Here is a 576,716-nt window from a genome sequence, read left to right on the forward strand (position 1 = left end):
AGTCCTGCTCCACTCAAAATGTGTTTTGCTCAAAGTTACATCACCTGGATGTTTGAGCTTCACTGTGCAGAATGATGTATGTGCAGAGTTTGGCAAAAAAAAATCTCTGTGCTCACTTTAAATATGAATATAAGAAAGTTAAGGCTGATTTATGGTAGGTTGTGTAAAGGTAATGAACAACCAAAGGATTGGCTCGTCATTTTAATTTGCAAAGTTGTGTTTTCAGACAATTTCCACAACAGTAGCTCAACAAAACTTAAAGAGTCCCACAACATTTTCAATTTATGCTTAGGCAAGCTAGCTAAACTAATTAAACTAATTAAACAAGGATGTTAACATGGATGTATAAAGAGAACTGGATACAGTGTCAGAGGTGGGGTCCCATTCATTCCTATGAACGTTGCTCAGTGGTGCATGAAGCCAAAAAAGCCACTCCCCTCTGTAAAGAAATTACACAGATGAATGCATATTGCACACTCTCTATGGGCACCAGAGACTTCCACAGGCCGAGCCACCTAAATCTAGCCCTCCGGCTAACTTGAATGGGGTTAAAATAATTCAATCATGCAGCTCTTACAGACTTTCCAAATGTTATCGGATGGAACGGATCAAATAATGATAGTGAAATGAGTCATTATGTGGGGCTCAAAAAAATGTATCCACCATTTTACAGCCGCTCCTTTTCCAATAATTGTGTGTGGGAGAAATGTTTTTTGGGCCTCTGGCGGGCCCGGAAGTTGTAATTCCACAGTTTGACCACCCTGTCAAATTGGCTTCAAAGCCCGGTGCTCTTCCTGGGGGCTTAGACATTACAAGTTATCTAAAGTTACAGACCAAAATATCATTAAGGAAGTTAAGTGAAAACTACAATCTCCATGGTGATGGTAGTAAAACTACCCAAACACATTGTGCAACAAATATGACAGTGTCTGCGCATAACAAACTTCTCCAGGTGAGCGACATGAAAGGAAAGTGTCAAGCCTTTTTTCTGTCGAAAATGAGAGGGAACATAGCTCATATATGACATTTTAGAAGGCTTTCATGTTGAAATTCAACAATATTGTCTGATATTGTCTGAGTGACACTCTGGTTTGCTGTCACTCTGAAGTGAAATTGGTCTGTGGAAGCAGGAAGTTTCTCAATGACACGTCTTTCATTTTGGTTCTTAAGGTCAGATTGGTCTTTGGGAATTTATTATTTATTCTTTATTATTAAGTTTGACTAATTCCTCATATGAAAGAAATGACACAGCCTCAATTTTTCTCTGAACTACAGTTTGCAGATGGTAGCCATTTTATTATTATTCATTTTATTTATTATTTAGGCTAATCATTAATTTTGTTTCATTTAGTTATTTATGATTATTTTCATTTATTATATATATATATATATATATATATTTATATATTTTTTGTTTGTTTATTTATTCATTCATTACTGACAGACCAACTGACTGAATGAATGAATCATTTTGAAAATAACACAATAAGAATAGATTGTGATCAAAGAATTTAAATGCAATTTGCTCCATGCTGCTTCTATCTGCATATTTAAAACATCCAACAAATGTTAACTAATTCATACACAAAATCAAAATCAAGGAACTTTTTTTTTTTTTAATCTCAGCTTGTTCTTGTATAACTAGTGGCTGATGTAGCCTGTAACCGCCCACGGCACTGGGACCCCCGATGTCACAGGGGGTGACAACACGAAAAGGAGCCAATCCTGGTCCAGCATTCAACCTCTACTGTACATATACACTGAAAATGGATATTTCAGTCAAGTAGGAGGCATCTTTTGTCCAGCAGTTAAACTTGAGAAATAAAAAATATTATATTTATATATTCTGGAATTTTTAATGACGAGGTAGGAGTAGATTTTTAATGAGCCGACTGAACTTTTTTTGTTGAAAAAAACATTAATATTATGTATTTTCTATACATTTTAAAACATGTCTGGAGGCAATGAAATGAAAAGTATTTGGATTTTTGTAATCAGGCACAAATTATTATTCAAAGCATAGTATTTTTACATGTCTTTAAACATGTCTGGAGGTGATCTTTCAGGGACTTCTTACTGACATGGGAGGATATACTGTACTAATGGGTGTGCTCCATGCAGATGGTTTGCAAATTAGTTTGACATGAAAAATGCAAGCTTGTCTGCCACAGTGAGTGGTGTTCAGCAGCAGCAGCACAAGGAATGTACCAACAAACAACATGCCTGCAGGAGCGTTCAAATCGTCTTTCTCTTTTTAATCTACTCCTCTTTGATCACAATTTCCCAGTTTAAAACAACAGTATGTACTGTTTTCACACAGCCGCGATGCCTTCAGCTCAGTTATCATGCAGATGAATATACAAGTTGACGGGTTGAATCACAGAGGGGATTTATTATCTTAACCTAATTTCCTTGTTGTTATTGTTCATAATTCCAGCATCACAGCGGGGGGGGGGCTGTCTGAAAGAAGCCAGTGACAACAAAGAAAACAATAACATTTATTTATTGATTCATAGGTTATACATTTCATGATATAATAGCGATATATTATTATTGGCAAAGATACTAATCCAATTGCATTTCTATACATAAATACAAAATCTGAGGTAGGGCCTCAAAGATTGATGACAATGAAAATAAATAAATGCATTTCACATATATGATATATATATATATATATATATATATTCTTTTTTTTTACATCTCACACCAATTTTAAAACATATTTGTTATATATCTACTCCCTATTTTTAAATCAAAGGATGTAATGGGCTGTTGGAGGCACATATCTATATCCATAGGCAGCAGTACCTCACATAGAACACACAGAAATATATGACATTACTCAAGTAATTAGAAATTTAACCTATGCATTCATAGGTCACACAATAAAGTGCCAAAAAGACACAACAGACATAACAATAGGAATACTGGTACCATATGAGACAGACAATAAGCTATTCTGTGGTGTTACTTTTGAAATACATACAATATTCTACCATTAGAGGACATCTATAAGGCCAATGGTTACCTGAAGATGTTTTGTAACGTATTGGCAAACATCGAGGAACACTACATGGGATATGAATGGCAGTATCTCAACCTCCTGTACGCAGATGACACATTCCTTTTTTCTTCTAAAGTATGTTTTCTGTTTTCACTACAACCCTAGTTAAAGTTCTCTTTCTTTGGTTACCTATACTGCCCAACGTTGACTTGCAGGCAAAGCGAATTACCTCTTACTTTTTTTTTGTTTGTTTGTTTGTTTGTTTGTTTTTTTCTTTCTTCCTCCTCTATAAGAAGGATAACAGCAACTCTCTGTTTCTTAACATTATGCAGAACAAAAAGCTCCCTAAAGTAAACATGCACGGACGTATAATATTGCAAGAGAAAGGACAAGGATTACTATACGTGGACATTGAGTTAGAGCAACACAAACTGCACATGCAAGCTCTATATTTTATGAAGCTATGCGGTTTTAACGGAATCCTAAGCCGATTTTTTTTTCTCAAAACAAAAGCAGAGAAGCCTAGAGGAAATGGAAACACAGGGACACAAAACACAAAAAATTATAGCTACTTATCTGTGGCCCCTAGGGAAATCATTATAATCCATCTTGGGGCATAAAATAGCTTTTATCTTTCAAGTCTACAAAGAGCACACTCTCCATTACATCCAACAAATGATTTAAACCTGCTCCTTCTCCCGACCTTGCTTTCAAGTGAATGGTTACCATAGGATTGAATATCTCGGAGCATATCGGTGTTAATTTGTTTTACCCAGCTCAAGTTCTCAGTTGCAGGTCTGAGATGCTCACGTCCATCAAAAAAGAGAAAGAGGAGTTTCAGGCCGAGGCATCCTGGGGGGAAAAAAGTCCTGTAAATCTCCTCTGCTTCTTTCAGCGATCTACTCTGAGACTGGCCATGCAAACATCTGATTGACAGTTAAGTAAAACTAATACAAAGACAAACACACGCACACAAGCATACACAGACATACATTATTATCACGTTTGAACAAATAGAGCTAAATGCAAGTCTTAACAAAAGCAACACTCTGGAGCAAGCAAGCTATTTAACAACAGGACTTTTGTGCTCATTAATTGATTATGTTTTGTTTTCAAACCATACAACCTCTTAAATCATATCTGTGCTATTTTCATGTCAAGTTTATGAAAAGGCATGGCTTAGAGAAATAGTTAGGGAGACCCTTAAACCTCTGAGCAACTGTTATTGCATCCATACCTTCAGCTTCCATCAAAAACACTCAAGCCACTCAACAATTAAACACCTGCAGTGTTAAAAGCGTACTTAAGCCAGTCAGGATTTTGTGTCAACAAGGAAATGCATATCCAACCAGTCAAATTGCAGAAAGGGCTAATTGCTTCTGAGTGGATACATGGTGTTACTTTGAAGTTGATTGGTTGGCAGCCCACAAACGTTGGCTGCCTGTCATGTCATATTTAAAGAGGCTGCAAAGTCAGTCGGACCGCCCGCTGAGCTTGACCGGACTGTTTCTTTAGGCTGCTGTAGTGTTACATCTGGAGAAGACATTTACGGCCCCTGCAAACGTTCTTACAGCTGCTTATTTGTGCTGATGAGTCTTAACAACACAATGTAAAGGGAAATATGTGCTAAATTACAGTACTTTGACTGATCCTGATGGATCGCAGCGTCAACAAGGCAACCAGAAAGTTGCTGAAAGCCTTTCATTTTCTGTATGCATAAAAAAAATTGGTCAGCGAGTCAATGATCAACAAACTGACTCAAGAAACAATTCAATTTTCCAGTGTATTACACTGCATTCAAACTGAGAATTTTAATCCTAATTATTATTTTCATTTAATTTCATTTAAACATATCGAAAAGCAAGATACTTGTTTTGGCACTGCACACAGTTGGTCAAAATAGGTTAAGTCAGTTGCACGACGTGTATATAATCATTGTAAGGCTTGTTTAAGCAAATCCCATGATGCTGCGTGAAGAACCCATCAGTATTTGAAATGGTCAGCAAGAAGCAAACATGCGGTGATGCACTGAGGTCATCGGAAAGTTGCATTTTGATTCCGACCTCTTGCAACACACTTCCACACCCTTCCCGTTATAATTTAGCATTGTCATGGCTCTTCTCTCTGTTTCCTATGCACTGAATGCTATTATTCCCACAACTACCGGAGTAGTAGTCTGAATCGAGTATACCTGAGACCCTGTTTTCATGAGGACACACAGAGAAGCAAGAGGCATAAGTCTGAAATGGCAAAGAGGTCTCCGGAGCTCTACCACAAACAACAAGAGACAAAGTACACTTCCAGGAAAGAAAGAGGCAAATCTAGTCTAATCTTCATCTACTCACACATAGCAGCTGCTCCTAACATTGTAAGGACGTTACAACACACACACTTACTACTTGAAGATCTTTTTTTTTTAAGATGTGTACACTTTGTACAAGATATTAGAGAAACATGGGGTTCAGAGAGACATGAACACACGCACACACACACTCAATCTCTGTCTTGCTAGCTCTCTCCTCTGCTGGAGGCTATACATATGTCTATTACTGTATATGAATATATATATTTCTATATATTTTATACTGTTACCCTACTGATGTAATGTAAAGATGGTTTTCACAAATGGCTTGACAGGTTCACAACACATACAGCAATAAATACATTGTCTAAAATATATGCACAGAGTGACTATCAGGTTGGGTTTTTGGGACTTAAAAATATTAAATGGCCACTTTATCACCTACTAAAGAAATGATAGACTACTCTAGTGGCTTCCTATGATAGGAATGTGCTACTTTACATTCTAGGATAATACAACAGGAATACGACTTAATAAATAGAGAAAGAGAGAGGGTATCACAAATGGTCCCTCAGGTTCAGAGAGAAAAATAGACCCAAGCTTCTATCAGACTGCAGAGTCATTCAAGGCCAAAGTGTATCTACAGAAAGTGGTAATCAGGATGTATTTGCTACTCTACTGGGACGTAGGAGGCACAAGTTGCAGATCTTGTAATCTATTTTTGACAAAGCAATAGCGACTGAGCAGTTGCAAGTGTGAAAATACATATATACTGCTGGATAGGAACAAAATGTGATAATAGTGCATACAGTGGGGGATTTTTTTCTACTATTTTTATGAGGCAGTTGATATTATTTGTATTGCTGATTGAATTTTTGTATACAGATGGAACAAAACACAAATCCCCGCCGAGCTCGTTGAATAGTTGTTTCTCTGTCGCTCAATTTTCTTTTTGTTTTCCTGTGTCTGCTTGCACCAAGATGATTCATTATCTCTGCACACAAATATGACGGCACACACACACACAAACACACATACACACACACACACACACACACACACACATACACACACGACTCCATAGGGAGCAGCTATGGTGAGTCTAATATTGCAAGTGCAGTCTGAGCTGTGTCTTTTTATGACACAATTTTTCTCTTGGAATAAAGATCCCTGGAAAGGGTTCTGGTGTAATCAGTGGTCATGTGTGGGAGGCAATGATAGCCCATTAACTGAGTACAAAGCAGCAGCAGAGGAGTAAACTCCACCTGGGCACTCCACCCTCCTCCCTGAGAGAAGAGGGGAAGTGGTGAAGAGGAGGGAGGAGGAAAGGGAGCCTGTTCCCACATCCACGATATATGGAAGGAAGAGAGGAAGCAAAGGTGGTGAAGCACAGAGTAGAAGAAAAAGAGGCAGACAGAGGGAGAAAAAGAGGTGGAGGAGGAGTCGGTCTGAAGCGAGCATGTCGCCCTCCTCCCTGTGCCCCCTGCAGGTGGTGGGTGTGGTGCTGCCGGGGTGGCTGCTACTGGTAGGAGCCCAGCTGGAAGTCCTTGGGGGGCAGTTTGAGGCCCAGGGAGTTGGTTCCCAGAGGGTCGATCATGTTCTTGTAGCGTTCTCCACGGTGCTTCATCAGGAAGGGACCCCAGTCGGGCTGAGGGGAGCAGACCAGCTTCAGACGCTGCAGGAGAGAGGAGAGAGGAAACACACAGCAGGTTGATATCAAGTCATAGATGTAGTGAGGGATGGGGCAACTATAGCTGGCTTGCCTTGCCCCTTTGTGTTGAACTTTTATGTGATTATAATATCTTTTGTAATTGTTCTGATATAGGGTTTGTTTTTGTTTTTTGCAGAAAAGTGCAAAGCATAAAGGAAGTTTAAACAATATAAGATATTGCACAGACACTATCATACATTAATGTGGAGGTGGATAGAAACAGGAACTTGTCAACATTTATGAATCACTTTTATCCAAATATATTTACACTGTGCCTCTCATTCCCCTATTCACACTCACACACTTATAGCAGCAAACTAGCATGCAAGGTGCTAGGCTAACCATTAGGGACAATTTGGGATCAGTGTCTTGCTCAATGACACTTTGACATGTTGACAGGAGGAGTTAGAGATCAAACCGCCAACCCTGCAATCAATCGACGAAATGATTACATAGAGTGTATGTTCAAGTGTTCCTGTGACTTCTGGTTTATGTTTATTAGCAGATTGCCCTCAAATATCAAATATATGGGTTCAATTAACTAAAGCTAGTTAACTGTGGCTCAGGAAGTAGAGCTTTTTTTCCATTAATTGCAGGGTTGGTGGTTCAATTCTCTGCTCCTTCTGTCCACATGTCAACACATAAGCAAGGTATTGATCCTCAATTGCTCCCAATGGAAGTCCAGTGACTTGAATGGCATCAATGTGAGTGTGTGGGTTTTCAGCATGTTCACTGTGGGTATGATTATATAGACTGCAATTTGATTGCTAAAGCTGAAATCATAGTTTCCGCGTCCACGAGGGTCCACTAGGGTCCGTGTGACATAAATTTCGTCATCAAAGGGTGTACGCGTAGGCTACGTGCGGACATCCGCACACCTGCAATTTGTTGTATCCACGCGGACCTGTCCGCACCAGTCCATGTAGTCACAACACTGTGCTCCTGTAGATACCAATCTACTGCACATGTGTGGAACACGTCCACCATGGGTCCACCAGTTTTATATAAAAGACAACTTTCTTTAAAGACAGCTCTTCCTATCTCCATCTTCCAGGAGCTGTCAGAGACCAGACTCCCCTGAACCTGAACCCGAACCCGAACCCAGCTGTGTGTCCTTGAAAAGCAATCAATCGAAGCCCGAACCTCTTCTGCTGTCCTGAACAATGGAACCATCAGAGACAGAAAGCCCCAGAAAGTAGTATAAGCAGAACAACTACCCATCCACTTGGGAGTATAAATGAAGCTTTACAGATCTGCCTGTTTATATTTCATTTAGTGCAGAGAACCTCTGACAGTCCTCCAGTTTATGGTTCCTTTTTTTCCTTGTTTTCATTGTTAACCAGGTCCTCCAGTTTTGTACGTTTGTTCATAATAATGAGTAATGTCTACAGACCTCCTGCACTCTAATTTTAAAACATTTTGTTTCATATTGTTCTTATTGTTGGCAACTTATTGATCTTGAGTGGATTTTACTGCACCGTCTTGGAGTTTTAATGGAAACTGTTTCATTCTGAATGCATGGACTTTTATAAACTCTAAGGATTTTGTCACCGTGTCTGAATAACACTCTCTAACGTTACCTTATCATACAAACATAGGAACACTAAAATCCAAGCGTATTCATTGTGTAAGTTAACTACCTTAGCCCAGTTGCCTGGGATGATTTCCTTATTGAAGTTTCTGAAATTAAATCTGAACTGCAATCCAGGCCCTTATTAGTGAGCTTCTGCAGCATCAAATACAACTCAAAGCTCAGCTTTCCCTGCTGGATCCTCATGGTAGTTTAAAAATGTGAAGAAAGTTATTGGGCTACACCCCTTGCAAATATCATCAAAACCTACGTGGGGTGTTTGAAGTTTTTTCTGCACAGCAGCACAACACAATATCAACTGAATGTAGGAGTGAAAACTATGACTACTTATTTATTACAGCCTGGCAAAGACAATAAAGTAAAATGTAAAGTTGGAGGATGGTCAATGGTGATTGAGGCTGCTGTCAGAACTGCTAAAGAGACGTCAGGACAGAAAGCCATGATCATAATCATCTATTAATCAGAGTATTTAAAAGGGACCCGCCGGACTCCCAGAAAAATGTCCATATTAATAGTCAGCCAGCAGCCTGCCTCTCCCTGCTAATGAGCAAAGGATGAGACTATTGATTTCTCTGACAGTGTTTGTGTGTGTGTGTGTGTGTGTGTGTGTGTGTGTGCGTGAAGTAGACAAAAACAAAACATACGTGGCAATGTCTCATCACGACTTCCTCTCAATTATTACCTCAATTATTGTGCCGGGGGCGAGGTACATCTTAATGACAAACATGATGGGGATCCAGATGACGGAGCAGATTACCATGAGCCATCCCAATACCATGGACCAGGTGGGGTAGGTGTAGTCCTCGTATGTCATCACATTCCACTGGTACAGACTCAGTCCCAGGATGCCCTGCACAGACCAGGGAACACACGAAATGCATGTTAAATCAGATCTGTTACCTACTAATACTGCTGCAGCGTCTTTGAGCAAAGTCAATTCAAACCACACCGTTCCAGTGATGCTGCTCAGGTATACGGCTGTGATTTTAACTGAAAAGTACCCACATTTTTTAATTTCCCAGTGGTACAAAGTTGTTTCTTGCTGCAAGAGGACACTACAGTTGAGAGTAAAAAGAGTTTCCTAGTAGCAAGAACTGCATTTTAAGAAAAATAAAAACTGAAAATAATGAGTTCAATGACAAGGCATGTGAAATTTACTTGCAAGATGTACAGAAAAATGTGTAAAACAACCTTAAAAGCCAGAGAGCAAAACTTTGCAACATAACCTGCAAATATACAGTATTTTAAAAACAGTAAGAGTTTTTACATGTGAAGCAAAGATTTTTAAGTATATAAAATTAGAGGTTTCCTGTTTACATTAGCATTAGCAGCCATTTTGGCAAACTGCAGAGAAAATAACCCTATAATCACCTCTAGTTTTGGTATCTAACCTTCAGATTTCACAAATTTACTGACTGATTTACATGCAGGTATGTGTTGATAATTATTGTACAAGCTCGCGAGTTGTGTTGCAGCTTCACTCACCTCATAAGTACTACTACATACATTTGGCTATTGCTTATTATGTCAACAGGTACAAGTGTGTGTTGACATCAATGGTGGTACAAAATCTTCACAATATGATATACCATCCTAAAACTGTAAATAAAACCATTGAACAAATAACTAACATACAGTGTATTGACCCAGATTACAAAAACAGGTATCAGCTGTGGACAGACAGTTTCAGTTTTGTTTGTTTGGCTTTTTTTGGTGTTTTATTCAGATGTTTTACTAAAAAAGTAACATTTTACGGTCACCACATAATATTCACTGTTCATGTAGTATCTACAGTAACAGTCAAACGTTTGGACACACCTTCCCATTCCCCATAACTTCCACTTCACTTAAATGAGAAAGTGTGTCCAAACTTTTGACTGGTACTGTAGATACCAGACATGAAGCTTCACCTTGTCTCATAACATTCAGTCAAACTCATGGTGGAAAAAAATCACATCACAAGCTAACGTGACGCTAAAACTACAGAGGCAAATTAAAGGGCTTACTTCTAAAGCCAGTTATAACTAAATTGCTTTTCCCTCTGCATTGTTCAGTTGCAAAGCTTCAACCACAAAAGTAAAAATGATTTGAAGTTTTTAAGTAACAACACCAATTTCTTGTTAGATTGCTGCAGTCACACATTAGCCCTGACTGAACAATAAGAGTGGGTTTCTGCACTGAATGAGGACTGTACAGTAGATTTCTCCCCTAATTAACTGGATTGAACTCAGGATGCAAGGCTAGAGCTGTGTCCACTGTCCCATATAAAGAAGAAATAAGATCTTCCTTTTTACTAAATGTGTGATGAGTACAAGAAAAGGACAAATTCTACTTCTTATCTACAGAACAGTTGGCTTACAGGAATTACAATAAGAGAAAGAAAAGGAAAACAGAACAACAGAAAAAAAAAAGCAGACAGAAATAGATTAGCCCAAGGTTGTGCATCAATGAGCTCCCTGAGGATATCTGATCTCCCTCGAGAGCAGCAGGATGACCAGCTGGCCGACTGCTGCTCCATTTGTCATCGTCACCTCTTCTGCTTTGGTGCTACAGTGGTTTTCATTACAGATACTAACATTAATGCTGGCCAGTGTCCAACACTGACATGCTGGTAAACACCGTGTATTGGAATTTACAGCCCCTGCTACACTGCATATGAAAAATAAGTGGCCATTTTACAGAAAATGTGTTTTCTGGGGGGAAAAAAAATATATAGTTGCTCAAACTGTGGTGTTTACAGCAGCTAGCTGACGTCACGCTAACTACTTGGCAGTAACTATTTTGAAAAACACAAAAAAAAAACTTGTGACATGACAGGAATCGGGAAGAAGAAATAATTTTCGATTTCAGCGTAACAGGAGCAATTTCCTGTGCCCTGTTCCTTTCCGATGGCAAATCAATGAACTTGAAAGGCAGCAGTGGAAATGGAAAGATTTTCAGCTGTGCGTGTGTGTGTGTGAGTGTGTGTGTGTGTGTGTGTGAGTCTGTCTGTCTGTCTGTCTGAGAATGAGATGAACAAAAACAAACATACCGTCAGAATGGTTGGAGTTACAAAGGCCCAGCAGATTCTCCAGAATCGGTTTGGCTGGAAACCAATCATCATTTCAATGTCCTCACAAAACCTCTGCAGACCTGCAGAGAAAAAGAATAAATATAAAAGAAGATAAATAAAATAAAAGAAGAGAAATGGGAGAAAGCCCCTGAAAGGAGGCAGAGAGTGACCTGCGTTTAATAAGCTCCCTTAATAAGGATCAGCAAATTCAATCCATCCTTGCGTGTGTGTGTGTGTGCGTGTGTGTGTGTGTGTGTGTGTGTGAGAGAGAGAGAGAGAGAGAGAGAGATAGAGAGAGAGAGAGAGCATCAGTTTCTGTTGAAACAGCAAGGGAGCAGATGGCTTCATTCCTCTGCCTTTATTGACGTATAACAGTGAGCGACATGAAGAGGCAGAGTCACAATCATTTGAATATGTCACCTGTACTGATTCTCTGACAAACTGGAGGAGAGCAGTTTTCTTTGCTCCTTGCTAACGGCTTCTGTACTCACACCTGAGCTGTCTGCCTGTGTGTGTGTGGCTTAGACGTTACAACAGAGACACCTAGTGGTCATGGATGGAATAACATAATGTACACAGGAGAATAAGGGAGGCAGGAGTTACTGTACAGCATAAATGACTTCTAGATGATCACCCCCTTATCACATATATGTAGTTAGGATAACAAAATCAGCTGTGTTGATTGTTTAGACTCAGATATTTTTCTACTGAGCTGACACTAAAATCGAGAATGATGGAATTAATTTAAGTTTAGCAAATCATTAAGGGGACACTCCATTCTCTCCACACGTAAATTTGCTAGACAAGCTATGCAGCGTGTGAAAACTGTTGGTATAATGTATTCTGTGGCTCTGGAGGAGCTTTGTCAAGTCCGAGAAAAATTAAGTGACATTATCCAGGTATCTCATTCGCTCTAGCAAACTACAAATTTTAAACAGGAAGCCTGCGGCCACAAACTGTTGGTGCAGGCACAGTGGAGAGCAGTGGAGTGGAAGGACGTGGGTCATTGAGGGTTTAACAAAAGACATTATCAAGTTGCAAATAGCAAGTGTGGGCTTCAGTATCTTCTGAACATGGCCCATAAAAGTGACTAAAAGTCAGGATATGTTAGCCTCTGTGGGAAAAATTGTGAACTTTTTTCTTTTAAACTGTCTCTCGCAGCTTCCCCAACTTTACAGAAGTGTCATACTAAATTACTGGACTGCTCAGGGTAAACCTTGAAACCTCTTTTCTTGTCGACTGGAGGAAAAGTCAATGTAAATGCTTCTTAATAAAGAATTACTCTGCTAAACAAAATGGTTGCTAAAAATTTTAAACAAATAAATAAAATGTATGATAAATAACAAATGTCCTGTCAGCTTTTTTCAGATTGTTTTCCTGTAGCAGTTGTCTGGGATATTAGAGATGATGTGATGGTAGTTACGATATCTGACATTTAATGAAAGTGCCCAACAAGAACAAGATATCTTGACAAAAAACATCAAATTTTGTCTCCATAGGATGATTCCTTATGATTTTTATGAACTCCTACCCTTTCCTCGAGTGTCACCATCACAATTTTCCATTGACCGAACCTTTGTTTCATGACAAAGAATCTCGAAAATAAATTGCATAAAGTAATTCCTAAGTTATGATGCCTACCTGACTTTTCCTCCAGTGTCACCACCAGGCCAAAATGTCCAAATGTTCAAAAGAAAAAACTAAATATTGGACAGATTATGATGAAATTTACAAAAGACATTCATGTTTCCCAAAGGATGAACCTTTTCTAGATTGGAGATTAATTATCTTTCTCCTTTGTTTGTTTGTTTCCTTCTTTCTTTGTTTCTTTTTAATAATTGTATATTTGCAAACCAAATCTCCCTGAGGATTATAATAAAGTTACAGTTAAAGTTGATGTTTCCTATAGTGCCACCATCAAGACTAACCAGAACAAAATTGTCAGTATATTTCACCAAACTTCCTCGTATTGTGAGATGTAACGAACATAATAATCTCTAGAGGCTGCTGGCAGGGCTTCAGACTTGAATTCTTGTTGATCAAAGGTGATGTGGTGAAACAGGAAAAAGCTATACTCACCATAGAGGTAAGAAACCCCCACCAGCTCGAAGATGGCGATGATGACCAAAGAGTAGGAGGCTGCGAATGTGTCCACCAGCTGCAGCATGTACATCCCACTCTGTCACAAACACACACACACACAAATAAAATATTACGACGATGATGCCAGGATTTATGTTAAAAATAACCTCCTTCCACCTCTGACTTGTCTGTGGTCATAAGTTTCACGCTGACTTGTACCACATCATAAGGAATGACATGTGTGAATCCTATTTTAGGCTGGATTTTCCCCTCTGAAGATATCTGGAGGGATTTTAATAAGACTCATCCTCTCTTGTTCCACTCAGTGAGCCCGTCCTCTGAAGGCCGCGGCTTCACTTTACATGCAGAAATCTGTCGGTTTATTCCGAGAAAGAGTCGAGGGGCCACAGCTAAAACGTTTAAATTTCCCCGCTCAGTGTGGCATCAGGGTGTATAGAGATATGTGTATGTGTCTGTGTGTGTGTGTGTGTGTGTGTGTGTGTGTCTATGTGTGTTGGTGTCTGTGTCATACCTCTGTGATCATGGGAAATCCCAGGATGAAGAAGCTGGCGCAGCAAACCAAGGTGAAGAGCGGTTTGTGCTTCCTCAAGTACTTGGGGAACTCGTCTGACACCGAGGTCACAATGGTCTCGATGGTGGCAAACTTGGATAGAGATGATGAGGAAGGAGGAAGGAAGGAAGGAAGGAAGGAAAATGTGAGGATAGGGGAGACAATGTGGATAAGAAAGAGAGATTTTTATTTTTTCTGTTTCACCACACGTATGATGAAAGAAGACGCTGCTCAAAATTGTTTAAAGGTTCTTAAAGGAAGTTAAATTTAAGAGTTTCAAGATAAGAAATCGTCTTAAAAAATCTGTTTTAAAAGCAGCCTCAGGCTAACTTTAGAAAACACATATCCCAGCAGATTCTAAGTGGCTGTCTTCACCAAAGAATTACTGAGATTTAGCCAATCAGGCCAGCATGCAGCAGCGTTTCATCTGAAGAACCCTCCAGTCAGCAGATTTACTTCATTTGAATCAGTGCTGCTGCTGTCAGCAATTCAGCGTCCAGTGTTGTGAGGCGTTCATTTTCAATTCATCCAATAAACACATTTTTACTGTAATTTCATTTATTTGCAAAACAAAATAAACAACATTATTCTAATGTTGAGTAGGAACAGATTTGAAAACAAATCAGCATAAAGAATTTAGATTGCAATGGAGAGACCTGACAGGTGGAGTCTGTCTGGAGATTAGCAAATGTAACAAGATGGTAAAAGGGGCTCAGGACCCACAGGACAGCACTGGATGAATATACAAACATGCAAATTGAGGGAGGTTGCATTTGTGGGTGTTTATGTGTGTGTGTGTGCACCGAAGAAACCCATTGGCACCGAGCTGTCTGCCACTTCTCCACTCCTCTCCTTCCTCCTGAGCTCCCAAAACTAATTTCCCCATCAACATCCCAAGTCTCTTACTGCCGAGCTGCTTTCTACAGCCTTCTCCTCCGAGCCACTGCTGCCAAAGCAAAGTAACGTCATCATTTACTGTTACTGTTGACTTGTATCTCAATGCATCTCTGTGCCCTCTGGTCCTCTGCTTGGCTCAGGAGCATCACTGGGCACTTGAAGGAGTTGATGTTTTATCTGGAACTGTTTGTACAGGATTGAACCTGGAGGTGTTCTGGGCTTAAAAAACATTCAGGACACTTCAGCGTTTGTTCGCTGAAGTTTCACCAGGAATAAATGAGTGCAGTAACTGGCACAATTAGAGTTCTGTAATTTAGAAGTAAAGTAGTGGGTTGTACCACAGTGGAGTCACTTTAAAGCTGCAATAACTGATTTGGGTTTGGTTTTTGTTGTTGTTGTTTTGTTTGGGGGGGGGGGGGGGGGGGGGGGGGCAGTTTGGGGCAGAACAAGCTAACAAAAAATAATAGACAAATTATCGTCTTATAAATTTCTTATGGTTAATGTGTTAGCAAACAGTTGCTCATTTATACATTTATTTGTAGTCATTTTTCAGTCCAGCTGATGAATTTAAGTCCAATGTTCACTCTCTGTTTAGCTTCAGTTTGGTCTTCACAGACTCCTGAGGGAAATATGAATGCTCCACTTTTGTCATTGGCTAATTGCTATCTTTGTTATCTGCTATTTGGTGCTGGGGAAGAGGCAGATGAAAGATGCTTTTTCTAAAAAGCAGTTGCCTGCTGCTGGAAACGAGGTAGATGAAAGTGGAGTTTGCGGGCATGAAAACCAAAACAATGAGCTAAAAGAGGACAAAAAGCTCTGTAAAGCTGGGGGGGACTACAGAACTGGGTAATAATTCTCTGTGGGTTTATATGAGTGACCCCTTTCAGATTACACATAGTCATTTGATCTATTGTAAATGTAAACATATAGATTAGTGCAGTTTTAAAAGTGTATTTATGTTTTTTTGGGAATTAAGATTCTAACTGGGACTGGAGTTTGCAGCCAGATGTCATATCTAGCTGCTTTAATGACATGGAAAATGTACTCCTATGTATAATGTATGAAATAGCATAATTTGAACAACCTAATGAGATGTATCTGATGATGTAATGTCACATTTGGGAAAGGAAACAGCCCATGAATGTGTGCCTTCATGAGGAATAAAGATTAATAGGCTAAACATCTTAAAAATGAGCCTTCAGAGTAGCATCATCACCAGTGTGACAGCGAATACTTATACATTTTTACAATGTTTTATTGAAATAAATTGATCAATTTAACCCAAAATGGAGATATTAAAGCACAAGACAAATGTATTGTGAGATTGAATATGATAAATAAAGTAAAATTTAAACATTGTTATGAAGTTTATTTTGTGATTCCATTTAAAAATTCAGTGATTCAGCCATAACATAAGGACAGAATAAGAACTGAATTATCAATTGTCAAATTTACTTTGTCAATATATATTATTTATATATATTATTTTTTAAAACTGGTCGATTTATCAGTCTATAATTATTCCGGTGGTACACTCCAGGCTCCACACCTGCCTCTAGCCTTATGGAAATCAAACATGATGGCTGAAACTATTTTATTATTTTCACCATCACTTAATTATTCATTTAAATGATTGTTTGTGATTGCTTAGTGTATAAAATGTCTTAAAATAGCAATAAGAAAATGCCATCATAAATCTCTACAAGCCAAGGTTACATCTCCAAACACTCAGTTTTGGAAGTGGGAAGCTGTAACCATCTTTCTGAATTATGATGCACTTTAACTGTACTTTAATACGGCTCATCTTCAGTCTCGTTCTTTACTTAGTTCCCCTCACTCTAATCATACAGACCCCCCTCTGCTCAAGTAGCTGGAGACCTCCGGAGAGCTTCAGCTGAAATCAGTCACAGTAGGGGGCGCGTATGGATAATTGTGTTAATTGGGTCAATGTGTGCAGCGTTTATACATAGCGGGATGACGCTACTGAAGTTGAGTGTTTACTTTGGAGCAGATGAAAGTCAAGAGACTCTCGTTACTGAAGGAAAGACGTTAATGAAAGATGTTGTGAAACTTTGGGATAATCACTTATAGAAACACACACTGTTTGATGTTCAAGTCACATTGTGTTTCCTCACGAGCTGACAGCCAGAAAATGTCAGAATTTACAAGAAATACATACTGCACCAAGTTGTATGAATGACGATATTCATTGCTCTTACTCTGATCTGAGAATAATCTTAACCTTTAAACTAAGATTCCTACCCTTAGAGCTCCACTAATGAATATGTCTTATATTAATATTGAATCAAATGTGTAACATGAAAGTGATTGTTTGCAGTTATGAACCCAGAGAGAATAATCACTTGATTCTTAGCCTCTTGTAGCTCATTATTTTTGGTTTACAGCACATTTACTATTCAGCTGTTTTCATGCTAACCCCACACCTGCCGAGCACCAAATGGCAGAGAAACAAAGTTAGCGACTAGCTGATGAAGAAATGAAACATCTAGCAATTAAAGAGCCGGATATTTTTCTCAGGAATTGGTGGAGAGCTGAAAGGGGAGTGAATATTAGACTTGCACTCATCAGGTGGACAAAAACATGACTATAAATGAATGCTATGTTGCTACATATGTAAACAGCCAACTGTTGTTTGCTACCATGATACCCATAATTATTTCATAAGGTAATAATATGTCAGCTGTGTATTTGCTAGCTTGCTGTGGAATTTTTCTGCCCAGACATTCATTTTTGGAAAAACTACACTTGTTTGTTGTCATAAGCACAACAATAAGCCTCAGACATATTTAGCCTAGCTTAGCACAAAGAGTCAAAGCAGGGGGAAGCTGCTATCCTAGATCTTTCATAATGGAAAAATTATGCTTTTGAACAACTCCAAAACTGTCTTTACATGTTGTATTTGGTTCCTTTGATACAAGGAATATAGAAATATAATTGTAAATTTAGAAACGGTTAGCAAAACCCAGCTCGGCAACTAAGAAGACAACATTTAAATATGACAATGTTGTGTTGGAAGGTGTATTTTTTTCACTTTTTGTTTTACTTTTAAGAAAGCTAGGCTAGCAGTTACCCCTAGCTTCCAGTCTTTGTGCTAAGTTAGGCTAATCACATTCTTGACTTGTGTCTGTACTGGATGAACAAAGATAAAATTGATATTGATCTTCTTGTCTTAATCTGGGCCTTGTTTTCTGATAGCATTTTAAGATTAAGATCATTTTAGTCCCATTGTAAATCTATAGGCAAAGATAATTTTAGCTTAAGATGCCTTTGGGAAACAGGACCCTGACTAAAGGATACGGCAGGTGATTTTCTATATTTTTCTTATTGTCAACAAATCTAATGTGCAGAGCCAAACCAATGAACAGATCTCAGATGACCAGCGGAAGTTTAATGAATGTGCTACTGTGAAGGTAACAAAAACTGTAACAGTGAATGTTCTTCTGTACAGTTTTAATGTTGATCGTTATGTCTTGCAACTGTTTTACAAGGCTGTCCTACAGAGCAGCTTGTCCTTTGGCCTGATTTGTGTGTTTGGTAAAATGCAAAATGCAAAACTAAGATAAATTGCAGTGCATGATCAAGATGGTGAGCGGGGTCATTGGGTGTGACCATATGTCAGCTGTTCAAGACCTCATTCTAAGTAAGGTTGAGCAAATCTTCAATGATCCTGCTCACCCTCTACAGAACAGGTTCCAACTAAGCTATCGGGGCAAAGGAAAGATTCTGCAAAGGAACAAACAGGTTACACAAGTCTTTTGTTCTTTAAGTAATTAGAGTGCTAAGTGAGAGGGACAATACAAAAACATACTTTGATGGTATTTTGGCTAGGTCTATTTTATTAGTTGATTCTAATGCTGATGAAGAGTTTGTTTCTTATAGTTCACTGTATATTCAGTATTTATTTGTCTATACATTAGTGTGTGTCAGCGTATGCTAGAGCTGCACTGGGTGACATGTTCCTTTACCACAAAGAGTGCAGTCACATTAGTTTGTTTAGAAATGGCTCCAAAGATAGTGACCATGTTTTATAGAAAATCAACAGCCATATCCTTTAAGATGACAAACTTTTCCAAACAAGCTTATTTCTTACAATTTTAGATACTGGCACCTATAGAGGGAATGACCAGAAAAACATCCTTACTCTGGTAGATTTGAGCCACGTAAGGATAGAAATACACACACAAACACACACACACACACGCACAGAAGGAGCAGTGGTTACCATGGTATCCAGGCCAAGAGTCAGGAGCATGAGGAAGAAGATGATCGCCCAGAAAGGAGACAGGGGAAGTCTGGTAAGAGCCTCTGGATACACCACGAACGCTATGCCTGGACCTGACACACACGCACACACACACACACACACACACACACACACAGACAAATGAGGATCCACAAACATGGCAAGTAAAAAATATGAGACTTGTGTAGGTGTGTTTCAGTGAGCAGTGTCAGCCTGCTGCTGCTGCTGCCTGCTGGTCTGGTCTCTTACCTTCATCTGCCACCTTCTCAATCGGTACCTTCAACTCATGTGCCATGAAACCAATGACCGAGAAGATGACAAACCCTGCAAATATACTGGTGGCACTGTTTGTACATGTCACTATAACAGTGTCTCTGCAGGAGGAAACGAGGAAAGAGAGAAACAGAGTCTGAATAAGCAAAAAATCTGCTTTACTGACTGCAAAAGTGCAGCAATTTTCTAAATATGCTACATGTAACTAGTAATATAGAATATGGTAATGCTCTTTTATTTGATACAGGACATAACGGTCTCGTGTACACACAGATAAGAGATCCAACAGTGCCCTCTGGTGGCAGGGAAAAAAAACTGTCTGTGAATAGAGGGCTCTAAGAAGTGTTAGAAAGTGTTAGTGTTAGAAATTTACAGATGGTGTACGTAAGGGGGTGTAGTGTATTATGTTGTAAAAGTCATTTTCTTTAACCAGTGGGAAATAAAACAGACACAAGTAGTCTGACAAAACCACAAACTGCAGCCTCAAAAATAGAGTTGAATCAATATGTCTCTGAACTGAACTAAACATTAAAATTCTTCACAAAGAAGGTATTTTTTAAAAATATTAGTTATTTCAATTTTATATTCATACACGGTTGTTGTATCTACTTTTAAGATCCTTCAGTTACTGCAGGAAAAAATATGACTGCAAGCTCTACACACAACAATTTTCTACATATGTGTATTTTCTAAAAGAAAAAAAAATCTTATTCCACCACACAAATGTTTTGCAGTATATTCTTATGTTTTGGGCTTAGTGTAAGTGTGATCAATACAAGATATTTATATTTCAGTGGTTTTAAACACAGTGGGGAGATGCTTAAAGTGAAAAAAAATGAAAGAAACACTGAACTGCTGGCTGCAAAGAGCGACATTTATTACTGACATTTCTATCAGATACACAGATACAGTATCGTGTGTCTATGGTGACAGTTTTAATTCGTTTGCCAGAAGCATAGTTTACCTTTTGTGTGTTTACCTGTAGCAGTTATTGTGGAACTTATTGTAGGAAGAAAGAGTGATGAGGCCTCCCCAAGCAGCCGACAGAGAGAAGAAGATCTGAGTGGCTGCGTCTTTCCACACCTAACAGAGGAAGAGAGACAGAGCTGCGGGTAAATGACAAACACCTGGGAGACTTTTTACAGTTTGGAAATTTAGCTTTTTATGGAATTTAACTAGCAAGCAGCAGGTACCTTTGCATCATTGAGTTTCTCCCACTTTGGTGTGATAAAGTAAAGGATGCCGTCGGCAGCTCCAGGGAGGGTCACTCCTCTGATCAGCAGGATCACCAGCACCACGTAGGGAAATGTGGCTGTGAAATAAACCACCTGACCAGAGAGGAGACGAGATCAGGCAAGATGGGCGAGAGAAAAAGAGCAAGAATAGCACAAAAAAATGTGATAATGAAAGCAAAACCTTGCATAATAAAAGACTACACTGGAAATCAGGTGGTGCTAAAAGAAGCATAGTCATTTGTTTACATTTGCATGCCTCCTTTTCTGCACACAATATGTTTCTGATTCACAGAAAAATGTGCATAGTGTGAACAGTAAATATTTTAGGTGACATGTTTTTGAGTGATTGTTTCCTGCAGGTGTAAGCAACTTTATTTCTTTTTTTTTTTTACTTTACTTTTTATCTTTCTCACAAGCTCAGGTTGGAGTGTAATGCAACAATGAAGAGTTTTAGACTGTACCTAACAATTACTTTTATTATTAATAAATCTATTATTATTTTCTTGATTAATCATATTGTCTATAAAATGTCAGAATATAGTAAAAAAAATTCCATTATAATGTCTTAGAGCTCATGGTGACATCATCAAATGTCTTATATTATCTGATCTACAGTCCAAAATCTAATGATATTCAGTTTACGATCATGTATGACAGAAAAGCTTAAAATCATCACATTCAAGAAGCTGCAAGCAAAACATTTTTAGTGTTTTTGTTTAAAAATGACTAAAACAATTATTCAATTATGAAACAAGTTGGCAATTAATTTTCTGTCAATAATCGATTGATCGTCGAGGCTTTAAAGGTAGCCTTGACTAACAAATAAATAAATACACACAAATAAATAACAAATTCAGGTGAGTAAATGTTCACTATCATGGACGTATCTGTCTGTGTGACCAGCAGTGAGGTTGAGAACACACAAGTTATGGTTATAAAATATGCAAACCACTGACTGATGTGGTTAAAATGTCAAACGAGGTTCCTGAGTGTTGCAACAGCAGCAGGGTGCATGTCACCTCTCTGTCCAGCAGAGGGCGATATGCTACAAGATTTAAATCTGATTAATCTGGAAAAAATGATATTATAGCAATTATAGTTTTGATTTGACAGCATTTTATCTAAATATTAATCAAATCAGAAACCTTTCTAATCCATTTTTAAATCTATTTAAGCCGTATTTGAGTGGAGACAATAAAACAATAAAATAGGCTTCAACAAAATCAAACTTTGTGTTTGAGATCATCAAAGTCATCAAACTAATACTGAAAGAACTACAACTAAAGTTTTTCCAGATAGATTAAAGATTCAATATTGTTAGACTCAAAGATTAACACATCCAAGTACTGTATAAACTTGGAACTGGATCTAAACTGGAACCAGCTATCAGAACACAAACCTATCAGCAACATTCCCTGTTATGGGTTGTGAAGACTGCTCAGTTTAAACATGAGTGGATTCCTTGCAGACCAGCAGAGCTCACTTCTTGTATGTTACACATTTCATCACTAGGGGGCACTTTCATCTCTGCATGGAGAGGAAGCCTATGCTGATATGAAGCTGATATTGTTCTGCTGCTGCAAAAGGTGAAAACAAGCAAAGAGATCAGATGATTAATTTATAAAGTTTGTGTGTTTTCTTACCTTTCCTGATGACTTGATTCCTTTGGCTAAGGAGGCGTAGACGATGATCCAGGCCAGGAACAGGCAGCCTGCCAGAGGCCAGCGAATGTCTCCAGGATATTCAATCCCTTTGGAGATGTGCAACACATTGTACCTGCATGTGTGAATCAAACAGCAACACTCAATAAACTGCAACATAATGTACGCTCCAAAATTCTTCATTTTATCAAGTAATTTATGTATATTATTGAGGCTAATAAGCCTTAATTTTCCTAGAACAAGTAAAAAAAAAAAAAATTCAGCTTGTTTCCAACACAAATCAGGTCTCATTTTTCTTGATTCTAGTGTAGAGAGCCGTTTCATTCTTCTCCTGTTCAAGATGCTGCTCACTTTCTCTAGAATGTAACTAAGTTGTCCTTGTTTTGTATTTTCTGTTTGCTTTGTACCTTTTATGAGAAATGAAGAATTTTACTGAACAGGCAGATTAAACTTTTTTTGAGATTTTTATGAATCAGTGATAGCCAATTTTTTTGATGTCAAAGATGTCAATTTTATGTCGAACATTATCTTTTTTTTCACACGTTCTTCAAAGTTCATAATTTGGTGGTCTTATTCTAGACCAGGGATTTAGACACATGGCACTTTAAGAAGCAACTGGGCAGATTTAAGTTTAAAAAAAAAAAAAAGATATAATCATAAACATTATGATCAGACCTAGTCTTTGTTCATGTTTGCTGCTGTTTTAGATGATGGGTAAAATATTTTAGGTTTGGTTGCCTTGGACTTGCAATTTCTATCACCTGGTTGGCTCTTCACAGACATTTAGTAGATTCAAGGTTTACACAAGGACAAGAACAGAATTCAGAGAGATGAGAGCAAGATCCCACCAAACACAGAGAAAAGTGTTTAATTCAAAACGGTCTTGTCATGAGAAGAGTAACTAAGATAAATGTTGCATTTTATTCTCCAATCTTTGGATATAAGACTGTATACCAACAGTTAAAGGCCTAATATTTGCTTCTAATTCATGTAAATCCTACTTTACACCGCAGTTTTCATCAACCAGAAGCTTCACTCACTTGAAGTACTCCTCACTGGGGCTGACGTAGGTCTTGTTACCGTCCACAGTCATGTTCAACAGTTTCGTCAGGTTTCCAACAGCGTTAGCAGACAAACAGAAAGTGGAGTTCTTGATGGAGGTGATGTTTCTGTCCCGCAGGATGCACGTGTCTGTTCCAATCAGAAACCAACACACATCAACTGGGAGAGATTGGCAGAGTGTTGCCGTGGGACAGAACTTACTGTCCACTCAGGTTTTCACAATGAGAGTAAAGCGGGAGGGGAACAGATGGATCTGATCTGGAGTAAAGGAGGACTGACGGGAGGCTGCTGCAACAGGAAAAGACCTGGAGACTCAGTGAGAACCGGACCCAGCCGTGTTAGATCTGGATTTTTGTTCTTTTAGATATACAGACAGAAATTATTATAGTGAATCTGTGCCTTGATCCAGATATTGTCTAAAATAAAGACAAGAAAACTAGTTTTTCTTTTTTATGCACCATTTTTCATGCAGATACAGCAGACAAACTGTGCAAACAAAATCAGTTTTTATGCTTTTTACATGACACAGTGACATGAAAGCACATAAGATGCAGGTAATATGACGGCTACTTTGCACAGTTTGTTCTAAATTCAAGACAAAATACTAATCAAATCTGAAAATAACGATGTTTTTTTGTCACTAAATTGGGTTGATGAAAAACAAAATGACCCAAACTCACACAAAAATACAGCCTAAAAACGTATCACCTCAGTCGGCATCTTTTTGGCACAAAAGTGCTAAATTATAAGACACATACAGTGTTTATAATTTTTGCAGAACTACTGTATCACATCATAAAGGTGTTAAAATTAAAATTTCCTTCTCACTACATGTGCAGGATATACACATATTAATAGGCCTATATTACAGATTGCATTTAAATGTCTCTTTTTAAATTAAATTTTCAGTTATCTTTAATGATTTTGTTGTCATTTGAACATATTCTTGTTGCCAATATTCTGCTGTATATTATTTTCCTTATTTGTGAGATTTACAGGGAGAGAGAGAGAGTAAGAGTGGGAGAGAGACTACTGTGTTGAACGGGCCTGTAGTTCGTGTTGCAGCCAGCAGGGGTCAGTGCCGGGTTCACTGCAGCACTGCAGCAGCTCAAACCTGTACAGTAAATTTGTCAAGCAAGCAGTTTTTGTGCTGAATTCACAGAATCGCTGAAGGCAAATATTACACGAAATGAACCGAATTTCGATATTTATTCGATGCAGATCGACGCCAAACACCTCCGAGTCCCCGCTCTCACGTTTCCTCACAGTTAAAACATGATTTAATCAATATTTTCATTAAAAATCAGAGCAAAAAAAGGACTGCTTCAGCTGCACACTGCTGCTTCAAAGGAATATAAACTGACATTATAAGACTACAAATGAATCGAAATGATTAAAAAATATTTAATTTCTTGTCACATTGAGGCCCTCTTCACATATTATTGGCCTGGCTCGTCAAACAGACACATGAACTGCTCTGGATTTAAAGTGTTGAAAGTGAAAACACCGCAGAGATCACAGGTCAGGATTCATTATACCGCAGGACACCTCAGCTGAGGGAGCCATGACGCATTGCGCATTGTGGAGAGAGAGGTGCTTTTGGTGTGTTAGTGTGTGTGTGTGTGTGTGTGTGTGTGTGTGTGTGTGTGTGTGTGTGTGTGTGTGTGTGTGTGTGTGTGTGTGTGTGTGAAGGTGTGTGTCTTACCTAACAGCAGCATGTCTTTGTCCTTACATTCCACCGTGTTCCACTCATTCCTACAGTTAGCCCATGGCAGTGAGCCCTTCAACGAAGCGAACAGGTAGTACAGTGTCCAGCACATTATAATATTATAGTATATGGCTATCAAGACAGATATTATCAACATGGCAATCCCGCAACCTAAAATAAATAAATGAGACGAAATATATAAATTACTCTTAAGGGAAGTAGAGACTCGTGGTGATAAGAAATGAGTTTTATTTGTGATTTTTTTTTTTTTTTTTTTTTACTTGATTAGTTGTGGCAGTTTACCTTGCAGAGCTGGGATGCATTTCCACACTGATACGGGCCCCTGGCTGGCAAACTGGCCCAGAGACACCTCCAGTAAAAAGATTGGGATCCCAGCAATACCCAACATTGTCAGGTAAGGGATCAAAAAAGCTCCTGCAAGGAAATGAACAACAGGCTACAGAACGGAGTTTAAGAGACAAAACAAAAAGCCTGAAAACTAACATCAAAACTATTTCTACATGGAGTGGAAATTAGGATACGTGTAGTCAGCACGTGCATGCGTCTCATCTGCTGACTTTGATATTTAAACAACACACAATATGGATCATTGCATCTATTAATGAATAAAAATCATCAGTTATCCGTAAATGGGTTCGAGCATATATCAATAATAATAATAATAATAATAATAATAATAATAATAATAATAATAATAATAATAATAATAATAATAATAATGAGAAGAGGAAGAAATACCATACATTATTATTATTATTATTATTATTATTATTATTATTATTATTATTATTATTGACCGTTTTAATTATGATGGTGATACATATTTTGGATTTTACAGGTACTTTTTATTCTTATTTTTAGGTTATTTCTTTTTATCCGTTTTTAAATAAAAAAAATCATCACTGAAAAATAATAAAATTTTGTCTCGCTTGGTTAAAGGCCTACACTATTAAGATAATTAATAATTTCATAATTTCATAATTTAAACCCTGACTTAAATCTGATTTTTTCAAAAACAGATTTTTCGTTTGTTCTGTGTCAGTATTCAAACCATCGACCTACAACTCTTACCTCCACCGTTTTGGAAGGCAAGATAAGGGAACCTCCACACGTTTCCCAGTCCCACAGCATAGCCAACCATGGACAGAATAAAATCCAGTTTATTGGACCAGTTTCCTCTGGCCTTATTCTCATCTCCCCCATCGTCATCATCGTCATCCTGAGAGGAAAAAACATGTTTTGTTTTTTGTTTTTTTTAAATCTCCAACATAAAACCCCTAGAATCCTAATTAAACCATTTAAACATCACATAAAGCATTGAGACTGGGCCTGACAGGCTACTGCTAGAGATTTAATAACCGGAATTTATGAATGAGTGAACAAAAATGTTTAGTCAGCGACCAGCAAAATGCATCATTCTTATTCCTGAGTTTTCCTGCTCATGCTACCTTAGCAGGACCCTGCCAGAGACATTTTACCAACATAAAAGCATTATTTATTCCATTTAAAAATACAAAATAACTGAAATAACTTCCATCAGAGAATTTAAACTGTTTTTTAGTGCATTAACCTCACTAAACTTATTCTATACTCTAAATATTACTGGATTTCCTTCTCATGTTCATTTCTTTCACAGTTATAGATGTGTTTCACCGTCAGATCTCAGCATCAGCTTTCCAATGACAAACCTGTATATAAAACTAATCTTTAACTTTACTTATAGACCCAATATTGGTACCAAACTGCGTCAAATGACATCCTGAATCTCAGATGCACCAAAAACTTCGTTAATGGCCAATACTGATGAAATAGGAGGAAAGCCGAACAAAAAATTGCAACAGCACAAATTCCTGATGCATGAGTATTCAGTCAGAAACAACACTATGCAGGGGAATGTGTGTGTGTGTGTGTGTGTGTGTGTGTTGGGGGTTGGGGGTGTTGGGGGGGGGGTGGCTGCCCCCTCGCGGGGATTGGAAACAATCCGCAGCCTCATGTAATACAGTGCTGTCTATCAGCCAGATAACACCTGGGCTTCTGGGCCTTACCAAGCGTGTCTGCTGGGAGTAAGAACGCTGAAAATATCGCGAGAATAACAATTACTGAATCATGTTATTATTCTAACTAGAAATTAAAAAAAAAAAAAAAGCATCACTAATTTAGCAGCAACGCTTTATTTCTGAGAAGAGAATTAATGTCGTTTCATTCAGGACTTATGTTCCCTTTAAAATAATTCATCACACTGATCAAATAATAAAGATCCTACCAGCATCTTCTCTCCTCTCTAGATCCACAATTTTTAGGCGACATAAAGGAGATCGACAGTTAATCAGATCGGTGCAAGAGGGGGATACCTAACGGGACAGCCCAGGGCTGCGCAGAGCAGGGCAGGGACGCCAAATAGCTCGTGATCCACCCAAAATACAGACTGTACATGCAAGAATTCAGCCAACATACTGATCTACTACACAATTTATACAGAACATAATGCGTGACTAGCCAGGGTCATGTGGCTTTACCTTAACACAGTCTGAATCAAAATTAAATTATTCTTTCTTAAAATGATAATAATATACTAGAGAAATTATGAACGATCCGTCTACATAATCTCCTCGTAATGGTTGTTCTTTTGGGGTTGTGATCCGATTATCTGAAGCCACAAGCATCCGATTCCGCTCAGAAGTTGACAGGCTACAATTTTTTTTTTTTTTAAATCTCACATGTGTGCAGTAACTAAATAACAGCCCAGCGCCTGCAGAATCACATTTAATTATATGGCATTATAACAGACTGGATTTCCCTCTTTCACTCCATCACAGACCAACAGCACTGATCTACTAAAGCTCTGCATGGCGCTGAGAGCTCCAAGGGGGTTTGCACTTTCCCGGTTTTGGAGGCAGCAGGTTAATCCAGTCAGCTTTCTTATCAGCGACACACGGACACATCCACACCGCACCTGCCCCCAGCAGCACTGGCTCTCCGACCCGCTCTGCTATCATCAGACCAGCCGCTCTCCGTTAAGGAAACGCTTCATTTAGCTGACTTACCCCCGCCAAGGTGCCGGGCTGAACAGACGTGTTCCCATCTGTTCCCAGTATGATGGTGGTCTGGCTCATGGCCGTCCAGTTGCCTGCAGTGTTGTTCTGCTCTGCGGTGGCCCGGAGCGGGTCGCCGTACTGGGCGGACCCCCCGCGGACAGAACCAGCAGAATCCTTCCTGAAGGCCGAGTTGGCGGCCACGGATCCAGGCACCGCCGGCGCGGTGTTTTTAAACGTCCCATATGCTTTATTGCTCTCCGATTCTCCCGGTTTATTTTCCGTGGGACAAAAAGTTTTGTTCTCATTGCACGGAGGAGGCGGCTGAGGCGCCGGGTGATGGTGAGGGGCGGGCGGCGGGCACGCAGCCGCGTTGTCCGGTTTGTTTGCTGTAAGTCCCGCAGCTCCGTCGGGCTGCTGCGTCGGGATGTAGCCGGTAGGAGCGCTGGCCGGTTGTTTGGCCATGTCTCTCTGGTCAGAGAAATCCTGGAACATGGGAGTGACAGATCAGCAAGACAAAATGCTACAGAGCTGCAGAAACCGTGAAGCTGTGAAGCTGCTGCAGCCCATCTCTGCTCTGAGACTAAAAATGTTGAATTCTGTTTCTGCAACGTTTTTCTGCAGCATGTTGTGGCTCTAGCTGCTCTACAGTTTCAGCTCACAGTCTACCGGGTATGTTGGGAGTGTATGTGTGTGAGTGCCTGTGTGTGTGTGTGTGTGTGTTGGAGGGAGGGGGGTTGCTTTGCTTCTCCAGTTCTCCCTTTCTGCAAGATTCTTTAATTTTACGCCCCATTTCCCCCTCATGTCATTCAGCCACACACATCCACTGATTTTTATGGGCAATAGACAAGCTGCTGTGGGTCTCTCGGCAGCTCCGCTCTCCCCGGCAGGCATGCTAGATCGCCGGCTTTACAGCAGTGAGCGGACCGGGGGCGGCGGAATTACAAATGACTCCCTGAAATTTAGCTTTGAGGGGGGGTGTGCGGGAAAGCGGCCAGAAAAGCAACGAGAATCTAAAAAAAAAGGAGGTTCAAAAAACAGTTGATTGATTAATGCTTAGCTGTGTTGTTAATTAGTGGGGGGGAAATAATTGCACCTGGCTGTAATCTCTTCTGTTTCAATGGAAAACGAATTAATAAAACTTTCTTTCCAATTTAAACCTTTAAAAACAGTCATTACAGAAAGAGGAAAAATGGTGAAAGAATGAAGTGCAGAAAGTTTTTAATGAGGCAGCAGCTGCATTTCAGCACCACGGACAGCGCAAGTACCTCGACGTGCCAAAGTGCGTTAAAAAAAAAAAGTATCAAATTAATATTAAAACAGCTCACAACGAGTCCATAATACAGTTGAAACCGCAGGTGGAAAAAAAGAGTAAAGATAATGTTTTTAGACACTTACCATTTTTGCAGAGCTCTGGTGGCAGGCTGGAAACAGCTGTAAAAAGACGAGAGAGGTCTGGAAGCGGACTGGTTGTAGCCGCGCAAAGCACCAAGTGCAAAGCTTTTCTATAGCTCCGTGGCTCCGTGGGAAAGACCTGGGTTTGCGTCAGTGCAGAGCAAGGTGCCCTTCGCGTGACATTTTCTTGATAATAGGACTTTGATAAATCATTGGCCTTGGATTCGGATTTTTAAAGGGACAACTGGCGCCAACACGACGGGGGGGCGCGTGTATGCGTGCGTGAATCGTGTGCGTTCCTGATTACGCACGGTGCATGCGTGAGCGCTGGACGTACTCTTACAAAGATGATTAATACACTTGTCTCCAGGGATGTGTAAGATGCTTACACACGTACACAAAGGCATCACACTCACACAGAGACACACACACCTCGTTTAGGATAAAGATTTCCAGGTTCAGGCAGATTATTGGAAGAGATCAGATGCATCAGAGTGGTATGTGGGTCCAACTAGTGTTTGCATCGTGCTGAGTCGAGTCTTTCTAGTACAGTTACTATTACAGTAGCAGTTCCTGGGAACAGGAATTCACCGTGCACAAGCTTTTGGGGGTTTTTTTATATAATAACGTTGTCTTGTTCCGTCTTTAACATTCAGGCCTATAGATTCAGAAACTAGATTATAAAAGCAAAGTGTTTATTAGCCTATATGAAGACGAGGCTGACATTGTAGATAAATATTATTATGCATATCTATATACATACATAAATGTAATTGTAGGAAGTCGTGTATGTAAAATAGACTGTTAAAAACGATGTGCTAAAAATGGTCTGAACTATAAATAGTTTTTCCACTTGGCAGGTTTTACGCACGGCGCGCTCTAGGCTCTATATTCCTTTGTGCGTCACCGATAGAAGCATTGATCAAGGAAAAAAAAAGTTTAAAAAAAAAGTGGGCGAGGTCTTTATAAAGCTACTCATTTGTTTAAGTCTTACGCAAGAAGGAGGCCTTTTTTTTCTAAAATCACGTGTGTGAGGAGTAACTGGAGCCAACCACTGGAGTCTGGACTGGAAGCTGTGACAGCGGAGGAGGGAAAAAAAAAGTGCCATACTGTAGAGATCCTAAAACACTGCATTGCGCATAACATTGTCCAAGACTCCCTTTAACCGGGTAATACATATCCAAGTCGAGTGTGTGGTTATTTATCCACAAACTAAAAATACACGAGCGACCTCATTTGTCTCATCAATTCAGGAGAAACTCGTTAACTGTAAACAGTTGTATCTGCAGGCCTCCATAGACTGATACAGTAGACAACACAGACACATTCACACGTATGCTATGGTAGGCCTACATAGGCTGCACATAAAACATACACACACACACACACACACACACACACACACACACACACACACACACACACATGCCTACACACACACACGACAGGGAAAACTGATTTCATATCAAGTGTTTAATCTCGACGTTTTGCAGCAACACTGAAATATTTTTGTCAATAAAGCAGACTAGCGCCGGACGGTCCTCTCCTCTGATTGGCTGATTGTACTTTGGAAGCTAAACTCAGACGTGTTTAGCGTCCAGTTGTAAATATGTTAACGAAAAATAAACGGTTAGGCATATGCATAGTTGCCTAGCAACCACGTTTAGATATTGCCCGAGAATAGGCCTAAGAGGTAAAGCCAAACTGAACATAACAGATATAGGCCTAATGGATAATAATAGGCCTCATAGTAATAATAATTACCCTATAATAATCAAATTGCCTTGTCAAATCTTATAATAATAATAACAATAATAATAATAATAGATACTCATTTTTATTGATGCTTTAATGCAGAGCTAAAATCATTATAGGCTAATAATACGTCACTCAGCACTTGCTCAAATATAATAGCCTACAGCCTATAAGGCAAGAAAATCAGGCTATCCAAATATCTTAAAGAACAATTGATTATCATTTTAAAATATTTTTATCAAACTGTAATAGGCTAGTTTAACGCGCTGACCCAAAGCCCATAAGAATAGCGTAACTACAGGCCTGTTCTTTCATAAACTCAGATAATTCTTGATCTATTCTCTCATCCGCTCGCTTTTTAACAGACTCATTAAAATAACGAGGCTGCAGTTTTGTTTTGTTTTTTATAGGTTGTCCTGTTTTTAACCTGCGCTGATTTCACGACAGCTGAGAAGCTTTCAGGCAGTCTCCCCGCTGGTACCGGAGTGGTTTACACTGGGACACGCAGAGTCCCGCTCGGGGGCCGCTCACTTGCTATGCACGCTGCGCTCCCTCCGCTTGTAAATCTCCGTCCGTTCCAGATAAGAGACTGGAGCGGGTGTATTAGCCGCCGCCTTGAGTTTAATTACATTGTCAACAGAGAATAATTGTAATTGATTTCTGCTCCTCTTCCAGAGTCCGCTGAACACAGGGAGTGACACACACACACACCACACACACACACACACACACACATACATACATACCATGCCAATACATCCAGCTTGTCTCTATGTAGCAGAACATGGTTTGCTGAGCTTTACGCATAGTTTTTTTTTTTTTTTTTTTTTTTTTAAAAAGGCCACATCTGCCAGAGCTGCATGCATTAAGGAACCTGCAGAGATTTCAAAAACAGCTGATGTAAAATATTTTTCATTCTGGTTCCCAACTTTTAATCATTTTCACAAAAGAGAACCACCTTCACAAACTAAAAATACCGTTTAACTGTTTAATATAAGCTCGAATCGATGTCTGGCAGACTGGACTTAAAATTGGTGCCTCAGTTCTATTTCTTTTTGATTTTTGATTTTTTTGGACCAGTTAAAGTCTTGATGAAGCAGCTGAACTAACCGTCTCGTGGATGGGGTATTCTGGGTGTCTCCTCGTGCTCGTTAATTACATGAGCTCGTGTAATTAATTGATCACTCCGACTGTCGCCTGAGTGATAAGAAGACGCATCCATCTGCAGGGGCCTGGAAAGCAGTGATTCAGCGCAGGGGGTCGTCCAGAGGCCCACGGCTGCTGCCATCATCATCATCATCATCACCATCATCATCACCATCACCATCATCATCAGTCCTGTCCTGGGTGACAAAGCCTTCACACATTACAATTCAAGTTCAGGCGATAATTTGTGCCACTAGTTCAGCAAAAACGGTTAAAACGTAATAATGACTATTGAACGGTGTCTTTTCCATTCATGTGTGTGTTTTTGTAGTCTCCTAAAAACAAATATGAGCTAAATTTTCCTGAGTTTATGGCCCTTTTCTCAATTTAGGTAACAACTTGGTCTTTAAAAAGGTGTTGTTCAGTAGACAGTGGGCCTATAAGCCACCCCAACATAAATCTGCTGTCGATTGGTGCAAATTAATCATCTACAGCTGAAGTATCAAGTTTGGAAAAGTAGAACAAATTACTGCAACTACTAAAGTTAAGATAAATAACATTCATTTTCTTTATGAATGTGCAATGGTGCAAAATGGGTTTACAAAACGAACTTTATAGGAAAATAAGACAGTTTTTAAAAGATATAATCTCTCACTATGTGCATCAGAAAGCCTATGAGATGCAAGTGATATCTGTATTTTTAATGTGCCAAAGCACTTTTAAGATTTTCAAACACAGCAAAGTCAGTTTTAGCTGTTTGATTTGAATCATTGCCAAATAATAAATCAAAAAATACTCAAGATGCTTTGTTCATTTGGAAAACAGGGCTCCTGCAGGAATTCAACATGCTAAACTTTCAAAAACAAGTCTGCATAGATTCATCTCATCCAGGTAGAACATCAGGTTGAAAATGAAACTAATCAATGGACTGTGGTTGAAGAGCTGACAAGACATTTAGGAGACAACTGCAGTCCTGTTGAACAAACTTTCACACACATCTTCCACAGAAAAGCCTGTTCTTGTGAGCATAAACCACACACAGCTAATGTGAGTAGACCGTATTAATACGACGGCAGAGAGGACACAGAAGCAGTAGAAATACATCAGAAAAAGGTGACTGCAAGTCTGCAATAAGACAAGCAGCCGGCCCCACAGTCTGCTCCTCCTCCGCACAGATGACTACACTCTCTCTGAGTGTCCGGGATTCATCATCTCAGGGAGAGAGAAGCAAGGAAAAAAAAATCTTTAATTGTAAGCAGGGCTGCTCAATGAAGTATGTAAAGAGGCTTCAGTCAGCCTTTTTAAAGCTTAAATTCATTTCGCATTGTCCCAGTAAACTCACGGAAGATGGATGATGTCCACGGCGAGATCCTACACAGCTCAAAGTAGGACAATAAGGAGGAGAATGTGGAGGGAAATTAAGAGGAATACTCGGAAAAACCTCAAAATCTCTTTAAGAAAGAGCTGGCAGCCAGTTCCTCTTTTTAGTAAGACAATTTGATTAGAAAGGAGGCATGTGAGTTATGGTGCATGATGACAGTGGTCTGAATTACCCCCATTAAGTTCTTGGATTCATATAATCTTTGTTTCAACAGCATTTATACGACTATATTTGAATGTGTAGTTAGGATTTGCTTCACACTGAAACAAAAGTTTACACTGAAAGTTCTTTAAATGGTGTTGAAACAATATATTTAACCTAGATGTCACCAAATCAATGCTTACTGGGCTATGATCATCTAACTGTATGCTTAATAAAACACACTTACAAGCAGAATAACTCATACAACATTGTGTTTTTTTATTACAAGGCACAGAAATAATGCAAACATCTTATGTTTAAGTCTAACCTGCTCCATTGGTTAATTAAAATTCTATATGTAGTTACTATTCTAACAGTTCTCTGGTCAGCTGACTTTACTGCAGGCTGTAGGTCTGCTTCCTGTCTTGGAGGTCAAAGGTGACCAACAGTGAGCGAGGATCCTTCTTGTTTTTACGCACGGTGATTTTTCCTTTGAGCTCCTCCCCTAAAAAGGAAGCACAGGAAAACCGTTATCAATACACACTGTTTCACTATGGTAACCACCATATTATATATATATATAGATATATATAGCGTGCAGGTCTTTTTGGTGCTTTCACAGTCAGTTTATCATCTGACGCACCTACACGTAAGACTTTCTGGAGTCCTCATCTGTGTTTAAAAGTGTTCTAATCACCAAAAATCAGCTGCTGTTGAGTTTAGTTTGAATTAAAATTTGGAGTTTTGGCACCGTCACCCGTCCCTGCTGTGCATGTTCGCTTAGAACAAGAAGCAGGACTTTGGTTCAGCCGAATGAACTTAAAACACTTATCTGTTTAAGTCTAATATTATTTCAAGCGCGAGGTTCCTCTAAAGAACTCACAACAAAAACATTAATACAGGGTTAAAACAAAAAATGAAATGTCAAGGAGAAAGAGGAAAAGGTGCTCTGAAATTCCAAAAAGATAAATATAAGCTGCTGTATGAACAAATTTAACAAGTTACAGATGCAGCTCATGACTTCTCTCTCTATGGTAACCGACTGAATTTGTTTTGAATGGCAAATTATGCATTCACGTATGTACAGTAATTCATGTTCAAGTGGGTGTAAATGAGTGTTGTTCACCTCAGAAAAAAAGTTCAAGTAAATAAAACTGTTACTCATTTTATTTCATGCTGATAACAATCCTCAGTATATCATGACAATAACAGCAACGCCTTTATATCAGACTTAAAAAGGCAGAAACAATTTCACTGAGTCAGCCATCATCATCAGCGTGTGACATCATCATCATCAGTATGTTCATAATAGAAGAAAAATTAACAATTGCTGATAAAAAAAAATCTTCCAGCTGCCCTGCAGCAGTGCAGTGCTGCTGAGTTCAGGCCTCTGCAGTGTGAGCAGAGATGCAATGGTGCTTATAGAAATGATGATGTGTGTGTAAAAGGCAATATGGTTTACTACATGTTAATAAGCAAGACTGTGCGTAAGTGTGTTATGAATGCAGACCTGGTGAAATCTCCAGATGGCAGCGAGGAGGAAGTGCATTTACAGTAAGACGCACGAGCGATCGGGAGGCCAGGAGAAGACGATGATGATTATGACATATAATCACTCTGATCAACTTCACGTTTGACTGCTGGATGTAAATTAATGTTTATCCAAACGGCAAACAAGGATGCTCTAACCCCCCCCCCCCCCACACACACACACACACCTCCTCCCTTTGTGCTACGCGCCCGTCATTGCTGGAGGTTAGAGCACACTAAACACAGAAATGCAACATTGCACAGAGCGAGAGCAGTGCTTTTGATGAAAAGTGCTGCAGTGCTCTTCTTGTAGCGGCGCAAACCGCAGCGCTGTGTGCTCTGCCCTGCTTTTATATAATGCACGTCCAATGGCAATGCAGCATCAACAGGAAGTAGCAGTTACGATGGTGCTAGATTAACTGTAGCTGTGACTGCACGAGTTAGAAAATCAATATTGTGACTGTTAATTTATTCCATATTCTAATTCCAAAGGAGCCTCCTAGTTAGCTGCTTTGTGTGCTGGGTAATGATTTATGTAATGCTCTTCATCTTATGCCCTTCCTTGCACAAACTATGCATGCTCACTTGTTTGGTGTCAAACGCCCATCGGGGAGGTTGTTCAAAAGCTTCAGAGACCTGATAGCGAAGCCACAATCTCTTTTATTCCTCAATCTGGTTGAAACAGCCTGAAGATCTCAGACCCAGTGATCTTGAACAGTGAGTTAGCCATTTAGAAATATAACTAGGAGTCCCAAGTCCTTGTGTGCCTTAACGCACTGGTAACAAGTGTAAAGATTCTGAAACTAGGAGAGGAGGCTTTGCTGCAGCATTTTAGAAATAATGAATAAACCAAGTTAGAGTAGTCTAAATGGAAGGTTATGAATGTGTGGATGACTTTTTGAAGATCAGAAGAAGAAGTGGCTGAATTCTGACTATAATTTGTATTTGACTGTATATTGTATTTCATGTTGAAAGGATTACTGGACAAAACACCTGATTTGAGAATCAAAGTTAAGCTTTTAACATTTCTGGCTCAGCAAAACAAACTGTAACTGACAGAAACTTTGCAAAGGAGGCTAAAAGACGTTCTTCTGCCCTCTACTCCATCACAGAACTAATGAACTGGACAAAGACAACCTGACTAACACAAAAGGTCACTAACACATGCCTGCTTTGTGCTTTCTCTGTGGCTTAAACACCAGTGAGCTCAATATATAGTGAAGGCTGACGTGTGGTCTGTGTACATCTGGCTGAAATGCAAATCTGCAGAAAAGAAAAGAAAAATCTTCCGCTGGTTATTATCTATTGTTTCAGCTCCTCTTCCTTCACTCTCCCTCTGTTCCAATTATCAGGTGATGCTAATGCAGACCTCCCAAATGTAGCCAAAAGAAACGGCCATCTATGTTGCAAGTTTATCTGTTTTACTGTACAAACTTGATATTCTAGCCCTGCTCCATTTCTGGATCTATTCCCTTTAATATCTATAAAGACAACAAACAATCTTTGTATTTGTTGTCACTTATTTTATAGGAAATTACACAAGAAGCCTCAATTTAGCACTAGATGTAATCTGGGAACTGTAACAGAGCCTGGTGCTCATGAGAGGCGGCGGACGGCTGGAGTCAAATTCAAGTTGGCAAAAGGCCGATAAAAGTCAAAGGAATAATTGCTTGACCTTTAGTAACCTTTCGTTAAAAAAAAACAACAGGAAGAAAAAAGTGGTTTGGGACCAAAGATCTTTGCCCTCAAAATAACTGCAGCAAACTGTTTCAGATCTAAGTATTAAAACATACAAACTGAACAGACTGTCGAGTCGTGGTGCGACTACAGCGGCTCTGCTGTAATCAGTCAGCCCAAACTCCCCATGGAAGAGGGCCACAGTGCCTTCAGTAAACTGGCCCCTCAGATGCTGGGAGAAAGAGTTAACCATGTGTGGAAATGAGTCAGGGAATGGAGCCGGGCTCTTGCTGCCATGTCGTACATCAACATGCCAGTGTCATTAAGCACAACCGGGCCCACAGAAACAGCTCAACGCAGTCCTTCTCCATGAAATTACACTGGAAATACATGGCATCGCATTAGTGATTCATTTAAACTGTTGTCATTTACATTTTAACCATTTACCTTACACACATATCTGCAGCTCCATAAAGTGAGGGGAAGTAGCTTAAGTACTTCAAGCCTCATCGTTTTCAGTTTTTACAGATTTCCAGAGAAAACAGCGGAGCAGTAGAGCACTAGAGTCTCTCTAAAGCTCTGTTCAGACATAGAAACATATGGCGCAGTGAAGCAGTGTTGCTAAAGGAGATGAAAAGACATAGAGTTGTGAAACTGTAAAATAGTAGACGGTAACACAGATGGTTTCCCGGGATCCCATGTCATTCATTGGTTGGCCGTTGCAGTTTGACAGCTGATCATGTCTTCTCAAAAGTTTAACTGTTTTCATCTGATCACTGCGAGGGGTGTTCCTCCAATGAATTCAGAGTTCAAAAGCATTACTCCGAAGCAACACGTTTTTATCATCTGAGTTTTAAAATTTAAATTCTCAAAGGTTTTATAATAATCAAAATTAACACAGAAACAAAGAGTGCAAGACACAGTTGTATTGGCAAGATCGTGGATTCAACTAATCATTCCAGTGTCCCTAAAAGTGTAAGAGAGAGAAGTGTTTTTGCTGCAAGACACAGGAACTGAGAACCAAAAGGTTAACTTCAGCTTTATAGTAATACTATATAGTGATACCCTAACCCTAACCCTGGCCCTAACCCTGCCCATAACCCTAACCCTAACCCTAACCATAACCCTAACCCTGGCCCTGACCCTAATCCTAACCCTAACCCTAATATGATTTTTTTGGCCAATGGGGGTCAGCACGACAAACTGTAAACACAACATTGATACCACCTCAAAGTTGATATTACAAATTTGTTAGGAAACAGCTGTCGATTTACACATCCAGCTGAAACACACTGACATTAGCATTCATTTGGAGTTGTGTTTCTGGCTACCTCCTGAATGTAAGTCTAATATTCACTCTCCTTTTAGCTCCGGTTTGGTCTCCACCATCTCCTGAAGAAAATATGTGGCCCTTTAGTCACCAAAAGCTCCACTTTGTTCCCCAACTAGTCGCCAACAGTGTCTGTTTGCTGCTTGGTGCTGAGCAGGTGGAATATAGTTGGGTTATCAGAACTTTTTTTTTTACTGAAAACATCTTGAAACGAGGCTGATGAGAGCGCTGAGACTGAACAAAAACAATAAAGTTGTGAGCTTTAATACAATGCTTCCAGATATGGATCTCTCCTCTAAATACCAAAAGCATTTAGATGAGACACTTGGATGCATTTCTCTCATAAAAAAATGCCAAACCGGCATGGCTGAACCACTTTTGACCCCATCTCTGTCACTGGTGATGCTCACAGCCGCATTTCAGCCCAGGCTCTTTGACATCCTCCCTCTTGTTCCAATCTACCTTCCGGTTTTACCTCTCAGGCCTTTCATGTTCAGTGCAAAGCTAAGAAGTAGAACTGATGGGCCGTATATCCTGAGCATCACTCTGCAAACACAAATCCAGCCTGTGTGTTAAATTACAGCCCCAAAGAAGTCGAGGCTTGGCTCGACACGGATGTTGGACAGCTCAAGGACCTTCGGAGTTCAAACGAGAGGGGGGGCGACGAGAGGGGGAGGGGTGTTTAAAACTGAGCCGGGACAGGTGAGGGCGGGGGGAAAGAGGAGATTGGGAAGAGCTACAGCACTACTAAAGACAGAGGAGGTGAGTCATGAAAGTAGGCGGGAACAAAGACCTGACCGTCCAATGAAAGTCCTGACAAAGGACAGACGCCTTTGTTTCAGCTGCTCTCAGTGGCCCTCAACGCAGGTAACCAGGCCACCGCCTCACCTCGGAGGATCACGGGACTTTCTTGCCAAAAAAAAAGTGTGACCTCCTTTCTCTCGGTGAACATTAAGTAGGTAAAACTGTGAAAAAAAAGGACCCTCCTCTTCAATACTCGAGCTACACAAACACATCAGAGCATGACAAATGATTCGCTGTTTAATTTATTACGCTGCCAGCCGGGAGGATTTGCAGGAATGTTTTGTTCCAGCCTGCTGCGTGCGTTTTCTCTCTTCTGCCGGCACCTCCCACAGAAACGCAGCCTCAGAGTTAATTACTGCTGCACTCGTACAAACACATCAAATAGGATTCGGTCTCTGCCACGATAAATCACCACAGACAGAGTCGGTATTAAAACAAACCACTGGATGTTTATGCCCGGCCCTCACTACAGTCGATCAGAGCTGAAGGTGCTTCTTACTCAACACCCAGGAGGAGAGGCCACTGTGTGTGTATGTGTGTGTGTGTGTCTGTAAGAGAGTTTTGTCATCTTCAAGGTGACTTTTGGAAGTTTTCTCTTGTAGCCAGAGGAGAGTTGAGTATAGCAGTATGCAAGTACTCTTGTGAAGTGTGTAAAGGAGCTGTGTGTGTGTGTGTGTGTGTGTTGTAAAGTACACCATAGGAGCCTAGCAAGCAGCCAGTGAATGCTGTTAAAAACTCCATTTCTGGTTTACGGCCCCTCGAGGAGGCTGGGGACTGTCAGGGCACCGGGGTGGAGCGAGCACATCAATAACACCTCTCTCTCTCTCTCTCTCTCTCTCTCTCTCTCTCTCTCTCTCTCTCTCTCTCTCTCTCTCTCTCTCTCTCTCTCACACACACACACATACACTCACTCCTCGCCTTTATTTTCTTCATCCTCTTTAAGTTTCCCTCTTCACGCTGCTCATACTGCTCGGCTCACATAAGTTTAAGCTTGACTCAGCTCCATTGAAATCAAAACCGGCTGATTCTGAGCTGAAGCTGTAAACACGTGTGTATGAGTTTGCGTCTTGGCTCGTGTCCACATTACAACATGTCACTATGCCTCCAAGAGCCCAGATGTTCTGCTGACTGTAAAATCTGGCACAAGGTTAAAAAAAAAGACACAGGGAGAAGATGCAAACTCTGCCAACCAGTGGATTTGAACATTTGAGATTTTGGCCTTAAGGTGGCACTAATGGAATGCGCAAAGTGGAAAGGGTTCATCCTCTTGTGAGAAGTAATATGCTCAGTGAATGTCGGGGGCAAAATATTAGGAACACTTTTCAATATAATGCACTCCAGTACAGCACCACCACCCACTACGACCTCAATAATAAACATAAAGTAGAATTATCACCTTTCTGACAATGTCAATAAAAACTGAAAATGTATAAATTTCATAAAAGTAGAATTTATGGCAGAGCTTTTCTATTGGATTGCAGCATTAGATTGCACAGATGTACCTAATGACCAGTGAGTGTATATATACATTCTGGTGACAAATTAAAGGAATAACCAACACAGAGTTTTTGTGAGGTGCTGATTCTCCACAAGCTGCTAGAACAGCTTCAATGCTTGTCAGAGATCATAAAAGTCTTGGAAACTCTGCTGGAGAAATGAACCAAAACACCAGGCAGTGAGGCCCACAAGATATTCCCTTATTTGGAGTTTTGATGATGGTAGTGGAGAATACTGTAATGTCAGATCTCCTATAGATGTTCAGATGGTTCAGCTCTGGTGACTTTGAAGTGATTGCAGATGATTCATCATCTCCAAACTATTCAGTGACCTCTCATGTCATGTATGGAAGCATCTGCATTTGCTCCTTCTCCATAAATTTACACACAGGTGCGTAAAATGAAACAGGGAGCAGATGCAGACATTCTACATCGCATTTGTCAAACGAAATCTTCTCAGTTTCGCTCTGCAGTTTCCAGTTTCTGCACGGTGTTGGCGTACCGTCGTCCTCGGCTCCGCTCTCAGATTCAGCTGCGTTTATCTGACCCAGCGGAGCGCGGAGCCTGTGATAGTGTTTGAGCAGCGTCAGAGGTTTTGAGGTTCTTATCATCCTGGCTGCTGCCAGAGGAGGCTGAGCGTGGTTAAGGGCCGCCGGACATCAAGCGTCTGCGTACCCCTGCAGGTCATTTATTACAGTAGACTCCATCTGATATCTGGTCAGTGAGTGGACAGCCGGCCCCCCGGGCCCATCCATCCTCACATCACTAGACACATCCACGATTCCCATTATGATACAGTGCACAGAGTGCCAGAGCTTACAGCAGTAATAAACACAGGATCACTCACACAACACACACAAGGAGTAAGCGTATATACTGCACTGTAATTATACAACAGTTATAATTACTGTTTTTTTAAGAATATAATTCAGTTTTGCAAGACGGAAGACTGATTTCAGGATAGCAGAAATGATTACACCAGTATTTAGTTAATTAAAGCTTTAACATTTACTGATCTAAACACGCACGCTCAGGTGATAAATCTAGAGGTTTTCCATTTTTTATGGCATAAACAGAAGATGAACTGAGCAGTGAGCTATAGCATGGCTGAAATATCAAAGTTCTTCAACAGATAATTCAAAGTAAATAGAAATAGGTGAATAACTCAAGAGGAAAAGAAATGCTGCGAACAACGAAGGCCAACTTTGAACTAGACTACTTTTATTGGGAATGCTTGTTTTTGAACTGTTTGTTGTTTGCTGGACTTTCCATCACTGTGAAGTCCAGCGCTGGACATCGACTAAAGAATTCATCCAGAGATTTTATTTACTGCACCTTAACAAACAGAGCGAGATACATGTCGGTATCAGAAGAAAGTCATCTGTGACATCTGTAGCTCTGCGGTCATAAATTTCAGGCAGCACGCGCTCGTTCCACACGTGGACATATAAGCAGCCGGAGGAATTTACGGCACTTGGACCTTCGTGGCTACATGGATGGGAAAAATGATTATTTGAAGTTCATTTCCAACAAGTGAAGGCTCTCGTACACTAAGGGATGGAGAAATTCCTCTTCAGTCATTTACTTCATGGCAGCAGATTAAATAACTTTGGCAATAAATTTGGCACTTTTACATGCTTTACTGTACACGAAACGTAGGATATACAGCAAGTACTGTTTCTCACTAGATGCACCTTTTTGCCTTGAGCACAGTGTATAAAGTGTAAAACTCAGAACTCATCAGCAAATATACCTTATCATAAAACAAAAAAGTAATGCCTTTCTAGAAACTGTAGTTGAAAGTGTGTTATGTCGATTCGTATATGAAGTTGAAGAGTAAAAATGGCACATTGGGCTGGAAACATTCTCTATACTACGCTATTGAAAAGACTGGATTTGTTGGGTCATACCTGTCTGGTTGGTAATTCCATTACAGTAAGAAATATATTGGTGCTCATGGTCGGTTGATGACAGTTTCACTACAGACCAACAACAGTGAGCTGAACTTCTCAAATAAACATTAAAGATGCTGTGTCATGCTTGCTGGAGTTTGAAGGTGCACAACATTATTCAAGAGAACATCCATACAGCTGTCTCACAGATAGCGGCATCAGTTAATGCCATTTAAATCTGCTGATACAGTGACTCTATAAATATTTTCACTGGTCAGTTACAAAGCTCTCCTCTTGTAAAGTGTCATGATTCTGAGTCCTTGCAATCGGCTATCAGATGAAGTTTTACACGCTGTCTCTGATGGCTGAATGCGATTTGTTTTGATCCCTCGCTGTCTCTGTGGGTGACAGATAACGGGTGTCAACCAGTCTGACTACATCTCCGCTGCAGACAGATTACCTGCCGCAGCCTGCTATGACGCACCGCCGAGGTGTACAAGTGGAACATAAAACACACAAATACAACATTAAAAAAAACCCTTATACAACAGAAACCTAAATTCAACACAAAACCAAAATAACATGCAGAATAAAAAGCTTCAGTGTTTTCTGAGTTACTGACCTGCCTGGACAGAAACAGGCCTCTCCAGTAGGAAGACCGTCTGTTTCCAGTGTGTCTTTGTGACCTGAGGACCCGTGGAGAACATCACCTGGCACGAAAGGGTGTAAAAAGAAAAAAAATGATGAGGAGAAACATCAAAAAGCACTGCTGTTATTTCAGTACAGAGAGCTAAGATTCATCTCAAGAAGTTAAGAACAACCCTGCGGGACATGCTCAGTATTTCGCCAACTTCATCTAATTATTAAACATCGTTAGCCTGATGCCTTTCCAGATAATTAAGAGGTTTTTAGTGCTGGAAAGAAACATGTCTGGTTTCTGAAGCCTGTCCTGGTGAAGGTGTAAAAGTTCTAAAAGGAGGTTTTGGAATAACCACGTCCATAAATAGTAGACGTTATAGATCAGAATGAAAAGAATGAGCAGATTATTTGCTTTTCTCATTTTTTTTTCAACAAAGTATGTGACACATTGTCTGGCTGTGTGGTTTCTTGCAGCCAAAAACAACAACTTGAGGATGCTTGAGGACATAATTTCTGGGTGTAATCAGTTTAAACTGATCTGCTACTAAAAAATCTGGGCATTTTTAGTGAAAACTGGTAAAAACTGAAAACAGTGAGCCTTTGTGGGAACCATGCTATTCACATTCATGTTCTATATGAGTCCATAAGCGGCAGCAGAAGAAAAGATCAATACAATTTAAATGTAAAAAAAGTTGAGAGAAATAAAGTTGGAAGGACTAACTCCAGCAGAAGTAAAAACTTACTGGAGGTCCTAAAGGAGTCTTGTTCAGATCAAAATAAAGCTGCACAACAGATTGGAATCAATCTTGTATTTCATGGTTTCTGTTACAGTCAGTCTACTCTACGCTTCTGTGTGTAGAAATCATCTAGAACTTAGTCTGTATCATAAACTGACTGCACTGTGTTTATGAAGCAGACAGATAATCCCATGTTACATTGTCCCATCTTTAGTTCCCAGTGGAGATGATAATTTACTGGCTCATCCATAACATGAATCTTGAGTCTCAGGTACAATACAAGGTAATCAGAAGGCTTGTCTGTGTGTTGCTCACAGAGCTTGGCATCGGCTGTTCCAACTGGCCGGCTCTGCTGGGTAAGTGCTTATATCAGCAGTAGGCTAAGACGCCCGTCGATTGCCAGCGAACGCCTCAGGGAGGAGGAACACGCTAAAGCGTGAACATAATTGAGTTTCCGTTAAATGGCTTGGCTGTTGCCGCCGCTGCTTACCTTGTTGCTGCAGCCTTTGTCAAAGAAAATGTCAAAGTAGCCGACAATTGCCTGCAATGAAATATGAGGGGCGTGTTAGAATGTGACAGTACAATAAACCGCTGGATTTGTTTGACTACACTGCAACTCTGACATCCAGAGCTGAGAGAGAAGGAAGAGGCAGAACAATTCTCAGGTTTTCATGAGCAGAATAAGCTGCTGTGTTTAGGAATAAAGCAGTACAACCAAACCAGGAACAACATAATTTATACTTCATGTAATTACAGTACTTTTTCTTTATAGCGTTGCCTTAAAGAGGACATCAAATTCTGATCTTTTGCTTGCCGTGCATACCGCTGCCATTGTTGTGAATATGTGTGTGTAGTGTGTTAGATGAGAGTGTGTGTAGTGTAGTGAACTGTGTTATCGATATGAGAACCGTACTCTGTTTTCTTCAGCCCTCCTTCGACCCAAAACCAACTTGGTTTCTCATTTAGGCTGAGTCAACAACACGTCCCAGGTGCTCCCTCTCACCTCATCTGGGAGACTTGTCACCGGACAAAAGAAATAAATTATGAGGCAGCCGCCAACAACACTGAGGCAATTTTGCTGACAATAGAAATAATATCCGGCTTGGTATATGAAATTAGCAAAGGTGGCTATTTTGGTGACAGTGTTGCAGCGATGTGAAAACACCCAGCAGAGTGGAGTGAATTACTGAAGGAAATTAAACACCAAAGTGATTTTGTTCCAACTGAATATGAATATGAATGTGTTTTCCAGAATTATACCAGCTGGGGGAAAGAAATTAGACAGCTGAAGAACAAACCACACAGGCTGAAGCTCCATTATGGTTCATTTTAGGTCCTAAATTTGACCAGAAATCACTTTTTTTCCTTTAGGTTGGGTTTAATCTACCTACCGCATGGATATGTAGTCTCTAAATATGCTGTCTGCTGGTAAAGATTTGCAGAGCTATGACTCATCTGAGTGAAAACCAATTCACACACCTAAAACAAACTGAGAAAAGTCCAGGATCAGACTGCCTGTAGGTGACCGTTCTCAGATATGTGAGGTAAAAACCACCCCCCCAGGCTTGTTTTCATCCCATTTCTCCCCCCACTGGAAGAAGAGAGGCACTATCAATCTCAGGAGCACACTTGTAGTGGCAATGATGCAGAACTAATAGCTTTTAATACTGACGCAGCTGACAACTTGGAGGCCGGCTCTCAGAGACAAAGAAGAGCCGAATCAATGCAAGAGAGGGAAACGGGGGGGTGGGGGGGGTAGGAAAGGAGGACAGAGAGAGTGGTTAGGACGGGGGAAAACAGAGAGAAGGGAGACATATAGAAAGTTGAAAGGGAGGGACGGAGCAGAGTGGGTGTAACATGATGTAAAAGCTGGGGAGGTTTCGTTTTTATTGGCTTTTCTTATTGGTTTGTATCATTTGGAGTATCTGTTAACGGCTAAGAGAGTTCATTTTTTCAGAATACAGTACACACACAAAGAAACACACACATGCAGACTTGATAATCATGATGCCGTCAGACCCCGTGTTTAACACACTCCCCGCACCGAGGCTTCAATCACCCTTTATCGACTCAGACAGGCAGGGGCGGCACCGCTAGCTCACAGCTAAACCGCCAGAAAAGGACCCCAAAGTGGATAAAAGAGCATGTCAACCCAATGCAATTATGGCTTTTAATGAACGCTACAGAGACGTTCGGTGCTGAGGTAATTAGGAAATTAGCCGTAATTACTCGTCAGGCAGAGCGAATTCACCTCTCTCAGCCGGAGAGGCAGAGATCATCCTCATCGCGCCTCGCTGATGACAACCCCTCATAAGCGAGATTGATTGTCACTTCTGAGTCGTGCAACTTTCGCACCGCGGCGAGGCGGGGGATTAAAATTTAGGCCACAGAGTGAAACTTGCACATACAAAAGTTCAGTGCTTTTGCTGCCCCATTAAAGTCACATTTGGAAAAAAAAAGAGGAATGCAGCTGAATCATATATAAAACACAACAGACGTGGAAGTGTTCAGATAAGTAATAAAGACCTTGATGGCTCACGCCTGATATAGACTGTGCCAAGCGAAGCTAATCAGAGGCGTTTAATACTTTTTGATTTAAACTGGGCTGAGGAAGAGAGTTTCTCAAACCTTTTGGGGCCTTTTCAAAGAACTTAATGACAGTTTTTATGAGTGCTAGTATAATGGTAGCAGGACTCAAACTTTCAAACAGATGGGGACTGAGTTTTTATGTTCATCTGACGCCACCGGGACATTATAAGCATTAAAACACCTAAAAAAGTATCTACTAATGAAGTTAAAGTTCCAGACAGTTGCATAATAGCTCCACCACACTAACACTGATGCATGTAAAGTGATGATTAAAGTCAGATGTTTTAGATACTTAAAGTTGTATTAACCAATTTTTGGCCACCTTGGGGCAGAAAGATATCAGGACAACCTGAAAGATACAAAACCTCCACCGTATCGCAGGTGCAAGAAAAAGTTATTGAGGCAAAGAAGAAAAATATCTGATTCTTTGGCTGCTAGACTTTCCTCACCTAGTCACCATCTTTATTTGCCATTTAGTGCTGGGACGGTAGCGCTGAGGGTTAATTGGGTCTTGTTTGCTAAAAATAGTTGCCCGATGCTGCTGGAAACAGGGTTGATGAGAGACTGAACCATACAGTAAAAATGCTGTGAAACCAAAACTAATAGCTAAACAAGGCTAAAAAGCTGCAGAGAGATGCAGAGTTGGTTATAATTCTCAAATTTCAGCACTACGAGCAACTGCTTTCACATCCCATAAAGTGATGTGTGATTAATGCAGGTTTAAAAAAAAAAAAAAGCAGAGCACATAGTAAAGATTGTCATCTTGAGCTATGAGACCTATGTTCAAAAGTTCAACTAAGTTATGATCATTTTAACAACCCACCTTTGTAATCTCCTACAGATTAAGGCCTCTGTGAGGGAGGAAGGGTTAAGGAAGAAAGAGTGAAAGAGAGGAGAAATGACAAGGAAAAGAAAGGGTAAACTTAAGATACAGAGACACATACACACACCCACACACCAAAAAACAGGACAAATCAGAATGAACGCTTTTCATTTTCATCAGCGTTTAGCCTTGGGCCCCGGCTCTGTCTGTGATAAGTGATGACAGTGGGCTTCCTGATGGCCCACGGAGGAGGCTCCGCAACACTGCAGCTCTCCAGCCCCCATTCTCCGGGAAGAGCAGGGGGAAAATTAATAATTATCATCATGGATAACACCAACAGGGAGCAATTCATCATCGCTCCCCTTTCGCCCGGCTGTGTGTCAGCGAGCCGCGTGGCCCGGCCAGATACTATTATACAACGGTGGGGGGGGGGGGGGGGGGCGCAGGGAGGGGTTAAGGGGAGGGAGAAGGAAGGGTGCTGAGGGGGAGGGAGGGAGGCGGGAGGAGAGAGGGCTAATGCGCTTTTGATGGGGTTTATCCAGGCGTGGAGGCTTCAAGCACGACCACCTCACGGGCGGATTGGTGTGAATTCCCTCCCTCCACCTCCTCCGTCTCTCCTCTCAGCCTCTCCGTCCGACTGCTGCTGCCCCAGTGAGGCGGAGCGTGAATCAGCCTCGGCTTCGGCCTCCCTCCAGTTGGTGTTCCTCGCTCATGATGCCTCACGAAAACACACAAACAACTGTACTGTAACAGTTGGAGAAGGTCCTGATTCAAGCTGTGCAAAGCTGTCTGGCGAGCTGCATCACTGAGCTTTGTTCAGGTGATTAAAGGGGACATAAATATGCTGCCTGGAAGTGAAAAGCCAGGGCTCCAGCCTTGCAGTGTTAACACTACTTCCTCCTCATGATGACATCAGATTGTTTATAGATTTCCATTTCGAGTAAAGAATGAGAAAAAGCAGCGAAATCCTACTACTGTATGCTCCAGAGCCAGTAGAAGTCTACTGAAACTTCCTAAAACTGGCCATTCAGAACAGAGTGGGGAGGGGGGCCTTAAAGACACAGGAGCTAAAACGGCCTGTTTCAGACAGCGGCTGAACTAAGGTGCTGCATAAAGGACCAGTATAAGTTAAATAAGAGTTTTTGGAACTGTAAATCATGCAAAGATATTCCAGAAGGACCCTGGAATAAAAATATAGACCTGGAAATGTGAATGATAGTACCCCTTTAACTCAACCTATTCACATCTTAAGAGGGAAATTCCAGTATTTGTCAGCTTGAGTGTTATTCTCTTAATTACTATTGGTCATTCTAACTTTTTACTTTCAACTTCTGTTACAGAGATTTAGGAATCACAAACTCTTCTACAACTCAAATGCTTACCATCAAATGTTCCTGAAAGTTAACACAGAAAGTAGAATTCCTTTCATGGATCTACTTCCTGGTCATGAGTGCACTCTAGTTTGTTTATATAAGTGTGAGGTAGTAGTTAGCTTTGAATTTAGCGTATTTGAAAGCAAGCCAAATGGTAGCAAACGCAAGAGGACAGTTTGTGTCTGCGAGTTTCCAAATTGCAAAAATAAAATGACAATCACGTTTTCATCGACAGCCACTATAACGATAACAAGCGACTCCAGATGTGATGAATAGCCCTGCAGCTGCTATAAGTTCACTATAACAGGAACATGGATTTCCAGGGGACTACTTTCTATGTCCACTTTCAGTGTTCAACTCATTGACAAGTGTTTGAGATGATTTCTGTAAGTTTTTTAGAAAGCAGTAGGGGGCTTGCGGTCCTTGACCCATAAAATGTCGTTCTTGCTATAGTCCCATTTTCCCAAATCTCACCAACGTAGTAAAGAAGAGTAAAGTAAGAAGAGCAGGTCAACCCTCATATGTGCTTATACTGTTATATATTGTTAGTCTGTGATGTGCAATTCATTCTAGGAGGCATCTTTGATGAAGCTGTGTAAATAATTATACTCTAACCATTATCCCTCTCAGTAAAGGCCCACATTTCCCACAGTGCCTCCAAACAACACCCCAAAGAGCCTGAAACTGATACATTAGGCTCATGTTAGATGATAACAAAAGAGTGAGGTTGTTTTAGTTGAGAAAAACGTCACCCCTTGCTCAGAAGAGATATATCTTGTGGCTGCATGGCATCTGGTCTTTTATTGCTGCTGTGTGTATGTGTGTGGACATCGGTCTATGTCTCTTCTGTTGTGGTTTTTCTGTGTATAACTGGCACAAATGCTGAAGTCTCTTAAACTGTAGCTCCTCTTGTTGCCACTAGATACTGGCTCCTAGAAAACTCTGACTATATATTTGGATTAAATTCTCAAATCCTCCAACTGGATGATTTTTCCTACTTCGGAGGCTCAGGTCTCTGGCGTTCACCTCCTGGTAGTAGGACCTTGGTTATGCTGTCCATGGTACTGAAACCAGGAGTTGAACCCCATGTCTCTGGTGTGGTACACAGTCACTTCACCACTTTGCCTCTAGTCTGCCACCCAGCGCAACATTTTAAAATGAGCCTCCAGCCTAACCCACTTATTTTATGTGCCTGGACCTGACTAAGCTAAACAAAAAGATGTCTGTTAACTTTGCAAGTAGATTTACAACTTATAGTAACATAGCTTGCCAAAAGTCAGCTGATAAGTCAGCTTTAAATGCTATGAACTTATACACCGCTGAGTGGATTTTTCCATTAACAATTCTCCTCCTAATGCGATGAAAATCGTCCTTGAAGTTGACGAGTGCCTGCCCTGTCAGTCCATAAGGCCACCCCCCCCCCCGCCCCCCCCCCCCCCCAACACAGAATTTAAATTTGATGGAAAGCAGGTGAGAGATGGATTGCAGAGACGTTTTCCTCTGTAGCGCTACAGTAGCTACGTCAGCAGCAGTGAGACAGCGGTGTTAAAATTAATTACAGACAGACACTTATTCTCTCTCGCCATGCCATCAGCGTACATCATTTTCAGCCTTTAGGAGGGGATGAGTTCCCTGTTCCTGGATCACGACTGGAGAAGAGTTGTGGGGGCTAAAGCAAAAAAAAAAATGCAAAGATATAGATGTCCTGAGAGCAATTCAGATTCAAGTTTAAGCAAATATACAGTATTTTCTCTTACTTTGTATATTTTGATTGTTCTGCACCGCAACACGAAGGCAAATTCCTTGTACGTGAAAACCTACTTGTCAATAAACCTGTTTCTGGTATATCCTGTACGTGCCTTCGCGGTTTGCAAAAGCAGACACGATGTATACAAGGCACAAGGCATGTGAGATCTAAAAGGGAGGTAAGGAAAGGAGGGTTAAAAAAAAGCGAGAGTGAGAGGATTTGTCTTGTGCGTGAACGGCGCAGACGCAGGGGTTGTGCTGTTCATTTAATGCAAGGTTAGGCAGGCTGAGCTGATGAATGGACTGTCGACAGGAGAACAAAAGCAGGCGCTCCATCACAGGACGGCAGGCGCAGCAGCTCTCCCTCAACAATCCTCGAGCACTGGTCCAGGAGCGGTTTACCCTTCACACATCCTAACCTTAACTACTATTGGGGAGCTGCAGCCAATACTGACTACAGATCAGTATCTTTATGGTAACAGCACACTACTCCTGCAGGTCAATAATGCATCTGTAAATCCTTGGACAAGCCGGCTGGAGCTCACTCTGTAGTGATATCCTCTACACAGAATACTAGCATTATAAAAGCAAGGAACACCTGGATAAGAAGAGTCTGATAGCATGACTGAATGATGAATCCCATACTGTACATGAGATACCAAGACACATGTACACTTGCATATCAGCTCACCAAATGAGGATGTGATGGAAAAACGTGAAATAGCAGGAAGAAGGCGGGTAAAAAGTAATTGTGCAACCTGGAAAAAACAAAAAAGTACAGAAAGATGACATCTTCCTATATGATCCCATCATCTGTTTTGCTGCAGCATTCCCCTAACATGACTAGACTTACATCCTAGAAAGAGAAACTGGATGTTTTCAATTACAGAGAAGAGAAGACAGGAAAAATGAGAGGATGTTTACAAATCCCATTAAATCCACCAGCCTTACCCAGGGAGCACAGGCCAGATAATAACTACCTATTGATTATCCATTAAACCAATACACCAGACAGCGCAGTAACACTGCAGCACAACACAAAGCTGCTCCAACACAATGGGATTTTTTTTTTTTTTTTTTTTTTTTTTTACAGACAGATCACTTCTCACAGTGCAGAGCGTCAGGCTGCAGTAGTGAGGCTGTTCTGTAGTCGGCAGGTGGCTGCTGGTACCACAGAGAGCAATGTGGCTCAGACACAGGGGGAAGTTCAGGGGAGGTGGGTGGAGGGGCCAGAGGGGGGGGGGGGGAGGGAGGGAGGGGGTTTGATGGTGGCTGCCAGCACCTCACCAAATAGACTCGTAAACCATTTTCCATGCTTTGGTGCCTTTAGCTGACCCTCACTGAGGACACACACTTTAGTTTTGTGTTGGGAGTCGTTGGTCAAGCTGACCTACACACCACAACTCAAAGGTTCAGACAGCTTTCAGATAAGTCATGTGAAGTCATACTTTTATTTTTGTCTTTTATTTGAATATCTAAATATTATCAGTACAAAATGTAAACAAAAATTATGAGAAGAAATCTATGCAAATATTTGGATTAAAATAAGATTATAAGGATATCATTTGCAGTGTAATTTAACATTTATGGGTGTTTTACTAGGACGGACAACATTTTAACATTTTCTGCACACCTGCCCACTTTTCTTCTCACTTTCTATTGGTAATATATCATAGAGTTGTGATGTAACACTGGTTATAGTTTCAGCAGTACTGGCCAGCCTGGCTTGGTGTTACCTAATGCCCTACCTGATAATATGAAGAACTGTAGTTCTATCAATGCATTCAAGACCAGACTGAAACATGTAATCAATAGTTTACATTATTTCTAATTGACATTGTGGGTGTATGTGATGTGCTGTGTGTAGCTTTGTATTTTGTATGGTGTGTTCTATGTGTTTTTGTTTTTTGGGTTTTTTTTTTTTTTTTTTTTGCTTTTTACTGTTTGTTGTTGAGCTGTTGTATGTTTTTTGTCGGGGACTACAGATGCAAATTAGCTTCAAGCTAACTCTGGTGCAGTGCATCATTAATGTTTCAAACTGCATACTGTCCCGTTCAGTAAATAAATAAATCAAATAAATCAATGCAGTGTAAATGTTGCCAATGGAAAATCTCATCTAAATGAGTCAAATGGGTTAAATACAGCTTTGCTTTGATTTTCGACACAGATACGTGGATGTATGGCATTTTACCTGTAAAAAATGTTGTGTTATCTTTGATATTCCTTTAACATATCTTAAAAGGTTAACAATATTGTGTGATATTATGTTCTGGTAATTTGTGTGTACAGTTAATCTAATTCAAGAGCACCATTTTCCACCCATAACACTTATCAAAGGATGACCATCTGATCATAACACCACCAAAACTACTACAAACAACTACATGGATATGTAGTACATTATCAGACCATACCACGCATTCATTATATACCTGTAGTAATCATGTAAACATTCTTTCCAGGAGAAGGGTTGATCTGGAAATAATTACAAACATTTTTTAAGCTTTTTCATTTATGTGAGTGTTTCAGTTCTGGAAGGACCTCTGTACACAGCCTCTGAAAACCCAAACACAACACTATATCCAGCCTTTAGTCACATCATGAAATAAGGTATCTTAAAAGGATCAGTACATCCAAATCACAAAAAAAAAAAAAAACAGTATCACCACTACCGAGCCATGCAGTCATTTTTGGTGAGATTCATCATAAACATTTCTGTTTCAAAGGCTCTAAAATGTATTAGCAGCTTTATGTTTCTTGCTCAAAAACACCCTGACAAGTAAAGCATCTCTTGAATAAAATATGGCTACCTTTTGGTCTCGATGGCTTCACAGGGCATGTATGTACAAGTGAACATGGATATAACGTCTGTCTAAAACATAAGGAATTTACTCTGAAAGACAAAAGATCAGCTTTGGTCCAGTGGAAATATGATCGGAACAGAAATAGGGGCAAACACGTTTTTTTTCCCCCATGACACACTGTAAGTCACATGCTCCAAGAATGTGAGGTGGGTTGTGAATGTGTGAGTAAGTGTTTTTTGACGTTTGAGACAATGACAGGGCAAGCGGGATGAGAACATTCACTATGTTTTATGACATGTAATTCAAAGTCACATTAGCCTCAGTGCTGGGATTCGATTGGAAACTCTATTAAATATCCAACTGACAGACATCCCTCTTAAATACAGACACATAATCCATCAACGTGAGCTGACTGATGTCTCTGCTGTTTGTACTGCCTCGTTCCTTCCACACAATATCTCTGATAAATGACAGGTGGTAACAGTGGATGAACAAACTTTTGTTTCCAGTCAAGTTTATTTATGTAGTCCTTACTGTTTAACACGAAATTAGAATTGTAAAAACTCATCTGGGAAACTTACCGGGAAGTCAAAAACATCTTGTATATATTAGAAACACTAGTGAGTTTTTCTTCAAAATGCTTATTTTTTTCATTTGAGAACTCAGCAACATAAAAAATGAGATTATATTAAGCCCTGGTAACACAAAGTTAGTACTTGATTACTTCAGAGGTACTACATGCTCTCAGAGAAAATACTTTCAAATAATTAACAACAATAATTTCATTTTAAAATCAAACTTTATCAATTTTACAAACTCTACAAACTTTTCCATAGCAACAGTATTGTGCATGGCTCAGTGCATAAGTGTCTATACGTGTGTTTGTGTGTGTGTGTGTTACTTACCGTGCAGTCTGCAGTGTCTTTTATCTTCAAGCAGAAATCTGATGCAAACTCCAGCTCAGACAGACACACACTGTTACAGTCAATCGTCTGTTGAGAGTCAAAAACACACACTTCACCATAATGCACAAATATACAAAAACATACACATCTATATTAATAATGACTGTATGAATTGTGATCAAGCAATAAAAAATGAAACACTAAGAACAAACGTGCAGTCGGTATAGTAAAAATCTGATCTGGTGATTTGAGACTGCAGTTTTTTGTTCTTGGCTGGAACAAGTTGGACTGTCTAACTGTCTGCAGTGAGGACAGGATCTGCAGTCAAAGGTCTGACTGTTTTTTCAGGTATTTGAATTTTACAAATGTCCTGCTGTTCAGTTGTGAAAACCGACTCATTTTGCTGTAAGACCTTCATTCTATACTGTAGCAGGAACTGTTGACATTTTATGCTGTACTTTGGAGTCATTTTGAATACAATGTCTATTTGTCTGTCTTAAAGGAAACCTGGTTTATTACACCTTAGGTTTTACTGTATTTTCCGTGTTCTGGTGCCCAGTTTGATCTGTTATGATAACATTGTACTTAATCAACCTAGTTGCTGAGATCTTGAAATGCAGAATCACTGCTGAAAATAGGTCCAACGGGGTAACAAACACAATAGTAGAGGTTGTAATAAAACCTTTCAGTTTAGCCAAATTAGCTACCACTTTATGGGGAGGTAAAGTCTACAGTAAGTGCACATGTAATATCACTACTAATTCCATACTGCCCAGGAAAACTTTGAGTGTGCAAAACCACAGTAAATACAATATAAGTCTGTCTGCAAACTGTTGCAACAGACAGCTTGAAAGAGTAAGAGTTGTTTTTGGTAATGTGACCATGTTCCACAATGTCAGCAACTACTTTGGTGAGTACGATAAAATCATAACTGACAGAACTGATGACTGCAGCTTCAAAAATAAAACCCAAGCTGTAATAAACAGTAGTTTTCCTTTAAGTCTTCTCTATAAAAATGGGTACACCTGAAAAACCTTGAAGACACCTGGTTTAAGTGTATACATCTCAAAAAAAACACATTTCTTGAGTTGATATCTAAATGTGTTAAACAGTATTCTCTTCTTAACTGATGAAGATAAACCATTCTTCTCATTTATGTGGTGTTTGAGTAGATTTACCCCCAGCAGGCAACATAAAAAGCTTTGACACAGTAAATGTGTATAATCCTGGGCAGGTAGTCATGTGGATTATGGAATGCGCCTTTAAGAGACTGTTTAGAGAAACAAAACTCTATAGCAATAAAAATGAACATGAAACACATTACATAAGGCGGGTTTAAAGCAGCTTAAAATGGTTGCAAGTTTAATATTTCTCAAGTTGAACATTCCTATCTGTTTTCACTGAGAAAAAAAAAACCCATCTGTTTTGCAGGAATTTATAATTCCATGAGAGGGCTCTCAATTTTACGGAGTAGCAGCCAGCCTTAATGGAATGTTATTGGATCGTATCAACGGGAGGCAATAGATGAGAGTCCATGTAATTTGGGCAGAGGGGCTGTCTATTTGTCACTGGAGGGGAGAAACTATCGATTAGAGGATTCAAATTCCATTATATCAAGTTCTCCCCTCATTCATCACATCCACAGATGGGTGGAGGGCATGCTACTTAGCAAACAGGCCAACCGGCGAGGAAACACACGATGCTATGAGAGACAAGAGGGAAGAGCATTCAAACATGGAAAGATTCAGAGGAGGTATCTATGTTTAGATGCGGGACTATGTGTGTGTGTGTGTGTGTTTGTTTTATCACTGCGTAATGTGTGTACTCTCCCATCAGCTCAGTGAAAACCGCTCTATCCACGGGGGGCTGAGAGTAATGAAGTTTCCTTAAGAGGAATTTAAACAAGGATTAGACAGATCAATCACCTAGCACTACAGCATCTCCACAAACACACACATAAACACACATACCTCCAGGGCCCTATCTCTCTCTCGTCACAGCTAACTCCTGCTCTCATTCTCTGTCTCTAACCTCACAACCTGGGCCACACAAACTATGTATACTATGTATAGTGTAGGTGTGTGTGTCTGGAGAACACACATACTGTACATTAGGATCAGACTGACTTATTGGTTTGCCAATATGTTGGGCCGATATAATTGTTAAAATTCAGAAAGTTTGGAGTATTGGAGAGTTAGTGACATTAATAGATGGCAAAATTTGGCAAAGTTTTTTAATCTTATGTTTATAATAATGGCCGATTTCATTTGTTTGTCATGTTTGAGCAACAAGTGCTATGCAAAGCCAGGTTGTGGAGAGTCAAAATTAACCTTTAAAAGAAGAGGTTCAGTTTTTACATTTAAGGCTAAATTAATTTTACTTCCTTGAAAACACCATATGTATAATGGTTACTTCATACGTTCACACTGCCACTGCCTAGTATATGGATAGACCATGTATGGTCAATGTGTGAAACTGTGGCCAGTTTCTTACAGGGATAGTCAGTGGTTGTGTCTATAATGTGAATTCCTGGATATGAAATGTTTATCTGCAATTTTCTGTAGTGGTCCCAGTAATATTTGTTGTTACAGTACAATAAAGTAGCATATCACAAACATTTGATTTAAAAAAAAAAAAGGTTATTAATGCAGTTTCTACTCATATCTTGGGATGTTTGATTTGAAAGAGACACTGGGCTGGCCAATCAATGGTGTAACTTCATCACTCAGTGAGTCAGTGACTGTGAGTCAGTAACGGACAGACGTTCAGGATTATAGTAGCCGGTCCAGTCAAAATCCACATTATGTCCCCCCAGAACAACCAATAATATGTCAAATTACAGAGAAAAGTCACTCTGATTAATGTGATTGTCATTTTAGAGATACTGAATATTGGTTAAACATATCAACTACTTTCTGTTTCAAATATCAATAGGACTTCCAAAGCCTCTACACTCGAGTGTTGTCGTATATGTTCATGTTTACCTGTATGACTGTGGGTTCAGAGATGAGTGTCTCTGCTTTCACCACTTCCACCACGGCCTCGGGTACCACAGCCTTCTTCATACATGCCATGTTGAAGCCATACACGTCGTCCCAGAAGGCTATGCGGTCTTGGTGCTTCTGTGTGTCTCCAACTGCTGCCAGGCTGATGTTACAAAGGTCTGGATAGACTGAGGAGAGACGAGAGGAGCGAAGGGAGTCAAGGACTGATAAACATGTATGAAATAAACACAGCAGCATTCAGTTGTTTCCAGGTGTTTTCTTGACATTCAAGTCACAAGGTGAAATGGCAAAAACCCCAGACAGACGACTGATTGAACACCAGAAATGGATCAGCTGTCTGTGAATACCAGACCAAAAGTGCTCAGTGCATTGAATGGAAAAAGGGTCAAAGGTCATTGACTGGGAGTCAATGGACGGTCAGAAAAGATCAAGGAGGACATCCATATCCAACGACAAAGATCCTCCTTGAACAGTAACAGGCTATAATCTTTGAGGGAAATTATTGTAAGAATATGTATAAATGCTTGTGTGAACTTGTGAAAGGTTAAAATGCTTAGAGATAGTCACAGAAATCACTGTTTGTGCATCTGAACAGTATGTTCCTGTATGGAAGAGAAACAAAGAATATCTGTTTATTCTAAAACAGATCCTGCCATGTCTGTTTGGGTATAATCATGCATAGAGTAGTCACAACAACTCCTCGAGGTTAGTCCGAAACAGATTAAGAAGTATTTTCCCCACTGTTCAGGGCTCACTCCTCTAACTAGTAATGAGACCTTTGATCTTACACTTCATATATAAAACTTTTTCTTAATTTTCTTCTATATTCCTTATTGGCAGATCCCCCCATCAAACACATCAGCAGCAGAGAAACCCACAAAAGCATTTCAAATTGTTATAAAACCCCAAATTTTGCTTGAAATTCCTAACAATGCACTACACATCCAAAAGAAACGAGAACTAACCACCTACTGTAAGGCTGCCTGATCTGCGATGAGTGAATCACTTCACGTTTTGCTCAAAACCAAAGATCATTAATCATAACTAAAAATAGAGGGTGGCCAAATTCTGTTTCCATAAACCTCTACTCACAGTGCTGCGACATCCTTAATATCAACAAATTTAATGTCATACAAACCATTCAACAAATGTAATTATAGGAATGCCTTAACACCTTGTGGGTGTGGAGCTCTGCATCAATTTCATGAGGCTGCTGTAATGACTATATCCATCATGTGTGCACAAAATATGACCTGATTTTTGTCCTACTTTCATACTTCATATTCTGTACAGCACTTATTTAGTGCTGATTGATTGAATACAAATATAAGAATAAATACATACAGTAGGCAAGTAAATGACATGGCCTAAATGTGTATACCCAGACGAGTTATGTGGGCACCCAAACATAATAGGATTGTTGAACATTTAATTCCAAAATGATGGGATTTAATATGTTGCTATAACAGCCCCCAGTCTTCTGAGAAGGCTTTCCACAAAAAGATATGGCTGACGATTTTCTATATTTGTCTTACTGCCAACAAATCTTATGTTCGGAGCCAAACCAACAATGAATTGACTTTACTAACATGTATTGTGCATGTAACCAAAGCCTGATATATCTTCTTCCTCTGTAGACCGCATTTGTTGTCCAAAAACTATTAAAAACACATCATTGAGCCACACAGTTGCACTGGGTGACATGTTTCTTCGCCACAAAGAGTTTGGTCATGTTTGTTTGTTTAGAAATGTCTCCAAGACTAATAACAGCGATTATGTTTCAGTCTCTGGAGAAAAGTTCCATGTAAGGATGCAAGATCAGGCTTTGGATACACACACAGTACTTGTAAGTAGATCAATTCATTGTCGGTTTGGCTCTGCACATGAGATTGTTGACGATAGGAAAAATATAGAAAATTGCCAGCTGTATCCTTTAAAGTCCATTTCAGCCACAAAAGCATTAGTGAGGTCGGACATTGATGTTGAGTGATAAAGCCTGGTTCACACTCTGTGCTCCAATTCCTCCCAAAAGTGCTTTGTGCTTTGGGGCTCTGTCAAGTTTAAACAGGAAGGGGCCTCACCATAACTGTTGGCACAAAGTTGTCTTAAAGGCCCAATGAAATAAAAAATACTTTTCCCGGTTTTAATCCTGTGTCCCTCTATTCATTTATCTCTTGGTATATGCCAAATATATGTCAAAAAATCAGTATCAGAGTATTTGCATCAAAATCCCTGTCTTTTCTCTTCCTGGAAAACAGTTTCATATGTTTGATGACTCATCCTGCACTCAGATATGTTTACAGAAGATCCTCCAATCAAATGTGACTTTGGGCGAGTAGCTAGCCACACCGGTTATATAAAACCACACTTCACTGTTTGTGGGTTGTAATAGTTAACAGAGCAATATGGGGAGAGATAGGAAGAGATGTGTGTTTGGATATCAGTGGGGAAAAACTTTGTGGCTGAGGTCTAATTCATTCATCTCTCCCTCATCCTTCTCCCGATCTAACAACAGGTGAGGGAGGTGTATGTGGAGCCAACAGTCCTTGTAGCTCCGTTTGTCTCTGCAGCTCTAAATTCTTGCACTAAATTTTAAGTCACGCCCACTTTTAGCTGTCCAATCAAATGCCAAGGATTCGATTTAATTCCCTTTTGTAAGTGTACACCGCTCAAATATTCTGTTTCACTGGGAAATACATCACAGTACAAAAGCTAAAGATGTTCTAACTTCCGTTTCACGGGGCCTTAAATAACGATGTATGAAAAACAGCCCCGCACCAAGAGTACACAAAACATGGAAAGGTGTGTCCACATATTACCAAATAGTGGGTCCAATCACAGAAATGGACTGGTTGCATTCACATACAGTATGCAAAAATAATTGTTACATTTGATAAATAAATATGTACACCAACTGTTCCTTTTCTCCTGAAGATCTTTTGTGCATTTTCAATGGGATAGTAATGGCAGGCAGGTGTGCATCTCCTTCAAATAGCTGGCATTCTGAGACACTTCAGTGGCAATCCAAGCTGAATGAGACAACCTTCTCTGCTGCACCAATTATATTATGCCAGAAGAGGAAAAAATGCCTCATTGCCTAATTTCATTCTTCAAGCAAACACACAGGCAAGCCCCAGTCAAAAACTTCCTCTTGTCCATTACACTTTCAGTGTTTCCCTTATAATAGTACAGAGAACCCCCGCCAGACCAAAAATATTTTTTAATTTAATGCCAAAACTAACGCCAAATACTCATTTATTCGGAAATCAATAGCATGTAAATAATAGTCTGTGTCGTTCTCTGCAACACCTTTGAGAAATGACTGCTGCTGAAATACAGCTTGTTGTTTATGTGGTCATACAAAGTTTTGAATTTGTTTTTTAGCTAACTGACATGCAGCCTCAGAAAAACAATGGAAGAAGCAGGCTGGTTACTTCGGAGCTGTGCCTCTAGTTTAATTTTTCAAAGCTTTGACGACTGAGCACGGGCAGTGATTATATCATTACATAACATTGTCTACTGAATGAACATTATCCATGTCTTAAAATGAGCATTAAACATGAGTCTTAATGTCTTTTCAGAGTGCTTTCACATCTGAATAGATTCCTTTGTATGGTTAATTTGCTTGGTGATTAAGCCGGAGCTGAGATGCTTGAAGCCACTGGTATCCCTACTGTGAAGTAACATTAGCCAAGACAGAGGCCTGAGGCCTAAAATAGAGTTTAGAATACACTCAGCTTGGAGTGAGATTTCTTCCTGGGGTGGGGGGGGGGGGGGGTATTTGGTGCTTACCTGCTGAATTTTGAACCATCGTTGACTAACGTTACTATAACTGCAACTCAGATGTACTGAGCTGCACAGTGCGAACAATGCAAACACCGCAGTCTCTCCAGCCTTGCTCCACTGATGCTCAGCGGGTTAGTTAAAATCATTGTGATTGGCTGCTTCACCAGAACGCGCATCACAATGATTTGTTGTTGCACGCTTTTGGTTCAAACAGATGATGATCGGTGTGTTCACAGACAATCCATGAAAAATGCTGCCCTAACCTCGCTACGCTCTGCGCCTCAAACCTTCTGAACTTGAAAAAAAAACCTACTTATTTGCTTAAAAATCACTATTTTACAACAGAGGAGGCAAAGACGAAAAGTTAGCATGACAAAAGGCATGTGTGGCATGAGATTGTGAGATCTGTGTCAATTGCATGACTGAGAGTAATGCATGAGAGTTGGCAGCCCTGGGATATATCAAACTAAATATTTCAACATACACATAACTGACACTACTATTTAGTAGTCATGTAAGAATCTGTTCCACTTATAGATGTTCATACATGAGAGAAAATCTGCATAGTTAAGTGTTTAGTTATAGCAAATGTACCTGACCCTAGCATTGTAATTATTTCCAGGGAGAGAAAGTCAGCCTCATTAATGACTGAATGTAGCCAAGTCACAACACTATTCAGTGATATCCATGCATAAGACAATATATCAGATGGTTAAAGTATTCATTTATAACATTAAAATTGGTTTATAACATTAAATTACTTATCTAGCTATCTATATTGAAGATAGAGTTAGCAAGCAGTTAGCCATAGTGATAGCAGATCAAATTAGCAAGCATTAACAGCAGCTATAGCAGATAGCAACAAAAAGTTAGCGCAGAGATAGTAGATAGCTACAGCAAGTATTTCTTTCTCTCTCCTTTTATCAAGCAAAACAAAACAAAAAATATTTATGGACCAAGAAAATGAACAACAATTAAAGAAATCAGGCATATGATATGAGCATAAAGCGACAGCAAGCACTTGGCTGCCATAGCATAAACAACAAACACTTAGTGAAAGACATAGCAGATAGCAAGAGAAAACAGCCAGCAGAGACAACAGTAGACAGCTGTAAGTGTTAGCACCGACAATAGCATATACCAACAGTAATAGCAGATAACGAAATAATTTAGCAGAAGCAATAACACTCAGACGAAGCATTGGTTTTACTCGAATAACCTGGCAGCCAGGAATAAAGCAACAGCAGTTAGCAGTATGGAACTGGGAATAACTTGAATAACTTAGGTGCTTAGTTGGACTGCATAAATCCCGTATTCCTGCCTGAACACCATAAGCTCCATATATGGTTAGCTAACCAGATGCTACATTAAGCTAACAAAATGATCAGTTGAGGCAGCACAGATATTTACGTGAGCTTGAGCCTTTCATTGTGTGAGCTTTGAAATAGGGCCAGTGTATCTATATTGTAGCTGAACTTATCCTTGTGTTGGTGCAATTACTTTCTCAGAGATCTCAGAGATAGCAGAAAAGCTAATTATGTCATGGAGGAATGGTTTGAGAAGTTTCTATGAAGCAAGCAAGCAAACTTCACTTATGTAGCACTTCTCAAAACAAAAGTTAAAGTGTGTTACTGGAAGAAGCAAAAGGGGAAACAAGGGTAACCGCTGCGATATAAACATTGCCCCAGCCTCAGTTCTTTATAAAAGGAGCAAACTACAAACTTTTTTTTACTGCCACTTTTTATAGTTTCAAAAGTATAAGCCTTCCAATGAGCAGATTTTATTTATTTTTCCTGGCATGTGTGTTAGTGCTCAGTCTCACGTAACCTTCGGTACATCGGCCCATAAAATGTGCGAATGGATGGTGACAGCTCAGTGATGGGCAACTCATGGCCCCTCATTATTAGCTGAAGCCTGCTTGTGACCCTGTGAGTGTCACCATACCTAACGACGGTGTTTGCACACTTACACACACACACACACACACACACACACACACACACACACACACACACACACACACACACACACACACACACACAAACAGCAGATCTGTCACTTCATTTTACTCTGATTACGGAACCGAGTGAGTAATTATGAGGGCCAGGTGAGAAGAGGAGGGAGGGCTGCTGATTGGGCAGAATCGGGACAGGCCTGTTTGAGAGACACCCTGAATAAGAAATGGAGACAGAGAGACGAATAGCCAAAGGAAGGGGGTGGTGTGGTGTGGATGGAGAGGGAGAAAGGGGAAAAGGAAGAAGGGGTGGGTGGGGGGGGGGGGGTGTTACACGGGCGTCCCCAGATTCATGGCTTTGACATCTGCGTCCTTCTCGACTCGCTGCTCACAGCCCGTTTGTCATGCTCCCCCCCTCCTTCCCCCCTCTTCTCTTGCTCTCACCATCTCCCCCATTGGTCGCCTGTGAAAAAGGGAAAGACGGTGTGGGAGGGGGCATGGGACAAAACAGATCCCTTTTCCCTGGACGCTATGCTGTGCCAGGCATGCGGGGACACATTTAAGGATGAAGGGGAGGTTAATGTAGTGGGGAGAATGAGGGAGCCGCTGTAACTCTCTTCTAATGTAGCTTAAACACACATACAGCAGCAGTGCTGCAGGGCTGGACTAATAACTCAGCACTGCCATGTGCACACACACACTCGAAATCTGAAAATAAACGTAAGGACATAAGTTGATAAATCTAATGTGACACAATGACTGTAGGATCAACATTCAATAAATTAAAAAGTTAAGGTATGTACCTTTGTTTCGGTCATTGCATTAAGGTGCAGTTTGGCTGTACTGAAATGTAATACTTGCTTCACAGATTTGCACATAAATACAGCCCTGGGCATGTTTACCTGTGAACAAAAACAACAACATGGAGGAGCCCCCAGTCAAAGTATGGACGCAGGTAACTAACCGCTTTTTCATGCCTGGCACCATGCATGTTGAAATAGGGAGGTGAATCAAACTAGCAAGTTAATCTCCGATTATCAATGAAGAAATCCCATTTAAACTCATCAAATAGTGAATAGCTGCTACAACAAATGACATGAAACCAGAAATCCAAAGAACTAATCAGCTAACAGGAGACATATGTCATATGCTGATGCATTATGAAACTGTTGTTGTTGTTACATTTACTATTATCAAGGTAACATTAAAGGGATTTATCATGATCAAGATTTCAGCACATTTCTTCCGCCTATGTGCTGAATCTCTTCACGTTGAAAAAATGAGTATTTTTTGAGCACTAATCCATGTTACTCAAAAGTATCCTGCTGTCATTGTTGTGTCGAAGCTCACATGGAACAACATTTATCATCTGCATCCGAGTTATTACGTAAAGGATAATACAATATGAGATGTGCAGATATGGAAAAATAACGCACAGAGTCATTTACCTTTTCTTCCATGAAGTGCATGTTTTGGTTACACCGCGGTTATATGCAAGTGATCAAAATAAAACCAGTTTGCATGTGGAATTCAGGACTATTGAGGACAATACTTAAAAAAAAAACTTAATACATTGGGCTACTATGTCAGAGAAATACAGTTAACAAAAAATAATCCACATCACAACTGGTCAAGTAGTAAATATTCTCTTTAGTCACTGTATAACACAATATAAACAAAAAGAGGCTATCCTGGAGTGACATGTAATTTATCCTGGGAATATGCAGTGAGTGTTTTAAGGTTTTTCTATTGAAAAGCTGCCCCGGCTGCCAGACTTTAACTGTTTTTACCTGGTTTTGGTGAATACTGATCATAATCATTTTATTTCTTGCAGTGCTGGCTGGCAGTAGATCCAGTGTGAGCAGCCCATGTTGGGAGCGTCAGGGTTAAAGGCTCATGACAAACCATACGGCATCCTCTGACCTGTCACTTTCTGCTCTACTCAGGTCACACCTTCTCCTGTCCAATCTCCCTCGCTAACAGATCTGTCTCTATAGGTGCTGTCATTCTGGCTGTCCGTCTATGTATGTGTGTGTGTGTGTGTGTTTGTGTGTGTGTGTGGTGTGTGTGACCTCTCCCTTATGTCCCAAGGAGCCACTAAAAGCAGTGTGGTGGAACCGTTCCTTAGATGGGTCACATTTGGCACAAGCCATTAAATCTGGTCAGTGGCAGGGATGGGATGACCCAGGAGACCGACACACACAAAAGCAAATCCCTAAAGAAAAAAGGTCTGTGCATACTGTCAAATCATAATCTATTTATATTATTACACACTTTAAAATCTCACTTGAAGAATCCATCTTAAATGCTTTGTTTCTTATCTTTGATCATATGCTTTTTATGGGTCATGCGAATTGATCAAGGAAGATTAACTGACAGAAATTTAATAGTTGAGTTAATATTTGGAAGGTATACCACAGAATATTTACCACTTTACATTTTCCAGATCTACAGCATCACCTCTCTCAAATGTAGGATTCTAAAATGTACAAATTCTTGTTACTATACAGCCCAAAATTTAATTTCCATTGTCACGCACAGTCATGATAAAATGCAAAGCAGCAAATGATGTCAAAGTGACATCACAATGCTTACGTCAAGCTGCTAGTGAGAAAAAAAATGTGAGTACGGAACCCATATTCAGCTACTGTGTGCATATTCGCCCATTCTTCATGCCGACCACACAGGAGACATGTTGTCTCTGAAACAGCTGTGTGTGGAGGTGAGGTGGGCTGCTGAGTCTCTGGACTGATGTAACTGTTCCCCCTCAGCTGTTTGTTATACAACCTCTGAGCATCACTCAGATTAGAGAGGGCTGGCCTCCTTTGCATGTTCGTGTCATACAAGAAAAAAACAAAAAAAAAACAAAATGTCCTTTACGCTAATAGCTGATTGTTCTATTTCGTTAGATTGTACAGATGAAGGGAAGCACAGCGGTGTGTGTAGCTCGTGTTGACAGGTGCACACTTTGACCAGCTAAGTGAGAAATACAGGGAATACACCCCAATCATTCCTGCATATGTTACCTGTAATCACCATGGGGGGGCTGATTTGAACAGATTCTCCCTGCTGACTGTTCAGTGGGAGGAGAAACAGAGCCATTAACTCCTTCATATACACTTTATGTAGAGAATATAGAATAAATGTTGTCACCACTGCGGATACAAACTCTCTTTTGGGGGTTAAAACTAGAATTAGACACCCTTCCTAAACTCTGCCCCGTTTGATGACATCATACCAAAGATTTCAAGGGCCATGCTCCAATTGGCTACGTCAGCTAGCGACAAGGGTGGGGAAACTTGCTTAAGGTGGGCGCAGGATGATAATTAAACATCAGTTGGCAGTGGAGATGCTGTGTTAATTTAGTCTTTTCACAGCTTTTTAGTGTTGGCAGAGACATTACAGTACCTTTTCCATTTTAGTTCGGCCATTGCAAGCCATGCGATATACAGTATGTGTTTATTAGCGTGTATTGTTTACGATGCAGCTGAGTTTATCTGCCTCACAGAGCCACTGATTCAGGTTGGAACAAGCTTCATGTGCTGCTTTGTTTGAGTGGAAACTGGGTCTGGTAGGTTTGGCTCCCTGTGTCCGTATAGAGTTAAACAAGTAACGCCCCCAACACTCCTCCCCCCCACTATTCCATGCCACTGTATAGGACGTATAGGATGCAAGGACAGGCTGAAAGGCTGTGTTTAATAACTCATACAATTAATTCACTGAAAACATTGAAATATTAAATAATGCCTGGAGAAAAATAATGTAATATAATGATTTTCTGTGCAGTTTTTACATGTCATATACCTGAGAACTGATGTTTAAAAAAAAAAAAAAAGCCCTGAACTCTTGGTCTACTATGAGAACTTAAGAGGAGTGCGAATATGTGACCTACCTGAGCCACCGTCAGCCAAGTAGAGGTTTCTGGCGTGCACGACTGAATCCAACATGGACTCAAATAGTAAGAAGTAACCCTGGGAAGAGAGGAAAAAAAACATTACTACCCCAAAAATATTCTGGAAAAGTTAACTGAATAAAAAAGAAAAACCAAAAGCAGCTTTTCATGCATCTTCATCTGGTATCTTTGACGTTCAAGGCACGTAATAAATGCTTGAAAGGAGAACGCTAAAGAGCTGCTGGACAATTCAATTATTTTTTAATTCAACATCACTACAGTGGAAATCTGAATTAGCCGTGACTGTGAATCAAGTGATGTGCCCACGTGGTCTGCCACTCAGCATCCAACGGTTTGACCCTGGGTTGACCTCCTGTTCTGCTCCAGTAGGCGGCACATTAACTGTGGTATTATTCCATTAATGCTGAAATTGAGTTTTGTCCACATCTTGTTGGCTTCGACCTGAGTGGCAGATACTGCTGACAAATGGCTTTTCTACCCCTCCAACCACCGGCAGATCAGCCAATCACACAAGCCCGAGCCGCAACGCTGGCCCCCTTCAATATGTTATTTGTGAGCACAATATTTGGGCGGGTTCAAACATATGGGAGGGCATATTTCCATCTGGGACAAGGAGGTGGAGCAAATCAGTACATGCACATTTTACTGTAACTGATGATGCAGATCAATCCTTTAAAAAAAAAACCCTAACCCTAACCCATCAGCTTTCAGATCTGTGTTTTTGGATCCAACCAAGAACTCAAGGAAAAGAATATTGTAAGCACAACCACTGCAAATTTTAACCTGGACCTTTGCTTCCCATCATTTTCTATCAATGAATTCTGATCAAAATCTTGTCAGCTCGTTCAGTGGAAATCCACCGAAACCTTACTTTTCTGGATTTCTAATACAGTCCGAAACACACCATCTGACACTCAACAAAAAATTAGAGTTGGGAATATTTGGGAATCTCATGATTCGATTTGATTCCAATCCCGATTGTTTGGTGTCCGATTCAATTCAGAATCGATTCTCCATTGACTCAACAGAAAAGGGGGCGCTATTTTCAGTCTCTTGCTGCAGTATACTGTGTGCCAAACCATTCACTGGTGTCCTTAGTCCATTGAAATACAATATGAAACATAACTGGCAGATAACATAAATGGTCCGCAGCCTTTTTATTTTAAAAAGTTTGCATTGCATTGCATTTGAATGAATTAATTTGAAAACATCTTAAAGTCTCCTGCCTGTATGAGAATAACAAAATGAGGGGAAGGAGGAGTGCTCTGCTGTGTTGTTATTAACGTCATGAGTCCAGAAGTGGAGAGCAGCCTCTCTGCTGTACCGTTAGCTCCGGGGAAAGACATTGTTGTCCAACACACTGAGCAGTCACAGGGTTTTTGAGGTGAAACAGACTGAGCACCAAGTTATTTTCTTCACTCCAGAGTTGGTTTAAGTTGTTTAATACTGCAGTGTGCGTCAGTCAGCCGGTCTTGTTTGTTACAGCTGGATTTTGCTGCTCTGCTACGCTAACGTTAGTCTCTGAGTGACAGCGTAGAGAGTTCACAATATACTTCACGTTCGACTCGCAAAGGTAATTATTTAGTCATTGAAACAAAAAACGCTTGCAACCACTGTCTTTTTTGAAGATGAACGGCAAGATAACTCCAGTATGTGTGAACTGTAGACTGTCCGGGTGCTGCGCTGCCCTCGCAGTTGAGTTCCACCTTTTTCATTCTAACTAACATTTAGAAAATCGATTTTTGACATTTGCGAGTCAATGCAGAATTGTCCACGTCTGCTTGTGATGAATCTAAGAATCAATTTTTTCCTATACCCTACAAAAAATAATCAACCCAAAAGCAGCCTAACCATGTTTTTTTTTCAGCATATTGACACTAATTCTGAAATAACTCATATCAATGCTTTGTTATGAGTTAACTGTTGACCTGACAATGGTAATTATTATCTATTTTGCACAGTTTTAGGCTTTACTTTAAGCTTTAAAGCTTTATTTTAAGTCCAGCAAAGAAGAAAGGTTCTAAGGGATATTCATCTTGACAAAAAAGATTTAAAAAACATTTATTTACTGGTTCTCTAATAGTGGAACAGTAATGAAAGCAATAATGTCTTGGCAACAGACTGGCCTTTAACAGGGCATGACTCATAAAAGTGATGAAAACTGTGAGAGGAAGGCCTGTTTTTTTCTTCAGTTTTCAACTTTTTAACTAACAAGTCTCATTACAGAGCAAGCAATTGATAAATAAAGTGATTTCCTGGTGCAAGTGGGGTTTATCTTAATTCTAAATGTTTCACTATGTTGAACAGCTCGTTGTAAGCAGCTTTACAATGACACAACTGATGACATTTGTGAGGTGAACTCATTAGTATGATAAAAAAAAAGATAAGAAAACAGACCAAAAAAAGACCTAAGTTGTGTCCTTCTAATACAATATCTCTACTTTCGCTTCCCAGGGGTGGGGGCCAGAACAGCAGATAAAGACTGGATATAGAGAGTGTGTGTGTCAGGGTTTTTTGTGTGTATGATGAGGAGGAAGTGTACATGAGTAGAAGAAGAGCCATATAGGAAGAATGCTGCGGCCAGCTGAATAGTAATTCACTGAGATAAGAACCTTATTATTCAAATAAAGACAACCTTTCATTGGAGAGAGGAGAGGAGAGCAAGCAGAGACAAACAAGGGGAAACAGCCCTGATTTATAACTCTGACTTTTAAATCGTCACCATCTCTGTCATGGGCCTGAGCTGATAATGATGACAGCGATGAAGCTGATATAACCGACTCATCCTCCGCGTGGCGATAAAGGGATACATTCCTTCTGTTTATCGACGGCGGATTGGTCTCGAACCCTAAGTCAGACACGCGTATTGTCTGCTGCTGACTGTTGTGGTCCAGTCGATGTCCTTAGCAGTGGACCAGGTCGTTTTTAAAACCCTCACACAGCGTACACCGGCCTCGTAATTTAGAGCCCAATTTCATGGGACACTGCTTCACTTGAAGGAAAAAGGATATGAGATAGAGAGAGAGAAAGCAGAGTCACACCTTACTTTTATCAGCAGTGATGCTCCAGGATTACTGTCTTCCATGTCCTCCCAGCAGCATGTGTACCACACCCCCCTAATTTATACATCTGCAATGTTAATTACCAAAAAACAGAAACACAGATCCACTTCTGCGCAATTAGACCGGGATGAGAGGAGGACTGGAGGTGAAGCAACCTGATTAGATCTTGCAAGAAAACTTCAATCGCTACATGAAAAATCAACAACGATAACCAATGTTGTACCCATCTTCTGTAATTCTGCACCATGCATCATCAAAACCGGACGATGTAGCAGTTGCAGCCTGTAATGGTGTTAAATTTTAGACGATCTGTTTGATGTTTCAGCTACACCTATTGTATGGTATAACAAGGAAGGTGCTGCAATGTTGGACGTTTAATTATCAAGGGAATCTGTTAGTCTAATCAGTGGTGACATTTTCATCATGAGAACACAGTGCTCATATGTAGTATCCCTAACAGCTTCATCAAACTCAGATCATTAGTGTCTAAGGAATGATTATAAAACTTTTAATTAAAGCAAAACCATAACTGCCCATTTTAAAAAAACGCTGTTGGGCAGTGTAAAAGGGTGTCATCCTTTCACGTTTTATCTCCGTCTGACCAGTGAAGTTTGTGGTTTATCCAAGTTCATTTTATTGGAAATTGTATCCTTCCCTTGTAGCATCCAATGTGGCTCAGTCTGTATAATGTGTTACATGTTAAAATGCAGCGAGAGCATCTATCACCACACGGCTTTCCTGCACTATAGGCAACAACATATAATGAAACACGTTGTGCATGAGTTTGAATGTCTGATCGGCCTGATGGACAACAGTCTTCCTTCCTAAGACAGGGTCAGTGAAGGCTATGTGGGTTTGTTGGCCTATAAGGAAGGTCAATCATTTAAAGAAGAAAGCATGATCTGTAGGGCTGCATATTGTCAGTCGAATTGCTGCCGTTTAGCCACATCATTATACACAGAGAATTGCAGGGTGACAGCATGACAGGCTGTAAACTTTTATGGATTTCTGTCTCTAAATGACCTAAATATCATTTGTCAGCAGGGAGAAACTGTTGACATCAGACCCCCGTGATTATTACAAGTAACAAGACTCTGTGTTCAAAACAGAGATAGCAACATGTTTAGCCTAGCTTAGCATAAAGGGTGCAGGCACGGGTGAATAACTAATCTTTGCTAAAGAGAAAAAAAACGCCTTCTAGCAATTTAATTTATTTAATACGTGTTAACTAAAAAGCAAACCGCCAATACAACAGCACTTCTGAGATGCTGTGCAAACTAACCGCTTGTTAACCCACAAAATTTGATATTTGTACACAAGTCAAATACAAGAACCACCTTTGGATTTGTTGGAAGTCAAAGCTACACTAGTTCTTTCTTCATACCTCCAGTTTATTTTCTAAGTTAGGCTAAAAAGGTTGAGTGAGTACACTGTATTGACCGCACAGAGATGAAAATGATATTGATCTCTACATCTCTCAGCAAAAAACCCCAAAATGTCAAACTATTCCATTAACTATTGGTGCCTCCGTTTCATTGTTTTGTTTTATTGTGGTGTTCTTGTTTACAGTATCACAAATGGATCTTGATGTGTCAGCTGCCACCGACACAATGATCAATACCAGTGAATCAAAGTCGAGTGATTCATCTGGATGAAACGTTTTGTTAGTTGTTGAAAATAGTCGAACAGGTAAAACTGCATCAAGAAAAAAGAAAGACTACAATTACCTCACTTTCTCTTTTATCTCACTTCAATTTATCTTTATTCACTTGTGTAAAAAAAAAATAGATTAAATCTTAAAACTGCACTAAATTACTAACTTTTTTGATACCGTCTCCCACCAATCGATCCGTCTGTCTACCGGCTCAGTAACACAGACAGGCCGAGGTGTTAGTGTGAGGAAACAGCTCCGTTTACTGTCAGACAGCCTGGCCGATGCTCTGCAGTATCGTCACTATGCATTTCCATAAAAGAGACTAATGAAAACCTAATGAGAATGGGCTGGAGCAGCTTATACACATTAACAAAATTAGCATATAAAACACATTCCCCTGAGTGGGCTACCACACGCATGCACTCACGTACACCTCTACATACGCATCAGTACTCACACACAAAAGAAAAATAGCAAATTTGTAAAGGATTTTCACTTTTTCATTGAGTTGTCAGTGCCCTTAAATTTACACAAAATGCTATTAAGCACGAGTGTTCTATAAAAACTCCACAGCGAGAACTTATATAATTACTCTTGCAATGTTTTTCTGTTTTTAGTTGCTGCAGGCACAGTGGAAAAAAAGACTTGATTTTTTGTGTCCATCAACCCTTGGGAGACTGAGTTGTTGTCAATTATAGGTACCAAGAGGCATTTTTTGGTACAAAATCTGCATCAGCAGTTTACACTTTCCTCCGCCCTCCAGTACCTCCTCTCTCCTTCTGCATTCAACACACGTCTTCCTCAATTACTGCAGATCATCATCACTTCCAGTCCCAGGAGGGCCACAGCAAAATAAAGGAGATGGTGTGCATGCATGAATGTGTGTGTTTCTGTGTGTGTGTGTGTGGGGGGGGGGGGGGGGGGTACTTCCATGCTTCACTGAATTCTGAAGGCAGCACCTCTACATCAACAAGCCTCTTCTATACTAGTCTACGGTCATATGATACCAAATTAGCATAAACATATCACACACATCCCTGTAATAGATTTTAGTGTGTAAAGGCTTGCCGGGTGTACATTGTGCAGGTTCCAATATCAGCCTAATTTCCATTTAAAGCCACGCAGATGAGATATAGAGGAGAAAGACTGTATAAGAACAGAGTAATTTGCAGTATAGCTATGAGGTTATTAAAAGCAGTGGCTCATCTGAAAGCAATAAGGACATCATGTGATTTAGAGGATGTTACAGTGGCGAATAAACACATTTCAATAAAGTATGGAAATGAATGTCAGACATGAAGGATGGAGAAGGAGGAGGAGGAGAATGAACAGACTGTAGAGATGTTAGCGGTAAGGTATCTAGCAACTTATGCATCGTTGTGTGTACAGAGTATATCTGTGTGTGTGTGTTTGTGTTCAGATCAGCCTGATCTCTGAACTCACCAGGAACTTTTTCCGTTATTTTCAGTCTGTATCCTTTTTCCTATCATCTGTCTATGTTCAGGAATTGGAGTCATAAAGCATCTGAATGAGAACAAACTTGAAAGATTTTCACCCCGATTTCCGCCATCCAGAAAATTGGGTTGATCTGCTTCCATTCATGTCTTTAAAATGACTTTGTATGCAATCACTTTGCATCTAAAATCAGCTTTGCCTTCAGTCTCACACCTTTGAATGGCATTTAGATCATCATGGGTCATGAAAACTCTCCATAGACAATCATACTCTTTTTTTAGGTTAGTATTTTCTATTCTGTACAGTCTTTACAAAGACAAAAGTCTGTTAGATTTTCCAAGTTCTTGGTAGCTGTAATGAGCTGTAGATGTCATGGTTAGATAATCTGATATTTAATACAGGCATACATCATTTCCCAAGGTATAAAGTTACTGTTTGGCTTTTGGGAAAGGCACCTTTACTTGAAAGCTCATTTGGTTTTAAGGTCAAAGTGTAAGTCAGCAGCGTAATAATATAACAATGTTTGCCTTTGTGTGCCTTTGCCTTTGTGAAATAAAAAGTTATCGCTGTGAATTCACACATACACCATAAAAATCCTAATATACTTGTATTCCGCAGTGTAGTTGTCCAAGCATTCACAGGCTGTTATTAAATTCATCATTTTGAGGGAACAAGGAGGCCATTTCTCTCCACAAAAACAACGTCAACTGAGCGATGCAGGATTATGGCTTTGGGTTTATGAGGATGTCTGTTTGAGGGATATATCAGGTTGTCAGTTTCATGTTCTGCATGTTGAAACATTTTTCCCTTTCTTTTGGTTGCTTTGACTGGATGGGAGCAACGCAACATTGCATTTTGGATACATACGGTATATATCATTGTGCTGAACTGCATTGTGGGTCTTTACAGTCCTGCTCGTAGTGAATGGCTGCCTGTATGGCTGTAGGTCTATGCTTCACTAAGCACTGACACATTTATAAAAATATAAGCCCATGTGATCTGAGAGACGGATGATTGAAATACTGAAAACCAGTTTAAAACAAACCTGCCTCTTTTAAAATATCCAAATATGTTTGTCTCTTTTAAAATATTTGAAATTAAAATGTCTGAACACTGAAAATGATGAGCCTCATCAGGTGAAAGATATTAGTAAAAAACACAATCAGGGTATAAATGGGATTTTAGCAATACTGTGTGTTTAGTTTAGTTACAAAGCAAGGACTGCATAGATAAACTACTTTTCCCCCATTTACTTAAAATGCATTATCAGCATCCTTTTTGCATTTATTTCCTTATTTTACAGCATGTCTGCTCTGTTTCACCTAACCTGATGATTTTCTGAGCTTTACTTAAGGTCAAACAGTGAATAGTATGTTTTTGCAGCAGGAAACACAATAACTTGGGGACAAATCTGAGTGAAAATATGTTTAAACTTATCTTTATACTGCACATATCACATGAACTGCGTTAGCAAAAACAACATCACCAAAAACCTGCTGAATAACAAACAGTATGGGTAGATGCATCAGTTTTGTTACACAAGCAGCTGGCTAAAAACCACTTCCTGAAGTGTTTGAAGGTCCTGGGGAAGTAAATACAGCCAATAAATCCTCATTAGAACATAGACACACCTGTGGCGCTGTCATTGTGTGTGTGTGTGTGTGTGTGTGTGTGTGTGTGTGTACACATGCATTGATTTTGTTGCATTTGAGTATATCTGTGTGCGTGTGTGTGTGTCTGTGTGACTGACAGTCAGTCTGACTGAAGGACAGGATGACTGATGACTACCGGTCTCTTTTTAGGCAGGTGAGGCTCTCAGCACTGATAATGAGGCTAAAGAGGAAGGGCTGCCATTAATTTGACTTCATACCTTTACCACACACAATCCTTCGGACTTTGTGTGTTTGTACGTGTATATATATATGTGTGCCAGTGATACTTGTTTTGCAGTCAAACTGTGTCCACCTCGAGGTAAAATATCAGAAACGTAGGCACAAGGAAATCCTCTTCAGCAAGTTGGACAGGGCTCTTTGACACTTTACTTGTTCAGGGTTCCTTTCACATTTTAATGAAACAAACCGAACGATTGCTGAAGAACAATTTGATATTCTGGAAGAGTTTCTTCAAGGTAAAATACTGCATACCTCACTAAGCCTCACTATTCAGGGTCACCGGCCCTCATCGCTGTACACAAACTGTTATCAAGGAGACAATACAAGATGCAGGTTCAGCATCCTTAGTAAAAAAACTACATATTTTTTCTAGGAAAAGTTATCACAGTATTCTATATCATTAGCTCACATGCAGTGCACCCCATTAGTCGTCTTGTAAATCGAGATTTGTAAAGGCATTTCACACTTTAACTAAATCCCTGACTCTAGACCCAGGTTTGTTTCTTCAATTGTTTGGCAATGGATGTCATTACTGCAGATTCTAACAAAAACATCCTTCCAAATACACTGTGTATGTAGACAGTCACCCTTTAGTATTATAGGAGGTTCGGGCCAATGATTTGCTCCAGATTCTCGATACCAAGTGTCTTCACAGAATACCTAGCAATGTAAGCAGTTTATATTCCTACATTTCCAGGTAAGTTTAATATTTATGTTACAAGAAAAGTCTACAATGAACGGGTAAGGACGGGAATTTTTAAACGGTGACTGTAAAGAGACAACAAGCTGGTGTAAATTGCAAGTTTGATTGACAATAGGAAAGTTAGGGAGAACTTATACCAGGAGAGCAATAGAGAAACAATGTACTGTCGTGTCCATATTTGTATGTCATCACCTGCGACTCATCTTGGAGGTACAAACTTTATTTAGTCTTTGGGAACTCAGCTCTCCTCCTCCCCGTCAGCCCGCTAGTCTCTTATCTGCTCTGGACTGTTTGTTTTTCAGCGTGCTGAGAGAGAGAGGACCGATCAATGTTGTGACTTATGAAATGACAGTGGTGCTGCTAAAGGCAGTCTCTCAAACACTACCAAGGCAGACAGACACTCATCTGCCCCCTTCTCCTCTACCAACGATACACCACATTCATCACTCGTCTCTGTCTATTAGCCCTGTAACCACCGTCTGACTGCCCGGTCCAACGACTCTGACAGCTGGACTTCAATTACAGAATTCTTTGTTTTTCTTCCATAACAGCCTTAATTGTTAGGTGAGAAACTTATTGCTTCAAGATAAAATTTGCAAGGTTATCTCTGCAAAGCTACAACATTCTGACAGTTAAAGTAATATTCTTTTTAAAACCTAAGGTCTTTTTATCATAAGTTCTGACATCTGTTGTTTATGATACCGTTTCTATTGGTTATGATGACATTTCACATACAAATAAATAAATGGTGGTCATTAAGTGAACTCAATTATAGAGCAGCAATAAAAATCTGAGTAATGTAGGTGTCAAAACTTGTAATAGAAAGTACATAACAATATCAAACATGTACTACAATGTGAGTACAAACCAACATATGTAATGATTGCTGATAAGGTCTGATGAAAATGCAATATAAATAAAAGAATACTCTGACATTTTGGTAAATTTGCTTATTTGTGGTATCACTGAGGGTTAGATGAGAAGATCAATTTAGTTATGTTTTATCTGTTCAGTAAGTGTAACTGAGATTAAGACTGTTTGCAAAAGAGACCTGAGAACAGACTACATATACATGTTTATGCATCCAACACAGAGGTAAAGCAGCTGTGATATGTTATAATAGCTTAACTCAAAGACCAGACGGGTTAAACTATAAGCCTACATGGTAAGTAAAAAAGTCAAAGAAGATTAAATTCATACTACTTTTCTCATTGAGCTGTCAGTAAAACCCAAATTAAACAAATTTTCCAAAATGTTGAGTATTCCCTTAATACTAGATAAAGAATTTAACATCATTTATACACTGTTAAACTGGCAATAATTTATTTTTTATTCATCACCTTTTAAGTTGATATGGTGAACTTGAGTCATATATTCACCCTCTCTTAGCTCTGTTTTTGGTCTCCACCAACTCGTGAGGAAAAGATTTAGCCCCTTTTACACAGCGTTGTTCAAGGCAGGAATGCTGCGCCTTTATTCCACCTTGCTGTTCTGTATAAACGGTACGGACATGGAGTGGGGGGGCAGAGTTGCTCCACCAATAAGCCGGCTATGGAAGTAGTCACAAAGTCGGATTGACGTCTGTGTAAAAGGGACAGCCGGTACAGTAACGGAATAACAACATGCCAAGTAAAAGTACACATGGGGGCGACATTATGCTGGCTTTGTTTGGTTCTGTGCAAAAAAAAAGCTAAGGCAGCTTAATGTTGAATCTTCTTTATAGCTATATTGTGGGATCTCTGTATAAAAGAAGTCTTAAGGCTCTTAACTGCTAAATGTCCCACTATGTTCACCAGCTAGTGACGACAAGTGTCTGTTTACTGTTTGGTGCTGAGCAGGTAGTGTACAGTGGGTTTTTAGAGCTTGTTCTCTGAAAACAGCTGCCTGCTGCAACAGAAAATGTCACTTTGGGAGTGGCGTGACTGAACCAAAAACAGTAAAGTTGCAGCTGGACAACTAAACAATGAGTTGAAACTCTCTATAAAGCTCTGTAAAGCTGAGGGGAGCTGCAGAGTCACTGATAACTCTCTGTAGGTTTATTGCTTCGAGCGATGCCTCTGACTTTACACGTTGTCGTTTCATATATTGTTACTACAATTTCTTTTCGCTTTAAACAAATTGTGTTGAGATGTTTCGTTTTTCTTGTGCACACGTACAAGGACGCAATACACATTCCTGATAATTGTTTCATGCTATTCCACTATTGACAGTCAGTGACGGTGACATGCAAAAAAGTGTTGCCAAGTGTCTACAAAGACAGTGAGGAAGACCGCAAGCTAGCAATAATGGATCCCCTTGATTGATGTGACTATAATTACAAACAACTGGCTAATTAATTATGTACATCCCATATGTAAACACTTGTAGTTGTAGAAACGAGCTGTCATTCATTTTTGAAATTATGTACTGCATTAGTTTACCGTCCTTTTTCTTTTCAGTGAATGCCTTCCACCTGATAGAGACTACTTTCCAGGCCACAGAACAATATTTTCAATCATCAGACACATGATGATAGATTAATGTGGTTCTTTCTTTGCTTTGAGAAGCGATGCTTTGCTTTGCCGCAGTAAGCCCAAGACTCTTTCTCTCTTGAACCACAGAGCATGGATTTGTAGGCCTATTAATCCTAAAAATTTTCAGATTAATTACACTGTTTGGCCACCAAACTGCTACTTCTTCCTTGAGAAACTGGAGTGTATCTATGTGGAAGGGACACCGTTTTAAGTTCTGGCCTTGCAAGTGAGATTTTCTAGTGAGATATTCCAACAAACCAGAGGATGGAATACAAAGGCTCCTCTGAACAGAAGAAATGCTGGATGCTAATCTATTCTTAGTTACAGAATTCCCTCCTGTGCATCCCTGCAACTGCTTTGACCCAATTTTGCCATTCTCTGTTGGAGGACCAGCAAGCCGGGTCAGGCCAAGGTATTAAACCCTGACTTAAGTTACAAAGATATTTTTGTGATTGATTATTTTTCTGATTTTGATGGATGTTTGGGCATAATGCAGGAACAAACTCTGCAAACCAAGAGGTTAAGACTTCAGTTTAGGTTGATTTCGTGACTCCTGCGGTTACTGATGGTAACAGTGGGTGCTATTTAAAGTTGCAATACACAACATTCAGCCACTAGATGTCGCACTATAGAACAAACATCTCAGACCGACCATTTACTCAATAATGTAGGAAAAAAAAAAAGAAAGCCGACAGCTCACAAAACTCAGATCAAATTGTCAAACTAGGAAGTGCTGATCAAATATGAATCAAGATTCTGTTAGTCCATTTCTCCCCTCAAATGTTTTCAGAAACATATTTTAGTTTACTGTTTAGTTGTAATTTGAGAAAGTTTATGACGCAGCCGCCATCTTGGAAACGGACGTGGAGGACACAGAGAAACTCACATGCACTAACATGCACGCTCACATGCACTAACTGGTGCAGCTACCACAACAAAGAACAGAGAAGCTCGGGTAACAACACAAAACAGAGGGAGTGTGACTTCATTCACTACTCAAGTCACCATTACTCCACTGTATCTTTACATAGCAAACGGTTGTTTGCTGACATCCAGTGAGGCTCACTGTCATTTACATTTACAGGACAAAGAATTACGGGGGCACCAAACGCTCCTTGAGCAGGTATTTCGTCAGAAATGCAACAGAAGAGCAACTACATATCTGTTTACAGTGCAGCCAACAAACACATTATGTTTTAATAAAGAAGTCAGTCGATAATTGGCCTTTTTCCGTCATGCCAGAGTAACCATGATCTGATTTCATGCTGCATTCAGACGTGAGTAGTTTTCTACACAATAGCAGGGCACAGTAAAGGAGTTAGCTACCTTGATGAGGAGTAGTTAGGCAGTTTGAATCTTGAGCAGGAATTCCACCACTGACAATGAAAACTACTAAATAAAGGGGAGATAATTACAGAATGTAAATCAATTGAATGGCTGTAGCCTAAATAAATAGTATCAACAACAGGGTTTGATTTCATGGAAATCTTAGGAATTGATAAAAAAAAAGTGCCTCACAAATTTGGATTCCTCAAAAGAAATAAATACCTGTTCAAATTCTAATAAATTAGATTTAGACCTGCGCGAGGGTACGACTTGTACATCTTATCACTGCAACTGAACTCAAGATGAGAAGACATATTTTAGAGGGAAAAAAGCTTCAACTTTTACGCAGTGTTGTGAAAGCTGTTTTATCTGTTTGGCATATGAAATTATGATTCTCCATGTTTTTTAAGGAATTTCAAGAATGGTTTTATGGGTAAAATTATGACAGTTGAAAACTCACAATGGATTTGGTCAGAAACAAATGTTTCTGTCAACATCAACATGAGAGGTTTGACACATTTGAAATCAAATTATGGATTCTTAATAGAGAGTTATTTGAGAGTCAATGGGTAAAAGGATCTATCTTGCATCCCCACAGGGAAGTACTATTCCTACACTACTGTAAGTGTATGCTGAGCAAATTAACATTTTATAAAATATTTGGAGGATTTACTTTTAAAAGTAATAAATTATGTTGACAATTCACTAAGATAAAATATAAGACTTTGAAAACAGAATCAGTTCTTTATATAACATACATCATAAAGCAATCTAAAGCAAAAAATAAAAAAAAAATGTGAGAGCGATGACATCTCCAGGGTCTCTCTGAGGTAATAGGTTCCTACCTGGCTACAAGACAAAGCCATTAAAGTTTAAAACAGTCTAAATCCATTTACACTGGCAAGAAAGTCTACTCCTGTGACAACTGTCATTTTTCCATTTAATACAGGCAGATTGGAGGGTAGCCTTTGAAGTCCTGGCCACTGAGAAATGTCTGCCATTTCTGCAGTGATGAGAAGTGACTGGAGAATTCTTAGATTTATTAGCGCTCTGTGAGCCAGTGTCATCAGAGATTACGTCCTATCCTTCACCGTTCCACCGGCACATCACCCACCGAATTTCAATTTCCCTGGTGAGGGGATGGGAAGGCTCTGTCTGGCGACCCCTGCTCGTGACCCTGGGGTTTCACGATGGATGGGGGAGGTGGAGGGGGGACAGATACGGGATGCTCATGAATTAGGGATGACTTCAGCGGTGCGTTCAACTTTGGCCGTCCCGCCTGTATCGCCACAGAGAATCTCCCTGATAAATGGGCATCAAGGGGTAGGAAGACTGCTCCTCCTGGTTAGATATTCAGAGGAGCTCATGGTCGAGTTTAGCCCCGTTTAGGCCATGTTTAAAACATGCATCACTGCTACTGACAGCAATGATGCATGCTTATTGGCCGGTAAAAAAACAAACAAGGTTAACTTGAGCAACTACTGTAAATTTTGGATATTCTAAGAGTTCTGCTGTTGGATGAAAATAAGCTTCTCAGACATTTTAACCAGTGGTGGAAGAAGTACTCAAATCCTTTACTTAAGTAAAAGTACTAATATAGCAGTGTAAAAATACTCCATTACAAGTTAAGGCCTGCATGAAAAATCCTACTTAAGTACTGTTACTGCTGTTCAGCAGATGTTACAGTCTTGCTTCAACAACTCATAGACATCTGAAAAGTGACCCAGACCACACACTGCTTTTTGTAAGATGTCAAAAGCCAAAAAGGTTGGAAACCACTGCTTTAATCTTTAACAATGTGTTTAAAAGCTTGTTATATTCAGAGTTGTACTTAAGTACAGTACTTGAGTAAATGTACTTAGTTACTTTCTACCTCTGATTTTAACAGAACACATGTACGAAAACTTGGCCTCAGAAAATTGGCCTTAGACCAGGCATAAAAATGCCAGCATGTTGGGGCTTAGTTTGACCTCCAACAAAGGAATGTGTTAAAAACTTCCAATAGCACCTCTCAAACCACAAAGGACCAAACACAGCTTGATGTGTGAACTGAAGATCTTCAAGTGAATTAATTGCAGTATGTACATGAAGTCAATGGTGCAGGAACACATGTTTCATTACACAATGTGTAATGAAACTGAATTGAAAACTGACTTGTTTAAAGTTGTCATTGGGTCATGGCACAGGCAGCACTGGTAAAATATTTTTTGTTAAGTCAAGGGGAATAAGCCTATAGCTTATACCAGCTACTAAAAGACCACAATACAAACTGAATGTGGTTTTGCAGCGCCTATTTCTGCCAATAGTTATTAATATTTTGTAGTGTCCTGATAAACCTTTTTCACATTGGACATTTTAAAACACAGGTGTAACTACATAACATGAATGACTGCATTTCATTTAGGTGTTCACTGGTATGGCAAACAGGAACACCTGAAATTGGAACCAACCATTACACCTGTGCTATTCCTGCTATAACAAGAAAGAATGTCTTCTGTGAGAAATGTCTGTTGCAAGTGTATCAGTGTATGCATTGTACTAGGTACTGAGTATGTATTGTAATCTCAAAGCTCTAGCCATTGGTCAGCAATAACGTCCTGCCTTCCACTACGTACACCTTAAAATCACACACCTTACCTAAAAGTTGGTCATAACAACTGCACTCACCATCACCATTGTGGAGACTCGGGAAACTCCAACAAAACGGCAAATATCAAGGGAAAGAGCCTTGATTGAAAAATACCAACATTTTCCTTTAATACTTTCACAATGTCATACCAGAAACCCATGAGGTGATTAATGACAGGGAAGTGGTTTGAGTCTGACCCAGGCTGTCCACACCAATCGTGTAAGAAATGTGCTTAATCAAGCAATCATTGAAAGTCTCCAAAGCAAAACGTAACACATGGAGCTGGTTGAACCCGCATGTGCATGTATAGATTATACAAAATATTTTTTCACCTTATATATTGCCTATAAGTTGATTGACTGATGTGCAAGTGGATGATTTCCTCTAACTGAACTGATTTTGTTTTCCTTCTCCGAAACCGAATCGTACAGAGCGAGCATTTATTACTTCTGCATTTTCTTTCTTTTGTGTGAATTTATGGAAATCCTGCAGGAGCATTTTGGTTGAGAAATGGACTCTTATGAATTGGTACCTCTGAACTGATTCACATCCTCAGCTATCAATATAGGCTTTATCTTAATGAAAGAGATATGTTATAACCTGCATCACATGTTTACCAGTTATACAGACTTTGACACTCAATAATCAGACCGCTACCGTATGTACAGAGTGGGTAAGTAATTGTGTACTGACCATCCATTCTGAAATGATGATGTCCACCTTCTCCACAGGGAGGTTGATGTCTTCTATGCGGCCTTTGATCAAAGTGATCTTGTCCTCGAGCTGGTTGGACCTGCAGGAAACATGAAGGAATCAAAGGACTTACAAACTTGACTGCCATCCAACAAACCAAAGGTACAAGAGTGGGCTTTGAAGTTTCACTGTGGTGTGCAGTAACTGCTAAAATAAGTAGATACCAAAAGCCAATTATGGTCAAGAAATGTTGTCTGATGTAAGGAGAATTCATTGATTTTCCTAGGTAGTGTACAGTGGGATTATCAGATGTTTTTGTCAGAAAACAGCAGCCTTCTGCTGCAGCTTTAAATTGGAGTTGATGACAGAGATGAGCTGAAAGGTGTTAAAATGCTCAAAGGGGCTGTGGGTTCATCGCAGTGAGTGACCCTTCTCACATTACACATAGCCATTTGAACTACTGTTAATATGAAAATACTGATTAATGCAGCTTTAAGCTTCACTGAAGCTAGAGTAGCCAGTCAACTGACAAGAGCATTGTAGTTATAGTCACATTAACTACAAACTTTACAAGACGGATGGCAGCAATCACTTTTCTTACATTATGAGCAATTTTTCAAACTTGTCAAGACCAGATTGCCACATTCTTTTCATATGTTTCCAGTCTTTCCCTATCCATGTGAAACCGCAACCGTGGGCCCACAGAGGTGTCAGGCTCAGGTAGGAACTGTAAGATCAGTGCTGCTGTTTAAATGATCCTTCCTTTCAGACCGGCCAGTCTGGGTATCAATCTCTGTGAATATTCCATTATCATGACAGCTAATGTTACCGAGGACAGAACAATTACTCACAGCGGCCCAGAGTGCATTTCTGTAGCAGCGATCCTTATCTTGAACCGTCTCTCCCCTCTCTCCTGCTCTGCGCTCGCTGCTATCACCTCCTCCCAGAATCCAACCCCCCCACCCTCTCCCACCCCACCCCACCCCACACCCCTCACCCACAAGCCCCTACCTCCTCCACCTTTCACAAGAGGGAAACACTGTAATCTCATTATTGGGGTAATTTAGAGGACAATGTCAGGACTCAAGGGAGAGAGAGTCAGTATCTGTGCAGCTTTGTGTGTGTGTGTGTGTTTGTGTGTCTGTGTGAGTGTAAGAGAGCGAGACAGGAGGAGAGAGGTTGTACATTTCATCATGGTAAACCAGTCTTTGCATGGTGGATTGATGGTGGATTTTTTTTAACCTCTTTTTTTTTTGCAGGAACGTGCAGGATCACATTCACACAGTTTAACACATTCACACCTGGAAGCTGCTCAGTACAACAACAGTCTGACCAACAGTCAGACTGCCTTGCTCAAGGGCAACCTCAGTGGTGTAATGAGGGAGGGGCAAGAGCTGCTTTTTCACTTTCCCCACCCAGTTTTATCCTGCCAGTTCGGGATTGAACCCACGACCTCACAGTCACAAGCTCGCTTCTCTAACAGTCTTAGTCGGACAAATGATTTTCTCACAATAATTGTTCTCATAATTTGGATTTCAGTGCTCTTATTACAGATGATATAGACACAAATTTCCAATGTCATTAAGATCGTTAAATAACTAATATATCAGACAACATATATGGTATAGTTTCTTGTTGTCTTTTTTTCAGTATCATCAGGACATGGTTGAATATTGTCCATTGTTAGAATGAAAAAATTAATTGTAAGTGTTTTTAAATGACTTATGAAATAATAATTAATTATTTAATAACATTTCATATCAAATGTTTCAATTTAATCATGTTTTTCTGGATAACAAATTGCACAAAATTCAACACAAACATTTAAAAATAGCATTTGCCGGAGTGTCCCGAATTACATGAGTCAAACAAATATCCACAAACTGATAATCTGTCTATCTTTAGTTCATCTCACTATTAAAAGTTCAATTTTACTCATCAATGTAAAATATTTACATAGTAGTATTTTATCTATCTTTTTTTTCCCACTTTGCTGTCACAATCTAAAGCATTCTATCGGATAATCCATCAATTCCAGCCATTTAAAAAAAAAGTATTTAGACAGTATCCATTAAGGAAGTGACTGTGAAGGAAGGAAGTCACATCCAGCTTTTCATTTAAACTTCGGCGACGGAGTGAAGACAGGAGATGGATGCTCCTGCCTAACCAACAGGAGCCACTTTAATTACAATCCTGATATTAACATCGAGAGGAAGTGACGAACACACACACAGGCCAGCTGCACACACACAGAAATAAGACCTATAAAATCACAACCCAAGCAAACGGTGGATTTAAAAGACACCCAAAGGGCCGAGTCTGTGTGTGCTTCCGTATGTATGTGTGTGTGTACATATGTGAGTGTGAGTGTGTGTGTGTGTGTGTGTGTGTGTGTGTGTGGGGGGGGGGGGGGGGGGGGTTACAACATCTTTCTTTAGCTGAATCTTCACCGCTGGCAAACCTGCGACGCAGCCTGCATGCCAACTCACACTCCAACAGCGAGTCAGTGGGCTGTAAAATTAAAACGTCCTTTTTCCTTCAGCAAACCCCATTGTTTTGCTTATACGACACTATCTTACATAACGGTAATAATAACAGTCATAATGGCCCCTAACTCAAAAAATGCATTTTAGAGGCAGGGGTGTGATGGAGGAAGTGGTTGCAGGTAGATGTGGAGACAGCTGAGGCTCTGGTGGAGGTAAATGGACCCCACTGTGGAGAACTATGTGCTGGAAACTGGAAACAAACAGCACCTGAAATTGGACTGAGGACCGTATTAAAAGGTACCGACAGGGGGTCATCTACATGTTTGCGTGTGTGTGAGTGTGACCGTGGGTCTCGGACTGTAGTTACTGCAGGGGGAGAGGAGGCAAGGGGTGAATTACTCAGACCGCAGGTGTAAATTATGTGCATTATGGCCACGCGACTGACAGCAGCTCTATTGAAGTCAACCAGCTGCAATAAATAAAAAAGGTGGCTGGAGGTCACACGGACCCCTACTCCCACAATGCTCTGCTGCATACACTGGGAAGAAATTCTATCCACATCATGGGGAGACTCACGAAGGACCGCTACGTCTTGTAAGGTGAGGGTCACATGACCGACAGAGGTTGCAGAGCTATCGCTACCGAGCTAATCTGCTAGCATGTTAACAGCCGACTGAAAGACAAGTACTGATGAGTTTTAAAAGAAGAAGAAAAAAAGAATTCTATTAACTACCAATGTATTGGGACAAAGGCATAAAAACAGATTTATATACATACCTGAGAAATAGGTTTCAAAGACTGTAGTGTGTCTCTCACCTGACTATGTCCATGGCCTGATAGATGATCTCTGATTGGTCGACTGCTATAACCTTCTTTGCTCCAGCTCTGGCGGCGAACATGGACAGTATGCCGGTGCCACAGCCCACATCTAGCACCACCTGCAGGATGGAGGAGAGTGGGGGGTGAGGGTAGAGGTGGGACAGGCACAGTCAGAATTGACCCAGGGCTAACTAAATACGATACTGAAAATTAAGAAGATGACAGAGCTGCAGAGTTGAAAAGGTCCCAACATTTAGGAGTCCCCCTTTTTTGAACGCAGCTCCCTGTGTGCATTCACTCGCATGGGCCACTGCGCATGGTTTGTGAAAGTCTGACTGACTGGGCAGTTATTTCTAGTGCACGCAGGTTGAGAAAATTGAACAAATTACATCCGAAACAACTCAGCACACAGCCTGAAGTAGGGAAAATTGTTATCTCCACACAGCCAGAAAGAGAAAATACTGACAGACACAAATGACTGCATCACCAAAAAACCTAAAAAAGAAAGAGCCTTCTTGAAGGATTGCTACCAGTATTCAGCAACAAGTGCTGCCTACATGAAGAGAGATCCAAGTATGCTGCTCAAAATTGCTAGAATGCAACACGGCAAGAAATGATCACTGGAAAAAAAAAAGGTGATTTCTTACCCAAAGTGGTATACTTACTGTAAAAACAAATTTAGACAACTGTTGGCTCCAGACATTGTTGTCTGAACAGGGTATTGTTTTTATAGTTTATCAGATAAAAACATGAAAATATGCTGCTTGTTTTATCACAAGCAGCATATAAAACTGTATTTTTCTTGCATTTCCTTTTGGATCTTTGTTTTCTAACCGTGTGCTGCATTCATGCCCTGCCTGGAAAGTCTTCTTTGTGGGATTCTAAAGTCAGTCAATAAATGGCATTACATTCACATTTTAATTTGGTGGACAATCAAGACAAACATATGATAATGATAATAATGACAATGATGAACAAGTGCAAACTGTCATGGAGGCTGATTTGACACATTGATTTTTTTTAAGGATTGTAGGAACTTCATTATACCACTTAATGGCATTTGCTTCCATCTCTGTATTAACATCTGGAGGTCAACTCATCAAACTTAATGGTCTTATATTCAACATGCTGAGTTTGCTACTACAAACAGCTTCTAAATCATCAGGTTCACCGAGTAACTTTTTAATTCTAGCCATTGTTGTTAACTTCTCAATTAGCTCTATTTTAGGTTTCCATAGGTTACAATTAAGTTGTTCATCCCCACTGCTGTTAAATCACTGAGACCAGCTGCAATGACCATACATCCATCTATATATAACACTGTGTTTATTTGTGTCTCTATCTAAGGCACCTTCAACTTCCCAGCAAGCATCCCGCTGCCTTTATGGGTTCACAGAGGGTCAACAGCACACTGCTGACACAACATAACACACAACACCTCGTCCCTCTCTCAATCTTTCTGTACCGCTACCCACCCAAAAAAAAAAATCTTAGCAATACTGAAATAAGAATATCCTATTTCGTTTTCTATTTCCCGCTTCCTGTAGAAGGTGACACCTCCCTCTCTGCTGACTGCTTCGCTCTGACAGGGATAATGTACGTTCCCATCAACACAACCTGCCTCCCTCCTCTACAGACTCATCCCAGCACTAACCAGCAGCCGCCCATATAATGGATGGTCATGATACAGGCCACTGCTTCCTGCAACTAAAGGCAATGGAAAAGAGACGGGTGAGGTGGTGGGGGGGCTTGTTGGAAAGGGCTTTTGGGGGGGGGGGGGGTGTTATGGGTTCGATGGTGGATTGCGCGCGTTTGTTATCAGCGCTCTGCAGTCGTCATTCGAGGCGCTAATAAAAGCGCGCTGTGTTTTAAATCTGACACCATCACCTTATTAATGTCTTTCCTGCAAAATGCACACGCCTATTCCTGTTAATAGACTTGGCTGTACATTAAACCAACAAACCTGCACATTTACACACATTAACACACATGAGAATATCTATTTGCATCCGTTCGGTCGGCTCACCTTGTCTCTGAACACTTCTGGGTTGCGGTACATGAAGTCGCGGTAACTCTCTGTGCGCACTTTATCCTGTGGAGAGAATATTTTTAAAAAATTAAGAACAATACAAACCTCAACTGTTCCTGAATAAGAGTGAGAGGAGAAAAGAACATATCTGGCAACATGTTAGTGTGTACAGCAAAAATTAAAATATACTGCAGGATTATAAATCTAACCTTTTGCAGATGTTTTGTGTTCTACAAAAGCTTGTGTTAGGATGCTCGTGCTGTGATATAACGATGCATTTTAACTGGCCTTTTCACCCCTCTTGGGAAAAAGAAATCCCAAGCATAGCATGTAAAGCTTTTCTACACGAGTTCAGATCATAACAGACTGTGGGAAATTTGGAAGAGACTGGTATTTTTCTAGTAGAGGTCAGGTCAGGACTCTAGGCTAATTAACCTGCCAATCAAATCTGCCCACAAACCCCAGCAGCTCCTCTGAGGAAGAAAAGCAACTAAATCTATTGAAAATGACAGTAATGACTTGCAAGATACAGTGTAATTGAGGAAGTTTCAATACTTGGTTTAAAAAAAATCAAAGCTTTTGCTCTCACACAAAAGAAAGGTTTCAGTCAGAAAATCATTTAGTAATGTGGAAGTGATGACCAAAGAGTCATTCACTGTTCATTTCATTCATTCAGGCAGAACAGTCAAACAAGCTCTGATATTTGTGTCATTCATCTATGACGCAGCATTAAAGACAAATTTAGGCTGTATCATAGTGTTACAATATAATATGGAGTATCATTAAGAAATAATTGTTATTATATATCAATAGATCCTTTAGCTGTTATACTGTAGAAACATGTCACATAGCATTTAGACTTAGGTTTGACTTATTTGGGGAAAAAATCTAACTGATGGCAATTTTGATTCTAAGAGGTTTGCTGTGTTGCCTCGCAAGTTTCTGGACATGATTAGAGTGTTGTGTTGTGATGTAAACAGCAGTCGAGGAGCTTCTGATATGTTACGATAAGTCAACAGGCAGTTCACGCACTTGTTATGTTTGAGTTGAATTCTACCTCTTAAAACTGTTGAGTGGAGGGACAGTAACACAAAGAGGACACATAAAAAAAAAAGAAAAAAGAGTAAAGTATCTCTGGAAGGTCTAACTCAGACTGCTGAAGTCTCATAGTAGCTTTGGCTGAACTTCAGTTTGCATTTTTGCACGGAGCTGGACTGTGGATTTTGTCTCCTATAACTTACATTGGAGTCGCAGCAGGTCTAGAGTGTGATCTAGAGCTCTTTCAATGTACATATGGGTATGTGAGCTTTATATTAAGACAGACAACATTCACAATGAAATCTATAGTTCTTACAGTTTAAAATGGTTTTGTTTAAAATCCAAATTTCACTACAGAAACAATTAATTCTTCTGTCTAAATTGCTCAGAGACTAGAACTCTATGAAACTGATGAAATTCCTAGGTGGGTCAGTTCCTTGAAGCAAAGTGAGACAGATTCTCAACTCTTTCATGGGTCTGATGGGTCTGATCTCATTTTTTATTCATCAGGCTGATATCGCCAGCGACAATTTTAAAGTTGATTTATTTCAAACGGAAGTGACGTAAAATGAGGATTAAATCAGAAAACATGACACCCTCTTTCATAGGTCTCTCACACACACACACACACACACACACACACACACACACACACACAGTGCGTCAGAGATGATGCGCTTAACGCCAACCTGTGAAAGAGTTGACCATGTTCTACCGCAAAGCCCCCCCATCACGTGTCCTCAGCCCCTCCTGAGCCGCTGCTGGAGTTTACAGCTTGACGCACACACACACATGACGCAAAACTTAACAGTGCTTAGCACCAATCAGGACAGCCAAAAGGAATATGTGTAAGCACTGCAGTAAGTAGAACAGGAAGGGAGGAGACAGCTGACCGCCACCCCCCCCCACACCCCACTCCCTCACACACACACACACACACACACACACACACACACAAACCCCCTCAGCTTACTGACACTTTTAGGTTTCTGCGCTTAAGCAGTGTAAAAATTAATTTCCACGTTTCAAGCAGCCGCCGTGCAACGGGCGCCGCTGTCTCACATGAGAGCTCAGCACTTATTGCTGATTTGACACTTTTGAGAAAATGTCTTGTCCTCAGTATCAATGTGTGCATAAAGATGATCACTTTCATTTACATGCTACATAGAAATCTTTCAACCAAGACGCATGCTGATGAACCTGCTCTCGCTCTGCGGAGGCTCCTGCACCCGGGGGGGGGGGGAAGTAACTCACGAGATAGTAATGAGACCTGCAGGTCTGGCCAGTGTGAGTGTGTGTGTGTGTGTGTGTGTGTGTGTGTGCGCAACTCAGACCTTCAGCATCTCCTCATGGATGCCATAATGGCCGTAGGAGCTGAAGTAGGCCTCGTCTTCGTCATCTCGGAGCTCGGCTACAGTGCCCAGGTTACCAGATCTGCTGGTTTCTACATTCAGCACCAAACCCTGAGCCAGCAGCCTGAAAGAACACCCGATAGATCTGCCTTTAACGTCTCATATTAGGACACGGGACAATAGCGGCGACCAGAAAGCAGAAAGCACACACAACCTTCATGCAGGACGTAGCGGTAAATGGAGGAGATGGGAGGCATTCATCTTTCTAACTCTCTTTTCACCCCGTCTCCTCCCTCCCCAACCTCACTCTTTCTGTAATTTTCCCTTATTGCCCCCCCTTCCTGCCTCCCCTCCTCACTTTAACCTCCATGCTGCAGTGGAATTTTCCCTCCCCTTTTTTATCTCTTCCCTTCCTCCAAACTTCTTCCACAAGGTACTCTAGTTGATGTTTCTGCAATACTGGGTTCACTGTGTCCCCCTGCTGGCCACAGCAGGGTACTTCAGGAGTAAAGCAATACACTGAGTACAGTGTAAGCTCACAAGAACATAAAATCTTACTAAGATTGACAAGAAATAAACTAATAGGACAACGCTGTCACGGCTAGAGGTTATAAAAATATGTGAAAATGCAGAGACGTCACTGACTTGAGTTTGTGCAGATCATCCATGGCTCTGGCCAGCGCCTCTTCTGAGCGGCAGGCTCTCTCCTCAGCGGCCTGCGCCCTCTGTAACACGGCATTATGGGACTCTGCCCTAGATGACAGGCACCCCGACAGGCCCGACATCTCACTGCCACACAACTCCTCAGGGTCTACCAGAAACACAGAGAGGGAGAGACAAACAAAGATGTAAAACACAGAGGCCGAGCACAAAGGTCAATGACTAACAGGGCAACGAGTACAAAATGACATGTCTATTTATCTACTGCTTCTACAGCTTCAGTTTAGTTGTTTTAATGACTTCTGTTTTTTTGAGCTATGCATATTTCATGTTTTTTTTTTTTTAATTTTCATACTATATGTTTTCTGTTGTATTTTTAATGGCTGCTTCAAGGTAAGTTTCCTTTAAAATAAAAAGTGAAGCAAAGTAAATCTGAAATCAGTAAATTTATCAAGGTCATATCTCACAATTAGCCTAGAGTAGTAGCAGTAGTAGTAGAGTCACAAAATTATATTTTCACTGTACTTCTCCTTATCCATAAGGTCCCAGCAGAGTTTAAGAAAAAAATAAGAGTAACCGACCTCGTAACTAACAATAAAACTGTAGAAGAAACAGGTGTTGCTTTTGTTTGGTGCATTTGCTTTATTCCAAACAGCAGCTCTCTTTCATTGTCCAGATTTGGGCAAACATGAAATGATCTTACATCCTATTTTCTACACCAAGTACAATGCAGCCACAAGACATGTCAGGACTGGATAAAAAGCATGAATCTCATTTCTTGTCAACCAGAAAACCTGTCACTTCACTCCGCTTATGCTTTCTGCACCTACGCACAAAACTATATCCTGCTCCTTCTCTAAGGGATGTTCAAAGGGGGAAATACAAGGAAATCACTGACTGCAGTAAAAGCGACTGAAGTTGGTTAGTTGGTTGGTTACACCTCTTTGATCTGGATCAGAGCTGAGACCGTAGACAAACTTTATAGTACCAGCCTGATAAATGTGAATGAGTGTGTGAATTTGCGTTTGCTCATGTGAGTTACAAGCCAGTTCAATGAGGTGTTTAGCATCTAAAACTTTCTGCCTAAGATTGGCAAGACAGACATATCTGTTGCTCAAACTGGAGCCAGTTACTCAAAATCTGTGTAGTAGTTGCTGTACCTGTCTGCAGCAGAGGGTCGTCCTGCAGGACCGGCCGCAGGAAGTCTTCGCTCTCCCAGGGTAAAGGAGCGTCTGGCAGCCCCGTCAGACAAGATGCATCACATTTCTGTGAGTACAGATTTGTTTAGACAAGAAATCCATCTGTTCAATCACTCTTTTTCAATATGCACTACAATTACTTGACAATCTTTGCAGATGTTTTTTGGGGTTTTTTGGATAAAATATTAACAATCCTATATGTAAAGAAACACTGAACACGAGGTAATGAACAAAAATTGCGAACACCAGAGAAAAAAAGTCTAACTTTCCCAATATATGAATTTACAGCATATGAACTTTTAAGACTTTATAGTGTATGTGAAGGTTGTGAAACTGAGCGCTTTACTCTCTACCATTAAATGATATCGGTTTAAGGTTTCTAAATAGAGAGATGAAGGTACTTACTGTTGAGCGTATAAAGTTGATCATCTTTATGTAACCGTAGTCATCTAAATCTAATGAGGAAAACAAAGGTGAGTCTTTTCAACAAAACTGAATAATCCTCTGGCTTTTCAGTGAGGCAAAGAGCTTCAGTATCTACTTACTGTGTTTTTTTATCACGTCTACGAGGTTGACCTGGTGCTCAGCTGTGCAGTGCTGCAGGGTGGCCAGTACAGAGCTCAACACCCTGAGAAAAATAGAGAAAAAAAATTCAATTACAAAGCCTAATACAATATACACTACTGTGACATAATTTAACTTTGAATTTTGTGAACAGTTACATCCCACTGGTTTTGAAGCAGGGAAGACTGAAACAAAATAATCTTTCTTAGACAGATTTTGAGTTTTTATCAGTTGTGATTTTCTGCCTGATAACTGATCAGTAGGTTAAAAATTTGGATGTCTGGACCCACATTTCTCATAAACAATGTATCTGAGAAACACTCACTGTCTGGCATTGTGCTGAAAGTTAAATTAGTACTAAAACAATCTTCAGAAACAAATAGCCTACTTCATCAGAGGAGGGTTAGAGAGGTATTTATGAAGATTCCCACACACACACACTCTAACTCTCTTTCGAGTACAAGTTCTCAAACTGCAAATGAGAACAACAACGATGCTCATACTGAAACAACAATGCACAGTCTAATTTCTAATTATGACTTAAAGGGCAGGTTCACAACTTTTCAAGTGTGTTTTAAAACAACAGTCAGGTGTCCATATGAACAGTCAAAGAGGTTTGCCTCGCTGTATTTATTCCTCCTGTTCATATTGGCTATTAAAAGATCCCCTTCAAAAATGCACTTTCAGTGAAAGTGATAGAGACCAAAATCCACAATGTGTCCACACAGTTGGTTTGTGTAAAAATGCATTTAAAAGTAGATGTGAAGCTTATATGTGGCTTCAGCAGTCTGAGTTAGTCATATCAAGTGGATATCTGTCACATTTACAGTCAAATTCCTTCTTTGTGTTTCCTTGGACAGTGTTTCCCTGTTGAGCTGCAGTGAAAGTAAAGTAACAAAAAAGAGGGACCTGACTGTTGTTTTAAGACAGACTGGAATAAATTGTGAACCCGTCCTTTAAAGTGAAAGAAAGGGGAGGTTGAAAATATGATGGATGGATAACAAGAGAAAGTTCTGACAAGAGCACTTCGGGTGATGTTCTGCAACTCAGTAAAAGAAAGTAAACCTCGACCAGTGTATGTTTAAGATGCTGACTATTGTAAAAGTCTGCAGTCTGTTTCCTTTGGCAGTGCAGCGTCATCTCACCTGTCACAGAACAGACAGGTAACTGGCTGACTGCCCTCCTCCTCCTCCTCCATACACTGCCACTGCTCTTCATCATCGTCATCATAGTTATCATCATCCGAGAGCTCGGGCATATCCTCAGCAGCTCCATCACAATCTGTTAATGTAAAACAGTTACAATCAGAGCTGCATGTAAAAGCCACGAAGCCACACAGTCACTTTGGCAGCGTTGAAGTTACGTTTCATAGATGAATTAGCATGAACAATACAACTGTTACAGCCGTTGACGCGTCGTGTAACGCATCCAAAGACAACAATTAATTAGCTATACATGCGATAAAAGTTATCATTAGCTCAAATAAGCGCATGCGTTTTTATATACTGTTTATATTCGCTATTAACCACACTCACGTGGGTCTGTGTATTCTGCCATGATGTCGAGATGTCGCCTTGGTTTCAGTGGACTTCCTGGTGACGTTTGTTGACGTAATGAACGGCAGACGCTTCAATTCCAGATTTAAACCACAAGATGTCGCCAAAGCTCGAGTTTGAAAAAGCACAAAGAAGATGAAAAGTACAATAATGACACGTCAAAAATAATATAGACCAGTTTTATTGAGAATATTGAATGCTGGGTGTGAAGTGGCCCTAGTTTGGCTTCATTTCTCGGCTTAAGGGATCTGGTTTTGCTCAGGCACTCAAATATTTTGTTGCTTTAATGACAAACGACATCAATCTCTTAATAAATGCTGAAAAACACAACAGCCTCAAACCCACACTGACCCACCAGGCATAACAAACTCCTGCTGTGTAGCTGAAGATGGTTAAAAACCCACAAAACTTTAATTCAAACTCAAGCTGTATATGTCAAACTGAATTTTGGGAGAGTTGGAACAAGCTGACACAGGCTACTACTACTGTGTGGAACTGGATGTGAAGGAGTTAAAAGATTGATGAAGTTTTAAAGGCAAATGATGGTCCCTCCGAATAAAGGTATTGTCTGAGGTGGTGTTCAAAAGTATTATAAAATTGTCCTCCTCAAAAGAAGCAGTTTAAGTACTTTAGACTCTTGATGAGAGACAGTGATGGAAAGTAACTAAGTACATTTACTTAATTACTGTACCTAAGTACAATTTTGAGGTACTTGTACTTTACTTGAGTATCTCCATTTGATGCTACTTTATACTTCCACTCCACTGCATTTCAGGGGGAAACATTGTACTTTCTACTCCACTACGTTTGACAGCTTTAGTTGCTTTTCAGATGAAGATTTGACACTACGGATAATATAACAAACTTTTAAAATACAACATATTGTTATAGATGAAACCAGTGGTTTCCAACCTTTTTGGCTTTTGGCATCTTAAAATAAAAAAAAGCAGTGTGTAGTCAGGGTCACATTTCACATGTCTATGAGTTGTTAACAGCTCAACCAAATTGTGATTTTTCCCTCTAAACTTCTCACATGCTTTCATTTCAATAAATGTTCAAATGATCCAATATTTCACCAAAATCAAAGATTAGAGAAAGTCAAAAGTTTGAGAACCACTGCATGAAGTTACCATGTAGCGTATCTCTTATTAACCTCTAAACTTTGAATAAAGCCCAAATAACGTGAATATGAACAGATTAAAATGGGCAGAAAGGGTTTTAATGTTTTTATTCAAAGTCAGACCCTTTCTGGACAAGCAGTAGAGCTCCAAGTTGGTTTAAAATCTGGGGGGGGGGGGGGGGCAAAAAAAACAACATCATAAGATTACATCTTAATGACCAGTTATTTCACAATAACCATGACAACTTTCATATTCTTGCAGACCGATAGTTATAACAAGACAAGTTAAACAAATGCATTTTAGCAACTTATCTCAAGCCTTAAGCATACCTCTAGCTGGTGTTGCTACTATTTACATTTGCAGCAGTAGTATCTGGCTGGTCTGTTGAAGACTGATCTGTTTCTGAAGGACTTGTCACCACCTTGTCATCTTCTATATTGTCTTCTGCAAGTTGTAGCTTTGGAGGAGAATCTGGTAATGGTTTGTTTTCTTCCAATGTTGGTCCAACTTCTGCTGAACTCCCAGATTGGCCCTCAGGGATTGATGTTTGAGGTAAAAGTTCTGCATCTGAGGCCTCTGTCTGCATGGGTGAAGCAGACTTGGTGCTCATCTCTCCAGTGATTGCGGTAGTATTGGTACAGTTCAAACTAGGGGGCAGGGTTGTCACTGCAGCCTCCAGATGGGGAGCATCTGATGGATGGGTGTGAGCAGGGAGATCAGCGGGAAGTCTTTGAAAGGGTTTGAACTTGCCTTGGACAAGGACTTGTCTGTCTGGTAGTGGAGGATGCCGGCTGCTGAGTTGGCTTCCTCTGGAATTTTGATTAAGATTTTGCTGCCTCTCACTTGATATTGGAACACCAGGACCAAACCCTAGTTTCTTTGAATCATGGCCGTAACTTCCCTGATTTTGATTTACAGATGGGAAACCTGTTTCCGAGAACTTTTTACCTGTAGCAGTACTAGCATGGGGCCCTGTTTTTTCAAAACCAGGCTTGAGGCGGCGGACATGGGCATATCCTCTCGCTTCAGATGTCACATCACCGCTGTAGACCCTTGGACTCCATGTTGGATAAGACATCTGAGTGCCTCCAGAGTTGCTTCCAGGAGAATGTTCCTTTATGGTGGAGTCTATATCTTTGATAGGTTTTAAAACTTTTGGCAACAAGTTGGTCTTGTCATGAATTAAGCTGTTGTGGAAAAGATGAGCTGACTGATATCCACTCACCTCAGACCCGGTTGTGAGAAGTGACTCTTGAGGGTGGATGGACTGTATGTGGTGTCTGATGTGGGTTGCATCAGACTTCAGACTAGACTTGACAGAATGAATATCTGGACTCACTGTACTGCTGTGTGAATACAAGCTTACTGGAGTGTTGTCTGCCTGAACAGGTGAAAACCCTCCTGTTGACTTAGTTCTAACGCGATACATAAGGGGTGAAAACTGAACTGTACCTGTTGAGAACACAGAATCAGAACTTGCTTGATGAATCTTCCTACCGTCAGGAAAAGCTTTGTGTCCAGCACGATTGTACACCACTGTTTTTCCTCTTTGCATAGCTGAGGCAGAGTTGGAGCCAGACTCAAAATGGTTGACATTACCATTTTGTGTTTCAGGAATAACAGGATAATGACTTTGAGTTTGTGAGGGTTTAGAATCAATGGTGTGCTGTTGTTCAGCAGGGTAAACATAGCCACTTTGTCCTCTGTCCAAACTTGGCATCCTGTAACCAGCTGAAAGTCTTCTGAAAACAGAGGTTTCACTCAATCCTTTATGGTCTCCATTGTCATTGTGGACTCCCACTGGGGCCTGTCCTGCCTGGACACGTAGGACATAACCTACAGAAGCAAAACACATTGACAGACACTGTACAGATTTTTCTATACAACAGGCAACTCATCTTCAATTATGTTAAAAAGTATATTAAATTTTGAAATTGACAGATCATTCAGTACCTCTCTGGGTATTCTCACAATTTACATCACCAACCAGCAGCCAAAAACAAAGCACGAACAGCCTGCAGAGTAAAGAGCAATGCAGGTTAAGATCATATATTATATGTAGATGGCAGCAAGTAATCAAATAGCTACTATAAAAAGTAGAATTTACCTCAAACAATCTGCAGAGCTCATGGTTCAGCTTTTTTTTCAGCAACACCATACCACACCAATAATAAATCTGGCTACAACTGACCTGTTGAAACAGGTAATGCACACACATACCCCTATTTATCAACCCTAAGCAATGATAGGCAGATTAACCCAGCTGTTCCTCATTTGAACTAATTGCTACATGGTGATAATGGCAACCCCCTAAGCTGCAGGAAGAGGACGAAGCTGTATGTTCTTCCCAAACAATCTCAGTTTGAGGTAAATTCTCCTGCCCAGTGTTACTTTTTGAGAAATTGTGTTGTTTCAGTGATTTGATGAAATGTGCAGTATACTGTGAAGGAGCTAATATATTTGTTTAGGATGAAGTATGCTGAAGGAGCATGCTGTAGACATGTTTGGGTAAAAACTTTTCTATTTTGGATTTCTATTAAAAAGGAATATGGGCACACAGACCATCAGCTAGTAATTCTCAATATTTACTTTTTATTTTATTGTGGAGAAACTACAGAGATTAATCCACATGAGTTTCTTGATTTAGCCCTCCATTAACTGGAGCAACTGAGGTCATCAGGTAGTCACCTACTGTTAGTATAGTCAGTATAAGAAACGCTTTTGTGAAATCCAGCTGTTTTTTTGTCTGTAACTTTTCTGAAAGTAAAACTAGTCTTCATTTAAAACTAATTAACATTTCAGGGAATAAATGATAGCCTGGATTGACTCCTTGCAGAACACTTTATTCATAGTTCAGTGGTTTACATATTTGCCTAATGGCCTTTTTCACAGCAGATGTTTTTGATTAGTCATATCAACTCACCAGGTGTTACTTATAATATTAATAATGCCCCAATTATATTCAAGTGACATGACACTGTGACAGTATGCACAAGAGCAGGGCCCTGCTACTGCAAGCAGCTGAATGGAGTTCAGCCATCATTCATTATATTATTTACACCTGCACTACTGTGACATGTCAGAGATGAGCATTAATCATCAGTTCAGTTTCAAATGTAAAATACCCATTAAAGCATGATTGTATGGAGCCACTAATGTATGCAAGTGCCTGTTTTTTTTCATTTTTAAAGAAAAAGCAGACTGCATCAAGTTTATCAACACCATTACTGTTTTCTACTCTCTCACTGGCATAAATCTGAGCAAATCATTTCAAAATTCAAATGCCTAGTGGAAAAAAAGTCCTCATTTTGCTATTGAGAAAATGAAAAAAACATCTAAATACAGTATAGTGTTGGAGAAAGAGTCCATGTCATATAGGCCTTTGCAGCACAATCAGTGTCAACACAATCAGTCACAAGGGGGCGCTGCTAGATCAAGTAGAAAAAAGTTTATATATCACCTTTTCTCACCTTCTACATCACCAGTTTGTATAGTATATCACCTCTCACACACAGGCAATCCAAAGTGCTTTACAGAAGGTTACGCAATCATAATAAAAAATAACCACCAAAAAGATTGACTGTATAACAGTTAAGAACTCTATAATGTGGAACTTTGTCAATAGGACCACCATTAAGCTTCAAAACATGCAGACAAAGTTTATAATCAACACAGTTTATTCAGAATTGTTCCAATCCATTTGTATCTCTATGTTACTGTCGAATACTCCATGATACTGTTAAATCTAAATGGAGCAAGTATATTGTTTTTTAAAAGCTTATAGCCTTTCATTGTTTTTTGCTTTTGATTAACATCTTTTTTTCTTTTGATCTGTTGATCTGGGGAGCGAGTTGCCCTTACAAGGATTTAAAGTTCTACTGAAGTATTACTTGAAATACAAAGTATAGCACAAAATCTTGTGTATACATTCAAAATATACTACACAGTATAGCACAGATATTGACACCAGATATTCTTCATATTGAATAGCTGTTATGTTAAGATTTCCCTGATTTAAACATGCACAGTTAAATAATGAGCGTTAAATAACGAAGTAAAAGCAAAAAAACCTCAGTATTCACTTTAAGGCAGTGGTTCATTGTTGTCTCAGAGCACAAATGGTGAACATTGGCAGGCCTGGCAAAACTGTTGTTCCCCGATGAAAATATTACAATCTCATTTCAGACCAAAGAAATTAAACACAAATATAATTTAAAGAATTTATCTTTCACTAGCTGCGCAGGCTGTTTTCACCATAAAGAATCTCGCAAACCCATCACAGAGGAGTACTTTCACACAAAAAAACCTCCCAATGATTTTCTTGCAATACTGTGAAAATCCTTTGGCGTGATGATGTGATGAGTTTTAGCGGTAAGTTGTCTGTGTATCTGCTGAAATAACCTGAAAAGAGAAAATAAAACATATAGTTTAGTGCCAAAGGTCACACAGAAAGTCAGATTTGAATGAAATTAACTTGACACAGGTTGAGCTTTAGAGCAAAAGAAATACGACTTTGTAGAGTTTAGTTTATCCTATACATTTTTATCATAACCATAAGAAGGATGCACATGAATTGAACTGCTGGACAACATCAGTGTAAATAAATTATACTTTTTCTCACCTCCATGTATTTCATGCTCTCTCTCATTTCTCTGCACTCTTTCCCAGATTGATGACGTCTTGGTTCTCCAGGATCTCTGTCTTCTGCTCGGGTTGACGCAGAGTGTTTGACACCATAGCCCTCGCCACCGCTTGGATCGGGATGGACATAGACGTAGAACCCAGAGCAGTCAAGGCACCAAAGAACTTCCTGGCCATCCACTCGCCAGGCCGACTCTCCTGCCGATCCACCAACAAAACCCTTTTTGTAGAAAAAAAACAAAGGTATTGATGATTTAGAGATTGTATAAGGTTTGATCAGGTTGTTTAGTAATAAATAACCAGTTCACACAGCAGATTTTACTTTTTTCTCCCCTTGGGTGATTAACAGCTTTGACACTAAATATGTCATAGTAGAATGACTTTGGCAGACTAATATAATCAAGTACAATCAGCACTTGTATCATGTAAAAGGGTGCAATCACATGTGCTCCATGGCCTGTGCAACAGTGAAAACCTTGACTTTGATATAATTTTGCACCACACTACTATAATCCATCCATGACTTTAAACTAAAGTCACATGGTGTCACAAGTGACTTGTTTACTGGATGAGTTTTGGTAACCTGTCAAACTGCCAAATTAGTAGCACAGGAGGAGCATAAAGGATTTGTATGTGCTCTTCTTCGTTAGCATTTATATCAACTGAGAAGACATGATGTCACAGATGAATATGGGCATCACTGCAGACTTTGTTTAACTCTGCTTCTCTGCTTGGCTTTTCCAAGAATTATAAACTGCCAGCAGCTATGAAATTCCCACCATCCAAAGTGTTTTTGTGATCATTTCCAGTAGCTCATTGAGAGAAAATGTTCACATGCCTAACAAAAGTTACAGAAGTTCAGTTCTGGTCAAGTTAGCATATCATTTTCAATTGCATGCACAGCACTTGTGGTACATGTATTTCTGTATGCATTTTTTTAAGTTTTCGGACAATTATTAATCTTACCCAGGTCTGTAAATGGCATATCTGTCAAATCCAAGTGCCTCAATTTCTGCTTCCACTTGTCCCTGGAAGAAAATCCATGAATTTTAATCCTTCAGTGATTCTCCAATATCATAATTTCATGAGAAACACTAATGAAACAAGACAAAGTCTCAGTATGTGGCATGCAGAGAAAATAGATGAGGAGAAAATAGAGATAAAATACCTTGACTTTGAGGTAGAGGAAACCGCTGTTTTTGTCAGCTCCTCTGGAGGACTCCAGGTGGAACTGTGTGCAGCCTCCCGCCTTAGCAAGCTCTGCTGACTTTAGAACATAATCATGATCGACACGAACGAATCCGTCCTGAAATGAGAGAGAGAAGTAACAGAGAAATTATTTTTCTACCATTTATTATGCACCTGTTGGCTGCTTGAAGATAAGAAGCTACTACTGGCCAGACTGGTTTATCATTTGAGCTCTACCAGAAATGTCAGTACATTGGAAAGACATGGAGAATAGCTGAGTCAACAACCCAGACAGATATACTGTACTTTGTTAGTGTTGTGTGACAGTGAATCTTAATCAGTGTATTTATGTAGTTTAACTCACAGCCCCTGCTTTTGCTCTGGTTGTTCCCAGGCAACAGTAGCCAACATCGTGGCCCTGGAAGGCAGCAGCATGATCATCAAGTTTCTCGAAGTCCACCACTTCTTGCACCTAGAGGTAGACAGAACACACTGTGTGAAGCAAAACAATACGCTAAATATGAATATAAATATATCTCAGGTAACCGAATCTCTTATCACCAAAGCTGCCGACTGACTTGAGGTTACTAACCAGGTTTTCATATGCTTTGTCCTCAAAGGTGAGCTGTCGCCTTCCGATGAGAGTTATCTTGGAGAAGATGTTGCGCTCCAGCAGCTCTTTAAGCACCAACCTGCCCGTTTCCCCGGAGGCACCGAGGATGAAACAGCTTTTATTCTGTTGCCTGAAGTTTTCCTCCAGAGTCTTCATGTCCTCAGCCATGCTGTGTGCCAAAACAAATCGACTGCTCTCTTAGCATCATTCATAATTTCAGGTAATTTCAAACAATGTGGCATGTGTTTTATGCAGATAATGTGTGCAAATGTGAAACATACTGGGAACACACATTGTTTACTATACTATACTTAGTTGGGGAGTAGATTCAAAATGAATTGTGTGCACTGCCTGCCATTGTAGAGTATCATGACAAGAAACGTCGAGACAGAGATTAGTTTGGTGAAATTGCAGAGTCAGTTTCCCTCTGTCCAGAGTTGACTGCTAGATTCATATCAACCATGGTGGACGGCAGTGTAAATTCAGTGTAAAAATATTAAAAACTGGTATGAAGTGGATACAATTGATGACGAATTTATTAAAAAATACAAACAACTCATAAACCAGTCTTTACAGTATTCTGTAAGGTGAGTGCATTTGCCAAAAAGAACAAGAACCTTAAATTGACAGATTTCTTAAGGGAGTTTGGCTCTCAGGTTAGGGGACTGCAGAATGAACGTTTCGTTATTTGCTTTTTGAATATTTGCTTTCCTCTGACAATTAACCTTATTGTTCCACAGATATAAGACCTCTACACCTAACATTGACCATTCATGCTAACCTAGCTATATTCGCATTAAACGCTACGTAACGTTATCCTACTGTAACTGGTGTTAAAGAGCTTTCATGGACGCTAACCGTGCCCTCCGCTGTTCTTTACCTGGTGAATTTAACCGGATCGGGGTCGTCGAAGTATTGTATAATCGCTGCAATGACAACAAATAAAACGGCTAAGAGTCCGGTCGCTTTTCCCAGGGTGGTGCACACTAGTTTCACAACAGACATCGCTATGAGCAACTGCTACAACACTTCCTGGTTGCTTCATCTGACAGTCAGACGGTGATCTCTCTCTGCGTCGTTGATAGGCTGAGGAAAAAAAGCATCAGAAAGAGCCGTTTATCACCGTCAGTATATCGTATGTCGCTTGGTGGACTGTTGATTGTATTGTTTATTTATTTAATGTGGTATTAAATCCAACAGAAAGGTAAAGACGTTTAAACTTCAACAAGCCTCGTTCTCATCCTCATTTTCCACCATAGACAACGTTTATGTACTGCGCATGCGCACTTGAAATTCAAACTTCTATGAAGAATCCCTACAATATTGAATATTTGTTTTCAACCTCTCTGGTTTATGAAGGTATTATAGGATAATGCATCTTAATACATCCATGATCTGGTTCTACTACAATGTTGCTGTACTGTAAGTCCATTATTGCATAATTAGTGTCCCCCTTTGGTACCAAATTACTTAGACCCCATAGTGAACTTAATGGGAATCTAGGAATCTGGTCTTTTAAAGTTTTCATATTTGCCACCATATTAAATGTGAATCTTTTCTTTTTGGTTTCATAAAGTGAGGTTTCAATAATGTGTGATATGACACAAATACTTGTGTTCCTTAGGGAAAAAATACATGCCATTATAACAGTCTGTTTTATTGTGGTAGTTTATAGAAATCAGGAAAATCTTGTCCTTTGTCACATTAAGACTGTAACTGTCCAGTCACATTAAGACAGTTAAAGTCCCCCTCCACTCAATATGTTTTTCCTTTTGTTCCCATAGTTGGATGTTTGAGCTTCACTTTGCAGAATGATGTACAGTAGGGTCCAAAAGTCTGAGACCACTCAGTGGGAAAGTGGTCTCAGACTTTTGGACCCTACTGTATGTGGAGAATTTGAAACTTTGAAAAGTTTGTTTACACATTTATATTTGAAAGTGGAAAGATTGTCTGTGCTTGTTGAAAATCTGATTTTTAATGGGCGGGCCTATGAGCAGGATTTGTGACATCACAACCAGTTTGGAGCCAAACAACACAAGTGGGATGTGGAAACTTTAAACCTCCAGTTCACATACACTGAGAATGGACTTCACAATGAAGTAGGAGACATGTTGTGTCCAGCAGTTAAACTCTTGAAATTAACAATATTTGCATATTCATTGATTCTGGATTTTTTAATGAGGTAGACGGAGGGGATGTCATTTTAAGGATTTTAATGTGGTAATAATATGGTTTTTCCGCAAAAAAATTATCAGACACATTATTGTTCCAAGCAGAGGATTTTCACATGTCTTAACACATATCTGGAGGGCTTTACGCTTTTTGTAGGCCTCAGATTTACAGTATAAGTTGCCTGAATTTCAAAATCCAAAAGCATTTTGGTTCAGTTCATTGCTGCTGTGCTGGGCACAGTAGAAGGAATAAACAAGCTTTTCAAGCAGTGTGCTTCCATTTCCATTACATGTGGCACTGTGACCTATCTGGTTTTGGTTGTGTTTCCTTGGATGAGTGTATCAGGCACTGTATAAATCTCATAAAGAAAGGATTTTAAATAAATTTGAAAGTATTGGATCTAGTCTTTCAGTATAAGTTGAAAAGTTGTTTGGGATGGCAGTGTACATGTGTCATATGGTCAGGAAATGGTGTGTAATTTGGTCAGGAAATCCAGCCTGGACCTGGAGTGTGATCCAAACCCTGAAAAATGTCTTTGCCTTTTGTCAGACCTTCAGGGGGTTTCATTAGCAAAAACCTCCACACAAAGAAAGCAAGTCTAGTCACATGCAATGAATTCATCAACACCCCATGTTTTTAACACCCCTGCCACTTCGAACACAAGGCATCGACCCAATCTAATAGAATATGATGGAGCCAGGGATGATCCTTTAAAGATGTCAGCAGTAAGAGACAGAAAGAAAAGAGGCTGAGGTTGAGAGAAGAGGCCTTAAACTGGCGCTCTGCTGAAATGAAATGTCGCCTCTTTGTTCCTGAGCCGTGGGTGCTAATTGGGGCTAGCAGTGGGGAGGAAAGCTGCCGCTGGGCTCCTGTCTGTCGCACCTGTTGAGTTATTGTCTCACACATTGATCAGACAGGAAGTTGGAGTAAGAAGGCTTATGCCTCAGTGGGTGCGTGGCAGAAACGTGGTTCAATTTCCTTTTAGAGCTCCACTGCTGGAGGTGGAAATACCAATGGTGGCCAGTGGTCAATTGCGTTTGACCATTGATTAACTTGCACTGAAGGACATATGGATCATAAAGAGTTGGTTTTCATTGGCTTATTCGCATTCTTTATACTTCAATCACAGTCCCTCCCACATTTTCTCAACATTGCATAACGTTTGATGTCTCTGTCACTGCTGACCGCCACACTTCACCTGAAGTCCTAATCAGACAGGATTAGCTTCTAGACCAGTATAAAATAATGGCTTACAAAGAATGCAGTGATGTGGCTCTTTGTACCAATATTCAATATTTTCTCACCTGTACTGGCTAATACTGATTTCATTCTGTAGAACAAACAAAAAGTTCTACTTAACGTTGGTTTTGGCTGATATCAGTAGTTTGCAAATATATGAAGGCATTTTCAAATATTAATAGACAGTTAAAACCTGATTATACCAAAACCCAAGTTACAAAGTGTTTCACACAAGGGAGCAAATTAAAATACCATCAAATTATGAGGTCATCTAGATAAGACAGGTAAAAGCAATTAATATAAGTTAATGGAAATATACATTTTAAAACACAAAAACAGAACCACTTAAATGAAATTAAACAAAACTGTTATTGATTCAACTAACCTGATTTGTCAAGCAGATCATTCCAGAGCCTTTGGGGCCCAAATGCTCTAGACATAGAAGGACTTTTTCTTTATATGTCTTCAAAAAAGTACCATGTGTTACATGCAACTTCTACAGTTGAGACAATCAAAGCCTGACTGCAAGTGCAAAGGAAAGCAGGTGTAAAGTCAGCTCAGTTTCGTAAAAGTTGGAACAAACACAAACTGTATGAATTTATTTCTATTTAGGCGTTAAAATGTAGAGGAAAGTGTAAAGGGTTTCACCAATCTTTTCTTTAAGTTTTTCTTACACATTTTAGAGCAGAATGCAAATAATCAAATCTGTTTTTACAAGGTTTTTAACTATATAAAACCAAGCAGGAGAATAAAAATGTCAAGATGAGAAAGTCCATGTAAGGATAACAAAATGTCTGAACTCAGTTGGACACAAACTGCGATTTAAACATCTTATTTGTTTTTAAGAATTTGAGCTTGTTACCACTGTCAGACAGCAGTTGAGAGCTCTGACAGTTCAAAGTGTTAATTGATGACATCTGATTGCGCCCTAGGGCATTTAACAAAAGTAGCAGATTTCAGGAGATCACATTTAATTAATATTGTGATTGATTTGTGATCAATTATGCATATTATTCAGCCATTCTGCATACTGACACATTTTTTTTATTATGATATATTGTGCCACATGATAGATTGTTACACTCCCAGAGAATGAATTATTTTTTATTTCACTGAAGCAGATGCTGAAATTCTGTAGATATTAAGGTATGACAGATTACAATGCAGGAAACATGAAATTTCTTATATAATATTAGATTACCTCATGTTGCTCCTGGAAAACTAGTTCAGACTAAATTACATTCTAGGCATATTTCCAAATGAAACACACAAATATACACACATGCCTAAATGTAGACATGTGTCACACACAAACACAGATACACAGACACACACTCAAACACAGCTTAAGGTTTAGGACCCCCTTTCCACAGACTCTGGAGTGTGATGCTAATGATGGTAATTAATGGAGCCTGACAGCACAATCTGCTGCCCATTGTCTCCCAATAAACAGCTTTACAGTCCACATGAGCCACAGAGGGGATGGGAGGTTTAAGCTGAGAGCTGAGACAGTGAGAGCAGGAGACAGGCAGGGGTGGAGGGTCAGACCTCGGGGGACAGCACTGATCCTGAAGTGGGGATTAGCTCAATTAGAGAGGCACTGTCTGATCAAGATGCAGGGTTCGATGGTACCTATGATGTGTGTGTGTGTGTGTTATGAGAGAGGCCTCCATCATTAGAGCCGACTGTTGCCATTATTTGTTGCTGTGTCTACTGATGCAGCTGGTGTGAACAATAGTCAAGATGATGCCTTTTGCTTCTCTGTGACCTTCTGCTCAGATATCCATTTATTGTCATACATTTCAATAGTAATTAATCTGCAATGTTTCATGTGTTTTATCGTCCACATGATGACAGATCCATGAATATTTCAGTGTCCATAAAGTCAAGTCGTTTTTATGAACAGCAAAAAAGTTTTTTCTTTTGATTTATTTAGCTGAAAACATAATTTGGCTTCAATGAAGTGTTGGAGATAGCAGATACAGATAGAAGACATGATGCTCATGATTATTTATGATTTTTACAGATTTTTACTCAATTCAATTTTATTTATATAGCGCCAAATCATAACAAAAGTTATCTCAGGGCACTATTCACATAGAGCAGGTCAAGACTGTATTCTTTAATTTACAGAGACCCAACAATTCCTCCATGAGCAAGCACTTGGCAAAAGCTTCCTTTAACAGGATGAAACCTCAAGCAGAACCAGGCTCTAGATGGGCGGCAATGTGCCTTGACTGGTTGAGCTTTACTGAAAAATGTAATTTTTTTTAAAGGAGGAGATTGATTCAGGCTGGTTTTCACCAGGATATTATGTCCCCATGCACCCGAAAAATGTCTGTCTCCTCCTGTAAACACAGTGGTCTTTCAATCAGAGCAGGCCAGAAATGTTTCTTTAAGAGAGAAATGAGAGAAAATGCACTTTGTAAACTACACGGCAGGCACGGTGCAAATTTGTATATATTATCTGATTTTATATTATTGAGGTATAATCAGATTTTCACTGGTTTTTCATATATAGATATACAATTGATTATATAATTATGCAAATTATATGCAATTAACATCAATACCTGGTTAAAATTTTAAAAAACAAAAAAAATGTATAGTAAGTGTTGAAGCAGTTTTTTTCTCAATTTAAAGAAACTTCAGGGGAAATTTAAAGGGAAAATCAAATGTTTCAGGCGTTAAAAGGCCATACCAGCTGCCAGATCCTCTGATCAGCTGTGAAAAAAGGTACAATAAAGTAACTCCACAGTAGGACAGAGGCTCAGAGTCTTCCTCAAGCTTTGTTACAGGCTCAGACTTGAGGCTCAGACCTTCACAATATGTTCGAGGCAAAGCAGAGTACCAGTGGTGCTCAGAGGAGCTTTCCCTGCTCAAAGAGCTGCAGCTAAGCAGCAATGAGACCTGCTTTTCCTCCTCTGAGAAACAATGCACTCATTAAAAGAGCAAATAGATTATTACTGTTTTTCAATAGAAGATCCTAAAAAGAGTCTGGGGGACCTGGCAGCTCCCAGCAGGTAGAGATAAGACTGCACTAGCACATCTGGCTAACCTGCTGCTAACTAGCATACTGTCTGTCTATTTATCTGTCTCAGTCTATGAGTGTGTCATTTAGTTATCTTATATTTGTATCCATCTTACATTTCCTTCATTTGAGCATTTAAAGGAGCCTTTTTAATTACCATAATTTTCAAAAGAAACTTACAGTCAGAAATCTAGCTTGAAATAAACTGTTTTTCAAGCTTAACAAATGCCATAAATAAATAAGAAGGCATGGACGTCCCACAACTTTTCGAGGTGTTTGAGGGATTATTTTCACACAGAGACATAAAGTGACCAATGAAATGAATGACAAATTTTGTTTTGTTTGGTTTTGTTTTGTAATTTTTTTTTTTTTTTTTTTTTTTTTTTTACCTGCGGTTCATACATTCTCTGCTCCTGTGCAGAATATGTGAAGAATGGAAAGGAGAGAGCAATGTGTACAACAAACTAGTCTTGTATTGCTTCCTCTAATCCAGCACTGGAAAAAAAAAAAGTCATTATCATCCTAAGGTACATGAAAAAGAAAACTTCTGGGTTTCTCAAACCAATTGTCTATAGTTTTATAACACGTTCCGTATCCATGTGGCCTCGAGGATCTGCGTGACATAAAATTTGCCATCTGTAGTGTATGTGTAGTAGTGTGGTAGCACAAGTGCTTGTGGTTGTTTCTGACAGGGGGGAAAACCCCAACAGTGAACACAAAAGAGAGACGAAGGAAGCAGAGAAAACAATAGTTGGTGAATTGGGATGAGTATTGTAACAGTACACATCTGTTGAGTCAGACTAGCATACCTGAAGTAGAAACAAAACTGTAAATGTCACTGGGTCACCTGGCTGCACCTTTTATCATTTCTTGCTTATTTAGATGACTGATGTTGTATGGGGATTAAAGAGGAAACCTTATGAAACTACAAAAGCAAAAATTCACAGAAAGCCCCCCCAAAAAATGGCCTAAAAGAGAAACAAAGATGAGCAAATGAATTTTGATGCTGTTAAAAAGTTTAATTGGTCATCACTAAGCTCAGCAAAATAACTTCCAAGCCATTCACAGAAGAATTCGCCACCATATGTTAGCACAGAGACCGAAACTAGTACACGACAAAAGGAGATGGTGACACAAATTGCTGATCATCCCTCCCTTATACCCATTGACCAGCAAGTCTGAAACCAAACTCCATTTTTGTTATTTTCACAAATATGTCATTGTGTCACATCTCCTGAAAGCTGTTTCCTCATTTAAGTGTACAGTAGCCTTTGTTCTGTTGCTGAGCTGCAAACCCCACAGTCTGAATGGATGTGTATTGGCCTGTGAGTCCTTTTCATCAGCATCGCTTTGTTAAAGTCATTCAACTGATTGACATCAGATTGCTTTTTCTCTGAAAGTTATGCTAACACTATTCAAGGCTTACAATCCCTTTTTCAATATTAAACATATTTCAGAGGTATAGTTAGTCGATATGTTCTTTGATTTCAGTCAAGTATGATCTTGCAGAGTTTAAGACCTCTGTGACTTTATGAAATGCCGATATTTATGATTAGTTATCTGGTTTTTACTTATCAAATTCTCAATGGGTAACATGAAACGGGCAGATGATCAATTACGACCAGACTTTCCCAGGAGAATATTAAACTTGAAACAGTTAAATCTGTACGGTCTTGTATGGGGTAGTAAAAGCATAATGCACCAAAGCCTCTTAGTGGATATTTCTGTTTGGCTTTGAGTTTTCACTATCAGATCTATTTGCTGTCTTAAATCTCTCCTTTGTGGCAGGACGGTTGAGGCTTAATGACTGCTTTGAACTGCCGACATCCCCGGCAGAACGGCTTCGGGAATGTCAACCAACTAACCTTTAGTCTCTTTCCCACATCCAGCATCAGTGAAGGCCACGTAATACCCATCTTTCAATTCCTGTCCACCTCCTATATTCATACTCGGTCAATCGTCCATCACACATGCAAACATGGAGCAGTTATCGTAATAAACAGAAATGGTATATTACTTTTTTGTGCAAAGACCTAACACATCTTACTATTTTGCAGAAATTGAATTTGAGCAACGCCTTTGTGTCTCTGGAGGACAAAATACTGAAAATGTCATCAAATCAGTGTCAACTCCAGTTATGCTGCTTTTCATGTCTACGGGTTGAAAATGTTTCTGGCCTTATGTTCTTATGAACTCTGTTCCCCATTTAAAAAAACTCAAAATTCAAGGCAATCACACTTAATAGTGTGGGTTTTTTTCTTTTAATTTTATTGTAAATTAATGCATAACTGAAATATAGACAGAGATCAGCTGATTCATGCAAACAAATCTCAAATCTCTTCTTTGTTCTCTACTAACACTTAAAGTCTGGTTAAACGGAGGGCTGGACAGTAATTCAATATTATTGTGTTTTTTTTTGTTTTTTTTTTACAAAAGTAAAAAAGATAATAAATTGTAATTAACAGTTTTGTCCATGGTAAAAAAAAACATAAGAATTGTGCTGAACATAAATTTGATTACATTTGCCATATTGTGGTGTTTTGTGTGTGTATATATTGATATCTGCTCTATCTTAGCAGGGCAAAGCTCTATTATGTTGCCTCCAGCTCTCTTTTTGATCACATTTTGGTGTTGTTATATAGCTCATCACACAGTACAGATATTGTAATTTCTTTTGTTTAGATCTGGGAGTGTGACGTTATTGCTAAAAAGAGGTCAGACAGAACAAGCAACACAAGCAGTCAGACCGTTGGTTTTAAGCAAACCTCCATGTTAGCCAAAGGCGAAGGGTAAAATTATTACCCAAACTGTCTGTTGTTTACATGTATCACAGTTTAGACTGACTTCCTTCCTTTCTTACTTCTGAAACCCTGAAGTCCAGTTTCAGCTCTCAGATTATCACAGGAATAACTACAAATAGAACTACGAAAATATGATCGAAGTTATAAACTGGAATTATCTTTTAATGTCAACACCTATATAGTGGGATTGACTGAACTGAAAGACCAAATAAATAAGCACAGAGGGAGTTTCAGGTGATTGAGAGTTGTCCTCTGAAAGTTTTATCACATTATAATAATAGACAAGACTGTTTTTGGTGGCGGGGAATGTTGGCTTAGTGTGCCTGGGAGGCCAAATTATTGTGGGCACTGCCTCAATGTGATGCTGCTGGCTCTCCTCTGTTCCTATCTCTTGGCTTCTGGCTCTTACAGAACAGGCTTGAGTCTGTCTCTTGGATGGGCCCTGCTGTCCAGTGGCCTACGGGGAGACTGAAAGAAGGAAGAAGGGAGATCATGTCAGATCATGACGGACCCACCACAGCACAGAGACCTCCCTGCCGATGAGCAAACACTACTACAAATGGCAGAGCTGGCTGGACAATCACTCGGTGAATGGAAGCTAATTAGCTGGAGTCTAATGCCAGTTTACTAACACCTGTATTAGCGTGCTTGCTCAGCAGGGAGTCAGGGCTGGCCAACAAGCGCTAATCCCTCATAAGCCCAAAGTACTCCTCCCAAGAACTGGAATTAGCATATTCTGCTTTAGCCAGCTGTTGCTAACCTAAACCTGGAGGAGACTGGCCTCCATGTGTTGATGGACAGGAGGGGGAAGATTTTCAGAGGTTTGTATTGGGTTACCTGTGTGTTCCCATGTGTGCCAAGTTTCCCCTATAGAGTCTTCAAAGACTTTTCGATTACTATCAAGCTCTAGTTGATGAAAATTCAAGGACTCAAAGTTATGAAGACGCCGTGGAGGCCTCAACCACAAAAAATGGAGATCCCATATACTGTCCAGAGTTTGATGACACTTATGTCAAGTTGAAGCCTGCATAAATAAAAGCTATGTTTAAAGCTTTAATCTTCCAACCATGTGCAGGATCCTCTCCTAATTTTTCTCACATCTCTAAAACCTTCGACAATGTCTAGACTCCTGGGAACCATGCCATGTGTATGTATATACTTTCTCAGTCTCATTCCTTTGCTCTCGCGCTCTCCCATCCTCTCCCACTGCCTGGGTGGTGGAGTGATTACCCCGGTAGCCGTGTGTGTATCAAGGAGAGTGTGAGGCCAGCATGTGTGTGTAAAGGATTAGCGAGCTTTAGCATTATCATCATGACTGGACTGGCTACATTCCCTCGCTCCGCTAATAATTTGAGGGGAGGAGAAAGCGGCTGGTCCATTAGCTCAGTCTGTTTGCTCAGGAGTCGGCCGACTCTGATCCCCTAATTTCTCTCCCTGATTCCAAGAGGATCTCTGGCTTTTGTGACAGAGGGATGGGAAGATAAAGGATGGGACTCAGGGGCACATTGATTCAGAGATCACCGTCCTTGGGACATTCTGTACACTTACCAAACTAATCAGCGTGTGTAAACACAGCGAGACATGTTGAGGGCTGGCGGGTAAAAGGCAGGGGGCAACGGGGTTGATTAGGAAAGGCTGTTGATGGACCACACTCGGTGTCGGTGCGCTCTGATCTGTAGACCACAAGCAGACAAACTTGACAAGCTTGGCTCATGTGTCGCTTTGTTCTGACTGATTGTGGGTGGTTGGAGAAGCTCTGAGTGGATCCGTTGTGGTCTCTGATGCATCTGCAAAGTTTTGAACAGATAAATCAGTTGTGTTTGCTGCTTTAATAGTATCAGTCATAACATAACAGTCATGGTTTACAGCTAGCAAACATGTATCTTGAAAAAGTACTTTGGACTTTGTGTGCAACCTCTCTCAGATGTTTCCTATAAAAGCCAAAATATATTGTCAAAGTATTTGGAGTGGCAGCAAAGTAAAGAAACAGCTTTTCCTAATAGCACAAATGTGTCTGAATTTCATGAATAGTAAAACTGTTCAGCTGTGGAAACTGACTCACATAGACTTATAGAGGCTACTTGGTGTCAGTGTCTATTTTAATCAGACTCTAAATAAAATTATTTTTAATACAAGGATGCATCCCTCTGTTTGAAGTCTTTTTCAGTGTTATTTTGTACACGTAAAACACATTATAAACCTTGGTCACACCTACTCTATATGTGGCCAAGAAATCAGCTTTATTGTTTACATTGCATTTGAGAGATCAGATTACTGCAGAAAGCCAACAGCAACCTGGTTATTTAAGTACATGTAAACACACTTGTTTTCCATCCACAGGTCAGCTGAGTTTCCCTGGTGCATCTACCTCCAAAATGATACAGCCACGTGTTGTCTCTGAAATGATTCACTCTGTTATCTTAGTTTTAGTTTGGTAGATGGTTATTATTTCTTATTTAATGGCCATATTGTATAATCGCTGACTTTTTCTGGCCTCCAGAATGTATCTTCTCATCGTTTGATTCATTTGACCAGAGAAGAACTCAAAAAAACTGCACCAAAATGCTTCCCTTCCAAGAGAACTATGATGCAGTTCGGAGTGACAACATATTCAACTAACACTAGTATATAAGGAGATGTTGATGTTTATTATCTAATTTCTTTAAAATATTTAAAAGCAAATATGTCTGAACATTGTATATGCTCCCAGTATTAATGAGAGAACAGCACTTTACCAATAGTGTGTGAAATCTCAAAATTTCTTCAAGTGCTCTTATTGAAAATGAGCCGATATCTCGTCTGTGGCAGGAATACAGGTGACTAAAAATAAAAAAAAAAACTAAAAAAGTTAATTTTGAGACCCTGAAAATTTGTTCACAAGCCCTGGCTCACTTTTAATTGGTGAGTATAAACATAAATGAACCAAACATAAAACTGCCATACAGTAAAAACATTAACTGTGGTCTGGACCAAAGAAAACAGACAGAGGAAAATCAGTCTTGACACAGGGGGCTTGTATTATAATAACCCATCAATCATCAGATCCTGAGCAGCATCCCAGAGGAATACTCTTCTGTCAGCACTCTATGACTCAACATTGTCTTCATTTTAAGTGGACATCAGATCAGATGTCACTATCAATTCCCCGTAGCCACGACCTCTCCTAATACACCTCACTGCCAATTAGGGAACGTAATGGTTGCAAACCTTCAATGGCAGTGCGCAGGAGCTGGATAGAACTACACATGCTACCCTGCTAGCTGTCAGTGGGGACAGGGGCTAATGGGCAATCACAGGGGGGCTTATGTTGCAAATCAGCCCCGATCCGTGGGACTCTTCTGGGGATTCCTGTCCAGTGTAGCCTGATTCTGCAGCTTATGATCCAGTAATGGGTGCTTTGGTGGAGATCTGAGAGGGCCCTGGGGGAATATGGTGTCAAACTGGCCCAGTCGTCCTCAGGCTAAAAGGAGCTTTGATAGGCAAAGTAGCCCGATGTAGGGAACACGGAGAAACAGGTCCCCACTGATAAGATGTGTCACTACTAACTTGTAGAGAAGCAGTTGAACCGTTGGTTGTACAGCCTGAACAGACAAAACTGAAAGATGAAAGAATGGGAATCATTTTGCTTAAATCATCATTATAAAGCACCATGATAAAGATGATTATTGTGTTGAGTATATTTTTGCACTGATCATATATTTTTTGTGAGTGTGTATTTTTCCATGAACTCATTATAGATGAATTAACTTGAAAACTGGTGATCTTTTAGGTAAATTTAAATGCTTAAACAGATTTGTCACCAGAAAGTTGAAATGTGTTCTCCACTGGTTCAACAGCTATCACCTTCTCATGACCAAAGCACTGAAGCCGTAAATCCTTCTGCTCAGTAGTCAAGAATACAAAATGGATACAGCTCCCATATTTGTGTGTGTGTGTGTGTGTGTGTGTGTGTGTGCAGCAACAACTCCTGCGTTGTCAGTCAAATTTCCAAGTTAAGAAGTTGGAGTGAGGGCTTGTTTTCTCTCGTCTGCAAGCTTTTAGCAACGAACGTGTGTTTGTTTGACCATTTCTCATTTTGGGGGGATTTTAAGATCTTATTTTCAGTCATAAATTGATGTTGCTTTCATGAACATGTTAAAAACACCGTTACATTCACTTTTTTCTTGCACAAGCAAAGCAAATGGTGGAAAACAAATGATAAACAAGAGAAACTCCTAACAAAGCTGCAAATTTGCAAGTTGGAGGACGCACAAAGCAAAAGGCTGGGATGCATCCCATTGATTCATTCATTCAGTCAGTCAGTCAGTCATTCAGGAAATCTTAGAGATCAAGATCTCTTTGGCAAGAGAAACCTGAGAACATTATATATATATGATCACAGCAAGATGGGACAGACAGACAGAAATATTATTACAAACATTTAAAAAAGTGCCTTAAAGAAATTGTTTTTTACTCCAACTTCTGTTGCTGTTCATTTTAGTTATGAGGTAATAATACTAATAAACTTTATTAAATACTAATAAAAATGAGGATCTTTTTAGCTAACCTATCCTAATCTGGTGTTGTGGTTATTAGCTATGATTTTATCTCATGATTCTTTGAAAGGCAGCTTAAGGTCGTATAAATTAAAGCATTAAAGCAATTAAAGCATAATTAATAACAGGATAAGCATTATATCACTGACACGCTCCCTTGTGAGTTTTAAGAATAGGGGGAAAAGTCACATGTGTCTCTGTCTCCCCCGTTAACACAGAGCAGAATATTGACATGATTGAGAAATTGACCATGATCATCTCTCATTGCTCCTTATTGATCACTATAATCCTATAAAGGGGGACACTAGCTCAGTCATTGTGTATACGTGCATTTACTTAAGTTGTGTGTGTGTGTGTGTGTGTGTGAGGGGCGTTGAGACTTGAGTTACGGGGGTTTATTCCGTCTGTTCGTCCTGTCAGTGGACGGGTGGGTATGTGTTGAAGAATGGTGAAGGCAGGTGGTGTGACTAAAGCGAGGACTGGACCGAATTGGGCGGATGCAGGCTTTAGCCGAGGGAGGAGGAGATGGGACAGGGGTGTCACCAGTCGACAGGGCCTGTCCGAAACAGCGCAGCGCACCACACCCACCCAACTGTTCCTCTTTCAGCACCCTTCTGCCCATTTCTCCCTCTCTCCTTCTCTCTCTCTCTCTCTCTCTGTGTCTCGCTTTATTTCTCTCCTCTCCTCCTCTTTTCTTTTCAAAATGCATTGTTAACAAAACGGTTTACAAACCCTGGCTGGTACATTATCCACGACCGCCTCCTGTGAGATTGATTTAGGCAAATGGATTCAGAAAGGGAGGGAGGCATGGAGTGGAGTGGAGGGTGAGGGGGGGGGGGGGTTTGCATGGAAAGGATGGAAAAGGAGAAAGTGAAAAGGGGTGTGTTCCTCGGTGGAGCAGCTTTACAAAACCACCACATGGGCCACGTTGAATATTCCCCTTTTCTCTTGCATTTTGAGAAGCCATACATTAAACGCTCATTATACAGCCTTTATGTGCAAGAGGAGGCTCCGTCTCTGTGAGGGCAGAGCGGCTGAGGACGGACTATGATCTCCTTGCATATGCATGCATGGAGCATCTTTAGAGGCTCTCTGACATGTATGATATCATCATGACCTGGAGATCTGACTTTCATAAAGCCCGACTGAGGAAAGGGAGGGTGTGTCTGATGCAAAAGGACGATTTTTACGGTGTGAATCAGATTGTGTGTAATGTTTAATAAAGTTGACCATTAGGGGCGCCGACTTTTCTCACAGATTGGTACAAGAGGATGTGGCGGTCTGAGAAATCAAAAAGTGCATTGAAAGATTGTCCTTGATGGTAAAATGTTTAAAATAGAACGAGAGAAGCATAAAGAAAGTTGCAAAAGTTGCAATAACCATGGAAGCAAACTACCAGCTTCTTTTTTTTTTATTAGTTTCACTATTTTAAAACGAAGAAAAGCACAGACGTTTGAGTGTTTTGGTCCTTTTGCCGGGTATCTATTCTCACACACTCTCAAAATGGGACACACTCCAGCTACGGATGATTTTCTTTCACTTTTACTTTTCATTTGACTTTTTAACTATATCATTTCGCTTTCAACTCCACTTTCACAGTCCTCTCTTCTTTCTCCAACAATAGGATCCCTTTCTAGAGGTGTGAGTGTGTGTGCAGGGGGGCAAAGGTTGAACTGGGCATCCCATCATGATAAATCACTGGTTAATGAGGAGTCCATTGTGTCTTCACACATTGTGTCCCCCTCCTCTCCTCCTCCCCCTCCACCTCCTCCTCCTCCTTGTGTCCCTTAGACCGCTACCTTCGGGTTGTTAAGCTGACACAGATAATGAACTGGCCGCTTTGAACTGTCCTCACAATATTGACTGGTTGCACACAGCAGATGTCTCCCTGGCAGAAAGCAACTGGTAAAAGCACATTAGGTTAACAAAGAGAGCTTTGCTTTGCAGGGGTGGGGACTGGAGAGGAGGTGGCAGAGGGGTCTGTGTGGGTGTGTTGTGGGGTGGGAGGAGTGGAGGGATGGGGGGCAGAGGGCAGGCTTCAGAGTTGACAGATCTGGGGGATTATATTAAAACAACACATTTGTCGATTATATGACGAAGAGAAGAAACGACAAAGAGCGGACATGTTTTCAAAGAGAAGATCCTCACAGGCTTACGTCATGTTATGAATGTGCTTTGCATGATAATCTTTTTTTTTTTTTAAAAAGGATGTTCAGGAGTAAACAATCAACAAACAAGTGCTTTAAAACAAAAAATCTGGCAACTATTGTTCAGCATTTTCAGGAAGCGTGAGTGGAAAGACACGTGTGTTTGCAAGTTTTAGCTCATTTACCACAAACCATCCAGTTTCCATTTCTTCTGACTGTTTTTGAATGCACGCTTTGAATGCACAGTTTAATATTTGTAGATGCACTTTTCCTACAGTTCAGGGCAGCCATTGCTTTCCATTAATTTGTGTAGAGAAATAAATGAGCAGACTCTTAAAACTTGCTTTAGTGTAATCCATCACAGTCCAAACAAGTCTGTGTTCATTTTTGTTAAAGTTAATTATCACTTAGTGGTTTTGAAGTTTAAGTGCATATTGATTTCAAAATTTTAAGTCTCCTAATTGATTTTTAATGTCTTCCAGATAAATCAATGGCTGCCTCCAATGGTAGAAAAATACATTAAAATGCTTAAAAAACAGCAACATGCTTTGTAAAATGGTTAGTTATGATGTAAAACATACAAAACCATTGGTATGATCCTTTTAAAGATAACGATCTGAATCACAATCCGGCACTTATGAGTTCATTCATTACATCCATAGATACCAAAATGATTAACTTCATTTTCAGTCTCTCTCTCTCTCTCTCGTTGTTGTTGTTCAGTGAATGCAGCGCGGCCTGTGAGCCGACTGGTTTCTTTCTGCCAGTGGGACGGGTGTCTAATGGGTCAATAATAAGCCGTGACTAACCGTCTCCCTGAGGAGCAGCTTGGCCAGACACACACTCACAGAAAGCAGCAGAAAGGTATGAGCCACCAACACTGATTACCATATAATTGCAGCCATTGTATTTGACATGGAGAATTAGTAGCCCGCTAGGTGGCTAACTGGCCTTTTATTCTGCTTCGGACTGGACAAAAAAAACACCCACACACAGACAGACGTACACAACTCTTACTGGATAGAATATACATTTATGTGCACACAATTGTCAAATCTCCAAAATCTGGAACATTTCAGGAGCAGACAAACAGGTTTTAGCTTTTTGTTTTCATAGAATTTTAAGAAAATGTGAATCTTTCAGCTGCTAGAGAAATATTAAATTCTTTGAACTTGCTTGCTTACTTGAAATTCTGGAGGTTTTCATGCAACAATAGTGATATGATGAAAATATGCTTTGATTTAGATGATTTAAGCTAATATTTCAGTAACGAAAATCTACTTGGAACAGGGAGCTTTACTTCTTTCAGGAAATCTGATAAATAAAATTCATACCTCTGAGGCTCTTTTAACATTAATTTCAAGCCTTCGTCACCTCTCTCGCACCTGTTTCTGTCGAGCCACGACATCGAATCAAACTAGAAATACAGAGAAACATCTTTCCTGTGTCGGTAGTACCATTTTAACCGAGTTCAAGGATCAGTGTTCATACACACTGGATAATCTGCTATGGCCCATTCAAATTCCTCCTTTCCACTTTGAAAATTACACACGCCGCCAGTTGTGAAGTTGTGAGCTTTTCCCACAAGGAACCACGTCCTCAGACTTTGAAGCACGGAACAATTTGATTTGGTTTTCTGGCATACGAGTCAAGAGGGTTAACAAGACCCACCGCCATGGAGTCCCTTCACCCCACGTGTGGCTAAACGATCACTTCCCCGCGCGCCTCACATTGCAACAAATCTCTTTTCATGATCACTTTTCACTCTTTCTCTTTCTTGCCTGACTGGGTCTTTTTAAACCGAGAGGGAGAGGAGAAGAGAGTCAGGGAGAGAATTTTCTTTCCCCTCTTTAAGGTTTTGTGTGAGGACGGCTGAGTGAGCGTCCATTATAGAAAAGGCCCAGACCACCACTGGATGACCCTGCTAGGAGCGACAAAACCCAATTGGTCACGGCCGCCAGCAGCTAATGGGCCAGAGAGGAATAGCCTTGGGTGGGTAATGACTGTATTCTCTGCCTTTCTCTTTACACCCTTCTGTTGCCCTCGTACCCCCCACCTTACCCCAGCGGCCACCAGCCCCGTGCCCTCCCTGTACCCCCTGCACCCACCCTGCGTGCCCCCCTGGCCTTCCCTTCGCGTCATTTACACTAACACACACACACACACACATACACATACACAAGGCTGTTGGTCACAGTGTCTGTGTGGCGCACTTGGCAACAGATGCTGCAGACAGATCAGGCAGTGGCAATCAGAGGACCATATGTTTGAATAAGTCATGGTCCTCTTGCTTTTCCCACACAGCGGAGCTCAATGGAGGAGTCTCTGTCCGACAGAAATTGGACTTCAGACATGACTTCATGAACTAAATCATTACATTAAAGCGAAAAGGCAGAATGAGACTTTTTAGAGAGGGCCAACAATAGTGGTGGTGTAAAAATGCACCCGGCTAGGTTTTTATGACTGTTATATGATCTGACTATTGTAATGTAACCAATGTAATAATGTAACAAATGCAATAAGCACGCTGTGACAGTATTGCAATATTGGATTGGTTGGATGTAAGACGTGCCCAGAAGCTGTCTGTACTATTAGTCGGGTTAGTTAGCAGGCATTTTCAGCGTTTACACCACCACTGCCTTTTCTTACTTTTGCTCTTTTATGAAATGATTGAACCAGATTTCCAGATCTCCTCTCCACAGAACAAAATAGGTAGTTTGTCAGTGCTTTTCAAAATGATATCATGACCTTTACAAAACCGATTAATTCATAAGAGGCAACTAAAACTAATTGGTTATAGTTGGAGAGACGATTGCTTACTTGATCTTGTTGATTTTGCTGGCAACACACTAAATTAGCCAATCAAGTAATGTAAGCACACATAGTAAAATGTAGCTTGTAGCATCATGCTAAATATAAATAAATAAAATCCACTGTTAACCTTGCAAGTGACTTTGCATGCCAAGTGCCTCAGAGTAGTATAAAATGTGCAGTGTCTTGGTTTCTCTGTAGTAGCACGCCCACATCGTTACAGCCTCTTGCCTTTTTTTCAGACTAGTATCCTAAAAATTATGTTATGTCATATGACGATTCCAAAGATAACAAATAACATTCAGTGCCAGCGTTCGGTGCCAATGCAGGAAGTGGTGTGTGCTTTATCTAAGAAGCCCTGAAATAAAGTTGTGGAGGTCGTGGTGTTGGGTGATGAGCGTGTAGCACGTTCAACTTTCATGCAGGGGATCAGAGTTTGTGTCCAGTCACAGATCTGCAAATAATGTTTATTTGTGTGTGTTTACTGTAATCGCAATGCCTCCCTAACTCAAACCAAGTGTTTTATTTAGTCACTTAACTTTAACCATGCCATAACCACAATTTCTCCCTAACCATATAGGAATTGTCATGTGCACATATTGAAGAAAAAATCATTTTACAATCACTGGCAACAAACATTAGAAGTTTTTGATTGTAACTGGGGGTTTCATAAACATGTTGGTTGTAATTGTGATCTCTTTGTTTTTCACTTGAAAACAGGAAGAAACACCTGTAGGATCTAATCTGCCCATTTTAAAATAGTTTTTCACATGAACGCCCTTTTAAGATGTAATTAAAGTATGGAATTTTCATAAACAAGTAATAACCCAGACATATTAATGATCCTGACCTGTTTTTTACGTGTAAGTGAACAAATTATTAAAACTATTGAATGTCCAGAGCCTAAAACCTTTTTGATCCTTCTATGTTGGCAAATTTGAAGTCCTTACATTTGGTGTTAAATGTAATTGCAGCTTAATGACTGGAGAAAAAGAGCATCTAATAAGCAATTAAATGTAGATACTGGCATTAATAATTATGTGAAGTAGTTTGGCAGCATAGATATTTATGACATACAGGTGTATGTAAATCACATGTAAGTCACTTTGGATCAAAACGTCTACCAAATGACAAAATGTAAAATACAAAAATAAAAAAAGACAAATTGTGAAAAATGGTGCAACAGATCCAGCGACATCTCAGACAACAAAGTAACAAAGCAAATATAAATAAAGCAATAAAACCTCTAAAAAAAAAAAAAAAAAAACTGCCCCCAATCTGTGGCATTTTAAAATTTCAAATTGTCTGAAACAATCCAGAGTCACACTTTGATTGATCTCTCAGCACCGACCTTCATCATTTCCTGTCTGTACAAAACTGTGATTCGGTTTTGTACACTAATTGCATAAAAACACTTTTGTGGAGTTAGTATTTTGTATGGAATTGAGACAGAGTGAATGTTTCAGCATTAAGCCGTTCCACTACATCATTATTACATTATAAACACTTAGCATAGTTAGAAATACATAAACATAAACACAAATCTGTCTACATCAGTAACACACAGAATATTGTTTTGTTGAAAATGTCTTAAATTTCTTACTCGGGTCAAATCTGAGGGCAGTAAAAACACCCTAAACACCATTATATTAGATTGAGATTTTATAACTTCCCCTAAAGTGACCCAGAATACACAAAAATGGAAATATATTCATTCCATAACTCTAAAAAAAATTGCAACTGATGCACATTTTGCATTCTTCACATTCAATAACATTCATTGAAATCATATGGCTGTTATGTTCTCCTGCCTTTGGTAACATATACCCATAATATAATGTGATTTTGAATGTTGTTTCTCCATAAACAAACAGTGTAAAACCTAAATAATACACTCTCTCTGCTCTGGGAAAGCTTAACTAAGGCTTAATCGCCAATTTATGAATGACTGATGAGGTATTTATGAATGAAAGATAGATTTGGGGGGTAGGAAGTTGGTTTAAAGACTAATTTTGAGGGGATACGGGTCAGAATATGAACAGTATGTAAGGGTTAAGTAATGTTTTGGTCACAAAAATGAGGCTGGAAGAGATAGTCGCTTGTTGGTGCAAGTGAAGTTGACAATTAGGCAGACAATATTGGCAGGATGGTTAGGGATGCTGGGTGGTGGTGGTGGTGGTAGAGGGGTTGGCAGCATATAGGAGGGGTAGATGGAGCAAAGAGAAGGGGGAGGAGGTGGTGGTGGTGGTGGTGGTGGGGAGGTCACACTGGCTCTATTCAAGGCCTAAGACAACACCACACAGAATGATAGACTCCTCAGGATTGTTTGTCCCTCACAGGCCATTCTCCCTCCTGTCTGCCTCAATGGCACCCTTAGCCGCACATGAGAGGCTCTCACAGGTACCAGAGAGCGAGCGAGAGAGAGAGAGAGAGAGAGAGAGAGAGAGAGAGAGAGACAGTGTGCATATGTGTGTGTATGTGTGTGTGTGTGTGTGTGTTTGAAGGGTGGAGCGGGGTGGTGGAGGTGGGGTTGTATTTTAGAGATAAAGCCTCCTAGTCCTATGGTTGATTGCCCCGCTATAGACACTCACTCAGTGGCTCTGAAAGGCTCCCTCAGACGCCAGTGAATAAACTCTTACTCTTACGCTTCCATACATCACCCTCCACCCTCCTCCTCTGGCAGATCCACCCCCTCCACTCTCTCACTTTGAATTTTCCGGGGATTTGAGCACAACCCTTCAAACCATCCTCTCTCTCTCCCAAAAAAAAAAAAAAGTCTCCACACTTCTTCTCCTAAAAAAAAAAAAAAAAAAAAAGTCTTCGCCTTTCTCTCAACCTTTTCATGCTTACAAACGTTCATGACTCACAAAATGGACAATCCAAATTTCCATATTGACCATTGTAGGCAAGATGCTGCTTTTTGGATATTCATGACATGTCGTTAACACCGTTGGGCTTCATTTATCTCTGAAGACTTTTAACTTTATAGGAATGACATCAAATTAAATATTAGATATTTGTGAATAAGTGGTGTTTCTTAGTTTCTTCTGTTTATATTCCTCTCATATTTGTGACTTGATACAAATCTCCATCACTGTCAGATAAACCCTCATTCAATATATATATCATATCTGAACGGTAATGCTCTCCGTAAACCGCTTTGACAGCTGATCAGATTGAACAGCGGCAGGAAACAGAAGTGCTGCCCTCTGTCAGTCGTCTTCCTTCCTATTGACACGTGAAAGAGATGCTGAAATGGTGATGTTATCCTGGCAGGCTAACCATTAGCCTGCATCACTAAAGGCCCTAGTTAGCACTGTTGTGGCTTCTGTCAGCAGTTTCCTGGTTGCAGGAAGAATCCATCTGACACAACAGGGACCTGACTGGTCAGAGGTCACTAAGTACGTTTACTAAGTTACTAAATACTTTGCAAATACATTTTTGAGCTACTGGATCTTTACTTCTAGTTTTAGATGAAGATATTGTGCTTTTATGTGATGGTTTTAGTTGCCTTGCAGACCCTCCATTCAACATGAGAGTCAAGTGGGGAAAAAGCTTGAAAAAGTCCAAATTCTCTGGACTTCTGAATAAGTAATTAATTGATGACACAATTAAAGACGTTTTCTAAAGCATTTTACAAAAGTTACTCAACTTGTAGAGGCTCATGTTAACCCACCAACTGATCTAAGAGGAGAGAAAAATCCCCAAAATATAAGATATTGGGGTTCTTTTTACCCATATTAGGGATTTTTATTGTCTGAACACTCTGAAAAGAAGCATTTCTTTCTGGTTTTTATGCCTTAAAACTTTTAAGGTCTGATATTTGACTGTTACTTCTAATGGAGTATATATGTAGTGGTATTGTATCATTTTCACCACTGCTGCAGATCAAAAAGCAAAACAGGTACCAGGGATGAAAGACCAAATGAAATAAAGAGCAAAAGAAGGAAATTATTCTGTCGGATGAGGTCTTCTGCTTAGTAAAATAGAGGAAAAAGCCAAACAGGCATTTTGAATGCAGCTCCAGTCCGATGTAGTTGTTCCTCAGCAGCGTAGAACTGTGCAGTGAAGATGAACAGTGAGTCAATGCGCCCTCAAAGACCTGGGCGGTGAAGCTTTCCACACAGCGGTTTGATTGACACTGTCTGTCACAGGCAATGAACTCAACTCTCTCTCTTTTTTTTACTCTGTTTTCCCTCCCTGGTCACGTGTGTGTGAGAGAGAGAGAAAAAAAAAGTTTTACAGTTATTCATTAATTTCTGTTTGTTTGACTGTTAATTAGCCTTCCTCTTTCCCAACAGTGACACTATACAAACTAGCATTTCCATTTTTAAACCCTTTACATCCCAGGCACTGTCATACATTTACATTTTCTAACCTTTATATGTAAAACCAAGTGGCTAAAGACGCTGAATGTTGCCTCCTTATGGTGCAGCCTGGTTTTAAGCCATTCAAATTCAGCTCCAGTGTGGAGGTGCAGGGCTTTGCATATTCCTCAGTCCTCAGGGACCTGAGTGCAAGCGGGGCCTACCTTTGTCTGCACCTCAGCCTGTGGACCTCGGGGAGTTCTTTGCTCTGATCAGGCCTCCATTTAAACAAGTGAAACAAAAACAGCATTTAAACCAACCAGGTTCTCTCCATCAGAGATTTATCTGCAAGCTGTTGCCCTTCTGCTCCTGGTCCCGTGGTAAATGCTAATTCCTCAGGTCTTTACATTACTTGGATTTCCTAATGTGCTCTCTCAGCGAAAATCATCTGGTTTACTGTAAGTTTTGAAATCAAACTCTGCATGACGGGATGGAAGTAGAATCTTTTTTTTTTTTTTTTTTCAGTAGAGGGAAAGTAGGCCAACTGATAAGTTGTCTTTTTTTCTCCAACTGTTATTTTCTTTTCAATGACACATTCAGTCACTTCAGATCTTCTTGAACAATAGATCTAATATAGACTGCCCTAAAAAAAAGATACTTTAAGCCCCTCCAGCCCTCTCCCTCACCTCTGTTTCAATCATCTCATACACTTGTGAGGAACTATGGCTAAATTAGTCTGCTTAGAAACGCAGAAGTGCCTTAATTAAAACTTCATCCTCTCTCCAAATCCCCCTTCTCCGCTTTATTCTTTCCCTCTCATCCTCTTTCCTCCTCCGTGGCCGCATCTCATCCAGCAGACAGAAAGGGGGGGGGGGGGGGGGGGGGGGGCATCGTTGACTTGCACTCCAAGGCCTTCACTCGTTCGCCGGCCTCAATAGAAACTCCCAGTTAGATACAATGACCTTGCAAATTAAAGGAATGACTGTCTAAATTAAATCAAGCAAGGCAGCCCCATGCAGGCAGCCGGGCTCTCCACTCACCGCCACCCCCCCCCCCTCCCCGCAGCCCTTCAGTCTTTCTCATAAGCGAGAGGTGAGCAGAGAGAATGAATGGAGGTTTTTCTTCACAGTCCTCCTTGAGATGCTACTTCTTGCTAATTAACTGGTGCTCTTTGTCATCTCTGTGAGTATGAAGGACCTTGGGGAGACTGAATAGAGCTTTCTCAACTGGCAACCCTTGCCAACTGTCTCTTGCTCTCATGCTCTCTTCATTCTGCTCTCTTTGTCAGATGTTGCAATAGCGCATGAATTGATACTGCTTTTAATTAATTTGTTTTTTTGCACACCGTCAATGCCGTTATCGTAGCTAACTTGTGAATTTTTGGAGGGAAACGGTTGATTGTGATTGACATTTTTTGTGCTCGCCAGTCATTAAAAATGAATTTTCATATGAAAGAGGAGTAAAAACATGAGCTTCAATGTGTGTGTGTGTGTGTGTGTGTGTGTGTGTATGTGTGTGTGTGTAGTGTAATGTCTTTGCATGTGAATGCAGCCGTGATCCCTGGACTCAGGAGCAAGCCTATCATGCTCTGTCATCTTTAATCCTTGAAATATTGTCCCAGTTCAATGAACGCTGTAAAATTGGAACATATGTGTCATTATTCCACTGTTTCATTATAGCGTCATTGCCTGTTTGTCAGCTTATCCTCAGCCTCCTTTCACAGACCATTCCTCACAAGCTTTAAGTATCCCATATAACAGTTATTTGCAATTTTTTTTTTTTTTACAGCAAATATGCAGAAAATCCAGTTTCTCAGATTGCATGAATGATTGCTGCAGATTTACTTCAGTAAGATGCATGAATAAAACTATGCGTCTCCCTCTAACAACAAATGGTAGCTATAATTTCCCATCCATCTGCGGGGATCTCGGAGATTGTAGGAGATCTGGCCAGGCTGCGCTGGTTGGACACACGTCGTAAAGCTAATAGGGTTGGACTCCCAGACTGTGAAACTGAGATTTGCTTCTCCCTTGATCAATTAGTCTCTGCTCGTCCCACTGTATTAGCCTCAGAGGAGAGACTGTAAAGATCCATCAAACTGTAGACACAAAGGCAAGACGATGGGAAAGGAGAACCGTAGCCATGGATAATAGCTGGAATCACACTCTGTCCCACGAAAACTAGAAAGTAAAACAACTGGAACTGGAAATTTTAGTCTCTGTGTGTGGCAGGGCAAACAATACGTCACTCTAGTTTCCAGTCCTCCAGGTTGAGCTCCTTCTATCATTGACCCTGCTCATTTCTTACCAAATGAAAGGATGATGTCTCATCTTGAAGCTTTACCTCAGGATTTTCTGAGGCAAGTGAAAGTTTCAAATTCCTACTCTGCGGCTTGTTGTCTTTGGAGTGGACTCTCTCTCAGGCCATTGTTCACTCCTTGACCTTAAATGTCTTATCATTTGGCCCTGCAGAGCAGAGGTCACTCTGCAATAGGTGACCCTTCCCCCTGCCCCGCTCTTTTCGGCTTTTGTACAAGTACAAGAGGTCTCTAGGAAGACTCTCCAGCTAAAGACAATATACAAAGTACTCTGAGATAAACCCCAATGCAGCTTTGAACAACTGGGAATGGGAGACAAATCTGAAGATTCAGAGGTTACAGGACAAGATTTATCAGGCTTCTACAACGTTTCTCAATGCTTGTAGAAAAGAGATCTGCCTCCTCTTCCATGTTGTTTCTGGTGGACTTGCTTAACCCCACATCCTGGTCGTGAGTTCATCATGAGAAGCCAGTTGCAATCCCGGTGTCTCTTTGTTCACTCAGCTGATAGCTGGGAGAAAATAACATGAAGGAACTCCTGCGTCTAACAGTGTCTCTGATCTGGATAAACTATGTCATGTCTCGCTTGTTAAGCTCAAACGGCTCTGAGCTCAACATGGCTGCTAAAACCTGGTGAGAGAGGAGGCGTGAAGAAGAAGAAAGGGGGAAATGGATGGAAGAAGGTGGTGAAAGGGATAGATGGGTGATGGTTTGGAGAACTGACAAGCAGAAAGGGGGAGTTAAAGACCTGGTGGAGCAAAGGTCACCTCACCTAGGGCCTATTAGATCCCACATAATGCAATGATGGGATCAATTACAGGCCACACTGGCACTGAGAACCAGTACAGGCCACTGGCTCTAAATGGCTGTATGTGACTTTCAGATGCAAGACTTTGACTGCTCCAGGAATCAGACTTGGGGGGTCTGCTGTGTGGAAAGTCAGACCACATTACTGTTGTCTGTATGACCAAAGACCCTGACCGTCCCCATGGTCATCATGCCTCACAGAGTTTCAACAGGTTAAATGGACCAGCTGATGGTCCACATCCGGGTTGAGGAGAACTGCCGCGGCCAACAAACCGCCACCTTACGCTGACGCCCACCGCTGTTTCAAACCGTGTGGCTGCTGTCACAGCTTTATCAGTGGATGTTTGATTTTTACCAACTCCAAGTTACAAACTTTGTATGATTACATTATTGCACCAGTGTAGACAAATGCTAGATTCAGTGCAGTCAGAAAGTATTAGGACAGTCACACATTTTCTTGTTGTACTCCAATACATTGGATTTGGACCAGGTCCCCAACTAATTACTAATCTATCTTTTTTTGTTTGTTTTTAATTAATCAGTAATGGCTATTACAAGTTCCCAGAGCCTAATGTGGCATTTTCAAATAATTTGTTTTGTCCAACCAAAAGTTCAAAACACAAACACAAAGTATAAAACAGAGAAAAACAACAATTCCTCACATTTGAGAGGTTGTAACCACATAAATTGTATTTTTGTTTGATTAATGACTCAAATGTTTCATGAAAATTGGTGTTGATTCATTTTGCTTCAACCATTCAATCAGTGATAACAGTACTCATTATCAGATCAGTACTCTCAGCTTCAACTTGAGGGTGTTTTACATCCTCTTTAGATGAATGGTGTAGCAATTGTAGACATTTTTAAACATACTGTAGGCCAACAGCATGCTTATTTTATATCTTTGTAGTCAGTAACTGTGTTAGTAGATATTTGGTATCTTTCCTAGTGATGCTCAGCCAGGCCTGCACTGCAGCTAGCTTCACTTCCTGGTTGTTTCGAGGGATTTTAGCTTTCAACTGCACATTAGTTGGACTGAGATCAGGTGATTTACTTGGACAGTCAGGAAAATTCAACTGTTGGCCCTAAACAAACTGTTGTTGCCTCATTTGCATGCTTGAAGAAATTTTTGCTTCTGCATCGTCCTTAAATTGGGGCACTCTGCATTAAAAGGCACTTAAGAGTCAAACACTGTTCATCTGTTGTGTATGTAAACACCTTCATATTAAAGATGGATTCGTCCAAATGTTCAAGTCATTTTTGGAGAATCTTGAAATACATCTACTGTATGATGTTTTAAAGTGCATCCCAGCTATTTCCATCTCCAAATTCAACAGGAGCCTCGACCGATGTCATAAATGAACACTGGTTTGAAATGCAGCATCAGAAAAGACTCCCATTATCGTCTTGAAACTTTTTCCAAATAAAATCCACAGAATCTGAAGGTCAGCTGTGTTTTCTTTGGTCACGTTCATTCATGACAACATAAACACTGAACTCTTGCTCTCGGCCCTGTTTTTTTTTTTCTTCCACCATCGTGAAAGAAGATAAGTGGAAAAAGCTAAATGTTCTGTCGTTTTGTTGTTGATCTTCGATTAATCATGAGAGGCCAAGTGCAAGAACCGTGTCCAGCCTTGTTTATGCAGGACTCAGCTAGGGCCTTTTCAGATACACGCACACACACACAGTGGCACATGCAAACACACACACTTGTGCAGCAGGAGCAGCAGCAGCACTGAAAAGATCACTGGTTTCCTCCTGTTATGCAAATGCATCAAAACGCTTGAGTGAGAATTATATATGAATCCAATGAGGCTTTTTCTCTCTTTTAGAAATGCTTAGCCACAAGTACTGAGAGCCCTCAATGGCAAGCGTCCGCTTCACTCCCTGGCCATGCGTATTATTCAGCTTGACGAGACGCAAACTGACATAAGCACCCAGGCTCACTTTCACCCACTGGCAATCCGATTATATGGCCAACACGGCATCAATGCTGCAGGGCCAACAGGCAGTGAAGTCCGTCAAGCATCCCCTCCTCCACCCAAGCCCCTTCTTTCCCCATTCATACCACCTTCTTCTTCTTCTTCAACTGCCCCGCACAGCTACCCCTCCCACACACGCTCACACACATACACACACACACACACACACACTCCTTCAAGCCTGCAGCCCCAGTAAACAACAAACCTCCAGACCAGTGTCCTCAAATTTTTTAGCCAAAGCAAAAGTTTCTTAGAAAGATGAAAAAGATAGTGCAGAAAAGTTTTAACTGGTCCTTCTTAGGGATTCTTCTTTCACAAGCAGTGTCTCCTTATTTCATAATCACTTCTAGGTGCACACAACAACAACAAAAATCCTGCAAACAAGCATTTTCTTGCATTTTTCATCTATCTCAAGCTCGTCCTTGCCGGCTGTGCAGCTCCGCGGAGCACAAAGACAGTATTAGGCAGCTGCATGTGGTGGCCTTCTGAACCCTGTCTAGTGCCTGTTCATTCCATAATAATCTGATATTAGCGGCTATATCTATATCAAACAAGTGCTGCAGGTCGGCCTGAGGAGAGTCACCGCTAATGTCACGACGGGACTCCTAAGCTAAACCGGTGTTGACAACCACACAGCCTGGCCTTCTTTTCCGTGCTGCGCAGTGACGCTTGGGTCCTCAGACGGGGCACCCGTTGAAGCAGCGGGTGTTTACATGACGCTACCCGAAAAAGACTGCCAGGTGCTCAGGGGGGGTTGGAGTGGAGGCTCCCCTTGCAAATCGCCTCGCATCCGTGAAACTAATGTAGAGATGAGATTAAACTTGCAGTGAAGATACATTTGCAATTGATTAACGCTGAGCCACTGTGACAAATTGTATATACTTTTGAGGGAGTGTGTGTGTGATTCTTTGTGTGTGTGTGTGTGTGTGTGTGTGTGTGTGTGTGTGTGTAACACTCATCAAGGCTCTTCAGAAGGACTTAATACAATATCACTGCCGGATTATTGTTCAAACTAGAGAGCTTGGTTAAACAACAACTACTTACACACTTGATTCAGAGTATTTTTGAGAACCAGATGCTTTTTTTTTTTTTGTCAGAAACCAGTATTTAAATATTTAGATTTAAATAAAAACGAATCATTTCAGGTAAACTTAATGAGTGAGTGGAGGATGTTCCACCTGCCTGCCTGTTCCCTCTAAAACAAGGATTTAGAGGACTACTGTGCTTCCTCTGCACCCCTCTGTTTTGTCTGGTATTAATGAGCAATTAACTTTGCATACAAGGTCACGGACAATGGTATTGGTTGTCAGATTATGCTAATGCTGTTGGCTGTGGCTGCGGTGAAAGAGGACGGGGAATCCCTGTGAATAGAGAGGGTTGTGGCCTTTCTCCAAGATGAGAAAATGATATGCAAACTGTACCAACATGCGCTTTAAGAGGATTAGGACACCACTCGACATCCATACTGACAACTGCTAATAAATGAACAGCAAAAAGGGGAGGCAAGTGTCCCAGTTTGGGCCAAAAGAGCAATTCTGCTTCGCCGAAACTTTCCGCATTCGAAAGTGGAACTCTAATGTTACGTTTTTGGACAGTTAATGAAAATGTAAATGTGAAACGTATGATCCCTAATGATGTGATTTGCAGAGCTGTAAACGTGGGGGGTGAAGACAAGATCAAAAATGATGACAAAAGCCCAACTGAAAGAATTCAGTGTGGGATGAAGCAGCAGAAAAAAGAAAAAAAAAAAAAAAGAGCCTGGGGTGAAACTAAGAAGTTGAACTCCCATGGCCGAGTGAGAGGGAACAGGTGCAGCCAGAGTTCATACAGAGCGCTTTGTGCACTGATATGGCTCCAGTCCATTTTGGGGAAAAGGGAGGGGCCCATGTTTAATACAAAGTTAATATCGATTTAATGCTTGTCACTGGTCTTCTGAATCTTGTGGCATTGCTAATTCGCTCAGTGTTGAGCGGGGGCTTTTGCGCCGCCTGCGCCAGATGCTGCATGGACCTTCAGTGCCGCCGGTGAGCTGAGGTGAAGCCGCGGCCAAAACACCCCAAGTGGGAGTCAAAGCTGAGGTGAAGCCCGGAAGACGGAACCGAATCCACTGAAATAGATGTTTGGTTAACTTCACATGGCAGGAGCAAGGATTCACTGCAGCACAATGATCTCACGGATGAAACCTGCACGAATTGTGACATTTTTAAGACGTGTTGGGCACAAGTCTGACAACTAATATAACGTCAATACCACAATGGAGAGATACTTCATTACAAGTAAAAGTCCTGCACTCAAAATTGTACTTTTTTCAAAGTAAAAGTTTGGACATATTAGCAGCAAATTTAAGTATAAAAAGTAAAAATATACAGATTGGCTCCTTTGATACTTTATTTTGATATTATTGATGTATTAATATCTAAGCAACATTTTAATATAATTAGCTGAGCTGAACTTAATTAAAATCTGAATCATGTTAGCTTTCTAATAGGGAAATATAAAGTATCATACAATTGAAATACTCCAGTAAAGTGCCTCAAAAGAGTACTTTAATAAATGTTACTCAGTTTACTCTGAAATATCCCATAAAGGGCCTATAATATTCAATGTATGGCACTAGAATTCAACTTTTTTTTACTTGTAAACATATTAAAACCCTTTTAATAACATCACCAACATCAAAATATTCCTGTAATGGAGTTTGAAACATATATATGACTATATTGTTTTTCATAGTAAGTTTATATCTGTCTAATATTTATTAGCACATATAGAAAAATCATATTTAATATCCATAAACAGGCTCATAGTGTGGTGAAAATGTATCATCATGTATCTCTTATTTGGTTGTATTTGGCATGTACTGCAACAGTAAATGGCTCAATGACAGGACGGCTGTGTTAACTAAATAAATCGTTTCATTTACCAAACTCCCTGATGGAGTCGGTGGCTCAGGCTGAAAGGCTGCAGAGGGTTGAGATGGATGGACTGCTGACCGGTGTCATATACGAGGCTGCAACCAGTCAGCACAATCTGTTCATCCCCGGTTAAGTGAAAAGATGGGGAGTTCCCTTTCCTCGGTGCGCCCACGTCACCGATAAATAATGAGGGAATAATAAACAGTTAACCACCTGTCGGACCCGCCGCACAATGGGACGGCCCATAGAGAGCCTCTCATGCATGGGTAACATATTTACTCAGCCCCTTTCACTTAACGAAGCAGAAAGAGACCCAAAACAATGGTTAAGTTCATCTATTTAGTAAGGCCCTGTCAGAGAAAGTTTAACAATCCTGTAATATTTTATGAAATATATATACACACAAAATATACATCCATATAGAAATACTTTAAGTTCCGGTCGTCTACTGGTAATCCCTGTAGAGATATAATATTTTATATCATAAATGATTAATATTAGTAATCCTATTCCCAATAGGGATCATATGAAGATGCCATAAGCGATAAACATAAGTAGGTAATCCCTCTGGGAATATTAGAGTAACATAAATAAGTATAGACATAATGACGCTGTCCTAATATGAATATATGTATATAACCAAGTTACTATGATGCATATGAGCCCAAATATGAAAATAATAAAATTATACTCCGTCGTAAACTCAAGCATGAGTACCACAGATGATATACTGATATTAATTCATATTAAATGTATAGCTTTAGTATAAGTTCTGGTGATGTAGAGGCTAAATACATTCAATTAGTCCTATAGTCCCTATAGGATAATTATACTATTAAAGTAATGGGACTTTAGTGGGACCTAACAGGGGGAAGGGGGGTGTTGTTGGTGGTAATATCTCAGAGATGTGCTTTTAATGGCTTTAATTCAGCCTCAGCCAGCTGTTTTTACTCGGCCTGGTAAAGGAGCGGGGACGTGGCAAGCTTGCAAAGCTCGTAGAAATTAGTCTCGGTCAGCCAGAGCAGCCTGTGCTTCCTGCTAACCATCTGCTTACCGCTCACAAAAGGAGGATTTCGGGTAGCCAAGTAAAGGAATATGGGCTCATAAAAAAGCTTTGAAGGTCTTCGTTACTTAGTGGAGGTGTAGCTGTGGTGACGGAGCGCCGTGTTAACGCCTGTTTGTGCGTCCTGCGCTCATAAAGCAGACGCACCTCTGACGAGCGTTGACTCTCCGCAAAGGATCATTTCACGGAGGCGTTCCCCCTTTAATTATCGGATTGTGGCCAGTTTATTTTAGATTGATGTTGAACCACTTATCATCGTTTGAGCTGATCTTAAAATGATGCAAACCGACTGACTAACTGATGGTTACTCCGGTGAATAAAGGTGGCAGGTTCATGTGGAATAACGGGATGCTGAACTTTAAATACAGTCTTTAAATTAAGTAACCTGAAAGTTTCTTAACGCACAGTTTTCATATTGACTGATATGAAATCCGTAACAATTTCAGTCATACAGAAAAATAGTAAAAATTGCCTTAATAACAAGATGTTAAAGTATGTAAAATATGAAAATATGAGAATGGAAAACAAATTTTGGTGAAAAAGAACTGGCTTGTTGGCCACATTTTAGACTTATAAATAAAAACATTAACTCGAGAGGCAATAAAAATGAAAATAAAACATAAAGTCAATAATATAAATTAAAATTAAAACATATGCCTTAAAAAATAATATCAAATAAACAATAAGCGTTTTTCTTTTTGTCGTTTCTTGAAGGATTTCAAATCTAAACCAAATAGTTTTATTGTATTTCTCATTTTAATTGGGTTTCAAACTGTTAACAATTGGGCGTTTTTTTCCCCCCCCTCTTTGAGGGGTCTGCGATGTATTTTCGCCTGATTGCTCTGTTTTAACGGGTTTTCAGGGGCAAAGCTGACAGAACACGACTATCAGGCTCCAAGTCGCTTTAATAAGAGTTTTATATGGGGTCTCAGTGTCCGCTCATATGAATGCGTTTTAAATCAAATCACAGATGCACTTTTATTCAGCCGGTTAAAATAGCAGAACAAAACCGTCTTTAGAAATAAAGCTTTTTTTTTTTATTCCGCTGGGCTTTTTTTTTTTTTTTTTTTTTTTTTTTTTTTTTAAGCTGAGAGAGGGGAAGGAGAGAAAGGCCGAGGGGCGCCTCCTCCGCAGCTGAGGGTGACAGTTAGTTCATGGTTAACAGGATCATGAGCGCACGGTTTAGGCCGCACACTTCTCCTGTGCGCACTGATCTGCGGCTCTGCGCACTGAATGAAGCCTGTGCAGAAAGAGTGATATTTAACACATCTGTTAAAGCGTTTTGATAGCAGAAATCCGTTTAAGACATTATTCCATGACGAGGGCCAGATTGAGTGTTGAGAATCCTATGAAACCCTAAAACTGATTTGCATTTGAGATGCTCCGCTGCGTCTGCGGCTAATGTAGAAAATGTAGATTTATATCTTTACATTATTACTCGGTTATTCTGTTAATAATAGGCTGTTGGATACTTTGAGGCCTAGTTTTATCTACCTGTAGGCCTATTTAATTTCGCATTTCACTGAAAAAAAACTTAGTGTTAGAATAATTTAGCATTTTAACGAGTATATTCTTATATCCTGCCTAACAAAGTCCCCGAATGGAAAAGAATAAAGAACTCATTAAAAGTCCTCATATAATGGGTGAATGTGTAAAGGTTGCTCTTGTCTTTAATTAGGCCTCTTGCCTCTGCCAAACAAAACAAATTGAAAGGAAAGTGGTCAACATGCAAAATTGATGACTGGGCCTCTTTTGTGGTCGGGACATTGTGTGTTGCTTGCTTATGAAGTCTAATGCAATCATAAATTGCGTCCTCCGGCCAATCAGCGGGCCGGGGGATGCAGCATGAAAGCGACCCATTTGGAGAACTTTGTTGAGCCCCATTGTTGAGGCTGTCAGCCTTGAGAGGAGGGTCGGGGGAGGGAGAGGGGGGGGCATACCGCTATAAAGCTCCTCTCCCCAGAGTGAGAAAAGCAGAAGAGTTAGCAGACATTCACACGACGCATTCTCTCCCAGCTTACACAAGGAGTATTTCAGACATTTTCCAAGTCCGGGACCATGATGATCCCAAGCGTCATCGCGCCTCCTGCCTTCTACCCGGGTCTCTACCGACCCGCCGCGACTCTGCCGCTCCACCAGACCCTGCCGACCGCCTTCCCGACCCACTCCAGCTTTCTAGTGGAGGACCTGCTGCGGATAAGCCGACCCGCCGCCTTCATAAACCGGACTGCCCCGTCTGTGAGCGTCTCCCTGCCCACAGACACCACCACCGTGTCTTTCAGCGCCGGGCCCTTGGAGCGCGCAGTGGCTACGACCGCGGTGACGCGCGAAACGTGTTCGCCGAAAACGTCGGTGCCCAGCAGTAAGGACCCAACTTTTCTCAAGTTTGGAGTGAGCGCCATCCTCGCACCTTCACCAAAGACCAGTGAGTAGACAAACTCCACTTTGTTTCCTCTTTAAGTTTGAGTTGATTTGTTTAATTTATGTTTCACCTTCTTTCCTGAATGATTTTTTTTAACATGTTTGATGTTCCTCCACAGCGTCCTCACACCCTACAGTCCACAGCCTGCACTCCAAGACCTTCCCCATCCCCTGCTTTGACGGAACCTTTCACCCCATATTCAGGACGCCTTATTTACCAGGTAGGCGCAACTTTTACGCACATGCTCTTTATAGACTGATCTCTCTTTAGCCTTTAGAATTCCGTCTGAACTAATTGCATTTAGATGTAAAACACTTTCCCCCCCCTGTCATATATTTCACCCAAAACGAAACAGAAAAGAGACAAACAGCCAGAAAAAGAAGAAATCACTGTCTTATTAATGGGGACCGCTGGCTCTGGCCCCTGCCCGGACCCACCCACCCACCCCCTAATTAACCAATTATCCCAAATCGTCACGCTCTAAATTTGAGGCGGGGTGGCGAGTTATAGTCCCCCCTGCTTCCCATTGGGGGGCGTTTTGGCATTTCCCCGGCCCCGCGTTTTCCCACAGCGCCCGGGGGGCCATCGGGCCGCTGTGGCGGGCAACAAAGCCTTCAGCACTGTGACCAATTTGGTCAGCTCCCACCGGGCGAACCACCCACACACCCTGGAGGGTGACTTTTACCAGGCGGGCCAAAGGCGTGAACCAGTCATGCACTAATTTCCCTATTAGGCGCTATTGAGAGTTTTCAATATTCTCACAAGACCACATAGCGTGTCGTTGTTAGTGATTCTGCTGCGGCCACAGGGCAGATACAGTCAGGAGGAAGTCCAATCAGCAGTACGCAGAGAGGGAAAAGTGTCTTGGCGCGGTGGGATTTGAAGTTAAGCTAATTTTTTAAAAGTCCAACTGTATCAAAAAAAAAATGTCCCAGCTGGGGATGTTTTTCCCCCTTGCATGCTGCACTGCCCATAGGATAGGTTACCACTGACCTCCAATCTTCTCTCTCTCTGTGCCCTAAACGTTCCTCTATTCTCCAACCGGGCCAATCAACGAGGTGAGATAAAGAATAATCTCTTAGAAAAGTCTATAAAGTCGCTAGTCCGTGCTTTCATTCAGACAAATCATAATGGAGATGGAGTCTTTTCATGGGCTCAGCTGAATGCCTCAACAAAACAACTCCAGCGTCCTGAATAGCTTTTCGTGTTCATTTAATGAAAATGATTTGAGGGCACGAAGAAAAAAAAAAAAATGCGCCATTCCCCTCCACTCTCCACTCCCCCCTCCGAGCATCAGTATTCTGGTATGCAGTTGTGTTTAGTTTGAAAGTGTAAATCTCCTTTTGTTGCGATAATATATGGCCTTCGCCGCCTGTCCAGAGTCTTTTCTGCGTTAGTTCATTACTACACAATTACCGTTCACGGTTTATTAACTCCTCTATCCGCCCTCACAGGGTTCCTTAAAGGATATGCTACCTCTTTACCATACCAATGCAGTTGGGGACCGGCCAATGTGCTAATTAGTCACCTCGTGCCATTTCACTCAAAACGGAGACGTATTGCACGGCTCCAAAGGAGGAAAACTTTCAATAATGACCGATTAAAAAGTATGCCCCTAAAGAGAAATTATTATATTCATATTGGGCTTTTCTGATGCCTGAGTGGTTTTCAGTTTAGATTCATAAAGCATCATAAGCATGATGTTTTCCATTTCCTGGTTGGTCATTTGTGGCTACAGGATATTCTCCTCTGCCAGAACTTTTTTCCTGCAATCTTGGCAAAAGAAAAAGCTAACAAGTGCCAATCTGTTTTATGTGTTTGTTTTGTAGCATCGTCATCCGTTGTTCCCATCCCCGGGACTTTTTCGTGGCCCCTGGCTGCAAGAGGGAAACCCCGGAGAGGGATGCTAAGGAGGGCGGTGTTCTCCGATGTGCAGCGCAAGGCCTTGGAGAAAATGTTCCAGAAACAGAAATACATCAGCAAGCCCGACAGGAAGAAACTGGCTTCTAAACTGGGGCTAAAGGACTCACAGGTAAAAAAAAAAAAAATGTATATAAGTGCTTAAAAATGTAAAATATGTCGTGCGTAATCTGGCGCGTAAAGACACTGTTGCGCATTCCAGTCCACCTGAAGCAGTTAACGTGAACTCACAGGTTTCTCCGTGTCGGTCTACAGGTGAAAATCTGGTTCCAGAACCGGCGGATGAAATGGAGGAACTCCAAGGAACGGGAGCTGCTGTCGTCCGGTGGCTGCCGCGAACAGACGCTGCCCACCAAAGCCAACCCGCACCCGGACCTCAGCGACGTGGGCAAGAAGTCCTCAGCCGAGGATGACGAGGAGGAGGAAGAGGAAGCGTTCGGCAGAGAGAGAATGAGAGCGGCAGGCTCCAGCATCTCCTCTCCCTCTCTCTCCAGTAAGCACTCAGACTTTTCAGAGTCAGACGAAGAAGAAATAACAGTATCTTAATTTATTTTTCTTTTTTTTTTTTTTCAAAAAAAAAAAAGCAAATATAGAGATATAACCTATGTTTTGTTTTTATATGAGACTGTGACCAGATTTGTAAGAAGCTGCCGCCCTGAAACAAGACCCCATAAACATCATTGCTCAAAAAAAAAAAAAAAGTTTTACTCAAGTTTCTGCAAGGATCTGCTTCTGAGACACAATTTGCTGTTTTGCACAGCTTCGTTCAATTGTACAGTATTTTGTACAATTTTGTATGGAAATTTTATGCCAAGAATACTGAGTTACTTTTACCTTGACCTTAAATAGAGTTGTTTATTGAAAAAATGTAGCTATTTCGTTAATAATTTATATGAATTTGTTTAATAAGTATGTTGTATTATGTGGTGTATATATGTTTATTTCACACTTTTTGTACAAATACCAAATAAAATTGTAAACAATTTCCAGTCAGGTGTGTTTTTTTTTTTTGTATTTTTTTAAAAAAAATAACAATTTAGCCAAATTCAATCATAAATAATCATTCATTTTATTGAATCACAATAACTTAAGACTAGTACAGTGATATCAGATTAAATTCTCCGAGCCCTGGACAGACCAGTGATGACAAACAGCATCAATCTGCTCTGATGTAAAGAGACTGTACACAAAATACTCCTTTTTTTTCAAGTACTGTAACAAATCAGCTAGAAAAATGTAATCAAAATGCTGCGAGATAATCAACTATTTACAAAGTTTTATGTTACATATAAAAAAATGTACATAGCAAAGAAGGCTAAACATTCGAGTTTGTAAGTAATAAAACTGACAGACTTGTCAAAATGCTTCAACAACATCCACACCTCACACCTCTCTTAGAGCAGGCTTTACACAAGACAGAGAATCAGCCTCTTTGTGCTTACAAGGACCATAGCAGGAAAAGCCTCTATAAAATACACAGACACACACACACATGGACAAAGAACGTGGGCCACAAATCCGAAAAGTCTTCACAAATCCATGGTTCCATGCTGTACATCTCTAGGCAGTGCTGGAAACCGCTCGGGTTGGGGGGGGGTTGGGGGTGGGATGGGGGGGATTGGGGGAGGAGGGGGGAAACAAACGCACATTCAGCTTTTGGCTTCCACTTGGAGATCAGAATGAATGTTGCATAGAATCGGTGACAAAAACACTGAAAAAAGCGATGGAAGCCATGCTGGGCTACATGACACCGACTTTTAAATGTCTACCTGCCGTTCCCAGAAGGCAGGCTGGGAGGTTTTAAAAAAAAAAAAAAAAAGTACAATATTCTTTATTTTTCAAGCCACAGAAATGATGTCAAACCGTTCTACATTTTCATTCAAGCACAAGTACCTTTATACCTCCGATTAATTATATCACTATAAAAAAAAAAAAAAAAGCAGCATATACACTAGTTTTCACTGAATGAGTTCAACATGTTTGTCATGACGATATTGTTCATCACAAATCACACAATCAGAACAGACGACGAGTGAGCGCGATGAAGACAGTTAAAGGATGGGGATGAGGTATAAAAATCAACATATCTTTAACTTCACCCAATCAACCCGCAAAAGTTTTTGATTTCGAGCACCAAAACACATCTATATATTTCTTTCTTTTTTTTTTTTTTTTTTTTTGCTAGTGGTCCAAATATTTACACCAGCTTTTCTCAGCACTGGGTCATTACATGCATACAACTTTATTTCAACCCAAAGTGCCGCTTCTCGTTCTCTTCAATCCCGACGGCATTGGTGTTTTGATATGACGAAAGGTCGACGACGCTCCTCGACAACCGGAGGGGCCGGAGAGGAGTCGACTCTTGAGCCCTGTAAAGTTTACAGCCATTTAGACGAATAAAGAAATCAGCTAATGCACATAGTCTGTTAGAAAAAAGAGTAAGGCATTGTTTGAATTCAGTCCAGCACCAAAAGAGATTTGTGCTACAACAGCCTGTTTGGGCCAATGTGCATGGAGACCTCAGAGGGTTAAGGGGTCAAAGCAAAAAACTTAAAGAGTTGAGTAGAGGCGTTGTTTGTGAGATTACACGGATAGTTTACTTCAAAACACGGATAGAAAAGAACATTTTCTCAAACACTGTAAAAGTTAAAAGGATCAATCCAGCCATGGTGAATGCTAATCGTCCAGTTAGTGCCCTCTCATCTTTATCAAAGTTTTTTGTTGGAATTGGGTCTTAAAAGGTGTTTTGTGAATTAGATTTTGTCCTGTGCTTTACTTTGCTTTGTAGAATTAGCTATAGATGTTGCACAGGATAAATATTATTCTCAATAGATCTAATTTCTGCATTTATAGATTTGTGTTTGGCTGATAAAACGTGCACTTAGCATGTTATTCAAATTCAAAAATTATTTTCTGGTGGAACAGTGGTTCCTCAGGACCATTGAGGACCTTGATGAAAAGTGTCGTATGAAATATTAAAAGAAATTAAAACTTGTGGTGAGAAGTTCAGCTTGTGTCTGTTTTTTTTTTCCATAGAGTTTGACATTGCTCTTGTAATGAGGCAATGTTGCTACAGCGTTACTATGGACAGGCACTGAAACAATCAGTAATTTGGCCTTAATGCAGTTTTGGAGTTGAATAAAATCAAACGGTGTCAATAGTTTGGGAGTTTTCAGAAGTGAGAGCAGGCTGCTGGAGAACTGAACATTCACTTTGGCTCACTTCACCCTCCAACAACCAAACAGGCAAACTTCAGCCACAGAGGAGGAGGAGGAGGAGGAGGAAGAGCAGAGAGCGGCTGGCCGTTCATCCATACATACATCCGACCAGCAGCAGCAGCCTCAACTATGTTGTCAGCAGCCGGTAGCTCAGGTTCACTGATGCTCCGGAGATGAGAGCCGGTATCGCCATCTGCAGGCAGCTCAGGTGCACTGCAGTCAGGCAGCACTGGGAGCAGGATGATGCAGCTCAGTGGAGGATGGAGGACTCCTGGCTGGTGTTTAGTTTGCTGATGGCTGGTGATGACGGTAATGATGCCTCACCTACAGTGACAGGCTGTGTGCTTTTTATTCTGTCTGAAATAGATGTCAGGCTCCTGACAGAGGAGCCACGGGCCACAGCGGTGAACAAAACAAAAACAAAACAGAAAAAGAAAAAACAGCGCAGTGCAGTAGAAACTTTTGTTGCCCGTTTTCTGAAATGCAATTCTTTCTCTCTTTTTTCTTTTTTTTTTTTAAACATTTGGGTTACCTGCACCCAAATTAAGGTGGCTGGATTTTGTGGCATGAAATTATACTCTCCAGTTCTCACAGTGAGAACAGTTCTTGTAAAAAAAAAAAAAGTTCCTCCTGAAGACTGATCCCAGTGTTGCGTTTCGAAGTTATCACAAGGTCGACTCCAGTGACGAGTCCAGGATGTCGTCCTGGTGGCTGTTGCTGTTGGAGTCGCTGTCGTAGCTCTGCGGGCTCGATGACGTCGCCGCCTCCTTCAGACGCATCAGCATGTTCATCTGAGGGCAGAAACATGTGTCAGTCTGATCCAGCTGTACAACCAGACATTAGCTTTTATATCATATTTCCACTTGAAATATTGTTTCTTTCTGGCTTGTTTCCCTCATTAAAATAAATGACAATTTGTGGTTTAAAGTGGGGTTATGTGCAGGACTATTTCTTGGCTGGGTGCAGTGACTTCTAGTGGTCTCAGCTGGTAACTTCACAGTGACAAACAGACTCCAGGAAGCTACTGCACCCACTGAAGAGTTGTTTTTACATTTTTCTACATAATTTGTAGATTAAACTAACAAGATATGACTTTTAGAGATGCTGGTGGGCAGATTTTATCTTTTTGAGCAGAGCCAGGCTAGTGTTTTTCCTATGAGTCCAGTTTTTATGCTAAGCTAAGCTAACTAGCTGCTGGCTATAGCTTTATGTTTATAGTATAGACATGAGAGTGGTATCGATCTTCTCATCTAACTCTCAGCGAATAAGCAAATAAGTACAAATGTCAAATTATTTCTTTAATCAATCTACAGCCATGATGACGAGATGTTACTACTTCCTTTTGAAGCAGGTATCTCCTCTTTGAATTGTCAGGCGAGATTAATTAATCATAATGTGGTATTTAATAGGTAATTTGTTATGTAACAAGTGTTATTTTCTCACAAGTTTCAATCTGGTCAATTTAATTTAAATGTTCTTCATATTTTGGTTCAGTTTCCTTCATCTATTTGCACTATATTTTTTTGTTTAATAACTTCATGTGTGTTTTTGCTCACCAGTGGGTCTGCATCGCTGTCGCTCTGCGGCGGCTCTTTCCGGACTTCTCTCGGTGCAGAGTAGCCATCGAACCCCACATCCTCCGGTCGGAGCTGCAGCAGCGGCGGCCAATCAGCTGGAGTGGATGTGGCCGACCACGGGTAGCTTTCAATCACCCAGGCAGCGGGGTCCTCCCACGCCGCCCTGCGGCCGTAGAGCTACAGAGAGACAGAACGCAAGACTTAAATATACTAGAAGATGCTCTGAAGCAGATGTTAATGTTTTGGACTCATTAGACCGGCAGTGTGGCTTGAAGATTTTCTCAAGTACTGCAAAATGCTAGAAAAAAAATGACAGTAGGCAGGAGTAAAAATGCAACAAATTAAACTAATCCTACTGCACTCTTTTGAGCTCGTTTGTATTAGATTAATATTTAAAGACCATTATTCTAATTTTCATGTAACAGATGCCAAATGAAGTTTCGCAGGTGGAGATTAACTGCAGCCTCAGTAAACCAAACCGAACTGACGGTAGACAAATTTCTCTACTCGACTCTGCCTTTCAAGCTCTCCTTCACTCCCACTCAGCGGTTGCACACCGGTAATAAGCTGCTGACTAATTAAATCAGATGCTAAATACACACGGTTTAGGAGTATAAATTGAATCCATTTCACTTTGATGAATATAACTCTCCAAACAATTCTCTGTCTTACCGTTATTCTCAAACTCATTACACCTCTACCTCGTTCAGATGTATCATTTAAGGATCCTTCAGAAGTCTCTTTATTAATTAGTTTACTTGTTACAGCGAAAAAATAAAATGAAACCGATCTGTTCATTGCTTTTTAGTTCTATGAAGTGCAAATGGATATCAAGCATACACAGACAAACTAACTCCATGTGTGTGAATGTTACCTGCAGTCCCTCTCGTACAGCCTCCAGCATGTAGGGGATGATGGAGTAGTTCCAGAGATCGGTGAACCAAACCCTGGATCCCTCCACGTCCATAGGACACGACAGGAAGAGACGAGGTCCTGCAAACAGGCCGAGCACAGAGGTCAGACACCGGTTGTTTTCTACGCTGACTTTTAATAACAAATCTTTCTCCAACTGTGCGTCGTCCTCTTACCGATGGTGACGTCAGAGGAGCTGTGTGTCTCCAGGAAGCGGTTGAGATGGTGCCAAACCCGCGGGATCCAGTCGATGATCTTCACCAGCTCTACGTTGCGCGTTCGGCTGCCGATCTCCGTCTCGATCAGCTTCCTCCTCAGGTAGCGACCCAGGAAGCCTTTCACTGGCTCCATGTGGTTGGCACACAGCACCCACCTGATCAGAACACATACAGGTACATCAGGACTCAAAGATATGATACGTAATGGTAAAATGTATTTAAGACCATGTAAATCTTTATACGTTTTAAATATCTAGCAGCCAGGAATGAATGATGTCAACAGTAGTTTACCTGAAGTTGTGGTGCAGCTGCAGGTTGGGGGCAGATGACGTGGCTTGACTCATGGTGCCGATGATGTAGGGGCTGAAAGGAGAGAAAAAAGTGATTTATTATCCCCTATCATCAGGATCATCTGAACCTGACTTGATGTCCTCTAATACTTAAGACACTTGCCTTGTTGCTTTAACCCTTTACACATACTGTTCAGGTCAAAATTGACATTTAAGAGCAGTAAAAACACTCTGAACATCATTCTTTTAACCTGAAATTTTATGACTTTTCCCATAGTGACCCAGAATATACAAAGAATTTTCAACTTTTTAAATTATTATTGTGCAATTTGGATTAAATTTGACCATTATTTATTCAAAAATCAGCATTCATAAATGTTGTTGGACTCTTTACATTCAGTAACATTCATTGTTGTTATGATGTTGTTATGTTCTCCTGTTTTAAGTAACAAGGGACCTTAATATAGTGTGATTGTGGATGTTTTTTTCTCCATAAACAAATAGTATAACCTAGAGAATATGCTCTCTCTGCTCTCTGAAAACGTAATTAAGGATTTATCACTGTAGAGGAAAAAAATGAAAAGAAAATGATCATTTAGTGTATAATCTTTGCATTTAAGTGTGATTCTCTACGGTTTCCAGTTTTATGGAAAGCAGGACTGGCTCCCTTTCTGCTGAACTTTGCTCGAACCCCTGATGCTATGAATGAACTGTCTTTCTTAATACAATACCCGATCTGTGTACCACATTTATGTGTTTAATGATGTAAATATAGCCCCGCTTACACATGAACCCTTTCCTGTTAATCTGAGACAAGAGTGTGCCTTCATTACGGAAATGCCTTAATTTAATTATTGATGTGTTTCCCCTCATTGAATGTAACTATTGACTCTTTGTTCTTATGCATATAAAATGCACTCCACATCGATTCCTCTGTGGTCGCTGACAGTCACTTTGTAGGTTTCTGTGCTTTTGCGCAAAAGCTTAATAAATATACAAATATCCACCACAATCACCCATTATTAATAACTGATGATGTATTTATGAAAGGAAAATACATTTGTAGTTCAGAAATTAGGTACAGAGACTAATTATGAGGGGATACTGTGAAGGTTGAGAATATGAACAGTATTTAAGGGTTAAACTAGAACAGTTGAGTGTTGTACTCTGTTTGTGTGTGTGTGTGTGTGTGTGTGTGTGTGTGTGTGTGTGTACTGACCAGTGCTGGTAGCTGCAGTTGAAGAGGCCGTTGAAGATCTCACCAAGGGAGCTGACATGGTGCAGATTGTCCAGGATGACCACCAGAGGGCTCTCCGCCCCTGAAACACCGCTGCACTGCTCTGCTAAACTTGACAGGTACTGACGCAGCTCCTGCACACAGAGAGCCAGCATTTAAAATCACGTTAACTTTGTTTTTATCTCGGTGCATCCGGGTTCTCTGCACAGAATCTCACTGGCCTACAGCAACCAGAACGTTTAGATGATTGAAGGTCAATATTGAATTCAGATCTTAATGTGATTTTAATTGTCCTGATGAGGCAAATGAACCACCTGCTGCCCTAATTTGTAGCTAAATGACCTTACAAGTACTGGAGCCAAGATTGATTTATCCACAAAATGCTTCATGTGTTCAATGCTCTTTCATACAAAGGTCCAGTGTGACGACTTTAAATTCATTCTCTCACTTAATTCAATTATTATCTCCAAAACATAACGTCCAGTATATTAAGTGACCCACCAGTATTCAGCACGTAGTGGTTATTAAACCTTTAAACCTTTAAACCAAGACTTTTTATGACGTGTGCTAGCATCCATCAGAGTGTTTACCTTGCTGGACTTGTGGTCCACGTTGAAAGTGACGACAGCGTGCGGGGTCAGAGGTCGCCCTTCGAGCAGCAGCAGGTGTCGAGACAGCTGATTGGCCAGATACGTCTTTCCGGTGCCGCTGGGTCCCGACAGGATGACGCGTCTGTGCTCCTTCAGCAGGGAAACGTAGCGCTGCAGCATCGGCTTCGGGATCAGAGTGTCGAACACCAGCGAATCCACGCTCTCACTGCGCACGCCTAGACACACACACACACACACACACACACACACACACACACACACACACACACACGAACGTCAGTGTTATTCATGTTAAGAGAGACGACTGGTCAAGATGATGAAGATGAGTTTCTGGAAAAAACATAGATAATAGTGCCGATCCTCCATTCCATACCATCAATTGGCCTCTGTTACTGGGTCACCACCCACATATTCTAATAAACAGTATAAATAATATTAGACTAAATGATGCTTTATCAATTAAAGCTATCAAATATATTCTCATTGACTCTTTGATCACATTTTCCAGACCCCAAGGTGATGTCAAATGGTTTGTTTTGTTTGACCAACTGTCCAAAACCCAAAGATATAAAACAGAAAAAAGCTCAAAAGCTGGAACATACAAATTTTTTGCATTTTTGATGAATGACTTAAACTGTTGATCAGTTTGTTTGAACCCAAACAAAGATCAACTAGAAGATTGACTAAACTGATTCAACCAATTACATGGCTGCCTCAGGATTTCCAAACATCTCAGAATCCTGTTTTTTTTCTGACAAGACGTTCTCTTAATTAACTTAATTAACTATTACATAGTGTAAAGATCTGCATTCATGTTGGTCCAGTTACTCAAAGGAATAAGAATAACATATATAAACAACACACTTGGTTTTAAAGTGTATTTTTCTGTTTAACAATGCTGTTTTTCTCTCCTACTGTGCTGTCAGCAGACTGTTACAGATGTAGAAAAGTGATAACTTTGTAGACAGACTGGCAGCACCGGCACGGCGTTATCGTTTGCATTGTAGTCTTCACGTGGCGTCGGTACCTTTGAGCTGGATGTTGATGGTGTTGCTGTCTCCCACCAGGTAACCGCAGGGCAGCAGCTCGGGCGTGTGGGCGGCGCTGGGGCTGCTGGGCCGGTGGATTTCCCCGATGTTGTATCCCTCCACGCTGTCTGAGCTCAGGCCCAGCTGGCTCACCGGGTCCACGTGGGTGGTGTACTCCTGTTGGACAAGTCTCGACATTTAGAGGATGTTGTTGCGATGTTTCTAAGCTCTAATGCTTTTCTGGCAATAAATGAAAATGTGATTGCTGAACAGAAGCACGTATCAGTGTGATAGATCAACATTTCCAAGATCAGATATCTTTAGAGAGCGTTAACCTGTTTTCAAAAAATAACACTGATATACAATACTGTATTGTGGTTGTCCCTGTTGGCTTTTACCTTGAAAAGGCGCCGGACCACTCCGTCCAGAACGTCCCATTTGGTTTTACCACTCACACCGATGCAACCAATCAGGAAGTGACGAGACCGGCCCTCCTGCGATGGAAAAACACAGCTGAGCCAAGACACCACAACGCCTACAGAAGCGGCTCAGTAACAATCTTTACACAACAGTTTTCAAGTTGTATTTTTCCATCAGGTCTCACCTCTCCCCACTTGCTGTCCTCGTCTAGGCTGACAACGATCTTCACGTGTCGCCCCTCCTTCCTCATCCCTCCCTCTCCGCCGATATCGTCCAGCAGCATGTCTGACAGGACAGCGGAGCAAAGTCAGATGAGTTTCATTGCATTTCCCATTACCGTGACCATGATCCGTTACCAGGATTGTTAGTTGAGAAACCATATGGGTCAACAGCTGATTTGAATCACTCAAATGACAGAATTGTTTTTAATCAGTTTGTTTTCTGTTGAAGACATCTGGATACCACAGGGATCCAACTATAAATATCTGACGCACATCATGTGTCATCTGTTTATTTGAGGAAATTATTCCCTCTCTGTCTGTGCTAATCTCATACAGTCTTGAAATGCCATGACATCAGCTCCGTCTTACCCAGGCTGGTGGACTCGCTGGTGGTGAGGTTAAGGCTGTGCTGGGAGAGCCCCGGCCCGGGCCCCGGGGCCTGGCCGTGTGCGTGAGGGGGAGGAGAGGATGAGATGGAGGCCTGGGAGCCCGTCCTGCTGCCGTGGTTCTCCACCTTCAAACGGTCGTTCTCTGCCTTCAGCTTCTCGATCTGCAGCTGCACATACACACAAACACACTGATAAACATACTGTACCATGAAATACGCATGCAGTACTTCCATCATAGTTTCACCACAGTTAGACCAGAGGTGTAACAGTTTCATCATCATCATCATCATCATTCATCAACTTTAGTTATAGCTCCTGTGTGCCGGTTGTGTGATCAAATGTCTCCTTTCACATTTCTGCAAAATCTAATCAGAAGTATGTTAGATGAAGAAAATTGTAAAAGGGCAGCAGGGACATTTATGCTTCATAAAGGGTGAATAAAAAGTTAAAAAAAACTGCTGCCACACTCTCCAAATCAGTGATTTCACAGCTGGTGGTTACCATTAACTGTCAAAACCAAACCTAAACCTTTGCTCTCAGATCTGCTCAACCTTATCTTAAGTAACTGGAGGTTTTTTGGGGGGGTCTGCTGTTCCCTGTAATCTTCCCCACAACACAGTCAGCAACCGGAAGAACTACGCATATCTATTGTTTTCCTTAATAAATCATCCTAACACATCTTGTTGATGGTGTGGTCTTTGCCAGTGAAGTTTCAGGAGCAGCACCACACCTCAACTACGCCACATCCGGCATTCCTATAAATACCACCTAACCCCTCTCCTCTTCTCTCTCTTATTCTTCTCTCTTCCTGTTTCTTCATGATTCTTCCTCTCCCTCGAAGGGTTCTGAGGAGGTCCGCTATTGCTTGGGTGCTGCAGCGGATTCCCCACAACGCAGTCAGCAACCAGAAGATCTAATCATATCTTTTGTTTTCCTTAATAAATCATCCTAACGCATCTTGTTGATGGTGTGGTCCTTGCTAGTGAATCACTGACTGGGGTGTGGCCAAAAAGTGAAAGTGAAAATTTCAAGTGACAAAGAGCTGTGACTTTCTTTGCACTATGATTTAGCTGCTGATTCATCTTGTAATGTGAATTACTCTGATGTATATTCCAGTGTTTGGTGTGGTTTGTGTTCTGTTCGCCCACAGACCTGCATGCGGTTCATGGCCTCCCGGAGCTGATCCAGCTGATGTGCAGAGCTGAGAGCCTCCAGGCGGATGTCGGTCAGTTTCATCTCCTTCTCCCTGAGCTCACTACGCAGCTGCATCACCGTCTCTGCCTCGCTGTCCAAACACTCCGACAGTCTGTACACACAAACACACACACAAGCAGTACAGATACATGAGATACCGCAGTAGTGTTTGTTAGATCTCCCATCAGTATTGATTCAACTACAGACCACAATTTATTTAATATCTATGTGCTATAAGCTATATGCACAATAATCCTGCAATCACACGCAGATGTTGATGTGTACGTACAGCGTGTTGGAGTGCGTGTTCCTGAGCATGTGGCTGCCGGCTGTGGAGCTGTTGTGGGGCAGTTTGGGGGAGGACGGCAGCGACGAATCCGTCATCTCCTCAATGTCGGAGTGAGACGAAGCCGACTTGGGAGATTTCTTCTTGCTGAACGCTTGTTTGAAGGAGCTTCGCAGCTGCAGGTAGGGAAACATAAAAAGAGAGAGAAGGCGATGAGCAAGGTGACGGAAACGCTCACGAAAAACACACGGCCGAGAGGGAGAGGAGGACTGTGCCGGGAAAACTAGAGGAAAACAGCGGTGAAAAAGTGCAAGTGAATCAGAGGGAGAAAGAAGTTATGGGTAGATTGTCTTATGACTTGAGCTTCAGCTCTAAACACTGAGTGTGTGTGTGTGTGTTTAATGTGTGTGAGGTTTACACTGGTTTTTCAAAGAAAGGTCGGGTGTATGGCTATTTATCTAAACTTATTGCTCATTGTTTTGTTTTTATTTGTTTTTATTTGTTTTTTATATTTAAAATACAAAAGTTAATGTGTTCACTGGAGCTTGAAGTACTTGTTACTAGATGTATGTGTGCATGCTGAAAGTTATGAAAATATTAATATAATTTGTACCATAAGAACTGTGTAACTGAACCATTTCTTGTTTTGTTTTTTTACTTGCTCAGTGGGCCTCTGATATATAATTAGCAGCCCATGCTCATTTTTTTAAAAAAAAATCTGAATATTTTTTGGGTGAAAATCTGTAAATAAATAAATAATACAACAAAAACAATGAGCCACATAAACTACTGTATATTAATATTTTTTGAGGTTGTGTTTAAAGGAGGAATCCACCCTGAGATATTCGTACACTCTTATCGACATGATTTCATGAGTTTATGATGTTTGTGAAGAAGTGATGCCATCACATGTCATTCTTTTGGGGGGGAACTTACTCATAACTTGCATCGTCTGAGTAAAGCTTTTTGACAGACTCCTGGGTTCTCTGCTGAATACATGCAGGAGGAACAACATTACTCTACTGAAGAGGCTGTAGGCGCATTGCATTCTGGGTGTTTTTACTGCTTTGGAGTAGGAATTAGTCTCTGTGACTCGCGCTCTTTTTTCCTCAGCTATAAAAAGCAGCCTCTTTGATTTTGATGGATTGAACCCGAGACATGATGTTAATTAGTGTTTTTGACACAATCACTAATACCCTAATACCCTATTTTGCTGACAGTGTTTAAGTATTTCAGGGTGTATTTTCCCTTTAAGAGCTGGCTCAAAGTCCCATAAGAGCAGTGTTCAAGGGGAAAAGCGGTGCTGGAGGGGAGAGGAAGGGTTACTACGGAGGTAACAGGAGACAGGAGGATAGGAGGAAAAGGACAGAGGTTAGTAACCTAGAAAAGATGCAGAGGGGTTAAGGCTGCTTTGTTTCTTTCACACAGTGTACCATTCTTACCTCATAGACCTGCCACATGAAGCGAAGCAGAGGAAGACAGAGAGACAAAACAGCACATGTTCATATGGGTTTGAGTGTGTTAATGTGTTATGGAAGGACAAAGATTAAACTAGAGGCCCCTACAGGACTAAAGCAAATTTGATTCGACTTCCAGGCAGCTGCAAGCTAACGCTACATCACAACCACCATGAAACCGAGAGTCTTTCATGATCCATTATAAACTCTCTCCAACACATACAGCCCCTATACACTCCACGTCACGCGCGCTGTATGAGCACCTGCACGGAGGAGCCTCCTGTGGGGTCTCATCTACACAAACTCTGACAGCTGGAAGCACATTCACACACACACACACACACACACACACGGGAGGGTCGTTTATTATCACTGTAACCTAAAGCAGGAAACTCTACACGAGCTCACGTCTTTCAACAGCTACCAGAAAGCATCACACTGCACCTCCTAAAATTCATGATGACCACAGGCGGCTAACACAACATCGTTTCAGGCTACAGGACTGACAGAAGAAACATATATAAAAAAGTTGCATACGTCATCGTCTCTGACTTGTCCTCCGGTGCACAAAAACGTCTTGAAACAACAAAAAGGAAAAAGTTCATGTCTAAAGTGATGCAAAAAGTTTTGTTGTAAAATCACTACACAACTAGTAAAACACAACTATTGACTGAGCTGAGATTACAATAGGACTAAACACTACCCAATGAGCACTGAGAGTAATTTGCAGATCAAAAGTTTCAACAGCTTTTATATTTTAAAATGTAGTTAGAACCTGTTTCACATTGAAATCTAGTCATTTACATACTGTCCTATATACCCTAAACCAATTTTCAGATAAATTTAGCACAATTTAATCAAAATGTCTTTATTTTGACCTGCAAATTACAAAATCAGTCATTACTTGTTATATAACTGGAATAAATTTCATATAAATCCTGAGTGTATTCACCTTTTCCCCAGTGAAAGACGCCTAAAAGAGGAAACCCAAACATGTGAGATCAACACACACACACACACACACACACACACACACACGGAAATACACAAAGAGACAAAGACAAAAACACCACAAACCACAATGAGTCCTGGCTTGCAGCTTGTGCGTCACGTATCACTTTTCTTTAAATTGATCATTATCATTCTTTCGCTTTTTTGACGTCTTACCCAGTTCTTCTTGTTCTTCTTCTTGTTCTTTGCGTCAGAGTCCATGTTGGAGCCTACGCTGGAGTGGCTGGTCGCACTGGCGACGCTGCTGACGCTGTCGGAGGAATGCTGCCTCCTGATGCGCAGGTCTGGCTGCTGATTCTGCTGCTGCTGCTGCTGTTGTTGTTGTTGTTGTTGTTGTTGTTGTTGTGAGGTGCCGTTACTACCAGCTGAGGAGAGATATATTAAATGTCAAATATCATCCGATCAGTGTTGACGCTTTTGGATATGACAGAGGTTTTACTTTGACATCAGTTAAAGAAAAACTGCTTATTCTGCAATGAAATTTCATTTAAATTCATTAAATTCTTTGTCCAGTTATGTTATCAGAAGGCAATTCTTCATTTAAAGACAGTAGGGCATGTCAAAGCTTCCTTCTGTTAAACTGGTGAATTGGGGTGTCCTGCCCTTGTGTGCTGACAACTCTAAAAGACTTTAAAGAGGCTTTTCCGAACAAGAAGAAGCCTGCGTGCTGTTTGAAGCTTATAATTAAAACATTTTATTGATAAACTGGTCTACCAGGTCCGCCCAGACCTACAGAAGATCCTTGTCAGATCGAAACTTTGTCTTTTTTTATGAATGAAACATTCTGGATGCATATCGTTCTCACAGTGCTCAGGATTTTTGCATCATGTGTCCTGTAATGGCTTTTCTGATGCATCTAAAGACAAGTAATGCAAAGAAATTTCTATTATCTACAGTCAGCTTTAAAGATACTGGCACAAAATTCAACAAATATCAACTCTTAAAGATCTCTACTGGATGAATGCAGAGTTTGTCTCTACCTGTCCTGTCCCCTTTAGGTGTGAGTTCAGGCGTGTTGATGACTCCGTTGATGGCAGCCTGAGCGACGGCGTTCTGCTTCTTCAGCAGCTCGATGGTCTTCCTCAACTCATTCAGCTCAGAGTCCTAACACAGGGACGTGACAAGAGGATCAATCCGACACATCTACCGGCGTGACAGTGAACGTGCACTTTGGTTTAACCGACTGTGCTGCACACAAACCTTCTGCTCCGCCGTCAAGGTGAGACTCTTCAGTCTGATGGTCATGTTGCCCAGACTCTGCTCAAACGCTGCCACCAGGTGAGCCTACCGGAGAGACAAACATGTTATAAATTGATTAGTTAATAAAATTTCACATGTATCGAACACTTTCCATGTCAGAATTTCCAACTAGTACATAAACACACCAAATAATGATGGCTAAAGAAAGATACATCTTCCAATTTCCTAACAAACACAGTCAGAGGTTAAGACAAAACCTCTTCAACTTCACAGGCTGAGATAAAAACTTGAAAATGCTCCTAATCTACTATCTTCACTCTTCTAAGTACAGTAAAGTGGTTTTCTCATAAATCTCTTCTACAGCTGTATCTATACTGAGAGGAGTCCAGCCTGGATTGCATCTCAGTGTCTTTCCCCCACCAGCTGCTGCTCCTGGAGGGGTAAAGGTTTAAGGGGAGCCAGAGTGCTGAGCTGCCCGCTGCAGGTTGGCGCCTGCTGGATGCCATGGGAGCAGAGTAAGCCTCTCTGACATCACTTTACAAGCTGCAGAGAGCCAACTGGGCTGCTAATGATGGATTGGAGTTGATTTAAGAATATACGGGAATGAAAACATCTCCGCTGAGCTGTGCAGCAGAAACCTTGAGCTGGGAAAATGAACCTAAACAGGCTACAGGATCTGAATGATCGGATCTGAGAGAATGCGACCTTGGGACTAAAACCCAAACATGACATCAGTCAGGTAATTCTCATACCAGAATGAAAATATACCCAAACCCAAATAATCATGCAAAACAATAACAACGTGTGATAAGTGGTTATCTTCTGTAGGTTGTTCTGAACAGGTTCCCACACTTAAAATAAACAATGAAGCCAAATCCTTTACATCATCTTATCCAAATACAGTCATTGGAGACATTTATTCCTTTTACAACCAAAGACAGTCCTGATGACATAAGTCATCTTCAGGTAAACCTCTTGACTACAATTTGGGTGATTTTTATGTTAAACCTTGGACTGATGGACTTCTGGTTGCGATAGTTTGCACTGTATGTGGATAAAGTGAAAGAAGTGTGGGGGTAAAGCTGAAAAAAGAGGTGTTGTTCTTACTGTCTTTGTGTTTTATACATGAAATGATTTCTGGCAAAGTGATAACAACATGGGCTTAAAGCAGGCGGGACTGCGTGCAAACAAAATTGCTTAACATCCAGTTTTCCACCTTTATTTCCCCTTAAGTAGCTTTACGGTTGGAAAAATTCAACACCGCCTGACAGTATAATATATATTCTGTATCAACTTGTTCCAACTAAAGCTATGTGATGTTTATACTGGTTAGAAATATTCTAAACAAAGTCTGACATGGCAGCACTATGAAAAAGTAAATATTTTACATCTTGTGCACAATTTTATATACACATTTCCCCGAAATCCAGACTGACATATTTGGTATCTTTGGGGATCACTACTAGAATTTCAAATACAGCTGTATGGGTCTGAATAATGTTTGGCTTAAGAGGTTAAAGTAAATGAAACAAATAGATTTAAAGGGAACAATTGTGGAAATGCAAAGATTGCAGTTATTGTGAATGCATCAGTTAAACAAGGTGAAGCCTGATGATTCTTCACTATATCAGACTTTAGGCTCAACAAATATAAATAATCTGCAGATGCCTGCAGGACGTGTATGTGTGTGTGTGTGTGAGATTTGAGTAAAGTGTTGAGTGATACGTGATTCAAGTCATGACTTTTTGCAGCAGGAGATGTTCTTAGATTCTCAGCCTTGGGGGGGTTTTGAGGTGTGTTTGGATAATTCATCATCCGTCTGTGGCGTGTAATCAAATATTCAAACCGAGCCCCTCCCCCCCACACACCCTTCAACCCCACCTCCTGATCCCCCCACTACCCCCCATATCCACTGTATCCTCTCTGCGTTATTCTTTCAACACTCACACCAACGCCTTCCTGTATCCAGACGTCATTAGCTGTAAATCTCGAGTCCACATCTGGGACAGTCCCTCAGCAGTGTGCCGAGACTTGACTCCCCCGCTGTAATCTAACACCTCTGCCTTCCTTCCATATCTCTAATCTGCAGGTAAAAAACACCGGCGTGCACCGACTCAGGTAGCAGATTACAGGCGGAGCGTGGCAAGACTTGTGCAATATAGAGGGTAGTGTGGCAGAAAGGATCGTGTCTGGAGACGCTCGGAGAGGTTTTTCTGATGGTTCTGCCAGATGTAAAATTACACCTTCTAGCAGTAAAGTGCTGTGTGAGAGCTATCTGCTCAGTATTTGATGAATATCACAAAATGTTCTTGCGTGTGTTTGGGAAACGTTCGGGTGCCAAATTTCACAGCTTTTTAAAGCCGAGTCTGTCTTTTGGCAAAACAACTTAAATCTTAGTCTGCTTCAAGTCGTAACGTATTGATTACATGTATTTTCTAAAATTATTATACAAACACAGTAATTACATAATTTTCACTTTCACTTCCAACAGCTCATAACTGTATTAAGAGTTGGAACGTGCACCTTCAAAAGATCAACCTGTTGATTGTTTTTTTATTATTCTTCCTCCGTGTTTTTCAATTCTACATTTATTAAATGTCTTTAAAAAAAAGAGTTTCATTTCCAGATCCAGAAAAATGTCATGTCTCTCTCAAATTGATGGCAATATGTCATTGATGTGGCTAATAAAATAGTAAAAAAACAACAACAAACAAACAAAAAACAACAACAACAACAGTGTACATATCAGAAAAATGTAATTTTTGAAATTTTTATGTATTTTATATGTAATATAGTGTATACGTCAATACATGATTGATATAAAATAATTTCAAATATCATTTTTGGCACATTTGCACAGCCTTTGTTGATTAAACCTGCACAGTTTTAACGAGCATTTTAGTAATTAATTTCTTGGATCGATTAACACTGGAAGGAAACCATACAAATGTTAAAATATGCTTGATCAGGAGTGTGTGTGTGTGTGTGTGTGTGTGTGTGTGTGTGTGTGTGCGCTTGTTCACTTACATTGGCACTCAGCTGTGTCGTCAGGGCGGAAACTTTTTCCTGGGAGGCGTCCAGCTCCCTGCGTAGCTTGCGGATCTGAGGACGTAAAAAAAAGCACAACATAAAAAAAAAACCCAAGACAAAGGCGTACATACCTGCTTCATAAGAGCATGCAAAGCCAAACACGCACACACATAAACACGCATCCAAAAAAATACTGTATCAACAAAGGAGGGAGGCTCCCAGATTATAGCTCTGATATGTTCACCCTCAGAGGTTAAACATAGCGGATGTATAAAGGAGCACATACAGGTGTACACAGGTGTTCAGAGAGGAACAAGGGCCTGTTACAGGGTCAGTCACAATACAGTTACATGTGTAACTAGATACAATTATGAAAACGCCCCCCCCATGTTTCAACAAGTCCAACTACTGCACACCAGAAAATTAAAGAGCTGAGAAAACACAGGATAGCAGATCGGTGGGCGGGCTGACGCTTACCTCCGACTGAGACTTCTCCTCATTCTGTAAAAACAAACATCAGAAGAAAGAGAAAATCATTAGAAGACGTACTGACTGAATTCTGACACGCTTTAATGACAAAGAAGAGCACTTGAAGCTGCCGGAGGTCAGACTGTACATGTCCTGACTCCCTTTTTTTGATTTATTAGCTCCATGGAGACGAGCTTTATAAACTGTGGAGGAGATTGTCTGGTGTAATATGTCTGGAAAACAAGAGATATCCTCCTGAAGGCATTTCACTGACATTTCTCTGTGTGTGTGTATGTGTGTGTGTGTGTGTGTGTGTGTGTGTGTGTGTGTGTGTGTGTGTGTGTGTGTCCTATTGTCTCCGTTGGCTGCACACAGAACAATAGTAAGAAAAGACAGCTAGGCAAATTCATGTAGAGGGAGAGCACGCAAAGCAAAGGCTCGCACGCACACAACACGCCCTGCCGATGTTCGTCAAAACACTGAAACATGCGACACCCACATTTACATGTAAACAGGCTGCAACGGGCAGAGAAACACCAGGAAACCACCTGACTAGAGCAGTCAGTTAAATTTAAATCAGTTTGGGACCAAAAGGTTTCAATTTTCAAGCCTTTTATATTTCATACTTTGGCGCCATCACGTACTAATTTTCAGAACGACACAATCATTGTCTCAGTTTTGCGCAAAAACTTGTGTCAGCGGAATAATTTGAAAGATTTTATCACTTAGTAGTGATAATAGTTTAAATGAGACGTCAAAGAAATCAAGATAAAATTTTCCTATGAACTTGAGCCTGACTGATGCGGGACTTTTGAGGCACATACCAATATCGATATTTGATAAATGAATATATCGGCAGCTTTTCTGTTCATAAACACACAAAGACATGATCGTATTAAGTGGGATTGAAAAATTAACTAGTGCTCTCTGGTGGATAAATGATGTAATGGAGACAAACATATCTTTGGCATGTCTGTACTGAAGTTTCCTTTTACTTGTCTGCCAACATATACCGACCAACATAACCCCTCTGTGACAGCAGCAACAAAGCAGAAAAGCTGATAATTAATGATTTTTTTTTCCCGTCCGGTTCCACTTTTCAACCACTTTAGCACTGAAGCAGGTTTCAACAGCCTCATGTGTCTGTGCTTGTACACTAGTGTTGAAGCACATGTGTTCAGTGTCTTGAATGGATGGATGGTTTGCAAAATGCCATCTGTCTGCGCACCCGAGCAGAGCTGTCAATCATGTACACATGACCAGCTGATCCTCGATAAACAAACAGAGCAACGTGTCTGTCGCAAAACGACTCTCACTGTGACGCAAAATCCTGCTGTCAACATCATGGCAGTGAAGCCGAGTGTTTACAGGCTTTTTTTCTGTGTAAATAAATAAACAGAAGGGTTGGTTTTCATGGTATATGTGGAATATGGAATTTCCAAACATTAGATTAGATTTTCAGATACGAAGCATCTGATGGCACATGAAAGCACATTTGAGGAGACGTCAGCCTCAGACAGCCATTTACTCATATGCTACTCATAAAAAAATTCTGCAAGCATCTGTTCTGTGCAATTATACATTTGATTTACAGCAATATTTAACTCCAACAGAACATAAAAAGCAGAATGAAGCACTATTGCACCCTGCAGTCCTCCTCCTCAACCCTACCGTTTGTTGCCAGGACGTGACGGTGCCCGTCAGAGATAAAGTCGCCATCATTTTGCCTTCCGCTCTCTTCCCCCCCTCTGATTTCAAAACCTGTGACTTCTCTGGCTCGAAGGACCATCCGGTGCCGAGCAGGGATACACTGTCTGAGAGTTTCTGTGCTACACCTGCCCAGGTGAGTGAACCAGCCCACAGAGGGAGGAGCTATGATGCGGAGCATTCGGTTCTGATTGGCTACTGTGTGAATGTGGGCTGTCCCCATATGTTCCTGTGTGATTACAGCCAGACCTTCTTCTCACAGAATGTTTGAGTCAGATCTCTGGATGGATTAGAGGGTAAATGTGTAACAGCATATTTGCCAACTCTAGTATTTCATAATTTTGAAGACAAAGGGAGAAACTGGTTGTTCTGGTTTCTACGACTGAGCGATACTTGCTGCTTTGCAAAGATTTTCTGAAATGAAATGTTGAAATTTAGAGGCCACTACAGTAAAGGCTGTCAATATTTGAGAGTCAAAAAGATGTCGACACAATGTTGAGATGTCTCAATGAGTGAAATGTCTCAACAACTATTGGACGGATTGTCATGAAATGTGGTACACACATTCATGTCCTCCTCAGGAAGCTGAATCACTTTTCATCCAGCTCCATCATCAGATCGAAATGTCACTTTGTCAAATCATTTGGTGTATGTCCAAATAAACTAAACCTAATGACATTCCCATCAGTCTCAGCTGTACATGTACTAATTACCAAATGTTTGCATGCAAATATTGTTTCACATCAACATGTCAGCAGCTAGCTCAAACCACCAATGTGCCTAATTATAGCTTCACAAAGCTTCTGGCTTTAGTCTTGTTGAAGAATTGTGACGAGATATGTACCGTGCAGGACGTATTTTATCTTTATCAAAAAATAATTTTCACTGCCATCTGGTGGACAAATGATGTAATGGCAACGCAAAATGTACCTAAAAACATAGTAATTGAAATAAAAGCAGTGTTTCAGTGTCAATATAATACACCAGGTATTGTTCCCATGATATCCAGCCCGTATTAACTCCTGATGTTTTATCTGCGGACTCACCGTGGAGTAAATAGAAGAAGTGCTGGAGACCAGAGACAGGGATGATCCATGAACTGAAGAGACAAAAACCACAAGTAAAAGTGAGGATTAGAAAGTACACACAACATTAATAAGACTATAAACAGACCTCCCACAGTCTCCCAACACAACCCACCCACCCGGCTCCGACTCTGCCCACCCCCAACAGCGTTCCTCCCGCCTGCCCCGACTCGACTACCCGCCTCCTCCTGAACATAATGACTGCAGCTCTGCAGTCATAAAGATAAAAGTCCTACACGTTACAGTTGGACTGTGGTGCAACTAATGAGAGCCTGAGCATTACTCCGCTAATGACTCAGCTGCTAATCACACATCAAAGGCCAAACCACAACGCCAGCACTGTTTCCTGCATGGGAGCAGATTAGAAAGGATCAGGAGCGTGATGTCATCAACCCCACCGAGAGGTTGGGTTGATCCCAGCAGGTCCGTTCATTCACCTCACAGGGAGTTGACAAATGTTTACTGAGAGCTCACTTTTATCTTACTTTGTTCTAGAAAAGCAAGGTGTGCTGGGAGCCACATTAAAGGAGAATACTGACTCAGATTACTGCTGTATGGTTTGGATTCATCAACCAGTTTTTTTTTTTTTATCAAGATTTTTTAAACATGTTCTCATTGTTTTGTATCAAATTTAATTGCTCAAGATGAAAAAAGAAGATGAATCACACAATGAGGCTTTTAAAGTTTTATTAAAACTTCCATGTCTTCGGGTGACTGGCATCAAGCGGGTTATAATTTAATGTAGCAGACGCCAGACATCAATTTATTATCTTATTGTGATATGCTCTGTTGTGATCTGAGAGGTTATCAATAAAATGGAACCGACTTTTATTGTTTTCATCAGTCGTAGGTCGTTTTGTGGTAATTTGCTGGTTTGACTTTTCTGTTAAATCCAGTTGATACGGGATAAGAAGATTTGAGTTGGCAGAAGTGTATTCTTTCTTTATTACAAACATTTTTTCTCTCAGTTGTCCTGTTTTCTGGCTTTTCAGCCTTTTTCAGTCCGCAGCTGTTTGACATTTTATCTTCAGGCATAGTGTTTATTTATGTGCACTATATAGTGCTGATTTTGCTAGTGAGACAAATCTCTACTTTCTTTTAGTTTTTTTCCTCTGTTGTCGTAACAGTGAGAAAAATCATCATGAAAATCACACATTGGTGCATTCTGAACATTTCTCACAGGTTTGTTTTCCTCCTCAGTCATGCAGATAGTGGTGTATTGTTGTCAATATATTGTGTATTAGAGTTTATTGAAAATCCACCATAATCATGCCGTTATTGCACTTTGAGAGTTTAACTAAATGTAAAAACAGAAGGTTTCTTCTTGTTCACTATAATGCATTATCCACATAAGTTGTTTTGCAACCAATGCAAGCATGTAAGACAGGCATTGTTTCTTCTACAAAAACAAAAAAAAGTCCTCAATAACTTCAACTAAGATTACTGTGAGCAGAAAATAGGAACAACTCTTAGATAAGAGTCTTTATACTTTTGTCTCTAAGACATAAGAGTATAAAGAATCAGTAAATCTCTTATGGAAAACATGGTTTCTACAGACATAAGAACAGGGTGGGGAGGGTGTATGAGGTGACAGAGTATAGCTGCTCTCAAACAGGTCAGGTCCGACAAAGTGTTGGGTGGATGATGGGACTTTTGTCCTGTCAATCTAACAACGGTCGGGTAACTCTACACTTCTGCAACATTTCGCCTGTACACGCAAACCTCATGTCCTCTCAGACACACACAGTGACCCTACACACACACACACAAAACACAAAGAGAGAGAAAGTAATATTGAAGGTTTCTTGTATGTCACCACCTCTCTCTCTCACGCCTCTCACTGTGATACCTATAATTATCACCTGTTAAAGGGGAAGGGATTCGGCGAGGTGGGGAAAAAAAGAGTGAGACAGATACAGCTATGCTACGAGGAGTGGGGGGGGGGCAGGGTAATAATAAGTTAGTGCTCATGTACTTTCACAACTCCAGGCGAAGTTCAACAGGCGTTTGCTCAAGACAATCGTCATATAAAGTAGCTGGAACGATAGATCATTGACAGCTCCATCCTTCTCTTAGATTGTGCTGTCATGAGTCTTTGCTTCAAAGTTTAACACTGAAAAAACATGGCCGCCGTCCCCTAAACTTATTGTTTAATTTGAAGGTAAGCATCTAGCTGAGTTTCAAGTTTGTGATATTATATGATATTTGTATATCTCTCTCATGGCAGCATCAATATCAAAACCGCACTGCACATTGGAGTATTTCTGCAATTCTGTAGTTTGTATGTCCTGCTTCTTACAATGTGATTGAAGGAATGACTTGAAACAGTTTTTCATTATGGGGTTCATCATCCTAAAAAACGCAAGATGAGCCGAACGCTGATGTATAGAGTGACGTACGCATCTGGTGGAGCTGAACTGATTCTCAGAGGATGTTTTTTCACAATCTGGTAAAGAAAACTGACCTTTCTAGATGAGGTCTGAATTTACAAGGTTTCTTACAGAACTTGCACACAGCTGATCCCCAGAGGGCGTTTACAAAAGCGGTTTCGGTGTCGCTGGATTTGATCTTCAGTTCTTTGTCTGTCTCTCATGTGGCCCCTTTCCCCCTGTTTATTCCTCCCTCCTTCACTTGCAGGCTGCAGAACTCCGCAGCGTTGTATCTCATTAAACTGTCAGGTGTGTAATCAGTGTGTGATGTTGATGAACCCATTTTCATTGATCGACTGTTGACTACACAGTCACGTGAAGTCATCGACAGTTTTCACCATCATGGAAACGTGAGACTTTACTTGCAGAACAAAATGGCTTCTGGCTGCATTGAGGTTTGTTGTTTACAGAAATGCAAGTTCACTGCCAACTGTGTTTTTTTGTTTAACATTATTGAAGAGTTTAAGGCCGGAGTTTGTTCCTCTGAATCAAAGCGCTGTGTTTCTATGGCACTGAGGATTGAGCAGACTCCAGCGGAGCAACCTCGCCTCAGCGGTGAGTCTGCCTGCTGGTGGGAAAAGCACGGCTGGGTACTTTTCCCAATAAACAAGCTTATCAAAAAAACAAAGCCGAACCAAAGCAGATTATGGATTTCTAAGGGGATAGAGGGCTTTTCTTAGAGGAGCGGTTGTAATCCTCTCTAATGTTCTATAAACAAATGGAATAATAATTCTTTTGGCACAGGGATGTGGAATAAGGAAGGGGAGGGTTCAGTCATAGAAAGATGGAGGTATTAAAGTCTTGAAAAAGGATTACACCTAATTACCGATTTCACCAAACGGCTGTGGAAAACAGGGTTAGGACTCACACAGAGTCAATGAATATTCAGTACACTTGTCTTATATCTGTCCATCCTTCCTTCCTTCCTTCCTTCTCTCGTCTCCTCTTACCTTCCTCGAAGCCGTCCCTGAAGGAGCCCGATCGGCTCATGGTGCGAGTCTTCTCGTCGAGAGACATGCACGAGTTCCTCAGGCGGTTGTCGCCGCAAGGGTCGAAGGAGACGTCCTGATTGGTCAGGCTGTTGTTGCGCATGCCGGCGAGGTTGATCTGAGCTGCTGAGGTCGGGCTGGACGCTGTGACAATGATACAGGAAATGATATATAGGTAAAACAAATAATTCCTTTTCTTTATCAATTCATCTGATAATTGTTTGGTTTATAAAATGTCAGAAAATTTCCCAGAGCCCAAGGTGAGGTTTCCAATCTATTTGTTTTGTCCAAACAACAAAGATTCAACTTACAATGATAGAAAAGTGACAAATTACTGTTGATTTATTCAATATTAATCGATTTGACTCATTTTATCACTGTACTGCTAACAGATGTTTAATCCAGTTAAATGCAGAATAAGAGTTATGTTAATTTCTCTCACTTGAAAGCCTACTATCTCCAAAATGTAAACTTTTTTGAAACTAAAGGTGGACTGCTGGGTTTCGGTGGTGCATACCGAGCTGTCCAAAGTTGAAGCGGGTGCCGGAGGGGGAGGTGAGGCTGGAGCCGGGGGAGAACGGGGAGTTACTGGCTGATTCCTGCAGCCCACTGGTGGAGTGGGAGCGCAGCCAATCGCGGCCCTCCTCGTGGCCTCGCAGCTGAGGGGTCGGGCCATACCTACAGGAAGTCAGAGACGAGGTTAGCGATGCGGCAAGGACTCAAAACACAACAGGTGATTTCTGTGATTTTACAAGAGAAAATGATCTGTATTGACATTTTTATGATTTTCACAATCAGTGTTTTTTTTTCATTTAAGCAATCAGATTAGTAGCCGGGATCATCGGATGAATCAGACGCTGAAACAAGGAATTACAACAACGTGAACATAGCCTGATTCTCAGCTGTGAGCAACATAAACCGGAGGAGGGGGAGGGGGGGGGGGAGGAAAAAGCAGAAAAGAAGCCAAAGAAAATTTGACCCCCAAATCAAGCCAGCTACAGTATGACACAGTGACAGCTCTGTACGATGACAAAGTGACATGCCTCCTCACAGAAGCACAACACGACAACACAGGTGCCAAACATAAACTTCAAAAGCTTTTAAAAGCGTGAGCACAAGCCTCGAAGAGTGAGAGAGAATGTAGAGATGTAAGGAAAAAAGGACAGAAAACATTTTTGGTGAACCGGTGTGTGCAAAAAAGCGCAACATGTCCAGCAGGAAGTGAAGTCAGTACCTGAGTCCCTTCTTAGGCAGAGTGTTTCTACCACAGTGTGGCCCGCTGTGGGAGAGAAACACTTCAGATGGGGAAAGCAAAAGAAACAAAGAGGCAAGGGAACATGTGGCTGCATCTCTACCTAATAATATTTTCAACTTGCAACAATGTCTTTCTCAATAATACTACTTATCTATTGCAAAAAACTTCCATCTTGCAGAGTATTTTAGTCTTCTTTTCTTAAAACAAATGAAAAAATTCAGCTTATTTGAGTTTTTGCAGAAAATACTTTTAGGATTAATAGACAAATTTTTCTTAAGATGGAGATTTTTACAGTGTAAATTCAACAAAGAGTGTCCTATGCTCAGCCTGTTGAGTAAATGTGTACATACAAACTCTACCACAAGGTGGCAGTATGTAAACAGTCATAAGAGACTTGAGCAAACCACTAAACAAAAACAGTGAAGCTGCCAACATCCACACAGACAACCACACATTTACACTCTCACAAATTTCCATTCATACAGGAGCTCTAGGTCCTAAAAATAACCACAAACTACCACACAGAACTGCACACATCCACAGAATAATCACAAAACACAGTAAGCTACCACACAGAACTACTCTCTGTGGTTCTTTGTGATGGCTCTCTGTGTGGCAGCAGGTGGTGTTTTTGTAGGAACCTCCACAGCTGTTTCACCAGAAGCCTAACACTGCACACAGGTACATTTACCTGTCCTGTTTCCGAGGTAGCGTGTTTCGGCTGAATATAGGGCTAGCGGAGGGGGAGGAGAGGGGACTGATGGAGACAGGAAGGAAAAAACGCACAACAGACACAGAGAAAGAAAGTTTTAGAGAATAAAGTAGATGAAGAAATCCTTTAGCACAGAGGTCAACTGCAAGATACTTCACCCGTGAAGCTAATAAGAGAGCTGAGCGAGGAGGGTGATGTCATAGCCTCAAAGCTTCGACTCCAGATGCTACTGTATAATGTTTCCTCTGAGACATTCCTGTCACATTACACAGTCAACCTGTCAGGATGGAATCCGCTACAATGACCACAATTACTGCATGATCGACTGAGGACGCCATGGGGATTTTGTTTTTCTGCTCGAGAGAGAAGACAGGAGGGAAAACAAGAAGCGACACCTCTCCGCCACGGATGCTAAGTGCATCATCACAATCCTGGATTCTTTAAAAAAGGAATTAATGTCAGAAGTGAGAGGTGCTGGAAGAAGTACCTTTACTCACATATCAATGTGTACATAACTAAAAGTACATATCAGCAAAATGTACCTAAAAGTAATAGTACTTGTTATGAAAAATGTCCTCTTTCCACTATGTTGTATTATTATTACTGATGCATTACAATTTCATTTAACATTAACATGCATTAACCTTTATATACTGTTTGGTTGTTTCATCTTCTAACAAGGGGTTCTATTTCTATTTCGATATATATATATATATATATACATACATTTTTTCTTTTTTTATGCCTTTAATGAACAGTGACGGATTAGAGGTGACAGGAAACGAGGGGAAAAAGAGAAAGGGAATGACATGCAACAGAGGTCCGCTAGCTGGAATCAAACTGCAGACATTGTGGTTATGTGGCATACGTCTTAACTAGTAGGCTACGGGGGCGTGCCAGGATTCTATTTTTCTAAATGTATAAAGGCTTGTGTATGTCAAATCCTAACCTATAAAGTGACATGAGCTGGCGAATAAATGTAGCAAAGTAAAAAACACAGTATTTATTATTATATTACAATGAAGTAGAGGTATTAAAGCAACACTGTGTAACTTCTGAAATATAGAAATATAGCATTCATTCATTTATAAATGAAAAGTTGAACTCAAAAGCATTAAAATACAGATTTCTCAGTTCAACACGCTCTACAGCCTTACCTGGTCTGTATGACCAGTAGCTTATGGTGGCTAATTATGTTAGCAAACTTCATATAGATATTACTATGTAACAAACATTACTGAGGTTTTTCCCTGACTTTATTACTCTTTTCCACTAGTGCTATTATTACACTACATTTTAGCATTTTTCATAATCCTGCAATTGCCACTTGTGGCCACAGTAGCCACTGTTCAGCAGAAGTTACATAAAGAAAAGTATGATTTTGGAAAATTTGTACTCAAGAAGTGTACTCTATTTCTCTTTATTTATTCTCTACCTCAGTGAGTACAAAGTTACTACGAAAATTAGACCAGAGTTATACTTAAAGTACCGTACTTGAGTGAATATACTCTCACAGCGAGGTGCACACCAGTATGACCATCATTACAAGTTCATCAATATTAAACAAGTCTGTTAATTAGTCATGTAACTTTCATCAGTTAAACTCATTCATCAGTCAAATTAATTAACAGATTGTATATAAAGAACCTGTAAAACCACCTCATATACCACAGTGATGAAGGCAAGATGACAGATTTTAAGTTCAGGAAAAGGAAACAAGGAAAGAAAATCTCCACTCAGTCACTCATGTCTCCTCTGTGTGTGTCCTCACCTTTCGGACATGCCGGTCTTGACGCTGCCGGTGCGGCCCAGGGCGGACAAGGTGTCCTCCCTGTGGGTTCCATGAACGCCTCCTCCGGCGCTGCCCAGGCTCATGTCGATGGACTCGCTGCTGGTGTGCATGCTGCTTACGGAAGGGTAGCCCATGCTGCCCGTCCCGCCGTGCCCACCCAGTGTGCTTTCCCTGCTCTGGGCGGACGAGCCACTGAAGGTGGTGCCCCACGTCAGGCTGTTGGAAGGCCCAGTGGAGGAGTAAACAGAACCAGGACTGGAGGCCTGTGGAGGGGCAGAGAAGACGTTATGGTTTTCAGTATCAGTGGCTGTCTATCTATTCTATTAGGTCATTAATTGATTAGCTGGTTGACAGAAAATCACTGGATAACAATTTTCATCATCGATTAATTGTTTTTTATGTGTTGCCATATATTTTTATTGAAACAATGTTTCACTTCATGATTCATAACTAATCTGATTAAGTCTTATGAATCATGTGGGAACATGAAGGAGTGATCATGACTGAGCGTGCTCACAAACATCTTCTCTATTACGCTACAGTATGTAGCCTACAGTTACTGAAACAAGTGCCTACACTGCTCATCTGTTCACATGCAACACACTCATTAGTAGTCGAGGAATCCACCATGTTTGTGGCATTAGTCAGGTGAGAACAAAATCCTCCTTGTGTCCCTGCCAAAGACGTCATTGGCTCTGAAAACACCTTCCAAACGTCTCTAAGCTAACAGGTAAACAATCATTTTTAATCTTAAATCCAAACTTAACGTTCTGTTTTGACAATTTGTGCTGAGTTGAATGACCACAAGTCTTATTACTGAAGTGTGAAAATGACAGTTGTGCAGTAGCTCTAAAGTTAAATGGTAAAAAATTTGACATTACAGATATCTAAGTCAGTCGGTTCTGTGGAGGAAGATGGTAAAATACACATAGTGTAACATATAAGAAGACTGCAGCCCTGCTAGCAGCTCAGTGAGGCTGTAATTAGGCACAAAGGTGCTTTGAGCTAAATGCTAACATCAGCAATAACATGCTCACAGTGACAATACTAACATACTGATATTTAAGAGGTAGCTAATATCACAGTTATCCTCTTAGCTTAACATGCTAACATTTGCTAATTAGCACTAAACACAAAGTAGTGGTGCCGGTGTTTGGTCATGAACCAAATTATTGGACAAATAAAAATGTTGACCCGGTGGCATTAGAAGTTAAGGGATCATTAAAGTGGGGACATAAACATCAAGTTTCATGGTAATCCATCCAATAAAACTACAGAACCACAACTTTCAACCTCTTGGTGGCACTTGGCATTCGCACCTTGTGTCTGGAAACCACAAATGTTTCTTCATGGCAATCCATCCATAGTTGTTGAAAAATTTCAGTCAGGACCGAAGTGGTTGACCAACAGGCCAAGTTTGCGATCCCTAGAGCCGTGCCACTCATACGGCTAAAATGCAACTTAAAAATAAACTAAAAAAAAAAATGTTTTCCCTCTTTTCACAGTAAGTAATAGTCGGTCGGAGAATGTGTACAGCTAAAAATAGCAGCGTAACTAATGAATAAGTGGCTGCTCCTGTGACACAGTTATGACAACAGACCAGGCTATTTAAGTGATTCTAAAGGAATAATATTTCATTTTTAAGATTTATGAGACTAAAAGTCCAAGAATAAACGATAAACAAAGATAGCAGTTTACTATCACTCCACATTCTGCATGCTCAAGCTTTATCAGACAATTAATACCACAAAGTACAGCGTATGGTTACCACGGAGCATCACAACCAGTCTTCCTATCCATCTATGTTCTCATCATTTATAAATTAACACAGATCCATTGTCTCCATTCGTTTCTGCTCACCTGCTCGCTGCCCAGCGTCCCCATCCCCGATCCCAGCGCTCTGCCCCCAAACAGGGGGCTGCTGGTCTCACTGTCCCCACCTCCCAGCCCTGCGTCAGGGGACTCCAGCACCGTGGCCACATGATTCATGGTAGCGTGGGGGTTGGAGATAACAGTGGAATTCTTCATGTTTTCAGCTGTGGTGACCGGAGCCTGTTTGCTGGGCTTCCCACCAAACAACCTGCGATCAATCAAGGAGAAAAGAAGGTGAACTGGGGCCAAAGAACACAAACAAGAGCTGGAATAAAGGATGTAATCAAATATAAAATATCACAAATTTCTAAGATTGTAACAGATTATGTAATCGGTTTATAAACAGGGCATAAGGACAGAAAAAGAGGCAGAATGTTAAAATTGGAGGTATTTGGATTTGTTTTCTTATTGTGACCTTTAAGGAGAATATGTTATATAGTTATAGCCCATTTATTACTGTTTACAGCAACATTTTATAGTTCATGTTGTACATAATTACATCTTTTAACACCTAATTGTTTGACATTGTTGCTCAAGTTGCTTGAATTTATCTTGTACATGGAAATTGACGCCTGATTTCACAAGACGAAAAGTTAAGAGGTGGCAAAAATGATTAATATTCCTCTTCCAGGGGCTATGAATATTAACATGATATTTGACAGCAAAAATAATGGAACTATTTTGGCTTAAGGTGAACAGAAGTAGAGTTAGTGAGTTTTCCAGAGGTTCTTGTGCTAACAGGATAAAAACACCAGTATTATTCTTTCCTCTACATGAAACAAGGAAGGCAGTAGCAGGCCTGCAGCCAGGAAAGGTAGAGTCAGCACTCAGATCTGAGTCAAGGCCAACACACACACACACACACACACACACACACACACACACACACACACACATACATACAAAGAGAGAACTCTCTCCTGGTTCTCTGCTAATCTTAGGTTAGAGTTAAATGGTAGGCTGTGATGACTGGGGCCGCGGTGGGCAATAATGGCAGCACCCAGCCTCTTTGAAGAGTTATCACTCCCTCACATTAATGAGGGCAGAGCGCTGAGGTAAGACTCCCATTACCCTGCACCACACCCTCCCCCCCCGCACCACCAAGGCTGAGGCTTGGCAGCTGAGCTCAAGGCCTGCCTTTCACAATGGCCTGATTTAACCTCGCTGAGACTGCGTAAGTGTGTGTGTGTGTGTGTATACGTGCATGAAAACAAGCCCACACGTGTAATCCTTACTCACCATTGCTTATCATTTACCGGGACTGCATGATTGCTGTCTTTTAAGATGGTCTTCTGTGAGTGTGTGTGTGTGTGTGTGTGTGTATGAGCATTGTATGTGGGTAAAATCAAGTCCATACAAGAGGGCCCCAGTCAGTGTGGTTCATCAGTTAGCCATCAGTATGTCAGCAGGATTACTGACAATACAAATGATGTTCTGTGTGAGTGTGTACATGTGCTCACCTGCGCAGTGTGGGTGAAGAAACCTGCTGTCTTCCTGTCAGAGGAACAGTCGCCGCTCCTCCACTCTGCATCACAACTCCGCTCCTGAGGGTGTCAATATCAGAGACGCCCTTCTCCCGATCCGTCTGATTGGCCAGCAGGCCTGCTGTGCCGTTGGCCTTGGCGATGCTGATTGAGTTTTTCCCGTGCGATGTGACAGAGAGCACGGCAGCCTCGATGCTGCTGGTGGAGGAGCGGTTTCCGTTGCGGGCGGCCGCTCCTGAGCGACTGGGCCTCGGCAGGCTACGGTACTGAAGCGTGGAGCGGGCGCTCGTGGGGAGGAAGCCGTCGTCGTGGTGACCAAGTGCCGACCCTCCATCCTGCCCACCCGCTTTCAGTCCTCCTGCCAGCGAGCGCGCCCCAGATTTAGGCATCTTTCCAAGGGTGGCTGAGCCGCTGGTAATGGTGGCACCACTGGCGGTAACCATGGTCACCATCCCATGGCCCTGTTTCTTGAAGCCAAATGTGCTGGTTGGGGTGCGCGATGTGTGCGTATGTGTCTGGGTATGGGGGTCCGAGAGAGTGTGTGTGAGGGCGTTCGTGGTCGGCGTTCGGCTGGAGGAGATAGATTGTTTCTTCGCCTCGTCGCCGCTGCTGCGTCCCGCGTCTGAGGGCGAGCGGTGAAGGCCGTTAGAACGAGGGGACAGACGTCCCTTTTCTGACACCTTGACATCATCCGTCTTACCTGCGGGACACACAGCAGAGGACAGCAGCAAAGATGCTTCTGTTACATAAACTCACATCAAGACCACCTACAGCAGGATTTGAGATGAAGAAGTTACGTCTCAAAACTGTTTTTCAGAAGCTTGTAGAACGAGCTTTGTTTTGCTTTTGGTCATCATCCATTTCAGAGTTTATCCAAAAGGGTTTACAAGCTCAAAGATGCCAGCATCTCAAGCTATAAAAGATTAAATCTGTCCTTCAATTGAAGTCATAAAAGGTCCCGTCTTTTTCACTAAGAGGCTAACAAAACAAGCAATATTTTGAAGTACATTATCAAAAGCCAGCACACTCTATTCACTGCACTTTCAATACTGTCTTCTTTCATGCCACACAGCAATGTTATAATCAGATAACTATTCAGATGGTATCCCCGAATGATTTCAGTTTCCTGAGCTAAAAAAGAAACACAATCTTGGAATGAATACTCTCTTCATTGTTTGGCTGACTCTTTGGCAGCGTTGCCTCTGTAAAACAGAATAATGCAGTCGCTCTGCACAACTGATCAGTGTGCAAAGACATTTCAACTACTGATCTGCTGCTGCTGAAAAGGATTATGATGGAGCTGTTGTTGCAAGGTGTTACTAACTTTACATTTAACTCACACAACTCAACATTTACATGAATATATGAGTTGAGGTAATTCTACTTGTTTCTAATGAATTTTTGAATAATTTCATTACAGGTGTGAGGAGATAAGTTGGAAAATTGAGCTATTTTTATTCATTTTATAATGTTATTTTATTAATTTATTGTTCATTTATTTGCCTGTTTTTACTTTTTTAATTAATACACTTTTATTCTTCATTACAGCGTCACTCTCACTCTATTATATTTTCATCCAGTGAGTTCAGCGCTGTGAATAAAGGCAGTCAGTGCAGAAACTAATGCAAACAGACATCGTTACCTGAACTGTGGGTCTTGAGGGCGACGGAGCCGGTGGAGCCTGTGCTACTGGTGCTTTTGGTCCGGGGTGACGTCACCCCCACCTGAGTGGTCATGCCTCTCCTCCAGGAGCCGGTGTGAGACACGGAGGGGGTCTTCCTCCCCGAGCCGCTCTTGTCGGACTCGTCTGAGATGTCAGAGGGGTTTCGGCGGCTCCACTTGGAGCCTGGCTCCATCCTGACCCCGCTGTCTGACCCGTCTGGCCTCTTCACCTCGTCTCCCGACCAGGCCTGGTGCACCGCTGTGGAGGCCGAGTGCTTCTCTGCATCCGTCACAGGCTGGGAACACACACACACACACACCCACACATAGTATGCCAGATTTATTACTGCTGAAGAGAGCGTCTTTCACGTTGCCAAGTGGCCCTAAAGCATTTCCGCATTTTATAACCACAGCGATCATCCACACCACCATCACCTGAGCAGTTTGTCAGGCTTCTGGACTGCTTTTATTGAGCAGGAAAAGGTCTCCTAGTTATCTGAAATGTGAGAGAAGCATTTTCACTGCTGTTTCACTGAGCAGCTGATGTTTTTGAGATTGAACTTGAAGTCAAGTCACAAGCGAATTCAAGTCTACATGCGAGTCTTTCAGGTCCAATAAAATGACATGAATATTTTCCTTTCAAAGCAACAAGACTAATAATTAAGTATTCGAGCTGTGCATCTTTGCAAGGCCTGTCTGATGCTGTGTTGCTGGTTTTTTTACATACATAGCTTGAAAGTCTCACGTCAAGTCAAGTCTTGAGGGAAGTCAGTCCTGCACTTGAATTTATTTTAACTTTAAAGTCTATAACTTAGCTACTTCACCATAGTCTTTATTTAACTAACACAGTAAATTACAGCTGTTTGAGGAATGACAGCTGCTTTTAAGTTGCTTCTGCAGTCGCCAAGGCAACACTACAAAAATGCAGCGGGCTGCTACTCACAGACCTTTGAAAACACACAGTCCAGCCAATGTGTGTTATTACCAGAGGACAGATGAGGCAGACTGTATTAACCGGCAGTGTGTCAGAGCTGCAGGGAGAAAAAGGGCTCCTTTGTGTCCTTTGTTTTTTCCTCAGCACCTCGACGTCTGCAGCAATAACGGATGCACGTCACATTGTGATTGGCTCTACATCAGCACCGACATAGTGTGTGTGTGTGTGTGTGTGTGTGTTGTACATGTGAGTCAAATGACAATATTATTGTCTAACAAATCACTTTTCTGAACCGGCTCTTAATCAGTGTTTAATGATTTTAGGCCAGTGTCAACATCAGCTTTAGCTTTGTGAGTTCATGGCTGTGCCACCCAATTTATGTAGTCTCACATTCTTCTCTGAATGCAAAGGAATCCTGAGACAGACTGCGTTTTTGGGAAATGAGCCAAGTGGAGGGAACGCGGTGCAGAATACTGTAAGAGAGGAATTCTGTCACTGTCTACATCTAATTTACATTTTTGCAATTTTTTCATTTATTTGAAAGAAATTCACAGACTTAATGTGAACTCACCTGTTGCCAAAGATAACTCAGCTTCGACATGGGAATTGGAGTTTAAGCGATTGCCATGACAACGCTGTTGACTGACTTGTTCCCTTTCTTTGAAAACATGGTGAATGTTTTTCGCATTTCAATGAGATGTTCTTCCACGAGAAAAAGGGGAAGACTAAACATTTACTTAAAAAAAATGTGACATAGTGTCACTAAAATGGTCTGTTTCTCTGAAGACCGTAAACGTGGTTCCACTTGAAAAATAAGTTAAAAATACATCAACATATATTGTTTTTGAGTGATTATGTCATGGAGAGAATGAGCATTTGTGAGTGTGTGTTGAGCGATTAGCATGAAGCAGATTGTTATAGTGCAAAATATTCAACTCAGCACACTAAAACACAAAATCTCTCATGTTTGGCTTCTTCTTCATGCGGACAGAGGAGACAAACTAGAGTTTGACACAACTTTAGTGAGTTTGAGTCCATTTAATGCTTTTGAATTCCTTATCCAATCTATTTAAGTTTAGCTTTTAACAATTTTATGTGGAAAAAGTAATGAAAACCACAATATAAGTATCAGGTTTTACCAGATATATTACATATTTGCTAATTAGCTACATAATGACCCCAAGGCTTATTGCTCTTTAATAAAATAAAGAGGAGAAAAAAAATGATAAGACCTTCATTTGACTTAGAGGACTAAAGCTTAAGGAATCTGGTGTGTGTGTTTCATGTTTGTGTGTGTGTGTGTGTGTGTGTGTGTTGTTACCTGTGTATTGAGGCCCTTGCGCTGTGCTGCGGGCGTGTTGGCGTAGGAGGAGATGGAGGAGCTGGTGTTGATATCATCTGTGTCGATGTTGTCGCTGATGCCGCTGCTCACGGAGCTGCTGTCATCCCAACTGGATACACGCGCAAACACACACACACACACACACACACACACACACACACACAAACACACACACACACACACACACACACAGAGAGAGAGCAGAGGACAGAGAGGCTCACGTTAAAACTCTTTAAACAGTAAATCTTCCAGAGTGGAGAGGATGAGGGAGCCCAAGCCGGCTATTCAGACACATGTTTTATTACTCCAAACACGCATTGTAGACAGAGCAGCAACTGAAGTGTGATGCTTCTTGTATTATCAACACAAGAGTTCTTTTTTCTGATAAGTTTGTATGATTTTTGATAATAAACTAGTGTGATAAACGGAACTAAAATTGCAAAATTGAAAAAAATGAAACGGATCCGATGTCTCTGACTGCCTGGTGTTTCTTTCCGCTTCCTTTCTTCTCCATCCTAAGTGATTTCAGCTTGGACACACACACACACACACACACACACACACACACACACACACACACACACAAACAGGCTGAATGGGCTTGTCTATCATATGAACAAAGGCTCATCCAAAGAGTGACATCATGGTGTGTGTGTGTGTGTGTGTGTGTGACTTGCTCAAACAGACTGAACAGAGCAAACATGCCGGGAGTTAATGCTGGATATATTTATCTGTTTGTAAATGTGTACGTATGTCTAAGTGTGTGTGTGTGTGCTTGTTTTTGTGTGTGTGTGTGTGTGTGTGTGCATATCTGCTGGGAGCCTGTGTGTGTGTGTGTGTGTGTGGGGGGGGGGGGGACAGGAAGCCCGGCCAGTTGGCAAACATCACTCTGAAAGGACCAGAGGGGGGCTGATGGTGATGGTCAGTGCAGGGTTGACTGCACCAGGGGACACACACACACACACACACTTGCACACACACACACACACACACACACACACACACACACACACACACACATAAACACAGAACTGGTGCTGTCAAGCTATGTGTACTTTTACAGTTGTTAAGAGACCGTTCCGTTAAGAGTAATGATACATAAAAACCAGCAAGAAAGTCTTTTTTGTGACAACAGAAACACACACACACACACACACACACACACACACACACACACACACACACACACACACAGGACTTACAACCTTCTTGTCTCTTCAGTTGGCACACTGAGCATTCCTCTTTCCTTTCCTACCATATCCACCAGGACAGCAGTTAACAAACTATGTTCATATTGTTTGTTTTTTCAGTCCAAAAACCAAAGATGTTCACTTTATAAACTGTTAAATGTTAGAATAGTGTGTTAGAAAAGAAGAGAACTTAATTAATCAACTATCAATGGATCAATTAATCATTACAGATCAAATATGAGCACAAACATATCACCAGGAGGATTGCATATGATTTGAAATTTTGTGATACCAGTGCAAACACAAGACCTGATCATCGCTACTGCTGTCAAAACAACACTTTTTTCACCCTCAGTTTGAGCATCATGAGCAAGTTTCTCTATAAAATCTTTATTTTATTGAACAAACTCCTCATTACAGCAGTGTTTAATGCTGTCTGACTACAAGCAGCTGTACAATAATCTTTGTTTCCTGATATCAATCAGAGGCAAAGACCGAGCATCTAACCGAACAACTTTTTGATACTCGATGCTTCGACACATTGCACCACACATGCAAAATGTATTGAGATTACATACTGAGCCCTAAATATCACATTTGTCTTTAATCATTCGCGGGATTTGATTTTTCAAACAAAGCGCTAAGTCAGTACAGCACTCTTCAGCAGCCAACTGTTTCCCACCAGCACATGAACACAGCATTATAATTATGGCTTAAAAAAATCTAAACAAAACAAAAAGAATGTTCAATGGCAGAAATCCCAGATTCAGATTACCACCGAAATCTAATCAGCTGGCCCTTGGCACAGCCTCTCAGCCAGATTTCAAGCCAAAACACTGTGCATTTATTACTTTTTGAGCCACCTTGCTAACAACCTGACAAAACGGAGACGGAGGGGGAAAACATAACTTCCTTCTGGGTTCTCCGGCAGAATAAATCAAACGGCCAGCAGCAGAGCAGCGAGAGATTCACCGCCGAGTTTTAAGAGTTGAAAGCATCCATGGAGCAGATGGGGCTGAGAGGTGCTGAGGGTTGACCGCAGCCGTCTCAACTCGTTCACACAGCCGCAAGGGAAAGTCCCACACACACACACACACACACACATAGATGCACACACAAGAATAGAAGAAAATGAAGATATGTTATGTGACAGACATTAAAAAAAAGACAGATAAACAAACCCGCAAATATCTCAACACTTCCTGAATACGGATTAGATCAAAGTTGCCGCAACTAGAAGCACAAAGTTTCCTTTACGCACTTGCACACACACACATATATGCATCTACCTGGTCAGGGTGCCTGGGTTGCCGTGGGAACCAGAGCGCTGCGGGAAAATGCCAAGCTGGACAGAGAGCTTCATGACTCCATGCCGCTGAGAGAGTTCACACAGCCAAACCTCTCCCACTCCCTCTCTGTCTGACTCTCTCTCTCTCTCTCTCTCTCTGAGCTTTCTCAGTGTCTCTCGCCCCCTCTCTCTCAAGCCTTGGCTGCGTTCCTAGATTGAGCTTCTTTGTCACTCGTTGCACTGATGCTTCATCCCTCGGGCACTGTTCGTCTCTCTCTGGACTAACAGAGAGAGAGAGAGAGACTGGGGGGGTGGGGGTGGGGGGGGGGGGGAGAAAAGGGAAGGACCTGCCCTGCTGCTGGTAACATGAGCCTCCCCCGGGACTGTTAACCACTTCACTGCTGCAGCCGCGCCACTTATAGAGCAAAACTCAAACACATACAAACACACCCTGAGCCCTAAATAAGCCACTTCAGCCTAACAAGAGTCAGACGGCAACACAAGTCAAAGCCCCATGATCACAGGCAAACTCTCCCAAACTGAAGGACAATCCTCAATCCCGCTTGTTGCTTTACTGTGTGTTTCCCAGCTATGGTTTATGCGTATGTGAGCGTCTGTGTGTGTTTCAGTGTGTGCAAGACTGCAATTTCCCAGACAGATCCACCCTGACTAGCTGACAAGCCAGTGCTAATTAGAGATCAGGCCAAACGGCATGGCCCAGCCCACAGCCTCCCGCTGGCAAAGCAACCCGCCAGTTAACAACCACCGAGCCCTTTACGGCCAATCAGAGAAGACGGAGACATTAACCGCGAGCTGCCCCCGGGAGGAAGTGGTGCCAAACGTAGGCCGATGAGGCCCTGCATCTAATAGATCATCACACTGTCTTCTTGCTCTTCCCCCCCAAAAGGATCACTTCACCCAAATCATAAAAAAAACACATATTTTCTCACTTACCTTTTACAGCATCAAACCATGTAGATAAATTTGGGGATTTTGAGATGTCTGCCTGCACCACAATATGATGGAGGTGATTTGGTTTGTGGTGCTCAAAGCATTGAAATTTAATCTATTTTAAAACAAAACGTATCAGACTTTGTCATGGACAGGTTGATAAATTCCTAGACTTATTTCCAGCATTGTCTCAGGTAATTTCACAGACTTTCAACCATTCAGCAGGATGGGGACAGGAGTTTAGAGCTGCGATGATTAGTCAATTAATCGATTAGTTGCCAACTATTCAATTAATCTGCAACATTTTTTGGTTTTCTTTTGTCCTCTATGATATTAAACTAAATATCTTTGGGTTGTGGACTGTTGGTCGGGACAAAAAAAAGACATTTGAGGATGTCACTTTGGGAAACCGTGATCGACATTTTTCACCATTTTCTGACATTTTATGGACAAAACAACTAATCGATTAATCGATAAAATAATCGACAGATGAATTGCCAATGAAAATAATTGTTTGTTGCAGCCCTACAGGAGTTCATTGTCTGACATGAAGAGATATCACAACACACAAGCACCAATCGTAGACAACTGAATCCCAAATACAATCACTAAAATGTTTTAAGAGGTGCACTCAAGACAAAGGGCAACATAGAAAGTGAATAAAAGCCTAGACATGAAAAACAAGATAGCAGCTCTGTCTAGTTGCCATTGTTTTGCCTTTTACTTAACGCTAGAAGGATCTGACTCATCCTTGATTAAAGTAGGTATCTTATTCCACCCCATTTTGGGTAAAGTGACCCTTTAAATCAGCTGGAGTGTGCAATTAAAACTGTGTAAGCAAGCTTGTCATTCACCAAGATGACAGTCACTCTCTCACTTTCTAAAGAGGCTAAAAGGCCTGTAAACAAGTCGCAGAGGACAGTAGCGGAGGGGGGAAAAAAATGACCCGAATCAAGACATTCCAGAGAGGAACCTCATCTCTCTCCGGGTCCTTTTAGAGAGCTTTCTGCTTTCCCTAAGGGGTCAGAGTTCAGAGGCCAAACCTCCCTTAAAGAGAAGAGCAGAATGGGAGAGGCGAAGGGACCAATGAAAAAAAAGGGATCTCTTATGGGTCAGCCAATAAGAGTGTCTGAAGTGTCCTGAGAAAAAGGCAGCGGTTGTGTTTGTTTAACTTTTCTTGTGTGCGTCCCTTGGGACTGCGGTTGGTTGGTTGGCGTTGCAGTACTGTAACACCCCCCCCTCCTGAAAAAACCCCATCCGACTCTGGCACATGCACACAGGATCTGTGCCGCAGAAATATACACACAGACATGTGGCCACAACAGAGCTGTGAAGCAGAAGTAAGGGGATTTCCTGTGTTTGAGGGGCGACTACTGGTCCTCACACTGCAGCTGGATCATATAACCCCAAATCTGTCTCTGTCCACACACACAGACAGACAGACAGACAGACAGATCGGGGGAGGACACTGACAGACTGTCTCTCTGACTTACAGCCCTCAGGGTTGGGGGTGGGGACACAGATGACATCATGGACAAGTTGACAGGTGAGGTCTGTGTACGCTGTACAGACACGGCATCAGGACTGAGGAGACAGTGTCATGAGCAACATATCAGCACCATCAGAGACATGCAAAGCACTTTATTTATTCCAATCAGGAAATATGGTTTGCATACTGGCGCAATAACACAAAAACATGTTTTTCTCTTAGGGCTGGGCCATAATACTATGTGACTGACTGTCAGTGGAACTGTATATTGATGATAAGGGCTTGATGCTGTTTGAATTTCACAGATTTTAAATGATACCAGACACAATAATGTCTGGTAAAAGTCTAAAATTGCCCAAATTTTGAATAAATCAGAAACTAAAGTATGCAAAAACAGATAGGGAACCTGCACAGATTCTCTGCTACAAACACATTTTCAGTCTAAACCAAATAAGTATTGAGGTTTATTAGCAATATGATCATATCATACATACAACAGTGTGTTGTCCAATGTAAATGATTCTGAGCAAGTTCTAATTAAAAATGAACAAAATGAATTTCTGAAGTTTTTGTTTTACATATTCTCAAAGATACTGTAATATTTAAAAGTTATATCACATAATGCTGCATATGCTGTAAAATGCCTGTTTATTGTGTATATGTGTGTATAAGTGGTTTTCACTTACTTCATAACAGCACATCCCTTTTTTAGCGCTAACTTCCAGCAGAAAATACAGCGATTAAAACATACTGCACATTAATGACACCGTATACTGTGAAAACCAGAATGTCACATGCTCGGACAGGCACAACATTCATATGCAAATTAGACTAAGTTGTAAGTTGTAACCTGCAGGTTGTTTTGCCAGTTTCACTGCATCATAAGAGAGACGTAAAGATTTTCTCACATCAGTATCTGTATGTGCAGCTGCTCTTCCCCTCAGGCTTCAGAAAAACGTATTTCACTGTTTGAAGGTTTCTCTTGGATATTTAGATCTGAAGGATGATATTACATGTGCTGGGCTAATTAAATGTAAAGATTTTGATATTATTCTCAGAAAGGGTTTATTTTCCATAACAGGAAAACACTGCAAATCTACACTAAAGAAGCAGTGTTATCATTTCTTTCATTAAAAAAAATTTCAATCAAAACAACTTTGTTAAATTTTGTTAAACGTAACTATAGACATAGTGAGACAGTAAAGGAGGCGGTGAAGAGGCTGCTGTGATGAAACCCGGCACATTCCGGGCCGGAGCCCAGGAGTCGTGTGGTACGAAAATGACACAGCTGTCCCTGCGTTGACGAGAAATGACAGGACTGAACTGGACAACACACTGAGGAATGTCTCTCTCTCTCTCTCTCTCTTCTGTCTCTCTCTCTCTCTCCCATGTCTGGTCCTATTGTCTCCTGCTTTGGGAAAACATTTGCTATCTGCACTCAGAGAATTTATCAAAGCAGTTAGATCCCTCTGGCTGCTTCTCTTACACACAGATTTCCTTTGACTGGTCTCTTTCTCTCTCTGTTTGATGTGTAAATACACACTCCCTTATATCCGACCGACTGACCCGGATCCGCAGTGAAAACACACTAAACTCTTCACACATGTGACACACATCGCAGAGCACACGCACGATTCCACCGCGCCGCATGCGAGTGAGATTTAAATGACTATTGAGGCAAACATAGGGAATCTCACACGTGCGTGGAGACAAACTACTTAAACACACAGCGCATACAAACCAACTTATTGTCACCTCAGTGCTAGAATGAAACACAAGGCTGTAACGCTTGCCTCTACACCTGTGGTCCATAGCGATTGTGGGGACCCCTGAGGGTCAAACAATAAATACTTAGCAGTTATGTTGGGGTGCATGCAATATAACATAAAAGCAATTTTTTTTCCCCAAATGTGTCCTTTTATGCTCATCTGGTTTGAAATCTGCTTTAAAAGTGTCTCCAGATGACGGACGATGATCCACTTTTAGGAAATAAAACATTTTCAGGAGTTTCCTCTTTTAACGTTGAGCCACTTTTCTCTGCTCTGTTTTTCCACAGATGCTCTTCGTTGCTTCTCTTTCTGAACTTAATTAACTGTTCAAAAATGTGCATTAAATAAAAGTTTATTATTGTTGGTGTAAAAGAAACCACCACCGGTATTTTTAGGGAAACACAAAACGTAGTTGACTCTTCTATATCGTTAACGATACAATAACAATTAATGATAGAAACTACTGACAATTATTTAGCTTATTATCAACCTCTTTAACCTCAAAACATACAGTAGCTCCAACAAACAGAACTTTACTTTAAACTCTCTGAGGAGGTCCCACAGTTTCCAAAGATACCTAATAAATCAGATTGAATTTTGTGGGAATGTGAGTAAATTGATGCACAAGATACCTTGAATGTTTCCACTTGTTGGACTATGAAAAGTGGTTGTTAACAGGTTAAAATCATCAATTAAAATCAAGAAATATTCCCATGAGAATGATCCCATTTGGGGTGGATAGGAACAAAATTCTAGCAATATGTTAGTCTGCAGCCTGTTACATTTCAGAGTCCGTGACATAAAACCTCTTGCAGACTTCTGTCCCCGAGCCTTTCCTGCAGCTCACATGGTGAAACGAGGATAATCAACTTTATCCTGTTACTTTAAAGCTGCAACCTGCACGAACCTGCTGACTCTCCGACTTACCACCCGCACCCAACCTCACGGAAAATATCAGTCAGGGCAGATTAAAACTTACCCTGTGCTGAGCGTTCCACAAACCACTCGCTGTAGATGAATTTAAGTCCAACATGTTCTGCTCTTTTGCTCTACTTTCTCCATCTACTGTTTCCTCCTGGCTGCCTGGTTCAGATTCCAGACTGGACCAAGAGACATGGGGCTGAGCCTCTGACCTCTGTGTTTCCCTTCAAAAACTGCTGGTGCGGTGGCTCGGTTGGCTGAGGCTCATATACTTTGCAATCAAAACGTCCAGCTTTTGAATCCGGTCTGTAGTTTTTTGTCATATATAAAGCTTTTTCTCTCTGTGGGTCATTGGTGCACCTCACTACTTTCAGCTGAGTAATAAAGCAAAGAAACTGGGACAAAAATGCCTGGAAACAAGCTTAAGTAAATAATATGTTGGTAGACTGAGTATAAAGATCAAGAGAGAACTAATGTTAGAGCTGCAAAGTTTGATGCAAAAAATAGAACGTGTGGAAGAAAAAGCCTTATTTACCTGAATGAGAGCCCCACCCTCATCAGTGTGTGTGTGTTTGTGTGTGTGTGTGTGTGTGTGTGTTTGTGTGTGTGTATCCTGGGGTGAGGCAGGTGTGCCTGTTAAAAGCCCAGAGGGAGGAAAGATGGTCTGCTGATACAGTATCTATGGCAACTAAAACATCATTCCTCTTAGGATTCTGTCTGTGTTTCCCTCTTCTTATAAAAAAAACCCTCAAAATTTCTCCCCCCCTTTCTTTCTCCTTTTTTTTTTGGATGTAAAGCAAGACCCTTGACCCTACTTAATGTCATCTCCTCCTACATGCAATCAGGCAGCACATTCCCTGTTGTTACACTGCAAAAGCGAAAAAGCAAACCCAAGTTTACCTCATATTGAGTCCGAAAACTGTTAATTTCTTTAAACAAAACCTTTAGGATTATTCCAATCTGGTTTAAATACAAATCAATGTGTTTAAAAGATTTTCTGTAGGATTTTATTCTAAGGATTGTACATTATTTCATTCAAAAATGTTACTGTTGTAAGTTATCGATGTGTGGAAAAAGCTCTACCAATTAGCGAAAAACTTGCTAAGCTAACCGTCAGTTATAACAAGCTTTGTTAGCTCTGTCGCTAATGGAAGAATAAATTTACACAGACGTATTAGGACCACTGACCCCTGACTCTTACTGTAACGGTCTGCAAACCATTCGTCCTTTGTGGAGCATTTTATACTTCGACAGAGGAGGGTTCAATAAAAATTGATGGTGCAGCTAATAAGCTACGACATTTCCCTCCATTTTGGCCTCTCCGGCTCTCTGTTCCTTCAAACATCAGCACTGTCAAGACTGCTTGCTATTGGTCAAGGGCATGAATTTGCATCTCAAAGTTCACTAAAGTTGAACTCAATGTAAAAAAGATTTGGGCAGATTTACTCTGCCTTTGTGAGCAAATTCGCAGATTGAGGTGATTCCAATGGAATGGATTGATTTCGCCACTAAATTTAGCCTTTTTAAAATGCTGGTGTGACCAGAAAAATGCTGCAATAAAAAATGAAAAATTACACTTCTTGTTGATTTGTATCGGGAAGAATGATCTCATAGCACTGGCTAATTTTCTCACTTAAAAAGTTTGCAGTGTAGGTGGAACGGCGTTCTGCAGCAGCTGCGGTATGTGGGTGTTTAGGAGTATGATTAACTTGGGAACATATTTGACCTGACAGCTTGTATTGAACGTCCACGTCTTGGAGAGAACCGTGGGTCATACTGCCTCAGACTGCTCTCAGACGCCTCACCAGTCTGGCTTCATTAGAAACACACACACACATACACACACACCTCTGGGACGCTGCAGCAGAACGCTGCTTTCAGCATGACCATGGCTGGGAGGCATTTACAGCATTTAGTATGCTAGGAGAGTCAAAGGCTGTGTGAGAGTCTGGATATCTGTGGAAAAGTATTTGGTTGCATAAAGTGTGTTATGAATATAAGTGAGTGAATGCAGAAGATAAGGAGACAAAGGATAGGAGTGGCTGTTCATATCTCAGACCAAATGTTTAACATACTCTCACTGAATGTGAGGTTGATAAATATATTTCTAAAAATCTTACCTTTTTTTTCCTTTTCATGACAAGAACAAAATTTTGAGGTAACTTACGTCAATCTACAATGACTCAAAGACGTCACTGCAATTATTTTTCTTATCACCTCCTGAATTTTAACAGCAACGTTTATAAAGTTCAGTTTCTTACTTTTCGCTTCGACTTGAACATACAGTTTGTGATTCATTGATGCTCAAACTAGTACAAAAGGAACAGGGCTGACAGCTTATCACCAGGATGAATGAGGCTCAGTTTAATGTAGATGGATTATCACGGTCTGTTATCAACATGATAGCTTTTTTGGCTGGAACTCAAGTTTGAGATGACCAGCCTGCGGCGAAAACAAGCAAATGGAAAGCTACTGTCCATCCATTTAAGCCCTGAAAACATTGTTATAAAACCCTACATCATCTCTAGTTTTTTTTTTTTTCCACAATATGAGAGGCAATTACACTCTTGATGTGGCTGCACCCTTAAAAGCGAGCTACTGAGCAGTCTGAGGTAATGAAATATGAGGATGATTCAATTTTCTCATTAAACCAGACAATGAGCGTTGAGGTTATATAGTCTCATCTTGTACAGGTTATGTAGTCTTGTTGCTTAGAAGCAGCGTTTGTGTTGATTTTAATAGCATCGTGGATACACAACGCTATGCCAAGATTTTACGATGTGTGGGAACCAGTTTTTTGGCAGTTTTTCCGTAATGAGTAGTGATAAGGGATTACAATTTGAAACTCAGTAATTACACTACAATTACTAATCCCAGTAAGGCTCCCTTACTTTTACACTTGGGGGTCAGCGAGGTCGCTGCCTTACTGGGATTAATGGAGTCACTGAGGCTTCTTTACTAATTACTTTATTATTATTACTTTATTTTTTATTTTAATCAGTAATTGATTACAATTTTTAACTTGCTTAACACTGGTGGGGAATATTAAACTACATAATTTTTTTTATAACAATTTCTTAATTGTAGCAAACTGAATCAAAAGAGAAAAAAGGATAAGTAATCTAGATGAAAACACATCCATGTAAGCTTATAAACTTTTATGAATTTTATGTTTTACAAGGCTGCAGCAAGGTGCCTGAGGACATCACAAAAAACACTGAAAGTTTTCCTGTATCATTATGCAAAGGTATTACAAAAAAAAAAAAAAAAAAAAAAAAGTATGCACACTGCACATTCTGGGAACCATAGATAGCTTAGGTAAGGTCTTCATTTGCCCTGGTGCCACTGATCCTGGTAACCCAACACTGACTCACCCTGCTCCCTTCTGCCATCATTAACCAAACACTCCTGGCATTCCAGAGTGGAGCCACGGCCCAACGCACCACACACACCAGACTGGGACACACACACACACACACACACATTGCTGATCAGGGTTAGTGTTGGAGAGAAATCTTGAAACAGCAGCTGATCAGTCTTGACAGGTTGTTGCTATTTCCAAGCAGGAAAGGACCAACCAGGACCAGGTACAAGTGCAAGTGTAGGGTTTTATTTTTGGGGGGGGTGCACATGAAGCTGTGTGTCTGTGATTATCATACAAATGGCCTCCTGGTCCTACAGGGAACAGGATCGCTGGTTCATGAAACGACAGGAAAAGAAGGAGGGGAGGAGACCAATCCAGCGATTATTATTACAGCGAGAGCCTGGGGCCAAACCACAACATTCACTCTGCTGAACAAGGGGAGCAGGTGGAGGTGGGGGTTGGAGAGGGCAGACAGAGAGACAGACAGGTAGAGAGGGGGGAGACAGGTGGAGTGCCAGGTGTTGCTGGTAGCTTAGGAGAGAGTTGATAAAGGAGGGTGAACCTCTCTCTCTTCCTATACCTGAGGCCAACAGGGAACTTGGTCAAGTCCAGACAGGAGAGATGACATACTGGGGGATTAGGGGCATGTGTGTGTTATAGTGAGTGTGCCTGTAATATATGTGTGTGTATGCCCATGTGGTATACAACTTCAGTTCTGTTGCAGGTGGGATTAAAGCCCTCCTGAGAGAGAGAAAGAAAACTATAGAATATGTGCAGACAGACTGCGCTTCAGACAATGAACCCTTATCAAAGATCATTTGAAGTATTATCAACATCCATCATACGTACAGTTAAACAGTGATTCCGCTTTATGGGGGCAGACAAAATAATGTGAACATGTATCATAGTAATGTAAACACTTAATGAGAAATGGACTTTAACGGATAAGGCTGGCGATTTGACATAAGGAGCATGTCACCCATTCTTACAGTTTGGTTCTATGACACGTTTTTAATAGCTTTTGGACAACGACGGAGCTCTATGGCACAGAGGAATAAGACATATCAGACTTTGGATACACACACAATACTTGCAAGTAGGATCAATTAATTGTTGGTTTGGATTTGCACATGAGATTTGTTGACAATAAGAAGAATTTAGACAATTGCCGGCCATATCCTTTCACTTTTAAGTAACTAACAAGGGTCATCTAAGGTTAGCCGACACACCAGTTACAAGTATTATACACTAGAGCTGAGACAATTACTCTGGGAACTCAAGTAGTTTGAGTAATTAGAATCCTGTCATGCAAAGTCTCTGCCTTGAAGCTACATTGTCTATTGCACAAGTTGATAATGGAGGAAACACAACTACTTTAGGGAGTATTTCAGTGTGTAAGCAGCTGTAAAAGCAGGGACATTTTGTTTCAGGTACGGGTACAAGGATGAAATACAATCTGGAAATGCTGGTTTGAAAAATAGATCGATTATTTTATCAGACACCAAAATACAGAAGTTTATCATAGCTTACTATGAGAACAGATTTTACAGCTCTGTAAAGCAATCATTTTATCTTCTGTCTCAACAAAGAAGAGGTTAACAGCAGAATTAAACAATTCACATTACGGTTATCCACCAGGAATGTGGGCTTGCATGTATTTGATTGGCCCGACACAGCGCAGTACCAGATGCCATTGCATTGCGTTGTGGTAAAAGCTAAACCAGGTTCACCCAGTGTTTTTTTGGCAGATCATCAGTGAAATAAATAAAGTTTTGTACATGCAGTATAACGTCTGAACACGGACTTAAAAGGCTTGCGGTTCGAGGTTTAGTATCACAAAGGCAACATATTGCGAGTTTATTTATGCAGCACCTTTCAAACAGTAGGGAAATTCAAAGTACTTCACAAAAGGCCTTAAATCTACAATTATAATATAAAGAGAAGGACAATGCAGGGTATTAGAATGAGTGATAGCAGCTTAAGAGTTTTAAAAGGCACCTGCTGATAGGAGGTCTATCTGTCAAGTGGAACATGCTGATATACAAAGAGACATGACATGATGCCAGTAGAACAGCAGTTGTAAAGGGTAACAAAAAACCTGTCATTCCTGTCGGTTATATCAGCTTGTAACCACTTTTCCGCCTTGACTTTGTAGCGTCTGCCTTTTGCATATTATGTGTTGTCAAGGATGTTTATTGACATTAAGTAATTCAGTTGCACCAACCATTCAGCTACAGCAGATTTTTTCTCTTCGGAGTTCTTTTAGTTGTCTCAGGTTGATTTAAAAGCTCTCACATCAAGATGATTATTGTAAGACCTCTTGATAACGAAGCTAATTGGCATTTACCTGACACCGAAATGACTAACCTGCGTAACAGTGCTTGTTATCATGAGTTTAAAAACCTTTTTATGTAGCATTCATGTTATTTCGTCTTTGAGTTGGTGTCTTAATTATCATCATCATCTCAAAGTAAGCAAACAAGATTGAAGACATTATGTTTCTGTAATGGATGATCTCTATCTGTTTCTTTTTTTTTCATATTCCACATGAATGTCATTAGTTTCCTCTGAGGGCATAAATTGAGTCCATGATACTGCCGATACTGACTGTGTGCAGACAGCAGGAGGACATAGAGGACAGGAGAAAGTAAAATGATCCTTCAACCACCCTGCCACCTCATTATGCTGATTTATATACCTTTTCATGTGAAAAGATCAGTCATCAGCCTCACACTGTGAGTGATTTGTGTGGCGCCCTGCTCTCTCTTCTTTGTGCCACATTCTCATTTCGGATAGAGAAATTATATCTTCAACGCCTCAGCATGAAGGAAAGAGGGTTGGGGGGGTTGGTGGGGGTGTCTCTAACACTCACCGCTACAGCGGTTTCAAACCACAAAGACCTCTCCTTTGTCTGCTTTAACAAAGAGAATTCAAATCAGAAGACAGACCGTTATAGATTGCTTCCTCTTTCTCCAGCAGTAGAGATAAATGACGGGGATAAGCATGCTCACACACACTCACACACACTGTTTCTGTCTCTTTTGTCTCTGTCTATTTGCTCAGCCCAGTTGGTCCAGTTGTCCCATGTCTCAGTGACCCTCTGGCGGCTTTCAACCACTGCTTTACATACATCTGACAGTCGGTAAAACTAGTTTTTGCACAGGCGCTGCAGATCAGCAGCACTGATCAGTATTAGCTGTCACATCATTCACCAGGCCAGCTGATGGGATGATATGTACTTTGAATGGTTTCAAATTATTCATATTATGTTTTTCTAGTTGCATCCTTTACGCTCCTCATTAGTCCAGGTTCGGTCTGATCTCGAGGGTTTTAGCGTGAAGGCTTAAAGGTTTTTTTTAACGCTCCTCCCCGTGAACCCCGACCCTTTGAAGCTCGCGACCTCCTCGTCCAGGGGTCACAAGGCTTTTGCCCCAATGCTTCGGTAACACCCGACACCTTTCCCCACCCCCACATCCCCGTCGGTTCAGAGAGGCTCGGCCTCATCATAACAGAGGACGTAAAAAAAAAAGGCAATTAAAACCATAGCAGGTCACACACCCAGAGAGCAAATATCAAGCACACACACATCTAAGCTCTAAGCTCACAACTGAGACACTCACAAACCACATATGTTGGTGAAAACATGCAGCCTCCTTCACCTGCCCAAACCGCACCATTAACCCCCCTCTCATGTATTAAATTAGCCTCATCTTTTACAACAGAAAAACACATCGCCCTCCTCTAGCCTCCAGCTCGACTGGTTTCCGTTTATTATGCTAATGAATTTTTATCAGCCACTTCCCCAACTCTCCTAATTAATCCCAAACTAAAACCAGTAAGCACATTTATCAGACATTCCTTCAGGGGTGAGGAGGTGTGATTGCGGGAAGGAGGGGGAGTCACCTCATCCCCTCATCATTTTAGAACTCTCTCCTTGCCCTTCTCTCTAATCTTATAAAAGCGATTAATGAACTCGTTTGAAGATCTTTAAAGAAGAAATGAGTGGTTTCTGCAGGAACGTAACATCTGCCCGCTCGGTCGATTAAAACCTCACAGAGAAACATGAAAGTGTGAAATCAAACGGAAAAAAAAAAACAAGAGAAATCCCCAACTTTTATCGTTTAATTGCTTTCAAATTTCTTCTTCTCACTCCGGTCTCTAATCAAAACAAGTTGGAGGAAAATAAGAGGTGAGAGGAGAGACAGCGTCTTGCAAAGGGGTGAGAGATGAAAGGTGAGCAGTGGGACAGTTTGTGTTAAACCCCACCTGAGGGCTGGAGCAGTTTAATGTGAAGGAGTGTTTGTGTGTGTGTGTGTGTGTGTGTGTGTGTGTGTGTGTGTGTGTGTGTGCATGCAGGGTAAAAGGCAACGAGAGGGCAGAGGTCAAAAGTCTGGAAGACAGGAAATTAGCCACACCTGAGGATTTGCTGAAAAGGCTGCTTGAAGCACTCGAAATGAGGCAAAGCAGCCTGTTTCTGTCTGTGTGACACGTCTGTTTAAGACTGAATTAATTATGAAGTTTTTGTTTAAAAATGTTAATATTTCTACTCCTAAAAGTTCACATGCTGATGATAGTTGGACTTAAATTGAAAGATATTCGTTCTTAATTCCACCTACATTTCTGTGCTAAGTCTTTGTCTCACCCAGTTCATCCCTCATTTATTTCTCCAACCACCAACTGTGTACTCATTCCGCAGCCCGTCTTCATATCGAGTCTATTCCCTCCCCCCTCTGCCGTCTCTGTTTTCACCCCCCTATCCTTCTTTTTCACGACACGGTGGGGCTCAACTCGGCCTTCATCCATTTCCGTCTGTCAATTAGCCAGGAACTAAATCCCTCTCCATCTCTGTGACAGGACAAAGACCGCAGCGTCACACTGAATCACTCACACTGACACAAGGCGATCCAGAAAGTCCCACAGTAAGACAAATACCAAGTCAATCTTCTCACTTTACTACATGCTGTGGCTTATACAGTATATCCTGATAACACCCACAGAAATACTTGTGTCTCGCTGCAATTCCCCAACTTTCAGGATGCATTTGCACGACAGCAGTGTGGTTTATTGCACAAAGCTCAGTTGCTCGGTCTCAAGTCAATTTTTCAAGTCAAGTCAATTTTATTTATATAGCGCTAAATCACAACAGAAGTTAGGCACTTTTCACATAGAGCAGGTCTAAACCGTACTCTGTAATTTTCGGAGACCCAAACATTCCCCCATGAGCAAGCACTTGGCGAAAGTGGCAAGGAAAAACTCCCCTTTATCGGGAAGAAACCTCAAGCACAACCGGGCTTTAGGTGGGCGGCCATCTGCCTTGACCAGTTGGGTCAAGAGGGAAAGAGTTTCATAGATAGCACATTCGCATATGATAGTTTCATTATTATATGAACAGAGAAATGGGGATTCTAAGACTGAAAAGATTAATACACCCTACAGTTGCGTAACATTGATATGTGATATGATATGTTTGTTTAAAGTATTTGACTTGAGATTTAGACGAGAAGATTGATAACATATGACGCTATAGAGCTAGGGGACTGTTAGCTTAGCTTAGCATAAAGACTGAAAACAGGGGGGAACAGCTAGCCTGACTGTCTAAAGGTAACAAAATCCCCCTTTTAGCACCCCAAAGGTTCACTAATTAACAGGGGTTATGTTCCAGACTATTTCTTGGCCCGGGAGCAGTGACTTTATTTAACTCTTGTTGTTACCATGAGGTTGCTAAGCAACTAGGGGAGACTTCAGGGAGTCAGCTTTTTGTATAAAACAAAACAAGAGATAAGATGCTAGTTAGCAAGCTTTAGGGGTGCTAGTGGGCAGATTTTGTTACCTTTGGAAAGAGCCAGGCTGGCCGTTTCCCCCTGTTTCCAGTCTTCATGCTAAGCTAAGCTAATCAGCTGCTGGCTACAGCCCTATATTTAACAAACAGAGTGGTATCAATTTTCTCATCTCACTCTTGGCAGGAAAAGGGAATCACTGTATTTTCCAAAATTTTGACATATTCTGTCAATAGCTTGTGTGTCTGCATTATGCTCATTTCTGCGATATGAAACCTTTTTTTATGTTTAAAAACAATTATTTTCCCATCTACATGTCTAAACGCTTCATTTAAAACCCCATGGAGAGGACATTTCATTCACAAGTATTGCAATCAAAGTCCATGACAACTTAAGAGGGTTCAACAGTGTATTCAAATGCCTGCAACACTATCTCCTCCATCAACAGTATGATAACACTTATCTACAGACCACAAACCTTCATAATAAATTTATACGCCGAAATTCCCAATGTGCTGATCTTCTGACATTAAGATCAGCACATTCAATAAGATGTGTGTGAAGTTTTCTGGGAAATGTAGGTAATCAGTAGAAGTAGACAAACCAAGCCAAGTTTGCAAGTCAACTGCAATCCCAGCATTACTCCACACACTGATCATCTCCCAGTATAAGAGAGGAAGTGGGTGGAATTTCCCTTTTAAGATTTTTCAGTCTTACCTGTCAGCATCACCCTGTCCCGATGACGTGTTTCGATGGAGCGTCTCTCGAACGGAGGACATGCTGTCGGGCAGGCGGTTCAGGCGCCGTGTGTACAGACCCAAACCTCCATCAGTCATGTAGCTGCAAAACACAACAAAAGACATCAGATACCGGCACCATACAGCAGCTCTAAGACGTACAATTAAAGGGCTCATAGAGGATGACATAGTGCAGTACCACACTTTGCTCTAAGACTTTGGCCTGAGTTAACACACTCTGTTCTTCTTCTCAGAGCTGCTTTTGTTGTATATAGAGCAGTAGGAGCCCACATCCATCTAGTTTTCCGGCTGAGGCAAAGTCCTCATCAATCAGGGCTAAACGGTTGGCAAAGAGCCTCCCGCCCCCAAACACTGAAGACACTAAACTATCTGACTGAAGACACATTTCTCTGATGTGGCCGGTGGTAAACAACAGCAGTCTGTAAAAGCATTGGTAGCTGACTAGACAGAGGATGAGTCTATTCTTTGCTCCTACAGGAAGGATATCACCATTCATCACCGAGACAGAGTCCATCATCTACTCTGGGCTTGGATATTATGATTGACTGCACGGCTTAATGTTAAGAGCAGCTGAAAAGATACTGTATATGTAACTGCTGGATAAGTAGGGCATTCACTTCATTTCATAACGGAAAATTACATTTGAAGGGGCTTGATTTATTGGTTGTTGGAGTCAGAGGCTGACCGTTAGCAGCAGTTACAGTCTGAAGCTGATGCCCTGAACACTTACACAAACATTCCCATTCAAACTAAAACAACACCAACTAATTCCCCAAATATTTACCCATTGAGTGGATTCCTAATGGAACTAAATATTGACTCATTTAACCCAGGTGTAATTTAATGAAATGTTTGCTGATTTAAAGTTGAGGCTGGACCGTTCGGTTGCTGAATGCTTTCTGTGTGGGACTGTGATGATTCTGTTTTTGCAGTTAAGTGAGTAAAAAAAATAAGCCCGGCCAGATTTCGACCACTAAAACACTCTCTGTGTTATCTCGATGTGGATCTCAAGGAGAGGGAACCCACACACACATACACACACACACCAAAACACACATTTATACATACATGTAGAGTACACACACAGTACAGTGTTCCTTTGTATGACCAGAAGTCAAACAGAATTAGCATATGAGCCGCAGGACAGAAACAACCAAAAGTGGCTCCGCAGTGAGGAAACTTCTTCAGGCGCTGAACAAGCTGAAGCCTATATTAGGTTTAAGGTTGCAACTAATAATTATCAGTTAATCTATCTCTGATTTTATAGCTTAATTAGTTGAGTTTTGTGGTCATTTATAAAACAGGCTGATATCAGTTTGGAGTCATATTTCTGTCCCTCTAATGAACATCAAAACGACACTAATGGATGTCATTTTAACTAGCTGGTTTGGTTTGGCTCTTAACTACTAAATGTTCCACTATGTTCCGCAGCTAGCTGCTAAGTTTCAGTCAGCCGCTCGGTGCTGGGCAGGTAGAGTACATTCGGTTTATTGGAGCTTGTTTTCTGAAAACAGATGCCTGCTGCGGCTGGAAATGAGGTTGATGAGTTTGCAGTCTGGAAAACCTAAACAATGAAAAAACTAAAAGAGGCAAAGAAATACTGTAGAGCTGAAGTGAACTGCAGCAATGGATGACGATAAAAAAAAAACATAAAACATTATACACTAGTGCAGTGCATAATTTATTTACTCTATAAAATGTCAAAAAAGGGGGGGAAAGCCCATCACAAGTTCCCAGAATCTAAGGTGTGGCGATTGTTTGTTCTTGATAAAATACTTTGATGATTAACTGATTATCAAAACTGTTAATCAACTAATTTATTAACTAATTGTTGCAGCACTAATAATGTTAAATAGGCCTCAGATCCTGGTGATTATCCACAACAGTAGAAATGACTGGAGGATGAATATAGTTAATTGCAGAATGCATGAGGGACACTTTGACTACAGCTGTCTTCTCTACTTTACTCATTGATTTGACAACATTGAAGAAATGCATTTAATAGAAACTGCAGTTTCAAGCAAGCATAACGAAGTTTAAACACACAATGAGTGGTTATTATTAAATGTGGCTCTGAATTAGTCAGCAAATCAATTTCTGCACTTTTTAGCTTTTTAATATCTTCAAATGTGTGATCTGGAGCCAACCACTTCCTCTGGATGAAATTACAAAATGTACCCATAATTTTTTCTCATGCTATTGGAGCCAGATAAAAGTATCAAACCACCTGTTAAAATGCACCAGAATACAGGAAATAACACTGTTAAAACTTTTCTTCGGGAGGGCATCCAGACCCCCCGTTAGACTGTCCCACCCACATTTTTAATACTTCCTACGCCCGTGTTTATACTACCATCGAAGTTAAATCAAGTGATCCGTGCGCTACTAAATGTCAGACGAATCCACTTTTTCTTCACTGATGTAAGACTTGATGTGTAGCAGATTTTTCAATAACAAGAGAGACAAAAGACAATGTAGGAAGATTGAGAATGAGGGGCGTTAGCTCGCCTTTATAGAAAACATCCATCATCTCATAGCAAAGTCACCTTGAAGATTCCAAGGCATTTACGCGTGCACGCGCACACACACACACACACACACACACACACACACACACACACACACACACACACACACATACACACATATACAATTCTTCGTCAACAGTAATGAGTGACTGAGCCTCCCTGTCCTCCTGTTTCAGATGCCTGTTAACCTGTAACCTTCTGCAGCAGGAGAAACGTGCCCAAACAAGACAGTTTATGGGCTGAAACGGAGCAGCCAGGTTGAGTTTACATAGCCGTGCAAGTAACAGAAGAAAAAGTCCTTGTGTAAATCAAACTGCGGAGATATTTGACTCACTAAGAATGCATGTGCTGTGGTACTGACAGAAGAAAATTCACAAAATCTCACGCTCTGGAAAAAAAAAAAAAAAAAAAAAACCCCAAACAATTGCCTCTAGAGCTTCTGATTTATATTGGCGGTTGAAAATGCTCAAACGTACCTTTCTGCCTCAAACATGGTAACACAGTTAGTCCAAAGCAAAATAAACAAGTCCAGATGAGGGTTGATCCCTGTTGATAAAAATCTCCAAAGCAAAGGTGTCCCTTTTCAAACCACCTGGCTACTGTCTGTTATCAGGTCTGAGATCTAAGATCTGCGGTTATTTGAATAACATCACCAGGTGAAAGCAGACTGGATCATGGTGATATCACACTAATGTACGGTATCAGTATAGATTATGTGTCCATGTGTTAGCCTGAATGCGTGTGAGTGTGTGAGCTCTGTGTTGGTATGCGGCTTCTCTCCTCAGTTCCACATGCTTTTTCCCTCCTGGCTGGAGGTTGGGTTTGTCTGCGAAGGGTGGAGGAGGGATGGGGCAGGAGGGAGGGGGGGGGTAGAGAGAGTGAGGGAAGGGGGAAGGCAGAGGGATTGATCAGGCAACATACCCCCGAGCTCAGGAGGTTGGGAAAGGGAGGGGGGGGTTCTTGTCTCAATGGGCCAGAGAAGCCGAAAGGAAAGAGAGAGAGGGGGGGTTGGAGATTGAAGAAACTATATGTGGTGTCATCAGTCATGTTGTCTGTGTTGTAGGACTCTAAATAAATGAACTATCAAGACAGATAAAGGCTGAGCTGGTCATAGAGTTTGAAATGGTAGGGTGGCAACTAATGATTGTTTTCATTATTGATTAGTCTCTCTGTTGTTTTTTTGGGTCATTGATTCATTTTTTTAGGTTATAAAATGTCTGAAAATGGTCAAAAAAATGCATTATAATTTCCTACAGCAGTCGATGAAGTCTGTTTTGTCCTACAAACAGCCAGAAACCCAAAAATATTCAATTTACAATGACAAAGAACAGAGAAAACAGCAAATCCTCACATCTGAGAGGCTGAAAACAGTGAATATTTGCCATTTTGCCTGATAAATGACAATCAATTATAAATAAAAAAAAATGATGATCAACTAATCAACTGACTAATTGTTCCAGCACTAGAAATGTCTAACAGAAAATTTACTCTGTTACTTTACTATTTAATTTGCAATTATACAGTATATCATTCTGGGAGTTGAAGGGTCAGTTCACACACATTATTATTTACTTATTTACTTACAATTAGTTGCTCTGCAGATAGTTTTGGTTTCATGTGCTGAAATATCTGTCTGTTCTACCTCCAGCCAAAGATTAACTGATTTGAATTTTTGGTTATAACGGCACTGAAACTGCTCTCTATCTGTACCTGGGAACTACTATAATCCACACTAAGGTCTGTGGATTATTCAGATTAACAGGGACATTGTGTTTAGAGAAAGGTGTGGCTGAGGAATTCTTTTGAATGTCATTTTTAATGGTTTGAGCAGCACAAACGCAACTCCACTGTTCCCTTCCACTGTAATGTGGTGGAAGCAGAAGACATCTAAAAACCTGGACAAATAAAACCAGAACTATCTGCATGAGATAATATACTTTTTTATGGTTTGGGTGAAATGACCCTTTAATTGACAGAGAGAATAGAGTTGCAGTGCGAGACTTAACTGCTGTAATCCAAATGCCAACAGCTCCTCTCTGGGTAAACATCCCACCTCTGTGTGGAAGAACCAGTTAGTTGATGCTAACAGGCTTGTGATGGAGCTAACCTCTAAATGGCCTGAGGATGTAGAGAAGAGGGGGAGGTCATCTGTCTGTGTCTATTTTAAATGGTTAACCCACAGGGCGACTCCGCCCACCACACGCACACCCACATGCGTGTACCCACACACACACACACACACACACACACACACACTGCCTCACATATACACAAACACATCTAAACACGCACACGTCATGGCTATGAAGCTTTCTACCCCCCCAAAACACAAGAAGTCTAACCCGCTTCCATTTGAATAAAAGCTCATTTTGCCAACCATCCATCACATCATCCCTTGGGTTTTAACGGCTGAGAGCATCACATACACACACCGAGCATGTACTATAAGTGTCACACGCACACAGTTAATATATCAAGCTTCACTCTGACAGTAGGCTACTATAAGAGCTCCACATTCTAGTGCAGTAGATTTCAGAGACCAACAGCGTAATCGTTTATCAAGCAAAAATACAAAAAATGAACAGGTTCCAGTGTCTCAAATGTGAGGTTTCTCATTTTATATTATTTTAAATGTAATATCTCAGAGTTTTGTATTTTTGGTCTGACAAAAGAAGGAATTTGAAAGTGTCACTTTGAGATTTTGAGGGGCATTTTCTGTATTTTTCTAACATTTAATGGACTGAACAATCAATAATGTAATTTTAACAACTAAAATCAATAACTGCAAAAAAAGTACTTTTATTTAGGCTTGCTTCCCTCGCAGGTTTGACCCAGCTCGCTGGATATCAAGTATTTGGAGCAAGCGAATGGCTCTGCTCACCTGCTCACCTGTCCAGATGTGGCTGTGGTTTGGCCTTTGTCTGCTCGGCTACAGCCTCAGACATATCAAGTACTTCAAGAGCACTTAGCTCCCTCGACTTCCACAGCTGCCTCAGGGCTGGTGAATCAGTGCAAATCCATGGGGGCCAAAGGAATTAATGTGAACCACCAATTTTAAAAGATGTGGGTTGTTGTTTTTTTTTTTCTTTTTATCATCTTGCTTGGCTGAGCGCGTAGAATCTTTGATACACTTACATTCATTGTGACTTAACCTAATCCCTGTAGCTGCTCTATTACCAGACCCTGGTCTCTGTCTTAAGCTTTTCGATGCCATCTGAAGGCGAGTTGGCACATTTTACAGCTTCATCTGATAAATGATGATGACAGCAGAGGTTTAAATTGCACAGTGCGACGGCCAAGGTATGCGAGGGGCCTGTTACAACACGGACACTGGCTTTGAGGGAGCAAATAAACAGGTTATCAGCATATCAGTGTCTGCAGACAGAGAGACGGGATACTTGTGGGATCTAAGCTATACAGAATAAATGTTGCTCATACTACTGAGGCTGAACTGTGAGATATTTGTCTTGATACTCGGATCACAGGAACAGTGAAGAAGGAACACTACTGCCCCCTTCTGGCGAGCTCGCATTTGAGAAAACACACAGTCTACATGGTCACATCAATCACATGGAAATTATAGTGTTGTGCTTTTTTTCATTTCCTCCCCTTCTTTTTCCTAAGCACTTAATTCAGTTTTTTAATGATCATTTCTCATGTTATGATCAACCACAATACCATATTTCCACCATCAAACGAGGATCCCATAATAGTAGTGATACAGTATATTACTGCACTATACTAAGCAACTGAAAAGATTCCTCAGTTGAAATAAGTCATTTCTGAAATTGTGTCTCAAAGACAACAATAAATTATATGCAACACATTTTAGAGGCTTAGATTTAAGAGAAAGTGTTACAGAGGATATTTATAGCCAGTGTTTGATTTTTTGGCTCGCCTACCAAGGGATGTCAACATAAATAGATGATCATTTTCACTGGCAGAAATTGTAAATTGTAAATTAATCATAGAAATATTGTATGTCAGCCTGCCACCACCAGGTTCCTGATGACTATGAACACAGAATCAGGTGCTGTGTTAACTGGCTTACTCAGACACAGTGGATCAAGTTTCTATAAATTCTATTTCATTTGTTGATTTGTGTTTTTTTTATTAACTGATTCATTATTTAGTCTATAAAATAATAAAAATACCACACAAGTTCTCAGAGGCTTCAAATTGATTGTTTTGTCTGACAGATAGTCAAAAGCACAAAGATATTTAATGTAGAAATAATATAAAACAGACTGAAGCAGAAAATGTTCACATTTGAGAAACTAAAACCTTCAAATGTTCCATATTGTTGCTTGAGAAACAACAATCAATTATCACAGTGTTGTCAATTAACTTTCTGTCAATACACTAATTGTGTAATTGAATATTTGTTTCAGCAGTAAAGACTTCAAAACCTGTTTAGAAGATTTAGAAAACCTCCATCAGCATAGTCCACTCACCCGCTGGTGACATCATCATTGCGTGCAGCGTTCTTGCTCAGCACGTCTCCGTCGCTCATGTATCCGGTGACCTCCATGGCGATCCCGTCGAGGTCAATGTCCTCACCAGCTCGATCCCCGAGGTCGACGCTGCAGAGGGCTCCGCCCCTGCCAGCCAGCTGCCGTCGGAGGTGCCCGGGGTACAAGTAGCGCCCTCCTTGGCCACCAGCCACCCGGCCGCTGTAACTGTTCCCCAGAGAGGGGGCATCGCCAGCTTGCAGGCGAGGGCTGGACTGGCCCAGTCGCCATGACGACAAGGAGGGGCGTGTAGAGGTCAGGCTGAGGATGCTTCGACTTCCTCCGCTGCTGTTGCTGCCGCCACCGCTACTGCTGATGTCTGTGGTGACGCTGCCATCGAAGGTGGTTTCCAAGGTGCTGAGAAGGAAGAGGAGAAGGAGACAGAGAGGGATGAGATTACACATTACATACATAATGTGAGATATCAATGTAAATTTAAGTTTTTCTTCAATTATTATAACTAAGAGATACTTGAAGAGAAAAACCTCCTCCTGCTGGTCTGATCTGTTCTCAAGGTTCTCTTCAAACAGAGATCTTGATGTTACTGATTTCCTGAATAAATGAAGCTTAATAAGATAATTACAATAATAATAAATGCAGTAATGAAAAATAAATAATATATGCAATAGTGGCTTAATGAATTGTAATTAAATCTCTACCTGCAGTTTCAGTTTCAGTTACAGTACAGATAAAAAAGTTATCTCCAATGACTGCATTTGTCTAAGAGTGGAGATAACACATTTGGATCATCACCAAAACCAGAGTCCCTTGGCTCAAGGCACCATCATTATTTAACAGATTTCCGTTAAATACTGTATGTCGGATAAGAGATCCTTTCTCATGGCCTAAAAAAAAAAAGAAAAAACAGGGCATATCAAGCTTACAACGGAGCCTAAACTAAATGTGGACAGCTGGGTCAGCACTGAGACGCAAGGCCAGAGCAGAGGTCAAAATTCTGTGGGAGGGAACGAGATTAGAGCTAAACCTGAATCAAAGACGACATGAAAGACATGCCCTGTGATCAAAGCAAAAGATCCCTCAAAAGAAGGATGAGACAGCAATAAGAAGAAAAAAAAAAGAGGTAATACCTGTAAACCTAGACGGACACAGTCTGCTGACCATGAGGCAGTTCAGTCACTGACTCAAATCCCCAGCAGTTAGCCTGATTTAGCCTGTTTACCATTCAGCCGTAGCAGCCATTGTACGGCGCTACACTTTGATGATCCCCAAACAGTAGAGTTTTGTTTTCCATGGCTGCCTTATGAACAGTGCTGACTTGATAGGTTAAAAAAAAACACTTTTAAAAGTAACTTGTTACTTTTGTTTAGTAGATATTTTTTTTTACCTGTGTGTGACCTGAGTTCCTCGCAAGCTGGACATGGTCTCCTCCAGATTCTGTCGCAGGTCTGCAATGTTTTTGACAGTCCGCAACCTCCTCGTCTCTGGGTCTTCACCTGAGTGAGACAAAAAAAACAAACAAAACCAAGCTCAGAAAGATTTACCAGCACAATAACACATAATACATCAACTCCGAACAAAGACAGACTGCACTAGTGTGAAGCGATTACCCACCTGAAAGGTCCTCGATGGAGGTCTGGCTGGTCTTGGTGAAGGAAACGTCTCCACCTCTTCCTCCTGAGCCGGTCTCAGTGTTCACTGTTCCCTCGCCGTCTGTGTGGGATCTGAGAAAAACAAATTGTACAAAGGATCAAAGGGAGGAAATCATCGATTCTGAATTATTGCCCATTTAGCGGGAACCTAATATTCAGCAAATTGTCACGGAACAGGGATAACCCTGATTAAGAATTAAATCTGCTGTGTTTCAAGTCTTGTGACCAGGGTCCAATATGAATGGCTGCTAAGCCCCAAATGCCAGTAAAGTTTGTCTTTGAAGGATAAATCAATACAGTTCACCCGCTGCACTGGCTGGTAGCTTTTTGAGACGATGACGTTTGAATGCCTGGGGTTATATGCAGCCTTTGGTCTTTGCCTGATACCAGACTTTGTCCTTGTTGACTACTATACACTCTCTCTGAGTGTGAGCCTGTCAAAACCACTAGACTGCCTGGTACACTGCTCTACAAATAATTACAACATCTAAACTGCTTTTTCTAACTTCTGGGCAACTGACTTAACATTGGTGAAAACTTTATTTACATGTTCTAACAATTCTTTTAGCTGGTATCCATTATTTTAGTTTACCAGGCCTTAGCAAGTTAAAGAAAACGTCATTTTTTTAACAACTTTGAACTTTTATTTGCTGTCAAACATATCTTTCTGACAGGAGGAGGTGGTATAATCCTAGTGATAATGGTATCTGACAGGCATACGGCAAAAAAGGAAGTTTCTGAGTACTGAGGATGGGGGTGTATTGGGGAGGTGGGCTGGTTAGCTACAGGTCAGCATGTACAGGGGGAGGAAAGGGCAGCAGTGCAGGAATTGTCAGGAAGCTAATGACTGGCTGACAGAAAGGACCTTATTGAGAGCGAGAGGAACCTCTTTCCTTATCACACTGGGACCAGGACAGAGGTCAGAGGCACACAACATCCACACATACTCGCCCAGATACATGTGCACACACATGCAGACAATACGCACATGCAAACACGCTCGAACAAACACAGATGTGACATTCCTGGTTAACGGTTCACAGATGGGCGAGCTTTCTCAAAGTGATGGATTCCGATTTTTTTTAAGTTTTCAGATGCTGTCATAAAAATCAAACATCAAACGTGTGATGACGTTCTCATGAACTTTGACTTTCCAATCCTGGTCACATAGTACACGTGTTACACACCAATTTGTAGTTATTTAAAAGCTTAGAGTGTCAAGAATATCTTACCCAGAACTGTTATGAGGTATATGAATGAACAAATATGCTGCAGTAAACAAATAGTAGTCACAAACATTACCAATTCTGAAAAATGTGCTGAGTGTAAGACTATTTTGGGTAAGATGTGTAATGTGCAATGGTTTAATGACTCTGGAAACCGCAATTCATTTTTAGTTTTTATCTTACTTTGTACTGCATTTAATTTGGCTTTTTATATTTGATGTGGATCTTAATGTTCCAGATGTATTCAAGATGGTGCAGTAGAAGTGTCCCCATTATTTCCTTGATCTTTTGTTTGTCTCTTGTCCTCTTCAGTATGTTTCCCCTTCTCTTTTTAAGAATTGACATATTTTATCATTAAAGTTAACAGGAGACTCAACTATTTTGAGCTCTGTTTGATGCTCATTTAGTCACAATCATTTAGTCTTATATGAAACTAAGTCCTGATGCTGTAACAGGTGTTTCCCACCCCAGTCTGTATGATCTCACCTGTACATGAAAGGTGCGACAGTGGCTGTGTTGGGGTGGCTGTGGTGCTGTTGAGTCTGAGGTAGCTGCACGCTGACCGTGTTGCTGGCTGTGCTCTGCGTAGTGCCTCCCCCCGCCACGGGGGCGGCGCTGCTGCTCTTCCCCTCTGTGGAGGCCAGGCTGGAGGTCGAGCTGGAGTGTCTGCTGTCCCTGTCTCTGTCCAGAGGACCGCGGTGCATAGCGAGACCCCCTCCTAACCGCATGCTCCGAGGCCTCTCCCCGGCCTCCTTCGTCCCCACTGAGGAGGCTTTCCCCCCGACTCCCGGGGCTTTGCCTCCTGGCTTTGGTATTCCGCTGTGTGCAGGGGTGGAACTCTCCTTTTTGGCCACTTTACCCCCCTTGGGAATGAAGCTGGCAATTTTAGAGGTCCTTTTGTTTGAGCTGTCTGTGTCTGCAGCAACAGGTGCTACTTCCTCCTTAGGCTCCTCCCCCCTGAGTTCTGCCCTGTCAGGGACGGAGATTCGTTTACCCGCCTCCTTCCCTTTCTCCTTCTCTTTCTCCTTCTCCTTCCCCTTCTCTTTGTCCTTGTCTTTCTCAGGGCCTTTGACAGAGCCCTTCTTGGCAGTCAGAGCTCTGCTGAAAGTGCGCTGGGCGATGCCCCTCAGGGCAATTTTGGGGCTGCTGGCTGTTGTGGCAACAGTAGTACCTGCTGAGGGAGCTGCTCCGTAGGCGGCCCCATTGCTAGTCCCGTTCATTCCCGGGCGTACATTGCCATCGTCGTCCTCCAGGGGGTCGGTGTTAGAGCCGGTCTCGGCTCTCTCCACCTGCCCCGCTACTAACTGCTTGGCTGGTGCAGCACTGTCAGTCTGAGCCCCCACTCCATTGGAGGAGGTGGAAGATTTGGAGCTTCCTTTACTGTTGAAGAGCTTAAGCTTCTCCAGCATCGACTTCTGAGCGACAACCTTAGGAGGAGCTTCGGTTGTCGCCTTACAAGCGGTGTCCTTCTCCTGCTTTACGGACTGCATGGCAGACGAGGGGCTGCTGGTGGAGGAGGGAGACGGAGAGGAGGTGTGCTTGGAGCTCATTGACTTACTCCTCCAGGGCTTGCCGTTGCTGTTGGGCTGGGGAATGGCTGTGGAGGAGGATGATGATGATGATGATGAGGACAAGGATGACGAAGGAATCAGGGCGGAGGTAGCGGCAGGGATGCTGGTGGAGGAGCTGACGGTCACCGCAGATGACGGAGCGTGCTCAGTCATCAACGAAGGCTGTGAGGTCACGCCCTCTGAGGAATCTGCATCAGAAAAGAGACATTTCAATAAACAATAAGATAGGAAGGTACAGATTAGGAGGAAAAGTCACGCAGAGGGAGGATCTGGGGGAGAGAAGAGAAACCAGATGCTGAGTCTTCTTTGACCCCACACAAAGTGGCCTTATAAGGGCCTGGAGGTGGTCTGTGTTGATATAGCCAAATGTGCCATTACTTTCCTTAGAGCTAACCACCAAAACTGTTAAAAACCCCTTAGCACTAACAATGAATGGAGCCCATCACAAACTGTTTATAAAAACAATGAGGAGCAGGCTCAAGTGCTTTAAAGTCTTGCCAAGCAGGCTGAGTCAAGGAGCAGCACTGCTGCACTTATAAGGCTTGGACTTATATGGGCTGCTTTTGGTCAGCGTCCCTCTGCTTTACAAAGAAACATTGTTTGGTTACATCTGGTTACATGTACTCAGATCCTTGTAAATTCATAAGCAGGGGAAAAACAATTTAACCTGGAGATGAACAGAACAGAAAGCCTCAGAGTTACTAGTGTTTCTTGTGTAAACATGCTCCTCTAAACCACTGTTGCAGAATTATCACCCAAGAAAAAAAAAAAAAAAATGTTTTGGTAAATCTGCAACAAGTGACTCAGCAGCATCTCAACTTACCAAGAACTGAAGGAGCAAGAGGAGAAAAGCTGAAAATTCCTGGTGTAACTCACTGTCCTCACTGTGAGAAATAAAGTATCCTGAGGGCTGCTGCTGAGGTTGTCAGTGTGTGTGTGTGTGTGTGTGTGTGTGTGTGTGTGTACAAAGCTGAGCTACCAGAAGCAGAGAGTTCAGACCAGTAACATTTGAATATTCAAACACCAACGGCCAGTGAGAGAGAGGGCCTGTGAAGGGAGTATTGGTTGGAATGAATCATAACAGTTCCGTTGAAACACACACACCTCTCTCTGTACACACAAACACACACACACACCCAAAACATGCACGCACACACTCACATACTTATATTTGAAGTCACTGCTGCTATCTTGTGCCTTCTCGTGTAACTGTAATCCCCTCAGACCAATAGGAGTTTAGTGTCTTAATACATCACACTGCACTAAAATCTTCATCTTAAGACGTCATTTTTCAATAATTATTAAGTCCTTTTCTTGTTTTCTTAAAACAGGTGTCTGTATCTTGAAATAAGACAGAATAAGGCAGCTTACCACACTAGAATAAAGACAAATGATATCTGATTTTAGAAAAGTCTTGAAACAAGCTGATTTGTATTAGAAAAATGTTTAATTTTCTCATTTTGTTTCATTTTTTTCAAAACAAATAAGACTGTCACATCTCAATAATCGACAAAAATGACTTAAGACGGCGCTTATAGAATCATTATATTCTATTTTAATAGTGCACACTGAAAAATGATCATATAACTCACAGAGTCCATTAAGTTATTAGTAAAGTTTCTTCTAACTCATGCTAGCAGCGTTAAATTCCATATTCATATGTTATTCATATTGTCTCATTAAGTCAGCATTTATGCAGAATATTAAACACTCAACCCACTTGTTTACCCCTTTCTCATCTGTTTCTCCACTTTATTTCATTTTTCAGCGCCTTTCATGCCCTAATTGGAAATAGGCACCCCCTTACCGCCTCTCCTTTCTCCCCTGTTTAGCATTTAGCGAGAGCAGCCTGAAACAATGGAGCCATTAGGAAGTGATTAGGGCCCAATTAGCCGTGCTAGCAGTTAGCGATTGGGAAAGTGGGTCAGGTTGCTAATAGCTGGCTTCCTATTGGAGACGACTGAATGAGAGGGGGACCTGCTGTGATTATGGAGCAGGCAGAGGGGAAAAAAGGGGAACTGGGACTACAGGTTTGGGATGTAACTGAAGCTTTGATGGGGGCCAGCAGGACGATGTGTGCTGTCCGTGAACGGGGTCGGCTTGGATTACGGGTCAGAAAGGGACAGGAGAAGAAAGGCAGGACATGGAGAGGCCCTGGACACTGGGGACAGCTGCTGGTTGTCATGGCTGGACCCGGTGACCTGGACTGACACGCTCCAGTTAGGCTGTCATGGGTGAGAGAAGGTGGTCAATCTTCAACGTGCCCGGGGTCAAAAGTGACACTAGAGTGATGGGCTTAGACATTGTTGCATCATAAACTCGCTTTCAGAATTGAAAGCAACTAGGATGTTAGTTTCCAGACAAGGTTCAACACTTCAAACACATAAATAACATAATTCGGTCACAAATTAATGAAATCTAGATGTCACATTAAAGCTGTTTGCTCTGTTTCAGCTATTTCTTCCTCAAGCTGAGAAAGGTTCTTATTTTTAAAGGAAATACACTTTATTGTAAGTTCAGGAAACTTGATGCAAGGAAGCTCACAAGTTTTCACAAACTTTTCATTATCAGCACAAAATGCAGGAATCACTTTTCCTTTGAAAATAAACAAAGAATACTTTTAACTTGCCCTAAGAACGGGTCACTGACCTAAAGACCCTGGTGCAGCCTTGGGGCCAAATCCTGAAATTAAACTCCTCATTGCCCCTCATTCACTGCGCTGGTTGAGCTGTCTACTTGAGGAAACATGTTGAAAGAATTTCAGTGTTTACGACTCAACTGCTTAATTACAGCAGTCATTAGAGATTAAAATAAAGAGCAGAAAATGATAGTAGAGGAAAAGGATTACAGACCACCACACCACTTCCTGTCTGCCATAAAAAAACCTGTCTCACCCTCTGAGTGTGTCTGAGGGTCGCTCCAGCTGCCCTCTCCTCTCTCACAGCCTCCTGATAACATCAAGGCATTTGGGGAAATCAGGCGGAGTGGACCCAAAGCTCTTTTCACGGATCGTCACACTCATGTGTCTCTGCGTGTGTTCCCTGTGTGTTAATACCCATCTAAAACTGAGCAAAACCATGTAATTTCACACAAGTGTCAACACTCTTCTCTCTCTCTGTGTGTGTGTGTACATGTCTGTGGGAGGGGAGGGAGGGGAGGGAGGGGAGGGGGATGTTTGTTCTGCTCAGCAACTTCAAACGCTTTACCCTCAGTACAGTTGCAGGACCGGAGCAGGACCAGAGCAAACGCACTCATCGGAGCACTGTGACCACATTTGCGCACAAAAAAACAAGCAGTAAATGCATTAGAGGTAACGTCGGCTGACACTGTTTAGACATCACAAGCCCTCCAACCCCTCTCATGGTCGCACTGGTCACAAGACATTAAGCTAAACCCTCTCAGTCAGTCAGTGACCAAATTGCTGACCTGAAAATGCCCTACTTACACACAAGTCACTCACATATAGCAAGGCTGAAAACATGTTTGTGCTTTAAAACCCAAGGTTTCACACGTGCTGCACAGAGAGAGCCTTGTGAGAACAGTTTTTTTTCCCCTGATTGGTCAGCTTTATTTCATTTACTGACACCTTCATGTACATTTAGTTTATAATTTTTTGCAGAAGTTACTGAACGTGGACAGGCACGCAGTTTGAGGCTGCAGGTGTTTGCTTACTCATCATGTTCCGATTTCAGAAGCCTGCTCTCTCTCTCGCTCTCGCTCTCTCTCTCTCTCTCCCTCCTCAGTCATTGTGCTCCCAAAAGTGAGAGGGATAGCCGGCTTTTGTGCGGAGAGCGAAACTTTTTAAAGTTTCTCCACATGAATACACTCAAACAGTGACGCTACAGCTCATCAGAAGGCTATTCATTCTGCAAGGGCAACAGCCACAAACACACACACACACACACACACAAACACACACATACATACACACAAGCAGAAATGCATGGGCAAACAAAAAGCGTGCACATGCATAAACACACAAGACACAACCGGGAGGTGCCCATTGCTGTCTCTGTCTCTCTGCTCTGTGTCACCCGGACTCTGTCACCTTGTGTTAACACAGAGCAGAAGAGAAGATTCAGGTCGGTTTCCTTACAGTGCGGTGACGTGACTCCGTTCTGGTGTCACAGCCATTGACACAGAACAGATCTGGCCAAACAATAGAAGCTGCAGGTGTCTCTCTAACCATTTGAACCTGCGGCAACAATATTTCAAAACATGCATGTAGAACATAATGTGTAGCATGTAAATCTCACTATGTTATTGAGAAAAAAACTTATAGTAATATCAGACAGACATGGTCAGATGCATAATGACAACTTGGTAAAAAAAAACAAAAAACATATGAAATCAGTGTCAGGTGTTGTCTAATTTGTTTGCCAATATCCTGGCAACAACTATAACTACGACAATCCCATTACTTCTACTAATCAAACTCACTCACAAAAAGGGAAACTGCATTGACAAAACTCTCCCTGCAGCATCAAAAATGCATACATTATCAGCAACCAACCAGTAAAACTGACTGAACCTGTTACCACTCTTTTAACAGTTAAATGCAAAGCTGAAGATATTTATCTCTATCTCTACAACCTGCAGTCCTAGCTGGAGGTGATCTACAAGTGCAAGCTGACAAACCTCATGGGTGCAGCAGCAGACTTCCAGAAACAAGGACAGGATGGACAGGAGAGGAGAGGAGAGTCCCAAACCATGGCCAACCATCCAGAGAGTGCAGGGGGAGGCAGAGGTGGAAGGAGGAGGAGGAGGAGGAGGAGGAGGAGGAGGAGGAGGAGGAGTGTGGTGTAGCGCTATGGCAGGGGGGGAGGGGCTTGGCAGCATGTCAACAACATGGGCAGAGGGAGGGAGGGGGGTCAACCAGGATTCTCATTCTACCTGCTGCCAATCATATGGCCCACTGCTCCCGTAAAAACACAGACACAGACACACACACACACACTCCCACACACACACACTCCCACTGCTGAATGAATTCTCAGACCTTCACATAAAATGAGCAACAGTGACTTTTGTAGTAATTACTGCTTAATACTGTCTACCTGGGTGCTTTTGGTTATTCTATTTTATATTTTTCTGTCTCAGAGCAAACTAAAAATCACTTGGTCATCAACTCCTACCACTATTATTCACACTAATAGTACTACTACTGCACTAATGCTAATTAAAATGGAACTCTGCATTAGTTTAAAGCAGAGCACTTAAGTAGCTCTTGCACTAGCTTATTGGCATCAGCGGTTTCATTCATGCTTCACCATCAGTGGCTCATGTGTGAGCTGCATGGCTACCAGCTATCTAATAACATCCAGTCACATTCATACAGGTGTATAGATCAGCCTTTATATCCTGACACTTCTCACTATCTACTCTGCTGATACTTTAATGCCGACACTGTTTGCCGCTGCAGCCTCTTCCACCACTCCTCCTCCTCCTCCTTATGTGATAAGTTTTTGGTATTTAATTTAATTTAAAGGATATTTTTTCAAGTCTGTCTTAAAATGAGACTAGGTCAAAAGCTAATATTTGTTACAGAGAAAGTCAGTGTCTACAATGTGAATTCCTGGATATTAAATGTTCATCTGGAAGCTGTGGTGAAAAATTAAAATTTTAACAGCATCGGGTGCAAATTCAGGTCTGTCAAATAGTCCACGTTGAGTCAAATCTATGTGTGTAACCACTTGCGATAAATGGCTAATTCCTTCATGTGTCTCTGACTGAAATATTAATAATTACAAACACGTATCTGTCCGCTAAAAAACTTCCCCGTCTCCAGTGGAGCAGCGCATCAGAATAAACGCCCCACAGTGCTGTTCACAGTGTTGGTCCTAGTTAATTTGTCACTGTTTAAACACAGACAACAGACTCTCCCCTCACACATACTCACACACACATACACACACACACACACTCTCACTCTCTCTCACTTTCTCGCCCTGCCTCTCTCTATGGGCGGTCAGAATTCTCTGTCTAATACAGGGTAATGAGTTTAGACTGTGAACACTAACACAGTCTATATAAAGCCTTGGCCCACTGAGTGGTGACAGAAGCTATTTCAACACTGGTCTTACTAAATACACTGCCAAAGAGACTCACTTTGTATGCAGCAGAACACTAACACTGGGTAGAACGAGTTAAACCGGGTCAGAGCAGTTTGGAGTTTACTACATCTCCCAAGAAGCATTTTTTAGTGAGAAACATCCAATCACAGAGCTTGAAATTCTATTTGCAACCACCGCTAACGGTAAGATGAAGATTATACTTTGTAGAAACTTGATAAAATATTCAGCAGTTTAAATATATTCAGAGATTCAGTGTTGGATGAATTCAGCAACTATCGTGCTGCGTTTTGTTCCCAATTGCAATATCATAGCTGAGGCTCATGGGTATTGTAGTATTTCGAGCTGTTCGCTACACCACACTGACTGACAGAAAAAACATGATTTTGTAGAAACTAAGTTGAAGTAATTAAAACTGATGACCATATAATAAACTTATTGTATTGTTGAATTATCCAAGCAATAAAAATACTGTTGCATGAGACCAAATCCAATCATTTCCACCATGGTCTCCTTCTTTGTAGAAATTACAATAAAGTGTCATGATAAATCAAGTCAAAAATATTAAATCGCTGTTTCAAAATGCTTCGATCTTTGAGTAAAATCTCAAATAAATTAAAAAAGACAAGCATAAATGAACTAAACAGTTCAGATCAGTACTGAGTCTGCACTGCACCTGACTCCAGCTTACCTGTGGGGATGAACACAGTCTGTCTACACCGGCCAACTGGAAGTCACAACATCTTAACACACACTCCAATAAAACACAGCTTGTCACCTCACCTCACCTTGTACAATATGGCCGTAGCTCCTTACTTATATTGTGCTGTCACTGAGGCTGCAGGCTGTCAAGTCAGAGGACTGTGCATTGATTTCAGCATCTAAATGTTTCTCATAGCAAGGTCAAGAGTAAGGCTCTAAAGGCATTAAGAATAAAGGCTCTGTCATTATGATGTGAAATAAAAGTTGCAATTTATGTTCAGAATTAACCACCACTAGACATTAAAAGGAAGCTAGTGAGTATTTATTAACTGATCATTCTTCTCTGACATCAACACCAAAAACGATAATAATGCACGTGTCTCTGCTACTTTCAACAGGCTAACAAACCTCCCTTTGTCAGTAGCATCTAAACTTCTATCCACCAGGGCCTGCAATGAATTTGCCTCATTCTTCAGTGACAAAATTCAGAAAATTAGACAAGAAGTCTATCAGGTACAGGGTATGCGTTGTCCCTGTGTACACTTAAAATCAATTCAAGTAGTATGACACAATTTTATCCGATCAACCATAAAAACCTGGAGGTCATTATACAACATCTGAAATCCTCCTCATGCTGCCTTGATATTCTGCCTTCAGGCTTTTTAAAAAAATGTTTCAAACTGCATGGCCTCAGATATTCTACAAATTGTAAACACATCTCTTCTCTCAGGCTCTGAAAACTGACGTCATCAAGCCACTCTTAAAAAAAGAACAATTTAGATACCTCACTAATGAACAGCTATAGGCCCGTATCAAACCTCCCGTTTTTAAAGGAAAATCATTCAAAAAGCTGTTTTTCCAACAGTTGAACAACTTCTTGGCACTAAACAACCGTTTTGATGTCTTCCAGTCAGGATTTCGACCACACAACAGCAGTTAGTTAAGGTCCTCAACGACAGTGGCAGAATTTCAGTTTTAGTATTACTGGATCTGAATACTGCATTCAACAAGGTCGACCACAACATGTTACTAAACCGACTGGAAAACTGGATTGGACTTTCGGGCACGGTACTAAACTGATTTGAATCCTACTTTACGGACAGAGACTACTTTGTGTCTATAGGTAAATATACATGTGAGTAGACAAAAATGACATGCGGAGTTCCCCAAGGCTCCATTCTGGGGCCTCTTCCATTTAACATCTACATGCTTCCACTGGCTCAGATTATGAAAAACAACAAAACATGTTACCATAATTATGCAGATGACACACAAATTTACATAAATTTATCACCAAGTACTGAGTAAGTGCATTGAACAAATCAACAATTGGATGTGCCAGAATTTTCTACCATTAAACAAAGATAAAACTGAAGTAACTGTTTTAGGAGGAGGAACAATTAAAAGTCAGCACTCAGCCTCAATTGACATTAAAAACCAAAAACCAAGCAAGAAATCTTGGGGTAGTCATGGACTGAGTCCTGAATTTCAACAACCACTATTGTAACTGTGTCTTTACAGGTCTCCCTAAAAAAACATCGATCAGATATCTGCAGTTCATTCAGAACGCTGCTGCTCGAGTCCTCACTAAGACCAAGAAAGTGGATCATATCACTCCAGTTCTCAGATCTTTACACTTGGCTTCCTGTCTGTCAAAGAACTGATTTTAAAATACTGCTGTTGGTTTATAAATCACTGAATGGTTTAGGGCCAAAATACATTTCTGATCTGCTGCTACGTTATGAACCATCCAGACCTCTCAGGTCGTCTGGGACAAGTCTGTTTTCTGTTCCCAGAGTCAAAACTAAACATGGAAAAGCAGCGTTCAGTTTTTATGCTTCACATATCTGGAACAAACTCCCAGAGAACTGCAGGTCTGCTGCAACTCTCAGTTCTTTTAAATCATAGCTGAAGACTTTACTGTTTGCTGCTGCCTTTTATTAAATCAAATAATGATTCATTTCTTACACTGCACTGTATTCTTGTATTTCATCTGTCTTATTATCTTTAAGCTTGTTTTTATTTTCTATTCTCTTAGCTCTTTAATGACTCTTTTTAATTGAATTTAAATGTGCTTTTATGGTGCGTCTCTTTTGCGCTTTGTCTCAATGCTTTTAATGTTTTATGTAAAGCACCTTGAATTGCTTTGTTGCTGAAATGTACTATATAAATAAATTTGCCTTGCCTTGCCTTGCCTTGAAAACATCTTGATTTCATGCTCATGTGTTCTTTGTTGTTTTCTCTTCAAAGCACACAGTTGTTTCAGTGCAGCATTGCACGCTGAGGGCTATGTATTATTTTCTGGCTCAATTTAATACTTTCCCTTGGTCTCAAAGCAACAGAGCTAACTGCCATTTTCAACTGTGATAACAAAAAACACCCAGGGTTTTCATAATTCACATTAATAAACACACCCACGTTAACATGTTTAAGAGCTGTGAGGTGTTTTCTTATTTGGAAATCACCTTCTCTCTCGCACACAAACTTCTGCTTCAACAATCACTATTATAAGATATAATAAAATCAGTGTTATGATGTTATGGTGTTGGTATTTACAGCCATCCGAGACCAGAACTACTGTAGGTGTGTCGGTGTGTGTGCTTGTCTGTGGTTGTACACAAAGCTTACCTTTGTTCAGGTGCGAATTGGCTTTGGTCTTATCACTGAAGCCCTGGCTACGTCTGTTCCCAGCAGCACTGACCGAGCCTCTCGGAGTGATGTCACTGCCAGCAGTGGACATCCTCGCTGTGGGGCCGGGAAGTCTGATGAAGATTGGAAAAAGAGAGAGAGGGGAGAAATATAAATTAAAGAAAGGAAGAAAAGAAAGGGGTCATGAAAAGGACAAAACATTTTGTTTATGACAGTAACTAAGGTGAGAACTTCTGTAAATTCAATATAAGGCCTTTATCTCACACAGTGCAACGATTAGTTGATTAATCAGGCTGCAGGGAATTAAAACAGGCATTTTCTCACTGTGTTCTGACATTTTGTAGACAAAACTATAAAAAAAAAAAAAAAAAAAACGTTAATCAATAATGAAAAGAAATGTTAGTTGCAGCCCTGCAATGAAGCAACACATCAGGTTCCTCCAACACAGACAGCTGCAGACAGACGCATGTCTAGTCTACAGCTCCTTAACTCAAACAGGAGGGTCTTGCTTCATCAGGAATGAGAGAATAGGAACCATGCAGATACTGGAGAGTGACAGATTTAATAAGCATTTTATACAAACAGGTTTAACCCACAGGAATTCACTTGCCATGTAAAGGAATAGTCAAATAAGAGAAATAATATCCGTCTTGCATTGTTTCTCTGTTCTTTGTCTAAGCACTATGTAACTTTGTTAGATAAAGTGCTGCACAAATTAAGCTATTAATATTCATGATCTGTCATAGCCTGCCAAAACATTGGCACTGGCACACTGACTTTGTTTAACACATTGTGAATTTAAAGTTTGTGACCTCAGTAGAAGTCAAAGTCGCTGTCCAGAACTCTAGAAGTACCTCGACATCAAGTGTTTTACTGAATTCGTAATATAAACTTCATTGATTTACTCAGGAGAGTTGTTGTTTTTTTGCCCTCTATTTGGGCTGCAAGGTCAAGTATATCTGAAACTGATGACTACACTAAACACACTCTCATACTGCCTCCTTGATCTCTGCAGTCTTTCTTTATGCTTTGTAGCACTTACTATTTTAGATTCTTTCAGCAACAGTGAATGTTCCCAAGATAAATGTTTATATCTGGGTAGTCTTCAGTCTGAAAGTCTGTGGCTTGGATTAGAAGCTACACACTGTTTAACAAATGTAAACTCAGCTATTGTTTGCTTTTCCTGCGGCTCTGCTTGGGCACCACTTCCCCATACACATACGGTAATCTAATGGAGACAGATGAGCTCACGGCGGTGTGGACGTATCTGAGCGGGTTGGAAAGGCTGATGGAGAGCAGGTCCCAGGGGCACCGTGAGCTCAACAGCCTCAGATTACACATCCTGTTCTTTTACTTCTCCGCGTGGATTAGAAAGGATACATTGGCTACGTATACGCCTTGGTGAGATTTATGACACCTTGTTTCCATATTGTAAGTCGTCCTGTTGCCTTTGGTGACATCCGCGAGCCGGGCTGTAATCTAGCCAGGCCGTGGCACACAGACAGCTAATGAAATGCTAATTTACCAGTGGCGACAACATCATCATCATCATCATCCTGGGACTGCCAGGCGGATGCTGATAAGCAGATTACAGCTCTTTCTTTCAGCCCCTGTGCACAATTTAAAAACTCTCATTTCCAGCATGCCATTCACTTTGACTGACCGTTATTTATCTAGCTACAGCAAGGTAATAGGTTTTTACCGTATAATTTAGTCCGGAGTAACCTAAGATCATTTGACTTTCAATTATGGCAGTCAGCTGGCTTCCTCCTTTCTTTGAAATGGCTACGTTTTCAAGAAACGATCAATTTGATGGTAAGAAAAACTGCATATATTTCATAGTTTTAATACAGACTACAACATATCAAAACTCTACTTATGTTTCATATCACTTTCCACTATCAAGAGTCTAATAAACCCCCAAAGGCCACACAAACACACACATATGAAAACAACATGAACAATCTAAATTGTATGTCAACTGAATATCATATTACAGAAAACGTTTAAATGCCAGGAAGTTTGAATTTGGTCCAGAAACAGGTTTTGGTGTACCGTCATTTTGATTCTTTCACATTGCCTGCACCAGACCAGCAATTTTACTGCTGTGTGTGAGGATCTCTGATTATCATAGTTTCTCAATTCTAGTACATATATGCACAGAAATTGTGGTATATTTACATATTTAAGGCATTTATTTTATACTTTTTTTTAAGAAAAAATAAGATTGTGTGATAGTCTGTCCATATAAAAAATGAGCATTGCCAATATTTCTAATCACAACCTATTAAATCTGCTTTTCTTTGCAATGGATGCAAAAACAATTTATTTAAATCTTTCACTTCTTTAAAATCCATTAAAAACATATATTTACTGTCTGATGCTGACAGTAAAGCAATTGCTCATATTTAACTCAATTTAAGGAAGTCTGTATACTTTTTAGCTGAGGCCTTTAAAACAGAACATGCTAGAAAAGACATAAGTAGTTTGGATGAAGAGTACCGGGAGAATCCCAGCTCTTCACCTTGTAGTTACACATGCAGACCAGAAGGTGGGGCCGTTGCATTGTTTTGGAGAGCAGCTGGTATGGGGCAGGTGCAATACAAACAGAATCTGGGATGGGCAGCATGCAAAACCACATCCTAAATCCAATTTCAAGGTGCATCATCACATAATACGACTAAGCATGCTGAAGAGGAGGTAAATGTGAATGCAAAAAGACTCGACATGACTTCGTCATATCATGAACGCACATTCCAGCCGCAGATTCTTCCTGTGTTAATTATTAATGTTATATTATGTGGGGGGGGATGTGCTTGTCAAGAAAACCAACACACACACACACACACACACACACAAGAACACACACACTTACTTAAGGGTTATCTAAAGGTCTTTCACAGCCCATTTAGCAGGCTTGCCAAATGAGGCGCGATGCCAGACAGACAGAGTTGTCCGAAAAAGGGAGCCTGGAGCTTTAGCCCCTATCTGCTCAACACTACCACTCATGCATATTAGATAGTGCTCGTAGTAGAGATTGCCCTTAATCGCAGACAAAGAAACAACATGAAACTCATTACGGGACAAAAGAAATGTTATCCTCGATTAGGGGCAATGTCTACCTTCCTATTTCTGGGAATGGGACGGGAGAGGAGGAGGAGGTGTGGTGGTGGAGGAAAGAGAGGGAGGAGCAAGAAAACCGAAAGGCAGAAGAAGCTGACCTAGAGGTCTTTTTCTGACCAAGGGAAAACTTGAGTAGTTTACTCTGAGACACATCCCTAGAGGAGAAGAAAAAAAAGAAGAGAGATATGGAAGAGGACAGAGACAGAGAGGTCAGGTTTACTGTTATAAATGACAAGAAGTGTGAACAGGAAGATAGATATGACAAAATGATGGATTAGAACAGCAAAAACACCAAGAAAGAGAGGAATACATCCTTTCGCTCAGTTTCAAGGTTACGTTTCCACTATTTCCAGTCTCCAGTGTTTGCACGAACAGGCTGCTGACAGCGACCTCCAGCCTCACCTGGACTGCATCTCGGCCTGTGCTGCTTTCTGGGCTGTGAGGGCAGGAGTCCCATGCGTAGACTGGCTGAGCTGGGCCGGGGCGCTGCTCTGCTGGGTCAGGGGGGGATGTGTGCTCTGGGACTGGGCTGCGGGTGGGAGAGTTGGATGGGAATTCTGCCGCTGAGCCTGCTGCTGCTGCTGTTTGTAGCGGGACAAGCTGAAGAAGAGGCCGAGGATGGCTTTCAGATTGCCATTGCGGATCTCTGAAGGTCAGACAGACAATATGGAACGTTAAAAAAGGGAAAAAGCGGATGAAGAGAAGAGTTTTTGGAGAGATTTTGCCACTTCAACCATGCAAAATGAATGCTAAACCTACTAGAATGCCTCAGGACAGCACTATGACAGCACTTCTTTTCTCTAACTGTCATTACTTTGACATCATTTTGTATTATTTTGAGCGTTCTGGTACATTAGTTTTATGTATGGTGTAATCAGCCCCTACGTGTTTTAATGCGTACTGTCTGGCATTAATGTAGTGTGTCCCGCCAAAAAGAGCCTGCCAATAAAAATGATTCAACAGATCAAGCTGCCATTAATATTTTTTTTTTTCCTCAGCATAAAGGACATTTGTTTAGTAGCTAGACCTGGTCTGGCCTGGTCTTTTGTTTCAGTGAAAGCAGAAGCACAGGAGTCCAGCTTACCCTCTGCAGACAGACCCTGGATGTTGACTCCTTTGGCTGCCAGGAAACTGAGGCAGGCATCAATGTTCTCAATCTAGACGGAGAGAGACACAGACACAGCTGTAAGACACTGCAGCCTGCACATTTCCATTCAAATTTGCATATTTGTATAATGTGAGGAAGCATGCTGGTCTGTGTTTTGCACGCTTCTCCTGCGAGTGTAATGGCAAAACTGAAAGTGAACATCTAACAAGTCGATCTACAGAGAAAAAAAGTTGGCAGCACAATATGTACTGTTGCAACTTTGATAAAAGAGACGCTAAACATTAACAATGACGGTGGTGAAAACGTTAGGAGTATAGATCACGTATCCTTCAATATTCACTGATTTGATACTGTTGGAACGGTGAAAAAATGTGCTGTTATGATGGGAAACTGAATCTGTTCGTGTGTTTTTTGGATTGTAAGCATTCATATGAAATAGTAGAGTGTATTATTATTATATTATGTTATGAGATTTGTAGGAACAGTAGGGAAATAAGGTTTCAACCAAATTTCATTTAAACTTGTTAACCAGTTTTTGAGGTATTGAGCTATCAGAGAAATAAACGGACAAACATTTCTTAACCTCTTTGATGGACAAGGACAGAACAGTATAGACAATACCAGTGTTGGAAAGTGGAAAGCAGACTTGACACAGTGATTGACTGCTCATATCGTGCTGTGCAAAGCTCACATTGTAATATGGCCACATGGTGACATAGTCAAAACAGGATTCAAAAAACCAAGCAGACTTTCATCAGCAGAGCAACGAGAGAAGCAAACCATCTACACCGACTCAGTTGCTATGACAGCAGGCTTGGCAACCTGAGCAGACTGCTGAGCTGTCACCGGACTGCGAGAGGATTTGATAGGCAGACAGGCTTTGTTTAGAGCCCATGTGACCCCATTATACAGCGAGAATGCTGGCTGGCCCACGTAATCACAAAGTAAAGCACATAAAACAAGTCATCAAGCAGCGTCACCGCAGATGAATGATTGTGCGATCAAAGTTTACCAACCGTTGTTTTCGATGAGCAAACACACCACGTACAACACAAAAGATATCAACATGGCACCGCCGTCGCCCTCCCATATTACATACAGAGGAAGACTATGACATATGCACTCCAGGCAGGGCAATTAACAAAAGAATTGACGGTGAAATGGACATTTAAAAGCATTTTACAGTGTGTGCAAAGGTTAAAGAGGTGCTAAATCTTCTTTCGCATGACATTTATTACAAGTGAGAGTAGATTTATAACACCTAATCTGCAACAATATACTTAAAACAAACTCATTTTGCAAGTGCAACAGCTCAAATATAATCTCACAGTCAAGGGAGTACAGATATAGAGCAGTGATACTCCAAGTGGTTTCTAAACTAAAATACATATGAACTGTGTCCTTTGTAAAACCAGGTCGGGTGTGGACTGCAACCGGGAGGGTCCTGCTCGCTAAAGATTAATGACATGATTACACTTAATATGCACCGACTAAATATAGCTTGACCTACAGCTCCCACTGTGGTTCTCCTGTTAGGAAGTATCCGGCTGTGAGGTGAGAAGAAGGAGTAAAAAGCTCATTTACATCCGCCTCTATTAAAGATGTTAACATCTACTGTTTGTAGTTACTGCAGGGAAATCTACTGCTAGTTTACTACCACATCTATGAATCCAAATCACCTGAGCCAAACCTACCTCTTCTACTGAGGTTACTAAATCCAGCTGTAATGCTATCCACATCCACATACTTAATTACATCAGCATCCACACTACTATTAGTTATGTCAACTACTATATGTCTATTACTTCCATCCACTAGCACATCCACTAGCATATCACTATTAGTTACAACCACTACCATATTGCTATTAGATACATCCACTACTGCATTAATAGTAGTTACACTAACTACTACTTTACTATTAGTTACAGCCACTATCATATATCATATTACTATTAGTTTCATTCACCATATCACTATATTAGTTACACCAGTTACCATCATGCTATTAATTACATCCACTGCCACATTACTGTAAGTTAAATCTTCAACTCTACTGCTATTATTTTAAAATTAAAAGCTACATCTATGACCATATCAATATTAGTGACACACACGATGTAACTAATATGCTACAAAATAAGATGCTACTAACCAGAATATCACTTTGTACATCTACATCATATCAATATTAGTGACTATACATGCTACTAACTCAAGCTACTGACAGAATATCACTGATAATCACTAGTAACTGTATTAGTGCCAGATTTAATAAGACCAAACCAGATAATTACTACCTCCACCCACTAACTAACAAACAATATTTTTAGCCCGTACTTGCTTCTTCTACTTGCTGCATCACCTATTGAATTACAAGGACAACCTTCACTACTGTATCCCATTATGAATCAATCCACTCCTGGTTTAAACTCTTTGACTATTTGAGCCATGTTAATGCACATTAACACAACTTGTATTATTATTATTGATAAATGTACACCGCACATATTGTTTTTCCTGGTACAACATTTTGTACATTTCATTTAATTCTCTTCAATTTCTTTATTTAATTTATTCAGGATTACTTAATTTTAGTGTGTGAAGAGGCCGGTGGGTCACTGAGTAAGATGAAACAGCAGTGTGCCCCTGCTGTCATTTCTGTGACCTCTGACCCCAGAGCAGCTGTTTGAGGAGCTGACATATGCTGTCCTTCACGGTGACCCAGCAGAAAACCTTGGAACAGGAGGAATGCAGACTATGGTCCTCTCCGAATACCACAGACTCCTTAAAAATAAACCTCTGTGAAACACCCCTCTATCCCTACAGTCTTTCTTTAATACCCCCAAGCCTGAGCTTCATCTGAGTGACTGCACCGCCCCCCCCCCCCCCCCCCCCTCCCCACTCCTGCTAACCCCAAATTCTCTGCTATAGTTGAAGCTCAAGTAGCAGCAGCTTGCAGAAAATATCCTTCATTAAGATACCCCCATCACAAATGCCAGGCCTGTCCCGCTGAGATGCGCCCTCGCCCCGCCTCTCCGGGAGGGGGGGGGGGGGGGGTATAAATACTGAAACCTTTTGCTATTTAAAACCCGCAGGGACTTGAGCTCAGAAAAGCTCAGAAAAAGCCAGAGGAACATCAGTCAGTGAGAAGCCCATCAGCTACAAAGTCTGACATCTTACTCAGTCTGTTTGAAAGAGGAAGATCACTTCTTCAGATCTATTATCTGTCACTTACAAAAACTTCTTGTGTATTTCTTATTGTTGTGCATCACTCTTCAGCATGTGATGTTAAGTCCAAAGGTTACTGTGTTTATAGAAGTTAGAATTTTGTCTTTTACGGAGTGTCGTAATGGCCGAGAGGTTTGTTACGTAGCATCTGATGGACTCTGTCACTATTTATGACATAGATTTATTAGTAATCACGTGTAAATCAATCATAAAGTCTTAACCAACATTTATCAATGAAATCTCTCATCAGTTGTAGGCTTACTCAATATGTCATCTTGTCTTTGACTGGGTGTGCTGATAGTCTTGGGGTTTGAGACGCTGTCCGTGCGTTTGCAAGTTTGGGTTCACGTAATATCTGATGGGCTTTTAATTATTTATGACATTTTTTAGATTTATGAATGATCAATATCTGTGTCTAAATCGATTATAAAGTCTTCTGAGGATTGATTGATTAATCAACAATGAAAACTAGAGTTAGTTGCGAACTTACTGAAGACGTATTTACTTGACGTCACATTGTTCATCATGTTAGTTGTCATCGGAAATAAATAATTTTACAAGATTTTTACCAATTTTTTTAACCAGACAATAAAATGAACCCCGCTAAGTGCTCTTTTATAAGACTGTAAAGGTCTTGGCTCGTTACTCCTCTGTTCTTCACGATTTTAATGTTAAATCAACTGGTTTCTGTGGTAATCCTCACAGAGAGCATGTTACATTTTTTCCTGATGATCTTTTCTATGATACTGAAGTAAAGGAAAAATGACAAAGTTCACAAAATACACAGAAATGAACACCGTAGCCAAAAGTTTCTGTTCAAAATCTGGTGATCACCAGAAGAAAACACCTTCAAACAAGCCCAGAGAGAAATCCACACAGTCAAACACTGATTGACACCACTGCTACTGGAAGGTCCTACCTGCCTGGATGTTTTTTTGGTCCTGCAGTGTGACTACTCTGATGGCCTCACACCTCCATCCAGCAGGCAACCGTCACCTCCTGCTCTGCTGCGGCTCCCGGCAGCAGCAGCAGCAGCAGCAGCAGCAACACGGGGCCGGCCAACCAACAACCCTCTGAACAAACACTTCCTCCCATCACAGAGCTGCTATTGTTGTGTGTGTGTGTGTGTGTGAGAGAGAGTGTGTGTGTGTGAGAGAGAGAGAGAAACAGAGAGAAGGAGAGAGCTAGAGAGAGAAGGAGGGAGTGTGCGTGAGCGAGGGCGTTATGTGTCTGAAGCAGGGTTTGTACTGACAGGAGCTTTTTGAAGACTGATACTGAGGCCGATATTTTTAAACTAAAGATGCAGAAAAAACAGACACAGCAAAATTTTGTATATTAAAATCGAATTTCATATGACATCACATCACACGTGTGAATGACGAAGCTTCAGCCGGAACATTAAGGACATCGAGAAACAACGTCACGACTGAAACTAGACTGATGGAAGTTGCTGTAACTGCACTAATACCTAACTAATATATTACTTAAAGCATTAAATGCACCACCACACTATTTAAGTTTAAGTTAAGCTCACCTGCACCTTTAAATGATCATTCTGGCTCAGTTGGGAACATGGTGACGCTGCTACGACAAGCAACACGAGTGGCCAGACGATTAGATATTAAACAAGTCAATGGTTTGCCTGGATTATCTAAACCGCTTCATTTGGAAGTAAAATCGAAAGTGAATGCAAAGGTTAATGATTTTATTATTTGCTTTTGTTTTCTCTTCCAAATATGTTTGGCTAACCTGGACGTCTGACTGCTCTGGTCTGTCAGATTCCCTTTTAGTGATGCTGCTGTTTCCCCAGATCTCAGCTATTAACTGTAACTTGGTAAATATAATGTTATTACTGGCATGAGTTACATCCATAACTACAAAAACAAATTATCAAGCAAATGAATAAATTCAAATTGTCTCTGTTGGACTGATCAGGGAGGAACTTTCTTCATGTCGGTAAACAAGATGACTCTATCTCATAAAAACAGTATCGGCCCAATATGTCGCAACAACCGTCTATCGGCTCAGTCTGACGAGAGCAGCTTCATCGCCAAAAGCTCTCTCTGTCATTTGACTTTCTGACTGTCGGGTCTTGTGGAATCTGGTCATGTAACATGACTGTGAGACAACGTGGTGTGCTGGATGTGTGTAAATCCTTTACTATCTGCCCACACATACTTTCACTCTCTCAGGAGGTTTCACAGATTATAGCTACTAGCTCACCTGCAGAACTTCTACCTCAATAATTCTCTTTCTTAGCTGAAAAAAAAATGTGAGCAGAGGTTTCAACACCTCAGACAAGTGCTGGTTTTCACTGCTTATTGATAAAAAGTTTTGCACCGGCGGCGACGATACTCTCACCGTGATGCAAAATCAAACACGTCGACTTCAGGCTGCATATTCTGTCTTATCGCCTCTGTAAATGCATTTATACAGACCTTCTGCTGTCCGTATTTATTCATGTGTGTAATTACATGTTAATTTACAGTGAGTCATATGTCCTTTAATCTGTCTAAACTGTGAAGGAGTCCTGTCGGATATTGTGCAAGACAAAAACTTTACACTTTCTGCTTGTGCAAATACAAGAAAAACATCTCCTCTAGCTTCATCATCCTCGCTAGAGTTTTCTTGCTGATATGTGAACAGAATAATTAAGGCAAAGCTGCTTTAAGTTTGTCTTCGCTTGTTTCGAAGATGCTGCACATTTGCAAGTTTGTCAATTTTTCCAAGGTTGAAGTTTCTGGGATGAACAGCTTATATCATTTACAAACTGTTGTTTCATATCTTCCATGAATGGACTAAATGTTATCACAACGGATGACTCACTTGTGTAACAAATGAGAACAGTGTGTCTCTGTGTATATACAGGGGGTGGACAAAATAACATGAACATATTACCATGCATCATGTGATCGACTCTCAGTTACAGTCTCATGTAAATGTTATTAGAAGCTTCAGATTGGTGGATTGCGTCTTTTAGTAATGTGTTTCTGTTATTTCGTCAACCCATTTTCTTTGTTGCTCAGCAGCCTTCATGTGGAAGACAAACTCCCTTCGAAGCCGATACGGGTTTGTGTCCTTTGAAAAACAAAAAAAACCTAAATATACCAGAAAGGATTTTGGTATATTTACTTCTTTAGAAACAATAACTGTGACTGATCATTACTTGTATTTCCTGTATCGGCCCTTGCGACAGAAATACAGGAAATTGTTCCCACCCAAAGCAATAACTTTCTACAACACCTCACCTTTGTCTAACAGCTTTATAGTTTCCGTCTCAACCAAACTCCACTCTGATTTGCTCCTTCAAAAACTCTGCTCATGATGATGAATCTGCACATCTTTATATTCCGACTCTACCTCATTGAATTTTAAAACTTCAACATCTTTGCACACTTGTCTAATGTATATAGTATGTTGTCATATGTTTATATTTTATTACACAATTACACAATTTTCTCTCTCACACACACACACAGAGAAAGTACCGCTCCCTTTGATCAAACATTGACTATCTTGTTGAATGATTAATAAAACATATTTTGGGTGTTGTCCTGCTTAAACCTTCAACAGCAACTCTTTACCCGCCAGTCTTAATGTGATCTTCACTGCACAGTCTCAAGACAGACAGAGTAAAACTACAAAGAGTCAAATGTGACACTCACAGGTTAAATACTGGGTGTTTCCTGACCAGCTAAAAGCTGTGTGGTGGTTTTGAGTGACAACGCACCTGAAGGTGAAACACAACTTGAAAGATGAAGAAAAAACTCTTTTGTTAGACTAGTTCAACACAAACACGAGCGAAGCAGAGCCCCGACATGACATGGAATTTAACATTCCTTGAAGGCTGATGATGTTTCCTTCAGTCTGTTTTTCATCAAGTCCATTAAACACCTGGTTCTGCTGGTTTCTACCTGTGTGGCTGTCTGTCAGTCACCTCCTTCCTTCCTGCTCGTACAACAGTGGAGACACAGTAGAGAGGACAAACCAGTCCGGCAAACAGGATATTAAAAACACAGCTAATAATTAAAAACAAGAGTGCATTCAAGAAACTCTTTCACAACCTTTTCTTGCCATCTAAATGTACTGCAAAGTGTTCAAAGCCTCATCTACATCTTGAGAAAATTTAGTTTAAAGGGTTTGTTTTTTCTCACTTACACCAAATGGATCTTGTCATGCAGAAAATTAGGGTTTTATTTGTCCATGTTTTGAGATATCTGCAGTGAATCTGATTTTTCTGGCTCCATCCTCACACAATGGAGGGAAATAGGATTTCATTTGTGGTGATTCCCTAAAATTTCAACAGCAACATCTCTTTGAAGAAACAGTGTCTGGGTAATCTGGATAATCTACAGAAAATGTTTCCATTTAAACTATTTTCTATCAAAGAAATAGTCCCTTTCAATTTTGCTAAAACTCAAAACTTGATTCATAGTATCTGAGTAAGTAAACCCTCTCAGTATCAGATTTCAATATGGTTAAACAAGGCAGGATGATAATGTTTACCTAACAGAAATAAATGTGAGATCTGGATAATCTCATAAACTGTAGAACAACATGAATGAAACAAACATACATTGGTTTTTTACTGTACTTCAGTGATGGCACCAATAAATCAAGAGGCGTCTGCTTTAGACACTCCGTGTGTGTGTGTGAGAGTTTATATATATGTGTGTGTGTGGCATCCTGTGTGGTTTTAACAGCTCTGTGTCAAATAAACACCTTTGCTGCGGGCTGAACCCACACAGACAGACACACAATCACACAAACACACACTGGGTGGCAAAGGAACGACCCGATGATGGGGGTCCGTTTAACAAGGATGTGACAGTTGTAAAAACAGCCACTCACTTCAGCCCGGATAGCCGGCCCATGCTAATCAGTCAGTGTGAGTGTGAGGTGAGAGAGCGCTACAGTTTCTTCCGCCGACGGAGCTTATTTCCATGTTTATTCGTTTAGAGACGGAGGTTAAGTCAAGTGGCGGTAATTGGCAGCAGCTTTTGAAGCTTTGGGGAGTTTGAAAGCTGCGTCTCCACAGCAATGAAATCAAGTGCAGTAATAGCGGGCTCTTATACCCCTCTACCACAGCTGCCAACTAAACTCTCACGACCTGTGTGTGTGTGTGTGTGTGTGTGTGTGTGTGTGTTTGCATATGTGTGTTTGTTTTGACAGTACTACAACACACAAAGCAGACATTTGCATAATGACTGAGGTTGCACCTGCCCTTAGTACTGCTTGACTGCTTCAGATTTTGCTTTAAAGCTGACAAACCCACCGAGATTATAAGCAGCGATCCAAAAATACGCACACGTACGGCAACATCTGAGCTTATCCATGCAAAATGAAAGCTGATTTTGACAGCCACTATCCAATAAATAATATCACATTGCTCCAGTGAACACCGTGAAAAATATATTCCTGTTTCCCTCCTGACTGTCAAACACCATCTATGTAGACTCAGGCCACAATCATAGACACACGACAACATATTAGGGGTGTGCCCCAATACAAATAGTGGGAGTTTTTACAAATATTTGTCTCATACAAATATTTTTTAAATTATTTGTTTTTGGGAAGAAAAAAAAAAAAACATGTCAAATACCAGCGAGCAGGTCAGTTATAGTCGCTATCTCAGTGTCTCTCCTCTGCTCCGCTGTTGCGTCTATCAGCAGGTCTCAATGAGGGGAGTCACATCCACCTGCTACATGACACATATTTCTTAATTTGGACATCACTTTAATTTTCATCTAAAATTATAAGCTTAATAAAAACAAAAAAGGGGATTTTTAAGCCTCTTTCCACTTTTATTCAAATACAAATACAAATAATTTTGCTGCCTCAACAAATACAGATACAAATACAAATACTGGGCTCTCTGCACATCTTTACAACATCTACATTATTTGGAACCACTTACATGTATCCTGCAATCAAAAAAAACCTACTGTGTTTGCTGATGACATGGGGGTTTTGGATGTTAGGGTCTCTACACAGGACACAGGATGTTGATAACAGCAGTACAAAACCGCAGAGAGACGCCCACACTACCGAGACCAAAGACCGCAAAAACACTCAATTACAGGCGACTGGGGGGGCGTAATCAGTGCTAATGGGAAAGGCCTAATTTATAGTGAGTGGGACAGGGAGCGGAGAAGGGAGGTGAGCCGTTTTAAAGGGTTAAAATGAGTTTGGACGTGAATTTCAGTGGTGAAAAAGAAAAAAAACCTATAGCAAATTCATATTCAACTAGAGCTGCTATTGATCAGTCTGCAGCTATTTTAATAATCGAATAATCGTTCCTCATTTTTTAAAGTAGAAATGGCTGTTTTCAACTTCTCTAATGTAATGGTTTAATGCTTTTCTATCATAATAAACTGAATATCTTTGGGTTTTTAACTGTTTTTTAACCAAACAAGACATCTGAAGACGTCACCTTGTAATGGTCATTTTTCACTATTTTCTGACATTTTATACACCAAATGATTAATTGATTAATTGGGAAGATAATTGGCAGATTAGTAGAAGAAATATAATGAAAACAATCTAGGGCTTCAAACTTAAATACACAAAAACGCCTTTTAAAACTTGATCTTTAGCTTTTCACAAGGATATAAAAGCACCTGTGACCCAACTGATACGAGAGGAACGCTACAATCCGAACAACTGGAGCAAGACTAGAAACAGGACTAACTGCTGCTGTTCAAGGGTTGTTTACATTATAGCAATATTAGTATAAGTCTGGCAAGTTGAGTATACTACTATACAACTTTATTATCCACCAAGGTGACTGACTTTAGCCGCTAAAGACATTATTAAATCAGCATAAAAGACAGGAACAGACCACCATCCAACCATGAAAACAGCATCTTAAAATACTAAGAAGAAAGAATTAGGTAATGAATCTGAGCAATAGGATCTCCTCATGCGTACAGTATAGTAATATGGGCTCCATGGGAGTATGTGTGTGTTTGCAATGACGAAAAGGGGTTCAGGGATCAGCTGTGCTTCCAGCTCCTCTTCAGTTGTTAACTATGTGTGTGTGTGTGTGTGTGTGTGTCTCTCTCTGGTGCTTTGAGAGGCTTCAGTAGTCTGGCTGGTGGCCAAAAATAGCCCCCTCAGCTGGCACACTGGCCCAATTTACGACCCTTCACATTCAGCGGAGGGCAACCCAGCCTCGGGACTGTCGGTTCATTTCCCACAGAGGACACAAAACTGTGAAAACACTGAAATCCCACCAGCAGCGTTACAAAAGGAAATCCCACATGCATATCTGCTAAATGCCACTGTAGGAAAAAAAAAAAAAACTGGCTGAGAACATCTTTATTGTCATCACTGCTGATGCTCGCTGCCTGCTTTCTTTACTGGAGATGGGAGGGATGTGGTCTCCTCCTTGTGTAATAAGATGAGGCAAAACTGGCCCCAAAACCCAAAGCCTGTGATGCTTTTAACTGAGCGCCAACTTCCAGAAGTCTGAGCCAGAGGTTTCACGGAAGGCAGCCCGCAAGACCACAAAAGTAAAAATAAATGGACTAACCATTCCCATCTACAACTGTTCACCAGTGACTTTTGCACCGCAGCTCCCAAGCGAGGGAGTCGGTGACATGAAACATCAAAAGAGGTGTGGTGCTTCACACACAAACACACAGGAGGTAAATTTCACAGTGTTCTGCCAGAACAAACTTAAGGTCACTTACCATCTGAGAACGGCTCTTGGGACAGCCATTGATATCATCGATCTTCTCATTGGCTGGAGAGAGAGACAGAAAGAGGAGGCAGAGACAGAGATAATAGAGGAGAGAATAAAAAGTCTTTTAAGGCGTGTTCGGTTAATGTAATCCTCTCTCTTATTTCCAGTGGAGATGCCCGCCGTGTGTGTCCCAGACAGTTTCTGGCTGAGTGAGGAGAGCAGAGGTGTTCATGCCGGTGACTGTGACACCCCCCCCCCCCCCCCCCCCTCCCCTCCCCTCCCTTCCCGCTGAGACATGAAACACTATCTAGTCACAGCAAATGGGAATGAGGCTGCGAGGGGCCCGACCGAGATGGGAGTGTTGTGTTTTTTCTCAAACGGGGCGTGTGTGTGTGTGTGTGTGTGTGTCAGGGATTCCTCCCGTCCATTAAAAGGCCCAGCCCACAGCAGCTGAGACAGGGCCGTCAGCTCACAGCTGACAACTGTGCCCTGCATCAGGAGGCGTGACAGGGCCCACAATGCAGCTCCATCACAGGGCCCATGTACTGTACCACCTACCCTGTGGGAAATACTCCTCTTCCAGTCAGATGAATATATACAGCAAGTGTCTTTGAATCTGTTCGCATCAAGTGCCTCTAATACCCGAATAATGTGTGACAAACTGCAGATAGTTAAAGATCATTATAACAGTGTTTCACAAACTTTTTGGATTATGACTCCTCATCACAGGATGCATATGTCTACCAGTTGTGATCAGTTCAACCATAATAGTATTTTCCTTTCTCTGATTCAATTTAATAATGTTTAAAGGTGTAAAATCTAAAGGTAACATCCAGTTAAAAGACCCTCAGTGTGGGAACCACAGCTTTAAAGTATTGTATATTGTACTGTGCGTCAGGCTAAGATGACAGGTACGTTGATACCTTTTAATATATTTTTTAATTGAATATTTGTGGGACTTGGCAACAGCAGAAAAGTTATTTGCTTCATCACTACAGGGTGTAGTGATGGCCAATTGAAGAGTAGATAATTATACTAAAAAAATGCATAAAAAATTAAGAATACATGAGTAAAAATGTGCCAAATAGCCATCCATACTTAAATTTTTAAATATATAAAAATAGCCTAAACTAATGTGTTAACCCATTTATCAATGATTTAACTACCTGCACTGCCACCTACGGTTTGTGTACTTCTTAGAAAATTGCACTCTATGGACAGTAGTGGCCAAGTACTACATGCTTAAACTCCAAACAAAATAAGTGCCACCAATATAAAAACCAATCATAAACTAACATTTCTGAGTGAGCAACAGCTTCCAAAGCAGCAGTCAGACTGTATAAAGGCTAGATTCTTTGAGAAAAGTATCCCAAGACTAAGAGTTGAGTACAAAGCAAGATATCTTAAAAAATTTGGATTTGGCTGAACTTCACTGGATAAACTGGTTGCTTCAAAAAACAGCTTATAAGAACTTGGTGATGACCTAGATCCGTATGGCCCAATTTCACAATCCTGACCTTGAGTGTAAGTTATTCAAATAACCAAACAGGTGCCACATCCGGTCAGGCTTTTTGTCCCAGTACGGCTGTTCCGACACCAGCAGGCTGATCCAGTTTCATCAGCATTGTGTGGTGTGAAGTTTCCCTTGTGGAGAAGGGGCAGCAGGCAGAAAGGCAGGGCAGAACAGGTGAACAGACAGCTCCAGTTCACGTTGTTTTAATTTGAGAGCAGGGCGGCAGTGATCAGCTGTCGGGGTGCATATATTGAATGTAGGGTAGATGTTTTGAGAGGACAAAAAGCACCAGATCACAGAGGTGAAGCCCTTTTTCGACCACAGGAACCTTTTTAAGGAAACCCAGGAATTCCACCTGCTTTTTGACTGTCAAGTCAAGTAAAATCAATTTTTATTTACTATAGCCCAATATCACAAACAGCATACAATATCCTCTGTCCTTAGACCCTCGAACTGTCCCTCAAAAAAACCTTTAATGGGGAAAAAGTGGAAGAAACTTCAGAAAGAGCATCAGAGGAAGGATCCCAACATGCAATAGATGTTGTGTGTAAAGAATAGACCAAAATAGACTGAATAAACTGCTAGAATCTAGTTACAGTTTTGGTTTCTGGGCCCCTAAAAAGTCCCCTCCCTTGAAGATGCATCCAGGAATAATCAGGCAGAGTGCAGGTGCAGTACTGGACATTGGTGACTGGCCAAACACAAACCACATGTCGTCTATAACTTGTGTAGCATCAAAATTAAGATTTGCGATGGGAAACAACATTAAATAAAAGTCAGGTAGCCTTCTTCTCAACTAGTTTACAAGACGCAAGCTAAAGACAGATCGATTCAACATGGTTACATGTTAAAGCACAAAAATAACCAGAACACAGTCTGTAGATCATCACTACTTTGCAGACTGTTGGCTTTTTCCTGGCATTTTGAAATTCCTCTTCCCACAAATTACAAAAAAACAACACAATAAGTCTGTGTTGTTACTCTCAAACCAAGCTGTCACTTTTTAATATATTAGTAGATAAATCTGGGACTCTGGTCTAGAAAAAGGTCCTCTGTGTTCCACCACAACAAGCCGAGACACTGAACACTCCCATAGCGCCCAACCAGGTGTGCAGGATCGACTGTAGCTCTACTTATAACTAAAACCCCTGGAATAATCAGCTCCACCAAAGCAGCCATCACAACAGAAAGTTGGAGCCCGTATAGAAAGACATGTCATACGAGGAGAAGCCCTCCGAGCACATGACGTAAATAAAGTTGACATACAGGATATAAAACTCCCTGCGATGCCCGCGAGACTGATCTAACTCTCAAATAAGAATCACATGCAACAGCTATCAGAACAGTGAGACTCTTCTCCGCGGAGGATGAAGCCGCCCAGAAGATAGGAAGTATAAAAAAAAAAAAAATCTGGGTCAGAGACGTGAGGGAAGAGCTGGGAGCAGACAGTCAGTCAGTGATGTGCTGAGTCACCGGTCAGCTGGTGTCAGCCCGCTTCAGCCTCGAGGCTGTCAGCAGACGAAATGACAGGCTGAGAACGGACAGATGAAACGACAAGACCGATGATGATGGTACGGACGAGGGTGAGGGTCAGAGACAGAGAGGAAAAACCCCACTCGCACGGCACACAACAGGTCGAACACTGTACCTTTCAACCTAAAGAATTACCATTTCTATTTGGTTCTGCAACCCCTTTGAGTTATAAACTCTTTAAAAGCCCAATAAAGTTTAAAATGTCAGTCATTGTCAAAGTGAGACTGGTGTCATTATCTCCTGAAAGGCTGATAGATGTGTTTTCATTCAAATGTCTACCAATAATTAAGTGAAAATTAGATTCAACACAGCTTTAATGTAACTGGGCATTCATTAATCTATGAATGACAGACAATCTCTTTTAGCATCTTTTAGCATCAGTTTAAGCTTCTTAGATATTTTATTCTTGTTATTTTGAGTTCTTACATTGTATTTTATGTTTCTGTCCCGTCTTAAGTTTGTTTAAAGTACACATTTCTGTTAGTCGATCACTTTTTGTAAGAATTACACAAATGATTCATTCTAAAGAAGTTCAAATTCTCTCAAACATCAGCCTCTTAAAGTTATTATTTACTGCTGTGTGAGATAAGAAAGCTTATTGGACGAAACCATGTCGTCTTCAGGTTAGCTCAGGATTAGCAAACCTGAAAAAGGTGGATTTGAATCTCTAAAATAACAGTTTGTCCTGCACTCTACCAGCACTGGAAAAAAACCTCTCATTTTAATACATTACATAATAGAGAAGAATGGTTCTATTCTGTAGCATCAACTCTTGTAAAAGAAAAGTTTGTTTTTTAAAACATTTTGTGAGCAAATATCACAGGAACAAAAAGGTTGTTGTGTTCAGTAAAGGTCAGTCATGTGTTTAAACATTTGTTTCAAGCAATCACATGTATGAGAGTCAGCTTCCTGTAGAAGATTTAGGAATCAAACGTGTGTGTGTGTTTTTTCCCCCTTACCTACGACCTGTATGATCTCAGCCAGCAGCACTCCGTCCGTGACGTCTGTTTGCAGGTCCTTGATGAGACGCTTGTGTCCTGACTTGGCGAGATAGTGGTTGGCCCAGTCCGTGTAGATCTACGGTCAGACACACAAACACAACCGCAGCGCTCAGTTATGAGCCAACAAAAATAAAAAAACCAATCCAAAAAAAAAAAAAGGGGGCAACCCCGTCAGGTTGTCCACGTGTTTCAAACTCCATAAACACTTGAAAACTACAAAAGGTATAAATGGTTGAAACAAATTTACGAGTCTAATAAAATAACAACATGGTTGAATGAGAGCAGAGTAGCCCTCTTTCTTTTGTTGGGGCTCCGATCTGGCATATATCCGCGTGGTATTCAAATTGGGGCCATTGTGCTCAGCCGGGGCATTCATCTCAGAGCGCACGGCGGCTGTTTTCAATGGGCCATGCTGACATCACTCTCTGGGGACAGAAAAGACCCTTCACTGCCTGGGGGGGGAGGAGGGGAGGGGGCAGAGCAAGCATCTGAATAATCTGAATAGCTTCCTTCATAATTAGTCGCCAAACTCTTTCTCTTTTCCTACCTCTCTCTCTCTCTCTCTCTCTCTCATCAAGAGAAGTGAGTTTCTATTTCTGGGGGAGATAAAAAAAAAAAAAGGAACACAAAAGGTGGCAGAAAAGTTGCACTGAGCATTATTCCTAATAATAAAAAAAAAAAGGAGGAGTTATTTTTGAGAAAGTGATACCTCGTGAATCTGTCTTGATTAGCAGCATTGTGTTGAGCTTGTCTGAAAACTGCAGAGTCTCTGTTTGACAAGTGTAACTTCAGAGCAGCTTTCTCACCGCGGGGATCTGAAATCTGTGTGACAACTCGACTAAAAAAAGACATCTCTCTCTCCCGCTACGTCTCACTCAGACCGTTACGCCGGTCTGCTGAAAAAGAGGACAGTAAAGAGACAATCAGTACGTTTTACTGCTTCCCTCGGTAATCTAACATCTTTAGTGTCGTGTAAAAGAGAAATCCAGCTTCAGTAACGGGACGGAGGATTTGACAAATCTGATTTCTCCTGAAGGAAACAGATTTCTTGGCCGTGCGGACGTGTAACTGGGTTTCTGATCAACTATTTACATGTGCTCATGCACAAAAAGGGAAAATATCAGTGACAGCAGTGCTGCAGGATGAAACTAGAGCTGCAACGATTAGTTTAATAATCGATTAGTCGATCAACAGACAATGAATCACCAACTATTAAGATAATCGGTTCTTAAATATGAATATTTTCTCCCTTCTTCAGTGCTCTATGATAGAAATCTGAATATCTTTGGGTTATGGACTGACGATCGATTAGAGAAAATTAAAGATTGAGAGATTAATCAATACTGAGCCCTAGATAAAACACATTCTCATTAATCATAATAATACATCCTTGTATTCAAGTAATTAAATCTCGCTGAGTAAATCTGACTCTACTAGTCTAATAAGTTAGTTGCAACAAAGATTCAGACACATTTATACTTTAAGGGGAAAACTGTCCCCTCACTTAAAATAAAAATAAACTCCAAAATAAGGTCAGAGCAGGGGAGAAACCTCATTAATAATCTGCTGCATGCATATGCAGATTTTACAGCAACCAGCAGTAACCAGGTTATTATGTAAACGTGTTGTCTGACTGGATTTCTCCCAGTAACCTGGTTTCTTGTGTGTATATATGAACCCGATGCCCGAGTGGAAACCAGAATTTCTTCATGTGAAATTTAAGTGCATCTATTAGTACCGAATGAGCGGGCAGCATTGTTAAGGTCAAACCTTGGCGCAAATATAGGCACACAACACGCATGCATGGCGAGGTGTGTGACACAGTTGTGACCCTCGTTTCTTTGTACTCGCACTGTAAACAGACCGGGAGTCTTTCTGCAAACGCTACTCACGGGATGAATCACAGCTTCTCGTGATGGCTCTCAACAGGTGTGAGCACTTCAAAAGCACACGCTCGAGTACTCCTACATGCACGTACGTATACTCGTCTTCACAGTTTATGAGAATAAAGACCACACATTAAACATAAAGAGCCTCGGAGCGACGTTTAAATCGCACAGGCTATGTACCCACACGCAAATGCACAAGTACACAGAAGTACACAGAAAAAGACTCTTGAGTGACACGCAGAGTTTAAAAAGCCTTCAAGCTGCAGGATTAGACTCTATCCTTTCAATTCACCTTCTCAGCTGGTCATAGAGAAAAGGAAGTGCAATGTTCAGGAGCTATTGTGTGTGTGTGTAGGCTTCCTTTGAAGTAGTTTCGGCCAGGTAAATTGAGGGGTTGGAGTGTAATTAAAAACGAGGTGAAATGGGTAGCTGTCAGTCACGGAGCTGGAAATCACTGAGGGGGGGGGGGGGGGGTCAAAATGCCTTAGGGCATGCAGGGAGGCATGGGCAGGTTGTGAGAGGAAAGAAAAAGGGGGTTAGTGGGCAAGTCACAACAGATTTGCTTTTAAGTCCTGTAAAATCACACTTTTCAAAACGTACTTTATGTGTCTGACGTCTTCCTCTCAGCCGAAACATCACGTCTTAAACTCAAATGGGATATCAAAGTTTAGTGTTCGTTTAGTTTAGAGAGGAAACATGGAGGGCTGAGGAATTTTAGCACTGTGGATTTTGACAAGAGAAACTTTCTAACTTCTTAAAAGTAAACAAGTACACTTTGTTAAACTAGTGGACAGAACCAGAGGCGAGTGTACGGTCCCACAAGGAGGCAGCAAATCTGAACAATCAGCCTTTTCTGTGAGGAAGCAAATCTGTGGAAAACCTATCAAGATGAGGAGATGTGCTCCATACAGCATTTTTAAAATCAAACTTAAAATCTACTTAGATGTGTTCATAAATGATGTTTGTAGCATTTTATTGTCTGATTGTGTTGTTTGTTTGACATTATCAGGACATTTTGATTGTAATTCTCCTACATAGGAAGTGTTTTATCCATTTGTCAATTCTAAGTTGAGTCAGGACTATGGGTGTAAGCTAGCTGTTGAGCTGTTTATTAGCTAACATCGGCACATTTACATTGATGTTGTTAAAATGTCAATGTTGATTAACGTGCTCTGCCCCCTATGAATAAACTAACAGATAAATAAATCAGTGTTTTACAAATGAACAATAAATCAAATTGCCAACTATTAAAAGCCTTGCTGAGGGTATGACATTGCAGTTTTATCGCCTAGCTTCTAGCTCTATGGAGCTTTTTAGCTTCTTATAGCTCATTGTTTTGAGACAGATATGGTTTTCTCAGGAGTTGGTGGAGACCAAAACTGAGCAAAAAGGTAAATTACTGGACTTACTGGATGTGTAAATAGGTCATTCTTAGCTAACACTTAAGCCATGACCAAAAGACGATAATGTGTCAGGACCGTGTGTCTGTCATGTTGTTATGGAGTTCTTCTGCCCCTTAGTGGCCACAAACATCAATCATTGAAGCTTTAAGTTTAATTAAGCAGCTACTTACAAATTACTGCAATCAGAACGACAAACATTCAACTCTTTATATACTGTATTGTATATTTTAGACACTATGTTAACTGGCCTGAAGAGGGAACTACTGTATAATTAAGCACCAGCAAAATGCCTAATATGTGCATGTAAAATGTAAACATAAAGAATTAATCACATTCGGCTATAAATAATGGAATCGTCTCCAGTAAAGCACAACTAGTACCGAGGTTCATCCCACTACAAACCAAATGTTACAACATCAGTCAGATGTCTGCAAATCAAAGACCATGTTAATAATTGAAACCTAAAAAAAAAAGAAAAACATCAAGAATGCATTAATCTGGATCATGTGTGTTTAGCCGCACATTTATTGTAGCCTCTGTGATCTGGAAGCTGCTTGAAGGGCCAGGGGAAAACAGAAGTAGTGCAGGATGATGAGAAGCAGACATCTGATCTGGAAGATGCCTGTTTTAATCAGCTACGCGGTTAGTGTAACAACAGTATCGACTCCATATATTGACTCAATATCTATCTGACAGGAAGGAGGTTTTACTTCCTCTACATCACAGGGATTTAATCAAATTTAATTAAAACTCTCCAGGGTTGTAAAAGCCTGTTCAGCAAATTGGCACAGTTATTGAAAGTACTCATGAACTGATATTACCATAACAAAGTGAAGAGGCTGGCATACAGGTTAAGTGGTCAGTATTGTCACCTCACAGCAAAATGTTTCATAGTAATAGGTAGATTTGATTTCTGGCCGTTTATGTGAAGGACTGGTTATTGAATCTCAATGCTTTTATTATACCCAACAAAACGTGTTTGCAGCACTGAGTATCAATAACTGTCAAGTGTCATAAGTTGCCATTAAATCTTATTGTGTCCTCACTTATTGTGTGATCATATTTCCAGATCTAAATCAGGAATCGTTGCTATTTTTAGACTGTATTGTAGTTTTGGTATGGCTGCTTGTGCTAAGACAACATTAGACACTGCTGAACTGGCTTGATGTTTGGCTGACTTTGTTAAATGAAACATTCTTTTGTAGAAAAACGTGCATAGATTCCTAAAAAAATAAGGTATTGGACAGTACCAAAGTACCAGAACTCAAATATCGGATTCTGTGTGACACATACTCATTCTTCTGGGTATCCTCCGACTGTCAAAATACATAAAATCAAGTTTACTGCATATTCTAAGCCTCCTGTTAAGAGTGTTTCCATGTACTTGGCGAAATGCATACTGGGATAGGTTTCAGACACCAATGACCCTTAACAGCACTAAAAAGGCCTCCCTGCTTTGTCATAAAACTCCAAAAATGGCCGATAATGTCCTTGTTGATATCGATACACGGTGCAACATGACACACAATTACACTCCAGCGCCCCACTACACACACATCCATACAGAATGTCAACACTGTGAGAGTCAGTGATCTATATTAATCAGTCCGATGAGCCATTTTCAATAGATTTTCCAAGAGGGAAAATCCCCTCCATTCCCAGAAACTCGTAGTAATTCCGACCCCTCTCCTTGTGGGATTTGGGGTCTTTTTTAGGAGCTGTAAATTGGCGCTGTTGTCAGGGACATTCCCGTCACCAGAGAAAGCAACATGACACTGACTCATTCACAGTGTCAGGGCCTTATGGACACTGTCATGTGTGGCCTGTCGGGTCTGTTGACATGCTGCTTTGGGAATTTGTCCAGTTTATGAACAATATCTGGGCTCACGCTACATCATTTTGGGTTTTAATACTGACCAATAACAGCGCAGTCCTTGCTCAAAGAATGCTGCTGTTAGTTTTAAGGGTGTTCAGACTGGGTTAACAGTGAAGAAATCCCTCAATTTCAGGACAATGCAGGTAAAAAGACAGGAAAACAGTTCCTTACCCAGTATAGTTGGCCTGTACCCATGTGCATGTTCACACAATGTCCAATTTAAGCCTTCAAAAATGACACAGAGTCAGTCAGTTCTTCAAAGCTTGTGACAAGTAGCGATGAGTCACTCATTCACACAGCTGCGTCTTTTTATTTTGGCACAAACACCCAAATGTGCTCCACATCCAGCATCCCCCCGCTGCCCCTGCTTGCTGAGTCACCAGGCTGGTGTGCGATGCCTACAGAAGGGCATGACGCATACAGGCCATCCCCGCAGTGCCGGGTCAGCCTGGGCGGGGGAGAGGGCGAGGGCATCACACTGGGAAAGTGCCCTTGAGTTGAAGGGGACTTTTTTTTGGAGAGGGAGGAGTGAAAAGTCAAGTTTTATGATTCGGCTGGATGGCTCAGCTGCAGATGAAAAGGCGTAAGTTTAGCAAATGTCACGACACATCATGACGGAGGTTGATTATACGGTAGGAGGAGCTAAGCAGATGTGCTTTTGTGCTGCTTTTGGTTACACGTGTGTGTGACTGTGCATCTTTTAAACTGTCAGTCAACTGCAGGAACTGCTTCGCGTTACCTCACTCTTTCATCTCCGCTGTTGTTTGCACTGACACTGACTTGTTAAGTGATAATCTGCTTGATAAGCAAACACCGCAGTCATGTTGACGTCTTACTACAGACATGAAGCATCGTTGAAACATGTCTCCAAAATATCAGCAGTTTGAAAGTTGAAAACAGCTTCATTTTTATGATATCAGTTGATTCTGAAACAGTTTGAATGAATAATCTTGTAATTTAAGATTTAACTAAACTCAATCTGTCCCTGCAACACTTGCAAAATTTTCAAATTCTTCAAATCTATGCAATCGTCAGCAAAAAAAAGTGGAAGAATGCTTGTCAACTCTATCAATCATCACAGTCTGGTGCATGAAAATAATGAAATTCAGAATAAATATTACAAGTAAAAGTCAAATAATAAATAAATAAAGCCTCCAACTGACCAAAAAGTTATCAAAAGTGAACCATTTGCAATCTAATACCAATAACTATATTTTTGGTTTATGGGGCTTGTTGGTAGCGCTACACAGCATGGTAGAAAATACTAAGGTTAACGTGTAGACTTAATTCAGGGAAAAACAAGGAGACATTCAGAAGTGCATTCAACTTTGTGGCTACTGTAGCTACATAAGCTAGCAGTTACAGAAATGCCCACAAACAAGACGTCTCTGTGATCCTAAAAGATTCCTAAACTCATTTTATTCTCACTAGAACTTATTACATAACATGGCAATCAGTTATCTTTGGTCTGCAATAATCACAGAACAGCTCCTCAAGATCCTGATACCGATACCTGTTTTCTTATTTTTAGTGAAATTACTAAAATGACAAAAACAGGAGCCATCTGTCTTCAGATTGCAACAGGTTAGTTTTGCGCAACAGGGGCACTCTGATGGTCTGATGGTTTAATGGTTGCGGCGCATACCACATAACCACAACATCAATGGTTTGACTCCCGCCGGGGGACCTGCGTTGCATGTCGTACCTGTCTCTCTCTCTCTACATGTCCTGTCTCTACACCTGAGTGTGTTTTTAACTTGATGAAAGAGCATTTCTTGAGTCATCCTCTGGGTTTCGAAATTGCTTCATAACTCAAATGCCTGTGAATTTTCTCAACGTGTAGACGACCACTTATTGTTTCCATTGAAGTTCAAGCATGAAAATCACAAACCGGCAGCTACATTTTTCACTTTTTCACATGACAGCAGCAAACACACACACACAACACCTCAGTTCTGTCCATCCAAGCACAGTTCTCACACATACGTTGACGAGCATGGCTTTCCAGAAACAATTATGTTGATAACTTCAGGACTATTAGCCTTATTACTTTCAAGGTTCAGTAAGCAACCTAAAAAGCGCTGCACTTAACACGCCATTATGAACTAATCTACAGACGTGAGCAAGAACCATAAAGAGAACACAGCAGGACCGAAGCTGCTATCTCTCACGAGAAGCTTTCATAGGGAGCCAGGACCTGAACAGCTCTTGTTATAATTCAGGTAATGGCACTGAAGTGAGAGCTGAGTCTACAAAAGTAATGCCCTGATAACAGCACTTTCTTCTACCTTTTCAAAGGAAATCTACCTTTGAACGTCAAACACAAAGCCAAGCTAAGATGAAGGCCACATCCACCGACCGAGTTTAGAACATCCAGAGGTTTTTGAGGTAAAAACCAAATCCAAACAGTGAGCACTACTGATTCGTCTGTTACCTGCGTCTGTCAGATAGCTTCTATAATAAAATTTCTGGCTGCTCCTGGAGATCTGACTCCATCCCTGACATTTCTATTTCAAGCTGACCCTTCCCCTTAAATCTATTTCTCTCACTATTCCCCAGTCCTTGGTTAATGTCTGTGGAAAATACAAACACAGCACAACAACTTCTCTCAGGTTTCAAAATGAGCAAATTACTGGTAAATAAAAAAAAAACTTCATCATCAGGTGGGTGCACTCCCTACTGCTTCCTGCAATACCTTTCCCTCTACCCACTCCCTTACCTCTTTGGTTTCTTACCACTTTGTAGTTTTTGCAGGATAAGCGGCTGTAGCTCCTGGCCGGCACCCTGAGGCCGCCATATTCAGCCATGTAGGCCAGTCACCCGGATAAAGACAACTGACTGGGTGAGCAAAAAAACCACCCGGAGGTCTACAAACTTCCAGACGACTGAGAGACGAGAGATGAGCGCGCTGTGTGGTGAAGGCAAGGTGGAGCGGGTATATATAGCCACTACACGGTCCCTCACACATCTCCTGAGCAGCTCTGTCTCCGTCTGTCTGTCTGTCTGTCTGACTGTCTGGTCGTGTATGAGCAGGACATGCTTCACCTCTCTCTCTCTCTCCCTTTAGACACTGACACTTCTAACCTCTCTCTCTCTCTCTCTCTCTGGGTGTCATTCACTCTGTTTGAGTCAGACACTCTGACTCAGTTCCCTCCTCTGCTAATCGTAGAGAGATAAACCAGTGGCATAAAGTCCAGAAATGGAGCTCTAGTGAAAGTTTCTTTTACATGCATAGGCCTGTGAGTACATTTCTCATCTTATCCTGTTGTTTACATCTCTCACGCATGCTCGCTCAATTTCCTCGCTGTCACTGTCTGAGGCTGTCAATCGAGCTATCAGCTGTTCACGTCTATCCAATAGCGAAGCAGCACACCTCCATTGTTAGCCTATCATCTTGCTGCTGTCTTTTTAAATATGTTTCTCTCTCTCTCTCTGCCTTTAGTGCGTTCATGCTGCTACACACACGCCCCTCTACTCCCCCATCACCGCCTTGTATTCGCAGATCCATCAGTTTTCATCAACCTCTTCAGCCTTATCAGTCTCTGTAGAAATCATCAGCCACCACCAGTGTCTGGACTCCATGGGGAGATTTATTATGCTGCTGCTCAGGGCTTATGACCCTCAATTAAAAATCTCCCTGTAGAGTCTAAGTGCCAAAGACTCTCTTGACCGAGACTTAATTATCAATATATCTTCTGTAATAATAAACAATTATCTCCCCTGTTTGAAATGGAACCTGTGTAGCTTCGTAATAAATGTGTTATTTTATCTGAATACAAATGTACCTTGATAACTGTAATTAAGCATGTCAAGCAGACAACATACTGTATGTTTGTGTTACAACTGATACACTTAATATCTGTGTTTTTAAACACAGTGTGGGAATTTTTCAGGCACCACCTCATTGCTCAAAGATAACATTTTTGGCAGTTTTTCTGTTTAGACAATCTGCAATAGCTCAGAGGTAGGAATGAAAGTAGAAGGTGTAGCTGCTCGCTTAGATTGTGTTGTGAAGTAACATATGATGATTGCTACATTTCCAAGAATTACCAACTCCCTAAACTCTATTTTAAAACTTTATCAATTGGCAAACTGTCAGATCCTAATGGGGTTGTTATGACCTTGTTCCACAGATCTTATATCGTCTTATAGTTTGTTTTGTTTGTTTCCACTGTAGCCTCACAGCAGAAATAATCGTTCTGACCACCAGGACGACGTGGGACGACCTTTTAGGCAGCAGGGCCAACCTACAATGGTGCACTCCCTCCATAAAGCTATGTCTTGTGCTGTACTGGCTCAACATATATGTTTTTATCCAGGTGACTAGACAGAAAGCACCATTTTTAAAGTCTTAATTTGCACATAGTGACCCCCACAGCTCACTGTCGCCCCCTGTGGCCAAGACAGATGGTATGAATGGAATGGATTCCCCCTCCTGGATGTGGACAGAGTTTCTAACGCTGACTGACACTTTAATGTCCTCTCTCTGACAGAACTGGTGCTGTACATTACAGCAGGTACCCCCCCCCCCCCCCCCCCCCCCCCCCCCCCCCCCCACACACACACACACACACTGACAAACATGAAACATAAGTCCACACAGGAGGTCTCAGATCTCCCTCGTAGGGCTGTACTACTCATTGAAACCAGCCAACCAGTCATCCTATGCCATCTAGTAATTTAACATTTACCAGTGAAATGATTTGCAACAGTACTGCCCTACTCCGTTTTCATACGCCGACGTAAATTCACACCTATGAATTTCCCAGAACAAACCCAACACCACATGCCTCTGAGCAGCTTCACTGAGAAAACTCAACACACTCTAGCGCCCTGCTAAAGGACATCAGCATTCATGACCTGGATCTGATGTGAAAACACCTCCATCAGACTGTTTGATGCTTGAAGAGCCCTGGTGTGTACAGACTTTATAACAGGGGAACGGTGAAAATAATAAGAGACTGTTTGCAACATTAGGTTTAGTAAACTTTCACGCCAAGCACCGCAGTGTTACTTAAGCTCACAATAAAGACATTAAAGCCAACCTAATAGGGACTTTTAAGTCAACCAGCAGGGTACGTGATTTTGATGTTGGGGCTAAAATGAAGCATGGAAATATGATAGGGCTCAGATGTCCTGTTTAAATAAAGGTTGGAAAAACACTTTGGCAATCATGTCAGAGAAAAACAGGCAGGGGCTGTTTCCCCCCTGCCCACTCTGCACATGGCACTGCTTACGAGGCCTAAAATATCATCATCATCATTTATGCGGGAATGCTTGCCAACCCTGAACATACAAAGATCCCAGTATGGCTTTGAACTTCTCATTGCCATCAAGTTAGCTACGGAAACTAGTTTAATTCTTCATGAAGTGCCTCCACAGTGTGTGACTACCAGCACACGGCCCAAAATATCAACTCTTCTGAATACAGTTTTGCTTGTTAAGGGTGTTCTGAGCTTTTATAAATGATCAAACATCCCTTAAATTTCTCAGCCCACAGTTGTTGTAGTGTCTTAAGGTGAAGAGTAGCTTAGGGTATATTTTACCAACCTTAAGACTGGGGTTTAGAGCAGTATACAACCATCAGATATTCTTGTTGACAAGCCCTTTTGCTGCCTGACCGTGCTGCATCTCATTGATAAGAGCTCAGTAACTCTCTCCGCTGCTGCAGGCTGAGGGTGACATGTGGCAACACATCCCCTCTGACCCAGCCTGGGTCGGCTAGCAGATGGCTGGTGGGAAAATGATGGATGGACTGAAGGATACACTTACACAATAATCTGAGAGAAGGATGCAGGGAGGGGAAGGAGAGGTAGATAGGTGTGACGGGTGATAGTCTCCCACTTATCACAGGATGTGTTTCATTCTGTCACACCTAACATGTAGAATTAATGCATCAACTGGCTTCAGATGCAGGAAACCCTCTCAGTTTAAATAAGTAAACAGTGGGTGAAGGGAATCATAGTCTCCTGCACAGTTTTTGCTGAACACTAGCAAACAGATGGCTTCTGAGAAATCAGTGTCCCAGGTCTGTATGATATGACAACAGTGGACTGCAGTCTGCTGTGCCAGCTGCTGTGCTGCTGTGATGCTTTATATGGGACACAATGACTCCAGCTCTGAGCTCTAACACGGGCATTTTCAATGGGTGCAATATTTTAAATTGCTCTGAGGCATCCTGGAGGCCAAGTTGGTTAAAGTATATGTATTTGATGCATGACATCCCACCTCCCTCCTAATATTCACCATCTGTTAATAAAGGTAGAAGCACCTTTGCACAATCAACATCCGGGCTGGATACAGGCACTGATCTACTCACTGGATTTAATTCAGCTGCATTGGATTCCTGAAGAGTCAATCAGTTAAACACCAATGCAACATCTACACTTACTTTTTTGTAGGTGCCAGTTTGGGGCCGCTATTGATTACATGCTTAGTTGGGTCAAACACACTTTCTCTTTCTTTTTCTTTTAGTGAAATTGTTCGATGCAAACTGGAGACCATTACTAAAATGTTTAACATAAAACAAGACACGCAGCACTCATCGAGGGGAAGGAACAAGAAAAGCCTGTAAAAAATCAATCTTGGGATTGTAATTATACTGGAGCATCCGATTGAAAATGACAAATAATTGAAGATCGCATGACCATAGAAAGGATAACAGATGGCCAGGAAGCAAGAGAAAATGGATGATAATTTGATTTGATCAAGGATATTATATATTTATTAAAAAAATCAACATCTAGCAAGAAAATGTGCTATGAATGTCTCCTTTCCCTGCTTCATCACAACTCTCTTTAAAGACTTTCCCAACCATCTTTATTAACTAGGTAAACTGTGTTTGGTGCAGTTAGACGTCTGTCAGGTTATCGAGGGAAGAGACAGCAAGATAGAGGAGAGTTATGGAAACTGACGCATACACTAGACAAGTAGAGAGAGCTTGAGAGACAGCAAGAGTGATGGTGTTAGAAATTAATTCAGACTGTATACACATGAGCTGCATATTCTTCAAACACTTGCCATCTCCTTACTCTCTCCTCTCCATCACCACTGCGGCACTGAGCTGCTGTTTCTTCTCTCTGCCCCCAGCAGGATGCAACCATGGATGTTTTTTGGTCTGTGGGGCCTCTGGCAGCTACTTTCCCCCCTCTGTTCTCTGTTGTACACACACAGGCCTCTCAAGTGGCTTTAGCCCGCAGAAAGCTGGAACGGGCCAGCTCTAAATGAGCCCTCATGTCTCTGCTTGCTCTCTGTTTGGCACATGAAAGACATGTGGCTTGTGAGGCATAGAGGCCACACCAGGCACATGGTAGACAAAACGACTTGGCCTGAACTCTGCAGTTTAGAGTATGGGAAACATCCATCGGAAAGCCAAGAGACTGTGTGCATGTGTGGTTATCTACACATGTGATATATAACCTGATTTAAAAAAAAAAAATCACAGTTGATGGATGGAAGAGCTTCACCCTCGAAATTAAACATCTGCAACTTCAGTGTCTTCATGACGGTCGAGGGCACCATCTACCTGTGACAATTCCAAAATATTCTAATCCAGAATATGTTAATATTGAATCATGAATACACAATGTCTAAATCCCTTAAATTGGTCTTTTGGTCACTGCACAGATGTCTGCCATGCAAAATCTGATCAGGACGAATCTTACGACATGAAGCCTGATGCACATGACAGCACAGCAGCTCAGCAGCTCAGCAAGACTTATTTAAGTGGATTTAGCTTGTTAGCATCACTATATGAGTTAACAAGCCATTCGCAGTGATACGTAGAGCTGATTTTCCTGCTGAGTAAATTCTCAGACAGCTGCCTTTCGCTCCTTAAAAATCAGCTTCTTATTCTCCAGGTATAATACAGAGCCAGCGCAGGTCTGCACACTATAATGTAACCTGAAAGTATAGTGGGCAACATCCATAATGCAGCGACTTATTTCGTTCTGAGCTGCACAGCTCTATACTATCATTGCTTTTTTTGTGTCTGGAAAAATTTGAGGTACTGGATTAGAGATCTAAAAAAGTCTAAGAACTCCAGTCAAGACAGGTAATTGGATTGAACCGTCTTCAGATGTTGTACCACCTGAACAGTTGACATGAACCCTTATACAAAAACTGCTCTGTCCATCAGGACATCCACAAATTAACTGATAAGCAAATAAAAAGTCACATGCATGCTGTGGCTAATGTGTGCAGTGAGAGTCTGTCAAGGCTACTGGGTCAATATTTGTTTGGAACTCACACATATACACAATACAAAGACACATTGTGTACCACAAGGTACACCATGACAACTATGTTCCATAAATAAAAACAATTATGGTTCCACCAATCCTTTTTTTCTCTGCCCTGTGTATGCTGGCATGCCTTTGAGCAGAATTAAACATATAAATCACGCGTTTTGATTTATGCTCCATAGGTCGCATGTTGACATAAGGACCATGACCATCAAATAATCAATAGACCTGTATTAGAACAGAGAGGATTATGGACATTGACTGCACTTCATAATAAAAAGGAAGGTCATTTTAATTTCTGGAAGTGTGTGCACATGTTCAAGTGTGCATGCCTGTAATCCCTTTGTCATTCTTGCTCTCTCTCTCTCTCTCTCTCTCTCTCACACACACACACACACACACACACACACACACACACAAACACACACACACACACTCTGACCCCGTGGCCCACTAGCCTCCTGTCAGTCAAGCTGTGTGGAGGTTAGCAGTGTGTAATTAAACTAGCCTTCTTATCAGCTCATCACTAGATTCTGGTAATAACCTCCTCTGCTTCCATCTCCCCTTCCTCTGTGGGCTCATAGCAGATCCAGATAAGGAGCATGGCTGAAAAAAAAAAAATAGAGAGACACCGAGAAAGACAGGGACAAAAGAAAGAGAGAGAGAGAGAGAGAGAGTGTCCCATCCACCTATGTTATGTGTAAACTCAGTAGGGTGCTCATTATACAAAATGACTTATTAAATCTGCTGCTTCCTACTCTTATCACATACATCAGCTATTACAAAGATCTTTTTTTCTCATTTATTTGCACCACATGACCTCTCTGCACCTGACCGGCCCCGTTTTTTATCACAGTGTCCCAGATCCTGTTGAATATTTACCATCTTTGTAGCATTGTACTTCTATGACAACAAACAGTGGGCAACAAAGCGGAACAAAAGGCTGTCATTTTCTTATAAATGCTTGAAAGGAGAATACACACACACACACTCTCTCTCTCTCTCTCTCTCACTCACACACACACAAATGTGCTGTGAAACTCTGGTTCAAGTCCTTGCTAAGCCTATTTTAACTTTCCATGCAGACATCAAAGTGAAGCCAGTATCAGGTGAGGGGAAAACCGGGATGCACGCCTTCAGCACTTTCCTCTGATATTAAAACGACCGCCGCTAATCCATTGCGTGCCTGCAATCCAACACCGCAGCTACTGTAAGGCTTTGGGGTGATGAGACAAGCATTTCTACTGATACATAAACACACACAGTGGGAAAAAAAAAAAAAATCAAAGTGAAACATGTCCCGAAGCTGCAGCGTCAGGAAAGAAAGGCGAGATAAAGATGTAAACACTCTATCGATGAAAACTGTCAACAACAGTAAAAAAGAGCCTGTAGGGCTGTGATTTTTTATTTTATATGCATGACTGTGAATTTATATGCAATAAATTTCTTCAACTGTCCCCTTGCTATTGACCTTTGTGATGACCTGGAAGTAATCAGCCTACCAGTTTCATGGTGAAGTTGTTCTGCTCCCAGCGGCACAGCATCAAACTCATGTTGCTTCTTGCAGCCTCCTTCTTCAGAGACACCTGCCTCACATCGAGGAGGACTGCTGGTTGGCCAGCCGGGCCCAAATATAAGCCATCAGAATCTGATCTAAACCAAACTGGACCCAACAGAGCTGCAGAGCTCAGTCTGAGACCGGAGGAATACGGAAAAATGCAAAAATCCACAGGGTAAATAAATCCAAGGAGCAGGTTGCAGGTTTGACAAATAAACTCTGAATGAGTGCACCATGTAGATCCGGAGGAGATGATGGAGGTGCTGCTTGGTCGAGCCCAAGCAGGTCTCTGTGCGCCTGAGGGGGGGGGGGAGAGCTCAGCGCCTGCAGCTTCTCTCCACCCACTCTGGGACACGGAGGAGGGAAAAATAAACGCAGGAGGCGAAAGGCAAGAGGAGCTCTGCGGCCTCTGCTGCCGCTCTGACAGGGAGCCAAACCAAACGCACTGAGAGAAGGAGGAGGAGGAGGAGGAGGAGGAGGAGGAGGAGGAGGAGGGGTGGATTCCCTGTTCCCCTCTTTCCCTCCTCCTCCTCCTCCAAGGACGCCCACGGCAACACATTGTGCTATTGCTCTTCAATGGACCATCGGTCATATGGGGTGGAGAAAGAAAGAGAAAAGGACAGACCTCTTAACCTCATACCACCCCTCCTCCTCCCGGTAGTCGATCCACTCACCCCTCCCCTCCTCTTCCCCATGACAAAAAAAAGTGAAGAAAAAGGACAAAAAAAAAAAAAAAGATATGATCAGTGCACCCTTGATAACAGTGCAGAGACTACATTATGGGCAGTAGAGAGCTCAGAGGCCAAACCACGCAGAACTCAACACCAACTGTCTATTTTCTATTTATTATTTCTTTAACCAGACCCTCTGCTGTATGTTAAAAAAAGCCAAGTTTTATTTTCCCCGACCAGAGACGGAGCGGTCCGGTCTCTGATCAGCCGTCACCCACAACACACTGCAGCAGCTGCGTGTGTGTATTTATGTGCACGTGTACAGAGGGTACATAACCTAAGCATTTTGTATGTGTGAGTGTGTGTGTAACCGAGTCCACAGCACAGGATGCCCTCCGTTTGAGCGTGTTCCAACCCCCTGTGCACACACACCCCGCCACCGACCACAAATTACAAGCTGAATTTGAATTTTGGGAAAGGCCCAAGATTTACAGAAAGTTCCCACAGTAGGGGGATGCTTGATCACTTCCAGCAGGCCAAACAAAAATGCTTTAAGCTTTGTGAAACAATAATACCGAAGTCGTGTATACAGTATAAAGTAATGACCAATAATATTTTCACAGAAATAAATGTCCATTTTGCTTCTCTATTGCCAAATACTAAAACACAACACAGATGCAACTTATAGCCGGTCCCTGACAGCTTTTACACCCAGTGCCTGGTGGGGCGTTTTATGTTTCAAGTTTGTGTAAAATCTAAAAAACGAACATTTACGGCTGAAATGCACCACAAACTGCAAGTCAAAGTGTTAATCTGTTACTTCTCAGCCTGCAAGCTAAATCAGCATGTGCGTATACTCAAGGATAATGCTAACATGCTGATGTTTAGCATAGGTATGTTCACCATGTTGGCCATCTTAATTAGCATGTTAGCATGCTAATATTTGCTAATTAACACTAAACAAAAAGTACAGCTCAGGCTGTTGGGAATGTTATTAGTTTTGCCGGCTGGGGACATTTGCCGTAGTGTTGAACTGATGGGAGACATGAATGTCTGTACAAAATTTCATGGTAATACATCCAATAGATGGCAAGACATTCCACAGAAAGTTAACATATGGTGTTGCAAACAAACAACAAAAGTCACTGGGATTAATCTGCTGGGTACATTGGATATCTGTACCAAATTTCAAGGCAATCCATCTGATAGTTGGAGACACATTTCACAGGAAAAACAATAAATTCAACCTTCTATGTGCTACAAGAGAAGTCATGGGGTCACCGAAGTCAGTGAGCTTCATCCTCTGAAGACCATGAATGTATGTACAGAATTTCATGGTAATACATCCAAGAATTGGCAAGACATTCCACAAAAGTGACTGGGATTAATCTGCTGGGTACACTGGATATCTACCAAATTTCAAGGCAATCAATTTAATAGTTGGCAAAACATTTCACAAGACAATCTTCTCTGGGCTACAGGAAAAGTCATGTGGTCACCAAAGTCAGTAAGTTTCATCCTCTGAAGACCATGAATGTATGTACAGAATTTCATGACCATTCACCCAATAGCTTTTGAGATATTTCAGTTCAGATCAAAGCTCCTTAGAGCCACAGAGCTAGTGTGCACTGCATCCATGAGTGACAAACTACAGATGGAAACCAAACAATATAAAGATATGAATTTTGCAGATTACTATTAGAAACTTTACTTTTTTTAAACGGCAACTACTACAGCACATGCATGACGTCTTCTATATTGTATTTCATCAAGTTACTGTAACCCACAAAGGAAACCCATCTACTCAGCCTTCCACACCACTGAAACATCAGTCCCCCATTGCTCCTAAAGCAGCATTGATTTAATGACATTCTGGCTCTACAACCAGATACTATATGTCAGCATTTAGAGCTTGTGTTTAACAGTTTTAGTACAGGCCTTCAACAAGCTCATTAAGTGCAGCCGCAGTAAATGGGCTGAGTATGGTTCCTTTCACAGTCCCAGATAAACCTCAATGTGTTTGGGACAAAGGGGGGATAACCCCGCCGTGGAGGGGCCTTTGTTTTGGGGGACCCCCACCTCTGAGCTCTAGAGGCTGGGGAGGAAGGTTGGGGTGTTGATAAGGGGGGGTGGGATGGCCCTGCTGCCTGGCTGTTGTGTTCTGGGTGAGAGTAAAGGGGGGGGGGGGGTGAGGGACATATGGACATGCTGGGGGTAGAGAGACACGCACAAAAGCAATTGGACAGGGTCCACTGTGGAGGTAATGGTAGACTGACTACTTTATTTGTCTTTTTATTGACTTCCTCTCTTTTATATCACATATTTACCTTCACATAATGTGGTATGGTATGACGTTGATGTCAAAGGTTGGTACATACACAGAATGACATGCTTGTGTTAATCTAATTTAAACTGTAGCAAAGAAAACAGAACATCTACTGTCACATTTGTGAAGTTAGACAGTTTCAATAGAGTCATCTGGACATATGGAGAGCATCTCTAACCACAGTGCATATGCCATTTTCACCACACTTCATCATGCCAATGGATGTAACACTGATGTTATTAATAATAACCACAGAGGATTTGACATCAGAAATGTTATTAAAAAATTTTCATAAGCCACTGTGTTGGCTGTGGACATCAGTTACGCAGCTTTTTGATGAGTCCCTGGACTGAAGGCAGCTAAGTGCAGAGAAAAAACACACACATCACATTCTACTTCTTGAATTCATTACTTGAAAGAAATCACACAACTTTCATCAAAAGGTACAAGGAAAGCATGAGAAAATTAATCTATGAATTTCTGTTATCCACACTCAACATAATAATGAGAGAGACATAATGTTAATCAATCTAATCAGTCTATTGGTCTATTTTGATAATTGATTAATCGGTTTGAGTCATTCTAAAAGAAAAAACACTAAAATTCCAGTTTCTTAAATGTGAATATTTTCTGGCTTCCTTAGTGTTCTTGATAGTAAACTGAATATCTTGGGGTTATAGACTGCTGGTCGGGACAAAATAAGACATTTTTCGTTGCGTCTTGAGAAACGGTGTTCAACATTTTTCACATCTAGAAAATAATCGACAGATGAATCTATAATGAAACAATCGCCAAAACTGACATTTAAGTTATTTAGTATTAAACTTTATAACTGATTACAACACTTTGAATACCGAATGCCTTCTGGGCCTGGTTACCATGGTTACCAGCTTTGACCACTTCACCCACAAAACAACATCTGAATGCACAGCGGTGAGCTCTGTCACGTTTCCCCACTAACCGCAGTGGAAAGGTTTTCATCAGCGGTAATGACATTAATGCTTAGAGCACATGGCCAATATGTGATTTTTAATTATATTTATGTGTTTGTCTTGTATGCAATGCACCGATATGTGTGTGTGTGTGTGTGTGTATGATGCTGCGTCAGAGATGGAGAGACTTGCTGTGTTTAAAATCACTGTGTGGCTTTGTGAATGGCAGATTTACAGCCCTATTGTGGGATTCAACACTTATCAGGGAAGCTTAGACACTCCCTGTATCAACAGAGTGAGCGGAGACATGCGGAACACACACACACACACACACACACACACACACACACACACACACACACACACACTTAGTGTCATTGTGGTGCCATCCAGGTTGAAATCTGCAGAATAAAAACTGCTTGAAAAAACTCCCTGAAGCTGCAGAAGAACAGAGCTGAACGGAGAGATGTGAAATTCCACTCTGTCATATTTTCTCATCGACTCAGCGCTGACAGAAAGCCAAGAAATATTTCATACGGTAGCTGTATTTATGTCTGTTTACTCTAAACAGTCACATCGATCTCAGAGCAGAGCTGAGAATCAACTAAACCTCTGCAGCTGGAAACACAGTATGAACCATTAAATATACGGTGCTATATTATGGAATTATACGGTGATCTGCAGTCCATGGAAGTTATAAAAACCTATACAGAGAAAGTAGTTAAATGGATGATGTACTGTGGAGTGTAAGAGCCCCAGTAGAGTCAATTCATTCATTGAATGATCTTGATACAATCAGGATATCATCAAGTTCAAATGATTTATGTTATGGCAAACTATTTAATCATACTGACTTCAACTGAAAGTTTTTTTCAACCTGTTTTGGGTTTTTTTTTGGTAGTTTTAACCATCATTATTAGATATGAGATCATTTTACTCACCAATGTAATTGCTGACATCTGGGGATGCTGCAACATTGCTTACAGGGCAGGAGTAGTTTAACAACACAAAGGTTGTAAACAAAGCCCTGGTTGAACCTAATTATCTACTGTAATCCAAATTATTTAAAGATGGAAAATGAAGGAGTGCAAACCTGGTGTCCATTACAACTGTCTACAGCCTTGGAAAACTGTGTGCATGCAAAACTATGATTCATAGCAGATTTTCTTCCACTTCTAAATAAAAGATTTAGGTAAAAAACCTGCAGCTTGTTTACAACATGTCAAATTATCTGACCACCACCACCACCACTGCCGCTGCTGCTGCTGCTGCTGCTGCTGCTCGCCCGTTCTAGAAATGTCGCCATGACCCCAGATCTCAGCGATGAGGACGTTTACAAGAAGCGGCCAAACCAACAAAATTATGACCTAGATTAACAAAAAAAAAGCTCCAGCTCTTGATACCTGATGCACATTTTCCTGTTGCGTTTTTCATCCTTACGAGATTTCCCAAACCGAAGCTCTGCCAATCGCAATAGAGCAGAGCAGGAAACACACAAACTCTGTGTCCTGTACGCTCAGGGTCTGAACGCCGGAGTGGGGAACACTTTTGTGCCGTGTAACATGAGAGCAGAGCAACCGTTATTTTTGGAGCAGTTGTTTTTAAAAGCATCAGTTACCCTTTTATTTTTGACATGAAATTAGCCAGATTGTGCTACAGCTTCAACTTAAAATGTGATCAGAAGCTTAAAAGTAATTCTGGATCCTGCTGCGTCTCAGGCAGTATGTACAGCATGTCCATGTAATCTGCTGTGCATCAGTCTGTATCTCTGATCTTAATAAATTCCCCTTTACTGTAACTATATTTACATCTTTCTCATTTTGATTTATTGCATCAAAATCCTGGACGACCAACTGACGTCACTGGTTCTCCGCTGGCTCCGCAGAGGTTGTCCAACCAGCCTCTCTACCCTTGGTGACCCTGGGCACGGGCCTCTGGGGAGGGTGACTTCAGCCCCCGTTGACCTCTACCTCCTGGCCTCTCCTCCTTTTTCCACACTGCCTCCTGTTTCCAGACAGAGATGGAGCTGATTGTGTTAGTCTAACCGCCTCTCTGCAGCGTCGATTCCCCCGTGGGGAGCCGCTCACAATGACCTGTTTGTCTGCGACCAACAGGCTCCCTGTGACAACTAATGCAAGGAAAGCAGAGAAGGAGAGAAACCGAAGGGAGGAGGGCACCTTGGGGGGAGATCAATGTAAGGACGTTGACTCAGGAGAAGCAGATGCTTGGCCTTAATTAATATGGTTATGTCCTCAGCCATGACTTCACACAGGAAGGCGAGGGGACAACTGCACAGGAAGTGGAATCTGATCGAGACACATTAGGCAGAGATGAGGTCATTACGACCGGAGCCAACTGCCATATGATCATCTATACCCTTAAAAAAAGTGGGCAGGCAAATATTAGCAAATGTTCACCTTTCGGTTTCTTATATTTCAACTGAAGATAAAGAAGAAAATAATCAATAAAACCCCAAATCTTGACATTGAAATCTTTCTAAACTCTAAACAGAAATCAGATATTTTATAGCTAAGGCTTTCTTGAGGCCAAGAAAATGTGAATTGAATGTTTTTATTTTTTTAATCTTTAAATTCAAAGGGTCATTCATATCACTACTTGGCAGTTCCCTGACCTTCACTTCACATATTGAGCTTTCTGACTCAAAGAAATGTTAAGTAAACAAAAAAAAAAAAAAATCATAGAAAGCAAAGACAATCTCGCTCAACAGTTGACAGATAAAAGTGTCTTGGGAACATCTAATAGCTGCAGAAGCCCCGTTCAGTTGGAAATTCACTCCCACACCAAGAAAAAAATGACAACAGTTGTTCACATATCATGAAATCATCCTTGAACAAACTACAACAAGACCCAAAACTCTCCCTGAAGTAAATCTGAGTCTAGAAACCACAAATTTCCCGCCATTTACAAATGATCCAACAGGAAACACTGCACCAGCCCTGTGTCTTTTGAGGTTTTTTCATGCTGAAAAGCTGTTCAGGTAGCTGCTGGGGGGGAGAAGTTGCCTCTTCATCCTCAGATAAAGGCCACAGACTTCAAGCCGGCTCCTATCTCATCATCTGACTATGCCTGTTTGTGAAGCCTCTTCTGGTATCCAATCCATCAGGCCGTTTCGCTCCGGCCCGATGAATCTGCGGGACGACCGTCACCTCCTTCAAGAACACAGAGGCGTGTTGTCGCTCTTATCAACAGCAGCGTGGGCTTCCTCCTGCCCGACACTGATAGTAAAACATGTGTGGTCACTGTTGGGTGAAACCCCTCTTATCTCCAAAGTGTCACCTTTTCAGGAACTATGGAAAACAGCCTTAATTTCAGCTCGAGAAAAACAGATCTTTTGATGATTTCTGATTTGGAAATGAGGTATTCACATGACAAAAGTGAAAGATATAAGCCGAATCCACAAGGATCACTCACGAGACCTAACAAGACATGTCCCTTGTTCCTGTGCTCTTTGTCTGCAGTCTGTAAAAACCTCCGTTATTCCTTTGAACAATGAACTCTTCAACAATGAATTACTAAAACATCCATTAAATCTGGCTTTAACTTGCAGCACCTCCTGAGGAGACATATGTATATGTGTGGCCCTTTGTCATGGTAATGGAAAAAAACAACAGTATAGTCACTCAGACCCCCCCCACCCGATCTGTCCTCCTCTGGGAGGAGAGACATTAGCAATCCAATGCAGCACGACGGCGCTCCGCCTTTCACTCTCACCTGCTGGGTCGGGTCTTCAGGAGACTCAAGCTGGACGTAAAGCCATAAAAAACAGACATTATTGCCTTTCACAGGATGCTGGGGAGGAGGGGAGAGGCTCAGGAGATGAGAACGATCTCCTCTGGGGTCAAGTGAAATGAATTTTTAAAAGGCTGATGCTGATACTGACATTTGCAGACTGAAGTTTTTGATATTAAATATGTTGCACCATTATTCAACACTGAAAGCTCAAACTATTTAGTGTTTTTGCTTCTCTAGAAGTGAGTGTCAGGTTTGAAAAGTCTCCAAAACAGCATTGTGGACATCATGAGACAGTAGAACTCTCTACTGTACGCAGGGATGCCACTAGAGATTATCGTCATCATCAATTTATCTCTCAATTACTTCAGTTAAGGTAACTGTTTAGTCTATAAAATGTCAAGTGACCAAAAAATGCCTCTCATGAGCTCCCAGAGCCGAAGCTCTTCAGTTTGCTTTTGTCCAACCAGCAGCCCAACACTCAGAGACAAGCTGTTCAATTTACACCGAAATAATAGAAATGAAAAGCAGCAAATCCTCACACTGCAGGAGCTGGAACCAGCGTATGTTTAGAGACATTGTTGTCAACTAATTGCTTCATTACGCCGGCGGTTTTGTATGTTTCAGCCCTTTCACAACAAATCATTTATTCTTCACTACTTAACATGTTGCTGTGTTTAACAAGTTTGCATGTTCTTTTACATACTGTTCCAGCAATCAATCTGCTTTCCTTACATTTCCATATGATATGAAAATCTCTCGGCAGACTCTTGACACTTGTTTGACTTTGTAATCAATCGCAGCGAACATCAAGTCTGCACTGTTTTTTGTCAGTGTTGCATGTACTTTATAGTTATGAGGTAATGCTGTGCAGACTTTTCAAATCAATCTGCGATTAATAATGTAACACTATTGAAATGAATGCAGAGTTGATGTTCACTGACATGGATTACACAGCTCGAGAGTATAGTCGATTTTCATATTGTACAGAAATATAAAGTATAAAAATAAAAAGAACATCAGCAAAGATGTAAAGCAAACATGATTTGTAGTTAAAGCCTACAAACATACTGCTGAAGCAATTATATCTGATCAATATTAGAGGAAAACATGTTCTATTAAACTAAGAATTCAAAGTCACACAAACATGTTTTAAAAAATGATATAAATTAATAACCAGCCAACAAAAGAAAATGTCTTTCCCAGTTTTCCTTCCTTGTTTTCACCAAACTAATATCAGAGTTTAATCTCTTTCCTCAATCAAGCAATAGTTTGCCATTAAGGGTCATCTCATTAACTTCTGAATCCACAATATTTAATTAGTTCACCGAGTATGTAGGTTCATGGTCAAACCTATTCCCTGAATGAAATTACACCCAATTTAAATAATTCAAATTAGGGAAACCGTAATCTCAGGCAATTACACATCTTCAGGAAGATGAATTAATGGATCTCTGTGTCACTGATGCGTCAAACACACAGCGGTGATATAACAGCAGTGATTTAATATCCCAGCTAACTCTCTCCTGGCTGAGGGGACTGTCTAAATCCTGGTTTATTTACTAGGAGATCATCTCAGTAAATATGAGCCGCGGCGGCCGGTGACCCTCTTCGGCGGTCCCTCTATGTTTTTATGAGACTGTGATTCAGCTTCCAGGCCTGAGATGAGCCTTCATAATGATCCTCATAAAGCCCGTCTTTACACAGAGCCTGACTTAAGCCTTTATCTGGAGAGATACTTATTAAGATAGGAGCTCCTTATCTCACCGGCACACAGACAAATCTTTCTCTGTGGCTGTGTGTTCATGTGTGTGTGTGTGAGTGAGCATGTGACTGTGTGTGTGTGTGTGTGTGTGTGTGTGCGTTCTACATGACTTATAAAGGGTAACGCGGGCTCTGTGTAGTATCAGAATTTATTTTTCAGGGTCTCCTGCTTGGTTTGAATGTTTTCAAAGCTGCAGCTGAGAATTAATGAGCTGGCAACAATTTAGATTATAAAAAAAAAATTAGAGTGATGTAGAAAAAGGGAGAAAAAATAGGGAATGAGAAAAAGAAGATGGCTGAGGATAAAACTGAGGCATTAATTATGAATAGAGAAGCAGAAGATCTTGAATGACTTGCACACACACACACACACATACACACAAACACACACACACACATTGTGTTTGTGAATGGAAAAGGGATGCAGAGCAAAAATCAACCACTAGAGGGCAGCAGAGTATCTGTGCAAGGCTTTACTCGCAGCACCGTATGGTTTTAAGGTTAAAGGTCGAGATAGCTTGTCATTTCATATGATTTCACACACAAGAAGGAACAACAACAACAACAACAACAACACACAAACACACAAACCAAAACAACAACAATTTCAAATACCATTCACACATTTCCAGACTATCACCTTCACATCAGTTTCTGCAGATTGTGCCAGGTTTCACACACACAAACACACACAAACACACACACACACACACACACACAGAGTACACAGTGCTGTTCTCTTCGCTGCTGTGTGTGTGTGAACGCTGTCTGGATGTTTCTGTCTGCCTCCTCCTCCTCCTCTCCCCTCCTGCTGTCCTCGTTGCATTATGGATTAACTCTTTGTTACAGGTGTACACAACATGTTTGTGTGTTTAGTGCCAACTGGGCCATCCAGCCGGGTGTTTGCGAGCAGCACGAGCCTCGGCTACACTTTGCCAGAACTCCACTAATCCCTCAGATAACTGCTGACATGTTCTGTTAGTTGTTATCTGTGTTCAATGCGTTTTGTTGTTCAGTGTTTTCGTGCTTTTATTTTACTGCAAATATGCACTGTTTTGCTGTTTTGCTAGCCTGTGTTATATACTTTTTATGAATATTTCCTAATTCCCTTACTCTTCTTCCTTAAGCAGTGTTGTTTTAATTTTCGTAAAGAAATGTCCAATAAAAATAAATTCCGACTGTGACAGAGATAGTAAGAGCAAGAGGCCAAGTTTTCCCACTCGAGTAATGATTCGAATCTCAACCCACTCACATGACTGTACCGGATCGAGGTCTATTTATTGCTACTGTGGGTGCTAAAATTGATCTCTCTGTTTCATCTGTGATGGAATTTTCTAGCAGTGTGATTGTTGAAAGTTGGTGCAAAAAAATGGCAGCTCCGGAGAGAAGCCCTGACTCTCTGAACAATGAAAAATGACATATCGGATTGTTGAAACCTTTTATGCATCAAACTCCACTGTAGCTGCTGGAAAAATCTGGATGGGACGTCACTTCATCTATATTTGATCAGAAGAATTTTTTTTTTTTTTTTTCTTACTGAGAAAGGTTAATAACCCCAAACAATGTTTAGAAATTGGGATGCAATATCCAATACCCAATCATCTCCATGGGCACTCCATGATGGTGTCATTGCATTTCACTTATTTTATCTTTTTTTTTTTTTTTATTGTAATGTCTTTACTTTCACATCTGTCATCATCTGTGTTTATTCATTTTTATTCTCAAGCACTTTGGATCTACATGTAAGAAATGTGCTTATAAATGAAGTTGTGTTATTATTATTTCATTGTCAACAGTGGAATTAACCTATTTTACTTTCACTGTAATGCTTTGTGTGGATGATCTGCAATAACTGAAGCAGATGAGCACAAATACCTGCAGCTCAGGTATAAGCAAACTTGTCATTTTTGTTTACTGATTTTGGGAATGCTGTCAAAAATCTTTGTGAAAGGTTCCTGGCAACCACCTCAAGTGTAAATTTGATTTCTCCCTTTTTTTGTTAACAAAAAAAAAAGGAAATCTGCTCCCTTTAGTCATCACAAAAGTCTTGCACAGCAAATTAGATGTTGTGAGCAGCAGTAGTTTACTATCTGTTTGAAAATGACTCGCAATTGTCACTTCATAAATCAAACCTGATCCTGACAACATATTTTTTCTTAGCAATCATGCCTCAAAAAAATGAGTGCATACACTCGCTCATAACTCACGGCAACAATAAAACAGCAGCTGTAAGGTGATTCTCTCGTCTAAACATTCAGGAAGCGCCCACACAGTCGAGTTGATGGATTTCAATACTGCGATAGTCACATAAACGCCGCCGGTCAGGAAGGTCAAGGGTTAACCCGGCCGAGAGTGAAGAGGCTGCTTCATCAGCACCACGGGGATGGAGAGAGGGAGAGAAAGAAGGATGACGAGAGAGAGAGAGAGAGAAAGAGAGAGAGAGAGAGAGAGAAAGTCATAGAAAGTAGGTCAGTGAGAAAACGTGATTAGCCATCAGACAAACGACACCAGCAGCGGACGCGTGCCCAGTCAGACCAGCGCTGGGCTCCCCTATCTCCTCCTCACGCGATCACCATCGCGCCGGATTCAGATTTGTCTCCTAAACAACAACAGTGTGCTTGACGCCTCAATGTCTCTGAGTAACGCTTACAGTAAAGACAGGTTGCCAAGCATGCACTTGCTGGCTCACTAATACACACACACACACGCACACGCACGCACACACACACAGACACCTCCTTCCCCTCGCTGCCTTACAAGGCTTTGGAGCGATCCCTCTTGCCGTTGCAGCCGTTTGCATGGGGTTGCTAAGTGCAGCCAATATTTCACAAACACAGCAAAACAGTCATCCTGATATCCTGCTACTCTGCCGTCCTGGACGGCGGAGACACACAGCCTGCTCCGTCTCCTTCCAGGAACACGCTGGATTTTGGCTGCAGGTTTCCCACAGACAGCATGGTGATACTGATATTCTGCATATTGAATTACAAAAAATAATCAGCTTTCAAGGAGCCACCAGGGCTGAGAGAAAAAGAACTGAGGGGTTAAAACACACATAAACACAACATGAAGTGACTAATGACAACACTGATACTGTTGTGAAAGTTGAAATTCTTTACATTTTTATGCAGAGAGATTCAGCCTTATTGACTTTTCTTCGTAATTTCATTCTTGTTGTTGGACAGGAAAACAGCGTTTAGACCGTAATGAATGAAAAGTGAAGTCATCACTAATGATTTAGTGACAGAGGATGCCTTATCCAGCAGCTCTCTGGCTGAACTAGACCACATATTGTACCTCACACAGCTGCACAGCTTGTTTGAGTGGGTAACAGCCTACATTCATTGGAAAGTGGTTGTACTGAGTGATAAGTCGTAGTAAACAGAACTTAGGTGGACAGTAATCTAACATAGTCCTCAATGATCTAACGCTAAGAACGGCAGCAAAGATTAGAGTGGATTTATGTGAGTATAGTGTTACATCCTGACCTGAGTGTTTCTCCTGGCCTCTAACCCTGGCGTGGGGCTTCTCTGGGGTCCTGAGCCCGCCTGTTGGCCCAGCGAGGGGATGTGGGTCTTGAGCGGTGTCGGGGACAGAGCCAGAGCTGATGGTCTGCTGGGATTCTGGGGGATTGGCAGGGCACTGTGCACCGGTTTGGGTTTGGGGAGTCCCGACTTCATCTTTGAACCCACCAGGATGGCTGGCATCTTCTCCCTGGCCGGCTGATGACTGCACGCTCCCCTCCCTCTCGCACCGAGATGGAAATCCCGCTACCGGTCGTCTTTGATCTCACACACACATATATGATCCAGCTACTTCTGTGAATGTGGAGGTGTTACCAGATTTAAAGAATCGCACGTGTGGTTTGCGTGTACAGCACCTGAGCTGCCACTCGTGTTGAAGTAATGTGTGTAATCTGTGGGTGTCTGGGTCTTGGCTGCTCCTGCTGGATCTCAGCAGGGGGGCGGTAGGGGGGGGCTGAGCTGAGCTCCCCAACATGCAGCAGAGGGGTTTAAAACCCACCGATCCCACCTGTTTCCTGGAACCAAGTAGTTTCAGCTCCTTATTTCATGTAGAGAATATCAAATCCTTTTTCTGAGTGTGAGTGAAAAGAGATGTGTGTCCAGATGGAAATGCAAAAAAAAAAAAAAAAAACCCCACGCTGCAAAGTCAACCACGTCAAGGAAGGAAAATCAAAAATCCCACTTCACACCAGGAGGAATCCCCCAGTTGCCTGGTGGCAGAGCGAATGTCCCCTTGCATTTCTTTCCAGCACAGAGCGAGTGTCAGCGTTTGGCCACAGGATCACTTGAAGCAGAGCGGTCGGTCTTGCACAGAGTCCTGTTAATTACACCATCGCTACAGTCAGGATGACAGGAGGAAAGACTCCGTCGAGGAGAGGAGACAAGCGAACAAGCGAGTCCGTGAGAGATGGAGAGAGAGAGAAAAAAAAATAAAAAGGCAGAGGCGAACGCTCGCTTCAGTGACTGCTCAGCCTGTGACTACACAGCCTGAGACGCACTGCACTCTGCTGCCTCTCTCCCTCTCTCTTCCTCTCTCTCTCTCTCTCTGTCTCTCTCTCTCTCTCTCTCTCTCTCTGGTAAGTCGCGGTTAGCAGCAGGTGTGGCTTAGATCAGGACTGACATATGTGGAGAACAGCTCAACACATCTACTCAGTATGCTCCTCCAGCCTGCTTCTTTCTTCCACTGTGGTCTTATTTTCCTTTTCCTTACAAAATGTTCATCTAATAAGCTATTTTAATCTGATCGTTATGAGTTTAAAAATGTTACTCGGGTTTGCCAGCTCAGTGTGAGGCATCACTCCTCCAGTATCCACATGGGTCACATTGTACAGCAAGAAAAATAGAACTGGAAGGAGCAACGACAATAAATTATACCAAGTTTAACATCTAACCCTGATACAACACAGTCTACTGACATGGATCTCAGCTGTCACCAGCAGCTGATGTCACCTCCTAAGGGAGTAAACTACCATCGAATTTCATTGTAGCTGCTGTAATTAAAGGGGCGTTATACATTATCTAAACATAAACAGTAAATGCAAGATTTATAATATGTGACAAATGAGATAAGCACAGTACAATAACATTTATACAAGATTTGTCAGGGAGCATTTTTTTTTCTTTAAGGGTATCTTGTGCAGTGCAGTTGTTTCTCTTTGTGAATGCTTAGTTCTGAATGAATATCTTTTTGTGACTAAGTGACAACAGTTTTTGAAATTGGTCCAGTATTGAGTATTGAGCACTGCAGCCGGCAGCCGCGGAACAGGCTGCAATGTAATCCAACAGGGCAATTGCACCCCGTCAATGTACGTCCGCTATAAGTGCTTTTTTTTGCCACTGATAGGTTCAGATTGTTATTATAAGTGTCTGACAACATAATGGTAAGGATCGTATAGAGAAATAAAACTTTTTTCTTTACCTTTTCTTTTTGTTATTATATTTAATAACTCGCTCGAGGAGAAGTCTCGTTCTGAAATCTCGTTAAAGTTGAGTTGTTGTCGAAATCAGCTAAATATTCAGCCAGATTGTTAATCTATGAGAGATAACACTAAGCTGCACTTTCTGTTCTCCTGGCACTCTCTCTCTCCCCAACTCTGTCATGGCTGAATATTTAGCTGATTTCGATAACAACACAACTTTATCAAGATTTCAGAATAAGACTTCTCCCTGAGCGAGACTTGGTTAGACACAATAACAAACAGACCACATCTCTTCTCTGTACGGTCCTCTTCATAATGATGTCAGACACTTACAATAACAATCTGAATCAGTGGCAAAAACAAGCACTTTTAGTGGATGTGCATTGACGGGGTGCAATTGCCACATTGGAATACATTGCAGCCCGTTTTTCTCTCTCAATATTGGACCAATTCCAAAAATTGTTGTCCCCATTAGACACTTAGACACAAAAAGATGGGAAAATAGGGGCACGAACAATGTTAAGGGGTCAGTAAACTCCATCAGAAGAGCTTGTCAGATCGTTAAACAGCATCTGACACCCCTACACCTTTCCAACATTGGAACTGGTGCGGCTGCATCCGACAACTTTGGTAACTTTCCGAAACCAGCTATCCGGCTTTCATGCCCACTCCACACAGACACTGGCCAGATGTGCGGAGGTGAGAAAGAACTTCTCTCTCAAGCTCTCTTTTCTGCTTTATTGAATGCCTTCAAAGAAAGATTGTCCAAGAGTGTGCGCTGCGTCACATTTGAACAATTCTCGCCCCTCTCTGTGACGGCAAGGTGCGGCCGTTCAGTACAGCTATTTTTACCTTTTGATACAGCCGGGCGATATGTCATACAGATGTTTCAAACATACCCCAGCCATTAAGCTTCATCAGCTTAAATAGCCACATATAAAACACTATAGAGCCTAAAGACACGAGTGTCATCATTAGATTATTGCTATCATAATGCTAAAAACACACACAGAAGGCTTCAAATACCAAGAGCTACGTCTGTCAGTGATCAAAGTAAAGGCTGGGTTGAACTACACTTATTAAACTTCGCTGACCAACTGATGGACAAACGTCTTATTGGTCCATCAGTTGTTTTTGTTGCGCTTCAAGCGCTGCTGCTTCACTGTCAGTGACTGTAACAGATACTGACACTGGAAATGTCGTATTAATAGACTCTCTTCTCTGCATTCTCTCCCTCCTCTGACGCTATTAACTCTCCCCCTTTTTAAATATGAGGATGGCCAATTAGTGGACCAGTGTCAGATCAGCTTGACTCCCAACAGGCTCAGTGAAGGCTGCCGAGGCGTTGAACCAAAGAATAAAGATACAGTAGAATCTGGAAGAGAAGGTTTTACATTTTCTTCTCTTGTTGTCCATCTCCAGTTCATTTAAGAATGTACATATCTTATGTTGTTGTCAATAAGACTTGTAAACATCTTTCTCCCAAGATCAATATAAATTTAAATCCTTGGGACACATTTACACACTGTTTTCTTGAATTAGTTAATTCAAAGTGAAAGCTGTGAACCTTATTATAGTGAGACAAAAGTTAGAGTCTGAAACGTCTTCCAACAGAACCCAAAATAATCATATATATATATGAGAATACCCTTCAGCCCATCATGTTTGGAAAGCCAAGTATAACAAAATAAATGTACGTATCAAATTTAATGGAAATCCACCAATAGTTGTCAAGATATTTCACTCAAAAATCAAAAATGTCAACCTCCTGGTGGCGCTACAGGAAAAGTCAGAAGACCACAAACATCAGGAGGATACATCCTCTAGGAAACATGAACTACCGTGCCAAACTTTGTCCCTGATAGATTAGGATGCAAAATTTCATGACAAACTATTCAGTAATTGTTGAGATATTTCAGCCTGGACTAAAGTGGTGAACCAGCCAACAGACAGACGTTGTCATCCCTTGAGTCACATCACTAATGTGGCTAAAACTCTCCATCTTAACAAGTCATTTACTTGTTTCCATGAGAGAGAGAGAGAGAAACCATCTTTAACACAGCAGCTGTTTACCACAATCCAAACCAAACAAATTACCGGCAATTATAAGCATTAGAGACACGAGAAAGGGTGAATCACACACACACACACACACACACACACACACACACGTCACATAGACATGATTTAATCTTGAAGAGGATGTGCTTAGTATGATAATCTTAATCCTGTTACATTAATCCTAAATTATGTAAATGCTGATTTTTGATTGTGTGTGTGTGTGTGTGTGTGTGTGTGTGTGTAAGGACATATGATGTTGAGGGTCGAAAATTTTCAAACAGTTTATGTGATTATAGATTTCTAGGTCCAGATTTTTGCCCGTGCAAGGCAGGAATCTTCACAACAGCTCAGCATTCACAGTGTTAAACGCTGTAGATCACGCTATGCAACTGCAACTTTTTTTTTTTCCCTGAAACTATAATTGATTTCATTTACATTTCTAAATATTCATCTTATGATAATCACTAACTGTAGGTCAAACATTTCCCACCTTGTCATAACCTTCTGATCACGCTGCAGCTGCTGATGAGTGAAAAAAAGCCCCAGACAGCCTCGCTGATTGAAAACACACCCATATCCTGTCACAGCAGAAATCTCCGACAGAAACATAAAGAAAAATACATTAACTCCAGCCCGCTAGCCTCAGCTGTCATTCTGTGAGAAAAAAAAAAAAAAAAACATGCACAGCATAACATAATAAAAGGGAAACTTTTATTATTCTTCCTGCTATCCTCTGTAACGGTCCCAGACCCTCGCAGATCACAACAGAGCACTTCACAGAGCAGGAAAAATAAAACAGTAATATGTGATTTATGTAGCAACCTTTGAAGATACCTGATGACAGTCCAGCACAGTCTAATAATAGAGCTGGTTTGGCTGTAAATGGGCGGTATTGACAGTAATAACTAGGACACCCACTGCCTGCTCTGCTGTATGTTTATACTGTATTTCTGCTTAGAATAATAAACATTCGTGTGGGGTTGTTGCTGGTGGGTGTTTGCTGTGAGCTCTTGTAGCTATGGAGAGAGATTAGTGTCAACACAGATTATATATGAACTGCACTTATTATGAAGTACTGAATTATCAACATCAGGGGAGTATATAGTGCTACTAGGAGTTTACACCGCGGTCAGCTTTGGATCATTACTCAGCACTTTTAAAAACCCTGAAAACTTACTTTCTGATTCAGCTTCTTAACGCTGAGTGACGGGATTCTCCGTTTTACATGAGAGATTTCAGCGTTTGTGTTTTTGTCTGGGGCGGGCCTCTGCTGGGGAATGTCACTTGTGTTGACCAATCAGAATCTAGCAACATTTGAATCAAAATCTGATGGGAATTTAGGGAGGAGGAGGAGGAGGAGGAGGAGGAGGAGGAGGAAAGGGCTGTTTCATTAAGTTGCCAAGACACTGTCAACCAAAACAAACAGATCAAAGCACACCCACACAGTCCTGATGAAGCAGATTAGCAGAACTTTTAAGGATTGAAATCTTAATAAACAAACAAATTTTTCACTTCAAATCCAGTCGTGAATATTTTAAGTTATAGAAAAAAATGTTTAGTACTAGTTTTCAGTTTATGATCCAGGATGTTTTTCACTAAACCTCCCATTAATTTCATCCAATCTTCATTTGGACAAGCCCAAATTATGCATTTTTTTTTTAATATGCCATTCTGTTTTCCTCATTGTGGTGTGGTCTATATGATCAGCTGCCAAATGGACAATGTATCAAACTAATGGAAGTCCAGGAACAATCATTTGCGACATCATTCTCATGAATAGTTAATTAAATCTTCGGTTTCGCTTCTCTGCTTCCGCCCAGAGAGTCTAATCTGAACTGAGAAACTAAAATTGATTCAGAGAGGTATTCATTCAATAATTAAAAATAGAGAATCAATAATAATTCTGCTTCAAAGGCCTCGATTTATTATTTGTAAAATTCTATTTCTCAACTTCAATTGTTCATGATGAGCATGAAATTTAAATGTATGTATTCAAACACAGTCTGCTGACAGTGATCCGTTACCGCAGTCTTCATCCGAACGGCTCTACCCGTATAGTTTAATATTTATGCATCGCAAATTAAACGAGACTGCACACACACACACACGCGCGCACACACACACACACTCCCTTCCTTTCCTGATTGTTTTCATTAGCAGAGTTAGCAGAGCAGAACGAGTGGGCTCTCACCGACAACCGCATCACTAACTGGAGCAACGGCCTGACATTTCCACCATGACAACAGGATCTACAACTTGACCTACACACACACACACACACACACACACACACACACACACACACACACACACACACAAAGTTATTTACGGTAATGAACAGTGGCAGTGCTGGGCCGAAGCGCGAGTCCACGGAGCCCAGCAGTGCTTTGGCGTGCCTCAAGTGACACTGAGTAACAACACAAACAGCACACAGTCTGAACACACACAAATAAACAACAACAACAACAGCACACCATCTACATATTCAGCGAGTATCAGCCCGAGAGAACGAGCTGAGCCGGACCGGAGGATGAGAAATGAGTCCTGTTTGCTTATGAAACATGAAATGAGACCGAGATACACGGGCAGGGAAATTAAAGGAGTCAACTGACAGTAGAGAGAGAAAGGAGTGTGTGTGTGTGTGTGTGTGTGTGTGTCACTTTGGATCCTGCTGAGTGTGTTTGTACCCTTGCCCAGCTCCAGCTGTGGGGTGTGTGTGTATTTATGTGTATGTGTGTGATCTAAATGGGTCTCTGGAGCAGTGTGTGGGGGGGTGTGAGGGAGGGGGGGTGGGTATCCTGTCACGTTCCCGTCACATGTCACCTACATAGGTCATCACTGTGGGCTGAATTCTGTCTGTTCAGAGGGAGCGGTAACACACACACACACACACACACACACACACATTGCAAAAAACCCCCATCTATCTTGACAAGTCATTTAGTCTAATACTGAGTCTTTAAGACTTATTTTAAAGGGAAATTCCACTTATTTTTGTAGTTTTGGCTAATATTTCTATCAATTACTATGATATTTTACAGACTAAAGTAATGACTGAGGAAAGTCTGGTGGAGCAAGAAACTCAAGCAGTCAGATGATCAGACAGTTTATGGAGGTAAAAATCTAAAACCTGATATATGAGTGATAATCCCTGATTGTAGCTGAGCCAGGAAGTTGGTCTGTAAACTGTGATGGATGTTTACAACAGCTTGGGTATTAATTTTAGTTTCTCTTCTCTTCCGAATATATTTGGATAACCTAAATCTGTCCAAAGTGTCTGATCGTTCGGTCGGCCTGCTCGACTCCTTTTTTTAGGGATGTTGACTTATTTTAAGATCCCAGTAATTGAATACGATGTTGTACTGATAGGATGGATAGCAAACACTATGAACATATGACCCAAACTGTTATAAACTGAGATTAACCTTTAAGAAACTGTCAAATTATAGTAACTGCAGTTTCTCTTGTTTTAGAAATATCTGAGGAAAGAGTGTCACAATCTTGAATATACTTGAATCTCAAAACTGGATAAGACAGATCTTCCTAACCCCAACCCCTTAACCTAAACCACAACTGACCTAAAACCTAAACCCTGAAACAGTCCTCACGTTCAGTCTTCTCTTTCAAGGTCAAAAATGCAAACCGGTCCTCACAAAGGATACAAACGTGATCACACACACGCACACACATCCCTACTTCATAAACAAAATTGAAAACATGAGGGCGAACTCATAAAAAATACACTTGCATGCACATTCACACACATGTACAAGCTCACACACACACACACACACACACACACAGAGAGAGAGAGAGACACAGACACAGAAACAGGGTAAAACGAGACAGAGGAGACAGCAGCACCCAAACAACAGTCTCCCTGCGGTAAACTGGGGTGACAGATAAGGAAACCGGGGAGAAGTCAGCACGGCCACAGCTCCGAGGTGTGAGTGTGTCCTACTTTAGATCATTAGATGGACATTTTCTACGTAGGTGGGAGAGAGAGAGAGAGAGTGAAGTAGAAACACGATAAACCGTCTCCTCACACACTTCTTCAATGAAGTCTGCATAATTAACCGGCACTAATCAGCCTTTAATAGCTCATTTAATGCCTATTAGCTAAAGGTGGAATTACATGTGAGCATATTATGCTGGACACGTCCCCTCCCCCCCCCCTCCCCCTCCCCTCCATCCCTGGTTGTTGTGTAATTAATTACACAATAACTACGACTTCTAGGAATCCTCTGTGTTTGATGTTAACATTTCCAGACATTCAGCGTTGTTTCAGCCTCTCATACTCAACAAAGAAGACAGCGGTGAATGTTTTATGAATGAATGAGGGTGAAGGAGAGGACACCTTATGTTTGAGAGCATAAATTAGCGCCTTTAATCCCAGCTGATCTTAGAGAAAGCTCCAAATGATATGTCTAATGTTCATAAGTCAATATTAGCAGATCTGACCTCCTTTATGCTTCCCAGTGTTGAAGAAAAGTCCCGCTGAGAAGCTGTGCATGGCCTAAATACCCCCCCAAAACACCAGCCCCCCACCCCCCCCCCCCCCACCAGCAAATGACATTCAACAGACTATTCCTTAGTGGAGAAAAGGGGAAAAATCAATATGGGTGAGATTAAAATATTGCACCACGTAACAGTGATGCAATAAACCAGCCAGTGTAATGTGAGCCCCGAGGTTTAAATAGCAATTACCCCCCCCCACACACACACACACACAACTGCTGTGACACAAAACCACTTTCTGCTTTTTTTTTTTGCTAAGTGATGAAATAGGACAGAAAAGGGGAGACAGACAAGGACAGAGATGGGTTTTGAGAAACAGAGAGAAAGAGAAGAGGGGAGAGAGAAACAAGAGATGTAGATGAAAACTGAGTAATACAGGAAGGAAAGGAAGAGAGAGATGCAGAATACAGGACAGAGGAGTGGCTGATAGATGTCAGGTCATTCTATTCTGCTCCTGTCCTAGATTGATAAATAACTTGTCTTTGGCTGCAGAAATAGTACGAGATTCGACAGACTGTAAAAAAAAAAAAATACTGTATTGGATGTCACAAACATGAAAATTGGATTTGAGGATCCTCTTAAGAGGTGTAGAGGTTTGATATGAGAAAAAAAAACACTTGACATTGATGTACAGACAAGACTACAAGCTTAGATTTATCAAATATACACAGCACAAGTACACAGTCAATATCTGTTGGTCCCCTATAAATCAATAAATATAAAGCAATCTTGACAAAAACTGGAAAAAGTTATATTTCTTATATTTCTATCCAAAAAATTTCAGATTACAGCTGCTATAACTCTGATCCGTCATGACATTTCATATGACATTAATGTGGCAGACGGTGAATTTAAGCTCAGTAGAAACAAGAACTAGATGTCATCAAAATTTCATTACTTAAAAAAAAGTTTTCCAGTGCCGTTCAACATGAGATTGCATTTATTTTATGAAATGTTTATGTCTCCTGTCTACACGATCACAAGAGGCTTTCACAGAAAAGAGACGAGGAAGACGATCAACAGCTAAATTAAACTGAGAATTGTTGCTAGCATGTCGCTAATCGGTAGTGCCAAGACGCCGTTCCTTTATCTGCAGTAGAAGCAGCTGATGCAACAAAAAAAACTGTTTCCATTAGCTCAACTTTTCTGCCTCATCTGTGTATTAAGTTTTTTTGGCCATATTTCAGATTAATTAAAATTTCTGACATCAGGTTTTTTGATGCACAAATTTAAACTGTGAATTTATGTACAAATGAAAAAAAAGGTTAAAAATCAACTTGTCTGAAGCTGATTGAGAGGAAACAGATACATCACAACACCTGCATCATATCAGAAAATCAGTTAATATACCCTGATCATCGTTATAATCAAACTTTACAGTTTTGTTAAGTTTCTCTGGCATTAAATAGAGACAAACTGGTAATTAGGAGCCACCCAGAATGTACTTCCATGCATAATAAACTCTCTTTTATTCTGACTGATTTCTTGAGTTATGTATCCACATGCTCATTATCGGGTCCATACATCCACATCGAGCCGTATCCAACAAAACTTTCTACAGCACATTTACACAACTAAAGGCTCATTAGTGCAGCGGTTTGGATGCAGGGACGAAGAAATTGAAACGCAAAAATACAGCGGACGACCGTTTTTTCCCCCAAAGTCAGGCTTCCAAAGCTATTAAATGAATAATGAACGCTCGGTCATGCAGTACATACGGATACAGTATATTCAACAGAGCATTAATAACAGAATGTTTGTTGATGCATGCAACCAAAAGGCACTTGATCTGCCAGATGAAATACACTGCAAAGAGTAAATAAAAACATATCGTCCATAAACGGGATATTTCGATGTAATTCCTGAGAGCCAGTGCGATTCAGACACAGCACACAGTAGGCACAAGCTAACAAGAGCAGAGATCAGGGATTAGTGGATTGCAAAGATAAAAAATGCAAATGGGATTCACCAAACAAAGTGCTGGAAATTTTTATCGAGGTGACTCTTTGCATTATTCATCGGAAGCTACAAAACAGTATTTGCATGTGGTATCGTTCCTCAACGCTGCAGGAGGACGAAGGCTCTCGTGTTTCTGCTCGGCTCTATTAGAAATGTGAAAGTCTAGTGAGTGTATGTATAATCTGACCTTTCTATTATTTGCTGCTCAGATACTGAGTTTTAGTGATTTGTGGTAATTTGTACACAGTGGGAGAAACAGAACAATTTACCTTATTTCCATGACAGCCATTTTTAACAGCATTTAAATGTATCTGGAAGACTGTATCCAAATCTGTTTATAATTTACAGATTTGTCCCCACAATCCCTAAAATCTGTAGTTTTCTGTGTATTTTTTATGACATTTTTGACTGTTTCCAGGTAATTTAACGTTTTAAGCCGTTGTTGCAGATGTAAAACTCGGTGCTCCAACACACAATGTGAGCTCTGCTGTTTTAAAAAACGGCAGTAAAATCTGAAGTGATACTCCACCCAAAATCTTTCTAATATCAAACACCCTGTAGGCTTGAAAGGTGCCTGTAAAAAGTTGATAGTTTTCCCTCATAGAGACCAACAGCTATGCCCAGCTTGGATTCATTTAACTTATACTGCATTCCAACGGTGACAAGTTTTCCATAGAAACCATAATTTTGTAAGAAGACGGATAAATATACACGGCCGCCGTGTGGTCTGGATTGTGTGAACAAGTGACTATGAATCAAACACCAAATATTAATGACCAACTTGTGTGAGATTGACCTTGCATGATTATATAGGCATAATGCTTTATTAGAAGGCTGTTGGCTTGTAATATCAGAGATGGATATTCGCTTCCAGTCAGTGGTTTCCTTTAATCATGACTGTGAATTTTCTCTAACAAGTTGTTTTTGAAGCCCCAACCATGATCTTCTCCTAACCCTAACCGTGTCAGTTTTGTGTCTAAACGTAACCTTAACCAAGCAAATCAGAAACATTTTGTAATGTGAATTTGTAAGAGTTGTGACAACTTGTTTTGTCATGTATGGAGGACTTGTTTAGTATGTCCTATCCTGAAGGGTGAAGTTAATTCAAAAGACATGGAATGATACTATTCTAAGAGTCAGGTATACAGTTGCTGTCATTCTGGACAATGTGGCTCACTGCACACATTTGACAATATAAAGCACTGATATAATGCAGCAAATGTGGGAAGCTTTGATTTAAATTTCCTGTTAAATGTTGGCTGACATTGTAATAGCGCAGTGGAAAGTAAAAGTGTAAAATTTAATGATGGAGGGGAAGAGATTTGGTTATTTGCGGTGGTTGTGATTTCTGACAACTGAAGTCATTCACCTTACCTTAAATGACAACTACCATGATCAGCAACAAACACATAAGAATGCTTTCCAAAAATATATAAAGTGTCATTTTTATTGTTTTCACAAAAATCTGCACCAAAAAAAAAAAAAGATGTGCAGTCTTCACTAAGTGAGTATAAAGTAAAGCTAAAAATCACATGTAACTTTACTTCCCTCCCTAACAGAGACACATTGCTGACGCGTGCATCAATGTATACGCACACACACACACACACACATTTTAAGATTCATCTCACAGCACCTTCCGACTGTACTCGAACCCCCATCTGGCCGACATATGTGAGCTTCTGTTGAGAGACCCGGTGTTTGACAGAAACTCACACTCAGCTGAATGTAAAACTAGCACACTCCTGAGGAAAACAACACGGGACGGAGAAACAAACAAACAAAAGCATTTCTTACCTGCAGACAAGAAGGTCACAGCGTCGCACAGAGAAGGGGGACCGACGGGAGCGGGGAAAAGAAAAGAAGAAAGGAGAAAGAAACGTTAGTAATGAGCAGATATATTTCCATTCTATCAAGGAATTCTCCCCAAAAATGTATTTTAGATTTTAAATCTGCAATATCCATTAATGTTACACTAATATTACAAAATGTTTTACCGAAACTATGAACTCATAAATTTAAATCCCTGAGACGGTTGAAAGACATTTTGATCGACTCATGTTCCCATGACCTCTATTTTTTTTTAATGATGTAGCTATAAGCAAGTCATAAAACAACTGAAACACATTTAAGACCAAAACAATTATGAGGAATGCCTGATGTTGCAGAATAGCACTCTTAAAAAGCTCTTTGGCACAATTTTTCCTTCAAAACTACCATCCAGCAGCAAAAGTTGTGAAAACGACAAGATGTTGAAATCAATAAATCAAAAACACTCTGATGTGCTGGTTTTACCCATCGTTCTACAATAAGGAGTTGGATATGAGAGAGCGTATCGATAAACGTGGAGGTGTGCTTGGCTCCCGACCAGCCGAAAACCACCGAGAGAGCCACCCGTCACGTTTACGACCTGTTTCTGCCTGCAGGGGTGCCAAGGCTGATATGTGCAGCCAAGTGCTGCCCACCCAGCTTAGCCCCACTTACTCACAGCTTCCATTCAATAGGTAATGCCATTTGCACGGTGATGTAAAGCCAATAAAACCTGTTTTACTGCAGGCAAATTCAAACTAAATGTGAAGTACTCGCACACCTGTTTTAAAAAAAAAAAGAAGAGAAACTTATGATCCTTTTACGCTAAAGTGCAGAATAACTGACATGATGTGAGATACACACGACTCTCCAGTAAGGACCCTCAAAAGGCAAACAGGAAATTAACACCACCACAAACAACAAATAAGAGTCATAATGTAAGCATATTGGTTACAGAGAGAGGAAATCAAGTCTAAAGGCCTCATTTCCTGCCTCGAGGCTTTGATGGAAACTTAAGGGTTACAAACTGAATTTTATGAAAAGTTGTAAAAAAAAAAAAAACGTTAAAAAAGTTTGGAAGCAGGACTTTTAAAATGTTCAAAGCGATACAGCTCAGGGAAGAGGAAACACATCGGTTCCAAGCCACAAAATGGAACAGCAATTAAAGGCTCTAATTTGGCAGAGGTTGGCAGGGATGTTTCTAATCGAGAGGTTGCACCGCAAGCTGGTGAATAAAACAAAAGAGCAGCAGCCTGCCCAGACACTTAAACACTGAGTGCAGACAAATTATAAAATGTAATGGATAAAATGAAAATTTTCGCATGTGTGAAGTGTGTGTACATGTTGTGAGTGTTTTTAAGAGGGCAGATTGCAGAGGACTCGGATGGAGATAGACAAACACACAAACACACGGAAGCAGCACTTGGCATTCGAGCATCAACATCACTATTCAGAGCAGCTAATTGGCCCAAACTCTACTGTTGGCGGCTGCGAGCGGAAATCCCCCAGAATAAAACTAAAAAAAAAAAAAAAAAAGGTCCAAAGTGTCTTCGCCACCGCCACCGCTCAACATGAGCCAATTTGGCCGTGAAGAATCTGACTCCACACAGACGCGCCGAGGCTCACGGTCGTGATAGTTCTGAATGCGCTTTCCCGTTCTCACGCTGTGAGAAATAGTGGGCGAAGGTTAATCTGTCTAAACGTGGATGTTTTCTACACCGTTCTACACTCGTGCGCTACAGAGAAACCTAGTGTAACAAATGCCTCAGTAGAAGAAAGCTTATCCTTAAAGAAACAACATTTTCTAGCCTACGTGTGTCATGAAAGCTCAGTATTGTTGACATTGATGGGGATTTATGTTGTCAGGGTTGATAGATGGATGGACTGCGGGTAAACACACACACACCTAATCTTATGAGGTGCTGGCATGCAGGTACACATGAGAGTAAGGAAGGGAAAACCATGAATCTTGCCTACTCAGCAAAGGTTTTTTTTTTTTTTTTTTTACCAAAATAAAGGCCAGAAGTGCCAAAATGTTGATTCATAAAACTAAAACTTGAATTACAGGAACTGGTGTTGTTTCCCAAGCAAGCAAGATATTTTTTTTTTTTACAATGATCACTAAGAAATTCTTAACTGGCATATAAACACATATAAACATTTTCCTGCTTTTGTATGTGATGGCACCTGAAAGCTCTAGATCCACCAGCCATTACAATACATTACTTTCATTAATTTTGCAAAAGACTGAAACAAGATTATGAAAATGCAATTATCGAAACCTGAATAATTGAGTTGTTGCATTTAAAATCAAACCCTGCATCTTCCACATTCAAATCATCATTTGTCCTTGACTACTCATTCAAGCAGAAGTAGCTAGCCAGTGGTGTTTGTTCCAGCAGCAGATGCTACTTTAAATGCACCTCTACTGTTTCTGACAGCAGCAATCTGGAGATCAGATTAGAAGGTGTGCTCTTTATCAGTAAAGCAATCCTTTAAAGAGCTTAGTGAGTGGGCCCGGTCTGCCTCCCAACAGCGTGCTGGGTCAGGAAGGCACCCGCTGCATGTCGCCCACTCTCCGCTCCACGCTAATCCTGTTTTCTGCAGAGTATTCATGCCAACCGAGCGGTTATCATTCAGCCACACGACGCACAGGGCAAGGAGAAGGAAAAGAAAGAAAAAAAAAAACACAAAGGATGAGTGTGTTTATCCTTGTGATGACAACAAGGGGCAAAGGACCGAGTGGGACTGGGCGGAAGAGACGCGCTGAAGGCCGTGGAGCGGCAGCGTCTATTCATTATATTTTGACAGCTTAAACACTGTTCAAGGTTTCCAGCTTTTATTGCCTTGAGGCCTGAAATGTAAACCCCCTTAAATTAGACTTATTTTTAAACTTATATATTTCGTTTTTTTATTTAGTCACCAGCTAAGTTTTCTACCAGATGCTTCAAGGATGACCATCTGTAAGCTGAAAGAATTAAAATGTGAAGCACAAACTCTTCAAATCCACCAAATATCTGGATCATATGTGATGATATTTGATTTTCCTTTATTATACATGTTCATTTAAAACATGCAAAGGGATAAAGGTGTACTTTACTCCAGTGATTTAGCACTGCACTTCCATAAAGTTAAGGGACTTGCAAGAGACAAACAACAGAAAGGTCAAAATCAATGCAGCAGAGGACATGATATGGGTAAAAGTCCAAAACCCATGAATCCTTCACTTCCCATAATGCAACTAAATAACATCCTTCGTTAGATGCTCAATGCCTGGTACGCATCTTTAAGACTTCCTACCTCCGTCCCGTTCTGTTAAAAATCTGTCTCCAAGCTGAGATAACCCTGATGATGTCATAAGGGTTCTTTTCTTAGACTTCTCAAGAGCTGCAGGCGACACTGTACAACTACTTTAAAAATAAAACTACCCATAAACTGACTCCAATTCCTGTTTAAAGCAAATGCCCAAAAGATTTTTTATAGAGGAACTAAATTATAGCACACAAAAGGTTAACATTTCAAAAAAAAGAGGTTTCACAGAATATGTGTGACTATCATCTCTACAAGGTTGGTTTTATTATCTGATTGTGGATATCCTTGGTTTGTCTTTACCATCAGCAGATTTACTCAGCAGTGAAGTGACTGTGACAGATAAAGAGGGCAAGCCCGCTCCGTCTCATCACCGCACAGCAGTCACACCAGCTGACAGAGGGGTGATCATCACAATGGCAAGAGACAGAACGAGTCAGCGGCAGACAGGAAGGAGGAGAAAGACAGAGCGTTAGAGAGGAAAAAACACACACAACAAACGTCTGACCCGATGGAGACACCCGTTCTAAATTGCCGTGAAATGATCCCGCAAGACCGCTGAAAGGCAAGATGCCCAAATACACACAGAGAGGGAGAGAGAGAGAGGAGAGAGTTGGACAGGGTGATGCTGCGAGGGGGAGGTAAAAAAAAAAAAAGGACGGAAAAGAAGAGGAAGAGAGGGAGGGAGGGAGGAAACAACAAAGAGGAGGGGTGGGTGGGGGGGGGGTGGTTGGATCTTGCTGGTTTGCGCTGGGAGCCACAGAGGCTCGAAGCATTCTTTACAAGCCTCAACCATGTCAGATCACATCAGCGTCCCTGCCAGCTACTTTCCCTGCCTACACATTTATGGAACCGTACACACACTCGCACACACACACACACACCAATGCAGCATCACAAATCTACATACAAGTCTGTGCACAAATCTTGAAAAAATGCCTCCGTGATGCGATGCTTTTCTTGAGCCTCAACTCATCTGCCCCCTTATCCTGCATCCCCTGTGGTCCAATTTCACAGTTTAGAGAAGCAACACACACACACACACACACACGTTCAAACACATTATGCCTGTGTCAAACATGGATATATAGAGGTAAGCATGTTTGGTAGTTGAATCGTTCGTGTGATACTGAGAGTGACAGGCAGCCTGTTCCCTCCTGATCTCCCCGAGGATTTCGCCACAAATACCCTCCCGTTATCGTCCTCCCATCGCTTTTCTACTCCTCTCTCTCTCTCTCTCTATCCTGCTCTCTCCATCAGCATCATGTGTGACCCAGTTCGGCTCTGTCTTTCTATTTCTCTTTGTATCTCCCTTCTCTCGTAACAAGGGCTAAACTTTCCTGAGGAGGAGCACATCAGCGGAGCAGCAGCCTCCGTTCTGACTGCCTGCCTGAGGATGACTACAGTACAATAGGATGACTACATTTTAAGGGATTTGTTGACCCTGCAAACATGCTGTGAGGATTTGAAATCAAGTCTAAGTTTCTCTGATGGTTAAGAAGCCACGATAAAAACAAAAAAATGGGATCACCAGCAAAATCTAATCAGTTTTGGCTAAAAAAAATGTGCTTTTCATTGGTAAATTTGAAATAAGAGATTTAAAGTACTACCTGGTGTTTTTTTTAGAGATCCAGACACAATTTCATAAAGGTAGTCTTATGTTTTTGGGTAGTCTGCAACCCTGATTCCTACAAAATATGCTTATATACAACAAATTTACTTTTTCACACATTTGGATTCCAATCCAGGATGTGTGACATCCTTACAGCAGTCATAGAGAGGAGGTTGGGGGTGGACTGTTGGGCATACAAGCAAAGGACTTTTTCACATCACAGATCTGGGTTCAGGTCGTACTTAAACAGGGAAAGGTGGTGGTTTGGACCATATATTGACAAAGTCAGTGTGTCCTGTCTTATGCTTCAAGCTAGTAATGACTTTTTCAATATTAACCAAGGACACAATCTTTTCTTGTGCTTAAACTAAAGTCAAATCAAGTAGATATGTTTCAATGTTGCAGTCTTTTTTGTGCCATAGTCCCTCTTTTTGTTACTTTACTTCAGCACCAAATTTTAACCAGGAAGGTGTAAATCATGCTTTAGTTGTCAAGAGATGAAGTTGAATATAAGTATCTGTTACTGCAAGTTAGTTGTATATGAGTGTAATTTTAGAAGACATATGCTCAGATGCAGAGATATTCAAGCAAAGCGTTCCAAACCTGAAGGGCATGGACTGAAACAGACTGGTAAGACCCAGTTTTATTAAAAATGGACATATGGACACCCAAATATATCCAGGGACAGAAACTCCATCCAAATAACTCCCTATTTTAGCCGTATACCCAATAGAACAGCATAGCAGCACGACCGGACAAGAAAACTGGATGTGCCTTTTAGCATTCAAAGCAGACAACAAGTTGAATTCATTAACTCCATCCAGCTGCAGTGAGACAAAACTTTTGATGAGCACTACAACAGTTTAGATGAAACAGCGGAGGGGCTGCTCGCTGTCAAACGCCTCTCTGCGGTCTGGGACCAACCACCATCCGCTGGTAGTCGCCCCGAGGCTGCTCTTCAGAAACTATTCAGCTGGTGTTTCGATGGCAGCAGCAGCAGCAGCAGCAGCAGCAGCAGCAGCAGCAGAGAAGCGTGCAGCGATTTTAAATGAAGCCTTAGAGAGGAGCCACTCACTTCTGTGCAGCCTGAATGAATTTATTTGGACAATAGCATTTCCCTATCTCAATACTAGGCTGAATCACATGGGCCGCTAATAGATTGGTTCATTCACTAGAGGAAAAGCTGGGGACACGCTCTCTCTCTCTCCCTCCCTCTCATCTACTTGCTAAGCAGCGCTGTCTGGAATAATTCATTTCATTGGAGAGGAGGAAAGTATGCCTAGTGGGTTTTGAAGGAAGAGGAGGGACTCAGACTTTAGATTTTCCTGATAGATGACTCACTATTTCACCGTACTTGTCAGTGTGCGGAAAGTTAGAGATTATTAGAACTGAAAAGGTTGATTATTCAACATATGAGGGGGGGTGTTTTGTCTCATTATGAATTAAATACACAGTGGAATCATCTTGTCAAATGTTTCCTTTTCTTGGTTCCAACCTGGAAACTGCTGTGTGTTTGGCAAATGCCAGAAAGGCGCATTGTATTCATATTGGTCTCCCATGTCAACTGGAGGCCATGCGATTGACTGGCAACCTGTCCGGGGTGTTTCCCTGCCTTCTGCCCAGTGCATGCTAGGACGGGATCCAGCCCAGCCCCCCCCCCCTCCTCCCATGACCTTAAATGGGATTAAGCGTGCGGAGAAAAAAGAGAGAATGAATGTCAGCTTCAATGTGGTCAACTTGTACTTTGCAATTAACTGGCCGGTTGACCGGTTGAACAACTGAGCCGGATCAACAGAAACCACAGTCAGCGGTTCACTGTGTTTATGTGAGGCTCTACTGAAACAGAGCGGTTATGAGAATTATTATTTACACAGCCCTTGGGGCAGCAGGGACCCGACTGCAGGAAATACAAAGTGACAGGAGATAATCTCAGTTTACCCATGGCGTCGATGGGAAAAGCCATAACAGGTATATATTAGATCATAACGTACTGGTGGTTTCGCTGTGATCCTGTCATTGGTCCACAGTGACCCAAGGACACCTCAGAATATTACTGCCAATCTGGAGAAGGGTCATCTTTCTGCATTTTGCCCTTAAGCCAAGTGAGGGTGAGATCACTGTGACCCTTGCTACTGCTGAGCTCTGGACTTTATATTGCCCCAGAGAAATGAGGAAGAAAGGAGAATGACCTCAAACAAAACACAAAGAGAGGCTGAATTAGGGCTTTAATATGAGTCTCGATACTCTGTCACCTCTATAGATTGCTCTCTTGAGGACGGTTTGCTGGAGAGAATATTAGTCTAAACAAGTTATCGAATGCATCAGTGGTAAATGTCAAGCTTTGGCGTCAGTCCCTCAGAATCAAAAGGCATCAGCTTCTATTTATGGATGACATTTTACGCCAATGTTTAACAATCATATGAGGAGAAATCCACTGGAGAAGAGGAAGATGGACTGTTTTCTCTGCTGACAGAAGAGCAGGATGTTCTTTTTGGTCGTCAGAGTTGTGTGAAAATAAAAGTCTCTCTTCAACAGCTGAATATGAATCATAATGTACATGATTAGAAAAGGCAGCAAGACATTGTTCTCTGGTGTCTCACTGTTTCACAAACTGATCTCTGGAGGTTTCCCTGACTAGTCAATGTCTAAAACCATCAGTCAATGCACTGGGCGGTGGTCAACTAGCTGTAGGCAATATGATTTTAGCGAACATTACAGCAGTTTCTTTCTATCGATGCTTGCATATATCTACATGAATATCTATCTTCTTATTTGCAGGACTGTATTCTCACAGTTAATGTTAGTTCATAATATATGTTTTGCATTTTTAATTACACTAAAGCTGTAGTATCAGAAGCATACTGCACATTTTTTCACATAATTACATACTGAGGTTGGGCGATAAAACTGAAACAATATTATTTCTAATATCAATACGTATCACATTATGGTAAACATATGAAAAGTCACATATAAAATTCTCAAACTGATGTTATTTGCTATGAATTGTGTTCCACTGATATGCATTACATGAGACCTAACTCTTAATATGTGTAAAACAAATAACTCATGTTGTTTAACTTAACAGATAAAATAAAAATAAAATGATGTCATCACATATTCATGTTGCAATTTCATCTGAAAATCAATAAACAATAATATTAAATCGCTCAATCTTTCAATGATTTGTTGAAAACTATTTTGCAAAACCTCTGGACTAACTAAAATCTGCAGTCATGAAACATCTGTCGCTTTCTGCTGCATTTAAAAAGCATACAGTTTCCTTCTTGAGGAATTTCTGAAAGGCATTCTGGGAAATGTAGTAAAACACTGACGAGAACTGAGTAGACGGAAAAACAGCTGATTACAGCACATCATCATAAGATAAAAGATAAATCCGTTTGAGGAGTTAAGTGTGGGTCAAGGCTCAGCAGGAGGTTTCCATATAGATTTAAGCAGGTTTGATGGCTGACTCTGGAGCCAGTCCCAGACTTCTACTGGCTGCGTCCCAGCAATACCTCTACTTAGCTGGCACTGCTCCTCTGGTCTCTACAGGCACTAAAAAGTGTGCAGTAGATGGTAAGAGCTGACAGAAACAGATGCAAACCAGAGGAGGTTAACTAAATGCTTTCCAAAGCTTCCTTTAATCCATTATATCCCCAAGAGAAGCTTGGCTGTTGGAAGGAAAGCTAACTAACTGCTGCACATAGCACAGCTGCAGTAGCTTCCATACTCAATATTCTTAAAGGAGCTTTCCGGCTCATGTATTTAACCTCTAACATCTTCAGTTAGACAGTTTGTATTCAATGATGCTTCAAAAGTTTCAAAAATCTCAGCAGATGATCAGCCAAACTTCTTCAAGAAAGTTGAAGGGACTTCATCAAATACGAGAGGCAGTGAAGTTCATGTTCGAGCGTTCAGGGAAATTTCTTTGTCCTTGAATGTTCTCATTGATCCCTCCAAGATCTGCTCCCATGACTCCGAGTCTGATATTCAATTTAACAGGCATTTATTCTAATTTGTCGAGAACATTTAATTAGACTGACCTCATTTGAGCAAGCAAATCATATTGAAGGAGGTCCAAGATAAAGATGTCACCATGTTTCCGTGTGTGGCTGTCAGGAATACGGATAAATGATCCTAACAGCTGAGAGGCGTGACTCAAATCAAATTTAATCAGCACAGGCTCTCCTCTTCCTCCTCCTGAGATTTCTGAGAAATAGCACAGTAATTACTATGATCAACATGCAGACTGGCTACATGGTGTCTATCTGTATGCATCTCTATCAAGCAGGAGATGACATATTCTGTCTGCGGGAGGCTCTGAAGGGATGAGGATGGTGACAATGATGTGGCCGACGAATTCAGATGGTTAGTCGTCTGCAAGTCTGTTTAATTCTGCAGCAAAATGAACATTTCAACCAGACCCATCAACCGATCGATTTTTTCTCTGTACTTGACATCAACTATATTCTCACATCTTCCAGTTTCTCTTTCTTTCATTCCTTTTGGCTTAATTTCTTTCTACCGGTGTCTGATGAGGCCGTTCCTCCTACACTTTGCGGACCCTGTGCTGATAGGTGTCGGGGAGGCGGGTCATTCTAGCCTCGGGCTGATTGAACCTTCCCCCAGAGAAACTGTTGAGATAGGTCAATTTTCTCTCACACGGTAACCTTAAATGTACACCCACAGCAGATTACTCTTCTATCTCTAGACTGTGACGGAAAAATCAGTCTTTGTGCTTTTCTACACGCAAACTCTAATCAAATTTTACCCACAAACTTTAAATGGATCAGTGGTTACTACTAATGCAAAGCTTTCCAACCTGGGACCTTCAAAGCAGAAGCAAGATATAAAAAATAAGAGAAAAATTAGATATTGCATGTTTGTAAAGGACAAAAATGTCATATTACATTAGAAAGTGTCAAACAAAATTTCATGTGAATAACTTATATGCATATGTAGATCCTGGACAGGTACAGGCACATGCAGGTTTCAGACATGTCTATCAGATATATAATATTTCACATGTGCTTCTTTATTTAAACTGCTTGCAACATACGTCTTATGCAACCTGTGAAGGGGGAGGTTGCAAGCAGCGTCTCTTTGCAACCCCTGCTTTGACCTGCTTTGACACTGCTTTGCTTTACAGGGTCATAAGCCAAAAAAAGGTCACTGCTTATAGGCTCCAGTTTTGTTGAGTTAGTAAAAGAGATGTGTACCGTATATGTATCTTCTGATGTGATTTGTAGTATCACATAAATCAGCATCAGGAGTGAGTAAAAGCAGTAATAAAGAAAAAAACATCCAGTGAATGTTGTAGAGAATAATGAGTAAACAATTTGGCCTCCAGAAGGAGCAGAAAGCTCCGACGCTGTGTTCTTCTGAGACAAGACACTCACTGTAGAGTAATGAGGGCAAAAGCATTAGCAGTGAGTCAAACAATAATCTAGAATGTGCAGAACATGATTTCTTTCAAGTCATTAGGAGAAATGTGTGCAGCTACAACAGTAAACTAATTACAGTAAATTCAGCAACGACATGTTCACATCACGCTTATCTTCAAACTCAACGGACGTATAATCCGTTGCTGTGTGAAAAGCAGATAGGACACGTTATAATTATGACTTGTTCATCACTGTAATGGACAGCTTGGTCACTATTTTTAAGATGTTGTCGTCACATGTTTGATGGTTTAGTGACAAACAGAGAAAGGCGACTGTGGTGTGAGGAGGAGGAGAAGGAGCAGAGACGCCGCTGACATGAATGTGTCTCTTAACCGTGGTGCCCTTTGAAAACGTCACTTTAGGAAAATAAAGCTGACAGACTGCTTCTATTATCCTGCGATGCTGCTCCGAATATACAGCACTACTGAATATCACCTCCATATTGTATACTCAGATAAAAGACCAAGGCCAGCGTCCATGAAGGCGTATGTTTTATGAAAGGAGCAAACACTGCTGAAAGGGACAGTGGTTCCTGTGATATGGAGCTCAAGATTCATAATGCAAACACACACACACACACATATATATATACACACACACACACACACACACACACACACACCGTGACTCGAGGGAGGCCTCTCTCCTTGCTCACATACACCCCCGTTCACCGTCTTTGTCTGCTGTTTCCATGGCAACGTGCCGCCTTACTCCACGGCATATCAATGTAACGGGCTGAAAAGCACAGAAAATAGCAGGGAGAGCTATTTCTGCTCATTAGGCGCTCAGTGTGGCAGCAACAGACAGAAGCTGTTCAGAGCCTTAATATCTTTTCACACATGGATCGTCTTGGAGGACTAAACCAGAACTGAGACCAGTTCTGAAGTCAGAAGTGAGACTCGGTAATGACTGCGGGTCCTACAATTACTGTAAAAAAAAACTTTGAAACATGCTGCAATTAAACTCAACAGCTAAAGCTTCATACATAGCTGCGTTTCAACAGCGGCTTTTACACTGTAATGACACTGAAGATATACATTAATAAATATAAATATAAGACAGAGAGAACAAGACCGCAGCGTTCACAGATCCCCTTTCAATTACTACACCCGGAGATTTCCATATTAACTATGGCAATATTTCTAAGTGTACGAGGAAGAAGCCTTAATGAGGTGAGATGTGAAATAAAAATGTGCTTTACCATGAGTAGTGGCAGCAATAAATGTCCTCCTTGTGGGGGTAAGTGGGCTTTTTAATAAAACAGTAACTGTTGAAGTCCTTTATGGCAAGTTATGGGCTCAGCAGGATGGTAGTAATCATGAGGAACTCTGCACCCGCAAGAGTCTGTTTTATACTGTATTGATTTACCGTGACACCTTTCGCAGAAATCAGCAAATGCAGTACTGAATATAAAGTTTATTATAAGGCCACATACACTATAGAATCATACATAAAAGGAAAAATATCAATCACTTTTATTACAGAATAAATAAGATTTTTGTATTTTACCTACAGTGTGAGAATGTCCTGTAAAAAACAATTAACTTACACACCTATAAACACAGTTTAACTGTATTTTATTCCCTTCATAAACAGCTAAAACTGCTAAATACATGCTCACAGTCGCACAGACACATGTCATCAAGAAGGAAAAGGAGTGGCAGTCGTGTTTTTATTAGTGCCTGAGTGACGCACACGCTGGTTATGTTGTGGTTGGAGGTGCTGCAGCCGCTGCCAAGCCGGGGGTCCAGCGACCACCAAGGATCTCCGAGTGGGGTCCTCAACAAAATTAAGGATAATATTATTTTACTATTACATTACTTGAATGTGTTTTGAGTAAAGGAGGAGAGGAAAGGGATGAAGTGCAAACCAAGAAGGATACTCCTCTTGTCCCGTGTCTTTTTTCCTCCTCTTTTTATTCTTTGGGAGGTTTAAAAACTTCACTTGCATGATAGACAAGAAAATAGCAATCAGGTAAACTTTGAGGACCTTGACCTTCTCTATAGTTTTAAAGAGAAGTGCAAATATTTTTCTTAAATATGCTGGAAGTAATGCTGGATCCTATATTTCCCATCATGCAACCCAATAGCATCTTTTGTTACACTACTTTCAGCCCAATAAGAACTTTTTTTATGTTTTTTTATTCTATAAGACTTCATAAGGCCTCCTCCAAAACAACAAAGGTTTTCACAGGATGACAAGTAAACTGAATTTCACATGCAAAATTGGTGGACTGCTCCTTTAAGGGGAAACTTGGTGACGACACCAAGGAAGGGTTAATTAAGGACGTAACAGAGAGAGGAAGCTGTTCCTTGGTGGTTATGATTCTTAGCAGTTAGTCATAGCCTATTTCACTTTATTGAAAGTCAATTACTACTTTATTAACATTTTGTTTTATTCATCATACACCGGGGAGCCATTCCCATACAACAGCTGGCACAGTACGTGTGACACAATGATTGGTGGTGCAGGAGCTCTGAGGCAGGACAGAAAGATAGACCTGGCAACACGCCAATGGCATCACGCAAGTGTAAAATTAAACACGCAGATACACACATGTACTAATTAAAAGTCTATACTGCAAGGATCCAATGGTCCGGACACAGTGATTTATTTATATTAAGCCCATGACGCAAAATAGAGTCCTAATTTCCATGCAAAACGTCCCCAAAACCTCTAATGGAAGGCTGTGAGGTGAGTGGGAGGGAAGCCACATTAAGGGAATCAACCAGCGTCACAACTTTGGTTCCACTCGGGTTATTTTCCATTTGAACCATATAGCTAAACATCTGGCGTTCAACACCCTCGTCCTCCGCCGCCTCCTTTTCCCTCCAATTAGCTTGTTCTCCTCTCCAACATGTCACCAACAGCATCACTTCCACAGCGCTGCACGAGGTTCTCATTTCTCCTTCACCCCTCGGCCTGACCTGTTTACTCAGTTTTATCTGTCAGAGAAGAGATTTAACCCACTTCTACTCCAAGTAGGTTTAGATCAATGTGGGTTCTTTTAGTTTTTATCTATACTCCATGTTATCATGTTATACTCTGTAATCCATATCTTTAACTGACCACAGCCTTGTCAAACCGCTGACACCAATAATAACAAGATATTCAACTGCTGTTAAGTTGCTCCTTAAATTTGACATAATGAGACAATCAACTCTCCACTGAGAACTCAGGCTCAGGCTACAACTAACTATTATATTCATTATCAATTAATCTGGTCTATAAAATGACGCCTATCAAAATTTTCCAAAACCCAAATTGACGTCATCAAATTCCTTGTTTTATCTGACCAACAACCCAAAATCCCAAAGATATTCAATTCAGAATTCTATGAAATCAAAGCAAAGCAGAAAATCCTGACATTGCAAAAGCTGGAACCCAGAAAATATTTGGAAATATACAAAATAAATGACTTGAACTAGTTACTGATTGCCAAATTTGTTATCAATTAGCCTAATTTTCTGTCGAGAAATAATTTCATAACTAAACAAGACTATTGAGGGATACTATGCCTACTTAACTTTGGTTTACAGTTTTTACAGCTTTTGGGGCAAATAATTAATTTACTACAAATATCACTCAACTCAAAAATGTAAATACTCAAAGAAAAGCCAGTTTAATATACTGGTTCTCTGCAGGTAAGACTGCCATACCAGAAAGGCGATGACACTGAATGGTTAATATCCAACATGTTACAGTTAGATCAATATAACAAAAAAAACTAATAAAGTGGTCCAAACCTACTGTAAACCATTAGCAGGAGGATTTTCTTCCATAGAGTTCTGGCAGAGTTCAGGACAAATCACTGCTGACAAAGTTAATGTCTCATTTTGGATATTTTCTCATCATCTCACATAAATAAAGAATTATTGTAATACATTTTGGTGTGTTGTAAGACTTGAACTGTTCCTGAACTCATTGAGTTCATCACATTGTGTCAACTTGAGTAGGTCAACTGCTTGCATAACCAACTATGGAAGACAGAGTGGCATTGAGCAATTCATCTTGGGACCGGGTCTGTGCCCTCCATGGAGGCCCAGGACGGGCATTCTTTCCTGGGCTGGCACCACTCAGCGGCTCCTGCCAGGAAAGCTTCACTCACGGATAACAAGGTGTATAAATAGACCTGTGGGTAATGAGACATCAGGGGTAAGAGGCACAGAAGAGACAAGACAGGCATGACAAGAGGACACCGGGTGTAATGTGTACAGTAAAGCTGAATAAATTGAGCCACTCATCATCCTCTTGAAGCAAAAAAAAAGGAAATCAAACAAAGTGAACACAGTGAACAGTGTATTCCAAAGTACTTAGTCCTGCCATAAAACCTAGGGTGGTGCTTTGCTTGGCTTCGGCTGCAGTGCACACAGCTCTGCGGTGAATGACGGACATATTTGGTTGTTCTGGTACTGGCCTTAGTTGCCAACAAAAGCAATAAGTGAACACAAGGAGTTAACACCTCCAAAAACTGTTGCAGCCAGAGAGGCCGAACGCAAATAAATTGTAACGGTGAGAAAGAGAAAGAGAGAAAAAGAGTGGACGCGTCCTTTCATCGCATTACCTGTTGATTTAAAGGCAGCGCGGCGGCAGTGTTTGGAAGAGAGTGGGCTGCTGGGTAAACAGACGCCCATGTCAGTGGACCCCCCTGGGTTTGAGGGGACCACCAGCAAAGACCAACACAAAACACACACCAGCACAAACAGATGAAAGACAAGCGCTTAGGGGAAGAAGCAGCGGGCAAGGGAATGACAAAGCAAAGATCTGACGGCTTTTTGAGGTAAAAGACTGGAATGTTGAAAGAAAGAAGGTTGACAAAAGGACATAAGCACTGAAACACTGTGAACGTGGGAAAGGTGGACAAAAAATCCCTTATTTGTCAATCAAACCCTGAAAACCAGGTATACTTTTCTTTCTCACATTCATAAATATGTAAATGCTAAAAAAAACAGATTCTGATCCTTCTGTAACCTCCCGTTCATTGGCATTTGACATCTTCTTTCATCCTCTTTGATACGAGCACACAGGTGTATATGAACAGCTGATGTGTTTTTCATTAGCATATCAGTGAATTTATTTTAATTTTAAAAGCTCTGACATGGTGAGCAACCATTACAGGACGACAGGAGGTCTCCAGGCGTCTTTTACTAAATATGACTTCTCATCAGGGACACACCAGGATTTGAGCCGTCCCACGCCAAGATAAAAGGCAGCGTTTTTATTAGAGACTGCAGCAGTTACACTCCCACATGGCACATCTGTGCACAGCCTCTGCGACGCAAAAGCCTTTGAGTTCGAGCCCACAGAGCGACTTTCCCTCCAGTGTCAGCGGGGGTGACAGACGAACATTAAATGAACCCGGTAGCTGACTGGTAGACATGACAGTGAGTCAATGGTCAGCTAACATGGGGAGGCAGGTTTCCCGATGTAAGAGTCCAGGATATCTGGACACTTTATAAAGCTAGATTTTTTTTTTTGGCAACATTAAGGCGGAAGAACTCCACAACAAGCAGGAAACCATAAACCTCTATGTCATGGTTAACATGTTGGCAAACCGCTGCCTATTTACATATCTGGCAGAAACGGAGCATTAGCATTCATCTAATTAAGAATACTCATTCTCCTTTTAGCTCCGTTTGCTTTCCAACAACTGTCAACTCTTCAGAAAGATTTACGTCTCTTTAGCTGCTCAATGTTCCACTTAGTCACTCCAAATGTGTCTGTCTAGCATTTTGTGCCGGGCAGGTTGCATACTGATTGGTTTAAGACAGCTTGTTTTCTGGAAACACTCGCTGCTGCAGCTACAAGCAGGGTTGAAGAGAGTTTTGAGACTGAATCATACAATAAATGTGCTGTAAAACTAAAAAAAATAATCTAAAAGCAGCTAAAAAGCTTTGTAGCGCTGAGGGTTTGTGATAAGTTTGTCATTAGAAGGGCCCTGTTAATGTTACTTGTAGTCATTTGATTGAACCTATTAATATAAAAGATACAGATTAGTGGAGCTTTAGAAACCTTTTTAATGCTTCCAAAAGAAAAATAATAAAATGTCTTTTGAAAAACAACAAAAAATATAGATTTCACATGGAAACACGGTTCCTTAAGGCCCAATTCTGAGTGTTTTCAGAGTATGTAGCCTGCAACATCATGCCTCTAAAGGTTCATGTGAGGGTTTGGACAGTTCAAACGATCAAGTGCAGCTCAATGGTTAAAGTCAGTTTGCCTTCAGGCCTGAAGTTGGCACTTGAAACACATTCCAGGTTAAAATCTGGGCAAAACTGTAAACATACAATATGCTAATTTGATCTTCCCTTAATCAAATTCAATGCTGTGCTTTTCTAAGATCTTTAAGATTTGTTGGGGTTCCCCACACAGATCAGATTGGGCACTTTTGTTCCACAGTGAGATGAAGAAACAGTCTTATCAGTCTTACAAGAAAATGGTAGACTGAACGCAGCCTTATCAGTAGAAACAGGGTGGAGATACCACTAAGCCACTTACTGGCAATTACAGGGATGGTTCCACACATACACACACACATATGTTGTCCTAGGTCACTTTTGTGGACATTACATAGACTTACATTCATTTTCTGGAGACTTACCCTTACCATAACCCTAACCATAACCCTAACCTTACCATAACCCTAACCTTACCATAACCCTAACCCTAACCCTAACCACTGACCCAAAAATCAGTGTTTTACTAATTGAGGACATGGCTTTTGTCCCCAGTAGGACAAGCCATCCCCAATCAACTGGTCTTTCTTTAGTCTGAAATTTGTCCCTGAAAGTAGCCTATGACAGATACACATACACATATTCTCCTACTCTCTCTCTCTACTTTGAAATCCTCTTGAACTCCCAGCAAACCCGGATCAGCATTTGAATAAAACAGAAACAATTTGAAGATGTTGCGTAAGAAATTCAGAGATACACTCTTCAGATAAATGTTACCTGAGATTAAGCTGATTCAGCTTGCATGTGTGCAGGCACAGAATCCCCTCAATCTCTTTATCGTTGCCTTAAGCTTTTTTGGACACCCAACTGCTCTCAGCGATGGCCAAGATTAATCGTGAGGTCTTGGCCTCTAATCCACACCAGGACGTGGACGTTCATCTTCATATGTTTGCATAGAGCCACTGGGCTCCTGCAACACTTTTATCACCCTGTAAGAAGAGAACTCATGTTCCCAGTTGGAGGCCAGGAATCTCAAAGTGTTTCTTAGGACGGCGGGACTCCTTCAAAAGCAGAGATGATATTACAGATTGGAGTTCCTCTGTAAAACTGCTGATATTCCTAAAATACACTAAAAATATGCTTCTTTCCATGAAGTTAAGGGAATGAAATTTGCTGCAAAGATGTAGGAGATAGATATGATTTTGTCTTTTTCTCAAAACAATGAAAAAAAAATGCCACCAAAGCAGTTAAAAACAACCCCATTTGTTCAAAGTCCAGTTTCCATAAGCTAATTTGTCACTTGTTTAAGGAATATAAGAATCAATAATACAAAATAACTGAGCAAGACGGAAATTATTACAGTGTACAACGATATACAGAGAATTTGCTATCAAGGAGAAAGTGGTGAATGAAATCTCAGGGAGGTCAGCGAAGCATGAATGGATTGCAGTGGCCTCCAGTGGTTAATTAAAACAACTGCACAAGCTTAACAGAAAACATTTAAAGTAGATATGCAAACTTTACCAACCGGGAAGAATAATACTTTTATTATTTTCAACAGAATGGAATTTTAAAATGGATAATTTGACAATTAGTAGATAAAAGTTCTACGTGGAAACAGGATAATATTTAATAATGCTGCAAGAATGAATAATTTATAGAAAACTGTCAACCTAGTTTTGAAACATCCAGTGTGACCAGAATCAGCAAAATCTGCACTTTGTATAAACACTTGACCTACAAGCCCTCTGAAAAGAAAAAAAAAAGTCTTGAGGAACATGAGTCGAGCTCGTCTCATTTTTCAGTGTTTTACTTGACTTCTGCCGGTTTGATCCGACTCGGAGCGGAGCTGCTGAGCTGCAGTCCAAAACAAACCTTCCCCCTGCAGACAGTCAATATTGAAGTCTGCTCCAAACAGTGTCTATTGTGTGAAGGTCTACAGCGCTGAAATATTAAAGCATGTGTCTTCACCTTCCGACTCGAGTCGTTCAAACAACCGGCAGCTCCTAAAACAACACGGTATGTGTGAAAAGGTAAAGAATGGCGCAAATCTGTGAGCTCAGTCTCACAGTTCAAACATAAAGAAGTCTCTGTGCGGCTTGTGAGTGTTGTTAATGTTTCAGCAAAATAAATGGACTCTAGTAAGTATAACTTACCTATTAAAATATAGATGAATCTGGAGTATGGGGAAGAAATCTGTGAAAAGTGCAGTAATTTATGTTTTTTTGGGTGTAGCTTCTTTTCGTTACCCCTCGTCAACATCATCAAGTTCTACTTAAGTTAGACATTTACTACATTTCCCAGCAGGCCTTTCAACAGTGCCTCCAATTCTAGTTTTACATGTAGGAAACGATAACAACAGTATAACAAAAGCAAGAAAGCAAGTTTTTCCAGTTGAGAAAAATGTGTAAAAATGTAAGATGTGAAAGTCTACTCACACAAAACATATCATCACATTCAAAAGAGATTTGGCCCAGGGTGCCACTTTAATTCAATTAACTCTTATCTCAGCAAGTCCACAATAATTTATCTTTTTTTTTTTTCTTTGGGAAACGCCCTGAAATCTCTCTGCACATCCCCAGATAGGATGAAAAACAGCCTTACAGCGAAATAGAATAGAATTCCCTAATTTACATAAATCTCCCCTTAATTAAGACATTAAATATGATCTTCTGCTATAGAGACACATGCATGAGCCCATGAGCACAGACGCACACACAGCACACGCAGATTCAAATTCTCCCTTGAGCATGTGGGCCCGTAACACGATTAAAGTCTGCCTGAAGACATCCATGCATGGTGTGATTTCACACTCATTGTTTTTGCAGACAAAACGGATTAACCGTCGCTGAGTTGCGCTTGTCTCTGTCACATTCTCAGCAGAAACGGGAAAATTCAACAGCTGAGAGCTCTGAGCAAAGCCTAAAAGGGACTGAGTGGAACACCCTGGCGTGGATAGATCCACAATGGCACATAAAAAAATTCAAAAAAACTGTTCTTAATTATGCTATTTAATCTTTATTTTAAAAGGGAATTCCACCCAGAGGTATATTTAAAATGTTACATACCATTAATTTATGTTAATTATAATCCGGGAGTTATTTTAAAGACACTTTACTTAAAACCTGCTTTATGTACTTCAGTTAATGATTTCCTACATTCCTAGAATGCCTGTCTGCAACCTCCAGAGCATGATCCTGTTGGATCTCAGTTATATTAAAGGTGAGAAAAAATACACCTAACCCTAGAAATGCAGATTAATATAATCGACTAGACTAGACTTTTAATATATAGTATATATACATGTTTTTCCTTTATCATAGTGAGATGAAGTGAGAGAGAGGTGCAGGGGCGACATGCAACAAAGGTCTGGAATCAAACCACAGATGTTGCGGTTATGTGACTTGCATCTTAACTAAAAGGCTACCAGGTCTCACCATCAAGGACATTTTGACAGTTTTTGCTGATGGGAAGGAGGTCATTTAACTTCCAGGTGTCCAGATTTTCTCCTAGACTGTTTTAGTCAAACATCTTCAGTAAAAATACAGAAGAAACCACAACACAGATCCTTCTACCTTTGCTCAAGTTAATTAAATTTGAATTATAATTTATTTAATTTAGTTACTGCGTATAAAAACAAATGTACGTCTATATGTACTAATTAGCATTATTTTTTATTTATTTTAACTGACAGGCGTTTCAGGTGTGTCTGAAGAGAAGAATTTCACCTTCATCAAATAAAACCTGTGCTGAGCATGAACCACCACTAGGTGGGAGCAGATAGACTGGTAAGTGACTGGGTATTTAAGTTGGTCCCTGCTTGGGCTGGAATACTGGTTTAATAGATGCTTGTTTTTTGTACATCTGAAGATAAAACAAATACTTTCATCCCAGTTAATTCATGTATTAAAGAGAACAATCAACACTAACATAATCCCCACCTCAGTTGCAAAAATGAGCAACATGAATGCTGATTTGATTGTAAAATGAGATTGATTGATGGACAGTAGAAAAAGAACTCAACTTGGTGAAGGACAGGTTTTTTTTTCTCTGCACTGCATCATGAGAAACATAAAACGTCACACAGAGAAAAAGGTTTGTAGTAAAAAGGGATAAATAATGTAGCGAGCAGAGAGGGTCTCTAAACCCACACCCACTCCCAAGACATCAGCATCTCCGCTTCGACAGCAGAGCAGACAGAAGGAGGAGTGGGCACTCAAAACTGAGCGACACACATACACACACATACACACACACACAAAGACCTCAGCACAGGGTGAAGTGTCCTTTTCTGTGAAGTGGAGTGGGGCAGCATAGAGGGAGGTCACTCCACAAAAAAGAAGATAACATTGCTCCATCCATTAGGAGGTCTGTGGGAAATACAACAAATGAAAAGGGCTTCCAGAGGAGAGTTGTTCAAGCAACCCATTACCTCATTCTAACACACATACACATTCACACACATACACACCAACCCCCCCACCACCACCACCACCACCACCAACACCACCCCCTCCGCCTCTCACGTCAGTGTTCACAGATAGACAGGTTTGCTTCTACAGGACAGAGCCAATTAAAGAACCCCAGTGATGTTTTCGTAGCAGTACGCTTGGATAAGCAAGAGACAGAGACATGAGAGAGAGAGCGAGGAAGAGAGGAAGAGGGAGAGAGAGAGAGAGAGAAGATGGGGGAGGGTGGTGAGGGAAATCAAGGTAGTCTTGGAAACCTGAAGGGGAAGACAGAGGGGTTTCTGGGAGCTCTAACCCTCAAGTCAGGCCGTCTGCACCCTTGTTACCCTCATTTTTAAAACGGCTATAAGTGATGTTGATGGTGTGTTCATGGCTCAGCTGGGTCCATAGTGTGTTTATATACTTCAAGTGTCCTCAAATCTCCTGGTTGATTTGGTGACACCTGTGGTTAACGTTGGTATTAGCAATATGCTTCAATGATGCAGATCCCAGAGATACATCCATAATGAACTACTACCACTCTGTCAGACATGAAACAGGATTTTATATGTGATTTCAGTATTTGTGAGTTTAAAAAATTTGGTGGTAGCAATATATCAGCTGATATTAATTTTTTAATAGAAACATATAACATAAACAAACATTTTTGATGAAGATCTGACCAAGATATGTACAGGATGAACAGGGCATTCAGCTGAAAAATGAACTGGTTTCAATGTCAAAAACAGCAGCAAAAAGCAGCAACTACAACTGTAAACTTTATTATTATTGTTGCTGTTGCAGAGTTTTCCTTCATAGAGAAACAGATTTGTATTTACACTAATTACAATGAGTATTAGGCTAAATATTTGATAGTTACAGTGGCCTGTCACTGATGACTATTTAATCCTCATGTATTCATTATCCAGTTTATTTACCAGCGGTATTTTATTTACATGTAAACGATGCAAGCTACAGGAAAACATTTTAAAAACCACCATTTACGTCAACAGATTGAAAACACTGTTTAAAAACCTGCCATCTTTAATGATGCAGTAAACTGATCCAGTGACTGAGAGTAAACACTGCTGCAGAAACAAGACTAACAACCAGAGGAAGAGGAGGGGGGTGGAGGGGGGGACGGGGAGTGTCTACATCAGCTTTCATTGTCATTTATGTCACAACATGCACAAGTTAATTTCTAGTGTTTTTCCACCTAATAATCCCTCTAATAACACCAGCTCTAACCAGCTGTTTTGGAATGTGGTGACATTAGCTAAGAGGATTAGCGATTCTGAAACGGCACTGTGCCTTAGCTTCAAACTTTTGAGAGAAACCATAATTTCTCTGGTGAAAACATGTACCAAAATGTGAGATGTGAATATTTTTCCCATTACATCAGTGTTAGGCAGAATATTCCACTCTACTGATAGACTCATGACATTAGCTAGCTTTGTGGCAAAGTAGGGAACTAATGAAGCAACAGATAAACTACAAGCATGTGTTTCATAGCGGCTGTCAGCGTTATACTGACAGGGGAGAACATGATCAATGAGTTTATAGTTCATTTTCTCTGTAGAGCTTCGTTCTGCTGTGTCAGTTCAGCTCAGCTGTGATGGTTAAAAGCAACTCAACAGTGGAGTGGCAGAGCTCCCCAGTGGACATTTATGCAATAGCTGAACTTATCTTTGGTATTACATTACTTTAATTTCCTGTTACTTATCAACTGTCATAAACACTGATACCGAATAATACTTTTATCTGCAATAAGCTTAAACCGGCTCCCCAATGTACGGTTGGACTCTAGTTTTGGCTACACTCAGCTATCAGCGGTTGTCTTCAGCATGAAGCATGCATATATCAATGTTTGTCATACACAGCGCATTTGGTACGAGTGGTAGCATTTGGTACGTGCATGCGTCATAACCTGTGAATCATATGTGCATGGGTATGCTATTTGAATCCACCAGTACAACTCTACTGGCAGAGACGAACATCAATACTGGACAATTCTGCAAAATCCCCTGATTGGGTTAAATGACACTTCAGTGTGAATAAAACACTTCTTTTAACATCTGTTCTTTTATCTGTTGTCTAGGGGTATGATTCTTGCTTCAGGTGCGAGAGGTCCCAAGTTCAGATCCTGGACGAGCCCCCAATTTGTCAAAACCCGGCTCAAGGCTGGACAAAAGGAAGGGAGACCACACATGAGCTATAACTAAAAATACATTTATTGTACATAACTTAGAGATAAATGAAACTAAACACAACCAAAATCAACATAGTGGAAGCCAGAGGGGAGAGAGGGCAAATGACTGATTGCCTCCAGCTTATATGGAAGCTGGGCAGTCCAGGTGAGCTGACGACCCAACTCCGCCCACCAGGCTACTACAGGTAGAGGACTCAGTCTGTTCAGAGAGGGTCGTCACACATCTAATGCCAATTTAATGCCTTTAAAAGGTATGTTTACGGCAAGATCGCAGTTATGGTTAATAAAGAGGCTAATGTTAATGCAGGTCTGTGGCAGGACATTAACACTTTTATTCTGCCTGAGTACATTTACAGTAAGCACACTCCTTCCTGCAGAGGTTTATACATCCATAATGGACATAATTCATAAGTATACCGGGCTGGGCTTGGTCTATAAAACTACTGTATAGACCTATTACAGAATGCAAATACAGCACATTGAACAGCTATTGCTGAAACAATGTCAGCTATAAAAGAATGGAGCTAGATGTAATGAGAATCTTAAAGAAAATGATTTAAAAGGTTGACCTGCTGTCTTAACTGGCGGTGGATTCGAGGAATGACAGCATACACGGACAGTTACAAGGGGTTCATGTGAGAGCTGTTCAAGATGCAGTACAGCAGGTCGACTGACCGCTGCTGCCTCACCTCTGGGAATAAAAAAAAAGCACAAGAGGTCTGATCTAATGAGACCATTACTGGCCTCCCAGTACCTCAGGGAATTGGAGCGATACAAGTACACACACACACACACACACACACACACACACACACACACACACACAACACACACAAACACAAGGATAATTAAGTTTTATTGCACCTCAGAATCAGGGACCAAACTGTTGGATAAGGGGCAGGACTAAATTATTTTTAATGATTAAAGATTTTACTGCCTTTTCCTCCCATCCACCATCCTTTCCTTTTTTCTTTCCTGTTTTTTACATCTTGTCTTTTCTCTTTTTCTTTGTCTCTTCTCTCTTTCTTTATCTTTTCCTCTCCTCTGTTGCCTTTCCTCCTCTCCTTTCCAAAGGTATAAAAATGGGCTTTTTGTGTTTTTCAGGTTTTCTTTAGCTGAGCAAGAGTGAATAAATATACACAGCATAAGACTAAAACATATGATAAAATGTAGGATAAATAAATACATATCGAAGAATAGTTTCCTCTGTTTTTTTGTTCATTTAAATCATTTTAAAATTAAATTCAAATCTTCCAATACTCTCATCTTTCACTTTAACAGAATACTTTACTGCACCAACACTATACATTTCTTACGTACATCTACAAGACCTCATCAGTTAGGAGTGTTTCACACACACCAACACAGAGTATAAAGCCATGGATTTAAATTAACCTGCTCTGAGAGAAAGATTGGCCCGTTAGCATCAAAGCCTTGTGCTTTACATTGATCTCTGGTTCGGCTGCTAATCATCCACTTGTGAGGAGATGAGGTTCAAACTGAGCCTGGCGGTGCGGAGGTCACAATGGATCACACGCTGCATATTAACGGTAGAGCTGCAACGATTAGCTGATCGACTGGAAATTAAGTATTTTGATAATCGATTAATTATTTTGAGCCTTTTTTTTTTTTTTTTTTTTTTTTAGAAAAATGTCCTAATTCTCTGGTTCCATCTTCTCAAATGTAAAATTAGAAATATCGCCTCCGCCGACCAGTCAAGGTGCAGTTTACATCCATGTCTGTTCAGACTCATGTAATATTTGTGGTGAAGACTTTGAAGGAATGTAATAAAAAGGTGTTAAATGGATTTTTTGGTGAAATGGAAGTTATCACTGTATCTCTATGATATAGAGAGCTTTGTCACATGGTGCAACAATAATCACCTGAAGCTCAATATCAACTAAACCAATGAGCTTGTGGTGGACTAAAAGAGGAAGAGGACGCCTCCTGTCCTGGTTGTCATCCAGGGAGAGGAAGTGAAGATGGTGGACTCATACAAGTACCTCGGGAAAGCGAAATGCAAAGAAGCTACAAATTCTAAAACACAGATGCTTCACACACATCTTCAACCCGGCAGCACAGAAGATCTGCACAATCACCATAGTTTCAAGGTGGGAACCCAAGATTAGCATCACCAATTCAGTATCAGACCGAATGTGATCAAATTATATATGTTATGTACGTAGATGTGAATGCACAAAAGATGCACTGATGCATTTTGGGCAGATGTGAAAGCTATCTGATATTGACAAAATTTGTAAATGCAACCATGAATCATTAGAAACAGATCGCTATGTGATTGTTCAAAGATCTCAGCAGCCAGCCACTTCCACACATGATTTACTCAGCAAAGCTTCTGTCATGCTCCATAAACCATCCATGAAAGTTATGTGTTAGTTACAAGTTAGATGTTAGCTAAAACTGTTTTCCTCTTTTTCCTCATGCTTTATTTGGAAGTTCCTGAGAAAACAGGTGAAAAGGTGTAAATGTATCTGCTAAAATGATCTGAATACTTAAATTATTCAACACAGGACAAGACAACCTATTCAACTTTGTAACGTCTGCATAGAGTTTAAACCTCCCAGCGGTTGTATACAGTTGTTTTTCAGATGCTAAACAACTTGGGGAAGAGTAATCATAATTATAATCCTCTTCTCTGCTGTAGATCTGTGGCCTCGCATAAATATGTATTTGATCTGTTTAAGCGGCGGTCACATAATCCCAGACAGGTGAATCAAAGGTGAATCGGATACATAATATAATCGTAAGTGATGACTCAAAAAGCATCTGAGTCGCATTTTAATTCCTGCGAGCTGCAAACTGTAATTCATCTCATCTGGACCTACAGTACAGACAAAGCCCGGATATATATATGAATGCACATTCAGGGCCATCGTCTGGTTTTATTTTGGCTCTGTTGGTTGCCTGAGCATCTAATGGGAATCTGCTGGCTGGTGCTGTTGACTTGCTCTCTGCAGACGCCTCCCCTCCTTCCCCATCTGTCTGCTGTCTCAAGCTTCTCAGTGACAGCTTCATACAAGAGCAGAACACACAGCTGGCTGGCAGACACGCACACACACACACACACACACACACACACGCACAGAGTGATAGCAGGTATTCAGATCCACACTAAGGCACGACGCCAGCATTGTCCTCCCAGCTCCAAGCAACAGAAAAGTAAACACAGATATTTTATACTTACAGGAGAGTCACAGCCTTTTGATTTACATCTATGTTAACTTTACACTTATTTTATTGCATGTGGCACTGCGTGTTTTTAGAGTTTGTAACATTTACTGTTTATGTTCTTAAAAACAACAAAACTCATTTTATGGTGTCAATTCTGAATTAGATAAAATAACTGCCTAACAATGACACTGAGACACAGATGTGACTATGAAGTCTATCGAGCCACATTTTCTATTAAAGGATTCTTCTTCTTCTGTGGTGTCATCCCATAACGTAATGCATGCAGCAATATGAAAACACCCTACTAGCATACAACATCTGCCGTATCTGCCAGAATGCAAGAAATCTACATCAGTTGTAGCAACTTCACAAGTAACGATGCACAAAATACATTTACTGCACACCAATAAATACTCCAAACACAGTCATCCCATTCATAAATTACTATATTATGTAATCTACATTCACATTCACAGTTTTTGGATTGGTTGGTGCTCCTGCTGCATGGAGGACTCATCCCTTCCCATTTGATATTACTCCTCGGACTGTAATAAATAGCTGCCTGAAGAAGACACCGGTCTTTCATGTGCACATACAAATAAAGTAGTGAACCAGTTATCTATTGTGAATATAAAAGAGACTGGAAGAGTGTTACTGTTAAAATACCTTGTTAACTTCCTGGTGCTCTTACATTTACCCGGACAACCAGACCACAACTAAAGAGGAAGCGACTCAAACACTTGACTGATCTGTGTCTTCTGTCAGATGATTTTTGGGGGGGGATTGTTGATCAAACTGTGATTTCTTTTTTTTTTGACTGAAAAGTAAAAAGGAGTTTTTGTTTAATGAACTGGTTTTTTAGCTGAATTGCAGTTTTACAAATGCACGGAAAGACTGAGTTTGTGATGTTTTTCTTGCGTGTGTGTGCTGTCGTGTTTTCATTACAAAGGCTCTTAAGTATTATTGAGTTGTGGTGTAAAACATTAAGCTGTCTTTTAGTTCTGGCATTGTACAGAGTTCATGACATCAGTTTTACATTGTGGGTTTTCACCGGTTAGTGACTGAATTTCACATCTTACACAAAGACAAACTCACTGACGTCCAAAAACAACAACAAAAAAAAATCAAACCATGTATTCATGTGTGTAATGTATCCTCCCAAGACTCTGTAACATCAAATCAAGCACATCTTAACCAGCTGAGATAAACAGACCTTTGCTCTGCACAGCTCTTCACCTATAAACCTTCTAAAAGGAGGAGCACATTGCACAGAAATCAAGAGTTTGATCATCGGAGCCCACAAGCTGTCTCCCGTTCATCTCATCTTTCCAGCCCTTCACTTTCTAATCTTGTACTTCTTCTCCTCTTCCTTAACCTCCATCAATCCTTTCAACCCTTCCTTCATCCTCACATTTTTTTTTATCATCCTTCCTCCCTCGTTCCTCCTTAGGTCCCGGCTAGTCTTTCTGTTCCTCTACTGTACATGCCTGCAACGCTATCTGGCCTTCATGAATAATTCATCAGGCAGACAGGAAGAGAAGAAGGCATTGCCGACAAAAGACCCAACTGAAGGACCGCTGGACGGAGGAGAAGCACACACCTCAGACACAAACACGCCTACATCCACATGTACTGTACAAACACACATCTACACGAGAGCGTGAGCTAATTCAACATGCTTTATACAATCATCTCTGTGCATCTGCAGCTGCAATACCGACGCCTGAGGGTATATTCGCAATAATAAAATATGCCTCCTCCTCACTCTTCTTCTATGTTTTTTTTTTTTTCAGTTGTGAAACTAGTTTGTTCAATCTGTTTCCCAACATTTCTCTCCTTCCCTCCAAGTGTTTACTCGCTGCTTCCTTATTCCCTCCAGTCTCTGCCTCCGTCTCCCTGTTTATACCAGTGAGGATTTCCCTAGGAGCACCCCCTCTTTCCCAAATGGGATTACATGAAATTCCCATTGATAATAGCGATTCTTCCCCCCCCACCCATCCTCCCATCACTTCCCCTCTGGGAAATACCACAGCATCCACATGAAGAATTAAAAAAAAAAAAAAACCCAGCTACTGGTGTAAGAACTTAATCACATTTTAGAAATACATGGCTTCCTTTCATTCTCGAATGAAGCCGATATTCCTTTTCGCTTCCTTAAAGCGAGCACAAAAGCAGACGCCACCTTCTAGGCTTTCCCCGCTGATTCTATCTGACTGCTTTTTGTCATTAATACTACGTGTGGTGGTGACACGGGAACCTATTCTTCCTTTTTTCTTGCTGAACAGTCAGACGATTCATCCAGATGAAATTCCATTTCTCCAGCTGACAGGGGGGGGAGCCCTCTCCGACTCCTCATCCCCCCCCCCCCCCCCCCCCCCCCCCCCTTCCTCCCCCAGCCTCGCTCCTGGCCTACTGACAGCCAGCTGGCTTTTAATGCACACAATTGATTCTGTGGCCTTTCTGCACCGTAACAACATGAGGAGCTAATAAATGGGGGAGCCTCCACGCTGAGTCTATGACCCCTGATGGATGACCCCGCCTGGTCAGATAACAGGCAGCAGAGGGAGGGAGGGAGGGACAGCGGGGTGGAAAGCTGGAATTGTGGGAGAAGATTTTCAGCGGTGGTTTGGTGGTGGAGAACGAGACAGAAGAGCAGGAAATAAGGGCAGAAAGCAACCAGGGAGAAAGAGAATTAAAAACACAAGGAACCGAAATTTTCCTCTTCCTAAAGCCAAAACCTGGGAGATATTCTGGCCTAGTTTACTATTTATACATGTGTAGAGTATGTATGTGTGTGTAATAATGTGGACATAATGAGGACAGATGAGGTCATTCTGGTAGTCGGGGTGTTACACCTGTAGGGGCCGCGGCGTGCTCGATGAGAGGAATGATATATGGGAACCGGGATAGAGTTCGGATACTCAGCACCAGAGAACCGCGCTGCTCAGGAAAAAGAAAAAGCCACCATCATCACCATTATCACAGTCATCATCATTCACCATCAATCATCACCTACATCGCCCTCGCCGTCATCATCATCCATCATCCGCGTCACGCTGGAGGAGTGTAACTGGCTGGGCAAATATAGGCAGAGGAAAGTGAATCAGTAATGTCCTTTCTCTCTGTTGAGACACATTTGAAACTGTCACATCAGAGCCACCGTCATCTCGACGGGGTTATATGCTATTTTTTTTGGTTGTTGCTTATGCTGCCTTCAAACTGAACTTGTATTTTATAGTTGAATATTGTATTTGATGCATGAGAAGTCCAGGACACACTATGGTTGCTAGGTTGCACACTGTTGCTAGGTGACTGACAACAAAAAAAGGATATTCTTTGTGTCCTTTTCAAAAACTATTTTTATATAGTACTAATTTTGTGTTCTTGCATTTAATGTGTTGAGGAACAAAATATAACCAAGCATCAAAAAACTGATAAAAATGATAAAACAGTAACATTTATGAGAGGATAAGTCACTGCTTGTGAACTCTTAGCTTACAAAGTTATAAGTATCACATCAGTAGGCTGTTCATATGATGGGTGGTAAACATTATTAATGATCTGGCAACATTATACAGTATGGGCAGCATACTGAGATCTGGTTTTTGATTTTTTTATTGATTAAGTCTTGTTTTATGTATGCAGCATGCTAGCTATTGCAGACAGATTGAAGGAAAAGTCAAATTAATTAGTGTGGAAACATGAATGATACACTATGATGGCCTTTGCCGTCACCAGATCTCAAACTAGTTTAACCTAATTTTCTTTTTAGCAGTAACAATCTGTTTCTGAACATGATTTCAAACATTACAAGTCTGCTATTTCACATCAGATTTAACCTCCCACACCATCTGTGCCTTATTTCCACCTCTTGAATCGACATCGAGTTCAATGTCATCATTCTCCATGTGCGTGCCGTCTATGGAAATATTCTATCTGAGTCACAAAGTCATCAAGTGTACATCAGTGCAACCAAGCAGACTGACCTTAAGCAACATTAACGTCATTGTGGCATTCAGCACTCGGATCAGCTGTGTCTCGCAGGCCTGAGCCGTTTACTACGTCAACAGGGAAACAGGCTGATAGGAACAACAGTAGGGGTCATCCCAACAGGTACACAGGTAGAACATAGGTCAAGCAATCGCGCACAATGTCCGAAATGTGCTTGCTCATCCAACAATATCTGCACTGCGAAGCATTTCTGCAGAGTCAGAATTCCCAAATGACGGCAAAATAAACTTCCGCTGACTTTTGTTATCCCCAACCTCCCCCTAAGGAGATGAAAGCGATGATGTAAGCTGTCTTCAGAATTAGACCTTTCACTTGTGAGTGTCTTTTGGAGCAGTGACAACCGCTGCTCAATAGCGTCACTTGTCACGTCGTGTCAGTTTCCGATTTTCAGGGATTTTGACGACACCTAAGAAATAGGAGGAGAGAGAGTGAGGGACTGAGCGACGGAGTGAGAAAGGAGGGGTTAGACCGAGGCAGGAAACAGCGTTGGATATTCCACACCGACGCCTGGTCCACAGGCAATTGTGTTGTGCACAGTCACAGCAGAAATGCTTATCAAAAGGGACATGCGGGAGCGCCTTGTTCTGGGAAGGAACTGAATGGGTTATGACAGTAGATTTAGCTTGTTATTTCCTCCAATTTCCCCTTCAGCCCTCCGTGGACACATTCTACGTTGATCACATTTGAGTGTAACAGCATGGTGTTTTCAGCGTGTTATGAAGTTAAGCTTAGCATAATGTGGATTTCACTGGCTGCGACATCTGTCTAATATTTTTGTTGCTATTTTGCAAAGTGACTAACCTGACATGCACCAGATGGTTTTCCAAGTCATCCTTGGAAAATGTTTGGAAAAGGGCAGGCATTTTTTAAAAATACTCGGCAGGTGATTGGATGAACCATCTGTCCATTATCCATCTACTGGATTCACGAGATCCTGAATCATGGGAGGTGGGAAAGTTCAGAAAGGCTTGTTTGAATGGTGCAGAAAGTCGGTGAAGCAGTGTAGAGCACCAACTTTAAGATTCAACAGCAAAGTCCACCCCAAGCCTACACACTTCCTGTTCTCCATAATACCTCTCTGTAAATACCTCTTTAAATTATAGCACACTGGTCCAATTTACCTCCCTTATCTGCCCCAGCAGCAAAGATGTCATGCCCATTTAGCCTATCGAAGAAGATGCACTGCTTTATCACATTTTTACTATGAGGGACTGTCACATCTTAACAACATACAAAATGCACTTTAATGGCGCATGCAGAAAGAGCTCTGACGCATTTGAAATTGGTTCTAGGTGAAATAAAATCAGCAGTAAACATGCAGAGAGGCAGGGAGCGGTGAGAGGACGGCACATCTGCACTCATGGGGTTTTTATGGAGCGGGGGGACACAGTGAGAACAGCACTCACAGCCTCATAATGTAGCGATTAGCCTCGAATGGGACGAGATGTGGTGGCGCTCTGGCAGCACCCTGGTGACAGCGCTGCTCTCTGGGGAGCAGAGAGCATGTCAGAGGCACAGAGGGGCCCTCCATCACATCACAGCTGCTGCAGCCAGGGGGGAGAGTTGGCAGAGCCCCCAGGCCAGAAGCATCCAACCCTCCCACCCCAACCCCCCAACCCCCAACCCCTCCCCTAAAGGAGTTATAAATCACCTGGCTCCTAACGGCAGCAGAGTGGAGTGCAGCCACCTTGGTAGGAGCCCTCGGCTTCTGCACTCGAAGATATTCACATACTAATGATTCTTTTTTTTCTACCTGTGTCACCATCTATCCTCATGCACATACAATGCACACCGACGGCTCCGAGCTCAACAGCTGTATCCCTCTTCTGCTGCCTAGTGAGGTCTCCTCCTCAGCGATTACAGCAGCGTGTAACTATATGATGGCGCAGCTCTGCCCTGAGAAGACAGCCATTACTGCTACTGCTGCTGCTCCTCCTCAGCCTCTCGCATCTCTGTTCAGCTGTATGTGAACATCATAGAACAAATAGGAGATAATGGAGCTGAAAGACCAAGACCAACAAAGAAGAAAAATCAAAAACCTGTGTGTGTGTGTCTATTGGGGGAGACAGAGGGGGCAGGGTACCAAGATCCCACTGAATGCTCTCATCCCTGCCTGACAGGTTGTGTACAATCTGATGCCTCCTGTCTGTCACAAAGCAGTAAGAAAGGCTTCAGAGAGTCTGTCACTGTCTCCCTCCTCCCTCTGATGGAGCACAGAGATACCTGTTTACAGGGGCGGAGGAACCCGGCATGTCATGCGGCGTGTTTTTCTGGTCACGGTACACTGGTTGTATTTCTATCAAGGTAGGAGTTGAACAGTGGCTCCTGTTTCTGCAATATGTGTTTGGCACTTGTACTCTCTGCTGTATAGTTGAAGTCTGCACACAGCTCTGGATTAACTGAGCTTTGCCACTGGTTTGCGTTTTGGAGCAATGGCAGTATCGGTTATACTGGTAATGGAATATGGGTTGCTATATAGCTGAGAAATTAGTTTTGGTATTTTTAGTGACACTTCTTCTGATTTGAGGGCATGTTGTTTCTTTAGTGGGTGCAATTTGATCAAACTGTGAAAACGGAGGCAACCGGTGAGAATAAAATACTTAACTGCATCAGTTACTGGTAAATAAATAGCACATTTCCATGCTAAGTTTGTACCTTAACAGTATATCCTCCATATTTTAGTGTTCCTTTCATTCTTCTAACCAAGAAAGCACCAGAGAGATTCCTCAGACTCCAACACATCAGACTACGGTGGCCAACAGGAGACAGCAGCAGCATTCAAGCATGAATATTTGACAAGTCAATGAATAAACTGCGGAGAGGGTCAAATGCAAAAAAGCTACTTCTAATTACAGAGGGACATTTTGTAGCCCTTCATTCTTTATTCACAGGCATCCTGTGAACTTTAAGGGCACCTTTGCCTCTGAGTCCCCGTTAATTTATGACTGTGGCTGTCTGAAGATTTGACACATCCTCCCTGGTTTGGTAACTATCTGTGTCCCTGACCAACCGCGGAGACTGTCTTGTCACATGGCTGGTTTCGTCTGGTGCTTTCTCACTAATTGATGCTTTGTTAGCAGTGTGCTGCGTTTTTTTTTTTAACAGAAGCATGACACTATGCTGTAAGTATATAAAACAACGAACACACACACGATCTCTCTGCGCATTTCTTGACATATTTCGGAGAAAAAGCTGTCATCTCTGTAGGCACGGCTGGCGTTTTATTATGCAAACTGTCATGTTGTTACGTTTCCGTTTGTTGTGTTTCTTTGTTTGTGAGACACAGAGAAGGACCTTTTTTCATGAGAATATTTCAGAACATGGTGATTAAACAAAAAAAATCCAAATGATATATATACGTTTATTTTCCATGTTTTACATATTATACATCTTACATTTACAAAGCTGTGGAGAAAATGTTAACAAAAGCCTGTTGGTTGTCTAGATTATAGTGTAAATTGTTCATTGCTGAATGCAAATCTGTTCTTCTGTGACCTCCTGTATTAATGTAGCTCCTTAATAAACATATATCACAGCTCCAGCTCCTCTGTCTGACTGTTTTATGTAGAGTAAATTCATATACATACCAGGCATAACAGCTTGTACTACTCTGTTTATACTGTTGACATTCCTTCTGTTCTTAATAAACGTATATTTGTATTTTTTCCCTTTATTTTAAAGACACAAAAGCTGGAAAAATACACATTAATATGTGTGGATCTAGAGACGGCTGTTATAGGTAACTGTAGGCTGCAACAATAACATGTCGTGCAGCCGTGCATGTCAAACAAGCGGACTGTTTGATCTAATTTCATGTCGGGAGGTGAAAATGGAAGCGAGAGACACGTTCATGTTGTACCCAAACCTGTATTAACTGGCACCCGTCCATGTTTGCTAACGTGCAGCCCAGAGACGCGTGATCAAAGAATTGATCTCCAGTAAACTCCATCATGAAGCCCTGAAACTGATTATGCACACAATGCAAATATACTGTAGCATTCAGCATATAGCATTATTCAGATGAGAAAAGCTTCTTTACCTTGTTACAAATGTGTTAAAAATAGTCAAAAAAAAATCACTCAAATCAAATGTCAACATTCAGATGAGAGGAGTTGAAAAACAAACACCGAACATCCATCTGAGCTGTGAATATGAATCTGCTATTTTCAGGAGTTGATAAAGAAATCATATCAAGTGTGCTGCTTTGTGCAAATATTCCACTCAAGTGATAGATTGCTTGAAGGCTTTCGGTGTAACATCTCCGGGGACTTTTGTCAGGTTTCTCACATCATCAGTCTGTGAGTGTGAGACTGTACTGTGTTTTAATTAAAATGCAGACACGTACTTATTTCAGCCACAAATGTGTTAGTTGAGGTGAAAAAAAACGGAGGCAGGGAGAAGATAAATTAGAAAAAGAGACGGTTAACGATGGAACAATGTATCCAGTCACTGCTGTGCTTTGTTTCTTTGGTTTTATTCAGTGGGAACTGTACATTTAATCATATTAACTGGTGAAAGTTTGACAGCAGAGGGACACGGGAACTTTGAAGCTAAAAATATGTGTTTTTGAAAAATATTTTAAGGCTGAACTTTAGTTCGTTTGAAGCAAAACGCTGAAGAAGACTTTACTTTGAAACGTGGCGACAAAAGTATTCCTACCCATCAAGAAATGAACAGAAATATCTCGTCTAAAATATCTTGTCGGTTGGCCCAGTTTGTTTGTTGGATCTATTTTTGTCATTCTTGAGGAGCTGATCAACATATTTATAGCTGTGACAATGACTTTTCAGTGATCTGAAACGTCAGGTTTTTGGGTCAATCCTTCAGAATTAAAGATGGGAGAAGAAGAAGTCAGGAATTTCAAAATAAAGCCCTCCTCCTGCAGCCTTCCCCCCCTTTCCACTCTGTCCTCAGCCCCTCCGACCAGACCAGCACACCTTACTTACCCGAGCTTTCAAGAATGGCGGCTTGTTTGTGAAGACACCTAAAATCCCAGCCTGATAATATTTATGTAAAGCAGTACAAGGTGTATCCAATGGCAGGCTTTCCTTTTATTGATGTAGTTAAATAAATCCCAGACTGGGACTTACTGTAACGATGATTTATCTAGCTCTTTATTTGACAGTGTGCACAGTTTGCACTGTTTCTGAAATGTAATAAAACCTTATTATACCTGTGTGTGTCTTCTTTCTTGTGTATATGTATATGTGTATATGTGTGTATATGTGTGTGTGTGTACCTCCTCTTTTTCATTGTACATACTAATTACTTTAAATTAAACTGCAGGTGCTTCCTTGCAAGAACTTATTGGCTTCTAATTACTTTAGCGCCTCCTCCGTACTACAACACAGAGTATCAGAGGACCTGCTGTGGTGTAAATGTATGCATTTCCACTGTGACTTTGCAGCAGGGGGGAGATCAGAATGACCTGTGGTGTTATGGCTCTGCATGTGTACAAAGAAACTAGACGTGACTGGTTCGACATCTATGATTAAACAGACAACCAGAGAGAAGGAACCACCGTCACCATTCAGGTTTTATAGCTGCTGTTGTGTTGCAACACTAAATTTAATGTTTGGTTCTTTATCACATCCATCTATGTTTAGCTTTCAAAAGATATGAAGTACCAAAAGCTATAAATGACTTATGATTTAGCTAATTACTAGACTCAGAGATAGATTTAACTAACTAATGCACTGCCAGATAAATATATTTGCAAATTTAGCAAAATTCCTACATTGATCTTTGGCGAGAAGAAGTTAGTGGAGATGAATGATTTAGACTCAGAGATGAACAAACTGAGATATCTTATTGGACTAGAAACATGATCCAAAACTGAACCGTCTATCAGATCTCAACTTCATACATTTATCTTCTTCCTTTCATCTGATATCTCTCATGGTTTTTTTTTTTTTGATCCACTTTCCTTTGCCATGTTCTGGATGCTGTTTTACATTAAAATATTTTTTTTTTTACCAGCTCAACTGAAGGAAGAAAGGAAGTTGTTTTACTCTGCAATGTTATCCACAAACTGCTCACTCTTCATTCTGATAAACTGGTCTCTGGTCTGTGTTTGGACATTTTTCAGCTTTTTTTTTTTTATTGCCTACAGATCAGTTTTAAATGTTTTAAGAGAACAGTGAATGAAAACGGAGCCATGAGTGAGTTGGTTATTGGTTGGACAAACCTCAAAACTCCATCACAGCCTCAAGGTAACTTAAACAACTCTTACTGCGCCAATCTGTCGTACAGAAAACCATACCATACATGCTTCATAGTCACTGATCATAGCAAAACATCATGCAAATGTCCCAACTGGATGGAAGTTAAACATCAGTCTCTCCCCATCGCAGATCCACATAGATAGATCACTATCTATAGAGCGGCATCATTAAAAAGGCATGGATGTATTATTCATTTTTTTTTGGCTACATGAATGTGTAAGCAGCTTTTCAGCTCTCCTGTTCACAAGAGTAACAATTCTAAGCCGACGCTGTGATCTGTTTTCCCACCTCTGTTCACGCAGGGTGGCTTAGAGGGATAAATCCCAATTTCACACTTTCATGATGCGACACGCTGTGACACGTAAACACTGCTTCAGATCGCTGTGTGTTCTAAACACCGCACACAAACTACAATTAGCCATTACGCTCCCTTCCTTGGGCTAAAAAAAAAAAAAAAAAAAAAAAAAAAAACATGAAATCACAGTCATTTTAAATTCAGACGCCCCGCTGAGAGGAATATATGGATGACTGTTGGGTTAAAAGCACAAACATTCAATTTACAGCGTGAAAGAAGTACACTGATACAGCAAACTTCCTTAAATTTTATGAGTTTCATGGGATTTTAGGCTGGAGACTCAGAGTTTGTTGAGCACATCATGAGGATATACAGTATGATTATCATTTCTGGTTGGGTTTGTCCAGGTTCAGGTCTGTGTAAATGATTATACATTATAAATAGTGTGTTTTCAAGTGATTTAGTAGCAGTCAGAGGTACAAAATCCCTAAAAACATTAATACAAGCCTATCAAGAAAACACACAAAAGACAAAAGACAAAGCACACTTTCACCACAGACACACAAATACACAATGCAAGCCTCAGTTACCATAGAGACAGGGCACTCTGGACATATTGAGGATTTATTAAAAAAAATAATACTGCCTCCCTGGCAGTATTATTCCCTCTACACCCTGAGAGCAGAGAGATGCAGACTGTCACCACACTGCTGGAGCAGGAGACACACCACAGCACAATGTCTAACAACTGTTGGGGGGGGGAAATAATATTCTGTGTCACTAGCCTGCCCTTTTATGGCTGCACACCACTTCTCACAATACTAATGATGGACTTTAAGGAACCCGCTCAGCATCCGTGGCAGCGATATCATTACAGGGTTATGGAGGCTGATAGTGAAGCGGTATGGAAGTAGCCGCAGCAGTAAGAGGGAGTTTCCTCTGCGGGTCTCTGAAGGTTTATGTAAGAGAGTCTGAGCTAACAGAGTGGCAGACATGTCTCGGTGCTGGTAATTGGAAGGTACACTCGGTAAACACCAGAGCACATCGACTGTAAACAGTTGCTGCAGGGCAGCTAGAGTCAGCAGACGCTGCGAGGAGTCTTGACAGCCAGTGACGCTTTAAAGGAAAATTATGTTTGATTTCCCCGTCCGAGCTTTAGTTTCATAGTTTTGGCCGTCGTTCGAATCGGTTTACTGTACGTGCCCGTTTAATTGCAAAAACGTGGAGTCATCAGGACTTAATATTCAAGACAGCTTTACAATACGATCCATGGGGCATTGCAAACACAATCAATCAAACGGGCCCAATATGAGCCAATTTTCCAGTTCTTTCACGATCTCACTGGGGTTTTATGTAATTACAGAAGCCCAAAGTGACTTAATTTGCTACAGTTTCCTAAAAAAAAAAAATGTTATTTTGAAAGAACTTACAGTGAACTTTACAAATCAGCTATAAAAAAAATGTTTGTTTAAAGAAATCACAGATCACTTATGTCATACCGTTACACAGAGTAGAACAGTTTACCCACAACCCTAATGAAAAGCACTTCAGATTTGTTTTTTGGATGGAGTGTGGCTGTTTATTTTAGTAAATGAGAGTGACCTGTCCCTGAGAATTCCTATCAGTAGCCACTAGCTGGTGCAGATAGCCAGCAAGGACATGTTTCTTTAATTTATTTCATTTTGGATCCAGTTTTTGAAGTAACCTCATTGCTTAATGCCATACCACTGTGAGCAAGGAGCATAAACCTAAGATTAGAGATAGATCAGATTCAAATATGGTCAATCTGAAGAGCATGTTGGGAGTGATCGAGTTCTTTCACCCCAAACAGCTGGTTTGTTGAGATTTTAACTCATAAAACTTGCTCTGAAATGCATAATTTTTATGCAAACAACTGTGTTGATTGCTCAATTTGTCACACATTCTTCCATTCTTTTGTTGAAAAGTCGCAGGGATCGGTTACTGCAAGATCCCGACTTTCCGAAGGGACCGGGGGGGGAACTGAGAGACCATGAGAGAGAAGAATTCAAGTGCAAGAGTCACGGGGAGAAAAAAAAAAAAACACCAGATAAAAGCAGAGGTGATGGATGATGGGTGGATGGAGGGAGCAGCAATGTCACGACTCCTCGTTCCAGGAAGTAAAATCGGTTTCCTCCTAGTTTCCCTGAGGCTGTTCCACATGAGAGCTCCAGCTCCCTGCTGCCTGCATCCACAAAGCGGAGGAGGACCGAGCCGCCAAGCCAGTGACATTTGACAGGGAATGTGTGAGAGTATATAGAGACAGCAAAGACACGCTGGTCCATTATTTTGTCTGTGCAGTACAAAGGACATCTCCCTCCCAGCCAGAGAAGAAACTGTGGTTACATGAAGAAGCACAAGGATGGCTGAATGTCAGCGAGAGCGTAGCGCAAGGGGGGGAAAGAAATTGGAAGTGGAAACAGGGTAAGATAAAAGACTGTCATTCCCTTTACTGAAAAGATCAAAAATGACTTATAGAGGACATGTGAGAGATGATGAAATGGGGCAACGAAAGAGAAATCCGAAGTCACACAGAGACAAAGGGGAAGCAGACAGAATTAATGTGACTGCTGGTACCCATTTGTAAAGTCTTCAAACTCACCTGAGAAATTTCCTGGCGACCCCCATTTCCCCACTTTATCAACTCTACCCTGCCTGTCCTCAGATACACTCACCCGTGTTGCACTCTTTCACCTTTGAAGTTGCCTTTTGCACGCTGAATCTTTCTTTATAAGCGTTGCCAGAGGTCCAAGCCAGGCAGGCAGAAAACGTGGAGAATGGGACGTGGAAGAGCCGTCTGGGAAAGGGGGTGGAGGGGCGGAGGGGGTTGATTTATATTCAAGATCACACATACACAGACACTGCACCTCAAGCTAAGCTAAAATTGATAAGTAATCCCCAAAAATTAATCAAGAAGACTGGCAGAGAGAGAAAAAAAAAAAAAAAAATCGGCATAGCTCGCTGATTTTTGGCCGACACGGGAAACGGTCTACACGCGTGCCATCCGTGCCAACATATGCAGACGCAAAAAAACATAGACCCTCCAGCCCTGCAGAGCGTGTGGGTGGGATGTGTGGGTGTGGTGGGAGACAGGGGGAAGAAATCTTACCCCTTCCAGGCACAGGTTGCTCTCTAATCAAATTAGCTTTGGTGTTCAATTAGTTTTGTCTTGCAGAAATCAGAACACAGAGGTCCCTCGTTCCCATGGCTGCAGCGAAGCCAGAACCTTTCCAAAAAAAAAAAAAAAAAGGGTCCGGTTATATTAAGAGGGCGAGTGTGAACTTTAGAGATCCAGTGGAGCAGAATGACCTTTTTTTTTTTCTTCTTCTTCTTCTTTGTGGTTTCTGTGGCTTGCAGTGACTGGGGAAATGGAAAAAATGTAATGGCAAGTTTTTCTTATCTAAATCTGAGTACCACAGGTTGTTTTTGGATTTGATTTACGAGAGCGTACGATGGTTACTCATGAGGTCGCAGAGTTTGCCGTTCGAGTTTAAAGTTAAAACAAATCTATGAGGTCATGAAGGAAAAATTGTGATTTTGGCCATAAATATAGATGTTCCATAAAACAAGTTTTTGGGTCATTATTAATATTTTCCTACATGATACAGCGTAGGGCACTCAAGGAAAGGCCTACATTAAAATTATTAAGGCGATCCCGTTTAGATGCTATATGCTTAACGACTGAATGGTGTTTCGTGTCATTTCCATGAAGAGTATCAGTGTTGATCTGTTGTTGCAGGAAAGATTTGTACAGATGAACAAAATGCAGCTTTCAAAGAGAGATGTGGTCCAGAAATACCATAGAAACAGATGTTAAATGGCCAAACGCTTTAACTTCCATATAGCTAAAACGATTAGTTGATCAATCAGTTATTTGACAGGAAAGCAATCAGCAACTACTTTGATTCATTCTAAGCAAACCAATTAATGATTTCAGTCATTCGTAAACAAAAATGCGGAGAGGATTTGATGTTTTCTTCGGCTTTTTGGACTGTTGGTGAGATGAAACAAGCTATTTCAATAGCACGCATTGTTTTATGGGAAGTATAACGGCCATTTTTCAATACTTTCTGACATTTTATAGACAAAACAGTTAATCGAGTCATCAAAAAAATAATTGGTAGATTAATATATGTGCATGATCAAAGCAACTGTTTGTTGCAGCTCTACTTCGATTTGATTGCTGTCTGTATACGTTTCTTCATTGCAAATGATGGCTGGCTGCATTTTTCACTCAAATCTCTCACAGGAGGAACTAATGTAACCAATCATATAAATAAGTGTTCATGGATTCTATCATCAGTTTTATTAATGAATTCTTAACATCTCTTCCTGTATTGTTAGTTTAGTCTTCTCACAATATCCACACGTGAGATTCTTTCCATCATTTTTTGAGACCGATGATCGACCAATAAACTTCCTTGTAAACTTGAGGAGCGAACAAAACATGGTAAACCTTACCTAGACTCATCATGAAACACAGGCACGGCTGCAAAGTAGAAACTTATATATGTATAAAAAGAAGGAAAACTTTCAGTATCAAGAAAAAAGAAAGATAAGAAACGCTTCTCCTCAACACTCAATCTCTGTTTCTCTTCTTCTTCTGTGTTTGAGTTTACTTGTAAGAAAAGGTGCTATATAAATAAAACTAACTCGCCTTGCCTCTTCTGCCCTCTCTCTGCCTCCCTCCCTCTCTGTTTATTGGTTGTGACAGTACAGTGAAGGCATCAGCGTCACATTAAAAGGTAGCGAGGTGGGGGGAGATCAAGGTGATCGCTCTACCTACCGCTTTTCTTATTCCTCTTCACTGAATTATGCATTTATTCAATTTTCATTTCTTCAGGCTTTCCTTTTCCTCTCCTCCTCTTTTTTTTCCTCTTCGTCAGTGTTCGCTCTAGAGAAATCAGCTCGTTACAACACCCAGATGATGTCCGGACACAGCTATTAAGAAACGGACACAAAAGAATGAGCTTTCTCTCTCTCTCTCTCTCTCTCTCTCTCTCTCCTTCTTCTGTCCGTCTCAGTCTCTCTTTGCCGTTCCAAAGGAAACAAAAACACAAAGCCTTCAAAGACTGTCCATCGCTTTTAGCTTCTCACTTGCTCTTTTCACATGGCAGTGACCCTCCCACCCCTGGGATTTCCTCTTTTTTTCCCAGGGGTGATAGTGCTTCCCTGGGACACATAATTAAATCTGTGTGGGGCGCAAGGAGCACATCCAGTGGAGCAACAACGCCACTCAGTATGTTACAGCGTCACAGCTGGGGAGCATACAAGTCAAAAAAAACAAAAAAAAAACAACAAAAAAACACACATACAGTATGCTTTCCCTCTTTCATGAATCCAAAGACGGCTCAAATTAGCTCTTGTTAAATAACACAGAGGTGGCCAAATTCTTAAATCCCATCAAAAAGACAGAGACTGTCAGTTATACTCAGGGAATAAAAGCTTCCCCGGAGTGAAACGAATCCCTTTGAGCTCATACAGTAGCTTCGAAACCATACAGCAGCCATCGAAGAGACAAAAAAAACCCAGTAGAGATTAGGAAAATCTGCTTCAGTCTTTGTGTGTATTAAACGTGGTGAATAAAATGAGGAGATGACAGGCTTAAACCCTGCAGCACCTTTCTGGTGTAATTAGTGACCTCACTGTTTAGATAAAAAAAAAACCCTACAACCAACCAATCAGCAGCAGCAGCTACTAATCTGAACTTGGACCTCGACGTTCAGACTTCTGCACGGCTGCTTCCTGTTAAACTGTCAACCGGTAGCGTGGCATGTGTTGAATATTAACGAGGATGATGACATAGGTTGGTTGGAAGATGTCATCGTGTCATAAACAACACTACGACGGCATGAGAAGAGAAAACAAAGTAAAGCGAAACGACTCTGACCTTGACTGACGGCGAGCGGTTTTCGAGCAAAGTCGGAGAAATGCGGAAAAAGTGCAATTCTGTTCGACTTTAATCTGTCGGGTGAACGTTACGTACGGTACGAGGTGTGTGGAAAAGGAGACGATGCTTCAGAATACAATAGTTTTACTGGGAGTTGCACAAGTATGAACAGATGTCTTTGTTAGACTGGATGAAAGATTTGATTTGCAAAAATAATTTTATAAAAAAAAAAAATGATCCTGAGAAATTTATTTTACTTTGAAAAAGACTGGATATAGATCATCAGGTTAGATTGCTGTTCTGGATTAAAATTCATGACCTCTCACTTGATTTTATACACATGAAAGACTTATGTCTTACTCTATGCACTTTGATGTTATTATCCCTTCTCTGCCCACATGAATATTGATTCAAAACGTTGTAAATGTAGCTGTGAATCCATTATACACCACCTCTCTTTCCTCTTCACAACAAGACTGAAGACTCTTGTTGCTGGCCTGCAGGGCAGCCGTGGTCAGACCTGCCTCTGGATGATTAACACATGCTAAGACGTACTTACATCTTATTTTAAAACACACTAAAATAACCTTGAGGCACATTTACTGTAACACGGGATAGGAATTCTACTTCCTGTTGAGTTTGAATGTCCTTATTGTCAGCCACGTTGGATAAAAGCATCTGCCAAATGTAATGAAATGTCATTTAATTACTTAGTTTTCAGTTTGTCTGAGTTTGTGAACTTTTAAACAAGTTCAAAGTAGAATCTTGATGCTTGTATTATCAGCATTTCCCCCAGTACTTTAATGGTGTATCTTAAGGACTCACACCTCCAGCTCACCATCAGGTCTTAGTCGATATATTAAGTGAAGAAAAACAAGGAAAAATATAGTCACAACCCAACATGTTTTGTGCCTGCATTGAAATCTGGTCTATTTCCTGTCCCCATAGGAGTGCAAGTTGTTCTCTGTGCTTCTTCATCAACCTATTTTTCTCTGCATGATTGTTAAACGGTGCAAAACAGCAGCTCTGGAAAGACTCCTTGTTACTAAGGAACTGATGACCTCAAGTTTTACTTTATTTTAGATTTCAAAGAAACGTTTTAATTCTGCCAAACTCCATCATAATTTCTATGAGAAAATATACACTTATGTTATCTCCATACTGTCTAGACATATATAGAGTAAACTGCCAGCAGCTGTGCGTCAACAGTGTTTGTTTGTGAGAGTCGAATGAAGCTTCAAAACAGAACTGTATGTTGATGATGCATCTGGGGACAAAATCATTTCCATTTTCAGCAGAAGACTCTGAGCAGCCTGCAGTTTCAGAGGAGGACTGGACTGAGCAGGCAGCTGAGCAACCCTGTGCAAGTGTAAAATGCAAGTAGCTAACCTGAGGTGCATTATGCACCAGATAATTAAAGACATGCTTGCTCTTATTTAATATTGATGTCTGATAATTAACGGATCACAGGCTTAAGAGGATACTGCCTATCTACCTCTCTCTTTCTCTCTCTCTCTCTCTCTCTCTCCTCTGTTGCTTTCATCTTTCACTTTCTCACTTTGACACACACATGTGCACTGTTGCATACACATCGTTCACACCTGAACACCTACTCACACAGACACACACACACACACACACACACAACAGAACACGTTCTAAATTAGGTCTTAACTGTTTAATGAGGACTCTGGTGCATACGCTGCATGTGCTGTAATATGGCATTTGGGGTGGGGGTACAGAAGAGCTCACTGGAGACTTCATTAACAACTAATTGATTTCATTTGCAGTATTCTGAGACTGATAGCGTACAAATTTGCTCCAAATAAGCTTAGACTGGACCATTTATATCTGCCAGCAGATTACTGGTGGGAAATAAATGGCTCATTTTTACAGCAGGGGTGGGAATAATAGATATGGATGTAGCCCAAGATATGATGATGTTTGACAAAGGAAGAAGGATTCGCTTCTCTTTTTTTTTTCCTCCCTCCTTAATTCTCTGTCTATCCACCGCTCTGTTCCCTCCAAATCCCAAGCTAATTGAATTAGAGCTGCGTGATTACAGTCTACGTATATGGCACGGCGACAGTCTCTAGTCTTCGTCATCTGTGCCACTCTGAGGCCTGGGAAGACTGAAAAGAAAGGGGGTGAAAGTGGGGGAGGATAGTGCAAGGGTAGAAGTGGGTGCTTCATAAAATGATGGTCAAGAATAGAATAATGAGGATCAGTGAGAGGAGAGCAAAGTAACGGCATGTAAGAACATAACAGTCTAACAGCTCAGAGTGAAGTAATATCTCACCAGAGTGAAATGTTAAAGCACGCCGAAGCAGAGCAAACAATCGCTCTATTATGCAGTTCAACAATGACTAGAAGACGCTGCGTGTTCCAGCAATTTTGTGCAAGATCTGAGTGGAGCTGTAGCTGTAATGACCAACGCTGTGATTTATTAGCCTGTTAGGTTTTATCATAAAGCAGTCCAGTGGATGAACGGGAGCTGTAAGACACGCTGAGCCCCGCTGGCCTCTGTTTGAATAGAAAAACGACCTTGGACACGTAAATCTCTAGGGAACCTTCATTAGCCCGCGACAAAGCCACAAAGAGCCATCACACAAGGCTCTAAATGCTTTGCAGCCAGCCGCTGGCCTTCAGACAGCGCTGCAATGTGGCCATTCACACATCCAAGCGCCCTGACTGGGAGACGGCGCAGAAGTCGATTCCCTCGATTTAGCAGCTCTCTTCAGAAAATGACCAGCATGCTAACAGCCTGGCCTCTTCCAGTTTAGTGCTAATTAGCCAGGAACCTGAGGTGATTTCCCTCATTTCGGATCTAGCATTAATCCGAGGGCTGCCAATAATGTTCTCCCTGTTTCTGCTTTGCCCTCTCGCAGTTCAGCAACGATGGGGACCCAAAGTAATAACAGCTGTCAAATGTACGTTACCCCGGCAACCATCTCTCTGGCAACTGGAGAAGCAGCCACGGCGACACGGTGGGCGTTATTGTGCTGCAAAAACAACAAACACTGGATGGTTAAAAAAAAAAAAAAAAAAAAGAAAGAGAAAACTCAGGAGTGGGAAGTTCAAAGAAAAAATGCAAATATGCAAAAATAAGACGGCTTTCTAGGTATGCGTGCTGGTTCTCCTAGAGAGACTACAAAGGTGCAAATGCATGTGTAAGTAAACCTGAGTAGAAGAAGAAACAGGTGACCCAAACAAAACATTTTATTTACTTTTATTACAACTTGGGTCTTATATTTATATATTACTTTTAGCTATCATGCTATCATCAGTAATATCTTTCCATTCAACCACCCATCATCCAATCATAACTCCTACTCAGGTCATGCCAACATGGACTCAGCAGAAGTCAGCAAAGCATGCTGGGTGGGTCAACAGTCCTTTGCAAGTGGTAAAGTGGTATCAAAATATCTATGAAAACAATCAGGATCATTATTTAGGTAATAACTATGCAGAAACAGTATTTAAATAACGTCATCCATCCAAGCTGCTGTTTCTCAGGGCTCAAAGACATACGAAGAAAAACATTTAGCTTCAAATAGCTGTATTCAGTATTGACAGGGGACTTATAACTGCAACCTAAACATAAGTACTGTAACGCATGTTCCATTTTTATCATATGAGGGAAAACAAGGGAGAGAACACCATACTGTACCAAAGGAACATTACTTCAAAGGAGGAGGATGTTAAGAGTGGAAATAAAAGACTTTGTCGCAGCACGGGTAGCACTGGTAAAATGTTTTGCTGTTATGTCTAGGGAATGAAAATGTCTGTAACAGCTATAGGCTACAACATATACTGAAGGACTTGGTTGGTTTGCCAACAACAAGCACAGGAACTGGGCCCAGTATCTTCATGCATGGCCAACCATGCACTGAGCCTTTTAAACCAAAATACTTCACGGATGAAGGTTATCATTCATAGTCCATCACAATCTCAACAGAGAATTCTTGAAAGTAAGCATCCGAAGATTTTACCCAGTAGAGAAAACCTCAGAGTTTTGTAAATCATGTGCTGAAATATACGGCTGAACCATGATTCAGTCGAGCTGGCAGAACATATCCATCTTTTCACTCCTTCCCATATTCTTCATCTCAGCCTGTGGTTGTTAAACGGGAATATCCTCGCTTATCATGTCTCCAGCCTCGAGCTGTCACCTCCGCGTAATAAGCCGTTCGCTAACAGGCAGGGTAATGAGAAACACTGCTTGGGCTGAGAGGCCAGTCACCATTACGGCTATACAGGCCACTGCTTCACCATTAGCCGTTCTCACAGCCCATCCCCTTCCAACCGTTCTGTAGTTTCACACATGCTGCTCTCACATTCGCTAACTGCACCAAGAAAATGGAAAAAAAAAAAACGGCCATGTTCCCTTGAGACGACCCTAAGGAAGAGGTTGATAGGGGACAAACATGAACCCACACCTCTCTCTCTCTCTGAGTGTTCCCCAGATTATGACAAATGTTTGAGATACAGGCGAGGCAGGGACAGGGCGCTGACAGGAATCAAACTGAAGGACCTCACCGCACTGCACCGAATCAGTGAACTGATCAGAGATCAGGCTACAGAAAGATCTGAGGCTTCAGTGAGCGCTGGCAATGACAGGAGGGAAGCAGGAAATGATGGGTGAAAAGGTTGAACTTCTTTTAAAAGCAAAGAATAAACAATCCAGATCATAGATGCAGTACGAGCACGCCTTTAAATCACCTTGAGCAGAGATTGTTCTAGATTTCCTCACAACCACATATAGGAGGAGCGACAAATGTTTGAGAAGGATTCATTTATATCTGTTGCTGCAATTAAGATCTCACAGTAGTTGCGGTTGGAAAACATAAGAACATTTGTTTGAATGAAAAAGGTCATGGAGAAACATGCGGTCTTCAAAAATAGCTGAATGATGTATCAGGTTTCTTTTCATGTGGTAATAGCTGTACACGGTCACAAAAACAAGACATTGGGATATAGTTCTATACTATTATCTTAGATGAGACAAAATATTTTTGGAGTTTACTTCTTAGATAACATTTTTTAAGGAATATGAACTATTTTGCACATCATGAAAAATGCATAAACATTCACCAATACAAAATAAACACCTTTCTTCCCCTCAAATGTTTTAACGGTGCTCAAACAGACAAATATCTCTGTACCGGACAACAGCAACACATCTCCTCCTTCTCCTACTTTTCATCCGTTCTTGAAGTCGAAGCATGACTCTGACCTCTCCTCCCGGGTTCGCTGCCTCCTCTGCTCTTTCATTACTTTCATTCTCTCTGTGTGTTGAATGCTGAGCGTAGTATGAGGCAGCGCTACCTCGCAGTCCCACAGTGTGACTAACGTCCGCTGATGACTAACACACAGTGATCATGACGACCTTTCATAACCTCTGCACCCCCCCGGTGGCACGTCGCACACTTTAATTGTGCATCAGCTGTATTCTGATTATGATATTGATGAATATGCATCAGCTCTGTGTGTGTGTGTGTGTGTGTGTGTGTGCATGATCCATGACAGAAAAAGCTTGAGTGAACATATGCAGCCTTATCAGTCTGGTCTTTATTTGATTTTGTATCACGTTACATTCCATCAGTATCATTTCCTCAATGAAGTAATTCTCTTCCCACCCAGTCAGACAGCTAAGCAATGAGCACACATTTCAAATGTAATGCAAATACACACTATATACTGTGACAAAGTGATATAATACCTTTACCCACCAAGAACAGAATACATAAAAAAAGACTCTTTAAACAGGAGGAGACAGAATAAAGTAGTAATGACCTGGATTCATGGTGTGAAGTTGTCACCAGCAGCTTATGTTTTCTTAACTGTATCATTAATAAAACTTTAACATACTCATTAACAAATTATTTTAGTTGCACATCTTCATATAAATTCTAGATCTCAATTTCTTAAACTTACATTTGACAAATATTATTTTGGGTGCCCAAGTTTAACCTGAAATGATGATTAACTTCCATAATTTTTAAGTGCATTCATTATACAGATAAATATGGGCCCAGATTTTGGCCACTTCTTTAAAGACTGTTTAGCAGAGTGTGCCTGGGTTAGACAGCTGGGGGATGTGAGGGTCATACATCTTGGCCTTCCTGCTGAGGGGAAGAGCTCATTAACAACTGTACCATCCTTAAATAGACAAACAGATGAATAGATGGATACCTGTAATGACAGACCTTTAGAGGAATGTACAGAAAGTTACAAAACATGCCAAATCAGGTAGAGCTAGATTGGACAAGTTCAAATCGCAACCCTGTCAGCCACTCAGTAACCGCGTTAGCCTCTTCATCAGTCATCTCCTCATCATTTTGGCTGACAGCTCTGAGCATAGCAGCTGCTTCACTCTCAGCCAGACTATCAGCAACTCTGCAGGCAGCTAATCACCTGTATCATTTAAATATAACTCTCTGAAACCATCACACACACACACACACACATTGCCAAATTACTATGCAGCGGTTGAGCCAATCACCTCGATCTGCCAGATATCTCCATGCCATAACTCCAGCAGAAAACCTCTCAGGAGCGGAGCGATCAAACACAACTTCAGCCAAAAGACAGACATCTGCCAAGTCACATCCCGGCGCTGAGCATGACAACACCGCTGCCACTGTTCGTTCTGGTTATTGGCACTTCTCCCACGACAGCTTTAACCACTTAAATCCTGACAACCAGGCCTTGCAGAGCATTTTACATGCATGTTAATTAATGAACAACATTAGATTCCCCTTCTAATTCATTTCATTAATATCTATTAATTTGAAATAGTGCTGTGAAAATAAATAATGCCTCCAAGGTACCTCCAATTTCTTGCAGTGCAATTCGATTGCAGCTAGCAGACACACTCTCTCTCTCGATCGTGGCAGCAGCAGCGGCAGCCTCGTTGTGTGTCAGCCAGGAAGTGTAGAGTTCTTCCAGTTCAGTCAGAGTCTCCGCAAGAGACAACAAACCTAATGATGTCTATGTCTCTGCTAACATGTCTCCATCAAGCCTCCGCCGTCACCTTCAGCCACCCTGATACCTACAGGGAGAAAAAGTCTATGGCTCTGCGGGGGGGAAGTGAATCACAACAAGAAACCACTTTTACACCCTGAAAATCTATGATAACACAACAAACAGCCGGGAACAAGCAAACATTTCATCAGAAGAAAAGATACTCATGACCATTATCTGATCATTACTCACAGAAATCAAGTCTTTTGAATCCAGTAAATGCATCACATGCATGAAACTGAATGCTTAAACTACAGAAAAGATGACACCATTTACAGTATATAGTATATGGCAGCATCAGTAGTGATATCCTATGAAGCCATGAAGTTCTTTGAGTTCGACGCCTCGAGCGACAATCCCGCCATTACAGTCAGACTATTGAACGGGGGGGGGGCGAGGTAAATGTCATGAAAAAATAGAAACCCCTGAGCAATACATGTGACAGTGACTTGGCATCTCTAAAGGCCAGTAAACAAACACTGAGCATTAGAACTGAACGAGAACATGCACTTGCTTCAAGAGACGGGAAGTAATTCAACACACGTACAGGCCTACATACAGTTTGTGTGCATTAGATTGGAAATTCTTGAACAACAGACAGACAGCTGCTGACTTTTAATGAAATTATTCTGCAGATAATAAGTTTGGAGTTTATTACCAGTCAGATAAACCAGTGTACCTTATGGTTAAAAGGCAGTTACTTTTCCCTTATTGCAGACAAACACACAGATATTAAAAGACAAAAATGTGTTGAATGGCAGTCTCAAAAGATTTGCTTACTAGCTGCAGATGTTTCCATAGTTACAGTTCAACAATACAAGCAACTGATGCTATGGCAACAAAAGTTAGTCCTGCGTGCCAAAGCTCAAATGAGGTCAATTTTAATTCTTTCTTACTCATATTCATCAAACAACACCCAGAATAACGCATCGATTTCAACACTCTCACTTTCACTCAAAGCCTAAGGATCACCGCATTTTCAAAAATTGCATTTCTTGCTCCAAGAAGACAGAGTTTAAATGTGGAAGTAGACTAATCTAGGTCCTCTCGCAGTGAGGACAGCTCAGTAATGTGCTTCAATTTACAGAAAGTGGGGGAAAGTGAAGAGAAAATGCCTTTAAAGGGACGTATTAGAGTCCCTTAAAGTAACTAAAATAACAAATAAAACACTAAACTACAGAGTTTGTATTGCAAATGTTATTCTTCTCATACAAATCTCCACTGAGCCTTTAATATTATAAAATTTTACTTTGGTTAATTACTTAAGTTTGTGAGAAAATAATGTTTTGGATCAAATGTTTAATGTCTTTGATAAGCAGATGAGTAGTAAGTATGATAAATTATGTTTGTTATTTAAGCTCTATCTTATGATAATGCCCAGCTCATAGCACATTATATATTACTTTGCGATGTCATTAACATAGAATTGGCATCAACACAAATATCCATGACATGTGGTCTAAGCTTTCCACCTCATTATCTCCATGCAGGAAAACCTGCCCTCTAAAATGTATGAACACATTATGCAACACACAGCAGACCTCCTGTCTGTCCACCCCTGGGGCTCCATGAATAGCGTTCATGGGCAAAGTTATGGTCACGAACTCAATTACCAGTCTCATTACAGGGCGAGAGGCCGGAGGTCTATAACGAAGCCCGGCTCTTTTATTCGCTTAATCCGGGCAGGTGTGTGAACGCAGGGTGAGAGAGAGTCCCGGGTCTCGGTTTCAGGAGCGGGCCAGCGAGGGCGAGATTACAGCGCTAATCCAATGTTTGTCTGACACTAGCACTGATCCTTTAATCCAGACTGCTGCTGCTTAACCATCTCCAGCCAGCTAGACTGCCAGCAAACCCTCCTCAACGCCCGTAACACACACAAACACACACACACACCAGGATATAGACACCAGCTGTTGGGCTCAGCTGTGTCACAACGCCTGCCGGTGTATGCTTGTGAGTATGCGAGCGTGTGTGGGTAAATAAATGCATATATACATTTATGCATACACAGATGGGCTGAGTGCGAATAGCTGGAAAAATCATCTCACAATGTATATTAACATCAAAAAAAAAAACACTCAGAGCAGAGTGTTTCTGAATATTAAATCATTAAAATGCACAGTTCATGAAAGAGGAAAAGAGAAAGAAAGAGTTGTTAATGAACCTCAGCTTCTGTGGAACAATAGCATGAAGCTCCCACCGCTGTATTTAACGTACATTGAAGCAGGAATGCTCGTATAGCACACTGTGTGGGCTGGAGGGAGGTGGGAGCAGAGGAGGAGGTCAGCTTCCTGACAGAGCTAGAGTATTCATAGCTATATGTTTGCTTAATTTCTTTAATATTTCTCTCTCTTTTTTGCATCTTTCCTTACTTATGAATGCAAGGCTTTAACATTTAATGGAGTATTTCACTGTGCATTGTGGTGTTGCCGCTTTTTACTTAATTAACGGCATTCCTCCACCACTCGAAACTCCACACAGGCCTGTTAATCTATTTGCATACGTGCAGAAAGGCCTCACGGTATGTGTTGCATCATGCCTCGTAATACAGCAAATGTAGCAATTCATTTGACGTATAAAAAAAAAAAAAAAAAAAAAATCACAGAAAACGCTGTGCAACATCCAATAGTAGCATTTCTTGAAGGGAATCATGGGACTCATGAGGAATGTGCAATAAAGGGGAGTTAACCCAGTGAGGCTGGCGGCAGTGCTTAGGCTATAAACTGGCTCTGCTGACTCTCATGGCTCTGCTGGTGATGTGCACAGCCAGCAGCGGGAGGAAGCCTTTGTAGTTCCCTCCAGGTATGACAAGAAGCCGTCTCTAATTCCACTGGATCGCACCGCGGAGCTTCCAGCGTCTGAGGCGGCGTGTGTAAGTGTCCTCGTGGATCTGAATGTACACGGAGGCGATTTCCCAGCTCGCATCAATTTCACCGCCGTCCCTTCTTTCTAATAATGCTCACATATAGGCACATAAATCTCTGTATCTATTTCTGTACGTTTCCTTTTCCAGTTCCACATGAGCACAAAAACACAAACAGGCACAATAATCTGAACCAGAAATGTTAGGTAGGTAGTGTGGGTCAAATGTGGTCCCTACAAGTCAAAAACATATTCATATACTAACCAAATATCAACACCGTGGACTTTGAGGACTGGATGTGGTTATTAGCTGCCGTGTTAAAAACGTTTAAAAGCTCTTGAGGGAAGACGATGTTTTTTTAGCTTGTTCAGGAAAAAACTGAGACAACTTTAATGTCCACTTTTTATGCCAGATTAAAAAAACACACCAGCTACTGTTCATCATGTGATGTTCATGTGATATGTTGGTCAAACCAGCACCATTCGCTGGAGAACACTGTGAAATGTGAAAGCTTAGATGGTTTTGTTACACAGTTTTTTGGGGTTTTTTTGTCTTGTCTATTTTCTATCTTAAAGGCAATAACTCTACAGCAGTGAACAAACATAAGCAATAGACCTGTTTGCAACTAAATATAATCATATTAAGCAAACATCTTTCTCACAAACAAATAAACCAGATATTGATGACCTATTTTAGGGGGATTATCTTTTAGAGATAAATTAATCCTTCGTGTATGTTCAGACTGAAAACCACAAGGTAACAGCAGAAATGCAGCATTCAAATAACAACGTAATCTACCGAGGCTGCACACTTGCATGGCTGCTGTAGCCCTTTGCCAAAAGATGTCACTTTGCAGTCTGACAAAAGTTGAGCCAGGTTCAACTTTTTCTGCCAGATGACCCTGCGTTTTTTTGGCCAGGAGTTTTCTGTGTTGGTACCCCCGCTGTGGCAACAGACTGGTCTCATTCAAATAAATAAGAAAGCTGCAATCTGAAATATAGAGCTAGAGTCAGCCTGAATATTGCCTTATGATGTTGCGTGTACAGTTGAGGCAAGAAGAAGGAGGCAGACCACTGGCGCCAGAATAAAAGGGACAATAAGACTTTTTGTCCCCCCATTTTCAGACGTTATGGTAATAAAGTGGTAACGTCTAAGCCAGGAATTACGGTCATAACGATAATGTCAAAGCCTACTCTAACATGTTGGACGGTGTTGTTCCCCGCCGGTGAAATGGTTCCCATCCACACAGTGTCTAGTCTCTTTTCATAAATAATCTAACACACCAGGTGTTCAGAAAACTGGTTATAGTGTTATGAGACACAGATATTTCATTGTCCTACTAAAATAAATAGCAGGTGCTCTCGGTGTGCACCTGTACTGTACTAAAGTGGTCTTTCATTAATGAGTAACATGTTCATCTGTGTTAAATTAATAACTGGGTGCTTTCGTTGCCAGTACAGCGTAATTGCAGCCATTTAATCAGCTGTACGCATGTGTCATAATCATTTCCAAATCGAGTGGACATGGGTTTTCCGAGGGCTTAGATGGGAGGGGAACTACAGTATCTTGACTGTTCAGGCTGGAGACTGCTTGTAGTTGTGACAGCTGCTACCATTTTGATCTGGAAGTACCCCGATGAGAAGAGGGAATGCGTTTCATATTTTAAGTTTGTCCAAAAACGCTACACTAGAGCGAGACAGAAAGGGAACTCGACGTGAAAAAGTTCACAAGCCTATTAGTCATCCTACAGCTGAACGTCCAACCACTTCAAAACTCATCCCCGGCGCCGCTGAGGCAGACCGAAAACGGAAGGAAAGGGTCACAAAATCTGGCTGTTGAAAAAGAAGTTGCTTAAAGACACGACTGAAACGCTTCCAATGGACATTGGAACTGAAACATGATATAACCAATACCCTGGAAATTCCAAGTTTACTTTTTTTTTTTTTCGCCTCAAATCAAGTTCAAAACTAGGTGAGCATTAAATTACAGTATATAAAAGTATTGTAATCACACATTCAAAACACCTGAAAGGAACTCACACGTCTCCCCCCCCCCCCACCACCCCTCCCTCTGTGCCTCCTCATCCCCAGGCTGGTAAACCATGTGGTGAGAAACGCCCGCTCTGACACTTTCCATGCTGTCTCATCACACAGGTAATTAAAAACAGCCTGGACGGGGTCTGTGATTTGAGCGAATGGTATGTACACACTATGTAGGTGGCCCCCAAATACTGAAAGCCGCAGCTTTCCATTCGGTAAACCAACAGAGACAACAGGCATTGAGGCTTCAAAAAAAAAAAAAAAAACACAGTCTGTGGTGTGCAGTGGAGGTGACATGTTGCCAGTGTGGAATTACCACGGTCAAACCTGTGGGCTGAGGAAACTGGACCGCTGTTATTCTTTTGTGGTGCAAGGCAAAGACATGCAGGATGGCTAAGAAGCAAGGATAACAACACTCCATTATAGTATAGGAGGTTTTTATTATAAAGAGAGCCTTTTACGTGGAAATGGCTTGCCATAAAACATTACATTACTTTTAGTTTTTTAGGGAGGGGGGGGGGGGGGCTAAGTGGATGGAAATTACTTCTCTTACTCTCTGTGCACAGATTCAGATCAATATTTCCACCCAGCAGCATTCCAGAGAACGCGTTGACAGCGAAGGCGAAATTAATGCAAACGGTCTGCTAAAAAAAAAAAACGCTTTCTTTAATGACTCGTCTGGCGGGATTTTTTCTTTTTTCTCAAAAAGAGAAGAGCGTCAGTGGCAGACGAAAATTAACCCAAGGTGCTGTGTGTCAATCTGTTATTCTGTCAGTTTCCAGATGCTCCCCCCCCCTTCTCTCTCTCCCCTCTCTCTCTCTCCTCTCTCCCTCTCCACCTCATCCTCTCCCTCAAAAAAAACACCACTCCTCTGCGGATAGGAGGAGGTCATCTGCAGCCTCTCTGATCTCCGCACACTCGCCCCGCAGCTGAAATACAGCGAGACGCCGAGCCAAAGATCTGATCAGCGCCGCGTCCGTGTGAGCATGCGCGCGCCGGGTGTTCGCTTGTGTTCTGTTATTATGGTTTGTCCCCAGTAACAGCAGTAGTATCTGTTCATGTTCAGGTGCTTTATCAGTCTGAGACCATGTCAACACTGAGCCGCCTAAATTTAAAAACTCATCTTTTCCCCTCCCCATCGACACTACAGGGGATTCCACGCCGCCGGCTTTTTTTTGAAGCGTTACAGACATCTGTCCTTCATCCACATCTCATGAGACAGACAGCTTCTTTTCAGCACCGCAGTGTATCTGTGCTTCTGGCAGGACAGCTGAGGACAGCGGGCGCTTGTAACAAAAGGTCAGAGACGGTATATACACTGAGCAGATGAACACATCCGTAGCACCCCTTAAGTCTAAGGGTTTCGGGTAAGCCAGGATTTTTTCGCATTAAAAACCTTTTCAACATTTGAAGTTGAGAGTTGTTTTTTTTTTTTTTTAAACGTGTGGACGAGGAAAAAACTCGAGCTTTTTTAAAAACGATGATGTAAGTCTGCAGAAACAAGGTTGGGGGCTGTGCATGAGTGTTTTTTAAGAAGACCTCCTGAACTCCCGGCTTTCTTTGTGATTACTAATTTCCAAGTTATATATAGCTGGTTAGGTGACGTCATTCACCTGTATTCATGTGTATTTTGTTGGACAGTTTCTGATAGTAACATAGTGATCTGATCGTCTATAAGTGGTGATCAAAACGTGATTTTATTCAGAGTATGGGTGCATTAAACACACCACAGTACAGGTTACCATGGAGAGCAGGTCACCAGGTGGGAACCAGTAAAGTATCTGTGCTCTGTCTGCGCTCTCAATTCTTTTGAAACAACCTTAAACATCTCACATGGACACACATCATTTTTCCATATTTAGCTGGATTAGTCTGGTCTAAGTGAGTGTGTGTGTTATATAAAAAGCAAACATTAACTGCGGTTCTTTGAGGCTGTCAATTCCCTCCCCCACCCCCTCTTAATCCTCGCCCCTCCTGCTTCACCAAACCATCCGAGTCCCATAATGGCCCCCCACCAGGGACAGTTTATTTTGCACCTGATACAGAATCATACAGAGCACATCCTCCCCGTGTTCATCTTCCGTAACACCTCCATCGAAATCCTCATCCACCCCTCTGGCCCGACTGGTCTCGTCCCTCTGGGGGATGTTCACCTGTCACCGTTAATGAGGGCTCCCTTGCATAGAAATGAGGTAGTAGGGAAGCTGGGAGTTACAGAGAGGAGGGGGGGGGGGGGGGGGCGGTGGACTGGGAGGCCCTGACAGCCTTTTCCTTGTGATGGATGACGGATGGGAGATAAAGAAAGCCAGAAGCAGAGTAATTTCTGCTGGGAAAAAGCGCATCGTTGGGGCTCTTGTAAAGAGTCGTGAGTCTTTGAGAGAGAGCATAGCGGATGCACTAGAAACTATAAAATCTTCTTTGAATGCGCTAGCTTCTCCGAGGAGCGCTACAGGGATAAAAAAAAATATATATATATATATATAGAACCTACAGAAGAACACACGCCTCGTTATTTCTGTTGGTTTAAATCACAACAGTGTTGACAGAGAAGAAAAAGAGGAAAAACATTTACAGTCAGTTCAAGGACAGGTATATTCTTACATTTGAAGATGACACAGTTGTTGTGAAAAACAAATGTGATTTGTAGCTTTTCTCTGTTTTCTAGAATTGCAGATTAAATATCACTGGGGTTTTTGGACTGCTGTTTAATGGCCTTTAATGGCTCTGGGAACTTTTAATGGGCACTTTATTCTGACATTTTACAGACTGAATGATTTGAGGATTCATTAAAAAAATAACTGACAGATGAATCAATAATTAAAATAACTGTTAGTAGCAGATCTAAGTGTGATGATCATGTTCTGTGACTGAACCAAAGACACGGCTATGGACTTCAGAAGAAACATGGAAAGTGAAAAGTGTTGAGAGCTGTCAGATCTTTGGTACAAGTATTGACGAGAAATTGAGCTTCGCCATGGAAACATATAAGAAAAGCTCTTCAACTAGTCAGAGAAACAGGTTTCTGAAAATTAGATACAACAGGTTGAAAATCTCTGCACAGTTTAGCTCTTTATCTGATCCTCACTTTGATGTGTTGCGGTTCTTTTATCACATGGACTCTTTAACGTATTCGTATTGATTTGATGTCTTACATAGTTTTATTGCGTTTTTATTGTTTCATGCTGGCCTTGCTGTGAGAAGAATTTTCTCTCCTGCGGACAAAAACTAGAATACATATTTTTCGAAGCATAAATTCAGTGTACAATAGTTTCTGACTCCTCGCCAATGCACCTGATACAGTATTGACACATGCACACACATTACATATTAGCTGATCTTGGAAGACGATATGAGAACTGAGCTGAAAAACATGAGAAGAGACGGAAGGCAGACTGGAGATGCTGTTTATGGAGACTATTCATGACAAAGATTAGCTGTGTCTGCTCATTCATCCCCTTTTTTTTTTCATTTCGCTTGTTAACTCAGTGAATGAAAAAAATACCCCAGTGTGTCTGCGGGCAGTCGGTGCTCGTAAGCCACTTCCAATTTAGAGAAACTGCACTGGATGAGAATTATTCCCCACAGTGCATGTCTTCTTTTTCAGTTTTTATCGTGAGGTCGAGAATGTTTTGCATCTTCTTCGCTGCAGCATGCACAAGAATCCGAATGAATGAACGATAATGTATGTGCGTGCAGCAGTGAGTGTCACTCCCAAATTATTGCAGACACGCTGTGCCGTACCCTGAGGTGTACCACCTGCTCTAAGACCCCCCACCACCAAACAGCCACCCACCTCTCACACACACACACACCGACACACCCAGATAACGCTCGAGGGCACGGAAACAAGAACAAAATACAGGGGGGACACACTTTGACATGAAGACGGGGTCACACGCGATGAAGCCCCGAGGAGAGCTTTAAACAGCACGTCCCAACAAAGAGACAGACGCAGACACACATATGCGCAGACTGACAACAGCCCACGCATATAATTCAACACCGAGCGCACCGAGCACAGCTGGAGATGAAATGTGTCTACTTGTCAGTGATGAAACCCGACAATTAACGTGACAAGAGAATAGGCTGTCAAATGAAGGGTAAAGAGAGACGGAGACCCTGCGTTAAAACAATGCAAAGGGAAGGGCTGTGTTAGTAGGGGGCATGATCCTTTAGGTGAGACGATAAAATACAATCTAGGAAGTCCAGTCGGAGTAACAGATGAATGCGTTTAAAGACTCATCTGATGCCAAAAGCACAGCGCGGAGATTTGTACAGCTCACAGACAGGATTTTTTCAACTCTGGAAAGTTATCACGGCATGGACTGTTGTTTTTTTTTTCGTTGCAACGATCACGAGGTAAACAGCAGAAACATGGTGTTCGCATTATAAAAGTAATCCGCCAGGAATTTGTGCTTGCATGTATGCGGTTGGCAGCAGCGCTTTGCCGCATGACATTGCGTTGCGTTGCAGTAAAAGTTGAACCCGGGTTCTGCTCAAAAAGAATGAGAGGGGCTGCATTTTTTCACACAGAGGTAAAAAGTCGGGCTGAACTCACATTAAACAGACTGATAAACGGAAACAGAGAGAAAAGCTTGTAGGATAATCTTTTTGCATCAGAGGAACGCTCCTGCAGGAACTCAGATAGATGCATCATGGGTGATAGCAGTAAAGCAATCACTTGGCTGTCCTGCACATATACATGACACACATATACACTCACAAATATAACAGGGAAAGTTCCTCTTACACCTCTAGATCATGTACCATCAACTTTTGAAGATGATTTCCTACATTTTCAAGAACACAACCCCCCTTGGACAACTGACATTAAATTGTTGCATTCAGCTATGGGAGAGGATGTTAAATGTCAGTGTACAATGGCAGGTCTAGGCAGTAAACTGACTGTCAAACTGAGACCTTGGATTCGTTTCTCGATAGCTGTACTGGTTCGTGCGTTCCAGCCAACACAATTGGACCTCTGCTGCCGGGAAGCCGGCGAGCGGTCGTATCGTTGTCACTGCACTAGAGACTCCCACTTGGTTGGTTGGAGCTCCTGGGAGAACATGAATCCTCCCGTATATGACATCATCCTGGCAAAATATATCGCTGGCGAGTGAAAAGAAGCAGAAAACATCGTCTGTCCTCCACATGTCAAAGCAGAGACGAGAGAGATTTTAGTGCAGGAGGAACTGGACGGACTGAAAACTTGGGAGAAAAATCACAAAAAAAACCCTCCACCACAACTGCTGATCTGGATATGACGTCACATCGTCGTATCAATTACCCAAATAACATACGGAGCCCGGAAATCTGAGATGAATAGCGATTTAATGTTTTTTATCACTGTTTTATGGTGGATGACCCGCCCTGACGGTCTGACATTCACACGGTGAGCCTGACATTTTATCGCCCCTCCGCATTAACCTCGCTCTTTATCAAAACACCGCTGCAACCTGCAGGAGGGCGAGGAGGGTCATCTTCTCCTCTCCTCTCTAAACCCACCCTCAATTATTCTCCAACGCCTTCGTCTGTGCTCTCAAAGGTCAGGTCGGTCGTATAAGGTGATTGGTATCCGCTTTAATCGCTCTCTTTGTCTCTTCCCGGCGCTGGGAAGCCTGGACCGCAGACCAGAACGACCAAGACTCCTGTTCAAAACCTCTTACTCCTGTGTGTGTGATACAGGTTTCCAAATGAAGACTGCCAGGTTCGGCTTAATGCATTCTAAGTGGCGATGTGAGAGAAACAGCAGAAAACAAACACGGCTCCTCTGACTCATTCAGACATTCTGTATCTTAAACCCACAGATATAATTGAGCTGCCGATTGCACCTGCAGAACCTCATTGAGTGTGCAGATGGACGGTCTGAGGAGAGAATTGGAAAAAAAAAAAAAGGAGACTAATGATTTAATTCCTCTGGAGGCTGCACCTCGGCATTCCAGCGCGACACAAAGACCTCGATAGCAGGACAGTAGCGTCACCTGCCCCTCTGTCGAACAACAGAGGCACATAAAGAGATCATATAATAAATATATAATGGAGCGGCAGTCAATGCAGCCGGCCGGGCTGGCAGGCTGGCAGAACGTGAGTGAGAGCTGAGGTTTTTTTTTTTTTACGATGCTTGTTTTATTATTCATAAAGAGGATGAGGTTTCCAGGATGCTGGGCTCATTGTTGGCTGGAGTCCTGAAGCTGCTCCATTCATTCACACATACACACAAACACAAACACACACACACACACACACACACACAGTCAGTGCTACTGAAAGTGTTTCTGAGCAGCAGATCCAGTTTCCTACATGCTGAGGAAGCTTCACTGTTTAAATGTGGGCAACATCGTGAGGTTTGAAAAAGGATTTTTGCCAAAAGTACCTAAGAGTGTCTGTCATAAAAAAAACAGGCAGTAAAAAAGAAACTCCAAATCAATGCTGGGACTCTGTGCATTTTTCTATAGTGGTGATAAAAGCCTTGGTTCAATAGCTCATGTCACCATGTTATACGGCCTAACACAGACGGCGGCCTCTGCGTTTTAATATTTTATTAGTCTCATCCGCTATCTCCCACCAATCAGTCGATATCCTGACGGAGAAGAGAGAGAGCAGAGACAGTGACAGCGCCTGGCGTCAATCATTTTTACAGTCTGGGTCAGTAAAAGAGTAATCCAGCAGATGCTAAACCCCACAAAAGCTCTGCCAGCAATCCAGGAGTGAGCTTTGGTTTTCAGGTGTGAGTAGAACTGAGCGAGGAGGGGGGGAAAAAAGAGGAAAAAAATTTTAAAAAAGAGGTACAGAAGTGATGGTTTTCCCCTCCGAGTCGCAGCCTGTCAGCAGAAAGAACTCCCTCCACCTGCAGGATCAACAGCTCTCACGTAAGGCTACGAGGAGCGTGGCGCCGCTTTTTCTTACAAAGGCTTCGGCTGAAAACGGATGGCGTCGCTTTCCCCCGAGGGGGCAGCTGTATAGAAAACAAATAGGGAGGCACTTTTTCATCAAACGGCTGTATAAGAATCAGACTAGAAACTGCATCTTCCACAACTGCTTATCTGTCTTTGGTATTTCTTTTTCAAGTTTGCTGGGTTTAAAACCAAGAATATACAAATATAACCTCTCTCTCTGATGCCCAGTGCTTCCTATCTGTCTATTTTGAGTATCTCACTAAGACTTTACACCTCACACAATAATTATAACAGCATGTATACACAGATAGATGTCTGACCTTCCCACCAGCACTGCATAATAAAGAACAATAACATAATGAATCAATATAATCCAGCGAGCCTTAAACCAAAAGCAAACACACTTAGAAACGGATATAGATGCATGTGAGCTCTGACATAAAGTAGTTCTGGCTTATGAATTTCAAATTGTGGAAAAATTTCCAGTTACTGGATAAACCTGATCAGCTCCAGGCATCTATAGCACACGACTACGGCTGAGTGGAGGAGAGAGAGGGTGTTGGAGAGAAACCTTCACAGGTGGGAAGAAAGAGTGAAAAAGAGACAAAGAGACAGAGAGGAAGGAAAAAAGCAAATGAGACGATACAGATCCTCAGGATGAAAATATCTAGTAGAGATTGTTCTGATCAATTTTGTGATTGCCATTAAAAGATTTTTATGAAATAAAAACCCCTTTTGATACTATATATGATCTTCATTTTTCTTAAATAGCCATTTAATATATCTACATTCAGTAATTATCTCTCTGTATAGTCGTTTTTATTGGTAGGTTGGTTATTGGTTGAGCTTAACATCTCTTCAGCTGATCATTTTTGATTTGTACAAGGAAGTAATTGAAGAAGAAGGAGCCATACTGAGCTGTTAGATGAAGATCTGCTATCATGATAATCATGACAAACTGCTATTAATTCATGTCTGACTATTTGAGATGCAGCGTAACAACATCTGACTGCTGACCCCCTGAATTAAAAGTCTGACAGTTCTACGCTGAAGCTGCTTGAGCTGAAATTAGGACGAGTTACTTCACAGCCGATGAAGTTCAAGGTTCTGATGCAGAGCTTGTAAAGTGACAAACGGAAAACAGTGATATGATGAGCTTTAAATGTGTTTTAATTGGTAATTCTGACGACTGTTCACTATCTGCTAGAAGTTTAGCATTTAAATGAAAATGAAGTGATGGCATCAGCTATCTTTAACAAAACAAAAGTCTCACCAACAGCAGAGAGACACAGACCCCTCTCTATCATTTCAATCATTAGAATAGAATAATATACAACACTGGCATCCAGAGAGGACAATAACTAGACAGTAGTTTGTTAAAATCATGGAACTGACTTTAATTAACCATCACATAAACTGGTAGAATCTGTGACAGCTGTCATTTCAGTTACCAGCTGAAATCGTCACTTCTTCACACTTGTTAAGGGAAACTTCAGTATTTTTCAGAAAGAGACTTGGTTAGACAATAACAAACAGACCGGAGAAAAAGCCAAAGGTAAAGAAAAACATTGTATTTCTCTGTATGGTCCTTTCTATAATGTTGTCAGACACTTAAAATAACAATCTGAGCTTGTCAGTGGCAGAAACAAGCACTTTTAGTGGACGTATATTGAATACATTGCGTAATTGCCTCAAAGGGTTACATTGCAACCCGTGTTGCGGCTGCCGGCTGCAGCGCTCTCGCTCAATACCGGACCAATTTAAAAAGTTGTCGTCCCCATTAGTCACTTAGACACAAAAAGATTAGAAAATAGAGTCCAGGTTGAAAAATACCAAAGTTTCCCTTTAAGAATACACTGTTAATAACAACTCCTGCAGCTCTCACAGCTGTAAAATTGTTCTGAATGTTCAGTCTCATCTCTTTCTTCTTCTTCTTCTTCCAGCACCTGCCCCTCTATCTTCTAAATCCTCTGACCTCAACCCTTCCTCACTGTCACTTTGCCGGGGCTGCACAGGTGTCACAATCTACCTTCACAGAACAGTACAGGTGGCAGTGATGCTGAATTAATACAGTTATCCACTAAGCAGGAGAGAGAGGATGATTGTGCATTCATTGGACTAAGATGAGTAGTAGAGCGATCAATGTCCATCAGATATATAAACTAGGGTTAAGAAGATAAGTTGGTTTTCCAATAAACGGGGCCAATATTAGACTTTAATTAAATATTGACTATTGGTAAAGTCAGTGTTGTCTCATACTTAATGTGAGAGAAGCTCTTCGGTGATCACAGCTGAAGTCATTAGTCTGCTTTCATTGTTATTGATTTGAATTACTTCCATCATCAATTTATGTATGTTTTTTTTTGGAAATGAATGAATGAATCCATAAAATGTCAAGTGAAAAAAAGTTCCCACAATCCATGGTGACGTCTTCAAAGCAGAGAAAAGCAGCGAATAGTTTAAATGATTCATGAATAATGAAATGAAAAATTTTTGTCCGTTAACTTCCTGTTGCCCAGTTTATTCATTCATCAATTATTGATTTCAGTATAAACACTTCAAAGATTTTTTAAGATGCTAAAATATCAGCTGTCGGTAGCTTGAATAGAAAAAAACTGGTTCCAAATGTGTTTTCCCATTCAATCACTATGTTAAAGCCTCTATAAAGTCTTCATTATTCAGGGCACAGCCTTGATTAAAGGTGATTCCTATTAACTGCCATCATCAGGCTTATAAAATAACCTGCCTTCAGCTACACAAACATCCTAGATGAGCAGTTAAGGAGGATAATAATGAGACATACCCATCTCTCTCTCTCACTAAAGATCGCCTGGATGCGGTACGTACCTGCAGATTATGCGCAGCATATCGATCGTATTTACCCTAACTCACCTCGTCTGATTACCTAAGCATGCGAGGATGTAGGAGTCGGTCTAATATTTGGAGTGAGTCTTGATATCCCTGAGGTGTGGAGGAGATTGCGTGGTAAACAGCACATCTCCAGCACAGCGATCAATAGAGGTTAACTGGAGAAAACCTCCGCCTAGTGGCTGCAGCACAGGAAGAGGAAACCGAGTTAAGGTTTGAAGGATTGAATGAGGCCTGGAGCAGCAGGAAACTGAGAACAATATACATGGAAATTAAAAAAAATGGAAGGAGATAAGAGTTGAAATGGAAAGCTCTCTCAAACATCGCCTCCTCCTTCTCCTCTTCTTAGATTTTCGCTCCTAACTTGGTCAAGTAAAATGAATTATTAAGTGTTTTTTTTTTTTTTTTTTATGAAACAAGAAGTTTTCACAAACTCAAAAGGCTTCCCTGACTTTTCTATGACTTTCACCGAGTCTGAGTGTTTCCGTGGCCTAAATAGTTCCTCTGCTTCCTGTTTTGTTGATGTTGTTTTTCCAGTTCAGAAGGAATCTGCAGGGGTAAACAGTCTGGTTTCCAACGAGGAAACCAAAAGGCAAACAAGCCGTCTTAGAGAAATCCTTGAAAAAGTGGGTTTGTTTCATAACTGACTTCATTTGGTGGTGTCATTAAATGTCAGGTGTTCTTCAACTAGAGAAAAATCAAACAATATAAATGCAATTTCCCACATTTATACACATAATATGACATAATAACGATACATTAATATTAATAACCCTACTAAAAGTGATATTCAGTATTATATGATACATATCTGAGTGTTAGTGATGCTTGAACACAAAAATATAGAATGAAAGTACTTTAAAATGTAAAAATAGAGAACTGTCTTTTACTGTCTTATCTTTGTTTGATGTTAAAATCCAGTGTCTCTTTGTGGGATATTACAAATTATATAAACAAAACATTAAAAAGTATAGGTCATGTGGTGCACAACCCGAACAAGCTCCATCAATTAACTCAAAAAAGTCCCAAAAGACTGTTGCTCATGAAGCATGTTGCTGTAAGTTCAATGTAACAGTTGAAGGAAATGAGCAGAGCTGCGTTTTGATCAACCGTCATCTGAATCATGATGACTGAACAGGAAGAGCACACAAAGATTTAAGTGAGTTACTCAAATTATAAAAGTAAAACTGTAAAAGTAGGAGAAATTGGGATTTTAGCAAAAGGGGGAAATGTGTAACGTCACTCTTTCATTTAACTGATCGATCCGTAAAAATTAGTCCATGACTTCCCCAGAAAACGTACATGCAAAAGGAGGACGCGACATGCCAGCCTGTCACCCGACCATGCTCAAATCAACCATCTTCCAGAAATGGCCTAAGCTGTGAAGTACCTTTCAAAAAAAACCAAATAAAATGCAATTTCAAGATATGAGGGTCGAAATGCTGTGTGCTGATTCCTTTTAGTCATTTCCCCCGACCGACGCTATCAACGTCTAGATCTGCCTTCATATCTGCCTTCCATATGCTTCTCCTTTTGCCAGCTCTCTGGAGGATCTGAGCGAGATGGCATTAACACTACGTTGATATTCTGCAGAGGTCTCGCTGTCTGGGTCGCCACGATTACCCGGGGGGAGGAGGGGAGAAAGACGACATAAAGAGACGAGAAGAAAGAGAAGGAGAGGGAGAGAAGAGGGAAATGTGTGCGTAGAGTTTCACACGGCGAGTCCGTTGTGTATTCACGAGTGTGACTGTTTCATTTTCTGAGCTTTCTGGTGTGTTTTCGGACTCAGGTGACGGGAGGCACGAGTCCTCCGCTTTATCTGGTCGGTGATTGCTGGAGGATGAATGGACGCTGCTGAAGGACTCCTCTCAGGTGTGCAGACAATGGCTCCGATGTGGTCTGTCTCCTCCTCCTCCTCCTCCTCCTCCTCCTCCTCCTCCTCCTCATTGACACGCATAAAAGGGTGGAAACACTTCAGAGGCAAACGCACGCCGGTTCAGAACGGAGGAAGGTGAACACGAGTGTAGGATCAAAAACCTTCCATCAGAGGGAGGAAACATGAATGGGGATCTACACGACGCACACTTCACAAAGATTCCTCGACAATAACACAGTGGTTTAAATATTTAATATTAAATTACCTTTGCCTGACAGAAAGAGTTCACCAAAGCATCTGACATGCATTCAACCTAGAACTGGAGAGCTGTGAAACCACGTCAGATAACACATATTGACCCACTGTTAAGGATACACTCCCTGCCTTTGTTATAGTGCCTGATAATACCCTTAAATCCCCCAAAAAATCCCTAAACAGAGCTTACAGATGGATTTTAAAATATCAACAGTGATATAAGGGACTACTGCATGCTACAGATCCCCCCAAAAACAGCCTTCCAACTAGACACCAGGAAGGCCAGGCGGTTCATTCGACACATCCTTCATAGGTAGACTTGGAAGACGTGAGGTGATGCATGTGTGTTCAGACATATGGATACTGAGAGGCAGGCTGTCTCCTGCCACTCAATCAATCTGTAGTTTTTGAGCATATTTGTGCTTATTCAGTGCGGACTGTCAGTCGGGGAGGGTTGTTTCTACTGCATATGTGTTCTCTGAAAAAATCTTGCACCCCCATGCACTACAGAGTATTTGCATGCATCACTTCTTCTCAACTCCACATTGTTTTGCCACTTGTTGCCACTTTGCACCTTCTGAAACTAGAAGCATCCTCATGTTGCAGATTTGCATTTAAAAATTACTGACAACCCACTGTTTCTTTCTTTTTTTATTTGTAGCATGTGTGGACACACCTAAAAAAAAAGGTAAGAGAATAAATGTAGTCCACTAAAATGCCTTCAGAATGTGATCTGAGTATACGTGTGTGTTCATGTGTGTGAAGCCTCATGCTGGGTTTCAGTGGAGCCAGAGCACGGCTGGTTCATAACAATGTTAATTCCTCAGCCAGGTGTCCAGCTCGTCTCCTGCCAGCACGCCACGAGGAGTCCGCGACATGAGCCAAAACAACCGGGAGGCCTGTGCATGTGTGTGTGTGTGTGTGTGCGTGTGTGTGAGTATGAGGGGGGTACATTTTGAAAACATTATGCTATTATAGCCTGAGTAAATCAGCGCAGTGGGGTGAGGGGCCTGGAGTATCTCACTCACAGCGAGGGGTTTCGTAGGGAATCAATGAGGAGAGGGGAAACCCCCTTCAGAAACCTGAATGGCCTCCGGCGAAAGAGAGGCGACGGAACGACGACGGTGGGAGGCGGGGAGAAAAAAAAAAAAGAGAAAGATAAGAAGAAAGAAGAGGTGAAAATGAGCAAACGGGGAAGAGGACGGGAAGGTGGTGGAAGAGGGTAAAAAGTGATGGAGAGAGGAAGGTGAAGGGAGGGAGGGAAGACGACAGTGAAATGATGGATGGACTTATTGATATAAAAACACATAACATGAGCCAAATATAAAACACTGTTGCTGCTCAGGTGTAAAATCCTGCAGCCGACCAGACCAGCGACCCAGATGATCTCTCTGCATTTACTGCAATGATTAAAAGAAAACTAAAGCACAATTTATCAATAAAAAACAGAAATATTTCCGTTACTGATAAAAATAATGATGTGCATTAGATTTTTTTATTTATTACTTTTTGGAGGTAGAGCTGGTACTAGGGAGTTAAAAAGTTCCTATAAAAAAACACTGACACACTTAACAGAGCTGAGCAGGCAGTAAAAAGTTAAATAAGATTCTCCGTAGTACAAATCCAGCATCGCACATCTGCAGGCGTTTTGATAAGACGGGTGCGTTACGGGTGCGTTAAATGATTACAGCAGGTGTTTTTTTGAAAAACTTACTGTTCTGAGAAAAACTTGATGATCTGCATGTCTGAGCGGCTAAAACTGGCATCACGACACATGTTGTCCACATTCAAGAAAACCCAGATGAGGCGATCTGAACGTTCCAGTAGGTCTCTCTCTGTCTAATTAACTCGCTTAACTGTACTCGACCGTGAATATCGCCCGTCCTATTATCAATTTTCTGCCACTTATGTGGGTTTGGGTCTCGGTGGCGGCCCGGCGGCGAAGAAGCTCAGACATCCCTCACCCTCGCCACATCCTCGAGCTCTTCCTGGGGATTCTCTACAACTAGACTAGATGTATGTTCTGCCCCGGAGACTACTTCCTGTTCAACAGATAACTGAGCTGTTCTTTCTATAAGACTGAAAAGAAAAGAGAAAATGCTGCTGTTATCCAAAAGAAAACATCACTAAAGAGTTAACTGGCTGTAAAAAAAAAAAAAAAGTAGCATTCTACAACAGATTTGCATATGTGTCGAGGCGTCACTTGTTAAAGTGTGGACACATGTAGGTACTCATCAAGAGTTCATGTTTAAGAAATGTAATCAAAGTTAAACATTAAACTTTGTATTTTCTGGCAGTGTCGGTTGATGCAAAACAGATATAAAAAATAAAAAAAAAAAACAAGGAGAAATAAATGAAAACACAAATAAATGAAAATGGAGACAGATGTGCTCTGTGCAGCTTTATTAACAGCCAGATCCATCCTCTCTCTCTCTCTCTCTCTCTCTCTCTCTGTCTTTCTCTCTCTCTCTGCACTGCAACACACACACACACACACACCACGGAGAATTTCCATTCATTAGCATTTATTCACCCTATAACTGGCTCACAGCGAACAGCCGGAGAAAACGCAGAGAGACGGAGAGAGAGAGAGAGAGAGAGAGAGAGAGAGGCAAACGCTACGAGTCACATCAAAAGCTCGCACACACCTCGTCGAGTGAGCCGCGTAGTTGTTCACCCACTGCTGGATTCTACTTCTTTTTACATCACATCCCCACCTAACCCCCCCCTCCCCCTCCCCCAATTAACCAGAAGGCAGCGCAGTAAGCGGTCCACGGTAACACATCTGCCTTCCTTACAGTGGGACACGAAAATTTTTCTTCTGAATGAAAAAGAAAGAAAGAAATGTATGAGAGGGGAAAGAAAAAACAACAGATGTAACTAGGAGGAACTCCAAGAGCACACATGTTTGCTTTCTGTTCCACCCACTTATTCCTTGGCCATGAAAAATATCCCTTAAGAACTGGAATTAATTCTCTTCCTTTTGTTAAGTTTCATTGTGATATCTGAAATATTATTATGTACTGGCAGAAAACCCCCACTTCCAAAACTTAATCTAGTGTTGGTTGACCGGGGACAGTCATGGATTTTATCATTTGGGGAATATCCTGCTGAGAAACCCAGTGATTCATTAAGAGAAAACCTTACTGGCAGAGGTGGAAAACAAGAATGTGACCTCTCTTCTACTATATGGGACTTTTTATGTACAAACTACTACCCATCATACCTGTTTCTATATTAAGTTGCAAGGTAAGACACGGTGCACATCTGCATCAGGTATGCAGAATGTAAAGACGATATTAAGACCACCTGCTTTCACGTAAAAAATCCTCCTGAGCAGCTGGATCAGAGATTTAAGATTCGAGATGAAAGCTATGATTCTTTATTGGGTTCATCTGTTAGGGTTTCTTCAATCATAAAAAAAAAAAAAAAGGGAGGGGGGGGGGGGGTGGAACCCGAGGTAAATCAAAGAGGAGATGAATACAAAAGGACGGGAGACAGGTTCGAGAAATACGACTCGAATTCTCCGAGATGGAGCTGTTCCAGAGTCGGTGTGAAAAAAAAATGGAAACCAATCGCTGCTTTCAATGTTCACCGAGCTTCCGAGCTTCGAGTGTTGCTTTTAACTGATGTGAAAAAAAAAGGCAAAAACTACTTAAAACGTGACACAATGAAACCGAGCAGGTAATTTCACAAGTAGAACACAGACGTATAATGAAGAAAAACAGCGAAGCATATCACTTTCTACCTTAGAGTGAGCTAAAAAAAAAAAAGATGCATCATCATCAAAAACGCTGCATTTTTATACCATGCTGCAGGAAATGTTTGGTCATGTTAGATTTCTTCTTTGAATACATTAATATTTGCAAAAAGATTACATTTTGCTGCATCACTACTGTCTTTTGTAAAGCTTATTACCATAGTTAGGAGTGCTTGCATCAGTCCCACCACAGCGTATGCACTACACATGAACACTGATACATGCTACCTGACAGTAAGAAGGTGCAAACTTCAGTTTTGGGAATAAACAAGTCATTTCTAACTCATTTCTAGGTATCACAAACAAGCACAGGTTCCATTCAGAGCTGGTTCTCTATGCCCGACCTTAATCCCGGATCCAAGGCTTTGTTAGGGCTGAAGGGATATTTACTAAGCCTGTCGCAAATTACCGTCAGGGGCAGAAACCTTTGCATCACTGCAATTTTTTAATTTGTGGGGTATTTATTAAGGCTACAAATGTAAATGAGCCCAGCCGCAGTTCATCTGGTTTGCATAAAGCGCCACTAGGTAAAAGCTGATGCCAGGCTGTTCTGACACTTGTACGTCTGGGGAGGGATGAAGTGCAAACCAAAGTGTTTTTTTCTGCTGCTGAATTTGGAATATCTGTCGAAGAAAAAAAAGACACTTTTTTGGAAACTGCGGGCTTGTTTTTCATCCTGCAGGAAGGAGGTTATATGTGAGGAGATATTAGTTAGATGTTCTGATGTTGTCAACTCAACAGAAAAGAATCATAGAAACTTAAAACGACAGGTAATGAAACTGTCTAATAACAATAACTGCTCTGGAGCTGCTGTGAAACATGAAAAGTGAGGAAAACGCAGAGAGGAGGGACCTGAGGGAAACAGAAAGGTGAAGCTGTGCAAAAAAAATAACAGATTGTTGCGTTCCTGCTCTTTTTGTCTTGTGTTGCTGATCAGAAATGTGTCTTTCAAACTGCATCTTTCTCTTTCACTGCTTCTCTCTACCATAGTCTCCCTCCTTCCCTCCTCTGCTAAAAAAAAAAAGCGCCACAGATTTTACACATGCTTTTCCCCAAATTGTTAAATTTCAGACGCAATTTTCCTCAGCAGCGGCGGTCAGTTTCCGGTGTTAAATCAGGTGCAGCGAATGTTAAGAATCATTTTTCCCCATTCCCTCCCTCTCGTATTTTGCGCCGCTAAACCGGAACGCCTTAAAATACAAACTGCAGGAGCCCAAACAGGCAATTTTTCGACACTTTTCTTCCATTTTTACCAGCTGAAAACCTCGGTGCAATTTAGTAAATAAGGAGAGACGCAATTCAGCTGATTAGCACCTAAAAAAAAATACCCTCCATATGTTCTGTAGAAGACACACACACACACACACACACACACACACACACACACACACACACACACACACACACACACATACACACACACACACACACACACACACACAGATTTTTAAGGTTCACAAGTTATTCCTTGAGCTGAGTAAACGAGTTAAAGCACAGGGAAGTGGAAATCAATTTGGAAGCTTCACTATTCACGCCTCTTCCTTCCCAGACTCCATTTGACTCAGCTCTACTTATTTACATATCCATTTATTCATTTATCTTTGCTCGCTGTAGTGGATATATGGAATTTCAGAAATGCTCATTAATATTCAGATTTGCTGGTTTTTACATTGTCAGGCTGAGACAAATCACTAAAAAAAAAAAAAAAAAAGAGAATTATGTCTCTATGGATATAAAATAAATAGTCTGACTTGTCATATACACACATTGTTCCCATAGAATATTATGTGTGTGTGTGTGTGTGTGTGTGTGTGAGCAAAATGAATGCAGAAAGCCTACTTGTATGTCTTTCTCCGGGGCAGTGAGAGGTTTCTTCTCCGTCCTCATCTACATCAGCTGATTTCACTGATTAGCTCTTTCTCACCGGCTGAAGGTGAAATCAGCTGCTTTTGTGTTCGCTTGGAGAGGAAACCTTCACTGATCTAACTGGAAAATCATGGTCACATTGTATAATTCTTACCCAACGTAAGAATCTCTCATGAATCAGTAGTGTACACTCATTTATCTCTTTATTCTTCAGTCTCTTAAGACAAACACACCTCTCTTTGAGGAGAGTTTTGTGTCGCTGTACAGTTTTGTTGTTATACTTTCACTAATTAAAATGTGTTTTTTTTTTCCCCCTCCCACAATATTCTGATACAAAAGCCAACATGATTAACATGCCGACTGAAAGCTTACAGCATTTGTGGTTTGTGTTTCCATTTGGGCAGAGAAAAGCGAGGGGGTGGGGGGGGGGGGGGGGGGGTAAAGACAATATAATTGCTTTGAGGCAAGGATTAAAAAGAGGTTGTACACAGTAGTTTGTCTGGTGGGAGCTGGAAGTTAGGAGTTTTGTTGATCGTTAGAAAAGGAAAGCAACTTGTCGTCGGAGATTTCTTTTATTTTCCTTCTCTATGAAGCGAAGTCGGTGTTCATCGGCTACTGAAGAGTCTGCAACCTCATCTCATCGATCGCTATAGTAAATATATGACTAATATGACACGTCAAAAGATGTTTAGCAAGTTAAGCAAACTAATATAAAAGCTGTTTATTAGCCTCAATTGGATCATTCAAAGGAAAATATGCTTATTCACTATCTTACCAAGAGTTAGATGAGAAGATTGATACCATTTGTAAATAAATAAATAAAATTAACACATCTATATGATAAATATGAAGCTACAACAAGCAGCCGGTCAGTTTAGATTAGCACAAAGACAACAAACAGAGCCTGTAAAGGGTGTTATGTCTTCTCTGATTAATCCATCTTTAACAATCAAAGTGTAAAAACTGAGTTTTACGACGGTTATGTGCTGCGCTATCTCTTGGCTGGGAGCAGGTTGCCAGGTAACCAGCAGAGGCTCTTGGAAGTTATCATCACCTGCCAGGAAATATTAAGCTTTTATCGCTCTTGTACGAAGCACTTCACAGAGACACTTAGACACTCAGATGTCATCATTCACTTTAATTATGGTCCAGGTGTAATTAAAAAAATCTTGAAGTGCTGTAATTTACTTATTTTTTGGTCGTTCACGCTCATCTATGTCTACTTCAGTTTGTGGTTTTCTTGATTTAAATGTGTTGCATTAATTAAGGACTTAATATCTCTAAAAAAAATCCTTCTTTTACATAATTAGATGAAGGCAATTAGCGGTAATGACAGCATACTAACAGCAAGAGTTGTAATCTGACCTGACTTGAGTTTTAAGGAACATTTCACCAATTTTCATCTGATCTACTTTTAATCCACTTCACATAGATTAACACTCATAAGTCTCTGTCTAAATCCTGCTGGTTTATGATGTAGTCACCAGACAAGCAGCAGCAAAAACAATCTGCTTTAAAGTTTAACTCCAGCTTTCCTGGTTTAAAATTCTACCTTTATCTTTTTTTTTTACTGGTTTCAAAGTCCCACAATGTTTTCTGACAGAGAGGATTCAAGGTCTCGGGGTTGAAATGAGGTTTTCTTGCTACTGCTTAGCCTGTGATTGCATCATCTTGTGTAGGATGTGCAGTGTGCAAAGCTGCCCCCACAAGCTACATGATTCCCATTATTAGTGTCAAGTACAATGGAGCTCACTTACGGTGATGCCACACTATAAAAAGTAAAGATGTGGTCACGATTGATGAAGTGCTTCTTTAAAAAGGATAAGACCAAAACGTCTGCTGACCTTTACCCTCAGGGGGGGAGCGGATGACAGAAGTGCTGATGTGGTAAACTTCCAAGTGTTGCATGCTCATCTGTTTCTGTGCAATGTGTGTGTGTGTGTGTTTGTGCATGTTTCATACTGGTGCACGGGCTGAAAGGATTCATTTCTCACCAGTCTGGGACACAAACACCTCTTTTCCTTCACATTTCCTTCACGAAGCAGCGCCGGCCAGTGGCATCGGCCGCGCAGTCGGTCGCCTGAGGCACCGAATGAGGGAGTGGGCGCCAAATGAATGAGAAGTGGGGGTTTTTTTGGAAATATGCAGTCTACGAGTTCTCCCTTCTTAATGTTTTTTCCTGCCTTTTGTCCCATTAATTTGCATGGATTTTCATCTGATTTGATTTTCCAAAGCCTTTCTGTTCGGTCGGTTTTTCGCACGACAGCCACCAAACACTCGCTGAGTGACACCTTGACCCCTAATTGCCTTTTTGCCAAATCTTTTGGGACTTCGATTTAAAATCTCGCCTCAAGCTGTTTAGCCTGTTTAAAAAAGGCTCCTGCATCCACCCAAAAATAAAAAAAATGAGTTGGTAGTTCTGAAAAAGAAGCAAATCCCAGACGATTTTCATTTGTGTATAGTCTCACTGAGAGTACTGAGATGTATATAGAACTGACCTGTGATGTTTAATATGTGTGTGACGTGGCAGCTGCACAGATAATTACAAATAACCAAAGGGAAAAGCTGAAAACCCTCACACTGGAAAAGCTGGAAGCTACAAATATTTGGTGTTTTATTTTATAAATTACCTAATTAGTAACACTAGTAAGTGTTATGAGGAACCATATTTTGACTCATTGTGACCCCTTTGCATTAAATTTTATAAAGATATGTTTCCTGATCTGATCATTTTGATGATGCATTGCATTTTGTCTTCCACAACCATTTAGCAACATTTGAATCAGTCACTTCTCACCTCTCATTTTTTTTTTTTTTTTTAAATCAGACCAATAATTTATAAGCTCATGATCAAGGAGGAGGAAAAGAAAAAGAAGGATCAATAAACATCTGGAAAGAGAGCACAGGTGAAGAGGAGCCACTGTGATGTGTAGAGGCAGCGGGGGGGGGGGGGGGGTGGAGAGAGTGTGATGGATCCTCACTCGGGGAGGTGACAGAGGGGAGAGAAGGATAGAGAGAGAGAGAGAGAGAGAGAGGTGTCTCTAGATGGAGGAGTAATCTTCCTGCTCGTTGATGAACGCTTCTCCTCACCTCATACATTATCAGCAGCCGACAGCGCCTCAGGACTCCAGTCGATATCAGAGAGTTCGATGGCCGTTTTTCTCTCTAACAAATATGTACACATACGTTATAAAACTGACCCGCTGAGGAGCTGTTAATGTAACAACACAGGAGAGGCACATACGGTCGTTTGACAATTTGTCTCTGATGCGAGCCGACGATAAACTCCGATTTATAAAAAAGTCCAAGAGAGAGAGCGTTTCCAGAATAAAGTATGACTTCATGGACAGGATGACATCTTAGCAAACTAATCCAGTCTGTTTGTTTTTCCATCATTACAGCACTGCTTTGAACATGTAGCATCCTGGCTTAGAGAATTTTAAAGTCCAGCGGCTTCTTCCCATTAGACGATTACTTCACCAGTTCTAAAATAACAAGGGTTTCAGATCAACCTCCAAAAATAAGAAAAATAATAATAAAAAAGAAAAAAAAAAACCAACAGGAAATGAGGTTACACCAACTCCAGCGAGCCAAGTTCAAGAGCCATCATTAAAATTGGTGAATTATTATAGATCGTAAAACCAGGACTACCAAAAATAAAACAAATGGACCAGAGAGATTTGTCTTCCAGGTCTCATTTGTAATGCCTGTAAAGTCTTCACTGTGAAAGCCCTTGGAAAACGAGGCCAAGTTTCTGTGAGGAAACAGTTATCAGAGTTTGCTCTCCTGACACACTTTAACTGCAAGTCAACCAAAGTCCTTGAGAAGTTATTTCTCGTGACCCCGACACCTTTTTTTCCAGGCAAGCGGCGGCGTCTTGGCGGGTTGATAAGATAAGAGATGTGATGGTCCAATAATCGTTGTTCAAGGCCCACAACAAGCATCAATCTTGTCAAAGCGCACCTGAGAAAACGCTGTGATGTCAACGCAGTCAAAACAAATCCCACCTCGAGTCATTGTAGGTGAAGGAAGGAGGATTTATCTTCGTTTGTTACGCTCCACTTTCAGAGCTTTAAGATCTCCAGGCTACCAGATGTCAAGATCACCCACCACACACCCATATATTTTTAAGTTGTTTCAAGACAAATCACAAATTTGGGTTTTAACATATTTACAACATAAGATACCGTCTATCATTGGATGATAAAAAGCTAGGAGAAACATAAGAAGAGCAGAAGATCAGTCTTCCAAGACGATCCAAGATGAAGTGAGTGTTTTTACCACTTTAAACTGTGAAAGTTTGCATATCCTAAGTATTCATCAGCATAGAAATGGAGGAGTCTCCTGGATAATATAGCAAAACTATAGATCTTATGTCCATCTGTTTTAATTAACTTTCTTTTTCCTTGTTTTCCTTGCAGCTTGGTATGGTGAATGGCTAACTTACTGACTTGAAGTAATAATCTCAAATATCTCCGTTTTGTTCTCTTTGGTGTTCCCATGTCAAAACTTTCCTACCAGCCATCGTCAGCCCAAGGAGCCAGACATTTCTCCACTCTCTGTTTAAGAGCGGCTGAGATACAATGAGAATAGCTGGTCCACATTAAAGGTCAGTCCACTTGAAGTGAGCCTGGTCAGGTTAGACCAACCCGTTGTCACTAACTTCAGGGCTAACCCCCTTCACTCAGCAAGACACGGGAACATGGCTTTGGTCTTGAGGAGTTGTAGCGTTTATTCACTGACAAATAGCCTAAACTGTACAAACACTGCACTGCTTCATTCACAGCTATACTGCTAACTTCATACTCTCTGCTGCTGCTGCTGCTCCTGCCTCACCACATACTCTCTACACACCAACTTCCGCACTGAGATATCCCTTCAAGGATAGCCACCAAACACCTAATGTTAGTCATGCAGAAAATAAGCAGAACTTTTACATCTGGTACTATGGACGCCAGGACTTCTGTATGGATGTAAAGAGTAAAGCTGTAGTACAGATTTCCAAAGTATAGGAACAGAAACACATGATACAACCACACACTAAAGCTACAAAGAAACCAAGAACTGCAAAATAACAAAGCTTCTAGCAAACTTAACACCACCGTTCCGTTTCCTCTAACTGGTTTAGGGATAAGTACTTGGAAACTATATGAAATCCCTACTGGAGGACGATTTTGTGTTTTCAAACCATCCTGAAAAACACAAGCTGTCAATGCGCCCTCAGAGTGAACTATGGAGCCAAAAACATAATTTGTATTCTGCTCACAGTGGCAGCAGAAGCCCTACAGTACACCTCCACAGTGATGGTTTAACAAATCGTCTCAGCTGCTCAGTCATTGTCCTGTTGGGGACTATCAGGCACCGAAAGGAAATATTGCAGCGCGCTTGTATTCACACATCATCCCGTTTCCATTGCTCTGCATGTATAACTATGGAGGCACTGTATTTCACACTGCATTTCAATGGGCTATTTTCCATACTCCGCTATAGGACTGTTATCACCCATCGCCCAATGTGTGAGATATGGTTCAGGCTTTTATTGCATTTCCATGGAGCTGAGTGTTTCTCGGCTCCGGCGTGGTGTTATCTCAGGCAGCGTACGGTGATCCTTCACTAGGACTTACTCCTCTCATCAATTCTGCCCGTCGCTCCACTGAACCTCGCGTATTTTGATTGGCTGGCATTTGGGGCCGCCTCATTGGTAGTAAGCGCTGATTGGCTGAGCTGTGTTCTTCATTAGAGAAGACTTGGACAGCGGGCTGACCCCTGGAAGGTTCCAGTGCATGTTGTGATAAATGAGCTTTTTCTTCTCTGTCACACTGCCGTTCATATACACATGCATGCACACACACATGCAGACACACGTACATGCATGCACACAAACATACACACACACACACACACACATGTGCAAACAGGGAGCACAAGCTCCCCCATACCTCCTGTGAATACTGCATCACTCCAAAACAGCTGAACCTCCGCTGCCTGCAGGCTTGGCTTCCAAATCTATGTTAACCTTTAGTCAAAAGTGCTTACAGTAGTCTAAATTAAGATATGCAAACACCCAGGCAGCCTCATTTGCATTCTGGATGAGGCGAAGACTTCGACAGTTTTTGGCAGGTTCTGTAGAGCCCGAGCTGACCTTGATAAAGCGTACCGAAACACTGTGCTTCCCTCCACAAATCACTGCAGCCCATAGATTCTTCCTGTGTGTAACTGTAGTTAGGATGGAAAGAAATCTTCTTTTCTGTTGTGGTTTAACACAGCACACATGCTGTGTGGAAAATAAGTTTATTCTGATTGGCAGAATTACAAAGGATCCAAGAACTGCACCTTCACAGCTAGAAATGTAATTTACTCGCTGTAACTACAGAAAATGACCCCCACAGAGAGAATAATATAATACAATAAAATAATATAATCTGGCCTTGGAATACACTGAATAATAACTAATAAAAAAATGTGAGTTTCAATTTCACCGCAAAAGATATAATTGAGTCATACTTGGCATGAATTGGTGGGAATTTTAGGGGGGGGGGGGGGGGGGGGGTTTATCTCCAATGATATGATAGTTGCATCTCATTGGCCAGAATTCAAACCGACAAAATATGTGTGAAGTTTCGAATCATTGCAAACAGTCCGATCGTGTGCTGCTCCCTACTCCGACAGCCTGTGACAACTGCAGATACAAATTTAAGCCACCGCCATAAACAACTGCAGAATCTCGGTGCGATCGGTGTAACCCTCTACTTCAAATTGAAAGATTTCCAGAGGGACAGAAAGGCGAGAGATGGAAACCGACAGATGGGGAGGATTTTTTACAGGAGTTACCACCGGGCTTAACAGCTCTGCAGTTAAAACCACTGAGGCAAAGAGGATGACACAGAGGAAAATAGCAGGTAGGTATATAGGAGAGTCAGAGAGAGAGAGAGGCGATATGTGAGACGAAACAGACAGGAATCATCCACTGCACTGCAGATACACAGAGAGACTGTGTTGTTGTGTCACAACACTCCATAAATAAAACCCTCAAATTAATGCAAAAGCTTCTCATAATCAGTGTTTTAACATTTATGGTTCCTGTGAAGGCAGAAATATCACCAGAGACGACAACATCATACTGTATAAAACCTGTCCAATATTGGGTTTTAAGGCCAATGTTGATATATTTATATTTGAGAGCGTTAAAAAATCTGATATTGGCCAAAATCCAAAATATTAACTTAACTTTTTTTGACAAGGTCCCTTTAGAATTAGTTATTATTTCTCAGAATAGTTCATCACTAAGCTTCCTTAAACTTGAAAGAGTGAATTTTGACCTAAATGTTATTCTAAAGAATGAGTAAAAACTCATAAAATACATATAAGCAAACAAAACATTATATTAAACTTACATTTCTCAGTCAAATATATACAGAGCTGCAGCCTATGCAACATTCATGTGCTGCAATTTTTTTTTTTTACCGTATACACTGATAATGATATACAGTTACATGCGTTAAACCAATATCAGCCAATAATAGCAGCTCAGCATGTATCAGTTGGGCTCTTGTATGTATTTTTTAAAATTCACCTCATTAAGATCGAGGCGATTCATTCGCTTCCAGTAACGGCGGCGGTACAAAGAGAGAGCGCGGTGAGAGAAAAGTAGAAAATCTGAATTAAATACTGTAAGTGGAGCTTTGTCTGCTCTTATGGAATGCTGTTACACACACACACATACAGAGAAACACACAAAAATCACCAGCTGCTTTTGTTCGCAATCCAAGTCTGCATGTTCCGCACTGCCGCTGTCGCACTACTCAACCACTTCAATTACACACACACACATCTCCAAACATGCTGCTTTTCTGTCTCAGAGTGTATGTGTGAGTGTCTTATCTCCTGCTCCACACTGCATCAAGGTACCCGGCTCCTCTGCCTGTGAGTCACACACTATCATTCTGTTATCACCGCAGCTACAGGGGGTCTCTTTAGTGAAAAAAAAAAAAAAAAAAACCCTCACTTTCTCGCTGCTTCAGTCGACCGGCACCACCTCCTTGCTCTCCTGCAGCACCTCCTCCCCTCGCCGTTCACTCTTTTGCCAGCTCCACAGTTCAGCGAGCCAGGGAGGGCTGATGTAAGAGCCGTTAAGAGCTGCCTGCCAATAGTCGAAACAGCTGGAAGGAGAAGCTCAATGGGAGAGAAAACACAAGCGGCGAATTAACCCCCCTGAACCTGACAACTCAAACAGCATTAAACCTGCTGGAGATGGTGGAAGAGTGGGCAGGAAAAAAAAAAAAAAAAAACACAGATAAACACGCACCATTAACACAATCGGGATAACGGAGCTGCCCTATAATCACCTCGCCAAACATTTCCCTTCTCTAGGTTTTGGAGTAATCCTTTTTCCCATGGCGAGGGAGAAGAGGAAGATGATGGAGCGAGACTCCCAACAGCCAATAAATTAACATGTTTTTACATGCCGTTAACATGAGCGTTTTTTTTTTTGGATGGGATCTTGTTTGAGGGAGGAGATGCTAATGTGTACGTCTCCGCCTGACAAAACGGCGCCGTGGATCGCTGTATGACAGAGCAATGAGGCTTTACACAGGGAAGTAGTTAATTAGACTGAAGATGAATACATGCTCTTTTAGATCAATATCAGACAATGTATCGTTTTACGCTTCAAAGACAAGTTTTTGTACGTTTTGTAGAGCAGGGAGGAGGTAAAAAAAAATTAAAAATCATCATATTTACAGCTTGCACATAAGTTGCCACTAGCAACAAGTAATATGAAGATACTTAATGTGAAACCACCAGAAAGTTCGCTAAAGTAACTGTCCCTTTAATATGCCTGGATATACCGTATTAGGAAGCCTATGGCATTAAAAGTCAATGAGCAGGAATTAACTACATGTCAGATAAACAATCAATTCACCCACATGACCAAAAGAAACATTTTCCTCACTTACTTGAAGAAGTATGTGGTCATACAGATAGTTTTGGCCTCCCCAATACAACGGAGGTGAAAGGAATTTAATTTGTGCCTTTAATCAAATTCAACGACAACATCTGCTTCCATGTATTGGCCCGGACAAGTTATCAATCTAACTCTATAGTGGTGAACATTAGCTGTGATAGTTTGATTAATTAAATGTAGAACGGAGGTGAAGGGAGACTCCTTGTTCAAAAGGTGATATACACTACATCTCTTCTCTGAAAACATACCGTCTCCTTGCAAAGGTGATGCAGTTCAGGGATTGTGGAGGAAACAGTTTGCAGAGTGTTTGGACTTCTACATGTTTTATACACCTGTGTGTTTGCACTTGTCCAATCACTGAGGACGTGTATGTCGGATTGTTCTTTTCAGATAAAAGGTAACACAAGCGAACCTCAATATGTGACCTTCTGAAAAGAGCTTTTCACTACTTTAGTACTGATTTAACAGCGCATGTACAGACCCATTCAGACAAAGATACACAACCAAAACCACATTGTAAAAAAAAGGAGAGATGGGGGGATACAGACTGGGGAGATAGAAGTTGTGAACCACAGCAATGAAAAAGTAGTTTGTAATACGTACTGTTTTCCTGGATGACGAATTTTACACCTGAAGGCTATTTGTTACATTCTGCTATAAAAACGAATGGAGTTTAAAACCTTTTTTTTTTCCTTCCGCATCTCTGTGTGAGCAGCCTTGAAGAGCCCAGAGGACGACAAAGATAGAAGACAGACAGGCACTGGAAGACGATTACCGACAGGCAGCGAGACGGACAAAAAAAAAAAAAAAAAAAGGCAGACAGACGGGGTGTCTATTGTCCTCTCTCTTCCTGGATAAATATTTGATAGGCGGAACTCTGATGGGTATTGATTAGAGCCCTTATCCGCTCTTTATCGATCCCTACTGACTGTGATCACTGTTTAGATGAACACGCGCGCGCACTTCTGTAACCTCTGAATGTCAAAATCAGAATGAAAGGTTAAAAGCTCAAAGCGTTTAGCTTCACTTAAGTGTTTTGTAATGAGATGATGGTAAGGTTATTCAGAGAACAGCACCGTAAAGATCTGATACTAAAGATAAAAAGGAGATTGTGAATGTGTTTGTGTTTGTGTGTGTGTGTGTGTGTGTGTGTGTGTGTGTGTAAGCATGCCCTGTGGTGTCTATATGTAGCCACTATCAGGTTACAGTGCTTTCCCACTCTTAGGCTATCAAAGCCTCCTTCAGAGTCCTATTAACAGCTAAGATTACATTACCGCAATGTCCTTGAGCCCCATGTTGGGTGACCCCTGTTGTAGTGCTTACACAAGCACCTCTGCCTTCGAAACTGATGGGAACCACCATGTGTGTGACTTATGGGAATGGGAAAGAAAGTGTCTTGTTGGCCGCTTTAATCTGATCATAGCACTACAGTAACATTGTAAAGTCAGGTGAGACACATGATGCCAATCTGACACTGTTGTAATAATTAAATAAAGCAGAGGATACTAAATGGAATAAAGCCACATTTAGAAGAAAATAGCACTGAAACAGGCAGGGGGGGGGTGCATTGGTGTAGCATGCTGCTAAAGGTATCAGTGAGAAGATGAAATATACATGATTAAATCCATTTTTACTGATACCTTCATGAGTTTAAATGCTCATGAGATGAAAACTGTGAGGCAAGACTTTACAACTCTGGAAAGTTATCACAGAAAGTTCTTGGCAATTCACGGACAAAACTGGAGAATTACACCATTCACACGAAAAGGTAGTGGAATTTGTAATAGCACACATTTGTGTGGCCAACGCAGACAGAGAAAAAGCTGTAAAATAAGGCAGGAAAGGTAACACCTACTGAAAATCACTGTGTATAAAAATGTGAACTCCTGAAAACACTTCTCCCAGCCACTGTCATTAAATAAGATGTACTTTTCTAAAGGTGACTAATAATCTCTCTGAATTTCTCTATAAGCATCGTTCTGAAAAGAAGGTAGTTTGAGTAGTTTTTGCCATTTATCCTTGAATTTATGCAGTTGCTTTTCAGTCAGAATAAGCTTAATTCTAACACAACTTCCTCTACTTCCACATTTTAGAAAGAACCTGAAGGAGAGAGAGATGAAAGGGGGGGGAAACATAGAAGTAAAAAGCTGATGTAGGGATTGAACTCCAGTCTCTGAGGTTATGCTGCATGTGTGGGAGTCAGTCCTTTTCCCTACAACACCTCAAACTCAATCTTTCAAAATGTGAAACGCAGCCGCCGTTAATCCCCCCTACCGAAACCCCTACATGACCCAATCAGATTCACTAATCCTGGCGTCATCTCTGATCTGTCCAAAACCTCTAATCAAATAAATGTCAATATCCCCATCTGAAATACTGACAAGTCACGGTTCTCGCAGGTTATTGTGACAATTTAATTAAGCCGAGGAAGCCGGCTTAATCCGTGCGTGAATCAATCAGATGCAAACAGATCATATTTTATTTCATTTGATTAGACTGATTGGCTCTGACAGAGGGGGTAATACAGCCAAGTGGGGAAGGTGAAATTAAAGGTAATTGAATTCCCAGGATGCAGTTACTGTCTGCTGTCATTATGGGCGAAGCTCCCGCTCAGATACTCCCACCACCAAGATATGCAGCAGCCTTAAGGCGAGCATCAATCACAGAGAGAGGAGCAATAACAGCTACGGTTTGATTACTTTAGACCAAACCCTATTGAAAAAGTTTGCTGCATTTTTGCAATTTATGACTGTATACACATTGGTTTGTAGCATAGAAATAGCATAAATAGAGTAAACACTGCCATTCACAACTCTAGTAGGTGACATTTGGAGATCTTTATATTTTCATTTGTACTTCCACTGATATTCTGTATAACTTTAATGTGTCTATTCCAGTCCTACACTGCAGCAGTGAGTTGGATCCATCAGTCAGATGGTGCACGAGGCCAAACGACTCGTAATCTGGCAACGTGCACACCGGCTCTTCTGTGAGCTTTTTTTACGACCCACAGTTATCCACAACACCCTTCTCCATAAACTATAATTCCAGTTTAACTCATGACGGTGAAGATGGTGAACGAGCAAAACACTGAGAGACGCTAAGTTGACTAACTAGCTAACATTGGTGCATAATAATGGTGCAGTCTGCATCTAATAAAAGGAGTTGGATTGTACAAAAAAAGTAACATTGGAAAGCAGGTGGTGCTTCATGGAAGTACAGCACTTATAATCCATCTACATTATTTTATATTGTGTGCATAAAACTGCAATGGCCCCATCAGCAGTATGTATAACTCCATCCCCTGCAACTTTTGATGGATGGATTTGATCTTTTTCTTTGCCATTTACACCACTTAAAGAGCTAATAAAGAACAAGACAACTGAGAATGAGTTATTCTTGGGTTACTTATCGTAATTGGTTGGCAGGCATCTTGAAAGCAACAGCAGTTTTTTTTTGGCAGAAGATAGACACCTACAATTTTGATGTGATTTTCTGGTGCCACACAGTTTTAAATGGATTTTCTCACCTGAAGACAACACATTAACCCTCAAGAATGAAAAGCGCTGGCATTCAAACCATCCTTACTGTTTTGAAAGCTAATGAAAGGTCATTACTCTCAGTTCACCATCCTCTGCGTAGCCTTGCGGTTTCTATTCAAAAGCGTACTTCATTATATCGTGAAAGAGAGTCATTGACCTACGACAAATAGACTACCTAACACGCGCTGATTAACTGTCCTCGTATGAAGCGAGACTCTTTGATGTCCACGTTTCCCCTTGATCTCCCTGGTCTCTACGCGTCTAGGAGATGGCTGAGGAGAACCAGGTGCGGGTGATCAAGTGTCCTTTTCTGGGTCCTTGATTCCAGGCGGGAGGCCGCAGTCTGGGCTCGGCAGCTGTGTATACACCGTACCTGGATCAATAACAGCAGAGAGCCTGTATTGATTATGTGTGTAAGTGATACTAGAATGGGGGGTTGTTATGGAAGGAGGAGGAAGGGAGGTGGGAGGTAGGTGGCCTGGATTAAAGGTAACAGTGCTATAGCCTCATGGTGACCCTGGTGAGATCTGTGTGTGTGTGTGTGTGTGTGTGTGGTGCTATGTGGTTTTCCCTTCTCTCTCACATGCTCTGATCCGTCACAGTGGGCAGTATATGTGTATAATATGTGCACAGGGATGTTATTCAATACAGGTTGATCCATGAATCCAGAGGCTTCCTTGTGTCCTGATGTGACCCCCTGCAACAGATGTGCACTCATTTCACCTCAAACGTGACCTCTGACTAATTAGCAACACAAGCTATCGCTTTCACAGAGACGGTTTTTGACACGCTGGATTATCTGGTGTCTGGTGAGACATTTTATTGATTCTAAGCTGCGTACATCATGATGCAATATTTAAGCCTAAATGAAGAAGTGTGTCCTGATTACATAAATCAAGCTGTTGAGCAATGCTAAGTAAGATGATACATGAATAGTTTGTATCAAGGATTATATTACAAATTCTTACCCTGCGGGGGTGGATTCTTCCATGTACGCTGCATCCTGCGTTCTCTTAAGACGTTCAACATTTTACCATTTATAAATACAATCAAAGGCATTCTGGCTTCACATATTTTAAGTTGCATTTAACATCTGCTCATTTTTGCAAACAGTTTTGGACTAATTTCAGTCAAACTACTGTATCACAACCAGCTACTGGGACTAAACACAAAAAATTCTTTCCAGTTAGGAAAGGTTTTGAACTGTACCAACCCCCTTAGAAAGCCTTTGCTACGCATCTATTATGCTGCATTTTTGTTGTTACATTTTCAAAAATACAAGCTGTTCAATGGGAAAGAAAAACCACTGGCACTGTTTAAAGTCCAAAATCTACCCACAATTATACAATCTATTATTCCTACAGAAAGAAAACAACTGGATAAAACCTTTTAAACTTAGAAATGGAATCTGTACATTGGTGTTATATTCTTTTTTTAGTATGGTTGAGTGTGTGGAAACAATAAAAAATTTATTTATTGGGGACTGGGCACTGCTACTGGGATATACTAGTCAGACTAAATTATCCATCTTCTTGTAGTTTGAACATACTTTGCATAAATGTACAGATTGCAGCTTGAAATAATCATTTCCAGAGCATCATGAAAAACACTGTTGCCATCCTAAACTCGTGTCATTTATATTTGAAAACAAGATACTGAAAACTAAAGAATATATTAACCTTTTGAAACCTTGTGCTTGATTATAAGGGTTTGGCTGATAGGATGTGGCCATTTCTGCCTCATTAGCATTCGATGCATCAAGCCTGATGCAAATAACTGATTATCTCTCAAAGCACAATGTGTGCACCATCAATATTTATATTATAACCAGTGATATGGAGCTTCATTCACAAACAGCCTGCATGATGGTCCCTCAACAGCCTTAAACAGCTCACATGCAGCACACCACAGCGACACATGTTTCAATTAAAAAGCACAGCAATCAACTTGCAGCAGGGCATGAATATCTGACCACTAAAACTTTTTAACAATGGAATTTTTTTTTGTTATTGCCCATTATTACTCTTGGACCATTTCTATTTACCAGCGAGCTACCCGTTCCTCCCGAAATAGAAACCCTGATCTGCACGTCATCCCCAGCTGTCATTTATTTACATTGATTGAGTCCTTGCTATAGACACAGTCACATGAAAAACATCTGTTCAACCGCCGAGCTTAGTGCTCTCCCAGGAATTGAATGGCTCAATTACAGCCGAGCACCACGTCTGCGGCACCGCCCTCCGAAATAGTGCTGAGGCAGCATCCAGCGGCCATCAGGGGTGATCTGACACTTCATCCTGGGGCAAGAAACTCCTCAATATACCTCGGCCTACTGTGATACAATTATCAAATATCGCTATGGTACCCCTGCTAATGAGCTACAAGAACTGGGATCTAAATATAGTAAAAGTACTGCAATTATTTAGTCAAGTATGCAAGCTGCTACATGAACAGTGCCCTCAAATTAACTACATGTGCTGATAATTAGATTGGTGAACACCCCAATTTTCCTTGTTATGTCCTTTAGGCCATTATAGATGATTAGGAAATGTTGACTCTTTCTGGTGTGTTGTCAGTGAGAGAAGATTAGGTACAAATGCCTCAAACTGTTTAAGTGACATGATAATTTCAAATGAAACATATCTTAGTGGTACATATTCTGTGATTGTTACCCAACATGCAACGCAAACGCATTATCAATAGCGTTAGAAAATGATCCCTGAAAAAGCAGCTAGCAGCGTTCCTCGAGTACAGACGCCAGTAGTCATAATTAGCTACTTCCCACTTCTGTATGCTGTAGAAGTTATTTATACTTCAGATTCAACACTACCCCTGACTCTCATGCAGCACATTGACTAGAGAGAGCATTAAGATGCAGAAGAGCAACAGAGGTGTCTAGGAAATGGGGAGAGAATGGGGGGGGGGAAGGTATTGGAGACAGGAAATCATTGTGTGATTCATCATTTCATGTTTAGCGGATTACACACTGAGAGAGACAGTAGAAGAGAATCTGTTCCATGAATAAAACAGGATTATTTATTCAGAAAGATAAAAAAGGAGCGTTGAAGTCTAATCCCTCTATAGGATCGCAAATAAATGATCTTATGGAGGCAACATACAAAAAGGTACTACAATGAACTTGAATTTCATACAGACTCATCCAGTTAACACTTGTAAGTACATATTGTTATCTGTATACCTGTGTTACATGGGTTTAAGTAGCTTTTGGCTTGGTGAACCAAGATGGCGCCATTCTCTGAAGTAAAAAGTGGACAAAATCTTATAAAATATGAAATAAAAATTACATTTTGTGCAACAGCTACAGAGAAAATATAATTTTCCCTTCTGGAAAAACAGGCCTTGAGAGAATTACAGAAAGAGCCCATGTTCCCTCAGTACCATTGTTCATCGTCACAGTGCCAATTGTGTTTCCTTTAGCCCTGCAGGCAAACACTGTCCAGCAATATTTCATTGAGCAACACATGGCACAAATCTCTATTTCTTGTGACAAAAGGAGGCTGATGTAGAAAAAAACTTGTCCACCTCCTCCGTCTTCCAATTCCTTTTGTTGGGAGCCTCCGACTACAACCATAACTATAAATTGCTCTCCGAACGTGACGGATTTACGGTATGGACTCAGTAATGGAGGTAGGGGCTGAGGTTAAGAGGCTGTGGAGTGTCTATATGTATGGAGCAGATTGGTTGGAAGAATGTGAAGAAACTCCAGCTCTGCACTCAGTGTTATAGATGAAAAACCTTTTTTTTTTTACTCCTCATCCCTCCTTATCATTTGGAAATTCCTGGTGTGTTAAATTGAATTCTGATGGTATTTCCCAGGATGAAGATGAGAGGGAAGGAATTGGAGAAAACATAATGCAGAGACGCCGGGACGACCGCTCTTAAAAAACACACTGCTCGATCCTTCTCTTTCTGCAGACGCTAGATAAAAAAAGGGTCTCTGTCTTTATAGAAGGAATGCCAACGTGGACTCACATTAAGCCAATGAGGCAAAGAGGAACCCACTTCCAGTATCATACATGCTGATCTGGTGGCACTGTGCTGTTGCATGTGTTCGCACCCCACCGGCAGCAAATGACAGAAATTTGCAGATTTTAATCTAAAATCTTACCATGCGTGTTCATTTATTTCCTCCTGTTTCCATCTTTACCAACCAGTCACACACACACACACACACACACACACGTACAACCTGAGCCTTAAGCTATCCTTACAGGTGTAACATATGGATTTTATATCTTTTATGAGCTTGAAATGAAAAACCGCATCCAATACTATATCCACTGGCAAGAACCCATCAGAATAACAGCTCTTAGAGGAAAAAAAATAATTAAACAGTGAAAGCTTTTGCAGCATTTATGTCTAATAGAGGGTAAGACCGCTTTAAAATAAGCCCTCCCCAGATATTACAAATGCTGGTTCTCAGCTTTAATTATAACCTCATTATTCACTGAAATAAAACCGAAGAGAAAAGAGTCCTTAATCTATAAGGACTGTTCCTGATTCACAGCCACCTGCTTAAATTATTAACGGTTTAAAAAAAAAAAAAAAAAGTGTTGTTCTCCATGTGTATGTGTTTGTATAAGGATACAATGGAGAAAGCATGGAGGAAATCCCATCGCCACAGGAGCGAGCTGAAGCACCTGTTCATCGACCGAGCACCTCCCCTGAACCAGACTGAACCAGATCCTGCCCACTGACCCCCAGACAGGGATTACAATGTTGTGCGAGTCAGGACAGCCGGACCATCACACACCCTGCTGGGTGTGTTACTGACAACACCATTTCTCTGGTCGTATAGACTTGAGCTGTCACACAAACTGCAGTTAAAATCTGCACATATTGTTACATTCACACAACTAGCGTTCAGCTGCATGTTGTACAGTTGATAATAGTATCTTCAGAAATAGAAAAAGGTTTATCACCAATCTTTAAAGAAAAGGTTGGGAAATTAATGGAGGTTTATGGGAAAAAAAAGCTTTGAAATATATAAAAAAAACTGCTCATGCAATTAAAATCGAGGTGTACACTTTTACTTGTATTTAATCAGTTATTTTCTTTTGTTTAATTGTAATATATTGAAGCTTCTGCTGTCCTATTTGGTCCACTGTAGGCAATCTGAATATGATGATTCTTTCAAGTGTGTTCTCAGAGAAGGCTATTTTTGTTTTATGAGAAAGGAGCAACAAAAATATCTTTCATTATTAAACTGTGTAATTATATTTTTAAATGAAACACGTTAGTGGTACACATTCATTACACTACCATGAATGCACCACAGATGTATTATCTTATAGTTATAAAGACCAAAAATGACAAACATTTCTTTCTAGGGTCATCAAGGATGTCCTTCCTGACACGAAGCTGAGCAGGCGTTTGGTATGTGAGGGGTCAGTGGTTTAGGGGGACCAGTCAGCCAATCGTGTGGCCCAGTAGCCAAAAGTCCAAGCCATCCCACCAGCCCCTGCCACCTGTCCTTCATCCTCCCTCTGGGTTGCTGCGAGAGGGTGACGGCCATATGGCTGTTGAGGGCCAAGCAGCATCCTGAGTGCAGTATCTTCCCCACCCCCAGCCTCAGAGCTGCTCCATGCCTGGTCCCACCTCCACCCTCTGACCCCCCACCCACCCCCCCCCATCCCCTCCCCTCCCCTCCCCTCCTCCCCTTCCCCAATCCAAACCCCTGAGCCCCAGTGCTCGTCAGTGCTGCATGACTGGGCAAACACAGTCCTTCACCAAAATAAATCCCCTGTCTCTCCTCTGCAGCTGCCTGGTTTGCAAGAAAAGCTTAGCTGGTGCCCGAAAGAGCCCTCATCTTTACTGGCGTTACCACAGTTATGCAATTAAGATTTCCATTATCAGAAACTGCCAAAAACCTGCTCTTGATGAAGATTCTTTTTTGCTTAAGTAAAAATCTTGATGTCTGCTTCAGCTACAAAGTACCTGAACAAAATAGGATAATGAGATCCAGCCTCTATGATCACTAAAGATATTTATCACTCATCTTAGCAATCCTTTCTGGGGCTGGTTGGAAAGGAGCAACTGTTAAAAAAGGGAGCATAATGTCTACAGTAGGTTCTAAATAACCTCACAAGGCTGCTCGTTTGTCATCGCGCCATCCTATCTCTCTGATATTACATTCAATTAGTTTCAGATACCAGCAGTGCCGTGCTGCTGGCACACACAATCAATCAAACCCTGTCAATGACAAATTGTCACCCTGCTAATCGCTCTCCATATCTAGGCAACAGGCCAGCGTAACAGTGGATAGATGATTCGGGGCGGCGATCACCGAGTCTAATGGATGTTTCTACTCGGGGTTCGGAATCCAGTGTCGATTCTCGCTGAGAGCAAAGAAACCGGTCATTATTCAGATCTCTTTATGTGGCAGCAAACAAATGATCGTCATAAAGAGATGCAGAGTAAACTGCAGACGGAGACATGGCCTTCAGCGTTTGTTAGCTTGTTTAAGAGAATAATGTTAGAGGGTCAGTGACTGCAGCAATCTCAGTGATGGTTAGCACAGATGTTGCGGTGCTAATGAACAGGTTGGCAGCTCAGGGAGGGTACTGCCACGGTGACCTTGGCCATATGTCTGGTTAAATGTCCACTGTTGGAGGAAACGCTGCAGAGAAAGCAGTGAATGCAAGTTCTTTATCTGTTGCCTTAAAGAAGAAACATTTCTGCTCAGTTTTTCTGTTTTGTTGGCTGCATAATAACCTTGGTTGAATTTATTCTATTTTGTTCAAAAAACAAGCAGATCACCAGAAAGATGAAGTATTGACACAGTAAAGATGCCTCAGAGCAGATGCATGTCAAACAGCATACCAGTTATTCAATAAATCCATTTACACCACATTATTAAAGTGACTGCATTACTAAGAACCGTGTAAATACTGCAACTGAAAAACATAGCCATCAGGATCTCTTACTGATCTCATACTTCCTGTAATAGAAGTGTTTCCATGAAACAGAAGCCAGAGATCATGGTTATGAGCAACCAAAATGTGCTTAAATATCAGGTTATCCAGGCTCAGCCTCAGGAACATGGTGAAGAGTTCAGACACACTGCAGCTACTGATCTTGTACTTCCAGCAACAGAGGTGTTCCCATGTACCTCAGGAACATGGTGAAGACAAATGGATGCACAGGAGGAGTAGAAACGCTGCAACTTTGCAGTGATTTGGGAATCTGGGATTGAGGATACCTCCCTGTGGAGGTATTCCAGGTTCATACAACAGGAAGGACACCCCAGGGCATATCCACAACCTACTGGATGAATCACATATTCAATCTGGCCTGGGAACACCATGAGATCCACCAGGAGGAGCTGGAGGAAGTACTCATAGAAACAGGGTGTTTGGGCTAACATGCTTAACCTGCTGCCACTGTGACAATAGATGGATGGATGTGTTGCTGTTGTGCATGTTAGCATAAAGTTTCAGTGCTTCAAATAAACTCAATATCATTCTTAAGTTTGATGGCTTACTGCCTTTAGATCATTTTAAAAACCAGATTTTCAATCACAATGTGGCTGTAATCGCTTACCTTAATAATGATCATATTTATGTCTTTTTTTGTTTATGCCTACTACTTCAAACTCTTTGTCAGTTTAACGATCGACAAGCCAGCGTCCCATCATCATGTCTCATTCCTTCACAGGAAGACACCAGAGCCTGACAGCCATGGGAAGAAAACTCTAAAGCTCAATAACCAGGCCTCTCCTGCTGAGTATGAACTGTATCCTGAGGTTCAGGATTAAGTCCATCCTGTGAAAGAAATAAACAAAGCCGTGTAGGGTTTCCCACTCATCTGTGTCTCTGAGCTAATTATGAGGCTGTTTAAGAATGACTGCAGCGGAGCAGTCAGCAGCACCACACATCCGCCGTAAACACCTCATTATCCTACAGAACCCCACCCGACCGTATCAAACGCCTCTTAATGAGCAGTCAGAAATGACTAGTGAAAATAAATACATAATTTCCAATGGTTCTGATTGAGCAATTAGTGTCAGATTCCTTTTCATCCTCCACGAACTGAATCAATAATGGATTCCATTACAGAGTGTCCTCTGTCACCTTCCCAACGCCCTTCGTCATCTGTACCAGACGTTAGCCGGAGGGGTCGAGATCTGCTGTCAAACTCTCACAGTTTTTGTACTGAAACGTGGTACAATTTCCATTTAGTTCTCTCCTCATTGCCTGTTAGGAGTTTTTTTTCTCACAATAATGAAGCCTGGTTTCTGTTCACTTCTGACATTTTCTATTATAAAGCTATTGTGAGCTCTGCTTTCTCAACAAACGTGTATTTAGCTTTAAAGCAAGAAAAAAAAGAAATTCATTCCTCAGACTTAAGTCAACACCGTCTGCACTTTTGCCCTGTGTTCAACATTAGTGCTGTAAATCTGTACTGTATCCACAACAACTCGATGTGAGGTCGGGATATAAATCAAAGAGCGGTTCGATTACAATGTTCAGTGTTTCATTAGCGCTCGCTCACGAACGACGCTGCGTTGCGAGGTAAGGACTTGCCAATTGTCCAATATGCCGTACAGACATTGTTAAATCAAAGATCAGTTCACAGCTAAGTGTCTTTGACTGCACTCATAAATGCACATAAATTAAGCATGCCTGTCTAGACCTGTATCCACTGACGCGTAAATCTTTCCAACTTCATTTTTATGCCAGCTCACACAAATTTGAGCTACAGAGACGCATAACAAATTAATTTAAAATGACCAACGTGATACATATGGTCGTTGTTGCCCAAAATGTCAACTTGTCAACCGAAAAAGGCAACTTCTCTCTTAACTTTACCTCTGACAGTGATGTTGGAAGGACTCTCTTTGTACTTCTGTAAGATGTTTGAATGTGATGGTATTCCCACTAATTCCACTATTTCCTACCAGTATCTTTTACATGGCATCCAGCCACCAGAAAGAACAACAATTACCTGCTTTTTTCTTGGAAAATCAAACATGGAGGACAAAAAAAAATCAATTAAAATTTTGAAAAAGTAAGAATTGTCATTGCTGTATTCAAACTACCCGTTCTGAACTGTCCATCAGTGTGATGTCACAGCTGAATTAAGTCATTTCCATTTAGTATAACCTTTTACAAACCGAACAACTTCTGATTCTGGTGCTTCACAGAAAATACATCCACTCCAGGATCCAGGATTTGTTCACTGTAAAAGGTTTCCTACATGTTCTTTCCAACAATAACATTACCATGCAGAACATTCACAATCCAGAGAGAACCATGTGATTCTCACCTTTACAGCTAAAACATGAAAATAATATACATGTTTCACAGAATTTTCACTTGAGAACAACACTCGAAAGGCCAGGATAATAAAAAAAAAAATACATACCATACTGTCTCTTTTCTGCGGCAGGACAATTCTGAACACAGAAGATCCAATCTCATAGAATACTAGTTGAATGAATACCAATTGACTGCAAATAGGCAGGTTTCTGATGTTAGCAAAGTCTGCAGTTCCGCTCCATCGCACACTGAGCCTGGATTCACCGCAACACAATAGATCTATGATTCCCCTCTAACGCTCTCTGCTTTCCCATGTAGGCCCATGATTGCCACTCAATGAACATTAATATATGGAGAAGGGGGACATGTGGGGGAGTAAATCTACAAAAAAAGAACAAAATCCAATTACCTCCTACTGGGGGGACGAGTATCACATATAGGATCTTGAACTCACACAGCCTAGGTAATTGTCGGGGGACATTGAATCTTTCTGCAAGTAATTCTCCAACAATGGGAGTCCCCCGTGTGTGTCCACGTTACTACCTCGGTGCTTTCAATTTACTTAAGTCGGCTGATGTCCATTAAGAGGGAAGGTGAGTATCGGCTCTGTCTGGCGCAATCTCTCTTCCCCGGAGAGCGTCGAGCGTCTGGCCTCGTCTGGTCTCCCGATTGATGATGCCTCCACGTTTGCGGTTGCGACTGAGGCTTCTAATGAAATCTAGACGTGTCGCTGCTGATAACTCGCGCAGAGGGCAAAAACTCACTTTATGAATGGTATCAGGGTTGGTTACCGTAGCAACAACGTGGGAAAAAACCTATTTTGGGTGAGATTTCATAAACGTGAAGCTTCCTAGAACAGTAAGCGGAGATGCTTGGAAGTCCTTGTGCTGCTCGGTGTGTCGTTTAGCATCCAGAGAGGTTTGGCAATCTGGAAAAAAAATGCAAAACAGCAGCTGGGACTTTTGGTTGCATCAATTAATATTCATGTTCTACATAATCCCACGTGACTAATTTAACACACCTGATCAAATCAATAATTTACAGGGGGGAGGACAGGAAAGAAACGAGGAAAGGGAATAAACCTTTCTTTTGAATCTGACACCTATAGCAGAGGGAGCACAGTCCAGTACAAATCCTTGCACACACATTTGGAACCAGATATAGCAGTGACCAAACTGCAAAAAACGCATGCTGTGACCTTGTAAGCTTCAACAGCTGTCCAGCGTACAGCTGCTCCGAGCAGTTGATACCCAGATGAGGTCACCCACCTACAAGACTTATGGATCCCTTCTTCCGTTTTGCTACGTTTGGCTGTAAACACCTCAGAAACAGAGCTGAACGTAGCATGAAAAGCTGTCATTAAGTTGAGCCAGCCCTCACTGCAGTCAAGCAGCAGAAAATCAGTCTGTCTCCACATTAAAATGAAGACTAATGTGCTCTGAATCAACACAGACATCTATTTAGCCTGAGCGGGGCTGCTGCTCGGCGCCTCCGTCCCCGGTCTATCACAACTGCACACCGCCACAGTCGAGTGAAAAAACCTTAAATCTCTCAAATGTCAGCTTTTCCAGAAGTAAGAAGAAGAGCCAGGTTGTGAGATGTTGACATTTATGAATGTATCTGATACAGTGTTGAAACGGTTCATACGACCGAGAGCTGTTTTTTTTTTTTTTTTTTTTTTTTTTCATCCAACACACAACCGTGTAATCCTTCATCTGAAGTCAACCCATGAAAATCAGGAACCTGGAAGTATGAGGTTTGCATATAACAACAGCAGTACATCCACGTCATGTGGAAATTGCAGAGCGAAGCTTAAAAACGGGTAAATGAGCCACCGGATCAAGTACTCCATCAATCTTAGCAGCAGACGGCTGAAGTAATTCTACACAACCACAAAGCAACATAAGAAGACTTCACAGACGCTTTAGTGCTTTGATTGGCTCTTTGGCTTTCAATCAATTCACTTATGCTTCCTTTGACACCTTGAGTTGGTTTCCTGAAGAAGGTCACGACAAAGTAATGGGACAAACTGTTTGGGAACTTTTCTTGTTACCAATCGAAATGGAAAAAAGAGACCTTTAGAGGTCAGCAGATGTTCTAAAACCTTGGCTCAGCACATTAAGTAATAAAATATTTCTTCATCCACTGGCGTTCAAGTGTAGCCGAGTAGATGTATGTACTTTTTTTTACATGCAACGACCTACTTTATTCAGAGCGCTCACTTGTTGTACTCCAAGCCATCACACAGCGCAGAGCAGACAGGTGCAAGTACTGTAGTAGATAAAGAGGATCTGACATGAACTCACCCTTTTCTGGTCCTCCAAGCCGTGCAGCACAGGTTTCCTCCTCGGGTGCTGTTGTGGACTAGCCTCTGCTCCTGCCTCCATCTTCCCATATGTGAGTGAGTACTCAGCCGAATATCCAGCCTTTACAATAAGCCTTTAAAAGGGAACGAAGGGAAATACCTGCTCAAAGTATTTCAGTCCCCTTCCTCCTTGGTTCCCAGTTGTGGTGCATGAAGATCTATCCAAAAAACAGGAAAAAAAAAAAAAAAAGTCTGTCCATCAACTTTGCTTCATGAAACAGACGACACCCAACCTCTGGGTGGATCCAACCTCAGCTATAGGCCTTGTCTCAGTCATATCGTTTCTTGATGGTTTCTCTTTGCAGCTCTCGGTCCCAAAAGGCCGGCCCGAAGCGAGCATCAGGGCAGACGGCGGGAACCAGAGATAAGCAGGATGGCTCTCTCTCCCAAAACCATCACCGCTGCAGTGGATATTTGATCTTAAGGGAGGATGTGATTATCATGATCCTCTCGACTGGCTAAACTGCAATCCACTCTGAAAAAATGTGAGTTGGGTTCAAGTACTGTGCTGCAAAATGAGTTTTCCCGGGTAAAAAAAAGCAGAAAAAAGCAGAAAAAAGCTGGTGTCAGTCACAGCTCAAAGGTCAAGTGTGGTATCCTGACAGTGAACAAGTGCTTGGGTTGAGAGAGAAAACAGAGTTAAAATGAAGCATTTAGAAAAAAGTGTTAAAGGGACTGAAGACAACCTAGATTGTAGTAACAGAAATGCTGCTTTGCACACTAATAGATAAACATTTGATGCATATTTGAATAAGAAAAAGTTCCTCTAAACTTGCATTTTGTATCCATTTTATCTATAAAATACTTCATTCACGGCTGTAAATGATTAAAACCAGAGTTTATATCTCATCAAACCACCAGTTAATTGCTGCAGGTGTGCGCTTCTCACCGATTCACACCATGAAAAACACTTATTAAACATCACTACCCAACTTTTTTTTTTTTGTCGGCCACAAACTTGACATCATGCTGTGCAGATCTTGTGAGTGTTGTAAACGTGGCTATTCAGCTTACACTCGGGGGAAGGAAAACATTAACTCAAGAGTTACAATCTGGAACAAATTGCTTGTCTAAAGGTTTGAGCTACTGCAGCATCCCTGCAGGAAAATCTGCGAGACCTTACAGGCTGCCTGACAGACTGGCTGCACTGAGCTTTCTGCAAACTGCTCGCAAATATCCAAAAAAAAATAAAGGACAACACGTTAACTGCGAGGAGGAATGAACATTAGAAAGCAGTATCTGTGGAGAGAAATGATGCTTACCCCGCACTTCTCTGTTTGTTTCATTCCCGCTGGAGATGGTCCCTGCCTCGTGCGTACTGCTGTCCGTTTCTCCGGCTGTGAGCGGAGCAGCCAGCTGATGCGTTAACGCGCTGTCGGAAATATCGAACGCGATGTACAGTTTGGGAAATGCGAAAACAAACTATACAGTAGGCTTATATGTATACCAACAATTACCTATTTCAGGACAGCAGTAACAACAGTTTCCTCTATTAATACCTCATTTTTACAAATGTGCTTATTATTTTAGTTTGACATTGACATGACATTACCTGATTAAGTTTTTATGTTTTTATTCTCTTTATGTCGTGATTCTTCTCTCTTTTACTGTTTATAGTTACTTCTTTTTCATGGTTGTTTCACGGCTTTGTATTTTTCAACTTTGTAACCTCATTTTAAAAAGTGCTGCATAAAAAAATGTAGTCATTTTTATTATGTTAAGAGCGTTAAGGAGAAAAAACAAATTTTCCAGCATTCAATGGTAGAAGTTTGTCTGATATTTATTTGACAGCCCTCATATTTAATACAGGAATTACATCTCTATTGCAACCTCCGTTTGTGAGATGAGACTATAATAGACAAGACAAGGTGAGGCTTTATTTATAGAACACATTTCATGAGACATAAAAACATCAACCTATGCAATGTAGTGGTAAAAACGAAAGAAAAAAGTAGATTAAAAGATTATAAAAAATCATAAAGAAAGAACATATATTCATCCATATCTACAATACCCACATATACATACACACATACACTCAAGGAATGTAATACAAGTGAAAAAACAGCTATAAACATCAAACAATAATAATTAATAGCTAAAAGCAATAATGACCTCAAGATGAATACCATTCAAATATCTGATATTGTGCAGACAGACTTGATCCATGTAAATCACTGTACTTTCCCAGTCGGAGTGGGTGGTCTAATTTACGAGGGGTAAGTGAAGGCAGCATCAAGGTCCCACTCGCTCCTTCTCACATCCGTAACATTACGTCACTGGCTGCTTGAAGCTCCGCTGTTCTCTCCCAACATCCTTGAAGGCGCCCGTCGGTTTCCATGGCGACTCCCAGTAAGGAGGGTTATACCGCCACCTAGCGCCGAAACAGAGACACGTCAATGAAAAGAAGAAGAGCCGTCAGCTGTCAGATAACTTTGTTTTACCCTGATGAATAAAGGAACTAAGTACATTTACTCAAGTATTGTGCTTAAGTACAATTTTGAGGTACTTATACTCTACCTGAGTATTTCCATGTGAGGCTACTTTATTCTTCCACTCCACTATATTTCAGAGGGAAATATTGTACTTTCTACTCCGTTACATTTATTTGACAGCTTTAGTTACTTTTCAGATGAAGATTTGACACAATGGATAATATAACAAGATTTTAAAATACAACACATTGTTAAAGATGAAACCAGTGGTTTCCAACCTTTTTGGCTTTTGACGTCTTACAAAAAGCAGTGTGTAGTCGGGGTCACATTTCACATGTCTATGAGTTGTTAACAGATCCACCAAATAGTGATTTTTCCCTCTAAACTTCTCACATGCTTTCATTTCAATAAATGTTCAAATGATCCAATATTTCACCAAAAATCAAAGATTAGAGAAAAAGTCCAAAAACTGAAAACAGATTTGTGTATCAGAACTTTGTTTTTTCTTCTTTCCTCTCCCATTAATCATCTCACGACCCCTCAGATTTATCTAGTGACCCTTTGGAGGGGCCCGACCCCTAGGTTGGGAACCACTGGACTAAACTAGCTAACTGTATATAAAGTAGTGTAAACTAGCTCCACCTCCAGCAGCTACAACAGTAACAAGCTGCTCTAACACTGATGCTTCACTATTAATAATCTAATGATGTCATATATAATAATATATCAGTCAGAGGAATCAAACCACTACTTTTACTGCAATACTTTAACTACATCAAGCTCATAATACTTATGTACTTTTACTTAAGTAGGATTTTTCATGCAGGACTTGTACTTGTAATGGAGTGTTTTCACATTGCTGTATTGGTACGTTTACTTAACTAAAGGATCAAAATGTTTCCATCATTGGGAACAGAACAGTTTCATTATTTTCCCACAGACCCCAAAAACCAACCAGCACACTCCTATGCTGGAATAATACTTTATTTAGAAATATGCATCATGTGAGAAAAATATAAAATGAAATAATAAGGGTCTAAAAACTACCACAAAATGAGTGATTCTCACAAAACTTTCCAATTAGGCCTAATCGAATCACCCAAACCTACTGACACGCAGTGACCCGGGGATGTTTGATGACCCCGGTTGGTTATCCAGCTGGGACCAATAACCTCTCTATTCTTCCATTTTTTATCTATTATTTTGTGCTGCCACTATATTTCCTGTAAGCAGTTAAACCTTATTGCAGAAACGACCCAGTAATCAAATCATGTAAACCTCATTTTACCGCAAACCATGAAAAGGCTTCAATCAAGTAATTATGTTAATTTGGTTATTTGCTGTATAATCGGGTTAGAGTGCATCTGTGCATGTAAACGTGATACACAGTTCGTAGTCGTCCTAAATCACAGAGCCGGAGACTTGTTTCCCCGTCTTTCAGCAAGAGATACGTGGAATCCCACATGTTCCCTGCATGCTTAGGCAAACTTTGTTGAAAAAAAGTGACAACAAATAGCTTTACTTTAACACTTAGCACAGAAGAAAAATCCCTTGTGACAAAAAGTATAATACCTGACGGGGCTTTGTGGACGAGGGCAGGACTTGGTTGTGGAGGTTGGTCAGTGGGGGCCGAACAGCAAATTTTTGGCTCAGGTTCCTTTAAGAGGTTAATCCAGCCATGCTCGCTGCAGGAATATTATAATATAATGGGAATTTAAGATCAAAATATACATTAGACTTACATTAAAACACATGAGCAACCTGTACAGTTGCAGAAATATTAATCACAGGCCTACATGTTTCACATTAAAGGACTGGTTCACAGTTTATCAAGTCAGGTGTCCATATGAACAGTGAAAGAAGTTTTCCTCGCTGTAATCATTCCTCCCGTTCATACTGACTATTAAAAGATCTCCTTCAAATGTGCTTTCAATGTAAGTGATGGAGGCCAAAATCCTCAATGTGTCCACACAGTCATTTAAAAGTTGATGTGAAGCTTATATTCAGCTTCATCAGTCTGAGTTAGTCATATCAAGTGGATATCTGACACGTTTACACGTTTTTAGCATCAAATTCCCTCTTTGTGTTTCCTTGGACAGTGTTTCCTTGTTGAGCTGCGGTGGAAGTATAGTAACAAAAAGAGGGTGTTGGCACTAAAAAGACTTTAACGTTGAAAGATATCTACTTGATTTGACTAATTTGAACGACTGAAGCTTCATATTAGCTTGCTAAAATTCTCTGGTGTCAGCTTCTTAAATGTGAATATTTTCATAATAAATGGTTTCTTTAGTCCTCTATGACAGTAAATTGAGTATTTTTGTATTTTATTTTCTAGTAAATGGTTTCTTTGGTCCTCTATGACTGTAAACTGAGTATATTTGGGTTGTGGACTGTTGGCCGGGAGAAAAGATTAGATTTTAGGTTGCATCTTGGGCTTTGGGAAACAATGATCGCCATTTTTCACCATTTTCTGATATATTAAAGACCAAACAACTAATCGATCATGAGACTAGGGTTCATTAGGGTTCATTAGGGTTACGTGTACAAGTAATTGAGCCCGCCTATCCCCCCCACAGGGAGGAAGTGTCGAGCTGATGTGAGCGCGCATGCTCGGACTGGGCGGGCCAAACGCTGCTGGTCACCCACACAACTGGGCAAACTTTTTCACAACTGTAGTAAAGTTGACCAAGAGGCTGCTGCCCGCTGGTAAAAAACTAAAGAGCCGTGAACATTTTGTACAGTTTCTTATATTCAAATATTTATTCTGACCGCTGGTGCGGTGGAAACGCTTGGTCTTGTGCGTAAAATCCATTTTTAAACCCATCAGACTGATCGTTTTTTTTTTTTTTTGGAGGTAACTTATCCACAACACATTACCACGAAGATGGGACGTCTCCTCTGAGCAAGGCTTGTTTGGCGGATTTGAGTAAGTCCAGACTTTTATTATGTGTTTTATCTTGTCAACATTTGTAAGTTTTAGTACGAAATGGTTTGTTTGGCGTAATCTCTGGTTTCGGCGTCGCTGAGTTACCGCCTCCTCCTCCTCGCTGTAAACTTTTTTCCACTCTGGCCATATTACAGTAACTAAAGTCTTTATCTTTTCTATTTAACAAAGACGTTGATGTATGAAAAGGTTTCAGGATTATCCGGTTTTATTGTGTTTAGTTAAGTTGCCCCAAAACCTCCTCAGACGGCGGGCGCTCGGAGCTGGCTGCACGACAACAAACATTACAATATAGGGAACCATTCGCTATTAAAACTGTCACATTAGCAACGAAACAGTGTTGCTTTGTAGTGGTATAACGACAGGAACTTCACTATAAATGTTTCAAAGTTTAAAGCGAGCGGCCGCTGTTACCGTATAAATGTTCCGCGCCAAGGATTTCAAAAAATATTTACCTGCGCGGGACACTCTTTTCACTTCCTCTACGTTGCCTCGCGCCGCGCTCCCATTGGCTACTTCACAGAAAAAGGGCGGGACCGCGCCGTCCGTTGGGTCCGGCGATTCGATGGAACGCACGTCAGTTACCGCCAATATCAATCTGGTGTTTTGATTAGATTTAAACAGATTTTTTATGATAGATTACACCAGAAAGGAAAAACAGACTAATATAATTATACCATCGGTACATTTCTAACTCGTGTCAGTGCTGTTAAAAAATAATGTGGGCTCCGGACAAATATATCGCACTCAAAAAGCGGTAGGACGATCCCTCCGAAAATATTTTTGCTGTAACGTTGATAATTTTAACGTTAATAATTTTAACGTTACATAGCTGTAATGCCGAAATTAATGATAAAGAGTTAATAATGTAAAGTTTAGTTTAGGATTAGATGCTGCTGCTTAAAACGGGCGATAATCCAGACTAATAAAAGATTGCATAATGTTAGTGTAGCATGTTTAAAGTTTGATAGATGGAATACATGTTAACTAGCTTAGTGTAGGTTCATTCATACTGTTCAGTTTTTAAAGATTTTCCTGATATTTTACACAATCCCTGAGCTGCACTTATCTCTGTGTTAAACCCTAGCTAACGTTAGCTAATATAATCCTTATTAAATTCTTATGCAAAGGTGGAAAATGTCAAGAACAGCGTTTGAATCTCAAAACCTCTCCCAGTCTGATTCCCAGGTCAGTAAGTGAGGAGTCTAAATGCTTCTCAGATATAACTTGTTCACTTATTTCTTTGTCATAATACCTAGAATACTCCAGTAAGAAGGGGTAAGTTTGCATATGAATAATTATCTTTTGTTTTATTCTCTTGCTGATTAGGATGGTGGCTTTGTAGCACCACAGGTTCCTGTAAATACTCCAAAGAAATCAACTGGCCCGTGTGTAGTCTCAGCGGAGAGCCAGCCAACCATGGGTCCCCTCACTACACCTAAAAAAGGAAGGGAAGTAGGCTCTGTCGACCCCTGGACGCCGACCTCCAACCTTAAAATGCTCATCAGCGCTGCTAGTCCTGACATCAGGAACAGAGAGAAGGAGCTGTGCACGGACACGGACGGACGGGAAGGTCCCGACTCTATGCAGGTAGAAAAGAGTTTGTGACACACACACACTTTCTGATGAGTCAAGATGTTCAAAGGAATACGTGTTTCATCTGTTTTGTCATCTCCCTGCAGGACACTGAAAATGGAGAAGAGTCAGAGAAAATGATCAGCAGAAAAGAGAAGAGTCTGGGTTTACTCTGTCATAAATTCCTCGCCCGCTATCCAGATTACCCAAACCCTGCCCTCAACAACGACATCTGCCTGGATGATGTCGCCACTGAGCTCAGTACGTCTGCTATATCGACTCTTTTTTTTTTAAATCTAAAATCATTACAATCAGGGCAGCAGCTAATGGGTTGCTTTCATTACTCATGAATCTGTAGGTTCTTGTATCATCACTCAGTTTATATAATGCCCGTCAGAGGTTACCAAAGCAACCTATTATGGTGTGATGTAGAGAGGAAAACAAATGTGCACATCTGAAAAACTATTAACGAGAAAATGTTTGGTATTTTTACTAGCAGATACAGCAAATTAGTATTAATTTAAATGTACATTTTGCCTGAAAACAATTATTGTGATAATGATTCTGTAATAACTGCAGTTCATTAGTTATTTCTATTCCAGACAAAAAAACACCAAATACCCATGAAAGCTGATTGTCAAACATTTTTCACACTGATTATAATTGTAATTTTTAGTTTATTCTCATAAACACAAATATATGAGTTTGTAGCAACTTTAATACCACATTAATTACTGTAGTTTGCTTGAACTCCACTTTTCCCTCTTGTCAGTTTCAGTTTTCTTTACTGTGATTCATCAACTTGTGTTTTCTGTCATCACAGACGTGGAGCGCCGGCGGATTTACGACATCATGAACGTGCTGGAGAGCCTGCACATGGTGAGCCGCTCGGCGAAGAACCGCTACACGTGGCACGGCAGGACCAAACTGGCTCAGACTCTGGCCATTCTGAAGCAGGTGGGCGAGGAGCACAGGTACGGACAGCAGATGCAGCAGATCCGACACCGTCTCCTGGACAAGGAGTTCGACTTTGACGGGGAGGAGAAGGAGAACGAGGTGGTGGTGGACTTGGAGAACGGCGAACAGGGACAGAAGGAGCTCTTCTTCGTGGAGCTTCCTGGAGTAGAGTTCAAAGGAGGTGAGAGAGCTGGCTGGAGAGTTTTTCTGGCTTTTACAATGTAAATGTTTAGTGTTTTTGTGGCGTAGCGATCACATTTTTAACCTCCTTTTTTTGTCCTCCCCAGCCTCCGTTAACAGTCGGAAGGACAAATCTCTGCGGGTGATGAGCCAGAAGTTTGTCATGCTCTTCCTGGTGTCTAATCCTCGTGTGGTCAGTTTGGACGTAGCCGCCAAAATCCTGATCGGAGAGGACCAGGGCGCGGATCAAGACAAGAACAAGTTCAAGAGTGAGTGCATCATTGTACTGCTGATGACACTGAAGTCCACTCTTAAGCCCGGAGATGTTTACATTAAAACGCAGGTGCAGTAGATAACCTCGCTGTCTGTCGTGTGTTTGCAGCCAAAGTGCGGCGGCTGTACGATATAGCCAACGTGCTGCGGAGCCTGAAACTGATCGAGAAAGTCCACGTGACGGAGGAGAGGGGGAGAAAACCGGCGTTTGAATGGGTCGGCCCCGAAGAATTCCCAGAAGTCAAAGGTATGGAGAACTTCTTTTCCTGTTGTTCATATGTTTTGGTTCACAATTAGAGTGAATTTTGAGCTTAGCGTCGTCGTCTTAAGACTAAACATTAAACTCTTGTTTCAGACTTAGAGAGCTCCACATCCAAGTGTCCACCCACCAAGAAGACAAGCGTACTGGAGTTGCGTCCCTCTGTAGACAACTGCGCCAAAAACCTCTTTCCATCAACCGGGGCTAAACGCAGCTTCACCCGACACCCCTCCCTCATAAAGCTGGCTAAGAGCATTCAGGACGACCGGCGCAAGATCAACTCCGCACCCAGCAGTCCCGTCAAGAGTTCACTCAGTGAGTACAGACAGCGTTTTCCTCAGACCAGGTCGCCGTTGCGGTGTGTCTTTATGAATGGCGTGATGACACTAATCTTGGTTTCCTCTTTCGCTTTCAGGTGACTCGTCAAACACTGACTTCCCAAACAAGATGGCTCAACTTGCTGCTATTTGTAAGATCGAACTTGACCAGGAGTCAGCGTAAGTCTGCATCTAGACTCACTGTTTACACTAAAACTGTTTGAGGCTCTTTAAATAAAATCTGGTGCATTTGTCCATTTTAAAGGAGTGTAGTCTGGTGCAGAACAAAGACCTGCACCTAGTCCACCTAAGAAAGAGGCTGCTTCCAAACAAACTCTGGTGTTTTGTTTTCTTTGTAGCAACACTCATATCTGAATGAGTTGATGTGTTTCTGCTCTACTGATGAGGCATCTCTGTCAGGGATGGAAATAAGTTGATTATTTTGCAGTTAAATATTATTTAACTGACTGTTAAGAGAATTGAAGAGACGCTTGAGTCAAATCTAATTTCACTTTGTTATTAAGCAGTGTAATACTCAAGAGAAGAGCAGCGTGACTTGCAGGGCCACACAGTAATGAGGACGCAGGATCACTGATCGCCAAAAATATGAAAACGAGTCAGCTGCCCTTTGTTGCATCTCTTGAGTTGTTTGTAACAACACTGGATGGAGAACAAGAGAACTGTACTACTCAGCTTCCAGCCTTAGATTTTATAATTTGTTATTCCTCGTAGAGCCCTTTAGGGTTAAACGAGGCTAATTAATCTGCTTCTGTTCCAGGACTGGAGACGAAGATCCAAATCCTGCTCCCACTGAGCCGCGCACAGCTGCCGAGCAGCTGGAGCCGACCGCTTCCAGCTCAATGGAACCACCTCAGAAACCGTTACTAACTCCGACGCAAGAGCTGCGAGTCAACACTACTGTCCACCTCACCCCTCACGCCCAGCTACAGGCCCAGCCGCCGGGCACCGTCGCCTACATCCCCGCGCAGTGTTCACCCCTGATCCCCGTCCTGTTACCTCAGCAGCAGGGGAGCGGTCCCTACGCCGTGTTTTTACGCTCCTCCTCCCTCAGGCCGAACCCTCTGGCCAGGCCGCAGCCCACCAGCCTCGCCGTACGCTCCATGACCTTCGAGGATAAGACTGGGCGGAGCCCGACGGCCCAGTCGGCCGCAAAGAGCCAGTCGGCCTCCAGGGCGCCGGACGTCAGCCCCTTGGTGCTCAAACGGCTGTGTTCTGATTCAACGTCAGAGAGCAGCCCCTCTAAAGCCAAGAGGACTGACTCCAACTTCAAGGTGAGCAAAATAAATATACTGTTAAACTTTTTACACTCAGCGTGCTCTTTATTAGGAACACCTGTGAAATATAACAACTCTGCTATAAATTCTACTTTTACAGAGCTTATACATTTTCAGTTTTGACATTGTCAGAACGGTGATAACTCTACTTCATGTTTATTATGGAAAAGTGTTCTTGATATTTTGCCCCCACATTATGGGGTGGATTTAAAAAAAAAAAAAAAAAAAAAGAAGCATAACAGCAAGTTTCTACACCCACAGGAGCCGTAAACAGACCACAGCATGATACAGTTGCAAGACATGAAATTTTTTTCCTAACGTAAATGTACAATAAATCTTAATTACTGTGTAAAACCCATAAATAAAGGCAACAACGAAGGCATGCTGGGAAATATAGGAATGACTGAGGTGTACAATACTGCACAGGCGTGCAAATCAGAAAAAATAAAGTAGCTACAAAGAAGAAAATGTAGAAGAACCACTGAGTGGAGGAAAAGTAGAGGAACATTTGAAAAAAAAGTAGTTACACCAAATGGAAATGACAGGACAGAACCTGATTGAAACAACAGAGGGAGATGATTTCCTTTCATATCTCTGTTGTGATGCTGCTCGCTGTCTTCACCACGGTGTTCCAGGCCGTTAGGAAAGCAACTGACTAGTCTTCTTTAAAATTCTGCACAACAAAAACCTGATGTGCAATTAATGAAACAGATGTGTAAAACACAGAATCACTTAAAGCTCGTGTGTCATGTTATAACGTATCTTTTCTCCCTCTCTGTCTCTCACACAGGACACTTCCCCGAAGCTGTGCGAGATCCTGCAGGCTCGTCTGAAGGCCCGTCGCGGCGGACAGCTCTCCAGTCGGCCCTCGCCTCGCGCCCTCCACCTGGACCCCGAGTTCGTCAACACCCCCGCCGTAGGCGCCGTAGCCCATCAGCCTCTAGAGCAGAGCTTGGAGACGTTCCTGGACAGGGAAGACAAGACGGCGAACTCCGACAGCGAGGCGGGACTGACGCCGGTCAGAGACGTCCCGCTCACGCCGGGACAACTCCACACCGAGGTAGAAGCGCAAACACGCTGCTTAAAAACCAGAAAGACTTTAGAGCACAAATTAGGACACAGATTTTAGAGCTTTGTTGTATTTGTTGATCAGAATGTGTGTAACATTTATTTCTCTGCTTCCTTCAGACTTTAGTGCCAGCTGGATACCTGATCCCAATCTCCCAGCAATCCCTCATCGGCTACAAGGAAATACAAGCTTCAGGCGGAGAAAACAACAAAGCTTCAACTCCCACTTACAACATCTTCCAAACACCAACTGCAGGTATTTATATCGTTAGATAAAACGATGATTTACATCTCAGAGTGCAAGAGTTTGTCTTTAGCCAAACTATAGTGAAAGATTTTACTTTGTTATATTTAGATTTGGGCAATTTGATATAAATAATAATAAATAAATAACTAAATAAAAAAAATGTCCATCACAAGGGGACATCTTTAAATTCCTTTTTTAACTGTCAAAATCCCAAAGATATTAATTTACAGTGATAGAAAAGAGAGAAAAGAAATCAATTCTCACATTTAAGAAGCAAGAACAAGAGAAGGTTTTGCATAATTAATCACTTATCTGTTAATTTTCAACTAAATCAATCAACTAATCAGTTCAAACACAGGTGATTCTCTTTACATTTATTTTTTTCTTACAGTAGTTTAGATTTGAAACCTGTCAACAAGGCTGAAGTTCAGCTCCAGTCAGTAACAACATCAGAATGAACAGACGGGACCGTTTTGTCTTCCACAGGCTCCAGACCTCCACCAGCCCAGGAGATTACACCCACCAGCCTTCGTCTTCACAAACCCCCCGCTGCTGCAGCCGCCGCCGCCGCCACCGCCTCACCCCACGCCACCCAGCAGGCCCACCGCCTCCACAGCCCCAGCCCCGCCATCCTCAACTTCACCCTGCAGAACCTGGGCCTGATCTCAGGCTCCAGCCCGGTAAACGCTTTCACGGCCCCCCAGACTCCAGAACACGCCAACACCCTGGCCAGTCCGCTGGCTCTGCAGCAGAGAGGGATGGTTTTCATCAAACCGCTGTCGCCCGTGCCGGTCCAGCAGTCTGTCCCCCCGCATCCGGTGGCCCTCATCAGTGTACAACAGGTACCAAAAAACTACTGTGTTTAGTAACATTTTGCATTTTTAAAGGGTAATTACACACTAAATCATTTTCTTTACACTGTACATATAATCACATGATAGTCTGTGTTAGCATGTGATAATATTTTGTGTAAAAACTGCTATTTGTGCTCAAAATTAGCTTATTTCTGTCTGCTTGGATTTGAAAATTCAGTTCAAATTCTCTGCTCCTCCCCACTCGAGACGTAATATAAACACTTCCAGGTGTATTTCATATCATCCGCCCACCAAGTATAAATATCAGAACAACGGCTAACTGTAGCTTCAGTTTATGCTTCTCACACAGAGCTGCAGGTAGCGTTAGCAAGTGTGATAAGAGATGTCAGAGAGGCGATGTGGTCATGCAAATAAGCCAAAGATTTCTTCCTTTTCTGTGGGCCGGCCAATAACTCTGCTATATTCAGAGCTTTGCGAGATATTCAGGGCTGACGATGCTAACGTTAACCACGATAAACAACAGCGCTGCAGCTAAGTACTGACACACACCTGAGAGCCGGACAGAAGCTTTTACAAAGATCTGTGAATGTGCTGGTAGTGACTGTCAGAGCTCCAGCAGACTCTCTGTGTGTGTCTGCAGCGTTGTAACCACAGAGAGTCTGACAGCAGCTGCTCACGGTCGGTTGGCTCTAACGGCCTCATATCACCAGTCATGCTACGCTGAGCGGTGGTCAGTTTCAGTCCGCTCCGGTCGGTGTCCTCTTACCTCCCGTGTCACACACACTACAGCTGCATTTTTTTAAATATGCAGGGATGGAGGGAGCTAGCAGGATTCTGATGTGTAGTTACTCTTTAAAACGTCAGTTCACCAAAACCACAAGAACATGCATCTAGCTGTCAGCAGTTCATGAGAACAGTCTGTTTGGTAGAAAGTGAAATCTTAATCATAGTCATGATTTGATTGAACTAAACCTTTAAGATCAAAAGCCGTCAAACTAACTGAATATTCTCTGCTGTCTTCTTCCTCCAGCCTGTGATGACCACCCCTAAAGGGACGGGGCTCCCCCAGCACAGCTTCTTCCACACGCCGGTCCCCCTCTCGCCTCTTGCTACCGTGGTAACCAGCGGCGGACACCCGGCCACCAAAACTGTTTACATCCCTCAGAGGAGGCTGGACGTCAACACTGAGGACTCCTGAAAGCCTTGAAGGAACCCCCCCTCCCCCCCTCCTCCCCCCCCCCCCCCCCTGATGATTGTGTACATTATATGAGTGTATGGGTATTGTTTGTGTCTCGTGGGCGGGTGTCTCGTGATTAGCATTTTCTAGGATTCATTACCTCTGAACATTTCGCAGCAGTCTCACTGCCATCGTTCTTATCACGGCCTCGGGGCTAAAAATAGCCGCCGCGCGGACCAGAGCTGCGGCACGGTGGACACACGGAAATTAGGTTTCACAAACAAGTTCACCAGAGACTCATGAACACTACTGTCCTGCTCGTGGTGATGCTGGTGGAAAGTGTTTTCCCCCAGAGATGAATTTGATTTCCAGAGAACAAACCAAACAGTTGTTTTTTCTTAACAGGGTTTTTTTATTTTAATTTTATTTTTAGTTATATTTACTGATGTGGGTGATGTGAGCACCAAAATGTTTTATTATTCAAATTACCAAGATTAGTTAACGTCACATCAACGCCATAAAAGAAAAAACACACCGAAGTCAGATGGACGTTTTTGACTGAAAGTTAAATTTGATTGGAAAAATTACCGACTGATCATTTTGTCTCTAAGTAAAAAAAACTTTTGCACATATGTAAATGTTATCTGTTACCCCTTTTTTTTAAAAAAAAAATGGAAATGTTAAGAATATGTGAATATTTGTGATGAATTCTAAGACTAATCAGACATTTTGATAAGTTTAATTTATAAGGAAATTACCTTCATTTTTTTGATGTCCTGCTAAATGTAAAATGCAAAATAAATTTTAATAGATTTTTTGTCTAAGAGCATCATGTGATGTGTGTCTGTGTTTTACAGTGATGTTTCTCATAATACTGAATGGACACTGGGGGGGAAATGTGGGTCTACAACTAACAGTTATGTTCATTAATCTGTCACTTATTCTCATATTTAATCATTTAGTCTATAAAATTTCAAAAAATAGATTTTAGACTAACAGTATGATGTCCAAATATGTTAAATTTGGAAGAAAAGCAGCAAATCTTCACATTTTGAGAAGCAGGAAACAGCAAATGTTAAGTATTTTTCCTTGATTGTCAATAATTAACAAAATTTCAGATAATTTTCTGTTGATCAATCAGTCATTTAACTGTTTCAGCGCTGGACGTTTCCCAGAGGTTGAATCCTAAAGACTTTTTATCCTCTTGACTTTGAGTCCAGCAGAACCAACTGGTCCAGTACAGAAGAAGCTGGAAAGTCACAACTGAGGCTGATGAGAGTTTAGACTGATGAGAGTGATAACATAAAGCTAACGTGACGCCACATCCCTTTATGTCAGCAGAACGGGAAAATGTTGACACCTGGGAGAATTTATACCTTATTTCAGGATTTGTCATTATACCATATAAATGTAAAAGAAGCCTTAATTACAAATGTGCATCATGTCACATATATGTAGCAGTTCATTAATGTTAAATTAGGTTTTAAACTGTTGGTTGTTTAATTTATTTTTAATTAGCCGTATTGATTGTTAGGTTAAAGTCGACCTCCACTCACACATGTGTTTAGCTTATTGTTACTGCGCTCTGATGTTTGAGCTTCACTGTGCAGGATGATGTTTGTGCAGTTGTGAAACTAGACGGATGTTTTCACTTTCGTCTGCTGAAAGTTTCTCTGCTCTTTTAAATATCAGAGTTTAAGGGACGGGCCTACCAGCAGGATTTGTGACATCACAACAGGTTTTGAAGGGTCATGGTCAAGTATTCAATTTACACAAGTGTGATTTGGGAACTTGAAGCCTCAAAACACTAAGAATTAACTTTCTGGATTTTTCTTTGAGGGAAATTGAATAGATGAAATTTTATGTTTTTTTTATTAGGTGATTGTACTTGTTTGAGGAAAAAACATATTAGACATATTATTCCAAGCAGAGTATTTTTTATATTGTGTGAAGTGGATCTTTAAATATAACATCTTATTTACATTCAACTGGTAACAATTACAAAGTTCTTGCAAACCAGAAAATCTTACAGGCAAATGTGTGGGATCAAAAACTGACAGAAACTAAATATTCTGCACAGTGTCGAACTCTTGAACTCACTGAACTGACACGTTTTCACTCCTCAGACTTCATCAGGTAAAATTAATGATCAGTATCACCTGATTAGGGTCTAAACACCAAAACATAAACAAAGTGAGTACAAGTGAACAGGACTTTTAGGTCACCAGTGATGTTGCAGCCATTTTGCCAACTCCAGACAGTTTGATACGTCAGCAGCTCTTGTGGCAAATATTTAAATTTCACAGCTTATATACTTACTAACAATATTTAAATGGTACTTCTTTGATTTATTGGCTTTCTTGTTAAATTTGAGCTTTTGTATATTAGGTAGTTTTATGTCAGCAGCTGCAGTTTCTATGTCAGAGACAAGAACAATAAAGTTCTCTTGAAGTCTTGAACTGAAACTCTTAAGGTGGGAGATACAGATGAAAGTTTCCTCCCGTTCTCTCGTAATTACAACTAACAACCAGCTTTTCATAACCTGGTTCCTGAGTCACCACTGATTCATTCAAATAGAAACTGTAGATTCAGTTTGATCATCAGGCTGTACAGAGGTAGATTTAGGCAACAACATGACCTTTCCTTTGACGCCCCCCCTTAAAATTTACCCCACTAGCGGTCAAGATCTATGAACAGCACTTCTTTATCCATCCAACCACATTGTTTTCTGGCACCACAGCCTCACAATGTCTTTGGTGTATGACGTGCCCATTGTTTATGTACATAATCCTACAACATACCATGTGGATGCATCCTCTGCGTGCAGCTGTCAGTCAGTGTCGGCTGGAGTTTCCTGTCTGAGTCCAGAACAAATGTTGGAGTGGCTGATGTTCAGGCCTCTTTCAGCCTGTGATGATGAAGGGTCAGAGGGCTCGGCTCTGTCACGAGTTATTTTAGGAGGATGGTTTCATTGAAGCGTCACCGGTGGTCTGAGGTGATGGTGAGATGGAGGGTATTTAAGCTGAGCCGGGAGCGTTCGCTGTCACGTTAGGACAGAAGCACAAAGGCTTGGATTCAAGGTAAGCAGTGATTCATTTCTTTTAATGCTTCCTGTTAGTAGTTGAGTTGATATTACAGCACGCAGGTAACGTGGTTGATTTAATGACGAGGCTGTTTATTGTGTCTTCTTTGAGCAGCTTCTATTTTTGACCTTGAGTTTGTTCCATATATGAGAATTTGATTTTTCTGGAGGGAATTCAGTATTTTTTCTAATCGAGTCTGATGAAGAGGCTGCTTTGCTTTTGTCCGTCCGATGTCTCAGTAAAGCCTCTATTCCTGGAATATCACATACCAGTCCTGTGAGGTGATGGGCAGCCTCTGATAGGAGTGGAAACTGGAATGTCAGACAGAAGGCCAGAGAGGGCACCGACGCCACATCTCCAGGCTTTCAGGGCTTTTAGGGGAGTCAAGAACCCTCGAAACTGATAAGAAAATGAACTCATAAAGCTGTGTACGAGTTAATTGGTTTAAATTGTTCAACTAAAACATTACAGGATTTTTAGAACAGGTCAGTATTGGGGAAGGTTAAGTTTTAGGTTAGGGTATTAACACTTTAATTTGAAGATTTAATAATGTCATTTTAACAACTTTAAAGATGTTAACATGTCTCTACATCCGGCTTAAATTTGGGGAAATGAGTGAAAATTGAGTGTAGAAAATGAGAAGGGACATGCAATAAAGTGTACATAACTTACAGCAGTTTTCCTTACTTAAAAAAGTTTTTAGATATTTAGATTATCAGTGTTACTTCCCTCCTTTTTGTTTCTGAGTTATATTATTGACTCTGGAATCACATCTAACAGCAAATATCATCAGATCCTCATGAACGCTTTTGTCATTCAACACTTATCAGAGCTTAACGGGCAAAAAGATCCGACCCCATCTTCATTCATGTCATTATAAATACATATTTGAACAATTTGAAGATATCACATTAGACGAGAGCAGAAATGATTAGTTAATTAATCAGCAAAAATATTAATAATCAATTTGTCAAGAAAAAATACCAAACATTCTCTGGTTCCAGCATTTAAACACGTCACGTTGTGCTCTGAGAGATTTTCATGGGCAGTTTGCACATTTTTTTTGACATTTTATAGACCAAATGATTAATAGAATTAATTAAAGAAAGAAAATAATGTGCAGATGAATCATTAATGAAAATGATCAACTGTTGCAGCCTTACATTAGACTGTGATGGAGGACATTTATGACGTTTACTGTATAAAGACATTTCAGTTCTATGTTATCTATTCTTATCTATTTATTTATTATTTTTCCTTTTAGATGCCAAACTGGGGAGGAGGCGCCAAGTGTTCAGCGTGTGAGAAGACGGTGTATCATGCAGAGGAGATCCAGTGTAACGGGAGGAGCTTCCACAAGACCTGCTTCATCTGCAGTAAGACTGACAGACTGACTAATTGTGCACAATCAGGATTACAACTGAAGAAGCTGGTTTAAAACATATCAGAAAGGTGGGAAATGGGGGTATCTTGAAATCCCAGTTGGTCATTTCTGTTCCAGTTTAGTGTTTAGTCCGTTTTGAGGCAGTTTAATTTATTCATTCATCATCAAAAGTCCACATGCAGGTCTCTTTAAGTCACCACAGTACCTTGGACGTTTTCCTTCTGTTTGGTTGGAATGAAAAGCAGCAAACCGAACAACCAACCATCAGGTTTTTCATTCCTTCCATGTTTAATCTGTTGGTCTCCAGTAGATGTTTCTTGCTCTTATCAGCCGTCTTGTCGGCACCTTCAGCTGCTTATAAAAGCTCCCTGTGAATTTACAGAAGAGCCACAGAGCAGCATATTTCAGCTTCTGTAGCTTTCCTCCTTGTTCTCTTGCTGACAGAGATATGTAGTCCAGTTTTTGATTGATTTAATTTGATTTTGATTGTGTTTGGTTTCCGTTTTATTATTGTTTCTTCCCTTCATGCCCTTTTCACCTGAGATGGGAAGACCCTTCTTTCCTCATTTCTTCCTTTTCTTCATTTCTTCCTTCCAGTGTTTTTCTTTCCACCTCCTTTTCGTTCCTTTATTAATTCTCTTTTCCCCTCTCTCTGTTTTGTCTCTTTCTCTTTCTTTTCCTCTCTCTCATAAAGCTCCTTTTACTCTTCCTTCATCTCAGACCTCTCCTGCTCTCAGCAATAACTCAAATTATCCTCTCTGGAAAGCATCCCTCTCTGATTTACTTTTGTTGTATTTCATGTGGGAGTTGACGGAGTCTCTCTCCGGGGTTTGACAGAGTTCCCCCCCCCCCCCTCCACTGTCTTCTGTTTGGACGGACATCCTGACATGAATATCAGTTGCGGTTCTGTTGCGCTGCAGCCAAATATCGAGGACATAAACAGATCTCCCAGCTGCAGAGGTCTAATCCAGGGACTCAGAGCTACATGAGAGCCCAGAGAGTTAGACACCTCATAGACGATAACTCTTCTCTGCACAAACACAAACACTCCAGTTGGTCGGGAACATGTGACCGCTTGATTGTTCCACCGGGAGCTCTGAAAGGCCTCTGCGATAAGCTCATCCATCTGCTAAAGTGTTCATCTTTTCTTAAACCTTCGCCTCACACCCGGCTCCCTCCCTACAAATAGAAACACAAGACATCTGACTATGTGTAATGTCATTGTTGACTGATAAAACAAGCTAGGTGGGAGCTTTATTTAACCTTCATTACTTCACCGTGACCGTGTGCCTTTTAACGCAGCCTCATTGTCAGATAATAACTAAAATAAAATAAAATATCTCTGTTTCTTTCGTATAGTGAGCTGCAGAAAAGGGCTGGACAGCACCACGGTCGCAGCCCACGAGTCTGAGATTTACTGCAAGTCCTGTTATGGCAAGAAATATGGACCAAAAGGATACGGATACGGGCAAGGAGCCGGAGCTCTGAGCTCTGATCCTCCGGGACAGAACGTCGACCCGCAGTCTCATGAGTACGTGTTCACTCATAGTGTGGTTCACTTCACCCAAATCCAAAAAAATAACATATTTGTATTATATTTTTATTCATATTTAAAATATTATATTATAGTAATTCAGCCATTTAGTTTATTTTGGATTTATGCGCAGAGCTTTCCAGAAGTTTCTTCATCATACTCCTTCATTTTTGGTGATTTTGTTGGACTGAACCTTTAATTATCGGAAGTCGAGCTAGTTAATGTCACTTTTCTCCAGTATGATGAAGGTTACTTTCTAAACACAGTGACAGAAACAAGTTTATAAGCTTAAAAATTGTGTTTTCTTCCAATACACATAAAAACATTGGAAAAAAACGTAGATTTGTGTCCTATGTTGGTGTTACTGCTGGCATCGCTCCTCAAAAATACAAAAAAAAAAAAAAAAATCAAACTAGTGGTAAAAAAATTAATAAGATCAAAATATTCAAAGACCAGTAACCAGAGATGTCATCAAATGTCACAAATAGTGAAATGTTTTTGTTTTTTCACAGTTCGAAACGACGACCGTCCGCCACAAACGCCAATCCCAATAAATTTTCACAGAAGTTTGGAAGTTCAGACCGCTGCCCTCGCTGCTCCAAAGCTGTCTATGCAGCAGAGAAGGTGATGGGAGCCGGGAAGGTAAGTCTGTCCTGCTGAAACATGGAGGTTTTTAATTTGGGGTTATTTAGTTTATTTCCACACATTGTAAATAAATCCTTCTGCGATTTGAAGTTCCAGCAGACTGAGCAGAGATCTAAACTCAGAACTTTGCCACTAGACTCTGACGTTTTCTTTGAAAATGTTTTTTTTTAATATTGATGACAACGTTGCCACCAAGGGAACGAGGAGGATGAACAAGACTGTTTTATACCATCCAATGATGTGGTTGATCCTCAGTGCAAATAACTGGAAAATTCTGAGCCCATAAATTAAAAAAGAACATCACTAAAAAACAATCAGTCTGTTAAACTGTTTGGTCCAGAGTATAATATCTAGTATATATTGTAGGCCAGATTACTGCAGACATTACTGAGCACGTGCATGCTCCCAAGAGGATAAATCTTTAATGACCTCATGACCTTTTCTCTATCATCACCTTCAGGGCAAATTTTACACTTTTATTCCCACAATTAAACTCTGAGCAAGATGATTAGTTTAAAACATGGTTTAAACTTTATTTTTGTAAATTAATTTCAGCCTGAATCCTATGTGAATAACACTTGTCATGTATGTGTGTGTGTGTGTGTGTGTGTGTGTATGTGTATGTGTGTGTGTGTGTAGCCTTGGCATAAAACCTGTTTCCGCTGTGCCCTGTGTGGTAAAAGTCTGGAGTCAACCACTGTGACTGACAAGGACGGAGAGCTGTACTGTAAAGGTGAACACGCATACACACAGACACACAAACAAACAAATACACACACACACACACACAAACAAACACACACACACACACACACACACACACACACACACACACACACACACACACACACACACACACACACTTGTTTTTGTCACTTACCCTAATAATGTTAACCAAGTCTTAACCCTAAAATAGTTAATGGTTGACCTTGTAGGTGACCAGCTTTTTGCCCTAAACATGATTATTAGTTATTAGATCGACTGGAAATTAATTGGAAACTATTGTGATAATAAATTAGTAGCAGTCAAGCAAAAATACCAAACAAATAAATGATTAATTGAGAAAATAATCTGCAGATTAATCGATAATGAAAATAATCATTAGTTGCAGCCCCAGTATATTATAGTTGTGAGCATCATCTACTACTAATGCCTCAAATGTGCATTTTGGTCCTCACAAGTAGAGAAATAAAGTACTATAGACCACACACACACACACACACACACACACACACACAGAGTCAGTAAACTGAGGCAAAGTGTATTAATAAAGAAAAAGTGTAACAGTTTATATAAAAAAGCTGCATCATTAACTCATTGTTCAACATTGAACCAACTCTCATTGTTTTCTGTCTTTCTCTTCAGTTTGCTACGCCAAAAACTTCGGCCCAAAAGGGTTCGGACTGGGGAACGCCGCCATGTTGGACGAATAGCAGTGAACTACGACTGCAATCAAAGAACCTCAAACTCACATTTACTGAGTTACACCGCAGCTGTTTAGACGGAGACTCGGCTTTTAATTACGTTAGTCTGGATGATGTTTGTAACATATGAGTCCACACCGAACAGGATAGGCTGTTTCACTGCAGAAAAATTGAGATGATACTCAAAATGCTTCATTCTGAGTATTTAATTTCATTCTTTATCTTTTATACTTCACATATTGAGCTGAACTAATCATTATTAGAATAAATCACTAATTCTACTTATTCCTTTTGTTTGTAATTATTGTTTAGATGTAGTTAGATGAGAACAACTGCTAAACAAGAACCAACCCTTAATTAATTTGTTTTTAGCCTGTGAATTTATTTGCACCGGTTACTGCCTGCTGTTGCCTCATCCTGTTAATTATTAATAGAATCTTATTTGCATTCATGAATTACTCTTCTGTAATAATTAATTAGAATAATCAAGGCAACAAGTGATTAACAAATGCAAACAGTTTTGTCTAAGCAGCCGTGCAGAGCGGGACGGGACGAGATGTTTTTGTCAAACTAAAATTAGAGCTGTTATCTCACACTATTAAATTAGAGAAGCTGAAAAACATTCACAGAGTTAAAGTTACTCCAGAGCAGCACTCTTATTCTGCAGTTTGCACCTTTAAGTCACACGTGAAAACCTGCAGACACTTCGATCACAGTGGACAGATGTCTGGGAAATATGAGAATATTTTGGATGAAAAGAACTCATGAACCATGCGAGTGGAAAAACATCCTTGCTTTTTATTAGATTCAATACACAGTGCAGTGACCTGATTGTACATAACTGTCTGTTGTTACCGATGCAAACATACAGTACATGACCTAAATGAAAAGCTATGACAGAACATGATACCTGAAACAATAACAAGCTGCCCGTCCTTTCTGTAGCCGGGACACTTAAGGCTGCTGAACGTCAAGACATTCTGTCTGTACTGGTTGATTAAAAGAAAAAGAAAAAAAAAGCACATAATGACCAGAGGAGGAGCTCAACAGTGAAACAGAAGGACGTGTCGTCACAGTTATGCAGTAAAGCTTGCGAAGCTCATGATGCTCGAATTTTTGCCTGAAACTGTCAAAGGTGTTGATTCAGCTCAACACCATCTTTTAAGAACATACATTATGATGCTGTGGAGCAAATATCAAGTTTGTTTTCATGATTTTTAAGTCACATTTGTGTCCATCGCATCACATACATTATAACATTTGAGATGGAGACACCAGCAACTACTGAAGCATCTACTGTAACCGGCCTCTTTGTTCTCCTAAAGGCTCTTTCAGACAAGGAAGTGGTAAGTTACTGTCTGGCAAAAGCAGCACAGGAGCAGGGATGCAGTGTCTGTGCAGCTACTGAAGTTGGACCATGCAAACTTCTTGCAGCTGTGGTTGCCACCGTGCAACTATTGCTTCCCAGTCTGAAAGGGCCTCAAGTTATGTTGCCTTAAAGCTGCGTTACTTGACTTTTTTTTCCTGCCACTCGGGGACAGAGAAGCTTTATTACAGGTTGAAAAAGCCTGATATATCATCGCCTCATACAGTTGCTCTGACTAGCATGTTAGCTAACATTCATGCAGCTAGCAGACACACAGCAGAACAGTTTAGCATTCATTTGGAGTTGTCTTCACTACTTTCTAAACAATAGAAACTCAATAGTTTATTCAATAGTGAACAGTAAATTGAGATTTCAGACACTTATCATCATTTTGCATCATCACTGATTGTAATATCCCAACACATTACACTGGTTTTGTTAGTAGAAAGTAGTGTACATGTCATGGACCTATTTTCAAGAGCTCAGTATAGTGGATAAATTTGACACTCAGAATTCAGACACTCAAACAAAAAGGCAGAGTAAATGTAGTGCATCGTATATTAAATATGGAGTGATTTCAGACGCAGCCTGATTCACTCTCCTATTAGCTCTGTTTTGGTCTCCAACAACTCCTGAGAAAAATATCTGGCTTTTTAGCTGCTAAACGCTCCATAACTCTGTCTGTCTGTCTGCCGTCTGGTGCTGGACAGGTTGTGCACAGTGGGTTTATCAGAGCTTTTTTTGGTGAAAAACAGCCGCCTGCTGTTGCTGGAAATCGGGGTGTTGAGAGCTCGCGAGACTGAACAATCCAATAAATGTAAACCAAAAAAAAGAGGCTAAAAGGCTCCGTGGGGCTTACATCTGAAATGAACAATCTTTGTTGATTTAAAAAGGAAAAAAAAAGGTTATTTAATAATCAGGCCGATCAATACTGACACATACTTATAGCTGAATTTACTGCCTTGTTGTACAGTAGCTGCCTGAGTGTGTGTGTGTGTGCATCAGCCACACACACTGAAAAATCATCTAATGTGGCGAAAATCTGGAAAATAACGACAAATAAGTGTTTCAGCAGAGAACAGAAGTCACAGATAGTCCTTCATCAACACTGACGGAGACATTTAACAAGATATTTGATTGACAACACCACAAACTAAGGCCTCAAAAATGACAACTGATGTGAAAAATCTTGCACCCTGAACATTTATAATCCTTACCACAGCGGTATTAACTGTTGTGCAGTTTTATATGTTTTATTTTGTCCACCCCCTCCCCCCCCCCGAGTCCAAACACAGCCATTTGAAAAGACAGGCACACAAAACATTGCTTTATTGAAGTATAATAGTGGTTATTCATTATTAAACACATGCAGCTCTTACAAAAGTCATAAAACCAACCTTAACCACGTACAAAGATCCTTTTTTTTATCCCAGAACAGAGGATTTTAAAAAATAGGCTTGATGTGCTCATAAAAAACAGCTTAAAAGTTCAATTACAATTTAGGCCTTTAAAAGGTTCAACCTTTCCCCCAAATTAAAACGTTTTATTTCACTTACATCGGTCAAGTATAAGGCAGCAGCAGTCTGTACAAAGAGCAACTCCATCTGAACGATATCTACACGTTGCTTTGTGTTTTTCCCCCCCCTCGACTTCTCGTATCTCGTTCTCTCTTCACAATGAACCGTACTTTTAAAAAAATAAATAAATACAGTCTATGCTTTTGGTCCAGAACCACTGTAAAACTCTCACCCTTGACCCTGAGCATGGGGCGGCGGGGGGGGAGGTCAGACCATGTCGGTGTGTCCGAACATGTGCTGGTCGCGGCCGGGCGGGAACTGCTGCGTCCAGTCGATGACGGCGGGTTTGAAGAGGCCACAACAACGCAGGTGGAAGAAGGACACCAGGTTCCTCACGACGCCCAGACTGCGGAGAGACGACGAGAGAGGATGTTCAGTCTGATAAAAGATAAAACCAGGACTTCACTGCTGAAAATGCGGTGAAGGTCCAGAGTTATTTGCCATTTTGTCCCTTTTTTAATACTTTGTTTTCATGCACGCTGTTTCCAATTTCAGCAACTGATGATACAGAAGTAATCCTAACAGAACAGGCAAAACTAAAAAGAAAAACATTCACATTTGGAAATAACCTCTGCAGTCAATATGTACTTTCAAATTCTCTCCAAATTTAAGGATTAGTAGTTTTTTGAACCTCATTAAACATCTGTTTCCATTTTTCATGTCACTTTTGTTCCCAGTTCTGTTTCATCTCTCCTGCAGGGTTTCTCAACTATGTTTTTATCTTTTTCACTGCAATTATTCATGATATATTTAAGAAGAGGATGAATATTCTGCATAACTTTTTACCTTTTAAGTAACTTCTTATTTGCAAGTATATATAAAATGGATTATTTGGTGCGTTATAATGCCTAGAAATATATAAGTTATATATTATCTAAGTGTAAATGTCATATTCAGCGTACATTTGCCAGAATCTAACTGACCCCTCTTTAGCTCGTGTTTTGAAGAAAGTATCTGCTTTAAATTCTGGATCTACTGAAATGTCCTGCAAATATATAATTTCATCCATATTTCAAAAGTATTAATTACAGCAGAACTATTCAACCTACTGAGAGTTATCTTTTTTTTCCACAAAAGATTAGTGAAACCAGTGAATCCATTTCATCCAATCCCAGCAAACATTTCCACAAAAATGAGTTAATTGGAAGATTGCTTTAATAATTTTTACCAATCACTGCACTCTTCCACATTCCAGTTATCTTATTAACAACCTCAATTTCAAAGCCGGGAGAAGTTAAATTAAACTTCAGTCTCAGAAAACCAAATTTTCTTGCGAACGCGTTGATGCCTGAAGTAAGTTGTTTTCTCAGGCAGAGAGACATCACTTCAGTTTTTAGCACAAATTTACTAAACTTAAAGAAACGGAACCATTTCTAACTTGATGCCTAAAAAATCAGGCCACATATTGGATCACCTCAGCTCCCAGTAACTGACTGGTCTTATCTCCAAATGCAAACTCTAAACATGCACTGAGCTTTGAAAATATAAGTAGCTGTTGTTTCCTCTTAATTAGTTATTTTTAAATCTTTAATAATTATTATTTCCGTGTCCCTACACGATCTCAATAATGAGCAACTGTTTTCATGAACTATGTACACAATTACAATTTCCAGCCTGCGTTTGCACATCTGGTGGCGCGTTCACAAATAAAAGCTGAGTCCCGATTATGTTTCCAAAGATAATAAAACCACATCTGGCCCAGTGTTACCAGTAATAAATCAGCACTAATGTACAATGAGACGTTCAGTATTACACAATATCTCCTGACAAGAGAACAGAGACCTTGACCAGAAACAGAAACGGCCATTATTACAACACAGACAATAATCCTTTGACTTTACATATTGATTCAAGATTCTTAACCAACTGAGATAAAGGACACGCTATTATAGAGCTCCACTGAAGTATGCAAACATAATCAAACTGTAATTTGGTTGCTAGAGATCATAAAACAATATATTTAGTAAAATGACCACACAGATAAGAGCGCTGATATCAACTCACTTGTATGGATTTTGTCTCAGGGAGACGGATTGTCTAAGTTTTCTCTGGTGGTTCGTCAGACTCGTCCTCTCTGCTGTGGTCAGTCCCAAGAAGGCAATCTGCTCCGACACAAAGAAAACATCATTTAAATCAAGGTGAGAGACGACACTCATCCAATGATCAGAAGCAGCACATTACAAAACCTTAAAAGTTCATGATTTTTCCATAACATTTCATAGTTTAGTTGGTTTATTTCAGTAACGTTGAGTCTTAAGTAAGTAAGGAAGGAAGTTGAGTGAGTTCAAAGGTATTTTAATTGTATTTTGAATAATTTCTGTAAAAGTCTTTTATAAAAATTAACAAATAAGTCATTATTTTACTTAATATTGTAATTATATATAATCATTGTATCACATTTATATGAAATAATAATAGATATTCTTAGACAGATAATGAAACATTTGGATACACGTCAATTTAAAGATAAAATTACACAGAAAAATCATCTGTCGGTTTAGTGTTTTCTATTTGTTTTGAGTTTTAGAGGCTGAGTTAGAAGATCTCAGAAGCTTTTTAACAAACTCCAGACATCCAGTCACCTGGTAGAGCTGCAGCAGCAGGATCAAGCCGGACCAACAGGTGTGATAAAAGGCCATCAGGAAGACGCTGAGCAGCCAGGGGGAGCAGTTGATGAGGCCAGAGACGACGCCCAACAGTCCCTTCTCCTCATAACGCAGCACACCGCGAATCGACCAGTCTGAAAACATGTAAAAAAACAGCGCAGGCATCTGTATCCGCTGTAAAATGTGAAATCAGGTCAGATATTATTATTGTGTCGTATGTTGTGGCTCACTCACACACGAGACAACCGTAGAACATCCAGGCGCCCATCAACAAGAGGGAGAGCAGGAAGAGGACGAAGAAGTGATGGTTCCTCGCACCTGGAAGAAATTATATTCAACTCACTGAATAGGATAAAAAATGAGCCAATGTTGTGACAAATGCTGGCTACTATAATAATTACACAGAATGCACATTTAATATCCTCAGATAGTATTTAAACAATGTTTTACACATCACTTAGTGATGGTCCATGAGTTATTCTACTCTATTAACACATTTTCAGCTTCGTCAAAGCGTCACTTTCTAGTATTTTTTTTTTTAGGGATAAACTGAGTCCATCTATTATTTTTAGGCAATTTCCAACTTCAACCTACTCACTAATAATCCTGAATCATCTTATTCATGACACAATGGCAAATTTTTAAATATTTGTGTTTATATTTCTGTTGTCCAAATTTCCAACACATATCTATTTGTAAAAGAAAAGTATTTGTTTTGACAGAATATGAAACAAGATGTCTTATTACGTCCGGCAGTGAGTTTTCAGTTTTGTTTGTTCGTTAATTAGCAGAATATTTTTTAAAAACTTGTTAACAGATTTTGATGTAATCTGGTGGGAAGTTAGACCATCAGACAAGAACCAAATGATTAGTTTCTGGTGTGGATCCAGGACTTGGAAACATGGCATTTCTTAACACTTACCTGCCTGAACTAGCTTGTAATTTAGCAAAGCCTGCGAGCTAGTTCAGGCAGCTCAACTCGAGTTCACATGATGGCATACTCCTCTCACTGCAACATATATCCAACACACCCTTTTAACAATAGTGGTGTATTTAAGCCATCAGTACTCAGCTGCTACCTCTGCTGCTATCTATATAGGATTTTAACAGCCCCAGTTCCACCTGTCTACCTTCCTCTAGCGGGGCAGTTAGTGGTCGGGGTCGTGTACATATTCTACTCTATTCTATTCGCTCCAGTCTGTCGTACCGATGCAGCCGTTGGTCCAGACGGAGTGGTGGTCCTGTTTTGCCACACAGGCATCGCAGGCGAAGCAGTGGCTTGTCCTCATTGGTTTCTTTATCTGTGAAATATAACAAAGCAAATATAAAATAGTAGTAGTTGTCACTGTTTCTGTGTTGAATGGCACATTTGTTGTAGAATAAAGTTTGAGGTTTTGTGTTCGGAGTCTCACCATGCAAGAAGTGCAGAATATTCTGGGGTCCAGACAGCCGGCCTCGGCCAACACCAACACATTCTGTCAACACAAACAAACACAACTCAACTCAGTCGTGCACAGAACATTTAACATTTATATGTAAGAAAATATCATTAGTGGTTTGTAATTTTTAATATCCCTCCCACCATTTTCTTCTCTTCTTCGGTTGCCTTGACGAAGCCCGGGTCGGTCCTGCAGGTGCGGAGGTAGTAGTAGAGCAGAGCGGTGGCGTTGAGAGTGAACAGAACCTGAACTGTGGCGCTGTGTCCATGTGGGGTCAAAGGTTAAGAAAGTCTTAATTCATCAGCTTGATCAGAAGGCTAAAATATCAAACACTACATCGAACTTCATCGGCTACTGATGACAGAGAATACTTCACTACATCAGTCACAACTCTCTACTTCCTGTCTCTGGTAATTGTGATGAAACTCTGGTGAACTGCCTCTCAGAGCCTCTTCTTCTGACTTCCTACATTTCCCAAAATGCCTCTAAAACAAATCCCAATGATTTAGGCATAACATTTTTTGGCATGTCCAAACTTTTAACTGGTGCAGTAAATATACACATAGTTAGCTAACCGTATCGTTGGCTCCTGAACAAAAATAACATGTCATTAACACAATTCAACCTTCCTTGTAGCTGCATTGCATTCTGCTCTACTTTCTGCTCCTGTGAATAGAAGTCGGTGTCAGTGATGTTAAACCGCGGCTCTCAGTTTTGATTATTATGGACTGATCTGATGTATTGTTGATGTTTCACTGATCTTTTTTTTTGCCATTAAAATCCATTGTAACTCCAGCAAATGTCTGCAACAAAACAACTCCTGAGATGTAAGGAAAGAAAACAAATAACTGTCTTGTGATTGTTTCAGGGTGTTTTTTTCTTCCATGAAAGGATATCTGGCAGGAACCAGAGGCACCAGGTGACGAGCATCCAGAAGACTGAAGCTATGAGAGCTGAAGCCGGTATAAGAGACTGGAAAGCTGGACTTGGGAAATTCCTGTGTAGACATAAACCAACCGGTTTTGTAAAACATGCAGATGGAGAGCATGAGTGCAAAATGTTTGAGTTGTATTCCTTCCTCATTTACATTTCATTCAGAACATTCAAGAGAAGAGCTCAGTGGAAATGTGTCCTCACCTTGAGGCCAGGTTACTTGCACCGATCACACAGGCCAGCAGGATCCCTTTCAGCAACCAGGACTCTGAGTTCATATCGACTATGGCGCCAACACTTCCAAACATGGCAGTGCAGAGCAAAAACTGCAGAAACACCTGGAAAAATATAAATGGGAACATGTTAGACGAATATTTTCTAGAGGTTACCGTAGATTTTTGTGACCAGTTTTATGTTCAAAATCTGAGATGCGTGTCTGTTTAGCATCTGTATACCCTGTATCTGTTAATGATTCGTAAGCAGCGGGAGTTGGAGCGAATCCTCTCCTGTTTGATGTGGTTGAGCATGTGGATGAGCAGCGGGCTGTGAACCTGGTGAGCCAGGTCGATGGGCGTGTGGCCCTGAGGAGGAAATATTAAGAACACCATGAATACCTGCATCGTTATTTATTCAATTCAAACTGTGTCTTACTAAATACACAATGTAGCTGCTGCAGAAAGATTAGATAAACAAAATGAACAGAAGAAAGACTTGTCTATCCACTCTGACTGTAAAAAAAAAATAAAAAAAAAATCAACATTTTGCAAGGAGGTGCAAAAGACAGTATGTTCACAGTTTATATCAGATTCTTGTGTCCAGAATTTCTTAGATCATTTAGCACAGAGATCAGCGTGTGTTTTTATGTGTGCGGTTTAGGTTTTGTGAGGCTCACATTAATATTTTCTGCGTCCACACTGGCCCCAGCCTCCAGCAGGATGTGGGTAGCGTCTACATTTCCTGCCAGCACGGCGCAGTGGAGCGGAGTATTCCTGTTCACTTTGTCCACAGCGCTCACAGAAGCGTTATTCTTGATTAAGAAGTTAGTGGGTTCAGGCCTGAGACAGAAACAAACAATAAGTGATATTTACTTTACAGACTAATGTCAAGAGGTTGTGAATTAACTTCAAGTTTGGATTGAAATATTTAACCGAATCTACAGACAAAGATTTATACTGTCATGACATGTAAAAGATGTGGAAAAACAACATGTACAGGATACTTTAGGATTCAGGCCTATTGAAAATGTAAAAATCCAAACAGATTCAATGATATTTTAGGTATTTATATATTTAGTTGAACCCAGAGAGGCATAGAGCATATCTGTGCAGGAGAAAGATGTTTACCCAATAATCTTCTGGGCTGCTAACATCAGTGGCGTCTGTCCGTTGCAGTCGGGTCCATCGACTTCCTGGAAGCGAAGAGACAAAATGAAGATTACTAACCAGGAAAATCAAATCAGAACAAAAACAGACTCACACCGAGTGAAAATGAATTTAACTGTTGAAACAGAAGAGAGAGAGAAGATAAGGGAGGGGGGGGGGGCTTTGCGGGTGGTCTGACCTGTCCCTTTGCCATAAGATAAGCTGCTATGGCCATGTGCTGGAAGAGGATGGCGAGGTGGAGAGCACGATAACCTTCTCCGTCTGCGATGGAGGGATCTGCTCCGTATCTCATCAGCTGGATCACCATGGGGAGGTGGCCCTGCCTGTTCACGGACAAAAAAACCACCAACAGCTTTAAAGAGGAAGTAACTGAAAAGTCTCAAAACAAAGTCAACGTGTCATCACCAACAAATGAGGCAGAAAGAAATTCACTCAATAGTCTCATTTTAATCTGTATAGTTGTGAAACTGCCCCCAAAGCAGCCCAGCACTGCATCCTAGATTCCTAAATCTGTTTCAAAATAAAAGCAGTTTTTGTTTTCAACATATTTTTTTTCAGTTAACGGACAGAACCAATATTTTTTAAAAGATCTGGAGCTGTAAAAGCGTAGCAGTGAATCCCCTCCAGGTCATACAGTTACCTTATGGCCCAATGAAGAGGAGTAGAGTTCAGGTCTCCTCCAAGCTGGTCGACTATCGCCCCTTTGGAAAGGAAATACCTGTCGGAAAACAGCAGGAAAAATAAAAAAAAGATCAAATCGGTATTAAAACATAAGCCAGTGTTAAGAGTTTTGCTGATGCTCACAACGATACGATAAATAACATTATACATGAAGTCCCTGAGGAAGAGCTGATTGTGCTGAAGCTCTGTTTGTGTTGTGATGTTCAACTGAGAAGATTCAGAAACAGACTTCTTCATATTTACTTTAGTTTGCAAATTAAGCAACTTGGCTGGATTTGAACTCTGATTTAAAGTAACGTTACAGTTGTATGATTGTGTTGTGTGTGTCACTGCACTTTGGCATCTACTACTAATATTATAATCATATATTACATTATATCTTATGTAATAAACAACTACATTTTTACCAATCACATCCCGAGAATCACCCTCTGATATGAGTAAAACAAAGTGTTTCCGTGCTGCACAGCTGAGACGTCAGGGAACGCTGAGACAGAAGTGACAGTGTATCTGCAGCTCTTACTTGACCAGCTCGGAGCGGTTGTTGATGGCAGCCCAGTGTAGCAACGTGACGTTCTCTTTGTCCGGCTGCCTGACGTCGTATCCTGCTTCCACCAGCTCCTTACAGCGCTCCAGGATACCAAACCTGAAACCATCACACACGCGTTATAGTAATAATGCTTCATATCTCACAGGGCTTCAACATGTCAAACACAGAAAATAATGCACCTCCGTGACACTGAATGAAACATTATTTTTTCCACTTTCAACTGTGTGTTAAATTAGTAAAACAGGTTTAATTTAATCCTGATTTCAGACTGTGTGAAAATAAGCTCACTGGGTTTCCGCTCCACCGAGCAGGTGTGATTAATGAAACGACAGAAAGGAGCGGCTCTGCGGATTATTCTTTTCTTTTCTCCTTCCTGCCTTACATTAAGAGCGACCTTCGCCCTGCTGCACCTCGACTCGCTGCTCGGTTAGTAAAAGCAGCTGACGCATCAGTCGTCTATGAATCTCAACTACTGCACACTGACGGGTTTATGCAGCTTTTATTTTTTTAAATCTGTGTTTCTTTTTAAACTGGTTTGGAACCGGACATAAAATGAATCATCACATATCTTTTGACTGTTAAGGAAACAAAAGTGCTATTAAAGCATTTGTGCAATCCTTGAGTTCTGTTGTGCGATTCCTGTGCAAATATATTGATCAAATACTTGTCAGTATCAGAAATTCTCCCTGTAGGGATAAGGAGCAGACTAGCTGATACTACAGCGACTCAAATCTGCTGCTTTACCTTCTTTGCCAATAGCGGCGTCACATGAAAAGGAGAATTTCCTGCAGCTGACGTCTCACCACTTACTGTGTCGCCTTGACGATGTCCCAGCTGCTGCTGTCGTCCATGTGGGACCGTTTCTTCGGCTGCTGGGTGAGTTCCATCACCTGATCGGCGTTTTTGCCGAACTGTCCGTGAAAGGACGGCATGAAAGGGGGCGCCATCCCGCCGAAGGCCGCCGCTCTGGGCCCGTGACTGTGAGAATGACCCGCATGTCCGTGGTGACAGCTGTCATGCATGTGGCTGTGACTCTGTAACACGAGGAAAACATTCGGTTCAAAAATAGCCCGTGTGGAAAAACTAAAAACTGGCAGCGAACGGTGGCTTTACTGGTTTGAGTGAGTCCTGCTGGGGCCTCGAAGGGAGAATTTAAAGGATGGCATGATGGAGACACCTGCACAGATGGAGGATTAAGATGCTGACCAATCACAACTACAGCTGCAACGATAAATCAATTAATCTATTAGTTGATTTCACAATAAAATAATCAGCAATATGGAATAATTGCAAAAAATGCCAAATATTTGCTGGTTTCAGATTCTCAAATGTGATAATTTACAGATTTTTTTTAATCATACGTGATAGTAAACTGAATATCTTTGAGTTTTGGACTGTTGCTTGGAAGAAACAACATATGAAGATGTCATCTTTGACTCAAGAAAATAATTGGCAGATTAATCAAGGATGAAAATAATCAATTAGTCGCAGCCCCGACCACATCGTCCCCAGATCGAGTCCGGCTGGGGAACTTTTTTTGCATGCCATCGTCTCTTCCTTCTCCCCTCATTTCCTATCAGATCTCCATGTCTCCTGTTCATTAAAGGCTAAAATCCCCCAAAAATACAACCAGATGGCCAGCGGTTTGCAAAGATTCAGTTAAAGAATACTTTCCAGAAAAAAAAATACATGTTTATCATTATCTAATCTGGGGCTGTAATTAAAAATGAAATAAATAAATCTATTATTATTCAGAATGTGAATCTGTTTATCAGCCAAATATGCAAGCACACTAAGAATGTGTCTCAGCGTTTGCGCCCAAGAAATTTGTTTCAGCACTGACACGAGTCTGTCAAAGCTTCACTGATGTCTGAAAATCAATCAAGTGAGTCTGAGGCTTAATCGTGTTTTCTTTTCATAAAAAAAAAAATATTAAATGTCCATCGGGTTTCTTCAAACAGCTGGTACAACATTAACAAACTATTCTGCAGCAAAATAGTGGACGACTGTGTTTACTGTTTGTGAAGTGTCACTGTGGAAAATAGATGTTAATAAGATAAATAATGAGCTTAATAATGATCTACAGTGCAAACATTCAGCTACAAAAATATGAGTTATTGTGCACGAGCTATTACATTTGTCAATATGATGACATATACCGTGAGATTTTTCACTTTAGTGTCTCTACATGTGTTAGATGATAGTGGGAAATGTTACAAATCACTGACCTTTAGGGCAATATCGGATTTTTAATCCAATTTTTGCATCAGTGATGAAGTACTTTGATTTGATCAGGTGTTTTATTTGCTGGATTAACCAAGAACAGACACTGTCTCTCCAACAGACTCTCCAGAAAATGTACTATGTGACAATATATCCATAGTATCATGTTAGTCAGTCACAATTAATGGAAAAGAAAGAAAATTAATCTGCAACAATTTTGATGATTAATTTATTGTTTAGGCCATTTATTCAAGCAAAAATGTCCAATATCTGATGGTTCCAGCTTCTTCATTTGTCAGGATCTGCTGATTGTGTTTGTGCTATGAGCTACCGTCCAATCATCTACAGACCATTTCCCCCCGCACTTTACCCCACACATCAACAACTCCTCGCTTACTTGCTGCTCAAAAACCTACACTCAACCCAGCCCAGGTTGAAAACCACAGACTGGTTTCACTTCTGCCAGTCCTATTAAAAATACTTGAGCGCACCATCCTTTCTGAGAACAACCAGTACGATCCGAACCAGTCTGGCTTTAAGCGAGGTCACTCTACTGAAACTGCACTACTGTCGGTAACAGAATCACTGCGTTCATCTAGAGCTGTTGATCAGTCTTCAACTGAGATCTGTTGCTACTAGATCTGTGTAACTTTGAAACCATCCTCGGGAGCAGGTAGAGGTGTCAGGTAGAGGTGTCAGGAAACAGAGGTGTCAGGGATTTCTGTTCCCCCATTGCACCCTGGGTCCCTTCCCACATCCTGCTAGCAGATCACCAAACACGACGCAGTCGGCCTGTAAGTCGCACAGCCTTGACGGTTTAACACAGGACGTCAGTGTGAAACCCGGAACGGATGTTGTGGTTCTTAGCTTGCACTTTGACATTATTACAAGTCAGATTAATTCTGCAATTCATATTTACCAAGAGGTTACATTTTCACTTTCTTGTTGTTTGTTTATTTATATTCCAAACCTGGTAAGAGATTTATATGAAATTTGGGGAAAAATTTAGATCATGAATGATTGATTGATGGGGTATTTTTGAACATTTTCACTATTTACTCATGGTTATTAAATTAAAAAAAAACCTGTCTCATGATTGTTAATCTCTGTGTGTATTTTGATGCAGAGCCAGACGCAGATTGAAACATTTTGAAATAGCTAATTAAGCTAATTAATAGCTTTGGCAGTATCCACTCTGTGCTTTCCATGAGGGTAAATTTGTATTTTTTCAAAACTTACATTCACTATGTTTGTGTGTCTTACCTTATTCTAGTCAAAAATATAGTATATTTCATACCAGTGTTTATAGGTTAGTGCTTACCTGCTGTTACTCTGTTAAAACACTTACTGATCAGTTTGATGGTGACAGTAACTTCCAAGCTAATGTTTTAATTTCAGTGGTGCGGTTAAACCTTGGTTTACATTTGTATTACATCATCTGCTTTATTTTACTCAATGCAGTTGGAGAATATTTGAATGCTATAATAGTTATAATTTATATAGATCTGTTATTAGTATTAGCTGCTGATGCAGGCCTAGCCATTGATGCAATATGTGATAACTATGAAGCTGCTCTTAACAGCATAAAACGTTTGATAAATCTGAACACTTTGTTGTTATTATGATAACTTTTACTGTCACCTAAATAAGGCCATTGAAACACTTTGTAACATCCTGTCGTACTATTAAAAACCTAGATAAGAAGTGTATCACTGTCTTTATCTGTCTCTCTGTCTCCCTCCTGATGTAAGGGTGACACACTGTGAAACATAGTGTGGAGATATTACACAAGCTGATACTTGTGCATTAGTTTCTGTTATGGGTAAGTATCAACACTCCTGTGCATATTTGTTATAGCCTGATACATGATTGCAAACTTTACAATGTTGTGATGTGAACACAGTGTTAGGTATCGTTAGCTAAAGCCCATAGATATATAAGTGTATATTCGTATCTGTAAGCTAACGTCGTCTTGTCTCACCAACACACCTGCCCAGTTCTTTACTGGTTCTCCTCCCACCACAACTCAATTTATCTTTGCATATGAATGAACATTTACAACCTCTTCGGTGTCAAAACTAGCCTTGAGATCTTTTCGAGTATCTTGGAGGGGAGAAGTGTCCAAACCGCATGACTTATCCACAGGGGTTCCTCAAGGTTCAGTGCTCGGTCCCCTTCTCTTCTAAATATTTACCACCTCACTTGGTGCAATTCTCTTCTCCCATGGTTTCTCATACCATCGCTAAGCTGGTGACACCCAGTTATCCCTTACGTTCCCGCTGTCTCGGCTCTGATCTCATCATGCCTTGCAGATATCCCAGCATGGATGAAAGAACACCACCTTCAACTTAACCTCTCTAAAACCGAGCTCCTCGTCATCCCAGCCAGTCCCTCTATACAACAACAGATCAGTATCCAGCTTGAATCAACCCAACTCATGCCCGCAAAGTCTGCCCGAAACTTGGGTGTCATGATTGATGACCAGCTAACCTTTAAGGTTCACGTGGCCTTGATTGTTTGGTTGTGTCGATTTGCCCTGTGCAACATCAGGAAGATCAAAGCCTTCCTGTCTGAGCATGCAGCACAACTTCTGATACAGGCTCTCGTAATATCACTACTGCGACTCCTTACTAGCAGGCCTCCCCGCATGTACGCTCAATATTATTGGCTGATATTGGCCTATCACATATATATTTTCTATCGACGTATATGTTGTCCAATACGTGCCATTTTTTAAAAAAAAATTTTAAAGTTATATAGGCAGCATGTTCTGTATATTTGATCCTTTCTCTTAATTCATGTATAATATATAGGTACATATGTTTTAACCATTTATAATTATTAAATTCCCAGTGAAGTTTACTCTTTCATAGCACTGATGTCATTTTACACAATAAAGTTTATTGTTAAACTATTAAGTATATAAGTATCGTGCCTCCATTACATATCTTTGTCACAAGTGTTTGATCACCACATTTGAGGGATCATCGCAAAAAATTGTTTATGTATATCACTATATATATAAGTTTATAGACGACTATATCGATATCTGATTTTTTTTTACTCCCTAATATTGACGTCGGCATCAGCCCAAACAATCCAGTATCGTTCGGGCCCTAGTCTGAAATGACAATGTGCGTATGTATTGATTACACTTGATATAGTTTTACTGTAAATCCAGTAGCATATCGTTATCTACCGACATACCAGTCCTGATCCACTGGTATAAGCCATGAACACGAGCAGCATACCAGTGTAGGGATCGGCCGCTGAACCACTGGTGGCATACCACCAGCTACTTTTCGATCTGGGCGTCACTGGTATCAAGGCACCACCTGACTGCTGTTCCCCATCCTCTGGGATGGATCTGCTGGATGCTATTTTTGGATGTTGATGCTGATGATTATACTCTGATGATACCAGGCTGCTGCCATGGTCTGGGCAGATAATAAAGCCCTTTGAGGGAGAAGTTTGGGGCTATATAAATAAAATGTACCCTACTTGTCATGACGTGATATGACATGATATGACAGGTAGGTGGCTAGCTAATAACATATGGTTAAAAACTGATCACTGACTGGCTGTAATCAGTATAAACACAAGCGGTTTATGAGTTGCTGTCAGAAAACAGCACAGCAGTTGTAACGTTAATGTGAAAAAGAATTACAGTTACATTATAATCTGAGAATATAATAAAGGTGAAGAGGAAATGGTTAAACAGGCTTTGGCTGACAGAACATCATCACGTCAACCAGACGGATTAAAAAAAGAGACTTTCTCTGAGGTGGCTTAACACGAAGGAAATGAGCCAAAATATGACCGCTGACGTTGAGGAGAGATTAGCCAGCTAGTATCGATTAACGCCAGGTAACTAGCAGCAGGCTAACTGTGCCCACTGAAGCTAATAGACTGTCAGTTCCTGTGTCTCAGTCAACGTAGGCTAATTACCGGCAAGCTAAAGCTAACAAGCTGCTCGTATAATATCATTAGGAAAAAGTACGTCAGCCCAATGTTCACCAGATGAGACAGTTACTCTACAACAGAGGTAACAGCAGCAGCTAATAAAGACAAACAGACTTACATTGCCGTCCTCACTCCAGTCCATCTTGTTGTGAAAGAGCGAAGGGAAAGTTATTTCCTGCCGTTGGTTCCACTTCCGCTATTCGCTTTTTTTTTCAAAATACAAGTATCAATAAGTCACAGATATTTTCAGATGTGAGAAAAGCAAAAAAATATTTCACCTCAGTTTATTTTGCTTTGATCAGTGGTGTAAAGTCACATTTATTTATTTAATCTCTATTTAATCAGGCAGTCTCATTGAGATTAAGATCTATTTACTCAGAGAGACCTGAAAATGACTACACAATAAACAAGGAATTAATAAAAAACAAATACAAGAATCATAAAAAACATAAGATAATAAAACTTTAAAATCACCAAGACTCAAGTTTGAGGGCAGTTTGCAGTTCGTTCCATTTAAAAGGTGCCTGAAACCAGTTCTGCCATCATTAGTGCAAACATGAGGGATATCTGAGGTTAAGTAGTTACTGGATTGTGTACTGTAGTCACTATATTTAAATGAGAGAAGAGATGTGACGTAGTTTAGAAGCTGAGATGGCTATTTCCTAACTTGACTGTAAGGAGGTTTACTAGTACATTTACTCAAGTACTGTACTTAAGTATAATTCTGAGGTGTTTGTACTTGAGTATTTTCATTTTATGCTACTTTATACTTCCACTCCACTGCATTTCAGAGGGAAATATTGTACTTTCTACTCTACTACATTTATTTGACAACTTAAGTTACTTTTCAGATGAAGATTTGACACAATGGATAATATAACAAGCTTTTAAAATACAACACATTGTTAAAGATGAAACCAGTGGTTTCCAACCTTTTTGTCTTTTGACGTCTTACAAAAAGCAGTGTGTAGTCGGGGTCACATTTCACATGTCTATGAGTTGTTAACAGCTCCACCAAATAGTGATTTTTCCTTCTAAACTTCTCACATGCTTTCATTTCAATAAATGTTCAAATGATCCAAAAGAGAAAAAGTCCAAAAACTGAAAACAGATTTGTGTATCAGAACTTTGTTTTTTCTTCTTTCCTCTCCCATTAATCATCTCACGACCCCTCAGATTTATCTGGTGACCCTTTGGAGGGGCCTTGACCCCTAGGTTGGGAACCACTGGACTAAACTAGCTAACTGTATATAAAGTAGTGTAAACTAGCTCCACCTCCAGCAGCTACAACAGTAACATGCTGCTCTAACACTGATGCTTCACTATTAATAATCTAATGATGTCATATATAATAATATATCAGTCAGAGGGACCAAACCACTACTTTTACTGCAATACTTTAACTACATCAAGCTCATAATACTTATGTACTTTTACTTAAGTGGGATTTTTCATGCAGGAGTTTTACTTGTAATGGAGTATTTAACATAAAATTGTGTGTTCATGTTGGACCCCATCACTCATTGTAAGAAGCTGATTGAATAAAGGTTTTTTTCTTTAATCTCTCAAATATTGATAATGTATCTGCCTCTTTTTTTTTACATAATAACATAAACAAACATTTTTGATCAGGATCCTCCATATTTTTGGCATTTCTGTGCTGACATTTCTTGTTACTTATCAGCCAACATACATGTCGATACCAGCGTATCTGTGATAAACTTACATCAGCTAAATATATCAGCGTTACTGTACCTCATGCTGGGCTATCAAATATGTATTTACTAAGTCACAGTGTAAGATGTTTGTCCCATTTTCCTGTTCAATGATTTGTATTCGAGTCCTAAAATATATGTTTATAACATTTGCATCTGCAGTTTTACAATTCATTGATCATTTGCCACAATACTATGATAATCAGATTACATTGCAATTTAATTTCACTTCAAAGTTTGAATAATATAAAGCTTATAAAGACATTTTATTAAAAAGCAACAGGAAACTATTTTTTCTGCTCATTTTCGCTACCTTGACGTATTTTTCCTCACTCTTTCCTGGTATGCAACAATGACTTTCATTGGACTATTGTTTTACTTTCACCTACAGGCCTTTTATGCTGCTACCTGCATTATTCAACAGTGAAAATACATTTTTTATAGCTTCAGTGAAGAAAAACAAGGTCCCAGTGGATATGCAGTGAAAATCCAGGTTTGCCTTGGTTGAAACAAACAACAAGAAAGACATAGAAGCAGTTCTTCTTTAAGATAAATAATAAATAAATAGTCCTTAAACTTTTTTTTATTCACAGTCTGTGAATAAAGGCTTTTAAAAATAATTATTCACTTGGAAAAGTTGCTTTAGTGTCATAAACAAAACTCAAAGCTGAAAGCAACTTTCTCCTTCTGTCTACTTTACTGTTTACTGGATAGTTTGATAAAATCTGCTGGGGTGAATTTGAAACTCAGATGTTAGAGCTACACACTATTTCAAAAATATTATATATTTTTTGCAGCGTTGTTATTATATGACAATATGAGAGGATGAATGAAGCAGCCTCAGAAACCCCACAGATTCCTAAACAGACCGAGGGAAATAAATTACTGATGTAACTTAAACATTTCATGCAAACTTCTATGACAAACCAGTTATTGGAGGATGGTAGCCTGAGCCTGAAACACGACATTGGACGTGAACAAAGGAAAAACCTTCTCTGGTTTCAGTATCAGGTTTGAAAACCAGAACAACCACTCAGTTGAGTAATAGATAAGGAAAGTTTGTTTGAGGACAGGAAGAGAGAAAAACATGAAGAGTTGCATTGAAAAAACCCTTTGACCCAAATGAAGTATAAGGCGTTCAAAGAGCCTAAAACAAATGAACAACCTCCAAAGTATTTAGTTAAGACTGACAATTACATTGAAAAACAGGCAACACAACCTCTGTAGAGATCTCAGGATGAGAGATTAAGCTTCAGTTTACAAGCCTAGAAACTTTGACTGGAATACACTGGAATTTATACTGATAAATATCCATGATTGTAGTTTTTCTTATGTTCCTGTTGGTTCAAAGTTATGTATAATCAGTCCAGTCAGCAAACAAACCAATAACAGCTAAAATGAAAAAAAAAAAAACAACCTTTAGTTATTCTACAAAGAATTTTTAAAAAATATATAGATATTTACTGTAGACATTATCTTCATTTTTACAGTCCATCTGTTGTAAAATAAAAACAAAAAAATATATAAATTATAAAATATTGCTAGAATGTTAAATAAATGTATAAATGTGCACAAAAAATGAAAAACATTGCAGAAATACCTTAAAATTACCTAATTTAAATAATGGCTTGTTTTATACAGTATTCTTTTGTAAATTCATAGAATTATCCAATTTATCCTTAAGACTGCCCCATCAAAGTACAAATTTCTGGTAAGTAAACATCATAGTCAAGTATTTTCTAAGGTGAGGCACTTATGCAGTATGAGAACTTCAGACTAAATTGTACTTGGCAGAATTTATTTTTCTGGGGGACTTTTGCTTCAGCATGTGTCACATTGTTCAAAGAAATCAGCTCCTCATGCTGGAGAGGAGGTTGTTTTTTTTAACGTTCGCCTGGATAAGACTTACTAAACAACTTGTTTTCTGTCTTGTTCTGCTAATTTTTAAAAAATATATTCTTCAATTTGGTACCAATATTAATTCAGAAATAGTCTGTTGGGCAGTTACATGTTTTCAAATTGTTCAGGTCGTCCTAAAAGGCCTTCTGAAACCCCCAGCGTCCTGAACAGAGTTATACAATGTTCTTTCCTGCCTCTTCATGCAAAATAAATATATTCATAGGTTTACTGTAAAGTCAAGTAGAATCTGACTTCATGTGAGATGACAGAGGGAAGCAGTCAAAATCTTTCCTTTTCTTTCTTTCTTTCTTTCTTTCCTTATTTGTATAATAAAAAGTACACAAAACATTACAGCAAGTTAAAACACAATGAAATATTCACACAATCACAAGACATTTGCAGGCAGCTCCGAAAAGCCGAAAGGCTTTATCATATGGCTCCTCTTCATTCAATCCAGGAAGTCAAACATATTTTAACATATAAAAGTCAACCTCAAACAGCTCCATTTTGTAACAATTACACATATTCTTAGTTATTGCACTGCATACCAAACACTCTCTTTTGGGAGGCACCACTGTTCAAATGAGAGTTAAAATCTAAACCCAATTCAATATCTTATTTCCTTTATAATTTTAACCCAGTATCCAATCAAATATATTTTTATTCTGGAAAGATAAACCCTGAATATAAACCTCTTCTGTGTGATACAGTTCACTCCTAAGGTTACCAGACTAATATGGAATAAAAAATAAACTAAAGGTCTTTGCACTTTCAAGTGAAGAGCAGTTGATGGCGCCATTGTTCAATCCATGATCAGACCGATAAATTGATCCATTGTGTTGACTTCTTAATGCCTTCAAGGTTTTTTGGACAGTATGTACAACAGACATGATCATGATCATATATATTTATATACATATATATATATATTAAGAGAATGTAATGAATGAATTGCTGTGTTGAAACTTGCGTGAGATAGATAAGGCGTCACAGTGAACATAAAATCTGCTTTAATTGCTGGCAGATATGTTATTGTTGCGTGACTGATTTGAAAAGTCTGCAGTGCATTAACACACAGTTTCAACCCTTTAAGTTTATTGTCATATCATACGGAAATATGCTAAAAACCAACAGCTGCATAGAGGGAGGAAAACACACAAACACACACAGTCACACGCATTCACACATCTGGAAGCTGCCCAGTACAACCACAGTCTGATCTGTTGGCCACTGAGCAGCTCTACTGGAGCAGTTGGAGGTTAAGTGACTTGCCCAAAGGCTCCTCAGTGGAGGTGATGAAGGAGGGACAAGCACTACTCTCTCACGGTTCCCGCCCAGATTTCTCCTGCTGATCCCCGACCAGATTGAACCTGAGACCACTCTGTCACAAGTGGAATCACAAAAAAACATCCGATTAAAACCATTTACAACCAAAATCAACCTTGTAATGTTTTTAGAGTGTTGTTTTTTTTTGGGGGGGGGGTTGGCCTAAGAAATAGGAGAATCATCTGAGCCAACAAACGAGCATTTAATCCTTCAATTCATCTAAAAACCTAACCTAACCTGAGCCAATATGGAGACACGTTTTCTGGTGGACAGTGAGTTGAAATAAAACAGACAAGAGTTAAATAACCGTCACTGTTTCAGCAAGTGAGGTGAGGCTACATACAGTATGCAGCGAGTGATTTTCAAAGCATCTCAGTGCAGGTGTATTGATGGATCAAGTGTTTGAGCGTGTGTTTGAATATGTTTACTGCTTAAAACTTTGAGATTTTTTTTGGGAGTTTTTGATCTTTATGGCTTACAGTTGTTGCAGCTTGAATATAGCTGTTTGTACTGAGGTGTTTGTCTTTGCAACATGATATTATGTGGTTGATTGGTTATTAATTAGCGGTTGTCACAATTTTTTTGTTGGCTTTTTTTTCTCTCTTTGAGTCTTTTGAAACTTTCTCTTGATAAAAAAAAAAGTGTATTTAACTTTTAATTACAAAACACACCAATGCCCAAAAATAAATAGCTAATTTGCTAAGTGCCAGTTTTTTAGAGTTTAGTGTTTTTATCCTGTCACATTGACAGGATAAAAATTTCCCTTTTGACCCGTGCAATTTTTTCCCCCCAAATGCGAGTATTTTAAGGTAAGAAAAAAAGAAATTCATTTCTATTAATTAATCTCCAACTAAAATACATTAAATAAATGCGGACTAAGGACTAGCTCGAGTGCACGTGTGTCTATGTGTGTAAACGGGCCAACCACCAAGCAGAAGTAATTGAGCTGTCAGGAGGAAGTCATAACAGTGATGAGGACTAAAGGCCGAAAGTGTGATTGTTTGCATCAAGACGTGAGAGTAGAAATAAAAGGAGCAGAAGTTACAGTATTTTTATTAAAGGAAAAGGAAGATTGAACATCATCATTGACACATTATAAAGCCTGTGTACGTACTCTTCAATGAGCAGACACTGGGGTCATTAAAAACAGAGCGATTAAGGAAGCAGGGCTGTCCAATGAAAACATGTAGGGGATGTGTGTTTCGGTGCTGATAGAGCAGCACAGGGGAGATGTATGAGTGGACTTTGCTCTCGTTAAAAGCCTTTGTGGAATTTAATAATGCTGATGTTGTGTGAAAAGCTCACAACTCCAATTTGGGGTCTTTGAACAGTCTCTTTGGCAGGTTGTGAACAACATGTTGGCATTTTGGAAACCCTTTCAGACCATTAATGAACAAATATGTCATTAAGCTAAGAACAAAGCTTTTCTTAGATCCTGAGCAGTTGACATTTAGGAGAAGCACAATATGATATCTGTCTGGGAATATGAAATTAGCATTTATCTTCATATTGACACAGACTTCCTGCAGATATGTGAAGATCAGCACGTATATGAATATACTGTACATTTTATTTTATGTAAATATCTTAAAAGGTAGGTTCACAATTGTTGTTGTTGTCTTAAAACAACAGTCAGGTGCCCATATGAAGAAACAGTTGTTTTTCTTGCTGTAATCATTCCTCTTGTTCATACTGGCTGTTTAAAGACCCCCTCCTAAATGTGCGTTCAATGTAAGTGATGGTGGACGAAATCCACAATTCTCACTTTGTGCAAAAATATATTTAAACGTTTAGCTAAAGCTAATATGAGGCTTCAGTCATCCAAATGAGTCAAATCAAGTGGCTACCTTAGGGGGTGGCTGTGACTCAGGAGGTAGAGCAGGTTGTCCACTAATCGGAAGATCACCAGTTCAATTCCCGGCTCTTCCAGTCTGCATGTTGATGCGTCCTTGAGCAAGATACTTAACCCCGAATTGCTCTTTGTGTCTCTAACCTTTTACTGCAGCTCAATGGAGAAACAAAAAGAGGGGATTTTGTACGAAAAAAAGACTTACAGACTTACGGAAGATATACAGTTTATTTGACAAACTCAGACTGCTGGAGCCTCATTTAAGATTCAGATATGGATACCTGACTTTTGTTTTAAGACAGACTTGAAAAACTGTGAACCTATCCTTTAAAACAGCATTAATTGGCTTCCGTCAAAGCTGTTATAGCTAACATGTTAGCAAACAACTGCCCATTTATACATATGATCAAACACTGAGAAACATTAGCATTGGAGTCATGTTTGTGTCGTAGCTGCTAAATGTTCCTGTTTCTTCACCAGCTAGTTGCTAATTTTGTCTGTCTGTTATCTGTTGCTGGGCAGGGAGCGTAACGTAGGTTCAGCAGAGTCTTTTGATCGAGCTGAAAGAGGCTAAAATGCTTCGTAGAGCTGACAGGATCTGCAGAGGAACAACAGAATTCACCACACAATGAGTGACACCTTTCAAACAGTGATATGATTCATTATTAATAAGAAAATAGAGAGTGGAGCTTTAAGAAGACAATCCTTAATGTTGTTTCCCCTTTATGAGACAGATATTTGAGTATTTTTTTAAAGAAGGATCGTTGTTACTTGAGCACACACGTTTTATCATAATGAGAAGGGAAAAAGTCAGTAGTGTACTGAGCAACCTGCCGCATTCACAGCGCTCAGACTCTCCAGAGATACTTGTGGATATGAAAGTGAGAGGACCCCAGCTGATGGAAGTTAATTATGGTAATAAAGTGTGTGTGGCCTGTGGGACTGAACATTGCAGATCTGTCTGTTGTGGCTGTTGGACTCTCTGCTGGCAGGATCATAAAACAAAGGATCAAGAAGTGTCTTAAAGCGAACCTGTTATCTTGTTGTTTTATCATATGAGGATATGAGATTGTTGCAGACTGTATATTAGAAAATCTTCAAAATTTTACTTAACTGAACCTGAACTATGCACTTCAATTTCCCTGGGTGAAGTCAATAATGTTTCTCATATCTAATCATCTACTCCAAAAGAGGTGCTTAAAAAAGCTATTGGTTGTAAATGAAGTGCCACAAATAATATAAAACATCAATCAGGTTTTGGTGTCGGTTCCTCCAAATTGAGTCAACGTTATTATTATTTTTTGGTCCTTTGCAGTTAGTTTAATTGCATAAAATGCTGCACTGTGCTTCCCTATATGCCACCATAGATCAATTTATTAATTTCTAATTTGAACTCGGCCTAAATTATACTGACAGACTCTCGTTGCTTAATAAGCATGTTTATGTAATTAGTGACCTTGAAATCAGATCAATTCAATCAGATTAAGGAGGACTTTCTACAAGAAAGGAACCCGAGAGGATGTTATTTTATTCTAGACAACAAGTACCGACCCTGGTTTCTAAATAGTATGTTTATATACTACAAATCAGTTTTGCCAGTTACGTTTTGATGGGAAACATAATTGCAGCCTGGATTATGTCAACTAGCCCAATTTTTGTGCCAGTGCAACGTTTTTAGTTCAGCAGACAAGTAATAGGTGGTCGGAGTGGAAAGTGCAGGGTCACAGAGAGCAGGGTTCACATCCTGAGCAAGCATGTGGGTAGGTTTAGGCAACAAAAGCACTTTGATTAGGGGAAAGATTGTGGTTTCAGTTAAATGTTAATAAAATCAAAAAGCATTGTGTTTTATGCTTCAAGCCACTGCACATATTTAACCAAGAACACAATCTGTCCCTTAGTGCCTAAAAAATAACCATAAAAAAATGAATTATGCTTTAGTTGTTAATATTGGGCAGCATTAGATTTCCACCACAACCCATTTACTGTTGCAAATTAGTAGTATATTAATGTGATTCCTAGGAGAGAGGGTTGCAACTACAGTAAGAATGGAGAATAGTAGTAAAAAGCCCTTCCTGCACAGGGGAAATGCACATCACCTCCAAGACTAAACTGTATACTTCAACGTGTGCTATTTTTTTCTTTCCCTTGCATCTGGTCAGCAATGGAGTCTCCAGGCTCTTGTAGCGATGATAATATTCTGCTTTTCATGTTTCTTAAAAGAAAAAGGAAGTATTGGATTCACCAGTCTTAGGCCCCAGGTGATAAGAGGCTGGTGAGTTTCGCTGACTGGCCGTGTGTTCAAGGGAGAATCATAATCTTTTTATTTGTTTTCCAGGCCACTGAATCTTGAATAAAAAGACTATTTACTGCTCCTTTTTTTACCTTTATCTGATGACTTTGGTCAAGACTCATTTATAAAATAAGACCCCCTAACCCTAAAGACACTCAGCAGACATGGACTTCATTGGTCAAATGCTCATTTTATACAGCAAAAGTAAAGAGGAAACAACACATCTCCAGGTTTTTTTCCCCATTGTTCATGAGTGTGTCTTTGTTTTGCAAGAAACAATAGAAACACATGCGTTTAACTACATGCTTGATCTAATATATTGCATGTAAATTGGGACCTTGTGAAGAAATACCTTCAGGGCGTTTTCAAACCTGCCTTGTTTAGTCCGGTTGAAGCCGATTTTAATTCATTTTTCCCTTTGGTACGATTCGTTTGGGCGGATCTGAATACCTCAATTGTACTCAGCTGCAGACCAAATCAACTGTACCGAGACCCTTTGAGGAAGTGGTGTTGGTTCTCTCCCAAACAAATTCTGGAGTGGTTCATTTGCAGTGGGAGCACGATCTGACCTTGATCTGACCCAACTATAAAGGTGGACTCTGCAAGTTTGAGCTAAAAGGCTCCCGTAGCCAGGTGTGCTTTGTTTATTGGGATGTGAATGAGTGAAATCAACAGTTGTTAGCAGCTAGCTGGAGAGAGACTCGAGATCCGACCGGGATTTACAACGAAGTACGTTGCATTTGGCCAGAGGACTTTCTTCTGGACCATCGTCCTGTGTTTACGTTCTTGCCTCTACCCCAAACAGGACAACCAACTCATCTACTCATTTGCACCAGAACAAACTAACCAGAGATTTGAAAACAACCTAAGAGGAAAAGATAATAATATGAGGAAAGGCACAATTATTTCTGACGAAAATTGGCCTCAGAGACACATTGTAGATTTGAGTAAAATAAGCAGCAAGTGCTTGTTAACTAAATGCTAGCAAGCTACTACGTATATGTATATGTATGTTTAGGCCCATACACCTCTGATTGAAAGCAACCAATACATATTCCTTCTCAGTGTATTTTCAAAAGGCACTCTGGGAAATGGAGGCATCCACAAACTGAAATAGAGGTAGGTAAGACATAAAGGAATTGGGATCACCAAATAAAGCAAATCACATCATTTCATAACAAAATAACTCCTAAATGATTATTGTCTGACCGTTTTAAAGAGGAAATTTCCTTTAACTCTCCACTGAGAAGAAGACTTCACTGCCACAAACCTTCATCACTTCCTGAGACTCTCGCTGCAAATTGATTAAGTTTTCATGTATCCTGCTGAGTTCACACACTTTACACATCACCCAGCCAAACACATAATTAGGACTTCAGTGAACAGAACTCCCCATGCACAGCCAGTATTTTCAATCAGGTGCTGGTCTGTCCCAGGAACATCTTAGGTGAAAATCAAAATTAACCACCTCACACTGAAATGAAATTTTGCTACAGGCGAAACACATTGTTCGCTCCTAATAAAGTCACAGTAAAGTCATTTCAGTGTGCAGTGGTTAATTCTGAATTTCACATAATTAGGACTATTACATCCATCAAACTGTGTTCACTCCCCAAATAATCTGACTAATATGGCATAACCAGATCCAGTCTGTCTTTTCTGGTGCACAAATGAGAGGAGAAGCTACACAAGCAGTAGGCGCTGCAGTATGTTCTTCTTACCGTCCTCCCCCCTCGCTGCCACTCCCCCCCCTTGGGGAGTTCAATGGCAGGGTCACGGTCTGCATTTGAACTGGAGGACCAGTGGTATTCAGGGTCAAAGGTCGACCCCGAACACTGCCGACTATGAGAGCGAGGGTCACAAACTAAAACCCTGCTTGACCTTTTTAGCACTCTGCATGGTAATACTGATAGAGGGCTGGTGGGGGTGACGGGGCGGTATAATGTTTGAAATGAGTCTGTTTTAAAAGACAGTTACAGACGCATGCGGAGGTAAATCAGTGTGAATATGGGCAGTTATGCCTTTGAGGAATGGAGGATTTACAAGGCCAGAGTTGATGAATGAAGCTAGATAAAGGAAGCTAAAGGGCGACGCCGGGTGAAAGACATGCAGGGTGTCGGTCAGAGTTCAGGGTAGACAAGAGCTTTGTTTTGCTCTTTTACTCTCAGTGATCACTGAGTTCAGGGACAGAGCCAAGGAGCAAAATGACATCTAGAGATTCATTTCTGACTTTAAGGATAGTTGAGAGGAAGATGGGACAGGATCAGTCACGGACACTTTAATATAGCAGCTCCAGCCCGGATTCAAGCCCAGTTAAATCAGATACATGCAGAGGTTAACGTGGTCCAAGAAATAAAAGAACAGTGCATGATGCTATCCAGTTTCATGGACTCTTGATCCTCACTGTGGTGCGTGTGTTCTCAGAGTTAAAAAATGTTGCACATCACAGAAAACAAATGTGTTAAAGATATGTGTTAATGTAAAAAGCACTCTCACAAAAGTAAAATGTAATTGTATCCTGTGGTTCAAAGTTTATTCATGTCCTTGGAAACGGCAGTTGAGAAAACAATCTCGCTATAAAGTCCATTTGGTGGCTGTTCTGGAGCTTTTTGGCACATTGCATGGTCTTCCATCAGCACATGGAGATTGATCAGTTGTCATGGAATGGTAGATGTTCAATTTTCCTTTTTTCTGATCATTTTAAACCCACATTAACTGATTGTTTGTTCACTTCACGTGCAGCAGAAACAAGTAGTGAACACAAACTGACATATCATCACCTTTTAAGTTGATATGTAGAACTTATACTTGTAGAAGTTGTTTATTTACACATCTGTCAGTCACAGAGCAACATTATCATTCATATGGATTCATGTTTCTGTCCACGTGGTGAATCTAAGTCCACTATTCACTCTCTTTTAGCTGTTTTTGGTCTCTACCAACCATTTCTGTCTTTTTAGCTGCTAAATGCTCCACTCCTCTGTTTGCCGTTTGGTGCTGAGCAGGTAGTGTACAGTGGGTTTTTTAGAGCTTTTTCTCTGAAAACAGCTGCCTACTGCAGCCAAAAACGACACTATGAGAGTGCTGAGAGCGAACCAAAACAGCTAAACAATGAGCTGAAACTCGCTATAAAGCTCTGTAAAGCCGAGGGGAGCTGCAGAGTCGCTGATAACCTCTCACTGTCATTTGATACATTGTTATTATGAAAAACATTCCCATCCACGTTGGATCTAGCAAACTCCATCTGTTAATGAAAATCATGTGATATGACTGAAAGCCCACAGAACAGCTTCTGAATGGATCTTATGGTGAGATTTTCTCAACCAGTTAACTGTTTTTTGTTGCTTTTTCTAACACCATTCGCATTCTGAAAGATATTTGGAGAAATTTGGAGATATTTTGGAGATAATCACACCATCTGGGAGTAGTATGGAAAAATTGCTGCTCGCATCCAGTTCAAATCTCTGATGTTGGCCTACAGAGTAGCGAAGGGAACTGCTCTTTCCTACCTCCAGGCCACTGTCAAACCTGATACTCTGGCCCGACCGTTGCTCCCCTCTTCCTCTGGATATTTAGCCTTCCCACCACTCAGAGAGAGACCTTGTGGTTGCTCATCTTGATCAAGGCTCTTCTCTGTTCTGACCTCACACTGAAGTAAGGAGAGCAACGTCACTGCCTATCTTCTGCTGCAAGTTAAAACCCACTTTTTCCGATTACATTACTCTTTCTAGCACTTACTCATGACTAATTTTTTAAAGAAAACAACCTAAAACATTTGCACTGTAGCACTCAACACACTTTTAGTTTATTTAAAAGCGATACGCTCCCAAATTCTTATTGCAACTCTCTTTGGACAAAAACATCTGGATGTTGTGTAATGTAAAAAACAAATAGAAAACAGTAAACTCATCTTTAATTTCTTTACTTTTCTCTCCACTGATGAGGTAATGTTTAAACCCTTTCAGTCTGTTTGTCTGGCAGCAGAATATCTCAAACATCTGAAATTTCCATGAAATTTGGCAAGCACATCGGCCTCCTGCCAACGGAAAATTGATTCGATTTTGGACCTGTGATTTCTGCAATGATTATGAAAGTAACATGATACAGACTTGATTGCGAATCCCGAGAGGATGTCTGCAGATTTGAGTAATCAGCTTAATCTAAACATTAAGGTGATAGGACTAATGTGTTTGTGTATAGCGGGAAGATGAATTTCGGTGGGTGCTCGAGGAGGTTTGTGCTCTCCAGGGTCTTCTTTTCAATCCTGTAAGAATTCAACAAAATAAGTGATTATTTGTAGTTTTGGTTAAACTTTCAGTTACATTTCTGATATACTGCATTTATATACATTTCTGACATACTGCAAATAAGGAATCTTGTTGCTGTCTTGTTGCCTCTCTGTCTCTCTTTATGAAACACCTCACCTCTGTGATTACATTTTCGATTTAATAAGGGAAATCAATGAGCGATAATGGCTTTAACCTGGATTCACCTCATCATGTCCTTCATTAAAAAGAGAAAGCACCCCCATTATTTTGTACAGTTGGTGTGTGCGTGTTTGTGTGTTTGAGTTAATTTGCGTGTGAGAGTGTGTTTGTGTGTGTGCCTGTGGCTGTGAAAGTGGGCTACTGAGGGGAGGTTTTTCTGGTTTCAGCTTGCCAGTGAACGGCATCTCTGTAGCAGTGCCAGGGCCGGACAGGCGGTTGAGGAGGGGAGGGAGTAAAGGAGGGGTGGGTGGGTGGGGGGGATGCTGGGGGAGGGGTCAGCGGTTGAGTTGGCGAGAGATGGACATCAAAACAACAAAGGACAGCGGGGGCGATAATCCCACCTAATGCCCCCTGTCTGCCCCATGTCTGCAGTGGCTCTCTGGTGAGTGGCAGATTGAGTGCACTCATGCAAAAGGTTACTTGGGTGATCAAGTGCTCTTGTCAGGGGTGGGGGCAGTACAGGCTGCCTGTCTTCGGTGGCCGCTGTGGGCCCTCGTTCGCTCAGAGCAGCAGAGGCGACTGCGTTTTTATGCCGCTGATTCAGCAGAGCTCGGCCCGCCTTGTCGTCCGTGGTCATGCATTATGTAACAGGCCCTGTACTGTCTGGACAGTAAGCGCTCGCTGATTGGGATGCTCTCAGACACGACACAGGGGTCAGTCAGGGATGAGACTGCAGTCCAGTTTGGAGAATTATTGATCCCTTGGCTCGATGCGTTCTCTGTCTTCATTCTCTTCTCCATCCATCCCCCTCTCATATAAATACTATGGGAAAGACTAAAAGTCTACAGCCATGCTAGCGGCTCTGTGGTTTGAGCTAAATGCTAATAACAGCAGGATAACATACAGTAAGTAAAGTTATGTTATGACAATGTGATAATATGGGTTTATTGAGAGGGAGACATAAATATTGAATGTACCAAATTTCACGGCAGTTTATTCAAAATTACGGCAATCCATAATAAACATCGCACTCTGAACTACAAATGTCAACATGACAATGTCATTTTTAGCGTGATTTGACACATCAAACTGAATAAAAATATGTTTTTCAAGTAAAAAACTTAATTTTTTTTACCAAATCCCCACAGCATTGTTGTGTTTCTGTGTTAAGTAGCAACTGAAGTTTTTAAAGTAAATTTTTAAAAATCACATTACATCATCCCTCTTTGACAGTGTCAACATGATTTATTTTAAATATATTAATAGGTTAATAGGTAATAGTTTTGGAAAATGCTCAGCCGGCTGGGGCATCTTGTCAGAGGTTTGTTTGATTGACATAAGCTGGTTAAGCCAGTTACCAGTGTTACATCGTACAGACAGAAACAAAGTAAACAAACCTGTAGCTACAAGTCATGGACAGACAACGTGTTGCCAACAGGGATTTTGAAGAGCAATGAAAAAAAAAAGCATCTAACAGTTCCAAATTGACATTTTCAGGTATATTTACATTTTAATGTGCTGCAGCTGAGCATCTAATTAGCTATCTCACTGCTAACTGACATTAGCGGTGCACTTTTCCTTGTTGAATGTTTGTTTGATGCTTGTTCAACAACCTAAGCTGCAGGACAAGACATATGTTCATTTTGTAAGTTACATACGAAGGACACTTTAGCAGGAAAGCTAATGTAGGTTGTTGTTCAGAGTCCTGTGTTGTGTAGCAGGATGCAATCAGGCTCAGTGTGACGTCAGCTCTGATATGATGATAGAAACTCTTTTGGTTGTAGATTTTCTTCTCAAAAGAGAACACGGGACAAGTGATTTACAGAGCAGATATGTATACTGTAGTAGACAAAAAAAGACAGTGTAATTTCTGTTGGATTTTAAAATGAAAAGGAGCATTGTGGGAAATGTAGGACAACATAGAAGTTGATATAGTTTGAGTGAAAGTGGCATAACAACATGGCTCTTAAAGGACAACAGTGTCTTCCTAAAATACTTGCTTGCTGTATGTTAGAACATGAAAAATTGTCCAGATATAGAGTCTGAGTGTGTGAGATGTTTATAAATGCAGCACAGGATGGAGCGAAGGGACAGACAGCTGCTGAGTGCCGGGAGCAGAGCTGGAGCTTCTGGACCAATAGCAGAGTTTATGTTTTCAACTTTGAGCAGCAGCAACAGTGAGCGCTCAGTCTGTTTCCGTGGCTACTAGCTAGGCGGGCTGGGGGGGGGGGGGGGGTTATATTGGTTTATATGTAGCAAACCTCATCATGCAGAAACCTACATCAGGTCACATGGGGAAAAAGATTTTAGAAGGGCTTGGGAAAATCAAAAAACAAACAAACAGACAAACCAAAAAAAATAATAATAATGAAAATAACTACTGGACAGAACAAACATCACAGACAGATGTATAACAGTGTCAGAATATCTGCTGCAACCTGAAAATTGCCACATTTATGTGTTAATAAACAGCTCATATTAAGCCCAGAGGACATGAACCCACTCAAGAAAGAAATGATTTCCATTAGCACATAAAGCTGCTGGAGATGGAACTGCTTCACCACATGAAATTGTTGTCGTATTGCAGGCTCATCGGCACGACTACTTTAATAAAAACACCTTTTTTTGTGGATATGTAAATTCTCTGTAGCACGGCCGACTCTGTCGAGGTGAGCTTAACTCGAGGATTTTAAACGCCTTCTGTGAGATAAAGGAATTTTTAGCCGAGGGATCTGAGTGAAGGGTTGGCAACTGTCTTCACTGGACGGCATTCAAGTTGTGTTTAATCTGCCCGTGTGAACTCCACCGCCGTGGCCATCTGCTCACTGACACAAAAGCAGTGCATCAATACAATTCTGTGAATTTTCTGTGACATTTCTCACATCAATACCAGTTATTTCAGGCTGATACGGTATTTTGACTATGACTGACACCAGTGCTAGCTTGTAAAAGCTCAGTTTTTGATCAGTACTTCAAGTGATAACAGGAACATAATATTTTTATATGTTATCAAGTCAACAGGACTAAACCTACTGAGAGTAACAAGAGTTTGCTGAGGGAGGAAAGCAACATTAAGGAGTAACTTAACCCCTGAAAATATTGTTTTTTGTTGACTTCCAGGTTCAGTGCCTCACCTTGCTGCAGTGATGTACAGGAGCACTTCCAGGTCTGTCAACTTTTTCCCTCTTTCATTGTTGTCAGTTTGAAACGACTTCATATGGCCCATTTACTTTTTTTCTGACTATCAAAAGCTCACATGATGCAAATGATCTTTCTACAAAACCATATATTCAAAGAGCCACCCTTGATACTGTATGTTTTAAAAGAAAATATGGTTAAAAGTAAAACAAGTACACAGTTTCACCCAACCTGACAGCTACAAAAGTAACATATTGTACTAGTTCCACTCTCAAAATTATACACACATTTAGCATGTCCGTGAGTATCGCTGTAAGTGACAGAAGGAAGATAAAGATAAATCCACAAAAATCAATGATGTCACAATGAAAAGTGGTGGGCTAGTTCTCCTTTAGTTGCCAAAACAGAGACAGTTTTTGGGGAAAAAGGCTTTCTGAAGTTAGAACAAACTTTCACAGTTGTCCTGTTTGGAAAGTTTCCCTGAGATACTATTAATCCCGAGACATGAGAGTCCTCATCCTTAAAGCTTTTTCTCTCGTAAAGGTGAAATAAAACCATCAACCATGGAGGTTAAACTGAGCTAAGGAAACACTTGTAGGTTGGACTAACTTACTATAATCAGGCTTGAAGACACTCGCTAGCCTAAAAACATTAAAGTTACAAACAACCCATAATGCAATGCTCTCTGTAGGAGCCAGAGTCTCTCCATTCAAATAGAAAATCTGATTTTGTGAACATATGATTGTCTAGTCCGCAAATATAACAAGACCCACACGTTTTAAAGGGAAAATTCACCACTGTGAATATGATTATTTCTTGAAAGTAGGTCACCTATGTAATAGAAATGTGCCATTATTTTTTAAATTGGCACCCTATGACTAGAGAAAACTGGGGAAAAAGGCTGTAATTTCCCCGTACTGCTCTGAAGGGGGGAATCCTACAACATGCATTGTGTGTGGTCCCATCCAATCAGCTACTGATGGTGTGTTTACAGAAGGTAGCGAGTACGTTTCCCAGTAGAGCAACTGGTTAGCGGAGACTAAGTATTATATCGCTTCACTGAGGGTTATTTTCATTTACAAAATGTTTTTCCTCATCGAGTCTGAATATATCGCACCGGTGTGCAAGGATCATAAAACAAACGGCGCACTGGAGTCATGTGTTATGTGGATCAGTGCAAACTTACCGAGAGTTGCACACAAGCCAGAATACAGAATACTGCCAGAGCTGCTGGTGGGCAGTCAAAAAACTCTGCTGTCTTCATGTCAGCTTGGTTTGGGAAACAGTCATGGACGAAGGGGTGAAAAACTGCAAGCAAAGACTGTTTCTTTTACCTGTTTTGGAGGACGAGGAACCAGGACTAGATTGTGCTCAAACTGAATGCAGCTGCATAAATTACAGGTAACACACAGTCGCTGATGTGATGTTCTGTATTCAGAGTTGGCAAAGTCCAATATAATATTCTATCAGAAAACAAAGTCAGGTTTACCAAAGCACCGCAAAGTTTGACTCTCTCTGACGGTCGATGCTGCAAAAAGGAACAAGGACAAGATCCCTCACTGGCTTCCCACACCTGAACACAACAATTGTACATGTTGCGATGTGCAAGAAGGTCAGAGATACCTCTACCAGGAAGTGAAGTCCTGTGGTGCTCATAGAGATACTTACCAACATGCCCATATCACAAAAACATTATCTCAAAATAAGTACCTCTGTCAGCCCATTAAATGAATGTGATGCCACATGCAGTACAATAAGTTTCATGGTTAAATCTTAAGGATGCTCTATTAGATTAACTAGGAACTTTTTTTTGGTTGTAGTTATGTAAAAAGTCAAACTTTTTAAAGACATAGAGGCTTAAACACTTTACAGGCTGCCATAATCACGTGTGACTCTTTTTCTACTCTGACGAAAGACGTGTTGTTTTTGGCACATATTTGACTGCTCCTCGCTGCACGCAAACGTTGCCTCACTCATATGCAAGCAGTTTTTCTTGAGCGAAAGGGTCGAGTGACCTTGTGCGGTGACGCGGGGCTGTGAGGAGTCAGGGGAGCGGTAGATTCTCACTCCGGCCACGACTCTGTGACTTTGGGTCGTAACTCCAGAAAACAGAGCGGCGAGAACATTGCAGCCGTGTCCTTGATCAGTAGCTCATCTCCACCCGGCGCGGCACACGGGCCCAACGTGCTGTGGCACTTTATGGGGGATCGAAGCTGCTCAAGTTTAATGTGTTTGTGGCTGTCGCAGCTCTGATAAAGGGCGCAATACATAACACAGAGTAATAGAGGAGGACAAGCCAATCAATAGCCAGAGAGGCCGTTTGACCCGCGCTTAAAAATGACAAATCTCCAGCCTTGCATGACTGAGAGTGTCTCTCTGCTTTCAGCTGCAGCCAACCACGGCCTGCAGAGACAACGTGGAAAAATAACCAGAGTGGACACAACGGGACTCATTCACAAACAGAGCGTACGCACAAATCTGTGCTTAAACCGGGAGTATCAATATTTTAAGCACAAATCCGGGATTCATCAATATTTTCTCACTTGAATTTGTTCTCGCTCTGTGAACAAATTTAGAACTGCCTTAGACCGTGTGTACATACAAATCATAAACGTCCAACAGTCTTAAAAAACCACAAACACATATTAGAACCACAATTATTTAAAAAATGATTGGGCCTAAACATACAACATTTAAAAGTATGAAATTGCTAATAAGACGCAATTTGTTCACTAATTATAAAGTTAATAGCTTAGAAGTTGTAATCCATAAATCATCATTATCATTATAAAAAATATTATTACTATAATAAAACTGTCCTGTTCCCACTTTCAGATGACAATATCTTATATATCGGAACTCGAATATAGGAATGTGACAGCATCAGATTTAGCCGTGATACATGTAGCTGCTTTCGCTACATCACGAAACATGATGCGCACCTGATAGATTAGATTAGATCAATTACACAGATCTACACATACGCCAACTTTTTATTCTGTTACGGACGTACTGTGTCGTAATGGTGCAACAGGTATGCAGGCTGTATACAGGATTCACAATCGGTTGTGCCAGTGACATGTTTACCAGCAAAATCCGCCGTCTCTGGCTTCTACTTCTGAAACTATTGTTTGCATTTCATTAGCAGTAAAGTTTTTCCACATTTTTACCATCACTGCCCTCTTTGCAACGAGTGACAGCTCTCTCCACTGCTGCACCGCTCCAACAGAGCTTTCCTTATATAGAGAAATGGGGACGTGGTCGTATGCTAATTACTGATAGCGCCTGTTAGTTTAAAATGATTCTGATTCACTAACATACTCACAGTGGTAAGAACAAAATCGGCCGATGCACACGTGTCATGAATCCGACGATAATTTTGCGTGTGCACTTATTTTGTGTGCAAAGTAAGAACATTTCTGCGCACATATTAGTGAATGAGGCCCGATGTCTGTCAGGCGGAAGAGGCTCACAGCTTACAGCCGGCTTGTGCGTGTATGTGTGAAATCTCTGTTTCAGGTTCAATCTTAAAAAGGCCAAACTGGCAGTAAGAGTCTTGTAAGTAAAGACTGGGGCTTCACCTGTGAAAAGAGGCTTTTGTAGAAGCAGCCTCCTGTTTCCTGGCAGATAAAGCACATCTGCTTCACCAGGAGATAACACCATGCATACACTCACACAGCCCCCTCTCACTCTCCGCTCGTATGTTCACCTTCTCTTTACCTTTTTCTCCTGCTTCCCTGCCTCTCCTCTTCATTCATATCTATTTATGTAATTCCCTCATGCTAAAGTGCTCACCTCCATCCCCTCTGCAGATTTTCTCCAGCGTTTGCTCTCATTTTCTTTCCTCTCTCTCTTCCCCTCGTTTCATCTCTGCCTCATCTTTTCCCCCGACCCGCCCGAGGACCAGCTGCTCCACACTGACACTGTCTTCTCTGTTATTATGTGTTTGTGTCGTTTGTCCTGAAGTGACCTGTCCTGTAGATTACCCTGCCCTCTGTCAGGGTGCGGCCTCTGGGATTAGACCGCTAACCCCACGGGGTCGTGTGTGTTTTTGCTCGAGGGCATCCGGATAAATGCCTCCGAGGGAGCTACCTGCTGTTGTTTGACTTGCTGAATGAAACATGATTATTTCTAGACAGCTAATAATGAATCTATGTGCTCAGAGTCAAATTACCTGTCAGTCCTGTTTCTGTTTGCCATCAACAATTAGGGGAAAAAAAACATTTGCATCTATCAAACTTGACAAATTAAAGCATGTTGAAATGAAATATAGATTGAAATAGAACGAGGTTTATACATTTAATTTAACCTCCAATCAGTTCAGACGGAAAAATAAAAACTTTATTTATTTTGTGCTTCTGTTCATCTTTTAACTCCTTGGTTTTTCCATTTCTTGGGCTTAGAACACATTTTTCTTGTAACTTTTCCAATTTTCTTAATGCTTATATGATAATGAGATGGACATAACATTAGAGAGGAGAGGTCTAGTCTGTGGCTAAACTGAAAACACTGGTAGCTTAACTCACTGAGCACCAGCCCTTTTGTCATAAAACTACACCAGCTGGTGTAGGTATGGTTAATCATCCAAATAAGTGTTTGGAGTACAGGTTAACATTTATGCTAATTATGTAATTTTCCATATGTTTCATATTTTCTTCTTTCCCCAACAGCACAAATATTCTTAAACTAAAGAGAGAGAGTTTAAAATATGTTATCCACTCGTCTTCTTGAATGCATAATCATCCATATGCTGCATACTGCTGTAGCATCACTGCATAGCTCTTAAAACAGCAGCTAAATCATTTTAGCAGGCAAGCTAACGCTAACAAAGTGAGCTAGCTAACGCTACATAGAAGTGAAAACTTCCCCCCCAAAGGCACCGTGGACTTGCTTCCAGGACTTTGTATGTTTGGTATCTGGAATTTCAAAGCAGATATTTTAAAATAGTCTCATCCTGATGTCTTGTTTCAACGAAAATACATCAAATTAAGGCATCAGAAAAATACTGTGTTGTCACATTAGAGCACCCAGATGTTGACATTTCATGCTTGCCGGATGGAGAGTTTTGTCACTGCTATAACTGAGATAATTAGATCAGTTTCATCCCTGCATCCTCCAGTCTTTAATTTTTTTAAAACAAAATTGTAGTTCAACAATAAACAAAAGAACACTTGTAAATCATTCACTCAACAAAACAAGTACAAAAGCACAGAATACAATGACCTTCTGGTCTATAAGAGTGCACTTGTAATATGAGAATATGTACATAAATTGTTACTGAGCATTGTTACCCTACATGTAATATTTTATCATCTACTAATCAGGTAAACACTGCTGGCCCCTGGACTCTTTGTAATTTAAGAGAAGCACAGACAACAAGCAGAACATGGCAGCCATAATAAATCCTCCTGAGCTGTGGCCACTCTGGGAGAGATTTACTATCGAGTGCATTTTCCAAAAAAACATCCTCGAGTATCAGGGTCTTCCGCTTCCTTTTTATTTGGACAGTGTACAGAGACAGGAAACATGAGAGGAGAGAGAGTGGGATAAGAAGTAGTAAAAAGGTCCCCTGCTATAATCAAACCAACAACACTGTAGTTGTGTCGTATGCACCTTAAACATCAGGTTATACTGACTGCACAATAATCCACAGCAGAGAAAATATAAAAGTACACCTTCGTCAACCATAAAATTTGACAGTTTTATATATTCTGATAACATTTGAAGTCTTTTCTGTTGTACAACCCCCTGCTCACTGCTTTTATAACAAATAAATGTCTTAAATGAGCCTTTCAGACATCCATCTGTTGTCCTGCCTGCTTGCCGATTGATCTGTCTGGTTTATCTAGTGCTCCTCGCCTTAAAAGTGTAATATGTAACTATTCCGCAATAAAATGTCTAAAAACCAAACCTATGTTTTGTTGGGTTGTGTACTTATATTACCCCAAATGTTTCTTTTCAAACTCAGAGAAATCCGTAATTTTAATCAAGGTAATGGTCCGTTTCATTTGGTCGCCTGTCAATGGTGTCATACACCCGCTACCAAAGAGTATATGTGCGCAAGATGATAATCAATCAATTGTGTGCATGCATCGGCGTTGTGCATCTACCAAAGAGTCTACACATACAAGATAACACGTTGACGTTGTGGTTAACCGCTAGAAACTGTCATAAATGGACTTTTATTCAGTTTTAAGCCACATTTTTATGATAAACTTTTTAGATCTTGGTTGTTTTTAAGTATATCTTTTAGCTGGATGAAGGATTTTAGTCGTCTGGATCTTAATTTATCAGAGAAACAAGCCGAGCAAACGTTAGCAGCAGCTCGGCTCACACAGAGCCCCTCACAGTACATCCTGTATCCACCGAACATTTTTAACGTGAAACTGCTTCATTCAGTGTTTTTACCGGTTTTAATCCCTGTGTATGTTTGTTTTGAAGAGGAGGAGACCAATGCAGATAATTCAGCTCCTGGTAAAAACCTACTGAACATCTGGATCTTAAGTTGTCAGAGAAACAAACAATCGTTAGCAGCGGCTCGGTTCGCAGCCCCTCCAGACATCGTGTGTCTGCTATGCAGCGTCAGGAGGAAACCTCTGCAGATAATCACTGCAGCAACTCTCATGATCCCACACTACTTCACAACATCATTAAACTCCATCTTTTATTATTGCATTGATTGAGAGACTCCTAGCAGCAGAAATTACATGTTGTGTGTTTAATATGTAGGCCTAACTAGGTATTTTCAATATTTTTATAACATATTAACAATATAAAACCTCCTTTTGTGAGCATGGTGATATGTCTAGAAAACTTTGCTTTATCAGGTCTTTTGCTGATGGAAACATTGAGGAAATAAAATCATTTGTCGAGGTTTAACATTGACAAAAGCAAACTTTTATATACTTTATATTCTCTCTCATGTCTGTTTTCTCAAAACATCCTTCTCTTTTCCTGCTGCTCCTCCTCCTTTGTGTTGAGTACAGATTAAAGAGGGTGAATCAATAAGCTTTTACCTGCGATGCACCTCATGTTCTACCTCGTTGTATTTTAAAAGAGCAGATTCTCAGCATCAGCTCAGATATTTTTTTTTTGATAAAAGGCTGACAAAACGATTATGTAATTTGTGAATTTAAGTCCAGTTTTCCTGCATTCTTCCTGCACTGCTCTTGTTTGTTTAAAGGACAGAACAGAAAGATTTTAAGTCAGCTTTAATCATTCTGATGCTAAAATAGAGGCTGTGATGGACATATGGATTCACAGATTGATTTATTTTAAATTCGGAGGATGAAGCGACACCACAGTATGTCTGCCTTGATCTTACTGCCAGCATTTATATTTTGATTTCATAAGTGTATAGGTCGACCTTTATGCTAATGAATCAATGTATTTTCCATATTTTCCTCATTCCTCCAACAGTACAAATATTCTCTGACTGAAATGAGAGTTTAAAACATGTCTGAGCAAATAAAGGCTCATTCTGGTTTTCTTCAGTCTTGAGTCATTTTAGGGAATTTATTCACACTGGTTTATTTTTTTAAGAACAGAATCATTCATGCTTTTTAAACATTGCCAGAATAATTGCACAAAGCAACATTTTTCTATTTTTTTTTTTCAGTCTCAGCATGTTTGGAAAATGTGAACACTGAGAAACATTTTCTCTTTGTTTTCTCTGAGGAGAGAAAAGTACTGCGAGGACCGACCACAGAGGGACACAGAGGACATGTCCGATAAAATAAAAGCAGCATCAGAGCATAACATTGATTTGACAAACAAGACAGAGCCAGAGCCATTGATTAGAAAATCCAGTATTAATGACTTTGCTCAGCCCAGCACACAGTGTTATCACTGCAGAATCACAAGAGGAATCAAATCAGACAAAAGCAAACACAGATTGGTTTGAATGACTTTCAGTATCAATAAATTCTCTTAAAAAACAGATAAAAATGATAACATTTCCAAATAGTTTGGCTACAGCGTCACATGTTTAGGTGGAACCGGAGGATAGAGGAATTACAGGTTCACCACTTAGCGCCGTATGTAAATAGGTTTTAGTGTAAATGCAGATAGTGCCTGTTTCCTGCTGTGTGATGTTGTGATGGGGGATGGAGAGAGGGTGATGTGTGAAGGGGGGGGAGGAGGTGTGAAGGTGGTATTCGGGGGTGGGGGTGGTTGGCGGGAGGGGGGAGGGGGGAGGGGGTTGAAGGTGTCGCTTGGAGAAGCTCATTCATCAAGTCATTACGGGAGGTGGCTCCTGTGGTATTTCAGCCTGTCCATCAGTGGAGGAGGAGGAAGATGGGGAGAGATTCCCAGAGGAGGACCGAGGCTCGGCCATCCTCCTTCCATCTCTCCAACCCCCCCCCCCCCCACCTCTCTGCCTTCTACAACTCCTTGCTCCCCCCCCTCCTCCCCTCCCTCCCCCCTGCTCCGCTTCTCCTCTGACAGTTCACCTTCTGGCTGCTATTACTCCCCCTTCTTCCTCTCCTCCATCACACAGTCTTCCACTTTATCTGCCCCTTCTATTACATCTTCCATCTCCCTCCAATTCTCCCCACTCTCTCTCTCTCTCTCTCTCTCTCTCTCACACACACACACACACACACCATCCTCCCTCCACATTCTCAGCACTTCCCTCACTCTCTTCCTTTTTACATTTCTCCCGGGAGGCAGCCCTTGACTCTCAGATGTCCCTTGCATGCCAAAAATTACTATTGACATTTCAATTCAGTGGGGTTTTTTCTCTCACTGCTCTCTGCTGATGCCTTATAGCAGGAGGACATTTACATGTCAATGGGCCAGACAAAAGAGAGGCAGAGTGTGCCCGCTCCTGTGTCCTTAAGACAGTGGCTGTAACACTGAATTTGTGGCTTCTGTGGTGATGAAGAGGCTTTATGTGCTGAACCTCTGGATGAGTAAATGGATTATTAATATACAAAGAGTTAATTTGGCCTACTATGCCACAACATTTTACCAAGGATGAAGTATCATCAGCATTTTTTGCAGTTTGCAAACTATAGCTATATGAAATGTGTTATAATATCAGTTAGCGACAATTAGCAAAACATACATCTCAGAATTACACATTGCAACAAGAAAAACTGAAAAACAACATGGCAAAAAACTCCAAAAAATAGACCAACACAGTAAAGCTGCTAAAAACTGCATTTGGGACCTATTATGCTCATTTCCAGCTCTATATTCTTATTCTGGGACTCCACCAGAGGAGCTTTGCATGATTCACAGTTCAAAAAACTGCTTATTTATCTTATACTGACCCTTTACGCAGCCCCTCAGTTCAGCCTCTGTCTCTAACAGGCAGTCTTAGCTCCTGTCTCTTTAAAGGGGTCCTGTTATGCTTTTCCTCATTTTCAGACATATATATAACGTCACAATGTCGGATTTTCATATTAAAAGTGGCCTACATGTCAAATAATGAGGTAAACGTATGTAGTAGTAATCCCTGTTGGTAATAAGCACTGACTTCAGGCTGCTCTGAACGCTCGGTTTCCAACATGTTTTCTACTTTCAGCCCGAGCCGACGTCGACTCGTTACGGATTTCTTTATATGTACATCTGCTCCATGCACAGTGCTCAAGTGACCGCTCCGCTCTGCTAACATTATAGCATTTTTCCATAGTTTTGGGGGTAGTCACGCCGAGCCATGACTCCATTACTCAGCAGAGCAAAGTAAAATAAATAGTTTACCTGTTGGATGTGTGCTGGTCGTCTGCAGCTCTTCATCAAACATCATCATCACTGTGGTTGTTTCTGCTTGTACTATTCCTCCCTGCATTATTTCTAACCGATCCTGTTAACAGATATCTCCATATGTTGCTCTGTCGACCGGTTTTTAGCACTCCAAACAAAGCTCCGCTAATTCAGCGAGGAACATGTTCCACCTCCTGTAAATTCTTCACAATAAAAGTCTCCCATTATTTAGTCATTCAAAAGCTTTTAAGCAGTAAAGCAGGAAATGTTGGGTTTGCATCAGTGGTAACTTTACACAACTCTGATACGTAAAGTTGGCCAATCAGAACAGAGTGGGCTCATCGGGAGGGAGGCCTTAAAGAGACAGGAGCTAAGACTGCCTGTTAGAGACAGAGGCTGAACTGAGGGTCTGCATAAAGGGTCGGTATAAGATAAATAAGGAGTTTATTTGAACTGTGAATCATGCAAAGCTACTCTAGTGGAGTCTAAAAATAAAAGCCTAAATGACTAAATATCAGGAGACATTTATTGTGAAGAATTTACAGGAAATTAAACATGTACCTTACTGAATTAGTGGAGTTTTGTTAGTAGTGCTAAAAACCAGTCATCACAACAACATATGGAGATATTTAGAGCTCTTTGTTCAGCAGATAAGTTAGAAATAATGCAGGGAGGAACAGTACAAGCAGAAACAGCCACAGTGATGATGATGTTTGATGAAGAGCTGCAGACGTCCATCACTCTTCCAACAGGTAAACTACTTAAGGATAACGGTAGAGTTTAAGGCACACAAGGATAAAGGCTTTATAAGGCTTTACAGCGAGTTTCAGCTCATTGTTTAGCTGTCTGGCTGCAACTTTACTATTTTGGTTCATTCTCAGCGCTCTCATAGCATCGTTTTCAGCTGCAGAAGGCAGCTGCTTTCAACAAAAAAGCTCTAAAAACCCACTGTACGCTACCTGCTCAGCACCAAACAGAAAACAGACACAGTTAGCGACTAGCTGGTGAACATAGTGGAGCATTTAGCAGCTAAAGAGCCAGACCAAAAACAGAGCTAAAACAGAGCTGAATATTGGACTTAGATTCACCAGCTAGACAGAAATACAACTCCAAATGAATGATAATTTTGCACATATCAACTTCAAAGGTGATGATATGTCAATGTTGTGTTCACAACTTGTTTCTATCGCCCCCTGGTGGCCAAAAAATCAGTTAATGTAGGCTTAAAGATTACAGTTACTGGATGATGATGTGTAGAGGTGGTGACCCCGTGTCAGAGGCCCACAGATTCTAGCTGTGTCCCTGCTCCTTAAACATGAGAAGGGTCCATGTGTTTCTGGCCTCATGATGCATGACTTCAATTGGTTCCATATTGTCTTTACCATAGAAATAGCCTGAAATGGGCTGTGAATATGAGTGTTCATGCATGCAGGCGTGTGTTTGCATGTTTCCATGTGCACGCCTGAGAATATTTCCCTCACAAGAGGGTTTTTCAGACATGCATCTTCATTTCTAAAACCCTGTAAGGTACCACCACCTGACTGGTCCCGAGGCGCCGCAGCTCCCGTCTTGCTGTGATTATCTTAAAGGAGATACATTGCATATGTAAATGTCCTGTTTTGGAGAGAGCTGGCTGCTGCTCAAGTGAGGGAAAAAAAAAGCCCCTCAGCATTGATCTGCCCTTCTGCATTTAGTCTGGGTTAAGTGTTCAGCTTCCATTAGGACTAGATTCATGCAGGGGTTTGTATAATTATGCCAGAGTCAATCCCCATTTCTCCTTAGCACTATCGAGCAGCTGCTTACTTTAATAAAAACACATGTCAAATTGAGGGAGAGGAGCTGCTGAGTATATCTGTGTGTGTCTGTTTTCCAGCATGCGTGCATATTCTTGTGTTTGCACATAATTTGAATCAATACACACAGGAAGGAGGCATTAATGCGACTAACCAGTTGCAGGGGGCAGAAGCAGCAAACAGACCTCGTGCACCAAATGTTCTGTCAATTCCACCATCCTTTCAATCAGTGCAACAAACAACTCTTTCAACATTTGTCTCTTACTCCCCCCGGGACACGATTCCTCCTCTCTGTCTGCTTACTGGAGACCATCAATCTGAAGCTTCTCCCCGTTGTCCTTCTTTCATCATTCTAGTTTTTTTTTTTTTTTTTTGTCTTCCAATGAGAGCTTTCAGGCCTGACCTTTGTGCCCTTGGAAAGGACCGCTGCGGGTAACAAAGACCGCCAACCAATCAGGCATCGGTCTGAGTGGCCTTGGGTATGTGGGCCTCATTCTTAATGACATAAGAAAGCCTGAAATGGATTTTAGGGTAGCTGGTGATTTCTCCTCACATGTACTCACATGCAAGGACATGCATTAATATCCCTCATAACTCTCACTTTAAAGCTGAAATCCATTTTATTTTCTACATAATCAACCTTGTCATTGTACATCCTCTAGATGTTGAGAGTTGCATACTTATGTTTGGACTTGCTGTGTCACGCAGGAAGCACAAATAAGCACTGCATTAACCGTTTTTGTAGAGTCATGTGTGTAAGTCAACAGCTAAACACTATTAGAGGATGAAAGGAATAGTTGGACATTGTGGAAAATATGCTGATTCACTTTCTGAAAGTTAGATGAGAAGATTGACACCAGGGTGATATCAATCTTCTCCTTTAAGTCTCAGCAAGAAAGCCAATAACCACATCTCTCAAATTGTCAAGCTATGTCTTTAACTCTTCCACTTTTGCTATTGCAGTGATTGAAATTAACACGAGGCTCTTACACAAGAAAGAAATATTTGAGGCAGCAAAGAAGCCAAAAGGAGGAAGAGACAAAGCAACTAAATGAAAGGTTTGAGGTGTCAGTATGATTCAAATAATGTGTTTGTGTTTGGATTATTGATTATTATAACAGCTGAAGCCTCATGTTAGCTTCAAATAAACTGTTAAAAAATGTTTTTGCACACTGTACAAAAATATGTGGACTGTGTATTTTGTTCCCCATCACTTACTTTTAATGGCCGGTATGAACAAGAGGAATGATTACAGCAAAAACAACACATGTCAATGTTCATTTGGCTACACGACTATTGTTTTAGGACATACTTGAAAAATTATAAACCTATCCTTTAAGAGGCCACAGTGTCTATTATAAAACCAAATCATTGTGTTCCTCATGTTCCTGTTTAGCTGTGAACTTCAGCTACATAATGTAATATTACCAGTAATAATGATATTCATTGTGGCACATTCATTCATTTAAAATTGTCTCTTCTCTCTCGAAGGTGAAGGAGATAGCATCTAATACAGTGATTAAACTAATAATTTACACATTGTCACATAAATAAAGGGTCTCTCCTCCACAGTATGAGTGATACAATTAATATCCGCAACTTTTACAGAGGAGATGCGGAGTGTCAGTCGCCCTTTGTCTGCACTAATTGTCTGAGGATATAAACATGGCAGCTGAAAATGTGAATTAAGTAGAATAGGTTAGTGACGTTCAACAGGATTATGAACTCCACATCCACGTACTGGGTTTATGGATTGTCTGTTATGAAGGCAAAGACACCAAAACAAGGGACAGAAATGTACGTGTGTACCTAAAGTATTAAGGAGTTTCTCTGTGAGACTGTTTTTCCCGAAGAGCAATTTATGCGACTGTCTGTGTCAGACTCTTTGCGATTATACTGATCCAGTGGAACAGAAAGAGACCACTACTGCTGATGAGAAGAGAAGAATTTGAATGTTTTATACATGAAAAAGGACAAGAAGTGAGCAGCAGAGAGGCTGCTGGGTGCAGTGAAAACTAAATAGGTGGTGTTCAGTGAAGTATCCGTGTGTCTGATAGATATTTGTGGACCCATCCTCCTCCCCCCCCCCCCAGTGTGTGTCTGCTATTGGAGACAGATGCAACTAACTGCAACCAATCACTTTGAAAGTAAAGTGCAGAGCCGCCTGACTCACCTGCTTGTCTTCATCCCTTAATCTCCAACTATGCTTTCATTCATCAGAGGCTTGATGTCGCTGTAGGTTTCTACTGATGATACAGCTTCTGTTTCCTTTGACAATCCTTAAAGGTTTAACTGTAAATTAAGTAAAATGAAGACAGATAGAGCCTTTGGCTTATAGGTGAACATTATTTGTCATTAGGAAGTCGATGCAATAAATCAATACCGTTTGTCATCTATGTTGTGCTTCATGTTGGAGGCTTTTGGAGAGAAATATTTAGATTTTCGGTGAGGAGAGGGACCTTTAATTTACTGAAGTAATTCCACCAAATCCAGCGTTTTTGTTACAGCTACATTTTTGTTGGTAAAACACGGATACAGGCAGGTATAATTATTTTTAAATTGTAGCTTACACTCTTAAACTATGCTTTGTTGCAGTCAGTGGATCGAGTAGAAACAGGAAAATTATTATTACAAGGATTTTTGAATAAAGGATCTATATAAAAACCACTGCGTAAAACCGTGTGTCATGCAAAGAACAGCAAGCTTAAATACAATTTCTTACATTCAGTACATTTTGACATCAAAAGCATCACAAATCAGGAAACCATTATTCCTAACATCAAGAAAGTCTGCTTACCAATCAAAAGCTGGACTGAGCTCAGCAAAATGATCATCCAGACTGAAAAAAAAAAAAAAATCAAGTTTTCATTTCAGGAGGTAAACAAATTCAACGCAGATGCAGCAGATTTCCAACAATAACTTCAGACTCATTCTTCAAGGTCGGGGGGGAAATATCCTCAACCTCTCCCTCAGGAGAAAGAAGAGCAATCACTTTACTTCCTCTTATATCCATTTTTATTTTTAACAACCTGATCCCCTTTTGTTTCGTCAGGTTAGCTAGCTAAGGCTAATTAGAGTGTTTCATAGCAACAAGAACAATGATGAATGCCCCTTCAACCCTTTGAGCTCCTGCTCTCTCTGTTGCTACCTTACAGTTGAGCTTGGTGAATGAAAAAAAAAACAAAAAAACCCCCCGACGATCAGATCACAGCCGTCATGATGGTCATAACAGCGTGTCCCCACAACACTGCGGCTCTATGCAATATGTGATGAATGTTGTCTGCATTCATATAGATCTACCCTGCTCCTGAATCGCTCTTCATCTGTTTTTTTCTCCTGACATCCTCTGCAGCGCTGTAATTACTGAGATTTAATTAGTCAGAGAACAAAGGCAACTTGACCTTCTCCGCAGGTTCAGGATTAGTTGTGTGCATCACACAGACAGCAAACAGCTACTTCATATTTTCCTCCAGCTTGTGTTTTTCCTCAAATAAACTAACTAGCTTTACAATTCAAGACCAAACATACTGATTAGATACCTGAATGCCAACTCACATCCAGTTATTTGGTATGTTTACACCAGGAGAAGCATGTTGTGTGTTTCCGAGCATGGCAGGTTTGCTCGCCTTTGCTGGATTTCAGCGGAGAGAGGGGGGGGGGGGGATATCTTTGCTATCTCCCTCGTGCTCACAAAGACAGTAATTACACAGAAGGCCATTCAATTAACGGAGGCCATGCACCTACATGGCTTGTCACAAAAAAAAAGAAAAGAATCGTGGCTAATTAAATGATTCAACCCTGGACTGGAGGCCACTGTGCTGAGACACAGTCGTACACAGAGGGAGGAGGCGCTGCAAAGTGTGAGCCAACCTTCAGCTGAATACTCACATCAGAGTCTGGGAGACACAAAGCACAATAAAAGCATTTCATGAATTTTCTTTTTATTTATTGTGCTCAGGAAAACTGTGCTGTCAGCTTGATTGCACCAACATCATGTGGCATATTCAGATGGGCCAACAGTCCTGTAGGGGCTGCTGGTGGATGAATATAATCATGATAATAGCCATGATGGATTGTTTGTCAGTGCCTTTCAAAAGGACCCATGTAACAGGTAAAAAAAACCAACTTGAGCATTTTTCCAATCTGCCATTTCTATGATTAGAGTTTGGTTAAGTTCAGCTAGCAAAAAACACTTGGCTAAATCTAAAATGACCTCCATTGTTGTCCAAAAACTATTAAAAACATGTCAGTGAACTACACTGTTGTGACATGTTCCTTCATTACGAAGAGTTTGGGCAGTTGATTTTGTTTAGAAATGAACGACTAATAGTAGCGACCACATTTTCATTCTCCGCAGAGTAGTTCTGTGAAAGGCAGACGCCACTGAGCATGTGCAGAAACATGGTTCTGTTTACAAGGCTTCGCTAGGTTGTTGTGCTACATATCACAACCTCTTGACTTTGTACTACATTGTAAATTTCCCAAAAAACTTCAGTACAAAAGTCAAGAGGTTGTGATATGTAGAGTACAATCTGATATGGTAGCAAACAGTTTCTTATTGACACAACCAGCAGATACAGAACAACATTAACATTTATTTTTGAGTCATGTTTCCAGCTACCTGGTGAATCTAAGTCCAATATTAACACTCCTTTTAACTCTGTTTTTGGTCTCCACCGATTCCTGAGAGAAATATCTGAGTGTTTAGCTTCTAATTGCTCCACTATGTTCACCTCACTGACTCTATCTGTCTGCCATTTGCTCCTCACACAACAAAACACTATGTAGAGCTGAGGGAAACCGCAGTCAGGTGATAATTCTCTATGACTTTGTCACTCTGAGCTAACCCTTTTACATTAAACACATCTGTTTCATCATTTTGTCAGAAAATATTGATTATAGCAGCTTTTAATTTTCATGAAAGTTCTTCTTTAAACTTACAAAAAGGCATAGATTTGGTATGAGATGGGACATAAACCGCAGTCTTATAATGTAACAATGGTATTCATGCTACTTAGGGCTTTGCTTCTGAGAGACGACAGTCATGAAATCACATCACCACAAGATGTTGTGCCTCCCCTTCATCCATTCATTTTGTATGCTGGGACGTCTTGTTGTGTATTATTATTGACACATATAAATCTGTATCTAATGATCATTGGTTATAATCAAGGTGAATTCCAGGTTTGATCCATCACAGTTTTGCACTTTGACTTCTTTAACGAGCTCACACAGACAGAGAGACAAGATAATCTAATATTTATAATATTCATATTTACTGCATGCTTAAGTTTTCCAAAACAGATGGTTTGTGTATAAACTAGATGGCTGGTGGACCAGAAATGTCACAGAAATAATAAAACATTTAATTAACTGAATTGGACAATAAAACAGCAATAAAGGAAGAATCATAGAAATGAATTAATTAACCCATAAATAAATAGAAAGAATTGGACAAAAGTATTTTGTTAATTGGCATTTTAATGGACAATAAAAAGAGGATTTATAAAAAGAATTTACAAATGAAATATATTAATAAATATTTGTAATTAAACATTGAAAAAGGGCAAGAAAATAAATGCTTAAAGCATAAAGAAATGACCAATACAAAGGAAAATTTGATTTATTTTATACCTATTTTAGGGCAGTTTCTCAGAGTTTCAAAAATGTGTGTATGAATGTGTGAAGCCCTGGTTTGTGTGTGTTTGCAGTATTTACACTGTAGAATAAAGAGCTACTAAAGAAAGACTACTTCATTCACATAATAGACACTTTAAATACTTTACCATTCTCTGGTCAAACATATTGAAATTCACTGTGTGTCGGTAGAGTAAGGAGAGTGGCTGGATAAACAACTGTGACACCGGGGTTATCATACTCAATTAAGCTGCTATCGCCGAGATCGAAACAGATCTTTTGTCATGTGAAGGCGGAGGGGCCGAGGGCGAGGCTGCGTCTCATGTCGAGTGGCTGCTGTTAACTCCCAGGGCAAACACAATTGACACTGTGTGCCAACTATAACAGCTGTAGTGCATCTGGGTGAGCCTGAGTGTGTGTATATATATATATATATATGTGTGTGTGTGTGTGTGTGCCAAGGGTTTGCGTCATTGGGGTAAAGGAAGAAACACTGGCGCCAACTGACTGTTTCACAGGATGGAAGGAGAAATTCCTCAGGATTAAAGGGAAAAAATCCTCCTCAGATACTCTTACACTGTTAGATCTCATCGATATCTGATTTTTGATTGCTGCAGTTTTTGTCTGTGAAGATTTACTGTGTGGAGCCAAAAATTAGGTTGTGTTTAACCGTCTTTGTAGTGCTGCTGTAGTGCTCCAGATTTTGTAAGTAAATATTCACTGATAGCTACAAGTTTACTAGTTACAAATAACATTGGGTTGTTTCAGAGCATCCAGTTTAACCTTTTAACATCCACCGGGTCGCCAGCAAACCGCTGAATCCAGTTATAAGCAGTAGCATCACCCAGTAATGAGTAAAAGCAATTGGCACAATTTGGCCAATTGGAGATGATTGGAGAGGTTTGGGGACACCAGTGACACCACAAACTAAAAACTCCGCTGCATAGTTGTGGCATAAAGCATGTCCTAATTATTGTTATTCAAATATGAGTCATTATAGACGAGGACCAAAAACACTTTTTTGAGCCTTATTTGAACTGATGTAGTTTTGTTTGTGTTTTAGCCACATGCTAAACAAACACATTTCCAGAAACTAGAAGATGTCATTTGTCAAATGAGGCCTAATACATGCATCGTGGCCTTGCAGTTCTTCTGTTATAAGCTTTTCCATTTCAGTGTGCCAAATAGGCGAAAATTCTATAAAAAAGGGTGGATGTTAAAGGGTTAAATGGCAGAAATGTCCCATTATGATGGATACAGTGTTCTCTGTCTTAGCTGCCAAGTATCTCATATACAGTAAACCTCACCAAAACAAAAACCTCCACATTAAAAAGCCAACTCAACATATCAGCTTCGGACAACCAAAACAATTCAGGATTTTTCAGTTGGATCTTTTCAAACAAACAGTTCTTCAAGTCACTGTACAAAGGGAAATGAAATACCAAATGAAATTCATCCTCCACAACACCAAGATCACAACAAACACATAAACGTTGCTCTTCCACCAGTTCCTAACTGAGCACAGAGGAACCATCGCCTTCTCTGTAGATTTAATTTTATATATAGTTCTGCATAATAATCGTCTTTGATTTGAATGTAGTTTCTAAGCTTTGGTTTATCCTCCTTCTATTGTTCATTGTAGATCTTTAATAGTTTTTGTTTGACTGTATTTATATTAAACTGCAAGTTATTCCTTTGCAGCGACCTCTCTCGACCGAGAGGGTAACCGGGTGCTCAATCTCAATTAAAGATCTTTTTTGGTCAGTCTGGCAACTGAATAAGGCGGTTTCTACAACCTCTGCTGTACAAGACATCCCACGTCCCCTTCAACAGCTCGCTTAGCAGTAAATTTATGCACCCCAAGAAAGCACCTCATGGCTCAATTCTGGCATTACTGTCGGGGGCATCCTTAAAACCCCGCACTCCTGCAGCATTAAATTAAACTGGGCCTACCATTGAATCATAAAGTTTAGTGAAGGTTGAAAAACTAAGGTCAGGACACAATTTCATTTTATTCATTACAGACCCTAGGGCTCTTCCTGCTGATTCTGCCAGCACTTTAATTCCCTCTGTAAAGCACATATTTTCATTAAAAACCAAACCAAGGTATGTATAAGATCCAGTGTACTTTAGAGGCATTGATCCAAACTTAAATATATGGTTGCTCTGCCATTCATGGTGCTTTCCAAAATGTATAATCTGTGTTTTGTCACTATTGATGGTCAAGCTCCACTTACTACACTGTAATCTCTGCAACCAACACAATATCATCAGCATATAACAAAACACTTTAATTCATATTATCAATCGCTGTACCTAGATTGGCCTGCTGCATGTGATTTCGCCAATGACACATAAACTCTCTGGAAGCAGTCACTGTCCTTATGTTTTGCTTTTCTCCAGAGCACAACCACTTTCTTCTGGACCGACTGTACTTCCACCAACTCTGGTTCGAGTCCTCTTGCCCGGATACACTCAGCAGCAACAGGATCCAGCGCTAGGTCGCAGACGAGGCCTTCACGGAACAAATCTTTCACCGTAGCCATCAAATCCTCATTATCGTCTTGTGGTAACCTCGTTATTACTGGCGAGACATCTTCATCACATCATTTCATCTGGACAGCTTTTGCAGCTGTTTCCAACTCAATCATTTCCATTTCTAGAGCTCAGAACGCCCATCTCAAGGTCCAGATTCAGTCGCCATGCTTTGTCTAGCTCTTTCTTCTGGATATCTTTATGAGATCAGCTTCTCCAGCAATCCATGCAGACTGTCAATTTTACTGTGGACTTGCTTTTCTACTACATTTTGCACATGATCTATTTTTGCATTAAGCAACTTCAGTCTTTCGACTTATGTTGTCTGGTGTTATCAGCCATAATCTTGCTCAAATGGGGGCAATTCAAACCTCAAAATAACCACCCAGGCTTTGCAAAAACAGTTTGATGAATACAGATTCGACTTAAACAGTATGTCACAAGTTATTTGTAAATTTGTGGAAACAGTAGAGAGACAACCAGCGCTCATGTGGCCATCTTGCACCAGAAGAAATCCTTGGAGGTTCTGAAATTCAGAAATAATTAAATAAAGTCAACAATTTTGATGAGACAGCAGTGGGAAGTTGTACTGTGTCCATTTTAAACTTGAACTTAAAGTTCTTCTTTATGATGGAATTATGTTTTTGTTGCAGCCAACGATCACAAGTGAAAACAGTTTGGTGAAGAAGTGAAGAGTGTAAGAGTTTTTTTTCAGTCTGTCTTATAATTCAAACCTCCGTCTGACTGAAGGACAAGTTAAGCTGAAAATAACTACTTTGTGTGACATGTTACACAACCATGTCAGATGGCAAAAGCCTTTATAGTTGTCCTGAACAGCCACACTAGAAGACAAGCTGTCCGTCATTGAGAGGTGTGAGATGCGATACTTGTGTAAATATGGGGATAACAATTTTGTTTCTCCTTAAGGAGTTCGATAGTGTCATATTCAGTTGTAAAAATGAGTAACAAAGGCTGAGGTCATAGAAATAGTTTTGTAATGAATTCAATTCAATTCAGTTTTATTTATATAGCGCCAAATCACAACAAAAGTCATCTCAGGGCACTTTCCACATAGAGCAGGTCTAGACCGTACTCTTTAATTTACAGAGACTCAACAATTCCCCCGTGAGCAAGCACTTGGCGACAGCGGTAAGGAAAAACTCCCCTTTAACGGGAAGAAACCTCAAGCAGGACCCGGCTCTAGGTGGGTGGCCATCTGCTTTGACTGGTTGGGTTGAGAGAGAAAGAAAGAGAAGGGGGGGGGGGGGGGGGGGGGCAGAGAAGCACAACAACAACAACAACAACAACAATAGATACATGGCTAGCAACGACAAACAGCAGTGACGACTGGAGAAGGACGTCGCCATGGCCCCACCAGAGCCTGGTCCTTGGCGTTTCCAAGCACAAAGAACTCCAGGGAAGAAGTCAAGTTAGTAACATGCAGTAATGGTAAATAAAAAAAGAGTAAACCTTGCTTTCTCTTCATAGTGTAGAGTGGATGTGAATGTTGAATTGTCAAAAAGTTACAGAAATTGTCAGACAGGTGTAGAACGGGGGTGTACTGCCACAATGCATGCTGGTCTATTTCCTGCTTTTGTGGGTGGAGAAATTGGTCTTTTACTGTTGATGTTTTACATCGTTGAATCATTTTATGCTCTTAAACTAAGACAAATAAGTAATAACGTCATCTACATTTACAACATATTGAGACATACACTTATTGAGCATAACTAAGTCTGGTGTGTTGAAGCTGTGTTTTATTTTTCAGTATTATAATTAAAGAAATAAAAATGATTTATTTTCAGTATTAAACAGGATGAAATGTTGCTTATTTTATTGACTTTCTGTACAATTTCTCCCTGTTTTCTCTTATATTACCAGAATATTATAAAACATATTCTAAGCTGAACCAAAAGCAGAAATGATTATCGTTAGTTGTACTAGTCCGTACAAAAAAAGGCTGAATGTTCTTCAGGGTCATTGATTTATTCACGGTCAGCTCTTAGCATCCAGCCAGGCTTCGGCTGCTGAGCCAGTTCATGGTGCAAATCAGGTTTTTGCCAAACGTCCTGCCTCTCCCAGCGTGGCCTCTTGACCCGCCCAGTGCTGCGGTTGGCATCCTTGGCACTGGCTGCACCCTCCCAGCCAACGCAGCCATAATGCTCCCCCATATGGCAGTCAGCATCTCCTGCTGAGGGACTCCTTCACTTCTTTTACTACACACAGTGTAATAAAGGGCTCAATTGAATTAATCAGCTTGAAGACATTAATCAGACATTAATGAAGTATTGACCTCTGCACCGCACTGCTGTTCACGGTGTCTGCTTGCCTGTTTACGTCTAGAGCTGGCATCGACCTGCTGCTCTGTTATTTGGTTGGGGGGTTTTTTTGTTGATAGTCGAGAATCTCCTGTTTCTCGGTAAACTGACTTGCCTGATATCAGACAGAACTTGTTACTCTCCGTCAACTCGTCTCAGTGGAGTGGGTGGATTCAAAGATCCGGACCCAGGCAATGAACTGACACAAAAGCTGAAGCTGCTGCAAAGTTTTCTGAATGAGTCAACGGCAATGACGCCTGGAAACGAAGAAAGATTCTCAAAAAAGAAGTACAGCACATACAAAGTCTGTACATCAACATTTATTGTATTCACTTTTTTTCACTTGAATTTGTCAAGGTCCACCTAATAGCTTTTACTTAAGCTTTTTTTTCATGCCTGCCAACATTTAGGTTTCAGAATATGAGAGGTTTTTTTTGACGAGGGGGAAGGTGGTGTTGGTGGCGGATGGAGTGAAAGATAACGTTTTACTCAAGTTGACGAGATTTATCCTCGTTACTGTAGGTGCAACAAAACCATCGCAAGTAAAAAAGCCAATAAGTATTTTATCAAACCACCTGTTCAACAAATATAAACGTGTAGAAAAGCGATATTTTCAACCACCGGTATGTTTTATACAGCTCTGGTTAAGCTGTGGGACCACATGGGGTGCGCAAAAAAATGCAGCGGCCTTGCGAGAGGAAGTTGAACCAGAATCAACTGTTGCCAAAATGCAACCCGATGTCACACTGCAGTGGCCAATCACATAAGCCGTCGATCAGACCGAAGACGCCCACGGGAAGAAGAACCTTGTTTAGAGCTGTACAACCCCGCCGTGAAGGAGTACAAAGACGTCACGATGGGGCGAGGGGAGGACATTTCTCTTTGTTTGATAAAGTTACATAAAGTAAAGTTAGGCTTTGCTGTCTGCTTCTTCATTTTAAAAAAGACGAGAGCTAGAGAGTGAATGAAAAGAGGGAGCAGCGTAGCAAGGACACAGCAGTGACTCAGAGAAATAAAATGTTATTTTCTGATTGTTTCACAGCGTTTACTTTCTAAATCACAAATAAACACGCCCACACCTCGGCACACCTCCGCACGTCCCTGCAGGAAGGTGCCGCATTGCCGAATTTGGTGTGAATGCAGCCTAAGACCTTTTTTTCCTCAGTGGTGAGGACCCTCCTACACAGAGCAGAACATTTTATCAGAGAGGAGGAGGATGGAGAGAGCGAAGGAGGTACAGCAGGTCAGAGGGGAACCCCGGGCCAACGAGTGCACGGTAGGAGTGAATATGACAATCTTGCCTTGACATAACAACATGACAGATGCAGCTAAATCAACCAGGGACCACCAGAAGCAGATAGCCAGAGTTTCAAGTCACAAAAAATCAGTATTTTACCACAAACCTCTCAACACCTTAAGATCTCTGCTGGTGCACCCTAAAGACAGGAACACCCTGAGAGGAAGCCTGGGGCAGTGTATGACATCACATGCAACATTACATCGTTGAAAAAGGCAAGGACCCTGGACAAGGAACTGAATGAACACCGAAAACAGAAAACACCAGCTGTCTGTAAAGACCAGACCAAAACCATCATAGCATCTACTGGGAAAGTGTCAGATTATCGACGTCAGCGGACGGCTGAAGAAAGATTGACGTTCACACACCACAGACCAACTTTGGTCAGAGACAGTGTTTATAGTCTTCCCCCACATATACAACCATTTGTTATAACACCTATGAATACCTTGCTATGTGGTTGACAGCTGAGAAAAAGCTAGTAAGTTGACCTTTGAGTTGAGGTTATTTGGTCACACGTTTCTGCCTGTTGTTTAAGAACTGAATTCATATGTAAAAATGCATTTTATTAATCAATTCCGCATATGTTTACATCTAATTATGTGCTCTACTAATTAACATATTGGTTAAGCCCACTATTTAATCATTTGTTGATTAAGAGATATAGGAAAAACTACCACAGCCGTGTTCAGTTGTTGAGGATTTTGACTGCCAGGTGAGCAATATTCTTGATTAGTGAATAATGGGACAATGGTGCCCAATAACTGTAATTACGGTACTTTTCTAAACCCCACACAACTAATCAATCAGGCGGCAAGTAAAGAGAGAGAGAGACGGGGGAGAGAGTGAAAATCAGGAAGGAGGTAAATTATATACCATTAGACAAATGTAGCTTTTGTCTGCGTAGTGATGTAAAGAAACAGCCGAGGTACTAATCATCGCCCGTCATTCAGATGATCCAATTGTGATAACCGTGAATTGTTACTGGGGCCGGAGGGTCGATTCACTTCCAGTTCAATCAGCTCTCAGAGATTCCTTTAAAACTCAGAAATGTTAAGAGAGGTGACAGCATCAATCCACTCTGCAGGGGAAATAATTAACTTGAAAAAAATAATTAGGAAAGCTCTATCATTAGCCAATGAAGTTTCAATTTAATTTAATTAAGTTTCACATTTGGACCTGACTAAATTAAAAGTGAACCACTGCCTGACTGATTTGCATATGTGTGTATACAGCATATATTCACAGTATATTCACATTTCTGTTCTGTAAATTCCAATACGTCCATTCTGACTTTATCAAAGCTCTCAGGAGAGTCCTCTCCATCTCCGAATATCTTCCTCAAATAAACCTCAATCAAAGTAAACTGTAAAATAAAAATATTTACTCTGAAATTATGTTTAGTAAGACCACATGGGAAAGATGAGTGCATGGAAAGCATGAGCCTGCATGACTCTGGATTTAGAGAATTATTTCATAGCAACTCTACTTGTGCCAAATGAGCTCCAGATTACAATAATACCACTGGTGGGCAATTAAGTCCATATAAACACTGCATGCAGAGTGCTGGCACCGGAGTAAGCCACACAAACACACACACACACACACACATGCAGGTTTACTTACTTCACTTTTGGCGTATTTACATAAACTTACAATCATTTCCTGGAGACCTTAACCGCTAACCCAAAAATCTGCATTTTACCAATTGGCTGTTGTTGGTCTTGATTCTGGTGTGTCCCTGAAGGTGACTTAAGTCATACACACACACACACACACACACACATATGATATAAGGGCTCAGAGTGTGTCAGCCTTCACCGTGTCTTGCCCTGTATCCATCAGCAGCAGGCGAAGGCTAACCTGACAAACACCCAGTATCACCAGCAGCTGCTTGGGCAGGGATAATTAATACAGCCAGCAATTTGGCAGAGCTATAAACGTCCTGACACTGAGACATGAAGGGGTGACTGGTGGAGAGACTATCGCTAACAGAGCGGGCAGAAGAGAGAGAGAGAAAGAAAGAGAAAGAGAGAGAGAGGCTTTGATAATCCAGGTAACATAATGGATCACTGTGACAGACACGTAGACGCCATTAAAACCAAATTAATTGTTTCTGTCAAAGGAAAAAAAAAATCCACTTTAAAGATGCACTTCTCATCTCTGGTGTTAGGATGTTAAGTGGTATGAACGTCATCATTCACATACGTGCGAGCACATGTTCCACATGAACACCCTATCTTGCGGTTTAACTCGCAATCGTTGCAACAAAAGATAAAATAGTCGCCGCCAATAAAACTTTCCAGAGTTGTAAAAATCCTATCTTTGTTTCTGTGTCTGATAAGCCTGTAAACAAATAAATCTGTTAAGGCCAATTCATAGTTTCCACGTTTTCATGGCCACAAGGGTCCGCATGACTTAAATTTCATCATCTGTCCATGAATCTGTGAACTGTACGCAATACAAGCACGCCCATTACACAAACTGGATGTAAGTGCTGTATTCCTCATCCTTAGTCGTCTTGCAGCAAAGGATAGGTTCACAATTTTTCAAGTCTGTCGTAAAACAACAGTCAGGTGTCCGCATGAACAGTGAAAGAGGTTTTCCTTGCTGTAGTCATTCCTCCTGTTCATACTGGATATTAAAAGATCCCCTTCAAATGTGCTTTCAATGTAAATGATGGAGGCCAAAAGTCTCCAGTGTGTCCACGCAGTCATTTTATGCAAAAATGCATTTAAAAGTTGATGTGAAGCTTATATGAGGCTTCAGCAGTCTGAGTTAGTCATATCAAGTGGATATCTGACACATTTACATCTTTATCTTTTTAGCATCAAATTCCCTCTTTGTGTTTCCTCGGACAGTTTTTTCCCTGTTGAGCTGCGGTGGAAGTATAGTAACAAAAAGAGGAAAATCAACACTAAAAAGACTGTAATATTGAAAGATATCTACTTGATTTGACTCATTTGGATGCTGAAGCTTCATATTAGCTTCAGATTAACTTTTAAATACATTTTTGCACAGAAGGAGGACTGTGGATTTTGGCCCCCATCACTTACATTGTAAGTGCATTATGAAGGGATCTTCTAATGGTCAGTATGAACAGGAGGAATGATTACAGCAAGAAAAACATGTTTCACTGTTCATTTGGGTGCTTGACTGTTGTTTTAAGACACATTTGAAAAACTGTGAACGTGTCCTTTAAGTTGCTACATACACAACTTTCCATTGTTTGACTTTTTCTTGTTGTTCTTCCAAATACAACAAACAAAGGAAGTCTTGCTGTAACTGAATACTGGACTCAAAGTTGGCACCGATTCACTCGAATGAAAATTACTCGCCTGACGCATAAGATAAAAAAGTTTGGGTTTGCTTCCAGATTGCACGGCCCTCTGAATATGCGCTGTAGTTTTCTTACCACGCATTAGGTTGCATAGGTTGCACATGTAATATAGAATTTGATGTTTAGCTTGTACGCATGTTAGCATTCTGTTTAGCATGTTAGCTCACCGCTTGGCTCAGCAACCAACAATTGAATACTGTCAAAGCAGCGATAAGGTACATTAAAGCATTTAAACAAAAGCTAACATATGACACATATTCTAGTAAGAAATGACAACTAATAGCAGTGATAATGCTAACAAGACTACACAAAGTTATCTTAACAGGTAGTAAAAAAGTAGCTGGAAGTGTCCCAAACCATCAACCAGCAGCACACAAGTAACGTTAGCATAAAAAAGTTTAGGTTTGTTTCCAGGTTGTGCAGCCCACTGAATATGCGCTGTAGTTTTCTTACCACGTGTTAAAGGTTTCATAGGTTGCACATGTAATATAGAATTTGATGTTTAGCTTGTAAGCATGTTAGCATTCTGTTTAGCATGTTAGCTCACCGCTTGGCTCAGCAATGAACACCTTAATATTGTCAAAGCAGCAATAAGGTACCACAAATCAGTGAATCTGATTCTGTGTGCATTTATTATCAACAATATTAAAATGTGAACACCATTAAACCAACACAAAGCAACATTTAAACAAATGCTAACATATGATGCATATTCCAGTAAGAAATGACAACTAGTAGCAGTGATAATGCTAACAAGAGGTACCCAAACCATCAACTAGCAGCACACAAGTAACGTTAGCATGAAAACAATAAAGTAACTTTAGCATATGCTGTACAGGACAAAGGAGAGTAACATTTGTAATGTAACTCAATCAGAGAGCATCTTCTGGTCACCTGCTTGCCAAATATTCATTTAGGATTCATTTAGCCGGCGCCCTTCACACAGGAACTACACGTATTCTCACTGATTCACACCAAATTAACCAAATATAATTTGAAAACTCATTTTTAATACAGGCTGCCGTGACTACAAGGCACATAGTAATAATTAGCATTTTTCATTTCATAGTTATTTCGTATAATATAATTAATTTATTGGATAATTGGAACGGGGGGCGGCACCCCAGCACCCTGCATTAACCAGCCACCACTGGTTAGCATGTTAATAGGAAGCAACATTTAGCATAGCCCTTGACATTTACATGGTAGAATGTGCACAGTTAGCTAGTATGTTAGCGTACAAACATTAAGTATGTAATGCTTAATAGCATGACAATATGCTGACGTATGGCATTATGTTAACATGCGTACAGTTAGTATGTTAACAAGCTGTTTAGCATACAACACATAGCATGTTAGGGACTGTAGAGCTACATTAAAAGACTTACAGTACATTATGGCATATATTAAAGGACTGGAACACTGCAGAGACACATGTGCCTTCACACAGTGAGAATAAAAGTGCTCGTATGCATTCACACCCACACTAAGAGGCTGAACGAACACAGCAGAGCCAGAGCAGCCGTGTCTCCTCCTGCTCATCTGTGGCCTATGTTAATATGATTAGACTGGATTATGGTAATGTGAAGGGGGATCTGGTGGGTGTGGGGCGATGCTTTGCTGCTCTCGTTTCGGGGAATAGTTAATTGGTTGGGCTGCTTTGATGTTGTGGTGATGAGAGAAGGGGGTTGGTGGGAAAGGCTGGCAAAGGCGTCCTACAACTCAAGCCCATTTTATTTTTGGCCTACAAGAGATCTGTGCTGGCGAGCGGTAAAAAGGAATGAAACCTGATGAAACCAATGAGAAATGATGCTCATCTGGAGCCGCAACATTGCGAATATTCAGAAAACAAGTATGGGAGAAACACAAGCCATATTTTTATTCTCTCCTGCTGAGTGTGGCATGTTGAGTCAACTGTTATTCTGTTCTCATTGAATTTTGTTTATGATCTATTAAAGGCTATTTAAATCCAGTACTTGTATGTTTTTAAATGAATAATACACAGAAACCTGCACATTTAATGTGGTTGAAAATGTCTGTCTCTCTCTCTCGTCTTTGTGAAATATTGATTGGCTTGTTGGTGGAGTTTCACACTATATTTTTCTATAAATTAACCATTTTAGCTTTGGTTGTAACGTCATTTCAAATAGCTCTCACTGCTGAACAGGTCGACAGTGTGCAAAAAAGTTTTCATCTCAGCTTTACCAGGTTTTTATCTGCAGTCACAGCGGGTCCAATCTGCTGCTGCCCTTCCTTTATATTCATCTGTAGGTCAACACTTTTAATCATGTCGCTCCTCTGTCTTCACCACAATCAGTGATGTCACTGCAGGTGTGCCTGCGCCTCAGCAGCCAAAAACACCTGCAGTGATATCAGGTTGTATAAGTAAATATACATTTATATCTTTAGTAAATAAGTATACAAAGGATTCTCAGAAGTAGGTCGAGCTTGCTCGCAGCTGTGTCCACTGCTTGGTTCAAAGCATGCACGTCGATGTTTACATTACAATTTACAATGCAGATGTTACATTTGTTAATGCAAAAGGTGGAGCAAACTGTGAACGTTATGGTTAGTTGAGGTAAAATTAATAAATCAGAACACCTGTGATGCATGTTTGGATATAGATGAAGCCGGTGGGCAGATCAGTCGGTGTTTAGTGGTCAACATGCAGCTCAGAATGGGTTTAGAGGCAAATTCAATTAGAATTTGTAATTACTTCTTTAGCTAGATGCTAGATCCGTTTCCGCCTGTTTGGTCTTTATAGGCAAATGATTCTGAGCTGTTACTGTATGTTTTGTTTCATGTGTTTTTAATTGTTTGCTTGTATGTTTTTTTGAAACGCTGCATCTTGGAAAAGAGATTTTGTAATCTGGTTATATAAAGGTTTAATTCATAATAAAATAATAACAAATCATAAGGATTTATTAGTGATTTACAAAAGGTAAATATATTTCACCGAGCAGGGGGGCCTTTTATAGTTAAAGGTTATTGTTGGAGCAGCTGGAAACAGCAAAGACGTCTAGCTGTATGTTAAAACTGGACTAACTTTCGTTTCAAAAGGTCCTTTTATTTTTAGATTGTAACCTTTAATGGCATATGCCACAACACGTCTATAAGTGATCACACAATTGCACAGACAGTCGGCTTCCTTTACACTGTTGCTAAGTGGAAGTATATTTCTTCAGCAGACGTGCCTCCTTCCTTTGTGACACTCTCTCTCTTACATGTTATTTCTACACTTTTCTTTTTTTTTTTTCTCCGTTCAGTCTTGGACGCATGTGGTCTTCTATCATTTCCCCTGCAGCTGCTCCTCAGATGTGCAGGCTAACGGCTTTACTGGAGCTAATTTTACTTCAAAACTCCTCTCTGTCCTCCACCTGCTGTAAGTTGGTTTGGACATCAGGATTTATACAAATATAAAGCATTTTTTTTAAATTAAATTTTCCCGTTGTTGGTAACACAACCCCCCCCCCCCCCAAAGCTCCATGTTCTTTAGGTAAGTTTCAATGTTGCTTTTCTCATCTACTGTTTTATACAGGTCTGTAATTCAGAGCTAGAAATAAAATTATACTGTCTGGTTACTAAAAGTTAATCAACACCTTCCGGCCAATCAGCTAATTTTAATTGGCCATAAAATAATCAAATTAATAACTACAAATTTCATCCAACTCTCACAAACCTCTGACCCTCAGGTGCAAAACATGGCATTTCTGAAAATAATTAAAAAACAAAACAGAAGAATTAAAAAAAAAAACTGTTTTGTTTTGCTGATTTGTTTTTAAAATAATGTGTTTTGCTCCTCTGGGCCACCGTACCGTCCACAATACAGCTGGCTTTTATAAACGCGTCGTCTTTTGAGAACAACTTCAAAAACATTTGTGGTTGAAACATTTGTGTGAACTTTGAAGTGCTGATGACCTGACGCGGACGTGACTCAGAGTTTGAGTTTAAAACAGGACTAAACCTGAAGACTGGGACATTTTAAACATTAAAACGAAACATTTCAAAACAAAGACAGAGCTTCATAAGTAAAAATCTTGCAATTTTATTTGCATATAAAGGCAGCTAAATATATCACAATGAACTGAAAGAGAGAACTAACATTTCCATGAAGAGGGATACAATCAGAGAAAGAGCGAGAGAGGAACAGAGCACGAAAAGAGCATTTACAGAGGCAAAGTTGAGACAACTATTGGCAACATTTTTTTTTTTTGTGCTAGCAAGATTGCATTTACACACAGTGCAAAATTAGAAAAAAAAAAAAAAAAAAAAAAAAAGCAATAAAACACAAATACTATCAGATTTACACTTTAAAGGACAACTTAACCATGTTTAGGCAGGCGTGTTGTTGGGGACAACCAGCACCTGTTGGATTGTGACTCTGATAAATTTTCCTCTCTCATCCAAAAATGAACATTTACCCTACCGGGAGAGTCGATACAAAAAACATTAAAGAAACCTCTGAAGAGCGTCTGATGGGAGCGTTAAAGAAACATGTCGATCATACAGGTGCATACAGAAAAAAAAAAAAAAAAAATGCACCAGATTTTCTTTTTTTTTCGTCAAACACAACTTTTAGTACAGATGTTTTACAACATGAATATATAATATATATATATTTTATACATACATTTTCCAAATTAGATCCATAACGGGATGTTACAAAGTTAATTTTTCGGGCTGTAATTCGATAGCTTTCTGTCCCTGCGTTAGTCAGGTGTTGTTTTTGCGGGGATGATGGGTAATAAATAAGGACTTTTCTCTGAGCTCGCAGAGAGTGGGGGGGCTCTAGCTGAGAACATTAAAGCTAGTTTAAGGCAGCGTCCCTGTCAGCCAATAAGAAAAGAGGAACTGACGAGAAAAACAAACAAACAAAAACAAAAACAAAAAAAAAAAATAGACCTAAACACAAAATATCAGATGATACAACATAAAACAATGGCATCCATTGTCCGGCCAACGCAAACCAAACATAAAGAAATTGTACAAATTCACAAAGCATCAATTATCTTACAGATCTGACCAATATTTATCAAGAGCAAGATTGTTTAACCACAAAATCCCTCAGAAAAAGGAGAATACCGGCGTCACTGTGACATTCCCCCTAAATTCATGGTGCATCGTGTGCATGAACACTTGTGTCTTGTTGTTTTCACACTGATGTGGTTGTGTACTGAGCTTACGGAAGCCCAAAGAGGAAAAGAGTGTGACTTATTTATGTTTTTGTTTTACTGTGCTCATGAAATAGTTTTGTTTGTGTTGCGATCATGAAGAGAAATCTATTAGAACAGCTTATGTCTGAATCATGAAACAAGTAAACAAAATCATCTTAAATCATCACCGTGCCCCCTTTTGTCTGGCGTTCTGCGCTAAAGCGACGCGTTTTTTTTTTTTTTTTGAGGGATTATTTTCAGGTTGCTGTTTCCGTTTCTTCCCGTAGCTGAAGCAGAGACTTAAGATGCAGCTCTGACATGAAAACACTCAACTGTGCGTGATGACATCAGGACTAAATAAAGTTTCTTCATATCGAACAAGAAGGAAAAGGCGACAAAACGATCTTTCTTCTTCTGGAGGAAAACAAGCCCTGATCCGAGAGGGAAACCAGCATTATTGGCACAAACTTTAAAAAATAAAAAACACCGGTATTCTCCTTTAACTCCCCACCAAACAAACTCAACCCCCCCCCCCCCCCCCCCCGACCCCACGTCTCCAAATCTTCTCAATCTCAACAACAGCTTGGAGAAGACCAAAAGTTTTGCAAAGAAACACTTAGAATTTTTTTTTTTTTTTTTACTTGACATATTTATAGAAAAAAAAAAAGTAGTTTATCCTGCCCGCCGCCCTCTCCCGTCCTCTGGTCTCAGGAGCTGGAGGGGTTGGGCAGGTCGAACACGATGGGGGGGTTGGTGGGCTGGAAGCTGACGGTGCAGGTCGACGCGTTGATGAACGTCGTGTAGCCGTCCGTCATAATCCCGTAGCCTGAGGAAGAGGAAAACAGAGTTACCTCAACATCACTATCAAACATTATAGAGTCAGTTTTTGATAAATTACTCCTTCCAATTTACTAATTTCTGTGCTAAATGTATTTATATTGTTCCTTCGGTTTAGTGAGTCGTACCCTTGACTTCACTTATCACCTCATTTATCGTTCGGGTTTTGTTCATTTATCACCTGCTCCGCTCGACACTCATAACTTCTTGGTTTTCATACAGTTTAATTTAGATTTTTGGGCTGAAATGTTTCAATACAACAACTCTGATCATACTGCAGTCAACAAGTCAACAGCACTTCATGACTTCAGATGGATGCACAAACATCCAATGTGACAAATTACTTTAATTTGAAGTTACCAGAATTACTAGATTGAGGTAAATTCAAGTCAGTTTATTGAGCGTTTGAAGGTGATGGAATGATCTGTACTTTCAGGGAATCATTTACTAATATGAGGGAACAATTCAGACACATAGTTGGATCCAGATAAAACAACAGACTGTTATTTCCAATCTTCAAACAAAAAACAGTCTACATGTAGTTCCTTTATTGGTCCTGTTTATATATTTATAGCAGGGAGGAGGAACATGTCTGCAGTGGCCTCAATGGGTTTATAAAAGGTATTAAAAATAAAAAGGTAAACTGATCAGAGGTCTAAAGAGATTCCTCTGATTGTGCACTACCTTCGTGAATGCCTCCGAAGGCGTGAAGTTTGGGTCGGACCCTCTTCTGGACCGTGTTGAGCAGCTCCACGCAGCCGACCCTCTGCAGCTCTTTAGGAACCCAGTCTCGAAAACCTAAAACACACACACACACACACACACAAATGAGTTATGTTTAAATTCTCAGTCCTAATGTGGTTTATCCATTTTATCGAGTTTTTCCATTATACTGGATCACGTGAGCTGCAGTCAAACCTCACAGACGATCTACGATGTAAAACTGTTAAACTGGAATTTTATTTCCTAAAGTTGATTAACTGGAAGCTGAAGTCCAAAAAGTTACTGTAACGAGGAGTCTTTAATACATATTTACATGCAAACACATATAATACGCTTTGTTGATTATCCTTTTTAACTGAGTTAATTTTAGCCATTTTGATTTAAATTCTGCTTTTTGAATCTGGTTCTTATAAAATCCTGATTCATCAGGATTTATAGCTACAAATGAGGACTTCAAAATGTTTCTTACGCCTGCTGCAGGAGGCGGAACTGTTCATCAACTGAAACACGTTGCGGCAGATATTTTGGTCTAATGCATTATGAGTGCAGGTGAAACCTGTTCTTGATATTTCTCACACGGTCTTGCAGCCCTGATATTTCCCCCCCCCCCCTCTCATTTTGTCTCTTCCAGTTTTTTCGAGAGCCACCCTACATCCTCAAACGCCCCCCCCCCTCCCTCCCCCAAGCTCTCCCATGGTCTCTCTCCTCGTTTGCAGCGTCTGTCACACTGGTGCAAAATCGAGTTTCCATGCAATCAAACGGCCACAGCGGCAGCCACAGCAACAGCGGCAGCAGCAGCAGCAGCAGCAGCAACCCTCCGTAGGCGAGAGGGAGGGAAATCACTCAATAAAGCCAGATGGAGAGCGCAAAAAACCCCCTAAAAACCAAATCCAAACACACACACACACACATACAAAACAAGCTGGGGGGAAAAAACAACTGGGGCCAAAACAACCAGAAGGAAAACTAAATCAGTCTGTCGTGAAAAAAAAAACAAACAACAAACCTAAAACCAAACAATATGTATTCTCTTTTTCATAAAGTCAAACACAAATATTGAATCATGACGCGTGTTTGGGGTGTTAAGTCCTGATACTGTTGGATTTAGATGGAAAAACAGTGTTTGTACCTCATTATACCATAGACACACACACACACATACATACATACATACATACACCAGATCATGGTCACTGTTGGGGACGTTACATAGACTTACATTACAAAAATCAGCTTTATATACAGCTGTTGTCCCCAATTAACAGGTCTTAAGTCTGAAATTTGTCCCCAAAAGTAGCCTAAGACAGACCACACACACACACACACACACACACACACACACACACACACACACACACACACACACACAAACTTGCGGCCCGCTGCGACGCCTCCAGTACATTCATTCAGATTTTAAATAATGAGGTACGACCTCATTAGATATGGTGATGAGGGAGCTGTGATTGGTTAATTGGACTCACCGAGCGGAGGTCCGTGGGTCATCAGGATGTCGATGCCTTCGGGGACGAGGTTCCATTTATCCAGCAGAGACTGACCCCGAGGCAGGTTGAACCCCCAGCCGTTAAACCACGGAGTCCTGCAGAGACGGAGGGAGAGAGAGAGAGAGAGAGAGAGAGAGAGAGAGATCACGTTAACGTTGCTCCGGAGAGAGAAAAGTCCACCATGATTGCTGCAGCAGGTAGAAACAGTCTGTTTTTAAAAGGAAATGATCTCAAACAAAACCAAAAGAGCTTCTACATGACAGACGATGATGCACATTTAGGAACCAGCAGGGTGCTGAGTTGGGAAAAATTAAATTAAAATTAAAAGAAAATAAAATAAAGTATCCACACGATGCAAACAACACTGAGTCTTTTAATGTGAAGCAGCTGTTTAATAGTTTAGAAGTGGCTCTAAATCAGTAATTCTACAGGTTTTAAGCATTTTTACATAACTAGACATGATAAAAAAAAACAATCATGATATGAATAAATACTATATATCTACAATAACTTCAAACAGGGCTGCAACTGAAGATTATTTTCACTATCAATGTGTAAAATTGAACAATCAATAGTAATTCTGTGTACAAAATGTCACAAAAAAGGTGAAAAATGTCAGTAACAATTTCTTTAAGTTCAATATGGCGTCTTCACATAGTTTGTTTTTTATGACCAACAGTCCAAAACCCCAAAAATTATCAATTTACTATCAAATAAGACAAAGAAAAGCAGAAAATCATCACGAGTGAGAAGCTGGATTTTAATGTTTGGCTTGAAAAATAACTGATCAAAATAGTCGTCCATTCATTTTCTGTCGCCCGACTAATCAATGAATCGACTGATTGTTTCAGCTCTAGCTGCCTGCTGTAATGACAATAACAAATCTAACATTTTTATGTTGTACTTTGCAAAACTAAATTCAGATGCAGAGATCTTGAAATCAGACATTTCTTCTTCTTTCAGCTTCATATAAATGAAACCTGAGTTATAAATTAAAAAAAAAAAGGATTAATCCCTCCTGCAGTATATTATACATCAATACATGAGACGGTTAATCACTGTATACGTGAAAGAAATGATTAGTGAGACAGTTTACGTGTGAAAATGGGAGCGCTTGATTTGATGCACCAGGACAGGAGTCGTAATCAAGTTTGATTAATTTTTGAAGCAAAAATTCAATGGACAAAAAAAAAAAAAGAAGAGGAAGAAGAGTGAATTTCTAAACAGTAGGGAGTCTCGTCATGTGTCAACCCCCCCCGACATCCTCTCTGCTACCCGGCTACAGATTGATTGACAGCAGCCGGGCCACCTCCGGCAGCCTGGATCAGAGTGTGAGGCTCCGGGTGGTGACAGGCAGCATCTCAGCCTTCCCCAGCAGACACAAAGAAAGCCTCGATCTGGCTGAGTGGGAAAGAGGGATGGATGGATGGATGGATGGGTGGATGGATGGATGGATGCAGGGGAGGTGAAAACAGATGAAGAAATAAAGCGAACCGTGCAGAGGTTAGATATAGGAGCGGGGGCGGGGGAAACTGAGGGGAGAAAAAGAAATTGAGTAGAGGCTGGTTGATAAATTGAGCCTTCATTTATCACAATAGTGGTAATGGCAGTAGAAGGCTGACAACAGGGGAAAGGAAGATAGATTATTATCACATAATACCTCAGTATATAAGCTGACCTACTGCAACACACACACACACACACACACACACACACACACAAAAAAACTCTTTTAATTCTAATTTGCAGCAGAGAAAGTCAGTGATGAAAAGATGATTCTGGCTCCGTTATTCCCAGGTTACTTTGGGACAGTCGGAGCGGCCTCCAGTCACTTAGCGATGGCGCTGCGGATGGTATTTGACCGGGGGGAAATCAGGGCTCCACAACCCATCAATAGGCTTTGTTACAGTGAGGGATGGACGCTCCGGTTGGAATCAATACTCGCTGTTCCACAGGAGGACAGAGTGAGGCTAACCAGAAACCGAGGAGACGCCAAAGGTTGTAAAACATGAGATCACAATCCCTCCTGGTTCGTTTTAAAAACACGACCGAGCCCCTAAAGTTCCTCTGCTGAAAAAAAAAAAAAAAAAAAAATCCCATTAATTCAGCATGGCGAGAGAAAAGAGGATTATAATGCGGTGCGAGTGCTGGCCCGGCCCGTTTGGGTACGCTGGTTGAACAGTATCGAGTGTTTGTGCACGAGGACACGAAAGGCGGCGACGGCGCGGACCCGGAGCTGGTTCTTTTGATTCGCTCGTTGCCTCGTTCTCTCGCTCGGTGGAGAGCTGAGAAATGAGGTTAAAAATGAAATATGAGGAGCGCGCAGGGGAGTGAAGGCCACAGACTGAACTGATTAATTAGAACTAATCACACAAATCGGAGCTAATGGAAGTCTAATGGATTACTGGGAAGACTGGCCACTTCTCGGATGGAAATAGTGCTGCTGCGGGCTGTGATGTGGAGAAACTTAGAAAGCAGTGAATCAGAGCGGAGCTGGCTCGCTCGGGCCGGCTCGCGCACACACACACACACACACACACACACACACACACACACACACACACACACACACACACAGAAAGCAGCAGCGGCAAGATATTTGTCTGGCTCTGGTTTTGACTAATAGCGACGAGGCCAAACTTTGAAAAATGGCTGAATGCGTTTATTTCCCATCCGTTCGCAAAAAAAAAAAAAAAAAAAAAATAGTGGTTTCTTGTTGCAAAAATAAATAAACAGCCGGGACGTTGATTTTGTTCCACGTTTCACATGTTTTCTCCCACATAAACACATTCATCTGGGAGATGAAACACGACCCCTGACATGAGCCATGGATCCAGAGCCAACCAAAAGGTCCTGACTGAATGCGGAGTGGGCGCTGCAGCCCGACGCCACAATGGCCCCATTGTCGTCTGTCTTGCCTATGAAATATACCTTCCATGCAAGTGCATTTGTTAACCTCCGCCAAGATTAATGACATCCCGGTCACATAAAGGAGAGATTGTTTCCTGTGTGGCTGTGACACGGGTTTTATTATACTGTACTGTACTGCTGTGTGTGTGTGTGTGTGTGTGTGTGTGTGTGGGGAGCGGGCAGAGTGCACGTCCGCCAGCATCTGAGTGGGATGTGAGTGTTGAACAGAATGTACGCTGCCAGTGTCTCGGTCTGCTGTACTGTATATATATATATATATATATATATATATTTATATATATATATATGTGCAGACCAACGTGTGTGAGTGTGTGCGCGCTGTGATCAGACAACATTCGGAGCCCGGTCTTGCCTTGACACTCGCCATCTGGAGCGCGTCGCCGTGGCAACAAAGGAGAAGCGTCTGGAGGCAGGCACAGTGGGAAGTAAAAGCGTCGTCACAGAAATAAAAAGACCCAAGGAAGGAAAGGGAAGAGGAAGAGATGAAGGTAGGGAAGGAGGTGACGATCAAGAGAAAAAGGAAAGAAAGAGAAGAGGAGTCGTTGTCCGACCCGCTTGTGAAAAAGCGTCCGTGTCATGTTTTTGTGGTACAATTATTGTGCTGACTCCAAGGAAAAGAGGCGATTGTGTTCAGGGGAGGAAAGTCATCAAACCTCCCTGCAGCTGACAAGAAAACTTGCTGAAGAATCTATTTTAAAAAAAAACAACAACACCTTCTTTAACTCAAACATCAGTAGTTTCTCTACATCACACATGAAACGAAACAACGCATCACAAGGACAAAAGGCCAGTAACCATGGTAACAGGGACATTTAACGATCTCCCCCCCCCCCCGGGGGAATCAAACGATGGAAACAAGTTAAAATATCTGCAGCCAGTCCAGGCCGGTGCAGCGGAGGTGAGGCAGACAGAAGCCATTTAGCCCTCTTGTGCAGAACGTCAATATTCAATTAGGCCGGTGGACATCATTAGGACGGCAGCGCGGCGTCTCTCTGGGCGTGACACCGCTCTTAACCCCTCTGCTCCCCCGAGCTGCTCTCTCCGGGTCCCTCGACAGAGCTATGATACCCCCCCCCCCCCCCCCAATACCACACACACACACACACACACACAAACTGAACGCTTCACTCATCTCATTACACCTTTTAATTTAGCTCCTCCCTCACTTAATGGATCATTTTAACCAATATTTTACACCTCGCTGGATCAGTTGGTACAGACAAAAGGTCCTCTCAGATTTATTTCGGCTGTGTTTAGACATGTAACGATTGCTTTATTGACAGAAAAATAATGGGCAAATATGTTGATAATTGATTCATCGATTTTTTAAGAAAGAAAAAGTCTGGTTTCAGCTTCTCAGATGAATAAAATCTTTGGATTGTAACTGTTGGGAAACATTTTTGTACATTTTATAAGCCAACCAACTAATCGATTAATCAAGAAAATAACTGACGAATTGAATGATAATGAAAATAGTCGTTAGCTGCGTCTCTAGTTGTGTTATTGTTTTACCAAAATCTGTTTAAATATTTCAAAAATAAATGGAAATTAAAAGACAATAAGAGCTGAAATGATTAGATGAATATTCTGTCAATGGACAATAATTATTTTGATGATCAACCGATTGTTAAAAGTCACTTTTAAAGTCGTCCAGAGTGAGGATGGTGCACCGTTGATCAGATTTTGCACACTGGTAGATGTTTATCAGCCGGAGACCTGTGAACAGGTCTTTCTGCATCATGTATGTGGGCTGATCCATACTGTTGTTGTTGTTGTTTAACATGGTCTTATCTTACACCTGGCGGTTACATAACCCCCCATTTGCTAAATTCATATTAATGTGTTGCTTCTGTTGCCTTCATGAACCATCTGACTCTGTGTCTTCATGGAGAACGTGTATATTTTCTAGTCAAGATATTTTCAGAGGGGTTAAATAAAAATACTGATCCTAAACTACTGATCATTTTGCTGGAAGCCTCTGAGGTTAAATATTTTCAATCCTCCTCTTTATACTGCTGTTTATTCAGTAGTTGGCCCTACAAATGCTTTTTTTTTTTTTTACTCCTGCTTAACAAACTCAGGTCAACCTCTTTCATCTTGTCCCTGACACACACACACACACACACCTTCCTTCATTTACCCTGTGCAGAGCAGACTGTTTACCAAACACAGGTACAGGGCAGACTCTCGGCCACCTCTCGGTTTGTGTCTCATTCAAAACACAGATGAGACATCTGCTGTCCTTTTCTACAGCGGAGACGCAGCGGTACAGACCTCACAACAAACACTCAGCCTGGTAAATATGTGTATATGTGTATCTACTACTAATGACTGCATTCGTTCACTGAGCCCACAACCTGAATAAAAAAAAAACCCTCCATAAAAACACAGACTCGAGCTCTAAAGCCCTACTGCATCCCGTAGATATCGATTCTGTCATTTATTAAGACAGAATCAATTATATACTGATGATTTAATTCCTGACAATTCAACCTACTCAAGATTCAACTCTAAAGCCTCGCCAGTGAGAGGACCTAAAATGTTAAGTTCGTCCTGTGGTGCTGGGTGTCACAGCAAAGACTGATTAGAAAGTTAATCCTCTGAGAAGGATGAATGTGCTTCATGACAGTCTGCCCATCAGATTTTATATTTCTTAAGTAAAACTGGACGTTTTGGCTTAATGGTGACACTTAAGAAAAGCTCAAGAGGTGCCAGAAATATAAGGATCCTTTACAAAGTGTTATTACTTAGGTAATTACAGAAGATGTGATGCAATCTCCAGAAAAAAATATGAGTGAAATAAAACTTCTACATTACAGGTTTAGTGTCGGTTTTTCAGAGGCAAAAGCTTCTTCATGTTCAATAATCAGATAAGAAGATATCAATCCTAGACGAGACACAGAGAACAATTTCCTCACTCAGAGCAGCAGGAAACAGACCAGAATACAATATGGCGGCTACGAGACACGTTGGGGTTTAGATTAAGGCTCTCTGTCTGGATCATCTGAGCCTGTACGCCAAACTACTGGACTAAATGATCTTTCAGCGATATCGCCATGCAACCAAATGTCAGTAATGAAGATGCTGAGTGCTGAGAGTATGAAAATAAGACCTGGAGCCCCCAAAACATCCATTTAACTTCATCTTAACTCTAAAACTAGATTTACCCTCAACTAGAACCTTATAAAGGTGAGAACAGAGAGCCACAGTCCTGACGTCGGGTCCAGGTCTCTGCTCCAACAGCTTCTGTAACTCAGTGCAATCTCTCTTTTTTTTTTTTGGTCTGTCTGAACAAATGAAACATGCTCCTTGGATTAACTTTCCATATTCTAAGACAGACTGACACCCGCTGAAGCACTTGCTGTTAGAAGCTGAAACCTTCATGATTTTAAAGTTTTAATTCCTTCAGATTATCATGAAATAAAACCCCATTTTTGATACTATTTATGGCTGGTTATTTTTTAGCTGTATTTGCCTCCTGTTAGTACCTCTCTATGTAGTAGTTTTCATCGTTGGTGGTGGAGTCTTCCATTCCCAAAGTGGACTGAAATTGCCTTCTTCAGCCTCTGACCTCCTGTTATTACAGAACTAACTGCGGCCTTGACTCACCACTGACCTCGCCGTGACGTTTAACCTGCGATGGTTTAGAGCTTATAGCAAAACAAGAATATTGCATCATTTCATTTAAAAGGTTGCCGTCCTTATCTAGACATATGGAGGGAACCACACAACCTTCTGTAGAGTTTTAGCTGGAATTTGCATTTCTACAAATGTGATTTTGAATGAGATTTTCTTTCTTCAGGGACAGAACCTGAGAGTTCCAGTTTCACTTCAGCTCTCAACACTTCACATTAGAGACGGAGCATTATGTGTGTGTGTGTGTGTGTGTGTGTGTGTGTGTGTGTGTGTGTGTGTGTGTGTGTTTTGGTTGTGCTGAGAGCAGAGATAAGATCGAAACATATGTCTCAGGTAAAGTATGATCCTCCAGCTAAAAGCCAGAGAGAACAGCTGCACCCTGGGATATCAGCTCGGCGCTGAACACACGATGGGACGAACAAGCTGCACCGTGACCAGCTCAGAGATAACAAGAGAGAGAGAGAGAGACTTGAGAGTGTGTGTGTGTGTGTGTGTGTGTGTGTGCAGGTCCAGCGATCCATCGTGTCTGACCTCTAAGTCAGAGTGGCCCAGAGGTCAGCGGGGGGAGGGGTCTAATTGATCAACCTGTCAGAACCAATGAGGAGGGCCATGTTAATGGGACTTTTATAAGCCCCTCGGGACGCACCACCTGACATTCAGAGCTGTATGAGTATGTGCAAAGCAGGGAGCATGCCCTGTGTGTGAGCATGTGTGTGTATGTGTGTGTGTGTGTGTGTGTGTGTGTAATCCCAGAGCCCAGGTAGCCTTATTAAAAGGAGCCAAGTGGAGACTCTGGCTGGGTTTTGACAAATGGCCTCTCAACACCAAGGCCACCTTTGCAAACTTTGGGGACGAGGTAGAAGGCGAAGTCACAAGGGTGAAGGGGGCTGTGTTTGAGTGTGTGTGTGTGAGTGTAAGTGTGAGTGTGTGTATGTTTGTGTGTGTGCTCTGCTCTGCCCCAGCACTAATAACCTGTGCCTAGTGACTGATGGAGTGTGGAATGGATTAATCTTGCTGCAGCCATGCTGCCAAATGCCGAGGCGCTAAGGGTTAGCCACCAGACTTAGCCCGCTTAGGAAAGGCTACAACCATGGGGACGGGTTGGCGTATACACACACAAACAAAAACACACACACACACACACACACATACACACACTCTTTCCCCAGGGTTTGTCTCCATGCTGAGATGCAGCCAGCTGCAGTTTGACCTGCAGGCCACTAATGTAAAACAACCACTGCATCAGCCAGCAGACGCTTCATAGCAAACACAGCTGCTCTCCACGACCCGGCAGCTTCCAGCACTTCACTACATACAGGTCTGTGTGTGTGTGTGTGTGTGTGTGTGTGTGTGTGTGTGAAGACAGAGAGACAGACAGTGAGTGGGGAAAAAAGAAAGAAAGAAAGAAAGAATGAGAAAAGGGGCAAGTGCCAAACAATGTAGCAAGAAATCAAATGAGGGCAGGGAGGTTCAGAGTGTATCCCCCTGCCATCATTACATCTAAGAGACTTCCTCTTTAACCACCCCCCCCCCCCCCTCCTCCCTCCTCCCTCCTCCCTCCTCCATGCAACACACACTCACACACTCACACACAGAGAGTCTCTGCAGCCGGAGATACACTGGATTAGCACGGACATCAAAGCCGTCAAAGACTACAGTAACTGAAACTGCCTGTCTGGAAGAGCGTGACTCAGAGTATGCGTGCAGTGTATATTTACTGTAGGTATGTTGCAATTAAGATCAGAGAAAAAGTGTTAAAAAACAAGCCTCACAAGCTGCAACAAGAGAATTTTGGACATCTGTACTTAAAAATGACAAATGATTGAAAATCAAAATTGTTGCGGATTAACTTTATCTGTCAACTAATTGTTTCAGTTCTATTTAACGTAGTTTTACATGTATTTTTAGATAATGTTATTATGAAAAAACTGTAAACTACCCTGCAGAGCATCTTCACCTCAACAACTCATTTTAAAGGCATCCTTGTATAGGCTATTTGAATTTATTAATAGGATAGTCCCTTGAGATGTAGCTTCTTATTTTCAAGGTGATCCTAAACCCCCCCCACAAAATACAGAATATAACACAGACTTACAAATACATCGTTACATAACAAACATAGACTACAAATACACAGATACAGACAGCTCTCTCACTGTCTCCCAATCTCAGCAGTTCACACATGTTAAAAACAAATATAGGCCAATATGTTGTTAGAGGTGGGTTTTTTTTAACTTTCAAATTGTGATATTGATATATCAGGCTCAAACATCCAGTATCATGTTTGCTGTTTGGTGCTGGGCAGTTAGTGCACAGAGGGTTTTTAGAGCTTTTTCTCTTAAAACAGCTGCCTGCTGCGTCCAAAAACGACGCTATGAGAACAGTGAGAGTGAACCAAAACAGTAAAGTTGCAGCCAGACAGATAAACAATGAGCCGAGGGGAGCTGCAGAGTTTCTCCTCAGACGTTACACGTTGTCATTTGATAGATTGTTTTTAAGAAAACAGGTTGAATGATTGATGTCTGAAGGCTGAACTGATTGTGATCTAATAAATATTTGTGTGTGAAGTAGCTGTAGAGGTCGTAGTCTTGGTCGTACTATTACAAAGTAGCACGAAACCGGTTTGTTCCTGGTGTGTGTGTGTGTGTGTGTGTGTCTCCGCCTGTGGATGTGGCGGGTGGGGTTTAGGAGGAGCGGGGAGGTGTTATGGGAACACGGATGTGTCTACATGTGAACACGGAATCTAAACACTTTGAAATATGGATCTGTCAGGATGCCGGGCAGGTCTGGAGAAACTGGAGACCAGACTAATAAAGAGAGAGGGAATCTGGGTCCTATTCAGAGAGCCTGTATGGGAGCTGGGGGCAGGGGCCGAGACCTATTCAACCTGCTCTGAGACACAGGGACAAGGGTCCCATTACCCTCCCTCCAGCCCCAACCTTTATGAACTTGATCCTGGGGAACAATGTAGAACAGGAGAGGCAGAGCGGAGCGAAGGGAGTCCGGGAGGATAATATATCTGGGAAATAAGTGAGCTTTCCTCTGTGACAATAACTGACAGGCAAGGTTTCATTTCCCAGCTCCAATCCAAGAACCAGGGCCGCAGCCTTTTCTCTCAACTGATTTTAAACGGGACAAGGTGATCTGAAAATCCAATAGATGCACTTTGTTACACAGGTGTGTCTTTCAGGCTGTTTCAAAGCTGTACCCTCTTACTGCTTTTCTTCTTCACCACAAAGACTACCGCTCCGGGTCTGCAAATTAATTGAAAAAAAAAAAAAATTTGAAAAAACTGTTTGAACACGTCAAACTTTCATTTATGACATACAATACTGAGAGCAGATAAGGGATGAAAGAAAAAATTATTAAAAAGGACCATTGTGTGTTTTTGGCCTCTGCTAGACTTTTTGCCAATTCAAGCCCGACACTGAAGGTCTGCTACTTTTCAGACACAAACAGAATTTTAACAGAAAAAACAAAAAAAAAAAAACCCAAATTGAGATGCTTTGACATAAACTAAACCCCCCGAAGAGGTGACATTAGCTGCAGCATTCAGACTTCAAATCTTTGTTATTTTATTAAAAAGCTGTCCGAAATCATTCACTATTCAATATGTAGTCCACTATTTTTGCCCTCTTACTCTGTATTCTTATACTAGGCTGCAGGAAATGCTTCGTCACGTTAGTCTTCCTTCCCTGAATTTAAATATTTTTGCACACAGATCACTGCAACACCTCCCTTTAGGGTATATCTTTTTTTTTCTTGAGCTACTCGCATATTGTTAGAAGGAGCTCTTGATGCAAAGTATACAAAGAGACAGACGGGCATAACTGTGACTTTATAACTTCAGATTCTCATCAGGTGTTGGTGATTTGACTCCTTTTTTTAATTGGTTGTTGCAGCCTGTGGCTCTAGAATAAACAAACTGTCGTTCCGTATTGTGAATTTGACATCTGATGAAGGTCTGTGACCGATATGTCGCCTCGTTAATTAACGTCTCGCTACGGATGCAAGAGTTTAAACTTTCCCCCTGCGTGATTTAGACTGTGCAGCTGTCTGTCAGGTCTGCATTAGAGAGCACTTAACGTGACATAGTGAAGTTTTAACTTTTGACATCACTATGTTTTAACACGAGTCCACAGTCAAGAGAAGGGAGTTGTCTCCTAAGAATGATTTCATTATAGTTGACTCCATGTATCCCACAATGCAATGCCACAAATAGTGAATAAATAATGGCTACTGATGAGGACTCTCATGCTTAAGAGTTCACAAGAAAAAGAACTAATACACAACATTGTTTTTTGTAAAAAAGTTCCTACACAGAGAACAGTAAAAGTCAGTCGTTTCAGATTTCAGCCTCGCTAAAAAGCTTTAGATTATCAGATTATCGTTAGACAACTGCTGGCATATAAATCCATGCAACTTAGGTTTTATAAAAGACTTTGTTTCTAATCACTCTAGCTGACTTTCCTCAGCCAGATGAAGAGGAAACAGAGCGTACAGCGAGCTGTTGCATGACATATTACAGCTTTGATTATATTGGTATTTGTTTGTTCTGCAGGGTGGAATTACTCTCCTCCAGAGGATTATGAGAGAGAAAGCAGCAGGTTTTCACAGAGTCCTGTCAAAAGGCCGGGAGCACACCCTGCCTTGTCCCGACATGACAGGCCGACCGGTCTTTGCTGCAGAGGTCAAAGGTCAAGGGGGTGGGGGGGGAACGAGGAGGGGGTGTTTAAGGCAACAGGAAGGGCCACAGGGTCAAACCGGTGCAGATATATGGCACTCTGTCTGCGGCTATTGTCTCGACCTTACAACGAGTGGATGTTAGCAAGGGCACAGAAACGCTGTGGCAACAATAGGCACAGGAAAGCACGCAAACTGGCATTGTTAGTCTCATGGATTTGTATACAAAGAGCCGGAACACAGACAAAAACAAAACACACAAGGCAGCGTGTACAAAAGGAGCTCAGGAGTTGTACAGACGCACCCATAAAATACAAACCTAAGAAGAAAAAAAAAAAAAAAACGTCATGTTAATTTGAAAATCCATTTCCTGTGGGGCACAAAGCATATTTACAAGAGTTCCAAGAAGCACAGGTTGTTTTTCGTGGAAGGTTAAAGCCGGCAGCGACCCCAGCGATCAGTGAGTCGACAAAAAAAAAAAAACAACAATGTTGATATTTTATTAATCTTTTGAGTTCATGAGTTAAGTTCAGACACATATCTGCCATCTGTCCTTCGCTCGCCTACAGACAGAGACGGGAGAGAAAACGTTTTCTGCTCCAGAAACCTACAGAAGGAAATTAAATTAAAGAACTTCGTTTCCCAGACTGAATTCAAGGCTACTGTAATAAATGATTTCTTTACTAACAATTTATTCCTTCTTTGTCCTTCTTAATACTGACAGTTGTTTTGTAGCTTCCTCTGTCCTTCAGGTCTTCATACATTGTCATCTGCTTCTTGGTATTGTTCAGGTCTCCCTTAAAAAGGAGGTTGCTAACCTCTATGGGTAAATAAAAAAATGCAAACCATTCACTGCTTCCAGCTTTATAAAGTGTAAGGATTGTTGTTTTTCTGTATTTTATATCATTCAAACTGAATATCGTTGGGTTCCATCATCTTATTTCACTATTTTCCAACATTTTATTTGGAATAATCATCAAGATTCATTAATAATTGTTAGTTTCATCCCTCCAGATACCAAACTGGCCAATAAATCATCTCATAAATCTGCCATATTCCTCTAAATACTTCTAAATACAACCCAGTTTTGTGTCTATTGTTGCTTGTTTGCCTGACACTGATCACTGAAAGGAGGTCACAGTTTGCCAACCTTTTTTTTTATTTACAACACAACATCCCTGCTTGACACCTGGGTGTTCCTACCACCACCACCACCACCACCATCGTCGGGGGGGAGGGTGGGGGGTCTAAATTCAGCGAGTGGAGATAAGCAGAGTCCCGTCCTTGCCTACAGAAGCTGTGCAGAGGTCAGCAGGAAGGAAGGAAAAGTGCTGCAGGACGGTGTGAATGCTATCACAGCCGAGCAGAAACCAGTAGATAGGCTGCCCTTCTGTTTATGGAGCTGTCGTTACCGCGGTGATTGATGGCTCGCCGCAGACAATCCGCGTCTCCCTCGCGGGCCACACGGTGAGGTGGGATCGAAAGTGGGAGAAGCAAAAAAAAAAAAAAAGTGTGTGACGGTGTGTTTGTGTGCGGAGAGCACTGAGGGAAAAAAAAAAATCTTGAAAACCAATTACAGTCGTGTTGAACGTTAAGTCCTTTTTTCCAGAGTGCTCTGGTATGCTACGGTTTTCTAGACGTCCTTCACTGTGATATCTTTATGAATTTTAGTAAATACATCATTTTTATATCATCTTTTATCACTTATCTATCATCATTACTCATATCTATGACTGGATAAATCATGTCAACTTAAGAGTTGACTGTTTATTTATCACATTCAAACACAATTTCAGAACTTTTAAGTTCAATTTTGTCGCCGTGAGTTGAATAAACGTCCAACTCATCAAGTTAATTTGGCTCTTTATGCAGCTCCTCAGTTCATAACAGTATAAAAATAACAGAAAATCACAAAAAAACATATTATGTCCCCTTTAAAACAATGCAAAACATAATGAAGATCCATTTAAACCAGTCCCCCATACTCTTCTTCTCATGAAGAAGCGATCCTAGAGGAAACTACATTACACCCATATGTAACTCTTGAATATGTCATTCTAAAAACATGAGCTATACTGGCCTCCACTTTACTGGTTTCAGGCTTTCAACCAGATTTTGGAAGTTGGCTAATCAGCCACAAGAGCATCAGTGACATCGGTGACTGATTTTGGGCGATAAGACCTGTCTCGCAGTTGGTGTTCCAGTCAGAGCTCCGTGCAGGACAGTCAAGTTCTTCAACACCAAACTGGGAGACCATTTCTTTATGGACCTGGTTTAGTGCATGGTTTCCTCAAACTGCTGCTCCAAAGTTGGCAGTGTTTTTCTAAAATGTCACTGCATGCTGTAGCAGCAAGATTGTCCATATCTGGAACTAAGGTGACCAGCACAGACCATGAAAACCATCCACAGAACCTAAAGCGTATGTGTCTTAGTATGATCCTCACCTACAGAAATACATAGAAGGGACCAGGTGTGAAGTCTCAGCTGCTTTTAGAGGATGCCAACTGCAAAAAAAATAACACCTTGAACAGTCTGAATAATCCTTTACCTCATCTTTTTTTCCATTTCACTCTTAAATCATTAATGTTCTCTTCCTTCTAAAACTTGCAGGAAAACTCAATGGAGCTCTTTTCTCTCTATCAAAAACCTTCCAGCACTTAACAACTCTACTGTCGTGTCCAGACTTGTTGTCATTGATGGCATTACTTATTCATCGGAGCCTTTTTACCGTGCGCTGGATTCAGCTGTGCCAGCACTTAGGGTGGTGACCTTTCACACCAAGCTCTGCGGAGAATAATGGCCGGAGCAGCGAGATACACTTTGAGCTGAAATCTATGTTTAGGAAGAGAAAAAAAAATAAGTCACCGTGGTAAAAAAAAGGTGCAGCTGATGCGGGGCTGCCACACCTCGGGCCACAGCGGCGAGGGACACAGCGCTTCCTCTGCTTTTCAAATATTTATCCCCTCGTAGCGTGAGACACAGCATGGGACGGAAAACAAGATGGGAGTCCCGCTGGGCCCAGGATCTTCTAGCGTACATTCATATACAGCGGGACAAACACAACAAAGAAAAAACAAACAGATGGGCAGATTCAGATGTCAGAGACATACATGCCGCCCTCCCTCCCTCCATCCCCCCTCTTCGTAACCACGACCACAGCATTGATAATGATGGAAACCCACTGCTGCCTTCCTGCTGAAAGAGCAGCCTGGAGTTTTTTTAGCAACTTCTCTGTTGAGCGAGCAGGTAGCCTGAGGTCGGGTTCAAGGGGAGAACAGGGGACTTTCTACTGACAGATCACCTTTACTCCCCCCGGTTGGTTACTGAGCCATCTCGGGCTCCCTTCCAGGGGATTGTGATTGCATTTTATAGCCTCAAGCAGCTTCCTCATGTCATGTATCCCTCCTCGTGTCGCAGACATCTGGCTAGCTCTGGGCTCCTCTAGTCTCCCCTGTGCTCCCCGCTGTGCTCGATCTTTTGATTAAGCCTGCATTGCTCGTAATCAGACTCTGAGCTCTTCTTCCACCCCCCCCCCCTCCCCTCCCATACCTGCAGACCTGCTTCCTAAAGGCCAGGGTATGTTAGAGAAGAACTAGCTGCTCCCAACGGCCACACTCGACGGCGAGTGAAAAGCCGGCTGTCACAGAGAGGAAGGGGGATGCGATGAATGTTTAAATATGTGGATAAACTGCACATTTTCACAGTGTTGCACTGTGTTGTTCACATGAAAAGTGACAGAAATACTTGCGTAAGAGGGTTTAAGGGAAAAGTTGAAACCCTGCCATTTTTCTCACCTCCGTACACCTGGACAATAACTGAGAAAAGAGGGCGAGAATGTCGGATTGTAAGTTTCAGAGAGGAAGGTTTCTGAAGTACTTCCAGTGGAGAATACCGGTGCCTTAACTGCATGAAAGTCATATGACGACTGCATCTCCAGTCTTGCTTTGCCAATTTGATTTTAAACAGGAAGTTTGGGGCGGGATGTAAAGCAATTGAAAACAGCCACAAGGAACAACTATATGGTGTGTTAGGAAGAGGAAATGAAAAGGAAAGGTTTTCAGGGTGAACACCCCCCCCCCAAAAAAAAGAAACACAACCACGGCACTGGGTCCCATTCAGAGTCATGAAGTCAGAGGGTTAAGATGATGGTGGTGACCCATGTGGTAACTATATATATTCCTAACAAACCTGAAATGTAATCTGGATCCTTTCCCCTTGTGTCAGTGGATTTTTATCCTTAAACGACCAACCAGACATTCAAGTCCTTGTATCCCATCTGCTCCTTTATTTCAGATACTTCAACCTCCTACCATTAATGACTTAATGCTTTTCAAACATGGACTTTTATTATTTTATTATTACAAGTTACAATTCAGAGATGGAAATCTTTCAGATCGTTTCACGTCTTATTTTGAAAATCCATTTTTACTAGCAGAGGTCAGTTTTAATAAGATAAGGGGCTTTTAACTTATGGAAATCTTTTTTTCTCATTTGGTTAAAATGAGAAAGTCCTCTGGAACGTGTTTAAAGAAACCTTTGTTTATAGTTTTGTGTGGGTATTTTAGTGTGTTTTTCTTTTTTCATATTATCAAAGTAGAGGTACATTAATGAAATGAAAGTCCTTTTTGAGCTACTTCTCTCCCTGCACGTTACGTTTCATGTTATTTTTTTATGTCCTTTTGTTTGATTTTTACTTGTACTAACAAATAAAACTAAAATTCGGAGATAAAACAAGCAAACTTTCACAAATCGCCTGCATGTTGACTCACTGTTCTTCAGAAACACACTGTGCACCAAACAGTGTAGGATGAACTCTTCTATTCATTCACGCTCACTAACCTGTTAAATTGTGAGCAGCATGGAACCTATTTATTACCGCTTGCTCACCTGCCCCATCGCTAAGCTATTCATTATCAAGGTGACTAACCTGTACAGCCATTAGCAGCGATGCTATTCATATCCCGTTAGTTAGCACAGGTATACAGTTGACGGGCGATGTGCCATTAATTCTGCAGGTACAAAGGGAGACGTGACCCCGTTTCAGAGAGCTGCGGTGAGCTGGTGCACTGCCAGCGCCACGGCCGCCTTGTGTTTAACGGGGCTCGCGGGGGGAAAGAGACTGTGTGTGTTTACACAGTGGCATCTCTGAGCTGGTATTAATAATAGAGCCACTTAGCATTCAGAGGCACTGGTCTCAGCCACGCTGTTTGTTTCACAGGTCATTAAATTTATGCCGCAGCCCTAATGTTCATTACAGCAGCAAGCTGGCCAGGGGTCTGTAACACTCGCTCATTGTCTTTAATCCCCCGCTGTATTCCTCACGCCGGCTTTCTTTTCATCCCTCGCTCATTCTCCCTCTCACACATCTCAGTCCATTTGCTTGACAACAATCTTTTTCCTGCTTTAATTAAAAGGATTGCAGCAGTGTTTCCAGGTTCCTTGTCTTTTTCCCCCCCATTTGGACTTTCACTTTCACAACCGCCGCAAAACACGCACATCAAAAGCTCTATTTTCAACCAATTCCTGGACAGATAGCGTAGTGTGGAAGATATGTTTGTGTTTTAGAGAAACTACGCCCTTCAGAGGTGTTTTTCATCCACCTGTGAGAGCTGCAGCTGCTGCAAAAATGCTGCTGTGAGACCGGTTTTCACAATTTCACCTTCGTAAGGCAACGCTGGAAAGAAGAAGCTGATCTCTGTTCGGGCTTAACAGCTAATTCTACTGCGAACAAACCAAAGTCACAGTGTTGCAGGCTGGAGGTCAATATGATGACAAAAGGCAAACACGATGTAATAAACTCATTAGGGGACTTTACAAAGATTTTAGAGAAAGCTCAACTGTTATACAAGCTAACATGGAAACAATAAGAAATACATTTACGATACTAACATGACACTTTGACTAAAAGGAAGCTTAACACACACCCACACACACACACAGTAAATCAACACTGCATGGATCCACATTGCAGCCACAAACAGCAGCTTGGTCCCACATGTTCCAAACCACCCACCAATCCTTTCATTATTCCTTAATGCCACTGATTATTCTCTTTGGGGGAAAAAAAAACAAAAAAAACACAGCCACACAGTCCTGCATGAGAAAACACAAACACTTTAAGGAGTGAGCAAACACTCTGTTTTATCTAATTAATCCTCTTGAAAACGTAGCGCACTTTGAAGGCCGTCTTGTACAGCCGCCGCAGGAAAAGTACAGCAGCTGGACCGCAGAGGAAAACAGAAATGATTCCATACGGGAAGAAGTTTAGACTCTGGCTCTTCATGCCGACGGTCCTCTAGTGTCTCCCCGAAGAGATCAGACCCAAAGGACCAAGGTCTCAAAATGTATTTCATATCCAAAGATGAAATAAATCAACATTAAAGCCAAGGCTGCTATTTGAAGTTATAGAAATCGTTACACAGCAAATAACCTTTGGTTGAATCTCATTGCATGGTATTAAGGCTGGACAATAAAATCTCAACTTTTGTTTTGTCATTTTCAATCTGCTAATTTCACTATGAGAAAGCCAGAAACAGGAAGTCACCTGTAGACGCAGCAGCATGTAGTTTAACCAATCACGGCACAATTTATGTGACTCAAGACAGTAAACTACTGGCTACCCTCTACGTTACTTTCTGACTGAACATAATCTTTTTATGCTTATTGTAAGAACTTGATTTTCACAATTTAGACATTTTACACATCAAAAATTAAATGAATCAATTAATTCAACACATCACTCAGCCCTACATGGTATTTTTTTTTTTTTTTATACAACTGGAACTAAGGTGCATAACCAAAACCATAAAAACAGTAAGCTTCAGATTTCAGAGTCAGTCCCTCAGAGTTAAAGATGCAGGGCTTCTTTATAGAGCTGCACATTTATATTTATTCAACAAACACACAGGGACAATTCCACTGTGACAGAGTCAGTTTTCTACACCGAAAGCAGCTTCATCAGACCAGAATGCAATGCAGACGCCAGACATGTTGGGATTCTGACGTCCGGTGATTCATCTACGAGCAGAAAACATTTTGAGCAGAGCGGAACAGAAAGAAAAATTATTTCACTTCACCTCAACGCCGGTAAACAGAGAAGTCAAATTGATCTATGATGAATGTGTGAGGACGACGATAAGAGTTTCCGCCTCCTTCGTTATCATCACTGAGGTGCCCTTGAGCAAAGTACTTAACCCCCGACTGCTCCAGCGGAGCAGCTGATCAGTCTGAGGTTGTGTCCAGTGGACAGCAGGCTCCGGGCATGAATCCCTTTTCAATTTGGTTCCTAATTTGCAACAATCAAAGTTTTTGATAAACAGGTTTTTTTTTCCATCTTGCTTATCAATTTGATGAAAATGACTTTTCGTGGCTGAAGTCGGGCTTCAACGAGACACACTGCAGGAAAACAGTATTTCATACGCGAGGGAGGAAGTCCATCAATCAATCCGTGATGCTACGATATCAGATTTCCTGCAGCATTTTATTTATAAGTATTCACATTTCTTTAAAGTCCCACTTGTAGTTGTGATGCCCCCTGAGTTCTCTAGCGCTCTAGTGGTTTTATTCCAGTTGTTAGTTTTCCTTTTTACCAACAAGAATTGCAAATGTCTCCTATCTCACTTTAAATAACTGTTCACGGCTCCTGAATCTGTTGAAAGTCTTTATTTGCTTTCAAATAATATGAAGGGAATGACAACTGCAGCAGGATTTGAAAAAGAATAAGAATTGATGAGCTTAAATGGAAACAGAATCAGTAAAATGTTTGGGGTCCCATCTTTGGGAACTGCATGATCTCACCCTCTGTGTATGTGTATATATGTGTGTATATATGTGTGTGTGTGTGTGTGTGTGTGTCATTACATGCATCTGTCGTCCCCTCTGCCTGGTCCGGCCTGACCCTGAGTGTCTGCAGCGGAGGATCAGAGGCTCTGCAGAGTGTCGAGTCGTGTGGCTCACTAATTAAAGCTGACGCTGCCACAGAAGCCTGCCAACCCAGGGGTCAAAGGTCGCCACACACAACCACTGACATGCAGGTAGCCGCTGTGAAACGGGTTGAAAGACCTCCCTCCTCCACCCTCATTAACCTGCTACCCCCCCCCCCCCCCCCCCCACACCTACCCAACTAGTCTCTACATCCACCCTCCACCTCTTCTCTCCAAGTTGTCTTCTCGAGAGATAAAAACGCCTCTGCACATTTATCCACTCAATGACATGGGAGAGAAAGCATAGAGACATAAGAGAAAAGGTGGAAAGGGGGGGAGGAGGGGAGGGGAGGGGAGAAGAAAAGCTTTCAAACAGCGGTAGCAGAACATCTATAGGAAACTTGCACTTCAGAGCCCCTTTCAGTGCGATGAAAGAGCGGGGACGCTGCTGCGAACATGCAAGGCCATCAGCGAGGGGCCAAATATGTCACAGCAAGAAAAAAAAAAAAAAATGTAGGTGGAGAAGTGAGCTTCCCTCTCTACCTCACATATGAATGATCCTCTCTGTTCACCAGAACAAAGGAACGCTGTTGACCTTTACATGTCCGTTCTTTTTAGAGCAAAGTGGAACCGGACCTTGGTGTGTTCTCTTGGAGATATCTCGAGGACGCCGGTGTTGAGGTAGGTAGGGAGCAACTGTGCTGAAGAAAGCCATTTATCATGCTCAAAAAAAAAAGGTCTAAACCACAGTGTAAAAGAGTCCCTTGATGTATTTGGTCAAGTACAAGTGAACCGGAGCTTGTAAACAGACGTCACATAGATTCAGAGGTCTCTTGTTTTTTGCTGGTCAGACTTGTAGCAGCACGTCGACCCCGGAGGTCAAACACTGCACAGGCTGCGGAGAGGCGGGGGGGTAAGGGGGGAGTCAACGGTGTACAGACACTACAGCTACATCAGCAGTGTTTCCAGACTTTATTTTGTACCGCTCGGCTTTCTGAACAAGAGGAACTGCTGGTTGTCAGATGTCAACATCCAGATCCCAGCTAGAAAAAACCCTTGTGTTATGGGCTTGTTTCCTGTTGCTGATTGGGGGGGGGGGGTTTACACGCTCCCTCCTCTACTGCTGTTCTTCCTACTGTGGTTCATCTCATAGAGGGACGTACAAATACACACTGACAAACTGAATATACAATAATAATCGGACATGATGTGTTTATATCTTACGTTAATTTGAAACTCCCCTCGCTGGTAGAGCTTTTGTATCAACATGAGTACAGAAAATACACAAGAATTAAAGTTTTGTACATCTGGAGATAACTTGAACGATACCACTGAAATATATAACAAATAACTACAAATTTCATATGTCATTTTAACAAAACAAGCAAAAGTTCTCAATTACATTTAGCCTAAACACACAAGGTTGATTTCAAAGTAAAATGAGTGGTTTGTAGTCTAATACAGATCACTAAAAGTCTGCCGGGTGACGTGTTTCGTGTCACCCACACAAATGAGCAGGGAGCTCTGGGTGCAGGCGACATGGAGGGAAGTTAAACTTTGCTCATTTGCATCTACTACCCACACTGTAATGATACAGCGCTGGTTGAAGTTTCCCTTTATAAGTGTGTCACTGCCACAGATGGATGCGTGTTTCTCACACTTGTGAAGAAAACGAAGGGGCTTCCAGATAAAAGATGGAAACCATATTAGGTGAAAAGAGCCAGACAACTCGTATAAGCTGCCAGTTTTCTACACGTTTCTATCACAAAACGTGCAACAATTTAGTGCCTGGAACATCAGGTAAAAAATCATGCACATTTTATATCCATTAGTTTCCACAAGTTTGGTCGCACAAGTAGAAGAAGAGAGACGGCGTTCCTCGTCTGTCTCTCAGCGTCGCCATCAAAGGGACGAGCCTGTCGACACCTCTGACGGGATCGACTGAGCTCTCGCACACACGGGTGCAGACATGCAAACCGACAGGAACAATTACCTTCCAGCCAGAGGCCCTGTGTGTGTGTGTGTGTGTGTGTGTGTGTGTACTGTAACTACAGTCTGTCCACGCTGTCAGTGACAAACACCGATCTGACCTCAGAGCAGCGATAACAGTCTGCTACACAACTAGAAAGCAGAAACAGACCGCCGGCTGTCGCTCTCTCTCTCTCTCTCTCCGTTATTTCAAATTATTACTTTTATTCTTCTGTGCGCTCAGTTTTTTTTGGCTTACATCACGTTCCAGGTGGGAAACCTCACAGGAGAACTGTGCTGCTGACATAAACAGATTAAAAATCATCCTTTGATAATGCTGACAGACAAACAGAGCAGGAGGTCAAATTACCCACTAAAGGCTAAAATCAAGGACACCTTTGCTCTACATATCATTTTCGCCAGTGTACTTATATAAATTAAACGATTCTCCAATGAGAAAAGACAAATGGCTACAACTGAAGACACAGTGCACCCCTTCAGTCCAAAATAATCAATACATCCAAACGTTTGGATCAATACCAGACTAAATGACTGGTCTTGCTTTCCTTGGATCCTGCTACAAGTGTCAAGAAAATGTCAACACAATTGTTAAAATGACTTGATTTGCACCAGAAACAACAAAAAAAAAAAAGAAAAAGAAGAAGAAGAAGAAGAAGAATGGAACAAAGCGAAGGAAAACATGATTTTTCCCTGTTGGAAGATTTCCTTTTTCTTTTGTTTAAATTTTTTTTTTTACACTTTCTTCTTGAACATGTGCGAATAATTCTGTCACCTAAGTAGGTAATTCAACCTTTTTGAGAAGCCGCCTGGTGTGTTTTAAGTGATGCTTGATTCGAGTTAAACCGGCCAGAGGATCACCTGTTTTACATCAAGATAACAACGAAAACGTGACAAAAACATCTCCCCCTGCCTGCTTTACAATAACTAAATATGTTCGAACTGGAAAACCAGACTAAATTCCTTATTAAACTTCTTTTTTTTTTTGCAGTGAGTCTGGTGTTGTGGGTTTTGAATGTGTCAGCCCTTTTCCAGGTCCGGCTTGTGTTTGATGGAGCTGCCGGCTGTGTCTTGTGGCAAACCTCCTCTGCCTGCCCGGTTGGTGACTGATGCACACGAGGATACGGAGGAGAGCTTTATTAAACGACGGCGAGGACCCATCAGTCTCCTTCTGACATATTGGGGACTCACCTTGGGGTGGGGTGCACCGAGAGGAGTCAGTGACATGTGAAAGATTTAGTGTAAACACACGTCTGTGATAACGTAGTTTGTTGGTTTTTCTAGTATGCTGCATTTTTGAATGCATTTTCATGTTTTTGTTGCATAAGAGCCATGTGAGAAACAGACCTGTGTGTGTGTGTGTGTGTGTGTGTGTGTGTGTGTGTGTGTGTGTGTGTGTGTGTGTGTGTGTAGGGTGAGTCATTTAGCAGGGAACGCTGCGAGCCGTCATACTGCAGAGAGCGAGGGCGCGATGACAAATCCATCACTTAACCCTCTCATTCACTCAGCTGACACACACACGGGGAAACACTTACACACACACACACACACACACACACGCACGCACACACACACACGCTACAGCTGCGGACCTGGACGGCCTGCAAGTACAGAGCGCCAACAAACCCCCCCTCCTTCTCCCCCCTCCCCTCCCCGCAGCCTTCATCACCAGCTGCAGGAGGCTCCAGGCAGTCTGATCCCCCCCCCCCCCCCCCCCCACCCCGTCTGTAACCTGACGACCACCTGCAGCTGCACCAGCACCCATGGGTGCACCAAGCAAGGCCAACGACAACAACTACACACATGCACGCTGAAACTTCCAACACGATCCTGCACCCACTGACAGATGCTTGACGATTTCTATTTTCATGCTCCATTAAGTAAAGGTGTCACATTTTTAATATCAATAAATCATTATCTCATTACTTCTGAAATATCGCTATAATTAAAGCGACTGAAAACAAAGTTTTCCAGGAGAACCGTTGAGGAAAAACTAACTAGGTTGCAGCTTTACAACCAGGTATTGTGTGTTTTTCTGACGAGGTTTTGAATGTTTCCTCAGACGCAAAGAGGGAAACATTTTCAGCATGCATTCCTCCATGAGGGATTAAGTAAATATATTTTTATATCTCCATAATAACTCCCCTACTGGTATTTGTAGCCGATATATTCAAGACAGTTACGTGAAATACAAGTTTCTAACTGTGCTTTTGTTTATTTCTAGTAGTTTTAGAAAAGATTAATTGATCAAAACCATCACTGAGAACACCGTCGGCATCTTTTGATCAGAAGGAAATCTGTTTTACATCCTTCTGTAGTCAGGTAGGGATGAACTGAAAAAAATGTCTTTAAAACGTTAATTACACATTTTCTGGAGCAAAAATGACAATCTGCTGTATTCTAACACGCCAACTATGAGTCATACAACTCAAACACATGTTTATATGAATGAGAGAGCGTGTATACACTTTCACAGAAGTAATGGAGGAAAAAATAATAAACAGGAAGCCAATTATTCATCTAATACTTCCAACTTTTTTAATGAATAAAACAAACATTCCTGCTGTGTTCAGGAAAAACAGGGAAAATGCAATTTCTAGTAGTTTTCTAATTTGATACGTTACAATTTTCATGCAAAAATCAAGTGTGTAGTTATCTGAAGTAACAAAAATAGAAAAAAAAATAGAAACTGTTTCATTCGCTACATGGTTTTAAAACCATAATGTGACATTTCAGAAGTTCAGAAAGTTTCCTGAAATGATGTCTCTGCAGAGAAAGAGAGAGAGAAAAAAAAAAGGAAAAACGAGGGCAAAGCGGCCATAAAGCCCTTGACTTTTCAGTGACGGACATTTGTCAGGAACCATTGCCTCATCGGAGGTAACGCTGCCATGTGCTCACACTCTGACAGAGAAAATAGTGTGTGTGTGTGTGTGTGTGTGTGTGTGTGTGTGTGTGTGGTGGGTGGGCAGGCGGCCAACACAAACTGACAGAGGCTGGCGCCGGCGAAGAGGTGACTTAGGGGTGATTAAGCTAAAAGCAGCCGACACAAATGTCAGATCTCAGCGACACGGACGAATGAAAACAAAAACCTAATGTCAAAATTTTAAAAAATAAAATCATGTGTTACAGAGCTGTCTGCACGGTATATATACAACAGTTTGGAAAAGAGGTGGCTACGTATGTATATACAGTTAAAATAAACTCACAGGGGTCTGAATGTATTGCAAGTTTAAAGTAACAGGTGAGTGAAGCAAGTGCTAAATATTAGGTTTAGTCTAGAGGTAGAGGCTAGATGATAATTATTAATCATTCTTTATATATGGTATCAATTAATCTATAATTTTGTCATCCTGTTTCTCCATACTGTAATTTTACTATCTGCCCTATTGCATATCTGTTACTTTTCCTGCTTTTCTTCCATTTTTCTTCTGTTAAAAAGGTTTTTTTGGGAGTTTTTACTAATCTGAATCGAGGGTCTAAGGATAGAAGGTATTTAGATAGAGGGATATTTGTGATTTGGGCTAAACAAAAAAAATTGACTTGACCTAAATGTCTTTTTATTTGTATTATCACAGATTGTAATGTTGAAAATATGGTTCACAGCTTTCATGTCTGAATAAATACAAGCAAGGTGAATACGACCAAAATCTGTCATACATAAAGACATTATGTTTTTGATTACTGTATAATAAACTGTAAAAAAAACCCTCATCATAACTCTCTGATAAAGATAATGCTGCTCTAAATATGGAGATATAAATTGTCCATATATGTAGATGATCTGGATTGCTTTGAGCTCTATAAACTATATAAAAAAAAAAGTTGAATCTGAAAGAAATAGATTCATTTAGATAAAAACTACACATACTGCCTTGCGGTTGTCTGCCTCCGCCAACCAGTCAAGTTGCAGTTTACGTCCATGTCTGTCCAGACTCATAATATTTGTGGTGGAGACTTTGCAGGAATTTAATAAAAAGGTATTAAGTGTATTTTTCCTTGTATGTGTTCACATGCTTGAGCAATAAAACTGATTCTGATAGAGCAAAAAAGTTATAGCCGTGACAGTAAATGATGCTTCAGATGTGGACGCTGCTGCAAATACGCTACAAATTTAAAAATGATTCACACACGTCTTCAACCCGACAGCACAGAAGATCTAAACAATCACTGCAGTTTCAAGGGCTGAACCCAAGATTAGTGTCACTGATTCAGTATCTGACCAAATATGAAATATGGTCACAATCTCTCCTTCTGTTCCTGAGTTATGGTGTTATGAATAACGGCCAGAAAAAGTGTTTCTGCAGAACATAACGAGGTCACAGTGATCTCACCTTCTGGATATAAAATGTCATCACGTCATCATTTCATCCTATGAGACATTTGTGTGAAACTTTGTCATAATTAGCGTATAAATTCTTACATTATGGCCAAAAATGTGTTTTGTGAGGTCACGGTGATTTTGACCTTTTACCACAAAATTCTAATCAGTTCATCCTTGAGTTCAAGTGGATGTTTGCCCAAATTTGAAGAAATTCCCTCGAGGCGTTCCTGAGAAAGCACGTTCACGAGAACGGGACGGACAACCTGAAAACATAAACCTCCGGCGTCACCTATCACACAGAAGGCAGGAAGCATAAAAAGAAGAAAATCTGATTGTGCATCTGTGTTGCAATCAATATCTTTAATTAAATTTCAGACACTTTTAGACAAACAGAAGACATGAAACAACGTCTGTATCAGTTCTGTGAATATTTGTTAAACTTTACACAAACTTTCCTTCTTGCTGCTGCAGACTGAGTGACTGTGACACACTTAAGGTCCATATTAAATTTAAAATTTAAACCAAACTGTTCCTGAAACTTTTAAAAATCTGTTGTGAGTTTGTTTCTTTTTGGTTTCAGGCTATTTTTTTGTTTATGTAAAATTAATTCTGCTGTTCATAATGAGGACATGACTTGTTATTGAGTGTTTATGTTTCTCTAGAAAATATTCTAATACAGTTAAAACAGCTCATTAAAACAATACTGCGACTACAGACTGTCTGTTGAAACTGCATTTTCCCTGAAGGACAGTAACTGTGTGTGTGTGTGTGTGTGTGTATGTGTGTGTGTGTGTGTGTGTGTGTTTTAAGGGTCAGGGTGGTCCTTATTTTACAGCGCCAGGATATTCATTCAACAAAAGGCCACTTCCTGAGAGTGAAGGAGAATGACGGAGCTAACAAGTTTTTTTTGTTTTTTTTTTCCAGGTCATAAACTACATATCCAAAAGTATTTGGACACCTGAACATTATATTAAATCTTAACATGTCTCTCCAAAATCATGGATGTTTATCTGTTGCTAACACAAACTCTACAAAGATTTTTGGAACCTGGTTGCGGGGATTTGCTCCCATTCAGCCACAAGAGCATTAGTGAGATTGGCCACTGATAAGACCTGGCGAGCAGTCGCTGTTCCAATTGATCCCAAATGTGTTGGATGAGGTCGAGGTCACGGCTCTGTGCAGTCTCATCGAGTTTTTTAAAAACAGTTTCATTTAACGACCTGGCTTTGAGCAGGAAAAGATGTTCCTCATATCACTGTCACAACGTTGGAATCCGACTATTGCCTGATAGTAATAGTAATATTTTATTTGTTTTTTTTAAAGCACTGAATTGATTGGCAGCTTATGTCTCTGAACTCCTCTTTCCCCCTCAGATCAGCTGACCGATCGCTGCTCTTCGTTCCACACTCCCACTTAAAACCCAGGATTGATTGCTTAGTTTCCACTGTGGCATAGTTTCCCTCTGATCGTTTTAAGAGCTTTTAAAAACATCTCTTTTCTTTTGCCTTTTAATAATCATCATGAAGACATGACTTGTCACACTGTATTATTTATTTGTTCCATGTGCAATGCTGTACTTTCTCTGATTTAATTTATTCGACATATTTATTCATTTCCTTTTGATCTTCATAATTATGTCTGTGTTTTTTTTATTTTAATGTGATTCTCTGTCTTTGCAAAGCACTTTGGCATGCTGTAACATTAAAGGAGACATATTATGCACATTTCCAGATCTATATTTTTAATCTGAGGCTCTACTGGAATATCTTTGCGGTATATTAACGATTTATGGTTAAAAACTCCTTCTTTATCTTATATTCACTCTTTATGCAGCCCCTCAGTTCAGCCTCTGTCTGAAACAGACCGTTTTAGCTCCTGTCTCTTTAAGGCCCCCTCCCCCTCCTGATGAGCACACTCTCTTCTCATTGGTTATCCCCAGGAAGCTGCGTCAGGATTGGCTGCTCCGGAGGCTACATAAACAATCCACTAAAGTAGTAAGATTTGACTTTGTTTTTGTCGTTCTTTACTAAAAATATCAACTTTTATCAAATCCATCCGCACATGTTCGAACTGAAATTGATTCGGAATATGAAAAACACAAACAACTCATGGAAAAACCTTAGCAACGACCTTAGCAACCAAGGCTACAGAACAGACAGAGCACATGAGCGTTCATAGCAGGTTGAAGCCCTGGGTTTTGACTTGCAGGGAGCATTTATATATACGTTAACGTCAAGTATTGGAACTTTGACCATGTTTACAACCAACCACCACAAGTAAATTCTCAACATGTGGGAAACACAGACACATACTTTTGGCCATAAAATGTAGACAGATAGAGAGAGAGAGAGGGATAGGAAGGTAAAGCAAGTCCACAGGAAAACAAATCTCAAACATCTCTGCCCTCCACATAATGAAAACAACCGTGGCTAAACACACCAATATTCAAACCACTGACTATTCCTCTCTTTTCTCTCTCTCTCTCACACACACACACACACACACACACACACACACACACACACACACACACACACACACACACACACACACACACACACACACACACACACGGCTGACCTTTACAGTGAAAAATGAATACATGAATAAAACTAAAATCTGCAAATGACAAATCTGCATTTGGCCCTCCGGGTTTCCCCTGAGGTGAGCTTCAGAGAGTCAAATGAGGGCAGTTGAATTTAATCTGCTGCCTCTGGGAGGCACACACACACACACACACACACACACACACGCACAAGCACACACACACACACACACACACACGCACAGAGGCAAGCCAGTAGACTGATTTGCTATCGAATAAACCAACCAAACATTGATTGCCGTTTCATTGGTTAATAGGAGCCAAAGTAAGTACTGGGAAGGAAGAGGAGAGGCTGAGGGGGGGGAGAAAATGAGATGGAAGGTAGAGGATAAATAGAGAAGAAATGACGGGAAATGAGGGGAGGAGAAAAATAACGTGACGCGAGGACAAGAGGGAAAGAAGAAGAGATGAGGAGAAGAAACAAAATAAGCGAATAGAGAAAAGGAGGTCTTCGGTTCAATGGGTTGGGAGAAAAAAGAAAAAAAGAAGAAGAAGAAGAAAGAAAAGGTTGCAGAGGAGGAGGAGGAAAAAAAATGATGACAGGAGAGGAAGCGAGTAGAAGGGAGGAGAGGGTAGAGACTCCCCTCCCCGGTGGATGAGGCAGAGGAGGGCAGGGAGGATCAGGGAGGCAGCAGAGGGAGCAGCAACAGTTTGACCTTCGACCAGGGAGTTAAGTTGTGGTCAAGTCCAGAATCACAAAATGGGTTAATCCCTACAGAGACACACACACACACACACACACACACACACACACACACACACACACACACACACACACACACACACACACACACACACACACACACACACACACACACACACACACAATTCTCGGCTCTGAATCAGTCAGCAGATCTTATCAGAGCCTGCGAAACCAGCAGGATTCCTCACATTTCTGTGAACATCCTGCCGTCACTCCTTCTGTACTGATGTCTGAGTATGTATGGGTGTGTGCCGCGACTAATATCATGAGATTATTCCCCTAATTCTCTCATACATTAGTGATTCAGTCGATAAAATAACGACCGACACAGATCACAAGCTTAGTCTTCAAAAACTGCTCGTTTATTTTGACCGACTGTCCAAAAATCCAAATGGATTCGGTTTCCAATTAGAGCCGCAATTAGTAAAAATCGACAGGATATGAGTCAGCAGTCAGTAAGTCAAGTAAAAACGCTAAAAATTTTGCTGGTTGCAGCTTCTTAAATGTGAGGATTTAAAGTTTTTCTGTGACTGTGTCTTGATCAGACTAAACAACACAACTGAAGAAATCATAACAGGCATTTTTCACTATTTTCTGACATTTCAAAAAGACTCGAAGATTAATCAACTAATGGAGAAAATAATCAGCAGATTAATGGATAATGATAATAATCATTAGATGCAGCCCTAAACAAAAACAAGACATCTGAAGACGTCACGTTTGACTCTGAGAAATTAGAAACGGTCATTTGTAAATCAGTAAATATTTAAGATTTTCAGCTGATAAATGATACGTTCACAGATTAGTTTTCTCTCGATATGTCTTAAGGTTATAATGATCTAATATTTCAGCACAGATCTTGTGTGTTATAAGTGTTTCATTGACAGAAAACGCCATCTGATAACTGATCAACTGGAACTTTTTACCATTTACAAAAGGGCAATAACCAGAATTTTTACAGGGGCAAAATACTAAAATGAATCTACTGCATTAAAAGAATTGATTAAAAAAAAAAAACTTTAAATGAGTTAAGAGGAAATGTTGTCGGGAGCAGAAAGAGTTCATGAAAAAGTTAACTGTTCAGTTTCAAGAGACCTTCAACTCCCCTTAAAAAGAGGTTTGATTGACAAGGTGCAGAAGCCTGTACATCTTTCCACAGCGTGTGTGTGTGTGTGTGTGTGTGTGTGTGTGTGTGTGTTTGTGTGTGTGTGTGTGTGGGAGTGTATGAGTACAGGGAGAGAGAGAGAGGGAGGTTTAGGTATTTGGTCTGTTAAGCATCTGTCATTAAACAGTGTGTGTTGTGTGTCTTTCACGGTACACTGCTTTCACTCCATCACCTCGTTTTTTCCAAGCAAAGAGTGCACAGGGTCAGAACAGAGACTGACTATAAATGTTTAGAGCAGAGCGATACGAAATATTAAAATGTTCAGTGTTTTCTTATAAAGTCGGTTTGTTCGATAAAGAGCAGGAAAATTAGTTTTAACAGAGTGAAACCTCAAAGTCATTAAATCACACATAAATGATAAAGTATATTTACCGTCTTTGTTAATGTTTCATATCATCTGTTAATTCCAACAGCTGAATTATTGCATTTTTAATAGTAACCATGCAGGTGAATGTAGAAACTGCACCAAATATCATCAACAGTCCCCCCTACAACCTTCCTGTCATATAGAACTTTATCTTCATGTTTCAGTAGATACATTTATTTTTTTTAGTTTTCAAGAATCCAACATTTTAATTCACCTGGATGTGGAAATCGTTTGAATTACAGAATGAAAAAAATAAATAAAATTGTATTTCCTTGCAGCTTTGCATCTCGACTCACATTTCAAAATAAAAGCTATCTGAGCACAGTTCTTTTGTTTTGGGAATTAATGTAAAGAGCCTTATGATGGTCGTGTATTTCCTGACTTGAACTGAAATTGTGTCATAAAGGTGACAACAACTAAACTACTTCTCATCATTCACATTAAATCTCATCTATGATTATTTTTTAGCAGAAAACCAACAGCCTGAGGCACATTCAGATTTCCAACATCTGGGCAATTTTCTCCTCAACGCTGAAGCTTTTTTTTTTTTTTCTTTTTGGTATCCCACTGAGTTTTTAGACACTCTAGTGAGATTAATTAACTAAGGCAACTTGTTGGCACAAATTCAACCTGAACACATATTTAAGTAACCAAAAAAAGCTGAGTAAGTGAAAAGGTTTGGTCGAGTTCAGAACTCAGGCTTTACTTCCTCAGTTTTAGAGGATAAAAAGATGAAACTATCTGCATGGGAAAAAGTGTGAGGGGAAAGTAATGACTAGAGCAGACGAGGATGTGCTGAAAATACCTATTGCACCGAACGAGCTGCATCGACTGTCCCCTCGGTGGTAAATCCGAACCTTTCTGCCGTAAACGGCCACATGCTGAACCGACAACCTGCAGCAGATAATTATCAAACGGATTATGTTTGAGAAGCGCCGCAGCAGAATGTCATTTTTTTATCCACAGGACCTTTAAAACAGACGTTTAAATGATGGATTGATAAAAATATTAAGGGAAATGGTGCAAAGCAGCGATGAAGAGAAGGGTGTAATGTTGCCTAATCAGTCAGTCGGAGCAGAATGTTTCCTTCCGTCTCGTGCAGATAAAAACCTGCTGCTTCCAGAGGATTTCTAAGATATCAAAACTTTGAGTCTTGCTTGCTCTTTTGGTTAAAAAAAAAAAAATCTGACTAACTGATCCAGCAGTTAATGCTAAACACAAATAATTTATCATTTCAGTGGATTTCAGTGGAACACAGCAGAGGGAGGGCTGTGAAGAGAACATCTAAGTGTGTGTTTTCCCCATGATCTGGTGATTATCTAAATACAGTATTTTGTGTTGTGGTGCTGAGACTGACTGTACACTGAGAAGTATTTTCATTCAAAGAGGGAACAATCTGTTTTTTCTTGTTACATGCAGAGGGCGTCATGAATTCCAAAAAAAAAAAAAGGAAAAATCTTTTTAGAAAAGAAACAAGAACAGTTAGAAGAAACAGGCAGGATGAGCTGGATGGTGGTGGGACATAACATGAGTTCAGAAATGTTCAGATGTTTATGATTTACACATAATTCAAAGCCATTATTGACGCATTTCCTCCTAAATTAATACTGTACATTTCGATCATGAAGATCTTGGGAAAGGAAAAGTAAAGCCCCTAAAAATGTGTAATATTCTTGCTAAATACACAGAGATAAATGAAGCAAATGAACCTAAGTACTGTACTGAGATATAATTTTAAGGTATAGACTGTGCAGGTAAAGTTTAGATGTCAAATGAAAACATTATACTTTTCACTTTGTTTATTTAAGGGCTTCGGACATTGTAGGTTTCCATGTACAATTTCAGTGTTTCCCTTGTATTCATTCAGCAGCAGCGCACCGCCACTGCAAAATTATGAGCGCCCCTGCTAAAATTTCAGACTATCATTATTATCAACGGGCTACTAAAGTTATTGTGGATTTTTTTTAGTCATCCTCCCTCTCTTCGTTCTTAAAATGACATCTATGTGAAAGGTACAAGAGTAGCGTAGCTCCGTTAAGGAATAAGGCGGTGTGTGTGTGTGTAAATGTGCGTGTGTAGTTGCTCGAGCGGCAGAAACATGACGCGAGCGGAGCAGAGGAAAAGTTTAGCAGTAAATTGTCAATCTGGTAGTAAATGTACAGTACAGGCTGTGTCTCTGTTAATAAATGCTGCAGCTCCTCAAGACAAAGAAAATACTCATCTATTGAAGGGTGTTCGCCCCGAAGCTACCAACAACGCGTTAGCTTAACTTGACCAGGCTAACTTGGGGTGGACTGACTTTTTAAGGTGGACCAGCAGTCTCTGTCTTGAGTTTCTCGTATGCCCCCACATGCTCCAAAGCAGTCAACCTAGGGGGAAACACTGAATTTTAAATGGAAACCTATGATGAGAAAATCACATCTAGTGTATGAAATTGTACGTATTGACGTACATTGACGTAACGCTACAAGACTACCTACAACATAAAAACCCTCTGTTGATGCATCAATAACTTAACACTCAAAAACAGAGATTAATTAGTACTGATACTTATTTTTACTGTAGCTCTTCAGAATGAGGAGTTAAACTGGACCAGAATATAGGATTTTTTTCTTTTAATGGAGAACTTGAACCGTTTTTACTGAAAACAGGTGAGTGATAAGATGAAAAGAGCTGCTGGGTAAGATTTATTTTGATATACAGCAGCAGCTTTTGCAGCAGCAGCTTTTGCAGCAGCAGCAGGGCAGGCCACTGCAGCTACAGCAGTGTTTATCAGGTGGTAGTTACACGCTACATTTCCTGAGTGATGCTGTCGCGTCCCGGCCTGCAGCAGAGAACCGCTGAGAGCTCGGTCGGCGCTCGGCCACCCAGGCGGCGAGCTGGTGAGCTGTTGATGAAGTGAAGGGTCACTGCAGGGCTAAGTGAGACCTCACACTGGACAAGCAGGCCAGACCTCAGGCCACAGTGGCATATGGGTGTGAAGGAGGTGAGGAAGCCAAGGAGGGGTAAAGGAGGGGGCGGCCAAGCTGTCCACTCTGCCTCTCACGAGACCCCCAGCTGTCACAACAGACACTTACCAGCCCTCATACTAAACACCCACCAGGGAGAAGGGGGGGGGGGGGGGGGGGGGGGACAGCATCCTTCCTCTTTCAAACAGAAGGATGGAGAAGAGGAAGGATGGAGGGGAAAAAGAGAGGGTAATCTCTGCTTCCTGCTGCTGTGATGTCTGAGGAATGCTAGGATCTGCCCCCTTCCTCCTCCTTGCCAATGTCCTCGGCCGCTTCTGAAGCGAGGCTGCAAACCTGCTAATTATAGCCGCTAAAGGATGAAGGTGTGACCTAAATAGTTATTTTAAGTCTGCAGCAGACTTGTGAGAACCACTGTGCAGAGAGAGCAGAGGGAGTCACAGCAGGACGGGGGGGGTAGAGGAGGGGGGGGCAGTTCCAGCTTCGACCATCACACAACACACAGCTGCAGTGCAGGACTGTTCAAATACTGTAGCAGCAACTACAACTACAGCGCTATTTCTAGTGGAAAATTTAGCAAAGGTGAATGCAGCAAAGAGACAATGACAAACGTGACGATTAAGGAATATTTGAGGAATTCTGTCATCTTATACTAGTTTAGTTTATATATACACTGTAGTTTTATCCTACATGGGATTAGAAGACACCGCTATTTACAAAACGTGCATTCCAGTAATACATATACAAAAGCATGTGGAAAAAGAAACACTAATGCTGCAATAATTAATGAATCAGTCAATTAATAGATTTGTTGATTGATCAAAGGGGAATAAATAGAATCAAAATCTGAATTCAATCACTGATCTATCATTGTGTTAACTGTAGCGTCTCTAATGTGAGGAGTTGTTGCTTTTCTCTGCTTCTCAATATTAAAATATTCAGCATTTCACACCTGTAACACTGTCATACTCATGATGTACGACCCTAGCGCCTACATTACCCACAATGCCACTTAACCAACAACAGTTGGCTCAGAGACTCAGCTGTGTTATGCTAGTAGCGGCTAATGTAGCCTTGAGCCGCCGGCCTCAAGAGGAGATGAGGAGGGGGGGGCTACAGAGGTCTTTCTAACGCTGCTGTCTTAGACAACTTGGAATTCGAAGATTTGCGACCTTCCTAAATACTAACGACCGTCTGAGCTCTGACTGAGCAAACTGGGGCTAATTTCATGCATCCCGACTTCACCGAGAAGCAGATGCTCTCACGTGACTCACTATCGGAGCAGCGTCCACAGAAGTGAACATCCAGGTCAACGATGTGAATGGTTAAGTAATCAAGTTAAGGCCATATAGTCATTTCACCTGCCTGAAAAACACCGAAAAACACTTGATGGGAATGCACCCCCTCCACCCAGAGTAACTTGTAACTTTCTGAAGTCGACGATCAGTGTGTGGAGGTGAGAGAGAAGACGAGCTCTCTTTTTTCATTCTTCACACAACGACATCCATCACTTTCTCTTTACAACCAAGTGCAACACCATAAATACCTCGGAGTAGAGAGACTGGCCTCGAGTGTGCAGCATTATCCAGATTTAAACAACTGACTGCGCTTTGCACCTCTATGACAGCAGGCTTAAATCATTAAGTGAGAAAAAAAAGGACTATTAATATTAATTCATGAGAAAACTAACTGTTCCTTCCCTACTTACTGTAATGCAAAATGCCATGGTGATAACATTTTCAGCATGTAATGCAATCCAGGTTTTATGTTACGCTTTTATGCACTGTGCCTAATGTGAGTTTATGTGGTATGTTGGGCAGTTTTATACATTTATATCACTTGTTTTATGTCTTTTATTATGTTTTGTGTGTCTTATGTGCAGGTCTGTGTGTGCATTTTATGCTTCACCTGCCTGCGAGATTCATTTCCCTTCAAAAAAGACAGTAAGGTTAGTTTTAATTAGTGACAGAACAGAAGCATCGTAGCCTCCTGAAGTGAAACAGGCAGGTGTGAAAAGCTCAACCTGTTTTTCATCTGTTTTTCATTCCAAGACAGAAAAAAGCATAGCGGTTTTGTGTGATATAGGTGTAAAAATACTGGATATTGGCATTTGCTTTTAAACCAAAACAAAAAAAATTATAATAATACTCCTGGGTAACACGTCCTTCCCAACAGTTCTTTTAAATACAACCACGGAAATATTGTGTGTTGCTTGAAATTTACACTAACTCATGAAAACAGGTTACAATGTTTTAACACTGTCATGCCTGACTTTTGAGGTTTAATAAGAAGTTAAACGTACAATATGTAATTTCAGCCGCTAGGGGTTTCTCAATCAAAACAATAACAAAAGACGGAGTGTGATGACGGTGTGAAGTAGCAAGGGATCATGGGAGTTGTTGTCTTCGTTGTTAAATAACCAGCTTCACTGGGATAGGATTACTCCAGATGTTTTTACTGGGAGCTGAATTACCCGCAGAGGTCTCCTCCTCTCCAGAACAAACGGACCTGGAGATTACAGGTAAAAACACTGAATAAAGCCGTTTCACCTAAAAAAAAAAAAAAAATCAGTGTTTCTCCGACAATGTACGGCGACCACCGGATGTCTGGTACGGGCTGTTAGCCGATCCGCTGCTAACACTTGTTCTGTTTATTTCTCTTATAACTTTAGATCCAGACGTTCGGTCGGTTTCTCCCGGGAGCCGAATTATCCGCAGAGGTCTCCTCCTCTCCAAAAACAATATTCATATTTCTCTGACAATGTTTGGTGACCACCGGACTTCCTGGAGGGGCTGTTAGCCGAGCTGCTGCTAACGTTTGCCCAGTTTATTTCTCTAATAACTTAAGATCCAGACGTCCACAATGACTAAAATCCTTCTTCCGACTAAAAGATATAGTTAAAAACGACCTAAATTTATCATGAAAATGTGGCTTAAAACTGAATAAAAGTCAATTTATAACAGTTTGTGTGGAACAACCACAACGCCGATGTATTATCTTGTATGTGTGTAAGTTACTCTTTGGTAGACGCCATTGTAGCGGACAAACACAGCGCTGCCGTATGCATCTTGTGCGTGTTTACTCTTTGGTAGAGGAGGTATGACACCATCGACATGCGACCAAATGAAACCGTTACTTTGATTAAAATTACAGATTTCTCTGGGTTTGAAAATTGTTGGAAACATTTGGGATAATGTCAGTACACAACTCAACAACATATATAACATAGATCTAGTTCATCCTGACAACAAACACTTTCTCTGCACAAACACTTTTCACTTTGCCCGCCTCTGTCTGTTGAATACATGCTGCTTACACCATTCCTCAACCAATCACACCCCTCCGCCAGCCTTCCCCTCCTTCCCCGTGTTCTTTCCACACCTGAGAGCCTATTGACAGAGTGTCCCAGTACCACGCGTATCACTTAACCTCGTGTCAAAACACAGGTGTAACGTAAGCCCCGGGAGCAGGCGAAGGTCCTGAGCTCATAAAGGAATGTGCGAGCTGGGAATAGCACCCTGTATGTTAAGAGAGGCCCCCTCGCTGAGAGCGTACAGCGGTGTTACGGAGATACTGCTGGGAGGAGAGCTGGAAAACAGCCAGACACCGACAGAAGGGAAAGCACACTTTCACCTCGGGGGATCCACAACATGACGAGACAGAAATGTGATTCGGTGGTTTATGAAAGGCAGAAGTGGTGAGAGTAGTTCTGAGGAGAAAAAAAAAAGGGGGGGAGGGGAGGTTAGAAGAGTCTCTGGTCTCTTACCATGGCGCCCCGTATATCCGGAATCCCTTTATGGTGACGTCCGAGTCCTGCAGGTACACACAGTTTGTGAGGAGCGTCTGGACATTGTCAAAGTCCTCTGGTTTGAGTTTGGAGACCGAGGGGAATCGGTAGTAATCCTGCTTGACCAGCTCTGCCATAAAGTCCTTATCGAAGGTCAGCTCGTGGTTCCCGGCGATTACCACCTTAAATTCGTACGGGAGGCCGCCTGGAAGAGAACAGAACAACTGGTGAGAGGGTGGATGGACACTGATATATCCATCTGTAAGGATCTAGTCTCTCAACACTGTTAGATATCACTTTTCTTCTCATACTCATGAGGTTTGTTAGAGAGGAATTCTCTAACACCATGTCAGTGGATCACCAGTATACAGCTGCTAATGACATTTCTGTGCAGCAGCTGACTGAAGCGAAGGCCGACATGTTTCATGGTATGAATCTGGCCAAGTGCAACAATTTTGAGCTAAAAAATTTCCCTCATAATTTTATTTTTCAGAGTTGCTGAAACCATTAAAACCATTTAGACAGCACTAAAACTCTCCAATCAAGTTCTTTCAATATTACTTGAAGCCTAATTCTGAGATCTGCACAATAAAATTTGCATAAACCATTGTAGGCTCCAACTTGAGCAGAGTGTTCTTCTGTCACTGTGATCTATAAAGAAAAGTTTCTTGTATCAGAGGTGGACAACACTAAGAGGCCAATTAAACTAAAATTCAAGAGGCTGTTGTTTGACTTTTTTCAATTTTCTGTCCTTTTCACAACTTCCTGTTAGAGCGGCATTATTTATCGTTAATTTAAAACATCAAGCAGAAATGTTTCCCCTATTTCCTCTTTTGTTATGCTGTTTTTTAAGACCGCTTCTCGTAAAAAGAGGTTCTTTCCAAAAAAAAAATGCAATTATTGATGTGAACTAACAGCCAGTCATGGAAAATTCAGGCTTATACTTTGAGGCAGCTGCTATGTAAATGCCTGACTTATCCCAGAATATAAATTAATTGCTTCATAAAAGTTTTTACTGAATCTATATTTGACAGAGCGTACACTGAACATGTGGAACATTGTTGTTGAGATCATCTGGGTGTTAAATTCAATCTAAAATAAAGTCTAAATGATTTTGATTACATTACACAACAAGCAATCTTTTCATTTCCAGGGCTCATACCTGCATTTCATCAAAGCGTCCAGACTCAAACACAAATTCTTCACACACACTGCATATTCTGTTCGTATCGTGCAGCTCCGCACAACAGCGGGCTGTCCTGAAAATTTTGTACAAGGAGCGTTCATCATTCCCTCAGTAGCTCCTCTGTATTCCTAACCCTGACCACGGACCAGGAAAAAAAAAAACCTCAGATAAGTGGAGGGGAAAAATACTCTCCATTCAGACAGTCAGGGAAGGTTACAACCACATCTGACGGCTCTGCTTGACCCCAGCGGACCACCGTCCATCTCTGCAGACGTTGGGCGGCTGGAAAAAAAAAAAGCACGTGAACCTGAACTAAATAGAGAAGAACATCTATCACAATTCTCATCCCCTCATCTTTCAACTTGCTGCTGTGCCCTTTTCGCTCCCCCCTTCTGTCGGGGTGATTTGTCCTGGCTCCCTTTTTCGCCATCACAAAACTGACTTACTACTTTATTCCGGCCGATTGAGCACTCAACGAGAGGGTCTGGCCTTCATCACCTTTCCATTCTCTCTCTGTATTTCTCTTTTCCCCCCGTGGTGTCTGTTTTTTTGGGGGCCTCCTGTTGATTCTGTTCCAGTCTTCCTTCCTTCCCTTCTGTCTTTTTGTTTTTTTAGCCTGTAGGTGCTGTATAGGCTAATCCGCAGGCTGATTTATGTGTAGCGTAAACTGAACCATAGTTGAAACTGATGGAGCAAACCTGACCCAGGCAGTTGAGGTATATGCATTGCTGCAAGATTTTACTGTCTAGTTACACCCCATCTCTTCTGGTTACTGTCACCAGAGATATATTTATGTGTATATATATAAAATTTTGGCGTGCAGAATTAGCTTTTTTCCCTACAGATGCTTTGTATTGTTTGCTAGAGTATTTTGTCTGTGTTGATCTGCTGCGACAGGAAGGTTTGGACCAGATTTGAACAAAATACTTAAGTTCAAATGTCATTATTTTTAGCCTGCAGCAGCAGCAGCAGCAGCCCCCCTTTTGAAGTATTGTCATGAGTGATGACTCTATGACATCTTCAGACATTACTTCATACTTTCTTTCATATTGTTTGGCTGACATAACCTCACATAGTGCTGTCGAGATGTGATTTACGATATTTTATGAAGCCAATACTGTGCTGTGCAGCTGTATCATGTGTTTTTGTTCGAGTGATTTTTTTTTTTTTGGGGGGGGGGGGGGGTGTTGTTGTTGTTGTTGTTGCTGAGAACGCGGCACCCCTGCTGAAAACACATCCCCGCGGCTATGAGCTGAACACAGTTTCATTGACTGAAAGCACTGATGTTTGGATTGATCACAGTCAGCAATCACCGCTTCCTAAAGATGAAGGAAGCCCGTGTGAATGTGGATGTTACTCGGCTCTCAAAAACACTAGTCTGAAATTGGTTCCGACATCAGCTTTGGGCAAAAAAACAAACAAACAAACAAAAAAAAAACAAAATCTACCACAGTCCGACCTCTTTATGATGAATCTGCAGAGCTGTTTAGTAATTACGGTCTGTCTTGCATCACGCTGTAGAATTTACTAGATTATAATAATAAATCCACAAATTTGCAATCAATTATTTCTTGCATTATGATCAGATCTTCAACATATGACAGATTTCATGGAGATCTATCAAAACGTAGTGACTTCATGGTTTTGCTTTAGTTTATTGTCAGAGTAGATGAAGATAGTAGCTCAGTCATTTAGTTTTGGTGATATGCAGGTGAATATATGTCGACATATTAGATTAAAGCGGGCATCATTCAATTGAAATCTTAAAGTTAAGCCATCTAGATGACATGTAGCAGATTTTACAGGATTTCCTGGACACGTTTTTGGGGGAAAACTGTCACCAAATCACCAAAAGCGAAGTCCTTTACATACACGACACTCTCCTACTGTGCAGGTTTATAATGAGACATCCATGTCTGTCTACAAGCTGGATTAGTTTATAGAATAAACGGTAGAGTTTGACCCCACAGTGACAGACGAGAGGGCGACAGTTCCTCTGCTCTGGCCGGTATTATCAGAAGGTTATGATGCATGCCGAGAAGGCAAAATTATTAAAATGCTGAATAAAGAACTCAATAAAACTTTACATGATTTTGACTGGCAACAGTAAGTGAAAAGAGAGATGCGAGTGCACTGTTCAATTTTGCACTGGTTAGGTTCTCAATTGGGAAAAAAAAAACTAATAGAAACTAAACACACCAGAATAAAAAAAAATCAAAATATGCAGGTTCAATACAGATAAAAAAAATATCCACCACATCCATCTAAAGTGTGTGCGTGCATGTGTGTGTGTGTGTTCTCTAATAGTGAAAATGAAAGAATCATGGTTCCCCCGGTCTATAAGTTTCATTCCCGCTGCTCTAAATTAGCTCTTGTCGCGTCTCAGGATCATAAATTCCAGTCTAACCTTATATGAGAGCGCCGTCTCTCTCAGTCCCCCAGCACTCTAACTGGATCACGCATCCATTTATACACACAAACACACACACACACATACACTACCGAAAGCGAATCATTCTCTGCACTACCACCAGGCGGGGAAAAAAGGTGGAGAAAACATAATTACCATCAAACAACTCCATCTCCATTACTCTATTGGGAATTTCTACTGCTTTTTATTGCCACCGTGATACATCTTACAGAGGGTATGTGGAGTGATACACCTAGATTTATTTATTTTTTTATTTTTTTTATTCTTCCCCTACAAACTGGGGTATGAAAGAGAGCAAGAAAAAATCAAAACAACCCCGTGTGAAGAACGAGAACTGCGGGTGCGGAGACATGTTTTGTCGTATCTCACAAGAAGACGGATTTGAATTTATGTTAAGATTTAAGAAGACAAAAAAACCAAAAACATTTAATTTAGGGAGTGTTTTTCACAGCTCAATACTAAAAATATAGTCTTCCCAACCAGCATACACAGGATATTCTACATGACACCATGTAAATTAAAAGAGGTGACTGTATAAGAAAAATTAAATTGTCATTCCCCCCATCTAGTCTCCCGTCTCCACAAATTAATACTTGAGGAAAAAAAAAAAAAAACGGTGGAACCAAATTAACACGTTTTCCAATTAGTGCAGAAGCTGTGGATGTGTGCTTGTAAAACATGCCTACACTTGATATTTAGATTATGTCGAAAAAAAACACCTAGAGGTAAAAAAAAAAAAAAAAAAAGCATCTGAAATTAAGTTTCTGGTTTAACTGTCAAACTGCAAAGAAACACTTTAAAAAAAATCCAAAATGAACATATAACGATGTGTCAGACGTCTCAAATATTGTTTATAAATATTTCAAACTTGCTCAGACACACAGTTATAGATCAAGTTTGTAATACATAACCAAGTGTAGAAGATTACAAGACTTAATGTCACTGCAGAAGACAAACACATCACTTCAATAAGCTCCTGACATTTAGTGATGGTCTGTAAACTTATTCTCTTCAATGGTCAAGTCACTAAATTATAGTTTTATATTAACAATGGATCAAATGACGACCATGTGTAATGTGACAAACTAACAGAGAATCATCGTCTCTCAGTTCCACAGAGCGTTTTAGCGTCTTTCATCTTTTTGTTTCCCTCTTTTTGGGTTCGAGTCTCGCCACTCTGTGCTGCAGCTGGCAGCTGTTTACAGCCACAAAGCTCTACCTGCCCGTCGCCAAGCAGCAGGCAGATAAAGTTGGCAACCGGCTGGTGCACATAGCGGAGCAATTAGCAGCTTCTTAACTGCGAAGTGGAGCTTCTAGCAGCTAAGGGGAAGTAGGCCATTTACAGTTTATGATTTCTTAACTTGAGTAATTTGATGAGAGACAAGAAAGCAGTAAAAAGATTGTTTAAAAAAATGAATGAAGATGTGATTTTGGGGAATATCACAACAGTCTGTTTCTATATTGTAAATTACCTGTCAATCTAAAGAAAAACTATTTACTCAAACTGTAAATCAAATGTTTGAAAATACTGTTTCAAACCATCTACAGTGATGTGAAAACAGAAAACTATGCGTTCTCATTCTTAAACACATTATCATCTACTGTTACACATCTGAGCACACACACACACACACACACACACACACACACACACACACACACACACACACACACACACTCCGGCTACAGAGGCCTTTGGGAGCAGCTTAAAGCAACAGATCAGAGTCGGCGCTCTACCATTAGACAGGCTGGGTCAAGGAAAGCTCGTTCCTCTGCATCGATCTCCGATGATCTCCTCCAACAGGCCAAACAGCGGTCGATGGCCCGGACGAGCCGCTGCCTCCTCCCGAGTCTGAGAGGAGCAGACGGAGGAGGAGCGCAGACGCAGCGCTGTATTTACAGACGTTTTAGATCCACGACCTGTTGGTTATACAGCTTACGTTTTATAAATTCTTTTATTTTTTAGCAGGTTCAGGCTATACCGTTAACAGTTTGTCATATGTGGCTGCTTTGTATGTTGTTATTGCATGTGGTGAAAAGTTCCTACACCTTGTCTTGAATCAAATTCAAGCACTTTTCAAGCATTTTCAAGGTGCATTTTCAAGCTTTACCAGCACCTTGAGGCTGTGGTATACATATATATTATATATAAATAATGATTATTTCACTTCTTCATCACATTAAAATCAGATGTTATCTTACTATAAACTTATGCTTAGTGAGATCATTCTACAGAAGGGAGACGAATTAACAGAAAACACAACAGAGTTTCAAGTTTCTAAATGTGTCACCGACGCAGCAGTTTACTATGAAAGTAACAATTTCAAGCAGTTTATTCAAAATCCAAGCTTTTTTTTAACCTTGAAAAACCCACATTAAAATTGAAGCTTTTACAAGGATTTCCAGCACCTGTGGGAACACTTTAAAATGTTAACATTCTCTATCTTGTCCTGCTCAAGTTGAAGGATTACTCCTGTATACTTGTGTTTGACATCTTTTTAGTGCTTGTTTTAGAACGAGAATGAACTGATTCTTGAACATTATGACTATGAGCGTTCATATACCTGCTGCAGGAAATACTTTGTCCTGTTAAACTATGCATTTTTGTTAAGCTTTGTCTTTTGAGCCATCACTCTGGTCCGCCATATTTAAAAATCCTATATAAATACATTGATGCATGCTTCATGGCTGCTTTAAGGAACTGCTGAGTGAAAGTTTTTGTTTGCTTCCTCGTTCTTTCTGGAACTAGCTTTCATTACCAAACCCCCATCCCAGAGTTTCATATAAGTCACAGTGGAATAATACCAGTAACCAACTCTCTGCATCATCAGGTATTCAACAATTAATGTTGTTGTTGTTTTTGTGCCTCAATCCAAGTCCTGTGATATTCCACATCTGCCAACACCAAGTCTGATACCTGTTTTTACTTAAATGTGGATGTCTCACATTGAAACAAGTGTAGCACTGTGCTAAATTTGGCACACCTTACTTACTGCAGTCAGTCCAAAATGTAGCAGCCAGATTTCTAACCAGAACCAGCCGTAGGTCCCTGTTCTTGCTTCCCTCCATTACGTATTAAGGCACTCCACGACTTCGCCCCAACTACATTTCTGACCTCCTCGCTCGTCGTTCCACTTCTCGACCACTTCGATCCTCAACTCCCAGCCTTTTATCTATCCCCCAACCGTGAAACAAAAGGTGCATTTGCAGCTTTAGCATCAACTCTGTGGAATCATCTTCCACAATCCGTTTTAAACGGTGCCTAAAAACTCATTTATTTATATCGATGAGCCTTTCTATAGACCTCCCTTCCTGTTCTCATGTCTTGTTTCATTTCAGTTTGGTCTGTTTTGTCTCTGTGACATTTTATTTTGTTAATCTATTTGTTTTAATGTTGCATGTGTGTGTGTTTGTGAAGCACTTTGTCTTTTAAAAAAAGTGCTATATAAATAAAACTTAACTTGCTTTTCAGGAGCTCCTTGATCAGATAGGACGTCATGTAACTCACAGAATTAATGTTAATTTATGTGTGTATGTACTGTATGTATGTATTTATGTGTGCTTTCCTGAAACACTGCATCTGCATCCCAGTATTTCTGAGTTCTGAGAGTGTCTGAGCAGTCTGTCCCTGGACTGCAACACTCATCTTTCATTCAGGAAAAACATCAAAATATCAAACTAATTATGTCTCCAAAATGCCTTTTTTTTAACTTCAGACTTTAATCATGCTGCCGTCTTTCAAACTTCCTTTGCATCTAACTTAAATCCCCCTCCTCTCTTCAACTCTCTCCGTCTGCGTCAACAGGGACAAAAACCGGCCTTGGAGGGAATATCAAACCTTTCACATTAACTTGTGTCTCCTTTATTAGAGTCTATTCTGTATGTAAAGCTCAGACCAGCGATGTAAAAGCCGTAACGCAAACGGCCTCCGCTTCCTCCGCATGCAGATTGCTGAGAGCCGTCTGTCCTTCAAAACTGAAAAAAAAAACAAAAAAAAAACCCGCCGCCGCCAACAACAACAACAACAGCACGATCAAAAATGTTTTCAGTATCTTAAAAGCTTCTAAACTTTTGAAATACCAACTTTTATAGATCACAAGACGGTACTTTGTGTATAAAATACCAGTGAAAAGTTTGGACATACTTTCTCATTCAAGTAATAAATGAAAAAACGGCAGATAGAAGATGTAGAAATAACATCTCTAATAGGATTTGGAGCAGTATTTGAAGACTGTACTGCTACTGCTTCTGAATTTACGTCTTTATTCTCATTTATTTAGGGCTGTAGTCAACCAAAGAAAATCTTGGTCAACTTAACATATCTCTGTTCTGTATTTCTCTGTTTAGCTATTCAGGTTATGCTAACCCATTGTTGCTAACTTTGGAGCTAACCACCTTCACTTCTCCAGCATTTGGGGAAGCGACGGACGTGACTTTTTTTTAGCATTTATTAACTGACACACTGTAGTCTGTACTGTACATTTACTGCCAGACTGACAACTTACTACTAACCTTTTCCTCTGCTCCGCTCGCCTCCACCATCACTTCTCCGCCCCTCTCTCTCTCTTTCCTCACTCGCTACGCAAACATACTCCTTAACGGAGCCACGCTACCAACAGTTTCCCAGGCAACGACACAGTGGTTGACTCACGTACCGGAACAGCGCTGCCCAAAGACTCCCAAACGCTATCGATTTCGATATTATCAAATATTAAAACTTTTTTTTGGCCTGGCGGGGGTTCTCGTTGTGTCATTATAGAGAAACACAGATTTAGTAAACGTTCAGTACGCTCAATAACCGTTGAGTACAGTTAGACCAAGCAGGCGCCGTTAGGTTGGGCGAGTTCAAAGTTGTGAAAACAACGGGGGTGTTTTGAATACACTCCCGTTGTTTTCACAGGTAATTTGTTAGTCTGTCCCTCCCGCCGCAGGAAATAATGGATTAATCCTGGAAAGCTGTTGATGTAGCACTTTTCTCCTTATGAAAATAACACGGAGATTATTCGACCAATGAGAATTTAGTCGAACGAGAGCATATCGACCAACTAATCGACCAGGAGACTACAGCCATACATTTATTATTCTCCTACTATGACTTTTTCTTCTGAGAATCTGAAATTACAGTCTAATTCTGATAATAGTTTCTAAATATATTACAAATTCATATATTACAACCTTTCCTTTTTCACCAATATGTCACAATAATTTTCAACTCCTTTCACCCCTCGTCCATCCTTCAGAGTGTGAGGGCAGGATGCTCCAAAACTACAAAGGGTCATTTTCCACTTTGCTCTGCATCGATTCCTCATTATGGCCGATATCACTGTTCTTCCACCTAGCTTAACAAAGCACACACACATACACACACACACTTACACACTTGATGTAACCGTCTGTGCTGATGGATGGAGCAGTCTGATAGAAAAGCTGACCAGTAGGTCTTCGAACGGTGCCAGGTGCTGTATTGGCAGCGACATAGTAGAAAACAGAGGAGGAAGAAATGGGATGTGTGCATGTGTGTGTGAATGTGTGTGTGCATGTGTGTGTGCATGTGTGTGTGTGGTCACCCTTTGTATATGTGTTTTATTGTGTGTTTGAGGGGAATTATGGACACAGCACCTGGCAGCACTTTAAAGAATCAACTTGGCAAAGAGAGAGAACAACTGCGGCTCTCAAAGGCACTTAAATTTTACACTTCCCACTTTTAAAAACAGTTTAAAAGCTCAAATTTTAGACTTTTTAAATCAAAGTTTTTGAGTTTCAGAATTGTGGGTTTGATTTTGTCCTCCACACACACACACACACACACACACACACACCCCATGCTTGTCCCTTGTGTCAGCTACGTGGATAACATTTTTAAAACATCTTTTTCTCTCCGTTTTTGGTCTTCCATTCAATTCAAGCTGGCATTTTTCTACCATTGACTTCTTGAAAACGTTTTCCAAAGTGGATAAATGTGACAGCAAAGTCTGCAGTTGTAGCAACAAACCAGATAAAGAGAGGAATAGAGATACAACCAGCTCAGTGTGGACTGTAAAACAATCCCATAACAGTAATGTGAATGGAACGGTGTTTGTCATATTAATGGCGTCTCTAAATTTATCTGCATATTAATGGCGTTTCTAAATTTATCCGCATTAGTGTGGACACGGACTCAAGTTTACATACAACAGAGAGGAGTGAAGAGCTGGGCCCCATGTGACGAAGAAAGCTCAACTTAGCCTGAGTGATACATTTAAAAAGTTAAAAGTATCTTAAGGCTGTTTCTTAGTTCAGTAGTTAACTGACCAAAATGTTGTTTTCATAATTTGCTGGATCAAGACTCTTTTTAATAGCACACATGCGATTTAATATTTGTTTTTCAATGTCTTCTGATGGTTTATTGACCAAATGATGAATTGAGAAAATAATCTGCGTATTAATTCATAATGAAAATAATAATAGTTTCAACCCTTATTGTTATTACTTTGTCTCCTTTTTGCAAAATACTGTGTGTACTTTTTGTCCGTGTCAGCATCCTGTGAGAACAAAGAGCGGTTAGAAGTGAGCCAGCTTTGTGATATTGGATAATCTGAGTTAAACCCAAAGACAGCCAGCTAACCCACTAATCTCACTTTGTGGTACGGCGGCGCTCCAACACGATAAAAATCATCAAAAGATGCCAGTTTGCGAGTTTGACAGGACTGTTCATGAGGGTTGAGATGGAAGCTGATGTTTCAGGAGTATTCTGGTGAAAATAAAACAATCTGAACATCAGTGTTGGGCAGTAACGCCATTAGTTTGTAATGTGTTAGGGATAACAATTATTACAGTTACTAATCCCAGTAACACCCTGTTACTTTTACACTGGGGAGTGGGTGTGCTCACTGTCTTACTGGAATTTATAGAGGGCTGATATCAGTGTGGTCTCTGCATTTAGCTGACAGAGGAGGAGGAGGAGAAATGCGACTTGTGGTGATTCCAAAGTTGTGTTGTAGCTTAGCTGGCTTGCTAACGTTAGCTACAGGTATCCCTACATTCAGGAGTCACATGATGCAGGTTAAATTCAGAATTGGAGGGTGTGTGAACTGTGCAGCTGAGAAGTGCTGTGTGCAGTCATTGAGGCTACGCTAACGCTAGTTGTACCGTTAGCGTAGCCTCAGTAAGGGTGAGGCTACGCTAACGGTACAGCTAGCGTTAGCATAGCCTCAGTAAATCCTTCCAAACGGTTTCCTGCCTGCTTGTTAAACCACAAACGTCTCATTTTCTGTTTCTACGTGTGTTAAATACAAAAGATGCAGTGTATGGCTGTGGAGGATTCTGACAGAGCTGACGACCAAGTAACGAAAGTAAAGTAATGAGTAATATAACATGTTACTTTTGCTGCAGAGTAACACGTAGGATGCTTCTTCCCAGTTGTGAAAGCTGGGTCATTGTGGTCCACCGTGGATCCTGACTGTCTGACTGCAGCTACTGTCATCTTTGGAGAAGCAAATCCTTGACAGCTACTTTTCATCTCTACAGGGGGGGCGAGTGTTTGATACTCAAAACATAGATTTTTGAGAGGAGTACCACTTTAAGATTAAGGTTTCTTTGGAGCAAAAGCGTCAGACTCTGAAACACTAAAACCACATCAAGCTCTACAGTTTTCTTTTATACTTTCGGCACTCTCTATTATTCACTTTTCAGTCTGATAAGAGAATGAACTTTGTTTTCATCATTGGTTAAATGAGAAAGTTTTGCTAGGAATGTATACTTTCCTCCCGGCAGAAAAAGTATTAAACCCTTATTAAACAACTCACTCTATGCCTTTTCAACATCAAGCCACTTCCTGTTTCTACTCAGTCTCATCCTCTCTTTTCTTTCACAGCCTTGAGTTGCGTCTGTGAGTGTTTGTCACAGTCCCAGCCTCTGACTGATCTCACAACTTACCAGGAACTCCAATTCTTTGATAATTTCCTTCAGTGTCTCTCCGTCTTCCTCTCGTCTGTGTATGTTCATGAATTGGAGTCATAAATCTCAAAAATAAGCCAGAATTCTCCTTGAAGTTTAAGTATTTTTCACCTCAATTTGTGCGATTTGTGTGTTTCCATTTAATCTATGTGCAGTCGCACCGCCTCGAAATTTTACTTTGCGTTCAATCTGAACACAACTTCAAACATTGTGCTCTTTGTTTTGGTTGTTTTGTGTCACCTGGTTCAGTCGCTCCGATCAAAAGGCAGAAAAATATAGAGATTAAACATACACAGATGAATTCAAATGTGTTAAAAATAAAAAAAAGTACACACCAGTGAGGTAAGTGGCGCTTATTGATTTATGCACTTGGTGAGTGGGACTGTAAGATGATGTGTGTGTGTGTGTGTGTGTGTGTTTTTAAACGTGTGAAACATGACTACATTAGAGGGACAGAAACCAGTCCAGAGATGAAACTGGTTGCTGGTTGCTGGGACTGAAACCACACACACACACACACACACACACACACACAGCCCAGAGCTCACACCCACAGCATGGGGCCAGGGGAAAGAGGTCAAAGGTTAACTGAGCCAGGGTGTTAGGTCAGGGGGGTTAAATTAGACACTTAAGCGCAGCAGTTGTGGGGTCAGTTGGGGAGGAGGGAGGGTGGGGGAGGGGGGGGTCATTGTGTGGTCCAGTTACTGGTTATGCGTGCAACATGTCTCGTGCCTTTGCCTCCTACTTCCCCCTCAACCCCCAATCCGTGAAAACCTGTGCATGTCAGCAGCGTGTGAGTGTGAAAACGATGCGTGCGTCCAGCAGCATGCTGATGAATGTGTGTGTTAAGCGGCTTAGTACCTAGCCAGTCGTTGAACTTCTTAACTTCGGAGGGCAGGCCCAGCTCGGTGAAGTCGCCCATGTGCAGCAGCACGTCGCCGTAGGGCATCTGGATGCCATCTGTACGCGAGTGTGTGTCCGACACACACACGAACCTGGTGTGTCCCGCTGGCTTGGGAGTGTCATAGGGAATGGGGTCCACCCTGAAAAGACGGACAGAGAGAGAGAGAGAACTGGATGATGAGGAGCTGATGGACATTTTCTTTGCACAGTATGAAGAAGAGCTTCAACAGAGCAAGATGATTTTATTGTGTTGAATTGACTCCAACTTGCTGCCTTACAAACTACAGTTAGTTATCTTTGAGTACTGCTTGTATTTAATAATGTGAAAATGTTATGCAACCATGTACAATTGTGTGTAGGCGGAAATAAACAGGCTGCAAACTGTAAACAACGGTATTCTCCTTTAAATGACTCATGAAAAAGTATACAGTATATTTCTTTACTAGGCTGCATTTGAAAACAACCGATAATTGCGAGGATGCAGGTGTTAACCCTTCGTGGTTCATGAATATCTTCAGTCGAGGTGGTTTTCTTACTATCCGTATCTGTCTGTATCACCGTAGCTGCGTCGCTTTCTCATAATCCGGTCGGCACGTACTGCACAGCTTCACGCTATCGACTTTGAAAATTGCCAAAAACACTTTGAGAAAACAGTTTTTGACGAGTAAAAAAAAAAAAAATCACATCTTCAAAAAAAAAAGTCATAATAATAGGTGCCGTGTTTTCACCAGCAAGGCCAAACTACCGATTTCGCTAGCGGTTCAATTCCCCCCCCCCCACTCATTTCCATTGATTTCTGCCCTTGATTTTATTTAGTTATAATTTTGAACATAACTCTTTGTAAGAGAAGTCACAATTCAGAAAATGCACCCTGCTCCCTGCTTTGTGATATTTTTTTTTAAAAAAAAGGTGTATTCATACAGAAGCATATTTTTCTTTTTTAGGAAATGTATGCTAATTTCATACCAGATAACAGAAGGGGCACAGGCTGAACACTGGAACCTTAAATAGATCATTTGTTGTTGCAAAATAAATTACACGGTCTACAGAATAATACATGCAGCAGAGCAAAAAGCATCTCAAAGAAAAGAAAAGGAGAGACATTACAACGGTGAAAAATGTGTAGTTCGGGGTTGGAAAACAACCAGCGCTCGGGTTGAGTTGTGCACACAAGGAGGGCAATGGCTGTTTTGTGGCATCAGATTGGCTAAAGAGATGGTGAATTAAGGCACGCCATGTCCTTTCTATCCATTATCTAAAGAAAAAAAAACACTTAGACCCAAGTCTGGCTAGGAAAAAAAAAAAAAAAAAAAGCCTTTTATTCAACCTTTTTGTTCAATGTAAGCACGTCTGTTAAAAAGGAAGAAAAATCTGTACTTTTTCTGACTGAAAGGAAAGAGGACAAAAAAATCATCTTGTCTGTAATTGAAGTCTACAATGTGCAATCCTCCAACACTCCGCCGCTAGACCATTATTTCATTAGAAGGGATGTCACTCTGTCGACAACATCAGACACATAATCAACGCCGCAATCTCCAACCTGACAAGAATGCACACGCATGCACACACACACACCGGTTAACTCGCATGTGTGCACAAACATGGCATGGAAACAGAAAAACAGAGGCAAATCAAAAAGGTTGCCCGGAGAAGACGTCATTAACGGAGATGGAGGAAATTGGGCCCCCCCCCCCCCCCCCCTTATGCACAAAAGAAAATCTTATTGGGAGGGAGGAGGTGATGGAAAGAAGCATTTTGGGAAGCAATTTTGCCTGTTTTTCCCTGTTTCTGTAGTCATATTGAGCAGAATATTGCGCATTGGAAAAATCTTCACAAAAACAGCCTGGAATCTGTTGTTTGTTCTGGGTTTTTTTTTTAAAAAATGTCATCTGCAAGGTCACGTTAATGGCAGAACAACAGAAGAAGACAAGCTGGCCACCGTCTGTAGCGTGTAGCCCCGACGTGTGCAGTCTGTAGCCTCAAGTCCAGCCACCATCTGCAGTCATGGTGTGTGGTCAGTCTGTAGTAGCGAGGGGGGGGGGGGGGGGGCGGCGATATGGATAAAATCTGCTATCCCCGATATATTGATGGGTGTCAAAGTGTCTCCAGAACAGGATGAAAACCATTCACCATCGCTCCAAAATCTCCCGTTAACATTCAGATCATTGACCATTTGTACTTTGCATAGAAGCATCTGGATCCATCATGTTTCTCCACTCATGTGTTCATGTTTTTCCTTCAGCTTGTCACCCGTCTGTATTTTCCAGTTTTGTATATTGAGATTTTTCCTGGAAATTCAATTGAAAACTGTTTACAGACAAAATAACCAGAGCTGGATGCCAGTTTTTGGCAAAACCAGTGAATTAAATACCTAAAAAAAACAAAAAACATCACGTAGATCCAATTTTTACAACATTACCCACAAAGACTTTATACAACCAAAATATTAAATGGACAGACATGTCAGCAGAAACAACACAGCAACATTTCTACTGGTAGATAAATTTCTGTCTCATGGTACATCTCATATCGTCCAACTAAACACTACAGTCTTATTGTCATAGTTTACAATAGGGATGGGCACGATTAATCGATGATCAATATGTTATGTACATATGTGTCTTGAAGTTGCAATGAATTTCACTACGCGCTGCAACCAGCCGGGGGCGCAATTTAAATTCAAGAGGGGAAAATGAATGAACAGTTGCCGTAGAAATTAAGACGAAAGTAAACATGAAGAGAGCAAAGTGGCGAAGTTTGGACCATTTCGAGCTAAAAACAACAACGAAGCTGATTGTAAACAACGCCTACAACACAACAACAACCCTGATAACGTTCCGCTTGAACGACGTACACCCGACACTAGTTAATGACAACCTACCGTCACCTCAGCGTTAGCACGGAGGAGCTAGCGCTCTGCTGCGTTCACCAGCGCACCACATATCCTTTTTGTTTTGTTTTCTGTCTAAAGATTTCATGGAGGAAAAACAAGCTTTCTTTAGTATTTTCTGCTGTTTTTAATACATAAAAAAAAGATTAATCAATAATTCATCGTTAATTTTCCCTAGTTTACAATACGTGCTTCATCTCCTTTGTTCGTTGCATCATGGGAGAATAATGTCCATTGATTGTACACTCAAAAATCCACCACACTTTTTATACTGTCCGGTTTAATTATACTTAATTTAGGCACATTGTTGCAACAATTCATCATTTAATCTATTAGTCAGTCATGACTATGATGACTGACTTACTGTTTAGAAAGAAAATGAGTCAAAATTCTCTGATTCTCTGGTTTCTTTAGTCTCCTATGACCATAAACTGAATATCTTTGAGTTGTGGACTGTAGCGGACAAAAGACGACGATTGAGGACGTCACCTTGGTTTTTGGTAAAGAGTGATGGACATGATATATGGATAAAATAATCAACAGATTAATCGATAATGCAGCTCTACACATTAGACGCTCAAGACCTGCTTATAATTAGTATGTCGTATGGATTTAGGACACGCCAACTGTCTGTTGCCTGGCTGCTATTTGCAGTCACCATCTGTGATCAGTGACCTATAGTCACATAACCTGTAGCCACAGTTTGTAGCAGCTCCGTCCTTCCTGCATCTGCAGCAGTCGTCTGTCATTTCGGCCTTTCTGCAAAACTGAATGAACTGGAAGCTGCTCAAAATCTGATCACACTGTAGACTGTAAACACAACTCCTGACAGAGCCTTCGGTTTTGTTATCTAAAAAGATCCTATCTGTGAATTTTAAGATCACAGAGTCAGTCATTTTTTAACTGATCAGCTCCCATTCAACTGGTTGCATGCCTTGTAGACTGGATTTGTAATCTCATTAGTCCATAATCATCCATGTGTAGCAGGTCTGTGGTCTAGAGCTCGTAGCTTTATGTTTGTAGCCTTCAGTTAGAAAACACAGAATCTAGTTTGCATACTGTAGCTTATAGTGTGTGATTTGGAGTCTGCAGTCGATCGGTAGTCGATATTTGCTGGTCACCAGTCTTGTCCCTCCTTTACAGCTCTTCCGCAGCCTCGGCTGGGAGAGTCGCCGGAGCAGAACGAGGGTCTCGAGTTAACTGAGCAGGCCTGGACTCCGCATTGAATACACTGAACAAAATGAAAAAGTAGCTACAGAGATAATGATATTTACTATTGACTTTGTGCAGTAAATAAGTCTTTGTGCTCCTATATACACACACACACACACACACACACACACACACACACACACAAACATGCAAACGCATTAACCTAAGCCAGCAGAGCAGCACATACATTGCTGTGTGGCTGCTGATTAGATTTGGTGCTCTGTGGTGCCTGGACGTCATGCAGCTTTACAGGATTCGACAGTTCTCGTCATGGAGGAAGGACAAACGCAAAACCACATGGGATGACAAAACACACACACACACACACACACATTCACATACATACATATATATATATATATATATATATACATATATATATATATATATACACAGATATAGATATATGCACACACACAAACGTGCATATTAAGACAAAGCTGGGAGAAAAACAACCTCCATCTCCTCCCCTTTCCTTTGAGATTTAATCCACCCTGAGAATGTAAGTAAATACCAGCAGCCCCTATCAATTAGAGCAGGTCTGGGCCAAGAAACCTTCATGATAGTACTGCATTGCTCTCTTTCTCTCTCTCTCTCTCTCTCTCTGTCTGTCTCTCTCACACACACACACACAAAAAGAGGGCCCCTGTCTTTCCTGTTAACATATGACTGTATAACAATCCAGAGGTTCATTAGTAATGTATACAGGAGTTCAGGAGTTCAGCAGTGCAGCAGAGGCCTCTGATCTATTGTAAACGAGACAGTGAAAATGAAAAAGTCTTCCTGCGCTTCCAGCAGCAGGTAAAAGAATATTCTCCAGTGACAGACTGAACTGTGTTAGCATGAAGGTTCGTGTTAACATGTCTGAGCTTCGACGTGACATCAGAGGGAAGACTGCGGAGGGAAAAGAGTAGGGGGTGGGGGGAGGGGGGGTGGAGGGGGGGGTGGGAGAGGAGAAATGCTAATGCGCTCGAGGAGGGCAGGAGCACACACTCTCAAATCCGCCATGACATTGGAGCTGACACAAAACCGAGGTCTGCGGCTGCAGGAATATCTGCTCGATGAATAAACGTCTCTGATCCTACGACGGAGAGACCTCGACGCATTCGTTTATCCTCACCTACGGATGAAACGTTAGAGCTAAAAAAATGAGTTTGAAGATTTATTTTTTTTATATAAAACTGTAATTGTTAATCATTTGTCTCCATTTCAGGTAAAAAAAAAAAAGATCTAATCCACTTTTAAAAATCATAAAAACGCAGTATTTTCTTGAGGTGACACCAGCCAGACGATCCAGCTTTCATTCTGGCTGTCATGCTTTTGTTTTGATCATGTTGATACCATTTAACCAGTGATTTTCTCTCTCTCTCTCTCTCTCACATCAAGCTTTTCACTTTTGTTTGTTCTGTTTTTCCCCCTCAAAAAAAAAAAAAAAAAAAAAAAAAAAAAAGTCAGTTTCTCTGCTGTTCAAGCATCTGAAGTCATTTATTCACATCACATAATGCTGCAGATTTAAATGTTACTGGTCAAATTTGACAGAGACTTTAAATAAAAACACTTCGATATCGTTTAATGACTGTTAAGAGAGACTGCAGTAAAACCCTGCAGCTCCCATAAATCACATAAATAGTACATTTATGATATCAACGCTACAATAAGACTAACAAGTTTGAGGTGCTTTGACCTAAAATTCAAGCAGATTGGAAAAACTACACAAAGGAGATCTGAAAAAAAAAAAAAAAAAAAAAAAAACGACTGAATTTTGGAAAACAGATGCGGTTATTACTTACATGTGTCACATAGTTGAGACAGAAGCAGTGAGAGGAGTAAAAAAAAAAAAAAAAAAAAAAAAATGAGGAGGAGAGACACACACAGAGGGAGGGTGGGAGTAGTGCTCTCTGATGTCTGTAGGAGGATATTTCATTTGACTGAGCACACTTGGCTCCGTGGCCTTTTGGAAAAACACACAAGCAAACGGGGGGTCAAAGTTCAGCCCGAGCTCGCTCCTTCAAAAAACGTAGACACTTAACTGGCGGCAGATAAGAAGGGGTCGCCGTTTCTGTCGCTCTCCGGACTCCCCCTGAGCTCTTTATGGACGCCACATAATCACTGTGATTGATTGCGACGCTTCCTCCCCGAGTTTTTTTTTTTTTTTTTCAGAAAACCTTCCCAAAGTCTTCACAACGTCCAAAACAGACCTCCGCTGTTTGCTGCGCAGCCAAAAAGAAAAAAAAAAAAAAAAAAAAAAACTCTCCTGCCAAAGCAGCTCGTATCTTCTCTTTAATATCAGTCACACTTAAAGACAGTTATTACTATAAAGAGATAACTTTATTTATACCTCTAATTTATTAAAAAAAAGATAGTGAATATGTTGGGTTTGACCAATCACATTTAGCTTCAAAGGAAGATTAAAAGACAAAACAGAGACATTAGTCCATGGATGTTTTATAAGAGCTGCGTCGCTCGGCCTTGCAGCCAGTTTTTTTCCTGGTGGTCGTTCACGGTACTGCAGCGAAAAATCCCCCTGCAGCCCCAAAAAAGCATTTTCCCCAAAGAGCACCTCTATAAAAGAGACGTCTGTAACTGTAACTGTTGACAGCTCGGACTGCAAACAACGTCAATTATGACTCTTCCTACTGATTTTTTAATCCGTGGAGGTTTTATTGTTGTAAAAACTTCCTTGAGCTGATGTCATCGCATTGTTAAGTCTACGGGCCGAGCGGCGGGGGAAACACCGCTGTGCATATTCAGTAGGTCGAACAACATGGAAGCAAACCAGGAAGCTAGCAAACTGTGAGGCTGAAAATCCTGCAGAGCTTGTAGTTGAGACCGAACCCAGGTCTTCCCTCTTTGAAGACGTAACGTCTCTTCTTCATCAACTCTCTGAGCTTCTGTCGTTACTGCTCGTCGGGGCCGTTCGGGATGTGCCGACGCTGGCTCTGCAACATTTTTCGTTCATGTTTTTAGTAAAAATGTAGGTCATTTTAAGAGCTTTGTAGTGGGAGTTATTATTATTATTATTATCATTATAATAAGTAGAGCTGCAGAGGAGTGCTCTTTCTTTAAGCACTCTTTGAGTTTGTAGTCGATAGAAAGAAAACAGATCTTCATTGTTTCAGTCGTTTTTCAAAAAAAATGCCAAAAATTCACTGGCTCCGAGCTTCTCAAATGTGATGATATGCTGTTTTTCTTTGTAATCTATGGCAGTAAATTGAATAGCTTTTAGTTTTGGACAAACTGAGCACGTTGGACACATCACTGTGGGCCATTTTTCACACTTTTTTTTTTTTTTACGACAAACAGCAGATCAATCAATAAATTACCTGCAGTCCTAATTGTAAGGGCAATTTCCCCATGAAATAAAAATAAAAATAAGCAGTTAAAATAACCGTTAAACATGCAATTCCAGAACAATAGGCATTAACCTGCTGTTATAAACAGACTTGACTCTTCTGGGAAGGTTTTCCACAAGATCTTGGATCTCGGCTGCAGGGATTTGATCCCATTCAGCCACAAGAGCATTAGTGAGGTCCAACGCTGAAGTTCTTCCAAACCAAACAGGGAAAACCATTTCAAGATTAAGACTTCCCTTTCTTGACACTGAGGGAGCAGAACTCATTGAAAAACAAACCAAAAGTACACAAAAGTATGCGGACGGGGGAAACGTTAATTTCAGTTTTGGTCTGCCCCCCCCCCCCCCCTCCCTCCGATCCAGCTTGGGTTAACGGGGTCAACGACCTCTGAGCTGCCCACTTGTCTCAGACAGAAGCGAATGTCAATCACAATCCAGCCAGCGTCTCTGTCTATTTTATACCTGCCGCCACCTGCTGCCGAGGGATTTGCCTCCAGCTCCTCCTTCCTGTTCCTTCATTGTTAACGGAGTCATCCCGCTAATGATTTCTCACCAATAAGCCCACCAGTCAGCAGTGAGCAAGCCACGTAAAAAACCCCTCCGGGGGTCAAAAGGGGAAATGTGGAAATAGACTGCTAATCAACTAAAGCTGACCTGCCTACACATGATAAACAGGATCAAGACTTGTACTCAGACTGGTTCACAGGCTATCAAAGACAAAGTAAAGTCTGAAACTGCCAAGAAAAATACATTTCACCGATTATAACTCCATAACAAAAAAAGCACAAATTCACTCTCCGCATGCAGGATGGATGTAAACGCCAGCTTAGATCACATTTGTTTAAAACTATCTCTACAAACTAACTATCAAATATTAAAATCAGATTACTGTTGCATTGCATGTGAGCTGCAGGAAAATTAAAATCACGAGCAAACAAGCATCTCAGTGGCATATCGCTTCCTGAATTAGACAAACTTCTAGTTGGAGGAGGATCATGAACGCCACGTTGTAAGAAGAAGGAAGTCTCTGATTTCCGCAGTAAATATTTAATTTGCTTCTGGTAGAGCATGATGTTACGACTGAAAATATGCTGTTTAATGCTCAAATTTAATTAGCTGGAAAAAAAAAATGTATCAACAACTGTTTTGATATTCAAAAAAAATCATGTAATACAGAAGATATTCACTGGTTCCAGCTTCTCAAATGTGAGGATTTGCAGGTTTTTGCAGCATTGTAAATGGTTTATCATTGGGTGTTTTTGCAGCTCTATTGTTTCCAGTGGAGTGAAAATAACTGAACTGTGACCTAGAACAGATAGTGAAGGGCAAATATCATAAAAATGGACAATCAGTAAAAAAAAAAAAAAAAAGTTAGTTCCGTTCTGACTGAGGTTTATCTTATTGAACTGAGCTGAAAGAAAGACGACAGCTTTGATGATCACAACTACAAAAAAATCACAGCAGCTGATAAAAAAATCGGCCCCCGTGTTTGATCAAATCCTCGTCTAACTTCACAACAGAGACTGAGAAAAATGTGATGTTTGTGTGTTGCATGGCGCTAAAAGAACAGCATTTTTTTTTTTTTTTTTTTTTTAAAGATAATTACAGCTGAACCGGAGACAAAATAGTTACAGGTCTTCCACTGAGCTCACGCTGTCTTTATCGCTCTTTCAGGAGAAACATCAAAACACAATGCTCCCCATTTCCTCTGTCTATAACCTCTGAATCTGTTCCCCTCCCCCCTCCACCCCCACCCCCCCCCAACACCCCCCCCCCCCTCCTATAGACTCACACACAAACACGCCGCTCAATCATCCACGGTGCAATACCATTTCTCCGAGAGGAGCAGAGAGAGAGCGCCTCTCTTATCTTCTGCGTTTCAGCTGTCTGCACTAATTCAATAAACTTCAGAGGAACAAAATGAACACAGGAATAATGGTGTGTGGGGGGGTGGGGGGGGGTGGGGTGGGGATTGGGGGGGGGGGTGGGATTGTGGGGGGTAGGAGAAAGAGGCAAAAGGTGGGAAACGAGAACAAGCAAACAAAAAAAGCCCAACAGGAAAAAAGGGGGCAAAAGCACAGACAGAATGCAGATACAGGATGATGAGAATTCACCAGAGGAGAGAAAACATTAAAAAAAACAAGCAGATTGCAAAAAAACACTCAGATGAGGATTGATTTAGAGGAAATATTCAGGCTGCAACAACCAGAGATTTTTCTAGTCGACTAGTTGTTAGTTCAAGCTGTCAGTCGACTAGTCGTCACACGGTCATGATGTTAATTTAATTATTTCAATATATTTTTGTGGCATCAGAAAATGGTTTGAGTTCCAGTGAACACTGTGCTACATTACAGAGAAATACAAAACCATAATAATGAGCCTTTAAAATATAAATTTTCATAAGCGCATAAAGCACAGAGTGAGCCGTCTGTTAACGACTATGCTAACGGCGGGAGCGGTAATGATTCTGAATGTGTCAGAACAACTGAACGTTTAGTTGATTTATTATTTCACAGCACAGTGTAGTGACATCACACAACTTATGAACTTGTAACACCATGCTTGATTGATTTGATTTATTCAAAACAGGACAGCGTGTGCAGTATTAAGCATAAATGATGCACTGCGCCAGAGTTAGCTTGAAGCTAATTTGCATCTGTAGTCCATTACGATCAAAATATACAACAACACAACAACAAACAGTACAAAACAAAACATAAACCCCACAAAGAACACACCATACAAAATACAAAGCTACACACAACAGCACATCACAACCACAATGTCAATTAGAAATGAATAATGTAAACTATTGATAGAACTACAGTTCTTCATATAATCAGATAGGGCATCCCACTGAGTGCCATTAATGATTCTGAGTGTGTCAGAATAACCAGACTGAACACTTAGTTTAATTTATTTCAACACAGTACAGTAACATCACACAACCTATGAACTTGTAACACGATGCTAGGTGGCTAACGTAACGGCTACTTACATGTTTCAGATGATAAATCATGTTTGAGGTTGGCGAATGATAGGCGGATCTTTGCATGTAGGGTTTGCAGGTCGTCCCGCACTTTGGATGATTTCCTGCCCGACACAGTCTAATAACGTTTTGTGACTTCGTCACTCGCCTCTGCCGGATGTCGCAACTTGTCGCTTATTCCTGCATCCTTAATTTCAAAACAAAAGCCCTCTAGCGGTTCATACACGGTCCAGCCTTATACGAGATTTTGACCTAGTCTTGAGGAGTTTTTTCCCCCCTGCGACTAACCGACCAATGACAACTTGGTCCACTAAGACTCTACTACTCGACTGATGGTGTGGTCGACTATTAGGGGGCAGCCCTTGAAAATATGACGGTGCTTTGCCTTGATGCCCCCTCCTCTCTCTCTCTCTCTCTCTCTCTCTCTCTCTCCCTCCTTTACTCCATTTGTACAGCCAGGGTGCGTCCTCCTCATCCCTCTCTGTTACTCCTGCCATAATGGCCGAGAGTACAGCACACAAAGCCTGTGTTGGAATATCAGCACCGGAGAAACCTTCCGGCACTGCGCTGGGAAATAAATTGCTTCTGCTAATGCCCCTTTCATTACAGCACAGCCCTTAATTGTGCTGCTGACAGTCCGCCCGGCTGCAGGGCTGATGGGAGGAAGTGCAAGGAGACGGGCATAACGCGACGTCCCCCCCCCCGGGGGCCCAAAACACCAACTAGAAGAGAATAAAGTAGCGGAGCGGTCTTCACCTGGACAGACAACACAGCTCACAACAAAAAAAACAAGTCAAAACCTCGTATATGGTTATGTATGAAACACCAGAGGGCTTTTAATTAGTACGTCGTCGCCTGGTTACCATCAGACATGGACGCTGCATTTTTAAGATGTTTGTTTTTATGTACATTTATTTATTTGTAAGGCACTTTTCATACAGTAGTTGTTGTGTAGACTATATGGTGCTGTTGTAAGAAGGAATTAAGATTTTTTTTATATGTTTCATATATTATTTTAATTACTCACAACCTGAAAAATAGTTTTAATGCAGAAACTATCAAATTAATCATTAATGCTCAGTGTAAATGAGTAAATACAGTGTGTTTCATGTGTGTAAAGTTTGCATTCTTAAATGTATTTGTTATATTGCTTTTATATTATTTACCGTGCTTTATTTTGAAAAGACACTAGACTCATGTAGCATGCGGAAACCGACAGGAAGTTACGCTGACGATGGCGCACAGATCTTCTTCTCATGTAAATGTCACATGACAGTCTCCTCCAGTAGGTAACTGTGACGCTATTCTCACTTGAAAAAAAGTTAAAACTTAATAAAATGACATATTAACAGTCCTACAGCGAAAATTACAACGGCTTAATTGCTGCTTGCTGTCGACTGGTGCTAAATGCATTTTGGGAGCTTTGGCGGCCAACCGGTGGCGTAGCTTTATCACTCAATCAGTCAGTGACTCAGTGACGGACAGATGATGTGTGTGTAGGGCCGGCCACTATTGTTGTGGTCCAGCCAAAAACACGACAGCTTCACTTTAAGGCAATTTGTCCGGCAAAGGTTTCCCACTTTTCAATCTTTCAGCGGACGTGTTTTATAAACTTAGCATTCAATCACTCGCTGTAGCTCTTTTCAGACATGCTGCTGATATCCAGGTAGACTCAGACCGTATCTAGAGCCAAAAAATACTGTGGTGGTGCTTTTCAGAGTAAAATGACAGCCCACATAAGAAAATAATTTTGACAAATGATCATTAGTAACGTGGAGAAAATAAAGGAAATTGGTTGTAGCATTTATTCTTAATTTTACTCAGCTAAAACTTAATGAAAGTTCAGGAAACTGTATCACTATGATGGATTTTTCAAAATAAAATTACAAAAATGTAAGTTATATCATAATACTATATCAAAAGACTGTGATGTCTAAAATCTCACATTATTAACGGCTCCCAAATCAAATAATCGTCAATATTATCTGGATTGTTCACTCAGCTGGCTCCAGTTGAGGTGGATTCACAGCTGTATCAGTAAAAGCAAGAAACACTGATGCAAGTTTAATTATTAATAACTATTAATCTTCCATTAACAGGCTCCACCAACAGCTATTTTTCCAGCAAGATCAATTAAAATCCTCACAGATGGAAAATGACATTTTGTGAAACTAAAACAGGACAACAACATTGACACTGTTTCTCTGATAATAATTAAATCACTTCCTGTTTCTGAAGGTAAGATACATTCACTAATTTAAACCTTACAGAGAAGTTGAAATGAGTCGTTTGCATTATAAACCCTCCACTGGTTACCAGCAACAGGCAAACTACACACACGTTTAAACTGCATAAGCGGCAGACTTGTCATGTTGAGAAGTTGCAGGCTCGAGGCCACTTTACCTCTATTTCATATCGAGGGGGGGGGGGAAGTGACATCATCAGGAGATCGTGCCCTGCGATGCCAGGCTCCGGGGGGGAGGGGGGGGGGGGGGGGGGGGCTCAGAGGCCAAAATCTCAAAGACATCAAAAGGGCTTCAATCTCAAAAACAGCAGACCTGTCCAATGTCAACTGTCACTTAACCCCCCCCCCCCCTCCTCCTCCTCCTCCTCCTCCTCCTCCTCCACCACCACTACTACCACCACCACCACCATCATCATCGTCCCGCCGGGCTCCAGCAGCAGGTCAGGGGTGGAGAGGGAACTTAATCAAGGGTTCTCCTGTTACAAAAGCCCCCTCCACTCCTGCCGGCGAGCGGCGGCGGCGGGCCGACAGAAACAAAAAGGCAAACGAAATGGGACTGGCTTCTTTGTTCTCAGGAGGGCTGAAGCCTGACTGACTGCAGCTCCTCCACAAACTGTTTGGGAGGGAAAAATAAAATAATGGTTGGCAAGGCGAGAGAGAGAGAGAGAGAGAGAGAGAGAGAGAGAGAGAGAGAGAGAGGGTGAGCTAAACATGAGGCTGTGCCACTGATAAATAATCATAGATTTCTGGGTTACCGAGGCATTTTTCAACTTCAAAATAAAAGTCTGATTGTGGTACATCAATAGCCAGATAATCACACTTCATTATCCAGTCTGACATTGTGTACATGTTAGCTGATTTCTGTTTGGGATGAGGGGGGGGGGGGGGGGGGGGTTATTTTGCCCTCAGTAGGGTCTGACAGAACCATCTCATTGACGTCATTTTCAGTCCACACAATAGAGGCGGCTAGGAGGAGAGGTAAGGGTGCAACTAATGATTATTTTCATTATCAACTAATCTGTAGATTATTCTCTCAATTAAACAATTAGTTGTTTCCTCTATAAAAAGCCCAAGATGTAAAGAAAGCAGGAAATATTCTCATTTAAGAGGATTCAAAGCAGTTAATCGATTATCAAAAACGCTAGCGATTAATTTTCTATTGAACTAAATGATTAATCGATTAATTGTTGCAGCTCTAGTCGACCTGCAATAACTTGTACAGCTGTGTCCGTCTCATCTACACATCACTTCGGTCACCATTTTGGTTTTTTGCCGCCTTTATCCCGCCTTCAAAGCTCTGCCTGGCTTAGTTGTTATTCTAACCTATCTGATCTATTGGAATCAATAAAAACCATTGAATATGTGGGCAGTGATTCAAAGATCTGGACCAAAGGAAGAACAACACAACTGACTCATGAAACATAAAAAGGTGGAGAAGCAGCAGTAAAACCCCGTCACACTAAAAGGGCAATAAGCGAAACTATAAAGAAAAAGAGACACATGAGCCCAGAAAATCCTCCTGAACATGTTTTTAGTTCCTAAAAATGGATCATCATCTGTCATCTGGAGAAAGTTTGGATTCAAACCAGACGACCGCAAACAAGAACAGACTCGGGGAGATGCAGTTTTACCCTTCAGGTTGTAGCTGCACCACAAACTAATAAAATAACAGTATTGTAACAATTACTGCAAAAAAAAAAAAACCCCAGACTTTTGTAAGCTGCTGCTACTTTTGAGAAACAAGTTTAAAAAGTCAAAAGTGAAAACAAATGTTTGGGACCAAATGTGAAATTCAATAGCTCTGTTTCTTTAAACAAAGACAAATAAGTTATTTATAGTTGGGATGCCAATTTGGCAAAATGAGAGAGTAAGTGGAAGTAATGGAAACACAGCGGAGCTCCGACCGTCCAAACAACTGGTTCACACCGCAAAAAAAAAACAAAAAAAAAAAAACTCAAGGCCAAACATGAAGCAAACATTGCTCCGACATGAAAGAGAGGAACATTTAGTTTCCCCCTTTTTGTTTGTGTTTCTATCTAAAGATCTATTAGCTGCAACTAATGTCTTTGAGGAGGGTGAAACAACTGTGACACTTGTGATGTGTTCACCTGTAAATTTAAAACAGCACGACGGGGGGAGGGGGAGTTTTCTACATTTTCCCACGATTAAATTAGCGATTATATGTGTGTGTTTGATTATATGTTCTGCTTGTTTATCCGCAACATAATAATACAAGGGAAGACACAGAGTCCCTTCTTGGACAGAGATGCAAAAGAAAAAAATGGAATCACATGAGCGGTAAAGCTACTATTACCAACACAGAGATGGAAACGTCCTGTTTAATTATCATCCGAGCCACCTAGACCTGCTTCCTCTCTCTCTGTCACATGATGGCGGAGCATCCTCCCTCTCTCTCTCTCCCTCTCTCTCTCTCCCTCTCTCTCTCTCTCTCTCCGATACACAAACTCATTTATGAAAATGTTGATTTCAGCTCTGAAAGCGAAGGGGGACACATTCCCTCTCCTCCACTCCTGTAAAAAAAAAAACCTGTAATTCCAAATAATTTCCTCGACTATACGCGGCTCTATTCCACTATAATAAGAAAAAAATCCTCAAGGAGTTCATTAATAAAAACCAAAAGACAGTGTTTTAAAAAGGCGTGTTATGAAGGCCGCGGCGCCGCTTCCTCCACCAGCTTCTGTCAGGATCTCCACGTGTGTGGATGCAGGCGGCGGCGGCATTAAATGATTCATACTTACGAGCTCCTCAATTATTCAGAGGGTGGGAATAATTAACGAGGCATCTGGAGGAGAAGGAGTTTGTTAAATGTGGAATATTTTTTCGGCATGTGGGACAAGTAGAGGATTGGAGGGGGGAGGGAGGGGAGGAGGTTTTAAAGAATTTCCATTTCAGAGCGTTGAAATTAATGCGTCGAGCTCAGGTGTCTTGAGTGAACGGTGCTTTGTAGAGTAAATAAAAGAAAAAAAAGGGAAACAACGTGTTGACACTGTGTTTTTCCAAAATCTTGCAAACTTTTCAGGATGCAGCGTCTCTGTGTAACAGATGTGAAGGTATTTGAAATATATTACGGCAGAGGAAATACTTTCGGATTCGTTTTTTTTCGGATCGGTCGCAGCTAAAAAACACTGTTCTGGAGCAAGCAACCATATCAACAGCACTTCTGCTTTCTGTTTCCAGTTCATTCACACCGGAGAAACGACTCTATGAACACATGATGACGTGAACCCTCACTTCTCTTTTTCTTCTTCTCTTGACGGCATGCTTTTTAAAAAGGAGACAGTACACTCAAGAAGTGTCCCGAAATAGAAAATAACTGAAGTCCAGGAAGGAAACGCCTCCTCACTTTGTAGAGTTTGTGTGCGTTTTTAATATCCAGGTGCCTTTCTTTTGCCTTTCTTTTCACCAAAACTTCACACACACACAGACTTTGGCCCGAGCCGATCTAGAGCTGCAGCTAACAATCATTTTCATTATTCATTAACCTGACGATTATTGTCCTGATGAAGCCGTCAGGTCTATAAAACGTCAGAAAACGGCGGCGTCCTCAAATGTCTTGATTAGCCAACAGTCAATAACCCAAAGATATTTGGTTTACTATCATAGAAGACATAATAAACCAGTGAATAGTCATTTGTATGATATTATATTCATGTGAGAGGCTGGAACCAGATCATTTGGACATTTTTTAATTTAAGAAAATGACTTAATGATTCATTTATTGTCAGTCGACTAATCGATGAATCTGCCAATAGTTGCAACTCTAGTTCAATGCAGCTAATATTTGTCAATTTCATCTTCTTTAATTCCCTTAAATCAAACCATCTAATTATGATTATCTAACTTACGTATCAACCAAAATGTGTCTGTCACACCGAGTATCAAAAAGTACTGCAGTAATGAAAGCTTGATCAGATTATTAGTGATATTTACTGAATATTTTACCAGACATTTGTGTTAAAACAGTTATAAAGAGTTATATTCTTCAAAATAAGGAGACATAACAAATGTTGTTGAGAGTATTGGTACCTAAACTGAGCTACTGTATCGGCATCGCAACTGAAAAGTTAAAACAAAACCCGACGTTGACAAAAACACATCAAACCACAGAAGAGAATCTCGAGCCAGTAGTTACTTCACTTGGCGTTTAAAACAAGACTCAGGATATCTAAAAGGTTTTCCAAAGACAGATTTGCAGCTTTTCAACATTTTGTCAATGAAACCAGTGATTGAATTTAAGGTCCTGTTCACACCCAGCACTGACACGCGTCTCCAGTGACCACTTGTGATCAGATCTCACTTCCCTGCTCTAAATGCAAGTAAACATCATTTCCGTTAGCAAAGACCAAACGCGTTGTTGTTTTTCACCCAACGGGAGGCAACGATACACTTCCTGCACCCAGTCTGCCAGAAATTAAAGGTAGAAGTTTGCAAAGACTTTGGCACACGGGCTAACAGCCAGGGGGCTAACGTTAGCTGAGAGGCTAGCAGGGGCGTTAGCAGCAGCGTGGCCAGAATGGAAGCACAGCCGGCTAGCCTCCGCTAAAAGAAGCAGCAGGTCTGTCGGGCAGCTGAGCGTAGCGGAGTCTGCGGAGGAAACACCGGGACCGTCAGGGTGAAACAGTCCGTGGAGGGAAGCACAGTTATGCGGCAGAGGAGAAGGCAACAAATGCAGATGTTTCATTTTAGAGCTTATATATATCGGCCGATACCGATGATGTGCCGATAATATCGTGCATCCCTAATTTCGCCTGTTGTTGTGAATTCTTCTTCTTCTTCTTTCACACTATAATATGAATGAGCGCGTACTTTGGTTCATGCAGAGGACGTCGGTTGAGTGGGTGGTCGTTCAATGTTGCACGAGGACACATTCGCCTTCACACAGCTAAAGGAATGTGGCCATATGCAGCCCAGACCACCTCCTAATGTGGTCCGAACGATCGGATCTCAACGCCTCCTCAATGCGTCTCGTTTGCATTCACACCTGTACTTACAGCTGTCTACTTGTGATCGGATGCATTTTAATGCCAGGTGTGAACGGGGCCTAAAACCAATTTAAAACCTGAAAGACACAAACAAATCTAACCACAAAAGCAGTAAAAAGGACACAATAAAACAGCACATGTTCACAAATGTTACGAAAATGCAGCTTTTAACTCAGCAGAGAGCCGTTTTAGACGATTTAGGAAAAACTCTGATCAAGGAAACAACTTAGACCGATTTAAAAACCTGAAACACAAAAACAAATCTGGCCGCAAAAGCAGGAAGTCTGTGAAACTAAAAACAAAAAAAAAGGACACAATAAAACGGCATTTATTCACAAATGTTTTCGAAAATCCTCCGACAGCTTTTAACTCAGCAGAGAGCCGTTTTAGACGATTTAGGAAAAACTCTTGGTGGAAAAACTCTTGGTGGACCATGCTGCTGTGTAGGATGCCCTCTTAAGGCGCCATCATAAGTCCATGAAGAAGAATCCCAGCACGCCTCCTCTAGTGCACACAGTCAAACACACTTCATAATCACAAAAACACTGTGGTGAGGTTTACTGATGGTGTCAAAAAGAAAACACAAGGCCACCTTTTCTACTATCTTAGACGTTATACAGTTAAAGGTTTGGACAAATTAGTATGATTCCCCTGTTGTGTATGTAAAATCAACATAAACAGTGTTGAATATACCTCTAATAACACAAATATGTTCGTTCGTAAGTCTGTTTTCCCTCCACTGGCTTGCAAGAGCGCTCACATCCAGTGGGAATTAAATAAATTAACACTCTAAAGGCGTTAATGGTGTAATCCAGTTAAGTCATCGAGTGAGAAATGCCAACACATCTGCGATCAAGATCAACCCGCAAACGTCATCATCCCTGCACCGCATAATCCGGAGTCCTCGATTAACTCTGTATTAGTTCGGATTTGGAGAAGTTTTCTTGCTGCCGCTGATTCACGCAGACGTTTTTTTTTTTTCTTCTCTATTTAAAAGAAACTTTTATAGCCAGCGATTTTTTATAATCTATTAAATATTTCAGTTATTTAGGGAGAAGGAGAAAGCATTCACTGCTTCTTAAATGTGGAGGATTTGGTGCTTTGAATCGAATATTTTAGGAGTTTTGGACTATTTGGTCGGATATTTTGAAGATGTCACCTTGGACTGTGAAGGAATTGCAATTTTCTGACACTTTATAGACTCAACAATCAACTGAAAAAAAAAAATAACTGTAAGATGAAGTGATGAATGACATGAAAATAATAGTTGCAACCCTGCGAGAGTTTAATTCTGGAGGGAAAATTCTTAGAAATCATAACTGATAATTTTCTCTGAATGCAGCTCTGAGATGTTAAATAGTCCGACTGTGTGTTTGATGAACGTTACAGGTAACCCTTTTTTTTAGATATTTTAAAACTTTTATCGGACTATTTAAGCGCTCACCCCTCCGATCTCTGGTCCTTCTACCTTCCACAGTCTGTCTGTCTGTCTGTCTGTCTGTATTTCGGGCCTTCCCTCAAGTCTGGCCCAGATCCTGCTCAAATTGGATTCGAAGCCATTAGTGTCCCAACTCGAAGCATATGTTCCAAGTTGCTGAGCATTTCATTTCACGAGACGACAACGAGGGGGCTGAGTGAGGCAAGAAAAAAAAAAAAAAAAAAAAAAAAACAGACGGCGCAGAAAAATAAACCAGACACAAACAGGGCCGCAGCGAGTCTGTCGCTCACTTACAGACAGACAGAGAGAGAGAGAGAGAGAGAGAGAGAGACGTCCCATGCTCCGAAGAAAGCCCACTTTGACTTCAGGGTCACGTTCCAAAGCATTAGCTTGCCTCTATGTGTGTGTGTGTGTGTGTGCGTGCGTGCACTACATGCATGTTTTCATACGTGGTTCATAGAGCGATACCTTCCACGCCGCACAAAAGGCGCTGCTGTACTCCATCACAGAAATCTAAATATTCCTTCTACATGGTGGTGGTGGTGGTGGGGGGGTAAAAACATTAGCAAGGATTGTATTTCAAAAGGCGGGCAAGCCCCTTTACTTTGAGTTTTTTTTTCTTCTGTCTCTCTCTTTGCTTTAAGAGAAGCAACAACTTTATTTATGTCCAAATACTCTGGATGCAGCGAGAGAGGAACCCCGAGCAAAGTCGGATCATTATCTCTCAAATCTAAACAAGCCTTTACTTTCCCAGAACAGAGCTCGTATTCTATAAGCACTTAAACATAGCGGGGGGATGGGCTGATGGGAGAGAGAGCGAGCGAGCGTGTGTGTGTGTGTGTGTGTGTGATCCCGGGGTTCCCAGTCTGAGTTTAAGAATGACAAGAGTAAAACACTGCAGGCTCTGTGGAAGCCAGGAAACAGACTAATGTATTTATCCAAACACATATCTGCTGAGAGGCCCCACAGCCTCGACACATCCCCTTCCTACAGCGGCTTCACCTCCACACACACACAAAAAAAAAAAAAAAAGGGAAAAAAAAGCTAAAATATCATCCTAAATATTTAGATAAATACGGTGATTATTCACTCCAAGTTTTGATAAAAAATTTTAACCACTTTTCTGCACTTTTACTCCCTTTATTTCACTTTCGCTGCTTCTCAAAGCAGAAGCAAGAAATATCGTGTTTTCGCTCCTGCTGATTCACTCTTTTTTTTTTTTTTTTTTTTACTAAATACACCTAATAAACAGCTACTTTTTTACAGCTACAACCTGAAGGCAAAACATCCACAATCTCTTCTTGTTAAGTCTTCGAAGTCTTGAATAAAACTTAACTCTCTCCAGATGACTGATGATGATCCGCTTTTAGAAACTATAAACGTTTTTTTTTTTTTTTTTTTTCTAGGATTTTCCTCTTTAACGTCAGGGCAGATCCAGTCCTTCCTTTTTTCCCCCCACTTTGCTCGTTTCTCAATTTTCCTACAAAAGAGGCTTTATGTGAGGTTTCTCTTGCTGCTGCTTGCTGCTGCTGCTGCTTTAACGGGTCAACCGGTGCCACACAGCAGAACAAAAAAAAAAAAAAAACACAACCTGTCAATGTCAATCATAAAAGCAAAAGACCTCATAATAAGCATCGCAATTTGAGGCTAAAGTCGAGGTCGTTGTGTCGTGATTATAAGTAGGAAAAATCGTTTGGATTATCTACTATTTGGATCGTCTAAAAAGAAAATAATTAAAAAGGAGCTTCTTCAAAAACCAGAACGAGCTCTGCGCCGTCTGCCGAGTGTTCACCTTGATTCATGTTGAAGTGTTTTGGCCGACGTTGTCAACCGTTAAAACACAAAGCGCTAGGTGACCTCGTCTGGGGACCCCACGCTCGCTGACCCCCCCCCCCCCCCCTCCTTTACTCACAGCTGAGGAATCCCAAAACAACAATGTGAAGACTACAAACAACCCGGGTGAAGAGTCCTATTTAGCTGTTTATACGATTCTATAATTTGACCATCTCTCTCTCTCTCTCTCTCACTCTCTCTCTCTCCCCCCCTAAAAATAATCCTGTTTACATGAACACCATTATCCAGACAGAACTGTGGGAGTGTTGAAGTAAACAAAATAGAAATAACTTGTTTGCCAGATGTTGCTGCTGCTGCTGCTGCTGCTGCTCCCCCCGAAAGTGAGAACAGGTCGACTTATTTTGCTTAAAAAAAAAAAAACGTCTCCTTTATTCTGTTTATATATCTGCGTGATTTTCCATGTGTACCACTTCAAGTAACATAAACTCTTGTTCTAAGTGTTTCGACCCCCCCCCCCCCCCGCCGCCGCCGCCCGTCGGCCGCCGTCTAGGTTCAACTCGGTTCAGACGCCGCCTCCTCTTCCGTTTCCAAGCAACGTGATGACAGGACAGGACGGAGGACTGACTAGGTGAAGAGTTTACAGCGAATCTCGTCTGATGTCTGTCGATTAAACCTGATAACTCCTCTAATAACCGCACGATTCTGTTTATTTTAACTCTGATCTTAACTTTAATTCAAGTCTGAGTCAGAGAAAGTCATAATTATGCAACAAGAGATACAGAAGCTCGACTAATTCCTTTTAGATTTAAGGTTTTCATTGACAAAAATATATATTTACAAACTGATGCAGATCTCTGAAGCAACAGCAGACAAACTCTTCATAAAGAAACACTTAAATAGTTGATCTTAAGTCAATTTTTTTGATTGTTTTGTATCTTTTTAAACTGTCTTGAAGATCCGTCATCTTAAAGTTTTAATCCTTTAAAACGAGGACCATGATTATCTTTTTAACTGTATTCCAGTGCTGGATGATTGCAGCCTTGTGTCTACGTCACCGTCAGATAAATCTATCTACAGTAATATCTATCTATTTTTAAAAAAAAGAGACTACGTGGCATATAATCAGTATTCAGGGGTTGTCATGGTATCCGTCTTCTCACATTAACGCCTGTTCAGTGTGTAACCTTTCTAAAGTGTATAATCAGCTCCAACATGCAGCATATTTCATTATTTTGGCCAAATATTTTATTTATCCTCATTTTTTTGCACCTAAAATATAAAAACTGCAGTAGGAGTCGGTGTCGGCTTCGCTCTGATAAAATAATCATGTGTCTAAAATAAGTCAAATCAAACCAAAATTATCCAACAAAAAGGATAAAAGTGCAACCGAACAGCAACATGAAATGAAGTTGCAAACAAATCCACTATAATAGTGATGAAAACAGCGTTCTGGCGCTCTTTTAAAATCACTTCCTGTCTCTGCTGCAGGTAAAAAATTTCTCAAGCACATAAACCGACAATCATTCACCAACATTTTATAAAAACAGCTGTAATTGGAAGAAGACACAAAGCGAGCTGCTGCAGCTCTGTCCAGCGACGGAGCACACGGCGCTCTGATGAGTGCGTGCTGACGGGTCACGGCGCTCTGACCCACTAATGAGAGGCAGACCGTAACCGCACCAGACAAGAGCAACACTAAGTAACTGGTCTGATAAATAAATAAAAGAGAAGCACCCTAATGAGGAAAAAAAGTGTTGCATGCACCACAATGACAACATGGCACGACCGATAAGTCTCATAGCGAGACCGCACGGCGTACGACGGCGGCAGCGCGGCGTCACTCCGGTCAGACAAGATTTTACTCAAATATGTGTGAAAGCTTTGAGTTATCAGTGTGCAAAATGCTGCACGACTGTAACATTTGACTTCGGTCTACGGTTCACCTGCCTGTTACACGGTGCAGTTCAGAAACTTTTTAGTCCCTGCCTGCTCTCTAAAGTTTGTCCTCGCAGGCCACCGTACACTCACTGAACTTGAGCCAATTAAATCAAAGTATAAACAAAGTCTCTGCATCATACAGAGAGTCCTGATTGGCCTCCTGTTACACAACAAAACGCCAAATTTTCACTATCTGAATTATTAATTAGTAACTTTAAATAAAGTGAAACCACTAAAACATTAAAAATAATGAAATAAAATATAAATATAAATAAATAAATATAAAAAAGAGCAAGTAAGTAACAGTACATGAATCTGTCTTTATACTGTATGTGATCTACAACAGGCAGGATAATTTAAAAAAACAACATATGAATTGACTTTGGCCGCTAAAAAAAATATTCTATGCGGGTATTTTAGTTCAGCAGCTGTTGGCAGGTGATCCGTAGAGTTGTGTGTGTGTGTGTGTGTGTGTATGTGTGTGTGTGTGCGTGCACTTACATGTGGACGTGTGGAGGTTGGAAGCGGCTCTGGTTGATGTTGTAGTGTGTGAAGGCCTGCGTGGGGTTGGAGCTGTACTCGTCCACCGTGATGGTCACTTTGCCATGAGCCATCCTTTCCGCCGTTTGGACATGAGACGCCGTTCGTTCACCGGGATTCAGCAGCGAGCCGTGCGGCGGTCATCCTTCAGACCCGCTCAAGAAGCCCAGGAAGTCTCCCAACAGCAGCAGCAGCACCAGCAGCAGCAGCAGCGACGACAACAGAAGAGACCCGGCTGATCCGACTCACGACCACGACACGCTGCAGTCTGCACCGACACACACACACACACACACACACACACACACACACACACAAATCAGCTGCTTTAAACAGGGACCACAGAGCATGCACCCGGCTTCTGCAACGTCTCCTACATGGCAAGAGAATAAAAACAATTTAAAACTGTCCAAAACATGAAGTGCACAAGCAAAAAAAAACCTAACATGTTAAGTGGTTTTTCTTAAGCTGAAATATCGAGCAGCGAACTCATAAATCACATTGTTAATACACACGTTGTAATTACAGTTTTCTTATGTGGTTTCAAGAGAGCACAAACAGAAATTGCTTTTTTTTTTTTTGCTGCGTCACAGTAAAAAAAAGTAAAATGAAAAAAAAAAAAAAAACATGCCGTAAATTCCCAAAACAGCTCATCAAACCGCTTCTTCATACAATTCCTAATTTGCAAAATGCAGTGAGGCAACTTTAACATAATTAGCAGATTTATTCTAACCCTTTCAAAACGATGTGGCATTTCCTTAAGAGAATAAAAAAAAAAGAGCTTGTTAAAAGTTTGCACATAACTACTCTTTCAAACACTAGACTGTAAAAAGTGACAATTCACAATCCTGGAAGGCACATTTTTTAATTGCTGCTCTGCTGCTGCTGCTGCTGGTTTTAAAGCGAACCAAGTAGATTCAAATGTAATAAATTTACTGCATTTCATGGCATCTGTGGCATCAGCTTGTTGGAATTAAATGAAGAGAAAAAAATTCAGGTGTAATTTCTGCTGATGTTAAAAAAATTTTTTTTTTAAGTAAAACAAGAAATTCTTTCACAATTGCATGCATAGAAACAGGTTTGCCTCCCCCCTCCGCTGACAATTACCCCCGGAAAAAAACACACACACAAAAAAATAAAAAGAAAAAAGTTCTGCTTTTGTTATTCAAGGCCTGGTGCTCTAATTCTGCAATGAACCAATTAATCTGTCAGCTGCTGAACTGCTCTGGTGTCTTTGTACTGCCAGTAAAAAATAAAGCCAAAATTAGGTAAATTAGTTTAAAAAAAAATCCACACTTTCACTCCTTAAATTCTGCAGCTAAAAAAAACGATGTATGCATCTTCAGAGCTCACTCACCGGGCTGAGCAATGTCTCCTCGGACCCTGAGCCTCCCTCCTGTCTGACCTCCCTGACTGATCGTAAAGTGGCCACTGTGGGCTTGACAGGCTTTTTATACCAGACCTCCGGATGCAGCCACGAGTAGAGAAGAAGAAGAAGAAGAAGGAGAAGAAGAAGAAGAAGAAAGGGGGGTGGAGGGGGGGAAATTGCCTTCAATTTAACAAGTCTGTCATCTTCTTCTTCTTCTTCCTTTTTTTTTTTTTTCTCTTTTTTTGGAGGGAAATCAAACAGCTCCGGAGTTCATTTGATGGTTAAATCCTGTGATGCAGTGGTGAGTAGAAAAGGCTGTGACCTCCAGTCCGTGAATATCTTTAAAAAAAAAAAAAAAAAAGAAAGAAAAAAAAAGAAACAACCCTCAAATTTAAAACTAAAAAACCTGTCCTATTTTCACAAAAGCATTGATTTATGTTTTCTGGGTCAGCTGGATGCTACTTTCCAATGATGTGTGCTATGAATTTAAGTCACAGAAGATCTATGCCAGCCTAGAAAAAAAAAAAAAAAAAGGTGGGAAAACTCCAATTCCTTGAACTTGAGTTCAAGCGGCTCCACTACACCTCAGCTCTTAACATAATAGACATTTTAAATGATATTACACCAACTCCAAAGACTCCTTGCTGCTTGCTTGCTTGCTTGCATGCATGAGAAACAAGTTTGCAGATCTCCCTGGGCCTTAAAAAAAAAAAAAAACCCTCTTCAATTAAAAGCTGCCCTGTCAGATGCCGTGCACACACACACACACACTTCACCTCAGCAAAATCTAAAACCTGAAGTGCTGCTACTGCTCAGAAATGTGCCCCCCACCTCCCCCTTTTTTTTTTTTTTTTTTTTGCTAATGTAGGCCGAAAAACTGGATTTGTGTGCAGCATGCTTCACAGTCTCCTCGCCGTGTGCAGTCAGTCAGTGTGTGTGTATGTCTATGCATGTGTGTGTGTGTGTGTGTGTGTGTCGGGCTGCTGAAACTCGCCTTGCTCGCCTGTCTGTCTCTACCTTATGGCTACAGTAGCAGCAACTAGCTCTCTAGCTTAGCGTGCTAAACCTGCTCTGGCAGTGGATTTTTTTTTTTTTTTTTTTTTTTTTTTTTTTTATTATGCACGCTGTGGCTTCGCACTGAGCTGCTTTTCTTTGGCGGTGCTGCACACACACTCACACTCACACTCACTAACACACACACACATTGTCAGCCCTGTCGGTGAATAAACAGAGCGCCGATACACACACAGCATATAGCTAACTTCACGAGTAGAAATCACTCCCGGTAAGCAGAGAGGGAGAGAGAGAGAGAGAGAGAGAGGGAGAGAGAGAAGGGGGTAAAGGCGAATAAATTGACCCTTTCTTGAAACCATGCACATACACGATGTTTGCTATACGCCGCTTGCAGAAATGTACACAAAAAGAAAGATCCGTACAGTCCTGAACTCTGCTCCTGGAATAATAATAAAAAAAAAACACCCAAAGGTGGTCAGTGTCAGAGCACCGCCGCGCTAACCTCTTGCTCTTCCTCGTAAATGACAAGCCACCTCTAAACCGACGGCTTTGTGTCAGGAATTTCTTTTTTTTTCTCTCCCCGTCTCCACTCACTCCCCTCCCTCCCTCTTCGGTTTTCAAAGCCAAGCGGAAAGGTTGCTCTACCTTCGTCGTGTGGGGTTTTTTTGTGCGTTTTTTTATCTGGCCGGAGGAAGAGTGTCGGGTCGGGGTCGCCCTCTACGCGGCGGCGGCGGCGGCAGCAGCAGCAGCAGCGGCGGCGGCGGAGAGACGCGGGTCCATGCGGCAGCAGCAGCAGCAGGGGGAGCGGGCAGGTTTGTACGCGGCCGTCCGGGGGTTGCGGCAGTCTGGGCGGGTAGGGCAGAACCTTCGACCCGGCGGGGACCTCGGCTGGCTCCTGTGGAAAGAAACCAGACAAGAGAGCGAGGGGGAGAGAGCCGGAGAAGGAGGGCGAGAGACACTGACAGACAACAGGGGGAGAGAGAGAGAGAGTGCAGCCTCGGTCTGACGGAGGGGGAGCCGGAGTGCAGTGAGTCGGAGCTGCCACTGGGGTCAGAGAGCAGAGAGAGCAGGAGCGAGCACAACCCCCCGCCACCTCCCGTGCGCGCGCCCTCACCGGCGGGCACTCGCGCGGAGCTGCGCGGGAGGGAGGGCGAGAAAGGGGAGGAGGGAAGAGCGCTCGCGCAGTCCCGCTCTCCGTGCTGCGTTCACTTGCCGTCGGAAATAACGGACTCCTGTGGAGATACACATCTAGCACTGAAGCGGCAAAAATGATGAATTTATGCGTAATGTTTGATGGTGTTTGCGAGTTGTTCTGGAAATATATGTTCTTAATGATTATGTACAACTGAGCTGTCTCATATTTTCATTTTTAATAAATGAACAGTACAATTTTCTAATAATACGACATTTATAAAGGGTATAATTTGTAATAACTTACAAGATGTAGTTAATGGCTTCATATTATTATTAATAATAATAATAATAATGATGACAAACAAAGTTACAAAGTGCTTTACATGGTTAAAACATTTAAGTACTACAATTAAATAGTAAAATCAGACAGTTTTTATAAAATAAAACAATAAAATACCCCTAGTATAAGATTAAAACTAATAATAAAAAAAACAATAAAACAGATATGACATGTTGGAAATAAAACAGTGTGGTATCAATAACATAAAGGCCTTTTTAAAATAAGCTAAGTTGTGAGAAGTCATTTAAAAGAAAGAGAAAAGACTATTAATGATTGATTAATATAATATTATAATATTTTTGGAGGTGATGCCAAGTGCTCTGGACATTCATGTTAGTCAATGAAGAAAAAATCAAACAGGCGACCCAGCCATTGGTGATCAGCCCCTGACTTGTATCTAAGTGGCGCACTGCTCCACGGATCCCCCCTCCGGATCCACATCCTCTGCGAGGTCTTTTCAGCAGCCTCCAGAATGTTTTTGGTGGCTTTTCTGCACTGCAGTCCTTTTTTGAGAGTTCACCGTATTGAATGGCCAGCAAAGCCCTGGCACCCAACTTGGACTGGCTCACAGCGGGCGAGCAGGACCACTTGCTTTGTAGACTTTGAAGTTAACACCATGTCTGGGCGGAGCGGAGTGGTTGCGATGTTTCCTGGGAACTTGAGCTGCCTTCCTTGGTTGACTTGGAGCTGCCAGTCCCAAAAGATGGCAAGAAGCCCTCCCAAGGAGCTAGGCTGATGTAGTGCCTTCTCCTCAGCTCTGATGAAGGTGATGGACTGTCTGGGGGGGCGTGCTCATTCTTGCTGTTCGGAATCACTGTGCTGATTATGTCTGCCAAAGATCTTAGCATTTGGTCATGGCTCTAGCGGTATCGCCCTTCCCCCAACACTTTCAGGCAGCAACTGAGGATGTGCTCCAAAGGTGCGCCTCCTCTGGCACAGTTGGCATGCTGGAGTGTTTGCCATGCCCCAGCTAGGTAGGTTGGCCGGGTTTAGGAGAACATCAAAGACTGATTGGATGAGAAACTTGACGCCCAATGCTTCAGGTCTCCACAGCTCCGTCTAGGTGATCTTGCAAGGTTCCATGTGCTCCAATCTGGTCCAGACGTCTTGTTTGTACACGCCGACCATCTTGTTGCAGCGTTCATCTTCCGCCTCTGTTGTATCTCATCCTGAACCAGTTGACGCTTCTCCTTAAAGAGAAGCATCAATTTTTGGCTGTGACCCCAAGTTATCTGGAGCTACATGTTACGGACGGGCATCGCAAACTAGCTTAATGCTATAAATACTGTGGTATGTGGCATTAGTTCCTACTATATACTGGTCCCTATACAAATAAACATTAAATTAAATAAAGGCAATGAGCTATTTCATTTTTAATAAATTAGTAGCACCACATTATAATGCTGCATCCCTTATAAGTTGTAAATAATGGCTTTATAATGTTTCATAAATCAGTGTTTGTTGATCACCCTTAATTGCGACAAATTAATCAATCCAAAATTATTATGTACAAATGAGTTGTTTATATATATATATATATATATATATAATGGGTTTATAAGTTATAACAAATGGATTTAATGATTAATAGGTATCAATGATTAATAGGTAATTTACTGTTACTTTATGGATTGGTAATAATCCATTAATATGAACATTTGGGTTGCCAGGTTGTGGAAAATAAAATCCCTCTAGTAGATGTTTATCCTCTTTCAGCATGACACTTGCATTGTGACCACCAATCTTCTGAAAAAAATGTTGCAGAGCATCTGGACCAAAATCAATTTATTGATACCGTTTACAACTGCACACGTAGTGGATTGTTGTAAGAAACCTTTCATTAACAGCTCAATAACATTTATAACTGTAGAAGCTGTTTACTGAATACCAACCGAAAAGATTTCAAATAAGCTGGTAACTCATGAGGTTTTTTTTATTAATGACTTGTTATTGATCTATAAAGCATTTGTAAATTATTTTGAACAAATAGTACAGCCATTAGTTATGACCTTTTATAAAGAGTGGTATCAGATTGGTTAAAACATCTCCAACTCGCCTAATTTGTGTGTCCTTTGTTAAAATATTAAATGAATGCATGAAGTTTGAGTTCTCAAACTACCTGTGTGTATTTCTTTCCAAACATACTTAATGAACTCTGAAATAAGAGTTTACAACAAGCACCTGAAGACAGCATTTCAGCATCCATTCCTCTGGTTACTTTTATCATCCTGGAGACACTAGGAACAGAAACATCCACCAGGCTCTTTAATTGACTGTTTTCCCTGTTCTGTTTGTCTCTGTGTGCCCACTTTAGGCCTTGGAAAAAAACGTGTTAGACTGTGATAGGTTTCCTTCAGGCTGCACGGCTTCATGTCATGGCATAATAAACAGGCTATTGATTTTATACCATGAAATCTTATGCAGTATTCAATATTTTGGTTGCTGCACCTTGAACTCAGCACCAGCTGCCACATTTGTAAACAGCATGAATGATGAAGGAAATTGATTGTCTTGGTCATAAGGGACAGTAACAGTGAGATCCTGGTGTACAATAGACGTATTTTTATTGGTAAATTAGACTTAATTAAATAATTAGAGCACATGAAAACAACGTTGTTTAGTTACTGTATTTTAACTAACATAGAAGTTCACATACTGTACATTAATTCAGCGCAAATGTTGACCTGGCACATTTCTTCATAAGATCACAGATGTGTTTGCTGCCAGAGTACAGAAGGTGTTGTAAAATCTATGATTAGAAGACAACATGGCACCATTGGGTTCACAAGTAAACAATACTAATGAGTACCTGTGGGAGTGCTTCATACAACCTGAAATGGGGCAACACAGTTTCCAAACTGGGAAAACCCTGCAACTTGGAGGGGTGTAAAAACTCCTCGTCAGGCTTTTAAATAGTTGATTATCGATTTATTAAATTATAGATGAAGTCTTAGAGAAAGTTGGTCTTCTTTCGGTCTCAGAAGAGTTGAATTGTTGATCTTGGAATCTTTTTTAAAGTTTCTATCTTTGGCCATTTCTCAGTTTGTTAATAGCAGAGTTTCATTTCAAAATTAGGTATCTTTATTTAAAGCGGCTATAATCTATATTGTTTCATAATGACAATGTATTACTTGTAGTGATGAACATACAGATCCCCTCGGCTTTACCTTACTTTATCTGTCCAGCTGCAACTTCACTGTTTTGGTTCACTCTCATAGCATCGTTTTCAGATGCAGCAGGCAGCTGTTTTCAGACAAAAAGCCACTATACACTATCTGCTCAGCACCAAACAGCAAACAGAGCATTTAGAAGCTAAAGAGCCACACATTTCCCTTAGAAGTTGATAGAGAGCAAAAACAGAGCTAAAAGAGAGTAAATATTGGACTTATATCCACCAGGTGGACAGAAAAATGACTTTAAATGAAGGAAAATGTTGCTCCATAACTGCTGGATGTGGAAATAAGCAGCTGTTTGCTAACAAATTCAAAATATCAACTTAAAAGCTAATAATATGTACTGTCGTGTTCACTACTTGTGTCCACCGCCTACAAGTGGCCAAAAAAATCAGTTAATGCAGTTTTAAAATATGACTAAGCAACTAACACTGCAGATAACAAAGTTTCAGATAGTCACTACTAGTGTAATAAAATCATCTAAGCTAACCTAAGCATCGAAGTGAATCCGTGTAATAACAAGTGGTTAATACAGAGAAAAACATCTGCTGCGAGTAGAAGGGACGACTTGTTGCACTTACACTGTGGACGTTCATTCAAAGTTAGTGCATTATTTTGTCATCAGTTTTATTACAGATCAAATATACAGTTTTTTTAAAATTTTGATTATACATGACAGCCCTAATTCGAGCGGTTGTAACCCATGTTTCGACCATGTCTTTGGGTGTACCGGCACAGATGTGAAGGTGTCGAACGGTTTGTGGTAAGTGATTTTCGAATTTGACTGTATATTTGGTCAATCATTCAGTGTAAAGTAGAACTGCAGTAAACAGTTTGCAGCTGGCGACCAATCATGACATAAGCATGCCAGCTGTAAGTTATTGTCCTCCTCTGAAAAATGGAGATGTCCCAATAGTTCCATCATAGTTAATGATGCATTACATCTACAGCACATTCACAACTGCACTCCACATGTGCATCGCATATGCACAGAGTGAATAAAACAACTCTGAACAATTTGTACATGATGAGAGAGCTAAAATTAGTTTATCCACTGGCTAATTTTTGTGCCCCTCCCATTGTTTATAATGGTAGAGCTATCGTGCATGGTGGCCAGTTAAACTTCAATGTTTTTGTCAAGTCTAGCTTCAGTTTTACTCTTTCAGTCTTTCAGTTTTAGTCTTGCGTAGCTACTGTCTTTCAGTACTAGAGTAAAAACTCCGCAAGCAAGTAACCACACTCTTTGGGGACTAGGAACATGCCACCCAGTGCAAAGATGTGGCTCTTTAACATGTTTTTTATAGTGTTTGGACCACAATGGAGGTCTACGGCACAGAGGAATAAGATATATATGGCTTGTTGGTTTGGCTCTGCACATATAAGAAAGATAGCCTTATCCTTTAAGTAACAAAGGAACGATTGCAGGTATCAGGAGCTTGCTAGCCTGTGAATAAGCCATTCAGATGTCTTCGAAGAGCTAATGCTAACTTATAGCCTCGGTACGAGGGGATTAATAGACCAGATGTGCGCTCACGTATTGACTGACTCCCACCCTTCACTTTGGCCTTCTCTGATTGGTTAGAAGGACGAGGCTCGCTTTAAAATTTAAGAAGGTAATATCTCTGTACTGCTGCCAGGCTGTTCAATAAGTGATACGATATGCTTTGGAGCATATTTCAGCTAAAAAAGTAGATTAATTATGGGTTAAAATGACTACAGACAAACTTTAAATAATGGTAGATTTAAATGCTGCCTCCTCGGGGTTGTGATAATGGACTCCAAACTCTCCTGATATAGAAAATTACAGACTCTTAGAAAATGCTGCTTCTTCTCATCAGGTGTTCTTCATCGCCACCTCAGCCATTATTTTCTAATATCAAGACACTTCATCATGGATTATCACGTACTTACCATAAAACTGCTGGATTCTGTTTATTAGCTCATACATACAATCCTCAATTCATTCGACTCTGCTTTAATCTTTTAATCCTGTAAATCCTTTTACTGAATATTACTGCATGTTTTGGGTGTTTAGCAACCATTGCCGAGAAAACCGTAACATGTTTTAAATTAGTGTTGTTTTTTTTTTCCAAATGGCCACAGGGAGTTTTGCAATTAAACTTTACGGGGTGACTAAAAGTAAATAATCACACATGATGGTGCTTTATAAAGTACAGGGTCTTTCATATAAGTGTGCTCAGAGGGATCTCAGCAAGGAATAAAGGCTTAAACTAACCGCCATCACTTCCTGCTAATGTTTCAACCTTCATGCCGCATCCCGAAGTTCAACCTAGAAACGATGAACACGGGACGACGACTGGGACAAATGGTTTTGAAGTGGATTTTAGTAGCAATGCAACAAGCAAGATAACTTCCAAATAATCAAGTTTATGTTGACTGCGTTGGACTGCATGGTTTAAAGTGTGACAAAACTGATATTTTTCATGTAACATTCTGTTTTCTGAGCTTAATTTGTGAATCATATTGATTAGTTTGGTGTGTAGAAGCTGCAATATTTGCGTAATAGCACTGATATTGAAAACACTATAAATATTTCCATTTCTTCTTTAGTATATTTTTCTTGCTGAAGGAAGATGAACGATTAAATTGAATTGCTGCCCATCACTGAGTTCAACAGCGATTCAAATCAATCAGGAAAAAAAAAAAAAAAAAAAAAGAAAGAATTAATTTGTCAGTGCCAAGGCTATACCTTTTAATACACTGATGGGATTTTTGATGAGAAAAGGCTGCCTGGGACAGTCCATAATGGACTCATCTGAGGAGCTCTGCCACATTTACATGTCTGCCAGTTGAGGCAGAGCTGGCTTTTTCTAATTTTACTGACATGCTTCAATTTTCCAGGCCCATCAGCACGCTCCCCACTGCCACAACAGCCCTGCGAGTCATTTCCATTTGACTTTTCTCTTATCTACGCAAAAAAAAAAAAGCATTTCCATCTACTAGCCGGTGGGTGTTAATGTGAAAACGGGGTTTAAATTTTATGTGGAGAGGCCACATTTAAACATTTGACCAGCGTTTGTTCTCCTGGCTGCATATAGAAAACTGATGATAGATAGGGGACCAAATGTCACAGAAGAAATGGCTTTTGCCATGAATGTTTTATTCAGCCCCGTGTCGCGGCGATCACATTTATACAATAGAAAATGTAGATGTTATGCAGAGTGTTAAAAAAACACTATATATTTTATGACCTTCTATAAAAGAGGGTAAAATGACTTTCCATCCAAATAAGGCAGAAATGAAACACATATTTAATGGGAGTGGGAAATAGGAGTGCGAGCTCTTTCAGGAAGCAGAGGGGGATATTCACTTAACCTGCCGGCCGAGGCGGTTCAACGGCTCCAACCTGCACAGATTTATGTCTGTCTGCAGCGCCGACTGTCTTCCCCGTCGTCCGCCATGTGGATAAATAAAATGGAGGCCTGTCTGTCTGAGAGGCCCATCCGTAGACAGGCAGGACTTGGGGTTTTTTAAATGTTAATGTCATTTAGATTTATGTGAGGCAGATAGACGGTTGCAGAGGGTATGGCGAGCTAGATACTGTTTATGTCATTGAAATGCATACAGACAAAAATGTTTGCCCCTGAGCCTCAGCAGCACTCTGAAGACTGAGCCCGCCGCCAGCACCAGGCGCGTGTTTAGAAATGAACAGAAAATTGAATACAATCTCAAGATTCAATTATTTTTTTTTAAACTTTTTTTTTTTTTTTTTTTTTTTTGCTCGGCTTGATTGTTATCGGCTTGGTTAAAAAAAAAAAAAAAATCAAAGCTATACAAGTTAATTTTATTAGCACACAAAGTGCTTTTGTCCAGTGGAGCTTGAAGAGAAAGAGAGAGCAGTAGTGTAGGAGAGAAGAAAGGCAAAGAGAGAGCACACTGGCATGAAAGCCAAGTGTATTAATTCTCCTCCCATTCTCCTGCTGTGTTGTGATAGACTGAGTAATATGCAGGCTCACTTTCTATGCCAAAGGCTAGACGAAGGCTCACAAGAGAGGACTCTCTGAGTCAGTCTCTCTCTGCCTCGCTTGCTCTCCATCTCATTCTTTCCAGCCATTTAAACTTTAGCAATGTTAAACTGCAAAAATAAAACAATCACTTCATTTTCCCCGGAGATCGAGCTTTACCCGCAACCATTCAACACAATCAGCCTGCCTCCGTTTCCTCTCTCTTCCTCTCTCTCTTCCTCTCTCTTCCTCTCCCTCTCTCTCTGCATCTGTGTGAAACGGTCGATACAGTATAAATTAGGAGAACACAGAGCCACACTGGCTTCCATTCCATGTGGAGTGACTGAGTATTAAATCACGTTAATTGATTAGCTGAAGTTCAGAGGAGGACAACACCGGATTGCACTCAGTCCTCAGCCGTTCCGTTGAAGTGGCTCCTGCTCGTTCCAGGTGACGACCCGAACACCTACGCTCGCAATTAATCCGCTGTTGGCGCTTTTTTTATCGCTGTCACAACTTTCTCCATCCTCATCCTCTGCTTGTGTTTGCCAAGAACTCACATGTGCAGCAACACACTCACAGCCCAAATATAGACTGTGTCCCAATTCCATACTGTATACCAATTATCAGTCTGTTTACACTCTAAAAAACAATAAAAGTTCATTATACTCAAAGATGTCAGTATGTAAACTAATTCCATGTGACTTTAAGCTTTGTCCATACTTCAGTACAGATGGATGCAGACTTGCACGTGGACGGCGGATGTGCTTCTATACGTATTACAATCAGGGGTCTATGTAGACGGACACATTCCAAACATTGTACTAGAAAACAAGGTGGCAACCTCAAGACAGACAGAAGAAGAGCTCCTTTGTTGTATCAAGCTGAACAACAAGAAAAAGCTGGAAAAAGAGAATTGTGTGTGTGTGTGACCGAGAGTAAGACCATGGATGTGGAACACAGTACATACATACATACCAGTACACAAAACAAGCATCCAGTTTGCTTTTCTAGCGAATGCACAATTGAGAGATGAAGAAATACACATCAAATGAACCCTCACGACCACGTGGACGTGTCAACCATGAGCTGTAATATTTCAGTGCTGCAGCGTTTATCGACAAAGGACTTTTCAAAGTTGGTAGAAACTTTTATGAGAACTTCAGTGTGTTGAGTTTACTTCTTTTAAAGGAGACCTACTATGCTCATTTCCAGCTATGTATTATTATTCTGGGACTCCAATAGATTAGCTTTGATTCACAGTTTAGTGGAGCAGATGACCATATAAAGAAATCCGTCACGAGCTGACATCAGCTCGGGCTGAAAGTAGAAAAAAACGTTGCGAACCGAGCGTTCAGAGCAGTCTGAAGCCGGTAGTTTTTGCTCACAGGGATTACTTCTACATATGTTTACCTAATTATTTGACACTTTGGGCACGTTTAATATGAACATCCGACATTGTGACATTATATATATGACTGAACATAAAGAAACAGGCCTCCTTTAAAGACCAAATACAATCCAAGTGAGGACAGAGTCTCCCTCCGAAACACCTGAGAAATAAATGGATCTTAAGAATCCAGAAGGATTTTAATTCATGTTTTAAAGAGATATATTTGATCAAGTATAGTTTGAAATCATAACTAAGCGAGTTGCTGCATCACTTGTTGAATCGCCTGTAAAATACAAACAATTTTTAAACTGTAGCTCTTCTTCAGGTGTCTTTTAAAAATCTCAATCACTTCCTAATCATGTATGAGTTCAACTAACACCAGTGTCAACAACTGAACATTACAGGCACAACACAAAGTTATTGCAGGGTTGCTGTTTTAATTGTTCAGATAACCCAGTGTGTTTATAAAATAGTGTCTGCTAGGGACTCAACATGTGTGTGTGTATGTGTGTGTGTGTGTGTGTGCGTGTGTGTGATTGGTTCAACATGACATTTGTTTCTGATGCTCAGGCAGGAAATGAGAGGAACAGGCGAGTATAACGACGGGATAAAAGCATGTCAGCAGGTCAACTGGCCAGGCAGCGAGGATTGAACTTCCAAACACTGAAACTCAGCCAGAAAACAGAGCGACAGAAAGAGGGCAGAGACAGCGGGTAAAAGACAATGAACCGAACAGGAGCAGAGAGAGAGAGAGGGAGTGAAGAGAAAAGGCTACAGACTGGATAGAGAGGGGGTGGTGGTGGTAGTGGGGAGGGGGGTATTTTTCTGCAGAGTCTGATTGCAGAAAGATCTGCAGGGATCCAAACAATTAACAAGTAAACATGGGTATCAGCGAGGGCGGGTTTTCTTTCGAGCTGCCATTTTGCATCAACGTTTAACAATCAAACCGAAGAAGGCGTTTCCTCGGAGACAGATTAAAGCGTCTCTGGAGTACTGTAGTAAATTGAGATGTGGACACTTGTGAATCACCATCAGTTTGCATCATCATTGGCAGGTGTTGTGTCAAGTATCATTTTCGCTATTAAATGCAAGTGCAGCTTGAGCAGTAAGTAACGTACATGCTATTTATGAGGGCACTGAGAACTCTTTTATTCTGTTTTCTCACCACTTCTTTAACAGTGTTAAAAGACGACGTTGTGTAGGTGAAGGTGTGTTACTTTAGGTACAGGTGAGACAGTGAAACACAAGCCAGGAAGTCTGATTTGAGTAATAGATCTGTTAGTTTAAAGATTTATAAGATGGAAAAACGTTGCACAGCGATTACTCCAGCTTACAGCTTTATTTCTTTCTTGCAACAATAGGTAAATTGTTGAGATATGATGTTCACGTTACAAAGTAATCTACCAGGAATGCGTGCATGGAAGCATTTGATTGGCCGCAGCGCCTTTTGCCAGATGATATTGCTTTGGATTCTGGCAAAAGTTGAGTCAGGTTCAGACTCATGGAAAACCTATGAACCTGAAGTTAATTTTCAAAAAGAATTATTCATTTCCCTTTGGGATTAATAAAAGTACTTTATTTATCTATCTATAAAAGATGAAGTAAAAAGGAAAAAAAAAAAACATGAACATAAATCATGAACAAAAGGGACAGATGGACGGTCAGAACCAGTCTGAAATAAACCGAAATGTTAATTAGATCAGATCCAAAATGCGGTCAACCTGAACTGACCCAAATAGAGAGACAACACCAAGACTGGCAGCAGCACGATGAGCCATCAGTAACACGAGATTTCAACCCTAAAATGATTTATTACTTTTAACTTTTGAGACATTTTGGCTTTAGCGTGGGCTACAGCAAAAATATAAACTAAGCAGAACCTACAATTATCTACTAAAATAATGATACAGATGTCGTACTTAAACAAAGAGAAAAGATAACTCAAACAATGCAGAACCAATGTCAGTCTGTTTCCCTGAACTCGCCCACATATCCTGCAGACTTTCCATTGAGATGCTCTCACACATATAAAAAAGCTTTACAAATATTAAACCCACCCAGAATTACTGGTTTAATACAGTAATTCAAAATAAAAAAAAAAAAGAGTGTTAATAATAACCCTTGTGTGCAGTTCAAGGTGTCCTATCAACAGTACATTTACATACGTGTACCCTCTTATCATGGTGGTCTATGGGGCTTATTTTTTCTAGGCTTCAGGGGATTTTTTTTTTTGTTGCAGTATTGGAGCTGGCCAGTGGCACAAATTGGCAGCTAGGTTGACTTGTCATGTCATTTCCAGCTCTCTACATGCATGATTTAGAGTAGGAGGGCACATTTCATGTTTTTTTTCTGGACAGAAAAACTCTCAGGGGAACACGTACACACACACCACACTGTAGTTCTTCCAAGAAAAACAGTGCTGGGCTGCAATATTTCCACAGAAAAGTAATTCCTATTAACACCATATATCCATTTGTGGCTTTTAAAGCCTGGGGAACATACTACATCGTTATCTGAATTTGATCCGACTGCATGAAGGCAAAGTGTGGACACAACGACTGGACATCGTGTGAGAGACGTTTCATTTGTACATTTGTGTGCATTGATATTTATTTTATAGATGGATACGATCCAGCTGTCAGAGTCGATCTGAACGAGTATAACCTGAAAGAGCCATTTGGCCTTCCTTGTTTCAGACCTGCCTGCCTCCCGTAAGAGCACAGTGCTTAGCCTCTCGCAGCATGCTACATCTCTCTGTGGCGTGTGAGTGTAGCCACCATGTTGGATGATAACCCACTACCTCTCTGAGTAAATGTATCTGCAGTATGTGTGTGTATGTGTGTGTGTGTGTGTGTGTGTGTGTGTGAGTGAGCAAGTCTGGGATGTGTTTCATTTGTCGGCTCCCTGCTGTGAAAGTTGATGGGGTTTCCCACCGAGGACGTGCGAAATGATCCTGGCAAGTAATTTGTGTGCGTGCATGTGTGTGTGTGTGTGTGTGTGTGTGTGTGTGTGAGAGAGAGAAAGAGAGCTTGACTTTGCTGTGTAATCTGACATTCGGTGTGTGTTGTGTGTGTGTGTGTGTGTGTGTGTGTGTGTGTGTTACAATTATGCTTGAACAGGTGAGATAGGAAGAAAGTCTGATTGAAAACCCAGGCGACACGGTCTCACGCTGCGGCTCTCATTTTACCTCACAACTGCTTCGAAACCCATTTCATTGTTGCTGTGTGACTCATTTCAATGTCTGCCAATTTTCTAAACTCTACTTCCTCCGGTCATCTCCCTGCTGTAAGGTGGCTGAGAGAGCTCAACGCGCTGCAACCTAAGTAAACATATGCAAATGGCCAAAACACAACCATCTCCACCACATCTGTGACATTTCGAAAACACTTAAAACAGTGTTTATTTCAATTTTAATATACTGATCACATGATTTTGGTCTTTATTCCTTTATTACAGATATATTTGTTTCAGCATATGTAGCATAATGTTCTAATCAATCAGTCATAAACTCAGCTTCTCAACTCATGACTGTCATGAGATATTTATTTCAAATGTTGTGTAATCCTGATTGGTGAACAGAAGTGACATTAGCATTCTTCAAACTAGTGAGAAAAGCACGGATGAAACAAACAAACAGAAAAAGAAGCAAAACTGCTCGAACTTGCTCATATTAAGAAGCGGATTAAGAAAATTGTTTTTCAGGAATTTAAGTAACCAAATTTTAGTAACCTTTAATGTTTGTTCTGGTCTAACTCACTGCTTGTATATAAAGATGGACGTAGCGAGGTGTGACGTCACTCGTTGGTTTTCATTGGAGCCGGTTTGAAGCCCAGAGTTGCTGCTAATGTTCGGCACTATCTTTTATGTTTGGGTGTCGCCTTTCACACACTGGAAACCCCGCTACTTTGGACTGAAGCTAACAGTAGCCTACTGGGAACGCCCACTTACTGCACACGTGGGCTAGCGTTAGCTACTTCAGCTAAATTGTGCTAACAGGGCAGATATCTTAATCAAGTAGCATTAAACTTATCGAAGTGTTGCAACAATAGTCCGACTGTCAATTAACACCCGTGCTGCAGACATCAAAGCTACTATAAGTATTCAAATATATTAGAGGGCCTGAATAATCCTGATTGGTGAACAGAAGTGACATTAGCATTCTTCAAACTAGTGAGAAAAGCACAGATGAAACAAACAAACAGAAAAAGAAGCAAAACTGCTTGAACTTCAGTAGAAAACTGTGTGTTCATGTAAGACCTCATTGCGGATTAAAAAAATTGGTTTTCAGGAATTTAAGTAACCAAATTTTAGTAATCTTTAATGTTTGTTCTGGTCTAACTCGTTGCTTGTATATAAAGATGGACGTAGTGAGGTGTGACGTCACTCGTTGGTTTTCATCGGCGCCGGTTTGAAGCCCAGAAATGTTGCTTATGTTCGGTGCTATATTTTATGTTTGGGTGTCGCCTTTCACGCACTGGAAACCCCGCTACCTTAGATGGAAGCTAACACTAGCCTACTGAGAACGCCCACTTACTGCACACTTGGGCTAGCGTTAGCTACTTTAGCTAAATTGTGCTAACAGGGCAGATATCTTAATCAAGTAGCATTAAACTAAAGACATCAAAGCTACTATAAGTATTCAGATATATTAGAGGGCCTGAATTTAGCGATTTTGAGCATAATGAGGAGAGAGATGTTGGCTCTTTTTGAAAGGGAGTCAGTTGGAGCCAAGGATTTTGTGGAGCCAACATCTAGCTGCCGTCAAGCTATGATTGCTGCTTGGTCTAACTCTTAAATATCAGTGTTAAGTTTTGGTCTCAAAAAATCCGGTACGAGCTCTTCCAGCCACCGCACTGCTTTGATCACATATGATTTTGACTAGAGGTCTTCATACCAAAAATTTGAACGCAATCCGAAAATGGACATGTGGGAAAACCTACAAACCACAAGTTAATTTTCAAAAAGAATAAAAAAACGCAATACAAAAGGGACCCAAGGACAATCAGAACCAGTTCGAAATAAACCAAAAGGATAATTAGATCAAATCCAAAATGCAGTCAACCTGAACTGACCCAAATAGAGAGAGAGAGAGAACACTTGGCAGCGTGATGAGCCACCAAGAAGCTGCAGTCTAAATGAAAAGCTGTAAAAACTCTCCGTTTTGCCTCAAAAACACATTTTTTCTCTTGTAATGATCATGGCGCACCACATGATCAGAGCTGTTAAGAGAGTCTGTTCAGATCCACTCGGATATTAGAAGTGTTGAGACACAAACTCAAGACTCACAGCTATAGACCAGCACCCTACCCTGACCTGATTAGACTAAATATAGGACTTAAGAGGACCTCAGATTTGGACATAGTGTATTTTCCAGTATATATACCGCATTTACACCTGCATTCCTCTCCCTCTCCACATTATTATGTTTTTTTTTCAGCAGAGATGATTAGTGTGTGAATGAAATCGTCAGCTGGATGCAGCGGATGTTGTTTTCATTAGACTAAACACTGTCAGAGTGTTTCTCTGGAGGAGTGGGAGAGCCGGCATGGAGGAGGTGTGCAGAGCTCAGAGTGGAGAGTCCGCCTGCCGCTGCATGTTTTATCTTCTGTCGCTGAGCTTTCAGCACTGCGCTCCGCCTCCCAATGATTTACTGTCTTGCCTCGTCACTGCTCTGAGGGAGTGTGTGGATCCGTGTGTGTGTGTGTGTGTGTATATATCACTGGACCAATAGAAACTGACAGTGAGATATATAATGTATATGAGAATAGAATATCTGTTCAGGAAAATAAATTATGTCCCAAATAGTTAATTTAATCGACATCTCTAAAATTTTCACTCCTTACACTAAAGTGTGATTTTGCCAAGTGAAGTCAGCTCTTTTTCACACTACTAGAATTTGAAGTGAAATCCGGCCTGAAATAGAATTATCATGTGTCATTTCTACAATATAGTACAACACACTTACTGTATAATTAATGAATTTGAACCGAACTGTCATTGAGCTGAAGGACAAGAGAGACAGACTATAAGATGATGTCATCTAGAGACAAAAATCCTGGAGCTCCTCCATGGACGGTGAATAATGGAACAACTGCAAGGACACTGTGACAGTAGCCATAGTGGTTTTACTGGAATAAGCCCCCCATTCAAATAAAACTCACTTGGATGGAAGAGAGCAGGGAAGAGGGTGCAGGGCTCAGGAAGTGGCAGACGGTTTTATTTGTCCCGGAGACAGTGCTGTTTTCTTTTTGTTTTTTTTAAAGCATTTAAAATTATTAGATAGTCAGAACTCAACAGTATTAGCAACTACATTAAAACAATCTGGTTTGTTATTTTTAAAAAAAGACTGTGTACATAATTGCTCTACTAGTTCTGAGTCCAGAGAGCAGTGCAGCAAGAATTTTTTGTGACTTTTGTAAAACTTAAATCAGCAATTTGAATCAGTTTATTTATTGATCAGCCACAGGTACAGTCTTATTTGCATCAAATTCCCTCGTTGTGTTTCCTCGGACAGTGTTTCCCTGTTGAGCTGCGGTGGAAGTATAGTAACAAAAAGAGGAAGTTTGGCACTGAAAAGACTGTAACGTTGAAAGATATCTACTTGATTTGAATAATTTGGTCTGAATATTATTCATATTAGCTTCAGATAAACTTTTGAATACATTTTTGCACAGAAGGAGGACTGTGGATTTTAGGTGTAAGTGCATTATGAAGGGATCTTCTAATAGTCAGTATGAACAGGAGGAATGATTACAGCAAGAAAAACAGGTTTCAATGTTCATTTGAACACCTGACTGTTGTTTTAAGACTTGAAACATTGTGAACCCGTCCTGCATGGTGAAATCTCTGAGTACAATTCAGAATTGTTGTGCCAGTTTACCAAGTTAAAGGATGATTACAACCAAATTAACTGCTGAGACATTGCGCAATGCTAACACAAGTGGTCAGACAATCAGGCAGGCTGTTAACAAGCCAACAGTTTCGCCAGATTATCTGAACCTCTTTATTTAGAGGCCAACCTTTAAATGAGTCAATCTACTGGTTTCTTGCTGCTAATTTCTCATTTTGTGCAGCAAAGGCTACAAACTGGATGCTGACAATCACTGCAACATTTAGAGCAACTATGTTGTTGTTTACAGACTGAATACATCCACTGCATATCTCATATTTAGGTCTATTTTAAGGTGGATTTCATCTTAAATGACATTTTCAGAGAGGGTATATTTTGTGCATTGTATAATTTGTAAAGGAAACACGCCAGATACTTTGAGTCTTGGATTTTCATGTTTGTATTTTGATGTGCTGGAATGGTATGTAACTGTGTTTCCTCACACATGTTGCATGTAAAGCATGTAATACTGTAACTAACTGTGTTCAGGTTTTCTCTCCACACACACACACATACACACACACACACATACACACACACATACACAACATGCATGTTTGGCATACACAGTTGACATGAACTCTTCCTCCCTGGTTTCCAGTGAATCAGATAGCCTGCCCAGCCCCCATGAAGGAGATTACACAAATTTATGCAAAGCCTGTAAATGATATATACTGCAGTGCACAACAAAGGGCTTTTTTACAACACCGCGGACAAGACGAAGAGAGAGAAAAAGAGAGAGAGACTGAGACCTGCAGTAATCCTCACTTTCACCATCACATGCATCTCACTGTGCCACTGCCAACAGAGGAAGTGCAATAAAAAATGATGGAATTTATGCATTTCTCTGATAATAAAACTAAGAGGATGCATTCAAGGCATATTCAGCCATTAGTCTTATTTCAAAGAAAATGCAAGGAAGTGCATAATGCCCCTTTTTTCCCTGCAGACAGAACAGCTATTGTGGATAATTCTGCTGCCATCCAGGCAGCAGAGCGCAGTGATGGTGGAAGCTCCATTCAGGACTGCAGCACTCACTGTTGGCCTTGGGTCTATGTTTAGACAGGGCTTTTAAGCACTCTGATGTCTTGTGTTCACTGCAAAAAAAATCAAACAGTGCATGTGTGTGTGTGTTTGCTGTGTGTGGTACTGTATGTTTGTATAAGTGGGAGTTCTTTATCAGGGTGGGGGGGGGGGGGGGGGGGGATAAAAGGCAGAAATGTGTTTGAGCTCCTCCCACCTCCCATGGCAGTGTCACCCCCCCCCCCCCAACCCCCACCCCCAAGGATCCAACGCGTGGCCGGGTTTATACACTATTCATAAAGACCACTGTGTGGGAGAAAAATGGGCCCATTATTTCCAAGCAGTAATGGGATATATTTGTTTTGTGTCCCTGAGTGTAGTGTAGTGAGTTTGTATGTGTGTGTGTGTGTGCCTTGCATACATAATATGTTTACATGTTTAAACCTTTATAGTATGTATCACACAGTCGATCAAAGGCAATGTAGAATGTGTGTTTGGACGGCTCGTATGATCTTAATTATGCAGCGTAAAGTGCCTTTATGGACAGGAGGAATGAATACAGAACATGTCTGTGAAGATTCTCAATCCAGGTCATGGAGGGTTGAACTGAGGGCAACCAGACTTGATTGAAGATACTTGAAGAGGTTTCGCCTCTCATCCAAGGACCTTCTTCAGTTCTAATTGACTGGTGGGGAGTCTCAGGTATTTAAGCTCTGTCGGGTCGTTATCAAGGTCACTGGTACATACATCCACTGTGTGGGTGTGTGGGTTCCTGCTTGTATTGTTAGTGAGAGTTTACACAATTGATTGATTTTGCCCAACCAGTCAGTGAGTCCTTATCCTTGTGGGCTTTTTTTCTTGCAAAATCGACTTTTGAAAATGTGTCCAATAAAGCATTATTCTCGTCTTTGTGTGGCTCATCAAAGTACATTTTCGGGTTCCATCACTCTGGTGCAGCAACCCAAAAATGGGCCCCTTGTGGCTAATAGAAGAAAACATCTAAAGCAACACACCAGAACCAAACACAGTATCAGTGACCATTTTTGTGGCTGCACCTGAAAACATCTGTTCTTCAGGGTCTTCGGTGTGCACAAACACACACAGGCACATGGGAACATATCCTCAAAATGCCATGTTCCTGCAGTCTTCTCCCAGTGGGAGGAAATGGATTTTGGTGATAAATTATGGTAATAGGGGATCTGATTCTCGGACTTCAACCGTATCAAGGACTGGAGGGAGCATGCTGACGCTCTGAGTGCATTTGTCTTCCTCCCAAGGACCTCGAATGGCTCCAGGACAACATGAGAAACAGTGCCTCAGGTCAGTGGTCCCGCCCAGCATCAGTGCTGCCTGTTCGCTTCCGGTCCTGAACACTGCCATTGCTGACTGATGGACTGTGACCACCCTAACCCCCCCCCTACTTCCATCTCCCATCCATACACTGTTACCAGGTGCTGAGCCCCCCGCCATCCCCTCTGCTCCGTTAACCCCCCTCTCCCACCCGCCCCTTTAACCCTGTCCTTCAGACAGCATTGTCTGGATGAACAATGGAGTCATTGTTACCTCAAGGTGGCGTATTGTGAGGGGTGTTCAAAAGGGGCTGCAGAGGTGACCCTGACAGTGTAACTCAGCATCCCCCCTCACCTCGCATACACATCACACACACACATTCACACACATGGTTTTTGGTTCCCAAACTTTGCCGCTCTATTAAGACTTCAGGTCACAGGGGACATCCTAGGTGGGGAGCAACGTGCCTATCCCAGAGCAATGTGTGTGTGTGTGTTTTCAAAAAGCAATCCTGCATTCACACTGAGAAGCAACTTGAATGATGTTGATATTTAACGATAGAAAAAGAAATGCTTTTTTTTTTTTCACTGCAAGTGTTGGCCTTCCATCCAAACTGTATTGATTGTTTCTCACCACCAAAACTGAAGATTTTCAAATGTGCTGTAAGGGGTGAATATTCCAAAAATGCTGACAGTACGTGATGACTACCAACACTGAGTTGTGTCCCAGTCTGTGGTCACTTGAAACCAGAAGTGCAAATTTTAAAACTTGTATTAACTGATCATTTTGTCCACTTGGGGGCAGCGGAAACAAGTATTGAACACGACACTCATATATCATCACCTTCTAAGTTGATATATAGAACTTGTTAGCAAACAGTTGCTTATTTTCACATCCAGCAGTTACGGAGCAACATTATCATTCATTTGTTAATCAAATGTAAGTCCAATATTCACTCTCTTTTAGCTCTGTTTTTGCCAAGCGGCAACCTCCGGGACTGTAAAATGAAGCCAATGCGGAAGTGCAGTTCCTTGAATGGCCACTTGAGGCTCCAAAAGTGAGTCAATCCCCATAGACCTCCATGTTAAAATGCCCAACTTTACAGCAGAAATAAACATGTTTAAAGCCTGGTACAAAAATGGTTTAGGTCTCTATAGCTAATTTCCCCTTTCATGACAGCTGTACGGGGGGTGAATTTTATTAAACTGTAAAGTTATGCATAATGAAGGACATGGCTGCTTTGAGTGACAGGTCCGCCGGCCGCTACGTGGCTTGTTTCAGTCATTCGGTCCGCCTCTTTGCCCATTTTCACATACTGCCAAGATGGTAATGGCCGGAGCGGCTCACTTTGAGCTTCAAAACCGCTCTTCAGAAACCAGCGGGTGACGTCACGGTCCATATTTTTATACAGTCTATGGTTTTTGCTCTCCACCAACTCCTGAAGGAAATATCTGGCTCTTTAGCTGCTAAATGCTCCACTATGTTCATCAGCTTTTCTCCAACAGAGACTAGCAGGTAGTGTATAATGGGGTTTTTAGCGCTTTTTCACTGAAAACAGCTGCCTGCTGTGGCCGAAAATGACGCTATGAGAGCATGGAGAGTGTAAAGTCGTAGCCGGACAGCTAAACAATGAGCTGAAACTTACTATAAAGCTGCGTAAAGCCGAGCGGAGCTGCAGAGTCGCTTATAATTCTCTTTAAGCTCATCACTGCGAGGCACGACCAACACATTACACTCTGTCATTTCATACATTGTTATTGATTATAGCTGCTTTAAATATAAACCTTTTTTTCCTGATGTATGGTGCATTTTTTTTGTGTGGATGAAATGTGAAATTAAAAATGAGAATTTAACAGCTTCCTACATCACAAGTGCTGTTCAGTGGACAAGTGTTGCTTTTCTTCTTTATTATGGGGACAGTTCAGATGGGTAGTTCACATTACAGGATAGAGGTGTAAAATAATGCTGCCCTCACTGTACACAGGAGGTTTCTGTTAATGGGCACCACAGTGTCTTTACAATCTTTTTTTTAGCATTCTGTGATTTTAATTTCAAAAAATAGCTGCTATTTTCTTTAAATCAATTTCTTGATCTGGAAAATCTTATGTCTTGCTCTTAAATATCACTTCCCTAATTTCACAGAGTCAGTTCACCCAACAATATAAAAACACATTTTCCTACTTATTTTTATGTGTTGAGGCTTTGAGATCTCTTAGCTTGTGTGTTTTCATCGGGAACTACTTTTTTGCCAAACAACAAGTCCCCTGGTCTAGTATTAATATTTTAATGCATAGTATCCCTGAATGGTTGAGACTGATTATGGGGTAAACATCCACCAATGTAAAAAAAGAGCTAATTATTCAGCCATCCATTTATTTAAATGTACACTGCTTATCCAGGATTCGGGCAAGGTAGCAGCTTTGCTAAACAAATTAGCCCAAATGCCCTTCTCCCCAGACATTTCCTCCAGCCCCTCCTGGGATGTGCCCAGGCCAGACAGAATATGTAATCCCTCCAGCATGTTCTGGGTCTGCCCTGAGGTCTCCTCCTCCCAGAATAACTCTCTAACCAAACAACCTTAACTGGCTGCTTTCAAAGACCCATGTGAATCTGCTTGAGCGGCAAAGAGTGACCTTGTCTGGAGTGGGAAAACTCACAAAGCCAAGTCTGGGTCAAGCCTGAATCTGGATTTGCTGAGATTCCGACTGTATAAACAACTTGGGACTGCTGCTATGTGGACTCCTCACCTGCGTGGATAGGTGTAGGTGGTGGAAATTGGTTGGATCCTGGATTAGCTAATTATGTTATCAGTAAATCTGTAAAATATGTAAATTAGTAAATCTAAAGATTATTCTCACTCTCATATACTTTAGCTCAGACCAGGGGAGACGTGACCGCAAAGATAGTGTGTAAGGTGAAAGGGACAGGTGCATGCAGATGTTCTGAAAACAGCTGGAAGTTCAAATTTCAAACTTCTATATCTTGCAATTACTGTAGAGATCTCATGATTAGGAGATGACATAATGCAGTAATGAGATTGTTTTAACATAGTTGCAAGATGCTAGATCATTTTCATGGGATACAGAATTAATTTTACATTTACAACAGACGTTAGCCGTAAGCTAGCTAGCGACGGATACATCAACTTGTGTTTAGGAGTGTGACTGTGCGTTTTTGTGTGTAACTGTTCCCTTCCAGTCTCCCTCCTTTTTCTACTTGTCTTTATACATTTTGTTTTAACGTTTTAACAAGATACTAGATCATTTTCACAAGATACAGAATTAATTTTACATTAACAACAGATGTTAGCTGTAAGCTAGCTAGCAACGGATACATCGACTTGTGTTTAGGAGTGCAACTGTGTGTTTTTGTGTGTAACTGTTTCCTTCCAGTCTCCCTCCTTTTTCTTCTTGTCTTTATACATTTTGTTTTAACGTTTTAACAAGATGCTAGATCATTTTCAGGAGATACAGAATTAATTTTACATTTACAACAGACGTTAGCCGTAAGCTAGCTAGCAACGGATACATCGACTTGTGTTTAGGAGTGCAACTGTGCGTTCTTGTGTGTAACTCATCCATAACTCTGTTTCCTCCCAGTCTATCTCCTTTTTCTTCTTATCTCTATATAAAGTAGATTAAGTGCAAATGTTTTGCTCACGTTGAAACATTTTTAACGGATGTGCGAATTCCACAAATCTTCACAGGCAAATTCTTGTGTAATTGTGTCTTTCCATTGACTTTGCGTGCAGTTGTGCTGCTCATGTTCTTCAGAACACAAGAGCATTACAGCCTGAATCTACAGAGGCTAAACCAAAACTGGCTCGGACTGGCTCAAGTGACTCACCATCCGTGGCCTCGGGGTGTGATTTGTGAAGAAGTGCTAGCTAATGATAGCGTGCAAGTATAGCAAGGTTAACCTGAAGGCAACCGAGGCTTCATAACGAGTTGAACTGTGCATTACAGAGGCAGGAAAGGCCCATATTATTGTTGAAACATCCAAACAGACATTCATAAGGCAAGGTTTAAGCTAAAGTTAATATGGTGGCTTTGATATTTTTAACCTTCCATTACATCCTTGGCCTTCAAAACTCTTGACAGCGAGACAGAACAGAACTTCTGTTTCATTCTATTTTTCACTTAAAGTTTCCCCCTGTGTTGGTATCTTGGTCTGTAATGTCAGGGTGTGGATGGATGACCTGTCTGCCCATCTCTTCTCACTGAATACCAGGCTATCATCTTACATACACACACAGCTCACTGTCAGTCTGTCTGTATCTTTCTGTCTCGTGGAGTACGAAGGGGAAACAGACTCGCCTTTGTCAGGTTATATCTCGCTGCCTTGCAGGGGGGCTTCGACTTACTTCCTGTGCCCAGACTGAAAAAAACCATGTTTGTCACTCGGCAGTGATGGTGCACTATGTGCTGGAATTTGGCTTGTATAAATGTGATTATGCTGTGTGTGAGTCTCACTGTTTCAACACATTGAAACCTAAAGTAAAAACGAATTGAACAGGAAAATCAGAAACTCAATTAAGAGTCACGGCTATGACCAACCTTTTGCAAACCAGAAAATTAAATTATTTTTAGTGCTGCTAAATGTCTTAAAAAAGGTAAAAATCCTCCTTAAAGTGCGAGATGATGGCATGCATAAAAAACAATTAGTTTATTCTCTATGAGAAGCTCTCATCTGAGATTCATTCTGAGATTCCAAGTCTATATTTTTATTCTGGTGCTTTGCATGTTTTATAGTTTACAACTCCTTATTTATCTTATACTGGTCCGCTATGCAGCCACTCTGTTCTGATTGGTTAGTTTACAGCTTGGCAGATTTCTGGCAGCTCCGGAGGCTTAACGTTAACAAACAGTAGTAGTTTGATTTCTCTTCTTTTTCCTGTTCTTTATTCAAAATATAAACTTCTCAAATACATCCATACATGTTGGAGCCCAAATCCAATTTGAAATATATAAGTGGACAATGCAAACAACCTGTGGAACAACCTTAGCAACAAATGGCCGTTTGTGGACATGTGCAAATGATCTGATGTCAGTTTGTGGGGAGGTAGAGGTAACATAGAGCATAGAGCAGCTGAAGCCCAGGCTTTTGACTTGCAGGGAGCATTTTTACATACATTCACCTCAAGTTTTGAAACTTTGACTATGTTTAACATAGACATTCGATATTACAACAGTATAAAAATAACACAAAATCACAAAAAGCATGATATGTCCCCTTTAAAATATTGTTTTGCTTCTCTCTTTTTGCCAACTTTTTACTCCAATACTCAATAATACTAGGAACAATACCCCAATACCAACGCTGATGTTGATGTTTTAAAAGTCTTCTGTGTGCACAAAAAGGGAAATATTTGTATTTTTTACTGAAAATTCATGCAGACATCTAAGAATTTTCAGTTCTCAGTTCTCTTTACTATTAAGAGTCATTTCAGATGTATGTGTCGTTAGCGACACCGCCATTACTGCTCTGACAGTGAAATCACTGATGTTTGGGTTGATCGTGATCAGCCGTCACTCCCTCTGACAGATGTAGGTCGTCCATGTGAATGTTTAAGTTATTCAGTCTCAGAACAGTTATATGATATTGATTGTAACACTGGCTTTGGTAAGAGTTTATGACTGTAGTGTTGTGTGGTAATCAAACGCTATAGATGGCATCACATGCAATCTTTGCAATGTAATCAGATGAAATTAACTACACTGAAACACAAACAGTTGTAAAAGCAGGATTTTTACCAGGAAACATACAGAGATTAACCGGCTAGTAAGAGATCTGCTGATCTTCAGCCCCGGTTGGGCCTTTGTTAGCATGCTGGTCAGAATGCAAGAGGGGTTTTAGATGGAACTTGAGGATTTAATGGAGATGAAGACACTTGCTCGTGATTGTGTCTGAGAGTTGATTATAGGTATCATTACTTGAATTTCAATCCACTTGTCTCTACGGCTTTTATGTACGTGAGACTGGTTTCAGCTTTATGACACCAACACACAGTAATCTGTATTCGTCAAGAAAAGGCACCAAGGGGATTGATGCCAGCTTTTTCAGTTAGCTACGGTTACTCAATACCTTCTACTGCTTATGCTATTGATGTAAAGTGTTCTTATACTCTGACTGAATGTCCCATGAGATTTTCTCTTGCTCCGGCTCCTCCCGCCCGTTGGCCTGATCCATTTCAATCAAGAGAATTGAAGGAGAGGCTTAGAGAGTAATCAAATTAAATTTATTTGACATAGCATGCAGAATAGGGAAAGTTGTGGAAATATGTGAGGAGTCTTTGGTGATTTGACTCCATCATGACGTTGTCGGGATGTACAGGAAAATCCCCCGATGGAGTCTGGACACTGTTGGTGGTGGTGAATACGTGAGAGCAGTAACTGAAGATCTGGATGGATATAATGTGGACAGTGGTGGAAATTAACTAATTATATTTACTCAAGTACTGTACTTAAGTACAGTTTTGAGGTACTTGTACTTTACTTAAGTATTTCCATTTGATGCTAAATATTGTAGTTTCTACTCCACTACATTCATTTGACAGCTTTAGTTACTTTTCAGATGAAGATTTGACACAATGGATAATATAACAAGCTTTTAAAATACAACACATTGTTAAAGATGAAACCAGTGGTTTCCAACCTTTTTGGCTTTTGACGTCTTACAAAAAGCAGTGTGTAGTCGGGGTCACATTTCACATGTCTATGAGTTGTTAACAGCTCCACCAAATAGTGATTTTTTCCTCTAAACTTCTCACATGATGTCATTTCAATAAACGTTCAAATGATCCAATATTTCAACAAAAATCAAAAGACTGAAAACAGATTTGTGTAACAGAACTTTGTTTTTTCTTCTTTCCTCTCCCATTAATCATCTCACGACCCCTCAGATTTATCTGGTGACCCTCTGGGAACCACTGGACTAAACTAGCTAACTGTATATAAAGTAGTTGAAACTAGCTCCAACACTGATACTTCACTATTAATAATCTAATGATGTCATATATAATAATATATCAGTCAGAGGGACCAAACCACTACTTTTACTGCAATACTTTAACTACATCAAGCTCATAATACTCATGTACTATTACTGCAATACTTTAAGTGCATTTTGCTGCTAATGTACTTCTACTTAAGTAGGATTTTTCCTGCAGGACTTTGACATGTAATGGAGTATTTTTACATTGCTGTATTGGTACTTTTACTTAAGTAAAGGATCTGAATACTTCTTCCACCACACAATGTGGAGCAGGACCCTGATGAGCTCAGTGGAAGGACCCATGGACGCTGGATCTGCTGAAAACTGGAGGTGAATGGGGCAGCAGTGTTCTGACACTGAAATGACTGCTGACAGCAGCAGAGAGAGGAACTGTTTTAAAAGTCTGACAGCAATGAAATGATTGGCTTTCAGAGGTCGCGGCTGAATCTGATTCTGGTTTAACTGGAAGCGGGAACGCCCTCAATCAGCTAAATTGAGTTGGAAGCTGTAACAGAAAGAGGGAGAGAGAGAGGGGGGGAGTAAACAGAGTAAAGCATGGAGATAGAATTCCTGATCGAACTTCTGTCTATAAGAGAAGAAGTAAAGCAAAAAACAAAACATTAAAAACATGATAAAGTCCTGTCGTCATTCAGTATTCATGTTTGGATTCTGGTGCGGTCGAATACAGTTCAGGCATTTTGAGAACGACACAAATTCGTCTTGTTGACTCCACCAGTCAGACATGCAAATGCCGAAAAAAAAAGAGTGATGATTGCTGATGTCAACAAGCATGTGACCTCACTCCCGGGGTCAGGGGGGTCACGCTGGGTGTAAGGGGTGATGTGGGAGGAGACGAGGTCAATGTCTAATTAGAGCTCTAAAACACTGAGCGGGTCAGAGGGCCAGCGGAGGGTCAGATGACATCACCGGGACACATGAGTGTATTGTAAAGAGACGACTATTGAAGCGGGCTCAACTATCCCGCTGACCTTTGACCCATGACAAAACATGTGATTAGTTAGTGTAGATCATTAATGTCTCACTACAGAATTTGGTTGCTCTTGTTCTCCGTCGTTGCTGCTGAATGGTTCATTTTGTTCCCATAATGGTTATAATTTTAGACTCTTTTGGCTTAAAACGTCATTATCGTCTGCTAACCTTTAATGTTTTAATGTCTCTGATTTTGTATACATGTATTTATGTCTATATATTTTCTGATAATGTCTTTTATGTGAAGCACTTTCTATAAAAACTGCCTCTCTAAAGTCATTTCTTGTATGTAAATACAATTTTAAATTGCCCTAGAATATGAATCTGTCATATTTTTGTGTTTTTAATTATTTTATCTTATACTGTCTATAAAGCTCTTTGATACTATCTGTGTTTATGAGGTGACAGTTTTCATAAAAAGCTGATAAAAAACTATTCAAGCAAGAGATAATACACAACTAGGTGTTCTGATATAAGAAGTGCTGTTTATTATTGTCCATTTCATGACGCCTCAGTGTTTTATGCGGCTTATGGCCACTTACTGAAGGAAAACAAGGTCGGCTGTTTTCAAATAACAATAATAGTAATACCAGTAATCCATTTCTCAAAGTTCGTTTGTAGTCAGTTCAATGTGTGGTTATGTCAGTTTCAGAGAGCGTTATTGTCTGATAATGTTGCATCAAGCAGAAGTGCTGTTGAGTTGTGAAGTGTTCATTTTCTTACAGACGATGTGAGGTGACTTATAGTTGGAGACTTAAAGACTCTGATGAATGGTTGAATCATCAGTACAGATGAAGAAGTCTTATTTAAATGATCCGGTTAGCTTATTTTAAAAAGAGGAGAGAGGAAGTCAACTATCAGTAAGAAACATCCGAGTTTCAATTTCTGTCGTGTGCTTGAAGCAGAATCTAAAGATTACATTTTATAGAAACCCGATGACACGTTCAGTAGTTTAAATCAGTTCACATTTAGATTCCTGGATAAATTTGGTAACTATGGAGAAGTATTTAGTTCCAATTTACAACGATGAAGCCTGATAAATTTACTACAACTTCTTTTTCTGAGGCTGAACTGACAGAAAACACAAGATTTCTCATTAAGAAAGTTAAATAATCAAAACTAATTTCCATATCATAAACCGACAGTATAATTATGTTAAGTTTCTATGTTAATTAAGTTTAATTAATCATAAGTTTCTATGTTAATTAAGTTTCTATGTTTAGAGACAATGATCATTTAAAGAAAACTTTTAATATAATTTAATAAAACTTACACATTGATAACTGATTTACTTACTCTTTTAATGGGATTTTTCATGAACACATCAGAAGTTTTTTCCATTGTCATAATATCAAACATTTCAAAAAATGTTATAAAATCTATTGTCAGTTTTGAAGTTGTTTACATTTCCATAATCAAGAGTGGCACATTTACTTATAGGCAAACATTGATTATCACTGCATAAAACCTCCACAATGTCTCAACTTATAAATTATGTTTTAAAGACGATTTTTAAAAATGTTTTTTCACCTCGTGTCGTCTCGCTACGGCTTTGTCAGGTTTCCTCCACTCTCTTTCTTTCTCCAGATGATGACCTCACAGCTTTAAGAGTCGCACTATTAAACAGCCTCTCACCTCTTTTACAATGCGAGCTGGCCCTCAGCTGGGTTCATATGTTCCCAATGAGACTAAAAATAGAGTTACTCTCGCTCCCCCCTGCACCCTCTCTCGCCTTATGTCACAGTTTCTTCTGTCGATATACAAGAAGACAGAGAGACGACTCCGTTAATGTGAATTAAATGACCTTCCAGCAGTGAATCAAGCATTTTAAAACCCCCAAATTCAAGCTAAATTAATATGATCTTGCATAATTTGGTAAGGTTTAGCATTTAGAACAAAAAAAAAGATATTATAGTCATGACTGCATACTTCATGGCTTTCTGGGGACAAATAAAGACAAAACTTTACTGTAGAACTGTTTCCATAGAAAGGATTGTTTACAAAATTTGTCCCTGGCAAAGAAATTGACCTTTAAAAGTAGATTTTTCCTCCTCAGATCTTCTTGCATTATTATATATGAGTCAATTTTTTAACTCCTTCAACCTGCCTCGTTGACTTCTGCTTCACGTAGAGATTTCCTGTATTTTATAGAAGCTTCTAAAGTGATAACAGAGCAAAAGGTTTTCTCCCAGTGAAGAAACGGTGTGAGTGACTTACTCCTGAAGCGGCATTGCATTCTCATATCTGGCATGTCTCATTTTTACACTCCGTTTTTTTTTTTTTTTTTTTGGTGGCTGCACTGGCATCTCTCAGCTGTGGAGTGAAAATGTCACGGGAATGTCACATTATCAAAAGAAAATAAAAGGTCCACTGTAATCCTAGTTGCAGTGATAAAATGTCAATGTAGTGCGGAGCGGCCTGCCTGGATGCAGCTGCTGAGCTCCTGAGAGCTCTGTCAGCAGAGGTGGAAATCACGCCGGCCAGCAGCAGAGGAAGCAGTAACTCCAGAAACTTCCATCATTTCCATCTGTGCTTTGGGAGATGAATGCTTTCACCTGCAAGCATTCTGCAGAAAAGGAGGTTTTTATGGTGGTGGTGGTGGAGGGAGCACATAGTTTAGACCACGATCAGTCACATACGCCTTTTTTCACAGCATTTGACTTGTGAGAGTTGGAAAAGTTGGGCAGATGCTGTATGGATTTAACCTGAATTGGTCGTCCCCGACTGTTTTTAGAATCGGGCCGAATCTCTGCCAGATTGATTGTCATTTTGCACCCACTCTGAGGTCATGACCCCTGATTTATGACCCGTACAATCAGCAATCTGGCTGTGGGATGATCAGTTGGATTTCTAGCACGTCAGAAATTTTGACTGTCTTGCAGTTTGAGTACTTCCACCGTCTGATTTCCCAACAATTCCCAACAATTGAATGTCTGAGCCAAGCAGCAACTACCACAGCTTGAGGCTGAAGCCAATATGGAAATACATTAAAATGCTACTGACGGCCACTAGAAGCTGGCTTCCATTTAAAAAGTCCTGAAAGAGTCATTATGGTCTCAATCTCTAAATGCTGGTCCTATAAAACGTGTAGTGGTGGTCATTTTAGAAATTTTTGCTCCGTTAATGAGATTTGAAGACTTATAGTAGCTTTTAAATCTGCTTTGTGGGTGTTGATTGACAGTCGTGATTGACGGTTGGCTCACCTGCTGCTCCTGGATCAGTCGGACTGTTGTCACAATATTTCAGTAAGATTAATGTTACTTGATTACGATAACTGCCTTGTTGGCACAATTTAGCTAAAATAGCTAATGTTAGGCCAAGCACTGCACTGCTTGGTGTTCCCAGTAGGCTAGCGTTAGCGTTAGCTTCGGTCTGAGGCAGCGCACTCCTTATTGGGAAGGTCTTGGCTCCAAACGGAAAAGATGGCACTGACCATAAACTGCAAGTCTGGGTTTCAAACTGGCTCCAGTGCAAAACCAAAGGGAGACATCAGACCTCGTTATCTTTATATACAGTCTATAGTCTGAGCGCAGTGTGAGAACAGAGGTTGTAGAATTAACATCTGATTAAAACATGTAGATTAGATGTAACACAACATGTACACTGTTCATAAAAAACACAGGTAAAAAAAAAAAAAAAAAAAGTAAATGGTTGCATTTATATAACACTTTTATCCAAAGCACTTTACAATGTTTCTGCTGCTCACTCACCCACTGACACACACACACACACACTCACACACCGATGGCGGCGAGCTACCAAGCAGGGTGCTAACACAACCATCAGGAGCAATTTGGGGTTCAATATCTTGCCCAAGGACACTCCGACATGCGGACAGGAGGAGTCGTGGATCGAACCACTGACCTTCTGATTGGTAGACGACCCTCTGAGCCTCAGAAGCCCCACAGTGTGACAGTGAGCCAACATGCATAATACCAGGAGCTTAAATGAAAAAAAACAACAACTATAATTTCAATGAGACAACTTCCTGGTGCAGCAGAGGCTGAGTCAAAAATATTGAGGGTTTCTTTTTTTGTTTACTTGAAAGTTAAAATCCTTTTCGTTACACCGAATCTCATTTTTTTGCTACTATTTATGGTTCACACTTTTCAGCGCAAAGCATTCAGATGTGTTTGTATTCTGTAACTGACTCTCTCCATACAGTTTTCTGAAAGTCTTTCCTTTCCTGCATGAGCTTCAAATGACTTCAGTTGGATGTTTGAGCTTCACCGCGTGGAGTTTGTTTTCACATTCACCTGCTGAAGGAGGAAAGTTTCTCCGCGCTCATCTTAAATCTCAGTTTAAGGTGTCTAACTATGAGCCAGTGGTGATCCAGTATGCGACAGACACAAGTGATGATGATGTGGAAACTTAAAACCTCCAGAGCACGTAACACTGAGAATGGACTTTACAGTGCAGCAGGAGAGGAGAGGATTTTTCAAGGGAAAAGGAGCAATTTTAACAATTTTCAGGAGGTAATTGGACATTTTTAGTGGAAAAAAAACCAACATATGAGACACAAATTATTATTATTCAAAGCGAGTATTTTTATATGTCTTCAAACATGTCTGGAGGGATTCATTTACTCCCCTCCACCTCCCCAGCCTCCTCTGTATTAGCGTTTTTTCCCAATATTTCTTTTTAATATGTGTTCATGCTCATGAAACGTTGTGTATCTCAGGCTCTGCCGGGGGGCTCAGCAACAGTCTGTGTCAAGCTCGCTGCTCAGATTCGTTCCAGAGCATCACATGACCAAACTAAAATCCATATTGTTGCAATAAATGATTAAAACTTTGACTTTGAGCCGTCTTGACTGAAGCATGTTCTTGTTTAACACAGGTTTTTTTTTGTTTAATATATGTTATACTACTACTAAAAGTGAGTACAGAAAGGATTATAACTTTAACTGTTAAAAGCTTGATTTTACTTTTTATTCACATTTACAAACATTTATTGTCTGTTTCGATCGAGTGCAGGAATTCTCTGTTAACAGTAGATTTTACCTCAAAGGACGAAAAAGGACAGTAGGCACACACACACACGCACGCACACACACAACAATGAGAGCTGCGGTGATTGCTATTGCGGTAAATGGTATTTGAGCAGCGGGGCTGTTTGACATAGCAGCTATGTGTAGGCTGTGGCCTTCGTACAATAGCCTCGCCCCCCTGGGGAATCTGGATCCCATCTTTAGTTCGGAGCTCATTAAGCCGATTATTCCCATAATCTCTCCGATGGCAGGCAGAATAAAGAAACACACACTAATAATTGCCTGCTTACATTTGGGTCTGTTTGGCCCTGTTGACTGCTTAGATGAGAGACTGAAAGATTCACAGTGTTTCCTGCTCGGTGTAAGTGTGTGTGTGTATGAATATCTATTATATCTTAACCATAAACAGATAAATATGTACAGATGAGATGATCAAGACAAGAGACAAAGGAGAGTTTGACATTGAAACTAAAGAATGTGTGACGCAATGTCGCTTTAAATGTTTTAAGTGATGTTTTCTACACATAATTGGCTTATTTATACCTTTTTAGTTGCTTTCTTTTTCCGTTCTGTGTTTTTTCTCAGCATGTCCATCTCTAAATATCACACATACACACACTCCTTTGTCTGTCTCCTGTCACAGGGTTCGTGACATGACTGACAGCTCTGACACCACCAATCAGCCGCGGCTCAGCAAGGTCACCCACTTCTGCTCGGATCTGATTGGCTGCCGTGCTGCTTCCACCTATCGTCCCTGTCTGCTTTGATCACCGCATGTTAGCGAGCATCTTTGTGTATTTCCTCAAATAAAAGACAAAAGCCGGGACTCTGATAATGGCCGGGGGAGGGGGTGGGAGGGGCGTGGTCGACACGAACAAATAAAAGTCGGCTCCGAAAACAGGGTGGATAAACTTATATAATGTGGAGTTTTATGAGTATATGTGACGGAGGAGTTGCGATATTGTTTAAATACAGATATAACAGTGTGTATGTTAATAATAATGACAGCAATGATGCTACATGAGCGTGGGTTACCAGGGTAACCAGGGTAACTTGGCTAAGCTGGCGAGCATACATCTGTGAGCATGATGCCAAAATATTCCAGATCGGACTCAAACGCTTGAATTATTGTTCCGCATGTGGGAGTAAGTGGATTACCGGTAATGTGGTAACAAACATTTAAGAAGAAGATCAGAAAACAAGGAGGCTTCGTACTAAAATATGAGCAAATATACTTATCAAACAGAGGGAATTACAAATAAAGGTCTCTCTCTAATATAAGCCTGTTTCCAATAAAGGCCTGGGACCCTCCGCTGTTGAGGTAAATAAAGGGCCTGGCCACTATTAGAGGAAATACGGTATGTGTAGATATACATATGCTTCTTCTCCTTCCTTAGATATCTTCCCTGGTGTGTAAAAGAGAGCGAGAGAGAGAGAGAGAGAGAGAGAGAGAGAGAGTGTGTGTGTGTGTGTGTGTGTTTGCTGGCGTGTTTTCAAGTGGGAAATATAATGGGGTTAAGTTGGGATGGGAAGGTGGTTGGAGAAAATTCAAATCGAGACAGGTTGTTACCGAAGGTAATTAAATCACAGCAAAGTCAATTAAATGTATGTGCGTGTGTGTGTGTGCGCTTGTGTGTGTGTGTTTGTGTGTGTGTGTGTGAGAGAGAGAGAGGCAGCGTAGATTTGGCGAGGCTAAGCTGTTGAACAGACAGTATCACTGGGAATCATTTTTAGTTTTTTTACTGTTTATTCTGCCACCGACTGATGCCACCAAATGAAAATGTCAATTAATATTTCAGCAAATGTAATTTCCTATTGCCTCGTTAAGCAATGTTGTGGTGTAACTTCGCTGAAACTTCACCCAGCATTGCACTTCAATAGAAAATTAAATTGACATGGTCTCACGGGCAATATGGTGGGTTTGTGAAAACCCCCCAAAAGAAGCCCTGTATCGGTGCTTTGCTGTACCGTGTTTAGGCCTCCAGTCAGAAACTGTCAAAATTCTTGTTGACCGCTCGCCCGGTGTACTGTTGATTGCAATAAAGTTGCCAGGTGAGTTATTTTAAGGCCCTAAAGTAAAAGTCCTATTCGGTTTCTCTATAGACAATAGTAGGTGACTGACAGTTGGAACTCTGTCAAGGCTCGGATGGACATGAAACTCTCACTCTGGTTGAACCATCAGTACAAACCATGAACAAATGTGTCAGAAAATATCTGGTTCTTTGAATTAAAGTCAAAGGTACTACATGGAGCCTGTGCACATAAAAACCTTAAGGAAGCATTTTCATAAAGAAAAAAATCCAGTTGCATAGCTTAAAGGGGACATATCATACTTTTTGTGATTTTCTGTTATTTTTATACTGTTAGGATGTCGGACATCTGTGTTAAACATGGTCAAAGTTGAGGTGAACATATATTAAAATCCAGCCTGTTCTGAACGCTTTGTTTGCAATGTGACCTCTACTTCTTCCTTGTGATGGCGACAGATTGTTTGCACCCGTTCCGTAGCCTTTGTGGCTAAGGTTGTTGCTAAGGTTGTTCATGTTGTCCACTTACATGTTTTGGATTGGATTCTGGCTTGAACATGTACAGATGTGTTTAGGAAGTTTCCATTTCAAGAAAAGAACGAGAAAAAGAAGTGAAATGCTACTATTGCTGTTTATTCACATATCCTCCGAAGTTGGCCAATCAGAACAGAGTGGACTCATCAGGAGGCGGGCCTTAAAGAGACAGGCGCTAAAACGGCCTGTTTCAGACAGAGGCTGAACTGAGGGGCTGCGTAAGGGTCAAGATAAGATCAGTAAAGAGTTTTCTGAACTGTAAATCATGCAAAGATAGAGTAGAGCTCCAGAATATAAATATAGACCTGGAAGGGTGTATGATACGCCCCCTTTAAAATTCTGTTGCATGTGAATCTTAAGGAACGTGATAATACATTTAACAGTTTAAAAATGAATTAACATACTAAAGGAAGTCATGATGCCTTCCTGAAACCCTTTATTTAAGAACTGCTGAATAATTAATTAATGAAACATGTCATGTAATGAATGTCAGAGTAATGTAATAATCTATTGTTACATTAATGTGTGATTAAAGTACGGTGACCAGATGACCCCGTTTGTCCGGGATTGTCCCGGTTTCAAGCTGAGTGTCCTGAATGTGTCACAGTCGGCCATTTAGCCGGCAGCCTGCTCTTGTGCACTCTGATAAATACTTTGGTGGATTTTGGGAGACAAAACATAATTTTTTTTATCTCCTGAGGCGCTGTCCATGGTGTTGAAAGGTGCACTCGGTAGGTGTGCCAAGAGCTGAAATAACTGTCCCTCATCCCGATGAAAACGCCTGCAGAGTGTGCATAAGTGCATATATATATGTGTGATACACTTAAAGGTCCGGCTTGGGGATTTGAAAATATGGTCACCTTAAATTAATGATTACATTATTTGTTACATTAAGGTTGTGAATGTTTTCAGCTTTTTCAACCATACAACTAACTATTATGATTGTACATGAATGTATTGTACTAATCATTGTACATTATTAATTGCTATGCATTTATTACATTATTATATTTTTGAATGAAAGCAACATTTTCTCATGTTTCGACAGGTTTTTATCATCAACTATAACATGTATGAGTTCAAACATGCACTGAGAAAAGTCATCTGTGCTGCATAAGAGCACCAGAGAAGAAAAGAAAAACTTTCACGCAGTTATTTCTTCCTCCCATCAAAGTTTCATTTTCTAAATTGCTACTGTACACCCACCACCTGCCTTGAATTACCCATCAGGCCTTGCAGGGCCTGCCACAGCCAGTCATCAACTCCCTGACGGCTGACACTAATCACGTCTGGTTAGTAAGCAGCAGGATCCGCTGCCAGATTCTCTCTGTGCCCTGCTACTGCCTTGACCTCTGTGACCTCGCTGGCTGCCCTTTGACCCCTCGCCACATGATAAGTGTCTGTGACCTCTGACCTGTTTGGATAATTAAAGAGGCGTGACCTCGGGGAGATTGCATTGGAAATCTGTCGTTGAAGATTAGTGAGTTGGTATGAGGTAAGGGGGCACAGATGAAGGCATCGCCTATTTTTAGGAATGTTGATATGTGAACGTATGCGTCTGCATGTGTTTGAGCTTTACGTCTTTCCACTGACTTCCTTATTTCAGGCAGCCTTATGTAACACCGTGTGCATCTTCATCATCTTTATATCCTTTATTTTGGCTTTTTTTTAAAAAAGAATTTGTTCCTGTTTTCACTGTCTTACAGTTTTAGTTTATTTATTTAAGATTTGTGCTTCCACTCTCTTTGAAATCACTTTGCAAAATCCTTTTTTAAAATGATATATGAAAAATATTTATTATTATATATCATATTTTATAAATGGTCCTGTTTGTAATTAGCAGGACACCTAAAAAACTTGCAGTTTCAGTTGACCAGTGTCCAAGAAAGAAGTCATTTGTTTTTGGTATGATCTAAATCTGGATGTTTATCTTGATTTTTGAAATTAATTTATAGTTTTTCTTTACATTTTTTGCCATTTTTACCCAGTTGAGTGAAAAAAAAGTCAAAAGTAGGGTCTGATTGTCTATTACGATGTGCACTTTGATACAGATGCAGATTAAAATTTGAACCTCAAGGCCCCTTTAAACGGCACCATTTTGAGCCGTCTGAGACGAAAGTTCACAATCATAAGAGAAACGTGGTTAAACATTTATGTCGTCAATCTTCACTGTGGGATTCGTCCACCGACAAACGATTGGATGATCAAAAACAGCCTGAGGCAAAATTCTGACAGTGTCAGAAATTTCAGACCAAATTCTGGTCTTAAATGTGACGGCTGCTTCGACCAGCGTCTACAAACTAACCAGAATACGACATGAGATGATACAGAATAGACCGGCCGGTGTGACGCTTCATGAGGGCAGTTTTTTTAAAATAAAGTTTAACTGGAGAAAACAGTCGTTCTCCTTAATATGTTCATGACACATAACAATAGAGGTGAAAGGAAAAAGAAGTCTGTGTGACTTTGTTGCACAGCTGCAGATGGATGACGAGCTGATGACGTGTTTCTGCTTTCATTTACTGTTTTCTATTTACATTGTCGCGTTAAGATTCACCACATTTATCTCACAATCTGACAGCCTCATATTGATTCTGTACAGCTTGCAACTAAGATTTTATCATAAGCGTCTCGCAATACAAGACTGATGCAACAAACCTGTACGATCGTTGTTGTCGCGCAGTCTAAATGCGTCTTAAACGTCCCTGAGGCCGAGGTTGTGAGTTGTGAGCAAGATTTGTACTGAACAAGACATTTTATACTTGAAATTTAAACTTGTCAGTGCTCTCTGGTGGACAAACCAGCAACCAGCATAATAGCAACACTGCTTCTAATTAGTTACCAAGTCCTTGCCATATCTTCTATTCTGTACTCTAATTTCTCATCACTAATCGGCCTACATATGATATAGACTAAACTCTATTGATAATGTGATGTACCGTATAAGTCTTTTATTAAAATAAACTCAGAAGATTGTGCGTCCTTGGGAGAGGAGGTTTTTGAACTCTCTTAGTTCTTTGCATGTGTTATTAGAGCAGTAGTCAGATTGTCAGGTAAACAAACATCAACCAGACTCTTACCTCACAGACAGCGCGGGCAATAGTCACACAGTCACATCGCTGTGCACATGTAAATGCGGCCGGTGTAATGTGTACTGTTGAACAAAGGGAGCTGCAGTGAACAGAGAGCGGAGGGCTGAGCTGAAGAGACGAACAGCAGCGAGTCTCTCCAGCAGAATGAATTGGCATTCCACACTTCTCCGCTCCGCTTGGTTACTGTTGCTAAGGCTGGAAAACTTTATCCAGCACAACCAGCGGCAGAGGGACGCCTGAGTCCATGTGATTTTCCCCTCTCGGCTCCAGCAGATTTTCGAGAGAGAGTTTGGGGCACAAAGATGAGAAAGTAAAACTGAGACCTGTCATTTAAATGTTTGTATTCGGATCCCTTTTTAGCCTCTGAGTGAACAGGTTGGTAACACTTGAATTAAAGGGTGAGATCACTAACATTGCCAAATAACATTTACTGGTATACAGTACATCTATGAAGATAGTTTTAGGGTTTATGTCTCCAGGTTTTGAGATATCTGCCTCAGAGAACAGAATAAATAAACAGAATTTTGCTTCTTCTACACAGGAAATAGAATAAATAATATACAACTGCAACTATCTGCATATCACTAGTGGTGAGTGTGAAATAGTTTTTTGTTATTTGGTTGAAGTGAACTCCCCACATGCAAACTGCACACACAAACATTAGCATATTAGCAAGCTAAGAAGCAATCATACTTAATGGTATATACTTAGCTTTGAGAAGGTTATTATGTTGCACGACTAAAACACAACATCAAACCGTGATGTTAAGGAGAAAAGTTTGACTTTTTTTTGGAGAAATGTTTCTTGCAGAGATTTAGATGAGAAGTGCGATACTACTCTCATGCAAGCTCTCAGAAACAGCACCGGGCTGTGAGGCGATTTTTTGGCCACAGTCTTGTATTGCAAAATTCTGGCATCATCATGTGACGCACACTGGCTCAAGAGAGTGTCACAAACAAACAAACATACAACAAAACAAAGTCAGCGGAAAGACACAATTAGATGCAAATTCACCCCGGGCAAGACAAATAACATGAAGGGATGCATCCATGCGAGTTGAAAATGTTTCGACTTGAGTGAAAAATCTGCAATTATACCACAGCTCTATGAATCTGAATCTGAATATATGTACAAAGAAGAAGAAGAAGAGGAAAGAGACCAAACACACGGTTGGTGTGGTTGTTTCAAGCTGACTTACAGCCAACGTTTGTACACTTGAAAATCTCTTTAGAAAGGATGCAAAAATTAGCTTCACTTTCTTTTCTTTTGGTGTCGTCGAGTGAGCCCAAAACAGTTATTTTGGCCCTAAAAACTTCCCCTCATCAGGTAGTTTGAGAAGACAGCGATGAGCGGATGATGTGGTCGGGTAGAGGAGGTGGGTGATGGTGACCGCGTGTCACCAGGTTCACCTCAGCGAGCTGTAATTCACCTGACATTTTCCCGTGTGCTTAATTGCCATTCATTCTATAATAGAGCACATTGTGCTCATAATGGCAGGAAATGTCAAGTCAGCTTTTAAAGGGGAGGATCTCTGCAAATTGCTTTCCATTTAGATGAAAATATACACCTCCGTCCACAGACGAGGCTCCGAGCGGCGCAATGGCACTGTTGACATGTGTGATTTTCTACCTGATTCATCAGACCAGAGGTGGAGCTACTGTAGCTTTATTCATGGCATTAAACTTGAACCCCCTTCGGCTCAAAACACATAATTTTACCACACACTCTTATTTAAAAGGTGAGGGCTGCTGACACACCGAGTTAGATCAACTGATTTGTATTATCTCTCATAATGGATTTTCATGTTATTTTGTGTTTTGTGCTCCCCGCTGAGCTTCATGTCACCTTTGAAGTATTTTTCCAAACTTTCTGACACTTTGATTAACATGAGAGATGATGCTGAAGGAAGGAAAGGACAAAGAAATTATGATAATAAACACTCGGAGAGCTTGAGCTCAAGTACCGTATAAGATGTAATTAAAGACGATCCCTTTGTGCTGGTGTTTGGAGTGACTCTCGTCTGCGACAAAGGTTCAAGTTGCTATAGTTTAATGTAGTTTTTTCATGCTTTGTAGAGAACAGCGGAGTATTTCATTTCTATAGAGCACAATCTCAGCAGAAATGCTTTTATAAGATCTTAAGAGTTAACGCCTCATTTCTTCTCTATTCCATCCATCTTCACAAATATGAAGAATACAGTGTGCCTGCGAGCAAAAGGACCATTTACGTCTGTGGATATAATCTATTGTATTTATCAAAGTCTCTCACACAACAGCCGGGAAGTGTTCAAAGTCATTTTCAGATAACCTTGACAGTTGAGAAGCCACAAAAAAAAAAAAGCGTCAAACATAAAAGGCATCATGAGGAAGGTGAGGGGAGGATGGGGGAAGAAGAGGAAGAACAGAGGAGTGAGAGGGTGAAGAAGGAAGAGGAGGAGGAGGAGGAGGAGGAGGGAGAATAAATGACATTCGACTCCGAGGTCCACCTTGGCCACCTGATTGTTCCAAAATGAGAGCAATGCCCGACCCCAAGAATGAAAAGAAAAAGAGAGAGAAAAATCAATACAGTGCAATTAAACACAAAGCCTGGCTCTGTGGAGCTGAGGGGAATTTGTTATTTATTAAATTCACTCCTCCACCTCCTTCGCCCCAAACCCCATAACTCGCGTCAGTCTTTAATGCATGAGCTTCCCCCCCCTCCTCACCCCCGTCTCTGCTATCCTCTCTTCAGGTAATCTGACCTTTGTGGTTCGGACAGGACTGAAACGATTGTGAGAGAAGACGGGGAAGTCAGGAGTGTTCTCACGTATCGATCCGAGACCCGTCAGCTGTGCAGCAAAAGGCTGAACAAAGAAGAAGAAGAACAGCTTTTTGGAAAAGAGGAGGCGAGTCGGTCTGGAATATTTTTACACCTCCGCCCGCGTTCACAGTGCAGCGGGGAACGGATCACGATTCTGATTTATTTTGTCAGATCAAAGATGCATTCGAAAAAGACTGACGCAAACATCTGCAACGCTTGTTTGTTTATTTCCAAACAAAGGTTCAGTTCACTAAATGGCTTCGGTCAAATTACAGGAAAACATATTTTCTCACTTAACAGTAGTTGAACATGAGCATGAAGATCGGGAGGTATAAATCTCAGAGACAAATATCTGGACAATTCTTTAATTAAAATGTCACTCGGGAGTACAGAGTGGCCTTTTGATTGCAAATAGATGGTAAATTTGATGTGGGAATGTGATATTTCTCAACTTTGGAGGACGGCCTGAATAAAGCAGCTAGGTTTCAATCCAAATGTATTTATTATTCATTTCCAGAATATCAGCTAAATAAATTTTGAATTAATGCACGTTTCCATCCACTGCCAATTGGAGTTGGTTCATAAGATAAACTGCTGGTGGCTGTCTTTGCATTTGGGGCCATTAAAGCTTTGCAGGAGAAGAAGGTGCAATGAGATGATGAGATTAAAAGATGGTGAAAAACCATCTAAAAATGTGAATATGACACTCATCGGTCCACGCAGAGCTGATGTTTCTGCCTGCTGCTATTTTTCATCTCTTCAATGGAGCGGAGTGGACGTTTCAGTCACATACTTTATGTATGTCATGATTTATTTGCTAAATATATTTCCAGATTTCCTTGTTTTGCATTTTGCTTTTATCGATACACCAACTTTTCCACTTCTGCAATGTGTGGAAACTTGTTTGCGAAATTTCAAGATTTTTTTTCGAATTTTCATGTTTCCACTCAGGTTTTTTATGCAGTGGAAAAAAAAAACAACAAATAAATAAGTAAATAAATAGAAATGGGTGGATGGAAACGTACCTAATGTTTAACAGTGTGGCTCTGTTGTGGTCTTCGTCAACTTCTGAGAAAAATATCACAAGAAAAATATCTCTCTCTCTAGCTGCTAAAATGCTCCACATGTTCACCAGATAATTGCTAACTCTGTTTGCTGCTTGGTGCTGAGCAGTGAGAGTGAACAAACACAATTAGGGTTTTTTTTTTTGCAACAAAACCAGAACAACAATGAGCTGAAAGTGCCACCCCTCACATTAAACATAGCAATTTGATCAATTGTTGAATAATATTGATTATTGAAGCTTTAAAGGGGACGTATTATGCACATTTCCAGGTCTATATTTATATTCTGGGGGCTCGACTGGAATACCTTTGCATGATGACACTGGTCCTTTATGCAGCCTCTCTGTTCAGTCTCCGTCTGAAACAGGTTGTTTTAGCTCCCGTCTCTGTCAGGCCCCGCCCCTCCCGATGAGCCTACTCTGCTCTGATTGGTCAGCTCCCTGAAGCTGTGCCTCAGCAGACTTCTTGTGGTTCGTGCGGCTACATAAACAAACAATATTAGTCAGATTTCACTGGTTTTTCTCATTCTTCACTCAAGATGTCAACTTTGCAAATACATAATATAGTAAAGTACATGTTCGAGCCCAAATCGGATCTGGAATATGAGCGTGGTCAACGTCAACAGCCTTAGCAACAAAGATTACGGCGTGGCGAGCTGATGTCAGGTCGTTGAGAAAGTAGAGAAAACATTGCAAACAGAGCGTT

The 576,716-nt window shown here is 40.9% G+C and overlaps 10 protein-coding genes and 2 long non-coding RNA genes across 24 annotated transcripts; 4 read left to right on the forward strand and 8 right to left on the reverse strand.

The window, feature by feature from the left end:
• Positions 1–2,485: 2,485 nt before the first annotated feature.
• slc6a5 (solute carrier family 6 member 5) lies at positions 2,486–29,175 on the reverse strand. Its single transcript, XM_044355673.1, has 15 exons — positions 28,482–29,175; positions 26,509–26,656; positions 25,720–25,851; positions 25,414–25,587; positions 23,687–23,837; positions 22,629–22,761; positions 20,944–21,078; positions 20,730–20,833; positions 19,727–19,851; positions 19,457–19,569; positions 14,278–14,409; positions 13,743–13,842; positions 11,643–11,743; positions 9,294–9,461; positions 2,486–6,984 (listed from the first exon to the last, which is right to left on the reverse strand). Exons 1-15 carry the CDS (start codon positions 28,962–28,964, stop codon positions 6,829–6,831), a joined length of 2,355 nt encoding a protein of 784 aa, XP_044211608.1. The 5' UTR covers positions 28,965–29,175; the 3' UTR covers positions 2,486–6,828.
• A 5,367-nt stretch (positions 29,176–34,542) lies between these two features.
• Positions 34,543–95,007, reverse strand: prmt3 (protein arginine methyltransferase 3). The gene is made up of 16 exons (XM_044355682.1): positions 94,900–95,007; positions 94,510–94,645; positions 93,346–93,428; positions 93,206–93,255; positions 92,762–92,867; positions 91,587–91,752; positions 90,924–91,065; positions 88,549–88,614; positions 86,520–86,641; positions 83,218–83,317; positions 67,270–67,348; positions 57,617–57,804; positions 54,633–54,719; positions 44,883–44,933; positions 43,639–43,726; positions 34,543–34,792 (listed from the first exon to the last, which is right to left on the reverse strand). The coding sequence occupies exons 1-16, from the start codon at positions 94,919–94,921 to the stop codon at positions 34,683–34,685; spliced, it is 1,596 nt and encodes a 531-aa protein (XP_044211617.1). The 5' UTR covers positions 94,922–95,007; the 3' UTR covers positions 34,543–34,682.
• A 1,124-nt stretch (positions 95,008–96,131) lies between these two features.
• On the reverse strand, positions 96,132–98,267 carry LOC122985213. Its single transcript, XM_044355683.1, has 4 exons — positions 98,149–98,267; positions 97,995–98,056; positions 96,371–97,877; positions 96,132–96,204 (listed from the first exon to the last, which is right to left on the reverse strand). Exons 1-3 carry the CDS (start codon positions 98,169–98,171, stop codon positions 96,373–96,375), a joined length of 1,590 nt encoding a protein of 529 aa, XP_044211618.1. The 5' UTR covers positions 98,172–98,267; the 3' UTR covers positions 96,132–96,204; positions 96,371–96,372.
• A 44-nt stretch (positions 98,268–98,311) lies between these two features.
• Positions 98,312–102,581, forward strand: LOC122985244. Its single transcript, XR_006404085.1, has 4 exons — positions 98,312–98,408; positions 100,710–100,925; positions 102,265–102,411; positions 102,491–102,581. It is a non-coding gene; the product is annotated as an uncharacterized LOC122985244 (long non-coding RNA).
• On the reverse strand, positions 98,864–103,675 carry htatip2 (HIV-1 Tat interactive protein 2). The gene is made up of 7 exons (XM_044355714.1): positions 103,364–103,675; positions 102,463–102,652; positions 102,235–102,342; positions 101,851–101,988; positions 101,649–101,710; positions 100,663–100,902; positions 98,864–100,442 (listed from the first exon to the last, which is right to left on the reverse strand). Exons 1-6 carry the CDS (start codon positions 103,486–103,488, stop codon positions 100,686–100,688), a joined length of 840 nt encoding a protein of 279 aa, XP_044211649.1. The 5' UTR covers positions 103,489–103,675; the 3' UTR covers positions 98,864–100,442; positions 100,663–100,685.
• On the forward strand, positions 102,615–139,519 carry dbx1a (developing brain homeobox 1a). Of its 3 annotated transcripts, XM_044355686.1 has the most exons (6): positions 102,615–102,703; positions 119,132–119,272; positions 136,627–137,035; positions 137,151–137,252; positions 138,862–139,064; positions 139,208–139,519. In XM_044355686.1, the coding sequence occupies exons 3-6, from the start codon at positions 136,669–136,671 to the stop codon at positions 139,496–139,498; spliced, it is 963 nt and encodes a 320-aa protein (XP_044211621.1). In that variant the 5' UTR covers positions 102,615–102,703; positions 119,132–119,272; positions 136,627–136,668; the 3' UTR covers positions 139,499–139,519. The 3 variants fall into 3 exon arrangements, 2 of the variants coding, with proteins under 2 accessions (XP_044211621.1, XP_044211630.1); XM_044355695.1 differs by lacking the exons at positions 102,615–102,703; positions 119,132–119,272 and having other exon boundaries at positions 136,568–137,035; XR_006404084.1 differs by lacking the exons at positions 119,132–119,272; positions 136,627–137,035; positions 137,151–137,252; positions 138,862–139,064; positions 139,208–139,519 and adding an exon at positions 112,138–112,795.
• Positions 139,520–139,997: 478 nt separating this feature from the next.
• nav2a (neuron navigator 2a) lies at positions 139,998–261,438 on the reverse strand. 2 transcript variants are annotated; one of them, XM_044355734.1, is made up of 40 exons: positions 260,454–261,438; positions 232,512–232,629; positions 228,514–228,566; positions 217,565–217,637; positions 216,883–217,126; positions 216,579–216,635; positions 213,337–213,470; positions 202,851–204,123; positions 201,101–201,210; positions 200,874–200,982; positions 199,472–199,885; positions 192,449–192,571; positions 174,962–175,091; positions 172,687–173,002; positions 171,021–171,744; positions 169,549–169,768; positions 167,668–167,951; positions 165,876–165,941; positions 165,164–165,208; positions 164,447–164,607; positions 163,891–164,073; positions 160,473–160,525; positions 157,729–157,752; positions 157,249–157,323; positions 154,222–154,305; positions 154,002–154,125; positions 153,178–153,386; positions 150,557–150,729; positions 150,226–150,379; positions 149,054–149,240; positions 148,648–148,748; positions 148,442–148,537; positions 148,043–148,220; positions 146,995–147,230; positions 146,387–146,538; positions 145,169–145,240; positions 144,836–145,032; positions 144,622–144,740; positions 143,727–143,924; positions 139,998–142,961 (listed from the first exon to the last, which is right to left on the reverse strand). In XM_044355734.1, the coding sequence occupies exons 1-40, from the start codon at positions 260,670–260,672 to the stop codon at positions 142,836–142,838; spliced, it is 7,614 nt and encodes a 2,537-aa protein (XP_044211669.1). In that variant the 5' UTR covers positions 260,673–261,438; the 3' UTR covers positions 139,998–142,835. The 2 variants fall into 2 exon arrangements, with proteins under 2 accessions (XP_044211669.1, XP_044211678.1); XM_044355743.1 differs by lacking the exon at positions 260,454–261,438 and adding an exon at positions 240,457–240,695.
• A 109,501-nt stretch (positions 261,439–370,939) lies between these two features.
• On the reverse strand, positions 370,940–375,067 carry LOC122985278. 2 transcript variants are annotated; one of them, XR_006404089.1, is made up of 3 exons: positions 375,020–375,067; positions 373,193–373,305; positions 370,940–371,559 (listed from the first exon to the last, which is right to left on the reverse strand). It is a non-coding gene; the product is annotated as an uncharacterized LOC122985278 (long non-coding RNA). The 2 variants fall into 2 exon arrangements; XR_006404090.1 differs by having other exon boundaries at positions 374,979–375,020.
• Positions 373,909–383,553, forward strand: e2f8 (E2F transcription factor 8). 5 transcript variants are annotated; one of them, XM_044355775.1, is made up of 15 exons: positions 373,909–374,326; positions 374,475–374,546; positions 375,695–375,752; positions 375,894–376,154; positions 376,247–376,400; positions 376,963–377,277; positions 377,384–377,545; positions 377,659–377,796; positions 377,905–378,123; positions 378,224–378,305; positions 378,904–379,417; positions 380,211–380,480; positions 380,609–380,744; positions 381,222–381,577; positions 382,581–383,553. In XM_044355775.1, the coding sequence occupies exons 3-15, from the start codon at positions 375,702–375,704 to the stop codon at positions 382,746–382,748; spliced, it is 2,826 nt and encodes a 941-aa protein (XP_044211710.1). In that variant the 5' UTR covers positions 373,909–374,326; positions 374,475–374,546; positions 375,695–375,701; the 3' UTR covers positions 382,749–383,553. The 5 variants fall into 5 exon arrangements, with proteins under 5 accessions (XP_044211710.1, XP_044211699.1, XP_044211729.1 ...); XM_044355764.1 differs by having other exon boundaries at positions 373,909–374,546; XM_044355794.1 differs by lacking the exon at positions 375,695–375,752 and having other exon boundaries at positions 373,910–374,326.
• Positions 383,554–385,698: 2,145 nt separating this feature from the next.
• Positions 385,699–391,082, forward strand: csrp3 (cysteine and glycine-rich protein 3 (cardiac LIM protein)). Of its 3 annotated transcripts, XM_044355832.1 has the most exons (7): positions 385,699–385,807; positions 386,050–386,189; positions 387,075–387,186; positions 388,554–388,725; positions 389,241–389,370; positions 390,013–390,106; positions 390,739–391,082. In XM_044355832.1, exons 2-7 carry the CDS (start codon positions 386,127–386,129, stop codon positions 390,804–390,806), a joined length of 639 nt encoding a protein of 212 aa, XP_044211767.1. In that variant the 5' UTR covers positions 385,699–385,807; positions 386,050–386,126; the 3' UTR covers positions 390,807–391,082. The 3 variants fall into 3 exon arrangements, with proteins under 3 accessions (XP_044211767.1, XP_044211776.1, XP_044211783.1); XM_044355841.1 differs by lacking the exon at positions 386,050–386,189 and having other exon boundaries at positions 385,700–385,807; XM_044355848.1 differs by lacking the exon at positions 385,699–385,807 and having other exon boundaries at positions 386,050–386,188.
• A 497-nt stretch (positions 391,083–391,579) lies between these two features.
• On the reverse strand, positions 391,580–407,708 carry zdhhc13 (zinc finger DHHC-type palmitoyltransferase 13). The gene is made up of 17 exons (XM_044355818.1): positions 407,636–407,708; positions 402,142–402,365; positions 401,305–401,427; positions 400,741–400,818; positions 400,279–400,423; positions 400,062–400,126; positions 399,611–399,773; positions 399,174–399,299; positions 398,923–399,056; positions 398,682–398,782; positions 397,929–398,053; positions 397,759–397,821; positions 397,554–397,647; positions 396,581–396,664; positions 396,323–396,480; positions 395,745–395,842; positions 391,580–394,086 (listed from the first exon to the last, which is right to left on the reverse strand). The coding sequence occupies exons 1-17, from the start codon at positions 407,657–407,659 to the stop codon at positions 393,948–393,950; spliced, it is 1,944 nt and encodes a 647-aa protein (XP_044211753.1). The 5' UTR covers positions 407,660–407,708; the 3' UTR covers positions 391,580–393,947.
• A 47,106-nt stretch (positions 407,709–454,814) lies between these two features.
• On the reverse strand, positions 454,815–535,049 carry mpped2a (metallophosphoesterase domain containing 2a). 3 transcript variants are annotated; one of them, XM_044355869.1, is made up of 8 exons: positions 534,961–535,043; positions 533,290–533,640; positions 531,894–532,200; positions 508,490–508,671; positions 496,056–496,281; positions 458,984–459,099; positions 457,464–457,577; positions 454,815–456,768 (listed from the first exon to the last, which is right to left on the reverse strand). In XM_044355869.1, exons 3-8 carry the CDS (start codon positions 532,004–532,006, stop codon positions 456,650–456,652), a joined length of 870 nt encoding a protein of 289 aa, XP_044211804.1. In that variant the 5' UTR covers positions 532,007–532,200; positions 533,290–533,640; positions 534,961–535,043; the 3' UTR covers positions 454,815–456,649. The 3 variants fall into 3 exon arrangements, with proteins under 3 accessions (XP_044211804.1, XP_044211796.1, XP_044211813.1); XM_044355861.1 differs by lacking the exon at positions 533,290–533,640 and having other exon boundaries at positions 534,961–535,049; XM_044355878.1 differs by lacking the exons at positions 454,815–456,768; positions 533,290–533,640 and adding an exon at positions 490,129–490,217 and having other exon boundaries at positions 457,487–457,577; positions 534,961–535,049.
• Between the last annotated feature and the right edge of the window lie 41,667 nt (positions 535,050–576,716).

This window comes from Thunnus albacares, chromosome 1 (assembly GCF_914725855.1).
Source record: "Thunnus albacares chromosome 1, fThuAlb1.1, whole genome shotgun sequence".
NCBI classification, from domain to species: Eukaryota; Metazoa; Chordata; class Actinopteri; order Scombriformes; family Scombridae; genus Thunnus; species Thunnus albacares.

Excerpts from the sequence above, each read along its gene's own strand:
- slc6a5 (XM_044355673.1), bottom strand. The coding sequence starts at position 28,964 with ATGTTCCAGGATTTCTCTGACCAGAGAGACATGGCCAAACAACCGGCC. Across the intron at positions 20,834-20,943 it reads AGAAACTCAATGATGCAAAG|GTGTGGAAAGACGCAGCCAC; the intron begins GTACCTGCTGCT and ends TTCCTCTGTTAG. Across the intron at positions 13,843-14,277 it reads GATTTCCCATGATCACAGAG|AGTGGGATGTACATGCTGCA; the intron begins GTATGACACAGA and ends TGTTTGTGACAG.
- prmt3 (XM_044355682.1), bottom strand. The coding sequence starts at position 94,921 with ATGGCAGAATACACAGACCCAC. Across the intron at positions 92,868-93,205 it reads TCAACTTTATACGCTCAACA|AAATGTGATGCATCTTGTCT; the intron begins GTAAGTACCTTC and ends CTGTACTCACAG. Across the intron at positions 91,066-91,586 it reads GATGATCTGCACAAACTCAA|GCTGCTGGCTCAGGGTTTGG; the intron begins GTCAGTGACGTC and ends GTGTTCTTTCAG.
- LOC122985213 (XM_044355683.1), bottom strand. The coding sequence starts at position 98,171 with ATGAGCTCTGCAGATTGTTTGAG. Across the intron at positions 98,057-98,148 it reads AGCTCTGCAGATTGTTTGAG|GCTGTTCGTGCTTTGTTTTT; the intron begins GTAAATTCTACT and ends TTTACTCTGCAG. Across the intron at positions 97,878-97,994 it reads TTGTGAGAATACCCAGAGAG|GTTATGTCCTACGTGTCCAG; the intron begins GTACTGAATGAT and ends TTGCTTCTGTAG.
- htatip2 (XM_044355714.1), bottom strand. The coding sequence starts at position 103,488 with ATGTCTGTTGTGAAACTAGTGTGCACCACCCTGGGAAAAGCGACCGGA. Across the intron at positions 102,343-102,462 it reads ACAAAGCATATGAAAACCTG|GTGCAAGAAGTGGTGGACTT; the intron begins GTTAGTAACCTC and ends GTCTACCTCTAG. Across the intron at positions 101,989-102,234 it reads CCAGAGCAAAAGCAGGGGCT|GACGGATTCGTTCGTGTCGA; the intron begins GTGAGTTAAACT and ends CTCTCATTTCAG.
- dbx1a (XM_044355686.1), top strand. The coding sequence starts at position 136,669 with ATGATGATCCCAAGCGTCATCGCGCCTCCTGCCTTCTACCCGGGTCTC. Across the intron at positions 137,253-138,861 it reads CAGGACGCCTTATTTACCAG|CATCGTCATCCGTTGTTCCC; the intron begins GTAGGCGCAACT and ends TTTGTTTTGTAG. Across the intron at positions 139,065-139,207 it reads TGGGGCTAAAGGACTCACAG|GTGAAAATCTGGTTCCAGAA; the intron begins GTAAAAAAAAAA and ends GTCGGTCTACAG.
- nav2a (XM_044355734.1), bottom strand. The coding sequence starts at position 260,672 with ATGCCAGCCATCCTGGTGGGTTCAAAGATGAAGTCGGGACTCCCCAAA. Across the intron at positions 149,241-150,225 it reads AGGCCATGAACCGCATGCAG|CTGCAGATCGAGAAGCTGAA; the intron begins GTCTGTGGGCGA and ends GTGTATGTGCAG. Across the intron at positions 144,741-144,835 it reads CTCCTCTGACGTCACCATCG|GACCTCGTCTCTTCCTGTCG; the intron begins GTAAGAGGACGA and ends GCCTGTTTGCAG.
- e2f8 (XM_044355757.1), top strand. The coding sequence starts at position 375,284 with ATGTGGGCTCCGGACAAATATATCGCACTCAAAAAGCG. Across the intron at positions 377,797-377,904 it reads AGAATTCCCAGAAGTCAAAG|ACTTAGAGAGCTCCACATCC; the intron begins GTATGGAGAACT and ends CTCTTGTTTCAG. Across the intron at positions 380,745-381,221 it reads CTTCCAAACACCAACTGCAG|GCTCCAGACCTCCACCAGCC; the intron begins GTATTTATATCG and ends TGTCTTCCACAG.
- csrp3 (XM_044355832.1), top strand. The coding sequence starts at position 386,127 with ATGTCAGACAGAAGGCCAGAGAGGGCACCGACGCCACATCTCCAGGCT. Across the intron at positions 388,726-389,240 it reads GTCGACCCGCAGTCTCATGA|TTCGAAACGACGACCGTCCG; the intron begins GTACGTGTTCAC and ends GTTTTTTCACAG. Across the intron at positions 389,371-390,012 it reads AGGTGATGGGAGCCGGGAAG|CCTTGGCATAAAACCTGTTT; the intron begins GTAAGTCTGTCC and ends GTGTGTGTGTAG.
- zdhhc13 (XM_044355818.1), bottom strand. The coding sequence starts at position 407,659 with ATGGACTGGAGTGAGGACGGCAAT. Across the intron at positions 398,783-398,922 it reads GCAAGTAACCTGGCCTCAAG|GAATTTCCCAAGTCCAGCTT; the intron begins GTGAGGACACAT and ends ATGTCTACACAG. Across the intron at positions 394,087-395,744 it reads CTGAGACAAAATCCATACAA|TCTGGGCGTCGTGAGGAACC; the intron begins GTGAGTTGATAT and ends GTCTCTCCGCAG.
- mpped2a (XM_044355861.1), bottom strand. The coding sequence starts at position 532,006 with ATGGCTCATGGCAAAGTGACCATCACGGTGGACGAGTACAGCTCCAAC. Across the intron at positions 459,100-496,055 it reads CGGATATACGGGGCGCCATG|GACTCCGTGGTTTAACGGCT; the intron begins GTAAGAGACCAG and ends CCGTCTCTGCAG. Across the intron at positions 457,578-458,983 it reads GACCCACGGACCTCCGCTCG|GTTTTCGAGACTGGGTTCCT; the intron begins GTGAGTCCAATT and ends TGTGTGTTTTAG.